This window comes from Anopheles merus, chromosome 3L (genome assembly GCF_017562075.2).
Source record: "Anopheles merus strain MAF chromosome 3L, AmerM5.1, whole genome shotgun sequence".
In the NCBI taxonomy this organism is placed as follows: Eukaryota; Metazoa; Arthropoda; class Insecta; order Diptera; family Culicidae; genus Anopheles; species Anopheles merus.
In genome coordinates, this window is record NC_054085.1 from 32,051,287 (window position 1) to 32,589,079 (window position 537,793).

A 537,793-nucleotide genomic window follows, 5' to 3' on the forward strand; every position below is an offset into this window, starting at 1 on the left:
TTCACGTCAAGCGTGTGAAGCGTGTTGTGTGGGCTAATGGGCTTGCTGAAGGTAGTCCACAAAAAAAAGGAAACGACACACTAACTGCAAAGCAGGTGACATTTTTGCCCACGCAACGCACCGGTAGGCAAGGAGTTCCACATCACGTCGGGTTGTTAAAATACACTTGCGTCCTTTGCTTTGCAAGCTGTCTCTGTACCTGGCCAGACACCAGGCCAGACACCGTGGTGCAGTTTGGGGCGTGATGAAATGAGATGCTAATTTTAACGTTGCTTGTCTTAAATATGTGTGGAGAAAAATAATTTATCATAATAATGCTGCCACAATTGCTGAAACAAACTTATTTTAAATATTAGAAATAATCATTATATTTTATAATGAAATACTTATAGTCAAATGAAGACATTCGCTTTTTTAGGATAAAATAGTTTACGCCGAAATTTGCCTAAAATGATCGGACTGAGTTTTGACATCATTGCTTCCCCCTTTCGAAGCCAGTGGACACGATCTATGCTTCCTGATACGTTTGTTCATGTTGCCCAGGTTTTATTTTACTCTTTGGTCGGTTGCATCGATCTCCCAGCCAAGCGAACACAGCAATGCGGTCACTTGCCCTCAGTCTTCATTTTCAGCATCATTTGGAAGCTCAAGTCGCTCCGAGTAGTCGGCCATTCGACACTCGGATTTTTTTCGATGCTCTAATCGTTGTCTAATAGTGCCAAAATGTTGTAGATGCCGGAACAGGCTTATACGATGTCCAGAAACTGCTTCACAGAGTCCGTTTTAGACACTACGGGGTGCCGTTCTTTGATCGCGCACGCTCCTGAACGAAGTAGCTTCACTTGTTTGTCCATCCCGGTTAGAATCAAATTTTGTCTATTGACTCATGGGATACTATTGTTGAGAGCATTTTTAACATTTTGACAGTGTGGTTTAAGATTAATCCATGAAAAAACGACAAAGTTTGTCCAAAAATATGGACTACTTTTAAATCTAAAAGCTACTTTTTATCGTAAAAACTCGTAAGAACGGCCTAATTAGCCGCATCACTTATGGACTAAACTTACATCTAACATTGATATTTCCATTGTCTTGCTTTATATCTTTGAGCTGGCCGGCGCACATTTCCTTGCTCGGTTTTATAAGCCTTATTCCGGGTGGGTTCGGATATAAGCCACTTTCAAGATCGCTAGAACTTCAAAGCCGTCTCTCCGAAATAAAAAAAATCATCATCCGATTTAATGAAATATAAGATTGAAAAATCTAATATAAAACAATATTCTACTCAAATTGTTTGCCTCCTAGCTCCAGCAACCTTTTGAAATGCATTACACGCTCTACGCCACAACTTAAATCTGATGGAGACGCCCAGTCATTCATGCTCTGCGTAGCTGGCTGCGTACGTTGAATCAAGCAGCCAGGTGCACATGCCTCCCCGTCCGGTCCATACAGGGTGCGTGTTCGGGTGTGCAAACTGTTGTTTAGTCGCTTGACTACACCTTTGGCACACACACGCACGCAAACACACTCACACACAGGTTGAACGTATCCTACCCCGACTTGCTACATCAATGAGCATACTGAAGCGGAAAAAGTGCAGACACACACTCACACACACCCGCATCAGGAACGAAAGTGAACAGTGGCTAGGATTAGCTTACGGTAGCACGATGAAATGCACTGATTGCTTGCTAACGTTCCGGACTGCATTTGACAATCGGGCTTCGTCTTACCGGGCTTCCGGTACGGCGTGGAAGCGAAAACGAACTCAAGAAAGAGTTTGCATGAATAATGAACTACAGCACATGGGATGTTCTATCCACCTCGTTCTGCTTGAAATACACGCACACACACACAGACACACGGTGGCTTATGCTTAAACCCTACTCGTACCAGCATGCTTTCTGGAAACAACTGGAAGCAAAAAAAAGCAACAACCCTCGTTGAAATACAACCGGATGATGTGTTATTTGCCACGGCTTGGCGTCTAATTGAAGAATGGGACTAAGGTAAGCTTACGCCCACCCAGATTTCAGTGCAAAGGGGAGGTGAAGCTTAGCGTGTAATGTGTCACCCCATTTTCAAACCAACTTCAAACGAGGGTTTTTAGAACAATCGTCATTGTTCGAAGGGAGGTTTACGTTACGTTAAAGGGAAGCGAAAGCTTACGCTGTTACTGGCGTTTGTTTATTAATTAATAATTGTCTTTAGCTTTATTATTAAGCGCTGTCAAAGATGTTACATACGTTTCTAGCATTCAGCAGAATTCCTTGATGGGGATTAATGAAGAGAAAGGGCACTTTAATTTGCGAAAAATGTCCTCATTCTAAACACATTCTTTCAAGCTTTGTAACCGATACGTAGAAACTTTATGCACAACAACCATTTAAACCCTATCAAGCCCATTTTTACGTAACAAATGGTGGTGAAAAGTGTGCAACAAAACAATAAAATCTCCAAACAAAATACCTAATGAAGAATAAAACCAAAACTTTACAGTACCTTCATGGTCTTTATGGGTTTCAGAACTTGCTGAACAAGAGAAATTTTCCCCTTCTGCTAAAGAAAACTTTCCACTAACCATTTGTAGACCACAGAATGCATTTGTTTCACTAGAAGTCGGTCAACCTGGCTCAAAGGACACAGTTGTTTGTTTCTTTGTTTAACAGGAGCCCACGTTTTGCTACACATTGTGTGTGTGTTTGTGATTTAATTTCAACTATAATGGCTTCTTGATGCGATTCCCTTTGCGACAATGCTGCCGTTGACGTGGCAAGCAGGCAAACTGAAATCTCGGAAACATCACCAGCTCCAGTTGCAACACTGACGAGGCAAACACCGTTTCACGCTTCACTTTACTTGCCCGTCCGATGCTTAAATTAACACGTTGGTATCTGCAGGCCCGTACACGACCGGAGGTTACAGAAATAGTAAAATGTGTTTCAAATTGCATTTACAGCCGTACTGTTAGCATCTGGGAGGAATCTGTGTGTGTGTTTTTTTTTTTTTGCTTTATCGTCCAATCCAAAAAGTGCGAAACATTGCCAGCTGTCTTGCTGATCAATAAATCAACGCGCTCGGTATATGGCGCCATTAACGAGGCGCATGTCTTCATTTCCGTTGATTTCATGGCTAACGATAAAACAGCGAGACACTGCAAGACGTAAAATGACGTCGTTTGTATGCGGGTGTGTGTGTGTGTGTCTATTTAATGAATAGACATGTGTGCAGATGTATCCAACCAACGCATTACAACGGACAAAGTAAAAGCTATTGTGTAGCATTTATTTGTGCAGATGTTTTGTTGGTGTTTAAATGCTTAAATGTTTTATTAAAAAATTACACTCAAATTAAAACATGCTTTTCACTAAAACATGGAATTTACAATAACAAAATATGTTATTTTTTATTCATTTGTTTATTTATAATACAGTTTAAATTACCCAAACGATTAAAACTGTTTGTCCTATTAACTCCAAGCCATGACAACAACCATCGACAGCTTTAGCCTGCACAATGGTAACCTCACAATGGTAACTTCTTCCCTCTATTTCTCTTCGATAGCACTCACTTTTAAATGCACCGACAAACGAACATCGTGCCGAAGAAGAGCCGGCAACAAGAGCGGCAATTAAAATGATGATACGGCGAAACAAAAAGTACACCGGGCAACCAGGACTTCTGCAAATGGATAAAGCAACGCTTTAAGCTATCTTTATACTCAGGCGCGTTCATTATGTCGGTCGGTTGCAATTATTCTACCATTTACTGTCAACCACGCTCGTAAAACACAGCATGTGATTAATTCATTTACTCTAGCTAATTGGATGCAAACGAAACGGGTGGACAATGGCTGGTGTGAAGTTTGGATAAGTTAATCCTTCAAGGTGCCGTGCGGTAATAAGGCGATTTAAAACTGTTTTCCAAAAAAAATTTGAAGTAAAATAAAAAATAATAATATTTGACATCTTCTCATACGTCTTAACAACGACTGAAAACGCTCTGTCATCTATTGGCTCTTGCACCATTGTCTATTTCATTCCATGATGGGGCAAGATTTGTTTCTCGCTTCAATGGCAGTTTTATTTGGTGCCCTCATGACTGTGACTGAGAGCAGGACAAAACAAACAATCAACCTGTCTGCTGACTATTGGCAGCAGCACGAAAGAGCAACAGTCCCTCGAGAGCACAAACATTGAGATCACTTCAGCTCGTTCTCCTACAAACCTCAAGGGCAGTCGCTGTTGAGCCGTACCAGTTCAGGTGAATGATGATTTGATAAATCGCCCTTGAAGATATTCCTCGGTGACATGTTCGGTGCTGCAAGGCCGAATGTCTCCTTCTCGCACAAGATTCTAGCTCATCTCTCCCTCTCTCTCCCAGCAAAAGCCAACACTTGCCAGCACCCACACAGCTACCACCATGGCTCCGTAGCAGCGAGTAATTGTTTTGTCCGTCCGTGTGTTTCGTGCGAACGGTAGGGAAAACTTTCCTTTCCGAGCCACGATGTTTGCGTGTTTGCAATTGATTCTCACACGAGCTTAGCAGAGGCTTTGTTACCTACGCACGGCCTATGAAACGGGGTTGAAAGCAGTGGTTCGAACAGGCGCTCGAAAAAAGACCCCCGCCAAACATGGGCCCAAACGAGCGTGCTGGCAACTTCGCCTACTAACAGGTGTGTACAACGAACGAGCATGAGCGGCACGTGAAGATGGAAGATGGAGGAAAATTGAAATTAATCAAAATGTAATTAAAACACGAGTCAACCAACCACCCACCCAACCGGGGGGAAACCGGGCTCGAGTCGGACAATGCGCACGAGCCGCAAAGCGCACGCCGCAGTCCAGCCAGCCCAGCCTTGAAATTACGCGGCGCAGCGTTTAGAATGACATTTAATTTCGCTTGTTAAGTAACGGGGATTGTTGTTTTGTTTTCCCGTTTTGCTCCCAACCCAACCCACTGGGGGGGGGGAGGGGGTGGGGCTAAAACTAGCGGGCGTACGATCGGGCTGATGACGTAAGGAAATTGCTCGTTTCGTTTGTGGGCACCATAAATTATTCATAATTGTTGCACGTGAAATACAGTACAGGTAGAGTAACAGCAACCTGTTATCTTTCGTTCAGTCAACAGGCAAATCGCTACTACCGATGATCAACACGATGGAAAAGCAGGTCAAGGGGCGTGAGCTGAGACGTAAGGGAAACACTGAAATTGACCAAATGTTGACCGACATTGGCAAAAAATGAAAGCAAATTGCTTTTAATTGTATCATTACTGGGTTGGTCAGGAATTCTCATAATTTTGGCACACTTTCCTGACCTCTACTTTCGGGAATTGAACTCTATAGCACCCTTTTCGGATTGTCACATCGGAAACTGCTGAATGCTTTGTCCAAAAAGGGTGCAGTAGAGTCGACATCGCGTCGTAAAAAGTTCATTTTCCCATAAGAAGGGCTCATGAAATTCTTCCATAATTATAAGAACTCCTGAACCACCTCCTGTATTTGCTTGTTCTAGTTCATCTAGTTCACAGGTTTTTCGATATTTTCGTACCACCACAAGACAAAGCTCTTTTTGTGCTATTGACAAGCTGTTTTTCCAAACTTGACCAAAGCTGCAGCAATCTTCTTTTTGATCCAATAATTATTACGAAAGTTTTTGTTCAAAAATACATTCAAATATGTGAAACTTCCACAATTGTGACAAGCATCTGTTTGCCCGCTCTCCAAAGCAACACGAGCAACGAGCCAAAGCTTGCACATTCGCTGACAAACAAACCCATACGTTTTCCCCCCGGGCAAAATGTCCTTCGTTTAATTCATTTTTAAAGCCACACAAATACCATACCACCCGCCCAGGCAAAAGGGAAATAAAACCTGTTCAAAAATGCTGACGTCGCAGCGTTGTTTGCACACACATACACACACACACACTCACAAAGGAAGAAAACAAAATAATATTTTCACGATTTTGCCCCGGGAAGACTTTTCAGCCAATCTGTTTCCTCTGCCATCAGAGCTTTCCACCTTACTCCCTGCTTCCTTTGTACTACGGGGTAGACTGTTGTGACTGTGATTTATGACCCCGAACCACAGAGTCACACAAACCGAGAAGCAGAAACTGCACATCCTTCATGATTCCTAAGACTCGTCAGCGATATCTCGGTGGAGCGGGGTTTTCTTTTTAACTTTCACCTGTTGCTTGACCAGAGGAGCGTACCGGGGGAAAAGGGAGACACTTTCCTAGCACCAAATCAAACTGGTGTTGTTTTGTTCGGTTTGCCGTTTTATGATGCCATTTTGTGAAGAAAATAGAGGATGGAACAAAATAAAAGCTCGGGTGCGCTCCGACATAGCAGCATACATGAAGCGTAGATGAAGGAACTATTTTTAAACCATCTTCTTTTGATGGGATTTATTCAATAATACACACTTATACGACTTTCCGATGGGTTCATCTTTCCTCTTTTGATGGTGCTTTTTTACCGATCAATCTGAAACCGTCGATTTTTCGTCGCACGGTATCGATCTCTGCTCAATTGCTTTTTATTACACTTTCCCCCGTAGGAATTGCTGCGTGCAGCAATGGACAAAATATTTCAAGCTAATTGATTTAGCTCACCAATAAAAGAACCGGCCCTGTCTAGCCGCCGGTTCCGTTTGTGCAGAGATATTGTGACATTTGCTTTATCTTACTTGACACTTCCCTGCTAACCCTGCTGGAGCAACCCGCCGCACCAGACCGGTGGCGGCGGTGACACGGTGCAGCGTGAAGCGAAAAATCATGACCGTTAAAATCCGAACAAACCCCATTTGCCCTTCCCGGCCCCACAAGGGGGGGGGGGGTCTGGGAAGCCATCTCCACCTTCGCCACTGGACCGGAGCTTTGGAAGTGAAAATAATGAAATGAACGAACGCAAAATTGATTTATACGATGCCGAGTCCGATAAACGACATCAAACCTGGCGCTTGCCCGGGTGTTTCGCTTGCGCGCACCAGCACCGGACGACCGACGGACGGGACGGTACGACCGACCAGTATCGACTGCTTGCTTGATGCGCTTTGGCAAAGCGACTGTTTCGATTGAGTGTCCTCCCAATTGGACGTTCTTTACTTTTCTGTGCTTTGAAGAGTACCCGGTGATGGTAAAGTTTTTTTTTTCTTTTTTGTTTTTACTTTTCACAACACAACATTTTCTAACTCGATTACATCAATCCTGCATTCTTGCCGACCTTCGTTGCCGCGGTGTGTGTGTGTTGTAATGCTATTTTTTCATACTCCAAGTTGGTGCATATGTTTCGCATTAGAACTTGAAAGTGTGTTTTGCTTATTGAGTTTAAGTGAGTAAAATGAAATGGACTGATTGAACCCAATTGTTGCTAAAGAATCCGCACTTTGATGGAATTTTAACTAAAGCTTACCATACGAATTCTTCACTTTTCCAATATTAATCCTATAAGAAAGAAGAGCACCATACAGCATGGATTAACGATTCTGTTAAAAGGTTTTTTTTTCATTTCATTAATTGTTTTAATTGTGAATTGTTATTAATATTAAAGGTTTTTTGACTACTTTTACACTGTTCTCCTGGACACGGTCCAATATTCACACGATTGTTTAATGTTTGCAAGGTGTTTTTCAACAGCATAGCTCTTAGTAGTGTATTTATTTATTATTTATTTATTTATTTATTTATTTATTAAAAACAAATTAATCGGGCAGTGTTTCTAAATAACTAAATGCTTACATTGCACATGTTTAAAGTAGAGACGTAGAAGAATATGCTAACCGACTAGTGGATAGATTCAAATCTGCTGATAACTCTAACCTATTATGTACTTCTATCATTTTGAGTAGTGGATCATTGGCACCAGTTGATCTAAAAGGGCTTCGTAATAGTTCTCTACATCTAAAACCTCTAGAGGAAGTAGAAAAGAGAAGAAAATTTAGAATGTCGGATGCATCGAAATCTTCAATGATTAATCTATGAATAAAAGTTATCTCAGTTGTAGTTCTTCTATGTTGTAATGTATCCAAGCCAATTAATTTACACCTATCATTATCAGAAGGACGTGGAATTTGGATAAGATGAACGGGAAGAAAGCTGTTGACAAACATCTCGCTAGTGTTGAACAATACTGTTAAGATTGGAAACTGACCCAGAGAAGAGTACATTTACTACCATGCTGAAATAATAAAAATTAAAATAAAAATAAGTTTTCTCAACCACACGGTAGATAATACAAGGCTTCAATGATAACATTTTATCATTTCCCTACTTCAACTAATTTATAGCAAAATTATCGGGTGAAAAATTATAAACTTTTCCATTGGAACACAGAACACACATCCTTTGTGAGTTTTTCTGATGCCAAGTATGATCATCAAATTTCACTACCACTTTTACCCTTTTAAATAAAATCTTTAAACGTTTCGAACAGTCAAAAATGTGCTTGAATTAAAGCAGTTTGATCAGTTTCTTTTCATGCTTAAGGTTATTATGAACCAGAGAAATTTGCTCGAAATTGGTTTTAAACATTACTTGTTTGTAGTGCACTTTGCGTAGAGCATTTGTCATCGATTAAATGAAATTCTTCAACTTTTAAAGAAACTATAATTGATTTATTATGATGATTATTACAAAAAAAATTAAAGTTTTTTCTTTTTAAAGGATATATTTTTATAAAACAACATCGATAGCCATTGCCAAATCTTATCGCAAACAAACAGCAGAATGCTTAACACTACAACGCCATTAACACGATACCATTAGTACTTCCCATCACCCCGTTACAATCGGTACGGGTTACGGTACTATTTCTTAAAAGGATTTAACCTATTTACGACATCGGTCCCCATATGTCCCTCCCTTATCGTTGTGCTTATAAACGATTCGTACGGGGAAACCTCGAACCACAATTACTTCCCAAAAAGCCACGATAAACCTGTTGTCACCTGTTGTAGCATCGGATCGGACCAGAACCGATTTGGACGCATTAAATAGAAGAAAAATCTCCGTAAAATTATTACACACCTTGCGCAACCGTTTGAGGCTCTACACCTCTCCCCATTTTCTAACCAACGGTTGCAACCCAACAAAGCACAGGCCGAGACCGACTATCCAATGCAACGGCCCCATGCCCGGCTCATCGTAAAATCGAACACATTATTTGCGCACCAAAAAGCTCATTCCCAAACATTCCAAAACGGTGAGAGCTTCTTTGCGGATCGAGGTTTCGTTTTTGTTTTTGTATTGCTGCCTTCATTCGATGGGGCTTTCAACTTCCAAATCACTTCCAAAACGGAACGCGCGTCCATATCTCCAACCGTTGTTCATGGGCTGTGAACTTTTATTGGCACATTCTTTAGTGGCGTTTGCTTTTTTTTTGTTCCCCTCCAGCATTGATTTTGTTTGCAAAGCAGCATTCATGCGGACGTTTTCGACCCGATCTTTTTTTTTCTCAATCCGCGAACGCCTTCACCGAGCAATTCGCAATTCACCCTTGAGCGGTTTGAAAATATTAAACCATTTTACGGCAAAATTAGATTAAACCACGAGCCCTCCGCCGGGGAAGGTTTTTTGGGGAACAACTACTAGTCGAGTTGTCGAGCGTAATGCATGTTTTGACACTGCCGAGATAACGATGCCAGACAATGGGGGCAAATCGGTGAAAAGAAAGCAGCAGATAGAAGTTTCCGTTTTTTGGAAAGTTTAATGCGAGACGAATGATAAGTAATGGGAATGTTGAGATATCGAGAAGACGAGACGACGACGACGACGACGCCTCTGCTGCAAAGGTCAATGCATTTAAGTGCAACGCCGACGATCCCACAACAGAACGCAAACACAACGCTTCTTCCACATAGGATAAGTATTACTTGCTGAAGGCTTTCATCATCAATTAGCTATCCCTTGCCCGGAAAACAACAGCTACAAGCATTAAATGCGTAGCAAAGAGTAGCCACCAAAACGGGCAAACTTATTTGTTCAAGCCGTAGTAAAAAGCCCCCTTTTCAAGGGCACTTCGAGCACGCACATAACCTATAGTAAAAACTTGATGGAGCCCCAAAAAGCAACAAGAAAATAGTAATAATGCTTTCCTGCCCTTCCACTCGATGGCATATTCCGAAACCGGGGACCAAAATGCCCCTGAAAAGGAAGAGAGAGAGAGAAAAAACCCTCAAAAATGGTGCACTCACACACACACTCACACACACACAGACCATTCATAAAATTCAATTTGTTGCACCTAATTAGGATGGGAGGCTGGCGTATGGAAGGCTCTGGTACGAATCTCGCTGCGTCCGAGCCGCTGAAACAACAGCGCAATGGAACAAAAAAACACGCAAGCATCTCAGGGATTAAATCACACGAAACCCTCGATTCCATCCTTCCTTGTGGAGGGTTAACCTTTTTCGGGAAAGATTTTACACACACAAGACCAACAAAAAACCCCTCCCCGAAAGGTCAACAGCTTGATGAAAATGAAGCCCGTTTCGCTGCGCCTCGCAACCGTCGCGCACCGAACCGCGCAAGAGCCCGCAACGACGGGCTTGATCGTAAAACCTCTGGGTACCTTTGGGTCGTACATTTTTTTTTTTTGTTATAATAACCCGCAAGAGGGCAAGGTCACTTCGAGTGCGAGGATGCGAAGCGAAAAAGAGATCTTTCATATTTTGTTACATTATGCCCCCTCCCTGATGGTTATGATTGTCGTGAAACGGCGCTTTCCATCGCCGGACGATCGCAACCAAAGCAGTGCCTATTATCCCATTTTATACGACAGACCATTCCGGGCAAGGATCAAAACAGACACTGGAGGCTGTCGTGCGAAGCGGCAGCAGCTTGTCCGCTGGCTACGGTTTAAAAGATTGGGACGCCAAAGTCCATTAAAAATTGATCCATTTCCGGTGTAGAGCACGAGCGCCACCACGGTGGACAGACGCTGGTTTACACAGTGATTGCTTCGTAGGCTGATAAGTATCGGGACTTGCTTCGAGGTTTAGAGTTGAAAGATTCTAGAGAATTTTATGATTCTAATAGCATTTGAGCTGTTTTATACTTCATGGAACTTGAGGCTAATTAAATTACTGCAAGCTGTTTATTTTATTTTTTTGAAATCAAACCGTTTGAATTGCAAGTATTCAGACATTGGAACATTTAGAGGAGTTTGCTCAAGAAGCTCAATTTCTTCTGTATAAATGCTGGATTTTATAAAATAAAAATCCATTCAAATACTTCTATTTCAAAAGGGTTCCCCTAATTCAGTACCAGCACACTATGACAAGTGGCTTTGTGCACAATGCATGCTTGTGTCCCGGAACACCTTCGTTTGCTCGCATTCTCGCATCATCCATCGCACTAATTCCCACCCAACGAGGAGTTATGGAAAAATAATCAAACTTCTAAATGCCACGCTGTGCGTTGGGGCGAAACTTCTGCCCACGTACGCGAAGGTACGTGCCGTCCCGAGAAATGACAGCAACAACAACAACGATAAACCATCACGTAACAACGACAACCTGCGCCGGCGATGGTCGCTGACGCCATGGAGCCTCCGGGGCAGGCCGAATCGAATTACACCCGCCCATCTGCCCACCCGGTGCGAGAGGGTGCGGCCCAGAAACCACCGGGCGCTCCAGCGCACACTAATAGTTTCGTCCTTCGGCTGGGCTTGGCCCGCCATAGGACATATTTAAGGACGCTAAGGAGGGAGGGCAGAGAGGGCGGCTAACGTCATCAATGCTGAAACTTTGCTCACCACGCGAGGGCGTTTATTTATCGCTGCCAACATCCCGACATGGGTGTCAAGTCTGTAAGGGGTCTGTACTTGTATATGGAGCAAAAAAGGAAGATCCCACACACACACACACAAGCGCGCGCGTTACACGGTGCAATGACGTCACCTACTCAATGATGACGTCTTCATTCGATAGGGCAGCAATGCCGGAGTTGTTGAGCCCACTGCGAAACGATCGTACGATCCGAGCACGGGTGGAGCTTTTTTTCCAACCGATTAAACCCGCTGGCCGCACGACATGCTTTCCAAGTGAAGACGTTTTGTCCCAGCTGGAACAAAAGGAGCTGGGCTCAAGCTTACAAGATGTGTCTGTTTAAAATTCAACCACAATACAGTGTCGTTGCTTTCCAACCAGGGATGGGCCCACACGTAAGCGCCCAGTACCACACAGCTAACAGTTTAGCGCCGAAGAGCATGCATGTTTTATGGAGCGTGCTGGTAAATTATGCGCTATGAGGCTGTGGTACGAAACGAGCTCGTATGTAATATTTATCACCCGGGCGGTAGTGAGGGATGGAGTGATTTTCAAAACGGTTTGCAGCGGTGGTGATAAATGTGAAGCTGCGTGTCTGCCACATGCCCAATCGATGCAGTTTGACACATTATCTACGACGTTTACTCAGACATATTAAGCACTCTAACGACAGGACATTTTTGATTATATTTTACTTAAAATTATCTTAGACACGAATCATACCTTAACATAAAGCGAGTTTGCTTTAAAGAACCAAGTACTTTTTTATTAAACAGCAATTGCTATGTGTTTTGCATACATTTAGGCGACGATAAGCATTGTGTACTCAGCATCAACACTTTGCAGTAATTAAGCTTCTAAGTACACTAAGCTCACACATATCAAGCTTTTCTAACGCGAGCCAAACTTTAACGACTTTCACATGGAATGCTGCCTTTACATTTGATTTCTTATATATTCAGCCACTTTCGCAAACTCGAACGAAGATGAACGATACTTGCAGTTGCCTAGATACAACGGTTACTTTAATTCAATTCATGAGCGTGCTGCTCAGTAATGCGTACAATGTGACAAGATGTTCTAAAAATATCCAAGCAGACTACCGTTTTACGTCATTTTTGACAATCACTTCGATCGAGTTTGTTAGTCAGTAGTGGCTGATTGTTATAAGTGTTGCATGCTTTTTTTCTTTCTATTATTCCATCAAGCTACCGATGAATTGGTATCTACAACCATTTTAAATAAATAATTTAAATTTTTTACGATTTTCAACCATTTTTTATAGCTTTTTTGTGTTGTTTTTTACACATGTTTTTAATTTTAAAAAGCTCGGAAGTTTTATGATCAGTGCGACACATTGAACTTAAACGCGTGTTTGTATGTTTTAACGAAAATCGAACTTATTTAATTAAGTTGTACAGCTATATTTTCTATTTAAAAAAAAACAGTATTTAAAAAAATGCTAATCAACTGATATCAATCGAAACTGACAACGGAAACTCACACAAAAAAACTAAGAAAGGATAATCAAAAAGGAAGTAAAATAATAAAGCTCAACTGCGAAATTACTCGAAAAAGTAACAACAAAATATGAGATGAAAATTGAAAAAAGGAAGTAAGAATCGAGTTGAGAGTAGAATGAACTACAAATGAACTAACAGCAAGCGGAAAACAAAATCGTTCATCAGCGAACAAGCAACTAACAACCTAACGCTAATGTAAACTCATTATTAACAACAACAAAGACAAACAAAACAAACAAACAAACCAAAAACGAAAAGCTTACTATAATGCACTTTTTCTTAAGTGTTGTGATGCACCACCAGAAAGCACCATTAACAAATGCACTTATAATATTTAGCTCGTAAGAATAAGAAGCAAAACAAACAAACAAACAACCAACCAACAACTGATATTGCACTTTACCAAAACTAAAAAAAAGAGAAATACAAAACCCAACAAAAGGAAACCCACTAAACTATAAGTATAAGCTATTGCTGGCGTTTGTGCAGCGGGAAAGGCTGCGGAAAAGCGTACGGTACCGAGTCCGGTGAGCCCCGCAACAGCAGCGCTAATAGTTTTATCGACGTGAGTATGTACATTTGCCAAGTTTAGAATACCCTTTTTTATTCCTGTTATATTCAACGCTAAGCACGGCACAGTGCCGCTGATTGGCGCGACGGTGTTAGGGCACTACTAAACGGAGACTACCGATGGGGGGGGAAAGCGTATTTCAAATACCAAAATCAGCACTAGAATGTGAAACACAGCAGAAAACCAAAGAGAAAAACGCTTCGCAGCAGAGCAACTTCCACTGCAATTGCAATTGCAATGCAATGTGAAAGTGTGCACGTGTGAGCTGACGATGAGAGGCGAGAAAGTAAAGTTGCGAGAGCAAAACACACTAGAACGTACGTAGGAAATGATCGTGTAATGACCGAAAGCCTAAAATCGTTGCCCCTTGTTTCCCGTGTGGACAATTCATTGTGCCGAGCCCCAAACATGAACAAACTCAAACGCTGACCAGTCAGGGCCAGCCAGAAGCAAGCGGGGTAGGTGAACGTGATATAACGATGAAAAAAAGACTTGTTGTAAATAACCATTTAGTCACTAGTGCGCCGCACACAGCCCCCGTCGAACCGGATCGGATATCGTTACTACGATCGCAAGGTAGGGAGAGAGAGAGAGAGAGAGAGAGAGAGAGAGAGAGAGAGAGAGAGAGAGAGAGAGAGAATGCCGTGATCGAGGCGTTATCCATTCCGGATAAACAGGCAAACGATTGCATACCCGACATAAACCAGGCAGATTTTATATTCCATCTCTGAAATCTGTTAAACGAGATAAAACGAATGCAAACGATAGGCGAGGGAATAACGTTTACTCAAAACTCACTAACCTAATCACTCAAACTGATCGCTGGGTAAAGCAAGCTGACGGCAACAGAAACACTTCATCACAAAGGTCCAGTAAAGGAGAAACACAGCCCCCTCTCCAACAAAGCGTTCCACAAAAAATGGATTTGTTTTTGCCTTTCATCTAACATTCGCTGTTTTCGAAAAGCCCAAAGTCGTAACTTTGCCTGCAGCAATGCATCAAACCTATCGAGCTACTACTACTACTACTACTCCCCACAACAACAAAAAATACTGCACAAAACCATATTTATAAGTGAAAAAAGAAAACAGACAGAAAGAACACGTTTCCACTTATGTTAAGCAAGAGTGAAACTTGCTTTCCAATGGAAACACATGCCCAAATATATAGAGAAAAAAAGTATATACGGTAACATGACAATCGACACCGGCCAATAAGAATGTGAGCAAAAAGCACCAGCCCCATGAACAATAGAGAGTTTAGCCGCGAATATACCACCCAGCAACTCCAGCACTACATACCACCCAGCAACCCCCGCACTACATATTCCCCTTCCTTCTTTGTCCCCTCACTGTCACCCACCTGTTTACCAATGAGCACCGAGCACCGAGTGACAAAAACCATGGCGAACGTGATGTGATGGGGGTCATTAACGCCATCCACTGATGAAGCAACAGAAGAGCAACAGATCGCCGAGTCGAAGGCACTAAGCCGATCTCGTGTATCTTCCAAACCAGCTCAACAGCGTTCAGTAACGTTGCAAGAGCTGCAAAATACCTACTAAACAAAACGGTCGAAGAAGAAATAGCAGACAATGGTAGCATAATACATTTAAAGACTTTTTAATGCAACCAACCCCGTCAAATCACTTCAAAGGGTCACCTGTGAGTGGAACTGGGCAGAGAAACTTTTCTATTGTTTTGTTGTGTTTTTTTTTAACAAAACTTTAAACGAGCCATTGTTGACTTTTTTTCTTTTTTTTTTAGTTTTGTTTTTTCTTTGTCTTTGACAATTACATAAAAACAACCCCCAACAAAAGCCATGGAAGTTGATACAACAACAATACAAAACAAACGAAACACTATGGAAAGAAGCAAACAAAACAAAACGCCACAAACAAATGAAATCATACACAATAGAACGCAAAAAAAAACAGGAAACAAAACACAAATATACACAGCGGTAAACGAACATGAATATTTTCACATAATACAAACCAGCATATGTACCGCATACAAACACATTTAAAAAAAAAGCACACACACAATAAGAAACAAAAGAGCAGTGTCATGATACTTAAATAAATATTACTCAACAACAAACAAAGCAGGCTGTTCCCCCTAACAAAAAGCCTATGCAAATGAAAAAAAAGAGAAACACAAACCAAGGGAAGAAGACAAACTTAGGAAAGATGCGTAAAATACTTCCCAAATCAGAACTAACAAAGCGAAAAGAAGGTAATAATGTCGAAAAAGAGCAAAGAAAAAACAAACAAACAAATCATTCAAACATGAAAGAGGAGAAACAAAAAGAAAGAGAGAGAATGAACAAACATGTTAAAATGCAGTGAATGAGTGAATGAGAGAAAAAAGTAACAAAAGAAGAAGATGTAGAAGATGAAGAAGAACAAAAACAAGAGAACAAGCGGAGGGGTAAGAAACGAAAACAGAAACAAAACACACACTCGTACGCAAACAAAAGCTCTTATTATACTGGATATGAAGAAAGGAAACCAAAACAAAACTGAAACAGACAACAAAAAAAAGAACAAAAACAAAAGATTATATACATCGTAAAATATATTATATATATATATATATATACTTAAAACATATAATGTATGTGAAATAAATGCCTCAGTCAGTATGAACAAATACGATGCATCTGGTAGGTTTCTATTCACTGGTTAGCGTTTTTGAGCAAATGACGGTAAGTATTTTGTAAAAAAAAAATTGTAATGCAATTGAGCTGAATATCACAACGAATAACAATACCCGTTGCACACTTTTTATTCTCCCTATGGAAAGTAATAACTCAATTTGTAGAGCGCAATAAAAAATAAAAATTATCATCAATTAAACCACATTTCAACGTTTGCGTTTCGTTCCCATCGATGGTCGTTAAAGCAGGGGTTTTCGCCCGCGCAAAAAAAAATCCCTGCTGTCCAGCAATCCCTTTGCCCTTGACTTGGCGAATGGCATGAATAATTGAGCTACCCTTTTAATCGTCCTCAAACGAGCGAACTTTCTCTCTCTCTCCATCTGCACAAGCGAGTATCATTTGTAGTAAAGGCTCGAAACTTGTAACACTATGTACTATCTCGAACAGCTCCGTGCGCTAGTGAGACGATTTCTCGAGCGTCGCTCGCCAGATCCACGCATCCAGCATACGTTCATCGTGCAGAGCATTAACCGTGTCGGTGGTATGCTCGGTATCGACATCTTCACACCCGGCTACTCCTCCACCAATCTCCTGCTGCGGATGGTTCTGCTGAACACGTTCACCTTTTTCTGGATCAATCTGTACAGCCTGACCACCACCTACGGCAATCTGGTCGACTTTATGTACAGCTTCGAGACGCTGCTGTACGTGGGCATCGCCTGCATCAAGATGTACGTGTTCATCAAGAACAAAACGCTCATCCTGCAGATGCACCAGTACATGATCGACTTTTTCGACCACTTTCACGGCGATCGGGAGCAGGACGAGCTGCTGGAGCGGACACTAAACAACACGACCCTGCTGTCGTCACTGTTTGCGGTATGTTCCAGCTCGGCACCGGGCCTACTCTTTGTCGGCTCGCTGCTCTGGTCCATTGCGGTGGAGTATGTGCTGCCGTTCGGGTTCTTTATCCCTACGGTTGGCATGGATACGCTGCAGGGGTACACGCTCAACTATGGGTTTCAAATGCTCGAAACTACGCTGATGGTGATCGGCATCATCTCGAGCGAGTGTGCATTCTTTATGTTTCAGCAGAACGCGTGCCTGCAGGTGGACATGCTGCGGTTGCAGCTCGGACGGTTGAGCGAACTGAGTGCGGCCAACGGTGATGGGAGCAGCACGAAGGAGATACGAGCCCGCATACAGACGATCATTCAGCATCATGTCGATCATTTGGAGTAAGCGGTTTTTGGCGCGCTTTGGGCCAAAGGGCTTAATAACACCTCCTCTTCTTTCTCCACCTCAGCTACTCGAAAAGCATGTGCAGCCTGTTCGAAATGCACTTCTTCATCGTGTTCGGGTGCATCTTCTTTCAGCTGGTCAGCAATGTGGTGGTGATTGTATCGGTAAGCATCGGTTGTTGCTGACGCGCTTGAGCCAAGCTAACGAATCGATGTTCCCATTTTGCTTCGGACCAGGTTCCCGATTGGTATCCCGGATATTTTCTGTTCATCATGCTAACAGTCCAGCTGTTCTTTAGCTGTGCATTGGGAGAAACGTTCAACATCAAGGTAAGGGTCGTGCATGGGGTTTTGGATATCCTAGTGATCTATAAATGATCGTTTTCATTGTGTTTTATCAGAGCGATGAGCTAACGGTGGCAATCTACAACGTGCCTTGGTACAATATGGAAGTACGCGACCAGAAAGCGATGCGCTTGCTGCTGATGGCTTCCCAAAATCCGGGGCGACTGTCTTATGGCTTTGGAACTGTTAATATGCGTGCCTTTTTTGAGGTACATTAGAATGGCTACTCAAAATGTAACTAGTAAACGTTATGTACTGTTGTTCGTTTACAGATTTTCAGAAAGACCTACTCCATAGCCATGATGATGATCAGCGTTAATGAGGGAGAGTAAAAGGGCATTGTTCGAATATTATGAAACGATGCAAAGCACTGCACAGCGATATTGTAGATTAAGCAATTGAGAAAATGAAATAAAAAATGACACGCTTCGCTTTCTAGTTGCACCTTACGTCAGTTTGTGTTTTATGATGAATACTCCACTGAGTTAATTGAAAGCGACATTTTGAAGAAAAGGTAAGATACAAGCTAAGTAGCGTTTTGTGTATTTTTCGTTTCTTTTTACTACCTTTCGAATCGTGATGGTAAAGATCTTTTTAAGTCTACTGTTATGCGAGTGCGGTCTTACGCTGGGCGTAGTACGCAGCCACAGGTACCCGGTGTTGTCTGGGAACCGACAGCATCCGACGTAGCCGACGGGTTCGCGCGGAACTTCACGCGTTGGCAAAGCGAAGGAGATCAGCTTTCTTGAATTCCGGGTGCCGTCGTAGCAAGACGTTTTTTCGAGTGCCGACGTAGCAGGACACTAAAAGACAAAAAAATAAATAAAAATGATTTTTAATGGAAAACAAGAAATTAATCATGTTTTCAACTAGCTAAACTAATATCTTCCCTAAGCGTTTCATTTGCTAATGTTCCCTCATTACGTAAAAGGCGATAAAATCGCACCAAAATCAAAACCTCAGCACCAAATTCAACGACCAATTCAAACTACAAGTGCATAGCGCCATCTAGATTTGAACCTTTCAACTTCCGCACTACAAATGCGTTTAAACGCTACTATTCCAATACTTCACTCCACACTGTCAAAACGTGTACCTTTTCGCACACCACCGTGCGCACCTACCAACAACAACAATAATCAGCTGTTTTCGCTAATACGTGTTTGTTTGTTGTTTATTGTTTTACCCATACCGTGTCTTTTCACCAGCGTCGCACATTTCGAACGTTTTACATTCGGAATGGTGACAGTATCCCGTACTCCTTAAGTGAACATTCTCTTTCTCTCTGTCTCTCTCTCACCTTACAAATCAACCTACATCCGAAACATCATGGCCTTACTTCCACCGGATCCGGTGTTTTGCCTGCGCTCGCCGGAAGCCTGCTCCTACTACTCGCTCTGCTTCCACACCCCGGAGCACCTGTACGCCGGCACGGACAAAGGAACCGTCCAGCTGTGGGAGCTAAATGTAAGTCGCAGTTTCTCTTCCACTACTACTTCTCCAGGGCAATCAATCCGTTGCTCACATTTCCGTTTCATTGCTTATCTTCTTCTCCCAACAACAACCACAACATATACACACACAGACGAACCGCACGTCCTACCAGCTCACCGTCGGCTCTAGCCCGCTCCTGAACCTCGCCCACACCTCCGACGCACTGATCACGCAGGAAAAGGACGGCACGGTCAAGCTGTGGGCGCTGGCCGATGCCGAGTACCTGTTGCGCCACGAAATCTCCACCGAGCACGTCGGCTTCTGCCGGCTGGCGTACGACGCCCGCACGAGCACTGTGATAGTACCGCGCGACCGGGCCGCCATCAGTGTCCTGTGCGGCAAAACGTTCAGCGAAACGATGCGCCTCACACCGACGGCCGAAGACGAGAAGGCGCTGCCGTACGGTACCGTCATGTGCTTCCTGCCGGTGGAGCTACAATCCCAGCGCTATCTGCTGGCCGGGTACGAGTCCGGGGCGCTGGTACTGTGGGACTGCCGGACCGGCCGGCCGGTCTCCTCCACCACGCACTACGTCACAGAGAACGCGGACTGCGTGCAAACGATCGATTACGATCCCGTCACGAACCGGGGCGTGTGCGGCGGGTCCGCCGACAAGCTGTCCGTCTTTTCCATCGATCGCAACACGCACCAGCTGCTGCCGAAGAGCGACATTGCGATCAAGAATGCCGGCGTGCACCGGGTACGCATCCGGAAGGATCTGAAGGTGTTCGCCAGTGCCGGGTGGGATGGCCGGTTGCGCATCTTCTCGTGGAAGAGCCTGCGGCCACTGGCCGTACTGACCGAGCACAAGGGCGAACTGCTGGACGTGGCGTACTCGGAGGCGAAGGTGACGATGTGGAACGCGCCCGTCATGGCGGCGGCCGGCAAGGACGGGCAGATCTCGCTGTGGGATCTGTACAAATGAACCCGGGGAAATCCGGAAATTGAACAAAAAAACGAACACTAACTCAACACACTTTTACACACCCTTTCGCTTGCAATAATCATCAATGTTTCTCATTTCCGTTGAAATTGAAGCAAAATTTCCATCGCTTTTTTGTATACATTTATATTTTTGTGAAGGGCTGCGCCACTTATGGAACTAGTTTATACTACGAATAAAATTCTATACAACACTATTGGCAGAACGCACACCCGGCTGTCGGTCTATTTTTTTTAACTGTTTTAATACCGAAAACTGCTCTACAACTGTTGCCCCCTTTTGGCATTTCCTTGCGCTTCTTTTTAGCATCGCCTCCTTTGCCCCGAAAGCGGGTGAATTTCATTCCCAGCTACTAGATCGCTACGCTTGAAGCCATATCCTAAGTGGAGCTCCATCGGCCACTTTTACAGCACCATTACACCATTGATTTTCCCATTCAATCTTGCTTACTTGCCTACACTTTTATTACCCGACCGCAGCTCAATGCCACCGCTCCGGTACTGTTGCGCTTCCCCAGTGTTCCCATCCCCATCGTTCGTACGCTCCGCCAGCTCGTGCTCTTCCGCCAGCTCGTGCAGATGCTGCTGCACGACGAGCCGCTTCCGCTTGCGCAACGGCCTGCTGCGCTCCACCATCTCCTTGCGTTCGCGCTCCATCTCCGTCTCCTCCTTTGTGCCACCCTCCACAACACCCTCCTGTAGCACCATCTTTCCACCCGCCTCCAGCCGGGTGATTTTAAACTTTGGCAATAATCGCTTGGCAGACTCAGCGGGCTCGCGGTGTGCCTCTTCTTCTCCCATCGGTGGCACTGGATCACCCGCCGTTTCAGCCGCCACAATCGTCGAGAGTGCATACGTTGGCGGCGCTGGCTCACGCACCGGGCTGGAAGGTTCCACCGGCAGTTCGTTCCACAGCTCGTTTCGACTGCTTGTTGGTGCGTCTCGCTCCGACTCCTTTCCCTGGCTGCCCACGGTAAAATCGAGCGGCACATCGGAATCATCCTCCACCAGCGGAGGGTCCGGCAGCGGCGCCTCCTCACCACCCAACGCCTCGTCACTATCGACCAGCATCACCGCCGTTGCGTCCGTCGCGCGTTGTTCGTCCTTCTGTTCCGCCCGTTTCTCGTCCATCTTCTCACCTTCCCCCTTCGGGAGGGCCGCTTTCAGGAAGTCTATCACAGGAATCGGTACGGGAATGGGTAGCGGTAGCGGTATGATGATGGGATACGGGACGAGAATCGTAACGGGTGGAGCGGCACCACCGAATCCGAGCAGGTTCGGGACGGGAGGTCGACTACCGGCGGGACCGCCTAGAGGGCCACCGGCCAGTGGGCTCGGCGGAGGTCCCATCGGTGGTGGTGCCGGCGGAGGCTGTGCATTCGGCAGGTTCGGAAGCCCCGCGGGGAACCGTAGCTGGGCCGGATTGAGGGGGAAGAAGGGCGCACGCAACAGATTCAACGGTGGCGGTAGGAACTGGGGTGGAATATTTAACACCGCTCCACCCGGGGGCGGTGGAGGCGGTGGACCAAGCGGACCACCGGTGAGATCGCGCCCATCGTACCCGGCGCCGAGTGGGGGCCCATCGTTTGGCGCCAGGTTCACGACGGAGCCGTGCACCTTCTTTTGCAGGATTCTTAAATCCTGCACACTGGGCGGTGGCTTTTGCGGGACCGTCCCAGGACCGCCACCGGTTAGTAGATTGTTGTTGGGGATGGTAACGTTGTTATTGTTGTTTATGCTGCTACCAGCACCACCACCACCGCCAGCACCACCACCATATTCCGCCTGGTGCGTCGCTGTCGATCGTTTGCCGGACGACATCGAAGCATTCGTGCCCGCCGGTGGTCTATGACCGGTACGGCGCTTGCGGGAGCTCTTTGGACTCGGGCGGGTCGGAAGCGTGCTGGGCTGAAGCGATTTGGACAGCAGCTTCGATGCGGGTGCCACCGATATGAGCGGCTTTTTGGCGGGCGTTGGAGATCGCAGTAGCACTGGCGAAGGTTCCGGTGACGAGCGTACCGGCAGCGACGGTACGGGCGATACCGACTCGGACCGATCGGACACCGGGGATATTGAGCAGCTTTTGCAATTCTTCATCCACAGTTCGGGCGTTATGAGAGTTCCTAAAATTGACACACACAAAAATAAGATTAATAATAGAACATTGCAACGATCCTAGCTGAGCCCGAGCCCGGTGGCCTTACCCGCCGACGTGCTCTTCTCCTTCAGGTGTGGATTCATCTCCAGATGGGCCTGCGTTTCGTTGCAGAAGATTTGCATCTTGTACTGGTTGAGACACTTGTCCGAGCAGAACTGCAGCTGGGAGGCACCGTCCTGGAAGTCGACGTAGCTGACGGCGTGGCGCACGTGCCGGCACCAGTCGCACGTTTTCGCCCGCTTGAAGGACGCCCGGCGCGACTGGGAAAAGCACGCCTCGGTACAGAAGATCATGCCCTCGGTCGTGCCGAGTATGCCGGATTGATGAGACGGTATCACCTTACGGCACCACTGGCAGGTTTGCTCTGTAATTGGAAAGGGCGCAAAAGAGAGCGTGTGAAAAACACAGAGAGAGAGAGAGGAATTTTGTTACTTTCAGGCTACTTGGATGGTTCTATATCTACGCCCAATTTTCCAAGCAACTGCAGCCAAGAATGGTGAGAACAACAGCATGAGGAGACAAGTATTGGGGATCGGAGTAGTATCGGTTCCTGGTCCGAGCCAGGTTCGCAATTTGTTCTTTGACTGAGGTACAGGATCTTCTTCTATTTGGCGTAACGTCCTACGCAGACATGCCGGCCTAAACAGGCTTTTGAGACTTAATTCATTACTCACGCAGCAGCCGGATAAGTCAGACCTTGCTACGGGCGAACGGTCCAATGTAGGCTTGAACCCATGACGGGCATGTTATTGAGTTGTTTGCGTTGACGACTGTACCACGGGACCACCCCGAAACCGAGATCCAGATACAATTTTTGAATCGGAATAAATTTATTATCAGTTCTTGATATGGGTTTTTGTAACAGTTGCCCATGATGTATCCCTTGGGCTTTAAGAGGCACCTGGGCTTTTGCTATATAAAACGATAGCCCCCGTATCCAAGATGTGTTAGACAGCCACGAAATTATAATGCGTATTCCAGAATCCGGAACAATTTAACTGACAAACCCTCCAGCAATTCATTAACTGATACAATATTCGAACATTTCCTGGCATAGAATCAATTATAAACCTACCTTAATCATCTCTGTGTAATATTTACCATATTTTAATGGCAACAATTGTGAACTTATCTCCAAGTAAACCATCCGACTGAGCTCTGAAAACTTATTTAAAACATGCAGTACACACATCCTAACTACATACGGTGCAATTGAGTAATAATGAGCTTCAGAACTCTATAATGAATTCTCGTTAACTGTGACCATTGGCGCATTGCGTTTCCAATCAACCCTGGTCGGTATTCGGCGTATTATCAAACGCACCGCCCTCGGGCGTGCATATTAATTATATGCACCAAACCCAAACCTTTCAAAACGAGCCACTAGTTAAAACTCTGCCCCGTACTCTTTATTAATGACCATCCATGATGAATTACATGGAATTATATGCTTCAGCTTATGCGCTGGGGCCTACCTACCACACCGAAGCCATTGAGAGTTCACCACCGGTCTGCACACATCGTAATGGCTATTGTGCACAACACACACACACAAACACACACACACACACAAACAACACAAATAATGACCAAAGCCAAGGCCTTCCAATAATCAATTCCAAAACCGAACCCGACCAACGGATGCTTCTCCGATTCGGGCGGATTGAATATCTGCTTGGCCCCATCTTCCTGGAGAATGACGTGGGCTATAGCAAAAAAAAAAATGGCTACGGGGTACACCTGCCCGTGTCTCATCTGCCCACACCAATAATGTTCCATTATGAGAACACACTCCCTCAACCAACTACGACGACGGCGAGCGAGCGCGCGCGAACCGTTGGCACTAGAAAAGTATCAATTCTCCTCGCTGCATCATTGCAGCGATGGAGGGGCGTCATTCAACGTAAAGTATCGGTGTTCCCGGGGAAAATCCATTGAAATGGCAGGCTTTTTTCGCGAACTTAATGAACAGGAAAGTAGACCCCGGATGTGTGTGTGTGTGTGTGTGTTACCGTATTCGTTTCGTACCGCAAATATTCAGATAATGCCCCCAGATGATCTCCATTGGCGAGTTGGATGGACAGCTTCAGGAACTGCTGCTTCCCATTAACTGCTACCACCCGGGGATGGTCGACCTGTTGCGCTTCGTTCGAGCCCTCACAGGTTGTGCGATGGTTGTTGCGCCCACGGTACCATCATTATGGGTGCATTTCGGTGGGAAAATTAATCCGTAAGTCCATTGTTGCAGTTTCATGCTACTAATGAACGGCAGGAAGGTTCGTTTCGGAGGAATTTCTATTTTACAATTGATGAAGCACCATCGAGCAGTAATAACAGTTGCATTACGTCGTAATAGGGTGTGTTAACTTTTAGGAAAAAGCAGTAGATGTAGACTTAATGAGTCTAAGAACTAAAAAAAGACTTATTCGACCTAATATCTATTGATGATTTACTATTGGTGATTTACTCAGCCAATTCGATATTTTAAATATTATTCGTTGTTCAGCTTTGGAGTAGAATCAGAACCGTTTTTTTTCCTTGTATTTAACCGCAACGTTTTTTTATCCTTGTATAACCCAGACAATGTAATAATGATCCTTACAAATGTTCGTTGATTGTATGTATTAATAAGATTAACGGACGATTCGATCGTACGGCTGGCCTTCTATGAAAGTCAACAATGACCGAGACAGGCTGCGGGTTTTTTGGCTTCGGTACAACAAACAAAGACGCTTAAAAAGCGTTTGTTTTATTGGTAAATTATTACTTTCGGAGAAAGAAAGAGTCATGTTGATAACGTATCAACAGTATGCTTCTGTTTAAATCCCACGTTCTACCAATTTACCTTCTACAAAACTGGTTCCATGTCCTGTTAGTAGTCAGTGCCCTGAATTGCTAACAATCTTTTCATTCCATTGGTCTTGTACGTCCTAAGCGAACATGCCGGTCTATACAGGATTGCAAGACATTCAGTCACTTTCCGAAAACTCGATCGAATTCGGGAACGATCGTAGCGATTGTCAAAATGACATAAAATGGTGGTTTCCTTGGATGCTTTATTGAACATTTTGCCATATTGTACGCATAACAGAGCAGGATACTCATGAAATCATACAAAAACAACCGTTGTATCTAGGCAACGTGGGGAAAGTGGCTGTTTATTCAGTACCACGCAGCCGGCTAGTGATTTCATGAGGATACGGCGAGACGACTGTACCACGGAACCGGCCCAATAATTAACAATGTTTTGTTGTATAAAGGCATATTTTCAGCTCTTTGATGTAGTCTTTGGACACTAACTGTGCCTTGTGGGCTCTGAATTATAAGAATAGCGCCTTAAACTTGATGATAAAGGATCTTAGGCAATCATGGCAAGCTGGCTGAGGCTGAGCAGAATCGTATGCTACAATCGCTTTTGTGCTGAGAACTTCCATGCTAACTAAAGGTCAATTTAAACCTTGAGTTAAAGAGAACGTGAAATTTTACTTTCTTTTGCTATAATTCTTTGAATATTAATCAAAATAAGGCTTATCGTACACCAACAAAAATGTATTTCCCCAACTTAAATATGTAAAAATGTAATAAAATAATGAATTAAATGCCTTTCCTTTTGAATCCCAGCTTTGTTCACGGTGCACAATAATGAACAACGGAGAATCACAAGGAAATGCATTCAATTTCATCATTCTTTATAATATTAATAGTTGGAAAATTGAATTTCATTTCTTTTGGTTTACGATAAGCCATATTTTTATAAATATTTAATGGATAATAGCAAAAAAACACAAAGTTTCACGTTCACTCGATCTGTAACCCGGGCTAAATGGAGTAACTGATCTGATTGCCCAATTTGATCGGTATACAGTGCCTATGCCCAAGAGCCCAATGCACACAACATCGCTAATATTCGTCTAAAGTTTAAACTTTTTAAGCAATAAGCAACCCATTATCAGGTATTCAATAGTGAATCCTTCATAAAACATCCCTAAAATCACCTTTACTACGGTGTGTCATAAGCTCAATCCAAAAATGACACTGTAAACGACCCTACATTTATAGTGTCACTCATGCGGCTTGAATTACGTCAATTATAAAAACTATCCATGCAGCTGTTCATGACAAAAATCTAATTAAGCATCCAATGTCCTACCCACGACGAGCAAAACGATACATTCGGATGCCATGGCACACCAACCGGACGAACGGTGATCGTCGATGCATCTTAATCTTAACCCGTTGCGAAAATCACCCACACTTATGACACTACTATCGTCTCACCTTGCTTGTCGGTCAGCATTTTCATCAGCATCGGGCTCTTGGAGCTTTCCCGCGAGCTGTCCTTCTCCGAGGTGGAGCTTTCCCCGCCAGCCGGAGTATTATGATGGTGGTGATGATGATGATGATGATGCTGCTGCTGCTGCTGCTGATGCGCTTGATGATGTAAGACGATACCGTTCCGTGTTGGGTCGGGTGGCGAACCGGACTGTCCTGGCCGGCCCCCGCTGGACGTTGCATCTCGTTGCACCCGTCGCTCACTGCCACCTGCCACTGCTGACGACGTGGAGGGGTGCACTGGTTCGTCCCGTGGCAGGTAATGACCACTACCGATGAGAGCCGATTGTTTCGATTTTGTCTTCACAGTGGACGATGCGCTGGATGACAGTCGAGCGGGTGGGCTGGCTTGTTTCAGCCGAACACCTGGACCTTCCTCCTCGTCTTCCTCCTCCTCCTCCCCATCTACTTCGTCCAGTGGGGCGGTGGCGTTGGTGATGTTAGAGGTGGACGGTAGCACATTGTTAGCGGCCAGCTCGAGACGATCGACACTGTCGTACCCGTACCAGCCGAGGATGTCGTTCATCGCCGTTTCCGCCAGCTCCTGCAACGAGAAGGATAACAGCAAACGCGGTAAGAAGTTTTTGTCACGTTGCAAAGGTTTCCGGGACATAAACACAATACGCGGGGAGGGGGAGAGAGAGAGAGAAAGTTCGTAAGAGGATGTCATTATTTTATTAAATTCAAACCCTGTGGGCTGTGCTGTTCGCTGCCCGTGTCCGGGTAATGGGACACCACTCGGGATTCCACCACTCCACGAGACCCGATGCCGGAGCGATCTCAGGTGTGTACTACGAGTCGATGTCCTGCACTAACACAGTGTTAGCGGAAACGCCCACCCACCCATTTGTAATTGAAATCCGACACGCGCATTGTAGTGGATATTACATGTGCGATTAAATGGAATTCAAACACACCCGCTGGCGAGTGAGTGAGTTCCACGTTGTTCATCAGTCAGCACATTCCACCCCACCCGAAGTACCTGACCAGTTGTGAGTTAGTTTGGTTTGGGGGCCAGAAATGCTCAAAATGCCCAACAATTACGTGCTATAAACACGCACACACACACAAGCGCAGGAAGAATGGGGCTGGGAGCGTTGGGTTTCAAGTCAAGGGAAAAAGTGTCCAGTTTCCCGGTTACACACCGGCTTTGCGAAACCCGTTTTTGCACCGGAATTGGAATCCTTTTCCACCGCTCGCACACACACACACACACACACTGTTTTCCCTGTACTCGTCTCGCATCGTATTTCCATTGACAACCGCCTCAGGAACCTACCAAACTCACTGAGGTTGCAGGATAGGAGAGCATCAGGATTCAGGACGGTTTGGGTCATCATCGTCTAGTATCGTCTCGTGTCTCTTGTTCATTGTGTGTGTGTGTGTTTTTATTATTTTTATACACATTTTGTTAGCGTACAGTTTCAACGGTGTCTGCAGAACAAACAGCACAACCCCACAACAGCGAGACGTGGGCCGTAAGGATAGCGAGCGCTTCAGTGTGAAATTGTAAACCTGAAACACGAGCACAAAACGAGCCAGGCACGCCAAAAAAAAAAGGATGAACAACACAAGCGCCCCTACTAAAGCTGTTTGTATACCAACACCGACGGGTACACCTAGAGAGCCATACCTAGAAACTCAAGACCTATCTACTGTTTCTGCGAACAGCGGCCCATAAACAGCGGCCGGGACAACAGGACAAAAAAATGGAAGCTCCACACGCCTTAATGAAAGCGCACACACACACACACACACACACACACACACACACACACACACACACACACACACACACACACACACACACACACACACACACACACACACACACAACACACACACACCACACACACACACACACACCACACACACACACACACACACACCACACACACACACACACACACACACACACACACCACACACACACACACACCACACACACACACACACACACACACACACACACACACACACACACAACACACACCAACACACACACACACACACACACACACACACACACACACACACACACACACACACACACACACACACACACACACACACACGTGGGCACCTCTGGCTGGGTGGATGATATCCTAGCGCCATGGTCCTTGTTTTAAGTCTATCAAACTCACCCACCCCGAATGCAACATGAGATCGTTGTGAAGGTATTGAATATGTGATACGGTACTTCTTTGGACCTGGCTTCGCGATGCTGCTGCTGCGTGTTAATCATCAATATTACCGGTTTGGGATGCGTTACCGGCGGAAACATGAGCGGATGTATTTTGCAGCGATTGTTTGATCAGAAAAATACGTATTCAACAACAAAAGAGTCAGTTTTTATTATGGTGCTACCGTTGGAGATTACATACAACGTTACTGCTGCCTAGGCTCATCGATTCCAGGTTCGTTTCATTGTAGTGATCGCCCTATGGTTCAATCACACTAATTGTGAATTGTGTATAATAACTATTTTACAATGATTATTTTTTTAAATTTAAAATGAACAGTCTCTGATTGCATTTAACTCAAACAGTTTCGGTGCATATCTTCCATCAACCAAGGGAACGATTCTTAGGTCCAAATCGGACCCCTAACACACTAAAGAAATTGAATAATCCTTCTACTGCTACTGTTAAGTTATCCATACACATTCTGTGTAGCTTTTTTTCTGTTTAAATAGAGCTCCAAAAAGGTTGCCTTTTTTCATCTGAAGTTGTGCAAAGTTTCCTTCAAATTTATGTGAGAAGATGTCAAAATTTCCATGAAGAACCTTTTCTCTAAAACATATAACTCCTTTTTTAACCCCTTTTTGTAGTTCTTAATTAATAATTTTTCATTCAGATATTCAAAGTATGAAAATCAGATCTAATTTAATGATTTAATTTCATAGCAAATGGCGCTATCAAGTTAAGGAGTGTTCTTATTCGTATTGCAATTGAGCTTATTATGCCACCAAGTCAAAAGGTAAGATTTTAGGCAGCTATGTAAAAGATATTCCATCAATAGCCGTACCACAACAGCAAAAGAACGCTTGAAAGAAAAATATTGATTTGTGATTAACTACGCATACCTTAAGTAAAATCAAACATTAAAGATGTTTTTGTTCATTTGATCAAGCAAACCTATCGAACTCGTTTGGTTGAATTGAAACATAGAACAAACATACATAGTCAGCCTTTTCATAATAACAATAAACTCGATTACTAATTCCTTAAACGAGCTAGACGTAGACATTCCCTAAATGTGGCCTGGGATATCTCGAAATCGAATAACTCTGCACTGGGTACATGTATGTTCAGTTGTTCAAGGATTCATGGAGCATCAATAGATGAAACTGAACTCCTGCTGGGGAGAGAACCAGCGCGCTTTTCCTTCTATTGCTAAGTGTCTCAAGACATAGCAGCAAAACAGGGAGATAGGTATGGCAGAAGCCACGAGGGATCATTCCATGTTAATTTTCGAGTAGCATAACGAGCCAACTTTCGTTGAAAGGGATTGAGATATATCCATACATCTGCATAGGGAGAACAAACATTTATTAATTCAAGGGTGGACCTATCAGGGCTTGCACATATTGCTGTCTTATTAGATCGGTTGATTATATCCTCGAAGTGCATGCGGAAAGTTCACCCCAGAATCTAGCGTAACTCTTAAATCTCATCTCTAAATGCTGGTTACACGTTTAATTAGAGGTTATGTTTGTTTGGAGTTTAATGTTGAAAAACTTCTATACAAATTTGTTCAAAATAACAACATCTTTCCCAATCTTTCAGCTCCAATTATGAAAAATATCACACACACACACATTTAGAACCTGTTTAAAAAAACAGTAATGTAACAGAAAACATTTTAAAAAAACGACTACAAACCCTAAACGGCTCAATCATGCCTAATTTCCCAAGAAATACAATCAATCGCTAAAATTAAGCTTTTTTTTAAAGACATCACTTTCATTTCTCACGGAAACTAGGTAAGCAACACAATAAGAAACAACACATCTTTCTTGTGTGTTTCCATCAGCATCACATACACAAACGATCGCAACGGATGATATCGAAACCCGGAATCGAAACGAAATCTTCGTGATATATTTCCCCGTCAACACCACCACCATTGAGCAATCTCGGGGCGAATCGGGCGGCCGTATTGCATTTCATGCCAAGCGCACAAACTGCTGGAGATTTCCCGCGAACCGATCGTATGAATGATGAACGTTCCGAAACCTCGATCGATCGGGTGGCCCCCGCTATAGGATTCCGATTGCGCGGCTATCGGGCGACGCATTACGGTATCATTTGGCAGCACATTTACATCCGAGCGAGTCCGAGACCGCGTTGTTCCGCGATGATGGATCGCGGGCTGGGGGACGCGTCCATACGAAGCTTCTCGACGGCTGCGTGTTTTGCTGCTTGCTCGGCCACGTAAAGCACGCCATTTACAGCGTGGGGCTCGTAAACCACCGTCACGGTCAGCCGTTTCCCCATTCCTCCACTTTCATCTAAGCTACGATCTCTGACCGTCGATGAACATATAATACTTCTAAATTTCAGCAATTAATTCTTCGCAGGCCACGCGGGCCCCTTTTACTGCTGGAAGGCACCGAGGAAAGCTGATACCCATCGTAGTGCCGATTGTGTACGCCCAGCCAGTCAGCCAGTCAGCCAGCCCACCCGACCCGTTCCGTTGAGAAGTTGTTTTGCATTTTTTGGAAGACGCGTTCGGTCCGGACTGGACTGGACAGCTGGGAACCCAGGCCACCACGTGACCGGTGACGGGCAACTCGGATCGCCCGATAATCGAGTGTAAACCAATAAATTAGTATTAATAAAAACAAAAGTATTAACTAACCAAAGCCGGGGCCCAGCCAAGGGCTGGTCACATTTTGGGCCGCAGGAAGCTGGCTGCACGAAAGCTGATACTATTCGCGATCTGAAGGGTGGGAGAGGGGGGAAGGCAGCGATGGTGATTGGAAAGTAGTACCCGTTCCCCGTGTCTCCCTGTGCGAGCGAATCGGAGAGCGTAAACGAACAACAACAACAGCAACAAAACAACGCAAACCTTCTAAATAAACATAAAAACAGCGATCGATTTCAAATCCAAAACCGTCCCAACACGGTCGCGACATGGTGCTTGCGCATTGGAAACATTTCCCCGCTCCGTGCGAGATAGATCGCGTAACGCCGAAACTCAAAGCGCAAGCCGTGCGAAGGAGCCCGCGCGCGCGCGCGCGAGAACCGAATCCTTCGACGCAACGGTCGTGTTTCACCACAGCAGCGCACAGGGCGTATAACAAATCCATTAAATAATTTATCACACTTCACCCAGCGAATCGGGGGTACAGATCTCACGCGGGCACATTACCGGTGCCCGTGTGGTGCCCACTGGTTTGGGGCCACCAAATCCCAAAACCCCCGCTCGAGATCCGCGTAACTAAATATCGACTCATTCCAATCGACAACAAATCGCGCGAGAGGCACAGTTTTGTTTTCGCTTGTCTAGAAAAAAAGCCTTGTGCGCGGATAGATTTCCCATCGACCCCCTGCCTCTCGCCGGTCCTATCGAAGCAATCGATCAATTTGTCACCGCTGCGAAAAAAAAGAAACGGAACTCCTGTGACCACAAGGGCCAAATCACGTGTTTTAGTGGTTCGTGTCTGACTTCAGCAAACGCCTCGCTGTAAACGTCCAGTAGCCGCGGCCGGATGTGATGATTGATCTGCCATTGCGCTGCCCCCGAAAAGGGTAATAGCGTTCACAATTTACAATCTCCAATCAGGAGAGAACGCGAACTACCCCGTAGGCTGCCATTTTTTTATCGGGACAGATTGTTGCTGTATTATTTTCGCCTTGCGGATCTCTTCCACGAAAACGGAGCCACTCCACTTTCGGGCATTATTGCGTTGTTTTTCATTCCTTCACGGATCTCAATCTACTGCCAACATCTTCTCTGCGTTGTCGCTCCTCCGAAGCAATCTACAGCTACACAATCTGGCAACGCGCGCACACACCAGGGCATTAGGGGAATTATATTAATTCTTTGGTAAAACAAACCCTAGCCGATGGGGAAGAAATTCGATACCGATACCAGGCTGCGGGCTGCTTTCGCAACTTCGGCCTTCGAACAGCGAGAGAGAGAGAAGTGACACAGACACAGAGCGAACGGTAGTAAATCGTGTCCACACAATCGCGCCCCGGATTAATTAGCCCCGGATTCCGTGGGCGTCCCAAGACACAAGACCAGTACGCCACCGGCCATTTGAGAATTCCGCTGCGACACTGGGGCTAATGAAGAGTGTCCACATAATCGAGCGCACGTTTTGTCCTTGGACTAAAAAAGGGGAACGGGTTATTAGAATATTGAGTTTCCTGTGCGCGTACCAACTCGCTGTGCAGCTCTACGAGTGGGTGACGATTTTTGTGACTTTTTAATGCACGTGTGCGCGAGTGTTTCTCACACAGAGTTATGACACTAGAACCCGCAGCCTAAACACACCGACCCGACATGATGCGTGTCCTAACCGGGGCAGGGGAGACACACATGAAAGTGGTGTGAAACCGAAAGAAAAAGCTTCCACACCGCAAAAAAGGTGTCCAACCGTGGTACTGCTGTGTCCTACTTCGTTTCTTCCTTTTGGTCTGCCTCCACACTGACACACACACGCATACGCTATCGTCACCTCTGGAAGGGCATATTCCGTAGCGAAGCGGATCGAATTTCTTTCTCCCCCCTCATGGCGTTAATCGATCGTTTAAACCGTTGTCTACAATAGTGTTTTTCGGCTGATGATGCCCACTGGATATGGACCCCGAAAAGCAGTATCCAGTACACGAGAGGCGGCCCCCGGGAGGCGGCAAATGAACACGTCTGATCGATTACTTTGCGTAACATGAAAGGCGACACGCGAAAGGGTCACCAATGCTTCTTTTTTTTTTGGTCGAAACTAAGCATAATGTAACCGATGCCTATCATCACCTCTTCGAGAGCCTTCCACTTCACACTTCGATCGATGGCGCTTGCTGGTGCCGGAGACGTGTGGCCCGTGAGAGTGATCTGGAGACGAACATGAACAAAATAAAACATGAAACATCAGCTTGGTTTCAGCGGCAAATGCGTTTATGTGTTGTTCGGTGCTGTCTATGCAATAGTGATGGAGCCGAAAAGAAGGCGAAAGGAGAAAGTTGGTTGACCATTGGGCAAACAACTGTCGAGTCAATCCTTTTTATCGATACATTGGATTTAGACACAGTCCTGATAACTTTAATCGATCCAATTAGTACTTGACTGTCTATGCGCATTGGACCAATTATTCGACTACGTGGTAAGATCAATCCAGTTAGCTTATATAGCGTAGATGAGTACACATATCGAGAGGATCTGATAGTCTATTTGATAGACGCACCGGCTCCTACAACAACTGGGGCCGTTGGTGGTTATGTTCGATCCCCATTTCGATCACAGCTTTATTTTAACGAAACTAGATTATTGTAACTTGTGCTACAATAAATCTATTAAAGCCTTGAACACATCATGCCGTGGCCCTGGCCTTTGGTCCTCTGGTATGTAAATGACTGATCGTGATCGTAGTGATGAGTCTTGTCATGCATATAAAAAAGCCCGTTTAAGTTCCGTTTCTTACGCATCCATCAAGCTCTATCTTTTATAGTTGACGAATTTAAAATTCAGTTTTGTGAAAGAATCTTTTAAGAGTCTAAGATACAGGGGTTTTCAAGTGCAATGGCGTAGAAGAATTGGAAATTATCATTTGAAGTTAGCTCTATAAGTAAAGATATTTTCTGTAGCATTTCCTTCTTCTAGTACTTGAAGCGTATCTTGGCAACATGTGTGGCCTAACATTTCAGCTAGCCATAGCCTACTACACGAATTTGCAGATCGTCTATCCTTCCAATTTATAACAGGATCTTTTTAACATGCAGATTAAGCGTAACTCCAGTAATTAAATATGGATTTATGGATATAATTGATGATGATAAGTTATATTTGAACGTATCTAGTAAATCTCTTAATCCAAGATATAACCTTTTCCAGGTTCATAAGCCATTAAAGTACAGCAAGAGAGTTATGCTGGTCATGACTTTCGGAGTATCCAACAAGAGAATTAGCAAGCGTGTTTCATAAGACAAGGAAGAAAAATAATAAGCTTCCAATATAGTAATTATAATCTTCATGAAGCTCATTAAATCCACCAATTTATTCTCATCAAGAAACCGCCCTGCCAAGTCCTACGAACAATATATTTGAGATGAAGAATTTCGACGCTTCTCGCTCATCGTTTAGTATCGAATATTTACTACACACTGAACTGCATCACCCAGTGTAGCAACATAATCTGCACGACTTCCTCAATCCACTAACTGTGCACCGTAGTGCGTAGATCGTCCCCCCCTCAGGGTGGTACCCGAGGTCCGGAAACGTTCGCATTGCTTGTGCTTAAAACTGCGTGTAATTTGAAGCAACGGGCGCCAACGGATAGGATCAGTTCGTCCGAGACATCAACACCCATACCTCGCCGCAAGCTGCATCAAGCTGCGCTCGTCTTTATTATCGAAGCATCGCACGCAATAGTTTTCAGCATTACCAGGAAAACAGTACCCCTCGACCCCCGTGTGACCCCCTTTCCGGCTCTCGGCAGCATCATCCGGCATCGGCAAAACGGTCCATTGCAGCGCACTAAACGATGCGTTACTTGTAAGTGGAAACTAACGAAAAGTGTCTGCATTTCATTAAACGGCAACACACGGTAGAAAGCGGAGATGTGTGCCAGTAGCTTGGCTGGTACACCCCGCGAGCAATATAACTCCGAGCACGTACTACACCCAACAAAACAGTGCGCCTTGGTGCCTTGGTGCCTTCGTGCCTCCGTAGCGATGGAGCGATCGATCGCATCTGCTTGATGGAGAACGGAGATCCGAAAGACGACTAGCTGCTCGCTGCGACAATGAGCAGCGGAGGGGAGGTTTCGGGATGTTGAAGAAGTGTAAATGTGATACTCATTTACCGCACACAGCCCGCTCTTTGTGCACCTCCAGTGAGAGTCGGGCGGCTGCTGCTGCTGCTGCTGCTGCAAATGTCATACCCGGCGTAGCGGCTCAGATTCCTTCTCCATTCCATGCGACGAAGATTAACGTTGAAAATCGATAAGGCACTCCCATCCATGCCTCCCCATGGCTAGCAGCGGCACAGGCACGGAGACTGGTGGATTGGTGCAGTTGACAAACGTCTCCCGTTGCAGGAGGACAAGGGAAATAAACAAGTATTGTAACACGATGACGGCTAAAGTTAATTAATTGAATAAGAAAACGAACAGTGTCACATTGCGCCCTTGCCGGCCCCGAGCATCGTTCACGTGGGCCGCCCGTCCCCCGGATGCGAATGTGGCAGTGATTGGCCTCGGTTGATGGTTCGCAATTGGCCGGTGCTTGATCAATGCCTCGCGACCCGTTCCTCGCGTCGTTTGCGTACCCCTTTGCCGAGTGCGGGGATTTATTGCGCCACTTGCCCGCTGTACACCGTTGTCCCGACTTTGGATTGCCTCGGACCAAATCGAAGGATCGATGGTGTTGTAGCAGTGCATCGAACATCGTTGAACGACGTAGCAGCCGCATTCGCCAAAGGTTTCATTCGCTCGTCGTCGCTGACAGGAAGGAATGGGAGTGCACATATCACTTCACATACTTTGTAGCGCCCATGTGTTCGCGTTTTTGGCCCGGGGTCAACGCAGCACTGGTGCAGCATCTGCTCCTTCGTGCGATTATGGATAAAGGCGGGCAGCAAAGGAAAGGTAACAAACCGACCAGAGACATCTTTTCCGCCGTCCCGTGCCAACGGGCAATGTAAAGCTTGACTAATGCACCATGGCGCGGGCCAAACTTATCGTGCGGCTCAATTTCGTCCAATTAGAGATCAAGCGATGGTGGATCAAGCTGACGCAGGGATGATATTGCGTTTGAGTTATACCTTTAGAGTAATGTATCTTCTTGAAATCTCGAAAAATGCACATCTTTTATGCAACGGAATTGATGGGTACTCCTTGAAGTAACCAATATAATAATAAAAATAAGAAAGAAATAAAGAATAAACGTATAAGAACAACTAAAATGAAACAAATTAATGTTCAAAAAGTAAAAACAAAAATCTGAAAAGCCAACTAAATACAAATTGACGTTTCAGTATATCACGACCAATCAGCAAATTCATAAACCTTGGAAGAAGCAAACACACGTGTAAATACAAACATAAACATATAAATAAATAAATAAATAAATAAAACCTTACAAAACAAATCCTAACTGAAACAACAAACGTACAAAACACGAAATAAAATCAATTACAACTTGCAACACGATGATAAGCAACACCGGGCCACTGCATTTGGCGTCAATGTAACAAATTCCTCGCAGCTGACCGAATGCCAAACCGAGAAGTTCTAAAATTACGGTTGATATTCAATTCAATGCCCTTCGCACGACGGGGAAAGATCAACGATCATCGTCTCTCTGCTGGCGACTGGCTGGTTGCCGGAATGAAGTTCCCGATTTCTTCTGTTCGTAGATCGTCGCGAGACGAAGAACCGATGCACTTAATAATTCGTATGATGTATATATGCATGGGCACGTGGATGCGTACCAAATTCCACTACATTGTATCGCGAGGGTAAGCTGAGAATTTAATTTTAACACTGAGCGGAGGGCGAAGTGTTTGCGATCGGCTTTAATTAAATGATCGTTCGTTGGTGGAGGAGCCTTTTTGACCAATTTCGCTCATTGAAAACAAGTGGAAATGTCACCAAAATCTATTACTAAGCATAACTTTGAGGGTTTTTTTACTATGAGATCGTTCAGAATCGATATGTACTTGAGCTTAACACAATTAGTGAATACAAAGAGAGTGAAATTTTGAACGTGATTTCTGTTTGAACTTCAGAAAATTGCGATTTTTTCTTCATTTGCTGAGAAGAAACATTGCTCATCAAAAGTACATTTTTGGTTAGCCTCAAAATACCAAAAAAGGAAACGAATGCTTATCAATGCAATTCATCCCCATTCCGCCCAAACCCACACAGACACACACACACTGTCTATGTGGTTTTGTCAACCCGAGCTGTCAGCCCGTATCCTTGAGCGGATAATGAACGGGACACACTTATTTATTGCACTGCAGACACAAAATATGGACCTAATTAATGCCATTCGAAACGCTGTCTCGCCCTGTCGCTGTGAGCGGACGATCTGATATTTCCTTCCTCCGAACCCGAGCTCCCAAACCCACCAACCTCTGGATGCCCCGCCATCCCCTGCTCGCTTGCTTGCTTCTGCCTCCCGCGATACACAATCCTGCCCCAATCACCATCCTGCCTGGAGAACGGGACCTGACGGGACATCAGCGTCTTCAACGTCTCAGCGTCCGGCGGGCAAATCCAGCTCGCCCCCCCCCCCCCCTTTTCCTAAAAAGGGATTGGGTGATGGTTGCGGCCGTTTGGCGCAATCGCAACACTGTTTTGCCGTTGCCGTTGCCAATTTCGAACGATCCACCCGGTCGTGTGGGAACTTCTCACCATGCTCACGGTACGCTACGAATAACGCACAACGTGTGTGTGTGTGTGTGTGCGTGTTGGTTTGGACACGCGGGACACACAACGGCTCAAGACACCGGCAACCGGCAAGATGTTTTGCATTGACGGAAGATATCGGGTTACGGGCGCGATATCAGGTTACCAAAAAACGAAGACGAAACCCGTGGCAGCGAGCGAGCGAGCGAGCGAGCAACCGGTCGCGAGCGTACACGCGTGCGCTTGTGCGTCTGGTTTGGTACCGTTCATGAGGTTCAACACACCCCTCCCGGGGTTGTTTGCTGTCCCTGTCCGTACCGGCTGGGTGGTGTTGTCTTCGAATTTTGATTCTACGAGTAAGATCTTTGTTTTAAGATAATTGACGAGCAGAGGAAATGTTCAATGAATCAATCGGACACAAGTAAAATTGGTTCAAATAATTAAGCTAAAGATGAGAAACGATGCCACACATCTTGGTTTGGAATAATGGCTACCTATCATTATTTTTGTTTTCATTTTTTAATTGCTTTCATTGTAATGTACTATGCATCAATCAATTCTTTGAAAATCATTTTATAATACAGCTTGATACTTTAAGCGTGAAGGAGTATTTCTAAAATTTGTTATACTAATTTTGTTATACAATTAAAACAGTTATCAAAAGCTGCACAAATTTGAAAATGACATAAAAAACTTAACAAAAACTGATTTATTCATTGATACAAAAATAGTTTTTTGTTACCCAAGTATAGCAGTTATTACACACAAAACTAGCCTGCGATTTTCCGCCTAGATTATTTCAGCCTCCACGCTAGAATTAGATTCGAGTACCTGCTCGAAAACATGGTAAAAACAAGGTGAGGTTTACATTCATTCCAAGGTGCATTAAAGAGGTGGTGGAAGCTAGAATCAAAGTATATGTTTTTATTACCAAATTTGAATATCACTTTTCGACAGGACGGGTGAAAACGTTTGCTGAAATAGGCTTTCTGGTTGCTTGACAAATACACAAAACATTGTTAAACTCTTCATTCAAAAGTAGAAAAGATAAAAATCAACCTGCTAAATACATACACCTTGGGATAAGCCCACCTTTACACTATACTCTCTTTGATAACTACTCGAAAACTGTTATACAATGTAAACAGCTGACCAGCTTAAATGACCTACGATCTAATAACGATCTAATAACCGATTCAGCCTACGATCTAATAACGGAAAGGGGCCCTATAACAGTTATAACAACTTACAAAAAAATTAAAACGTATCTCTAGAATAAATATATTTATGTACATCGAAAAAAGACTAATTAATCTTATATAAATAGAACTCAATTTTAATTTAATATAACAAATTATAACAGTTTTTTGCCACAAACATCCTCACACGAGATTTGCCCCCCTAGATCCTTCCGATAGTGGATAGAACACCCCAAAAGAAGAGACGGCCCCACTGCGGTCCAGTGTATCAACCGGCCACCATCACCACATTATTACTGCCTCATAGACGCACAGTTTGATGACGTTGAAGCCATTCCCCCGACCCGTCGAAACCCCCCCCCCCCACCCTCTCCAAAACGCCGGGTCGCCAGGACCGGGTTGGTTTCAAATTCGATACTCGAGCGACGGTTTCGAGTTGCTTAATAATGTTTTAACGTTTGAAAATTATGTGTTATTTTAGCGTACGAATTCGCCCTCGTCTCCAATAACAAACCCACCCGCCCCTGCCGCACCCCTTTTCCCCTCCATCGTCCCACCCCACTGCAAAACCTCCCAGCTCGTCATCATCATCAGCAGCAGCAGCAGCAGCATGACCCGTGCATGGGATATCGTTGCCTGCTTTCCCATCTCACTGCCAACGGTCGTTTCAGTGCGGCGCGTAACCGGAACCATACTGAAGCCCGTTCGTCCTGCAACCACCCACCACCCTCCCGATGGCCACCCCAAAATGGCGTAGCGAGTTCGCAGATGGGTTCGTCTTCGGGGTTTGGCGAGAAAGGCGAGAACTTTTCGAAACTGAAACCCATCGAAGATGAAGAGCGACGGCCCAAAAATCTAAACCCCGTCCGCACAACAGCCAGCGGAAGAAACGCAACCGGCAGCAGCAGCAGCAACAACAAAATATATACACGCAGACCCACACACACACGTATGCGCACACACACACACGCAGACACATAAACAACTTCCCTTCCATCGGATGATAAAAATCATTGTAACCGGATATGCAACCAAGCACGGAGATTCCCGCGTTCGCGTTCGTGTTTTTTTGGCAGCGGCAACCGAGCAGCGCATTCACCATGCGATGAGTTTGTTTTTGGCGCAATTCCTCGAAAACGGGATGCGAAGCGCATTCCGGAGGCTGTCCGTGTCAGTGCAAAAGAAGGTCGGAGAAGCACACAAATATCACAAGTCCTTATCACAGTGCGAGGATCTGCCAGAGATATGTGAGACGCTGCTGCGCGATCTGATTCCGAGCGAATCAGCACGGCGGAAACGAGCGATTTTGTCAAATTCTCGATATTCAAATTGCAACTACTGGAACTGTATTTTACACATAAAATGTTTAATTATTTGAGGGGTATAAAAACCGCCACACGCTAGCTCTCTACCGAGTTGCATGCGCGAACGATGCAAATTTCCCATGCTTCTGCACACGCCGGCTAGCTGGCTGTGGGGGCCGCGTGTAATATGAAACGTTCCCCATTCGCTTTTCTGGTTTAGAGTTCTTCTGTATTCATTACCGTACACCAACATAAACCATGTGTTTCGCGTCGGCGATGACGGTTTGCCCCTTTTCCCTTTTTCGGCCGATTGTCGCGTCAGGTTACTACTACGCTCAAGGGGCAACGCTCGATTGAAGGATCGTTCGCGAGCGCGCGCAAATGTGGCAGCTACTAGCGAGACGAGCACGATTTTGCACGAGTACCTTCGTTATTGTTTTGCGAGTTGGTTTCAGTCAACCGGTTGTCAGATTACAGTCAAGCAGTACTAAACATGTATGGAGAACAATACAACTGTAGTTAAAGCAACATGCAGCGAGACCCAAGTAATGAATTTCCGTAGTAACTTTGAGAGCATAGATGTCAGAGGTCATGCTCCTAATTTTAAGATTATTTATGAATATTACATACTTGGAAAATTGGATTGGTTACTTGAGTTTCAGACTATCTCCTTCTAAATAGTGCTGTAAAACCTGCTGACTCCACTGTAGATCTCATCGCAGACTGTTAGTTTCATTTAGAAGAATGACAATGTCTGTGGCAAATATATAGGAACTTCCAGTACAGAACTTTAATCAAAGTTTGGACTACATCAGGCTTATCACTATTCCACGACTCTCTCCAGACTTTTACATAGCAATTATAATGTTTACAGGGAGCTCATTAGAAGGCCGAATTGAAATGAAATCTCAGATTGGAAAAAGCGTTCAACCAACTTCATAGAATGGTATTTCCTACCGTGCAAAGAATCAACACGACAGAAATACTAAGGAATAATAACGACCTAAAAACATTTCGATATTTTAAATATATTATGAGAATAGTATATGATCGATCAACCCATCAAGTAACACTCCACAACACCCTGGAATGGCGCTTCTTAGCCGTGCTAAAGGTTATTTCTTTTACAACACATAACGAAGCACCGTCAAACGTAAGACTTAAATGGGACGTTGTTTTATAGCTACGAAGATACCGAAAGCATCTTCAAGAGATTCCTTCCCTTTGCAACGCAAACTGATGATAACCATTACGAAAGATCACCGGTACCAGGATCCGATGCGTAGCTGCAACCCGAATCCCATTCCATCCTTCCGCAGGGCTCTGTACAGCGGCACGGCCGTGCAGACGTTCGACCAGGCTTCTAATGACTGTCCAGCATCATTAGTCACATTCATCGCGCCCGAGAACAATAGCGCACACGAGCGGTAAACGGGAGTGAGCGAAGCAACAGAGATCATGGGTTCCAAGAGCTAGAGCACCAGGTGTAACTCTACACCTTGAAATGTCTCATTTACCGAAACGAGGAACCGCCTCGACCGGCTGACCCAAGATCTGCTCCCCGCGTGCCGCGTTCCACCCTTCCCTAACCACACCACGCTCATTATTTAATCCTGGGAAGTTCCACTTCTCCACCGGACTACCGGAATGTGATACCTTCGTTCATCCGAAACCAAACACCCAGCAACCCGCTCACACCCAAACCCTTCTGGCGACGCTCCCGTGATGCATTTTCCAAAGCTCACGCTTCTCGCTCAACTTTCGACGTGTGCACGAAATGTATCCGCATGCGTGTCTTTTACGGAACATTATTAGTATCGAGGTGCGCTCACACACACATATACACACACACCCGTGCTCGTGCTCGTCTGAAAACGCAGCCAGTGGTCTGATGGTGTGGAAAATATGTTTTCAATTTGCACCGCCCTCGGCCGGGCTCGAGCACCAACCAAAAGAGGACCCGATGGTAATAGATGGAAAATCTAAACCAAACCCAAGAGAGCTCCGGGTTTCTTTTTTCTCCGCCCGGCCAAACTGTTTTGCTGGCGGTAACGCGATACCGAGCGATGTGCATCGGGCGACCGATTCGAGCGAATACTTCGGAGCATCATCATCATCGCCTGCGTTCGTCGTTCGTCATCTTTGGCAACTATGCGGCTAACAGGAATCCAATATTGGTTCTACGGTCTAGTTGCTAGGTTGGAACGGTAGGCGGTGAGTTTAGGATCACAATTTTCCGATCCGTGCAGCAGCAAGAATGTGACGTTGGTCCTAGAGTGCGCAAAGTTCTAGGCAACGCAGCACGGCAACTTTAAAATAGAGCAACAACTCGTACAAACAAGTTTGTTGCATTTTGCCAACGTTAAGAAACTTGTTAACAAATAAAAGGGATACAATATGGTAGTACTAAAAAGGACCATGCCTTATCAAATTTTGTCTGCATTCGTTTGAAGAAACTCTCGGAAGCTTCGAAAGAAAGATGCTTAGAAGGACGATTTGCTTTTCAAGGAAGCCTTGCTGAATGTATTAGAAGAAACCTTGCTGTAGGTAAATGCTACAGCAAATATATCTATTTATCATACGATAACCTTACAAATATGTATCTAATTAGGTTCGTCCTGTGCCGGCAGTCACAAGGGTTTGAACGAAGTTTACTTGGTGATGTAATTTCTACCAGATACTTCAGCTACGAAACTGAATGTAGAGCTGTAGAGGTAACTGATAAGTAAGCAAACATGGTCTATATATAGTTTTCTCGAAGCTTTACACAATTCTGAAGACTGCATATAGTATCTTGCGAAGCGTTTCTTTCATTCCTGCAGTAGGTTAAGGTCGCTAAGTGACCACCATGTTTCTAATGTCTGACTCCTCTTCTACTTGGCGTAACGTCCTATGCGGACATGCCGACCACGCAACCGGATAGTCATTCCTTGCTACGAGGGGATTCTCCAGGGATAATCAATAAATTTAAAACAAAAATTTTACAACAAAAACACGCTAATACTTTAACAGTGTAACAGAAATGCCCGTACCGGAGCTTCACTCCGCGATATTACTCAAACGACAGCTGTGTGTATAAATTAATCTCCACAAAAACGGCCCCGTTATTCGACACCACTGCGTGGTAACGAGTCTCTTGTGAAACTTGTAACAAGAAGAGAAGAAAGTCCAAAATTAACCAGGTAATCACGACCGGCTTCTTCGCACTGTCGCTGCAAGCACGCTCCAGTTCCGGAGCGACCTGTATGGGACACCGGAGCACCGCACCACCGTCCGCCCGGCCCCTGTAGTGCCGTGTAGCTGCCAGAATATCAAGTTATCAACTGCCGACTTCATTCGCACTGGATCGCATTTCAATTAGCAAATCATTTCACCGTGCGCCGGCCATCGTTTCCAGCACGGATCACGTCTCTCGTCCCGTTCCGTTACGCGACACAGACGCGTCACATTTTGGTAGGGTTATCGCAAAGGGGCATGGGAACCAATTTTGTTGAGGTTTGAAGAAGAAACTGTAAGTAGGTCTTTCAGTTAATTGCTAAGCAATGCCAAATTTGTTTGTCATAAGTTACAAAAATCGCTTAAAAATGCTTCCTATTGGCATTCCACCTAAGAGAAACGCTGTGAAAGCAATCCCTATTCAAGTGTATGAAATGGAGATGTGAAAAGATGTTGAGATAGTGGTAGCCACACAAGCGTAATTTATTGACCCGTTGGTAGAAACTTAAAAAAAAAACACAATTTCATCGTTCCCAAAAAGATGCAACACCAACCAGTACAGTCGGCATTAAAAATGGCCACCGAACGACTAGCTCTAACGAACCCCAATAAGACGAACGGATAACCGCATACGCACGTACAGCGACAGATATAATTAAAAATGCAAAAACAGTATCACATTACACCGACGATCACAGTGAAAATCTGTGGAACCGTTCGATCCCTCACCGCCCTTACCGACAAAGGGGTGAGTGTGTGATAAGCAGATTTTTTCCTCTTCTTGTAGCGCAAATCAAACCAATTGATTTGTTTGAAAATTGATGGTAAAATCAATAAAATCTGCAAGATCGATTTATTGCGCTATTCATTCATTTACGTGTATATTTGTGTTTTTTGCCTTCTAAAAAAAGCGTTAAAATTGAATCGGGTTTACTGTTGTTTTGTATCATTATTTTTTATCACACTAACCCTTGCACTGGTGCCGCTTGTCAATTTGATTCACAGCAGTATACGGACGGAGCAGGGGTAGTATTCAATTTCAGCCGGTTTTACCATTTGCTGCAGCATTTTTGCAACCCTCGCAACTCCTTCGACGGGCCCTCTATAGACGCTGAGCAGCTAATTGTGTGAAGCCGGTGGGGGAAAATTTGGGTTGACCGATCGTCATCGTCATCGGCCCAGGCCCGGGTAATTCGTTGACCCGTCATTACTCGGGACAATTGTTTTGTAGGTTATTTTTTCCATGTATGTAGCCGTTCTTAGCCCGTTTTGCTTGTCTACCGCTAACGAACCGATGGTTCACCTCATTTGCCGGGGACTCCAGTTGGCGGGTTGGTGAAAAATGATACCTGATGAGTTTGAGCTTTGGGAATGCACAGACACAGACACATAAACACTTTAGAGAGAGAGAGAGAGAGACCAAAAAAAAACAAACAAGTCAAACAACAGGACACAATTGTCAGCGGGAAAAGTACGCCAGCGCAACGCAATGCGGGAAAAGACGAGCGTTGTTGCGATGTAAAAGAAACCTCTACGCAACCAAAAACCCTCAGTGACTCGGTGAACACGGTGTAAAGTAACGTACGATGCGGTGCTGGCATGGCAAGCTGTGATAAAGCTACCTGCTACCAGCGGTGGGCGTGTTACGTGTAAGTCATTCTACGTTTGATTGCATGCAATTATCATAACGACCATTAAAAGGTAAAGATAGATCAAGAATACGTTCAAGCTTTAAAGAACCTAAGTTCCATTGAGACGATGAAAAATTGCTATAAAAGAATGTCTCAGAAATCCATAAAATCCAAGCAAGTTGGAGTGATATTTCTTAAGTAAAATGAAAAAAATAGACACATTACACAGCCATTTTAATAATGTTAATAATGTAGTAAAATAATGTTCTTGACCGCTTGACGCTCAAAGATATTCGCTAACCAATTTTTAATTCGCAAAGTACAAGGAATACCTAAAAAAATCAAAGTAAGGTTTATCATCTCGGCAATAAGCCTAATAAATAGAGAATAAAGGTTCGTAATATCCATCGTTGGACCATTGTTTAACAAGTAAATTTGCAAACAAATTAACAACGGATACAACGGAAATAAATCTACGACCCCGCGAGTTGCCTGTCGTCACCTACCCAGAATGTTAACCATGGCGGACGAAGAAATGCGTGTAGGTATGCTTTTGAGATCTACATCGATTTTTATCAATTCTTCCACAGTTTTTGCGACAAAATTGTTGGAGCAGAGCTTTTGCATCATGTTGATCCAGAAAAGTTCTGTAAGACGCAGCTGGGAAATATTGGACCAGTTTGCGGACTAGGGTGTCGTATCGAAATTCCGCCGAAATTCTCCCGAAAATGATCACATAGAGTGTTGGCGGCATTGCTTGCCGCAGTGGACGCGATGTCTGCTTCCTGATACGTTTGTTCATCTTTCTTAGGTACTATTTCACTATTTGGCCGATTGCTTCGACCTTCGGGCCAAGCGAACGCAACAATGTAGGGTCTTTTCCCCGGCTCTTCATTTTCAGCATCGTTTGGAGCTTCTTGTCACTCAGGGTCGTTGACCATTCGGAACCGGGCTCTCTTTCGATGCTCTGATTATTGTCTATTAGTTCCAAGTTCTTGTAGATGCCGCAACAGGCTTACATACGACGTCCACAAACTCCCGCACGGAGTTCGTTTTAGACGCTACGGAGTACCGTAGTTTGTTCGCGCACGCTTCTGAAGTGGTTTCCTTTTTTTGCAATCATCCAAAATCCAAAATCTTTGTAAGCTAAGCTAAGCAACTTGGTGTTTTAGTGCATCAAAATTAAACTTTAATTTTATAAAATACATTCACTAATTTTTGTAATCCAACCAACTCTTTCTCATCTGCGTCATGCATGTCACTGCAGATCTTACACACAAATCATAGCAATGAAAGATCAAACAAACGCCATGATCATTGAAACGTCAAACGGATGAGTTTTGTTGTCCCACTCCCACTCCAATCCCCAAAGTTCCCAGCTTCTCACTATTTCACCAGCTCGACCGAACCAAATGAGTTTGCTTTTTAGCGTATCGAAAAAGACTCGCGCACACCTTCACGCGCCTCCAAACGAATTTTTCTGTGTCAAAATCTGCACGCTGCACGCTGCGCGACTACGCGTGTAAGAGACGACAGAGAGGAAAACGTCTTAAATTTCCACGCCTTGTGTTGGCCGTGTTGTGTGGCACACAGAACGCGGGAGACGAGCGGACTACAAAAGCACTGCCGGGAAACTGTCTTTGAAATAGAAATCGAAACCTGCCGAGGGCCGAGAGAACCCTGTCCGTGTCCAAATTTATTACACACTCGCGCTGCAAACGGGGAGGAAGGGGGTGTCACACGGTAAGCTAAAACCCAGTGCGTGGAGTCGCGTTTTCCATCGCACATACACACACAAACACACACGGATAGAAAGTGAATGAGCGTGACACGATGGATTTATGTTTGCGTGTTTTATTTCACGTGCGGAAATTATGGAAATGGATAGCCATTTCAATCGCGGCTGCTGATCGGCCGTGACGGTTTTAAATGGTTTTTCTGTTTAGCCATTTCATTTCGAGTGTCATTATGGGGGCACTATTTTGGGGCGATGAAGGTTTAAAAATGACTATATCATATAATGTTCAAAAATAATCGACAATCCATCCAAAAATGAATAAAAGTATAAGATAACTTAATGACATTAGTTATAAAAGTTAGTAGTTCAATAGTCAGTTAAGTTCGTTAGTTCAATAAAAAAGTAAAGTTAGTTAGTTAGTTAGTTAGGTAAAGTTAGTTAGTTCAATAAAAAATATATTAAACCAAACTTATCATGTATCTTTAGCTGTTTAAACATGAATTTAAATTACAATAATTTACGACATGAATGTAATTAAAAAAAAATAATAATCAAAAATAGACCCTTTTCCCAGGGACTAAAAATACACGTAAACGATCGCCATGATCCATGCGGTTGCTCAGCAACAATGTCACCATTCCCCAGGTGCCCTTTTCCAATTGCTTTGATATCCAATAAATTAATCTACCCCAGCACAGCACACGACAATGTACATGCACGCATGCTTGGGCCAAATTATTAATGAGCGACCCATCAACAAACACTCCACAACACTCACTCGTGTATTCGCACCTTGCGACCAGTGAAAATGATCCTCGATAGAAGCGTCAAAAAAGAGCATCGTGCAGCGTGGTGCGGTAATAGCGATCAAACACGCGGCCTGTGACCCCTTCTCTCTATCTCTCTCTCTCTTTCTCTCTCCGGCTACACCCAAAAAAACGTGAAACTGACAACGGCAGGTGTGCAGCAGCTAAACCCGACCGTTTGAAATTGTAGAGGACTTCACAAGGCACATCGCCGTCGTTTCGGGGCCCTGTGGGTTCGTCTATCTCACGGGCCGGCGCACTGCCACGTATCATTACCTCGTGGTGGTGTCTCGTGGTGGGCCAGCGCCGGGGGAAGATAAAACCCGCCCTGTGTGCACAATCCTTTTCCCCGCCCCACTGTGGTTCATTTGATACGACCACGACGATCCGGCGGCGAGAAGGACTAAATATAAGCCGCGGTAAATTGCATCAAAGTCTGGTAGGATGTTCGTGATAAAGTGTGTGTGTCTGTTTTTTTTACTAACGGGTAGGGTGTGATGAGTGGAGGATGAGCAGTGCTCTCGTTACTACTTGTTGCTTCTCCCACGGGTAAAGGGCACCATACAGTACGGAGGGGGGGGGAGGGTTATTTTGTTTCTGCTTGTCGAGCAAAAGCGTTAAGGGGCCGGTGCAGCACGAAAAATGTCGGAATTAAATGCCGTTCTCTAAATGCTGCGCCCAATAAATCAAGCGATGCGAAACTCTTTGCCAAGTCGGGTTTGCAAAAAGGCACAATGTTCTACCACACACGCACACACCATTGTACACGACACGGTAAGCTGATCTTGGTAGGACGAACGGACGAACGAAGGCATGAAAATGAACGGAAAATCGTAATATGACACCAGACCAGTAATGAACATTGTCAAACAAAGATGTCCCAAGAACGCAAGCATTCTTTTGAATAAGCAATATTTGTCTAATTAGGGCACAATTGGCATGATATAAATTTAATAAATGATGGGAAAGCTACTTATTTCAAGCATCGTATTCATCTCATTTACCCTTTTCCAATGTCCCTGTCTGTAAGTCTCATAGTTCCTCATGGTGTACTACCCGTCAACCCATCAAACGCAGCACCATGTCTATGCATCACCTCAGGCTCAGGCTGTCCAGCGGTAGCGGTCCAATTACGAACCAGAGACACCCGAGCATCCCTGGCCCTAACCGGTACGATTACGGTACGGTTTCATACATCAAGGCGCTCCGAAATTCGCATCCACTGTGTAAGGATGCGTGCTGTGCGTCCCGTTTTTGGGGCGGGCAGGGACTACGGCAGCAAGCTCCAATTGCAATTCCACACTAGCGGTTTTGTCCGATGTAACCGAATAGGTAACCCGGACGGTTCACTTCACCATACCAGGCGCTATGCTGACGTAAGGCGTACAAACTCAGCTGAACCGTTACCAGGACATGTTAGCAAACATTTTCCACGCAAACCAACAAAAAAACAAATCTAGGATCATTTGGAAGTAATGGCTCAGCTACTCAGCTCATATAAACAAAGAACATGACGGGGAAACCAGGATTAAGCTATCGATTACGTGACGCTAAGCTCGTGTTTTGTACTTTTGTGTCAAAATATTCGTTTTTGATGGACAATTTAGACATCATAACACGGCTAGAAAACGTCATCGATTAATTTTCTCTTTTTTACCAAACTATAATTTACTTAAATAAACTTTTCTACGGGTTTTTTACCCACTCGTTTTTCAGGCTATGTGGCTTTTTGTGTGAATAATTAAAACATAAGAGATTTAAAGGACCAAACAGGAGCTGGAACGCTCCTGGTGATTACAATTTCGGTCACATGACCCAACGACGAAAAAGGTCTATTCCAGCGCCACTTTTTGCAAATACAGCGCTAAATGGGCTTAATTCCAGTGTTGTCAAACTCACATCCGCACTTAGAATGGATTGAATTTTTGTATGGATGTAAAATAGTTGGAATTCCGCCTAAACTGATAAGGCTTGTTAGAACGACTATTACCAACCAAGATGGATGGAAAACTCTCAGGGCCTTCAGGCTACCACCAAAGGTCTGTGCCAGGGGGACGGGCTATTCTATCTGGCGTTAGAGAGGGTCATCTGTGACTAGAGGATGGATATTTCGGTAACCCAGATCCTGGCACACGCTGATGATATAAACAGCATTGGCTATGAAGCAGAAGCCTACCTAGGGATCGAGCAGGCGGCAGAGAACCTCGGATTGCAGATAAACGAGTTAAAGACCAAATAGACGGTCGTAACATCAGCGACCCTACCAGAATTCACCTATCTCGGGTCAAAGGTCAGCAACGAAAATAGCATGGTAGCTGAGTTACGCGCAAGGATGCTGGCTGCCAATCGGTCTTTCTCTCTTCTTTTTCTTTTGGCTCAACAACCGTTGTCGATCAAGGCCTAGTACTGTCGTCAATTCGCGTCTGTCATGGGTTCAAACCCCGAATGGACCGTGCACCCCGACGTAGGACTGACTATCCTGCTACGAGTAATCAATAAGTCATAGAAAGCCATGCCCATTAGTGTTACAGACTACAGGCCACGACCGACAACGATTGTTGTTCCAAAGTAGAAGATGGTAAGAATTTTAATTAAATTATTATTTACATTAAATTATTTTAAATGTTTCCTTCCAACGCACGTGTTTGACTCCGCTGGAAAGGACAAATTATTTCTCATCACAAAAAAATGATTTCAATTTAAAATTGATAAAACTAGCAATGAAGCAAAAGAACATTGTTCGTGGTCTTTTTTAAACAATGTTATCCAATTGTAGTTTTCAACTCACTTTTCAGCTTTGGACTACCATTTTCATAATTAATTCATGTAATATCCTTCCCTACCGATCACGCAACACGTTTCACCGGGTTCCGTTTTCTGCGCTTAAAAAAAAATTGTCAAGAAAAACGGCCCCTCCGGATCGATTGGTATCGATTTTTCTGTTTTCTTCCGCGTGTCACCCGAAGCACGCGTGCCGATGAAACACGATACGGGTGACGTACTGCCCTGGTGCCGTTGCACAATGCAACGGGCTCAAATGACCAGCAGTGGCGCACTAGCAAGGCCACCGTACACCACCCTGCAACAAATTGCGTTCTTATTTTCAGTCAGGATCGATTTTCTGGCCCAATTTTCCCACCACACTCACCTTGATCGTGTCGTTATCGGTACAGATTTCCTTCTTCACCTTTATCCGCGGCGGTGACGTGCTCGCCGAAGATGATGCCGTCGCCATAGTAACCCACCCGTTGCTTAGGGTTGCATTACACGCACACACACGACACAGTTACACAAGCACACACTCAAAGACACACAGTTGCGCGCAAAATGCGCACCACGTGGAAGCAGTAGTTTTTTTTTTCTAGCGCGCGATTTTATGTTAAATTCTTGTCTGACCAGTGTCAGACGTTTCTGACTGCCTACCAGCAGGGAAGGTGATAGTGGCGCAGTGGTTCCTCTTCGTGCGCGTACCGTACCACCAGACGAAATGTGATCCCGCTCACATGCCACCAAATTCCTCCCATGTCATACGATACACGCGGCAAACGGCAACGCGGGGCCCCCTGCGCAATGATTTCACTCCACTCGCGAAGAACGTTACCAATTTTTCCAAGGTTTTGGTTCTTTGTGTATTTTCAAATGCTTTCTCCTCAGGGGGATTTTCCGGACACACACTTTGTTCACTTAATTTCAGCAAATTTCACTGCTTTTTTAATGCTTTACGACTGGAAAACAAGCACGGAAAAAATACATTTAAATTATTTCATTACAAATTTGTATCATAACTGACTCATCGCACAAACAATCTGTCTTAATTTACAAACTCTTTTCACTATAAACGTGTTCAGCTGCAGTTGGGCAATCAGCAAAATCTAATATCAAACACCCTCAGAGTCTCGGTGACCCTTTAACTCACATACAACCACACACTCGCACTGGCACCGAGCATAGCTTACATAGCAATATTTCATGTTTCGCGAGAGATATTTACTCCTTCGTCTATTTATAAATCCACTCTAAATTTAATGCCACTTTTTTTTGACATGTTAATAAATATATTCACAGGAATGGCAACATTGTATGGCCGATTCTACTGCCTCGCTGCTTCCAAGACGGTACCCCCATTTTAATTTCTTCCTGAGCAGTTTCTCCCTTTTTTAGGATAATATTTTTAGCACATCGCCGCGATCAAATCGGTCGGTGTATGTATTTTTATATCAAACACGCCTGCAAAACCCCACGCCCCCCGCCCCCCGAAAGATGCGGAAGAAAGTCCCGCGTGTGATGTGATATGCGATGAAAAATGGGAAAAACGTAAACAAGCACCCTTTTGGCACGAACCATCCAGCCAGCCGGCCTGCTTCCTGCGTGCGTTCGATATAGAAAGATTGGTATGCTAATGATTGAAATTGATCCCTAACCGCGGCACTGTGTTTACGGCGCATGAAAGCAACGTTGAGCAATGGGCAGAAACTCATCGGATGCCACTTTAATCGAGTGGAATGGGATGATCTGTTATAGCGTTTGCATCATTGCACCATGTGTGGACCATGTTTAAATAAATGCTTTAATCGTTCTTTACGCGTATCAAATATTTCTATTTTCACATTTAATTCATCTCTACATCTAACGGCTTGCAAAACGTTTCTCGCAACCACCGCACGTGTGGGCAAAGAATGCGGATTTATCTTACGGATCTAGATAGGAAGGCACCCTTAAAAATGTCCAGCGTTTTTTTCAATAAAAACACAATCACACAGCATAAAAAAAATTGTTTCCACAACCGTGACATGATCAAGAACACCTTCACCATCGGGTTGGTGGTGTACACAAAGCTCAGATATCAGGTTTCATTTTCAGCTGTTGGTAAACTCTGGTTGGCAGCGTTTTGTCGAGTTCTGATCCACGGAAGGGTGCCAGGATATTGTGTTGAATTTGCATTACTAACTCCGGTTAAATTCAACCATTTTTATACATCACTATGCACATCAAAATGCAATTTTATGTATTTAAACGCATTGTAAACCTCTTCACCTATGGGTAATCACTGAATTAGTTCCTTTCACAACTTTTGGATATTCACATTTAAAAATAAACAGTTAAATATTACATATGTGCTTTTATCACTTAATCCAACCAAAAACAAACAAGATATGTTTAATTTGATAAGAAATTACCACTCGCAGCAAGCACACAAAATACAAACACACTGCAAAATCGTCACGCAACAGACAACGCCAGCGTGCGCTGCGACTCTCGTGTGCACTTCGCGCGCTTCCAAACACGAATGGGAAGTTGGTACCGGTTTGTACGCAGCCACCGTCCATGCGGTGGAACGTACGGCCTGTGCACAATGGGCAATGCGCATGCACGTGTGCTGGGATAAAAATTAAACACTTTCTTTGGAAGTTGTTGAGATGCTTTTTTAGCTTTTTAGTTTATTTTTTGTTATTTATATTGCTTGATGTAAAAATGTCAGCATGTTAAACCTGTTAAGCAACAAATAGACTGGTAATTCTAAAAAATCATTTTCCAAGCGATCATTTAAAGGTACAGTGATTTTTTATAAAGGAGATATTATCATTTTATTGCTTTTTGTAACGTCAGCTTTGTAAAAGATCTTAAAAATATACATACTCAATGTTCAATAAATAATAGACATATTTATTAAGTTTAGTGTGAGGATTGTGTAAAAAAATGATGCAGATTTAGATTGTAAACATTATAAAATAAGCAAAAAGTAATGACAGCATTGGAATAAAAGTATTAAGTTACATACAAAAGGGACAACCGCCTTGTCTAGAATAACAGGCTGATTGCAAATAAACGCCACTGTTTGACAGCAAACAGACGTCACATAATCTAAGAAGGCCCAGTATTAAATTTTGTTCTTTGGGTTATCCCTTCAATCGATTGAACAACATTCAAAAACAAAAACACAACAAACATAAGTCCTTCCAAAAAAAAATACGTTTTTTCGATTGCTATCAGCAATTTAAGCTTTTAAATGTTTACAACCGTGTAATAATTCTAGTCCACCTGTCTGTTTAACTATTGAAAGTGTAATTTAAGTACGACTTACCTTACAACAAATGTCGAAACTTCCAAAGGCAGCACTTAGCCTGAAGCAGGTAGCGCAGCGCCCGGTCTATGATCATTTAGCATTTTGTTTACCATGCTTGCTATTTTCTTGCCACAGTTTATGCTGCGGCAGGAGGTGCTCAAACTCTACCGGACCATATTCCGCACCATCCGCCAGGTGCCGGACGCGAGCAGCCGGCGCGAGTTACGCGACTGGGCGCGGGCCGACTTTCGCAACAATCGCAATCAAACGGACGAGCTGGCGATCAAGATGCTGCTGCAGCATGGCAATCGTAGCTTGAAGGAGCTACAGACAAGCCTCGAGCTTAGTGGAACGGGCCTCACGGACACGGCCAGCCATTCGGACGCAACAAAGCGCAGCTAGGAACTACCGGCACATCCTTTCGAGATTGTGCAAATTTCGTTCGTAACGCTTAGAGTTCATGTATTGATTGTTCATAGTTGTTAGTTCAATAAATTACAACCGCCCGGCTAGCGGCTGCTCAGAGCAACTGAAGAAACTGAGCTGAGATGTATGAGGGCCTTCCATGCTCTACTGCATGCGCATACCGAGGTACAGCGGCTCGTTGGCGTATATCCGGCGGGCGATAAAGTAGTCCCGGGCGATCCGGAACAGGGTGAAAAAGTTGATCAGCAACAGAAACGCCACCGAGAGCACGTTTTGCCACTCCGGGGTGAGCGCAAATATGGCCAGCTGCAGCACTATCAGCAGCATCTGCACAGCGAACAGTGTCAGATAGATCACGATATGGTTGCTGAAAATGGCCTGCAAAAGAGGGGAGAATGAAAAAGAAGCCATTCACGGATGAGATTGGCACAATTTCGTGACATTGTGGCACCACTTACGTAAAATCTATAATGGCTAGTGTTGGCCGGTACGGCCGATGTGCAGTAGCCCACCGACCGGTACACCTCGCCCATGTGCCGCACGTACGTCCCGTGCGGGTAGATGTTCGTCTTCGACCACGTGTACGTCGGCACGCTGTTCGACCGATTGCTAACCCGCTGCCACTGGCCGAGGTGTAGCGCGGCCCGGTGAAACACGTCACAGTACCGCATCGGGAAGCAGTACGTGACGCACATGGTCAGCCCGCCGACAAACACGCACGCCAGATGCTGCGTGGTCCAGAAGTTGTTGTAGTACAGATGCTTCGAGGCCAGCACGCACGGCACGAAGCCGGCGTAGTACGCGTTCAGCAGCGAGGTAAAGACGATCTGCTTGCAGCGTGCGTTAAAATCCGTCCGCAGTGCGTCGATCTCGGTCCGGATGGCGCCCGCACTGGAGGAGCAACTGTGCAGCGGCATCCCGTTGATGCAGTTCGGCTCGGTGTCGACGATCGTGCGCAGAAACTGCTCCAGATTGAGGCCGAATATCATCAGGTACAGTACCAGCGGGTAGCTCAGCACGAACAGATGGATGTAGCTCGCCTTCTGGTAGATCTGCGCGCCGCAGCCAACGAAGGACGCGAGCACAAACGCAAGGAACGTGTATTTGGCCACCTTTCTGCTTACGTCCGCGTACGCTTCCGGGCAGTTGGCATCGATGCACCTCAGGATGCAGCAGTACAGGAGCCGCCGGCTCGCCATAATGTCGATGAAGATGGCTAAATCCCAGTCGATAAGGTAAAAGTTCTACAAAAATATGAAGTCCATTTTAATCACATTCTTCAATTCAATACAAAAAAATAACTTACCACCGCCTGCCGGTTGTACGAATTCGGCAACCACCAGACGGACCGGTACAGGTGCAAAAACTGTGTCGCACTGGCGATGATGGTGAAGCCGAATATGAACAGCTCGTTCATCAGCTCCGAGCTTTGCTCCGTGTTTGGGTACGGCACGTGCTTCGGGAACGGCGTGTACATGGCACTGCCGTCCTCCTCGCCGTTACTGTCCGGATTGTTGCTGCGTTGCTGTGCACCGGCAGCGCCACTTGCCGCCAGCGCCTGGGACGCTGCATAATGTCCCGCCGTCGACGCAGGATGTCCCCGGTGCAGTCTTCTAATCGTTACAGTCATGGTGTGGAGTGCTTTTTTACGGTTGTTTTTAGTAGTACTCCTCTAATGTACCATCGGGAAGGAACGGTCCGGAATGTTCGACTTTTACTGAGCAAAAGACTGAACTCCAATTTCAGTGGAAGCACCCCATCGGCAACTTTTTAAAACCATGCAATCGATAATCCTAAAAAATATGTGAAATTAATCCGACCCGAGAACCACCGCCGGAACACGCAACTGTGTATTGTTTTGTTCTGTCCGGAACGAAACGAAAAAAAACGCTGCCCCTTTGTTGTGACAGCTGCAACAGCTGTCAAAACGTCGCTCCCGCTCGCCGTCAAGTGCCAACTAGGTTATTTGTTTTTCTCCCAAAAACGGTCCTTTTCTTTCAGTTTTGCCACGGTTTTCCCGTGCTGTGTTCTTTAGTTTTTTTTTTTTTTTTTGCAATCCCATTCCTCCTCCACATCCTCAGATTGTTCTCTCCCCACAGTACAATGGTGCCGCACATCATTTACGGCATCATCTTTGTGATGCTATTTTTCTTCACCATCTTCCCGACGGCCGAGATGGAATCGGTCGGGCTGACGGTGGACCATCTCTGCTCGCGCTACCTGTCCGCCGACACGGACTACGTCATGTACCAGCTAAAGTCGACCAGCGTGAAGCTGCTGATCCACTCGGCCATGCCGTTCATCTACGTCCTCTTCATCTGGCTGATGATGTGGGCCAACCCGGACGAGATGATGGTGGTGCAGCGGCAACCTTCGCCGTTGGGGGAAACGGTCTGGGATGTGTTCTGTAGCGCTGCCGGCACGCTGCTGATTGTGGCCGCCGTGTCCGTTTTTTACTGGGCCCAGGACGGTTGGAGCAACCATCCGATCGCGAAGCAGCTGCAGCTGCTGACCAGCGCCACGCTGCCCGACTGGCGATCCGTTGCGACCAACATTAACGACGAGTATCGAAGGTATGTGTATAGAGGATTTTTCAGGGGTGCTCGTAGATGTGGGATACTTTCTTGAATCCCTTGAAACCCTTTTTGAATAGACTCCTTGGTAATTCCGATTGGATTTGTCCAAATGAGATACGATTGAATCCAATTCCTTTCATATAACGTGTATTTCCTGTAAGAAAGAGTCATGAAAGTGTCCCACTAGTATGAGAATACGTGAAAAACCCTGTATAGGAGGGACATGATCATGGCCAAAAGAGATGAGTGTTTTTTGCTTTCTTTATCGGGTTTGAATGTATCATATATTTATTATTAAATAAACAACTGCTTCTCGCTAGCGCACACCGTACACGTTCCCCCGAGGACTCACATCGTTTGTTTCCCCACATTTCTTCTTACTAATTCAATCCTATCGGTTCTGCTATCTCTCTCTCTCTTTCACCAGGGATACCAAAATTATCATCCGTTCCAACGCTATCTCGACCCTGGTGGTGACGGAAAGTTGGATCATTAAAACGAACATGTACGTGCACAATATCATCCCCCAGAGTGAAGCACTGCTGTACGCGTACAAGGTGAGTGGTAGGATGCTGCTCCTCCTGTCCCGTCCCCGATCTCTAATTTCCACTCCCTGTTTCGCCGCACACACCGCAGATCGACACCAAGGAGGTGATCACCGACACGCTCGAGTCGGCCGAGTTCGTCAATATCGGCGTGAAGCCCCAGCAGCAGTCCCGCATCAAGCCGTTCATCATACGCATCAACGTGGTGCACATCAAGGATCTGCGCGACCGGCTGCAGCAACCGATCCTGGTGATGCCCTCGGTGCAGTTCCGCACCCTGACCGAGCGGTTCGTGGAAGCGTTCAAGGAGGAGGTCGCCCAAAACCCGACCGTGCCGAGCGCGTACGTGCCGGACGAGGGCGACTGCTGCTTGGCGTGCCTGCAGGCCCAGCCGGACGTCAAGATTGCCAAGTACTGTCTGGATGTGGACGCGGCCGGCTCGGTACTGCCCGAGCAGGAGCGCTGCCAGCCGTGCGGCTGCCGGCCGCTCTGGTGCGTCAGCTGTCTGGCGACGTGGTTCGCGTCGCAGCAGCAGCGGGCCGAGCGGGACACGTGGCTCAGCAAGAAGACGACCTGTCCGATGTGCCGGGCACGGTTTTGCGTGCGCGATGTGTGCTATCTCGAGGGGCGCCGGACGCCGCCCGCAGAGGAGGTGCAGCCGGAGACGGAGCAATAAATGTGTATACACTGTACAGCGTGAGTCTGTGTTTTCCCCTTCAGGATGACCGCCAAAGAGGGGAAGTTTTACATGCACGGGGAAGGATGAGTACTTGCGCGAGTTATGTCAAAAAATAATGCAGAAAATTCCATTTTCTTGCTGGGTGCATGTGTGTGTATATCATCAGCTTGGTTGGTTTATTAGGTTTGCCGCGGTTTTTCCTGTTCCATTGTTCCATTACTTTCTCCCGGTTTTCCCCTGCACACACTTACGTCAGCAGCTTGCCGAGCATGATTTCGACCGTCATCTTCTTGCGGAAGTACGGCATGTTCGACTGGTCGAACGTGATCGGGTGGTCGCGCGACAGAAACTCCGCAAACATGCAGCTGAACACACCGCAGTCGCTGCCGTTCTTCTGCCGCGGACAGTCGCGCATGTTCTGCTTCGTCAGCCCGGTCTTGTCGAACGGTGCCTTGCGCTTGTCCAGCGACTCCTCGCACAGATACTGCTCGAGCGCATTGAGCACCGCGTTGTTGGGCGAACCCATCGAGTCGTAGTAGTGGATCGTCTTGCGCCGCAGATCGATCGTCGCCATGCACCAGTGGATGCCGCCGACGTGCACCGGCACCACGATCATATCGTGCGCCAGCAGGTCGACCTTGCGCGTCCAGCGCCGCACCCCGCCGTAGCCCATCTTCAGCAGCTGGGGCAGAAAGAACGTGTTCATCGTGTACACCTTCGGCAGGCCCTGGTCGCGCTTCTGCTCGCCCCGCTCGCGCAGCAGCTCCATGTAGAAGTTGATCACCGCATCGTTCAGCCAGTTCATGTCCTGCAGCGTGACGAGATCGTTGCCGGTGATGCGCAGGTTGAACTTCTCCATCACCACCTGGTGGCCGGTGCGCAGCTTGCGCTGCATCTCGTCCAGCTGCTCCCGGGTCAGCTCGGGCAGCGGCACCACCTCCGGCTCGGGCGTACCCTCCTTCAGCTCGGACTCGTCCAGCACGTCGAACTTGTAGAACGAGCAGACGTAGTGGTGCAGCTTGTTGCGCGCCTCCGTCTCCTGCTGCTGCGTGCACTGGCGCAGGCTGCCGAGCCGGTGCCGCTCCTGCTCGATCAGCGACTTGCGCTGGCTGAACAGGCTGCCGTACCGCGCCTGCACGTCCTGTATGATGTCGTCCCGGAACACGTGCTTCGTCTCGAACCGCGCCCGGACGGAGTTGACCGGCTCGGGCAGGAGGGCGGCGGCCGCCGCCGCTGCCGATTGCTCCTCCGCCTCCCGTTCCTGCGCGGCGCTCAGCTGGTGCGGATCGATCGTGGTAAACAGGCGGCCGGCCGATTTGCTCGTCACCTCCACACAGTCATCGCTGGCATCGCTCACATCCTGCACATGCTCCTCTTCATCGTCCGTCAGTTCCAGCGGGGCGCTGTGCTTCTTCTCCGCTTCTGTCGCTTCTGGTCGCTGCACCGCATCTCCGTTGATGGGTTTGCGCGTGTACCGCTCGTACGCCCCCAGTGCCGGGGGATTGTTCGCGATCGGGATGAACTTTTGCATCAACGCTTCGTACTTCCGTCGCACCTCGCGCTGCACGCTCAGATCGCGGTCCAGTGCTGCCCCCGTACCGTCGGACCCGGTCGACGGCGTCACGCTGTTCTTGGAGCGGAGCAGGTTGCTGAAATCCGTCGCCAGCAGGGACACGTTGCCGGGTTCGGAGGGACGTGGAACTGCGGCCGGGATGTGCTGATGCTGCTGCCGGAACAGTCCCCCCGCGAACGGTCTGCTGGTACCGCCGTTACCCTGGCTACCGATCGATGGCCGTGCCGTAGCGTACTTGATTGGGATCAAGCTCGGCGGAGGCCCATTGTTGTTTCTTCGCCCGAGCGGACGCAGCGCTGATGCACCGAACCGATCGTGGATGACGGTGCTGCTCCTGTTGCTGCTGTTGCCGCCACCGGTTCCGATGATGCTGCTTCGGCTGCTACCGACGACACCCGGAAGTGTGTTCCGCTGCACCAAGCCGAGCGTGGGAACGTACGGGACGTGCTGGTGGTTCACCGGCGGCATGTCGGTGATTTCGCTGAGCCGCCGTGCGTTCGCCATCGTGCTGGAAAGCCCCCCGTGCGCGCCGTTCTGCTGCAGCAGTGGCCTACTACTGCTGTTGTTGCCGCTGCTACTGTTGTGTTGGTGATGGTGGTGATTGCTCACTATTGACTCTTCCACTGGCGCTGGAATCGAAGACAGGGTCGTCATTCGGCGCTTTTTCGCATCGACGTCTAGCAGCGTTACACTTTTTCGCTTACGATCGTTGCCGTCGGTGCTGCCGCCACTACCGCCACCGCCCGTCAGCAACTGCTTCAGGCGCGATATGAGCGTCTCGGGAAACATCTTCATTTGCGAAAAAACCGACCAACCGAGTGCAACACACACAACAACAAAAAACGCAGGATCACATTAGGATGCACACACACACGCACGCGAACTATACACAAGCATACACACGCACACACACAGGGAGAGAGCTGACAGCCGTTGTCCGACTCTGTCTGCCGTGGTTCTGGTGAGGCCACCGACGGACGACACACACAGAAGCTGGAAACAGGGAAACGCACACCGTCGGCAGCGAAGGAAGAATAAAATTGAAATAAAAAAAACGCCGAAAAACGGGGGCAAGCGCGGCGCGCGCGCTATATCACGCTGCAGCGACGACGCACCTGGCTGTCGGGACGCACCAGGTCAGCTTCGGTGCCGAATTTACATCACACCACGGCGGACAATGCTTGCGGAATGCTTCTTCGATCGGAAATGCAGGTTTTTAGAAATGCATTTCGGGCAAAATTGGTCGCAAAAATCTCGCAGGGCGCTGCTGCACACACGATGGGGAAACGGTACTTGTCAGAATGCTTGTGTGGTGGTGTGGTAATGTCAATTCAGCGAACTCGTCTCCGTCTCACTTTTCCGGCGTTCAGGCAGCGTCTGCTCATTTCGGAACCAGTGCGGCGAGCTGTAGGGGGTCCCGCTCGCACGCTCGACGCCATTCGCGCCTGTTTCTTTCTCACTCGCTTGCGCTCGAGTGCGGGTAGCGATGGTCGGAACAGTACGTGCCGGCTGGATGCAAGAACGGATCCGATCCGGGGTTCAATGTGCTCTCCAGTGTGGCCAGAATAATACTAATCTGCTCAACAAAAGTTTTTCGGAACGAGAAAACAATTGCTTTATTTATTTCAAGAATGGATTAGAATTGATTCAAAGCAGTCACACGAATGAGCCAAAATAGCCAGCTCGAACTCCATAGCTGATTTGGGGCTGTTTAACGAAAAATCGGTGCGATGTCGTACTTTGTGGGCGATTAACAGATGAAACGGTACTTGGTGGAACCATAAAGCTTTTTAACAAGCACTTGGTACTCTCTGGATATTTACTTGCAGCTGATTAGCACAATATTAAGGTTGAAAATGGAGCGTTAAGGAACCATTAGGATATGAACAAGTAGGAATTGAGTAATAATCGATGGAGCTTTTACACGTGTGTCTGACCGCATTACGATTCTAACAGATTTTTGCTCCAAAAGTAAGAATGGTATATAGGATATGATTAAGCTGGACACATTGCAAGAAAAGGACAGCTATATCATGATGAGCTAAAAACGAATTGCATGAATAAGATTTGCTAAACTCTGCTCGATTTTCCGTTGCCACGGGAAACGGTGGTTTTGACTGGAGTTTTGAAGTAGAAATCGTTTCGTCGAAACACAGCTAATCGGTAGGCATATAAAAAAACGGTATAGTGATGTCACACGAAGCTTGATTTGTATGGGAGAGTGTAAACTTCTCGTCAAAAGATTATAGGGTTGTACACTCTTAAAAATTTTTGCCGAATCTCGGTTAATTTTTGCCGAGATCTGCACAACTGAGATCTCGGCAAAGATCTCGGTTAAATTTCTGTTGCCGACATCTCGGTTAATGTCATTTTGTTTTGACGTTTACGTTTAACCGAGATATTCGGTTAGAACAAATCGAGATTTCGGCAAAATATAAAAACATTTTATTTTTATTTTAGTGATTTTATTTGCGTATCAAATGGGTTTTTTATGTGATGGAAAGCGTTGGGACAGGCGCCGATTCAACCGCCGGATGGGGCACAGCGTTTGGATGTGGTACCGGTACAGGAAAATGAGCCGGACAAGGAGCGGGCACTGGTACAGGCACGGTTCTGTAAAGCGGGCAGAGTGAAACAAGTCTGAGTAAACCCTTTTTAGATTTCATGTGATCGAGTCCCAAGCGCCACAGATTAAGCTTAAACGACTGGAAAATTGAATATCCATAGGAAAAAAATGAAAGCTTCACAGCTTCATTAGTTTAATCAATAGATGGCGTATTACAACTCATCATTATATTGCTATCCTTTTCTTGCAACGTGTTTCGACAAGTTTCATCTTATAATGACCTATATAGCCTTCTAACTTTCTGAGCAAAAATCTATATGAATGGTCGTGTGGTCAGATACGTGGGTATCAACACCAACGACCATTACTCAAATCTCACTTGCTTCAGTACTGGTGGTTTCCGTTGGAGTTTAGTATTTAAACAATCGTATCGCCGTTCTAGTTCTAGCGATGCATAACTTCAATGCGAAACCATACAACAGTACAGAGGAAATGAGAAAGCTCTCCTCCAAGCGAGGAAGCTCCACAGGTTGGGTATCTCACAAACAGATGGCGCCACCAGCTTTTTTGCTATTTTTAGAATGCATGAGTCGTTTGCCGTCTGCTAAACGAAGTCTTTCTATATTCCGTTTAGGTAGAGAATTTGAGGCGTTTAGAAGCCGTTTAGTGGTCGTTTAGTGGATTTGTGGCACTTGGGGTGTTGATACTTACCTCGTGTAGGTGACCGGAAATGAATCCTGGAGGTCTGAACGGTCTGGCAAAGGTTGAACCAACCGGATTAGCTTCCACATCTGATCCTTAAATAGGGACTGCTCCGAGCGACGCTCTGAAGAGCACCGGTTGCGTGCGCTGATGGAGTTTCCTAGCCCCAACCCCGCTTCATACCTGTGCTCGATCGCACACTACTGATTCTCTTTTTTTAACGCTGAGAGACTCTTTTTCCATTTTTTTTTACATTTTTTATTTTACATCAATTTTTCACACTCACTCCGAAAGGTTTTCGTTTCATTAGCACGAAATTAACAGAATGGCGAATGACAGATAGAATACCGAGCCTCGGCTAATCCAAGTAGTAAAGCTGAATTCTCGGTTATTTTGACGGATTATCTCGGTGACAGCAGTGTTAACGTATGTGCTCGGCATGTTGTGTTGCCGAGTTTCGGTTCAAATTTTTATTTAACTGATATTTCAGTTTTAAATGGTACTGATTTTCGGCTACTGGGTTTTTTCAACTGACATATCAGCAAGAAGCGAAAGAGCCGACGGATTTTGGCAGTTTTTTTAACCGAGGTCGTGAAATATTTTTATAAATATGGCTGAAATCCAGTTTACGCCAAAGTTTACGCTTCGTGTGACGTCCGTAGTAGGAATACAGATGCATCGGTATTTCTGGTCACTCTGGTGCGCGCTGCACATGCCAGCTTGACAGCTGCTGTTGACAGCAACGGAACAGCAACAAACCGAAAGAAAAAAAATACACCAAAACATTCGGCCCAATTCGCCGGTGGTTGTGGGAAAATTGCGTGTTTTTTAATGTTTTACAGCGCAAAAATGTATCGTTGGTACTAAAACCGGTGGTTATCGTGCTGGTTTCCTTCCCTCCTGCCCAGTGACCAATCCAGTGACGGCCAGCCGATGGAGCTGATTGTGATCTTAGGCGTTGTGGTGCTGCTGTACGTGGTGCTGTTGTTTTTCGACGGATTTTTTAAGGTACAGTATTCGCTTCCGCACTTGTTTCTGTTTGCTTTTTTTCATGTGCAATGTGCCTCCTTTGCAGAGCTGCATGCACTACCCGTACGATGCATTCCTGCGAGGGACCGGACTGACGGTCAAGTTTCTACGCCTTCAGTGGCACACCACGGCCCTGAACCGCTCCATCGTGAAATGGAGCACAAAGTATCCGAAAATACTCGACTGCAGCTTCAATGCGGGCGTCTACCTCAGCCTGGTGCTGATGCCCTTTGCCATCGTGATGATTGTCGTGTCTTCGCTGCAAACTAACCTTCACGGCCAGTCGGCGAAGGTAGTCACAACCGGCGGGGCGGGTGGTGGCGATCCGCGCTCATCCGCGGCCCGCCGCATGGTGGAGATCGATCTGGTGGTGCCAGGCGTGAACCTACCCATCAACGAGCTAGGCTACTACGTGGCCGCCCTAGCCATCAACAGTGTGGTGCACGAGCTCGGGCACGGGCTGGCCGCGGTGCTGGAGGACGTCCAGATCCGGGGCTTTGGGCTGCACGTGCTGCTAATCATCCCGATGGCGTACACGCAGCTCGACTCGGACTTGCTGAACACGCTGCGCCTGTGGAAGAAGCTGCGCGTCCTGTGCGCTGGCATCTGGCACAATCTGCTGCTCGGCCTGCTAACATACCTGCTGTTTATGGCCACGCCGTTCCTCTTCTCGGCGCTCTACCGCACCAGCGACGGCGTGATCGTGACGGCGCTGAAAAACAACTCCCCGATGGCGGGAGCGCGCGGACTCGAGCAGGGCGACATCGTCCGGTCGATCAACAGCTGCGAGATCCGGCACGAGGACAGCTGGTTCGAGTGTTTGCTGCACACGATCCACTCGCCGCCCGCCTACTGCGTCTCGACCGACTTTGTGCACCTGAACGACGAGTCCGTCCCGATGTCGCACAAGAACGACGGGCTGATCGAGTGCTGCGGCAGCGACAATACCGCGTCCAGCTGCTTCGAGTACATGGTGGACGCGAACGAGGACGACGTGCCGCTGCCGCAGCACATGTGCCTCAACATACGCAAAACGATTGAGAATAGCTTCGGCTACTGCCAGCACAATGGGCAGTGTGCGGAGGGGCACTGCTTCAAGCCGAGCATCAGCAACTACACCACGATCATGCAGATACGGCGCGAGTCGAAGCCGGACGTGATCTACATCGGTCATCCGGGCGATGCGACCCGCACCGTGCACGTGTCGCGCTTCATCCCCAAGACGGGCCTGTTCGCGCCCCGGCTGGCCGACTCGATCCAGCTGCTGCTCAAGTACGTGACCGTGTTTGCGATCGGGCTGGCGTTCATCAACGTGATGCCGTGCTACGGCTTCGATGGGCAGCACATCGTCAATGCACTGCTGTCGGACGGTGCGATCCAGCAGCGGATACCGCAGAAAAGCAAGCGGGACATGATTTCGCTCGCCGTCAACGTGGTCGGCACGCTGTTCGTGTTCATACTGGTGGCGAAGGTGTTCTGGCTGTCGCTCTCCCGGCTGGTGTCCGTATGAATAAGTGGCGGGTAGGCCATAAATCATCGCCATAAACAACAAAAAAACATCGAATTCCATTTATGTAGGAAATTCACGCTTACGCTACGCAGTGCGCTAGCGGGTAGGAAAGCACACCGAGCAGGTATGCAGAGGTAATGCAATTTTAAACATTTTGACTGCAAGGTATCACACGCCTTCTGAGTGGAAGGTACACGGGGTACGACGCATTTGTTAAGCAAACAATTAGTCACATAAAAATGGTATAAGCATACTATTAGCAGCAGCTATTACACTGATTACAATCATTTATAGCAGACAAAAGAGGAAAACAAAACAAGACAAAACATACATAATGTGTATTGATATTAACCGATAGAATAAACATGATCACGGATCTAAAACTAAAACTTAGTTAAGACGATGATACTTACAGCCAAAGTGGACATTTTCCAAACATCCTGCTGTTGTCAATGGACTTCAGTGTGGAGGAAAACTGCGCTCTTGAGCACATGTTCTCGGATCAGCTGTCCAGCAAAGGCGAAAGAAGAAACGCTACAAACAAAGCAGAGCAAACGGCCAAAGCCTGGGGGGAGATGGTGTACCTAGCCCTACGCTCAATCGGATCCGTTCTCCGACCTTCTCAGCCGAATTTCGGTTGCTCTCTGCCCATGCGAGCAGCATAATTCGCATCTCCCGCAACAGGACGAAAAAACATCAACAAAGCCCAACTCGAGGCTCTCCTTCCCTTGGCATTGATTCCTTTTTAAAAAGTCCTAGATAAGCTTCCGGAGAGGATTTAAAAACCATTTTTTTTCTTTTGCTTCCCCACTTTAATCCTACTTCTTTTCTTACCCCCACGCTGCACGCTGTTCCCTCGAAAGGGCTCCGGGAACGGAAAACGGTGCACCAGCGAGCTCGAAGCCTACAACTACCGCAGCTACTTCTTCGCTCGCACGCACTCGCTCGTTCTCTCGCCATATCGCTCCAACGAGCGCGCGCGCTCGCTTTCTCTCACTCTCAACACTGGCGGGCGCCTTTTTTCGTATGCGGAAAATTCGTTCCCTTCGTGGTACGGTTTAGTCCCCTCCGTTTGCAATCGTAGTAGTCGTTGGTACGCTTCCGAGCAGTGCGGTAGCAGTTGACCGTTTCGTCCTTTTCGTTTTTTCTTCTTGTCCCGGGCAGTAAAAGTGCGACGAACGCGAAAACGCGAGCGCGTGTAGTGCTGCAACGGCCGCGTGACAGTTTGGTGTCGGTTTGTGTCGACTGTGTGTGGTTTTCTTTACGTTTTTTTTTTTTTTGGTTCAAATCCCACCCGCTTCTTGTACTGACCGGGGCATTTCCCCCCGTGTTTCGGATGCGCCAACCACGCCACCACACACGCTATTCGGCATTCGTGTGTGAGCACGCGGAGGCCCGGTTTTTTGCATGTGTGTGTCGGTGTGTGTCAGCAAGGGTGTTCGGACGCGTTTTACTCGCGAAGGTGGAATTTTGATAGTGATTTTTTTGTTTGTTTTACGTTCATGAGCCGTGTCAGTTGCGTAGGGCACACACGGCTTACGGCCGCACACCCTTGAGAGGGCACATGGTTGTTTACGGACAGTGGTGCGAGGACATGCGAAGGTTTCCGTGCCGTTTCGAAGAAAGCATAATCTATTGGAATTTGGAAATGCATTTTTGCGTGAAGCTCAGGAAAGTGGAACTAAATTGTGTTTAAAACTGCACCACTTGCAACTGCAAAATTATGCAATATACGCTCAAAATGTGCAACCGGTTGGACCTTTACAGTAATCGTGCCTCTCGGTACCAGACGAAATGAAGCGAGCAAAATCTCCACCACAGATCGTCAACCGAAAACAAAATGTTAATTGCATTTTTTCATTGTTTTTTGCCTTTTTATACCCATTTATACCCAACTCGAGACCCATTAGTACGAGGCAGAAGCGTCGGGATCGCGATGGTCTTAAGCAAATCAAAAAGGTTAAGATAAACTTAGAGCGTTTTTTTTGGCTTTTCTTTCGGCGAAAAGGGTAAAGAAGGGGTGCTTGATCAAGATAACGATCAGAACTGTACGTGATACCCCGCAAGACCGACACCGCGAGCGCGACCATGGGAACGATCCAATCCAATAGGAAGCGAGACAGAGCGAGAGAGACCACGGACCACCACCGGCAAGGCGGATGCTGCTGATGATGATGATTGTTGATGCTGCTACTTACACTAGCGGTGCCCCATCTAATTATAGCGGTAAAAAACGGAAATTTCTTTCGAAAACCCCTTGCGCCATCCACACCGCACCGTGGTACTGGCAGCATCGCCAATTTTTTTTTTTTAATTTTTTTGATGTGGGAAAACTCTTCATCCGTTCAGTGGGGTTTTCTTTTCGTGGGGAAACTGGTACTGGGGGAAGGGATTTAAAGAGAATGCAAAAAAGTATGCGAAAGTGACAACAAACAGGCTGTTCGTAGAGGAGCCGGGCGTGTGTGGGAAATCCCGCCATCAAGCAAGCGTCGAAATGCTTCATTTTGTGCCGTCGCGTGTGAACTGTGTGTGTGTGTGTGTGCGTGTGTCTGAAATACGATACGATCTGAAGAGGGTGCATCTCGTGCACTTCCTTTCGGCCACAGTGTTTGAAGTTTTGTGCTTAAAATGTGTCAAAATGGTTTGATTTTTCTCAACCTTTGATTTTGATCCTCATCGAGTGCTGTGGAAAAGGTGGAAATTGGGCCATTGAGTCCGACGGAAACGTTAGTAGTGTTCGTCGCTTGCTCCGTAGTAGGCTGTGCAGAGCCGTGGGCTAACTTGAACACGGGATAATTGCACAACCGCACATCACATGTGAAATTAAAGTGATTTCTTCTCTTTATCAGTGTTTGGTTTAACGGATCTAGCGAAGGTTAATTTTCAAGTGCTTTATCGTGACAGAGCTCCGACGGCACCCAGTGCTTGTTAGAGCAAGTGTGAAGAGCAAACGGAGCGCCCCAAATTTCAATCGTTGTTGAAACGCTTCGGACGCAACCATGCAGTAGCAGTTCCCCAAAAAGCTCGTGTTGCTCGTTTCGTTCGGGACCGGGGAACGCCTAGAATGATCAGTACGGATCGGCACGTGCCGGATCTGACACTGACCACCAGCCGGATCCTTCGACCGTTCGAGCGCGTCGCACACCGTGCCCGCCCGTGCCCGTCCGTTCCTCGCCGCGCCAGTCGCCGCACCGGCAGCACAAGATGAGTGACAAGCTAACCGGTGGGCGGTACAACCGTATCAGCCCATCCTCGGGCCGGGGGTCCATTATCGCCTACTCGCCACTGCCGAAGTCGGAGCAGGACTGCCTGCAGGCGCCCGGGAACAACTGTCTCGCGATACCGCTGTCCGCGATACAGACGACGGCCGACCATGCCAGCGCCCACGGGCTCCACCATCCGATCAATCTGGCGCACGCCAACTCGCTGCCGGTGGTCGGCGGTATGGCCGGCAAGCTGCCGAACGCCGGGCACGGTATGGTGGCGCACGGCGACGCCCAGAAACATGCGGCCAGCCAGCAACAGAGCCACCACCACCACAGCAACAACATTAACAACAACCACAACAGTAACCACAACAATGGGAACAATAACAACAACAACAACAACAATGCGAACCACAATTCCAGCGGTAAGTGTCGACTCGGTGCTTAGTGTACTGTACGCTTAGTAGATCTGGTCGTTTCCGTAGGCTGTTTGCTTTGGTGTGCTGTTCTCTGTGTGTTGCTTTCGCATTTATGCTGTTTGTACAGTGGGCTTTCATGTTTATGGATGTTGTTTGTATTTATTCATGCTCTTTATGTTTGCAACGTTGTGCAAAGTAGCAAATAACTACTATTTTAATAAGTTTAATATTACTATAATTAGATAAATTGATTGACACGTGAATGGAAACCATAATCGTAACAGTAATGATCATTGCCATTTTTTATGTTTTATTATTTTTTCAGCATCTCATTAAACTTATCTGTATTATACAAATAATCGAACATATTGTAAAATATATCCTGATAAACACAATTTACTTTGAAATGTATATAAAGATAAGAAAAGATAAATACATTTCATAAATACAAATAATACATTGTCCAACACATGTAATGTATTGTGAGTAGTGTATTGATTTAATATTCAATACTAAACCACTTAACTTTCGTTCTTCCAGGCGGCACCTCTTCCAGTGTCGATCGAGATGGAAATGATACGCTTTATTACTTTCGCTTCACCTCACCTCCGCACACCCGCAGCTGCCACATTCCAGCCTCATTAATCACAATCCCATCCCCCAACCAGTATCCCGTCCGAAGCGATTTTCTTATCGCGACCAGCAGCTGTCACCATTCCACCAATATGTGTCAAGTGCTTTGCAACTCATTAAAACTAACGACAAATTAATCATCTGCCCTGTTCGCAATAATCCACTGGGCGAAGCTTTCCCGGGATTAGGTGTAATATCGCTTCCAGGAAGGAAGCTTTAGATGATTTTGTGAATGTGAATGCGTGTTTGCCCTGTGTGGTGGTATGTGAGGGTTGTTGGTAGTACATCAGTCGTGTGGTTAGAATGATACAGATACTCCTCTGGTACGTTAGTTAATCATACTTTTTGCCAAGCCAACGAATGAAGGGTTCGAAGGTTCGTGCCGAAAAATTGGACATTGGATCAAAGGCACAATTTATGTACAATATTTTTATTTAATTTTACTAAAGTTCATCGTATGTTCGATTTGCATCTAGCTTAAGTTATTCCTATTCCTTCCTTATTTCCTTCCTGGATTCGTATTATGCGCTATTGTTTATTATTATTCCGTCCTCTTTAAACGGTTTAACAGACACACTGAAGATATTTTTAAAGATTTAATAGTTGCTTACTAATTCAATATTAATCGATCAAACCTTTATACAACTCACTTTACTAAAGCAAACCTTCTACATTTGAAAAAAAAGGTTTCCAATAATGCTACTCGAAACATTTAGAAAAAAATCTTTAAATTACAACGATGTTTTTAATCATATTCAGCTTACATCATATTGAGCCGCCGGTGGTGACACATTTTTAATTTATTCTAGTATATCATGGCAATAATTTAAAATTAAAAAGCGTTATAGCCAGAGACTGGATATGAAGAAATTCAATAAACACATGCCGATGGTCCGGAGTTTTAAGCTGTCCGTAGTTTTAATCATAACGGTACACGAGGTACATTTTATGCGTCTGACCAGCCTTAATTCCTGATAGCGAATCCTGTAAAACATTGTTTGAGCCATCTCAATTCTGTTAAGGAGTTGAAGAATGATGAATTTGACGTTTGACAATGAAATAATTCCTCTCACGCTATTCGATGGCATGGAAACAAAAACTACCCTAAATATATTCAAACAAAATTTGGAAACAAAAACCCATCCAATACAAACAAACTATTAATCATTTGTTTTGTGGATCTTTCTCCCCCCATGTCCATCTCCAAAGCAAATTTTAAAAAAAAATTACAAACAACGCCGAACCCGATAGTTGCAGCGTTTTGTTGTGCCACCATTTATGCCACATTCCGTTTACGCGTTGCCTTCCAGTGCTTCGGGAACGTTGCGGGTCGATTTTTCTCCACTGCTGTTTGCGTACCTTTTCCGCTGCGTAAAGTTGTTTTGCCATTTTGAGTCGCGAAAATAAAACGTTACGCGGCGCTTAGGAACAGTTTCTGTTCACTCGTCCAACGGAATGCCGCCCGCTTGGTGAAATCGATTGTATCACCGGTTGGCACATAAAAATCGAATAATGATTAGACGGAATTTGCATGAGCCAAAGGTGGTGGTGGGTGTGCCATTGCTTTTTTTTTGCTGCCGGGTGTGCATGTGTTTAGCTATACGGTTCAGTGTACGTTCGTATGAAAATTCACAGACGCTTGAATGTTAACTAACGGCAGATTCGCCTAATGAAATGTGGGAATGAAATGTTGTGCGCGCATATTTATACGCTTGCGGTTTTGTTTGAAGTTATGCTAACCTTCACTGTGAACGTTTAATATTTTGTTAATCTTATATTTGAATTTAATTTCATACAACAGACCATTGCATCGTCTTCTTGGTGAAAATGTGTATAAATAGATACTTTTTTTATTTAGAAAGGACGGCTTAAATATAATTTTTCATGTCCTAGGACAGATTTCCCTCCTTCAGCAACTAGTTCAATTAAATTAACTCGAATGGTCTGTGAAACATTCATACCATAATTCAACGCTCTCGTACGCTTTGAAGCAACACAAACATATCGCAAAATAATATGATTAAAATGTGCTGCTACCCACTCTCCACTACAAACTGTTCTGTAGCATTAATGTCAATCCAATGGCCGATGGGACGATGGCTATTTAACCACCACCCTTCGATACATGTGTTTCGATTTGAATAAATTTGTGCTTACGATTAAAAGCAAGTTTTCGTGCAGACATCTCTTTCTCTCTCTCTTCAACAATGTTTAACTTTGCTCTACGGTACGCCCTGCAGGCAACGACTATCTTCACCCGATTGCCTGAAGCATCCAGCGTCCTCTGCTGCAATGCGGTCGCGCTGCGAATTCTACTCCTCTGCACCATAATCGTCGAACCTGACCGAAAACTCGCAAACAAAGCTATCGATCGGTTGGGAACGGAGGCACACACACACACACATCGATTCAGGCTACTTGCCACTAGCCACCGACTACCAAGAGCAATCCTTTCACTTTTGCATCCTGTCATCATTCCTCTTTTTCGCCTTAATCGGATGTGATATCGGTTCGGTGTACGGTGGGCGGTCAGCAATTTCAAATTCTCCGCCCTCCATCGGTGACTGTTTTATCGGATTCAATTTCCCCGCAAAACATGAAGCTGGAATTGAAAATCCTTTCATTCGCTTTGGCCATTGGGGGAAAAAAGTACGGAAAGGGATAAGAAACCCATCCTGCGTGTGTCCTGCAGGATGAAGCGATTTTAATCGGTGAAACAAGAATACAAGATGCGTCCCTGTTTTGCGTGTATCGCATTTTGCTTTTTGGAGTTCCCAATCCCATTCGATCCTGAGCAAACTCACAGTGACTGGTTGGCAATGCCGTATCCTTGAAACTCCGGCGATTTGATAAAATATTTCACACACGTGCACGTTCGTGCCAAAGCGGTTAGCGAACGGAGCGCTTTGCAAAAGCATCCGAATGGCAACTTTACGAGCAAAGATCACGTTTCGACCGTTAAGCATGTGTGCGAGTCTATCATTTTACTGAAAGCAAAGGGCGTACGCGTATTCATAAACCTCTTTTCATAACACTCGAAATGTTATGATATGCTCTCGCCGCCTTTCCGAATGTTATGGGTTGTTTCTTTATTTCGTTTGAATTTTTGAGCGTGCAGTGGGATAGACACATTTGCTCGCTGAGATCGTAACGTACATTACCGCCTCTCCATCAAGCTCGATAAAAGTTTGCAATGTGATGAACGACTGAATCTCACTTTGGAAAAAAAGCTTTTGCTAATGTAATCCAATTCCAGCATCGCAATATCTGGGAATATATAAGAATTTTAAAGTTTACGCGGTTCTCAGTACTAAGATGCAACTTACAAATGAATAATATGTTTTATTGATGATTGGTGCAAGTAATATCAATCTGAGAGAAACTTACTATTAACAATTATGTCCTCCTAATCAAAGTTGTGATGCCAAGAAATCTCTTTCAAAATACTAACAATTAATGAATTCATTTAACAAAATTATAAAATTAAATCAGAATTACAGAATCAAAAGAAACTAAGCTTTTGCTGTAAATCATCTCAATGTATTGCCAAAGCAACCAAAGATCGATATTTACTTTTCCATATTGAAACCGTTCCTTCACCCTTTGCAACCTCGGTACCGTCCGGTGATTAATCACTGTCGGTAAAGGAAAAGAAATGGAAAACTCTCGGCCCGCCGAGAGAAACCCCCTGACCGGTAAACAACCAAAGTATTGCAAAAAAAAAAAAACACACACACACCCTAAACAATCCCTTTTTCATTGCTCTTTTTCGCTTGGTTAGTCAATGAAAATGCTTCAAACCATCAGCAGCACACCAACAGGTGAGAGCGCGTTGATGGAAAACTTTTCCCCTCAGTAGCCGATCGATCAGCGAATCTGAAAGCAGAGGGTATGTAAATGTGCTCAATTTTCTTTTAATATAAATTGTTTGTTGAAATAAGTATTTTCAGCTCACTGCAAAAGGATGGTGCAAACAAAACTTTTATCGCTGCAAATACTTTAAGCAATATTGCGTTTTGCTTTGCTCTCCGAACGAGCGAGAATGAGCTGGGTGTATTTATCGTTTTAAAATCGGAGAAGCTTAAGGTCATTGACGCAGGGGCCGCATTGCAGTGGCCCCGGGCTTAAGTGGCTGGGCAATAAGAAGGGATAGAGACAAGATTGTTAGCATAATTTCCTTTGCAAAGTGTGCGAAGGTCAAAGCATTACCGCAGCTCTCGCACGAATGCACATCGTCCGGCATGTTTTGCTCCGGCATGGCTAGCAGTTGATCGGAAAAAAATTGTTGTAGGTTTCTCTCCTTGCTTTTATTATAGCTATATTTCCAGAGAAGATTAGCTTTTTAACGAAATTTAACTTTGATATAAACACGGTAATCATTTTCTGTTATTTCTATTCATCAATGGAAATGAAGCTAAAGATTGTGATAAAAAAAATTACTTCAATCAACGGAAGGGACAATTTTACAACACGCAATGTGCATAAATTTCAAATGACGCCACTGCATCATACTTGAAACGATATGCTATGAACAATAAGTTCCACATGATGGAAAACATGTAACAACGCCTGCCGATTGTACGGCTTTCTTTGTAATACAGATATGAAGCTTCGTGCTTTGTGTCTGATTTTTCCAACGACAGCCATCAAACGGATACGGAAAAAGGGTCTAGGCTTGCATGAAATCAGGTACTTTTTTAGTTCAGTCGTTACCGTGACACAATATGATTAGTACACGAATTGCTACTAACCCCTTTTACATCCGTCGCTTCAGCAAGCACTGTTCCGTATCCTTTCGGGCGGGGTTGTGCTCGCAATGGAATGTACACAAAGGTTGAAACAAAAGACAACCACCACCAGTGTGGTTGTAGGTGTGTGCATGAGTTGTAAAATCGCGGTGTGGTGGAGGTGTTGGGTAGCGCATTCAACATCACATCCCACCACGTGTTTGGGATTACAACAAGCGTGAACTGTTTGTAAATTTTGTCCAGCCAGTGGGCTCCGAAGCCTTACCAGGGGCTGGCCGTGAAGTTATTCCATCCTTTTACTGTTGTTTTTGTTGTGTTGGTTATTATCGTGGCACAGTAGTGTACTGCCAAATTTACCTCTGGCACGAAATCGTAAATTTTGCCCCGCATCCTTAGACCCAACCACCTTTGTTGAACGGTTGAACAGGTGAGTTTGATAAAGTTCAAAACGAACCTATTTAAGGTAGCGAAAAGCAAATGACCTCCCAGCAGCACCACATACAATAGCGTTGTTTGTGTACATTCAGTGGTGTTGGTTTACATTACAGGGTAGGAGAAATGTTTTGAACTTAATGGATACACCTACTTTTTACGTTCAAATTGTAAACAATGCCACCAGTTGCACTGAAATGAATGATTTTTTTCTATGAAAAATGGTTCTAAAGTAGTAATGAGTAAAGATGGCCGATCAGACTCCGATAAATTCGGAACCCACTCCGGAAGGTAGGTCCGCCCAGCATTATCGAGAGTCGTCATGAGTTGCACGGAGTCGTCCGGAGTTGACCGGAGCCGACCTTCGCACCAAAGACCTATAAACGAAGTGCATGTGCAGTGTTAAAAAAAACACAGCGATATGAAATGCATGACAACAAGCACATTGCACCGGACAGCTCTAGCTCCGGTCGACTCCGGCTGACTACGGAGTAAACTGACCCCGGGCGATTCCGAACAACTCCGGACGACTCCTACTCCAGACGACTCCAGATGGTTCCGGATGAGCCCAACTTCGGGCGACTCCGGATGACTCCGGAAGACTCCGGACGACACCAGACGACGCCAGACGACTTCGGAAGATTCCAGACAACACCGGACGTCTCCAGACGACTCCAGACGACTCCGGAGGACTCCAGGCGACTGCAGGCGACTCCAGACGACCCCGGATGAGTTAGACTTCGGTCGAATCCGGATGACTCCGACTTTGGGCGACTCCGTTTGACTCCGGGCGCTTTCGGATGGCTCCAACTCCAGGTGGAACTAGTTGTTTCCCACTCCAGACAACTCCAGATGAGTACGACTTCAGGTGACTCTGGATGACTCCGACTCCGGAGACTCTGGACGACTTCAGAAGACTTCGAACGACTGCAGACGACTCCAGACGACTCCGGATGAGTTCGACTTCGGTCGACTCCGAATGTCTTCGACTTCGGACTACTCCGGACGACTCCGGACGACTCTGGGCGATTCCGGACGGCTCCGACTCCAGGCGGAACTAGTGATTCTCATTTTGCCGTAGCCAGAATCAAACTAACAAAAGCCGTAGTCGTATCAAAATCGTGGATCCACTCCAGAAAGCACATCACTAATCTAAATATAGACTCACTAATCTAGATATAGATAATGGTATCTTCTGGAACTTTTCTGGATGCTTTAAACAAAACTTTTATGTATAGTTCAAACTCAAGATATCTTTTATATGTTTTGTTGTTGCTGAAGATGTGTTGATAGCTGCTCATTTGTGCATGTGTACATTGCCTTGTTTACACATTAATGCATACATTAAACTCAACAGAAACATTTGAAGCTGAAAAAGCCATCCAAACATCCGCTCCATTGCATAATGAACCATTTTTTTCAAAGAAAGTCGAAAAACAACAACCAAATCTGTTGTTTCCTGATTGCCACAAAATCGATTATACTTGTCAGAAGAGCGCCGTGATTGCTATTCATGCCTTGTTGATTACCAACAAAAAATAAAAGAAGGAATCACCGGCACATTCGTATCAAATGACTGCCACTCGCATTCGTTTGAATGCTTGAATTGGCCAAGAGTATCTCCAAAAATGGATTTCACATTCATTTGCCAGGCAGTAGTGTATCTTGTTTTCTTTTTGTATCTCAAGATGTGCGTTCGATTTCGTTCTGTTGGAACAAAATGGAACGATAGCGCAATCTTTTCCTGACTTCTATCCTTCGTACTAGCTTGAGTGATGTAGTTGTTTTCTTTTTTTATTCAAGAAGAGAAATATAAACTCGCAATAAGAAAACAGGGGCAGCAAAAACAGAGCACTATCTTCGAGATGCTGATTATGCTGCGCTCTTGGAGGGCGCTCATAATAAATTGTCTCGCTGCAGAAGCTCTCGACCACTGCTAAAAGCGCATTAAGCGTGTTCGCTTCCAATCAGTGCCACACGAGTGCAGCAATCGTGTTCCGCGCACTGGCTCTCCGAATTGGCGCTCCGACCCGGCGCCTTCGAAGCGTTGCTTTTTGTGTGTGTTAAATAATGGAAAAAGCAACCAAACGGTAAGCAAGAAACATCATCGAACGTTCAATAGCTTTTGTGCCGACGCGGGGTGTACGTGTGTGTTTGTGTGGGGAGAACCTTATCAGCAGAATTGTGCTGCAAGCGCTGCTCAGCGGGTTGTTAGTTTGCTCATTTTATTATGGAAATGCTGACAAACGTCTTCAGAAAGCGGGTGATGCGGAACGATGTGGCCATTTTTCAGAGGGGGCTGCGGTGGTAGTGGGTTTTATGTTTTGTTTCTACACGCCACCGGACGTCAGATTCTTCAGAACGGGCGAAATCTCTTACGACAAAGCTTCCTAGGGTGCAAAGTTGTGGGGTCGTGAAACTTTACGAACGACGGGCTGGGGGAGCATCATTGAAATGCTGATGAGGCGAGTCCTGTGAATGGGGAGAAACTTTTGGTACAAGTAAAGTTCAATGGAACGATTGTCGTGCTCTAAAAGACGGGGACCGTTCTCTATACCGATACTGACGCACACGCTGATAGATAGATGGAGCAATAATATTTGATATTATTTCCCAACTTTGCCGCGTGTAATGAATAAAACCAATGCCAATGCCCAAGCATTGTTGAATGTTGCCAATGTTTTCGAAACATTTCATATAAAAAAACAAATAAAATTCTATGACTAAATCTTGCTCCTGCAGAGCTTACGGAAATGTTTATTTAAGTATTAAAATTGCAACGGGTGGAAACATGTTTGGTCCTTTTGTTAATTTATAATCTGTCTCGAATGAAATTATTGCCCAACATACACCAAAGATATTTTTTCCATTTTAGCTATTAATAAAAACATTTAAAAAGGGGTTTCAACTAATCCAAATCTATTCATAAAATTGCAATTAAATAGCAGATAGACACTTCGTTCGAACACATTAATCATAATGCGAAAACTATGTCCCACGGTGTAATTAAAATTGGGAAAACTAGCACACGTTTCGTGATGCGAATTGTAAATTAAATTAAATCATCATCAATGACTGGTGCCTCCATCTCCAAACTGTTGCTGCTGCCGTAACAATATGTTTGCACATTACACCAGTGCGCGTGGTTCACCTTACCGTATTCGCTGCCTGTTGACATTGGGTTTGGGGGTTTTTTGCCCCCAAAAACTCATTTGCACACAACACGACCGAATGCACAATTTCGATACGAACGTGCAGACAAACAGCACTCGCAGTGCTCTATACATGCGACTGGCCCACATTACCACAGCGTGCCTGTGTCGATAGAATAATGCCTGTATGGAAGTGCTCGAAAATGGAAATTTCATTTACTATCGGTACGCTCGGAAAATGGAAATCTGTTCCCGCCGATGCACTTTACTTAATCAAACCTTATTTCGGCCAACCCGCCCTTCCTGTCGATGGGCGTGCGTCGAGTTTATTTGGAAATTTAAAATCAACTCATAATCATTGCAAACGTTACCCCAGTGTTGAAACACTCGCGTACACATTCTGCAAAAAAGGTTCCTCGTCTACACGGTGCACTTCTTCTATCGGGGGAGTAAACAATACCCCATCGACGACAAGCTCAACGACGCTCGTGGGGATTCCAGATTGTAGTACGTATGTTGCAAGCGCACCCCAGCACACACTGTTCCATGTCCCTCGTGCCAGTGTAGTGGAATGTGCACCAGGCGCGCGTGCTTGAACGAAGGCACAAGAGCGCGTTGCCGTTTGAAAGGTGAAAAGTATGATCAACGCTGGCGCAGTAGTAGTGGCATTGTTTCTGTTTTTTTTTCTTCTGTCTTTTCACTTCATTCCAATATTGTTTTCCCACGCTAGGGAAGCACACTTGCTTACGAAAGTGCTTGGGTGGTAGAGGGCAGTTTGAGTATTATCTAGACATCTTTACTGCCGCTTACATACCGTACACTCAATGCCGCTTATGTTTCTTTTTATTATTCCGTCACCTAGCACACTTGTTCATTGCCACTTGTATGTGGCCGGGCAAAAAGGCAATGTCTTCTTTATGCGGGCTTGTATGTTTTTTGTTTTTTTTTTTCTGTCGCTTTTATTATTGCATCTATTATTTGCTCAACGAGCTGTCAAAGTGGTGCACTGTGGAGTGGTTTCAGTGAGCAAGACTGCGAATAGAAATATTTTTCCAGTACGTTGGTTGAGAATTATGATAGGTGTTTGTTTCGTTAAATAAGTTCGTCCCTCACAATGGAATGAATTGAATGTAACTTTTCTTAGGGTTTTAAAATAAAAACAGTCAAAATAATGTTTTCATGATCAAAAATTTGTCCTCGATTTTTCACTCTATAGAAAAAAATAAAGCATTTCATTTAATCGAGCACAATTGGATGCCGATTTAGATGTATTCATTCCATAAAATCAAAACATTTCAATTTAAGTCGTCCCGTTTTTTATGGAGACGCCCGGTGATTGTATGGATGGAGACGCCTGGTGGCGTATCTATTTTGTCCATATTTTTCCCCACATCCTTATACATTTTCCCATGTTTGGTGGGGCATGTACCTCATAGGGGGACGATTGGAATGAAGTGAGCGATGAATGGAAAAAGTATCATGCTTGTAGAAGATACAAACACGAGATTACGGGACACCCCTCTTGGGAAATGTATCGCTGCATAGACGATGCTATAATCCCGTGGAGTTTTTACACTTTACTTCACACTTATTTTTCCTTTAATCGATAAATCTCACATGTATTGTTTTACATCATAAATCAGAAATCATAAAAAATAAATTGCTTTATGCTTCTCGATATTCTGACTCGTTCATCTATTAGCTAGCTAGCTCATACGTTGATATTTTTTGCAAAAAAAAAAACGTATAAAAACCCTCAGCACGTTAACCCTGTGCAAGCAAATGGTGAAACGGATGCATAAAACGAGAAGCAAAAATGCCACAAAAAACACTCCACTGCTGCGACACTCGATGTAAATGCAATGAAATATTCATGCATACGACTGTCGCAATAGTGCCCAGTGCGCTATCCTCCGACCGACTCGTAAATGGTTTGTTATCCAGGTGTATGCATATACCGATATTTAATCTAATGCCCTTGCCCCCTAGAATCGTACTCACGATGATGATAAACCGATTGACAGTCTACTTCGTCCTCCTCCTTAGGTAGGCGAATAAATTACACCGACAAAGAGATAAAACAAAACAACGGCACACAAAAACGAAGCCACCACTGTTTCTGCATTCATTTCCGAATAAAAGTCACACCGCTAGAATCTTTAATTAATTAGCACCATCGGATGATGGTACCGAGCGGCACGATTTGAGCTACGTCGGCAGAATGATGGGCAGGATTTGGCTAGAGCATTTTTTGTGGTTCCTTCACGCGCAAGGAAATCAACTGCCACCTTGCAGCAGACTTCATTAATCTTCATTCACGTGAAACGAGACACTCTAGAGACCTGAAAAGTGACCGTTTATTTCACTTCTTTTTTTGTTTGGTCTGTCCCACCTTGGAATGCTTTCCGAGACACCGTACTTGAAGCCTCGAAAGCCTGAAGCGGTTGTGGTAGAATTTAGCCACACCTACCCACACTGTAACTGCCAAGAATGTTGTCAAGGTGGGATGGAATTTGTGACCGGCGGCAGCAGCAGCACAATGAATTGCTTAGCTGTGGGAAGTTGTGTGGGCGACTAGCAAAAGGAAAGGATGCAATACAATTTATCACACCGTCACCGAAATGGAAATTGCAAACTGTTAAACTAACTTATGTTTTATAAAACCACAAAAAAACTAATTTTATTTAACTCGAAAATGTCTTTTCTAGATGAAGAACCTACACTAATTCAAAATTATGTAAAGTATGTAAGATTGTCTTTTGGAGTAGTGTACAAACCAATTGAATCGAAGGTTTTTCTATACGTCCTCAAACATTGGACAGGAACCTTGTTTTGTTTGCCTGCCATGACAGATAACCACATTTATGATGGAACTCTATTCAGTGCGATTAATTACTTCGTACTGAAAGCCTACTGTCCCCATCAGTCACCGGCCATCATCATCCGGACGGGCGCCTACGCTGGGGCACATCCCTTGGCAGCAATAACCCATCAGCGATTGCTATTCCACTACCGCCCGCTCCCATCATGCTTCTTCCGTGTGATAAGATATCTTTCAATTAGTATGCCTCACTTGCGTCATAAACTGAAAGCCAATGTTGATGTTATAGTACTTCCTATCTTTCACAAAACAACGCTTCCAGGGGTCCTACAGCCCTGTCTGCAGCTTACAAGTAGATCGCCGATAGTATTGCACATACACACACATACAATTCCAGTTGGTGAGCAAGTGATGAATGATGCCGCTTACACCCTTTCTGTTTCCATTCTCACGCGTGCACCGCATATCACCGACAACTGATTGAGTATTGTGCTTACAGGCTTTGCTCCATTCTTTCTACTATCACAGTGGTAGGGCTCCCTAAGCTGCTACTATCTTACTAAGCTGCAAATTATACGCTACTACTTTGAATACTTTCTCTATCGTTGGGGTTTTTTTTTTGTTTTTTTTTTCTGTGCCTTGTCTTACTTTCTCTCTTAAACGGTGTAAATGTAGCCCGCACACTGCGCGCACTGTGTTTCTGTGCCATTGGATTTCATTTCGCTACCTTCACCCTACCGGCCCTAGGGGAGCGGGGTCGTAAGGGTGCGTGTGTACCAATTAATTACCCAACCATTGCGACCCTCGTCACGAAGACGACCGCCGAGCGGTGTGGGGCTAATTCAATTTCCCACCAGCCTTTTGCACTTTCGCCGAGTGCCGTTGGCCCCAATTGGCCTCCTTCTGCGGAACGTGGCGTCCCCTTGTGTTTTGGTTTTTTTTCTTGGCGAAGGAAAATAAGAGAGCGAGGGAGAGAGAGAGAGAGAGAGAGAAGTAAAGAGAAACCCCTCTGCAGCAAGTGATTACGTTACGAGTGTGCATTTACTTACTGGGTGTAAACATTACTTTGCTTAAACGAACAGAAACTAAAGCGTGGGGTCAGGTCAAAGCAGTTACAATTATGTCGTCCTGCCTTAAGGACAGGCAAAGCCCTCCTTACAAGGCGTGTGTACAGGGTTTATGCGATAGCGCAAGAAACACACTTTTCGCCCACTACGAACGGACAACTTCTGCCCGAAAGGTAAGGGACAGTAAATAGCTACCGAAGGGCAAAAACCCTCTTCAACCGGATGCCTCTTCACCGGAAGTATCGAGTGCACATTATCATTGGCTTGGTGGGTGAAGCCACCGGTCGTTAGCAATTTCGGTTCGGTTTGGAGGATCAATTACGGAAGACGGTGTTGTCGGTTAACCCCCGGTTGGCTTCCGCTCGTTATACCCTTACCGACATGATGCTCCGCACACGGCGCAAGTTGGCAAGTTGGAGGGATCTTCGTGCTGGTAGCTTCCACCCCCATTTACCGGACAACGAGAAGCTCGTTACTACGTGGCTTTTTCTTGCACCACTCTTTTCTTGCCTATAAATTAAGCCTGAAACGTGCTTCATCGAACAACAGTGGCATAAGCAAATCGTATGTAACGCGCGCTCTGTACCAGCTTTCCAGTATGATGAGTGTGCTTGTACGGATGAAAGGAGCAAGAAAATGCCCTGCTTTTTTACCTACACAGCAAGCACAAGAATCGGTCAACATACCTCGGAGTGTTTGTGGCAAAAGGATGGCAAAAAAGCAGCGCACCCCGCACTACGGGACTCGAGCGAGTAATGAACGAAGCACGGCACTGCTGCACGGAAATTACCTGTCACGTGGTCACGGATGCCTTTTTGCTGCCCCCAACCGCCGGAATGCAAATCGGCGCAAAGAGGAAATCGTTTCCCACACCGCCCACTTCCGACTGGGCCGGAGGGAGGTCGTTTGTTCGCGTGGGGCGTAGCGTTGATTGAGAAGGCACGAAATGGACGCGGCGTTCTTTGTGCTAGGCAGGACGCATTTAATGTCTGAAAGGTGCATTGTGTGTGGGAAGAATGTTGCATTGTGCCTTTGTTCGGAAGACGGCGGGAAGGCTTACGAATGACGAGCAATTATTTCAGTGGTTAAAAATGTCAAACGTTGTGCTCGCTTGTCTCGTTGGACAATGCTAAAGTGCCTTCAACGTATTATTTTGTGTATCGTTTGCATTAAGTTTTTCTTTCAGCTGGTTCTAAGAAAAAATCTAAGAGAGATAATTTCTTCCAATGGGTATCCTTTGAAATGTAATTATTCAAGCTTACTGGCAAAAATTAACCTATTACATTGCGGGCTGCTTTTCGTCAGTTATCCGGAATTGTCGGATCAGTGCGGACGAAGACATGTGTGCAGGCATGTTTTAGGACCTAGGTCGATTTTTATTATTTCTTTATCGGTTTTCGCGACAAAATTGTTGGAGTACAGCTTTTCCATCATAATGGTCCAGATATTGTACAATGAGATGCAGCTGAACGGTGTTCAACCGGTTCGCGGACTTAGATGTCACATTTAAATCCCACTAAAAATCGGTAGTAATGATCGTTGAGTTTTGGTGTCATTGCTTGCCGCTGCGAAGTCGTTGTTGCTACTAATTATTACTTTATTTTAATTAAAAATAAATGTTATTACGGCCTTGGCCATGTTTTCAATACATTATGTATCGACAGGTTTTGTTCTCAGGACATTTGCTTCCTATATATTTAGCCTTATCCCGGGCATACTCGGTTGACTTATTTTTTTCAATTACGAAAAAAATTTGTCATACTACCCCAAACTTCTATGCTATACTTTGGTAACAAACACTTCACTAGGAGAATATCATTTATTATTACAAAGTCTACGAGTTACCCTTTCCTTCCGACATTTTGACACATTAAAAGGATGTTAAAACACAACATTTTGTTTAACCATAAAATGCTGAGCTATCCAAGCGGTCTATTCTCACAAGTAAAAGTAAAAAAAAAATAATGAATATACTTTTGAGCTGAAAAACCACAAATGCCTCAACCCTTCCCCGGATTCCCGGTGGTTCACTCTAAAGTGCTTGAAGTGTACCGCAGCGCTAGCATAAAAGGTAGACCTGCTCAGCAGTTCTATTTTCGGTTTTATTGCATACCAGTCGTTTTCAAAACGACAAAACCTACCCCACCTGAAAGCATGAAAGCACCAACGGAAATGGAAAATTTTGTCAACATCCGACCGGGAGAACGTGTCGAGCAAATCGATTAAAAGACTGCCTCAACACACACACACTCACACATACATACAACCGCTCTTAAGTACACCGACCGCAGGTGTGTGCTTTGGTGGAAAGCAAGCAGTGTGGGAGAGTTTTATTTCATCAAATTCTTATCAGCGGTCGGTCACTACTGGGCCACGTTGCTGTTGGCACGTACCGTTGGCTAAACTTGTCTCTTGGCAAGCCGGTGATGCCGAAGTTGAAAACACTTGCCGTTCAATATCTAATCCAATGTATGAGACACTCTGGCTGGCAGCAGCAGGAAAACATACCTTTGAAGAAGCTTTGTACACTGCTCTCTGTACATCTATTTGTATTGCCCCACACACACACACACACACACACTCCATTAGGGGACATATTTCATCAAACCGTCTCGCAAACAGCCAATCCCCACGAGCAGCGTTTGTGCAAAAGCAATCAATGTACTTTTAAAGTTTGTCGCTTATTTCTCCCACTCGCGGTCTCTCTCTCTCCTTGGTGATGCATTTTCAATAGCCACTTTTGGGGGAAGCGCAGCTCCGGTCACTGTTTGTGCATTAGTGGTGGCGAGAGACAAAATTAGTCGCATACAACTATCTTTCATTTACCCTCGGATGCATTCACTTGCTGCATGCCTCTCTTTGCTGCAAACTCGCTGACATAACTGAACCACAATTTATCCAACCAAAACTCATAACTCGTCAAGATGACTCGACTGTTTTTGTTTTGATTTCACCGTCACTTGAATGATGAAACGCTTCAATGCTTGTGTATGTTCCAATCTCTGAAACCACCACAAAACCGGCTGCTTAAGACGGTGTCATACGATGTGATTGATGTGTTTTCCTGTGGCCCCAAATCAAAGCGTGGTTCGTTTGTTCGGTTCGACGGTTTCGCGGAATTCGGAGGCAGAACAGAGCTTCTTTGGCTGTTGGTTTGATTTGGCTTGTCACTGTTTGTGTGCAATGAACCGCCTGTTTCTAGGAAAATGCACAATCACAAGCGTGCTTTTTGTACCAAAAATTTAAACACTCTTCAAACGTTTCGTATAAAAGTATAAACATTTTTAAACACAGTTTGCATAATTTGGAAAATGATTTTATCCCTGACAAATAGGCGAATTAGTGATTCGGATGAAAAAGATAGCACTGCAAACCAAGGTACTCCCCTTGGGGGGAACAGCTTCAATGCCCAAACCCTCTTTTGAATGTAAATAAGCTGCCCCTGAGGAAAGTTTAAGCATCTCTCCTGGGGCTGTGTTCCAAAGCTATCAAGAAGTTCGATTATATCGATTCGACTCATTTCGAGCAAAAGAACAAATCGAGCATGATACGAATCGAAACAGATAAATTGTTGCAGCAGAAATGGAGTTTGTTGAGTTGGAATAATCCTGAAATAATGGAACTTTTTTTTGTAAAATAAAACGTTTGGTTCTTCCAACTGTGATGAAATTCCACAGCAAAAACTGTCAACTTACCAGATCAAAGGCAGAGACTACGAACCTTCGCTTTCAATAAAACCGTCCTATTATTAGTTAATTTTATTTCCATTGCTTCTGCCGCGCACAAAAAGCTTACTTTAGCTTCAACCGTCAGTCCATGAGCTGCTCCGACTTGGTTATAAAAGCATAATTTCTCACCCAAAACGAAGGCACCCGTAAGCTTGCGAACACACACTCCCACCGAAAGGAAACTGCCGCTGGCATCACTTTTTATTTCGCCATCCCGTGTTCGCAGATAAGCAAAGGCAACAACGGCAACGGCACCGAAAACCATTGGCAGAAAATCATGATGAAGCACTGCATTCTGCTGACGACGGTGACGGTGGCTTTCAGAAACGCCCCGGCAATAAGTAATGATGGGTTCCACGGGCTGTAAGCTCCCAGAGGGGGAGGGGTGGTACAAAAAATCACTCAACCATTTTCCAAAACCCGAACCCACGGCCGGCCACGACGCCCTAAGCATCATAAATGGTCCCAAATGGAACGAACAAACGAGAACGGTTATTGGTTCTTTCGGTTGAGTTTTTTTTTTCTCTGTTTTTTGTTTCAACACCGCAGATCCTTGGCAGTATTTCACGGGATACACATTTCGAGACTTTCGGCTAACCATTTTCGGCAAAAGTAACACACGCAACGGAACCACTTTTATGTTTCGCTGGTAACCAATGTAGGGCTCACAAGGCCCAACAGCAGGAGGTCCTCGATAAGAAGCGATGTGTGATACGCTCGGTTGGCTTGGCCGTTTGTTTTCACCGTTGGAAGTCATGCGGCTATTTCCCAGTCGGGTACTTGTTTTGCGCGCATTTTTTTTTCATCCAATTTCTTCGTTACCAATGAACAGGAGATTTTGAGAAAGACGGCATACTATGATTGATTTTGATTAGCGGCTATTCTTTCAATCAACAAAAATTGACTCAAAATTATGTTTGACATCATAGATGATAAATGAAAGGAAAGGCCTGTTCGGATGTTTCCATTGATCGTAACGTAGCAGTAATGGACAAAATTAGAAGATTCTTGATCATTCTACTATTACTGATGTTTGTAACAAGATTAGTAGAAGATGGAAATCGAGTTAGAGAGCTGACATTTCAGCCGGTGTCAGTGGCAATATGCATTCTTCAATATCGTTTGCATTAAAAAATGGACAAAATTTGTTGATTTTTCATGGGTTTATCTTCCCATGGGCCTAGTATCCCATGAGTCAGCAGACAAGATTTGATACCGCTATCAATTGAACTCTAATCGTAAAGGCCAAAAAGTGAAGCAACTTCATTTAGAAGATTACGCGATCAGAGTACGGCACTCTATAGCGACTAAAACGGACTCTGTGAGGTAGTTTGTGGACATCGTATGAGCCTGAACTCAATGCTAATGTCAGGCGAATTTCTGTGGAATTTCAATGTGACACCTTGGTCCAAGAACCGGTCCAACATATCCCAGCTGCCTTCTATCGATTTTTTCTGGAGCGACATGAATCTCTACTCAAACAATTTTGTCGCAAAAATTGAGGAGGAATTACTAAAAATCGAATGTAGATTCCAACTCAATTCTCCAATAATAAGAAGATTTTATACATCTCATTAAGTAATATGCTATCATAAGGATCGTTCTAACATCGAAACAACACGTACTTCACTCACGGAACTTAGTGGTGGGAGCTCGAAATCGGACCTACCCTATTCCGGTTCCTTGTTCGGAATAAATTCCGGAGCCGATTCCGATGATGGAATCGATTCCAGTTCTGGAGTCGATCTCGAAGCCGATTCCGGGATCGGAATAAGCTCCAGAATCATAATCGGCTCCGCAATCGGAATCGGAATCGACCTTGGAATCGTAATTTGCTCCGATACTGGAATTATGTTTGACTCCAGAAATGGTATTTGCATTTTTTCTGGAATGAGAATCAGTTCTCAATTCTCGTATTTCTCAATACGAGAATTGAGAAGTGAATTCGATTCCAATTCCAGAGCCGATTCTGGAATCGATTGTCGAAACTGATTCCGGACCTACCGGAATCGATTCCAGAAAACTGCGTGGCTAGTCAGAATCGATAGCGACGAAAACTTCATTTTTCCCATCACTACACGGAACCGACCCGCTCTGCAACCCTATTTGCAACATCGCGACACTAAACAAACCACGAACTGTACGGATTAACATTCTTCATCGATAATTCCCGCCACATGGTGCACAGCAGTACTTCGCCTCACCAAACAATCGTTATTGTGTTGCTCCTTCTTATAACCATTAATCACGATAATTGCTTTCTTTGCCAAGCTTATTGCCTTGCCCTGGCCAGCCCAAGTCAACGGTAATCGTGACCGGAAACGACTCGCGGGCACTGCACCGTTGCCACAATTTCCCCAGAGTTGCCAAAATCATCAAACATTGTACCACACTCCGGAGCAAAATTGTGCGCGAATTTCGTCGAAACCACCGCACTTCCTGCCAACGCAAAGTCATATTTCTTGTCTTTATTATTTTCAAAACCCTCTAACGATTGGGCTGCTGGCGTTTGGACTACATTTGCTTCGAAGCTTCGATTTTGTGTGGGGCGTGCGTGTGTGTGTGTGTGTATAAGCTGGAGCGAGAACGTTTTGGGGTGGAGAAATGTGTTTTTAACCGTCCTTGAGCGTACTGTGGTTTGATGATAAACGTAACGAGCCGGGTTGAGTTATTGTACTTAATGAAGATATTTGTCAGGTTCTAGCATTGAAGCGATTTATCCTGTTGCCGCTAGCGCCACTGGATAAAGTATTTTGCCGCTGCTTAGAATGGATGTTTCTGGCATAGGTTTAAATAAATCATGCACTCTAGGAGCGCGGACTGAAATTGAAACCGATGAATAATGTCACTTTCACTGCGGCAAATTGAAACATGATGGTAGCTACATCGAAAATCCTGCTCTTCAGCCATTAGTCTGAAAGCAACTGGCAAAACTGATTTTTCTTTCATTTTCGCATTATTTAATACACGCTCACTGTTGATGATGAATAATGATGACAGCTTTTGCGCGTGATGGCGCAATACCGCTACCATAGCGATGTGATGGCCTTAACGAAAGGTAGCAAAAAAAGACAACATCCATTTCTTTAGCGCTTTGCATGCATAATTAACTGCGAAAGCGCTCACCCGGCTCTAGGATTTGCTTATCAGCTTCTCAGGTTCATTACCCAAGCGGAATTCGCTTTAGATTATCATTGCCATCACCGTTCGTCAAGATTGTGCACGGGGACGGAATTATTACGATTAGAAAGTAGCCAAAGACAGCTGGCGATGGCGAGACAAAACCCATTTGCCTAATGTCCCACGATCCCCGTCTTGCAAATTAGAGCGTGTACAGTACTGAGGGCTTCTTTTTGCTGCGCTATGTTTCAGAAAATTTGCAAACAAAATTCCATTTACAGCACGGGTAAAGCGATATTCTGCGAGCGATGCGAATCAGTATCGCCACCGTCCGGTTCATTTCCTGCATTTTCTATTTTTTTTTGTTCCTCCCCACGAACGACGCATTACGGCTCGTTGACTCGTTGACTCGATGGATGTCCTAATTAGATTCTGTTTTAAACCTCACCACACTGCACACGGTTACTGTGGTAGCTTTGGTATGCGTTATGATTAAAGTGGAATGGGAGCGCGGGAAAGACGACATAAACGTTACACTGGAGCTGCTAAACGACTGCCTCCAATGACCATCGCGAATGGCTCTGTTAGGGATCACTGCTAATGGAACCGCAGTGTTATTTCTGCTGAATAAATTAGGCACCTCATTTGCGTGACATTGTTTTGAAGAGGCGAGCGTAGAAAAAGGACGAAAATTGTGTTAAAACAAGAAGCAAAGTGCTCAAAACGCAAATCGTTGAGGGTTTTATTTTCTACGCAATCACGTTGCGTTATTGCTAGCCTGACGATGGAGTGTAGATGTGTAGATTTCTATGGTGAGGAAGTACAATTCCACAGGTATAAAGTAGGCAAGTAGCCTCCCTAAGGCAAAGATTCTGTAAGCTGCATATGCCATTTGACAGCTCAAATTCTCTAAGTACCAGTTCTATGAATATGTGGCGGCAACATTTGTTCAGTAGCATCTTTATGGATTTTTCTTTTTATTTCAAAAAATACGACAACATATTCACCGCTTGTCATTTCTTCCAATGTATAATATATAATGGAACATTATACGGTTCCCTAACACTAGCACGGGGGCTTCGGATGAGCTTTAGAAAGGCGTCTTACTCGGTTGAGGTTCAGGATACAAGAGAGCGTTTATTCGCTATTGTCACATCGAGGCGCATAAGAACAAGTATCTTATGCGCCTTGTTTACGCCCACGAGTTGGGCGATTATATTCTAATGCTGCTATCGAGCAGTTTCCTGATGCTGCTATCGAGCAGTTTCCTAATCTTGCTGTTGAGCAGTTTCCTAAAATAGTTCCCTACAAGTGAATGTTCCGCTGAAGAATATTATCTTTTTGCGTGATTATCGAAAGCAGATGTTATATCATTCTCAACCCTTTCGGTTCATTTCGCTTTATATTTCACCTTGTCTGGCCGTACGGTAAGGTGCATTTGAGAGAGTTGATGAGAATAATGCTCGCAAAATACGGCGATGTGACGAGCATTACATTTTCATAGCCCAAAGTAAGCGACCACAATAAAAAACGTGTAAAAAGTAAAGCTGATTTGATTGTTTGAGGGAACAAATGTGGATCATGAAGATCAGCGTCTTTAGAGGAAATTAATCCTCATCCCATCACAACCATACTAGGGCTGTCTCCGGTCTGAAACTTCAAAGAACCTTCCATCGTTTGGTACAACGAAGTACTACAATCGTTTGTCTGTCTCGCTTTCCTTTTCCTAACCATACCGCTCCGATCATTGTGCTCACTCATCTGCCAAACGGATCCTTCAATCATCGTTTCAAAGATTCCAGCATCATCCCACCAGTACACACCATGTACGGTCCCTCAACACCATGTACGGTAGCAAACATCTTCCTTCCGCCACAACACACAACGATTACGTGCTGCTGAGTGCTTCATATCCATATGGGACCAAAAGGCTTGCTCCACATACCAACCCGGCGCTCTGAGGTTTCAAGCCTTTGTTTCCATTCGCTACACACATTTCATCCTCATCATGGGCAGCACAACAACAAAAAATAGAAGCACCCCCGGTGCATACATATTTATAATCAAATTTATGACTTTTTCTTTCCCACGCTTTTCCGAATCCGAAGCGTGGCACCCAAACACGGCGTGTGTATCAAACTGTTTGAGGATCGTCTTGTGTGGGATCATTGGTTTTTTTTTTTGTATCCTTCTCCTCTATTCCAGTACTTCCTTCGTTCAACCTCGCACATGATTCGCGCGCGCTCGCTCTCTCTCTATCTCTCTCTCTCTCACACACTCACGCTCCCCGACAGCTTCCATGAGAGTTTTTCCACTCGCATAACAAACCACCTGCACCTACGCCTGTTTTTCGCTCCTTCACACTGACAGCGAACCCCGGGTGCGAGAACGATTTGTTCGCCGCACCGTGTGAAAATCATCTCGGACTCTCTTGCTCACGGCAGTGTACGCTCGCTCATCGTTTCATCCCAGCTGCTGCCCACCCTTTCTCACGCGGGGATCCACACTCGCATCCACCTGGCGCTGGAATGCCGTTGCCATTTTAACCGCCAAAAACTGGAGCCCTTGTCTGTGTGGTGGGGGTTGCTCTCACCACACACACACACACAGACACCTACATACGCACGCTCGCCCGGGCTCGTCGTCGTCGGGGTCCGTTGGCCCCGGTCTCGGTGCCATTTTCACCGACCCGGCTCGCGTCTGACGCATTGCGGATATTTTAGGCTCGCAGGCAGGAAGGAACGCTTGTTCCGTGTTTCGTTCTGCTCGCCGGTGTCGACCGGGGAGTTTTTGTTTTCCTGTGCAGAGGAAGCCGGCTGCCCGTACCCCGGTGTGCGCGGGTTCACTTTCCGGAGGGAAGCATACTTGCATAGAGGATGCACCGGGCACGCAAAAATATCGTAGCATCGGTTTTTGCTAGTCGGTCGTTAGAGTCAGCTGATTTTAAATGGCACGATTTACGTAAAACGTAAACGATTCTCCCAGCCAGCGTTGCAAATTTGTTTTTGTTTTCGCATTAAATGAAATGTCCATTATAGAGCTACAAAAAGGAAAGGGAACATCTTTTTCTTTGAATTTCTTTCGTTGTCTTGTATGGTGTTAGTGTGCGATTAAATTTTAGCTCCAAAAACATCGTCAACATATGTCTTTTGCTTAAGTTGCCAGGCTTACAAAAAGGAACCTTTCCTTCACTCGTTTCCTTCACTGCATTACAACTGTGCCCCGGTCGCTTTGATCGAAAAGTTTTCACACACATAAATCATGCTGCTAACAGGCACAAACACACTCAAACAATGGGGCAGTAACAGCAAAGCTGCGAGTCAAAGAAGTTAGTTTTACTTCCGTCCATGGGCAGTCGGTTAGCATCAAGTGAAAACTTTGGCCAGAAGAAGAAAATTTCCCGCACGCTTCAGCGCAGCAACCGGAGGCGTACAAAGAAGAGTGAAAAAAGCACGCCACCTGTACACCGAGTGAGCTTACCATTTCAGGCTGGACCAAGAGCGACGATAAAGTTCGCCCGGCAGTATCAGTTGCCCCAATAAACAACGGAATGGCTCATGGCTCGATAGGAACCGTTGACCGTTTCGTTTGACGCCACGAGCAGCGTGCACATAAAAGCACGTTTGCTTTGACAGAGTAGCTTTGATGTGGCTGTTTCCGACTGTCACAACCCGTGTGTGCCTATTACAAAAGGCTCCGGGAAGTGCAGGAATGCATTTTGTTTTGTCACTCGAACGCGGAAGTTGATGAAGCTTCTGCTCAATTGGCCGTAACAAAATGTTAGCAGCAGTGGCAGTGTTTTTGTCGATGAAAAATACATCCGTTCGCTTCCCAAAACACGCCTGCAAGCATGCATTGAAGGTGAATGGTTGATGTTGGATCGATAAGGGTGGGGGAAATATTGTCATCATGATACCCCTCCAACCTCGTGGTGTAGGACACAAGCTTTTGTAAAGGTGAAATAAAAGCGCTTTCCGATTGCCGCTAGCCTCTTGCACCGTTTGCTGCTCCATGCGTCTTGCAATCGAACGGAATTGTCGATTCATAATCGAATAAAGTTTTTTTTTCCTTTCTTTTGTGTGCCGCGTGTTTCACGTGTTTGCTACCGTCACGTTGTTTGTTCCACACACACTATGTGCCCTCTATTTCGCATAAAAAATGGGGAAAATTTGCTGCAAAGTGTTGTGAATGTTACGTTTAGGATGGTTCCTATTGTTGATGTGCCTTAACGCTTCTACATTATCGGCACCATCATCCAAAATGTGATCGCTACTCTCCACTGACCACCATGTGTGTGTGTGTATTTTTTCTCAACCTCAACTAACCTCAGCGTACAAAAAAAAATTAAGCAGCAGATTTTTGATCACGACAGCCCCACCTCTCCAGGGGGGGACACAATTTACGACCGTCTATAAAATATCAGTTTTAATGATTTTCCAAGCACACGCGCTGGAAGGCGGTAAACTGGCCCCTAAGGGGCGTGACAATGGCGTTCGCCATGCTGATGTACGAACAAAAAAAGAACCGAAAATCACGCACTACCACACTCAACCTTGAACGTGAATCTAAACTCATGCCTGCCCGTTGTTGCCGACGAAAAAGATGAGATACTTGCCAAGATTAAAAAGAGCCGGGAGTTGGGAGTGTCGGAACACAATAGCAGCCAACCAAAAAGACTAAAAAGAGGGAAAGAAAAAACCTTCATCTGGTCACCGTGCCTCCCAAGTACCCAGTGCTGCGCCAAGGTGTACAACTGGTGGAGGTGAAAAATGGTGATGCTTTTCATGGAAGACGTTTAGGTTATTCATTTTCTCCCTTTTCTTTACTCATCGCTGCGATGAGATGGGAAAAATACATTTTCTGCCCCCACTCCAATGGTCGGTAAAACCTAATGAAGTGTTTGTAGGCTGTTTGCTTAAATTTAATTTGTTTCTCAAGTTTGTTGCCTTCGCGTGAAGTGCGGTAGGAATAAAAAAAAGCGCCATACGATAATCGGATTTTCGTTCCCCCCATCTATCACCCTATTTGTAGTGTTATTTGTATTTTTGTTTTTTTTTTTCAAAAATACAATTTGTACTGCAGCGACACAAACCACCCAGGGTCCGCGTGCACCGTGGGACGACTGTAAATTACATTACCCAAGTGCGGCTGCCCATCGTCATGCTTTGTTTTCTACCAAAAGAAGATATATTCTCGCTTCGTTTTTTGGTGCCCTGGAGGATATAACTCTTGGTTAGTGAGGAATTTAAATGTTTTGTTTTGGAATTCCGTACAATATGTTAAGGCTCAGATAAAAAGTACGATGAATAAAACATGCAAATACAAATAAACACGTTCATTCGTGTGGCTACTTTAACGTACGGAAATTTAGATAAAATATTTCTACCTATATTTCTTTAAAATTGCTGCTGTAGCGGAATATCATTATCAAAGCTTGTAAATCTTCAATTAGGCTACTGTGCTCGATGAATAAAATAAATAATAATTAAATAGTAAATTATTAAATAAATAATTAATTAAACAAATAATACATCAATCATTAAATAATTGGGCGTACTGCTGGGAGTTCGGAATCGGAACTACCCGGTTCCGATTTCGTGTTCAGAGTCAATGCTGGATTCGATTCTGATTCCGGAGCGAATTCTGATTCCAATTCCGGAGTCGTCTCCCATTTCGGAGTAGAATCCGGTACATTATTCGGTTTCAGAATCGGATCCGGAATCGGAATTGACCCGGAAATCGGAATCAAATTCGGAATCGGAATCAGAGTTACTTAGAAGTTTTAGAAACTAAATCAGTACCAGAAGTTTCATGAGAATGGAACGTTTACAAGTAAATTTAGTTTCTTGGTGACTATCGATACAATCGTAGCTACATAGGACCAAAACGCTCATTCCTATTCTCATGGAGATACCAAAATCGAATTTGATTCTAAAGTCGATTCTGACTGCGAACCCGATTCGTGAGCCGATTTCGATTCCCGAGCCGATTCTCATTGCGGAGCCGAATCTGATTCCATAGTTCATTCCAGATCCGATTCCAGAAACTGATTCCGGACTCACTATCCAGAATCGATTCCACAACTTTCAACTCATTTTTCCATTCCTCCATTCTTTTGCACGTATTTTCAGCAAAATTCTTTATTCTTAACTATATTAAACATGGCAACATATTTTTATCAAAGGAAATACAATATTTGGCATTGTTACAGTTCACATATTTTTCACAATGTAACAGTTGAATATGTAGTTTCGTATTGCCTTAAATTAAAAAGTGTTTATTTTATGTAGATCACTCACATTTAATAATATTTCTAGGATTTGCTGTCCCAAAAAGTATACCAAAAATCAATCAGATTTATTAACTGTTTATGTATTTATTATGTAATGTTTAAATTGAAATAATACAGCAATGCATAAGTATAGATGGTTGATTCCAAAAAACCGATGGAGACGCCTGGTAGTTTTCATTCATACGACACAAACCACAAATCAAACACTTTTACTTTGTTGCTGTTCATTTCACTGAATTCACAATGAGTGCATTTTAATTTCAGTTTCAATTTGAGTTGGTCTTTTCTAACCTTTACAACTATTATTATCACCCTGAATGAAAGGGAAGTGTCAATCATGCCATAACAGCGGTAATTTTAATGAAGTGATGCTAACTACCCACCAACAGAGAGCACTTTGACTGGCTGCCAGTTGAATAGTTTTGTGCAAACGAACAAACCCCGCAGCCCCAATGTCCCTTCTCCCGATGCCATGGCAACAAGTCTACACTGCCAGTTCATTACAGAGCAAAAACAATCGTTTCGTGTATCATCCACTGCAGCATTTAAGCAAGCAGAAAAGATAAATGAGACAGGGAACGAAGCGACGAAGAAAGTACTACAGTAATTCCACCCCATTCCTCCACTATTGCCTCCCCTCGCCGGCCGGGGTAGAACAATAATAATATGCCGGCCATAAAACTATGCCAAAAATGTTTTATCCCGTCAGACTTTCTCATTGCACAAAACTTGGCACTCGTTGCACACTCACTCGTCAGCATCGTTCTTTCTTTGCTGCCGTCTCATTTTCTCTTCAAGATGCTCGTGTTCCGCAGCAGAGGCTGCATCCTTGGGGAACTGGGAACTGGGGTGGGATAGGGTTCTTTCGGGGCGCTAAACAATTTGTAAGTTCAAGATCGCTCCCCCGGGGGTAATGCCAATGAGAAGAGAGTGTTGCCCGCTTTTCGTCCCAGCCAACAATGGCAAGGTTCTTTGTACGCGAGCTACGGCTCGTTGGATTTCCCTCATAACCCCCGGGGGGGAAGGACACTGTCGGACACAGAAGCTCATTACATTTTTATTGTTTCGTTCCCGCGTGCCACTCAGCTGACGTCGTAGCAGTGTCGTAGTGTGTGGTTTAGTTTGTAGTGAAGTAACGGATACAATACAGCATACAAGCTAGCCCGAAACCCCGTTTAGACCTTGAAAGCGGTCCCCAAGGGCTTCAAAACTTCTCGATTTAGAATGCTGCATGATATTGAGCAAACCTTAGTTAAGCGAGCGTCTACTAGATCGATCTAGCGAAGGGTCACTGCACACTCTTCGATCGTAACACCCATGTTTACTGTTAAACGTTCGTTAAACTGCCTATTCGATGTTTGCCCTTTCTTCCAATCCATCGTAGTAATGTTCTATCCCCCAATAGATTGTCCCTACATTGCTCTAGTTTTAACAATGACAGTTGTTCGTAGTTATTTGACGGTATGTCGTTCCCGTTGCCATTCCATTACGGTAGATGTCGATTGTGTAGATCCAATATAAATAAAACTAAATAAATTAATGAATCTTTATTTTTCTCCCTTTTTCTCTTTTTCTCTCTTTCTCTCTCTCTCTCTTTTCTCTCGCTGTTGGTGCTTGTGCACTGTTTCGACTGCTTCCGGGATGCTCTACATGCGTACACACAAACAAACAAACAAAAAAACGCTCGCGCGCTCGCTCGATTCCGCCGATGGAAATCAAATCAAATGTCTGCTTTCCGCCACCGCTTCCATTTTATGGCGCCACGCTTTCCAATAACAACTCGCAACGCACACGCAATAACATTTCACGATCATTTCTATCCGGCTGTGTGTGTGTGTGTGTTTGTGTTCTAAAACCTATCATCCTGCTCGTTTGCGACTTCCGTGCAATGGAAATGGCCCGACCAACAAAACGCTGTCCGCGTCTGCTCGCGTCCACCCGTGGTGACATTGAATTTGTTGCCCGAAATGAATTGTGCAATGTGCGCTTAATTATCCCTGCTTGCAAACAAACCAACACAACGCAACTATCGCTCGCGTACGCATCTGTTGCCCGTGCGGCTTCTTCCACGCTTGCTTGCTGGTGGTGGTGCTGCTGCTGCGTTTCCCCACGAAATTAAAAATAATTAGGAAAGCGCTTTATTATCGTCAGTGACATCAAGAAAACAGGTACAAAGTTGCACCAATAATTCATCTTTTTCTTTTTTTTGTTTTTGCTTTCTCTTTTCCGTTTCTTTATAGTGTAGTTTCAAATGGTTGTAGTATACGATGCGGGGGGGGGGGGGGGGCAATAGTTGTGTTGCGATAATACATGGGTTGGTTTTATTTTAAGTTGCACTGCCTTTTCCGTATGCTTTATTGTGTACGAAGAAACTGTGCAACGATACAAACGTGGTGCCTGCTGGTGGTCGTGGTTGGTATGCCATTTTGCAAAAAAAACAACAGGAAACTCAAATGATGACATTTCGTTCACAATGACGTCAGTGCTGCGGTCTTTATATGATCTCGGCGGTCTTTATATGATATGTTGCTTTCGATTTCTCACCCACGGCCAACCAAATTCTATCGTTTGGGCGTACTGTTTAAATGTCATGAAAATGTCATATTTTCTTTGAGTTTTCAAGTTTTTGCGGACCTGCCAGCTTGGGAAAATTCCACAAAACGTTTCCTAAGGACAGTATGCATTGTCAACAGTTTAAAACAGTTTTAAGTGTTCAAACTTACAAAGTTTTTACCAGGAAAGTAATATTCTTTCAAGTTAGATGATTTTAGCATTTCAATGACTTTAATGTAATTTGATATAAATTTATTTCCGTGATTGAACCCTTGGTGGTTACGGAGCAAAATCAACGATTAAACACTTTCAAACATTGTGCCTCAGTAATTTTGAGTATAGTAAAATTTATATCATTGATAAAAATTGTAATACAGGCGGTCCCCGAGATACACGATACCTCTTATACTTTTTTTTGAGCAAATTGTACTGATTTGACACATCAATTGTAAAATGCCAAATAATTTCCCTTTTATCGAATGTTGAAAACTATTTCAAAATGTTTAAAACTGTTATATACAATCAGAATCATATCAAATAATTAACTAAGTGGCTAAATCCACCACCTACTTGCAAAATTATACGAAAATTGGTGTTATTTTGGCTGGAAATCACGAGATTCGACTTACGCGGTACTTCGAGATACGCGGTATTTTGCGGCCGTTTTCGGTCCCGTGCATCTCGGGGACCGGCTGTATTTTTTAAATTTAAAGTTATCACCACCTAGCCACATTTCCAAAGGAAGCTGCTGTTGATTTAATTCGTACAATGGAGCATAAGCAATTCGTTCGGGGTTAATTAATCGCTTCAATTTCAAACACGTTCAAAAACACTGTTGATTCTATTTGCACTCATTTCATCCTAGGAACGAAAAAAAGAATATTTTGCAAACAAAATGCCACTACCTATCTCAACATGTCCCAATAGGGCACGAATCGATTCTATTCCTTTTTTCCTACTCTGCAGTCGGTGTTCGTACGTTCTGCGGATAGCAAAAATCCTTCCCTCGGTGAAACGCCACTGAGCACGGTTTCGGTTTCTTCTCTCATCCCGCTGGGAACTTGTACGTGAGTTGGGATTTCCAACACCACCACCATGAACAGTAATGCCGAATCATTGCCCCACCAACTGTTGGCTATACTGATCTCATTTAAAAGTTCCCAAACGAAAAACTGCTCTGATTAGGGTAGAGGTTGCCGCGCCGTCTCCAACGCACCGCCATCCGCCTTGACCTTCTGCCTTCAATATTTAGATTACGTTTCACGGGCTCGTGACGTTCGGATCCGGTTTGCAGATTTCATCCCTACTGACACATCCCCTTTGGATCGGGCGCAGTTGGTGGCTGGTGAATACTAATTGGCATCAACTCGGGCATTGATGTTCTCGTGCCCGTGTCTGACGAGCACACTCTAGCGAGATGGATTTTCTTGAGCACCAGCGTCGTTCGCTACGTCGGCCGCAACCGGAACGCCAAACCCCGTGCGGCTGTAATGAGAAGCAGCTTTCACGATACCATGCTGAACGGTGATGCTGAGCTCGGCTAGAGCTAGAGAGAGAGAGAGAGAGTATGCCGTTTCGGTACGATACAGCACATTAAACCGTGCTCATTTGAATGAACGATCCGACAGTGACGTTGCAGAAGGATTAATTTGTGATCCCTGACACCTTTAGCGACGACGGCAGACAGCTCTCGCACTGCACCCACAAAATCGCATGAATCGATTCGATTAGCTTTGCACGGGTTTAAATATTCATTCGTGCTGCAATTTATATGCTATATGGAGCAAGAACGATGGACTCATGCAGATGCACTGGAAAGATAAAACATAGCAGCGATATTACATTACCGAACAAATTGTTGATTGCGACAGCAGACACTCATGTTGTTGCCCGGTGCTGTACGTCCGCTCGTTACAAGCTGGCAAGATTCCAGCGGCTAACGGTTCTTTGTACCACACACACTCCTTTTCGAGGACACTCCAGCTGAGAGCCTCGTGTAGAAGATTATACACCCTTTGATTGGAGGTTTTTGTTTCTCCTGCTTCATGTGGCTCTTGTTCTTCCACAGTGAACTGTTTGAAATGTTCTATAGTGTTCACTACCTCACTACCGTTGCAGATGGTAGCAGCTGCTACACATCATTACAGTCTATTTACCTTCTATAAAGACTGGTTCAAGAGGTTTGGTGTTTGGAACAAGGACACATAATTAAATTTACACTTCAGCTTTACCTGCAGTTTGTAAAATATCAGACTAACAGGGTGTCCTATGCCAAACATGGTATTTTTCTAACATAAATTGTCGATTGCGAGAGCAGTCCGTTAGAAAATTGATCACATTAACAACATGAAACCGCCGAAATTTTTCGAATAAGCTGGTGGAATATTCCTAAAACTGTTAAACAATTTAAAACAAACGTCAGCTTTAAGGAACTTTAAACACATTTTTAGAATATTCTGGTAATGAATGTTCTCCATATATCTTTTCCTTTTCAATATTTGTCTATCAATAAGCAAGACAAAAAAAGGTAAAAAGATTAATTGCCGCAAACATTAGCCAGTTCTGCATTGGTTATCAACGCTCAATTCCCAACAGAAGTCGTCGGACCCATCAATTTAATCTAAAATAATTGCCATCTAATTCCCTCACGACGAATGGCGCACACTTTTCTCTAGCAAATTCCAACAGTTTTTTGTTTATCCAACAGTTCCAATTCATATCGGAACTGGGAGCTCACGAAACCAATCAACATTCATGTCTAAGATTTCCCACCGGAGCTTCGACTCGACAGCAAATGACTAATCTCCAAAACATCACCGGGAGGTTTCCACCACTTGATAGCATTTTACATCTCCATGCCAACCGCCCCACGGATGTCACTACACCGGAATATGCTACGAGCGAACAGCTTCCGGCCGTGCTTCCGATTACAACCCGTGCCGGCAAACACGACATGAGCGCTTCAAGGAGTGACCAAAATCATGTTTTACCGCAGCATACCGCGCGCACGTACACCGGACACCGGGGTGCGGTGGAAACGAGTTGTCGGATCTAATTTCCATCGCAAACAAACATTCGACCAAAACAAACCTCCTCTTCCTCCTTCCGTGGACTTCCCCTCAGCGGACTATTTGCGGGACTATTTATAGCAGATGGGTGTCTAGTTTCATAGATGTATCCCTTGCTGCAATTCCCTTGGCGAGATGGTCCCACAGAGTCCCGCTGCACCTTTGCAAACTATGAGCCTAGTTGAATACACTCTCCAGCGACTTATACTGCGTCTGTTAAGTGCCTTCTAAACGTTTCTTAGTGAAGGAGATCAGCAGCATTGTCAAACACCACCAACATTCGATGAGGCAACGCAAAGCATTGGACGGAGCGAAACTGCGAGCCACGCGGTCTGGGCGGTGGTACGGTTTGTCACAAATCTTCACGCTAATGTCAGACGCTGGTATTAGTGTGTTGTGCATATTTATAAATTTTTATTTACTGTCCGCTGAGGGTCACGAACACACTGGGGAAAAAGTTACATACTTTTCGGACAAAATTAGAACGGCACAAGGAAATTGTCGCGAGAGAAATCGCTCGCTCGCCAGGGAGATCTGAAATGAGACCTGATGATGTTATTCAATATTGGCATAGTTGAATTTTATTAAAAGTGAGTGTGCAAGTATTTAAGAAGCAATAATTCCCTTTTATTAAGTTTTTATGGATCTATGGCAACAATAATCATGTGAAAAAGAAAATTATCTATAATAGTTCACATGCTGCAATTAGTGTTTATTTAGTGAGGTGGAGTTAAATGTCAAATTGCACAACGTTTTGTTTTAACAATCGAAACATCTCATAAAACCAAAAAAACATAATCACCCAACTGCCTCTTTCCTTGTCCATTTCTTCACTGATCCCTCAATATTTACGACAAGAACAAGAGAGAGAGAGAGAGAGAGAGAGAGAGAGAGAGAGAGCTCTCGGTGTCTCGATCCCACCCACTCACTCATGCGCTTATAATACCCCACCCACCTGATGCGCAAGGAGCACCAGAAAACGCGGGAGAAAACACGGAGCACTATTCTCGCACTGCCAGCAAAACAACCAACCACTTGCGAGGACCGATCGACCGATCTGCCGCCGATCGTGCTCAGTAGAGTTTCTGTGTGCGTACGAGTCGCAGCCGACGACCATTTGGGCGAAAGATCACAGCAGCGTGCGTGTGCGTTGCGCTTCTAAATTATTCCGCGATACTGTGACCTTACGGCCGGGGCCACCCCGTACGCTTTGGCCTTTCCCGTGGCAGACGAAGATTGCCCAACACGCACACACACACACACACCGTCCAACAGGTTGCGTCTGCTGCTGACGTCTTTCGTGTGTTGCATTTGCATGCAAAGGGCCTGACCTTTACGCTGTAGACAAAAGGGTGGTTCGTTCTTGTTCTTGATCTTCTATTCTCAACCGTTGGTGAAGCGTGATAAGTGACGCGAGTGTCGGCGCGTTTTTCACTGCTAGTTTATTTGCGTGTCTTATGGCCGGCCGCAAGTGTCGTTTATTTATGTACAAAAAACGTGTTGAATCGATGCGCTGTGGTGCAAATAATTGTGAGCTTACCTGTGCTGTTCAAAACGAATCGTTGAAGTGATTAGTGATCGTGTGTATTGCAAAAAAATATATTTAACAACAAAATAGTTGAGGGCAAACCTTCAAAATCTCAGTCTCAGCGTAGTGTTTGAGTTCTCTTCTGCTCACTGTAAAATCCACCGCAACAACCTACCGGGCAGAATTTTGCAAACGCATCTAATCAACGTGTATATAAAAAAGGAGGAAAAAAACACACGCACAACATGAATCTGATGTTCCGGAAAAACATGCGCGAAGGTGGAGGTCGCGCTGGGGGCGGTGGATCGAAGAGTAAGATGACCGGCCGGCATCAGCGCAAGACGCGCGACAGCTACGGCGGGGCCGGCTCGGACGAGTACCACTACCGAACGCACATCTTCTTCTCGCCGGCACACGTCAAGCAGGACAATGAAGGTTGCTATTGTGATGGTTGTTCTTTGTTGCTCCCATAGCTGATAGTTGATACAACACCACACATAAACATGTCCATCTTCCTGATTTCCACCATTTTTTTTTCCATTTTCCCAAAAATCCCACTATCTTTGACCGTTTTCTGCTGTCCAAAATCCAATAGCAAATGGAACGGTTGCAGTATTTTGCAACTATTTTATCATTTCTATTCTGTTTACAATCATGATTGTATTTTCAGAAGTATTTTCAAACATTCCAAACGTCTTGTAAGGTCGGTTATGAAAAATTAACCAGCAAAACTAGTCCAGCTATAAATAAGTTTTGAGCAGCTCAACAAAAAAAGAAACGCTCGTTACTTCTGTCCGTTCATTAAGAAGTCAAACACATGCTAATTAATGATTCGGTTCAGATTGCCCTATTAATCGATTTTTCTTCCCCTCCAACAACTATCTGTCTCCCTTCTCTCTCTCTCTCTCTCTTTGTCTGTTAATATTCATATATCTGCTACCAACTTCAAACGCGTGTTCGAACGATCGAAAAATATCCCAACGACTTGCCCTGGGAGAGGTGGACCAGGTTTAGTTTTTCTGCGCTCCCTCCATCCAATTGAACTAAAATTATGCTCGCGTGCACACACACACATACATACACATAGAGCACGATCGAACTTCGGATCCAAATCCGTTTGTCACCATTGACGCTATTGGATTTCTCCCGTCCCCCATTCTCTTACTCCTCTTTCCCTTTTGGTCCATTTTTTTTTCTTTTCTTTTCACGATACCGTGTTTTATCCCATATTTTCTTCCACCGTTCCGTTCCTACCCGTCTGTGTTTCCTCACTATGACTTTTTTAAAAATAAATGTAATTTTGTGCGCTCTCTCTCTGGCATTTTGTCAAACCGAAAAAATCGAAGCAATAAGCAAAATATATATACATATATATGTGTGTACAAGAATTTAAAAAAAAGCAGCACGCACGAATCACCAATACTCACACGAAACGAAACCTCTCTGTGGTGTGAAATTTGCGTTCCGTTTCGGGTTTTTTTTTTCCTTCTTCTTCCTTTTTGTGTCACATCCAATACACTTTTTGCTCCATTTCTGCTGTACGCACATGTTTTCTTTTCCTTTTTTATTTCTTTTTTAGTGTTTTATATCCTTTCGATTCATTTTCATCTTCTACTTCCTTTCCGCACTTATTTTGTATCATTTTCTGTGTTTTCTCTTCACACTTTTGCCGTCTCTAGTTAGCCCAAGGGAGGTCCGATTGTTTTGATTGAATTTGTTTTGTTTCGTACAACAATTTAATACTGTTTGAATCAAAAAAAGCTTTGATAAGCTCAATAAAATCGTATAAATGTCTCACTCCAACTAAGCTTCTTTTATCGATGTTCCTACGGAATTCTTCTCCTGGTTCTTTCACCGTCCAGTCATTCGGGTTCATGTATATTCGCCCCCCAATACTCAAAACACAGACACCAGCAAATCATCAACACTCGGTATATCGTTCCCAGATCGCCGTCGGTTTGAAATGAAATTCAACACATTTCTCATCGATACAAAACATCTGTTCGCAGCTGGTACACGCAGTTCCCATTCCGTTCCATCCTGCACGAGCGATGGAAATCGTAAACCATTTCCCGTTTGCTCCCTTTATTCCTTTTTTTTTGTACAAACCACATCCCTGTTGCTGTCGTTCCGGGACATGTATTGCTCTTGCACCAAGCGTCAATTGACGTCCTCGATATTCGCTACTTCAAACAGAGACGGAGCTGTGTGGGATGGTTGGTACCTGTTTTTGCCTCGGGTATGGTTTATGCGTTACTTGTTTCCATCTTGCCTACGCGAGACACCCGTATGCCATATCCTTCACAGTTTGTGATTGAGTCTATTATCGGCCGGCGTACCAGAATCACATTTCCGCCTGTGTCAAGCTCATGACACTGTTCCGTGTCGGTTAGCGGGGAGGAGAGTGCGAGGCGAAAAGCAGCGATTGAAGTGCGAGTTGCGCGAGTACAAAAAACCCCCCAATCCTTCAGACGAACGGACGAGCGTACGTCTGAGTGAGAATGTTCACCTTGCCGCTTGCCGATGGATTTCTACTCTCAGTTTCTAGGTTATGTAAACAGATGCGGTCGAATTAGCATTATATTTCGTTCCCAACACTGCCATTCGTTTTTTTTTTCGCATGTGAGACGTTTCAAAGAATAAAAAAACCTCTCGTGACGACCTTTTTTAGCTCACACACACATATAAAACCATGAAACGACACTGAAGCAAGTGGACAAAAATCGAAAGCAGTACCAGAGGGGAGAAAAAATATATATAAATTAGGCACCATGAATTATCGCTCACCATTACAACGAAAGTGTGGGTTAGAGCGTTCGAAGAAAAGTGGCATGCTAGTGGGCGGCACTAATAAATGTAGATTTGTTGTAGTTTTTTTTTTTTTTCGTTTCGATTTGCTCATTTTCTGCCCTGCAGCCATATTTTATATGCTCTATTTATAATTTCAATCATTCATAAAAATCGCTCGACGAACACCTCGCCGTCGATTAGCTCTGATTGGGAAAACGGGGGGGAATGGTGCAGTGAAAATAGGTATTAATCGAGACAACCGGGGACGGCGGGAGGACGTCGCTAGGCATCATATAAAATGGTGCACACGTACAGCTGAGACGGGATGAAACGGCCACCGGAAACAATTTGCAAGTCATTAACGCCAAAAGACGCCTTGTGCCTGGCATGAACCACGGCACACGGCAAACGACCGCGCGTTTAAAGCGTAAAAGCCAAAACATCGAAAGAGCTCGCAAAAATCACTTTCATAGCCGAGCCGGGCAGCTGGGCAGCATCATTTTAGTGTGCATGTGTGTTTTTTTTTCTTCCACACTCGAAACATATCCTGCCCCCTTTTGGCTTTAGATAAATCTTGGTAATGAGTTATTTTATTGGAGCCATTTGTCGTACAGAATGGGATTTTTTTTTCTTCTTCCTTCTTGCTTTGGCTCGAGAAACCATCGAAACAGGTTGTTGGAGAGGTGATCTTCTTTTTTATGGCTTAACAGCGTTGGCATAGAGCTGGTCATGTTGCGAGAAGATGAAGAATCGGAAAATGTATTAGACTGCTATGCGGTATACTTTCCTTTTTCTTCGCAAGACATTGATATGGTTAGAGCTAGAATTTTATACACTGTTTATTTAAGAATAAATTAAACTAAAACATTAAAATTATATATCAAATCGTTGAAAAGGCATCAACAAAAATAATAAAGCACAAAATGTGTACAATAAGCAGACAATCTTATACTAGGAAATTATCATTTAAAAAGACTGAAGAGACATATAAGCTTTCGAAGTTATTCCGGATAGGTCAATAACTAGGATTTGGATGAATTGGATAGTATTAGAAAACTTTGACGTATACAAACCATTCAAAGACAAGCCAAGGCAGACAACAATCAGTGACAATTTTTTATATGTTTAACTGAATATATGTAGAAAGTGTCTAGAAATGCAAAATTTTGCTTCACAGGACATTCCTAAAGTACGCAAAATGTAATTGTTTATTTCTCATTCAATGGATCTGAGATCCGTGTGAAATTCTTAATGCTAATCTTACTTTAAAATAAATATATATATCAACTTACAGGATTTTTTTATTGATTTCGCAAGCGTAGCAACATTTAACACAACCGCAGCAACTGACAGGACAAAGGCGTCAGTTGGTTTCGGAACGTCATCACGCTTAAGACAACCTTCGCACTGATATCACAACCGCAGTACACAATGTCACAAAAGGTTTTGCGGCTTGAAGCAATCATTAAACCAGCGCCTAACAACGTTTTCAAAGTAATGCACATACCCGAAAAATTGAAAGTTTAGAGTTAGGTAAATTGATCGTCCTACATAATTGTAAATGTACGTGGATGAGTATTGTGGAATTTGTCTCTAAACCTCGTAAACAATCAATTTTTCAAGCTGCCGATTGACCTGAATCCGTTTAAACACATGTAGTTCAATACTTGCTTCAGTCCGCAACACTGAAATTGTGACATTGTGTACCGACAAATCAAGTAAAAACCCTGTAATAACTCGTTTTAAAGGATTGCAATGAGGCTCCAAAATCAAAAATATATAGTTTAGTATATCAAATGTAAATAACGTTTCAATACCTACCGTTCAGTGATAGTAATAACATTTCAACGTATGATATGTCTCTTGAATAATGAAATAATTGAACTAACTAACAGGTGTGTTTGTTTACAAAAAAAAAAACAATAAGCCACCTTTAGTTCCCGTCAAAGCTTTTAATCAATTACCAGGAATTCAATCTACCGCTCACACAAATCGCTCGCTTGACTCGCTCAAACATGCTATGAAGGCCGGGTAAAAGACTTTCTACACCCTCGACAATATGGTTAAGAAGATCAAGGCGGATAATTTTACCTTCCACACGCGCACTCAAAGCCACACTCGAAACTCCCATAGGGGGGAGGAAAAAAGCCACCCACGTCCTGCGACTAAGCTGCACGTGCAGCTTCAAGCAACCGTGAACGACAACTTGTACGTCGTGTTTTGGCATAGACTTCTCAACCGCGACAAAACTGCTGCCGCACAACTTCACTTTATCGTTGCAAATCGAAGCGGCGGCAGCAAAAAAAACGTGCCCACTCACACACACACACATACTGCTGTCACGTCTATGGCGTAGTTGTTCTTGGTGGATTTCTTAGGCCCACAGGTTCGCTCAACAACGCCGTGCTTTCCGCACGGTACGTAGCCAGGTACTTGATAATGGCACCAGCACCAGTCTCGTTAGACGAGTGGATAAATTTACGTTCATCGTTTTTGAACCACGCTGCGTGCGATGAAAAAACCGCCGGGGTGGGTGTTTTCCTGGTGGCGGTTAAAATTTGTTCCAACTCTCAACGGTGTGTGGGTTTGCTCCCGAGCCGATTTTGCGTTTCTTCTTTGTTTTTTGTATAACCTCGGGCGAGAAAATCAACAAGACCTCCATCATGTCTGGCTGATAAGCGGCGGTACGCGGACATTCGTGACAGCGGTTGGTCCCTGCCCACCGTAGCTGTCACAAGCAGATTGCACCTTTTTCGGCTTGCCAAAATGAGTCTCCCGTTCGCTTGAGAGTGACATACACCTCCTTGTGACAGGCCGCCACCCCAACGGCAGGGAGTGTACAAAGTCAAGTGCGAAACTAAGTGTTACATGCAGGCATGTGATTTGCGTCTCTTCTTGTCTCCGTGCTTTGGGCGGTGATTATCCTACCGAAAGTTTTGCTCCACCACGCAAAGTCGCTTTTACCGAAAAGGTGGTCCTCTTCCTTTGGTACGACCACATCGGGTTAGCAACAACGGTAGCACTGGTAAGAAAAAAGACAACAAAATCCCTTTAGAAACAACAAAAACACAACCATTCGGCATACCAATGGGAAGAAAAACGTGCGTTAGCCGTTTAGACGCCAGCAGTAGCCGCCAGCACATCTTTCCTTTCCATCAACCCGCACACTCCTCGGCACGCTGGACCTTTACCAGTGCTTTCGCCGTGTTTATGTCGCTGCCTTCGCAGCAAACAGGCTCTTCCGACGAAGGAAAGAAAAAAACCAAAACTTTGTTTGTTGTCTTATTCGTAAGAATGATTATTAAACGCAAACACCCGATGCTTGGCATAGCTGGCATCGCCGGTACTCCCGGCACCATTATATTACCCCACTGTTCCTAAAAACCCCGTTCCGGTTGTAAACCCCGGAACGACGATGCCCATCTTTGCATCTTCACCGAAAATACAGCCCGTTTATCATTCACACTCGCGTGGAACGCGTTGCGGACGAAACTTTCATCATTTTGTAAAACGGCAGCGCACCACGGTACGACGGTGTGCATGATTTTTGTGCCGAGCGGTTTTGGGAGTTTTTTCTTCTTCATTCGCGGAGTAAGGTTTTATGGAGCAATGTGTGCTTTTGGTGCACACTTTTGAAACTTCCGGTGTGTGTGTGTGCGTTGTGTTGGTGTTAGCTTCATCTTCTGGCTAGCTATAATTTCTACCAAAACTTCAAGAAGCCTTCCACATACAAGGCAGAAGAAATCATTTCCTTAAGAAGATTATTTTCGAAAGTCAGCTGCTTCGTCTCAACAACAGCGCCTGTTAGGCGAAACAGGTTGGATGAGGAAAGGAAGACGGAGCCATATGGTCATGCGAAGTGTTGTTTTGTTTAACTTGGATGAAAGTTTTGTAAGATAAATGTTGGGCTCTGCTTATTGCACTTATTAAATCAGCTTCACGGAACAAATTATAGCTACCTTATTTTCTATTTTAAAATTAGGTCGTTCAGTTCTTGCAGGTGAATGCACGAACAAATTTGGTGAACAATTGTTTATTTTTATTTCATTCATTCAAGCAAACAGTGGACAAACGAGCGAACGGACGAATAAAAGAACTTAGCTGATGCGAACAAGAGAGACAAAAATAAGCAAAATTTAACTATCAATTTCATAAAAAAATCAGACGGAAACGAAATCCATGTCAGCGTCACGTACTCAATTGTCACAATCACAGGTGATGCTGAAAAAGTTGGTGTGTCCAATACATGGTTGGTGACATTTAAGTAATCAACGCTTGGTCAATCACTTTGTCATGACTTTTTTTTTACTGTGATCAGTTCTGCAAAGTATCACTGACATAATCATGACAAATTCAGACTGAAACCCAATAATGTCAGCTCTACTGTGATGATCAGAGATGAGACTCAAAGCATGTTCATTTTGTTGTTTGGGACCACACACCAAGAATATTCCAAGAGTGACGTAATTATCACCGATAGAAAATATCGTAACCAAGTGAGTGACCAGGAGTTGGGTGCTAAACAAAATGCGTATGAGTCGTCCACCAACTGTTTGAGCCTACCTGATCATCTCAGTTGTATACGTGAGCTGATTTGAGCTTCGTTTCAGTCATGAGTTTTGGTGACTGAAACAGTGGCATTTGCCAGTACTGTTCACAACCAGAAAAAGTCATGAATATGTTTGCGACAGCATTAAGCTCAGTTTGTCAGTCAGGGCATCGGATTATACTCAATCACTTGCACGTTGCCTTCAGCATGTCATGACGCACTTTCATTGAGTATCAACAATGACCATCTACCACGGATATTTTAATTATTTTCGGTGGTGATTATCTCGTGACTCTCATGACATTTTGCCGCACTGGATATCGCTAGAAAATGTGGCTAATATGACAGAGAATATAGAAAGATATAACGAAATAAAAGAAATATCGTACAGTTCAGTTAAAATAGACGAACTGAGCGAACTGAGTATGGCTGCGTATATTATGAAATAGAATAAAATAAGCTCAGATAGACAAGCTATCATGCTAAAAGGGAGCTTAGTACAATGAATCAATATCACACTGGCATGGGCATGTGCTGATTTTACGAAACAGTGTTAAGAATGATTAATTTGCCTCGTTTTCACCTTTGGATTTTTACATAATCCCTCCAACCACCAGTGCCAAAGCCCTACCAGAGAAGCTCCATCAACGTCACGTCAAAAATATATCCCGAATGTCGATTGAATACCCCCGTGGCAGCACCGCGTAACGAAGCACCGCGGCAAATACGCTGGCCGCGGCGATCCTGTCAAACCCATCCGTGCGCGCTATATCCCGTCACACTTCAGCGCGGTCCTGTATCACCTGTCAAACGCGCGACAGGAACCGTACCCATTCGACCCAGCTTCACCCTCCTACTGGGCTGGGTCGTATGGGTCGCACCGAAACCGTGGCAGCCTACGATCTTCCCGTTTCTGTTTTGAAAACAATATTTACGCTGTGCTTTCACCGTTGCCAAAAGCAGATGAAGTGGTTTCAGGTTTCAGGTAACTTCAGAGCGATAGAATAGGATCCGGGGGAGGGAAAATCGCCCGACCCGTCCGACCACAACTCCAACTCATCAGTGGTTGTCTACTATCGATGACAGCTGTCATTTGCACTGCGGTTTCGTACTGCGGTGAAAACGGTGATCGACCATTTTGCGATTTGCCGTTGATAAAACTACACAATCTGTTCGCCAGTTGTCTTGTCGGGCAGTACTTATCAGCACCAGGGAACTATTCTTACGAGTAACGGATGAAATGATTGCTCAACGAACCGTCGCCGTGTAAAGCTACCATTACCATTGCGCTCCATTCGCTACACCATTGTTGCTCACATTTATCGTTTTTCCATCGCATTTTTTGTGTCTCCAAATCGTTGCCGCGCTGCTTTGCTCCGACACTACCACCATTCGATGCGAACGGTTCATTAAAGTTTAACAATGGAATTATCGTTCCCATTCATTTCCAGTTAGCTCTAGCGACACTATTTTCAATTCGGACCAGTTTTCTTGTTCGCTGCGGTGTCTTGCCCCTTGCCGGTGAGCTGGCAAAGAGCCGGTGGACATTAAATGTTTCGCTTCGGAATTTTATACTAGAAAAGGGAATTTGAATAGCCAAAAAAACCCCATGCAACTATCCACTTTCTGCTTTTTCGGGCACCACATTCTTTCAGCCTCCAGTTGGTGGTACTTTTTTCGTGCCAGCACAAAAACGATCTACTTTATGGCCAGATATGCAATGGTGTTGGAGAATACAGATATTGGAATGAAAACGAGCTTCTGTTTTAATTCAGCCATTCGGACAAAATTACATTGCGCCAGAAGGTATAAAGCGACAGTAAGCGACAATAAGGTTCCTTTTGCTGCGAGTTGAGCTGGGTTCAATATTGATTAGTATGAAAAGAGTCTAGTCGCTGAAATGGTTTCTGGTTGTGAATTTGTTAAATTTTATATGTCATTAAAACATGACAACAATCGGTGCGGCTATTCGAGCAAAATCTGCATCCATTCAAGCATTAATTTAAGGAAATATATAAACTCGTTTAATTCTCGAATAAAAAATAAATAAAGTAGGTTTAAGATACTTTTAACCGATTCTGTGGCCCTTTTCTTGTTGAAAATAAGTCTTGAGTGATCTCACACTCATCAAAACCGACCGATCAAACTTAAAAAATTGTCATTTAATTCTGTTATTTCTCTTTATAAGCTTCACAGACTTATAGGATATGACAAGAAATGTTGATTTTTAGTCTTACAATTATTCAACCGTTTCAACTACGATGATGGACATAGCTATGTTCTAGCTGTTTCCCATTTCTCATCAAAATCCGCCTTCACACCAACAATAACACCTCCACAAAATACCGTTCTGATGCCATCCAATCCTTGTTATGACAGTTGAAACTAAATTCTGATTCATCTACGGACTCGTGCTCTAATTGACAAATTACTGTTTTGATAGTGCGAACAGCCGTTTTGCTAGATGATTAACCTTTGACGGAAAGGGTTTGAGGCACGCATAATTCGCACACCATTTCTCAAACCTCAGGAAACACACCACAACCGTCCCCTAAATGAATTCGTCCATTCACGTCAAATTGCGAAACCTTGCCTTTCTTATCCCGCTCGTTTGGTGCTCGCGATCTAAATGGATGTCTGAGTGTCAAAAGTTTCACAAGCCTAATCACCGGTACCGGCCCATCCCAAAATTAGGCCCCCTGCTCCGCCACCCAGGCGTGCCTTAATCGGCCCGGCCCAAACCAAGACCAAAACCACAATCAACCGCACCGGGATTGTACGCTAGCGTTCTACTCAGACTCTCGCGCTCTCTTCCACGCACGCAGTTGCTCTATGCTAGCGTACAACAAACGATTGTCACCCTTCAGTTGTCACAATAAATCTTGACCTGACAGCACACACACAAACACCTAGACTTGCGACTTCGCCACCAGCCGGGAAAGATGGAAAATCAGGCGAACGGATGATGCTGCCTTTGACGTAGCGTTTCGGCTACCCGGAGCATCCGGCGTGACCTTTGGACAGGCCGGGTCAGGTTGGCACACAGTTGGCACTCTTACTGTCATAATTTGTCACTGACGTTGCGCTTCCAACCTGGACAGATGTGCTATCTACGCATACAAAAATCCACAACAGTTTGATGAAACACACAACTCACTAATTGAGTTTGACTTTGCTTACGACATCGCAATGAAGCGTGATGGCGAAGTAAAACAAAATAATATACATAAGGATCTCACAAACCATGTCTCTATTATTTCTCACACACGGGCGCATTATTGACATTCTTCAATTTTATGCTCCAAACGCCGCCCAAATATAGCGCGGGTATCAACCGCCATCGACAGCCCTGGCATACCACCTGTCGTCAAGTACACGGTGTCATGGAGTGTGTAAACATGTACGTCATCACACCCATCACACCCCTGCCCTGCCGGTGGACCGTGTCTCCGGTAACGGAAAGATCGTGTTTTTCTCGCCTGACACAATTTTGTCACCGCCGTATGGGGTTGAGACGGATGCGCACCACACTGGGAGAGGGTGGTGGTGCAGCTAGAGTTGAAGGAAGGGCCATGGTGTGCATTTTCATTTTTTTTTCCAGCCCATCCAAATTTGTTTCTGCTCCCAATATCTTCTCGGTCGGTTGGTAACACTCTTGGGGAGGGTTTTTTCCTCCATTTTTTGGGACCGTTCCAAACCGAGTTGAGGTGGGAGATTTGAGAAGGGATGGAATATTTTAACATTAGCCAAACAACTAAGGTGCCTCTCGTTCGTCGCTGTCGTTGCTCGGTGAGATCGGCTATCGGCTAAATTTGTTAGACAAGCGAGCGTACCAGCACCACACGACCGGTTCCGCTTACGTCGCGCTTTCCGGGCCGATGACAATTCTGGTTCATAAATGAGCTGTTGTGTGGAACCAATACCAGCAACAGCATGACTGCACCACTCACGCTCCTACAATGGAACACTGACCTTCAATGAGCTACTTCATCGATGGTTTAATTATTGGAACAACAGCACAGCATGATTGGTAGAGAGGGAACCCATTTGGGGAGCATTGGGAGTATTGTCGCCGGAGTACACCTTATCGTTTCTACGCTTCATCTGACCTCCAACCATTATCATTGGGTATGGGACAAAGGGACCTTGGACCAACGGGCTCTCCCGTGGCACGATCGATCGCGTTATGAATGTTTCAGTGACATTTCTATTTCACGGTCACGCGGGCTAGTGCATGATACTGGTAAATGATACAAACATGGTTTATGATTTTTTATGGATCAATGTATTAGTCTGTCGGTATGGTATAAGCAGTACACGGCTGTACCTGAGCAAGGATCATTCAATGCTAGAAGGGAACTTGTTTAATGCTCTCAGTAAAAATAATGTTATAAATTCATTAAAGGATTGAAACTTGTACACACATAGCACAAAATTGATAAAACGGGGAATACGGCCTGCTTCGTCTCGTGTACTGTATAGTGGAGGAGGGGATAAACTCCCGAGCAAAAGGTCCTTTCTGAGGTCTTGCTACTCTCAATGGGAATCGAATTTCCCGATAAGAGCAATGCTCTTCAAAAATCTTGAAGAGAGAGCTTAGTAGTTTTTACAAGAATTATACCTAGAGTTATTTGTAATTTCCGTGGTGTTCTTATTAGGAGCCTACGTGCTCCGCTAACGATGGATATATTTTCTCTTATAATTCTCGTTGAATTAAAGAAAAAAAATGAACTGGAATTTTGGTAATGGGTTTTCTGATTGAGCCGCAGTTAAAGAGTGAGTTCTACTTATCTCAATTTCCCATAAGGGTGTGTTCTGCCTATCTCAAAATCCAACAGGATATCCACATCGTATACCTTATCCCCTCGTCAGTTTGGCCCAATCACTTAAAAGCAGTGCCAGAGCAATGACAGAGAGAAAGGGTTTATCGTTTAAGTATAAAAAACTCCAGAAAATACTCAAAGCGATTAGGAAATTTAAAATCAAATCCATTACATTTCCCACGTTCTACTCACATTTCCTATATCAACAAAATAATATTCGGCATCGAAATGAAACATTTGCGAGATTTTATTAGCCTACCAAACGGCATATAAGCTTCCAGTAGCCCCAAGAAAAGTCCCAAATCTGGGCAGCCGTACACCACTCAAACAATAAATTTTATCTGATCTAAAAAGGAAAGGAAAAATATAAAACACACACACGCTCGCGTATCCATTTCGCTCTCCAAACCATTCTCGCATTAACCGGCAACGAAAAAAGATAAACTGTGTGCTCACAGCAAAACGAGCAAAAGTTCGTACATTTTCAAATGAAAAGAAAAAACAAGCCGCGTGTGGTGTCCTGCTCGAGTGATTTTTTTACGATCATAGCCGTCAAAATTTTATAGTGTTTCCTGCACGCTTTTTACAAACATTTTTCGAGTGCGTGCTACACACATCCACACGTAAACTAAAGAGAAAAAAAAACACTCTTCAACCCGTTTTTTTGTTCTTTTTCGTTCATCCAAACCTTCATATTTATGAACGTAAACGATTGATTTATGACACCCGTTCTCGTTTTTTTCAGTCAGTTTTTCTGTCTCCTGGCGGCAGACTCGTGTCGTGTCCGAGTCGGCCGGTAGCCTCACCGAATGACTTTCTTACCGTGCGTTTGTGTTTCATTCCACACTCTTTGTCTCGTTGACCACTGACAATGGTAATAAAATATCGCCAAAATTAATGACTTCATACCGCCTGTGAACCATCGGCAGAGTACACACACACACACACACACAAACTCTGCTCCCGAGTACTGTATGTGTACTCGAGCAAAGGATTGTACGTGAACCCGAACGTTCCATACAGTAGGCTCAATACCAACCTTCCAAAAACTCCAAAACTCCATAAACCAATAAAACGTTGACCACACCGCACACCTCCATCGTTTACAGCTTTGACGAGCAACAGAGAAATCCGTTCGTTTCAAACCGGTCGGGTGAAATGTTCTTGCCGCTTCACTGTTCCGTACGTTAGGGAATTTTGCGTGTCGCCGGTCTGCACGTACCGACCGCATCGCGGGGAGTGGTATGATTGATCTGCTTGGTCGACTTCGGTGGCCAACCATAATCGTAGCGTACGGTCGAACGTTACACTGCCGGCTCCCTTGAGAGAGCACACGGGTTCGTCGTTCCCCTTGACGCATCGGATTTGTGTTTCTTTCGGTTCATTAGCGGCGCGTGGTGTTTCGTATTCGGCTCGCAATTCCCCCGAGGCGGTAACTTTTTTAATCAAGATCGTGTCACGCGAACGGACGGCAGTGTGCGGATTTCAAATGCGAAAAACGCCACTTGGTTGCTTAAATTTTATGGCAAAACAGTATAAAGTAGCAAGTCATCGCCCACTCTCGCCACCGAAAAGGCAAGAGCCGATTCTGAGGAGCAAAGATTAATGTGTCGAATTTTGAGACGCGAACGCGTTTTGATGCTCATCAAGATTAGCGCGAAAAATGAGGCAGGCAACTTAAAACAAAATGTCTCCTCTCTCTCTCTCTCTCTCCAGCCAATCAGTGTCAGCAGCCAGTTTGTGTCACTTTATGTCTTCATTTTAATTGGAAATTTTATCGTTTCATTGAGTTTATACGTTTGCATGCGAACGCATTCTGAAATCTTCAACATAAAAGAACGATGGCAAAAAGAATGGGAACATGCGACAGTTCTGTTGTAAGGGATTTGTAACCGAACAACGTACAAAGCTTGATTTTTAATCTATCATTTACTGACATGTGTTGAGATTATACACGGAATCCTACCAATAAGCTATAAAAACACACAATAAAACAAATTTATAAGAGTTCATCTAACACTGCAAGTCCTTTTTGCTGCAGAAGCACACTGTATCGTACACAGACCTCCCCTGGCATCGTTCTCATCATCGTATCCGGGTCATTCAATACTCTGCTCATTATAAATCGTACTGCTTCCAATATTAATCATCCCTATCACGTTCTCTGCCATCTAATCCTATGCCCCCCATTTCTATTTTCCCATTCTTTTCTCTCTCTCTCCTGTCTTGTCCCCCTTCCTTCCTCTCTCTCGACAGCGCTACTGCACTGCCTCTGTCCCGATCGAATGAAATAAAGCAACCTAACTGGAAATGGTGTGTGTGTGTGTGTTGCACGCAGGATGTTTTACGATGCAAAACTTAGTGGCATGACTTCCGCAATTTCAAGGCACGTTTTACTATCTTTTCCACTCCGCACGGAAGAAAATGGGCGAGCCAGCACGAAGAGTGAAAGAGTGAGCGCAAAAATGTAGTTAAGAAAAAAACAGTAAACTCAGCAAAATAATGCGAAATGGAAGCAGCAAAATCCGTGCAGCTATGCATATTGCGCCAAGGAATGGCCGGACACGTGCTTTCATTGCAGACTCGTGCACTTGTTGCCGCATGTGCTGCCTGCCTGTGCCTGTCTGTGTAGCGTGGTAGCTCGGTAGTCAGGGTAGTGGTATAAGAGAGCGACAGCAAGCGCAAGCAAAAAGCGAAACATCGGCACAGCAATGTAGCTCAATTTGCAGTTTCCAATGTAGTACTCCTTGTGCGATTGATTTTTTACCGCTGTTTGGGTAGGTAGTAATTAAAAAAATGCTAAAGATTAGAATGCAGGCAAAATCGAAATAAGGTTGAAATATAGTTGTTTGCTTTGCTTTGACTCGATGATTGGAATCTGTTTGCTATTTATAGAGAGCAAAAAAAATCAGTTCAATTAAAATTGCTCCAATGGAAATTTCCAAATCAAAGACTCATTTTGATGATGAGCTGGATAAAAGTCAGATTAAAACATCAAACATAATGCTGCATAAATTAAGCCAGCCCTACTGGGCGGTCCGATTTCAACTACAAATTGCTTTTCACCAGCCGCAAAACGTCAACTACCAGGCGCCTCCATCGCATACCAGCGGTAGGCAATTTAATCTAAAATCGGCCCCATTTCCCCCCTATATCCCGCTGTACCTGTAGTTGTTATGATTTATTTGCCACACATTAGCAGCGATAAAATCAGTTTTTAGAGCCACTTCCGTTGTTGATGCAGCACTTTTACCGAAGAGTCGTTACGGTGCAATCACTTTAATGTTTCCCATCACCTCTCTTTTAATGCGAAATGCAAACTCGCAACGGGCAATAACCATACTTTACTACAGTGGAAGTAAGTGTGAACAGTGCATTTTAATGTTGCTTGTAGAACGTGGAGACACAATCAAATTTCATTAAACACATGGCTACATGTCAAAATTATTTCAAACACCACCTCCTTTTTCTGAGTGGCGCAATTGTTAAGCCGTACATGCGATACATCCGGCACGCAAGGTCGGTATGGAGCTATAGAGTGATTAAATGCATACCTCCTCTACCACAAAGTGTTGTTCGCGAAACGGCATAAATCAGAAAAAATTATGCGATCCAATTAAAAAGTCCTAATAGCTGCTGCTGTGCCAGCGAAGAGCGCATTACATCGCCACTAATGGAATGGGTTGAGTAGATTCTAGTGCATCATGTGTATAGTGCATTTTGTTCGAAAAAAAACTGAAAACGCAAAATTCCAGAGAGAGTAAGCATTTTAAGTATGATTTCTAGAATAGGTCATAGCAAGGAAAACAAAAAACTTTCCCCCCAAGCGACGTATTATTAAACGTTCTACATTGTATTGAGTTGTTTCTCAACTGGTAATCAATTCCGGTGTACGTGTATTGCACGGGAATAAACCTAAAAGTTTCTTAATTTAATAACGACGTAACTCACACGAACCTGCCACCGGTCGGATAACCGGCCGGAAAAAGGCACTTTGATTAATTGGAACACCGATGGGAAGGAACGCGCAGGAATGGCTCAGTAACGATAATAGTACCGGTGCATTAAATTACATAGCCCAGCCGTACGAACATGGATTGTTTTACCTCGCTCGTGGGGCTTGCAATACAGGCAAATGGTTGGTAATCAATACCAGGCAGTGTTTGTATATGAGATTTACCTATCGTATGATTCCAAGATATATCCTACCGCATAATCATGTTGTACAATTTTTCTTTTAGGTTAAAGCGTAATAAAAAAATGAAGAAAATGCCAATGTTAAGATAAAAGCAAACAAATACTTCCAAAATGTACATAAAGCAGTACTGTAATACACCAAAATGTAACTAGATTTTTATCTCAACCCATATCCTGTTCACTAAGCGTAACTAAACTGTTAACCTTTACACTCTCGTCCTTGTACAGTGTCTGCATCAGTTTGCAAAACAAATTTCGAACCCTTCCCCACTACCAAACACGAACACAAAATCCACACACACAGACACCTACCCAAAAAATCTAATAATTATTTACAAAAAAACCGAAATCCATACCCGAAACAACCGGAGACGCGCCCGAAACCAACCGACATTTTCCCTCCCATATTATGTTCTTCCAGAGCTTCGCTGCACGCCCATTTCGGGCTTTACCTTACCCCCACAAACGCCACCCACCACCACGTACTCTGACATGGATGCACCAATGCAACCGCTAGTAGTCCGTAGACCCTCCGCGTCTATGATGAAATGGGGCCCGATTGCCGCTAACCGACGGGTGCCCGAGGCGGTGCCCACTGCCAGGCAAGGTTTGAACCGATTTTGAATGCTAACACCCTCTCCCAGGCCGGAAAGCCAAAAGGGCAACTCAAAAGCAGTTAATTATTTTACACGATTTACCCGCACACACGCACACAAACCCCGTACTAACACGGTAGTCTCTTGTTGATGGAAGTGCATGGTCGGCCGCAAGTTCGTTCAAGTGTGGCTGGTTGGACGAAATAAGCACGCGATAAATGACACGCCTGCATTGCGAAATAATAGCTCCCCCGTCGTCGCTTTCGTCTCCTTGTTCGTAACGTTATCACGCGACTAAGAGATCACCGCAAAGATTAACAGCAGCTTCCTCTTTATCATCAACCGCTTTTGTTGGCCGCGTTGGCATCATCCATCACTGCTTCCGCTCCTCTGCTTGCCGGCTTGTTTTTTCTGCATTACTGTGTGCGCTGTGCGTTTCCCCCGTATGTGACTAATCCAAAGCTAACACATTCTGCCACCTTTTGTCCAGCTGAAAGTTCGTCCATTTATTAAGGGTTGTGCGTGTGTCGGCCAGGCCACACCATACGCTTGATTAGTGCCGACGATGTACACCTGAGAGAATCCGTAAGCGCGACGGATGGATGGAATGTCTTGCCGAACATTGTTTATTAATGCTGCACATTAGTCGATGAATGCGGCGCTCATGTGACACGATGCGTGATAAGATATCATCAGTCCATCGCTTGCTTGCTATTATTTTTGGAACATACCGGAAATAGACAATGTACATACGTTTCCCCAAACGCGGACCAGTTCGTCTACCACTCTTACTTATCAGGCGCTACTACATTTAGTGGCTTAATGTTCCAAATGTCATTGCCGATCTCAACGGCGAACATTTTCACGCCATCTTGGTATCTTCCACCACGCTTCGTTTGTCCGTGTAAATGAACTAAAATAACGTGTAACATATCGTCCGATGTCATCCGACGAGGGGTGCTTGCCCCCAATTATAGTTTATGTCTATGAACTGTTTATGTTTGTTATTGTAATTAAAGCTCTGAAAAAGACCCAACGATGTATATCCGAGGATTTACAAAGTTGGCAAATCGTACGACACAATAACATATCCGTCATGGGTACAAGCCTCATATCATAACCCTCACCTCGTAGTTAAGATGGACTTTCCGGCTATGTGGTACTGAATAAGGTTCGAAAACCTGCGGCATGTCCGCGTAGGACGTTACGCCAAGTAGAAGAAGAAGCTGTATAAAAAATCTTATATAATTTTACCAATGGCATACAGCACGACAATATTAAACTATTATGGTAGTGAATCAAGCAGAATTGTCAGGAATTTTCCGACAAAAGTGTAAAAAAAATATTCAGGATTGAAAATAATCCTGTTGTAGTTGTTTTATTTTGAATTAGAAACGCCATTAAAAAACAATGTCAATAACAATTACACAACACCATGATAAACTATGTCAAAAGAAAAGAAAAGAAAGAATCGATTTAAGGACGACCTCCGCTAGAGCGGAATGGTTAGCGCAACGAACAAATATATAAGCAAAATAATTGATAGGAAAAGCTGTTACTACTAATCACCTACCTGTACTGTAATTTCGTAAAGTACTGGAAGTTATAATTATAATTTGTACTAAAATAGTGACTATAACAAACTGCTCCTTATCGATCATGCTTGAACATTTATAAATTATAGTATATGAACCATAGTATGAACATTTATAAATTAGTATATTAACACAGGATAATGCCAAACAAACCTTTAAGTTCAAATGGAAAAACGTTTGAGTAAATGCTTACGATTACAGATAGCATATCGAACGACAGTTTTCAAGTATTTATGCCAAAATAGCTTGCCAGTTTATTCCAAATAGCTAGGTTTGACTTTTGCTCGCCTCATTGAGCACGTCGAACAGTCTTCGAGGCAGCAAAATAATTAATTTTTAGAACAACAAATTCTCATCCAAGCATAACGTTTATGTCCTACTTCCGTACGTTTGTTTGTGCGCGTTTCTTTAGCACAAATATTAGAGCAATTTAACAGCGACGCTCCAGGCACGCACACACACTCTCTCTCTCTCTCTCCCGAACGCTTTGTTTGAGCAAAATTTAAACAAAAGCTCGGCAAGCATATGCTTTCGTGTAGCTGCCGCACGCTGGACGACACCAGAGGACAAGGTGGCAAAGGGCGGGTGTAAAATAATGCACAAACAACCATCCAAAAGCCGCACAATACAGCCACACACACACATACAGTGTCTACCCCAGCACGGGCACACTCACCAACAGCGACATTAAAAATTTAGACCTTCGGACCCAAGAGTGTGTGTGTGTGTTAGGCCTATGTTTTTTTTTTTTTTTGGTCCTTTCGTTCATTCTATCTCGCTTCAGCCGGCGGTGGTGGTTTTTTTCGACCGATTGCTCAACCCCACTTTGATGCGCAAAGTGTTGTCTCTTTTATCTCCATCGCTATCACTGCACCTGTGTGTGCGCGCCCTTCGCCCAATGACGACGTTGTTATGTTGACCAAACTTAAACTACTTTTCGCACGTGTTCGACCGGGGAAGCCGAACGAACCGAGGCCGAGACCCGCTTAGAAGCCGTGCTACCATTGCACACGGATCGGTTCGACCCGCTTTTGATTTTGTTTTTGCCCGTTGGGGGAAGCTCTTCCCCTTTCGGACTCTCTTCCAATGCACTGCACTGAATGTTCAGCGCGAAAGGCTGCATCAAAGTTTGGAGCAATGTTACAAACGAATCGTTTGCAATGAAAAATGCAACGCGCCGTACCTTACCGCCGACGCTTAAGCCGAGATTGTTGCCCGTCACTTTTTATTTTATTAGGTTCGGGCGACCGAGAAACATTTGTTTCTGTTGTATTTTTCCCTTCTTTTCTAAATAACAAAATCACTCCCACTTCCCCCAGCGGAGAGATAAGTGTACTATCAAGCCTTTGCTTCCGCTTGGTAAGGTGCTATTTGGTGCTTTGTTTTTGTTTCGCTTTAGCTGCTTCCCCGTTTACCCCTGCACACAGCTGCCACCATGCCACCTGCCGTGACCGGAATGGGAATGATTTTTCGAGGTCAGCGAGGCCGATCCGTACTGCAGGACTACGGACGACACAGGTGCATTCGCTTCATCGTACCTTCATGCACCCAGTAGACACGGTGGAGACATAATCGGAACGACGGGTTTGGGGGGGGGGGGTGCGGCGTTCGATATTCGCTCGCTTTGATGTTGATAGTTGTAGTGGAGCGTATCATTCGGTGTCGTGATCGTTCCTGTATTCTACTGATCTAAATTAATAATCTGATTTGTAGGACGAGGGAAGCTAATGGAATAGTGCACGCTTTTTACCGTTTGCGTGCATGGGAAATTTACTCCGAATATGTTCAGCTGTTTTTTGTTACGATGCACTGAAATGCTATTTCCTAATCTGTATATAACTATGATAATTAATTTTTGGGGTGTGTTCAAGTGGGTCTAAATCCATAGGCAGTTGTTTATATCACATCCACATGATTCTGGACGTTAAAAGAATATTAACATTTTTAATAAGCGTGTCCATTTTTCCCTGATTTTCCCTGATTTGTTATATACACATCATTTAATACATTCAATAATATTCGCTTTGTACTCCAACTTATACAACATGTTTGAAATTCATAATATAAGACCTAAGCTTTGCTTTAAATTGTAAATTGCTCCAAGCTATAAAAAAGCAACAATATCCAAACACACACTGCATCATTCGCCGGTGCAATATTATCAATGTACGATTATTCTTAAATTGGCTTCCCGACAACCTTAGACGGCCTCAGCTGTGCTTCTGCCCCTTTGCTAATCTTGTCTCAACGCAGAACTACTAGAAGCTTTCAGTGGAGTTACGCTGTTTCAGCTTCCATACACGGCGAAGGCCACGAAACAACAAGCCTTCTGCTCCCCTTGCCGAATTTACCTTCTCCAGTTCCAGTGAATTATTATTGTGCATTCGAGATAATCGAAACGGCGACCGGATGCTTATTTTCGGTTCCACATTCTTCTCTCTCTCTCTCTCTCTCTCTCGCTCGCTGTCTAACCAAACCAGCTCCTGCCTGGTTTTGCTTGATTTATTGCTATGGGCTTTTCAGAGGGGGTGTACCGATGAGCTTTGTTTTGTGTTGTTTTTTGTTTGGTTTTTTATCGTTTTTGTTTTTTGCTTCTTGTTTGCAAACCGTGCCGCTCTATGAATTATATGCGCGCGCATAATAAAAACAACTCTAATTGCAGTCCACGCCAGCACACGTGTGCATAGACTGAGTGTGTATGTTTGTTTGTTTATTGTTTTCGCTGTTCTTATTGTATCTTTTGTGTTTTGTTTCATTTCCGTGTTGCTGTCTTGAATTGGAAACATTTTCCGGTTTGCTAGTTTCTGCCGTGCCAGCGTCGCCCTTTCCACATGTTCTAACGATCCATTTTCTTTTCTTCCTTCCCTCCTCCCGGCGGTTGTGGCTGCACCGATCTGAATGAATTCATTTCACACCTGGTGTCGTCCCGGGTGGTAAACCTCCAAAAAAAAACAAAACTCTACTCTGCAAATAAACTTTCGGACACTTTGCGGACCAACACGCGGCACAGTAAGCTTTGGCGGGCAGCCGGGCAGCGGTGGGTTCGTCAGCTCCCGCAGTGAACCGATCTCGCTGGCAACGCTGGATAAGGACTGCTTCATCATTCCGGTCCACAGCCTGGACCGCTTCCTGCCGGCAGGAATTCCGGTAAGTGCATGTGAACCATTCATGAGGGGATAATCTATTTTCCAGTCCTGCTTGTTTTTGCATTCCCGTACCGGTACTTCTATTGTTGCCTGCTTGCTCCACGTGGCTTGGTTAGTGGATTTCTTATAGCAACAAAAAAAGATAATGATTTGTCTCATGTTGCAAAAGGACTGGAATTATTATATCAAAACATTTTCGTTTTTGTAGCTTTTCAAAAGGATTTAAATAATCGCATAGAAGATACTCAAGCCATGGTGTCGTATTAAAATCGCTTTAGACTCTTATTATAAGGTGTTTTGAAGCCTCTGTTTAAGTTGCAGTCTCTGAAAGATGGTCCTTTCATTGTACATACATTATTTGCCTCTCTAAAATGAACGGAAGCATAAGTGAATCATATAGGAATTTTAACAAATTCTAAGCAGACAAAAATCAACTTTAGCTGATGGAAAGATAATTCTTTAATGCAAAAATGCTTACTAAACTTCTATCAAAACGAAACATTCCCATTTATTCATAAAAATAATCCCAAAAGAGGATAAGTCTTGTAAGCACTTCATGGTAAACCTAATACTGGGTCCCTTCATGATTCTAATCAGCTTTTTATATGGAGTTAGACAGTTGGAAAAAAACTAACCTGCGATTTTCAGCTTAGATTATTTTAGCCTCAAAGCTAGAATTAGATTCGAGTACCTGCTCGAAAAAAATGGCAAAACAAGGTGGCGTTTTCATTTCTCTCAAGGTGGTCTCAAAGCATGTTTTTTATAACCAAATTTGACCGTCGCTTTTCGTCAGGTCGGGTGAAATCTTTTGCTCAAACAGGCTTTCTGGTAGCTTGACAAATACACATAACTCTTTTAAAATCTTCATTCAGAAGTAGAAGCTATAAATATGAACCTGCTAAATGCATACACCTTGGGATGAGCCCACCTGTATATTATACCCACTTTGATAGCTGCTCGAAAACTGCTATACAATCCAAACAGCTGATAGGCTGATATTTCAGCCTTCGATCTAAAAACGGGAAGAGGCCCAATTTAGATTAAGGTTCCTCCCTTTTTTCGACACTATTTTCAAATTATAAATGGAATATCAATTGTTAATTAGTGTCAGTATTTCATTTGCACTCCCAAGACCCTAGCTTATTTCACAATGTAGGCAAGTATCGTTTCATCCGCAAAGCCTCTATTAAAAAGAACAATACTCTAACCGTCTACAATAATAGTCCCATGGCACCGTTGCAAATTCAGTGTGTGATTATTCCGACCAAAAGGGACAGTTTTCAACTCCACCAATCTGCCCAAGCACACGCATGCCTAACTTCCATAACCCTAAACCAACATCAATTATGTACAAACTGGGCAAAAAGAAGACAGCAAGCCCCAATAACAACGTGCCACACACCATCCCAACACGCAGCACTACACTCGAAAAGCATGTAAATCTTTCCGAGAAAGTAATGTGTACATTTATTAACTCATTAAAGTTTCCACCCCCACTGAAACATTCACTGCAAAGCTGTGCCATGAGATATTTTAATTAAAATGTTCCATTTCCTGCCCACGAGTGTCGTTGCCACAAATGCCCACAAATTTGTTCACCGAGTTCCCTCCCAATGTACTGCCTTGTACGCATTTCGAGGAGGCGATGTTTTACCTGTTGTCCCTTTCCTACAGCAACTACCGACGCCGGAAACGGCCGACCCGTCCCAGGTCGGGCCGCTCAGCGTGCTCGAGGTGTCCGATCCAAAGATCTGCATCCTAGCCCACCTAATGAGCCCACTGGAACCGATCGATCCACTGCTGGAGTCGCCCCTAGCCCACCCGCTCATGAAGCAGCGTGCCGTCGCGTCCGAGCTGCTGAACGAGGTCCAGCAGGGCAACAATGCCGTCGGCGGAATGCTGCTCGCCAACATGGAGCGAAGTTCCGGTGAGTGTGTGTGTGGCAGAAAAGGATGCGAAGCTCCTTCCAAGAACCGCACGCACCCTTTCTACACAACATTATTTATTTTTTCATATTTTTTGCAGCCGAATTTCCCTTCATCGCTTACTATGTGATAAACACCACCCAAACCGATCCCGCCATGTTCTACACGGGGGTGCGCGGCGCTTCGCTGTCCAAGTTTGAGCCGAAAAACACGCGCTACACCGCAGCCCACACGCTCGACCTGTACAGCGAGGTAGCGTCCATCTGCCGGCCACCGCTAGCGCTCGCCCCGAACGAGATTGGCAGCGTGAAGAAGGGCCAAACGCCCTCCACCGGGTACATCATTAGTGTCTACAAGGTATGTCGAAAATCGGCCCTTTTTGCGAACTCCCAAACGTATCTCGCTCCTCCGTTTTCCTCCTCGGCTGTGCATCTCTGCAGGATCTCTACCTTGTTCGGTGAGATTCACCGGCTAACCGTACCACCACTTCCACACGATCAGGTCAAAAAGGATGCAACGGTTTGTTGGAATTGAATTACAGACCAATCACGTCCGGACATCACGTTCCGGTCACGACCCTCGAAGGACTAATGTATTCTTCCTTCCTTCCTATTTTGCCGGGACTACGGGACTGGATGGAAAGGATGAAAGCCCGCTTGATTATCTAGTGGAATGTTTCCCCTTGTCAAAGTTGTTATTAAATATTCTTATTAGAACTCTTGACATTAGTGCCTTTAAATTGCTTGGTGAAATTCTTGGCACTTGCCTGCTGCTGGAAATTAATGTTAGGACATGACGTGTGATGCGTGACCATGGCGCATCCAACTCGTCATTCTTCAAAGGTATTCGAATGGCGTTGGTCAGTTCTTGCGTGCAAAATATACTTTTAATCTCCTTTTTTACTTTATCGTAATTTGAGAAGCCCTAGTCAGCCAGATCATGTTCCATCGGTCAGAATATTCAGCGGTTCGGAGTAATAATGTCTAGGACATACAGCATGTCTAGCAGAACTGGTTATTCCAATGTTTCTTAGTAACTTTTTCCCAATTTCCCAGCTTTCGGATTACTTCTATTGTTTTTAATCAATAAAAGAATACTTGATGAGATACTCCAAGTGTTTTTGCGAATTCTTGCTGTGTTGATGTGCAAGATCTTCAACAAGGCATCGATACTAGTTGTTCATCATCAAATTATCGTAGCGTCCTAGAACGTTTTGCATCTTCTAAATCTAAATCACATTTTTCTCCATAATTGCAATGGTTCTCCAACACACAATGCTTTACAAAAGGAGGCATCTTTGGAGCTTATATGCATAATGTTTTATCCACTTTAGCAAAAAGAAAATTGAAAAGAAATGCCAAACCATTGCTTGACGAAATAAGCGACTTACCTGATTAAGCAAACCTTTAATAAACAAGTGACGATATCTGGCATCAAAACGTTACGAAATTATATATCCTCCCAATAGAATCTAAATTGACTTTTATCAAAACTTAGGTACACACAACTGTTCTAAACTGTTTAACAGTGTCCACACACAATTACTGAAATTAAAACACAGAGGACGACAGTTAACTTCTTCTTCACTTTCTTTACCTCCTAGCATTGGGGCAAAAACTTTATCTTCCCAATTTAGGGGTCCATAATTCATCATTTCACCAAGAATACACCGCAAAGCAAAAGCTTTGCCCCAAAACTTTGTCCCAGCTGTACAACCGAAAATTAATATCCCGATTTGCGCTCGCCCACGTCGCCAAAGTAAAATCAATTCCCCTCGATGGGTTACTTCAACGTGCGCCATTACTCGGACCCTCACTCCACTTGCTTCACCCTCCCCACCTTCCAAGAAAGCTTTCACACTTCACCGAGGTGTGATAAATGAATGTTTTGTCGCTTGCAACCGTTCAGCTGTGTGTGTTCAGCGTTTAGCAAAAGCGTCGTGCGGAATGGAAACGATGGCCCGAGGCTGCTGTTGCTGCTGTTTGCCAAACGGAAACAGAATTTTAAAGTTATCTTCAAATTTATTAAAGGATTCCCGTTCGCACGGAGTGGCTAACTCCCTCCTAGACTCGTTTTGGTAACGCTTCCCGTTCATTTTTCTGTTCGGGGAAGTGCTATTTAAATGCTTGCCATGTAAACTGTAACCAGCTGTTAAATTACTCCATCAGTTTCGATGTATCCTTTTTTTTTAGAGGAAAAAGGTAAAATGGAGGTAAAATGTGCAACGTTCTTGAAAGTAGGACCGTAAACGTGGAGAGCTCGTAAAGTTTTACGATCGAATCGAACTCAATCTAGGCCCGATTTGTTGGCGGGTTAGAGAGAAAGTAATCATAATTTATGACATAAAAGATCTAGTGCTCAAATTATCGCCGCTTCATGACGCAAAGTGTATTTTAAAGAACATACCTTTTACCTTTTTTCCATTAAACATGGCTGGTTGAAATTTGTTATAAAAAAACGATGCTGCCGCGATGCTGGGTTTTATGAACCATGGCCACACTCCACAAATCAAACTTCTGGCACGATACTTCCCCGTTTTTAACGGGTGGCCCTATTATCATGCCACTCATCACTCCTTGGCAGAGAGATAGCGCCGTAGAGCACTGTAAGTGTCTCGTTAAACTCAAACCACACTCACACACAAACCGCCACCAGGAGCCATTAACGTTGGCGTGTAATAAACACACATGCACCCAACACAACAATAATAATAATAACTCCGTCAGCAGGCAAACAGATCTGCCGGGACCGAACGAACGATCAATACAGGGACGCTTCACCGCATGGCGTATGAGGTGTGCTACTAGTTACCACACCGTGTACATAAACTTTCCCTCACCAGTCATCAAAAGTCGGTAAATCACGGTAAACTTATACTCCTCATCTTGCATCCCGTGCGTCTTTTCCTTCTGTCCTACCATTTTCCCTCCAAAAAGGCAGCCCCAAGCACACGCTCGTTGCCATGGGCCGGCGCGATCGTCTTGCCCGTGAACAAGCAATGGAAACCGCAAATAACTCACTCCACACACACACACACACACAGCTGCCAAAACTGTGTGTATGTGTGCATTACCGCCACCCGCTGATCAGATTAAATAAACGATCCAAACAAACTTTTCCCTTCGGGGCCGGGGAAACATTGACACGGCCACTGGGAAACGGCAACAACATTACACTGCGGCCCCGGCACATGGCTGGCAGTATTTTTGTTTGCAAAAATTCAATTAACACAAATAAAGGTTATGGTGTGTGGTGGTGGTTATAGTTTGGAGCGATGAAGCGTTTGAGCTGAAACGTCCATTTCCATTCAATAATATTCCTTCGCCTTCGCTCTCTTCTTGCTTCTCGTTCGTGTGTTTTGCGCAGGTGTACGAAGGTGATGATGGAGAACGCTTCGAGCGTAACTGGCTGTACTGGACCGGTGCCAGGATGATTTACAGGTAGGGAATTGAATGCGAACGGTGCGATGTCATCTGGTTTTGCTGGCACTGGCAAAACTGTTTTACGATAAGATGTAATGAATGAGTTGAACCAAAATATTAACACTTTCTACGAGTGATTTGAGGGATTTTTCTTATTTTTGTTCATATCTGTTTACTGTTAGTAATATTTGTTGTTGACTTGATTTATCTTATTTGTTGTTATTTCTAACTGCTTGTTTGTTGTTTTTATTTTATTTTTTTCTCGTTTCACTTTTTTCTCATTTCATTTATATTTGTATATTCTTTTCTTGCAAGTCTTTTTTCAGTTCTAGTTTTCACTTATACTCATTTTCTATTTCTTTCCACTTTATTAGTTATTTAAAAAAATCAAAAATAGGTTTATTAAAATAAATTGAAACTATTCTAAAATGATAAAGTCTGCTAATAACTGTTTCATCGTTACTACAATTACACACTTACTTATAACTTTTCACTTATCGCCCACCCTTCAAAGGTACCTTCCCAAAACGGCCGGTCTGCGGAGAATAACGCTTCACAAAAGTGTATCGTCGCGCGGCGACAAGATGTATCTGCTGCTTTGCGAATGTGCCGACCTGCTCAAGGATCTGTCGGCGGCTGCCCTGCTAATACCGGCCCTTCGCGCACGGTTATGCGGCTACACGGGACTGTACCGGCCAATTCAAACCTTCTGAAGCCTCCGCCATCGTTTCCATCCAATCGGTAAACTACTTTTCCGCGCTCTGATAACTTCTACTGACACCTGCCTGCCAATCGAACGTGTTGCGCTTTGTCGAACACAAGAAGAAGAAAAAACAAATCCCACAAAACCATAGGCGCAAAAAAGCAACAACAAAAAAATTGCAAAAAATGGTTGTGTAATTGTGTAAGCATCAATACAGTAGGGTAAGTTAAATTTCACTCGCCACGGAGCCTGCATACGGCTCCAACTTATCTTCTCCTGAGAGTGCTGAGTAAACTCGTGTAAACGAGTTGCGGCTCCAGAGCACACAATAGATAGCGCATCGACAGTAGCTGTGTGTCCTTTACATCAAACAATTCAATTTATCGAATGATAAGTACTTAATAATTTAATGGAAAAAAGGCAACAACCATCACGTCTCTAGTGATTTTGGAATATGTGCGAAACTCATAGTTAAAAAAACAAAACTCACGCCACACAAATAATATTGCGCTTGAAGGGAATAGGTATATTGTACAAATAGAGTGCAGTAGAAGACCAAAATCAAACCACTGGTTGCCTATTCTCAGGCGTTTAAGATCAACAGACAAACAGACAAACAACAAAAAACTTCTACTGCATAACACTTAAGTCACTACGCCGTGCCAGTAGCATATGAGTATAGTTAAAACAGTCACAGACCGTCATGGTGTCGTAGATGGAAGAAGCGCGGCCATACACCATACTGCCAACGTTGGCCCTGGAGACCGTGTTAGTAATATTCGTTTGATATGAAGGATAAGTTTCACTACACCAAAACCACTCAACTGCAAGCGGTAGTTGAATTATCGATGCGCCAAAATACTGACAAAACTTACGCAGACCAGGCAGCCGTAGTTTTACCGTAAAACAGAACAAACAAACAAAAAAAAATACACAAAAACAACCACCAGGAATGAGATGGTTTCACACGACCGCAATGGAATACAATCATGCTGATCTGATTAGTTCGTATTTACATAAGCGTCTTTTTCCATATACAACGTTGCATCACGGAAGAAAAGAAAACCCAAATTGGCTGCAAAACACACTGTAAACTGTAAAATAAGAATCTATAAAACATGGAACTTAGTTCTATTCCTACTCTCGTATCTAATATTTTCTCTCTTTTTTTTTGAATACATATAAGCCTAACACATATGCCTACAGACATGAAAACGTGACATAAACCATTTTCAAAAATGTTTAAAAAACCTTCTTTATATTGTTCATCAACGACACCTCTTCAACTCACAGCTTGCAGCCTTATCGACATATTTAAGCACACTCCAAACGGTACGACAATTGCTCAATGATGCCCGAAGGTTGAGGGTCGCCGGAAGATTGATACAAGTTTAAAAAGAGCTGTGGTCCAAATTTGTTGTTAGTTTTTGTGCATAAGTTCGTATAATATCGTATGAAAACAGAGCCTCAGAAGCGTGTGCACCCACATTTGTTAAGGAATACTTTTCCCTCTACTTACTAAATATGCTTTAACGATATATCGTAACGATGAGCACGATCAACACTAGTGCCACCTAACATAGTTATTTAATGGCAAATCGATTAACTGCGGAACGAATATTTGTGAAACGATAAAAAGAAACATATTTTAAAGGCAAAGTACACCAAAACCAAAAGTGGGAGTTTAATTCAGCAAAAGCAAACCAGCTAACAAACGCTTCTCTAAGAGAAACGAAAAAGTTAATGAGAAAAGAAAAAAACGAACAGTGAAATGACCAAAGCGTCATAAAAAGAAGTATAATAATTTGGAACAAGTGAATGAAAAGATAAAAACAAACATATGGATCAATATATTTATAATGCTTCCGACGGTAGTAGGTACGGAGAAACCAAGCCACTTCTTGCCACAAACAATGTTACCATGCAAACAAATGCATACGCTTTGCTCGTCTGAGCATCCGATAAGCTGTCTAGATAAGCGAACGTAAAGAAATGTGCTTAGTTATAGATAAAAAAAGTGGGCAAACAATGTGCTGAACAAGAACGAACATAGGTCGAAAAATGTAGCGAAAATCGTAAAGCAAGAATTAGAAAACATTTAAAACAAATGTATAGCCCGGCATAAGATTTTTTATAACCGATTTCAAATTTCCAATTTTACTAGAGTAGTAAAACAAGAAAAAACGTATAATGGAAAGATAGCGATAATAAGCGAATTAGAACGAACAACTATTGCAAACAAATGCACAAAAGCACACGAAAACAAAAAATTGTCCCAAATTTTCGAACGCGAAAAGATATAGAGAAGAGAGAAAGAAAGAAAGATATAAATACGCTTATAAATGCCGAAACTCTCTTTAACTCTTTCCTTCTTTTGATAGAACTTTAGAAACGGTTGGAAACATCTTTAGCCCATCCTCTGAGATAAGAATAGAGCAGAACTGTAAAGAAAATCGTAAAACACGCGTATAAACTGCGATCGTTTTGTGAAGGTTTTTTTTATTATTTGTGTGCAAAATTAGTTTTTCAACATTTTTGTAACCAAAATATGGATCATTACTTTCGAATTAGATCGATACAAAAACACCGATAACTTACATATGGTTCACTTTCTCTCCACTCATTATCGCATTTTTTAAAATGCATGCTAAAAAATACACACAAAATAATGGAAAATGTACAACCGAGTCATAAAATGGAAGCAGAAAACACCTTGTCAAATCGCTAATCGTAACGAATGGTCGTTAAGACGAAGCAAATAAACCCAAAATCAGTTTAGAAAATAAAAACCCCCGCGAAGGAGGATGCGATTTAATCCATTAAACTTTCTACTTATCGCTTGTAATCGCCTATAGCGCAAAGCAAAAAGCAAAATGGGCCAGTCAGGATGTCAGATCGTTCATGCAAAACTTTACCTTGCAACGAAGCGCAAAAGATGGCAAGAGATGCAAGGTGCAAACGGTGAAACCGAAGAACGGATGGAAAATGGCCCCGACAAAAAAAGCCCAAAAGAAGAAACACACTTTAAAGAGAAGAAGAAAAAAACTTGCAATGCTGTGATACTGATACATTTTAATGAAGTTAATTAAATCTAAATGCCCAGCATTCGCTGGCTGCCCTGCCCCTGCTGCCGCCGTTTGCTGCTGTCGCTCTGGCACCGCACCGATTGCTGCTGCACACTAACACGTTCGTTCGTTTGTTCACCCGGTCCCGGTACGGAAGAAAAGGGCAAAGTTGGGGAACACGTTTTGAGAAAGGTCAGGGTGGTGGTGGTGGTTATTGGCGCGAATGGTTCAAGATTTATCAAATTACACCTAACAGCGCAGAGAACAGAACAGCTTCTTACTCTTCATTGTTTCGTTACGTTTAGAGTTTGTTCGATATTTAGTTCTTTTTAAATGGCTAATTTTTTTACGATTTAGTTTCTTTATTTTTGCTATTTTCTTATATAAAGCTTAAAAGACTAACTCGTAGCTATCATTTTAATTGCGCAATTGCAAACTGTCTGACAGTAAATTTTCCAAATTTAACCACTTTGAATGTTTTAGCACCCAAACAATGTTTAAACGTACCTAAAAGTTACCGAATTATTGTGATTTTAAATTGACACAGCTACAAACAAAAGTCTATAACAGAGTGGCAATATAAAGATGAACACTGGGAAAAGGGAAAATTACAACAAGATGAAGCAAAAAAAAAAACAGCACAGCCAAGGAATGTTGAACAAGCATCCCACAGATTCTAGAACAGTTGATCAGATGGAAATAAAGCAGCCATGTAAGAACAAATAAGAAAATAAACCAATAAACAAATTATTTAAATTGTGTTCGTGCTTCCGAGCCCCGTTTGAACGAACAAAATACGTTGAGAAATGCAACAGCCCACAACCATTATCCTTCAAAACACAAACACATGGTTACCATAGCAACGGTAGCTAGCGGAAGAATTGTAAACAAAAACGTACCGCGTCCCTTTAGGGACGAGCGGTCGACTCCCTGCTTCCTGTCAGTTGCACAAAACAGCGACCATAAAGTGCCACCAGAAAAATGCCCGATTCCTCTCGAACGCTCGGCGATATCGACGATATCGATAGTGCCGAGCTGCGGACACAGCTGAAGAACTGGATCGAAGAGGAAGGCATCGAGACGAACATTCAGCTGCAGATGAAGAAAAATTTAATCGAAAAAATGAGCCGCACCGCTCTCGGTAAGCATCCGCCCACTTCACAGGGCGTCTCTTTTAGGGTTTTCTAGAAGTTTTCATAGCTGTGGGAAACAATAAAGGAAAACACTTTATTGGCTCTTCCTGTGGTAAAATGCCAATAGGAATTTCCAAGGAGCTTGTGCAAAAACAGGCGAATAGAGTCCAATTTTCAGTTGGTCTTCCCATAAGAAAGAGTCAAGTAAGTGTCCCACAACTGTGAGAGCCCCTGGAAAACCCTGTAACACTCTTCTCTTCCTAACGGTTGTGCTACTTTGTAGGGAAGAAAATCGCCCTCAAGCTGCAGACCCAGCAGGGCATCGTGCTGTCCCCGCTCGTGCTCGTGCTGAACACGCTCGTGGCCGAATTTCTCTACACACAAAACTGCCACTTTTCGCTGTCCATCTTCACGAACGAGGTACCGTTCAAGAACACGCTGCCCGACTTCACCCGGTCGGCCAAGTTTCGGCTGAGCCGGACCGAGCTGGGCGAAATCTTCGAAGCGCTCGGCATCGAACACTACGACGGGCTGGTGGAGAAGTACGACAAGTACGGCACCGGCCAGGGCAGCCGCTCACTCCTGTACATCGTGTTCAAGACGATCCTGGCGGTCGTCAAGACGCAGGAAGCAAAGTTACGCCACCTGAAGCGGCTAGACAAACGGAAAACATCCGCCCAGACGCTGCTGAAGAAGCTGGAGGTGGAAAAGCTACACAAGAATGTGGAAAAACTGCTCCACCGGGTAAAGGCCGTTGGCAAAGCGATCGTAGAGCTGGAAAAGAGTCAACAGCAAACGCTACAGGATGGCGCGAACGGGGAACAGGGGAAAAACATGAACGAGCAGGCGACCCTAGACGATGACCAGTCCGCCCGTTCGTTGCGCGTTTGTTCGGAGAATGTTTGCAAGCTGGTCGAACGGTTGGAAACGTGTACGAAAATGTTCGAACAGCTCATCGAAACCGTACGCCAGCAACGCACGGAAGATGTGCAGGACAAGGGCGAGCTCGAGGGTGAGGTTGAAGAGGACGAACCACGCCGTGACAAGCCAAAAGAAAAGCGAAAGACTTACACCGAGTTCCTGCGGGAGTTGAAAACGACCGAACATGGTAAAAAGTATGTGGCGAAACTGCAGAAACAAGTGACCAAACTGCTGGACAAAGAAAAACAACAAATTGAGGCAAAGTATGAGAAAGAGTTGCGGAAGCTTAAGCTGGAATACGAGGAAAAGCTAGCGAAAGCGCTAGCGGCAGCACGAACAGAAACGATCGCACAACAAACAGCGCAACCCGCACCAATCGTCCGCAGCATTCAAACCGAGCCACACCCCATTGACGCTACGAGTGAGGAAAGTCAGCATTTTATGCGCAAAATAGACGAAAAGCTTGACGAGCTGTACCGCCAGGAGCGGAACGTGGACGACAAGCTGGCCACGCTGCGGGACGATCTGCAGCGGCAGGAGCAACGGCAAAGCCGCTACTTCGAATCGCTAAAAGCGGCCAAAACGAAGGAAACCAAACTGCAGGTGCTGCACAACGTCGAGCGCGAGCTGATGGCCAACTTCGAGGACGAAACGAACGCCATCATACAGAACGCGAAGCAAACGATCGAGCAGCTGGAGAAGGAAAGCGACAAGATCAATCATTCCTTTCAGCGCTATTTGCGCAAGCAGCGCGAAGACAAGCGGAAGCTTATCGACGAGAAGGTGCAAATCTGGACGCGCTACAACGATGAGAAGCTCGAGCTGAACCAGCGCGAGCTGTTAAACGAAGAGTTTGAGCGGGAGATGATGGTGGAGCCTGTTGCGATTGTACCGGAAATTGTAGTACCGGTGCATCGGCCGGATACGGGCGCAACGTTCGCGAATCCTTTCCGTGCGTTCGATCCGCTCAAATACCTGAAACAATCGCGTCCGGTCGAAAGCCACACGGTGGATGTTGCGATCGGCACCATATCCGAGGCGGGTATGCAAACATCGACAGCTGATGAAGAGCCAGAAAAGATGGAAACAGTCGAGCGACCAATTCCTGCCGCCCGAGCGGCCAGCAACGCGCAGCTTTCGGACGTTTTGGCGAAGGACACGCGTGAGCTGCGGCAAAGCATCGAAGAAAATCTGCAAAAGCTAGACCAGATGAGTCGCACGTACTCGAAATCGCAAAGCTCGTCCGACAAGCAGGTGCCGTTTGCGCCTCGCATTGAAGTGGCACAACCGCCACCGGCTCCACCACTGCCCATGGTAGAACCATCGTCTAATAGAAGCTTGGATGACTGTTCCAGCACTGAGTTGGGTTTGTCGGACGGGGAAGTTGTGTTCCCCTCCGTCCCTACGCAGCCAGTTCCCGCTGCAACACTGAACGATTCACACGACCTCATTGACTACGCAACACAGAACACGCAGAACGAAAAGCGCAAGCTGGAACCGGCCACAATGGCGGTTGCTGTGAGCTATAGTGACCTGTCGATCAGCAGCGTCAGTGTCGCCAGCAGCAAACTCACCTACGACAAGAGCCAAAGTTTGGACGGCGAGCTGGATCGCATCTCTACCGGGGCCCGTTCGAATGCATCACAAAACAGCTGGTCGTAAAGCGGGCAGCATATTTGTCTTTTTGTATGCTATATTTTATACACTAACTCATCAAGCTTTAGGGAGGTGTTTTGAACGAAATAAAAACATAACTTTCTTCTCGTGCGACAGAAACGGCCGCTTGCCTGCTGCTTGGCTTTAGTAACCTTTCCTGCCGCGAAATCGCTGTCGATTGTCGAGCTGTAAAGGAAAGCAAAACGGGTTTATTAGTAGCCGTACGGGAACAACAGCACCAATCTGCGCCTACCATTGAGCGCTTGCACTCGAAAAAGGTGTTCCGCAGCACGAAGCATTCGCTCGGTACGGAACCATCGGTACGGTTCAGACATTCCCGGGGAGTTTTCTTTTCCTGCAAAAGGGCAGAAACATTACATTAGTTGTTGGGCTTACCTAGAGGAAGAGGTGCTGCTGCACCGGCACACTCACCTTCTTGCAGCAATCACTCTGCAGGAGGCACATTTTCAGATCGGCCCGTACACCGGCACAGGCCGACTTATCGGCCAGCTCCTCGTTTCCCTCATAGCGCATCATTTTTGTAAAGTTTTGCGGTGAATTTTACACAATTTTCACACAAAAGGAGAACCCACTGCACCGCGGAAGGATTGTTTTGTTTTTGCAACACAATTTCATAACCAACACTCGCTTGACGGCTCGGTGACAGCAGTGATGCCAAACGTCAATCAGAACATTCGAAGCGACCGTTGCTTTTTTTTATTTGGATTAAAAGCAATTTCTCTTTTATTAACAAATTAAGCTCTTTTTTTTGAAAACAATGGCTAATCGTAACCATTTAAAGGTTATAAACTACTAAATGTACAATGTTGTATGATAACATGATCCGTTATTATTGGACGCCCCCGTCACGTCACAATCAGCTGTTTCGACATACACACATACACAAACACAGCTGTTTTGATATCGGCATCGTTCTACCCAAAAGTGTTTCACCATGTTCCTCCGGGTGTTTCGAAAATATTTCACCGCCAAACTCACCCACGATCTGCGGCTCTACGATGGACGACTCAAGGAAAAGGTTCCACTACAAATCCACCCCAGCAAGCCGTACCTTTCCTTCTACACCTGCGGCCCTACAGTGTACGATTCGGCCCACATCGGTCACGCCAGCTGCTACGTGCGGCTGGACATTGTGCAGCGCATTCTACGGCATCACTTCCACCTCCCGCTCGTAACCGCGATGAACATCACGGACATTGACGACAAAATAATCGCCCGTGCACTGGAGCAGCAGGTCGACTGGCAGCAGCTGGCACGCCGGTACGAGGACGAGTTTTGGAGCGATCTGCAGCGGCTAAACGTTCGTGCGCCGGATGTAAAGCTGCGCGTCACCGACCACATTCCCGCGATAGTCCGCTTCGTGCAAACGCTCGTTGAGAAAGGTTTCGCCTACAGTACCGCCGACGGGTCGGTTTACTTCGAAACGGCCAAGTACGCACGTTACGGCAAGCTACAGAAGGTCATCATCGAACCGGAAAGCAACGCGTCCAAGGGCCACAAAAGACATCAGTCGGACTTTGCGCTCTGGAAAGCTTCAAAACCGGGTGAACCATTTTGGACCGCTCAAGCGTTTGCCCAGGGACGCCCAGGCTGGCACATTGAGTGTTCCACGCTCGCTAGCCATCTGTTCGGCCGCACGATAGACTTCCATGCCGGCGGGCTCGATTTGCGCTTTCCGCACCACGAGAATGAGGAAACGCAAAGCTGCTGCTATCACGACGTGCCGGACTGGGTGACACACTGGCTACACACCGGCCAGCTCCATCTCGAGGGCCAAACGCACAAAATGTCCAAATCGCTCAAGAACACGGTCAGCATCGCCGAGCTACTCGGTGCATACAGTGCGGACGAGTTCCGCATGCTCTGCCTACTGTCGCACTATCGCAGCGCGATCGAGTACGGCCCGGAAGCGATGGGGACGGCGCGCAACGTGCTGCGCAAGTTTGCCAGCTTCTTCAGCGACGCCAAAGCCTACATCGATGGGCTGAAGCCGGCAGCGTACGATGCGGCCAGCACGGAAAGCTTGCTCGGGAAGCTTTCGGAAACACGGACGACTGTTAAAGAGTTTTTAAAGAACGATTTCAATACCGCCAATTCGGTGTTAGCGCTCGGTGAGCTTGCTTCCAATGTACAGAGGATAATAAACAGCCACGAACCGTCCGCTTCTGGCGTCTCGCTTATTGGGTCCTCCAATGTGGGGGCAGTCCTTGTCGTAACGGAATACATCCGGGAGGAACTTGTCTCCTACGGGGTGCAATCTCTCGACAAACAGTCGCCCCAGCACAGCCGTCAAATGGGAAACGACGCCAATCAATCGCTCGAACAGCTAATCGAAGCGATGGTGGCCACCAGAAGCGAAATTCGCCTGCAAGCGATCGAAACCAAAAACCCGCAACTCTTCAAAGTGTGTGATTTATTGCGAGACCGCTTGAAGCTGGCCAATGTGGAGGTTAAAGATCACGGGAAAACTTCCTCCTGGAACTTCCGAGAGGGTAGCGCGAAATAAAACCTCCAATTTACTGCAAACACACCAACTTCAACAAATCATTTACAATTACCAAACATGTGTCATAATTTATTACCTTGCTGTAAGATTCGTTTTTGACTTTTCTTTTACCATTCGCGTGCAATCTCGCGTGGCTGCGCGAAGAAAACCGAACGTTTACTGCCCAATCCAGTCTAGTACTGCTCACTTCAGCTTGTCCTCCAAATCCTTCAGCCGGCATTTAATTTCCGGTGCCGTGTCTTTTTGCAGCTGCTGCAGAATTTGGGCGAACGTTTGCCGTACCAGACCGAGCTCCAGCTCGACCGTGCCGGCCTCCTTGGCTTTCAGCTTTTTCGTCAGTATCAGCATCACGTTCAGGGCTTCCTTCTTCAGACCGGTGTGCGGTATGGCTGAAAGGAAAAGAGGAAGTGGACGCAATTAGTACTAAGAATCATACGAGCAGAAAAGCATGAGCTCTTACCCGCCACTTCCACGATCGCAGACAGCACGATGCGACAAACAGTCTCCAGCACGTTCCCTTCCGTCGCTTCCGAATCGACCTTTGCCTTCTTCTCACGGTTCGCTCCCATCGCAGAGCTGCCGCTTTCTGCTTCCATGTCCTCATTGCCATCCTCACCCTCCACCCTACTCCGCAGCAGATGCAAACGTTCCAAAAACCGCCCAAGCGCCTGCAGCAGACACAGCTGCACCGGGCGCGTGTTTAGCTTCAAACACTGCACACACTTCTCCACAAACATGCGCTGGTAGCGCCGCTGCGTGTCGATCGAATACTCCGGCCACGCTTTGCCCAGCGTTTCGCAAACCGTCTCCTTCAGCTGCACCGAGATCAGCATCTGCTTGTTGCGCTCCTCCGACGTGACACTCTCCCCCGGACCATCATCCGGCTGATGCTGCTGCTGCTGCGGCTTGTCGAGCAAATGCCACACCATGTTGTACACCTCCTCGAACCGGTCCACCTTCAGCTCGTTCAGAATGTTGCCGAGCGAGCGGAGCGCGTGCGTACGGTACACCGGCTCCTCCTTGCGGCACTCCTTCATCACCGCATCGACGATCCGCTCGGCGTGGTTCGTCGCCTGCTGGTCGAGCTTCTTGCACAGGCTCGCCAGCCCCTGTAGCAACCGCTCCTTGCCCTGGAACGTCCGCCCGCTCACATTGTTCAGTATCAGCTCGATCAACCGGCAGCGCACCGCATCGTCCAGCGTGGCGCTCAGCTTGGACGCGAGCGTATGCGTAGCGGCGCCGGCCTGCGCCTTCAACAACCACGACGGATTGTTCAGGTTCGTCTCCAGTATCGTCACGATCGCGTCCAGATTCATGCGCAACCCCGCATCGCCCGTGTTGATGTCGTGCCACAGCTCCTGCCACAGCTCCACCGTCGAGCGGCTGTCGTCCGTCACTTCCTCGTGCATTGCGAAAAACACCAGCGGCAGCACGTGCGCACTGTAGTCCTTCAGCACCTCCTGGTGCCGCTTGTTGATCGCCTGTATCGTGAGCGGGACCGCCTTCGATCGCGACGCCTGCTGCTCGAAGTAAAGCTCCTCCAGCTTGCCGAACAGCCGCTCGATCGATTGCTCCTTCGCCGTGCCGATCAGGTGGCCGATGGCGGACGCGTAGTACCGGCGCACTGTCGCATTGCGATCGGTCAGCCCGGTAAAGCAAGCGCCCAGATATTTGCTCGTCAGCGGTTGCATCTCCTGCCCGAGGTGTATGCTAACGAGACAGATGAAGTGGGCGCAGGCCACCTTGGTGCCGAGATTGACGCTCGACTTTACCTGATCCAGCACGGCCGGCGACATACGCTCGAGCGTGGCGTAGTCGATGTGCCGGATGCACTTCGTCAGCGTTTCCATCGTGTAGTGCTGCTTGACGGCTTCGGCCCGCAGCGTGTCGATCGTTTCCTGCGTACCGCCGCCCGCCTGTCCCGAAACCATCGTCGACAGGTAGGCGAGCTTGGTTGAGTCGAGCTCACCGGTCGCTTGCAGCAAACACGGCACCAGGCTGGTCAAGTGCGGCAGTATCAGTGCACCGGCCGAATCGATCAGCTCGGAAAGGGTACGAATGCTAAGCTTGCGGATCTCCGGCACCGTATGCGTAACGCCCGTCTCGAGCAGCAACGGAATGATCGAGCTGGCCACGTTCATGGCCGACTTGTTGTTATCGCTCGATGCAGCCACCACGCACACCTTGCTCAGTGCATTGGCCGTACCTTCCGCTGCCAGTCGCGTACCCTCGTGCTGATCGTCCATTACGCGGAACAACTGACTCCAAAGGTAGCGCAGCTCCGGCTCGGGAACACTCGGCTGATCCACATCCATCGAGCTGGACGTTGCAGCATCCTCCACCTTCTTCCTACCGATCGGATCCGACCGAAGCTTCAGCCCTGCCGCCCGTTTGATCAGATCCCGCACAGCCAAACAGCACGCGATGCGGGTGCGCCACTCGTACGAGGTGAGGTTCTTCGTCACGTCCTCCAGAATGTCCCAGTAGTACAGCTCGACCGTCGACTTCGCATCCGTCACCACCGAGTCCCAGATGCTTATCATCGAGTTCTGTATCTTGGGCGTCGGGTCGTACTTGTATCGGAACAGGCGCGGCACAATCTTCCCCAGGTACGGTTCCATCTTCAGCTTGGTGATCTTCGAGATCGACTGCAAACCGAACGCCGCACCGAGCTTGCTGTTCCACGTGGCATTGTGGTTCGCTATCTGCATGAACTGGTAGATCATTTCCGGTTTGTTGAGATCGGACGCCAGCGCGCACAGCTCCTTGTACGTCGAAAGGTTGCCTCTGTGTGAGTAGAAAAAACCAACAGGGATGCGTTAGTGAACTGTCTATTGGTGAGGGTAAACGTGGCGTGTCCTACCCCATGGGAGTCTTGCCGAGCACGCCTTCCTCGAACAGCTTCGTGTCCTCCACCACCTTCTGCACCTGTCGCCGGCCACCGATTAGCTGGTCGAGCAGCAGATTCGACATCGCCTCCTGGTCTTCGTTCTCCGAGAGTGTAAATATAATACCCATCGCACGTGATGCCACATCTTGCACAAGCTCTGAGAAAAGAAAAAGACGTCAGGAGTCATTCTAAATAAGAGTCCTCTTGAGTCGTCCGGAGTCGTTGGGAGTCGTTCGGAGTCGTTGGAAATCGTCCGGAGTCGTTCGGAGTCGTTCGGAGTCGTGTGGAGTCGTCCGGAGTCGTCCGGAGTCATTAGGAGTTACCCGGAGTTATTCGGAGTCCCCCAGAGTCATTCGGAGTCACCCAGAGTCATTCGGACTCGTTCGGAGTTGTCCAGAGTCGTCCGGGGTCGCTTGGAGTCATTATAAATCGGAGTCGGCCGAAGTCGATCGGAGTCGGCCGGAGTCGATCGAAGTCCCCGACTCGGTAGACTCCGAACGACTCCGAACGACTTCTTATGACTCCCACTCCCAATAACTCCGGATGACTCCGAACGACTCCGGACGACTCCGACTCCGAACAACTCCGGATGACAAATGAAAGAAACAACACCTACCATTATCCTCGGAAAGCAGATCCGTCAGGGCGAGCTGCAAAATCTGGCGCTGTTCGCGCACCGGCTTGCGCCGGCTGCAGTTTTTCACGATCGCCAGCAACCAAACGGCGCACGCCTGCTTCAGATACGCGTGCGTTTCGTTCACCTGCTTGACCAGCTCGATCAGGAACCAGGTAAGCGTCTCATCGTCCACATTACCAACCTCCTCGTTGACGTCATTCAACCCGTGGCTACCCTTCGGCAGACCCTGCAGCGTGTACGCCAGCGCCTGACCCATCGCAATGTGCAGTGCCGGATCTTTGGTCATCTTCAGCAGGCCCAGGAAGCGCTGCAGCACCTTGCGGGCGTAGTACGGCCGATCACCGACCGCCAGAAACCCGAGACAGTGGGCAGCATCTTCCCGTATTTTCGCCTTCGTGTGGCCACTCTGCAGCAGCGTGATGAGCGTTTCCATCAGCGAGGCTTTCGTCGTGGCCGTTTGCTGCTTGCTGGCGGTCGCTTCCGTCTCGCCCGTATCCATGCCTTCCTGCTCCTCGGGCAGCGGCAGTGCGGTACAGGAACCAATCAACGACAAGCTACGAATGGCCGCCGACTGTAGCAGCGACTGCTGATCGCGCAACAACGACACGAGCAGCTCGATCAGCTCCCGCAGCAGGTCCCACTCCTTAACTGCACGCTCGGAGGCGGTTTTATTAAGCAGCAACTTCCGATGTACAGCGTGAGCCGCCGCCAGGATCGAACCGTGCCGCGTTTCGAGCGATTTATTGCCAAGCGTTTGCAGCTCCCGTACCTGCCGCTCGAACTCCGGCTCATCGCTAACGTAAGCGAGCAGCACACCGTACACCATGGCGATCAGTACACGCGTCGGTTCGGACGTTTCCTTCAGCGAACTTTCCAGCGTCAGCAGCAAATCTCGGTTTTCCTCCACCAGCGCGTCCGGTATACCATTCACCAGATCGTACAGACAGGTCAGCTCGCTGATACCCTTCCGGGCGATCACCAACCGGCGAACGAGATCGTTATACTTCACCACCGTGTCGCGCTGCCCCTCAGCGACGAGCTTGCGCAGAAAAGCGGTCAACTTGTACAGCGACTCATCGTCGCCCGGGTGCGTACTGACGCCCGCATTGAACAGCAAACAGATGCGCAAGTACTCCAGTATCTCCACGTACGTATCGAACGCGTACGGCAGCTTCACCTTCCCGTACCCCATCCGGTCGACAATCGTCGCCACCTTGCGCTCCGATTTGCTCGCCACGTACTCCACCATCTCGCCGAACGACGGCAGCACGATGTGCTTCGTCTCGGACGGTTCCTGCTGCTCCACCCGGTCGTACTCGCTCACCGACAGGATCGCACCGTAGTTGATGTGGTCCTTTTTCGACACCCCGTACAGGTAGGTGGTCATCGCTTCGCGCAGCTGCGAGCTTTCGCCGCAGATAATCAGCAGCAGATAGCGCGACGGCACGTAGTAATCGGGAAAGCAGGTGGTCAGAAACACGGACGCCACGTTCTGCACGATCGTCAGCTTCGATTCGGCCTTCTCCCCGAGCAGGGCGAGCAGCAGCTGCTGGTTTGCATTCGGCACGAACCGTTTCTTAGCCGCCACTAGCTTGCGCTTCGATGTGCCCGGCTTGTCGGCGACGTCCTCCGTCTCCATGCTGGCCGCTTCCGACGAGCCGGCAGTCGCGCTGCTTTGCTTGCGCCAATCGAACGCTTGGGCCAGTGCGACCAGCGCTTCGCGAATCGACGAGTGCAGCTCGACCGGTGCCTGCTGCAGATGGGTAAAGTATTCGCCCACGAGCTGAATGTCCTCGTTCACCGTCGCGGGACAGACGATGGCAAGCTGCGCCATCGCACTGTACGCCGCGTTCTGCACCTCGTTCGTTTCCTCCGACGCGGTACCGATCAGTTTGGAGATCCCTGTCAGCAGCACCTTTGACAGTTTGTTGATCAAATCAGTCTGCCCGCTGGTAGGCGATAGGAAAAGGAATTAATATGATTAGAAATGAGTTTCATCGGACCAATCCTCCCACACACACACACATACTTGTTAATAAGATTGTAGGCGAACTGCAGTGCCAGCACCTTACACTTCTGGTTCGTGTTGTCGCCGAACAGCGACTCAAAGATCACCTGGATGCCGTTCGCGATGATGATGCCCTTGCCGCGGCACTTGAGCAAATGCTGCAGCAGCTTCTGCCGGACCCGGGCACTCACGCCGCTCGTCTTGCGGTCGGGCAGCTTCGAGCCGTTGCCCGAAAACAGGCTGTACAGCGGTGCGGACAGCTTCGGATCGACCCAGTCGAGCGAGCTGCAGATCTTGTTCAGCTCACCGATGGCGGGCGTCGCAACGGAGAAGCGCGTGTCGGCCGACGCTACCACGAGATGGGCCAGTATTTCCTGGTCGGGAAAGATGCCCCCGCAAAGGAAGCGCACGATGCCCTTCTTCAGCTGCTCCAGCTCCTCCGCCTTCGGGGGCTTTGCTGTGACGCGCTTGAACGAGTACACGCTCATGCCGGGGGGCACGTCACTGTCGGGCAGGGTGCCGTACGGCAGCAGCAGCACATCCATCAGTATGGACAGGAGCTGCTGCTTGGTGGCCGGTTTGTTCGACAGCCCGAGCAGTTCCGAGCGCTTTTCCGGGTTTTCCGGTATCTTGATCTCACCCAACAGTGGAAGGACCAGCATCAGGATCCTACGAGGGGAGGGAACAAAAGTGAAAACAGAGGTTTTAGTCCCGTTGGAGCGTTTTTTTTTGCTGCCTTTTGTATGGCTCTTACTTATCCTGATGTGTTTCCGGCTTCCCTTCCAAGCAGTTTAGCAGGGCGGGGGCAAATTCTGTTTGCTCCTCCACCGTCAGTCTTGGAAAGCCCATCGTGATGTAGATGATGGCGAAGTTCTATCCGAAAAATAAAAGAAGTTCAATCACCTGGTAGTCTTTTCGGGGGAAGCTTACAGTTACTTACGATCAAAAACAAAGAATCGGCCTGCTGATACTGAGCCAACAATGGCGCGAGTGGGATTTGTATTTGATTGCGCGATTTTAGCCGCTTGTTGATGTGCGTCAGGATCTCCATTACCTAGACAGAAAGAGAAAGAGCAAAAGCCGTTCATAATTAACGTTCCTAGCGCTACTTCCGACCTTCGCCTTCCTAACCTTCTTGCGAACGTTTTCATTCGGAGACGTAATCTTGATCAGCACCGGGGTGAGAAACTTGGTCACCGTCGTCTGCAGCTGCTCGTCCGTATCGGCAAACCCCAGCCGTAACAGCACACGCTCCAGAAGTTCTGCAAAATGCAAGGCAAAACGGAATCCCCAGCGAGGGTAAGCAAATGTTTATTTCCTCTTTAACCCGTAAAGTGCATCGTCATCCCGTGGGGCTTCTTTCCAGGGGGATTCGAAGAAAGAAGACGGAAAATGGACCCTTTACGGCACCATGCTCACCTAGCTCTTCAGCCGGATTTCCTGCCATTTTACACGGTGAGTCACGTCTCGGGATAGTAAACTAATCGAAGGCGATTTTTTGGTCACTAATCGGTAAGCTTGCTGTAAACAAAAATGATGCTTTTCTCGCGACACACACAAGACTGCCGAGTGCGATATCAGACAGGTGCTGTCATCGCTGCGGGAGAGGATAAAAGAAAGATAAAAAGAAACGTCACTGATTGCGTTTATACTGCTCGGTTGGCTCGATGGAGGTTTAATTCCAGCGGTAAAACCGGCTTCAACGCCGATCGAAAATCGCCAAAAATCGTTTGGAATAAACGATAACTTATCAGTTTGTAAACAAAGCCTTGCGGTTCCAACGGGGAGTGAATTGCATGTGCTAGAAGGCATACAAATTTTTCTTTTTTCGAGAAGCGGCCATGAATACACCAACCTTGTTAAGCTCCCTTAATTTTGTCTGCTTGACCCCATATTGCTGCCATTTGCTTGTCAAACTGAAATGAGCGTGCATTTAATTGCAAGTCTTACTTAAACGTATTGAGCAGTTTCCTAAAAATAAGCATTTTCTTCGACTTTCATTCGTTTTGCTTCTTCACCCAGCTGATGTTATTGTTTACATTCGCGCCACAGCTGATCGGCAATCGGCCGGCATTTATGAGAGTCAAACGATAAGAGAGCAACAGATGATCGAAACATTACCAAAACAAACCAACTTCCCCTCCTTTTGCGCTGACGTTTAATCGAAAAATTCAATCTATACCGTGGGGTTGTTTTCTCTCCCTCGCGTAAAGTGCATTTGTTTATCCAACGTTGCTCTGAAAACACCACCTCTTCCATCCGGTTGATTGTCAACCTTTTGCTTTTCTGGCTGGGCTTTGTGTAATTATTTCCTCAAATTGTTCAGCTGTAAATAATACCTTTTTCTCTTCCGACTGGAAAAAAAAAATCGTCAAACGATAAGTTCCAACCAGCCGCGAACCGACTGCATCGCATCTCTCAACTCTGGCTTGTAGATGAAATTTTCCGGCCCCGCTAGGCAAAACCAGGTTTTCGCGAGCTCACCAATGCTCCAAATCGGTTCGGTTTTCCCTCGCTGACGAACGTTTTTGAAAGGAGTTGTGAGCGTTTAAGATGACCACCAAAAAGCTGGCGTTGGTGGACAAAAATAAATTGTCAAAAATTAAATACACACCCCAATTCCCTCCACCCCCTTCATTGACCCAAGGGGTCCTATATTTCATGAGTATGCCATTTTACATCTTAGCTCCACCGTCTCACTTGCTGGTAAACGTTCTGCTATTGCATCAGCTGATGGTGATGGCTTTGAACGGCGATCCTATGCGTTGCGCAGCAATACAAAACCTTTCAGCTATTGCTAAAATATCACGTGCTTCCATTTTCTGTTGATTTTGATGCAAAAATAATCAACAAAATTTAGCACTTTTAATTCACAACAGTTACACGATTTGTTTATGTTTTTCATGCCTCCATGTGCGCGAGAGAGATGGTATGACATAAAGATCGTAAAAATACATACCTCGGTATGTGATCCTCGTAAATTGTTACAACGTAAGCCATATGGACAAAGGTAGACGAAGTATTTGGAGGTCAAATGGGAGAGTGCGGTACAAAAGCTCTCTTCGAAACGAGCACTATATGCGAGCAAAAGAAGGGTAGAGCAAATGAGCGAGATGCAGCGATTTTTTAACGTCAAAAACCCTCGACATGTAGTGCGGGGCGCTGCGCCTGCGCCTGCCCAAAACACAAATGACCTCGCAACGAAACGACAGCTCGGTTGTCAAACGGTCAGGCAGTTGTGAAGAAAATTTTGCCCGAGAGAAAGCAACCAACGTCCACCAAAACGATTCTGTCCTGTGGCGGGGTGTGGAAAATTGCTTGTTTTTCCTCCCACCAGCCCACATTGCTGCTCATTTGCGGTTGAGACGGGCAGCGCTTTTTAGCAAGTTACTCCGTGGAAAAAGATGGCAATCGAAGCAACAATCGTCCAAGTGCACCGTTCCATCGCTTTGGCCAGTGTTTAATTGATCTATTGCGAGGGCATACACATACATACGCACGTACGTGAACACACAAATCGAGTTTTCCGTTTTCCACGGGTGTGTGCATAATTACCAGCCCCTATCTCGCTCGGTTCCCTTCCAATTCCCCCCACTCCCGGTGGAGGTATGTGCTAACGTGTGTGTGTGTGTGTTTGTGTGAGAGTAGTGCGCGGTGTAAATGCATAGTTGTGTGAAGCCGTGCGCAACGTTGTTGCAAACATAGGTTTTCTTCGCATCGCTTCGATTCGCCTCTTTTCACCACCCCATTTAACAACATTCCCGAGTAGTAGAGGGTGGGTGGGTGGTTGAGAGGCGCTTGGTGCATTATAGTACACGCAGCAAAGCATCTCTCTATGGAACATGATGAACTCCATCAGCGGATCGGGTGCAGTGGCGGCGGCGGCGGCGGCAGGGCCGACCGCAGCTCCAACGGCAACGGCAGCACCACCGACGGCGGCGACGACTACAACGACGGCGGCGGCGGCGGCACCAACAACCGCTACGTCAGCGTCGGTCACCCCTTCGTCCGGCGGCGGACAGGGGGAGCTCTACTTCCGGCCGCTGCCCTACTTAAGCTTCAAGTGGATCAAGGCGGACGTGGGCAGCGCGCTCCGTAATGCGGACGATCTGGCCAACCTGTGGAACCACCTCATCCAGGACGAGGAGGTGACGACGGAGCGGGTGCAGACGGCCGTGAACGGGCTGGGCGAGCTGGTCTACCTGCGCCCGGACGGTCGCTACTACTGCGGCAACGTGGCCATACTGTGCGACTGCTGCAAGGGCGTGTGCTCGGCCGTGTCCAAGTGCATCTGTCCGACCTGCGAAGAGCTGGGCGTGCAGGAGGGTGCCGGCGGCGGTAGTGATCCGTCGTCCGGCGCAGCCGCCGGCAGCAACGGAGCGAACGGCCGTAAAGCGCAGACACAGAACCACACACAGTCGTCGCCGGCCGATCAACCCGCCAGCGCTGCCGCCGCCGCCGGTGACAGTTCCGCCAGCTCCGTCCTGCTCGACTCGTGGCTGTGGAGCCCTGTGCCTGGTGAGTGTCGCGGTACCTTTGTGTTGGTGCGGAAAGGTCACTGCCACACACTGCACATGCAACTGCGCAACCAATTCCCCCCTTTTACATGGTTTTCTTTGTTTCCCTTTTTTGCAGGCACGGAGGATAAGAAGGAATGCATCAAGAAGCTGATCGGCGAACAAAGGGAAATATGCTTGCAGGCGGCCGGCAACTGCCTGTCCGCGAACCGCACCCGCCAGCTGCTGTTCGTGTACCGGCGCTACTTTATTGCACTGCAGGAGATGGGCATGCATCGCGAGACGGAGGAAAAGCAGCACGCGACCGAGCTGGCGACGAGCGAGTGCGATGCGGCAAAGCTGAGCGTACGTGTGCCATCGCCATAGCCTGCTGCCGTTTTAAAGGAAAACTTTAATAATGTTGCTCTTTTTTTTCTCTCTCTCAACAGAAAAACTCCAGCTTGGATCGTACTGCCGGCACGGCCAAAGACTCCGACAAGGCAACGTTCGGGCTGGCCCGTGTGGGGACGCGGGCGGCGCTCAATTTCTCCTTTGCCTTTCTGCGCCGCGCCTGGCGCTCGGGCGAAGACGTCGAGCTGTGCAGCGAGCTGCTGTCGGAGGCGCTGGAAGCGCTGCAATCCCTCCCGGAAGCGTCCCTCTTCGACACGTCCCAAATGTCGACGCTCTGGATCGAGGTGGTGGAAAAGTCGATCAAGTTCCTGCGCCAGGTCGTGCTGGGCGATGTGATGGGCGGCCGGTGTCTCGTGCCGAAGGCGGACCGGCACATTGCACTCAATCTGCTGCTCGAGCTGGGCGCCCAGAAGGGCACGCTCGGAGGTTCGCTCGAGGGCGTCTCGCTGCTCCTGACCCTCCACGAAAAGGACCACCAGTCGGACGACAATCGCAGTCCGGCGCAGAACTCGGGCGCCCCGCTAGTGCCGCTCCTGCACCGATACGAGCAGATCGAAAGCTTCGGCTCGTTTGCCACCTCCGATTCGTTCCACTTCGGGCCGACCGAATCGTTCCTGCGCTTTCTCGCCCTGCCCGACAACGAGACGACCTGCGTCGATCTCAAGCTGGCCGCTGTCATCATCATCAGCCATCTGGACCGGCTGGCAAAACCGCACCTGCCCGCCGGCAACTGCTCGACCAAGGGTGCGAGCAAGTACGCCAATGCGCCGAAAATATTCACCCTCGGCTGGAGTGCCTGTGCGCCGGAGCTGTACGGTTTTACCGCGACCGAAGCGATACGGACGGGGTGTGCGGATTTCGACGCGATGGTAACGTCGGTGACGGCCCCGGGGAGTATCGATGGGGCGATGCCCCGCTACTCGACCGCCACCATTGATCTGCTGCTCGATCAGGTGCGCCAGATTGTGTGTGCGGAAAACTGTGTGTACATTCTGACCGACAGTGGCACGGTGCTGTATCTGTCGCATGCAATCTCCATGACGGAGGACAACTATCCGGCGCAGGTGAAGGGGCTGGAGTGTACGATCGTTCAGCTGGCGGCGCATTGCGAAGGACGGCACGTGCTCGCGCTGGCAAGCAGCGGGGATGTGTACTCGTGGGGCAGCGGCGACGGCGGTCGGCTCGGACATGGTGACACGAGCGCGAAAGAGCTACCGACGCGCATAGCGGCACTGGCCGACCGGCAGGTGACGGGCGTGTTCTGTGGCTCCTCGTACAGTGCGGCGATTACGGCCAGCGGAGAGCTGTACACGTGGGGCCGTGGCACGTACGGTCGGCTTGGTCACGGCAACTCGGAGGACAAGTACGTGCCCACGCTCGTGACGGCGCTAAAGGCGCACCGGGTCGTACACGTGGCGCTCGGGTGTGGCGATGCGCACTCGCTGTGCGTGACGGAGGCAGGGCTCGCGTTTGCCTGGGGCGACGGTGATTTTGGCAAGCTGGGCAACGAATCGTGCGTCGGCACTTCCGTCCCGGTGCAGGTCGATCTGCCGCAGGCGTCGTGCGTCGTGAAGGTGTTCAGTGGCTCGCAGTTTAGTGTGGCGCTGACGCGCGAAGGAACGGTGTACACGTGGGGCAAGGGACACGGTGGTCGGCTCGGGCACGGCAATTCGGAGCATTCACCCGTCCCGAAGATGGTGCAAGCACTGGAAGGCAAGAAGATCGTCGACCTCGCGGTAGGACTGGCGCACTGCCTTGCTCTCACCGCGTCCGGCGAGCTGTACGGCTGGGGACGCAACGATTTCCAGCAAATCTGCCCGGAGTGTGTGACACGGGATCCGATTATAACGGCGCCGATTTTAACGACACCACCGACGCTTCGTGTCGCGGGGATGGCGGCTGGAGTAGCGCAGAGCCTGTTCTGGTGTCACTCTTCGTCGCACGGCATTCCGGCCAAAATTCCGTTCGTGGTGGACCTGAGCGAACACACGTTCCGGCTGCTCGATCAGCTGCTGTGCATGGTAAGCGTGACTTCCTCGTCCGATGCGTCCCGTCACCCGCCCAGCCAGGAGGCGGAATGTATTGCGGTGGCTACGCTGAACCTGCTGCGCCTGCAGCTGCACGCCATGATCGTGAACAACGTCCATCCGCGCCAGGTCGGCTTGGTGGAGGGATCGCGCCTGCTCGCGAGTCTGAAAACGCGCATCCTCAGCCTGGCCGGAGGGCCTGTCGTGCTGAAAACGATGCAGGAAGCCGCCCAGTGGACGCTACAGGTTGGCTGGAGTATTATACTGCCGACTGCATCGGAACGAGCCCAAACTTTAACGTCCCTGCTGCCGGCTGGACACGACGGCGGTGCGACCATCGGGTCAGCCGCTCAAACCAGTGCTGGACATCGGTTCATGACCGATCTGCTCGTTGGTTCACTGATGGCCGAGGGGGGTCTGCAGACGGCCCTCAATCAAGCGATCAATCACCACCAGCATCAGAACCCCTTCCAGGCCCAGGAACCACACGGAGCTGGGAGTGGAACGCATCTCTCGCTGCTGCATCTGCTTAAGCAGCTGTTACGGAACAACTCCAGCCTAACGCAGGCACGGCTCGGGCAGCTCATGCTCGGACCGTACCTCAAACCGGACGATGGCTTCTCCGCACCCGAGCCGACCTCCCCGAGCCTGGATCTGCTGCACAAATTCCAGCGGCTGCTCCTTTCGCACCTGTACGCGTCCAAAGCGGACGACCTGAGCGGTGCGGAAGCGCTGCTCTACACCTACATCCAGCAGCTGGTCGGTCCGTGCGTGAACACACTCGCCAAGGCGTACGAAACGATCCTCCAGGGCAAGGACGGCGTGACCGAGATCCTGCGCAACGACATCTCCGATGCGCTGCTGTACGAGCTGCTGATCGGGCTGGTGGTCATCCAGCAGGACAAACCATTCCTGCTGGCCAACTTCGACTGGAACCGGCACCTGATACCGCTGCTGAACGCGCTGGACGGATTCAACCGGCTCACGCAGGAGGGCGAACTGCAGGACACGGACGACATGGGGTGGCCGGGAATTGTGAGCCGCGGCGCGTCGAAAGCGATGCCGGTGCAGGAGGAACCGGTGCTGATCCGGCGCAGCGACATCGACAATCACGTGCGCGACGGCGGCTGCTGGGTCATCATCAACGGGAACGTGTACGACGTGAAGGACTACACGCCGGACAATGCGCTCACGCAGGAGCTGCTGCAGGCGCACGCCGGCAAGGACATTTCGCTTGAGATCGGCAATCCGCAGCACCGGACGGCGTTCGAGTTCATTACCTCCTACCTGCGGGTGGGCCGGTACGCGGTTAGTGAAATGTACGACAGCACCGCGAACCCGCGGCCGCTCGTGACGCTCACGCACTTCCATTCGGAATGCCTGCTGGCGTATCTGCTCGGACAGCGGGCCAGTATACTGCAGGTCGGGTCGCCCCTGCAGCCGGCCGAGCTGCAGTGTCGCAATCTGCTGAACTCGCACGTGCTAAGCGGCGGGCTGCAGGTGCTGCAACCATCGAACCCGTTCGACGAGGAAAAGGGCGAAGCGCGCAGCAGTGGCTCAACGGCCGGCAGCACGCCGACGGACGCGTCCGCTCAGCTGCCGATCGTCGGGGGCGACGGTGTGCCAATGATGGGCAGCTGGCCGATGGTGCTGATTACGCAGCGGGTGGACACACTGCTGGCAAACCTGGGCGAGGGCAAGATCACCGATCCGCTGGTCGCGTCGTGGATTGGCCTCTGCGAGCGGTACTGCAAGGAGCATCATCTCATCTGGCACCAAGAGTTCCCACCGGAGCATCCGGTGATCGAGCTGGAACGGTTGCTGATGGCGGTGCTGATACGGCACCAGGCGCTGGGGCCGCTCGCGCTCGCCGTCATCGATCGGGAGCTGAGTGGGTCGGGCGCGAAACCACCGCCCCCGATCGTTACCATCATACGCACGGTGCACCAGACGAAGTGGGCAATCGTGAAGATGCGCCAGCAGCTGAACCGCAGCTACAAGGAGGTTTGCGCGCCGATGATCGACAAGTGCCGCTTCCTGCTGTACGAAATCCGGCCTTCGGTGAGCCTCGAGCAGCACGGGCTGGAGCGGCTACACATACTGCACCGGCCGCCACGCTTTAAAGCGCTCGTGCGGCGCATCATTGCGGAGATGCGGGCGGCCAAGCGGCAGCTGAAGCTGGCCTGCGCCAAACCGGAGGACATTGTGAACGCTACCATCCAAAGCCAGCTCAGCAGCGGCAAGATCCAGTCGTACGAGAATCTGAGCGGCTGTGGCATCAACAAACAGCAGCAGCAGCAGCAACATCTCGTGTCCGTCGCCGGTGTGGCACTTTCCACCGAAAATCTAGTCAACGAAAGTCTCATCAAGGTGGCCAGCCTGGAGAGTCTCAGCACGTCCGGCCACGTGCATCGGCGCGCGTCCGTTGATCGATCCGCCTCACCGGTCATCCTGCACCGTAGCAACAGCCCGGCACTGTCCAAGTTAGCCTCGTCCAATGAAAATCTGCTCGATGCGGACGGGCCGCAGCCAGGGGACGGTACCAACACCAACACGGTCGGCGGTGGTGGAGGTGTCGCGGTGGACGTGACGGGCACACTGGAACCCGGCGACAATGCAACGGTGGAAGGGAACGAGAAGAAAATTACCTTTACCAACGATGAGCAGATTAAAACGCCCACAAACGAAATGATCGAATTTCACGGCACGGCGGGAGGGAAGGCGACCAAAACGGCGTTCCCGCAGGATGGGGACGATTTCCTGAACAACGTGATCGCAAACCTGAGCGACAAGTGTCTGCTCGAGTCGTACCCGGTGGAGTTTAAAACCGGCATCAGCCAGCAGGTGGTCGATTTCATCCTGCACGACCAGTGCGACGTGGAAACGCTGCGCCGCGCCATGTACTGCCAGATCCAGCGCTACCAGCTGCGCAAGCAGGGGCTGGAGATGTTCCACGAGCTGTTGCGCATCGCTGGGCTGTTCGATGCGGTGCAGTACAATCTGTTTAACGGATTTCTCGGTCTGCATTTGGGGCACGGTTGTGTGCGAAACCAAGCGATGGGTAGCAATGGGGAAAGTGTGCCTCATGTGCAGCAGCAACAGCGCGAGTCGGAGCACGTGCTGGACAATTTGAACATGATCACGGCGTACCAGAAGGCGGACATACTGATCGCGCATGCCAAGATCGTTGAGTGGGCGGTGCTGGAGCTGCAGAAGTACGTGAATCAGGATAAAATTAATGGCCGCCATCGGACGCATGGTGAGAAGGATAATTCGAACCTGGGCACGTACGTGTTTCTGAAGAAGCTGCCCCGGGCTCGGTTTTTGCTGAGCATTTTTGGCATCCTGTCGCGCACGTACGAAGCGAACGAGCTGAGTCTGCTAATTAATGCGGGCATACTGGGAAGCATTATGGGGCTGCTGCGACAAACGGGCGCTGATATGCCGACCAGCAAAAACACCTCCGACACGTCGGTCATTTACGAGGATGTTGTGACAAATGTTAGTACAATACCACAGCTACCAAATAGAAGAAAAAGCATATTCATTTTTTTATCCTCTCTCTCGTTTTATAGTTGAAATCTTCAAAGGAAGGGCTTTCCGGACCGGAACTTTCCAAATTCATGAAGGTGGGAACAAGGATTGCACGCGGCGCAGACTGGAAGTGGGGCGAGCAGGACGGCCCCGGCGGTGAGGGGCGTATTATCAGCGAAATTGGAGAAGATGGGTAGGTTAATGAGAATTTGGCAAAAAGAACTTACTGGGTTTCGTATCATATTAGGGAATAGTTCAATCACTTTGGGGAATGTTGCAAATCGGTAGGGGAATATTGCAAGCATGCTGTGGAAGTTTGCAATCATATAGGGGAGCGTTGCAATCGACTAGGTGAATTTTGCAAGCATACTGTGGCAACCCTGTGTATAACTCACGTTGCACGCAGGTCTTAAAATTGCATGCAAAAGCACTGAAAATCTTGCCCCGATTAAGAAATAGAGCGCGATAAAATTAAAATGGTTTTAAATTTTAATGATTTAACGTTGTTAATTACGTTTTAAATAATCCGTGCTCCAATCCTGACGATTTTTTACTCTTTTCGCATGCAATTTTAAGACTCGCGTGCAACCTGGGTTATAAGTTCTTTTTACCGAGAATTTTGCTATACATTTCGCTTTAAAAACCAAATTAACTTTACCCCCATTACTTCCAGCTGGGTGCGCGTAGAGTGGGACAATGGATCCACCAACTCGTACCGGATGGGCAAGGAGGGCAAGTACGATCTCCGGCTGGCGGACAGTGCACTGAAGGCGCTCTCCCCCGACAAGGACAGCGAGCGGGAAGACTTCATCGATCACGCACTGAGCCACGAATCGCACCCGACCAAGCTGCTGCGCAACGTGTGCATCAAAACGCTCCAGATGCTGTTCGCGTCGGTCGGGCTGCACGCGGAAAGGATGGAGCAGAACGCGCTCCGCACGGTCGCCTCGCTGTTCCGCATGATGCTGCAGCCGAACGATTTCAATCGCACCGGTACTACCAACGGACCGCCCGCACCGGGCACCAGCTGTTACAGTTTCGGGCTCGAGCAGTGGACCGTGCTTGGGTTTTTGCGTGCAATATCGTTTACGCCGGCGCTGTCGCGCCAGCTGACCACGCCGCTGTGGATAGAGCTTGCGTTTAAGATACTGAACGCACCGATCGCGAGCAAGAAGGACGTGTACAAGAAGCTGCACTGTCTGCGGCTGCTGCAGTCGACGCTGGTAAACTGGACGCAGGCGGAGAAGCATCGCGTCGACAGCATCATCAGCCAGCTGTTCGATGTGCTGGGACGGATTTCGCTTACCTGCCCGAACGATTCGTCCCTGCTGGCCAGTGCGGTCGATGCCAAGTCTCGCGTCCTGTACAGCGCCTCACACAGTGGCACTGTCGCGGAGGAGCTGGTCGTTTTGATCCGCCGGCTGCACACGCTCCCACTGTGGAACGAAAGCATCAACTCGTTCATACAGCAGAAACTGTGCCTGACGGCGGACATATTCCTCGAGAACGATTTGGACGGCATTGGGGAGGGTGAGAAGCGTGCGATCATGGGTACGCTCGGCACGATCGGAGGCTGCGACTCGCGGCCACGCATCGGGCTGAACATTACGCTCGACGGCGTGCGGGGCACGATCTCGCGCATGACCAAGAAGGGAAAGGTGGTGATGAATGTGCACGGTGCGGCGGAGACGAAAAAGATTCCCATCTTCAAGGTGGCCGAGTGTGCGGACGTGGGAGCGTTCAGCCTGTCCAAGGTGACCATCAGCGAGATGCTGCTCAACTCGTGGTCGGTGATGTTTTACGGCATTGGGCAGCTTGTTCCGCTGGGCGGAGGCGGTGGTGGTGGTGGTGGTGATGGGTGTGCCAATGCAGCGCTGCTCCAAAGCCAGCAGATCAACTTTGCCACGCTGAAGGCGACGAAGGTGCTGTTCCGCAACCAGAGCCTACTGCGGCGCATTCTGCGCCAACGATCGCCGGGACTGACGAAGAGTGCCTCGCGGGACAGCGTTTCGTCCGATCGCGACGGGGACAGTCCGGAGCCGGATGAGGGGAAAACACGCTCGGAATCGAACACATCCGACGAGTCGCAAGCGTTCTACACGGCAGAGCTGTTGATACAAACCATCCTGCTGCGCGCTACGCAACCAAGCCCACTAAAAGCGTGCTACACGTACCAGGAGATGGAGCTGGCGGCGCTAAACATCTCGCAAATGCTGGCCAGCCATATTCACTACTCGTCGGGGGATGGTGCCGGGGGCCAGATGGCGTCCAGTGGATGTAACAAACGCCCGATGGCGCTCGGTCAGCCCACCATGATACACGGTGTGCCGGTGTACAATAACGAGTCGGCATCACTTGGCGGCGATGGTCAAGCGGTGCAAGCGATGGGATCGCTGGACAGCAACGCTACAAGCACACGCAGTGGTCGGACGCGCACATCGAACGCGTTCATTGCGCCGACGCCCCTGGTGGCGCAAATCATGGAGATGGGCTTTACCCGCAAATCGGTCGAGCTGGCGTACAAGAGCTTGATGCAGCAGAACGAAAACGCTAACCCGACGGCGGAACAGATCATACAGTGGATACTGGAGCATCCGGAGCTGACCGCCAGCCTGGGGCTCGGCAGCGGCGGCAAGCAGGGCGATGGCGAGCAGCACGATCACGATCTGCGCGGCCACAGCGACACGGAAAGCGTCAGCTCGGACACGATGGACGGTGCCTCGTCGCAGCACGACTATCAGCAGCAGCACCCGCATCACGGCGGTGGCCCAGGCACGCTGTACAAAGCGCGCGAAGACTTCAAATCGGCCGACCAGTACGCGATGTACGTGCGGGGCATCATCTGCCCGGGCATGCTGGTGCGCTGCTGCCAGGAGTTCGAGGAGATACGCAAGGGTGACATCGGCACGGTGGAGAAGGTGGAGCCGGAAGGGCTGCACGATCTGAACGTGCGCGTCGACTGGCAGATGCACGATCGACCGTACTGGATGTGCTTCGTGCATCTGGAGATGCTCGAGCCGCCGACGATATCGTCCGATCCGGGCGGTTGCGGTGGCATCATGGTTGGGTCGCAGGTTCGTCTGCTGCGTGCGCACGTTTCGCGCCACCGGTTCCCGTCGCTGTCAGCACCGCGCGGCACAACGGGCGTGGTAAGCTCGCTGACCGGCAGCGAAGCGATAGTGGAATTCCCCCAGCAAACGCTGTGGAAGGGTAGCATCAGCGAGCTGGAGCTGATATCGAACCCCACGACGTATGGGACGGCGGGAGCCGGTGCGCTCTCCGCCAACGGTGCCGCCGGTGGCGGAGTGTTTGACATCATCGACGATTGGTCGCGCTGCATCCGTTCGCTGTCGGTTTCATCCAACGAGGCGTCCGCCAAGTATCTGCTGGACCGCAGCACCAACAACTACTGGCAGAGCGCTAGCACGGCGGTGCAGGGCAAGCACTGGATACGGCTCGAGATGCACGACCAGGTGCTGGTGCAGTCGCTGTCGATCATCGTCGATCCGGACGATTTCTCGCACATGCCATCGCTGGTGGTGATGCGCGTCGGCGACGACAGCTTCTCCATGACCGATCTGCGCTGGGTGTCGATCAATCCGACCACCGTGACGATGCCGCTGCTCACCGACTGCAAGCAGTACTACCGCTGGATCGAGATACGCATCAAGCAGTGCCGCAACAATGGCATCCAGTGCCGGGTGCATGGGCTGTCGATTGTCGGCAAGCGGCGCCAGACGGACGTCGACATGATGCTGCAGAGTGCGGGCTTCCTGGCGTCGGAGAATGAAACGATCGCCGAACCGAGCTACTCGACCTCGTCGAACTACGCGGACGAGCCGGCCTCGCTGAACGACGAGGTGTCGTCGAAGGTGCTGGTGTGGGGGCTGAACGATAAGGAGCAGCTCGGTGGACTGAAGGGCTCAAAGGTGAAGCTACCGACGTACTCGTCCGTGCTGAGCCAGCTGAAACCGATCCACATTGCGGGCGGATCAAAGTCGCTGTTCATCGTGTCGCAGGACGGAAAGCTGTATGCTTGTGGCGAGGGTACGAATGGGCGGCTGGGTCTGGGGCATAACAACAATGTTCCGACGCCCAAGCAAGTGCCGATACTGAGCCAGTACGTGGTGAAGAAGGTGGCCGTCCATTCGGGTGGCAAACACGCGATGGCACTTACTCTGGACGGGAAGGTGTTTTCGTGGGGCGAAGGCGAGGACGGCAAGCTGGGACACGGCAATCGGTTGACGCTGGAAAAGCCGAAGCTGATTGAAACGCTGCGCACGAAGCGCATTCGGGATATTGCGTGCGGATCGAGCCACAGTGCCGCCATCACCAGCTCGGGCGAGCTGTACACGTGGGGCCTGGGCGAGTATGGACGGCTCGGGCACGGCGATAACTGTACGCAGCTGAAGCCGAAGCTGGTGACTGCGCTGCAGGACCACCGTGTGGTGCAGGTGGCGTGCGGAAGCCGAGACGCGCAGACGCTCTGCCTGACGGAGGATGGGTTGGTGTTTTCCTGGGGCGATGGAGACTTTGGCAAGCTGGGAAGGGGCGGCTCCGAGGGCTGCTCCGTTCCGCACCAGGTCGACCGGCTGAACGGGGTTGGCGTGATGCAGATCGAGTGCGGGGCACAGTTCAGTCTGGCGCTTACGAAAGCCGGGGAGGTGTGGACGTGGGGCAAAGGCGATTACTATCGGCTGGGCCATGGCACAGATCAGCACGTGCGCAAACCGACCCCAATTCAAGGGCTGCGTGGCAAGAAAGTCATCCACGTGGCCGTCGGTGCGCTGCACTGTCTCGCCGTAACGGACAGCGGGCAGGTGTACGCGTGGGGCGACAATGATCACGGCCAGCAGGGATCAGGGAACACGATCGTCAACAAGAAGCCGAGCCTCGTGCTCGGGCTGGATGGAATCTTCGTGAATCGGGTAGCGTGCGGCAGCTCACACTCGGTCGCCTGGAGTCTGCCCCAGAATCAGACGGAAAAGGACAAGAAGGAACCGGTTCCGTTTGCCGTGGCGAAGGATCCGCTCGGCAGCCACAGCTTGGGTATTTACGCATCCGATACGGAGGCAACGACCTCGTCTCCGCTGCCCGTGCCGAGTGGTAGCAAGCAGCAGCGACCATCGCTTTCGGAGATTGTGCTCTCGCTTGAGACGGCCAGCGCAAGACAGGCGGCCCTGTCGCACATTATCAACGCGATGAGCATTCTGCATGCCCGGTCGTGCATTATAGCGGCCCTTACCTGTCACTCGCAGGTGAGCGCCACGGACAAGATGGCTACGTACGGGCATGGTGGTGGCGATACGATGGTGCGTGCCGTTTCGCCCATATCGGAAGGGGACGAAACGGGCGCGAAGGCGACGGTCGCGGAGAGTACGCTGGCGCAGCAGAACGAAACGATCGCGCACGGTGGAGGGGAAGGTCCGGCCGATATCGCGGGGCTGAATGCCGTAACGGTAAGCAGGGAGGGACGAAGTGCCGGTGAGCTCGGATCGATTAATTTTACATTTTTGACCTCTTTGTAGACGAACGAATTTCTTGACGGCGATATACCGATCATCTCCGGCATGAATAACACGCTCGGGGCGTACCGCAGTTTGACCGGATCGCTCTCGCTGTCCGCCTCGATATCAAGTTGCAATGCAACGCAGCGCCAGTCGAAGATGTCGGCCAGTGCCATGTCCGTTATGGCGGCCACAATGACGCATCACGATGAGGTACGTTATTTCGGAGGCTTTGCTTTGAAAGATATGGAATGATTTTAATTTTAAACTCTTTCGCAGATTATGAACGAAGCGAACGCTAGCAATCTGGACGACTTCACTGCGTTGCTGGGCGAACCGGAAGCAAAGCATTTGATCGAGCTGCTCAAGTTGAGCGTGTTTGGGCGAACCGGTGCCGCCAGCACGTCGGAAACGATCGCGAGCACGCTAATTGCGCTGGCCAAGTCGAACACAACCATCGCGAACATGCTGATCGAAACGTGCATCACGGAGCTGGAGGATCTGTGCACCTCGCGCCACTCGCTGGGCAAGCTGCCGAAGCCGGTGGTGCAGGAGACGAGCCATCCCTACATTGACGATATCATACTTGTTGGTAAGCTAGAGAGATACCATTAGAAACTAAAATATTTCACGAGATTGAAGTCGTGACTCTAAATTAATAGAGGTAGGGAGTCCATTCTAACTTAATCTCAGATTAACAGAGGTTAACGAATCTCCAACGATCCTTGAAAATTGGTGAAACTCGAATGTAGTGATGGGTAAAGTTGGCAAAAACCGGATTAGACTGCGATCCGATTCAGATAAATTCGGAATCGACTCCGGAAGGAATGTCCGCTCTGCGTTATCAGGTGCCGTCCTGGGTCGATCGGAGTCGTCGAGTCATCCGTAGTCTGTCGGAGTCGTTCGGAGTCGTAGGTGCGCTCCAGAGAGCACATCACTACTCTAATGTAGCAATTGTGTAAATCCTTTACATCATATTACAGTTAAAGAATATGTTAATTTTCAATGTTAATATGTGTTTTCTTATTGGAAGAATAATTTTTCAGCTTTATAGCTCATTTAGTATTAAATTAGAGCATTAAAACGCTTTAATTTGAAGATTCACAACTCTTTCATGAATTTTTGAATATACGTAAATGTAGCAAAATCATAAATCAATTATGCATAACGCTGTAGATTCATGATTTTCCTCACATTTGCAATGAATCTTTCACAAAAACGCATTTATTCGAATATATTCAAAAGATCCTTTCACCATAATACTAACTTAGCTACCCTTCTCTCCACACAACAGGACACGTGAAAATTCCCGGTGCCGAATCGCTTCGCATCGAGTTTGACAGCCAGTGCTCTACGGAGCGCCGTAACGATCCGCTAATAATTATCGATGGATCGGGTAACGTGATTGCGACACGGTCCGGCCGCGAGTACGCACAGTGGGCACAGGAAATTCGCATCCCGGGCGATCAAATGCGCTGGAAGTTTACCAGCGACAACTCCGTCAATGGTTGGGGCTGGCGGTTCTACGTGCACGGCATCATGCCGGAGTCTTACCTGCAAGAGCTCGGCTCAGACCGCACCGTACTGTCGCAACCCTCGATTGCGCTCGTCATGGCACTGCTAGACTCGCTTCCCGTGCCCACCTCGAACGCGAGCATTCTCGTACGGCTCACGTCGGCCCTGTCGCAGTGCGCTCAGCTCAGCTCGCTGACGGTAGCGCAGCGTATCTGGTCGTTGAAGAAGATGCACCAGCTGCTATGCAGCAACAGTGCCGCCCTGGCGAAGGACGGCTCCCGGCCAATGGATGCTGCCGTGACGGAGATACTGACACCGCTCGTTCCTATCATACTGCGCCAGTACGAGTACGAAGAGCCGCAGGTGCGCAGTGGCATCCATCTGATGCATTCGGAGTACTTTAAAACGCTTGTTGCGCTGGCGTGCGATATGCACATGGATACGCTGCTACTGCCCGCGGCAGATCCGCACCGTTGGGCCTGGTTCCGGCGCTATTGTGCGGCGGTCCGCGTCGCCCAGGCACTCACCCGTCGTACGCATCTGCCATCCACGTTCTGTTTGGAGGTACGCAAGAAGCTTGCGGAAATAGCGTCTCCAGCGACGCCCGCCCACACGTCGGTCAGCGCGGGTGCTATCAGCCAAGCAAGCGGTGCTGGGGATGGTTATTCTTCGCTGATCCAGCACACCTCGAGCCATTCGAGCTTGCTCGGCCAGAGCCACCCGCTAGCGTTCGAGCTGACCAGCACGATCAGCAGTAGCAGCACCACCACTAGCAGCAGCAGCACCGGCACAACCACCATCACAGCGGGAAGCAGCGAATCGTTGCCCGTGAACCCGACCGGCAGCGAGGTGACGAAGTATCTGCACGAAGATCACGCCTACTTCACACCGCAGTACGACTCGCAGCTGCTGCAGTGGTTCAACCGGCGGCCCGAGGATTGGGCCTTCTCGTGGGGCGGTGCCAGCACAATCTTCGGCTGGGGTCACAACCATCGCGGCCAGCTCGGTGGGCTGGACGGAAGTCGCATTAAAAATCCAACCCCGTGCGAAGCGTTGAGCTTGCTGCGCCCGATACAGATTGCAGGCGGCGAACAGACACTGTACGCCGTCACGCCGGACGGGAAGCTGTACGCAACCGGGTACGGTGCGGGCGGTCGGCTGGGTGTCGGCGGAACGGATTCCGTCACAACGCCCACGCTCGTCGAATCGCTCCAGCATGTGATGATCAAGAAGGTGGCGGTCAATTCGGGCGGCAAGCACTGTCTGGCGCTGTCCTCCGACGGCGAGGTGTTCTCGTGGGGCGAAGGTGAAGATGGCAAGCTGGGGCACGGCAATCGGGACAGCTACGATCGGCCGAAGCTGATCGAATCGCTGTCCGGGATCGGCGTGGTGGACATTGCGTGCGGCAGTGCGCACTCCGCGTGCATCACCATACAGGGCCACGTGCTGACGTGGGGCAAGGGCCGGTACGGACGGCTGGGGCATGGTGATTCGGAGGACCAGCTGCAGCCGAAGCTGGTAGAAGCGCTGCTCGGGTACCGGGCGATCGACATCGCTTGCGGGTCGGGTGACGCCCAAACGCTCTGCATCACGGACGACGACAACGTGTGGAGCTGGGGCGACGGAGACTACGGCAAGCTGGGACGGGGCGGATCCGACGGCTGCAAGGTGCCGATGAAGATCGAAAGCCTGGCCGGGCTGGGCGTGACCAAGGTGGAGTGCGGCTCGCAGTTTTCGGTCGCGCTGACCCGCTCGGGCAGCGTGTACACCTGGGGCAAGGGCGACTACCATCGGCTGGGCCACGGCAACACGGACCACGTGCGGCGGCCGAAGAAGGTGGCCGCACTGCAGGGCAAGAAGATCATCTCGATCGCTACCGGATCGTTGCACTGCGTCGCCTGCAGCGACACGGGCGAAGTGTTCACCTGGGGTGACAACGACGAGGGCCAGCTGGGCGATGGGACGGTGTCGGCCATACAGCGGCCCCGGCTGGTGCAGTCGCTGCAGGGCAAGCACATCGTGAAGGTGATTTGCGGTTCCGCACACACGCTTGCCCTGTCGACGTACCAGCTGAGTGAAGCGGTTCGACCGCCGCCATCGCCCCCGCTGGAGTACGATCTCGTGCGCGACATTGCGCCGGAAGTGCTGCACGCTCGGCTGGTGCTGCTGCACCACTTCTCCGAGCTGCTGTGCCCGTGTCTGGCGATGCTGCCGATTGCGGGCCCGCTCTCGCTTGCCTCGCTGAAGGACGTGCTGGTGTACTCGATCAAGGAGACCGGCTTCCGGAAGGTGATCCAGACGACGATGGTGCGCGACAAACCGCACGGGCCCGTCATCGAGCTGAACCGCATCCAGGTGAAGCGGTCGCGCATGCGCTCCGGCAACGGGCTGGCCGGCGTGGACGGCATGAAGAGCGTTTTCGGCCAGATGGTGCAGAAGCTACCGCTGCTGACACAGGAAGCCCTGTCCATGCCGCATCGCGTTTGGAAGGTGAAGTTTGTGGGCGAAAGTGTGGACGATTGTGGCGGCGGTTTCAGCGAATCGATTGCGGAGATGTGCGACGAGCTGCAGAACGGTAGCGTGCCGTTGCTGATACAAACACCGAACGGGCGGGGTGAGGCAGGCGCCAACAGGGACTGCTTTTTGCTCGACCCAACGCTCACCTCCGTGCTGCACATGAACATGTTCCGGTTTTTGGGTGTGCTGATGGGGATAGCCGTGCGTACGGGATCGCCGTTGAGTTTGAAGTAAGTAAAGAAGCTTTTATTTTATAACTCTCAATAATGACGTCACTTTTGCCGCTTATTCAACCGTTTTGCAGTCTTGCGGAACCCGTGTGGCGTCAACTGTGCGGAGAAACGTTACGTCCAGCCGATCTAACCGAGGTAGATCGGGACTATATCACGGGACTGCTGTACATTCGCGACGTGGAAAGCGACCCGAAAGTGTTTGCCTCGATCGAGCTGCCCTTCTCAACGCCGTCTGCCAAAGGACACGAAGTTCCACTGTCTACTAAGTAAGTTTAGAGCTGCCATCATGCTTTACACATCTTACAATACGCCAACATCTCTCCTTCCCATCGCTAGATATACAAAAATAACGCCCGAAAATCGCAACGAGTACGTGAAGCTTGCCCTCAACTATCGCATCCACGAGTTCGACGAGCAGGTCAAAGCCGTCCGGGACGGCATGTCCAAGGTAATCCCAGTGCCGCTACTGTCGCTCTTTTCCGCCGCCGAGCTGCAGGCGATGGTCTGCGGTTCGCCCGACATTCCACTCTGCCTGCTGAAAACGGTCGCCACGTACAAGGGCGTCGAGTCGACCTCCCCGCTCGTGCAGTGGTTCTGGGAGGTGATGGAAGAGTTCACCAACCAGGAGCGATCGCTGTTTCTGCGCTTCGTCTGGGGCCGCACGCGCCTGCCCCGCACCATTGCCGATTTTCGTGGCCGCGACTTTGTGCTGCAGGTGCTGGACAAGTACAACCCGCCCGACCACTTCCTGCCCGAAAGCTATACCTGCTTTTTCCTGCTAAAAATGCCTCGCTACTCCTGCAAGGTACGACACCGGTGGGAAATAATGTGCTTGCGAGCGAATAGTAAACGCTTGATTTTCTCTTTTCAGGCTGTTTTGCAGGAGAAGCTCAAGTACGCGATTTACTTCTGCAAAAGCATCGATACGGACGAGTACGCGCGGGTCGCGATGGGCGATCCGACCGAAGCGACCGGCAGCGAGGACAACAGCGACATCGAGTCGGTACTGTTTTAACTTCCGCTCGGCGAGAAGAAGGAAATCGTACCCCCCAGCCCCCCACAAGTGCGTGCTGAACACGTGTCGGCCGACACAACCGTGCCTCACACATTCTCCTAGGAGCTTACTCGACTGATTAAATTGGACTGAGACGCAATCCGTGCATCACACGCGTGTGTTCATTCAGGAAACAAACACAAAAACCCGCAGCAGGAGGTAAATCATGATGATCTCCATTAGCAAGCTGGCTGTTACTTCATTAGCTTCTCGTTGCATCCTCTCCCTGTTTACATAAGGGGGACAACAATAGAGAGCGAGAATGTAAACGAGTACGTACGTATGTTCGCGCCCCTTCTACAAAATAAGAGTGCTCTCGTTTGAACATGCGGATCTAGCTTATGTGGAAAATTGATTTCGATTCCCTCTTCTCTATCTATCTCTTGTACTAGCCAGAGCAACCGCAATCCCTTTATTCCCCCTAACATTCCAGTAGCTGCTATCCACAGTGTGTTGGGCAATCAGAGCAAAAAAGAGTAACATTTCATTGGTGTAGACCGATTAAACTAGCACTTAAATAGTAGTCACACACACCCATACCCATACCCATATACAACAACGGTAGCACACTTTGTAGCGAAGGTGCGAATAGAGATTATATGTTTGTTATCGAAAGGATGCTCTATCAAGTCACGGCTATGTTTGTAAACGATGTGAGCGGAAGGATACTCCCTTTCTCCCTAGTCCATGTGCGAGTTGGTGGCCGAGAAGGAATGGTTAAGATTTGTTGAAGCAATAGAGAATTTAATAGTCGGAAAGGAGGTAAACCACACGGTGCATGCGCATTGTTTAGCAGCAGCAGCCTGTAGATTACGTGCAGCTGGTCGATCTCTCTTTTCGTATGTGTTGGTGCGTCTGTCACGCCTACTAAGATAATCAAAACTAACTGCAACCATTACTAACAGTGGAAGATTATTTCCAACGCAATTTAATGCCCAGCGTGCCCAACTACTAACAAGCAAAAAGAGCAAACGTTTGGTGAAGCACTGTTAATGTTTTGGTAGCGAAGTCTGGCTTTGAATATAGCACAGATACCGTAATCGCAATTGAACAGTTGCTTTGTGTGCTTATCACGCACCAACACTTTTGAATTCAATAATTCGATAATGAAAATTAGCTCGTACAAAGGAAGATACTGGGTTTTCCAAGAGTTCTCATGGTTGTGGGACACTCCTTTGACTCTTTCTTATTGGAAATGAACTTCATTGGTTGGAAATTGCACTCTATTTGACATTCCTATTGGATATGCCCAACAAGCGTGCTATAGAGTCCAATTACCATTACATGAAATTCATTTCACGCAAGCAGGAGTCAATAAAGTGTCCCACAGCTATGAGAACTCCAGGAAAACCCTATAAAGAAAAAAACGCTTTCTTTTGCACTGGAATTAGCCTACACAGATTGCAAAGTGCTAGATTTACTTGCGATTAAGGCTCATCAGTACTCATCAGTACTCAACTGCTATCAAACGTTTAGCGCGTACACGCCCCACGCTCCATGTTAATTGTAGGTTTTGCACTTTGCAAGTAAAGATAGCCGATAGACCGATATGCAACCAAAAAAAATGGAGCAGGAACTAAAACCCGAAGAATTATAAAAGCATACAAGCTAAACAACATTACAGACGATGGCAATTATTCATTAGCGTTCACAACAAAAAGGTAGTGTGTTAGCAGTAGCATATATTAGTAGCCATTCTGCGGTTGGGCTAAAAAGCGCGGGGGGGGGGAAAGGATTAAACATCACCCGCCAAGTGTAGTTCGCTAGACACCACCCTAGCTGTGCTTAGGACATTAGGAACGGGCCGCTAGTGGAAAACTAGTTAGCGGGCATGTGTGTATTAGCTGTTATAAACAGAAAGGCGACCTAAAAACAATGCACTAGCGTGCAATTTGCATCAGTATAAGTTAGGCCACTCTAACTGCTAAGAGTAATTTATTTTTATTTATTTATTTTCATTCGTTAGGCCCATTTCACTCATACTGCATTGCTTCGCCAGTGCATTACTGCGTTCGATAGGCAATGGTTTCACATTTCGGGGGATCTAGCTATAGCGGAGGGGTTGTTGTAGCACAACACACGTGTGAAATTCCATCCAACCAACAAACAAACAAACAAAAGAACGGATTAGTGTTAAACGGACGGATCCAAGAGGATGTTATTATTGACTGCACTCGCTTTACACACGCCTTGTATTTGTACGTTATTTCTACCAGAGACATATAATAATATGTAATGCAAGTGCAAAACTACCCGCGCCGTTCCCACAGCCCCCTGGGAGGTACCCCTCCTCCCGCTGGTCTCACTAATCCTACCATTTCCCGGGGCACAGCAGCACTACTGTGATTGATGTTTTACTTTACGTTTCATTTGCTTAATGTGTTGTGTGTATGTGTGTTGTTTGTCTGTGTTTTAACAACACTCAAACTCTATCCCTCTAACTCTTTCTCTCTATGTGTTTTTACTTCCGATCCTATCCTGCCGATATAAAGAAAAGTAAAGGGTAGTAATTGGAGAGATGGAGGTAATGTGTACTACCCGATTATACCATATTGTGGAAAATTAAGAAATGAAATCTCAAAATAAACAATCACTTCTAGAATATAGTTGTACCATTTGCGTACGCGTAAGAATAAAATTGAATATCAAAGTATTGGAATTCTATGTGTGTAATGAAAGAATGCTGTTTTTTTACAAATCTTAAAATTCATGTAAAATAATTTCATTTTTGAAAAAGTTTGATAATTGTATTCATGTTTACAACACTAGTTTCAAAGTATTAGCAACATTGTTCAACGTTTGCGAGATGTTTTTAAACAGCTGTGTTATATATTAACCCCATAATGCCGATTTGTGATTATCGATAAAATGATACTTTTGGGATTATTATTTTCAACAACTATTGTTTAAATTTCAAAGCTTTTTTTTGAATTTCAAGAACGTAATTCCCTTTAATTAAATTAGTTTGTTTTGGTAATTTATGTTTATTTTGTTTTAATACAAAATTGACCTAAACTTACAGACAAAACAACCGCGTGTTCAACCCCCTTATGCATTGTAATGCAGTGTCAGCCACCCCAAAAATTAATGTCATTGCGATGTACACGCGCGCAACGTAGTGCACACTGGCGTTGATTTTGGGCACCCCTCTCTCCCTCTACAAAGGGTAACTCCGGACGGCCCCCTAGCAACGGTTGCCAAAACAATTCTACTGCGATGGAACGTATGCATTTTCCCCATTTTCCCTCACAAGCACCTGACATCGAGCCAGTTCGGTGTTGCTTCGCACGTGAGAGGAGCCGTTTTGTTCCTGTTTTTCTTTGCACACAAAGACCTTAGTTTACACCGGACGGTTAAGTTTTTAGCGAATAGTGAATGTGTTGATTTATATTTTACCGATTTTTATTTGTAACGAAACTAACGAAAAGGTGCGCTGTGCGAGTAATGTAGCCTCTAAATCAGTGCAGCGTGTTATGCAACGTGTACGCCCAGTAGTGCCTTCACCGGAAGTACAGCCCGTCCAGCATGGACAGCGGTGGCGAGGCTGAAGTGTGGTGAAATTTTCACGGCAACTTCAACACCCTGCCAGTGGCCATAAAACAGGGTGTGTCCATCACCGCGCAGTCCCTCAAACCCCTCATTCCCACCAAACGGTAGAAGTGGCCGCACACAACCAGCATAAAACACAATGTTGACCTTTCACCAAAGCGCACGACGACGAGCGTGACGGGCGAACACGAGCACGCTTGACGTAAAACCGCAACCAGTAACTTGGTGTATCCTTGGCGGTCTGGATACTACACGGTACCACGGTACCAACCGTCCCAAGAAGCAGGAGCAGCATAGGAGGAGGGTTTGTGTGTGATCAATATCGCCTGTACCTTCCTTAGTTCTCTTGCTCTCACGGGCAAAAGAGTTTGGATGTGATACTGGTGAAATCCTAAATCGCGGACCAGAAGTGTGTGTGCTGTTGCTTGAACACTACCGTTGTGGTTGGGTGGCAAATCGGTGCCGTCGCCACCATGGGGCTGTTCGATAAGCTGGCCAACATGCTGAAGATGAAAAAGGAGCAGATCAACATACTGGTAGTGGGATTGAACAACAGCGGCAAGTCGACGATAGTGAACCATTTCAAAAATCCCAACGAACGAACGTCGATCGTGGTACCGACGGTGGGATTCAGTGTGGAGCGATTTGAAAGTGAGTACCAACTGTTAACTCGAAAGTTTAGTACATTTCTTATCATCAGTCCTGCTATTCATGTTCGAAACAATCGCGCCCCTTTTAAGCGGGAGCATGATGCGATGAGCACTAAAAGAAAGTTCCAAGTCACCAAGGACGTATCGATTTTACCCGACTAATTTGGGCTTGACACCGGAGCGTAATCAAAGCAAGCGCAAGCGTGACCGTACCTCGCCTACTATTAGGCTTGGTTAAAGTGGAAAATTGCTGAACTATGGCGTCCAATTAAATGATGAACCGAGAGCAAGATGATGAAGCGAATTGTGCAAGTTTCTTACTCGTCGACAAATTAGTGTGCTCGAAATTTTGTTTTCTGACAACATACAAGCAAGCAACACCTTTTAAATGTACCTTTTACGCGGTAATGTTTACTTTCTCGTAATCAGCTAGATTAGCCGTGAATCAAGAGCTATCAAAGACGAGGACAACGATCATTTGGAGCACTGACAAAAATAAATCAAAATTGAATTATATAGAACTCTCTTCTGCCGTTTTTAAAAAATATTCTCAAAATCATGGATTCCATTATCTATTCATGATATGGTAAAAAAGGAGCCATCACGATCGCATGAACACTAAGTTATCCACTGATCAGAATGCAACGCAATTCCAACATAATGTACATTCTAACAGGAATCCAATGAAAGAATGACCCTTTCAATTAGGGATGTGCAGACTGAGCAAGAGTGAACGATTTGAAAGCTGCAAATCAATGTGCATGGATGTTAATGTCAGTTCGTAGATTTTGTATAAATATTGTCACTCTTTTCGGCTTTTATTAACCATCTACAGGAGAGTAAAATCCCAAAAGCATAAGTTATTATTCGACGCAGCCAAGGAGTCAATTGAATCCCAAAATAAAGTCTTCAATTGGCCCAGAAAGTGAGTGAGTTAGATTCGTAAACAGTTTGTCACTGGGTAGTCCCGAGAATGAATTAGTATAATCCTGTAGGTGTGAGTCTTTAGTCGGCATAGAGAGATTCATATCTCTATAGCCACTCTTCTACTCTGATTGAATTATCTAAAACGAGTAAGAGATCATAATCTGGAATATGAAACATAATTGATAACTGTATAATCTTGAAGCTATAACTGATTTTGCAGTGCCGAGATTGGCTATATTTCTTTGTTTTTGTATAAAATTTAAAACCGTTTTCTTCATACTATTGCACAAATCTCTCAAAACAATCCAAGAAATGCAAATCGAGATAAGAACACACATGAAGCTGATCAATATTTCAACAACAATCAGAATGGAATGCGCCATAAAACAAAGATTGCATAAACAAAACTTCGCACGTGACGCGGAACTACTGGCATGCCTGTCCCCCATTCGAAATTATCAATTTAAATCCACCATTACCTTATCTAGAACGTTAAGCAAACCTCCACAGCAAGGAAGGAGGCTTGGTCGGCAAACATTGCCCATGAATATTTATCACTGCACTTCTACGGCAAACAACGGCACGGCGGCAAGCTCAACCATCGCACCCCGCGTACGGAGAAGCGTACGTTGAAGGCTCAATCAATCTTGCTTGTTTTGTTTTCCGTGTGGCTTGATACTTGAGAAATTAAAACGGAACCACCGAAGCTCTTGAAGTAATACCGGCTTACCTTGGCGGTGGGGTGCTGCTGGGCCGCTGCGGCTCACGTGCGGAAGTTTGCTGTTCGATGTGTGAATGAAATATGCAACACATATGTGTTGTGGTAGCAGCTAGACTAATGTTGTGAAATCTCTGCGAGACACGATCGAATGTTTCGAGTGCACTCACTTCCTTATCAGCTATATAGGACGCCCCCTGGGGGGGGAGGGTCGTTGAAAGTTATGCTCAAGCAATGAGTCAGTCTCATGCTCTGCCGATAAGAAATGTTGTGCATTTACTGCACTCCAAAATTTTGGAACAAACAAAAAAAAGGCAACACTTTGATAATGGAAGCTGATATTTATTTGGCAACAAGAAAAATAAATGTTTATTTTGTTACGCTCGAATGCATAAAAACATTAAAACACACATATTGCACGAGAGATATGAGACGTTGGCGCAAGGCGTTCTAGAAAATCACTCGTAATCGGTCGTCGTGCGCACGTACACATTGCCGGAGGGCATCGAGACGCGTTCGATTCCGTTCGGGAACAGTTTGTCCGCGTCCTCCTCGCTTACGCTGGGCAGTATCATGACCTTCGTGCCGGGCTGAATCGAAACCACCGAAACCAGAACAATGCGATTAACAACAACAACATCAACAAAAATACACAACTCATTATCGCAGTAGGCTGGCGGACTTCACTCAACTTACCATCCAGTTAGCAGGCGTTGCAATCACCTTCAATCGATCTGTCAGCTGTAGCGAATCGATGACGCGCAGAATTTCGCTAAAGTGAGAGATATACGCCGAGCGCACGTGGTTGATTATTTTGCTAAGCAACATGTACCGCACTTAACTACACTTACTCGACATTACGCCCCGTAGACGTTGGATAATGCATCGTCAGCCGCACCCGCTTGTCGGGGCTGATGATGAACAGGGCGCGCACCGTTTGCGCCAGCTCCACGTTGTCCTTGTCCTTCTCGTCCAGCATGCCGAACCGGACCGCCAAATCGCGGCTCGGGTCGGCAATGATCGGGTACGGGAAGTTGCCGATAATATCCGGACAGTATGACTTGATGTCCTGTGTTTGATTAGGAGGAGCATTAAAAAGATCATTCTTGAGTCGCATATGAGATCAACAACACACTCACGTTAACCCAGTCCACGTGACACTTGAGATCATCCACCGAATGCGCAAGGACCTTTACGTTGCGCTTTTCGAAATGCTCCTGATGTACCGCAATGCGTCCGAGCTCCGTCGTACAGACAGGTGTAAAATCGGCCGGATGCGAGAACAAAACGCACCAACTAGCGAAAGAAATCAACATCAATTGGAGTTTTTGAAGGACAACGCTTGAAGCTGAACACTCACGAATCACCGATCCATTCGTAGAAATCGATCGGTCCCTTGGTGGAATCCGCCTGGAAGTTGGGAATGGTCGCTCCGATACGCATGATGGTAAAAGGCCTTGGTTGTCTGCTTTCGTGTGCTCTCGGCTTGAAACACAACACTGTACTGATTGCTCTTGCGCTCCGTATCGACTGATCTGGCGGCTGCTTATGTATTGTCTTTGCGTTGACTTTGCGTACCGCAGCTGTTTGATTGTGACGCGCGTAATCAAGTTGCGCTAGGACCAGAAAATCACACGGCTCAGCTCACTGTCAAGGGCATACTTCCTGCGCTACCGTTCTAATGTGGGATGCACTCAACCTTCCGGTACTTGAACCACCTGGTAGATGAGCTTAAGGGGTGCCATTATGTCATTTTAATTTATTTATCTGCCTTTCTAGTTTATCCATAATTTCAACTAAACTATTCTTCCCATTTCTTTTGCGGGTCACTGTAAAAAACTAGTTTGCCTTTTAATTCCAGATCAGGGAGTGTTCTTTACCGCGTTCGATATGTCCGGTGCCACGCGGTACCGCAGCCTGTGGGAGCATCACTTCAAATCCTGCCAGGGAATAGTGTTTGTGATCGATTCCAGCGATCGGATGCGGTTGGGTAAGTGCAAAGAGCTCTTCATTCTGATAACACATTTCAAGTTTCCTTTCTTATCTATTCCCTTTTTCCCCGAAACAGTGGTTGTGAAGGACGAACTGGAAATTCTACTGCAGCACCCAGACATTGCCAACCGGCGCGTGCCCATCCTTTTCTTTGCCAACAAGATGGACTGCACCGATGCGCTGTCGAGCGTGAAGATTGCGGCCGGGCTGGGGCTGGAAAAGATCAAAGACAAACCGTGGCACATTAGCTCGAGCAATGCGCTTACCGGCGAGGGGCTGCAGGATGGCGTCCAGTGGATGGTGCATCAGATCAGAGAGTGTGTGGCGAACAGCAAGGAGCATCGGTAGAGTAATGGTGCAGCGCATTTTGGGTGTGACCAGCGTGTGGTGATGAAATTTTCCGCGCAATTACTCACTCAGCGCCTCATCATGATTGAGTTATGTGATCTCTTTTATCCTGAATAAAGTTTAAGCTTAGCTATGTTTTAAAAAGTGTAGGAGAAATAATGGAGTTTTAAAAAGGATGTGGAGGCTTTTGGAGGGGCGTGCAACGATGAACGAATAATGATGACTGTAAGTTTTCAAAAGAAGAAATAGAATTAAATGAAAATTATAACAAAGCACGCTTTTTCAATCAATTGAAATCAAATAGAAAATTCAGATTATAAAACCGGCTACAGCTTGTGTAAACATTCTCAACTTTGACCGCATAAGACTAAATTAATTTCATTATTTCACAATAGTCACCATTCGCCTACTGGCGTTAAGTTGATCACTTCTGAGCTAATTATCGTTTTATACCTTTACAATCCAACCACGTGCTACATTGCGCTACAGTAACGGATTTGTGTAGACTTTTTTTTCGAATATTTGAATATTTCTCCAAATGTCAAAAAGTTGCCAACGAACCCTGCAATTTTGTCGTGTGGTCAAAACTGTCAACGCCAGATGATTGGTGAATGTTTTGGTTTTGCATAACATCTCACAACACACACGCACCGGCGGGCTTGTGCAGTGTTTCAGTGATTTTCCCAAATCGAATCCGAACTTTTATTGACCACCGACAGCACAGTAAAACAATCCACCATTCCGGTAATGGCACCGATCGTTCTGAAGGGAAGAAACTACGCCCTGCTCGTCGGCGGCATCGTGGGCTTCATCGCACTGGCCTGCTATCCAATCATCGTGCATCCGATGCTGCATCCGGAGGAATACAGTAAACACACACCCAGCGGTGGGTTGGGTTGAATTTCAATTACTAATTGTTTGGTTTTCTGTTTCACCCGTAGAAAAAGCGCAACAGGTCAACCGAGCGGGTATCAAGCAGGAAGAAATCCAGCCAGGAAGTATGACATCAACCGGCACCTTGTCTTTGAGTGGGGTTAAAATTCTAACTCGAATACATTTGCACGCCTTTTCTCTTTCGCAGACATGCGAGTCTGGAGTGATCCCTTCAAACCGCGGGAAGACATTAAGCGATAAACAAAGCTCACCCAGTAGAGGAGATTTGCCGTTTCGTTTACGTACTACACCTCCCAAGAACGTAAACGGTACGTTGATTCTCTTTAAGTAGTAGCTTAATACGAGGCCCGGTGAATGTTTGAGTTTGTGTTTTTGTGAGAAGAATAATATGTTTTAGGTGTAAATTTCGGCTTTTTGAGTATTAGACAGACCCATTTTGGGTTTGAAGTGTGATGTACGGTGGAAAGAAATTAAAGCTTTCTTTATTTACTCTATGTATCAAGCAGCTCGACAATCAAGGCAGTTGAACCGGCCCAGAACCTTTGACATCATCACGGGAAACAAAATTTGGCAACAGCGATCGTAGTTTATTTTTAAACATTCACATTTATTAATTCACGTCATTCCTTGTCTGACTATTAAGCTCTGCTCGTCTGACCCCACGACGGTTGCCCTATTACTGTCGGCATTGCAGTCTACTGCAATTACGCGCTACAATACACATGAAGTACTAGAATTAAGACCCGAAAAACTCATCAAACGACGCTGTATGATGTTTACTGTTTAACCGCTTTTACCGCTACGCGCTAAGATTAAATATTGAAGCCCATGTCCCGCATGCACTGTTTATGTTTCTCTATCAGCTCGGAGCACTTTTCCTCCCCATTCTCCATTATGCACGCATCGCGGGCTCTTTTCGTCTCGGGACAGGCACAGCACGCTTTGCACTTGGGCTTTTCTTTCGTGGTCGCTGGTGTGCTGGATGTGTCCACCGTCGAGGCGGCTACGTGCGGCATCAAGCTGACCGACTGACCCATTGTAATTTGGCGGTATTATCGGTAGGACTCGGCGCTTTGGCACTGCGGCAGATCTGAAACACAAAAGCATGTGACATAAGCGGGCGGGTTCAGAATGCTTCGGGACGAGTGCACCGGAATCGAGACTTACGTAGCAAATATCTTTACCTCCTTAAAAGGAAGATAATTTATGGATATATTACAACAACAATTTCACAATGCACGTAATGTGGAGATCTTTTTTTGATAAATTTCAAGGTAATCTTTGTGTGCGCCGATCGGTATACGGTGTGTGTTGACACAATTGACATTCAAAAGAGCTGATGCAAAATGAGAATGAACGAGAGGTTGGTTCATTGGTAGATTTTCCAATTGGCAAATTGAGCCACACTGAGCGAAAATGAATGAGTTACGTCCGGGTCGTATATGAGTTCCACAGACTGGAGGAAAAACTTTAACCGGTATCGCGAATAAATAACCGTAAATAAATAAATAAGTGAGCTACCAATTTGTCTGCATGTGATTTTGCCAACAGGACAATCAGTACTTATTGGTTTCATCACATAAAGCATAGCAAACAGAATAGATTTCTTTGTTTCTACGTGCATTTTAGTATGTATATCGATTTTATCGAAAAAAATAGATGTATCAACAAAAGATTTGATACTCTATAATAAGGAATGAATGTGAAAATAGGAAAAACAAATTATTTCTTAATTTTTATCCTCAAACGTGTCAAAAACACCAAAATTTATACAATAAATTCAGGAAATCCAATCTTCGATGTGTGTTTAAATATGAAAAAAGAACTCAAAAAGCCCACAATATATCAAAAAAGTATATTTAATCTAAAAAATGTGGTAGATAAATTATATGAACAAATTAAAAAAAAAAAGTAAACAAAGTTTGAATCCTGGGGACCTTACGTCAAGTGACGAAATGTCAAAATGCTCTAGATTCCACCACCTGATCTTTTTAATCCACCTTGTCCCGCACGGACAAGCCATCATCTACCACTAGTCCACCGACTTCATTATTCGGGTGTCGCTCCATCAGGAACAAAGTGTGCGTGTGTGTTGCGTGCGTGTGTACCTACGTTCGCTACGGTTTTTTTTCCTTCCTTTTGCGTGTACAGTAATTAGGTGAAATCAAGTTGTATTTTCCGTTCCCCGCTGTTACCATGGCTTACAATCTAGTGAACGTCGCCAAATCTACCTCCTCCCTGACGGGAACGCTCGCCAAAACCGGTAAGTGGTGGCCATCGGCCGCGGACGGATGATCAAAATCCGACCGCATCATCGCGCAACGATGGACTTTGACTTGCGGCCATTGGAACAGAATGTTACCGAGCGAATAGCTCCAGAGAAGCGTTTTTTTTTAACTTGTTGCACGTGCTATCGGTTTATGATCCATGTCGCCGCCTGCTTGGATAACAAGACTGTCTCAACGGGAATGTATGCCCGTCCACCCCGTACTTTTGATCTCTCGCACAAAGTAGAAAGTTCAAAGTCCAACGCATCAACACGGCGATGTGCAACCAACACCACCACACCGGGCACGTCATCGGATGAAGCACTCACGGAGCAAGAGACAACGGTGGTGGGGTGGGTTTTGTTTTGAAATCATCGCCGCTACCTACCCCGTGCTCTACCCAAAACGGCTGGTGCTGGGTGTTACATGACCGAGCGCGCTCTGCTTTATCAGCAACCCGGACATCGGTCAATCCTGTCGGCGATATTTTGCTTCCCTTTGGGCATGTTTATCTCCTTTCTTAATCGCACGAGTCCATCACGGGTTTTTTCTTCTTCTTTTTTTTTGGTGTCTGTACTTAGACACACCAACGTGAGCAGAGATTTAGTTTACCTAGAAATTATACCCCTGACCTTATCAATACCCACCCACTAAGGGGAGGGAGAAATGTGCAACACCGCCGGCGCTTTTTGTGCTGATTTGGGAAACGTGCACGTCCCACCAGTTCTAAACATGTTTGTTTTCTGACATTTTTGTCTTGTAGCCCTTCGTAGCATCAGCACCAGCAACACTGTGTACGAGCCGCGCCGTTTGCCGGACAAGACGGGCAAGAATGTAGTGCTGGTCGATGGTGTCCGTACGCCCTTCCTAACGTCCGGCTCGGACTACTCGAAGCTGATGCCGCACGAGCTAGCCCGCCATTCGCTGCTGTAAGAAAAACGCTTTCCCCCTCGATTGTAAAAGAACCTTATAATCATAAACCATTGCTGCTTTTCCACATCTTCCACAGGAGCCTGCTGCGCAAAACGAAGGTAGACAAGGAGGTGATCGACTACATCGTGTACGGCACGGTCATTCAGGAGGTGAAAACGTCCAACATTGCCCGCGAAGCGGCCCTCAGCGCCGGGTTTAGCAACAAAACGCCGGCCCACACCGTGACGATGGCCTGCATCAGCTCGAACCAGGCCATCACGACCGGCATGGGGCTGATCGCGACCGGCACGTACGACGCGATCGTGGCCGGCGGTGTCGAGTTCATGTCGGACGTCCCGATCCGCCACAGCCGCAAGATGCGGTCGCTGATGCTGCGCGCCAACAAGGCGAAAACGTTGGGCCAGCGGCTCCAGCTGCTGTCCACGATTCGGCCGGACTTTTTCGCCCCCGAGCTGCCGGCGGTGGCCGAATTCTCGTCCGGCGAAACGATGGGCCACTCGGCGGATCGGCTCGCGGCGGCTTTCAATGCGTCGCGCCAGGAGCAGGACGATTATGCGCTCCGGTCGCACACGCTCGCGAAGGAAGCGCAGGACAAGGGCTACTTCACCGATCTGGTCCCGTTCAAGGTGTCCGGGGTGGACAAAACGATCGAGAAGGACAACGGGATCCGCGTGTCGACGAAGGAATCGCTCGCGAAGCTGAAGCCGGCGTTCGTGAAACCGTACGGCACGGTAACGGCTGCCAATGCGTCCTTCCTGACCGACGGTGCGTCCGCCTGTCTGGTGATGACGGAGGAGAAGGCCAAGGCGCTCGGTTTGCGCCCGAAGGCGTACCTGCGCGACTTCCTGTACGTGTCGCAGGACCCGATCGATCAGCTGCTGCTCGGACCGGCGTACGGCATCCCGAAGCTGCTGAAGAAGGCGGGTCTCACACTGAAGGACATCGATACATGGGAAATTCATGAAGCATTTGCTGTACGTGTGGAGTTTTGTTTAATGCGCACAAATGAAGCGTAATTGTATTTACTGATTTTTTCTTTTCATCATTCCGCTACAGGGACAAATCATTGCCAACCTGAAAGCGCTCGATTCCGACTACTTCTGCAAGAACTATCTGGGACTGAACGAAAAGTTCGGTGCGCCTGATATGTCCAAGTGGAACAACTGGGGCGGATCGCTCTCCATCGGACATCCGTTCGCCGCCACCGGCGTTCGTTTGTGCATGCATACGGTGAGTTTGCTTAATGGTTGGAAAAAGCAATTTATTTTTTATTAAATATTTACATGTTTTGTAGGCAAACCGTCTGGTACGCGAAAACGGACAGCTCGGTATGATTGCTGCCTGTGCCGCCGGCGGACAGGGTGTAGCTATGCTGCTCGAACGACACCCCGATGCCAACGCGGAGTAAACCGAGGGTAGATAGCGACAGAGAACATTTATCGAACACACGATCCCATCCTCCCACCAACAAAGTGTCCCCCTACTCCCCCCAACGTGGATTAGTTAACACAGGAGAGATATTCTACTTCGACGCTCATATCAATGAGCGATAACACTGATCCCCGTTATATTATTATTATTTGTTTTGTTTGTTTTGTATCCTCTGATTTACTTTTTATTTCCCTACATTAAGACGATCCTAAATCTTAAGAAATTAAACGCTAGAGAAGGAAAACATAATGCTTTCTTTCGTTACGCACTAAGAGATGTAGAAGTTATGTTTCCCTTGAAATGCTCGAAAATGAGTTAACAACGTGAATCGCGATGGTGCCGCAATCCTTTTTCTCTTTCTCGGGCAACCCCAGTTGCCCGACTGGAGAAAGAGGGTTGTACCAATTCATCAAAGCTTTCCTTTTCCGTTAGTGTACGATTTAGTTCTGGTACAAACCGGTCCAAGCGGTTGCACCATGGTTAGGGGGTAAACGATCATATTCGCCTAATTTCTCTTCCATGTTTGAATTGTGCAAGTGGTGTTTCTTGTAAGCTTTAATATATAGAACAATCATCATTTACTATGTATAGCGAAGGTCCAAATACACGAATTTTTGATACACGATAATTATGCAGTTCAGTCAAGCACTTTGGTTTTGCAATGTGTGATGAGAGATGAAAGAGAGAGAAAGCATAACTGTAGTGGATATGAAAGAAATAGAGCCAAATCGCAAAGTCTGAAGTTAAGTTCAACGGTCTGTATCACGAATTAACTCCTCCCCTTGTTTGCTTTACCTGCTACCAAATTTGTGTTATTTTCAAAAAGCATAAGCTTGATAAACTTCTTGCTGAATAATCTTACTAAACTTGGCAATTTTACAGGCTTTTCCGGGGGTTCTCATGGTTGTGGGACTCTTTCTTGACTCTTTCTGAACTGAAAAGAAGTGAACTTCATTGGTTGGAAATTGCACTCTGTGGCACCCCTAATGGCAGGCTCCTTGGACATTCTGATTAGATGTTTGCACCAAGGGTGCCATAGATTCCAATTCCCATTACATTAGATTCATTTCACGTTTGAGAGAGTCAATAAAGTGTTCCACAGCTATAAGAACTCCTGGAAAACCCTGTAAGTGGTTGGGGCTTTAATTTTTCTTAACTTATTTAAATATTAACCTTTGAAGTGACTTATGGCACATGTATTTTGATTATAAACTCTAATTTAGCGGGCTCTAAGAATGCTCACATATGAGCAAATATTCAAGTCCCACGATTTTTTGTACAGCGGTACGCAGCCTGCACCCTTATGCGTATGCGTACATGGTGTGTGTTTGCGGCATTGATTGGCGCTTTTTCAACCTCTACCGTACCGTGTACCGACTGCGGAAGTGATTCTGCTCACTATCTGCCTCACTATTCGATGGAAGTGCGGAAATTGCTGTTGCAGCTCGTTTCAATTCATCACTCTGGGATGAGTCGTCGCATGGCGTTTGATGATAATTTCTTGCCACCTCCTTCGGATGCTGCAGCCCAGCCGCCAACTGACACTTGCTTATCGCTAATTCTAGCACACAATTCATTCGTTTGTAGTCATGTGGAATTCAAAGGATGGGTTACAAAGGCCGTTACAGTCACCAGTAGGGACTACTATACTTGAGCACGATCGATCGAAGTAAATATTCTCCCAATTTCAAACACAAACGCCTCCACGCCATCCTGCCACCTCAATTTAGACCTACCACGGCTCCTCCGAAAGACCTCAAAAGACTTTATGGGGCGGGTCGTTCATTTTCCATGTGTACAACATGGCCCGTCAGTAGGCCGTGTACAACATGGCCATTTTCCATGTGTACAACCGGAGCCTGGCGAGCTTGATACGAAAATTATCCAATAGGAAGTAGGAAAAAAACTTCTACAGCTTCTCGAATTATGACAGTGTGTTTGGGCTGACTTACATACACACTATCGCTTGTAATCCCTAGATAAGAAGCATTACATTGAGGTTTCCCAGCTTAAATATGTCGAATCCATGTAAAATTGATAACAAAATAAGCACATTTGAATTGGGTTGTTATTGGGACCATTTTTAAAATTCATATTCATAAATATCACTTACGGGAAGTGCTATCACATGTTATCCAAGCTTCTATGGTCATTTTTCCTACATTTTTTGTTGGTCGTCATGCACATAGAATAAGGATAAGGGCATAACAAATGCACCGAAAAGGACAATCATTTATTCACACAAGGATATCATCAGAACTGGACTGTTCGCTGGTTCCAACACCGATGGCGTATTGTCTACCGTTCAAAGAAAAGTGGAACAGTCTGGCTGGAGGATGACGAAAGCGCAACACCGCAAATGACGCCGGCAGGCACCGGCCAGAGTTCATCAGCATCAATAAACGACCCGCCCCGGGCCCTGATAAGACTGTCCTTTCGCTGAATGATGCCACTCTTGTGAAACGGTGCGGTTCTTCTGCACCCCGCTGCTTCGAATGGCGTGAATCCCGTGGCGTGAACTTTTACCTCCCAGTCCCGATCTCGGGACCTGGATACTCTCGCGCGCGCGCGCACGCGCGATTGGCCCTTGAGTGACAGCGTAGTAAACAGCAGCGTTGGCGGTTGGCCCAGAAACTGGAGCAGTTTCCACCGGTTCACCCCCGATCGATCGATCGATCGGAAGGGCAAAGATCTGCTTTTTTGCGCGCTTCGTAATAGTGTGTTTACGCAGCGCACATGTGTTTACAATGTATTCGCACCACCGAGCATACTATTTCGATAATATTTTGAAATGCTCAACACGGTGCGCGATCGTTGCGGTCAGTGCATTTTAACAAGAAGGATACAAGGAAACAATCGATCGCGATTCTACGCAGGCAAAAGAAAAGGAGCAGTTTTCGGAAACCGCTTATCATTGCCAGTGATTGGCCTTTGTTTATTGGTTCATTCATCCCGATCCAGCTGTTTAAACAAGCGAAGCAAAATATTTCTTTTAACAATCACCCGCGCGCGAAATGAGGCTGTATGATTCACGTGTTCGTTTTTTCTCTGCTATTGTTTTATTGGAATTTTATGGCTCATAACTTCACCAGAACTTCCATCCCACAAACACGAGTGACGAGGGAAGCGGACTTTTTGTACACAATTTATCAGAGCAGCACTTTCTTATTTGCTTTAAGAGCGTTCTCAAAATAAATAAATTACAAACAGTCCGGTTTTGTTTACGAAAAAGGTCATTTTCCGTTACCACCGTACCGCGCGGTTCGAAATCAAAATTACAAGAAATGGACAGCATAATGTAAACACGACACTTGATGCAGGGGTTTTGACCCGATCGAATGCGGCTGCTCCCAGTGAAACGGTCACATGATTCGCTTCAAAATAACATAATCAAGCGTACGGTTAGTCACCGAGCCCTGCATCACCATCATCGCACCACGCACACTAGCACACGGGCCCAGTACAAATCGTAAACAAAAGAAACGGCTGACGCTTAAATACGACCATCCTGGGGAGAAAAAAGTTCAATCTGCAGCCAATTCTCGTCGCAGAGGGTTTGCAGTGTACAGTGTGTGTGTGTGTGCTAATTGTTTGTTTCCTGTTTGCTGTCTTTTTAATTGTTACAGTCGTGTACAAGTTGTGTTTTTAACTAAAACGACAATCGAGAAAAGTTAATTAGCTTTTTCCTGCAGTGGAAAACCCCGCAAAGCCAGTGATTCATTGTAGAAGAGAATAAGGAACCAATCTTTTGATATTAGCGTCTGGTTTGTGCGACGTCATTTTGTGCTTTCTGCCATTTGCAATCGGTGAGTAGCAACAGCGGGCAAAATTCTTTTCTACGCTTTATCTTTCAATTCGACAACGAAAAATATGGCCCGTGTGTGTGTGTGTGTTGTGACAAAACAGTGAATCTTTCTCTAATCAAACTCGCCTACTGTGGTGTGCCCGCGTTGTGGCGCATCATCTTTTTTTCTCTCCTTCGCCACAGATCAGCCATGAAGTTTCTAATACTCATCCTCGGCTTTGTCGCGGCCGCCAATGCGATCTCCATCTTTGAGCTCGTGAAGGAAGAATGGACAGCATTCAAGGTAAGAGAGCAGAACGAGAGAAATGATTTAATTTTGTTCACACAATTCGTACCTTGTTTTTGGGATGCGAACATGCAAACACCCCTCAAAAAGCGAAAACTAATTCCTAAGATACGCTTGGCTGGAACTGTGTGTGTGTGTGTGGACCGTCTAGTGGTGGGGGCGTCATGGCGTGATCCGGAAATTATCGATAGCTGAAGCGTTATGACGCCATCGAACGCGGCGTACTTCGTTAGGGAAACAACACCGACCAGAACAGGGAACGGTCATTTAGTATAGGGTGAACACCACAGCGACAACAAACAGTCCGTCGGCACCAGTAAGCGATGTGTATTACGCGATCCATAATTTTGCATCCGTGAAATATGCGCAATTTCGTCATTATCACCCGCTTCGAACCAACAATCAGTAGTCAGCGAGCGCCCAGCTGCTGGGGCGGAAACGTTTTTCTGGGTCATTAGAAAGAGAAGCCCTCACTGTGTGTGTGTGTGTTTACACAAAATGGCCCATGAACTCGTTCGCCGGACGGCCACGGCTGCTGATTGCCAAAAAGTTTGCGTCGCATCTCGCAGCCACCGTTGTTTGGCCTTTCTTTCTTATCGCCCAGCACACAAAGAATAACGACAAAAGGGTAGCAGGTGACGGATGCTGAAACAGAGAGGAGGGGTGTTTTTTGATGTTGTATTGGTTGTTCCGTCCAACATCATCCCCTTGGTTCATTGGTTTGGCTGTGTTGGGGGACGTGCGTGTTGGGAATACGCTCTTTTTCAATGCCATAGCAACCGTCGGTGTGTGCGTGTTTCTGCTATTATGTTACCATCGCTCTCAGCTGGTGTTATTTACAGTTTTTGGCTATGCGAACCTCGACTCACCGTCGTTTTTGTTCCACCCCTAACACACCTGTAGGCTACACCAACACAGACGCAAGCATTACCCTCTTAATGTTTTCGATCGACGTTTGCTAAAAAGGTGGCGGATAAGATTTCGTTCCCTTTTGCTGCTTTGTTGTGTCGCTCGAAAACCCAACTGACTTTCTGTTGTTTTTTTTTCTTTTTTACGTACGTGTTAAGCGCAGAAGAAGAGAAAAAGGGCAAAAAAACAGCTAAACTTTCGTGCAATAGAAGCGAGAAATCGTAGATGCAAAGAACAAGACCTTTACCATTCATGGAATTCTTTTGCTCAGCTATTCAACTGAAACCTGCAACATTAACTTGTGCGAGCATTGGATGCTTGACTTCAAGTTGGAAGATTTTCACATCAGCGAAGGACAAGAAGGGCCTTTCATTCGCCCCATCTGATCAGTGCATGATCATTCCATGTACAACTAGATATGATCAGTTCATAGTGGTAATTGGCAACTTGTTGCATTAGGTTGTGTAACAATCGCCCTATCTTAGATTTGGAGAGTTTTTCCCCCTAAAGTAATTAAACTACTTTTTGTGTGACCGGTACAATACCCATATAAAAATCATTCTCCATCACAAAACTGGGCTATATAATGAGCATTATGAATGAAACTTAATTTGCGGACGGACACAAGAACATGAATGCGGGCTGCTCGGCTTTGGCAAGCTTTGCCACGCCGGAACACGCCGGATGTGATTGACCCTTTGCTCCAGCATAATCATGCGATGCTGCCGGCATTGAACACGGGGCAATCCTGCGACCCTGAGACTGCGTGTGCTTGCTATTTAGGCTCGATTCTCCAGCAACCAGTTTTGTCATCGGCTCGTTCAGAAGCGTCCACCGTCGAGCGACAGTTTCTCTTTGTTGTCCGCCCAGCACAAAACTACTGCTCGGTTCCCTGCGAGATACAGATAAGGGAGAGGCGGCGAACTATCGGGGCTCATACAGGGTTTCGAATCATATAAGGGAATAGTTCAATCAGTTAGGGGAATGTTGCAAATCGGTAGGGGAATATTGCAAGCAAGCTGTGGATGTTTGCAATCACTAGGGGAGTGTTGCAATCGATTAGGGGAATTTTGCAAGCGTACTGTGGAGCTGTCATCAGACTGTGGGTGCCGCTGTAAATACCTCAAAATGTTTTCGTCAATCTTACTAACTTATCATGTTTAATTATGGCTCCGCAGCAGGATTTCTTTAGTTTATCATGTGTACATCAGAATCCCACACGAAAACAACTCCAAATGATGTTTTAAAAAAACATCATCGGTATCAATTCGAAGCTTTTTACACCGGCACCCACCGTCTGATGACAGCTCCACAGTACGCTTGCAAAATTCCCCTAATCGATTGCAACATTCCCCTAAGTGATTGCAAACATCCACAGCTTGCATGCAATATTCCCCTACCGATTTGCAACATTCCCCTAACTGATTGAACTATTCCCTTATATGATTCGAAACCCTGTAATGGCACACATAGTTGCCGCCTTCTGTTGTGCACTCTACACCCTTTCGAACACAGCAAACCCCTCCGCGTATGATGATGCAACATTATGGGGCGTTGAAGCACACAAATCGCTTGATTCCCGATCGTTTCGTTCGGCTTATCAAGCGCTCGCATATGGGTGTGGTGGATCCTATATTCGTTGTTTTTTGTTATACATTTTTTTTTGTTAAAGTAATAAACCGTTTTGGATTGCACGCAAAGTGTGTGTTGTTCTGATAACCTCAGGCGATGAGGCCAGCAGCTGTTTTCTACGCCCCGGATTTTCATATGACGCACTTAAACTTGTCTCACTTTGCGTGTCCTTTGTGTGAAGTTCGCACCGATGATGATTATGTTATTGCGCGAGGCAGCACCGCGGAGAGATCATAGCGCGAGATTAGTACAAAGTGCGAATCAAATTCAAACTCCTCATTCTCAACGTACAAACACACACTCTGGAGGTTGTTTTGACACCAAGTTTGCAAATGTAAATAGAAAAAAAAACCGTTGTGTTGTCTGTCGATCAGCGCTACAAAACAGTACAGTACAGGCTGGTGGGTTTTGGCTTTGTTACCTTTCTTCGCTTTCGGGAACAAATGAGTCACATTAGCCGGTGCCTAGGTTAAAGGCGTAAGTAAAGTGGCAAGTCGTTGCATTTTGCCCCTCCTTTTGCTAGAACGGTAATTTATGTTTGCTTGCCTGTTTCGTCACAAGACATGAGTAATGGACGAAATGGGGTTCAACAAAAAGTAGAACAAACGAACTAACAAGTGGAATTCTGGCCGGAAAAGCGTTAAAACATTGCCATTGAACTAGATTAGTGTCCAATCATTTTACGCGGCAACGCACGTGTACTCATGTCTTTAGCCTGACGCACACCGGCCACTATGTGCTGCGTCTTCGCTCGGAACGATGATGGACCGTGGTCGAAAGCAGAAGGTTCTTATCAAAACACGTGCCACAATCATTTAAATGTTACGCGAGAATGCGAAATTCAGTGTCGGAGGGTAAAAAAGCGTCTGGTTACATGTAGAGCCAAGTCTTACTTCAAAGTCTAGTTTGTTAGATGACATTTTAAACATAAATTGTTGACTATGTTATACAAAATTAAAGGGGATATTTAAAATTCTCTCAATGTTGACTCTTAAACAGGCGTCAATTTCGACACCCAGCACGTAATTTCTATCTCGAAAATACTTTCTGTAAAGCATAAATAAACAACATCTCAGCCCATTCCCCTTGCAAGGCTTCCTCGTCCTCGTGAAGTGTGCTGAATCATACGCTAATTCTTTTCCTCTCGCTGTGTTCTTCGAAAAGTTGGACACAAAGAAGTAAAATACATAAACATTGCGCTCAAGTGTTCCCACACACTTTCGTTCTGCTGCTGCTGCTGCTGCTGCTGCTGCTGCTGCTGAGTCAGCGGGCCTCCCTTTCCCATTACCTAACCCCACTTTGCAATTGTTTCAAACAAAAACATAAGTGGAATTATTGTTGATTGGCACTTGTTTAATCGGCAACAATTTCTCTCTCTTTCCCGCTCTCCTATACTAGCTGCAACACCGCAAGAAGTACGACAGCGAGACGGAGGAGCGCATCCGCATGAAGATTTACGTGCAGAACAAGCACAAAATTGCCAAGCACAACCAGCGCTACGATCTTGGCCAGGAGAAGTTCCGCCTGCGCGTGAACAAGTACGCCGATCTGCTGCACGAAGAGTTTGTCCACACGCTGAACGGGTTCAACCGTTCGGTCAGCGGCAAGGGGTAAGTGTCTTTGGGCGAGGCGGGGGGGATGATTCAATTACTTCCGCTTTTATGATAACTGATCGTGACACTTCCTTGTTGCACCTGTTTTTTTTTACAGACAATTGCTGCGCGGTGAGCTGAAGCCGATCGAAGAGGCCGTTACCTGGATTGAACCGGCCAACGTGGATGTGCCGACGGCGATGGATTGGCGTACGAAGGGTGCCGTCACCCCAGTCAAGGATCAGGGTACGATCGTTTAATGCTTTTGCTGCTGAAAAGATATTTTCTTATCTGTTCTTCTTTTCGCTTCTTGTTCCCCAGGACACTGCGGCTCGTGCTGGTCGTTCTCGGCTACCGGTGCGCTCGAGGGGCAACACTTCCGCAAGACGGGCAAGCTGGTGTCGCTGTCCGAGCAGAATCTGGTCGACTGTTCGCAAAAGTACGGCAACAACGGATGCAACGGTGGCATGATGGACTTTGCCTTCCAGTACATCAAGGACAACAAGGGCATCGATACGGAGAAGTCGTACCCGTACGAGGCGATCGACGACGAGTGCCACTACAACCCGAAGGCGGTCGGTGCCACCGACAAGGGCTTCGTCGACATTCCGCAGGGCAACGAGAAGGCACTGATGAAGGCGCTCGCCACCGTCGGCCCGGTGTCGGTCGCGATCGATGCGTCGCACGAGTCGTTCCAGTTCTACTCGGAGGGCGTGTACTACGAGCCGCAGTGCGACTCGGAGCAGCTCGATCACGGCGTGCTGGCGGTCGGGTACGGTACGACCGAGGACGGCGAGGACTACTGGCTGGTGAAGAACTCCTGGGGCACCACCTGGGGCGACCAGGGCTACGTGAAGATGGCGCGTAACCGTGACAATCACTGCGGTATTGCCACCACTGCCAGCTATCCGTTGGTCTAAAAACCGGCGATAGAAGGGGGGATATTAGGAAGAGAGAGGATACGGCATTTTTTATGTTGTGTGATATATACAAATTTAATTACGGGGAGCTGAGACAAGAGAGAGAGAGAAAGGTAAATGCGGTTTCGCCGACAAAAAAAGATAACACACACCATACACCACACGCATTGAGCAGGAGAAGGGAGCATTCCGCGAATGTTGCCCATATTACTTGCGCCATACAAGAACAAAAACCTCTTTTTGAGTAAAAACTTCTGAAAGAGTATCATCTGAAACATCATTGAAAACACGATTAATGGATCGTGTCGTGTATGGGCCGGAGTGTGTGTGTCAGGTTAAAAAAGGCGATGTTCATCGTTTTAAATAGTATTTAGCTTTAAGTTTACAAAGAAAACAATAAACGAAAAGCGTAGAGAATACGGTAAAAATCAAGTATTTTAGTAGGCTATAGAAGAAAGAAGCGATGCGAATTAGTTAAGCGAAACATGAAAGATGCAGAACTTGTTTCAATTTGAAAACAAAACAACTGATGTACGTTCGTCTAGGTCTGGCTAGGGTCTAGAACGACATCATTATCCGGAAACCATCCATGATCAAATACGGTTGTCTGACGACTCTTTAAATAAAAAAATGGCTTAGTTTCTGATGTGGTACGGTTATCTTGAAATTAAGTAATATTATTTTATAAGGTTTGTGATATGAGGGATTTTTTCCTTTGATACGTTCCGCATTGTATCGATGGCATTTGGTTTGAAATGTGGCGGACAGGGATGCCTACACCACAGAATCTGGTTCATTGGTGGGCTAGATGTTGGCCGTTTGTATGGAATGGTATGGAAGAGCCGTTGCTTGTGGCCAATATGATCGTGGCTTGACTGACACTTGATACGTCGAACAGAAAAGACACGTTAAGGAGATTTTTAAGATTACTAATAGTTTAGTTTGGTTAATTTACAGTTAGGCTAATTATTGAGGAAGGTGCAGTTGTTAGACCTTGGCATACATCAACATTACACCTTGCACGGTTTTACTAAACGCCTGTGTGTATGCAATCTGATGTTGCAGGGGTTTTCGATTCAATTCAAGCCATAAGGGTACTTTTCTGAATCGAGTAACGAGTCGAAGCAAGGATATTCGCTCTTGCAGCACTAAAACCTGATGCAGCGGCACAATTATCGTGCACAAATTAGAAGCCCGGAAAAAGAAGCTCAACGAACAGCGTGGACGAATTTTCAAACCTTTTGATGAAAAACATCTAGCTCCTTTTTCTAAGCTATGATTGCAATGCTCAGGCCGGTATCTTAAACCTTTCAGTAGTGGTGTAACTTAACATGTGTCTAAAACTAATAATGACTAGAATTATTCAATTTTAACATCATATTGGTCAATATTGGGAGCCTACGTGGTCATTTTACCTCACCTTTAGTTCACATCAAAGATAAAATAAAGATCATCATTAGTGACTTGAAAAGCAATGAAAGCTATCTGCCGATAAAGTCTTAGTAGTCCTTCCAGAGGAGGGTTGACTGACCCATGTTAAGATGATAAGATGGACACTTCTCGGTGTGAAGAATGTGAAACGGATCGGTAGATGATGGCACGAGACCCGGAATGGACCTTAATATAACTGCAGCTCTATAGGTCGCCAAACAGAAGGAATAATTGTATATATAAATGGATCAGAAATGACGTAGGACCAATTGCCTACCACGAATAGTAAGCTGTTTCGACTGAAATTCTTCCAAAAGTTCCTGTAAAAATCAGTAAGCTACAGAGACAAAAACCCTCACCTGCAAGCACCAACGATAATTACCTGTTCAACAACAATTCAGTTTGCATTTCGGTTGTGAACACAAATCTTGCATACTCCAAATCCGGATTAGTTCGTAGCTCCCTTTATACACCGTTTATTTCACAGCTTCTACGCACAACGACCATAGACGGTCTCGGCCCACCAGAACAAAGCCAACAACAAGCAGCGCGTTCACTTAGATGAACTTGAAGCGACGGTCGGCATACGCCACCTGACCGGTGCGGTACTGCTGTTCCCGCTGGTCGCGCTCGTTCTTCATCATTTTCGCGTACACAATGATCGGGATGACAACGGTAAACAGTCCAATCTTGAACGAGCGGCCGGTCGGCTTGAAGTGCTCGTAATGGTTAACGCGCATCGCCTGGAACCGGGCTAGGCCAGTGTCGAACTGGAAATGGGACAAAAAGCGAACAAGCACTCGTTAGTAACTGGTTCCGGGACACTGTTTGTTATTGTCCCGCAGAATCTCTACATCAGCGGAGTGGTCAGTGTCGATGACATAACAATCAGCCACTCTCCGCCATCGCGAACGGAGAAAGGTTCACTTACCACACCACCGCTTTCGCCGCGCAGATGGTTGTGCGGGTTGGTCATCGTGCGCCAGTACTCGTTGCGTAGGGCCGCACGCCGGGCTGCCTTTTCCTGCTGGCTCATCTTGTTTTCTCAGAAGCGGTCGAATTATGCGCACCACAATCCACACCGTCGGACGAAACTTGCTGCTCTGCGGGGGTTTGTTGTTTTTCTTGCGAATGCAGAACTGTCAACGCGAGCGGTCAAAGTGGGCGCAGAACAACGGGTTGGCTCATGTCGGGGTTTCTTCGTTAAATATAACGAGGAATGGGAAGTCGCCAAACGAAATTCATTTATTTAAATGTATTTTTATTTTCACTGAAACTTTAATTCATTTAAAATTATTTGAAAATACTAACGCTATTTGAAATCATTAAAATTAATAAACTCGTAGCAAACTGTGCTCCTGATAACTGAACGAAACAATTTTAGGGATCGTGTCTTTGCTATTGAAACAAGTCGACATAACCCCTGCAGGGTGGAAATTCGTGGAAAAAAAACCTTATTTCGCAGGTTTGAGGGAGATACATTGTTAATTTCCACGAACATTACTAAGTATGGATAAAACGCATTTGAAATTCGTTAAATCATCCTATTGTTCATATTTGCTACTGTGACCGGACAGCGTAATTCTTGACTGTTCCGGGAGTCCGTTGTACGCAGATCTCGTCTGCTCTGCAAACTAATTTTGAACCCATATCGATTCAAGAATTGATCTCGAATCCCCCGACTTCGTTGGAATTGATCGCGAATCTATTCCAAAAAGCATCCCAATGGTGAATATGTTCCTGAATCCATATAGACGTTGGAACTGATTCCAAACCTGCTTCGAACTGCTTGAACTCGTCCAGGACCTGATCCGTGCTTTTAAATAATCTTGATCCTATATTGGTCCTGAAGCTAATTCGGAGCTCGTATTAATCCAAGATTTGATCTAGAACCGATTGAAATCGATCCCTATTCTGTAACGAATTTTTAAGGAGCTCTAAATCCATTCTGATCATGGAATTGATCCCAAACATGGTCGAATCTTTGTTATGATCCCTATCCTATTTTGGTCAAGGATCTGGTCCAAGTTCGGTCCAAGAATCGATCTCGAACCTCCATTCCAGGAAATTATCCAGAACCTGTCATGGTCCTCGAAAGGATCTTGAGTCTGCTATGTTCCAGAAACCATTCCTGAGCCTGTCCCCGTCTAAGTCTACACTCTGATATTGTATAGGCCCAAGAACAATTTCCAGCAGCAGCTATTGGTCTAAAATGTTAGCTAAATGTTAGATTAATCAAACAAAATGAATCACTCCACACAAAAGAAACGACACCGAAGTTCACATTATTAACATATAGCTTTATTTTCTTTTTCTTCATAAACGCTTACATAGTATATGTTTACGAATTCTTACCACTAAGCGGTTGAATAAACTTCCAAATGGGAAAGGAAATAGGTTGGTACCACTGGATACCCCGCGCAAATGGGTATCGGTATCGGCCTGTCTGTTTTGTCACAATTTGGCTGCCTTGTGGCACACATTCAGCTCAGTTCTTTTGCGGTTTTGCACTTTTAATACATTTCCTGAATCAGAAACTTTGGGGTGGAGTGGAGAAGGAAAGGATCGGCTCACACTGCAAAGAAAGCAATGAGGCATATATTTCTTGGGGATGAAAAAAAACAGAGTTCGTAGAATACGCTGCCACCAATCATTAAACACTCTATACAACCCTTGGTATAGCTATCAATAATGGGGATCTCTTTATGCAAAATGAAACCATTCATGCGTTTGGCGGGATCGGGGATAAAAGGGGGTGGGTGGGGTTAATAGTTGCGCATCATACGTAATGCGTCTCGACAAAAAAAAATAGTGTTGCACTAAGCACGCTCTCCTCCGCTTAGCGGCTGGCAACTTCCTCCGAAGGATGAGCGTCTCCATTGTGCACGCCATTGCACTTCTCCGCGGTGCCGTTGGCGACGCGTGCCTTCTTCGCTACATGCTGCTGCACGTCCGGTTGGCTCTCCCCGACCGGCAGATCGAAACGGTGCTCCAGCGTCATGTGGCTGAGCGGCGGCAGACCGACGCACGCACGCAGAATGTTCTCGATTGCCGTTCGCTGGCGGAAGAGCGAATTGACCACGGGCGTACCCTGCGGCACTAGCGGCGCCTTGCACAGATAGCTCAGCAGCGACAGTACCGACCGGAAGGGTAGGTACTCACCGCCGGCCGCGGCGTCCTTGCGGCGAATCTGAATGCGCGAGCACAGCTCACCCAGTATGGCCAGATCGAGGATGAGCGGGGTGGCGAGCAGCGAGTCCTCGCAGGTATTGTGGATGACCAGCGTGTTGTGACCACCGAGCATGATCTGGCTCGTGTACTCGTCCATCGCGCGCTTGCTGTCGCCGACGTACGGCACGTACTTGATCACCACGCAGTGGTCCGGATGTTCGTCCGCACCGTACAGGATGTGGTTGGATGCGACCATATCGTCCACCACGTTGCTCTTGGAGATCTCCTTCGAGCGGAACTGCTGCGGGGCCGAGAGATTCTTGCCGTCGTTGTTGCCGAGATGGTTGTAGCTCACGATCGAGACGGGCTTGATGCCGGCCGACACCAGGAAGTCCACCAGCACCGACTTCAGCTTGGTCTGGCCCGACTTGAAGTCATCGCCGGCAATGAACGCACCGTAGTGCTCCGCCATCTCGATCACGCCGGGCACGAACGTGTTCTGGGGCGACCCGTTGATGTAGATGCACTAAAGGGAGGTGTGGACAGAACAGAAACCAACATGGCATTGAACCTCAAGAATGCAGAAAACCCCACACCACGACTTACATTCTCAGCAATAGCAGCCATGGCGAAGATCGTCGAGGGCGAAATCTCCGAATGGTTCTGCTTGAGCGAGCGCTCCAGATCCGCCATCGTCGTGTTGACGCCTTCCTTCACCTCGGCGAACCGCTCCGTATTTGCCGTCCACAGGATGACCACCTTGTCCACGCCCGACTGCTGCTTGAACTCGCGAATGTCCCGCACGATCTGCTGGTACTGCTCGTACCGCGTGCCCTTGATCGTGTTGTCCGCCCGGTCCGCCTGGTTGGCCGCAATGAAGTCGGGATCGTAGATCGAGGCCCTTGGGCGCAGCTGCGCCAACCGCTTGTACACCTGATCCTGCAGCCCGACCTCCAGCACCTGCGCCCGCTTCATCGCCTCCCCGATGTTGAGCGAGCTAATGTCCCACCCATCGACGACGATATCGTTCGGGTTGACCATCGGCACCAGCTGGTTCATCGGGATGTACACATCCTGGCCGGTGGCGTCCGACCCGAGCAGCACCGTCGACGACTGCGTGATCGAGCCGTACCAGTTCGCCTGCTGGACGCCCTGGCGCGTGCGCCATTCCAGGCTGTGCTTGTTCGCCTCGAGCGCAGCCGTCAGCGTCGAGCCGTTGTTGCCGCCCCAGCCGACCAGCATCAGCCCCATGCGCGGGACATTTCGTCCGGTGCGGATGTTCAACTCGGTAGTTTCAGGTTTCACCTGCAAAGGAACAAGAAATGGCGCCCCGCAAGCGCGCAGACACGAAGATGACGAAATTTTACTAACGAACCGACCTTGGACTTGATCTCCCATGTACCCACAATGGGTGGGCGAGGGCTTCCCGTCTGGGCAAAACACAAGAAAAATGAAAGGACGGATAATATATTCTAATCACGCGCCCCACGACGTTGCGCTTCCCATCCCCAAAATCGTTCACATCTTCAGGAAATCGGTTTGGGCCTGCGAAGTAGGCTTTGCATAATGCGATGACTTCTTCGCCCTCCTGCAGCGGTAAACGGGTTTAGAACGGCGGCTTGTGCCCCGAATGACTGGCAGAAATTTTTGCTATATGTTGTGCAATACGCCGTCGTATAAATAAAATTGGCATTTATCGCGCATCTCTGAATTGATCCCCCCCCCCCCCCCCCCAAAAAAAAAGCGGACCCCGGAGAACAAAGGGAGGCACGGTTGTCAAGATACGCGGCACTGTGTCTCTTCCTCATTTCTCACGTATTTGTGCTCCACGCCCGGTGCATATTTCGTAACTGTTGCTAACATTCCCATCAGCATCTCCCGGGTTCGGGTGTTCCTCGCGCTCTCCCATTATCGGTCGTCAACGGCAACGATCCATTCCGGGGATGCTTAGTAGTGTGCTGTTTATACACCAGCATCGTAAAAGGCGTTGCTCATTAGAGCTGAAACGGGAGCAGAAGGGGAGCGATTGGCGGCCGGACGCGCGTATCAAACGTACGTTCGCCCCATCAATCAGGTGACAGGCAAACAAGTGAATGTTAATTGTTCAAACTGACAACAGGGACAAACACGTGTTCCAACGCTTGCCGACCGATTAGATGGCGGGAGCGCGGTGACGCCATTGCCCGACCGCTGCGGGAAGATACATTTGAATTCGTGTTTTACATCGCCATCGCCTTATCAGGCAGGCCCACTGTCCAAAGACGGCATTGGAAAATGGACGCATCGCTTCGGAAAAGCATTTTGGGGCGACTTAAACCCATCGCGACTGATTGAGAGGAATCATCATTTGAGGCTGAACTTGCGTTATCTGTATCCAAATATTTATTTCCGCTCCAAGCTTTGATAGGGGGGACACTCGGGGGCTGGGGATAGATGAAGCAAATGCACAAAAGTTCAATGTTTCTGTTGATCTAAGCCAGTCATGTTGTCTGAAGTATGTTGTAAATTTATAATTATTTATACTTCAGCCAAAATGGATGACTTACGAACAAAAATAAGTGCGTAGTGACATTACATTGTCAAAAGTGTCTTCCTTAGATACGAAAAATAGCATCAACGACTCTAACATTCCTGAATGTTTAATAAAGTTGGTAGTTTAAGCTACAACATTTATTACCTATTAGAAAATGGCAAACCAACACGAGTAGAGGCCCTAAGTGGTCCACTAATGTAGGTCCTGCTTTGAAGTGTCCAGGCTGGTTGTGGGATTCTCAACCAGGAAGAATATCAAGATTCAAAGTAATGTTTGACAATGTAATACTGTGTTAGTAAAAATTGCTGCATTTTTTTAAATATTTGGCTCTATTCTACAGGCAAACAACGGCTGTAGAGCTAAATAGCAAGAAACCCCCATTTCAAATATCCTTATGTTAAATCCCACGCCACACACAAAACAAACATACGATACGATTCCTACATCACGACAAAGCCGTTATCATAGCTAGAGCACAGCCTCACCATTTTCCCATTTCTAGTAGGAAACATGCAACCTCAGCATGATTTTTACTACGAAACAAGCTAGATAACAGACAATTAAATCAAACCCGACCCCGGGGGCTACCACCGAATCGGGCCGGGATTCCGTCCAACCTTATCACCGACCGTCCCTGGTCGGCGGCTTTAGATCGTACGACCCCGCCGCCTGTGGCGTGATATGATGCACGGAGTGTCTCACCGAATTTAGTCATCAATTTACGATATCTCTGCTACCCCGTGTGTTCGGGAGTAACTTTTTTTTTTTAGCACAAGGGCTTAACAGAATAAGGGAGGGAATGGCGAGAGGGCTTAACAGCGAGCTTACCGGACCTTATGTCATGCCTTGACCAATAATCGATCATTGAAGCTTTTGCGGGCATGTCGCCGAAACGGGGGCAGTCGACAGGTGTAAAATTAAATTAAAACACGCGATAATAAAATCCCCAAAATGTGTGATTTCACGATTGATAAGCCGCGATTGCAGCAATCTCTTGCTGTATGTAGGGTAGAAGCCTCTCTAGAGAAAATATTAGTTCTTGTTCTACATACATGACACGTTGCAATTGTATGCATTTTAGAGGACGCTCGTGGCACATCTTTTTTCGGGTGGATGTTTGCCATACGCCACTGTTTGTCAATATTCCAGCCAGCACGTCTTTTGCCTTCCAGGGAGCCCTCTCCTTCAGTGGGGGGGGGGGGAGAGGAGTAGGGGCAGGGGGAGTAAATATTGAACCGCCTACAAACGTCATCCAATCCGCGTGTATCCCCGCGCAATGCGATCCAAAATGTGGTTCTTTAACAGGCGACGTTCAAGGCACAGGTTTGTTTAGGTGTTTAGCAGGTTCATATCAGAAGCCGTGTTGCTTTTTTTCCTCCGCTTGCGCCTGCCTACTAGCACTAGAGCACCAATACCATATGATAGCGGAGGAAGAAGGAAGGAAAATGCTTTCCGTTTTGTGGATTCAGCTTGGCGCGTTATATTTTCAAACCTTCCAGAAATCTGTGCGATGGAATGGAAGATTAATATCAGGATTTGAAGAATGCACGTGTAATGTAAAAAAATGATGCACCTCAAAGCTCTACGAACTTTTTTTATCACAATTTCCGCAAGAAATGAGCGGCAAATTCGGCAAAGCTAGTAACCGGGCGGGAAAATCGATTTTCACTCCAATGTGTGGCGTGGTGCTATTTTTAGCATCACGGAAGAATCTAGTTCCTTCTCGCACCATGCCGCGCTGTCATTCGTAGGCAAAAGTTTACAACAACTGTAATACAGCGGCCGGTACGGAACGGATCGATATCCGATGACCGTGACCTCTCCGGTGGCGCTTCTCCGATGCAATATTTCGCACTTTTCACTTGAAATTTTCATTTCTTTTCAGTCAGCCTCGCGGGATGTTGCCATGGAAACGCGGAGTCACTTACTGGGAAAGGGGGTGAAACAGTACACCAAGAGGACAGTTTGCTTACCGTGTATCCGCTTGGGCCGCTGCTCACTACGGTGGTCGTTTGGTACTGGTAGTCCACCTCGATGTGTTCGTCCGTGTAGTGGACGTTCGGCGAAAGTACCTTCAGCTCTGAGGACATGTTTGATGCACGCTAGTCACGGTTCTGCACGGCCTGCAAATAATATGCACACGTAGTACACACAAACAACACACGGTGTATCAGAATCCCACTGCCTATTGAACGGTGCCGGGGTGGAGAGTAATGTTTCACTGCGTAGGTGCGCCACACAAGGAATATTCAGGACAACAACACTGGCATGGAACGGAATGGTGAGCGACAGTGGTAAATATCGGCAAACGGCACCCGGCCGTGCAATGCAGCAGCTATCACACGCTACCTGCCCTGAGAGTCTCGCACTACTGCTACTTCTGCCAGCCCAAAATCACGTTGCAAAAAGGATGAAAAGCGTCGTTACCAGCAAAAACACACAAGGAGGACGTAAAACCGTGTCCTTTTTTTGTTTGGCACATGCAGCGAAACACACACTCCAACGCGGGTAGGTGTAAATGTAATGATTTTTTAATGCCTGCCTTTTAGAGGTTGGTGTCTGTGTGTGAGCCCAGGTAGAGCGGCGTCGACGGTGATTTCAGATCCTACCGGTGTCGAAAACCGAACGCAAGTGGTTCCGCCGCTTCGGGTACGGTTCGTATTATATACAGCCGCTGCCGCACGGTGTCACAAACCAATCGTAGAAGGCGAGAAAAAATAAATAAACATTAAATAAATTGTGATTAAATTACAATCATGCATACAATTTGCGAACAAAATCAATTGAATTTTAGATTATACGTGAATATTTTTAAATTTTAAACAAATATGATGATTGCACCTTTTTTTTTCGAGCAAACATTAGATATTTAGAAATTAATTCCTTCTGGTATATTTACAGCACACATTTCATTAGATAACTGTGTTTATCTACAATATATAAATAATTTAAATTTTCCTTTTCTTTCAGTTGGTGTGAGCCACACTATGCGACACGCTTATCAGCGAAGGAGCCGTCCCAAACGAACGAAGCTTTTGAGTACAGGGTAGAACAACCCTATCATTGAATGTATCAAATTGGCCATATAACCATAGAATGGTAAACGGTCATGTTCTGGTAAGAATTTTATGTTTCTGTGAAGTGATTTAGTGAAGGTATAAAATGGAACCATCATTGATATCGACAATTTGTTATTTTTTAAATCTATACCAACGATCAGGCAAGTTTTCTTATTTTTAAATCTATTTTAATGGTTTTTTACTGATGGAATTAAGGCTATTTTGCTGTAACACGGTTAAACACGAAAAGGGAAGTTGTGATATCATCAAATCATTATTTGTTCTCCTTTCAAGCACTCTTCTAAACTGCTACAAATCATAAAAGCGAATTTTTTGGAAACATTAGTGTATGTATTGTTAGGTCCTGTTTTTTTAAATTAGTGCATTCTATTTAAACTGTTCACAATCAGCAAATGCAATTATGAATGTGATATTATCTGCTGATCACTGATAAAATTTGTTAATTAAATTCAATATACATAATTTTCGTATGAATCAAAGAAAAATCTAAGAAAAATAAGCTGCATTCTTATCAAGAGTGAGATTAAAGTTCAATTTACAACGTTGTGAAATAGTTATCTGTTTCTTAGTAGCTCGGATACTCTGTTGGATGGTAAACTAAATTGAAAAGAATCAGATTTTACAATTTCAATTAAAAGAAAACCATTCCCACCGGTCGACCTGTCCACCTCCACATGGTAACTACGCACGCAGATTCCAACTAATCCGTCATATGCGTTACAATGGCAATCCATTACAGCGGCACAGTCATGTGAGAAATTATCAGCCAGGAAGAGCCTCGAGTTACGCCTATCTGTACCAAATGGTACCTCGCGCTTAGACAGCAGCCCGGTTCGATGTACCTGCCCCATCCGTGCGAGTTAGTTTTAAGTTTTAAAACTTCCCGCGCGTAGCAGATGCAGATGGCCTTGATCCTTGACCACCAACAACCCATTTCCAGCGCTGCCCACCCCTTTCGTGCCGAAATGGTGCATCGCTTGATGTCGCCGACACCTCCCGTGGCTCATGAATAAATTAAATGACAATTTATTTACCCAACCGACGACGCATCATCATCGGTGTCCATCCATCCATTCCTGGTGGTACACAAAACACGTGTGCCCGCGCGGGGGGTTGATTGGTACGGCGACGCGCGGCGGTGGCGCTGATTCCCGATAATGGTGATATGAATAAATTTGACGGAACAGGTTTTTTCTCCCACAGAACTGGTATTGCGATACAGATATATGTATTCCTCGGTTGGCCAAACCCTGGTACATTCGATCGGGCGAAGATCCGTTGAATGAAAGGCTTAATTATTAGTCATAATTCTACCGCCGTGTTTCGTGTTAAGGTATTATTATTATAGAGAGCCCACACCGGGCTCCGGTTGGGTAGAACAAAAAAAAAAAAACGGGAGAAGATTTGGACGAACATTTTGCGATAGATTCGACACAAATAACGGAAGGGATTCAAATTTATGATTGTCAGTTAATGGTCGATGGATTTACATTTTCGAATGTTATTCTTAGCCATTTTTGCACTTGAGACATTAGGAGATTACAATCTGGTTCAAAGAGTAGCAGAGAGAGAGCATTAAAAATTACCTTTCTGGGTTGATCCGAACAGCCCATTCAGTACTTCAGATAAGCAATGGGCCGCTAGACCTTTACTATTTAAATAAAAAAAAGCTGAATGTTGACTGAAGTTGCTTTACTAAAATAATTTTCATTTCAGATACAGCTATACAATTTGCACAATTTGATAGAAAAGTAAATGGCTAATTTACTATTTTAGCTAGAAAAAACATATTAACGATGATGATGCCCATTCTGGGTTTCTGACTAAGAGCAACTGATTTGTTCTGTTTGATGAACCGTTGTTCTGACTTTCTCCTGATTTTGTTGAGCAAAATTTGGCCTGCTACAGTAACTAATTGCACTTAATATACAAAAAGGTTTTCATATGTATAATGCTAGTTAAAATGAATTAAATTCCAATGGTAGGTGGCGGTCTGGCCGCTTTCAACTTAAAATGTGGTAAAATTTGAAAACGATTTGTTTCTCCCCTACAGTTCAACCAATATTTCTGTACATGAAATAATGCATCAGTAATTCTTTAACCTTAAATTCTGCAAAAAATTCATAAGCTAATCCTAATTTTACAACAAATGTAACTTACATCCTGCCGTGCATTAGTACGGTCCCGGTGGCGGTTGCCTTGGTGGGCCCTGGTTAGCAAACGGATTCGGCAGTACCATTCCTTGTGGTGGTGGTTGCATGTGCGGTATCTGCTGATGCTGCTGCTGATACTGTTGCTGATACTGTTGCTGATACTGCTGATGCTGATGGTGCTGATGGTGTTGGTAGTGCTGCTGCTGCTGGAACTGTTGGTTACGCGGTGGAAACCGTGGCCGAAACTGTTGCGGTTGACCGTACCGTGGATTGTAATTGTGGTGCCAGCTGGTACCGGACGGGTAGCGCGGATTAAACTGTCTTCCTCCGTTACCCCGCTGGTACTGTGGTCTCGAGGTGGACGGACTGGGCTGCCTAGGATTCCGATAGTGTTGCTGCTGCTCATCGCCCATCTCGCTACCAGCATCCTCATCATTTTGTGCCCCACCTGCAGCCTGCTGCCGATTGGCTGCATTCTTTTTGCGATTTCGTTTCGCCGCCCGTTCCGCCTCATCGTCCGAATGTTCCGCCATGTACGAGGGGATTTCGTTATCGTTCATCCAGCTCGCGTCGGACCCCTTGGTGCGCATCAGCTCGGACAGTATGATAAACGACGTGTACTCCGTTCGCGGTGCGCAAAACACCTCCATGCCGGTGGTTATGTTTTTGGTCAATATTTCCTGGTTCGAGTTAAACAGTACGCAATAGATGGGCTGATTTACCTGGCCAATGACGTCGAATATTTTGCCGAGCGCTCGCTGACCCCGGTCGAGAAACAGGACGGTGTCGAGGTTGAGCAGCTCGGCCCCGGCCACCGACTGTACCAGCACGATCTGTGCCACGATCGATTCGATGTGCCCGATCGGTTTACACTCCGTCTCCGGGACGGTGATGGTCAGCTCCTCGATCGGTGGCAGCTCGTGGGGCAGTATCTCACCCGCAGTACGTATCGGACCCTTGATCGGTTCGTCCTCTTCGTCCTCTGATGAGGCAGCGCTGTGGAAAAGGGGAAAAGGTTTTTGTTAATTCAATCGCATCTACATTGTTTCCATGCTTTCAAGGAGACTTACATGGTATCCATCGTTTCCGCATCACTGACCAATATTGGATCATCCTGCATGCGATAGCCCCCGGCAGATATTGCGGGAGTTTCCTTCGTTATTTCCACATCGCTGTCGTCCGATGAGGATGACGACGAGGAGCTAGCTTTCGAACCAGCGCCAACCACGTTGGATGCGTCCGTGTCTTCCGCCTCCGAATCGGAACTGCCCGAGTACTGGCACAGCATTGAGAGTGAGCTGTTGGCGATCTTTTCCACCGCTTCCGTCTCGAGCTTTTGCTCTTCTTCGATTTGTTCCTGAAAGGAGACAACTGCGACCGGCACGGATGCTGCCGTTTGGTCCTCTACATCCATCGCCTGACCAACGGGCGCAGGAGCGACAAATTCCATTGTGGCAGGTGGGTCTTTACTGGGTGCTGAATCTTTCTCAGGCTCTTCAGTGGATTTGGTCTCATCCACAGTTTCCTTAGCCTCCTTTTCAACGCTTATTTCAACCGTTTTAGTTTCTGCAGGGAGTTCTGCGCCTTCTGCCGCACTTCCGACGGGCGTTTCTACAGGCTCATCCAAATGCGATTCGACGGCAACGACTCCTTCGCTTGTGGCTTCTTTCGGTTCACCCGCTTTTGGTTCATCAACACTGTCCCGTGCCGGATCGCTCACTCCTCGATTCGATTCAATTGATGGTTCAACAGGTTTCTCCTCCATCAGTGTGTCCTCGTTCGGTTCAGTTTTCCCGCCATCGTGTTCTGCCGCTGGTGCAACAATGGTGGTGCTGTCGCTGCAGGAGTTACTAGCATCTCGTGGCGTATCTATGCTCGCCCCCGCTTGTTCGCCATTTGTAGACTCGTCCGTTCGTTTTGTCTCCTCCATTTTGCTTTCCCAACAATAGCCGTTCAACTCTTGAGGTGCGATATCCGAAAGAACGCTAACCGTTTGTGGCAAGCAGAAAACACGTGCAGGCCGATCACGCGTTTGTTTACAGTTTGTTGCCTTCGTTGACAGTACAACCGACCCAAGTAGCAAAAAGGAACATGTTGAATTTCGACCAAGCTGTCTAATACTTTCGTTAAGTTTAATTTCGATTGAAGTGAAGCTAAAATGCAGAAATTGGGGTAATTGTTTGAAAATTGTTGATATGAATTTTATAACTTTTTTTAATGTTAATTTTCTTTATACTGAAAAGAAGTTAAAAAGTTTCGTACGTTTATTCTCCCTGAGCAACGATTCCAATTTGTTATTTGGGAATGACAGATTTGTTCAATCCAATGCGGATCGTTTGAAGTCGGATTGAAATTATTCTGATTGGAAAACATGGATTCCAACAAAATATGTTTTTTTTCCTCAACAAATGCCTGTTGCTAATCCAAAACAAAACAGTATCGTCGCAGTAAGGCAACAACACACATTGAATTCTGTGCTAATCCTTTCTAATTATACGATACTGTAATTTACTCCAATCGAAAGCAAAAAAAAAACATCTACGCCTCCATTTTCTGTTCTCGGGTGCTGTTTTTCTTCCCCCTCCCACAAACACACACACACGTATACACACACACACAGTGGGCTGTATTTATTTTGATTTCTATTCCGCGCTTCGCACCGTTTCTTGCCTTCGTGGAACGGTGCTAGTTGTCAAAAAGACCCCCCACCCTTCTCACATCGTATCAACGCCATTAGCTCTCGCTTCTAATCTATACGCAGCAAAATTGTAGGCTCTGTGTTTGTGTGATCGCTCATATATTTTCGGAACCACGATAGATAAGAGATAAGCGACCGTGATCGTGCGTTGGCAATTCGGTTCAGTTTGGTGGGGTGCATTTTAGAAGCGCAGCAGCATTCGCCGCAAGGTAAACGCGTAGTAGTAGTTGGAGCAAAAGACGCGCAGCACAGAAACGATGGCCGATGAAGACAAAGGACTGGTCGCTGGACACCCCCCGGCAGGTAAGGCGCTACATTTGCTACCTTTGCTGGGTGGTAAAACTAATACACACGTTGCATCTTTTTTCCCAGTGAAAGCGGGTGGAATGCGCATTGTGCAGCATAAGACTCCGAACAGCGAACGGCCTGCGAAGGATCCGGTCGAGGTCATTGGGCTCTCGGTAAGTGGTGGAGCATCATCCGTGGGGGGGGACCGTGTCAGTAGGTTGGGAAACTGGTTTTGTGCAAACAATTAATTCTAACTCACCCTCACTCCCTTCCGCAGAACCCAGCGCCCAACGTGAACACGGGTGAGGTTGCCCAGTCCGGGACGAGCACCAAGCATACCGACCATTCCGTGGAGGCGTCGCAGGTGGCCCATGCCCAGAAGCCGCCGGCACCGGTCCACAGCAAGCCCGTCAATCACATCCAGCAGCCTCGGAAGTGAATTACTCGCGGTGCATGCAATTGAACCAGTGGGGGGGGGGGGGGGGGGGGGGGGGGGGGGGGAGTGCGGAGTGGAAGACGGACGGAAATGAACCAGCAGCAGCAAACGACGACGGGTTGGGGGGACAAGGCGACAAGGGTGTCCGCCCAATGCACATGCACATTGGCAGGTCCAATTCTCCTTCGCCCCCCCCCAGCCGGTCAATTCGCCCTGCTGGAACGTTTTCGGAGTCCGTGTTCGGCGAGTGATGATGGCCTTATCGATAATCAGTATCAGGGCAGAGTGTTTTTTTCAAGTTTCTTCTTCTTTTTTTTCTTCTCACCATCATCAGTAGATTGATAATTGTCTGAATTTAGAGCGTTGCTTAGCGCGCACACGTTGTTTCTCTTACCTTCAATTTACACGGAACTTACACGGGAGAGCGGTGTTGTGCCTCAGCGAATTGGAGGCGTTGTAACAATTCTAGTGGTCTTGGGTTTGTTTCCTTTTCAAATTAATAATCCTACTAATATTTTGTAATACTGTTTTGTGTACTATCAGAAAGCGAGAGAAGGAAAAAAGCTGTGCTTTCAGTTAGCGGGCTAGTTGGTAGATTTGGAAAAAAAATAAATGATACAAATAAGTAAAAAAAAAGGGAAACAAAATATATTGAAGGGCGCATAATTTTAGAGCAATTTTGTTTTTCCTTGTATCACTAATTCTCGCTTACTTGTTGTTGCGCATACACGTGGAAGGTTTTAGTTTCCATGCTGGCAAACGCTGCGGCGCGCGGGCTTTAAGGTGCTGCACCGAAGTTCCAGCTTATTAATGAATAAAGCTTTGAAATGTGTACAATTATTGGCGTTATTTTGATTTTTTTTAGAGATAATATTTCTGCCAAGAGATAATTTTAGCACTTTTTGAGAAACACTAGCTAATTTGCCCAGGTTACAGGGCTGCGCAACTAAATTCAAAATCCCTTTACTCCAAAGAAAAGGCCAAAATTGATGGTCTCGAAGCACAATTAAAATAAAGTACTTCTGACGACCCTTTAAGACTCCTCTAACCAAAACCGAATGTAGGTCCTGAACCTGATACTGAACCTATACCGGCCCAGGAACCGGTACTGAACCCATACTGGTCCTGGAGCCGATCATGAATCTATATCAGTCCTGATGACCCAGAAATAGCTCCTGATTTTAATTATTTTTCTACAAAAGTACCTGTAACAGTTCCAGATTCGGATTCGAAACCGGTCCGAATCTGGAATCGATACAATTCCTGCTCCAGTCAGAAGAGGTAGGAATTAGCGTAGAAAATTTAGTAGAATTTGTATGGTGATGAATTATTTATTGCTGCTGTATGTAAATATGAAGTTATCTTGTTTTTTGGGGTGATCACTTGTTTTAAATATCACCTCAATAGCAATTCATCTGCAAATTCGTTTTGTGCTATGCGGTTGTAAATTACATGGGATATTATTCTGAACATTTTAAATCATTAAATTCACTTATATTCTAATAATATTTCATTTTAAATCATAATATTGTAATATTTCAATACATTCCTTCCTAGAGCCGATCAATCCAGATGGAGAGACGATCTGTTTAGAGAACGATCTACATCTGCAGTAGGCGATGCATTTTGTATTAGATCATTATTAATTTTTTTTTCATTTGTTCATTGTCCTCTTGGTCTTTATGCAATTATCTTCTGAACAATAGTATCAGAATCATTATTACAATATTTTTAAAATAATATTTCATCGTTAAATCGTTGTTATAAAAGTCAAATGAAAATTATTTTAAATTGATTATTTTTAAATTAATTTAGCAAACCCACGAGTGTTTGCCACATCTGCGCCCAACCTTGAACCATTGTGCCCAAAGCGGCATCCCACACGGGGGCCGCACGGTTGTGTTGGTGCCAGCTAACCTCGCATCGCTTAGCATGCGTGTACCGACCCGGCCATTATCATCCTGTATTTGTAAGCTGCCGGTGCTGCCTTGTGTCGCTAACTGTTGTCGCGTCTGCCATCTCACTCCGTTTCCTCTCCGGTCGAATTTTTTCACTTTTTCGCTGCAAAAATGGCAAACATTGGACGTCTGCTTGCTTCCCGTGTGGCTGGTCAGCTGGTGCGCAATGTCGCCACCAACCAGCAGCAGCAGCAAGCCAACCTGCTCCGTTTCTATAGCAGCGGTAAGTACTGCTTCCCTCCCTTCACCCCCCCGATGTAGGTGTGGATGTTGTCCCAGCAACAAAGCGGCACCGCAGTGACGCAGTTATGTAATGCAAGGGCAAATCAGTTAAAACCAAATCTAATGTGTGTGTGTGTTTTTCTTCTACTTCCCGGGGGCAGCCCCGAAAGCGTACGAGTTCATCAAGGCGGAGCTGGCGGGCGAGAAGAAGAATGTCGCCGTGATCACGCTGAACCGCCCGAAAGCGCTGAACGCACTGTGCAATGGGCTGGTGGCGGAGATTAGCGACGCGCTGGACCGGTACGAGGCGGACGATTCGATCGGTGCGATCGTGATCACGGGCAGCGAGAAGGCGTTCGCGGCCGGCGCCGACATCAAGGAGATGCAGCCGAACACGTACGCCAAGTGCATCAACACCGACTTCCTGGCCAACTGGACGCGGGTGGCCAAGGCACAGAAACCTGTCATTGCGGCGGTGAACGGGTACGCACTGGGCGGTGGCTGCGAGCTGGCCATGATGTGCGATATCATCTACGCGGGCGATAAGGCACGGTTTGGGCAGCCGGAAATTGCGCTCGGAACGATCCCCGGGGCGGGCGGTTCGCAGCGTACGACCCGCGCGATGGGCAAATCGAAGGCGATGGAGATGTGCCTGACCGGGAACATGATCACGGCGGAGGAAGCGGAACGATCGGGGCTGGTGAGCAAGGTGTTCCCGGCCGACAAGCTGGTCGAGGAGGCGGTCAAGCTGGGCGAGAAGATTTCCACCTTCTCGCCGCTGATCGTGCGGCTGTGCAAGGAGGCGGTCAACGCGTCGTACGAGATGTCGCTCAACGAGGGGCTGCGCTTCGAGCGGCGCCACTTCCACGCGACCTTCTCGACCAAGGACCGGCTGGAGGGTATGACGGCGTTCGTGGAGAAGCGTGCGCCAAAGTTCTCGAACGAATAGAGACCGAGGAAGAGGAAGTCGATGCATACATTCCTTTCTCCCAGTGCTGGACGAGTTGTGCAGTTTTTCCCCCCGGCCATTTACAAACACACCAGTTGCATTTACTGTGCCTGAGGCGTGCAAGCTGTTCATCGCTCATTCAGGCATAGCTTATTTTTATACACGGCTTTTCGTAAGGTGTAACATTACGAGATAACAATGAACCGAATAAAATTCGCCTAGTAACAACGCGGTGTTTCGATTGCTTATCTCTTCTACCCGAAGGTGCCCTTTAGTTTCCTTGGTAGGTACAATGTAATCCACCGGCAATATGCAATACAGATGATAGACGAAACAGGTCTCGGTACTGTATGTATAATAACAAAGTCTCTAAAAATTTAAAAGGATTCTAATTTACCCTTTGAACGCACTTCCGTCCCATTTCCAATACGCACCAAACAGCTGTTGCGTACATGCCGAATGCGTGTTGTGATGCGCGGCCGTTATGTCACAGGCAGGCTGTCAGTTGACAGCTGACAGCAAACCACGCACTCGCAAGCGGTGAGCAAAACATCAACACCGTCCAACAACGGAATCGTTCCTCCTTTGTGCAATTGCGTTTAATTGCAGCAGCAAATAATCAACAGACAAAATGGCCCAACTTGTGAGACAGCTAAGGATGGCCGCGGCCGGGTCAGCACATCCATTCCAGCTGTCCGCACGGCACATGAGTGTGATGGCGAAAGTGCTACGGTACGGCGAGTTTGGTGAGCCGGCAAAGGTGCTGCAGCTGCAGGAGGAATCCGTCCCGGACCCGAAACAGGGCGAGGTGCTGATAAAAACACTCGGAGCGCCAATCAATCCGGCGGATATTAACACCATTCAAGGTAAGCCAGGGTAGTGATGGTTGCGTCTGGGTGGCTTACTAATCGTACCGCTTTGGATCCGTAGGAAAGTATCCAGTAAAGCCGACCTTTCCTGCCGTCGGGGGCAACGAGTGCGTCGGTGAGGTGGTCGCTATCGGTGGCGATGGTAGCAGCAACAGTCTGAAGGTGGGCGATCGCGTTGTACCGTTCGCTACCGGACTGGGCACCTGGCGTTCGCATGCCATCTACGCCGCGAACCAGCTGATGAAGGTGCCGGCAAGCGTCGGTGTGCCGGAAGCGGCCACCATCACCGTCAATCCGTGCACCGGCTACCGGATGTTGAAGGACTTTGTTGCACTAAAACCGGGCGACACGGTCATACAGAATGGGGCGAACTCGGCCTGCGGCCAGGCCATCATTCAGCTGTGCCGGGCCTGGAACGTGGAGTGTGTCGGGGTTGTGCGCGATCGGCCCGAGTTCGCGCAACTAAAAGACCACCTGAAGGGGCTCGGAGCGGCCGAAATACTGACCGAGGAGGAACTGCGCACGACGAAGCTGTTCAAGGACGGTATCTTTCGCCGGCCGCGGCTAGCGCTGAACTGTGTCGGCGGCAAGAGCGCGCTGGAGCTTGCGCGCCAGCTCGACCAGGCCGGCGTGATGGTGACGTACGGCGGCATGTCCCGCGAGCCGGTGACCGTGCCGACGGCGTCACTGATTTTTAAGGATCTGCGCTTCGTCGGCTTCTGGATGACGCGCTGGACGAAGGAGCACGCCGCCAGCCCGCTGCGGAGTGAAATGTTTAACGAGCTGTTCGGGCTGATCGATCGGGGCGCGCTGAAAGCGCCGGCACACGAGATGATCCCGTTCGAGGAGTACAGCGCGGCGGTAACGAATGCGCTCAATATTCAGGGTTTTGTTGGGAAAAAGTATATCTTTCGGTTTTAAGAGATGCGTGGGTGTGTGTTTGTGAGAAGAAGGGTGAAGCGATACTGCACAAGTAGCTGATCTGGTTTAGGTGGATTGTTTTACTGCGAGTTCAGGAGAGAGTTGATAATGATACAAGAATTGCGATCGCTTCGATCAGTGATTGGCATGTGATTAAAACATAATCGTAGAAATTAAAAAGTAAAATGTTTTTATTTTTCAGTGTTTTGTTAGTAAAGGAAGATTTTATTAATATCTTGAAAAAATGTAGTTAAAATCGCCATGCTTCTCGTTTTGTTGTAGCCTATACTCTTGTTTTTTTATGTTATTAGTGCATGTGAAAGATAACGATAGTAGATAGTAAGCATTTAAATATAAAATGCCATGAAATATATAGAAATATGTGAAACGAGCTTTTTCTTAAAAGTGACATGCGAAATTAGGCACAAACGCGATAAAAAATGCCACTGGGGAGAAGTTTTAAAAAAGAAAACATATTTTAAAAACGGAATCGTAGTAATATTTTCTTCAAATTATATTAAATAATTAAAATATGTTAAAAAAAACTATGAATCTTGATCCATTTCACTCAAGGTTTACTCCAATTTGATTACTCGTTTTTTAATTGAATTTGTACAAATCACGTAAAATGAGACACGACTGTTACTCAAGATAAAACAGTTATTTGAACACAATTTATTTCCTCGCAATGATGTGTAATGAAGTCAACAACTTCTTGACGAAAATCTGTACTTTTTTTCGGTGGTTCTTGGTTTGTAGCTTTGACCAGGCTGCTCCACCATGTTTCACAGCATTTCTCTCGCTAGCTCCAAATCGCAAGCATGATCTCCAATCAACAAAATTCCATTAAAGTTTTAATGTTTTAATATTGTATTGAATGTCATCCAAGCATCATAACATAGCTTTCATCATAATACAAACGTAATTTACAAGATAAATACTTTATGGTTGGTATACTATTTCGATGAATGATCGATAGTTTGCCAATTAGTTTCAATCAACATTTGGAACGGAAAACTGAATTTTTTTCTGCATAATCTAAAGTGATATGAGAGCGATGAGACTTACGATCGTTCACTCTCCCCTGATCATTTGAGCCTCTGCGATGAGAGTTGCTGAGACAAAGTACGGAGAAGAAGCCAAACACAAAATGGATTGAATTTTGCAAGCAATAATGCTGTAGCCAAGACCTATTTCATTTCTTTCCGAGATTATTATTATATAAGAACCAAAATTTCAATAGCTGGCATACAGTCCTCCCTGGTATCGCTCTCTGCCTCCCTCTGAAGAACGTTTATGAGTTCCATGAGTGCTTGTCGTCGAAGAGCAATGAGCCACCCTGTGTGGCTCTCGTTTATTGCCCTTTACTTTTGTGATATTCATTGCGAGTATCGCTCAACGTTCATCCCTTTTTTCGTTGGCAGCAGTGCAAGAGCATGAGCATGCCAACTCTCTCAGGTTGCTGTGCTTACTCATGCTTACTCTTTCTAATGAGCGACCTGATAGGGTAGGGGCAATAAAAAACTTGATGGAACAAAAGATTTCAATGAAGAGAATGCACTGGGCGTCTCCATCGCAGTGTTGTTTCGTTGAGCGCAATTGCAGAAAATAGATGGCGGACACTCAATCTACATCTCACGCTACAACTGCCTTTTCGATAGATCCACATTCAACGGCCACTACTGGACATTGATTGTCCCACTACTGGACTTGACTTACAGTCGGCCTTAGGCCACGTTAGGCCAGATCGATGGCTGGATCAGGTGAAGCAAGACCTGTCGGAGATCGGGTGTCTACATGGATGGGAGGCTGCAGCCAGGGACCGAGCATCCTGGTGAATGATTGTTGACCGGGCCATGTCACATCGGCATGTTCTATCATGAGTAGGCCTTCAAAAGAGAGAGAGAAAGAGAAAGAGAGCGAGAGAGAGAGATAGAGAAAGAGAGAGATAGAGAAAGAGAGAGAGAGAAAGAGAGAGAGAGAGTCTTTTGCAGCATTTCATCGTTGCAGTTGTGTGACGAAAAAACAGTAGCTATTGGACAATTAGAACAGTGAAACGACATGGACGAACATTTACCAACAGAAATTAGCAAGTCGTTGTGCAGACACTGTTCATATTTCAGTGCTATTCGACATCATTTGCTTTCACGACCATGATCACGTTGCTAGCCCCTCACAATGAGTCACCAATCGAAGAATGGGTTGTTGTGCGTTCATTTCTTTTAAATTTTGTTATAATTACTGTCATATTTTTGTTCATTACTTTTACTAATTACCAATCATAATAAATATTTCACCCGTTTCAAATCCAATTACATTACACAATGCATTTTCATTATTTGCAAAATGCGAAACGTAAAGTAAGGGGTAAAGCGAATGAAATCGAAACGAATGAGAGCAAAGGAAAATTGAAAGGCAGAGTGACGGAAGGGTCATAAAATCGCACAAAACGATGACTCCATACTTATTCCCTGATGCTGCATTTGTGCTCTTCCTTACCGTGTGCATTTCTTATTGGTGTAGCTACCTGGTCAAGGTAGCTTATTCATGTTTTCGAGACTGATTTAGTACCACACAACCGGATAGCTAGTTCTTGCTACTAGCAAGCACGAGGTTTGAGGCTCGTGCGCAACAGGTATGGGATTATTATATGAAAAATCTATCGCACAATCAACTTACTAAAGTTTAAGTCATCGAATGAGTGACTCTTTTAACTGCCATCTTTGACACTTCGACATTTGAACGAAAAATAACCAAAAACCATGTCCAAATTATAAAAATATGCATTCAAGCCCTACAATGCACACAATCATTTAGAGGACACAGCTATAAAAAGAAAACTTAAGGATTTAGTTGATGCATTATTGAAACGATTTGACGCATAGCTTTCGAAAGGTGCTACAGGCGACGATCGATCATCCGGAATCGAGGAATCTTTCTGATTGGGTACAAAAACATTATCATGGGATCAAAAGGGAGCAGCATACAAACCCAGTATACATTTTAGAAGCAATATAGTCCAATGTCCTACACATGGACTGAGTACTTGAAAGGTCCCAAATCCGGCACACTTTTATTGTTCTTGCGTCCTCGCTTTTCGCCGTCTATTCCGAAGCCTAATGGAGCTCGAGGTATTGAGGTCGGTAGCTCAAAGCGCAAAGATACACATCATTCACACGTGATCACTCTGGCCATTTGCTCCATTGCGCTAGTCTGGTCTTTGAATCATTTCGCGGTGAAGAACGAGTCTTGTTCAATACCTTTTTGATCTGGATGAGGCTTTACAGCTTAATATAGGAATGCAATGGGAAAACTAATTTGATGTAGAGCATGCTGCATGTTTTATCTGGACTATTACAATTACCAATGGTTGTATAAACTGCACTCTTACCCACCGTTGAACCCACTCCTTCGTCACCGTAACTGATTTATCGTAAGATCGTCCTTTTGGTGCAGTGATATTTTGATGCTTCTATTCTTTGAATACATTGCTTTCTTTGCTGAGTTGCCGATAAGCTTTCAGTTACTCATTACAGCTTCCAGATATTCCAAGGTAAAGAAAAGATTGGCATACTGGGTACGATTTACCTACTCCATGGAAAGCTGGGTACATCTTCCATCCAACAGCCTGAGGCCATTGCCTTGACCGTTGGTCGTCGGTAGCTTGCGTTTGACGCGTTGTCATAAATCATATCACCAGACCGCACAGAGACACGCCAATGCGCCGCCCGTGAACCCACCGCGGGAACGAATCTGCGCAATGCACTTATGTCGAACAAAACGAACCGATTGACTCATATTGGACTCATAAAATCCGTTTGTACGTTCGATTTGCTCCCCTCTGCATGGAGGCGAGTTCACGCGCCCGTTTGCAGATTTTATGACCTTTTCGTCTTTCTTTGCATCCATTCTTTGCTGTTTCGCTTGTCGGTCCGTTTGTCGGGAGAAGAAAAATTAATAAGAAATTCAGTTTAATTTAATTTCAACCAGTGAGAAACGGCATCGTTACTTTTACAAAGCAAAAGCTGAGCATGTATGTGAGGATCTTCATAATTTGATCTAGAACTTCATAGATGCATGTGTGATAGCATTGATCTGTGTTCTCCTCTGTGTCCACCATTCAAAGCATTTGTGATTTGTTTCTATTTTCTCTTTCTTTTGTTTTCTGCCAATTTCTGAATGAAGCTGTAGAGCAATAAACCGAGACGTAAACATAATTATGACGAAGCGAGTGGTGACGAGAGAAACCTCCTCGAGCGCATCACCGATATCTCTGACGGTTCGTTGTATGATCGCTTGTTTATCCGACACCTAGACATACTGGAGCCACCGGAAACCAGTTTTGATACGAAGCAGATGAAGTGGTCAGCTCCAATAGCTATGTTTAGTGATATGGTATAGGGAAATTTATTACACCCACGGGCCAGCATCAGTTCCAATAGAGCCGAGATCCTACCTTGGCGCTATTAGTGAATGGAGCCGCGGCAGTCATCATTACAGTTATCATATGTGCGGGTGGCAAAACCGGTTGCGGTCACATTGGCAAATAATAAGAAGAACAAAAGAGAAGAGAAACACACGGGAAGAGAAACAAGAAAGTCGGGAAATAGTGAAGCATCCGTAGAATACCCGTGTTTGGGGTGTATTTCTGCAAGTGAGACCTTTCTTCTTATTTTTCTTATCGATTTGATGTGCTTGTGCATTCGTCATGAATGTCTCTATGCCGATGTATGGTCGCGAATGACACATGCTCACCCCATTAATAGTGATCTGAGGGATCGTGAAAATTGCTATGCTACCAAGCAGTGTGGGATCATGCCAAAGTTCTTTCGCCGTAAGATGTTAAACGAAAGAAGCTACTGAGGCTCTGTAGCGTTATGAAAGCATACCCAGCATGCACGAGAAAACACGACGTGCTGCACACGTCTTGGGACAAACGGCGAAAAAGGAAGACGCAAGGGCAATAAAAACATAGTTCTGAATGGCGGTATGTAGGCTTTTATGGCATAAGGGATGGTGAAAGGATTGGGATTGTGATACATGAAAATTAATTGTTTTTTGCAGCTTTTTTTCTTATTCTGTCTTTGCATCCTCTTTGTCGCATTGAGCATGAAGATTACAGACTTTAATCGGGGGGCCTTTTATGAATTAATAACTCCCTAACGCGGTCGAAGGAGGTTGAAGTCTCCGTTTGTCTGGACTTAGAAGATCATTCAGTGAAATGTGAAACAGAACCAACGCTATGCTTGAAATTACTAACCGGTTCAGGGTGGTCCATTGCCGTTAACGTACAGCAGGTTTACATTTGTCAGTATGCTGTTTGCTAGTAAGTTTAGGGCCGGTCCGTCCGGTGGTACAGTCGTCAACTCGAACGACTTAACAACATGCCCGTCATGGGTTCAAGCCCCGAATAGACCGTGCCCCCATACGTAGGACTGACTATCCTGCTATGGTAGCAATAAGTCACTGAAAGCCAAACTCACTTCACTAGTGGGTACAGGCAGGCCTTGACCGGCAGCGGTTGTTGTGCCAAAAAGAAGAAGAAGTACATATGGGAATAAAACATATCTGCATTATAACAGTGATAGTGAGCGATAGTCCTACGGAAATGTTGCATCAATAATTGCAATAAACTTGAACTGGTCTCTCTGCATATCCCTAATCTGCTGCAGCATCAGTATCACGCACTCGATCGGTCAGTCAGAAGCGCCTTACACGATCGCAAAAAAGGAGATATAAAAATCAAGGAAAAATTGCACTGCTCGCTTCAACTGCAAATGACTCATCGCGAGGGTCTCACCAAAATCAAAGTTCATCGAAAGAGCGAGAGCTGTGAAGACGGCACTTTGAGCGTGCGAGTGGAGTGGCAATGGATTTTTCGCAAGTGCACGACGGGAACAGTGTCTCCCATCTTCTAGAAGAAGTCATCCCGCTACCAAAGGAGTTCATTGTGAGAGGCTATAACGAGTATCTAAATGAGGGATGCAAAACCCTCTCTCTCTCTCTCTCTCTCTCTCTCTCTCCCTCTCTCTCTCTCTCTCTCTCTCTCTCTCTCTCTCTCTCTATCTTTATCTCTGGGTTTACTGGCAACAATTAGTGTTGGGAAACTGAGCGCAGCATCGCTACTCAATCCTGTCGCCACGTGACAAGGGCTTTACGTACGCGTTCGGCTAAGCTCGGCGCTGCTCGGCTAAGTTCGGGAATGAAGGGCCCGGGATCGGCCTCTTCATCTTTTATCCGCCGACCCGGACGGACGTAGCGCGAGCTCGTCCCGTTGTGTCTTGTACAGTGCGTGTCTCGTGAACGCGTCTAATTCATGTAATATTTAATTTGTTAAAATAAATAAATAATAAGTATTAACATTGCAAACCATAAAAATTAGCTTCAGAGGTCGTTACGCTTTCCAGAGACAGAAATATCTTTTGAGACAGTTTTGAGACTGAGACAGCTTTTTTTTTTGTATTTAAGTAACAGTTGCTTATAAAGATAAGCTACTCTCAAACTATGTCGTTTTGTAGTTTAATTTCAACCAAAATCCGAATCCAAAAGTCGAAATTTGAAAATCCCAACGGATGGTGTATTCCAGACTCCAGACTCGATCGGTACTTCTGGGCCGTCAAACGTTACTTCCGATTGCTAACAGAGAAAAAAAGCGAGAAAGCATAAGCGACTCCGACCCGTTGGTGCAACGAGTTCGGGTCGGGTCGGGGCACGGTAGGTTCACTTTGATCCGAGGGTGCAGCGAGTTCGGGTCGACCCGAAAGATCAGTAGGTGCGAGAAAGCGTAAGCTACAGAAGGTGCAGCGAGTTCGGGTCGAGTCGAGTCAAGGTAGGTTCAATACCCGACCCGAACTCGCTGCACCAACGGGTCGGATTTGCTTATGCTTTCTTGCACCTACTCATCAGTCGGGTCGACCCGAACTCGCTGCACCCTCGGGTCGGAGTCGCTTATGATTTCTCACACCTACTGATCTTTCGGGTCGACCCGAACTCGTTGCACCCTTGAACGGTGCCTGAACATATTTCTACATCCAGTGCATTTCCACCTACAATTTCACAAAAATCCGTTTACTCTCGCTTGTGGCAAAAGTGCATCTAAAAGAGAGAGAGAATATCAATGTTTAATGCGAGAGATTTAAGCGGCTGGCCCACATCAACGTACCAGGAACCCGCTGAACCCCGCTTTGCATATGAGTTTTTGCAAGGGAAGCTAAGCGGAATTGTGCGAGATTCTCTCTTGGCGAATTGCATCGCTCTCGTGCGGTTGCGGGCTGCGAAAAGGATTTTTTGCTTTCAGAACTCTTCTGTGCGCCCCAACACGACCAAGTGTAACGTACAAACTTCATTCATTGCCCCGCCGCGCCGTGGTACGCACGTGTGTCTACCAATTTCCTTCAAATTCAAGTTCCACCGCGCTTTTAGACTCCGAGATAGCCAAACCGTGCTTTTACTTGCTTGTTTGTGACTGTTATAGCTTATATTATGGAAACCGAAGCTGAAGCAGTGCCTGTGCTAGTCGCCTCAAGAAGCTGCCGCAACGATCGAAAGCTAGTTGAGTTCATAATTCAACAGCGCATGCTGTTGCTGGACACTCGGTGGCTACTTAGCACTGGCTGGTTCAAGAAGGACAACGACCTTGCGCTGCGGATGTACGAACGAATTCCGGCCACTTTCAACAGTCACACTGTGCTCAAACTAAACCAGGTTATAGCCTACAGTGAGGCTCGCTCAGAACGGCTCAAACATGCATACCTTCAGCGAGCTTTGCACGCATACGCCAACCGTGAAGACTTCTACTGCATGTACAACCTGTGGCATTTGGAGGAAGTGGACGAGATCGGTGGCCTGTTGAACCCTCTGTACCAAGAGTTGTACCAGGAATTGAGCCGTGCCGCGTGTGATCGACGGTCAGGAATCATCAATCCTTCGCCGCAACATGACGTTCATTACCAGCACTGCTTCGCGAATGTATTGTGCAAAGAACTACCCGAGTGTGGCCGTTTTCTAACGCCACAGAGAAGATGCCAGCGGGGCAGCACCGTTATGTGTGAGCGGCCTTACGTTAGGCTGCTGGTGGCCGACCGGTACTTCCGGTGTCACTACTGCCTGGCACACGCGCCACTAGTGCTCATTCCCTGTCCCTCCTGCTCGTCCACCCTGTACTGCTCGAACACGTGTCGGAACCGCGCCTATGACGAATACCACGCGATGGAGTGTGCCATGCTAGCTTGTCTTCGTATTCAGTTTACCACTTTGGAGCATCTCGCCGTACGGCTGACGTGTCATGTCATCAACATGTTTGCCGGCCAACTTGATCAACTCGAACCGTACGTACGTTCGTTGCTAGCGAGTTTCACACCAAGCTCGCACAGCACACCGTACGAAAGAGATGCACCAGAAAGTCCCTGTAAGCAGTACGCTAGGATATATCATCTAGCCACGAATCGTCGACAAATCACCAGAGCGGTGCTTACGGAAAATGGACTCCGCGCGGTCTCGTTGGCGAAGCTGCTTGTTGAACAGAACAAGCTGCCGGCCGGACTGCTGCCCATCATTGCTGAGCTCACTGTGCGACACATGCACATTGCCGCTGCCAATGTGCTGCCGTTGCACCGTTCCGATGCAGATCCGGCAGTTGAATCGCAGAACAAAACGTCGACTCGGTACGCGCTGGTGCTGCTGACCACGGGAAGCAGGCTAAACCATGCGTGTAGTCCCAATTTAGCGTACCAGTTGACGCAGAACGGAACGATAAGCTTCTTAGCGAAGCACCACATCTGCCAAGGGATGCAGCTAACGATCGATTACAGGTAAGTTGGGTGAAGCGGTGCTCGAATTGGCTCGACTAGTATACCTCAAATAGTTTACCTCATACTGGCTCTTTCTACAGATTGATCGAAGGTGACAACAGGTCCCGATTTAAATGCCAGTGTGCGAAATGCGTATTCGAGCGTGATCGCATCACTCACTCTGCTTGATGATCAACTGGACTGGATTGCGGCTTGTTTCTGATTACGTTCCTTATCCTATGTTCCTTTTTATATTTTATCATCACAATTGCCCGCGGGGCTAAATAGTATCCTGTGCCAAGTCGCCAGCAAATCACCAGACGGCGTCGGCTAGCAGTTTACATTCAATTGTATATTAGAGCATTCCTAGGGTCGCATAAACCGCGTTTGTCGGGAACATATTGTACATGTTTTAACTTATATTTATCAAAAATATCAACATATCTTATATAATCAAAAAGAAAGAAAAACAAAAATGTAATTCATTATTCATATCAATAAAGTTATCCATTTCTTGTACCATAATTATGCCGATTTAGAGTATCACAATTTCATCATATCACACGTACTACATAAAATATTGCTAGTCTTTGTTTGGTGAAATATTCATTAGTTCCCAGTTCAAATGAATCAATAAGACAAACATGATAAAGCGACGAACCTCCGATAAAGTCTAAACCAGCTGTGATACGAGTTTACATACCACTAAGCATAGCGACATACCACTAAACATAACGATTAGAGCTGACCACTTCTACTGCTTCGTATCAAAACCGGTTTCCAATGGCTCCAGCATGTCTAGGTGTCGGGTGAACAAGCGATCATGCAACGGACCTTCAGAGATTACGGTGAAGCGCTCGAGGAGACTGAAGCGGCTTCGTCATAATTATGTTTACGTCTCGGTTTATTGCTCTGCAACTTCATTCAGAAATTGGCAGAAAACAAAAGAAAGAGAAAATAGAAACAAATCACAAATGCTTTGAATGGTGGACACAGAGGAGAACACAGATCAATGCTATCACACATGCATCTATGAAGTTCTAGATCAAATTATGAAGATCCTCACATACATGCTCAGCTTTTGCTTTGTAAAAGTAACGATGCCGTTTCTCACTGGTTGAAATTAAATTAAACTGAATTTCTTATTAATTTTTCTTCTCCCGACAAACGGACCGACAAGCGAAACAGCAAAGAATGGATGCAAAGAAAGACGAAAAGGTCATAAAATCTGCAAACGGGCGCGTGAACTCGCCTCCATGCAGAGGGGAGCAAATCGAACGTACAAACGGATTTTATGAGTCCAATATGAGTCAATCGGTTCGTTTTGTTCGACATAAGTGCATTGCGCAGATTCGTTCCCGCGGTGGGTTCACGGGCGGCGCATTGGCGTGTCTCTGTGCGGTCTGGTGATATGATTTATGACAACGCGTCAAACGCAAGCTACCGACGACCAACGGTCAAGGCAATGGCCTCAGGCTGTTGGACGGAAGATGTTTTCAGCTTTCCATGGAGTAGGTAAAGCGTACCCAGTATGCCAATCTTTTCTTTACCTTGGAATATCTGGAAGCTGTAATGAGTAACTGAAAGCTTATCGGCAACTCAGCAAAGAAAGCAATGTATTCAAAGAATAGAAGCATCAAAATATCACTGCACCAAAAGGACGATGTTACGATAAATGAGTTACAATGACGAGGAAGTGGGTTTGACGATGGGTAAGAGTGCAGTTTATACAACCATTGGTAATTGTAATAGTCCAGATAAAACATGCAGCATGCTCTACATCAAAATTAGTTTTACCATGAATCAATTCAGCTTTGAAGCCTCATCCAGATCAAAAAGGTATTGAACAAGACTCGTTCTTCACCGCGAAATGACAAAGACCAGACTAGCGCAATGGAGCAAATGGCCAGAGTGATCACGTGTGAATGATGTGTATCTTTGCGCTTTGAGCTACCGTCCTCAATACATCGAGCTCCATTAGGCTTCGGAACAGACGGCGAAAAGCGAGGACGCAAGAACAATAAAACTGTGCCGGATTTGGGACCTTTCAAGTACTCAGTCCATGTGTAGGACATTGGACTATATTGCTACTAAAATTTATACTGGGTTTGTATGCTGCTCCCTTTTGGTCCCATGAGAATGTTTTTGTACCCAATCAGAAAGATTCCTCGATTCCGGATGATCGATCGTCGCCTGTAGCACCTTTCGAAAGCTATGCGTCAAATCGTTTCAATAATGCATCAACTAAATCCTTAAGTTTTCTTTTTATAGCTGCGTCCTCTAAATGATTGTGTGCATTGTAGGGCTTGAATGCATATTTTTATAATTTGGACATGGTTTTTGGTTATTTTTCGTTCAAATGTCGAAGTGTCAAAGATGGCAGTTAAAAGAGTCACTCATTCGATGACTTAAACTTTAGTAAGTTGATTGTGCGCTAGATTTTTCATATAATAATCCCATACCTGTTGCGCACGAGCCTCAAACCTCGTATTGACCGCTCTCCCAGTAGCAAGAACTAGCTATCCGGTTGTGTGGTACTAAATCAGTCTCGAAAACATGAATAAGCTACCTTGACCAGGTAGCTACACCAATAAGAAATGCATACGGTAAGGAAGAGCACAAACAAAGCATCAGAGAATAAGTATGGAGTCATCGTTTTGTGCGATTTTATGACCCTTCCGTCACTTTGCTTTTTAATTTTCCTTTGCTCTCATTCGTTTCGATTTCACTCGCTTTACCCCTTACTTTACGTTTCGCATTTTGCAAATAATGAAAATGCATTGTGTAATGTAATTGGATTTGAAACGGGTGAAATATTTATTATGATTGGTAATTAGTAAAAGTAATGAACAAAAATATGACAGTAATTATAACAAAATTTAAAAGAAATGAACGCACAACAACCCATTCTTCGATTGGTGACTCATTGTGAGGGGCTAGCAACGTGATCATGGTCGTGAAAGCAAATGATGTCGAATAGCACTGAAATATGAACAGTGTCTGCACAACGACTTATTAATTTCTGTTGGTAAATGTTCGTCTATGTCGTTTCACTGTTCTAATTGTCCAATAGCGTATAACTACTGCTTTTCGTCACACAACTGCAACGATGAAATGCTGCAAAAGACTCTCTCTCTCTCTCTCTCTCTCTCTCTCTCTCTCTCTCTCTCTCTCTCTCTCTCTCTCTATCTCGCTCTCTTTCTCTTTCTCTCTCTCTTTTGAAGGCCTACTCATGATAGAACATGCCGATGTGACATGGCCCGGTCAACAATCATTCACCAGGATGCTCGGTCCCTGGCTGCAGCCTCCCATCCATGTAGACACCCGATCTCCGACAGGTCTTGCTTCACCTGATCCAGCCATCGATCTGGCCTAACGTGGCCTAAGGCCGACTGTAAGTCAAGTCCAGTAGTGGTACAATCAATGTCCAGTAGTGGCCGTTGAATGTGGATCTATCAAAAAGGCAGTTGTAGCGTGAGATGTAGATTGAGTGTCCGCCATTTATTTTCTGCATTTGCATCCAACGAAACAACACTGCGATGGAGACGCCCAGTGCATTCTCTTCATTGAAATCTTTTGTTCCATCAAGTCTTTTATTGCCCCTACCCTATCAGGTCGCTCATTAGAAAGAGTAAGCATGTTTTTCATGATTCCAGTTGTCGCTGCGAGAGAGAATCAACCGACCTGCACAGCAACCTGAGAGAGTTGGCATGCTCTTGCACTGCTACCAACGAAAAAGTGGACGAACGTTGAGCGAAACGCGCAATGAATATCACAAAAGTAAAGGGCATAAACGAGAGCCACACAGGGTGACTCATCGCTCTTCTGCGACAAGCACTTATGGAACTCATAAACGTTCTTCAGAGGGAGGCAGAGAGCGATACCAGGGAGGACTGTATGTCAGCTATTGAAATTTTGGTTCTTATATAATAATAATCTCGGAAATAAATGAAATAGATCTTGGCTACAGCATTAGTGCTTGCAAAATTCAATCCATTTTGTGTTTGGCTTCTTCTCCGTACTTTGTCTCAGCAACTCTCATCGCAGAGGCTCAGACGATCAGGGGAACGATCGTAAGCCATCTCATCGCTCTCATATCACTTTAGGCTCTGCAGAAAACAGTAATTAAACAGTAAGGTTTCCGTTCCAACTGTTGATTGAAACTGTTTGGCAATCATGAAAATAAATTTCACTACCTTTAAATTAATTTTAACAGATGCAGGTTATCGACACTTTCTATTTTGTTTTAAACTTCTTTATTTTTTGACAATTTCAAAAAGCAGGGTGCTTTTCTCTGTTTGTTTCATTTATTATCAAACTAAGCAAATGCTTTTCGACTAACAATTAAACAAAATTATGAACTATTTAATGAGAATTTCTTTTAGAGTTCAGTTCATCACAAAAAAAGATTTGTTTAGTTTTCTAATATAAGGCATACTATCGCTTTTAAATGTGTAACAGTATTCTTCAAATACTATAAGAATCCACCTATACGAGTGTATCATTTTTAGAATTGAAATATAGTTCAACAATTTTAATTTTCTCGTTTCATTGGAGATCCGTCATAAAACTATCGTTAAACGATTACGAAATTTTCTTAAATTCCCCTAAACGGGAAGTCAGTACATGAGAATTGCTTGTTCCATTTTCCCCCACCTATGGGTTACAGTATTTAAAGTACTCGGCACTTTCCGACGTCGGCATGTAAAGGATTTGAAACGCGCGCAAAAACAGTTCCTGACACGAGCAGGTTTCGCTCCGCGGATACTGATCTCCTATATCGTTCAGGTAGCGCCGCAGCTTCGGCAACAATTCGGCCGCCTTATCCTTCTGATGCAGTACCAGCTCGGCGTGCAGCGACTGTGTATCTATCATACCGTACCGGGACGAATCGATAGCAGGAAGCTCGAAGTACAGCGGATAATTGTTCACGCACGCCTCACATTCACAAATGAACCGGTACTGCTTCAACAGTTCCGTCTTCCGTTCCTTGCGAGACATCAGGCAGTGATGCATACTGCAAAAAAAAAGTGCAGCAGAGAGAATCAAATTAAAATATCTCTACCTCGAGGCGATGGCTAAATTCTCATCCATCCAGGCTTACCCATAGTTGTCGTAAAGCTGTCCACCTTTGGCAATGGGACGCGTAACTAACACTGCGCACCGGCCGTCGCGCAGCGTGATGCGTGTCACGTTGGAAGCGCAAGAGTGGTTCAGCATGCTCAGTATCGGAAAGCAAGCGGAAACGTGGTTCTCCATCTCGTACACCCGCTGTTCCGGCTGATACTCCATGTAGTGCAGCGAATGCATATTAACCGGCCCCGTCTGTAGATGGCGCAGTATCAGCTCATTCAGCAGCTCCCGTACGTTATCGTTCATCCCGCACAGCTCGCCAAGCTCGGGGCAGCGTTCCTCTAGCAGTCGATAAATGATGGTAGTGTAAAACACCCGCACCATACGATCCTTGCGATCGCGGGTACGCTCGTTCGTCTCCAGCACGTGCACCGTGTCGTAAATGTCTTTCGCGCTTGCACTCGTCCAGTCCATGGTGAAAGCATTTACCTTCGCCTTATCTAACGCCTGCAGATGCTCCCACATCGCCGGCAGATCGTACTCGAACGCGCTGATCGCGGTGGTGACAGTGCGCAAGGACATTACGGGCAGCTTGGTGAAAATGCGCCACATATCGCGTATTATTGGACACTCGTACCGGTGGTACTGTCGGGCGGCTTGGCTCGCGCAGCTGCCAGAACAGTACATGGCCACGGTACAGCTCTCGCACGGAAGCAGCGTAAAAATGCTCTCCCGGTGACAAAAATCACACCGTACGTGCCGATAAACGTCAAGCAGCAGACGGCTAAACGGTTGCTCTATTATTACGACATCGCCGGCCTGCAAGTTTCGGTTGGTGGCCACATACCGGCCAAATTGGTCGCTTTCGCTCAGCTCCAAACATTGCGCCACTTGCGGCACTGTTTCGTACGCGTCGTAACTTAGCTTAAGCTCGCTATCACATAGTTTGCTATCATCAGTGGTGTCGCTGCTTGCTCCATTAGTTGATTTTTCGCAGCCCTTGTTGGCCCCATCCTGTAAAGCTTTCTTCGCGTCCTCCTCCCGTTTGACCAGCTTTGACGCAAGGTGCTCCGGATAGTTGGATTCCCGCGCCAGCCGTACGTTCTGCAAGCATTCTTCGTACCGATGCAGCTCGTAGCAAATGAACGACCGGTTCGCGTACGCTATGGCCCTTTCCTCCGAACCTTTCTCGGAGAAGGCGATACTTTCGTTGTAGCATTTAAGTGCTGCTACGTATCGTTTCACTTTCAGCAGCTGATTGCCCTTGGTGCGCAAACTTTGCGCCTTCGCACTGTTTTTAGTGTCGCGCGAAAGCTTGAGCCGATCGTGGTAGGGAGCGTCCCGGAGTATGGATTCATAATCAAGCTGTGTCTCTTTCTCCCACAGCTGCTCGAACAGCTCCCAGGCGCCGAACTTTTCCTCGAGCGAATCACTCATGCCGGAAGCCGGAAACCGGGAACGATTGGCTGGGAACAGACGGGGAAGATCGATTTTGTGACACAACAGTCCGGGGTGATGTAGCGGATGTTTCTTATTTACCTGAACAGAATAGTGTCGAAACACGCGTGCGTGAGTGGGGCAAGTTTGGAGAGCTGTAATGTAATGAGCACAATCAATGCGAAACAAGAAATGAGTTTTTACCATTTATAGAAGTGGAACGAACCGGGCCGTATCGTTCGTGGAACTGTGTGTTGTTGTTTTGGGAAGGAGCAAAGCAAAACGTCATCCGGTGCTGTCAGATTTAAAAATGCCGGTTGCGATGCTCATAACAAGGGGATTTAGTTTAAAACCATATAAAAACTACAACTAGCTCAACAAAATTGAAATGTTTCATTAAGTATGGTAAGATATAAATCAAATATAATGATTTAATGAACTGCGATATGAAACAAATTGATAGGCAAAGGCTCTCCCCGTATATGCGCCACACCAGTAGGGAATGCTATCGAATGCAAACATTTATCACAAGCAACAGAAGGGATACACATTATGTGGGCGCTTGTTGAACTGTGTCACATCCGGAATCTGGTTCCACAGAGTGTACACGAGTGTTCAAATTTACACCCGTTGCTATGGTTGCGCCTTGTTGTCAACAAACAACCGTTGCGGCACCCGCAACCGTCTCGCTGTACGCCTCTGTGAGTGTTGCCAAAACAGGAATCCCGTCGGGTCGATGGATGCGTATTGCTAAAAAGTTTTCGTGTCAGTGCCTTACTGACCTGGCGAACATTCTGAGTGTTAGCGGAGCAGAGTTGAAGTCGTAAAGTCGTTTCCCCCCGGACGCAAGGAGCCCGCGCTGCTTTTCTCGTTTGCCAACACACATTGCTCCAGCCGTACGGAATGACCGTGACAAACATTTTGATCATACTCAATCTCGGATGTGAAATGCTGTACGTGATCGATCAGCGACTGAAGGCCCAATCCATACCGCTGGACAAATCGGCACAAGGTAAGAATGGGGACAGGATTGCTCAAAGAGGGGCCCATTTACCCTTTGCCATTTTGATTGGCAGGTGTGAGAAGGCTTGTCCTGCGCTTTGGTTGGCAACCTACTGCATCAGTCCAAACGCCATCGGCACAAGCGGGTTTGATTTGTTTTAAAACTGTTTGTTTTATTTTATTTCACACCATCAAGCGAAACAAAATGTCACCACCGCTTGGGCCCATTTTGTTTGGCTAGTTTTGTATTCCTGCAAAACTAGTTTTTCCAGAGTTCACCCCATGCATTCCTTATCGTATTAAATTCATGTGCTTCCATTACACATTTTCCATTATACACAATTTAACAAATCCAAGAGCGTTTGTTTTTGGTTCGAGTACACACTTTCGCTGCGAGTGCAGCAGCAGCGATCCGCACCCATTGTCCCGATCCGGCCTTAGTGCACCACCGGTTCCAGCGGCATGCCGCGGATGGTGCTAAAGTCTAGCTTACTGTCCACGCTCTCGTCCAGCTGCCCGATGATGGCAATGTTATCCCCGCGGATAATGTGCAACCCGAGCACCACCTGCTCGATGCCGGCCGTCATCGAGTAGACGCGCTCGTGCGATTCGTCCAGTATTACGTTGACGGTCTGGTCGAATCCCTTGAGCGTGCCGACAAAGTTGCGTCCATCGGCGGTAATTATCGATACCGTATTGTTGACGTACGACTCCAGACCGGACATCGTGAAGCTTCTGGGAAGGAAACACAGTGAAACACCGTTTGTGGGTAACAATTTCAGCAAGCAACGGTACGAATTACTTACCAGTACCGCACCGCAAAAGTCTTGGATGTTCTGGATTTGTTAATGCTGTAAACAAGAACGCTGTTTGTGTTTGGTTTAGCGGGGTGATGAGGTTAGCTGTCAGCAGAGTGACCAGAAATACCGATTTATCTGTATTCATACCGATTTTTTATATGCCTACCGATTCACAGATGACCGCCCTAAAACTACCGATTTTCCATTTATCCTACCGAAAATCACAGATATTTGATTTTTCAGTCGTTTAAGCTTAATCTGTGGCGCTTAAGATGCTGTTCCAAGGATTGCTTACCTCATTTGTTACTGATCTTGCGCATTAGTACCTCCTCCCCGTCCATCCCGCTTAACATTTCTTTCGCTTTCACTTCTTTTAACTCGAGTTAAGTTTCGAGTTTTAACCTACCGAAAACTACCGATAAAATTTTGATGCGCCTACCGAAAACTGCCAAAATAATCTGGCCACACTGGCTGTCAGGGAACAGTTGTCAACAGTGTGAAATTGGGCCGGGATGAAATATTTCACGCGTGAAACTTTTCGATGCGACCCTTTTGCTTTCTCAAGCACCAAACATTGAAATGTAACGCATGTAACACTTTTATCATTGCACAGGATCTCTTAATTTTTGTTTTTTTTTGTTTAGAAATTTTGTTTTGTTTAAAAACACAAAAGGCTTTGTTTGGGACTCTTAAAATAAAATTAAATGTGTCTTTTTTCAGTACTACGTGAGATCACCGAAGTGCTACTCGATCCCAAGTTTCTGCACTACATCGCCACGGCCTACCAACAAAGCATGCTGACCGTGCAGCAGTGTCGGGTACTGCTTACCGACATTGCATGCTGTTCACTGATGCGGCTCGACATCAGCTCGATGGACAAGCTGTGGGATCTGATGGTCATGATATTCAAATGGCAAATGTTTATTACCAACAAAAACGCCCAAATGCTGCTCGATCTTACGTTCCGCCATCTCGACGGGATAGGGCGCTTGATACCGGAGATGCGCAAGCAGATACTGATCGACAATGTGAAGAAATCGCTGCTCGAACTGTGGGAACCGCTGTGCGAGGACGAGCAAACCATCGTCCATCGAAAGGTGTACAAATGGCTCAAGCCTTACAACACAAAAATATCCATTCTCATACGCATGGGATTGCAAAAATCCACCGGCGATTTTGAGCCAGAACCGAAGAACAACATTTTCTACAACTACTACATCAACAACATTGGTGAGAACATCTACTCCAAAACGGCGAACCTAGCGGCACTGAAAGCGCAAAGCGATTCCATGGGTACTGCAAGCAGCTCCAGTTCTGATATGATAACGGCCGGGCACGAGATCGATACGCTCGTACAGCAGTTGAACATACAGCACGACCCAACAGATGATGCTGCGAACAATGCGTCTGCAACCGCACAAACAATGCCTCAGACGACGTCAGTACACGGTGGGCTGAATGAGATAGTCATTGCAGAAGGTACCAATCAAGAGCATGACAAGAGCCCATCGACGGCCCAGCTTAATGGAAAAGAAACCAATTCCGGACAGGAACCATCGCCAGATGATGTCAACCACTCTTCCAACCACTCGAAGGAAAGCAATCTGGATAAGCTGATGAAGAAAATAAAGCTCGAAAAGGAGGACTTTATAGTGGCTGATAGTGGAGCTATTGATGCAAATGCGGAGCTGCTAAAGATGTTTGACCAAAAGTTAGATCTTTGAAGTTGTTTGAAAATTTGAGGCAATTAAGATGATCTTAGCAATATTGTAGTGTTTTTTTTGTGACTCAATAATCTAGTCTTTGCATGTGATGTATTCTCGTAGCGGTAGCGTATCGTAATTGTAAACCAAAACAATTAATCTGCAAATAAAATAAAACGTGTTGTAGTGTACGGAACAAAAATTGCTGTAATTTGTGTGAAAAGATCTACATAATGATGATCGCAGTACACAGTAAATTTGTACAAATGCATTGTTTTTACAACTCCTTTTTATTTCATCAACAATTTCAGTCGAGAAAACAATTGATGCGTTACATTGCTTTTTGCTACTTGGGAACCGATCCAAGCAGCCGAAGTTTGACAGCCACCGTATCCGTAGTGGTGTTGGTGAATGTTTGGACGAATCTTCGCGAACAGCCGTGCAGTTGTGTTGGTTGTAGCGAAATTCAATATGGCTTCCCTGAAAACACTGAAGTAAATACATCTTGTGAGACGTCGACGAAAAAGCAAGTGAAAAAGCGCGTGTATTCCTTCGTTTGCTGAGTAAATATATTGCACAGCTTGCTAGCCCAATACCAGTGGTCGCGTGTTAAACAACCGAACGAAACAAAATGTCGCTTTTCGGGATGATGAACGATATAGAGGAAGATCCTATTTTTGGGTAAGCATCCGTGTCCCACAAACCCTTTGTTGGCTGTCCCCGATTCGGCCATGAAATGGCAAAAGAGAGCTTAGGCTCGCAACATTTTTCTCCCGATGCAATCTCGTGCTGTCGTTTCGTTTGCGATAAAATATAACCCAGCATTCTTTTCTCCCCCCATCTTTGGGCGCACACAACAGCCATCATATGCGTTCGATGCGCCACATGAGCAACATGCTGAATTCGCTGTTTTCCGACCCGTTCGGTATGATGGGTGGGGTTGGCGGCGGGTTGGAAAGTATCGCCGCCGGGCCTGCGTTCGGGATGCGCCACAACGCGATGATGCCGTTCATGCCGCCGACCATGAACCGTCTGCTGAGTGTGGGCGGCCCGGCCGACGGTCCGTCGTACTGCAGCAGCAGCGTCATCTCGATGACGTCCGGCCCGAACGGTCCGCAGGTGTATCAGGCCACGTCGAGCACACGCACCGGCCCGGGCGGCATCAAGGAGACGCGCAAAACCGTACAGGATAGCCGCACTGGCACGAAAAAGATGGCCATCGGGCATCACATCGGCGAGCGGGCCCACATCATTGAGCGGGAGCAGAACATCTCCACCGGGGTGCAGGAGGAACGGCAGGACTTTATCAACCTGGACGACGAGGAGGCGGAAGATTTCGATCGCGAGTTCCAGGCCAAGGCACGCACCGTGCTGGGCGGTCACGGGGGCGGACGTCGTTCGGAGCAGCTGGCACTACCATCGACCCAACCGGCGTAAGTATGGGCCGTGGGAGAATGCGGGAGGCATCTGTTTGGGGGGGAATTTACATGCATTACAGATGATCCACACCTCGCCCCAGAATATGCTCGCTATGAAAAATGTGTACAGTGCATACCAAATAATCCGTATGAGGAAAGCATGCCCTCGCTCTCTCTCTCTCTCTCTCTGTGTCTCTAATGCGTTGCAATCAATCTGTGCACGCTTGTATTATATCTGCTTTCCACGAAACCTCTCACCTCACATACACTTGCCAATTTGGCAAGTTTGAAGCGCGGTGTACAAAATTTAATACCTTCATTATCAGCGCATCATTTGATTGCAGTGCAGAAAATAACGAAAAATTCTCTCTCATACGCCTCTCTATCGTAGATCATTGTTGTTTGACGTATGAAGTGTTTAGAGAATGAATAGTTTTTTTTACTGCTATTCCGTTTATTAGATTTTTAGAGCTAGATAATATCAACTCTCATGTTCCCCAGTGACATTTACACCATTTGGAATGCAAATGGGACACTTGGTTCTCTATGTTTTATTGCATCATTTTACAAAGAAATTAATTATTGCGCGTGATTTGTTTAAAGAAACAGTATTGCATCTGACCTTGAACCTTATCATCTCGAAAGCGCAGTTGAAGTGGAAATAGAGACGCGTAAACGAAAATAAAACCGGGCCACATTTGAAAATCGATTATTTCTCGAAACTTCTCGATATGCCATCACGTTCGAGAATTTTCTGACGTGTGTTGATCCGTGTACCGAAGGGGAGGGGTAGTTAGACGTATTATGACACCTGTCTACGTAATTTCCCGCAAATTGTAAAGCAATTATTTTTTTGAAGATTTTAAACATTTATGAATTTTTGTAAAATTTTCAAAAAAAAGAAGATTTTTCTGTGAGATTGGATATTCCCTCTCAAGCTTGCTTTTCTTATACATACGGACTCTCTATCGCCGTGAAACCCACTGCCCCGTTTCTGTAGTGTAGTTTCGGTAGTTTATGCAGTTTAAACATTAAGAGAAAAAACGAAACAAACAACCCATGCCCGCTATAATGTGTGTGCCCATGCGATGATTTCTTCACCTCCAATTCCGCAGTCCATCGCAGCGCATTCTGTCGATTACCGAGGTGCCGGACAATGGGTGCGAATCGTGCGGCAACCCGAGCGATACTGCGATCTGCAGCGCATGCAGCAGCAACAACCAGCACAGTGGCAGCCACGATCAACAGCAGCAGCAGCAACAACTATCGTCCCGATCGCAGCAAGCACCGACAAAAGCAGCCGGAGGACGCAACCATCATCGACAACAGTCCGCTGCCGTGAACAACGGTGGCCAAATCACAGCCCGACGAGCGATCCGATCGCCGGCCTCGTCCCCACTGAGCATGGCCAGTTCGCCAGTCAGTGGCACGAACCAACACCACCACCATCACATTACTACAAGGTACTGGGCACAGCAGGCAGGGGCTCTCACCCAATTAAATCCACCCTTTCCTCGCTAAATCTCACCACAACCACCACCACCACCACCAACTAGCTTTCTAACTGACCGTTCCCTATCATCGGGCATTTTCAAATTCAAAACACTACGCTTCTGTATGTAAATCATTCTGGTTTGGCCCTTACTCTAACATCTGCTCCTACAAACAACACATCTCTCTCATAATGCGCTGATCAATGCACTTCCCTTATTGTAGTGTATTTGTTGTGTATTTTTATGTGTAAATGCTAGGACAGTATTAGTTGTGTGTGTGTGTGTGTAGTGGCGCCTACTAATATGCTACTGTGTATCCTGCTAACCTGCATAGAAACAGCTAAGCAACTCGTGGTAGAGCAGCAGCCCCCGGAGCCCCACCAAACAACACCGCACTGGGGGGAAATGCTGCTTATCTCGTATCACATTAAAATTAAAATTAATTTAATATTTTGCAACATCCTTTAATTTTTTTCTCTATCGCTTCTAACCTCCTTCACCGTGCTTTCTCTCTTGCAGTGTGCATCCCCATCCGTACAACGCGTCCGGTCGGAAATCTCGACCACTGAAGGGCCCGTCATCATCATCAGCGTCCTCTTCGTCCCACACACACTATCAGTAATCTGGAGCTCGTGCACTATTCAGCGGATGGTTTCGTACGGGGATGGAAGGAGGAGTAATGTGTGGGCAGAAATGGCAGCACACACACACACAGTTTCAGTAAGCACAGTTTAACTTTCGGCGACGGTGCGTATAATCATCATTGATAGTTTGGCTGACAAATTGTTGCGGCCGGTCCTAGTGCTGCCGCGTGTGACGTGTTTGTTTTTTTAGTTTTTGTTTCGAGCTAAAACGCAACACTATGTGCACAGAAACGACTATCAAAACGTGTGTTGGGCGCGTGAGAGTAGTGTCAGCAAACGGCATACAAACACAACAATCCTTCTCGCGGATGTTTATTAGATAGTTTGAACATTACCCCCCTTCTGCGCGATTAGAGAGGAGATTCGATGCGGACGAAACACGTACGACAAACATACACACATAGGCATTATTGAACATCATAGGAAAAAGCCCCTTTCTTTACAATAGCGTTTAAGTTAAGGCCCGTTTTACATGGGCAACGTTTGTGTTGGGGGTGGATTCGTTTGAAATCGCCTTATTTATTCCGGATGAAGTTAAAGAAAAAATTGCTCGAAATCTAAGGTGGTTTCGAAAAGTTGTGCGCACAGAAGCTCTGATGGCAGGAGGAGAATGTATTGGAACGCTGCAGAAAACAACAACGGGGCAGTGAAAAAAACAAAGGGCAACCCAAACACAAGCCAACAGCACGATAACTGCACACACGGGTACGAAAAGGGGAATTGTAGCGAAACATTTGAATAGCTATCAGCTCTAGGTTTAGTTAAAAGTCGCCGCCGCCGCCGCCGCCGCCCAACGGAACGGCTCTGGCCTCTCAACACGTGCGCGCGTTTTTGTTTTTTGTTGACATTTGTCTTTGCCGTTTTTTACGCTCTGCTAGAAAATAGTTTATCTACCTTGTGTTTCGTTAGCCCTCCCCTCGGCCGGGTTCGGCTGCCTAATATATAATAAAACCAAATTTCAATCTCGTTTAAGTCAATCAAAGATTTACCTACCTACTCTTATTCATTCTTGCGAGGCTCAACGAATGTGAGTGTAGAAGCGAATAGCTTGGGCAGGGGTGAAACGGGGTTGAGGGGTGGGAGGAAAGCCGATGTGCAGCAGTGGCGCTTTGGCTGTCTCGCTTTCCCACCCCACCCTCGCAGATATTTAGCGAGTAAGATATAACTGTGCTTAAATGTGTAGAAGAGAAAGGGAAATGTGTATCGGGTGTGTGCGTGCGTGTAGGAAAGGAAGGAAAATTGGTCTTTGGTGGTCATTCTTAAATTTCGGAGGAAACTACTTTCCCTCCCAAAATACATTACCACACCATTATACACTTGTACCACTTGCGACACCATACCATACTATTTTCACGACCAGCCGGTTTTACCTTTCCTGCGCGTACTGCCCACCCGGTGGACGGACGGACGCGGTTTGAGAAAAGATGTTTAATAATTTAAGAAAATAATACCTATACTGAACAAACAACAAACAAATCGAAAACATTAAATTGAAAATAAATATTTGCCAACAATGTAATTAATTATCTTATGTGTAACATGTGTGTATGTGTGCTTATTCATTATTGTTGGAAATGAACTTTATATGATGGAAATTGGACTCTTAGTGGCACCCTTCTTGGACAGGCTCCTTGGAAATTCTTATTGGATTTGTCCAGCAAGGGTGCTATAGAGTCCAATTCCCATTACATCAAGTTCATTTCATGCCAGAGTAAATAAAGTGTCCCACAGCTATGAGAACTCCTGGAAAACCCCTGTAAGGCTGAGCATTATTCCCCACTAACTCCAAAGTCGTCGAATTCGGTCTTATTTTGTACCCATCACTAATTTCAACCATTTAATGGGTTAAATCCTTTCTTTTTTATTTCAAAGAACAATCATCCATCATAACGCCGTGGTTCGCACCACAAACCGAAAGGTCAAAACTGTCACTCTCCTTCTCTCTCTCTCTCTCTGTTTCCCTATCTTGCTACAACAAATGCAAACGAACTGTTACGCGTCAACACAGTGATAACAACGTATTGTTTTTATCTCGGTTAGGATAAATGCTCATATCTCTCTCTCTGTCTCTTTACATACGGCTGTTGTATTCCATTTCCTTCTTCTTGGGAAGATTCTTTTGTATTCGATTGCGCAAACAATGTGCTAGTTAGAGTAGTGATATTCCAATCTGGGTGCCACCTGACGTCCCTACTCTAAAATTTCAATTCGTTTCAGGCGTTGTTTCATTCGGGGTAATGAAAGCTACGCGAGAGACGCCTGGAGAAGGGAAAGAAAACAATCCATCCATCTTCTCGTTTTCTTCCAACAATAACGTTACATTACAGAAAAATGTCCCTACCCTAAATGCATCGTGCTTGATCCATTGTCCTTTGAGAGTTGAAGCAAATGTACAAAGAGTTTTAAGGATCGTTTAATGCAGTATTGTAGTTTTCTATATACTTTGGTTCCGGCGGGGGTGAAAAGCAAAACAGAAGAGAAAAACGAAAGCACAATTTCTTCCGAGCGAGCCTTCTCCACTTCATTTGGGGGAAGGGGGGGGGGGGGAATCGTTTGCTTTCCCCTGCTGTTCGTGTGTTCAGTAGAATTGCTTCAGCTGCTCGTACGTGATGAAGAAAATGATGTTCCACGGGCCCATCCGCACCCAGGTCGGGATGAAACCTTTGTACAGCGCTCGGAAGCCTTCGTTGCGCACCGTTTGCACGGCACAGTCGACGCTGCCGGTGTAATACAGACGGGGGGTGGTGGTGGTGGTGGTGGTGGTGGTTGCCGCCGGTGTAATGCTAGGCTGTAGCTGGTGCACACGCCGTTGGTTCATGAGACGAGTCTGCAACAAAAAAAAGTCATTAGATTGGCAACACTTCAAGCAGCGGACACAAACTTACCCGTATCACATCGATTGGTGTTGAAGCAATCGCACTTCCTAAGCTCGCGATAAAACTAGAGCTGCAATGTTGAAGCAAAGAAGAAAACGTGCGTTAAAATGCATTCATTTCACAACTATTGAATCGCAAAAAAAAAAAAACTCACATGAAATGATTCGCCACCTGATCGCCGAACGTTTCCATCAGGTGCAGCTTGCAGAAATCGTACACCGGCAGCTCGACGGCCGCTATGACTGCTGCCCGCTGGGCTGTCGGGCCCACGCCCCGCCACAGCCCCCGGACGCCCTCGTGGACGTAGATTTCGCGGAAGCATTGTACCAGCCCCACATCGCTAGTGCCCCGGCCGTGCACCTGCATGCGCACCTTCAGCACGTCGGTCGGGTTGGCGATGGCGCTCGAAATTGCGCCGGCCATCGTGGCGCAGGCCGCATTACACCAAAGGCTCTCGTTGCCGGCCTTGTCGTGGAGCAGCCCGCGATCGGTGGCCACCTTCTTGAGCGTGTAGTACGTGCCGAACTTGATCGTACCGTACGTGGCCTGCCGCAGCACTGCCGGCCATATGCTAGTGGAGAGGGCGAGGTAAAGGAAATGAGGAATTAAATGATCGTCAAGGTATTTTTGTCTTATCAACACACTAGAAGCTTTTAAATTGAACTTCGATTATCAGCCAGTCGGAGCCATCCGCAAACGTCCCGGATCGAAAGCGCGAGAAATCGGATCATGACGGGCTAGCTTCAACTAACAGTGCGGTGGGACTACAATGTACATCCTGGTACTTTTTCACCGCTTGGTCAGTTGCTTTAATCTTCCGGTTCATACTATCCGTGGTCTAAGGGCCAACATCTCAGAATGGCCAACAACGAAAGGCATTCGATGCTCCAATCGTTCTTCGGGTTGGTGAGTTGATTGAGATGACTATTTGTCTCTAGCAGGACCCAGTATTGACCCTTCCATTTTCACCACTACGTCATTGTGTTGCTATGGTAGCACCATGCACGTGCTAGTGCTACTTTGTTTTAGGAACTTTTCAGTGTCTACGTACACAACAAGGTCTATTGCACTCATTTTGAAACCTCCAGCTAGGAATAAACCTCCAGGAATAAAATACTGCACGTAACATAAACCCCCAGATCCGCTCCTTACCCAGAATAAAGGGCCTTCACACCTTCTTGGCGGGAAATTTTCACGAACGCATCGGTCATACCACGGTACCGCAGCTCGCTGTGTGATCGATCAGTCTTTTGGCCTTGAATTTGCAAACGAGTTTTGGTGGTGTCGATGGGAAACGTTCCTGCAAAGAAAAAGAAACCCGAAAAGAAGAAAAATAAAATGTATGAAAAAACACTACCACCACCTGGGAAAGGGGGTGGTCTAGTAAAAAGCGAGGTTACTAAGGGTGACGAAGGGCGGGAATGTTTTCCATTCATTCCAGTGACGCACGGACACTCCGCACGGGTTGATTATATAATGCAAACATGTTACTTTTTCTGTTTTTTTTTTTCTCTTTCTCTCTCTCAACCCTTTCCGTTTTTATCAAGATCGACCAAACAGCACCGATCGCTGGCCACTGCCATTGGCCCCTTTGTCCCATACGCTGCTTACCGAATTCAGCCATTATCGATGCCATCCCGCCGTATACAAACGGCCGCCAGTCGCGTATATCGCTCATCTTCGTATCCTTGCCCTCGGGCCGTACCGGGTCGTGTCGGGGTTGTCCGCTCCCTTCGCTCCCTGGGCTACGCACAGCCTTGAACTTGTGTAACCCTTCCCGGTGCACCGCACGCTATCAGCACCCGCGAGAACCTTTGGTAAACACAGCCTCCTGAAGGGCACACACACACCAGAGGCGTTTGCACGTCACGGTGGAAAAACAGATCGGTGTGCCCGGTGACCGACACCGGCGTGTGTGTGTGAGCGAAGGAAGAGGATCGCGTGGTGAACCAGACGGCTCAGGAACAGCTGCAAGTTGGCGCGGATTACCACCCACTTTCTTCCCCCGTTTAGTTCTGGTGCAGCGGATGAACTTTCCGACGAATTTTGCGAACGTACTGTGCACGGAACATTCTGACAAATGGGGATGTTTTCGTCGTTTTCGTGTCCAGGGGTGGAAACGCGCGGGCCGAACTATCCTCGCGGGTGGAAGGACATTTTATGCACAGAAACAGCGGCGGTGGATGTCGCAACCGGTTTGACAGATACACAATTGTGACGAAGGTGCAGGTTTGGTCAGGGGCGCACATGTTGTCATGTGCGGTTTGTGGAGATGAAAAATCATAAAATTATGTTTAGCAACTGTAATATACTTTATGTTGAGAGTTTTGTTATGGTACTGTGTAGACTATTTTTTTTCAAATACATGAAACATAAAAAACTACCACAAAATTGGAAAAGTTGTACAAAAATTTACATTTTATTTCAGCAGCGTACAATAAAGATGGACGCCAGAGTAATGCCACATGAACACCTGTCATTTGACGGGTGTGATGCACCATGAACTGTCAACCTTTAAATCCAATGCAAGCAACCGTTAAAATTGTGGACGCAAATGGCAATAATTTGGCCATAAGTTTAATTTTGGGAAACGTAGGAATTGGTGATGGCAAAAATGCAGTTTTCGTGAGAATCCGGCTAGCTCCGAAGATTTCTGGGATCGATTAGTAGGTTCGGAATCAGTTGGGAATGGGAATTGGTTCCGGTATCGGCATCTGTTTTGAAATCGGAGTCAGTTGCGGCATCTCCAATAGAATAGGCGTTTGAGTCTAATAATGCTACGTATTGATAGCCGCAAAGAATCCTTATTTAGTTGTAAACAATCCGGAATCCGGTAGATTACCGGATTAATTTCGCTTCTGCAACTTCTTATCTCAATTCTCAAGAACTGATTCTCATTCCGGAGCTCATTCCAGTTAGAGATTCAGTTCAGATTCCGTTCCCGGAGCAATTTGCGATCCCTACGATAATTCCCGATTCCAAAGCCGATTCTGATTCCGGAGCCGATTCTGATTCCGAGATCGATTCCGGAATCTATTACGGATTCGAAGTCGACTCCCGAATCAGCTCCAAAATCGGCTCTGGAATCGAAATCGATTCCAGCAAAGGAATCGGCTCTGAAATCGAAATTGATTCCGAGCTTCCTCCACTAATACGAATGTGTTGTGTAGTAATTTTTCCTATTTTTCTGAATAAAAACACCACCAAGAAACAGAGATATAGAAACTAAACATGGTTCATAAAATCTTTCGATGTTAGCATTACATTATTAAGGATCATAGAACAAAGCTACAGACAAATAAAACTAGCATTTCGGTCCAAAGAAAACAGACACTCTAACGTATTAAATAACTTTATTCCAGAAAGCCAACGCTTCATCAGTTTTTGGTAGGTCGTACGATCGTATTACAGATGTGTAGTACAGTGTATGAGAACTTTTTTGTTTTTCAAAATGGTTTTTAAGTTATCAGTGTAGTTTGAAATTACAGACATACAGAGATAGAGAGAGAGAGAGAGAGAGAGAGAGAGAGAGAGAGAGAGTGAAAGCACGATAAAATACAGCAAAGTTGAAAACTGGGAATTGCAGGATGCTTCCTTTGCCTTCACTATACACCAGAGCACAAACACTTCATAGGGATTTTACTATATTTGGCTATTTCAGGGGCAATAGACACTCACACACGCACACACACAAACCCACGCTCATTACCGTATGCCTAGCAGCCTATCGCAACCGAGTATTGTATTGTAGGTCGGTCTCCTGCGCAACTCCCGTAACGTAACATTCCAACAACAATTTTATTCAATTTACCAAACCGGCCAGTTTTGGGGCCGGGTTTTTGCTTAAACTGTTTTATAGCGCTTTCGCTACACTCCCTTCTCATTTCACTACAACAGTGTGGTTCCTATCACAGTACAATATGTTGGATTAAAACTTAGCATTTACAAACACTGCATTACACCACGAACCGTCACGAAACAGCTACTATTCAACTACTATTCTTCCCTTTTCTGTAGCACATTTTTCACACATTCAGACTATTTGGGAGGGAGCGGCACGCACAGCTCTAATCGGTCTGTTATGATCCGACCTAAAAGCATAATTGTTGCTACTGAGTGTGTTTAAACCCCTTTCTTTTCCTTTATAAGAACAACTTGCTCAAACACACACACACACACACACACTCGCAGACAAACGCACAGTGGGACGATACAAAATAGGGGTTTGTCGTTTAAATTTTACGTAATACAGTAGCAGGTTGTGGGTAGGGGGTAAGGAACTATTCAATTACAAAAGATTCTAACCATACTATAAAAAAAATCTATGTACAATGACTATCATCGTGCCCGCATGGGTGTGCATGGGCCTACATTGCCCTGGCTTGCAAAGTATAAATGAACATTGTTAAAGATCGTTTGCTATATTGTAGAAAAACATCCTGCCGCGAGCCCCCTTCCCAATTCCTTTCCTGAGAGGTGGTCGTGATCCGACACTGGCACGCAAAACGGCACTGGCTAGTTTAGAAATCTTCAAACAGCTGCATCTCGATCTTGTCCAGCGATCTCACCGACTTCCAGTCCGTCTCGGGATAGTCGTCGAAGTTGCTAGTGTCGTCCTCCTTCGAACTAAACACATAAGTCGGAACGATCGGAGGCTGCGGAATTCAATTTAGCAGGTGTGATTATTGAAGATTTGTAAGAAAAACATTACCCAAACACTCAGCTCACCTTGAGCTGCTTTCGTATCACGACATTCCAGTCCAGATGCTTAAACCATCGGTGTCTTTTAACGTCCTCTGCTCCGTTCTGAAATAATAATAAAAAAATAGATATTAAACACATCCTATTTCCATGTATTCTAAGTTAAGCTGCAGACTTCAATCTTACCTTCATATTGCCCAAACGCTTGGTTCGGTCCAGCACCAGCAGCTTCTTGACGAGATCCTTCGCGATGGGGTCCACGTGCCGCGACCATTCAATCTTGCCACTGAGAATTTTTTCATAAATCCCGAACGGATTGTCATCGTAGAATGGAGGATAGCCGACGATCATCTCGTAGATGAGTACACCTGTGGCCAATGAAAGGATAAAGAGGTATTAGATACAACCAACACAGCGAGCAGTACATGATCAAGGACCCTGATAGAGCGATAAACCGATGGACCGATAAAAATTCTCCAGTGCTAAACGTTTAATAGTCGCAAAAAGCCCGGCTGTAAACATCTGTCCATCAACAACGATGCGGTGCAGTCTTCCGGCTCCCTCAAATCAGTAAGAAAAAGTTCCCCTGACGTAAACCATTTCTTATTGACCTCCCCATCACTCGCCATCGAACCGAACCCGCCCAACGGAAGTTGTTTATTGTTATTTTCGCGCTTGGCATTCGCGCTCTTTTACGATCACGTGGGTCACGGTCTAGCAGCGTGTAACGGGAAAAAAAACCGGAGGCCCAAACTCACCCAATGCCCACCAGTCGACGGCTTTGTTGTGGCCCTTGGATTGAATGATTTCCGGCGCAAGGTACTCGGGCGTACCGCACAGCGTCCAGGTGCGGTCCTTCAGCTTCTTCGCAAACCCAAAGTCGGTGATCTTCATATGGCCTTCCCGGTCGAGCAGCAGATTTTCCGGCTTCAGATCCCGGTACACGATCGACAGCGAGTGCAGATACTCGAGCGCCAGCACAATCTCGCAGGCGTAAAAGTTAGCGGTGGCACTGTCGAAGCGGCCGGCATTTCGGAGATAGGAAAACAGTTCACCGCCACTAACGAACTCGAACAGCATGTACAGGCAGCAGTCGTCTTTGGAGTTCCATCGCCTTTGGAAAGGGACAGTAGAACAATGGAAAGGTTATTGCAAACGGCGGTTCATAAGGGAGCGCTTCTTCCAAACAGTACTTACATATTCACGATAAAAGGATGGTCGATTTCTTGCAGGATGTTTTTCTCGTTCTTTACGTGCTCGATCTGCTTCAACCGTATCACGTCCGCCATGGCCAGTATCTTCATCGCCCAGTATTTGTTGGTGATTTTATCCCGGCACAGGCACACTCGCCCGAATGTGCCCGTTCCTATTGTTGATGGGAGAAAGTAAGCGAACAGAAAACACCACGTTAGTGCCATTTTGGGTTTTTAATGGTTAAGTCGGCAGAACTTTTCCCATTTCCTTCCCGACGATTGTTATGAGATGAGATTTAAATTAACGGAAAGTAAGGTATGCAAATAGGAAATTGTTGTTCCGCTTATTCGGGAGCATTCAAGAGAGCTTTTTCTGCATTGTTTCGAAGTTTCGAGGCAAAGTTGGCGTAACCATGGCAACACATCCGTTCAAAAGGCAGGGTTTGGCAAATTTTTCAAGACAAACGTTTAGATGTTAGGCGTGTAGCAAGCTAAAGCATTGTCCACACAGCGCATAATTCTTAGTAATTTATGGATAGTGCATAAATTACAAGATGACTAGCAATGGCTATTCGAAAAGATTTTTAATAAGTCTCGTAAAAGTGCACTCCAACGCCCAAAGATGTAAAAAACAAGCATTAAAATATTCAAGGCTTACTGAAAACCTTGAAATGTTCAATCCTTTTGCAAAAATATTCATTTCAATACTAAACGCTAATCTTCAGACAACCATTGTTCTCATAGAAAAATAAATCAATAGCACATTTACTTGAATTTAGTTTTATACTCATATCACATAATATTTTTTAAACTTTTAAGCTGCTAGAATCATTCAAATCTTCTATGTTTGACAACCCCTGGTCGGAAGGAATCTTTGGATCCTCGCATCAGGTGTACGTGCCATTCTAACTACAACCGGGCTGCTCATTGTTCTGCCCCAATGTTGACACAATCCTTACCACCTCCTTACGTCTACCCAAGGTTTTATCGGTCATCGTACACTCTGCTCTGGATTCTCCATTCTATAGGAACGAATCACAGAAACGCATCACTGCAAAACAGTGCAAAGATCGGTAACACCTTCGCCCAGTTCATTCGCCGATCAGACGTACGGCCAGACGAAATCTTCGCCACCATCCACCATACCCCGTGGCGTTTCCCGCTTAACCACCCCAACGCGAACCCCAAGCTCGGGCCGACTGATTGACAGATGGATTGATGGATTAATGGGTTATTGGTGTTGCTGCTACTACCGCCCGCCACCGGAGGTACTTTCTACCGTTACCACTAGCTGCGATGATGAATGTATACCACCATCGAGGCAAATGGTTTGTATGTTTGAAGCGACCAGTTAGGCCGAACCAAGTTAGGGATCTTCGATCAGCTCCGGAACCTTGAAAAGGTGTCCCCGTGCCAAAGGCACGAAATCTGTTTTGCCCGACAGTGAAAGTGGCGGCTGGTGGAGGGAAGGCGGGATTCGAAATTTCTAATTAGCCACTAATTAAAACACCATGCTGCCCACGCCACGACAAAATCTCATCCCGCACGGTCAGAGCATAGTCCGAGCGTCTGGTTCGTCGTTTGCTGTTGTGGGATGGCATACGGAACCGATGTTGATTTTATTACCACAGCTGCCAGTGCCATTCCCCCCCCACCGGGGGGAGGAGGGCAGAATGGCAAAGATCATGATGGCGGTTGTAAACATGACCTTCGCAATGCATTCTCGTCAGCTGATTCTGCAGACGGGTATGCGAGATTGATCCGAATTTCCGAAAGCAAATCGGGAAAATTCTTGTTTGCCATTTGAAGAAAGGAACCGCGCTGTACATTACACCATAGCGCGTTTGGGCCTCAATATGGGCGTTAGAAGGTCGGAGGAAAACCATCACTAACACCACAAGTCCGCGTACGCGTTAATTGCACCCAAGCACCCCATTTTGTTGTGCCTTGGGGCCGATTCCGTCGATAAGTGAAGCGGCGTGCAGGCGGGCTATTTCTGTTCGACATTTTTACCCTTTTTCTCTCTCTCTCTGCACGCAATATGGACACACCCTCAGTGAAGGTGTTTCGGGACAGTGTAATTTCGCGCAGTAATTTCGCAGCATGATGATGCAAACGTCCGATTTCCCGGCAGCAACATCGCCAACTTCACCACGAGACAGTGCGACGGTTAATTGGAGGATGTTTACTGCACGCAGCCAGCCAGACAACCCGATGCCACGCAAATCAAGCGCAAAGAAGAGGGCACACCAGAGAAGTCCAAACCAGTTTAAGATTTAACCAGTTTACACAATTTGGGAAGGGAATGTGATTTGCGGATCCTTCCCATTGCGTCGCTTGCAAACGCTGCGCTGTGGACATTCGGCCCTGACAGGTGTTTTCGTAATGGCTTCGGGGCGAACCGAAACCGTCTTCGTCGAGAGAACGTTAATCCGTTTCCCATTTACTTGCCCGCCCGGGGGGCAACTTTCGCTTTCACGGCAGAATGGGAAGCGGTCGCTATGCGTTTTTGTTTGTACTTTTGGGTGTTGTTGGTCCGTTATTTTGGCTTTGTTTGAAGGATCTTGCTTTCTTTCAGGTCTCCGTCGAATGATTAATGACTCCAAGGGAAGAGATCTCACTTCCGTTGGGCTTTTGTTGCTTTGGTTATCAGAGATAGTTCGCTCGAGCTAGGCACGCTGTTGACCATTTTCGGTAAGTGCCCTTTGCCTGTTAACAGCTGTTTGGAGTCTAACCATTTCTGCTGAACTGACGCTAATCTGATCGCTTCCGTTTGACGTTGGTGAAGGCAATGAGTGAAACAACTTCATCATTTCTCAATGGAGCTACATTAAGGGATGCTTCAATACAATGATGGAGTGTGGAAGTGGTTATAGCTATGAACTCCAAGCAATTTAAAATGTTTTAAATTCAAACCAACACATCCTCCAATTGATCGTATTTGCTTTCACTAAAAAAGGGCCTCGAGAATAAGACTAAACTTGGGTTTGAGTCACACATATTGCACCATCCAGCGCAAAGCCGACCTAAAACGACCTAAAAGAACTGCTAACTCTGGAGCGAGCTACGACCTTCACACCTAGTGTGACTTTAGCACATGTTCTAGAGTTGTAAATAATAGTACTGGTAAATTTCCATCTCAAATCTGGACTTCAGCCTTCAGACCATTTGTAGTTATCATAACAAGGAGTTGAACCGGACAAATCGAGAAATAGCGAGCATTATGTAAATATTTACTTAAAAAAAAGATACTTTAAAAAAGTGTATGTGATATCGATATTGTGGGGAGTTTAAAATTAAAAGCCAATATATGCAATGCAGGTAACATTGCATTGCATTGATCAGGCTCACTTGAAGTATATGTCCCCGGGCTAGCTATTAGTCCCACGGGTGAGATTGAGGTATTTACATTTACATAATTCAACCAATATTACATGGCCTAAAGTGCTTTATGCTACTTAGTTTTTGATTAAAACAAACAGTAAACAATTGAGAGCATAAGATGGGTTATTCATGTTCAATAGTTCTACTCGAATATTAATCCATTAATGGACTGACAAACCCGAACAAGACCAGAACTGACACTCGAATCACCCAACATTATAAAAGCTTTAATGATCATCGGATGAGCTAATGATGACGATAATCAATCTAGGTTGTTCTCCAAACTCGAACCGCAAAATACTTCTATTTCCCCTCCTTAACACGTTTTTAATAGGCTGTAGCAAAGCTAAGCTCTTCTACTAACTCAGTTCTACCTGCTTTATGCATTACGATAATCAACAATTACCACTCCAACCGTTTTATAATTAGGTGCAATAAAAAATAGGTCACTAAGTGCTAGGTCATCTAACGAAACGGCATAGATTGCAAATATGAATATTTAAGTTCTCTTTCAAAGCGAAGGTCATCAGCAGCGTGCTCATCAGGACGCCTTTCTCATTTCCCCTTCGAAACGCACAAATCTACTCTGCGGCATCGCCGTTTACACACCAACTCGATCGCGTTTTGCAAACCTTCCGAAAAACGAACACTGTTGCCACACGATAATGGCTTCCATTTCGGTGTACAATCAACGCCGGCGCTTCCATCACCCATCATCATCATCATCATCATAATCATCATAAACGAACGATGGCGAGTGAGTTTTGGCCACGGTTTGGTTTGATTGTTCGAGAGACAGCCGCTGGGCGAGCAAAACCATTACAGCGAAGGCTTCAATCGATCACGCTGCGCGTGTAGTATTGCGAAATGTGATCTGGTCGGGGATGGGTTTACCTCTCATTCACAGTACACTGTAGCAAGGGGCTACTTTCCTCCTGATGGACCATTTCATCCACTGCTGGCTGGGCTGGAAAGACTCGTATCCAACCGGATTAAAATTACACTCTGCTGTACGTTCCTGGGAAAAGATCCGGCGTGAAAAGAATGGCTGCGGTACAAGAATTGCAAGTAATTCGTGGTCGCCACACCACGATCACAAGATTGGTGACATCTATTGCTCATCTATCACAGCGTGATCGTTCCACCCAGGTGCCTGCCTGATCGCAGTGGCGGGAAGGTGCAAATAAATGACGGTTAATGTGCTGCTATCACGTTAGTAATGAACCTCGTTCCCCCCCAAACAAACGGCCACCCGGCCAATGCAAGCCAGTGAGAGGGTCGGAATAGGCATAACAAAGAAGAAAAGTATATAGAAAGAAAGAGTTGTTTGCACGCGAGAAAACGGGAAGAGCAGCAGAGAAGAGAAAAAAACATAACACTACTGACCAGCGAACGATTGAACGGAACCGTCGATAAATAGTTGTGAAGTGCTTCTTGGTGCGCTTTTTTTCGACTTCGACAAACGTTTTCCATTTCCCCTTACACGGCGTTAAGATGGCCGGGCCGGCGTTTTGTGTCGTGGTAGTGGAAGTACCGAGAAGAGGAGCCTGTGACCACCGCCAGGGCCATGGTCATGCGACGGCAGCAAAACAAACCGTCGAAAGGGGTTTTTCATGTTTTCTCCTACTGGTTTTGTGTGGGTTGGTGGTGCGTTTGTCGCACTCTCGGGGCACCATCGCCCAGCCAATCGATGTCGCCACCAGCGGAACAGGGATTGATGGAACGGAAGAACCTCTTACTTTTCTCGTGCCTCGTGCCTTGCCGACCGGATGGGGGTAGGTTTTTTGTTCGTCCTCTCGTGTCGGACTTCCCCTCAGCATAATCATAATATGCTGTTATCGAGCGTGCTTCACGTGGCGTGCGGGCCCGTATCGCATGAACATAATAATAATAATATGCTACGAGAGCGATCTAATTAGAGGCATGATAATATTAAACCACCGGGGTGAGGAGGAAGGTGTCGGACGGAGCGGCACGGCACCCAGCGGGGCGGACGCTTTTGTAAAGTTACGCGCATTAAACCGTAATGTTACGTTAGCGCTTTGGTCGAACGAGACGTTAGCAAAGACACACCTGTTGCATTCGCCGTTCACAGGGAGGAGCAACCCCTGAGGTGGATTGGTGTACTTTAACGTATTTATGGTGTTATTTTTAGGATATTTAAAACTGATTATTTGACGCTTTAACAAACGGTTTACCCGAGCTTCGTGTACTCAAGTTGTATCTTCAATGTACCATAATTATGCTGTGAATAAGTCACATAAACATTCTATAAACATAGAGTGTATAATACGAAATTGAAACGAAATATATGGCTATTATTAGTGCAAAATTTTATTAAAAAAGTTATGCCGATACCAATTAGATACTTCTGTATTCAAAAACTGTTAGACATTGTAAACTTAATTGTTCCATCAAAACATTTTAAGCTTTTTATAGCTTTCTGCAAGGAGACTGTGACGTCTATTCGAAAGATGTGCTGGCTTCTACACGGGCAGATGGGATTCTATTATTCTATTTTGTTCCCTAGTAACAAGAATTGAATATCCGGTTATGTGGTACTAATAACTCTAGGAAGCTTATATAGGCAAGCATGAACGTGTAGGTCGTTGCGAGAAAGAAGAAAAAAATATTCAAAGCTTGTATATACAGCTAGTCCCTGAGACACGAGGTGCCCTCTTGTACGCAGATTCATTGATACGCGGGTTACCAATTTTTTTAGTTCTTTGTGTAAATTGGACTGATTTGACATACTTTCCTTATTTCCATACCTTTCAAACTAAGATTTAACCACATTAGTATCCCACATAAGCTAATCGTAACGTAAAAATCACCCTCAATAATATTATTTTAACGGTCAACTGTCAGTGCACAACTGAAAAGTTTGGAGATATTTCATGTATCTGGTAGAAAAAAATGGAATATATGGAATGTATTAATCAGAAATTCTGCACATCAAAATTGGGCCCAAACAGCATGGCTTTCGATTGCCGCTCCCTGGAACCAAACAGGTGTGTGAGGCAAGACACACACGCAAAAACAATCACTTACTCGTACACTAATTAACAGGTAACTCACGAGTCAGAAAGTCAAACGTTTTCGGACACTTTTTTCCCACACATCAAACCCCCACATGTGGCACAGTAAACAGTTTCGGTCGCATAATAAGATGTTAATGTAATCGTACAAACGAACACGCAAAGCCGACAACACCGACGTGCGGTGCTGATCAGTTTATGACGCTTCAAAACGATCACGATTATTTGATTACCGATCGGCTGTTTGGATGTTTACGTGTACGTACGACGTACGATACAACAACCGATCACCGATTATACGATAACAGATCTTCCCCCTTAGTGAACCTTTACAAACCATTTACCATCAATTAGTGGCGATAAGCTAGCGAAGAGAAAACATAATCCTACCCCTCGGTCTGTGCGAGTACAGCGCTTCTGCTGGAGCGCGAAACCGGTACTTGAAGCTTTAACGATTTGGACATGCAGCAGCACCAACCAACGGGGTCGAGACACGTTGCTGCATCTTCTGCCCGCCGGCGGCTGACACACGGACCAAAACTTGCGAAAAGTGAAGTTCAAAGATGGCTCATGAATCATGCATGCCGAGGGACGCATACCGCGTGTGGGCCCCGGAAGATCGCCCCATGCTTTGCTACGCCGCCGTGCTTGACCGTGAGGCAATCGATGACCACGATTTTGACCGGACCGAGCTGGATGGAGCGGAGTGTCGGGGAAGCTTTATGCGCTTCTCTGTGACTTGCAATGCTGCGTTGAAAGGCGAGGGGGGGGGGAGCAAAAGTAAAAGCTCATTTTTCAACGGATGCACAATTGTTGCCGATGCATCTGGCGTCCGCAGCGTTGACGGTGTGCGCGCGCGCCCGCGTACGCTTCTTCCGTTTTGCGCGATTCGCTTTCTTCGGCTGACTTTCGTTCCGATGGCCAAACAGGGAAAGAAGACCTTAAGAAACGGCATTTGACTTCGGACGGCGAGACGTGTCGGCGATTAAACCGTTGGTAGTTGATGATGTTTTTCTCTCTCGGTTTTTTTTTTGACTTGCTTTGTTTTGCCAATGGTTTGCCATTTACAGTGGTTTTCGATAGGAAAAAGTAGCCGATAAAAGCCACCATGCTTTTCATCGGTTTTGTAGAGAGTGTGGTAAGGTTTTAAGGCAAAGAAGCCGTCCCAAAATAATGGCCTTATTGTTGGAGCAAAAAAACCAATAACGGATATATGATCGATAAGCAATTTGCCGCTATCGGCGCTACCATCGGCCGCTTTTTAAGGCACGAACCAGCGGCTGCAATCAAACTGTCCATCTATAGTGCAATTATTGGCACTGGTGTGATTACAAAACACGAAACAAAACTAGCAATAATGTAGCAAAAGGGGAGAAAAAAGAGGAAAAAAGTAACAAAAATTAATCCAAGGTAGAGCGATTTATTACCAGCTGCATTTGGAAGGGTGTGCAGCAGCAAACGGCAGATAAGCCACCATATCGCGCATTTTAGCGCGATTTTAGTGTCTGTTTTGTCTCGTCGAGCAGATTAAGCCGTTCAGTTAATTTGGGTTATTTTTGCCAAAGCACAGTACCCACACAGGGTGGCAATAATTGTACGATACGGTTGATGGGCTTTAAGCACGCGCGCACAAACTGTAGTGGCATAATATAGTTGCGAAGTGCGCAAACCTTTTTTTTTGGGTTTTTGGTTCGCTTAAGTCGCTGCCGGGTGAAGTAAGTCACGTACTTTGGCAGTAGATTGTACAGAAAATGGCCAAAGCAATGCGGTTCCATAAACCGATAGGCCTATCCAACCGATCTGAGCAATAAACACGGAACTGTTAGGGGGGAAGCATAATACGATTATGGAACAGTTTTTGAAGCAATTTTCTGTAGAGCTCAGACTTTAAATCCATAAAAATCCCTCAAAAATAATACAGAAATCATTAAAAATACCTTTAAAAATCAATATCTGTCTCACTTGCCATAGTATCTGTATTTAAAAAAAAAACTTCAAGTCTTTTTAATTTTAATCAATCCATTTAAATTGATTTCACATGCTAAAATAGCTATGAGACCAAACAGCTTTGTTATGAGAGCGAAGTGTAAAAACAGATCGTTTACACTTGTTGCCCTACAGCGTCTTGCGCCAAGAAGGAAACCCCATTTGTTCGCTGGCTTCGAACTGTGGCCAATAAACTCTTTACAGTCCTTTCGGACGCCACACGTCTCATAAAAAGAGTTTCATTTCAAAACTCACATCCAACTAACATGGGATGCCCTACTTTCGACCCATTTTTCCGTCAATCAAACACACACAAAAGCGATGCTTCATGGCCTCATTTTTTGAAAGTTTTATACATTAAGCAAGCAAGTTGTGAGATGATACACAATAAAAAGTTAAATACATCAGTGCACGAGTCAAACCGTACCGATGTCCTTATGAGAGAAGAGGCGTCCCGTCACCTGCCTGCGAAAGTTGGCAACAGCTAGAATGAAAAGATAGCATTGTGCTAGCATTTTGGGTACGACCGCTTAACCAAAGGAAGGTGGTTGAAGAAATAAAAAGGATTCAGCACATTGGCGACCACTAAAACTACCCCCGGAAACCGGAAGGCGGACAGCACAGGAAGGAAGGCAAGGATGGGGACAATCATCGTAGTAAATACGAACCCAACCCCTTGACCGATTTGGTAGGGTCTCTGCTCCGACAGCGTACGACGACAATCGTCGATTGAAGAAGCGTGCTGCTTTGGTGCCGACAGGGACATGAAGGACCTGTCCATTGCGGCCTGGCTGGGTGATTGACATGCATTTCTGCTGCGAACCAGCATAATGAGCTAGAAAAGGACTGGGGGAACGAATGGGGTGGCATTTCCGTAAGCCGAGGAAAAGCGAACAACGTGCGCTGTATGTTCTTTCATTTTCACGTTGAAGCGTATGAAATTAATAGGAAGCGAATGGGGGAAGGATGGGTATCTACTCGCATGTCAACGCGAAAATGTCTTCTCATCGTCAGTATCGGATACGGTATGCGGTGTGTGTGTGTGTGTGTGTGTGTGTGTGGTCTGCTTCAGGTGAGAAGGAGATGAATGATATTGTGATTATTCATGAAAGGTTTAGTGAACTGATGAAAATTGTGAGCCGGTAGAAAAGACGAAAATAGGATAAGCTGTGAAAAGCTGTCAGTTTTTTTTTCTCATTTTAGTCTTTTTAATATTGCTAAAACGGGCATAAGGGAACATGGAGCAATATGTTCGTGGCAACGGAAATACAGGGAATGAAATACAATGTAGCATTAATCGAAGTTTTTTTAACGAGATTTGGGATTTGACTATTTTATTGATTAATTATTGGCTAGTAAAACAATAATTGAACAAATAAACTTGCTACGCGAAATTTTAATGCTTTTTATAATGTATAGCAACACCTTAAAAAGCCGTTTTATCCCAAACTGCCAAATATTGGCAAGTAAATAATACAAAAATCTGGATTATGTTCAAATGATTGTTAAATACTATCCAAAAACTCTCAGAAAAGTATGAAAATTATAATGCTGCGATGATGAACATAGAGTGATAGCTCTACTCAACTTTCAATCCATTTACAGGCAACCATTTGGCTTCGTATCATCTTTCTGCTCTACTTCTCACCTCAAGTTTAACCGTATCTTATTAAATCTTCTGTATGCTTACGCTCAACCAGCTCAGCTGGGCTAATGCTCTGACAAATTCATTTCATTTATTGATTTTAACAAAGCCAACCGAATCGACCATGTCGCCGCTGTGCAAACACACAATAAGACGCTAAAAATAATACAGCAAACGACATCGTTTCATACTTCGGGCTGGGCGGACGTGATGAAGATTAGTGCCGCATCGCAATCGAGCTGTACCGAATCCCACACACAAAAACGCCAAGCCAAGACAGACGAGACAACCGTCCCACTAAAACAACGTAAACGGTGGAGCAGAATTCGTTTGGACACGCGGATTGAATGGAATACTCCTGGTGCAGTTGCAGGAAAGAGCGCTGGGGTGGCATAAACGGGAAAGGTGTTCTTAGTGAGAGAGGACATGTTCCGAAAAAAAAACAATTTCAGATAGAGAATATACAGCAGAACAGGAGAGGAATAAGCTGGCAAGCACTCGACCGGTGAACGGAACATTGCGGAACAGTGTGGGGGAGATTTGGAAAAGTGGGAAAATTATTTTTGGAACCAAACTCAGCTTCCCACTGTCGCGAAACGATGGTGCAATGCAAATTGGGCTGAATGGTGGTGGGTATTGGGAAATTTGATAAATACCAACAAGCATACCATTATGTTTAATCGAAATTACTTAATTAAAAATATTCCAAAACAAAACGAGCCCAAGCCTAGCTAATTAGTAACATGGCCTTTTTTTAAACATCAAAACACGTTTTTCAAAAAAGCAACCTGATAATGGTTCCATCACGCACTGAAGCCTCACGTGAACTTCATTTCCAAATTCCTTCCCTCTCTCTCTGTATCTCGCTGGCTGCTGTATTAAAAAAGCACACACGACCCATACGACCAGCAGCAGTAGATCGGACAGCCTGTCGGCCTGTGACCGACAGGAAGGTGGGGCCTTCAGCTCTACCTTTCTCGTGTGTTTTAGTTTGTTTTGATGATGTTTGCCCAAGGGGCCATCGTAATTAGCCACGGCGAGCGCTTCATCAGACGAAAGCTTCATGCGGCTGCTGCTGCTGCTGCTGCTTCCGTAGCCTGCGGTAGATCGCAAAAGGAAGCCACACCACCGAACCCAACCCATCGGTTGATTTATTCGAGAGCCACTCGCAGGGAGGGAGAGAAGATTTCCCTTCTTTTGCTATGCAGTGCGGTGTGTTTACTTAGCCATTAAAAAGGGTCATCATGCTTTTTACCTCGCCGAGTGCGTTTGTGATCGTCCCCTGGCTCACCGGTTCACAGGTTGTGTCGCAGTTGGTTTTGAACGCATTTCGATAGAACAGTCAAAATAGCCGTCCAGGAAGTGTGCCTAACGATCCCAAGTTCTATGCAACTTTAGAAGCACCGCAAGGTTGTTCACAAAATATTATGTTTAAAGTGCAATGTACACATTTTCTATTTTAAACTTATAATAAAGAGGGTTGAATATTAAACACATTCAACAGCAAATGGTGCTGTTCCTAGCTTTGAGCTAGCCTATGCTTTGATTTACTTTTTCAATTTGGCATTAAAAACCTTATTTATAGACAAAAACAATTATTCATTTTTAAGGCAAAAATATATACATTAGCTTACTTTTTTACATTTTACAGCATATTGATAGCAAAAACTAGCAATTCAAACATGTTTTTCTCTTTTCAAGATGCTGCTTTTGATGATTTGTTTGCTGTCTAATTATTATCTCTTTTTTATATAGGTTGTACACCTTAATTACAAAAATTTGGCATTTTTAAGTGATTTAGTGGTTTTATAGTATACCAAAGCATCTATTCAGTAGCATCTACTTGACAGTGTACCAAAGCATCTATCCATCATTTTCGATGCCGAATGTCTCACATCAAAAAACTTTGGCAGAAAACTGTAAGTAAATACAATATAAACATTCTCAAACTTAATAAACTCTTTCCGGTACAGGCAGAACAAAAAACCAAAACGCAACGGTTGATCCACAAATTCGCCGCACAAGGTGATGATGAAGAGCGGCAGTAACGACGTATTCAACCACCCTCCCGGCAGGGGGCAGTAAAGGGCCACTACCAAAAATAACATAAAAAACACCCTCCGTTGACGACATAATCGCCTACGGTCGATTGAATTTCACTTGCCCGCAGGCAAACCGTGCCGGATAAACCGTGAAACGATCTCGCGAACCGGCACCGGGCAGACAGGCAGGAAGGAAGGAAGGAAGGAAGAAACGAAGGCAATCACTTTCGGTTTCTTTGATTACCTCTCTGCACCCTTTTTGCTTTCCTCTCTCACGCACTCTCTCTTTCTGGCAAAGTCGTCATTGCCCATCAAAACGTCGGATCATGCATTTAAACGGAATCGGAAAACCGGTACGAATGGAGGCTCGTCCATTCCTGACACATGGCTCAACGTTGGCGGGAGAGCGAAAAGCCGGTTCGGCAGCGAGAAGAGAGTGCGTGTGAACTGTACCCTCCGTATGCTGCCAAATGCCCCAACACCCCCCCTACAGTGACCGGTGAGTGACGAAACATACACGCACCGGTCACGATTTATGCGCCGGGTTCAGATCCCGCCGGTTGGTTTTGCGCGCAGTTTTGCAGTTGCCGGCGTACGCGTACTGTCCAAACGGTTGTGTACTCACCGTCAACTGGCTGCTGCTTTAGCCCTTGCTTACTCTTATCTAGATACCGGCACATGCGTGAGGTAAGTCGCTTAAACCGGTGAACCAGGCGGTACTGTGTCTGTACCGATCACTTCATCGACCCTCTTTTTGCTCCGTTTCGTCGGTGAACTCCAACACACGAGCGGGATGTGAAAGTATCTCGACACATGCAAGGGGTTGTGCTCGGCATGCTCATATCTCATTACGATAGCGACTTTGTTGAGCAGTTTTTTGAGTGACGGACAGAGAGGGAGAGAGAATGCGTGTGCACCAACAGAAGAAATGTGGTCAAATCGCCCGGAGAGGAAGCTGCTTAGCCTCGGCGTGGTACGGTTTTTTTGGAGCAGGGTGTGTGTGTGTTCCTTTTGTTTACCTTTATGCTTTCGCGATTTCTATCGTAAAAGCGGTTCGGCGGTGGGCTATTGTTGGGGCCACAATCGAAGTTTTCGCAGATTGATACTATTCAGAGGGCTACAATTGAGTGTTAAGCTTTTCCAAACAAAGCTGAAGGTGTGCTCTGTATGCAAAGTTTAATAACTGGATTTCTCTAAATTGCAGGTATAAAGATCTTAGATTAAAGACTTTCGAATCGGTTTCCCATTTAAATATGAAGTTATCACAAAATAGTTATTTCCTGAGTCAGAGACCATAATGTTTGTAATGCCATTATGTTTGTTTGCATTTTTTGAATACATATGTTATTCAAAATCAATGTGTTCATCAACTCTAGCCAGAAAATCCAGAAAAACCAAGAAATCCAAACACTCTAGGATGACTCCCAGGAACTCTGGGAACTTAAAAAAAAACCATCATTTGAGCTACTGGATAGGGAGTCTTAAATAGATTAGAAAGAATCGCTCATTAAAGTAGAAATATTTACATGAAAATATCAACTTTATACATAATGAATGCTTGATTCTATTTGATTCAACTAACTATCTGTGGTAGACTTGAATTAACATTTTGGTTTTGCTTAAAACGCAACTTGAAGTTTCAATACCAACTTGCAGTGGAAATCTTAATCATAACCGTAATTTTAAGATACATTTTTATCAAATTTGTTGCAATTCTATAATGCTATGGTGTATTTCTTTTACACGATGGCTTGCTTACGAAAAGTTTAACTTTATCTGAGACATTTGGCAATCTATTTCTCTATTTTTTTAAACTTTGATTATGATTCAATCTGTTATGTTGTTCGGAAGAACAATTCTCAAACTTTGATATGCAGAAAATGTCGTCAAAATTGTCACTGCTACTACTCGTAACAATAGAACCCTAAACCAGTTCAAACATTTGATAAGTCATTAAGCATCAATTTGACTAGATCACCAAAACATAGCAATATTTATAAGATCTTATAGATAAGAACCTCGTGCTTACAAGAGTGGCTGAAATTAAATATTGTACACTTGGAGCAAAACGACACAACTGTTTGCGCAGTGACGGTCATTGACGCTTCCCCGGGGAACCCGATTTGGCCCGATGCTCCGCGGTGACTTACTTTTTATGGCATACAGTTGTAGTTGGTTGGCAACATTCAGCCACGAGCCTGCACAAAACCCGGCGATCCACAATAGGCTCAACACTGTCCGCACTCTCGCAGCGTCATGCGCATCTTTAACACGCTCTAGCACCGCCCGTGCAGTCGATCTTTCACATGTGGTGCAAAAATAGCTTTTATCAATTATCAATAATTATCCGTAAATGATGTGTCTAGCTTGGCGCAGAGACGTATCGTGTGTGCGAGTGTGTTGAGTTGGGTTGGGTCGGGTGGTGGGATGGTTGGGCATACCGCATGTCTCGCATAGCCATACTAACCGCAAGCGACCAAAAGCGGGCGTCCCTTTCAACACTTTCCAAACGAGTGACGAATTCTGGTGCCGCACGGATACGGCACAACAAGGTGCATAAAGTGTGCCCGGCTGGACCGCCGATGGTGTCGGTATGAAAACAATGTTCATCACCTGATTTAATGGCCGCCGTGTGCTGCTTGTTACTGTCAGCGGTAAGGCACGGTACCACGTGTGTTGGGGGAGAGTTTTGTTAAGATTTATATATTATAAAAAAGGGCTTCACTTCCGTAATTATGTTCATAAATATGTCTTTTTCTGCTTTTTCTCACAACATAGTTGGGTTTAAGTATAAAATCTCGACCTTTTTACAATTTAATAACATGTCCATGCCATTTAACAATTCTATCATCGGATCCATCTCACAAATCTCCTCCCTTTAAATTCGCTCCCTCTTTTAAATACTTCACAAAGCAAACATACAAAACAGCAAGAAATGCTCGAATTCAGTAGGATCGTTTTCCCATCTCGTACCGAAAATGGGGAGGCTTAAAAAAATCTTCCATATCTAATTAACCCCATCGGAAGCGCATCAACGGAGCAAATGGATGAAATGAAGCTCTGTGTTTGTTGTTATATTTTCTTCTTCCTCCTCTTCTTCTGCTCTCATTTACCCGGCGGTCAGTAGGCGTCAGCAAGCTCAGGGCATGGGAACCTTTCGCTCACAGGTTATCGTTTTCATCGGTGCGGCTTGATCGATCGCATCCGATCTTTTTCGATTTGCCGGTCTTACCTTTACCGGAAGATGGGAAGCGATTCAAAATCGTGGGGCATGTATGTTAGTATGTGTGTGTGTTTGTGTGTTTGTGTAGTTTTTTTTCTTTCTCCAGTTTTCCTAACATTTTTGTACACGCGTGTAGGTCACGTTGTGAGGTCATTCCGGGAAATCGGTTCAACCTTTCCAACATCCCGACAGTAGCTAGAGATCGTACATTTGATGCGGGAGAGCGTGTCTTAGTTTGAAATGCGTGATGATCTCATATTAACTAATTCCTTTTGCATACAATCAACGATTTGCACGCGTCTAACGCACAAAATGCACGAACGGTTGGGTACATACCGCTTGTGTGAAAAGAAGGAATTCCCAGCATCCAAACAGAGATAGCGCGCACAAACATATCTTACCCGTGCCCGGACTGCCGTGACTTACCTGCAAAAAGAAAGAAGACGCAAGAAAGAACCGAGATTAATGTTAATGGCTCGTTAAAATTTTAATTTAATTAAATCGTTCCAAACTCCCAGCCAGGCACGTACAGCCAACGGAGCTGCCGTTAGCAAACATTCTGCACGAAAGCAGAAGCTCAACCAATTTGCGATGATTTTTGTGATTATGAGCGCTGAATGGAATAAAGGTGCTCTTTTGTGTTGGGGAAATGGCCCAAAAAGCAAGCAAAAAAGTAACAGCAAAAAAAAAGATAGATTCATCCATCATTTTCTCCCCATCACCCAAATTCAAATAAGATATCATATCAAAATGAGGCGGCGTTCGGTCATCGCCATCAATCTTTATGGCCAAACTGTGGCCTCCAATACAATGGCGCCCACCGGACACAAAGCAAAGTTTTGCGGAAACTGAGCAGCAAACGGAACGCCGCGGATCGATGAACGCATATCGTCCTTTTGCGTCGGTTAAGGTAACATCTGTAATTGGAGCATAGCCGATGCGCCAACGAAGCGTACGAAGCATAACGACCGCGAACCCATCACTGCTGTGATTTGGGCGGGGGGACAAACGAGAAGATTAACGCCATGGTGACCATGGTGAAGGTGAAAGCCCGAAGCAGTCGATATGCTTGGTAGCAGCTTTCTTGGAAGGATATACGCAGGAAATGGTGCTATTCTTCGGGTTGACCTTGCCTGTGCAAAGGTTTGCGCCAGGAAATTCTGGGAACTCTAGGCGAACGCTGCTATGCTGCAGTATGTTGTATGCGTAAGGGTTGCAAATGTCTCTGGTGTGAAATTCTTTGCTCGCTGCTGCTGCTGTTTTTCTTGAGCGCAGTCGTGCGCGAACGTTCGTAGAGCAATTAAATTCGGGGAAACCTATTGAATAAGCCTGCGCACTGTTCTTCAAATTGAGCTAAGAATTTCTACGCTATTTTTCATTGGAGTGCATGTATTCGTTCCTGGTAGTTGGTTGTTTCCCATTGTACGCTCACTGTACATTCTAATTTTCCTTTCCAAAGCGAAGTAGCACAGGTTCTGCAAACAAAATTCGCTTCACAGCGAGCCTTCGCTTCAATGCGTGTGTTTGAAATTGGGAAGAAACGCTTACCGCAACAAGGATTTCTTCGAAAAAATGAAATGTGAAAAGGATAAACACCGCAGAACCTACGCACATTCAAATATTCTTTTGACAGAGGAGAAGCAACAGTAAAAAAATGGCATACATTTTCTCCTGTTGATTGTTGTGCAAGCAAACAAGGCAAACAGGGCGTGATATTGGAAACCCTATACCCCGGTCCGGTGATGCTGCGTTCACACAAACGGCCAGAATGATGTGGCCACAACATAGCACGACCGCGCGTGGGTTTCGTTTGTATGCATTTGAGAATGCGTACGAATTTGTCTAAAAATAATATAACGCCCTTTTTTCCACTCCATTCGGTCCACGGCCCAACGCACGGCCCTAGAGCCCTTGGACTCTTTCTTCCTCCTAGACTTCGAGGCCGGGTGGGACAGTGCGAGGGCCTTGACCTGATATCGCTTACTAAAATTGCTTTGATTGCCACTGTTTCGTGTTCGAACTATTTTAATCGGAGCAGAATTTTGGAAACTGAACCGTTTAGCTATGTATCTACAAGCGCCGGACCATGGGCAGGAATGTTTAGCGTGTTCGAAATGTGTTTAAAGCGAGCACACGATTTATGGATGCATTCAGAAGGAAAGTTATACACGTTCTATCCAACAGGTGCAGCAATACAGTATGTAATGACGCACTACTGCTTTATGAGAAATTAATTTCGATTGCATACTAATTAACAGCACAGATTGTCGGGTCCTTACCCAGAAGGGCCTATCATTCTAACGAGCTGGGACATCACGTCTCAATTGCTTTACGACAGAGTTGCCTTATGTTTTATTGAAGCTTATGAGTCATGGGATCTATTCAAACTGAGCATTTATTAAAATACAGACAGAAGATAGATATATTTCAAAATGTGAGGCAACAACTATGAACTACCTGAAATAAAACATCCTAACTAAAACACGAAGTTGCAAAAAAATTTATCTTTGCTCAAAAAATCATCAGCGGCTTGAAGAATCATTGAAGAAGCAATTTGCAGTTTTCGAAAAATTGACTTTCAGATGAGGTAGGGGCAGTAACTGTAATTTTATGTTTATAAGATGCTTATACCAAATAACTATAGGTCCAATGAACATAACCTGGAAATTGGAGTGGATCTAAACGTCTAGTATCCTAACGAATTTCTCAATAAATGATCGATTTTGGCAATATAGCTCTGTCCCAGAATGATCAGTTTGAAAGGCATAATGCAGAATAGATACAGTAAATCCGACATCTTTAGTATTCTACCACTTCTGTATCGGGAAGTTTATTGGAAAAATGCATTTATTGGATTTTTGAGCACCTGAAAGTTTTGAATAATTGATGAAGTCGCTACAATAAGTAATTTAGATTAATGCACATGTTTATTGCAGATAGACCACAATCATATCTGTAGACTAATCTTGCGATCGTTCTTATGAAATATGTAAGTGGTTGCCTACGTATATCTGTTTAAATGTTTAGACGCCTGTGTCGTACTCCACTCCTTCAAGATTCGTGAAATGATTTCATTGACAAATTGATACATTTATTGATTTCAATCTTGAAGCAAACGATGAGGTTGCCAAACAATGAATTGTGTTCCATTGCGCTGGTAAGACACCTTCTTTTTTCGTATCATTTTCACTAGTGCTGTTGACTTGCCGATCATACCACAACTGTCGAACCGGAAGGAAATTGATCGATAGTTAGCGTTTATGCTGGCCAGACACACCCCTTTTGTAATATTCTGTAGTAATACGTCGTACAGTTTGTTGGTTCACATAGCATAGAATACAGAGACTGTACGCAGGCACATCTGCTAACCGCAACAACGATCGGCAGAACGTCACGAAACCATCGGCAATCAATCTTAATTTGACAACGGTTCCCATTCGTTCACCTGTCAGCGGTGACCGTTCGATGTTGGTCGGGCGGAAGTGGCATTAACCTAACGCCCATTACCGTGCTGTATCCACGGATTATTAAGCGTGTTGAGAAGGCATTATATTGTCATGTTCATCGTCATGTTAGAGAATGGAAAGAGAAAGAATAAAAAAACGCACACCACAGTACATTGGCTAATGCACTCGGGATGGAGCTTCACGTCGAGAACGAATTCATTTAACAGAAAGGCTCATTGATTGCAATCGATAACACCCATCGAACCGTGTCCTGTAAGTGGTTGATGTCACAAAAAACGGTATGGTATGGTATGTGTGCTTTTCCATTTCAACAGCTTTCGATAAAAGTGAACATGCGTTTATAGTCCTGCAGTCGAGAACTTTTTCCCTACCGAACCTCATTAATATCCATATTCAATCGGAGGTATAGAGGGAATGCGCAAATTGAATCGATATCGGAGTAAAATTACATTTCCCTCCCCACTTTCGTAAAACTCCCATCCGTCCATCCGCCAGGAGCCCGGTTAAGCGTGCCTTTTTACGTAAAGCATTGTGAGGGAGATCGGTCCCTGCCGCTTTCCAACTGCTTCACCGATGAACATAGAGAACATAGAAGCAGAAGGGGGCTCTTTAGCACCTGTAGTCACTGGCAGAAAGTATCGCGTTACTTCGCCCCCGACAAAGATGCGCAGATTCCGCTCACCTTAGCTTTAGATCCCCCTGGGGGCGATGATGCTTTTTCGCGGCGAACGAAACTGCGCGTATCGAATAAATCCATTTTCCCCAGAAACTCTCAGCTTTCCTACTCCCTCTCTCTCTGTTTTAGTGCAGTCGCAATAACATTCCGAAGAGTTATTTCTTGCTGCCTTTGCCTTTGGTTTGCCCATTTCATTCCAGCCAGCTGCCAGAGCCGGAGGATAGTTTGTCGTTTTGTGCGATAAACGGTGCTTGTGTTCCATGCGCTTAAGCATTCCGTTTCTAGCGTGAACTATTTGTTGAAGTACTGCGGAAAGCACAAATACACTATGATTTCCAGCAGTCGATTAATTAGTATCTTGGCTGTAGAATTTGAACCCAGTGGTTTGCACAGCATTGATGCCGCTGCGGGCTGCATTTGTGTACTACTAATTGGTAAGCACAATTAGTGACTACCAGCAGCTAAGGGAAAATGGGAAAATAATCTTGCTTTCACTCGGTTTAGATCGGTTTAAATAATTACCATATTTAAAAAAAAAAAAAGAACTCTTAGCTATCGCCTCTAAGTCAACGTTAAGCCTCTCTTGGGCCGAAAAACAAAACCTTCGTTTATCAGTTTTCCATCTCTATGGGGATGTGTCATAATTTAGCCCCATTAATAATACCCCTGTGACTGAGAATCGCCCTCATTAGTAACTTCTTTGAATAGATGCCGGGCGTGGACGGTGGTTTAGCCTGCCGTGGTTTCTGCTCATATTTCCCTTGCTTAGCCACTACACTATGCACACACGTGCGCTGCCTCTGTCTAATGCTGCAATGTCTGGCTGGCGTGATCAAAAGCCGGAGCCGAACTGTGAGCTTTCGACAGCGAAGAACGGGGACAGAACAGCAGCGCGCGCGCTGGTGAAACGTGAGAATTGGAACAGCACGAGGTTTGCGCGGCATTGGAAAGTTGTTTGATAGACGATGCTGCACCGTGGCGCTGTTGGACTCTTATCGCATTTCCAATCTCCCCGTACACGTTTATCCGGCGCTGTTAATTGTGCGCCATAGAAAGATGTCTTCATATCTTTCCATGTCAGTTTTCATGCTCCATGGCTATAGCAAGCAAGCAGCACCTGTGTTCGTTCAATATAAGATGGAAATAAAATGCCACAACACCACTAGATGTGTATAGGATGTGACAAATTGGAAGAATTTCTTGGAACTGTTCTGCTAGCGTTAAAGCTAGCAAAGTACAACGTAAAAGCTCCCCCACTGCAGGTGCTCAGCCAACTGGGAAATGATTTTACACTTTGTACGCTTCGCTAGATCACAAGGCCACACGCGTGTGTGTGCCCGAAACGCAACTGTCGAAGATTAGGCCTCGCGTGGCTGTCAAAATTGCGCAAGTAAACAAAAACAGTAACGCGCTGTACTAAGCGAGCCTAGTGCAATTTTGTTTTTTTGAGTCGTTGTTTTTTTTTCGCACATACAACATGGTGGTGTTGCGATGAAAACGAAGGTGTGTGGAAAATGTTTGTTTTCATTTTGGTGTGAAATGGAAGCACTGAGTGTGAGCTTTTCGTTTTGGTTTGTACGAACGGTATTGTAAAAGTTGGCTAAATTTGGTTGTTGACCAGCGTAGATATAATGATATAACCATAGACAAATAACTGGACGTAAACGCAGCTGGGTCCTTGCTCCCAGAATAGCCTACATAACTTGACAATTATATCTAGCTTCAAGCCTTTTTTGTCCTGAACTTTTGCGCACAAAAACAGGCTTGGTTTTGATCTTTCGGCTGGCTACATTTTGTCCCATCAGTTCTCCCGAAAAGCAGAATAGTAAGTGGGTATAGTTTTTGGAAAACCGTTGCTTCCTCCCAGTCAGCGAAAAGTATGTGCATTTTAATTTACGAAGGAAAAAAAACATCATGCAGTAATTATTTCAACATTAAATTTACATTTTCACATCACTCCTAAATCAACACATCATGCTGCCATGTTGTCGGAAATGCATATGCTAATAGAGTGACTTTGCAGAACTTCTGGTAGCGAACATTGCAGCCAGAAAGCACAGAACTTGCAGAACAACCCTACCACAGTCGAAAATTGAGCAAAGGAACAACTTTTGCCCTGCATATCACCATAAAGATTGTGGGTTTGCGTCACCAGGACGGCATCATTGCGTCATACATTGCAAAACTCGGATGTTGCGGTTGTGTGTCTGAGTGTGCTTGTGCCGTTCCGGAGGTGATGAAGGTACAAACTCGGGATAGTTTTTCGGACGACAGCTATAGTAATGAGTTTAGAGATGGTAACGCCCGAACGGTAACTCGAAACCGCCCGGCTTCCGAAGCTCTCGTAAACAAACACGCAGGCAAAGTTCAGCGGACTCGATTAGTTCCATCACTCAGATCCATTTAATTAGTTTCACCTCTGCCTGCCGTGGGCAGATTGTAATTTCGCACCAAGACGTCAAGCAATGTTCTGCTGAGCAAGTAAAGAGCTCGGCACAGGCAAGAGGGATATTTGTTCATGTTGCAAGGGAAATTTGGAAGAAGTAATCCAACGGTCAATCCGCTGTCAAACAACAACACATGCAAATAATACATACATAACAGTCCTACTGAACAACTGTACCACTAATATCCCTGATGAAGTAATATCACAGTTGTTTGAAAAGTAAAACCAACTCCATTTCACTAAATTCAACTAATCTTCGTATTGATTTAAACGAAAGATGATGAAGTTGTGTAGCACTAAACCACATCTTAAGGAGAAATGTAATTGAAGCTGCATGTCTTCGGTTGCAACTTTCTGAAACTGCAGTTCGTAGAACAGAAGAAAGATTCATCTATGAAACCCTTTGTCACGTTCCTCGAGTGCTCAGTTATGCTTTTGATGACATCTACCCAATTGCCAATACAGCAACAAGGATGTGCTGCAACTATAGCGATCCTCAAAGCTCAGTGAAACGAGTAGTTGGTAAATTTTCCAAAATATTTACAAGAACTATAAAGCAGCTTTTCCTGCAAGGTTTTAAGATATACATACAAAAATTTTGTTAATAATTATTCTAAAATATTTCAACCGGTAAGATGACAAGAGTTCTTAGATGATTCTGATGATTAAATGATGATTCTTAAGAAAATACAAATATGGAATCTACTTTATGAAAATGCAGCTGACTTAGTTGTTTCTGGACCACTGTACTTTTGTGGCAAGTTATGCCACGTTCGCTACTACATCGGTTCATTAATCAGCATCATAGAAACATGTAAGCCGAATGCTCCTTACATGTTAGCCGCCCGCCGAAAGATTCTACCGCACGATCGAAACGGAAAGGGCACCACGAGAGGGTTGCACTGTGCAATGAAGGAAATGCTAAATGCAGACCATGCCAGGCCAGTGAGAAAGAGTGCATCGGCGCGCCAAGTGCGAAACATGACATTAACTTTCATCGCTCATTGCCACATTGCTCATTGGTCGTGTTGTTATCCTATCCCTCTCAGGGGGATGCCACGTACAAAGCAACGTGTGGGAAGGCGGGGATGTCGTCCGACTGTCCGTGAAAGAGTGTGCGCTCTAATTTTAGATCTTTCACTTAGGCCCGTCGTCATCGCCGGACCGCGTGTGTTTGTGTGTGCGGGCGTGGGTGTCGTCCCTCCCAAGAAAATTGGCCGAAATAAACTCCCACGCACTTACAAACACACAAGCACGCGCTCGGTCATTTTCACTGTCAGTCTCAGGCACACTTGCAGAGCGGCACAGGTGCATACATCACAAGTGGACGGACGCATATACACACACGCACACACACACCAGCCGTCAGTCACTGCCACCGACTGACTAAGTGCCGCCAGCACCACCGCCGTCGTCGTCGTCATCGTTGCAGCTGTTGCAAGCGCATCACGCCGCACCATCCTTAGGCCAGCCGATACCGCCAAGAACGACACTTTGTAATCAGAAACAAGTGTGCAACAGAAATCAACACGGACGGCGGCGGCGGACGGGGTTGCACTTTATGCACCATTGCATTTAAAGCCTTACCCAGAGGGTGGGTGAGGTTTTTGCTTCCCATTTTCACCCTAGAGGCATGATAATACCTCGTGCGCGCTGCCGTTCTTTTCTAGATGGTCAAGGTGTGGCCGTTCCGACGTGTGCGGCACGACCGACCGCTCGGAGAAGTGGAGTGGCGTTTTCCGTGCGCCTGCATTCATCCGGACAGTGCGGAACCGTTCCGCCACTCGAGCCAAACCAATTAACACTGTACCGCTTGTAGAGCGCAGAAGGCGGGGGTCGTCAACCGTTGTTGCGCCAGCGATTGCAAACGAAAAAGAAAAAACAGACGGGATAAGGCACAGAAAGTTCTCGGCACTGGTGAAAAGTTTGGCGTCGTGGGAAAAATCATTATAACTATTAGATTTATATTTACCCATTAATTAGTTCCATCTTACGTCGTTCGGTGACGTCTTACTGCTGAGACGAAATGGTTCCGAACAACACAAGTGGTCTAATTTCCAACCTAATTTACTCATTTTTCCAACCGTATCGTTGGTGTGCGCGGTGTGTCCTCAAGCCCAGTATACTGCTGGTGTAGGGAAACCTCGTTCTGGATCCAATGATATGATTCGAAGCTAATTTAAATATTAACGAGCGCCACATCGTGCATAAATAAAAACGAATATCTAATGAAAATAATGTCCCTTGTACACTCTTATTCGGTGCACAACTCGTTAAATATCGTGGCGTCGCTTTGGCAGGTGCTCAAACAAAACACATTTTCTGCAACATTTACGTGCCCGGTGCCATTGATTGGGAATTAAATTTGTGTGAATTGGGGATAGTGATGGGAAAATAATGGATATTTTTTTAAGGGAACGGAGTTGTGGTCCCAACAGCCTCAAAATTTCGTTTATAATCTGCACATTACACTGAAATTACACTGTAGTTGGTTTGAAGCAAAACTTCTAAAAAAACCTAGTAAAATTAGGAATCTGATACATTGCTAATTGATTCTAGTACACCATGGCAATCATGCCAAATTAAAAAGGAGAATGGCTAGGAACTGGATATGAAGAAATTCATTAAAAACATGATGAATGTCCGGAGTTTGAAGCTGTCCATAATCATGACGGTACGTTCAAAAACCAGTTAATAATTGAGGCTATATAATATGTTTTGAATAAATATTACACTCAGTTCCGCAATTTAAACATGTTTTATATTCACTAACATGCTTTACGAATGCAATCGTTTCTATTTCTATCATAAGTATGATTTTATTAGTGCATTCTACAAAATTACTTTTTTAAGCAAAGATGTACAATGTCACATTCTGTTTCGATAAACATCTTGATTTAGATCACTTGTAGGTACCAACAATTTAATGGTTTTACTTGCTCCTAGGTTCGAAATAACTAGGTTCAGAACGAAATGGCCATCACTATCAAGGGATATGAAATGATTAAACGATCGTTTTAAAAGGTTGCACCCACGCGCTCTTTTTTTGTCGTTTATCTTTTCCGCCCGATAAATAGGTCACGGACAAACACGGCACAATTATAGAAATTTAATTACTCATTCGGAAGTGGAACCGATCAATGTTGGTTATGAAATATTTTAAATTCCAGCTATCTTACATCCGTTCGTTACTTTAGATAAGATAACCAGTATGCAAACCAATATGTTATCGATTCCCTGTCCGGCGACAGCTTTCTTTTTTTGTCCCTCTCTTCCATCAAACCCGTCAATTGAGAATGTAAACTTAACCAGCTGCTTCCCTTTGCGTCCTAGAGCAAGCAACTCTGTCGCACCGAAACACATTCCCACATGCCCACCGGAAGCACTGACGTCAATCGCTGGAGCAAACGTGAGCAAGAAGCACGATCGAAAACAAGTTGATGAAGTGATCGATGATTTCGGATCGGTGCGCCAACAATGAGCTCTAATTGAGCGTACAAATCGGATCCTTCCGAGGCTAAACACACCAGCAGGAAAACAAACTGCGACATTACGCATTCGGTACAGAGCTGTAACTGCTGCGTCACAGGAGGTGGACCGAACGTTCGGGTTAGCGGTTGATTGCGAATTTTGACGCCCAGTTTTGGAGCAGCAGCTGGAGTCACACACCCGCAGGACACACCCTCTCCGGAGGCGATCGATTTGACATTGGGCGTTATGTTGATGTGTCAAAGGCGTTCTTATTTCTTGCTTCTCCGAGGCCGAAGAGGGCAGGAGGCAAACGACTGCTCCAGCGCTCCAGCCTCACCGGCCTCGTCCGTTCGCACTACTCGTTTGCGTTTCCACATGACATGTGTTTACCGGTACGCCGATTGTGCGCGCAGATCGCGTCGTGCGTCAGTTTTGCGCTATTTTCGCACGCCTGCTCCACCGCACGGTACCGACCACTCCTACCCTTCCCCCGTGATGAGCAGTTGATGTTGAGGTCTCGTATACCACCGTGTAGCGGGGGGGGGGGGGTGTTCCTATTGCGCTACGTGCCTAAAGTGCCAACCCCAACGTCCCAACCCGGAGCCGCGGAGGTAACAACAATCGGAATCAATATTTTGCCGCGATCGAAAATTGCTTCAACAGCAGTAGTTTCTTTTTTTTCTATTGTTGCTTTGTGGTTCTTTCATCTCTTCCCGTCGCCCATCCCGACCCAACACTCCCGGGTCGTATGCTTGGGCGTCAGCGTCAAAGTGCGCACCCCATTTGCGACATGTGATTTCCCCTGGAGGTCGGAGAGCACTCCACAAACTCTTTTCTGTCCCCCTGGCACTCTTCAATCGGTCACTTCTGTTCGATTACGTGCTAAAATTAGAACTGCACAGAACATTTCTCTGTATGCCTGTGCGTCTCCCCTCCTCTGTATGTTTATACGGACGGGCGGGGTGAGAACGAGCGCATATTAAACACTATCAATTTCCCCAACCCCAAGCGGTTCTGTTGCCCGCGAGAGTGAAATGAATCGGGTCGGAATTAAAACACAGAAACATACACACACGCGCGCAAAGATATTCTGCATCTCGGTCTCGGGGTGGAATTGTATCAACTCGTCGGCATTGGGCCATTGGAATGATGCTCTTGGTTCCTTTGCCCGGTAATGAATAACGCACGGGCAATAACGAGTTTGCCGTTTGAAAAACGTTATTGTGCGGTAATCAAACGTGTAAACACTTTTTTCATAGCAAGGAGTACTTACTGTGTGTGTGTGCGTGTTGTGAAATATGTTTCCCTTTTTTTGATAAACATATCTTCAAAAGACCTGACCTTCAATCAGTTGTTGACCATGAGACCGCATGAAAGCATCCAATCGATCGTGGAGAGAAGCGGTGCGGTACGGCGCGATCGTTTTCCATAGATCTCTGTTCGAACGAGCGATTTTTTAACTTCAATTTCCCATTTCCAGACACAACAAAGTTATGTTGGGCAACAAAATTGACCAAATTATGAATTCAATCACGGCGAAAGGTCAAAGGTAAACCCCGGAAAGGGAAAAGTTATAACCTCGGCAAACTAAATTACTCTCCGCGCGCTATAATAATGCTTCGCGGTGCTCTAGCAGACCCAAACCTCAACCGTGAAGTTGGCAAACACCCAAAACCTCAAAAAAGCGGTCGTTTGCATTCTGCATGTTATCTGTACCACAAGCTAAAAGATAAGACCAACCCACGGTCGCTACACGAGCAGCTGACGGAATGGTAAGTTTCGAAAACAAAATAAATCTTCACGGCGCGGATGGTCCCCCACGCCGGGAATCGCATTTAATCTTGTGCGGGATTTGGGACCTTGCTTCCTCTTGTACGGTGTGTGTGTGTGTGTGTGTGTGTGTGTGTGTGTGTGTGTGTGTGTGTGTGTGTGTGTGTGTGTGTGTGTGTGTTTGTGTGTGTGTGTGTTGTGGATTACTTCCACTTTTACCTTTACAGATTAAAAAAAAAATGACACCAAATGTCGGCGTGCTTCATCAAAGCCGGACAGATTATCTTGGCGGTGCAACTTGATTAAGGAAATAGAAACACCAACGGCCAAAAAGAAAAAAATCACTCATTTGCACTGCTCGTCTTTGGATCGTTGTGGGTTCTTTGTGTGTGTGTGTGTTAGAAACATAATCTCTACCGAAACAAAAAGCAAAGCGATTATTTATATCAATAGGATACCTAATTACAACCATACAGAGCGAGAGTTTGTCTGTGTCCTGTTCGTGCTTGACAGTGATTTATTTTTTTTGGGTAATTCAGTTCTATGGTTCGATTGCAAGAATGTTGCCCTTTTTTTATTTGTGGTTCACCACTTCCCGGGAAAACTTTGCCCCTCGCTGCTAACGGCGCCGTTTTGCAATGACATTGTTGGCGTCCAAAGGACAACAACCCCGTGAGTTTCGCTCGAATATTGAAAATCTGAAATCAAATTACGCTGTTATGTTTCGCCCAACAGAGCCCACTTTTAATTAGTTTTGCATTTGTGCTCCCTCCGGTGTGGTGGCTCCGGTGCTCCGGTTCGTCCTGTTTCACAAAAGGACTTGGACGTTCAATATATCGAAATGATACTGATGATGATAATGACGACGAGGATGCTGCTGTTCGGTGAGCTTTCCAAGTCGCAATACCGTGTACCGCGCTCACAACAAGTCGTCCTGCTCATTTTCCCTCATGATTGTGTGCGGCACCCCTTTCTGGAGATGAATGATGGTGTCCATCTCTGTCTCTCTCTCTCTCTCGTTTGTTTCTGTTAATTTTGCAACCTTTATCATGCTCTGCTACAGAATAAACAACTTTCCAATCGGATTTTTTGTTGTTCTTGGGGACTTTGGCGAACGATTGATGATGCCACGAAAACTTGGTCCAGTTGAGAAATCGGATCTAGCGCTTTTTGCTCCAGTGAGGGATGGGGCATTATTTGTCCGAAGCGAAAACTTTTGAAGGTTAATTACATTCAATAGCAATACCACCAGCCCTCTTTTCCGCATCGGTTGCAACCTGTTTGCAAAATACTTTACAAATCGGCTTTTGGTTGAGTGTTTTGTTTGAAGACAGGCCGTTTCTGATGTTAATTTTTGAGCGAAAGTTTTCTATTCCATACTTGACATTGAGGTGTTTGTTTCGCAGAGCAGTAAGACGACCATCCTCTTGCTTAGCAAGATTGAAAGTTGATCCTTACAGGCGAATTATTAGCTTTTTATGCATAGTCGTGTTCGATGTTATGGTTTGGATCGGTGAACAGTCGACAGTTTTGAACATTTTCACTGAATCACTTCATTAAGTTGAAGACAGTTCAACATGTTGTTGGCACTGTCCATTTGATCTACAAACACAATTCTTTAAAAAAAAAAATACTAAAAAAGACATTCGTTTCAAATTTGTGTCCGTAACCTAACATGGCAATGTAAAAAGATTAGCATGCTACATTCTCAGCAAAGAAAAAAAAAGGAAATCATTTTACAAACTAAGAACAACACGGCTGCATCCGTTAAGCAACGTTTCAATTTTACACTAAATAAACTTCTCACCTTTTTGGGCGTGCTATTTGTAGCAACTTGGCCCCCCGATCTTGGCACCATGATATCATTTGCCAAACCATCCGATGCCCAATCGGCAACCGTCGCTAGACTCCTTCCCATCCTTTTCCACCACTTCCAACCAAAACAATGAACAAATTCTCCCCGCCAGTTGCGCCCCGGGGGCAAAGCCTGTACAGAGACGGCGGGTGCTGTCTCAGGCGCACCAAGACCATGTTGAAATGTGAACAATTCCGAAGACAGCTATTAATCCTACTTAAATCGCTGGCCTAACGTTCGTTGCCCCCTTGTTCTTTTTCTTTTTTGCACACACAACAACACAACCACCTGCCCTGCGTTCCTGGCAACGATCATGCTCGCCCAGCTCTCGGTCGGTTGAATGTCAGAAGCGGAAGAACAACCAAAAAAAAGGTCGGAAAACCCGAAATGTTCGTTCAACGTATTCCCACTTTTCAGTATGTCCGTATCGCGGCTTGCCAATCGTGGCAAATCATAACAAACCCCGCCACCACCATGCCGACCATTGCAGCAGAGACCTTATGCGGGGACAAAGGCAAGGTAGGGAAAGGCAAACCAGACCCGTACCGAGCGTGCTACTTCTTCCAATGGATTTTTGATCACTTCAAAGCACTTGCAAACGCACAACCACACACACATGCGAGCACTACGCACAATCAACAAATAAACGGCTAGCTTTTGTAAAGCTTTTTGCGTGATCAAAACATTCGTGTGCAGGCCAAACGGCCAGAAGAACAAAAGGCATCACACACTCTGCCAGTCAAAAAAAAAGTGTAAGAAATGTTGTTTGGTTAAGGTTTCTGGTGGAAAAGGAAAAAGAAGCAAACACACAAAAAACGGCCCCCTCCTGCAAGTGGAAACAACAGTTTTTCCGCCTCCGGGATACATTCAGCTGTTAAATCGTTTATTGTCGCGGTATGTGTTGGTGGTTGGTTTATGAGGTCGGAAGCCGGGTGTTTGCCGGTTCAAGGGAAGGTTGGTTGGTCGGTTGGTTGCGTGTACGCTCGTGGACGCGACCCTACGCAGGCATCTTGCAGCAAAACAAAGCACCATGCACCAAAAAAAAAACAGAAAGAAACTACGCCAAACGACAAAAAGATGAACTCACGCTGCCCTCTCCCTAGACTGGGGTGGATTGTTCTTTATCGACTCCAATATATCATGGCCTTTGTGGCCAACACGACACTCCGAAACTGAACTACCACCCCTTTGCGCGTGTCAAGGTGGAACGTAATCTCGCAACGGTTTCACTGGTGCTCAGCACGGATGAGGATGAGAGGTTTATAAATTAGAAGATAGCAGGTATGCAAATGGGTTAGCTGATCTGTTGCCGAGCCCCTGCCCCGTACCGCTTTTAATTACAACGATCCTTCCGTACCGCTTGGCAAATGGAGAAGAAGGCCAGAAAGAGCAAAGCCAAGCAACAATATACTTCCTTGCTTGCGAATAGCACATTTTCCGCGAATTTGGAGACGCTTTGATGTAGAGAAGGCGTGGGAGAAAGAACCTAACAGTACACTTCTTGGAAGTGAAACTCAATTTTCTAAACCTGATCGGACTAAGCCTTTTAAAGAAGCTCTCGGGGTTTCGTTTGATTTACTCTCTTTGAGTGTGTCAAGAAAAAATGGTAGATTATTATTGCACACTCAACTTCGTTTTTTATCACGCTTTGGGTATGTCAAACATAAATAAAATAAATGTCTCTATCTTAAAGTATTTGCACAATTCTTGTAAAGAACGAAAAGCCATAAAAAATGGACACTAAAACAGTATATCGTGGCGTTGCGCTTCTTGCGCAATGTTTACGGCCCGAACGACACACATAAAATGCTCGTGCTAAAACAATCGTCAAACATCAAATTAGCATTAACTGCAAACCGATTAAAATATTCTTTACTGGGATCCGAACTCTGCGACAGGCAAACGACAGGCCTAAGTCGTTCGGCCTAACATTGCAATTCGTAAATAATAATACACCGTCACCCACCCCTCCCCAGATACGACACAAACGACAGCAGCGCGCAATCAGTGCTTGAAGCGATTTAAATCAAAACACATCCACAACACCCAGCGCAAACCATAAAACAATGTCGTCCGGCTCTAAATCCGTCAGCTGGCCAGCTGGCAGGCTAACCCACCAACAGCCAGACGACTTCCGTACACATACATATAATTCAATCAGCAATCAGCGGGTTTCCTAGGTCCGTGTGCGGGGTTGTTCGTCCGTTATTTTTTAAACATTTGTTTTGGTTTGGTATGCGGGTGTATTAAAATGAATTAAATTTTTTCACATCAACCCCAACCGAAATACACTTCTCGCGCGGGAAAATATTTGTACGATGTTAAGAATTTTGCACGCTCTGGTCTCTGGTGTGCAGCGTGGCCGTGAAAAGTAAGGAAGTAAAATCCTGATGGAGACGCCTGGTGGCGCTTAACCAAAAGCGGAATGTGTGCGCGCGTGCACAAAAATCATTCCGCTGTATGTGTCAACCGTAACGATTACGGTGAGTCGGTGTAAATGTATCATCACTTACGCAGAAGCAAGAGCCGCAACCCGCCAGCATCGCCTTATGTTTACTGATCGGTGGTAGGATAATTATTATTATTATTCTTACCATTATTATGATAGCCACTGTATGTGCAGACGCGGTACTGTTATTGTTTTAGACCGCACCGGGTGTGGGGATGGTCATGAATACGGACGCAAATGTTTACCGCAACCGGGTGGCGGGCTGCGGTCTGTTGCGGCTTTCGGGGGACCGAGAACCGGTTCGGGGTGGTCAGTGAAAGTAAATAAAACCTTGCACCCTTGCTCATCGGTTGGAATAACAAACACGTACCCCATATGCACCATGGTTCTACTACTTGCCAACTCCCGCTACTGCAGTGCTGACTTGATGACAACAATTACGGTGTAGTTAATTTAATAGAATAAAAATTATTTTTGGTTGCAAGATTTCACCGAAAATCTTGAAAAAAAAATGTACAAAATCAACGTTGCTGTAGACACGCGTGGTATATTTAAATCCCACGATGTCCGCCGACTGTCGAATGGGTTGAGCAAAAGGAAAGATTATTTTAATGACCAAACGCTTGTCGATAAAATGTTTACCTCAAGAAAAACAGCTGTTAACCTTTATGTTAAGGCCGCAGCACCATAAAGAATAACAATACTGCTCAATAAAATAAAAAAGCAAGAAAAAAAACCTCCTAACCGACTCACCACGAGGATGACAAAATAAAATTCATTCCCACCACAAACGTGAGCCATCGTGCAACCGTCCCAACCAGCCGTCCGAAAGGAGTGTGTGTGTGGCAAATAAAACGTTCGTACGTGGTTGTTTTTTAGCTCTCTTTTCTCGCCCTGATATCTTTATGTCGCTGTCTGACATCCGGTGAAATAATCAGTGCAACATTTCATGCGAATAAAGTTAATCTCGGGAAATAGGTTAACGCGAAACGTGGGATTAGAGTCCATCCTTGTGACATCTGCCCAATCCTTGTGACATACATCTCTGGTTGGTGGACAGGGAGTCTCTCTCTCTCTCTCTCTCTCTCCCCGCACAGTGACATTTACTACGCATCACACGGTGGCGTTGTACGATCATCCCGTCCCGTCTCCCTCGATCATTTCGTGATCACCCACCGACCCTTGCTTCTCTCACTCGCTTTCCATCTAAAAAGTTTTGATGTTCTCACCTTAGGCTGCGGTGACAAAATGTCTATTAATATTGGTGAAGTCCGCAAAAAGAAACCGCCTTCTCCCACTGTGCTCGAGCCCCTACCATGGAGAAACCTCTCGCGATGGACAACACTACGTGTGTACGTGTGTTTTGCCGAGGCGAGAGAATGATGAATATACTCCAACTGCATACGCATGAATGCACACGGATCGCAAGCACGTCGAGCCGCGCCGGACAAAACGCCGGACGGATGTTGGACGTGGTCCAAAAACTTGTTCCGTACCGGCTCGCCCTTCCCAGCTACCCAGCTACGGTCTCAAATTAGGCGGATGATCTATGTGTTTGTTAGCACACTTGCATGAAGTTAGTTCGTTAAGAGTTATGCGATGAAAATTCAACAGGATATTTCGGCCTATTACAGACAGGAGGTTGGGTTTTATAGAGACGTTGTGAGGATATCATAAATAAGGCAAGAATGCAAGCAGGGTTTTCTTTTTAGTTCATTTTCCTAAAGTACGTCCCTGCACTTAAGGTTGAAACATTCAATTTCAACACTGGTTCGGAATTATTTATACACTGCTCAATGATAATCCCGGCGTTGTCTGCTTAGGCATCAAAGATTTCGCTTGCTGTCAAAACAATTGCACCATCAGTTGCCACTAGTGTAGTACAACGTAGTAAAGCCACCTTTAGATTATGTAAAAGTGATAGTTACAGCAATACCAAAACGTCTTCTTCTATTTGGCGTAACGTCTTACGCGAATATGCCGGCCTGTACAGGCTTTCGAGACTTAATTCATTACCACGCGCAGCCGTATAATCAATCCTTGCTACGGGGGAATGGTCTATTCAAGGCTTGAGCCTATGACGGGCATGTTATTGGGTCGTACGAGTTGACGACTGTACCACGGGGAACGCCCAAAAAATACCAAAAAATACCAAAACGTATATGTTTTCAATTTTGAGGTAAAACACCGAAAATTTGAAGACTGTTCACTACCAGCGATACTAATTTGAACACTACACCAGCAGAAAGTTTATGTAGTTTGTGTAATCTGAACTTTCGCTCAAATATGATGGCTCTCTAAAAAACTAATGCCTATCATATGCACCGTTTATGTAAAATGTATTTTCTCCTGAAAAATAAACCCAAAACGCCTGAACTAGTCATTCTTCCAGCAATTTTGCAATGAAAAATTCCTTCAAAAATAAGTGATACACGCTCCAACTCCAATCCATCACCATGACATACTGCAAGAAAATAGTTCATATCGCATCATTAGGCCGCCGCCGAAACTGATTGCCGTTTACGATCAATTTCCAACCCGTCACACTTTGTCCGATCGATGTCCCGTTGCCGCACCTTTCGCAAATGGTTGATTGATTTGTTTACCTTCAATCAAACCTAAATCAAAACGAGAAACGGAAACCCATCAATTGAAAGCGTTGCCTAGTATAATACGGTACAGAAAGCGGTATAGACAAAACTATCAACTGCCGCCGCACACGCGTGAATGTTTCGCGGAAGCAATCAAATAAATTTACTACGATTCGCATTGTGTCCGGTGGGAATATGCGGGTCAGTGTCAGAAATCGATCATGTGTTTGATTGATCTAACTGGGGGCTGGAAGTGCTCTGGGCATGTTGGTGCAATATTAATCGCTCACGTGCAGTTGCATAATTGCAGCAAAATTGAAAGGGTCGATTCACGCATGTTAATACCTGGATATTTCATTCCAATAGTACATAAATGGAGTACTAGAAACAAACAATCGAAAATGGCACGGCTAATACTGGACAAAACTATTACAATGTTCGCTGTCAAGCGTCAACATGTAATCTAATGTTCGAGCAACATTTTTATCGCACAATTAATCTACATGACGATGCCGCACAGATAATGATGAATGATGGTTGCAAGCGACGAACGTCAAAAATACCACTTCCCCTGTCATTAATTGCACTGGCTTTCTCCAGCGCTACTAGAACCTTTCCCTAGAACAACAGTGCTTGCGATTTCATGATAATCGGCAGCAAACCTAATGATCACCCGGGCCTAAGTCTTTCCCTTTGCACAGCCATTTCGTGACCGGGAAATTAAGGGTGGACATTTTCCGTTACTTTTACACAGGCAATAATCTACCTGTCATTTTGGTGTCCAAAATTTCGACCACCCAACCCAATGGATGTTCTCTATGGTGTTTTTTTGTGCCAATTCATGCAGCAGCAGCCGTGGAGGCGTCCAAAGGTAAGGTACAGTAATTGCTCGACACAATTAGAAGTTAACGAAGGCTTGAGTTCAACTGTCGAGACTTTCCATCGCCCTCTGTTCACTCTCCTACGAGGCAAGTGAGGGAGTCAATCAAAATCTGAGCCATTTGTAGTAAAAAAACGGACCCGTTTTGTAATTTAGGAAAAAAATCGCCTCTCGAAATTGATTGCAACGAACAACGACAGTATTTACACAACATTTCCAATTAGATATTTCTGTTTTCTCCCTTAACGAATTGCGACTAGCCTTAGAGGGAATGGAAAGGACACCCACCAAATGTTGTTCCTCGTTCTTGGAAAAGAGTCCTGTACAAGTGGTATTGAAGCCAGGTTTCTTTTGCAGCAATCCAATCCAATATGGCGAATTAAATTCCCGATGTCTACCACCGAACAGCTGTTGAACGTGGCTTGTGGCTCAATGAAAATTGCCATTTATTTTCCTGCTGATTCTGCTATGCTTAAAATACCGAACATTTCCATCCAAATAATTGGACACTCACACACAACTAATGTGCAGCACACTGCAGCTGCGCTCATTAAGCGAAACCCGGAGCAAAAGTACAAAAATAATTACAAAAAACAAATAAAATAAACTGTTGTTTTGCGTGCCGCGGTCATATTGCCCGCCACCAACTGTCATCAATTTAAATGCACTCTCTAATAGCGTATAACCTGCAATGGACGCAATAAAGCTTCATTTGTGTGGGCCAACGGGTCCAGTGTTGGGGTTGGAACTCGAACAGGAACCCCCTTGTGACCGGCCCAATGAAGGGGGACAGTTCCAAAGTGCACTTGTGCCAACGTCATTTGTGCCGCACGTCATCGTCGTGCACGATCTGGTGCAATTGAGCAAGGCAAAGGGCAGAACCGTGCCGTATTTTCCCGACCGACCGAGAATGGTGACCGTGATGGTGGTGGGAAAAGGAACAGAGGAATACTAGAGTAATTTTAAACAAGACCTTTTTACACATTATAGAACCAAAAGTCGAAACACGAACAACTTTCCGCCTTGGCTACGTCAATGACCGGTGGACGACGCACGGGTGTCTAGTCTGGTTTTTCCCGACACCGCACCCCTTCCGTTCCTATGTGTCCGTTTTTAACCGTTAAACCACGTATCTACGGGTTCCCAAGTCGACTAGTGCACCCAGGTTGTGTTCCTTTTACTGTGACGCAGTGACGTCGGCATGGACAGTGAAGTGGTGAAACGGTGGGGTGAAATTAGAAATAAATCAAACAGCTGGCCGCCGGTAGCGTCTAAATCTAATAAAAAAAGGCAAACCAAAACGCCAAACGACAATGTCATGTGCCAGGAAGGACTTGTGCCGGTTTGCCGCCAGAACGACAAAATACACACAAAAAAGAAGGCAACGAAACAAAAAAAAAAACTTAAAAACAATAACCGCAAATAAATGACAGCTTGAATTAGCATAACGGTGCAAGCGAAGAAGGTAGTCGTCAGGGTGGGGACGTTCTTCTCCGACGTTCTGTTGAGGCTAGGCCAGTATCCGTCGCGGAAGTGAACGTAAATAGACGGAGCGTTGGGTTCTTCCATTTGCACCAGTGCGAGCGCCAGACGAGCGACCAGAGGAGAAGTGTGCGTGGATGGACAATCCTCCGGTGACGACATTTGCCAAGTGCATCGGACGAACCAATCCGGAGACAGGGAGTGAAGAAATAGCGCCGCGTAAAACGTGTGGAAAGCCATAATGCCGTCAGCGAAGTAGAATTCCCCATTAGATATTGATGCCACTTTTAGATGCGAGCTAATTTCGAAACCTTCCCGTAAGTGCCCTACTTCAAAATAGAGGTGGGCACTGGTGGGGCGCAGGGAACGATATCGCTGTTCCGGTCATATTCAACTTCATCTATTAGCCGCGAGCGGTTGTGGACAACAATTTGTTTTAAAACGAACGTCCTTAACCTCTTCAAAAGTTATTCCCCATTTCGAAAATCTCAATCGCAAGGGTCTCTGCCAAGGTTCAAGGCTTTCCGATGGCGCGAATTCCCTGACCTGGGTCCCGTCCTTTACGTCAGCAGTGCGATGCTCATCCATTTTCCAAACTTTCCACCATCGAGAGGGAGAGAGCATCACTTCCAGGAACTCCAGATCGGCTGATCGATGACTAACCGTTGATGGCACAGACGAGTAGCAGACGCAACCGGCCGGGTACTTCGCCTCGGCAGTCAGATCCCGGCAAGCGAACGATTTTCTCGCCCCGTTATATAATCGCGCTTCCACGGCTTACCGGTCGTTGTTGCGATTACGATTCGCTTCAGCGATTTTTGCCGATGGAGTGGACGCGCTCTTGAATTTCATGAGTGGCATCCACCGCTCTCCATGCAATGAACGCACGGGGGAATTGCTTTGGAGGAGACGGTGCTAACAACCTAACCTCCCGAGAAGAGACGTCTTGCCAGGGGGTTTGAGTGAGCATATATTGTTTATTTATACTATCGCATCGGAAGACGATTAGCAAACCTTGTTTGGAAATGGGGCGGGAGATTGGTTTGACTGTACACACACTTCTTTGGCACCGCCACTTGCTAACAGGCGGGCATAGACTAAAGCAGGACAAATATTGTTGATTGCCAGCTACGGTGGGACGAATTTCAAAACACAATGAATAAAAAATAGAGAAAATTCATGATTTTCATTGGAGCATTGGTGAAGCAGGATAGAATTGGAAAAAAAACTTCATCTAAAATCAGGTTCAAACCATCCTTTTTTGGTTAAGACCTGCGCACACTTCCCGCATTGAGTCGATGATGATTGATCATGTACGATCGATCGATTCTGATTAACAGCGAGCGTCAGCGATCGACGTCAGCCGGGCAAGCACCGAAGACATGATCTAACAGTCAGTCAATCATTCTGCTGACATCTTCAATCTTTCACCCCTGTCGGTAGCGTGTGTTGTTTGAGGACAGGAAGGAAGCACACACACACACACAGCCAACATCCTCAACGACATGTACGTAAAAATGGAAAATATCTACCCAACCAACTACCCCCCTCCTCAGCAAGTTCGTTAAGCCCTGTCAGATAGTATATTTTTGGTGCACTTTGATGGTTGTGGCTGAATCAAAACACATAAAACCACACATCTAATGCGTTCCAGCTGCGTTCGATGAGTGAAAGTTGCTGCTGCCTTCCGCTGTCGTTATTCCTCTCCCCATACGAGTATGGCCAGAGTTACGGACTCTCGTCCTGCAGATTATGATCGGTGAACACAATTTTGCCGCACGACCGTTCACCGTTCATCATCACCGGTTATGGGCCGCCCCGGAGGACAACCAAAACAGAATCCAATCCAAACGAAAAGCCAACAGGTGTTTTTCAGTTTGGCTGGGGGGGACACATCCATGTGCCATATGTCGCGCAATAAAACAACGTGCATTCAGTGCCGGAGGTGGACAGGGAAGGATGGATGCCAGGGTAAGTTTATTTTCAATCTGCCGCGGGCAGCATTGGTATCGGGGAGAATGGGGGGACCTATACGGAGAGGGAGAAGCTCGCAGTAACAGATGAAAACAGGGACACAAACACGCACACTCTCAGCTCCAGAAAAAGGGGGAGATTTCCAACCCACATACTTCAAACTGAATATCACACACTGCTACTTTGTCAACAACATAAGAATCATATAATCCATATTTCTTTCCGAATGCAAATCGTGCAAAACATGGAAGAAGAGACCTGTCCGAACGGGGTAAAGGTCTGAAGATTTGTCTCGGAATGTTTATTTGGTCCACCAAGCAAGCGCACGGCCAAAGTCCACGCAAGCAGTAGGCAAGGACATCTGATTTGTGATACTCCATAGGTTTGTCCTCGAGATAAAGCGGAACGACGCCTTTCGGGTCGGGGAAAAATGAATTTGTGTGTGATTGTAGCAGCGTTGGTTGTTATTTTTACACTCACTCGTTGGTTTTTATTTTTGATCATAGCAAAAGGCATTCATAAACAAAGATCCAACAAGGCATGGGGAAACGGTTTCAGCAACCGCCGTGAATAAAGTAACGCAAAAATGTGTCCCCTTTGTTGTTCTTAATTTGGAGTTTCATCGTTCAACATTGTCACATGGCAATCAGTAACCAGGCAAGTAGTAACCAGTAACAATTAATCGGCAAACGAGTATCCCGCTAACGGAGCCTGATGTAATCGATCACATTATCGAACTTCTCGGTAATTTCCATCCACCAAGCATTCGCCACGCAACTGTTACGCAGCAGGTGAACACAGTCTATGCGCTGTGTCTTGTTCTAATGCGCGGTACCAGGAAAAGGCCTGCGAGCGAAAAGATTGCGTTCATTGATTTGATTTCTAAGAAAACGACTACAAACAAACCGTCCTGGTTTTGTGCGTTTCTTTTGCGTTCAAATTAATTGGATATCATTGTCAACGGCGCTACCGATACACGGTTGGGGATGCTAACTATCTGTTCCGGTTCGAAGGACCAACGCGTCGGATGGACGCTATCAGTGGTGTCAACGAGGAACAAAAAAGAATCACGATGGAGTAAGACCGTAGGCAGGAAGTGAAACAGAGTACGACACATTACATGACAAGTCACGCGCGTACAATCTGCACCTCGTAGGTGTCTCCTTATCTTACAGTCTGTTCCTCTGACAGGTAAGCATGGCGTCTTGGGGCGATGAACTACTTTGCCACTTTGGTGGCCGTCCCAAAACACCAGTGGAGCAAGTGAAAGTGAAGACTCCTACCGTTGTGTACACTGGGTATGTATCATGCTTAAAAATTACCACACTTTAAATTACTGCCCTCTGCTCGGTTGAAGTTGAACGAGGTGTGACAACCACTCACACACACACATATGAGAGATACGCCACTACTCTGGTGCTGTAGTAGCTGAGCCGCTTGTCAGATTGCTTTTTTCATTCATAAGAAACGTACGGAGACGGATGACACTTGCCACTGTGATGGATGGATGATGGACGTAAGCAACGCGTGCGGTCGGATCATCAGTTCGGTTAAAAGCATTTCAAAGTCAGCTCCACAAACTCACCACGAAAGGTACCTGGGTACAAGCGGCAGCGGCACCGTCATCAGTAAACTTGGCATCGATTTTTGATGCGGCTTGCCGGAAGAACTACTTTGTAGTTCTGCACTTTGCTTTGGGTGGTTGTCTTGCATTATTATCCACACAACAAAAATAGAGAGAGAGGAAAAGATGCAATCCTGCACAAAAACACAGATTCTTCCCTTCTACAAAGACGTCTTTCTGGAGAAAGAGAGAGAGCTTCCGTTGGCTTGATGCCTAGTTTTAGTTCCCGCTGCAAAGAAAAACAGAAGCCATAGTTATCCAAACGACCGTCGTATGTTTATATTAGGAGTACACATTTACTCTGATACCAGCTACCTTTTCTTTAGAAACACCGCTATCGGATCGATATAGAACGAGTGTATGAGTAACTATCTGGTACATTGCCTTGGGCTAGGTTAATTTTGGACGTCTGTTTTAGTAAACTGTTTCACTGACCTAGCTTTCCACAGATACAACCTGTCCTTGCCTCGTTGGAATCGTTGGTATCGTGGACCTTGGTACCATGGTAGATCCGTTCGTACAGAAGCGGAAAAGCGATCTTTCTCGCTAACACAGTAACAAGCGACCGCCAAGTGTTGGCATCGGCACCGCTCTCCCAAATGCAGGAAAGCAAAGGCAGAGTTGAAGCTGTACGACCGAGACATGGTGTTCGGAAAATCCCGCAGACTGATCAGCGTCATAATAAATAAAAATGTTTTACGATCATACCGCCACCACTTTACAGCGGACCACGTGAAGTACAGTGTCCCCACTGCGTGGTGATGCTGCAAATATATATACTTTTATTCGCAAAAAGGAGGCCATCGGTTGCGACCGGAAGAAGGGGCAGGAAAAAATGCTTTCCAACGCCACCAACCCATGTTCGATCAACGGACGTGTTTGTCTTCGTCCCTCACCAAACTGACCGTCCTGGCAACCGCAACCGTTCCCGCACGCACCGAGGTTTGATATTTTGTTATTATGACAGCGATTCTCCCATCTCGCTCGCACGGAAATGAAAACTCTTTTTTCCTTAGTTTCGCTTTGCCTGAGAGGAACCACCAACCCCTTCCATCTCGCACGAGAGCTGATACAATAACAGCTTCTTCGGTGTTCTTCGGAGAATTTTTAAGAGAAAATGCGGCAGCGGGCACACATGTGCCGCGCAGTCCATAAGCGCTGAGTTATGGTTTAGGAATTGATGATGTTTCTCTACGTGGTTGGTGAGGGTTGCTTTTGTGGAGAATATAGGGGAATGTAGACAGGAAAGTGAAGAATCACGGCTTATTTTTACGACCGTGCCCCTTTTGTTCCTGGTGCTGGCTGGAAAGAGGTCAGCATTTGTTGTATGAAGAGGCCATCTTCGAACGTTCCAGGAAGCGATGATTAGTGATGAATTTATCGAACGCATTTTAAAGCGATCGGTTCACTATGATTCCCTCATCTGTACCGGCACATGCCAAAGCAAAATGATTTGAGAAGATGCTATCTTGAACATTGAAGTAGCTTAATAGCTGTAGATTAAACCGAGCGGCTCGGTGGTCTCTTCGGTAAACATACTGGTTACAACGTGGTCAGTCGGACGAGTTCAATTCCCAATCCCACCGGAAGAATGGTTATACTAGGTTATAAAGTTTTTCATAGCCTTTTAAATATTCGTCTGCATTATTATCATAATATAACCTTCGTAGGTCGTAGATTACAATCAAATAAGAAGAAGTATAGAAAACTATGAAAAAAAGACACTCACCTATCGTTTTCAGTATTTGAAAATCATCCAAAGCATAGTCCTCCGGTTGTTTGCGCCGAACAGCTGCGCCGATATTATTATTCTTATCAGATAGATCGCCACCATCATCATCGCTATCGCCGCCGCGCCGATCAGCATCACCATCGTCAGCGTCAGCAGCAGGACCTCGGGATTGCTGTCGCCCATTCCCTCCGGCACCGTTGGCAGCCTTCGGCTGCACTCTCAGCCCTGCGTCCTGCTGTTCGTCCTCGTCTCCGTCCGCGGACGAGGTGGACACTTGCTTTCGGGTACCTTTCGGTGGACTGCGACGGAGGGCGGCTTTGTCCTCCTCGTCGTCTTCGTCCTCGTCGTCTTCGTCGTCGTCCTCGTCGTCGGCTTGCTGTTGTTGCCGGTTGGTGGTTCCGTGTTTACCTTTCCCACCAGCCGCTAACCTGTTGTGAAGGATTGCAAAAGCAAAGCAAACCCGTTCTTAATCCAATACTTCTTTTGCACTATGCTTGCAGATAATAGAGTTTCGTCATTTTTTCGGGGCGGAAATTTAAGTAAATACATCCAACCTACCTCAATCGTACACTTTCGCCTTGCCGACGGTCCTGTCGAACGCTGTCCTCTTCCTCCTCGTCTTCGTCGTCGTCTTCCTCCTCGTCCTCTTCCTCCTCTTCCTTATCCTCCTCGTCCTCTTCAAGATCACGCTCCTCCTCCTCTTCTTCTTCCTCCTCCTCCTCCTCGCCACTAAAATCTGACTCTAGCGGATCGGTCGATTCGCCGCCGGAATTGGCACTTCCCGCCGACTTGACGCTGTCGTTAATGCTAAGCTTTTTAATGCCCGTCCCGCAGCTGTTGAGCGTTACCGACACCGTGGTCGACGTCTCCGAGGGGCGCAGCGTGTAACCGGTTAGTCGGGGCGAGGAGGACATTTTTGTTTGCTCCCAGCAAACTCGGGCTGGCTGGCTGGATGGCGTGAAGTGGAGTGAGTCGGTAATCTCGGCAGTGTCTCCTGGGCTAGTTGCTGCTGACGGAATAGTTCCAGGAATTGTCCCTGCCGTCAAATGCGGAAAACTCTTCCGCAAATTCAATAAAACCACGGCTAAATTAAGCTAGGGCAGGACGCGTCGTAACTACGTGCCTGTGTCACGGCGTTGATGGAGCTGATGAAAGGCTGAAAAAAGATGCGAGAAAATGTACATTAAAAAAAACTCGTCAACACAACATCAACCGCTACGAACAATCGGTTCGATAAATCACCGAAATGTAGACGGTAATTGTCGGTCGTGCTCTTTCTATAAAAAGCACGTGGTAGCGGTTGCGAACACTGTTTTGCGTATTTTTTGCGTATAAGTTTGAGATGCAAATTGTGTGATAATGATTTTTGGACCCTAAATGAATGCATTGTCATTTAACATCACATCACAGACTGTTCCAGCATTCTGGATGCGCCTCGCAATCACTTTTGTGTTGTCTTATCTTGTCTGATCTTGCGACCGTGGCGTTGAATTGAACATGCACCGGTGAAAGATGACTCTCGACCCCTACACATTCACGATCGTCTACTGCTGCACAGATTTATAGCTGTCAGTTAAAATATTCAAATAAAAAAAAAAACAGTACCACGACATTGTGTAGGTCGAAATGGTTCATGCCAAAAACAAACCAACGCCTGTTTCATGCTGTCTCTAGTTTACTGTTTTTTTTTTCGGTTTCACAACGGCAATGTTGGAGCGACGATCGCTTTTTTACCGGGGGGATCGATTAAGCGAGTCACTTTTGCACATAATTCTAACACATTCTCGTTTTATATTGACCGCTGTCGGTCGTAAATTAGCGGGGGAATTGTTTATTTCTTCTTTTTGAAACTCTGCCTTCATGTAGTGCAAAGTACATCAACAGGAATTTGAATTACCACTTGATCCTCGGTCGCGGGCAAAATGGGAGAGCCGAGTTTTTGCTTTTGCTGATGCAATAAATGTAAAAGTTGTTCTTTTTTTTCGACGAACATTTGCGCCAATTAAAAAAGAGGAAAAGTGATAACTTTTATTGCTTGGTTTTATCTTCTCAATAATGCGTGATTTAATTGGGTTATGAATCACATAAAACGATTGTCGCTACAGAGCCACGGAGATACCGCGTCACAAGAAGATCTTCAAATGATGAGTACTCATGAACATGTCAATTAAATAATAGCCTCTCCTTCACTGGCTGGCGTTAGCAACCATCAAACAGTAGAGTAGGCGGTGAAATGCTTGAAATATTCTTCCTCTGCTTGGCAATAGCTGTGCTGTGTACCACTCTGGGCGCGCTGATAACACGACATTTTAAATCCTTTACACCGTTCTTTATCTTACCTGTACTTGAAGGAACGATGCAACAAAAAAACACTAACACCACGAATGGGAATTCCCCACCATCCCAGACCAAGACCAAGGGGAATTTTCTTTCGTTGTTCGCGGTCCTGTTGTCACTTTTCCAACCTAATTCAGGTGGATGATTTCTCTTGATAACCGAAAAACCACACCAAAAATTCCGTCGTTTTCCGTCACTAAGCAACGGGCACACGCATGCACATACAAACACACTCACACACTTTACACACCTATTGTACCGTACACATCGGTGGCATACTTTTTGTTTTATTTTCGTTAATGGCAAGAAGCTGCAAAAATGATATTCACATTTTCTCTTTATCTTTTCGCTTTCCACATGTCATTTGCCAAAATCTTGCCTTCGCTGTGCTTTTTTTTTATTTTTGCGTTTTGGAGCGCCCTTGATGCTAACCTCAGTTGCCGGAAAAAAGGCCCGATCTAATATGATTGTGGTTCGAGCGGCACTCGATGGGTTGTGGGCCTTTTCTTTGCTTTTTCGTTAGCAACGCAATTACTCTCGCGCGCGCCCAAAGAAGGCCCACCGGTAGAAAGTAAGCCAAAGCAAATCGAAAGACGAGCAAAACAAACACCTTTTAATGCCGGCCAGATGCGTACTGAAAGGCACACGCACGGAGACACACTCGCTTTCGATTGAGCGGGGAAACACCACTGCACTTCCGCACGTTCGATTTTCCCCCAAATAATTCCCCGAATGTGGGAGATTTTCGCGATACGGTTTCCTTCACTTGTTCACACACACACGTACACACGCACTGTTTACTTTCTCTGTTGCCTTTAAAGATCAAAATCAAAGTAATCTTTCAATCGAGCCTTTTCGGTATATAAAACACGTGAATTGGCAAAGATTTTTCTACAATCTTCGTTCCATTAGTTTTAAACACTATTGCTTGTTAGTTTTTTCGTCACAATTGCTTCCCCACACACACACACACGATAAACGATTGCAAAGATTCAATTTTGATGGCGTTCGATTTCCACACTACACTTGATTGCCGTTACAGAAACACCGACCGGCGTGTTGTTGCACAGACGTTGACTGAAACTTCGTGCGGCGCGCAGACACTACGACCGTTCGCAGTAAGCTCTCTTCTACGACTGAAGTGCACGGAGCGCTCGCGCTTGTTTTGGCGCCCGCGGAGAACCCGATTCGGAAAACACTTGCTGCGCCTGCTGCTGCTTTTGCTGCTGAAACTTTTGCAGGGTTAGTGGTGCAAAGGAATGTGAAACTAAAAAAAAAATCAGACAACACATTTTTAACTCCAGCGATTAATTTGTTTATTAACTTTTAGCCAATAAAAATATAAAAAGGATCTGAATAATCCTTTTTTATCTTGGTATTTTTCCGTTTCTTTACTTTACTTTTTGTAACATTTTCACGATCTTTTTTTTTCTATCTCTATCTAACACTCTGTGTATCTTTCTATCTTCCGCTTCCCCTCTCTCTTTCTCTCTGTATATCTCTCTCTCTTTCTCTCTCTCTCTTTCTCTTTCTCTCTCTCTCTCTCTCTTTCTCTCTCTCGCTCTCTCTCTCTCTTTCACAAAGAACATCCCGATTTAATTTTATCATTGAAATAATTTATTTTAAAGATAATAAAATTATGTTATAAAATAACCCATTAAAATATTGGTAAAAATAAATATCCCCATGTCTGAATTTCCACATGACAGCATCTGTGTTAATTTTGCTCCTTGGGTATTTGGCTTCCGTGCCTGTCAAACGTGAAAGCGTCATCAACTTCTTGGCAACACTGCTGGCAGTAAAATCGAAAACAGTAATATTCCCTGCCGGCTGGATCGACCGAATCTCCTGCAAACTTTTGATAAATACAACTACCCAGGCTGCTGATCCTTGCATCCCGGCTCCAGTATGTCCAACAAGAACAAGAAACAATCGGAAACGGTCGCTGCCAAGGAGGAAGAGGTAAGGCACGACCATTACAGCTGTGCTGTTCCCCGATGTGTCCCCCGCACCAAACACAGCGACACGTCACAGATTTTGTGAAACGAATGGAAAACTTATCTGCTTCTGTATGCTTCTATTTTCCGCTTACCACACATTCACCAGGTGGTCCAGATAAACAAATGGGACGGAACAGCGGTGAAGCACGCGCTGGATGATTCGGTGAAGAATGCGCTGATGGAGCACAGCAACATGAAGGAGCACTTCGCCATCATCGACGGGCGGCTGTTCATCTGTGCGCAGGCCGTTGCAATTGCACTGGTTGCGCTCGGGTACGACTATCAGTATTCGTTTCCCGCCTCGAAGCCGGTGCTGATCGTGTGCGTGCTGTGCTACTTCTTCCTGATGGGCGTGCTGACCGTCTACACGACGTACGTGGAGAAGGGCATCTTTGTCGTGGGCAACCAGAAGGATGCCAGCGGTGCCGTGAAACGATGGCAGGCAAGTTCCGACATGAAGAAGTACGACGACAAGTACGAGCTGACGGTGCAGCTGAAGGATTCGCGCGGCATTCGGGAAGCAACGGTCACCAAATCGGTCGCCAACTTTATCGACGTGAATGGGCTCGTGCTGGAAGATCTGGTCGCCAGCGAGGTGAACCGTATTGTGAACTCTCTGAACGCAGACCGCAAGGATAAGTAGAGAGGGATAGAGATACAGTAAGAGGAATCAGATTTTGCTAAAAAGCGATAAAGCGTAAAAAGTAAAATAAACTACTAGCTCCGGGACGGGTGCGAGTTCAAACTGACGGTTTATTTCAGTTCCGTAGCATTTGTTCGTTGAAGTTATTCCAAGCAATTCGCTCTAACTATTAATACCTTTTCAAAGGACGGCCACAGTGAATCATATGGCATACACAATTCAATGCTCTTTTTCTTCTTTTTGTTATACGACGTACACACCCGATTCCAAATTGAAAACGCCTGCTGCGTTACTCGTTGCGCCTTTGCCCCTATTTTCTGTGAATAAAAAAGTTGGTCACATTTTTTTAATTTTTCTGATATGGCACAACACCGCTTACTCTTCATCAAGGATTGTTATCTCCTGCCCCTCGGCAACTGGCCCCGTCAGAACGACCACGGATTGCAGCTGCTCGTCCACTGACTGTTTCGCGTTCGGTGTGCTCGAACGCCGCAGCCGACGGGTGAAGGGATAGAAACAGGTAACACCCTCCATCTTGTGATCCATCGCAGCAACCCTCTGGACCAATCGGAACAATATATGGGGCAGCTTCTCGCTACCCTCCACTGCCTGCAGCCGGGACCACAGGGAGACATTTTCCTTGACCGCGATGGCGTACATGAGAATCGCCATAAACTGTGTTACGCATCTACCCGTCATATCTTTGCTGTCTTCCGGGTTTGGTTCCCGATCCTTGTAGATGGCAAGCTGATGCAGCACATAGTCGGTCGGTTCCAGCGCAAACGGATCGCGATACTGCTCCAGCTCGGCCGGCGTCTCCACGCGCCGCAGAAAAGCTTCCGGATCCTCCAGGAACAGTAGCACCGCGTGCCAGAACAGACGCAACACCACGTGAAACATTCGGGTCGGTTTGGGACCGCGAAAGAGCAGCTGCAGATCGTCAACGATTTCACACTCAAACTGATGGTAGCGCTGGTACGACTGCTCCTGGCATTCCTCGCTACAGTACATCACGCCGGTGCAGCCCGTGCATGGTCGCAGGTTGTGTTCGTTGGTTGCACCGCAAAAGTCGCACCGCTGGTAGGCCAGTTCCGCCTCCAGCACCAGTACGAACGGTTTTTCCACCAGCACCTTCGCGCCATCCTCCAGGCTACGGTTCGTTCGAATGCCTTCTCCGTCTTCCCCCACCTCCAGACAGGCCTTTATCGAGCAGTGGCGCGTTGGGGCATTCGGTTTCGCCGCCGCGTTGCTACCGCCCGTTTCCTTCAGCTGCTCCCTAACGCGCTGCTCACGCGCCGCCAGCTTCGGCCTCATTTCGGTGGGATAATTATGACGCCGGGCCAGCTCAATGTTCTGCAAACATTCGCGGTACAGCTTGCGGTTGAAGTACACCGCCGATCGGTTCGCATAGCCAAGGCCCAAATCGGCTGAACCTTCCTCGGCCATGGCGATGCTCTGGTTGTACAACTCCAGCGCTTTGGCCGGATCGTCCGGTGACTGCTTGTACGCCGCATTGCCCTGCTCGCGGAGCTTCGCTGCCTTGCTGCTGCTCTTGCCGATCTTTGCTTTCGGGAATGGCCAATACTGCCGCTTGAACAGGCTTTGACACTCGGCCAGACTTTCGCACGGAACACTCCGCCGACCAATCGCCCACGAGGTGGCCAGCCCGACGGAGGGACACTCCAGCTTTTCCACCACCTCGGGTCGTAGCATTTTTTTTTCACACTTTCCGGCGCTGGTTTCGGAATTTACATCGTCCAGTTTGACAGCTACCCGAGCGGGACGCTTTGACAGCTAATCGTTCTGTTTTGTTGGTAAACAAAGCCCAAGCCCTTTGGGAGCACTCGCGTACGCGATCATGGCTGATTTGCGTCTGTTTTCGCGTAGCTTTATTACCGAATTTATAAGACTGTATAAAAGCTTTCCCTGCCTGTGGAAGGTAGGCTCGCGGGAGTACACGGATCGTGCGAAAAGGGAGCAAGCGTACGATGCACTAGTCGCCAAGTACCGGGAGGTGGACCGGATGGCATCGCGGGACGAGGTGAAGAAGAAGCTGTACGGTCTTCGGTCGAGCTATCGGCGCGAGATGGTCAAGCTGAAAAACTCGATCCGCACCGGAACCACCCTGGACGATGTGTACAAGCCGACGCTGTGGTACTTCTATCTGTTCGACTTTCTGTCCGAGCACGAGACGCTGAAGGAACCAACGAGCACTACCGACGACTATCAGGATGTGTTGAAGGATGAGGAACAGGTACAAGGGGGATTTCGGTTGCAATTGCGGAGAAGGAAGAACACGCTAAAAACTCTCCCTTTCTTTTGTAGGAATACTACGACAGTGAGGAAGCTCTGGGGCAAGGCGAAGAGACGCAGCACTATCACGGCTGTGCTGGGAACGATTCTGACGAAATTGAGCCGGGGGAGGATATCATCGCGGAAGGCGATGATCCCTTTAGCTCCGATACACCTGCCCGCTACACATCACCCGCACCGGATCGACCCGAATCCTCCCAACCGGGCGCATCATCGTCCTACAAAAGGGTAAATCCGTCCTCATCGAAAAAGCGTAAACTACCCAGATCCCCCACTGCCGAACGGATCGAGTATTTGGAGCGGATCGAACCAATCGATCATGCCGACGCGCTACAACCACTATCCGACCACCCAGAGGATCAGTTCGACGTGTACGGGAAGCTGATCGCGCACAAGCTGCGTTCGTTCAACCGGCTGCAGGCCACCTTCTCTCAGCGGCTCATCAACGAGGTGCTGTTCGAGGGCGAGATGGGATTTTTGAATAGGAATTGTAAAATTGTCGATATGGGCAGTCCGTGAGTCTGGAGGGAGAGAGGGAGCACGAGAAAGTGGTGTACTGCTTCGTTAGATAGAATTTAAAGCAGAGTGCGAGTCGAGGGAGCTTGTGGAATTAATCGAAAATGTCTGTGGCCTATTTTTAAATTATTATTAGTTAACTGCACCCTTTTATTACCCTCTGTGTCTGTAAGTGAGTCTTTTATTCATATAAATTTACAAGATGGTTAAAGAGGTTAGAGATCTCGTGGCACAGAAATCAAAAAAAGTTTTAATTATCAAGAGAAATACACGCGAATCAAACGAACACAGAAATGCGTGAGCTTTTTTGAATATAAAATTTATTAAGAAACTGAATCGACTTCATATTTTGCACTCTTCATAATGCCGAATCAATATACATTTATGCCGCAGCACTGATCGATGAAGCACAAACTCTTTCGCTGGCACACATTAACCGCCCTGCAGCATTGTAAATAATTTGAGGGCATTTGTTGCACTTATCCATATCGATCGAATTGTGACTGTTTGTACATTCGTAAATTGTTAATAGTGATTGGAGTTTAAGGAATGTGGAGAGCGATAGAGAAAATGGCATACAAAATGGCGCGCAATTCGCTGATCACTGACCATACTACAATGCTTATTCCTGAGTAACATACATTTTAAAAGAGAACCTTATCAATAAAATAACACTCCGAGATCCGGCATCTGGCTTCATCTCGACAAAATGTTCCTTCTCCTCCTTCTTCTCCTCAATACTCCTGGCTCTGTTTGTCCTGCGATGAGCTGTTGCCGGCAGCTTTAGCACCCGTTTTGCGGGGCAGCAGCACCGAATGAATGTTCGGCATGACGCCGCCCTGCGAGATGGTCGTCCCCTGCAGCAGCTTGCTCAGCTCCTCGTCGTTCCGCACCGCCAGCTGGATGTGGCGCGGCGTCAGGCGAGATTTGTGATTGTCCCGCGCGGCATTACCCGCCAGCTCCAGCACCTCCGCCGCCAGATACTCGAGCACGGCCGTCATGTACACGGACGAACCGACGCCGATCCGGCTCGCATACTTGCCCCTCTTCAGCGTGGAAGAGACGCGGCCAACGCTGAACGTAAGCCCAGCACGGGACGATTTCGTCACTGGCGAACGGAGCACAAAGAACGAGAGAGAGAGAGAGAGAGAGCGCAATAATCCAAAAACAACTCCAATTTCCAGTACGATTTATCCACCACACTTATCCCTTGTCCCAGCTGTACTCACTTTTCTTCATATTGGATTAAATTGCGGTGACTTTTTCTTGCGCTAAAGCTTTCTCAAACTTGAACACTTCCTCACTCACGGTCAGCAACGTATGAATTGCGATGGAGAAATGTAGCGTCTCCTTTGATACGGGGGAAAAATGCGCGCAATTTTACCGGTTGCTTCCTTCACGCACACCACCACACCAGAGCGAGATGGGCACAGTGGGAAGAGTTGTGTTCAATTTTCGGGTAAAAACACAGTTCCTCGGAAAAAGGGAATCAAGAGCGTTTGCAATACGTGGAACGCGTGGGGGTTGGGGCTAGTGATGGGAAAAATGAAGTTTTCGTCGAAATCGAATCCAGCTTCACAGTTTTCTGAAATCTATTCCGGATAATAGGTCCGGAATCGGATTTGGCTAACTCGGATTTGGAATCGGTTCTAGAATCGAATTCCTTCGAAATAATTTTAAGCGTTTGAGTCCAATGATGCTACTAGTGGTGGATCATACAATTCATTTCACAACCCGTCCCGGAGTCCAGTCGGTGCGAGCCAGTCGGAATCGATTCCAACCTGTGGGTGCAACGAGTTCGAGTCGACCCGAATGATGAGTAGGTTCGAGAAAGCATAAGCGACTCCGACCCACTTCGTGCAGTGAGTTCGGGTCGAGTATTGATCCTATATTGATCCGACCCGACTCGAACTCGCTGCACCAACGGTTCGAAGTCGCTTATGCTTTCTTGCATCTACTGATTCTATTTGTATCTTTTGGGTCAACCCGAACGACTCTGGTTCGCCTACGGATGGCTCCAACTCGGTAGGTTCGAGTCGACCCGCCCATCACTAAATGGAGAGGAGGACAAGATGGAGATTCCCGGACTCATTCCGGAGCAAATTTCATTTCTTAGTCAATCCTGATTCCGTGACCGGAGCAAATTGCGATTTCAAGGTCGATTCCGATTCTGGGGCCGATGCTCATTCCGGAGCTGATTCCGATCCCGGAATCGATTCCGGAACCGACTCCGGAATCGGCTCTGGAATCAACTACAGAATCGGCTCTGGAATTGGCTCCGGAATCGTAGGTAGGTCGTATTCCGAGCTCACACCTCTAGTTGATACGCATGATCGTTTTGTTATGAAACGAAAGCAACTATTTTTACTACTTTAAAATAATGTGATGATTTTTTTTTCTTCTTTTGGTTTTGGCCCAGCTTGTCGGCAACTTATACAAAAGACTAAAGACATATTTTTTCGTGATTGTTTTTTTTTTAATTTCGAATTCATGCTAAAGCAAATAAAAAAATATAATCACGGGGACCCTAGGGACCTTCGGCATTGAGGCACGTGCCAGAGAACAGAAAAATATACTAAAATTGGCGATCTAAAGCTGCTTGAGATTCGGCACGCTCTCACACGCATTCCGTACTTTTTTTTTGCTAATCTTATCAACTCCCCATTAGAACTCTATTCCGAACAATTAAACAAATTCGACCTCGTCCGTACAATCAATTTGTATAAAAAATGTGAAAGGTTTAAATCGTAACTACAAAAACGGTTGCACCATTCACACCATACTGATAAGATGAAAAATAAATAAATGTTTCGTTTCTCTTTCTTCTGTTTCTGAATTCATATTTAACAGGCAGAATTCACAATGGAAAAGTTAAAATATTCGATTTTGAGGTATTTTTGTAGGATAGTCGAATTAATCTCTCGCCACTTCATGTAACAAGAAAGGATCCAACACAATCATTTGATCATGCTCTCCAGACGAGTTTCGGTCCAATCAAGTTGACCGATTAAAAGGAATTATCTATTCATTGCTTCCGAGACTCCGAATCGTATTGAACTGCACAGTCTCCCGAATGCTTCGCACAAAGATAAGCACCGAATCGTTGTGCAAACAAATTATTTGCTAATGCTCTTTCTCTCCCCCTCTCTGGACACCACTTGAGCGATAATGAAGGTGGCGCGCCAATTGCCCGCAGCAACGGCTGCACGATCATTCCGTCGTTTGCGCTGTACTAAGACGCGGGTACGGTTGTGGCGCTTGCGTGTGATACCCAGCTACACTGCTACACCGGCATGGGGAAAGATGACCGAGAATCTCAACCATCGGCGGTGCCGTACGATCGACTGCTTCCAGATGCCGGATCAACAGGTAGAGTAAACTGCATCATCCATGCTTGAGCTTTTCCCTTTCCGCGATCTTCGTTTCACTCCATGCTTTACCCGTAAGAAGTGGAGAAATTACTGTAAACAGAGTGTTAAATTTGTTTTACCACTGATTCATTCCTACCATCCCTATCGACCCCCCTTCAACACGACAGCTGATTTACTGGGTGCGCAACAAAACAACCACGACGCAGCAACAGCAGCAGCAGCAGCGGCGGCAGGAGTTGTCGCAAGCCCCCGTGAGATAAGACAAACGCGTCATCCCGTCTACGGTACGTATCCGAACGGCGCACGGCACGCCACCAGTATGGGCGGGGAAGAGCCGGAAGGAACCAGCGCAGAACACGAGCAACTGTTTGCCGACTATCGGGACGACGAGAACGACGAGCGCAAGGATTCGATCGACGAGACGACCGTCACCGGCGAGGGGATGGACCGTGCAAAACGGAACGCCAGCAATCGGAACGCGAACAACCGGGCAGTGGAGCGTAATGCCACGTTCAGCAGAAAGCTAGTGCTTGCCAATGTGCTGATCAATGTGCTTATGTTTGGTGTGGCCGGGTTCATCACCTATCATTGCTTCAACCATGCGATGGTGCTGTTTTCCTGGCACCCAACGTTCATGTCCATTGGGGTAAGCCGCCGTGTGTGTTTGTTCGTGGTCTTTGCATGTTTTACAAACGATGTTCAACCTCTTCCAGTACCTGATCCTGATGTCCCAGGCCGTGCTGACTATGTCCGGAGCGAACTACTTCACCCACCGCTGCCACCATCGCACGAAGGTGTTCCTGCACTGGCTGCTGCAGGCCGTGGCCGGCGTACTCATCTCGATCGCGTCCGTGTGCATCTTCCTCAACAAGGTACGGCTCGGCAAGCCCCACTTCCAGACGCTGCACGGTATCTTCGGGCTGGTGACGGTGTGCCTCACGCTCGTATCGATCGCCGGTGGCGTTACAACGAAGTATGCGTTTCAGTTGCGCCACTATATGCGCCCGATCTACAGCAAGCTGGGGCACGGTATCGTGGGCACGGTGGCCTACCTGCTCGGCACTGTCACGATCTCGCTGGGCGTTTATTCGCGCTGGTTCCAGGAGGACAACGATGCCAACGTGCGGTTAACGCTGGTGATAGCGATCGGTACGGTCGCGCTGTATGTGATCGTTGCGCCGATCGCCAACACGGTGCAGCGAATCCGCACGGCCGTGCGGACCACGCTTTAAGCACACACACAGCATAGTTTAAGTTATAAGACCTGGGAAATTAAAAATTTCCTTTCTCATCCTTTTGAAAGACACCGTGACGAAAGCAGTAATAAAATGTTGCGTACAACTTTATTCATCCTTCGCTTTCGGCGTTTGTTTCGATTGTCCACTGGGATGGTCCTCGTGCTCCTGCTCCTCTGAGCCGCCTATGATCAGCAGCAAACCGGCCAGCACCAGTGCCGTGCCAAGCCACCAGAGCAAGCTGCTCTGCTCGTTGAATAGCACCGTACCGAGAATGGCCTGCAAAAAGAAGGAGCAATTAAATCCGAGTGGCCTTCATTCCTCCTTCCTTTTGGGCGGCCAAGCTCTCACCGAAGCGACATAATTTGTGGCGGCACTGGCCAGCGATGCCCGCAGCGTCGAACCGGATCCAGCGTGCAGTGCTTTGACGAAGAATCGCCACACGCAACCGTTGAGCAGGACCATGGTCAGGAGGCATACAGCATGAACAAGGGTTTCTCCTGCTGGCAGCTAAGAGAGCGGGAAAGAGATGGATCGGGCGAAAGTTAGCAAGACGACCGGAGCGTTTGATTCAATTGTAAAGGTGTACATCATCGTTCGGAAAGTTTATTCTATGAAATGGTTTGCAGAAATTATGAGTATGATTAAGTTATGATATCGTCGCAGCGCTTGTCGACGGTAAAGGACGCTGAAGGTTCGAGAAATGGGATAGGAAAATGCGGATCCGGGAGAAGGGTTAGTGGAGCACACAGTAGTTCTTAATGTCTATTACGTTAAAATATTTTTTTACAATTCAATTTCTCGGTCTATCTTTAATTAGCTTGTACCTAGATGTAGATACTATTTCATTCACATTATTTACTATTGCCCTAACAGCTACTATTGCTCCTAGAGCTGACCTCTCCAATGCATGCCTTCTAGCCGCTCCTTGCACTTTGCGTCTTCGAACTAATCGAGAGTTGTGTTTGAACTTCCTATTCCTTACACATGCCTGTTTCCTTCATCAACTGCAAACAGACACAATATACAATAAAAAAGCGTACAAATCCCCGCGGCGGTGGAACCGATGTGAGATATTTACGTATTGAGAATGCCGTCGATCAGCTGCAGGATGCCAATTTTCAGCTTGCGCTTCTGCTCCATCGTCATCGTCTGTATGTCGGGTACCAGGCTCTGGAAGAAGTTGTGATCCGCATCGGTCGCCAGCGTCGACGTGCTGGGAATGAAGGTAAAGTGGGGCGGGACCTGCGTTTGGAGCTGCGGCTGGGCCGCAAGCGTCTGGTGCGCCGGCGGCTGCTGATGGTGCAGCGTTTGGGACGCGATCGGGTTGGAGGTGTAGCAGGGCATCGGGATGCTGGCCGGTTGCATCGGGGTGTTGGTGATGGTGAAGAACTGGCGCTGCGCCACAAGGTCTCGCTTCGATTCGTTTGCCACCGACTGGAGCGTGCTGCCGGTTTCGATCGGGCTTACCGCCCCGACGCTGGTCTGGGAAAGGCGCGGCTGCTTAACCGGTGGCGCGGTAATGATTTCGTACGTCGTCGTCGTGTTGGCCGCACTGGTGCTGTCCGTGTGTAGCACTTCTTGGTGCTGCTGCTGCTGGTCGGTGATGGTTGACGCTTCCTGCCCGATCGGCATTATCTTGATCGACTGCAGTATGCTGTCCTTGATCTGCTCGCTGTGATCCTCCTCCGGCACCGTGATCGTTTCAATCTCATGCGGCTCCTCCTCGTCCTCGTCCTCGTCCTCCTCCTCGTTTTTGCTCATCGATTCGCTTTCGCCCTTCGTCCAGGTCGGCTCGTCCTGCTCGTAGGTGCTCGTTTCCTCCCGCGCCTTCAGGTACGGCAGCACGAACTGCATGTGGCTGTACAGGTAGTAGGGCTTCCGCCGCGCCTGGTCGTGGTTGTCGCGCACCGACTTCTGGTAGCGGGTCATGCAGCAGCGCAGATTGCGCCACCGCTTCTTGCACGTGTCCACCCCTTCGCCGACCGCGTCCGAGACCGCCTGCCAGGCCCGCTCCTGCAGCGTCTGCTGCTTGTAGTCGGGATTGCTCGAGTCGAACAGGCAGGGATGCTTTTTCACCTCCCATACGAACGTGATGTTGAAGGACTGGTCCTCCGGGCTGATTTTCGTAGGTCCCATGTTGTTGTGCTAGTGTCCCCTGCCAGCTCGCCCAGTGTCCCCCGCGCGCTTTGCTGCTCCGTCAATCGGGTGATTGGAACCGAAAAAAATCGGCTACTCCAAAAACAACCTGCCTGAAAGAGTTTATTTTTCTTCGGAGGATGCAACACACAACACAAGCGTTCTTTTGACCGCACGCACCCTTCCCACTACCCTTGCGCCGTAACAACCCTTGTGTGTTTTCTTTTCCCTATGGCGCCAGCATAACTGTCAAAATCGGTACGACGTAAACAGAGTCATTTGACAGCTGCAAATCCCTTTCTCGGAAATAAGGGATTTATGTTTAGGGGTGGTTTTCATGCGAAAGGGAGTCTTTGTGTGTTTTCAAACAGTGAGATAATAGAGCCAGTACGAGCAAAGGTTCCCTCCGAGTGCTTACCGCGGTGAGTCCAGCATGTTCCAGCAGGCGGCCACTGTTGGCGGTCAACTTGCCAAACAGACTTGCGAATGAGGCACACAGTCCAGCGATTACAGCGTAGTACGGCTTTTCCTGCTCCATTTTGGTCAGGTTTGGCACAGCAAAAGAAAATGGGAAATCTTTTAAGCAACACACGCAACACCACGCAGGAAATACAAGTGTAATGAGTTGTTTGCCGACTTCCAAAGTGGGCGATGACATTTCTTGGAATGTTTTCTTTGCATGTTTACTGTAATTATTGCACCGACTAAAGCATCACATTAATCTACATAAATCGAATTACTTTGTATGGTGTTTATAAAAAGCAAAAACATGAAAAAAAAATACTTTTTCTGTTATTTTTCTCAACAAAAACATCATTAGCCCACCGCAATTGACGGGTTTTATGGGAAAGAAAATGCTTCGATACAAAATATTTTCAAGCAAGCAGTTTTGACAGTTGCAATAATTCCGTTGAATTTTTCGAATCGCCGTTTGGCTGTGTGCGTGTCGATTTTAATCACCCGTTCGCAATACGGTACGTTGGCAGGGCGAACTGACCCGTGCGCTAGAAAGAGAAGCGTTTGCAAGCGATGTGTGTGTGTGTGATAACTAGAGAAAATACACACACACGCACGCACGCGCACGCAATCGATGGCCCGTATTCGTCAGCAGCGCCATCATCAGCAGCCAGCAGGCGTTTTTCCGCAGAGAGCGAGCTACAGCAAAGAAGTGTCGCGAAAAGACGTCGTCGTCGTCGTCGTCGATTTCGCTTGAAAATTTTCCACTCCGTTTTACCATCCATCCCCCCACTCCCCCGTACGGAGCACATCGCGGTGCGCGAACGTGTACGTGTTGTGTTTGTTGCGTTGTGAGCTGCAATAGTTTTCAGCAAAAGAAAAATTGCAGAAGAAAGGTGATCATCCCTTAAAATTCAATCCAAGTACCAGCAATACAGAGAAGGTGGAGGCAGTGGAAGCTGCTGGTCGTTTTTTTGCAGAAAAGTTTCGCAGGTGAACAACGAGACGTGTGCGTGTGTGTGTGCGTACGTGTGTGGCGTTGTTATGTGCAACACATCGCCAGAGCATTGCCTAAATCATCCCTCGGTGTTTCGCAGGGAGTCCCTCAGCAACCATAATTATTACGCCCAGCATCGATCGATCGTTCTTCGTTGAATTGCTTTGTGTGAGGGGCTGTGTTCGTCTTCTTTTTGCTAGTGGCGAGCGTTCGCTGCTCCCTCATTAGTGTGAGACCACCCCCGTGCGTCCGTGTGTGTGTGCGCGCGACAAATTGTGAGTCAAGGTGAAATTTGTGTGCGAGAAAAGTAGAAAAAAAAGAATATCCCTTACCCAGCACCACCTTCCTTGCACACCATCCTCCTGCCTCCCCCAGAAACCCTACAGCGTCACGGCAAGTTGTGGGTCATTTTTGTGTGCGTTTGAGTGTGTGTGTGTGTGTGTGTGTGTGTGTGTGTGTGTGTGTGTGTGTGTGTGTGGCATGTGTGTAAGGTGTGCGTTATCCTCCTCTTTGTGTGTGCAGTGTGCGACGAAAATTGTGCGAAAGCAACCTTGCGACTGTGTGTGCGTGTGTCTGCACACACATTCACACACAAAGTCGACTATACAGACACACATACATACACACAAACACACACATACACACACTTTACGTACGCAACACTGCCAAAAAGGAAACGGAACGGAACTTGCGTTGAAAAAGGACACCGGACACAAGATCACTCTCCTCCCCGTGCCAGGAGCCATCGTACCCATGCATTGTCCTGTGAGGTGAAACATTCGCAATTAAATATCCACCCTACCTCCCTTTCCCCCATTTCATTATTTGCTGTAGGTCATCGCACCGTGGGAAAAAAGCTAAAAGTCCAGACAGAGGCAGCAGTTTAGCCATCCGACAGTTCTTCTCAAAAAAAAGGGAAAACAATACCCTTCCTTCGATGAACTCAGTGTGTAAGTAGCTTCTTTAAATGTCCTTTTAAATCACTCTTTTTCACTCTTTCCGGTCCTAAACCAAATCGCTCCACCCGAAAACTAATCCCCGACGAGCCAAACTATTATCGATCTATCGATCGAAAACAGTGAACCTTTACAGAGGGGAATATGAACGAAACGCAAGCATGAAGCCTCTTAAGGGGATGAAGGGACCCCGTTGGCGCGTCCACAAACTACTCCTCGCGTTGTGCCAGCAAGACGAACAAAGATGGCAGAGAGCAGCAGCAGCATTTGCGGGGGGAAGAGACCGGTGGCTCTCTGAGGAGGCAAAACGCACAATGAATGGCTACTTCGATGTGAGGAAGCGACAAAACAGACAAAAATGGCCATCGCGGACAAGTAGGTCGTGTGCGTATGGTGCAAAAGTATCAGTCATCGCCCGTTATCAATGGAACGAATGTATGGGAAAGTTTCTATCACCATATTCTAATCAGAGAGACGAGACAAAAACGGTGCCGAAGCGGTAGCTTCAAGATCCAATTTACGCCAGTCAATTTCATACGGTAGTGTGTATGTGAATGTGTGTGTGTGTGTGTGTGTGTGTGTGAATATTTTCTCTGTTACTGTTTTTTCAAAGCGAAACCGATTAGGGGCTGCACAGCACACACAAAAAAAGGTGACGGATATGAACCCAAACCGTAGCGCACCGTGTTTATATGGCTGCTCTTGTGCAATGGTGTGTGTGTCGAACAGGTGTGTGTGTGTGTGTTTTGGCTGTTTTACGCACAGTAAACCAATGACGGGGTATCCCTTCCTTTTGTGCTTCAGCTCATTGTTACGCCTACACTTGCTGCGCACACACACACACACATTCGCACGCAAACATACTGATACAAAACACGCAATAGTACTAAACGCCAGGGGGTAGTTTGGCTGTCAAAATTTAACCCCCGCTCAAACTACTACCGTGACAGGGAGCCAGCCCCCCAATCCACCCTCCCTCAGGGAAACAGGTATCGATTTTTCTCGACCGGACTTAACGAAAAAAGGATTTTTCGCATGGTGTTCGTACATCAGGAGGAGGTGTCCTTGGAAGGACAAATGTCGTCACAAATCGTTTTTTTTTTGCATATGTATTACAACTCTTTGCTTGGCGTGGTGTCTTTGTGTACGCAATTATCGAACATCTTGTTGCATAATTTAAATCGCGTACAATCGATTCATTTGTCGTGTACTTGCTCCGGTGCGCATAACGTGCGACTATCTCCATCATCTGGAATACTCCAGAGACGCATGAATGGTGGACAGTGTATGTGTTGTGTGTGTTTGTGTGCAGAACCAATTAACAGCTGTGTTGTGTTGGAACGAAATACACACGGATGGTTTGCCTGCTGTCGTCACGTTTTTGTCCGAGTGAAACAAATACTTTGCTAATGTGTGTGTGTGTCTGTGTGGGTGGGTGGGTGAGGGTGTAACGCGTCAAGTGCATCTTTTGCTGCAGTGTGCGGTAGTTTCTCTTGTGGTTTAAAAATATCGCACAAGGTAAAGGGTACACGTGGGTGGGGGGTGATGGTTTGATGATGACACATCGATACGGCCGTATAGGAACTGCTGGCCCGGTGGGTGGATTGAATGCACTCTCGGCGACTGTCATATGACTTTGACGTGTACACACATGCGGTTGCTCTTGCCTTTTCGCTTGGGACTCCCGTGGTGTGTGTTGCGAGCTTGGGGCAGACACAATGACGCGCGATTTTTGGATGTTTATGCAAAACATTCACTTTATACACACACAAAAATACGAAATCGAGTAGTTAACAAACTCGAGTTTTTGGCCGAGATCTCCGTCAGCATCTTTTTCTTGAACAGTGAGAGAGTTTGTTGAGTTTCGCTCTCCCCCCCCTGTTCGTATTGTGTGAGTAATCATTCCCGGCGGAAAAGGAGCATGCGTATCCCTCCAAAAGTCTCGAGCCATCATTCCCCACCCCCCCCCCCCTCACTTTCGCATTGTTTTCTTTTGCAATGACGCAATTATGCAGGACGGCAAAAAGGCAAGAAAAAAAGAACACGATGGACAACAGACAAACACTGCTCCGGACACAACCCGGAAAAGACATCAAAATTCCAACCAAAATTGGTTGTGTTTCGTGCGCGTGTGTGTGTTGAAGCGACAGACCGGTTTTTGTGGAGGGGCTTTGTTTACTGATAGTGCAAAAATCCACCCTCACCCTTGAAAGCTCAAATTTCTGTTCCCCAAAAACAGAGCCTACCAACGGCGGTTGACCTTGCCTTGTAGGCGGATTGTGTGAAGTGTGCCCGCGGGGTCTGACAGATAAAGCTGCTGGCGGCTCTGACATCATACGCGGACACTTTCGGGCGGTTTGGGGGTTGGGGAAGGCACCACCAGCGCGCAGCACGCCTTTGATCGAGTTCTTCGACGCGTGCGTCCCACGCGCATCAACTGGGCATCAAACGCGGCTGGCTGGCTGGCTGGCTGCAGCGGCAGCGATGGCGCTTATGGGGCGGTGACGCTAATGGACGACCGGGGAGGGCTTTAAATGAAGTCATTTTGTGGTGGCGGCGGTCTGTGCAGGTGGGTGCTGTTTGGGACTGTATGCGCTCCTCGTCCAAAATGGAGCAGGTGTTTTGCCCATTAGCAAAGTAAGCAGTAGCAGGTTTTTGTTTATGGTGATGGGTAAAAGTAATGAATTATTTTAGCGGGTAGCAATACATGGATTAGGTGTACTTCGTGGGGATTACCTTTGTGGTGTTATTTATTGGGATATTTACTTAATCATTTTCTTTTTTTTTACTTAAGTCATTTTAATTTTAACCTTTTAAAATCGTCATATGTGGAATAAGCTTCAAAATCACCAAGTTTTGTTATCAGCAGCGATAAGTATTTGAGGAAGTTAAACAAACAAGCATTCGTTCATAAATTTCGCTTGGACTTAAATTCAAAATTGAAATTGTCCACATCGAGGTGATTTTTTTTTGGTGCACAAAAGCGCAGAGTCTCTATAGAACTGGCAATTAATTTACTTAGTTTTAGGCGTAATATTAAAGTCATATGGTGATGTCCATAAAAATCGCCGGAAATATCTATTTTAAATAATTTTCAAAATCAAAATTGAGCAACGTGAGATCAAATCAATGTTTTTGGATTGTTTTGATCGTTCACAAGATTGTCTAGAGATGAAATAGACAATAATCAGAGTGGTCTGTTGGTATACATATTGTTTGGGTATACGTAGTAGTCGTCTGTATCATCAGAAATAACAACTTATTGGTCTTCCGATACAGGAACATGACCCCCTTCTGCCCCGGATGACATGACGATATCTCGATCAAACATTGTAAACCACACAAAGCAGCATATGTTTTGTAAAGAGTAAAGAGTAAGGCCAAGTACGTCAAAGAAAACCTTCCCTTCACCTTGTGTGTATGGATGTGTGTGTAACAACAGTGCGACATTGTTAGAAGATTGCCATCAATGTTTGATGATTTCATGCGCTGCAGATGTGTGAGTGTGTATAGACATTTTTTCCCAACCATTATAAAATAGCACCGGCACTACGCTATTGAGTATTATTGTTTTGCGACTAGCAGGCACACACACCCACACACAGATGACCTTTTGCCGATTCTCACTTTTTCGTGGCACTTTTCTCGCATTTTCCACGCGGTACAAATGGCTTTGTACGTATGTGTTTTAGTGCGAAAAGATAGCAAGTGAGCGTAAAAAGAAGAAGGGTTAAACACACAATTCGATTATTGTTAACCAGCAATCCCACCCCCGATGCGTAGGAGTTGATTGTGTTTCTATGTTTGTCTCCTCGGTGTGTATTAAAAATTTAGAATATGCACACATGGTTGGAGTAAGGTAAAAGTGCAATACAGCAGGGGAGTGTAAGCAGTTTGACGTTTGTATGGTTTCCCTTTCTCTCCGTGGAGAAACTACAGAGAGCGAGAGAGAGAGAAGCAAAAGAGAGGTTTATCCGCCACATAGCTCTGCATATTCCCGGTGGGGTTTTGTGTTGCACACCGACGCTGGGTGTTTGTTGGGGCAGGTGAGAAAAACCCTCCAAACCCGGGGGAAGGAGAGGTATACACTGAGAGCGCGCCGTGTGAGCATGTGCGTTGTGTACCCCCCCCCTCGTAGTCGAGGTAGGCCGTTTTTTTTTTGAGAAAGCGAGCTTTCCTTTGCAGGCTCGGCATTCCTCTTCATTGCGTTTTCACGCGTTGCCGAGTGCGGTACAACAACGAAAACGACGGTACGAGAGAGAGGAAAGCAGCCTTTCAGGCCGATGCTTCAAAATTCGAGTTTGGACAAACGACAACGAAAACGACAACCATTGAAAACCTTCTTCAGCAAGCAAAGTAAAGACAAGGTTAAAACAAAATACAATCGTTAGAGTCTAGTCTAGTTGTGTTACGCGTACGGTGTTACACGCGGTTGTGCGAGCGGGCGGGCGTGTGTGTGGATCGTTTTTTTCGCCGTTTTTTTTTTGCCAGATCGGTCGACCTTCTCGCGTAACCAAAAAGCACCACCAGTGCCCCCTCGCTGCGGTGTCTGGGTAGTGTTTTACCCTTCACCTCCCCACTGGTTGGTGCCCGTGCTTTGGAGTGTAGGTCCGACGGACGGAGTTCCAATACAGTTGAAAGTTTTCCGGCATGTTGCGTTTTTCTTTCCGTTTTTACAAGGGGGGGGGGGGGGGGGCTAATTTTTGGTCGTTTTTGCGTTTTCTTCACCCCCTCCCGCGTGCTGTGTAATTCGTAACCCCGTGTGGTGGGTCCCCCGCGGATTGTGTCACACACCCCATGGTGATGATTCTGTATTGTTTTCAGCGTTTCCAGTGCAATAAGGCCGCGCTAGGTGGCGATTCGGAAGGAAAAATCGATTCGTCGCCGCTCTTGTTGCTTTGTGGAAAATCCACCCCAGCTTCGATGTGACAGTGTGTTGATGATTGCTATCGCAAAGGAGAAGCAGAAGGCGGTGAACAGTGCTAAAGGTGGTCCATGAGAAAGAGTTATTTGGAGAAGGGTTTTTTGCAACACAAAAGCTCCACAGTGAAGTGTTTAAAAGAAATATGAAATGTGTGTTTGTGTTCCAAAGTAAAAAGGCGACGGTGGCCGGCTGCTGTCCCTTTATCGTGTGATTATTTGCACCCATCTCTGCACTGCTGCTGCGCTGCCGCTTTTGCTGGCTAACTTGTGAATCTCAAAGTGTGTGCTGGTTGCTGCTCAAAGTGGTCTCTTTTCCCATACGGTGGCTAGTGATTTCTGCCACATCATCATCTCCCCCTTATTGCTGCCTTGAGCTTGTGCTGTGTGTCCGCCGCAAAGACGCAAATCATTGATTTTATTCCAGCTGCTCGGGTTTGGCGGCCGCCGGTGGCTCCTGTTCGGTAGCGCTCCATATATGCAACTCCCGCAGCTATGCTGGTGTGCGCATGTGTGGCTGTGAAGCAACGTGGTGTGGTGTACGGTGTTGTGTGCGGCTGTGTTGGTGCGTGGTTGCGTCGATTGCGCTCTCAGGTCGTGCCTATGACTCATGGTGAATTCTGAAGTGCACTTTTGGACCGTGAGCAAGCGTCAGGAGAAGGAGTGGAAGGTGGCTGACGATTATGAGGGACTGTGCGGGGGCTTCTTGAAATCTCTCTCACTTCGACCAGCATAACTAATTTCCAATAAGTGGACGATTTGGTTGATTGGAAACTCGAAAAAGCTGCTCATTTTGATACCCCCGCCCGCCCCGCCACAGCACAATTGAGCAGAATAATAGAGTCGAGAGTGTGTGCCTTTGAGCTTTGAGTGGTGAGCAGAAATTGCTCATTCGAGTGAGAAAATACGCCGCGAAAGGGCTGAGATATGCTCCATGTTTTGCCGGAGAACCTCTTACGTAATTTTGTGAGAAAGGATAATATTTTAACACAAATGTTTGAAAATTCTCTAAAAAGACAAAAAACGGTTTATTTGAAAATATGATGTAGTGACATAAATTGGCCTTAAATTGTACTAAATTCTGAGCCAACCAGCATCAAATAATTGGCAACGTTATATTCCGGAACCGGCCGGCATTTGTTTCGCTAAACGCTTGTGCTGCAAATTCGCTTGCCTCGGCCGTTCCTGTTATGCTCTTTTATGTTGCTCCGGTTGGGCGATTAACGAACCCCATCCAAAAGACGCTCTTGCCTGCTTGCTATTCATCCCTCCCGTTTCCCGAGCTACTACTTTGCGGCTTTTGCAATGGAGAATCTATTACCAGTTCTAACTCGGGATCTGTTGCTGGTTGGTAACGGGGGAAAAGAAAGCATTTTCATTTCGTCACAAAAGCGGAGTTAGTAGCTCTTGTCAAATAGAAAATTGAATTGAAAAGAAGCCAGGGGAAAACAAGTCACAAAGCAAAACGGAACAAATCCACCTTCCGAGATCACGGTCGTCCCCCGTTGCACACCACAAACAGGTTCCGTTGTGGTGCCGGCAGTGTGTGCTTCTTCTTAGCCATTTTAAAAGCTTTTTTCGGATTTTGCTCCTGTTCACACCGAGAACTTTGTCCGCCGACAGTAGTGTGGAGCGATTCCGTACGGAGGTTTTCTATTTGTACCGCGGCGGGTTCGTGTTCTGGCCGGTGGAGAAGTGGATGAAGCAAGAAAAAAGCGGCGTACGCGGGTGCTGTTCATTTGAATCCAAAACATTAAGCCAGGTGGAAAACGGAGTCGTTTGGGGTGGGGGGCCCCGTTTTGCGTAGGTTAATGACCGGCTAGGTTGAGTGTGAATAGGAGAGGAGGGAGAGAAGGCGAAGAACAAGCAAAACAAGCAAGAAGATGCGAGCATATGGGAGTGAAGGAGCATTAATGTTGGCGCTTTAGAGGTCCGCAGGTCTTCCTATTGTTGCTGGTAGACCACCACCGACCCGACCACCGTTTAATGGTCTTGCGTAATGGTGTTCGGGACCGAACAACCTACCTTCTCAAACCACAAAAATATGTTGGCGGTGGGGTAGGCTTTTTAGAGATGTACCAGAGATTCCTGGAGCGCTCTGTCAATAGAGAATGGTTTATTTTAGTGTTGGTCTGTGGTACACATGTTGCCATTTTTGTGCAAAAAGTCGTGTTTGGTTAGTGGACGTCATTTTGCTGGTAATAACATCGAGCGCTGGTTCTTCAGTTTTCTGGGAAGTTGATGTCGTTTGCATCGTTGTCGTCTTTAAATTACTTTTCGTCATGTTTTTGTTTAGAAAATTACATTAGAATACCACATAGGTCAGTTGTAAAGTTTGAATTGAACAAGACTAATTACAATTTGGGAATAGCTCCCGGGTTATGCTTGTTGCGTTAAAAAAGCAGACTTGAATGGACTGTGGCATCACTACAAGAGAGTACCAGAGACTATGACAGATAGTTTTGTTATATTAAAAATGTGTTGTTAACAGGTTACAAGTTTGAATTAGGCATTTTTTATGTCTTCTCCCTGAATACAAGTAACCAAATGACATGAAGTTTTGCCGTAATTCGTAAGAATTTTGTTTGAACTCCATAAATTTTAGTCTCCATGAAATGTTGTTTAAGATACATGTATATTTTTATTTGTAATTATTTGTTTGGACTTTGTATTGCTCAAATCTAAGCAATAGGCGTACGGAAATACTTCTCCCTCTCACCCTAAATCATGATGATATCTGTTTTAAAACACCAAGATGACCACCTGAATAATCCATCAAACGTTTCAGAAACTGTAACACAAAGCCTCAAACAAATTTATGTCAGCCTAATTACTTGCACCAGTTTCGGACTTTTGCGCCAATCGCTGCTCACCTTAAAACGCTCTGGCGATCAGCAAGCAGGAAGGGGTCATCACACGTCGGTGGAGGACTGCTTTCCATTGAGCACCTTTTTCTTTGGCATCCTCCCGCACACACACAAACGCCTACTGTGGCCTACAAAATTGTACTGCCACCCCATCGGTGGTGGTGGTGACCCTATGATAATGTGGTCAAAGATGAAGTCTGTGGTTCCTGTGGACTCGCATTCCCCATCGCTCTGTCCCATTTTTAGCATCGCCTGGAGCAGCATCTTGCAGCTCTCCGTGCAGCTATTTATCTTATGAGGCGGGTGGCGGCGAAGACATACTCTGGAAGACGTCAGAATAATAATCGGAATCGTGACCGATTTTTGGTACGGCGCGGTTTTTCCCCCCTGTGGTCGTCTGTGCTGCAAAAGCTTCTTTGTGGAGCTTGGTGGGGCACTGTTGTTGACCTCCAATTTAGGTCGCGAGCCACATAAACTTCTCGCGAGACGGCAGAGGGACCGAGATGAATGAGTCGCACATTTTTGTATTATTTATTTCGCTTGTCCCACAGTCAAAGGTTTGGGTTAGGTTTGGGCACAGGTAGATGGGTAGGCACAGCGAATCAAGATCACAATCATCACAACATCGCGCGAAACATCACCACGCTTTCCAACACGCGCCAACAGAGGAGGCGTCAGTTCCTTCACCCTTTAGCTGGCGCAGAGGTTTGAAGGGGGGGATAATAAGGCTTTTGTTTGTATGTGTGTGTGTGTGGTAAGGGCGCGCGTTTGTTTTAGTCCGCCAGCATTCCTGCGCCGTTCGGAACGCCGCACACCCTCGATGACTGTCATTATTTTATCATTCGCGCGCGCCAGCCCCCCTGGTCGGACGTGTGATGGACGGTTGGCAGGTTCGCAACCAAGCGGCTGGGTGAAAAAAACGCACAAACGCTGGTGTGGGCCCTTTATGTTGTTTACTAACTAATAATTGTACCCACGCGAAGAAGAAGCTTTGCCCAGATGGAGGTGATGGTGTCGTCGTCGACGGCGAGACAGATACAAAACGACGAGCCGGGAGAGACTTTGTGCGTGTTCATGTACCGCTGGGAGCAAACACCTTCCTTGCCAACCCCGGAGCGCCGCACTCAGTAGGGCAACATTTGCGAGACGACAAACCACCGTCACGTCGTGTAATTACTTCGCTTACCCATTGAGCACCATTCGGGTGTGGCACCCCGTTCGGCGGGGTGGAGGGTGGCAAACACAAAATTAAACAGCAGTCCGTCGGGTGGTCGTCCTGCTGGTTGATGAGAGAGCAGCAGCAGCAGTAGTAGCAGTAGCAGCAAAAATTGAGTTGTATTTTTAGTTTTCACGTTCACGTTTGTCTGTCAGTCCGTCGCTCCGTTGAGGTCAGGCATGATCATGATCATCAACGGTGAACGTGCGGTGGTGCAGCAGGAGAGGGAGTGTGCGGTTGTTTGAAAGCTTTGGGAATTTGAGACTCTGCGGTGGAAAAGCCAGATGCACTTTGCCAAAAAATTGAAATCAAGGTTCGGTCGGAAATAGCCGGAAAAAAATAGGTCGTGCGGTGGTGTTTGTGTGGTTTTAAATAGGGGGAAAACCGTTCTGCGTGAGAAAGTAGAAAGAATAATGTCGAAGATGAAGATGACGATTCTCAGTAGAGTACATTTACTCGAACGTTTTACTCTTCCCCGAATGGATTAGTGTTCTTGATGATGATGTTTACGAGCTTTGCAAAATAATTAGTAGATTTGAGTATTGGATGTATTGGACCACTCAATTAGTAATTTTTCATCCAAATTATAATAGAAATAGCAATGATAATGCTTGCTAATGTTGACATTTTGCGTTAAAATTTGATGTTTAAATCTAATTAGGGGGTCTTTCAAAGAATCAGAGATTCTCAAGATTGTTCACTTTATCTTACACAGTTGGCACACTTTCTCGAGCGATTTTGCTGTTAATTGAATTACAACACTAATGAATTGCGCAAAGTCTTATACCAAATTTATTAATGTAAACAGAGTTGTCAGTGATTAATCACTTAAACTCATATAGTTTGCATACTTTCTCGAAATGTTGTGATTTAATCTCTCGCCTAAAGACAATTTCTTAAAGTTATCAGAAATGTCTAGTTGACACTAATCGCACAATTTGCTAAAGAAAAATCAAATTAGAAGATTCACCACTGTATCTGATACAAGTGGCACACTTTTTCGAGTATTTTTGTTTGTTTGTTTACCAGATTGCGTATTGTGAAATTAGTTAAATAGCTTAGTAACTCTTATTGTTTACCACCCTTACTCGTATCATTAGCATATTTTCTATGGAGTATGGCTTGAAGTCGCTCATTTATGCCTTATTTGCTCCATGATTTAACACTTTGTAACACAAGTCTGAATACAAGTGTCTTCAATCAATTATAATCTAACGTATTCTCACTCTCTTTGTGTAACATCTGCGATCACTATCTCCTCATTTAATGCTGTTGGAGTTAGGTCAATGTCAAAACAATTGTATGATTCATTCCAGAATCACAACAGATCTACATCTGAAATGAGAACTATTAAAGCACACCAGAGTCATGTTTTTTTTCCTGGTGATTCAACTTACTATGACGCCTGAGTTGAGCGCATGAAATGTTTCCCTTCCAACCTCCATGGAAACAACAACACTCCTCCCATACGTGATACCATGCCAATGAAAAATTCCAATTCGTTTACGTTTCCCTCCCGATCATTGCCTCATTGCGTTCGATGAAGTTGTAAACGTGTTCCTTCTGATTACCGCACACCTCAAGCACACAAAAGCGGGAAGGGAACGCTATGCCAGCACTCCAACGAACAGTCTCTAATGGTTGGCTCATGCCTTTGTCGAGATGATTGCACTTTGATCGTGCGCACACCCGGGGTTGAACTTGAACTAAGAATTGCTCCGATTGTAGGCACGCATTCCGATCTTGCTCCGATCTTGCTTTGGCTTGTAACATGCATACACACACACATACCAAGAGCAGCAAGGCAGAGCGCAGCAAAAGCCTGATAAGCCGTATCGCGCACAATGTTTGCCACGGGCGATGGGGATTAAATCGCAAGCGCGAGAAACATGCCCGTGCCACGTCGCCCTGGTGTGGTCGTGCCCCGTTACGACGTTCCAATTCTTTCTGGTGGTACGGCTGCTCTGTGCATGATAAGAAAAAAAAGGGAACAACACCCAACAAGGGAGGAGAATGCCTGTGTGTGTGTACGCTAATCCGAGAACGGAACCAACCCTCGGAACGTCGCGATTGCTGGCGGGTTTTCCTCTCGGAAGATTCAAATTCCTCCTCCTTTTTTTCTAGAAGGAATTCAACGAACAAAACGTCGCTGAGTCGTGTGCGTGTGCGTGCAAACTCAACAAAATACGCTCGATGGATGGTATGTTGGTTCGGGCACGCAATGCACCATCAGCAGCCCGTCCCCGGCCAATTGTGTTGTCGTCAACGTGGCGGTGAGATATTAATCATTGGAAAGGTATAACAAGAACGTGGAATGTCTGATCTAGGCGCGCGTTTCTTTTCTTTGCCGTTTTTGGGTGCGCCGTTTGATCGTTGTAAGATTACCTCTAGGATTAAGGCCTGCAAGATGCACTTTCAAAACACACACACACACACACACCTTGAAGGGTTTTCATTTTACGCCGAGCTTGAAAGAAAGAATAGTCGGCCTTGTTATGGGGAAGCTTTTCTGGAAAGGAATGTTGTGATTTTGCTCGGAGTTGAACAGCAAGGAAATGGGGTAAAAATGTGACTCCTCGATCATGGGCACGCTATTACAGCGTTGGCAAAGTAGCAGAAGCTTACAAAACGGCATTCGATCGGCGACGATTGCGACCCAGAGGGTGTCTATCGCCGTACGAAGTCGTGAGTCGTATAGTAGAAATTATCACCTTTCCGCGATCAAGCGGCAAGTCGCCCTGCTGATAGGTGATCATTACCAAAGTGGCTGTGTGTCGTGCAAAGGTGGCCGGTTAACGAAGCAGCAGAAGAGAAGGGGGTCGTATTTCTAACGAGCAAGCCGGGAGTGGAGAGGAGAACCTTATGCGCCAATTTACATGCCGCGAGAAAAGTGGTCGGTGAATTAGAGGAAGCTGAATTCAGTTGATTTCATACGCGGTGTGAGCTCGTGATGATCTTTCGTCGTCGTCGTCGGTCGGTAGTGGTGGTTTGGGAAGGAGAACTTCCATAGATTGTATCGACTTTGGATACAAGTTGGATTTGGATACTTTCTCTTCAACATACTATGTTGGAGGCTCTTGGATTGAGAAAAAAAGAATGCAGGTATTTTAATGCATTAGTGTCATATTTTGAGCTCAACAGATATTCTGGATATTTTGAAGTATTGATGTGTTTATTAAAAATGTATTTAATATCCCAAAATTTCTATATCCCCAATATTGCCAGAACTAATCGTCCTGATTTCTATCGCCTGTTCCAATTTCTGTCCAACGATAGATTAGTTTCTGAAACTCTCAACTCCATTGTTTTATGTAATGTCTCTCCAATGTCCTCCAGTTACATGGTTTTGGAGCACATATTTTAAGGCTTCTGATATATAAATTTGTCTATGCCGGGTCAGAATGTAAAATTCCTCAGTTTTCAATTTCAGGTCGCTCTCTATGGGAGGAGGAAGTTTGCACGCGCACCAAGAACACTTCCCACACCTGCCCTAGATGGTCCATACATAAAGCTATTGTATGGTTTCTCACAGTGCCTCGGTGTTTTGTGCTCTTTCTATACCCCAGTTAGGTATAGATTTTAATATCTTACATCGGGTGGTAATGTCTCCGAGCGTTTCCACCTTTTCTCCATTCTGTTCCATAAAAGCCCCACACGTGTGTGTATGTGTATTCTGTAATCGATTTCCCTCGACGTAACCTTTGCGACGGAACAGTGCGACAGAAAAAGAGAGCGAAAATAGAGAAGGTAGTAGTAGCATGCATGGTAGCGTTATTATTTCAAACTTGAACCTTCTGGTGTGTGCTGTAGGGCCTCCAAGGCTTCCCTGATTTATGCAAAATACACATGATGGCCATGAGGTGGAGACCGGTTGTGTGCTCGGTCGTCGTCCACGGGCTCCCCTTTGCATGGTGAAATTTCCACCTCATGTGTGTGTGTGTTGATTGGCAAGTACGCGTTATAACGATTGCGCATGAAGCTGCTCGGTATTTATGTCCCGCCCGGCCATGTCCCCGAATACGCAGTACCTGGGAACAAACTGGTAGTGCTGACTGGCTGGGCTGCATGGTTATGAAATTGTGCGCTCTCCGCACGCTGGAATTGCTGGAGCATGAAGTGTGGAGTTCTTGCCTGACTGACTAAGCCGAACGGTGGGGCCGCCGGCGTGACGTTAGTTACTGGATCGGTTACTAGATTTTTCTAACCGGCTCAGAGCCCACCAGAAGAGGAAGGGTATAACAATACAACGTTGCAGGGAATTCAAAGTTGTTCCATCGTCTCCTGAAAGCCTCGATTCATATTTCTATTAGAGAAAGATGCCTGTTTTCATACCTCGCCTCGTGTAGTATGTACGGAGTTGCCCTCAGGAGGTGTTCGTATACCTTGTATGGCATGAACACTGGTTGAAACGTTCTCAAACCAGGGCTGTTGATCGATGGAGCATGAAAAAGGGGACAGCATAAGCGCGCCGCATCATACACACTCCGCCAACTGGATGCAAACTGTGCAACTCTTCAGGGATTTAGGAACCGGATTAATGGTCACGTGTGTTGCGTGTCCCGTTGTAGTGTACATGACAACAATGTTTCTGTGTTTTAAGCAGCGCAAACAACGCACATTCCGGTTGCATGTTTACGCAACTGACGCGTCGTTCTTTATATTCCCCCACTCTCCCTACTCTTCCCAAGAGACCCAACTTAAGCTTGTGCGTGAGTAATGCAAATAAATGCTGGAGCTTTTTAATTTATGACATTTGTTTTAGGTAGGTAGTGGTGGAGTTGGGGCCCAGTAACCCCTTAATGAGGTGGGGAATTTGCGTGTTAATCGCTCCGGAGGAGAGGACAACTGAATGAGGTGGTATGCGTCATGATCGTGCTTTTGTTGTGGTTTTACGGCGCGAGGGGGAACCATCGATGTCGTGACACTATTTCTCGTGCTTTTGTTTTTACTATGCTCTTCCAGGAAGGAACTCCTCCGTAAGAGGGGAGAAAAAAATGAACCTTATATGTTCCATTCAAAATAGGTTCGTTTGTGTTTTTTTTTTGCCTCGACGATGCTTTTTTTGGGGTGGGAAAATGTATGTGAAGCAACCAACCTCCCCAGGGTCCCCAGAGAGGGTCTGTCGTGGAGCGGCTTTTTTTTAAGACAGGAAAATGCTGGGAATGCGGTAAACCCCTTTGGGGTGCAGTTTGTGGTGACATTTTCTGAAGCAATTAGTTCACTGCATTTTCCCACGGTCGCGCAGCTACTCAAGTAAGGCGATAGGCGAAAGGGTGGCTTATTTGGGCGGGCAGCTATGTTTATGCAAAATAGTTGCACAGCTCTGCGAACATCTGGTCTGTTCAATCAACGCAAATAAATAATAAATAACAATTCAGTGGAATGGGTTTTTCCTTCACTAATAATTGTGCAAATGTGTTTCAAGCGCTGCGTCACTTTCACCTCAAACGTTTTCCCTTGTGGAAGGTCCTAATTTCCTCTTAAAGATGGAGATTGATTAAGCCACATCTCATACCACCCTCCAGAAAGAAGGGGAAGAGAGTGAGGAATGGTTTCTATTGGAGAGAGGAATTCCCGCGAGAAAAGCGCTGTAATTTGCGACGTTCAGCATCCCGCCATTGCTGCCGTTTTGCTTTCCTTTTACCGCGATGCGTTAATCGCGCTTGCTAAAATCGAAATGGAATTTCCTCGGCAAATGCAGCCCGTGCAGAAAGGGAGTTGGCGCAGCAGCAGCAGCAGGAGTTGGATAGAGGGCTGATATTATTTTTAAATAACCTGTTGGCCGCCACGGGCTCGTTAATCAGGGCACAAAATTAACGACTTCATCTTCATTAACATCATCATTATTGGCATCGGTTAACTTAATCTTGCTCTCCGGTCTGGTTTGTTGTTGCACGTGGAGCATTACGCAGACGTCATCCCATTTCCTTGTGTTATGAGCAAAACCACACCGCACCTTTCCTGGTTTGGCGATGATGCAATCTCGAACGTCACGGAGCTTACAATAATGTGGACGTTTAGAAAACGCGCATTTCTGATGCGGTTTTGGGCCATCGGAATAGCAAGAATAAATGAAACGTTGTTCCAATTTTGTTGAGTTCCTGTATTCGTGTGCCCCTGACCGTGTCATTATCATTGGAAATGTAGTGCGAGTTGCTATGCAATTTAGCTGCTATCAACGTCTGGCAGGGGCCACGCAGAGGTGCTGTGCATATAAATCGCTTTAATTGTGCTTGCGGCGGCGCCTGCACACCTCGTGCGGGCACGACGCCCGAAAGGTCATCTTTCGCCAGCAACGGCGGTGGCACGCGCGTGTTTTCAGAATTGTTGAAATTCCTTCCCGGCGGCAGGCATGTCAAATGCGTGCCGATGCGGCGTTGCATATTTAAAATGCAATTTTAATGATGGATCAAGTGCATGTGAAATGTGATCGCTACATGTTTCATTAACTGTTTGTGGCTGCTTTATCCGGGTTTAGGATTTCTGGGCAGATACAAGTGCAATTTGCTATAGTACAATATTTTATATTTGTTTCTGTTTTGTTAGTTCTCTGTGCACTGTATTTTGAATCCGTTTTGAATGTTAAATTCATTATTCAACGGTCGTGAGATGTTTTTCAATAGCTGTCATATAGTTGTGATGGCTGTGCTGTTGAAAAACATCTGGTGAGTGTTGAATAAAGCTTTTAACTGACTTGGAAAACAGTGTAATTTTCAAACTGTCACTTTGGAATTCGTTGGTGAAGATATGTTTGCTGTTTCAGTATGTTTTCGTTTTTTCGTGCTCAACATTCCGATTGTCTTTTTATAACTCCCCAAACTGATGCTTTGACGGCCCTGTGCTATCGATTGGCTCTGCTGAGCGAATGCTACAGCTAATCGAATGAATGTTTTACCTGTTTCCCGACAAAGTAGCGGTTGAAATTAATCTGAATAATTTCATCTGTATGACCAGAGTCCCATTTCCAATCCACATCTCACCTGCCGAAGCTCCTCCGCTCTCTGCATCATTCATCCTCTAACCGTGTTAATTGCATTGCGCATGCATTCGCAATGGAAATGGGAGTATATTGCAGTAGCCATTATGGTGTGTTGCTCCCACAGAGTTCGCGTAATCATGATTAACTATCACACACTAGGCGCGCAACCCGAGCGACCGACTACGGTGCAAGCATATGGCGCACCAGCTCTTCCCATCTCACCATCCGTTGGTGCACACGTTGCCGCGTGTGTGTGTGTGAGAAAGCAAAACAGCATCAAGTTGGTCTCAAGTCGACTGCGCTCAACCCGGCAATAAAATGGAGACACAGCGCGCCCTCCAGGAGGGAGGGTCTATGACAGGGGCCTATGATGGGATAGACCCCAAAACCCCGGGCAGAAAGAGCAATTTACAAGAAATGAATTAATTATGTTATCCGATTGCTCTGCTTTAACTATTCAGCCGGCGGCGGCAGCTCAGCCTCCCGGAGAATGGGTTTGTTGCGTGTCGCCAACGCCGCAGCACCAAGATTCATTCGCATCATTTTTAGTAGCATGAACGTATCATTGCCACCCATCGTGTAGACCCCGGAGGCCGCCGGTGTGTGTGCTTGTGGGCCGACGGAATGGTTGGGTTTGTTGCTATTTTTCCGCTATGCAAATGATCAACAAACAGTGTAGAGCTGCTCGGATCGGTAGTTCATTAGGCATGATGATGGGGGCCGCACTTCTCCCCCGTTTCCACTGGGTGCGCTTCTTATTGCGCGCAAGAAGAAGCAGTAGGCGCTTGAGTTCGTGAATGGTAGTTTTGCGCATTGCAATGATGATGCGCGTGTTGCATTGCTGCTGCTGCTGTGTCTAGCGGAGTGATTGTTTTGAGCAGGAAATGGTTGAAAGCGCTTGCAAATGGCCAAATTGCAATGTGTCTACTGCAGCGCAGCATCATGCTCCTGTCCCCCCGACTCCCCGGCTGATCGCCGAGTTTTGATTAATGATGCCTAATTGGAAGGGTTCAGGTCGGCGGGATCGAGGGCTGTGGTGGATTGCGGCAAATTCGTACTTTGTTACCGACGCTATCCACCCATTCCCTTCTTCCCGTTTCCATATGCCGGACCTAGAAAAGGTAGCTGCTGCTGCTGCTGACGGTGCCATGTCCCGTGGGGTTAGATCTTCATTCACTTTCGTAGCGGTACTGGCGGGCACCAATTTCCTTTCCCATTCACCAAATGATGGAATCAAATTTGGCAGCAGTGGCTGCGTGTGTGTGTGTGTTGCCCCGTGAGATAATTTTACGCTCCATGAAATGGAAGCATTTGCGAGTGGCATCGGTCGGTAGTTGGGAAGAGGAGAGAGACATTACTCTGAGCCGCTTTTGGTCTTGTTTGGCGTTGTGGAATTTTAAAGTCGTTTGAAGCTGGTATTTACGATAAATTGTACTTCGGGGTGGAACATTTACTGCAAATAATTACATGGATTGGGTAGGAATTAGAGCAGTTTCTTTTTTTCGAATTTTAAGGTTAATTTCAATATTTTGCTTGATTAATGTGTGCTGTTGAAGAGTAATTCTGTGCATTAAACAAAAACAAAACTTTGCAGTTGGATACGATAACTACCTCTAGAGCTATCTCAGCATCAACTACAATTATGCAGCACGTTCGTCCTATGACATTATGCACACTCAACACGATCCCCCATTGAGTAACGATGTTTCAAATCTCGACGAGATAAAACCCCCTCATCCAGTGGTGAAGGCGTTCATTTAGTGTCCAGTTAGAGTCAAATCAACGTCTTCATTCGAGTGTGTAAACGCATGAAATGAAATTATCGTCCCACCTTCTCTCTCCATCTCGTTCGGGTCGAAAGGAGAGGAAACATACTCTTATGATAAATTTACATCATTATCGGTAAGCATTACGCGGGAGAGGAAATGAAATTCCTATCTTTTGCTGTTGCTGCTGCTGCAACTAAGGTGTACCATCTGTCCCGGGCCCTGCAGCAATCTCCTCACAGTAATCCCACACACACGCCAAGCGCGCGATTGCGCTTCCTCCTCGCGCATCAGCGTCTTTCGTGTTTGACACTTTCACGGATAACAACAACACGAGGAGAAAAACGGTGGGCCATTTTTCCGCGACTCGTAGCAGGCCCCAACAGGCTTTCCAGTCGGTGCGCTGCTCTCCACCTGACGAGTGGACGTTTGAGTGCGAAAGGTGAAGAGAGGGGGAGACCCCATTCGTTCGGGTACCCGTGGGTACTTACGACAACTTGAGCAGCCGGTGCCCATTCAGCGCCCATTCAGCGACATCATTTGTCTTCGGCTAATCGTGAAAATTTATCACAAATTTCACCGACAGCCTGCACACACAGCAAAGAGGTGCTCAAGAGTTTTCCTGCCTTTTTGAAATCCACTCTACGCGCGCGGCACAGTTCGATCTACGATCGTTTGTGATCGTCAAGACATCAGACGGGGAGGGTCAGACGATAGGGTGCACACCGAGAGAAGCATTATGAAGACAGCGCAACATGACATTTCGCCTTGCCCGGGTGGTTGATACGCGCGGCACGGAACGGCTCGGTTTAGCAGCATCTCGAGCCCGCCGGGTACCATCTGGTGGGACCGGGGTTTTGCGGAGAAAGATTACATCTCATTGTTTGCGAAAACACGCGGGACGGGGGAAAATAACTCACGACGACGATCGTGTCGCTCCCTCGTCTGCGGCTGCATATCTTCTAAAGTTGACCGTGTGGAAAGGTCTTTTTTCCTGAAAAATGTGTACAGTCTTCAATAGACGAGAGTGAAAAGAGGCAAAGATAAAGGTAGATATTTGCAAAAATAAAAAAAATCACTGTCAAATAATAATGTGGCAATCGTGAGCAATATGTTATAGCTTTTTTAGGGGAAAGGTTGAATGAGCCACGCACTGTGTAGCATAAAGTTGTCCTTTCATAATGGGGAGACAAATGAATGATGAAACACACTATCACAATGGTGTCTTTTTGGCGAAAGGAACCCTTTCGAAGCTGCACGTTGTTACTACTTCTTTGGGAGAATTGTGCGAATTGTGCAGAAATATGATACCTTTTCCCTTTCTGTTTCGAAGGTGGAAGAGTTACCAGAAGGGATACCGTCCTGCAGAAGAAAGAAAGGATAGTAGTACCGTTCAAGCACTCTTTGACTGACTGTCGTGTTATGCATATGCAGCTTTCACCAGCGTCAAACGTGGCCGGAAACATGTGGCCCGTCAGAAGAGGTGCAATCGATGGCGATGAATCAAACTAACTATTGCAGAAAGGGAATGGGTTTCGTTAACTATGGCATAACAAATAGACAGGGTCGAATAGATAGGCGGACGCATATTTTTCAATCATTCGCCATTTAGCGACATCGAAAAAAGTTGTTTCGAGTCAGCTTTCGGATTAACCCCCCCCGTGTGTCCGTAAGCAGGTTTGTTGTCACATTGTTTAGGGCATCTGCTATTCGGCTGTATCCCTAATCCAGTTATGCTAACGATCATTTTGCCAGAGGGAGACATCTGTTTGACGTAAGCAACAGATCCGTGATGATCAGCTTCGATCTGTTTGTTAAATGGTTCAAAGTTTTGTCACCATGAATAGAAATAGCTTGAAGACCTGATCAGGATATTGGCTCGTTGTCTCTGTTGTGTTCGAGACAATTCAGCTTGAGCATAGAACCAGTTTTATATGGGAACTACTTTTGCTCCCTTCATGCGAGTTGTTTGCAGTTTTAAAGAGTCATTGGATTATTTAACGATCCGGTATGTACTTTATGCCCAACAAAAATTTCTGGAAGAGCGTTGTATCTTCGCTCCTTCTTCGCCCTTCTCTCTGTGGTCTGACACCTTTCTGGTCCGGGTTTTTGGTCAGTCTGAAGTCACCCTGCGGCAAAGGCGTCCTTATACTCGCGAGACATGCGGACCGATAACTGGACAAGAGGGAGACAACAAGGGTACAAATATTGATTTGCTTTCGGTATAGGCAAAAACCCAACGGTCACCAGCACTCAGAGATCCGCTGAGATTGAAGCTGACTTTGAAGCTGAGTTGGCGAAACGTCTCAGCCTCCGAAGTAACCCGAAGCCGAAGCGAACCCGAACGGAGTTCGGTACGAACCTTCGTTTAATTAGCCCCCTCCCCCTTTTTTGCCAGGATTTCTTTCCAAAATGATACAGTGCACAGAATTATATCACAACAATTCTATTTATTGAAATTAATAACATTTATCTAACATGTTTTACAAAAATCAAAAACACATGCACTACGAACACTGAACTTAATTTCACATTAACGCACATTATTCCAAAACACACTTTCCACATTCGCACAGTGAATAAAATCACAAAATCGTCACAACACTTTCTGCTCTTCCTCGCTGTTGCGCCTAGTTCCTTTCGCTACACTGTACGGGCCACCATCTCGAGCACTACGACACAGCCACAGGTTTTGTTGTCTCCGTTCGCCGTGAAACACACATGAAATAGAAGAAAAATATTATTAATTAGGAGGGATGATGTTGGTTGATAATTTTAATCACTTTTACTTACCTCAAATTAAACAAAACTCCATTTTTCACGGATTTTATCTGCTGACAACCAAGCGCTGAAACACCACACAAGCACCAACCTCACTGGACTGAAAGTAAAGCCTACTGCGTGAATGTGGGTATGCGCTTCTGCCAAGCCAACCGCGCCGTACTGCGTGTGTAGCCAAGTGCGTGTGTGTGTATATTTGCACCACTGGACACAGAACACAAATCTCACCGCACAGCAGAGCGTATGTCGCCAAGTGTGTGCATGTGTGTATTTGCACCACTGAATTCTGAACGTCCACCGCACCGCACCAAACAGCGTGTATCGCCAAGTGCGTGGCTGTGTGTAGTATCACCGTGGACTGCAGAAAACTACCTGCACTAGAACAGAGCGCTGGTGTGGCCAAATGTGTGCATTTGTGTACTTGCTCCACTGAAAGCCGGTATCGCACCAGATTTCGGGTGTCGCCTTGTGCGTGCGTGTGTGTTATTCTCACAGCACACTCGTTCATCATTTTTTTCGTTTTTTCGCTTGAGCCACTCGATTTCGTTCTTCGCTGATTTTGGCAGCGCACGAGGGGGTTTCGGCTTCAACTTCCAACAACAACAACCACACGAGGAGGCTCGGGGACACTCATCAGGGGAAAATCGCTCAAATTAGAGCGAGAGACAGATAGAAAAAGTGAAAGGTCAATATAAAATCTTCGGCTTTTGACCGTTGGGAATAGACGACGACGACGACGACGACGACGACGACGACGACGACGACGACGACGACGACGACGACGACGACGACGACGACGACGACGACGACGACGACGACGACGACGACGACGACGACGACGACGACGACGACGACGACGACGACGACGACGACGACGACGACGACGACGACGACGACGACGACGACGACGACGACGACGACGACGACGACGACGACGACGACGACGACGACGACGACGACGACGACGACGACGACGACGACGACGACGACGACGACGACGACGACGACGACGACGACGACGACGACGACGACGACGACGACGACGACGACGACGACGACGACGACGACGACGACGACGACGACGACGACGACGACGACGACGACGACGACGACGACGACGACGACGACGACGACGACGACGACGACGACGACGACGACGACGACGACGACGACGACGACGACGACGACGACGACGACGACGACGACGACGACGACGACGACGACGACGACGACGACGACGACGACGACGACGACGACGACGACGACGACGACGACGACGACGACGACGACGACGACGACGACGACGACGACGACGACGACGACGACGACGACGACGACGACGACGACGACGACGACGACGACGACGACGACGACGACGACGACGACGACGACGACGACGACGACGACGACGACGACGACGACGACGACGACGACGACGACGACGACGACGACGACGACGACGACGACGACGACGACGACGACGACGACGACGACGACGACGACGACGACGACGACGACGACGACGACGACGACGACGACGACGACGACGACGACGACGACGACGACGACGACGACGACGACGACGACGACGACGACGACGACGACGACGACGACGACGACGACGACGACGACGACGACGACGACGACGACGACGACGACGACGACGACGACGACGACGACGACGACGACGACGACGACGACGACGACGACGACGACGACGACGACGACGACGACGACGACGACGACGACGACGACGACGACGACGACGACGACGACGACGACGACGACGACGACGACGACGACGACGACGACGACGACGACGACGACGACGACGACGACGACGACGACGACGACGACGACGACGACGACGACGACGACGACGACGACGACGACGACGACGACGACGACGACGACGACGACGACGACGACGACGACGACGACGACGACGACGACGACGACGACGACGACGACGACGACGACGACGACGACGACGACGACGACGACGACGACGACGACGACGACGACGACGACGACGACGACGACGACGACGACGACGACGACGACGACGACGACGACGACGACGACGACGACGACGACGACGACGACGACTGGAAAACAAAAAGTACACACACTCGGAGGCTAGCGTATATACAGGCGGAGCGGTAACATGATCGACCTGTCGTAGAACACACCAGCCTACGGAATTGTTAGCAAAGCGCTGGCGTCACCACCCATCGTGAGCTGTGTATCTACACCGTGGCCAAGCCATAGTGTAGGTACCGTCTGCGAAGGCTTACTCACGCCAGTTGGCTAAATGTTGGTCTTCGTGCAGCTCCAATGGAACTTCCCCGTTTACAGGCTAGCCATGTAAATAGACTCAGCAACACTCCGGCCTGTGAAACCCGATGTGCCTTAAGTGTAGTACCCACCGAGCTTGGTAGCGAATATTCTTTTTTTTATGCTATCGCTAACGTGCCAGAAATCGTGTTTTTGTGCGATGAACATGCGATGGAAGTCGATTCACACCAATGCCCATCTCTTCGATCGGATAGGTAAAGGTCATAACCTCGTCTGTCAAGTTCGTTTGGCAAGCATATGCTGGAAAGCGGGACGTTTGGCTTCCATGCTGTTGGGAACACTGGGGGGAATAGTTCGTTGGCAAGTCTATTACGGTGGAGAAATTATGTAAGCGACTTCTTCGTCGTCGCCGAATTAAAGTTTCTTTGCAATATTCAACACCTTTGCCTTACAATGTGGGCTTGGAGTGGGTAACGGTTTGGGAAGTTGGGAATGCAGTTGCGCGATCGATCAGGGAATGAAGAAGCATGTTAATGGCGTGGGAGAAACTTTACGATGCTGATGACCGATGGGTGGATATCCTGAAACATGACTCCAGTTATCGATTGATCGATCGTTTGAGTATTTTTCTGTGGGAACTACTGTACATTGATTCTATACAGTGCCCTATATGTAGTATTAGGTCTGATGATATTACTTTCAAGTACCTTCTGCGCGGATATAGGCATTTCAATTTATTGATATTGCCTTGTTACAACCTACAATTCCGTCTTCAAGCTATTTATGTCCCACTCTCTTGCTAATTTGTTTGGCAATGTGTTTGCAGGAAACATGTCGTTATGAACCCACAAACTGTGCAATTAAAGTTCGAACCACTTTGTTCGTGCTGTCATCGGCGTGGAGGAAAAACTCGTTCCCGTCAACGGATTGCGGTGGATAACCGCAAACGGAATCAGTAGCCCAAGTAACTCAAGAAGCCGCAGTCCTGAACCCCCAGAACAGCTTGTCATCGCGGTATGCACCACGAAAGAAGGAGTGTGGGAGCAAAGTATGAGGGGGAGGACAATTTACTAGGGCTTCTAGGCTGAGGAGGGCAAAAGCCGCCGTTGGTTGTCGCCGCCCTAGAAATAGATACCCACTTAGACTTTGAACCAACCGACACCAACCGGCACAGGTTTCCCGGTGCCCGGTGTCGTCGTACCGCCGATTAAATCGATAAATCTTGTTCCGTTCGTTGTGTGGTGTGGACATCTGCCGCGTCGGTCTGAATTGTGAGGGCATTTTGGATTGGTATCGTGTAATGGTGTTGTTGTTGTTGTTGTTCCGATTTCCTCCCATTTGGATGTGTCGGTTGTGTTGTGTGCTTGATGGTTTGGTCGGCATCTTCATCTCGCGGAGACTTACATTCCTGGTGACAGCCGGTTGTTTTTGTGGTGGCCGGTCCAGCACAGATACAAACACAAGCACACCGCACCGCGCATTCAATATCGACCGAATAGCTCTTCGGTGCGTGTGATATCCGCAGTGAAGCTAATTCCGCGTGCCGTCGTAATTAATGGTTCGCTGTGCCGCTGGAGATCCAGGATTTCTTGGACATCGCTTGTTTGCTGAAATTAGTTCGGATTTAGTCGCCAGCTTCTTCTCTGCGTTGATGTCTATTTTTTCCCCTGCTGTTAAACACAAACTCCGGAGGTGGGCAGATGAATGGGAAATGATAATGTCATTGAAGAATGCGCGGTTAGATAAAAACGACATGAAGGGAAAGTTAAGGACCAAGCAATTCTCCAATAAACGTAAATAATAGCTCGCATGCATCTTGTGTGTCGATCTTGATGCGAAGTTTTTGTTTTGCTCTCTTGCTTAACAAGACTTTCGATCAGCGGACGAAAGGATGCAGTTATACACATTTACTAAAGAAAAGAAGTCTGCAAATGAAACGACATGATAGTTGTCGGAAGCGGAAATTTCACTCCAGACATTGGTCTCCGGGGGCTTTTTCTCGGAGCGCTCCCTCAGATGAAGGGCACTTTTCTCTGGAGTTTCTCAATGAGAAGAAGTGTGTGTAAAGCCGTAACAGAAAATACTCATAAATGAATGTGTGTGTGTTGAGGCAACGGGGTGAGTGTGTTGCACTATTCTTGATCGAAGTTTTCGTCACGCCCTGGGTCCTACTATTTGTTGAATTGTGGTGAGGTGTTTTCGTTTCATTCCGCGCTGCCCATTTGTCCACACAATTGGCAATTTTCACGTGTCATCGATCATGCCCAGAGCGCACGGCCCTTTTTTGTTTTGTTTTAAAGGCGCAATGATCACTGTGTGGAATTGTACGGCACATTTGAGAGCATTTTCAAGCGGCAAATGATTGTTGGTTTCCATTGCCCGTTGTCGATTAGAAATGGAGCACGATTAACTCTTTGTTTTGGGGATCCGATTCGCTAGGAGTAACTGCCAACTGCTGGGACCTTTCGGTGTATAATGTGGTGCTGGTTTCAGGTGAAAGCTTGACCGCTCCTGAGACTTTGTTAACGCTGTCGGTTTGGGAAAGACATTTATACAAGAGTAGGAGTGTATTATATTTTTACAAGTTTTATTGCAAATAATTCGAACAGGAGTAGCAGCTCTAATTGTAAATATAATATTTATTTTTTCAATCAAATTATACCTCGTACCTCCGGGAAGGTGTCACACGCTCCCAACTACAATGACAAATGATTTGACAGATTGCGCCGCCGGCGGCTTCTCTAGCGCATCCCTTCACGTGTTCCATAGCTTCTCGATGGTTCAAAACGGCAATAATCACGCGAGACTACCCAAGCCAGACAAAATCGTGACTCAATTAATATTAATTTCCCATGCTTTAGCGTCGTGAGAAAGAAAGCGTTGTGTGGCTGGGGCCGGCTTGCCGCTTGCGCCGCGCCGGGTAAAAGATGAATGAATCAATGTGGGGGAGTGTACGTATACCCAAACAAGACCGGTACTACCGACTATTACCGATGGCCCTTTGGTGCAGACTGCAGCAAACGATGCCACCCTCGCTGCTTCCTGTTCCTATTCCCATTTCGTGATGTGTGTGTGTGTGTGTGTGTGTGTGTGTGTGTGTGTGTTGCTTTCCCGGTTTGGAGCGTTCCTTTTCATTAACCTGCCGCGCGCGCAATCCGGTGTGGTGCGGTCCATTATTATGAACGGCGGAGCATTCTGTTGCGTTCCCGGTGTCTGCCACCACCGGAAAAGCTACCAGTCGTCGAAGTTGGGAGTGGTGCACGTATGTGTGTGTGTGTGGGTGCACGACCACCGGATCCATATTTACTTTGGTTCTTGTGGGTCTAAACCACCCCACACCCCGTGTCTCGCAGTCGGCACAGGAACTCACGGAATTTTATTTAGAAGAACTGCGCCAACTCACGAACTCTACTTAGCTGCTTCGCCTTCGACTCGCAGTGGTGGAGTGCCACAGACATGCAAGCTTGTGGCTGAATTACGAGCAGTTGTTGAGGTGTGGGCTGCAAGCATCCAGTTTTTGTGTAAGGCTTTTTCGTGTTTCACTCTCGTTTTTAAGGCAAGGCTAGAAGGTGGAAGTGAAAGTGAAATATCGTGCCCGATTGTCTTTGTTATGATGCTAGAAACTTATTTTTAAGTGATTGCTTCGTCGTGTTGTTGCAGTGAATCAGACATCGTTATCTTTATTGAATGGAGCTCGCTTGGGAAGTTGTCACTATATTTAAAAGGCATTGTTGTTTCAACACACTGTTGCATTTTTTCCAATTTTTAATATTTTGTGTTAATTTTGACTCTTTGTGTGAGCTGTTATTAATAGCTACGGGAAATTGAGCTTCAGAATTTATTACTCCATGCCTTTTTCCTTGCGAATTACAGCAGCATTTATGAAAAGATGCATTTTTTTTATCATAAATCCTAAAAATGATGTTTCCATCACAAAACATTCTTCTCCGCTGTGATGAAATTAATCGCAATTAAAACCAAACGCGCTGCTCCTACGTCTATCGCTTTCAGCGTGTCCTCCATACCATCGGACGGATCGGCCGGTGTTGCTCAAGCGCCAATTGTGCCAAGTTTTGCTTCTCTGTGTGCGCCCCTCGGGGCAGCCAAAATCGTGCCGCGGAAAATGCCGCTGTAGGGAGAAAATCATAGCTCGTGGCGAATGAAGCGAAAAGCGTTGTGCCATCTTCGATCAATTCAGTGCTGCTGCTTCCCCCCAATAGAGAGAAGAGGTCTGTGCTGTGCTGTGGGGTGGGTGACTCAAAGGGGGAGCTAAGAGTACCCACAGTCACTACTACTTTCGGTGCAGTATTTTTGTTTGAAGAGGACTCCAACCGAGATGGGGAGATCTCTGTTAGGCAGAGCCATCTATAAGAGCGTCCGGAGAGAAAGAGAGAGTGTGTGAGACGAGCATCATTGGAAGCTAGTGAACCAAATCCAAAAGAAATGTATTTTAAAAACCCCCGTTCACTAGTATGGAGGATGATGTTGATGACGTAAGGAGGGAGAGGACTCGATTTTGAGAAGCGGTTGGTCGAAAATTGCCGCACAGCGCCACTATTTTATCGAGCGGGGCGGGGGCTGCCGCCATTCTGCCTGAGCGAACGCAAAATAGACTTGACAGTGTTGGCGCAGCAAAAGCCAGCCGCCACCAGCGTGCCGGTGCGGAGGACGTAACGAAAATGCAGCAAGCGGTTTGTCCTCCAACGGGTACCAGCGAGACACTCGCTCTATGTGTGTGTGTGTTTCTACTGGCCGTCGAAAACGGTCGTTTTATCGACATTTTGTCGCCGCTCGTTCTCAGTGCGTTTTCAGTGCATTCTCTCGGCGGCGCGTTGCAGTCTGAACCGCCTTTTTGTAGAGCGGACCGGAAGGTGTGTGTAACGTCCCTGTAGAGGGCATGCGCGCACTCACACACACACACACACTGGATGCCCGTTCCTGTGCCTCCCAAACACCTTTGCAGCTCTGGGAATCAAGCACAAGCTGACGTGGTTGCATGGGGTAGAAAAAAGAAAGCAGAAAATATATCGAAAATAAAGAAGGAGATAAAAAAGAACAAATGGTTGAGTGTGGTGAGGAGGATGGAAATGAGTTTTCCATGTGTTGTTGTGCGAATGGTGTTGTGTGTGTGTAGGTGGATGCCACATTTCACCCGTCATCAGTTCTTCCCCGTTTGATGATGCGGATGAAGTTTGAAGCACATCGTTAACAACGTGTTTTGGCGCAGCAGCCAGCAGCTATAGAAGGTGCAGTCGATGGCGCAATATCCCTATGCAAACCATGGCGCAATATCATCAATTCTAATTTGATGCTGATGGCGATAAATAGAAATTAAATTGTTGAGAAGAAATGAAAGAATATTCGAGAAATCTTCATTTAAGAGCTTTATTTTAGTGTATTACAGGGTTTTCCAAGTCACTTTTGAATGTGTACATAATTATTCTCTGCCTTCAAGATGTTTTTCAACAGCGGTCATATAATGTATTTGATTCAAAATCAAATTTCAGTTTCAACACATCACAAAGAACTGTCAAACTCAATCCAGCTCTCGAGACGTGTTGAAAATCATGCTGTAGAAATTAAAAATTATTATGTTGGAAATGAAATGTCAGATCGATGTGGAAGAACATTTTGCATGCGGTGAATAACAATGTTTACATTCGAAAGTGACTTGGAAACCCCTGTTTTGTGGTGCAAATACAACATTTGACAGCTGTTGAAAACAGTCTCGCAGGCAGTGCGAAATGTTTTGGACATTGGAAATTTACTCGGAAAACCCTACAAACGAACAATTAAAAATTATAGTTTGTTGCCATTTCTTTATCGTTTTGTTTGCCACCATCAATCTAAAGGATATCAGCTTCTTGTGCTAGCGACCACTGACAGGGCGAGCTATCGATCCGAGTACCGTCTAGACCAGTAATGTGTAATCTCCAGACATTCGATAGCACCTTATTGCGGGTGGTAGCAAGGGGACATTTTCTTTTGTTCTCGAATTTGGTAATTTATGCACCGGATCCGGGCACTTTGACGGCACCTTGGCCAAGGGCTACGGGCAAAAAGACGTCACAAAGATTGGTGTAGCATTTAGCAAACTAAAACTCTACCGGTGGTGGTGACGCCGGTGTGAAGGTTGCTTCCGGAAGGAAGTTCCGTTTCATGACGCCGTTTAATTTGTGCAGCATAAAGCACTACTGTTGTACAGCACACAAAGAACGAATTGTGAACCAAAAACCAACCTCTCATACACGGCACGAATCTTCATGTGGTGTGTGCGTTTAATTCGGCCCCGCAATCACGACACAGCACACATCATCGCGCGCGTCATGGCGCAGTGGTGCACGATAAAAGGTGTTTGAATAAATTAACCATTCACGGCATTGATGGCGGCCCGTCAGCTTCGCTTTGTTTGAAACGTTCACGAGGAAGAATGAGGAAGTCTTCTTACAAACGGCGGAGGTGACTCAAAATCAAACTCACTCAATCGTTTCCCGTGTTTGATTTGCGGTGGTTTTATGTTGATTTTATTTTATTACAGGTTTTGTTTAATAAATTGTTTTAATATTTGGATGGTCATCCGAATTTATGGGGCGGTTTTAAAATTGCTTACAAATTCTCCAACAGCTTACCAAAGTTGGGGATGATGTGTGCCTAGAGTTGTAAATAAAACCTTGCGCCTGTGGTGAGGAGGTGATGCGCTGGTGGGTGGGTTGATACGCTCCGGTAAGATGACGTTCGCTTTTGTTTCATATGACAAATAAAAGGTGTGTTTGCTGCTGGATAATAGCATAAGAAAAGGAACGTGACTGGTGGTGGTTTGAAATGCAATACCTATAAGCTGGTGCTGGTGTGGCATGGCATCGACCACGAGATACCCAGCTCTCCCTCGCCGTCGTAAAACCGTTCCTCACGTGTACACGTGTAAAATAAAACAAAATGCAGCAGGTGTTGAATGGATCAGATGATTTATTGGGACGAGGAAGTTCACTGGCAACCATTGCGTGTGCTGTGCCGTTCGGTGCGGGTGTCATTTTGATAAACATTCTTTTTTTGTTGTGAAGTGAGTGAAGTGTGTCAATCGTATTTTAAATGTATTTTTTGCCCTGCTTTCTGCGCTACTGATAGAAGCTACTGTACTGTGTGTGTTCTTTTTGTATATTTTTTTGCTGAGCTTTGAAGCGATCAATTCGTACTGCCGTTCCAAGGGCGAACGCTTGAATATCCGATGTCGCCGTCGTGATCGGTGCCGTCCAGACCATTTTTCGGATTTGATATGGCTTCTCCTTTCCTTTCCCGATTAAATTAATTACAATTTATGAGCGATTGAATGTTGTAAATCAATGCAATTAAAATAATACTAATCGTTGCTGTGTTTTCCATTCCTCTTTTCTCCATTCTAGATGACTCAATTGCAGAACAACATAGCAAGTGAAACGACGACGATACAATAGCGGCCAGCACAATCAAGCTATTGCCAGCTTGCCGGTAGCATTTCTTTGCGGGCGCTGTTAAGCCGACTGCTTAAGGGGCGAGACGTCACAATCGAAACGTCTTTGCTGTGGTGTACTCCGAAAGTGTTTTCTGGTGTGTTTCGTTAGGCAAATCAGTTGCATGGAACGCAGCAACTGCTCTACATCTCGTGTCAAACCTCCTGCGACAAATCGATAAAAAGCGACAAATCGACGACACAGAAAAAAAAAACAGCAAAAGAAGAAGAAAATAAGCAAAAAAAGAAAAAGAGTATTACAATATTTACGACCCTTGTGCAATTTTACGAAGGCGGCTCAATTAAACAGCCGCCCGTAGCGGTAATAAGGTGTAAACTAACCGTGCAAAACGAAAGAAGGAGTGTGCTCCGCGAGGGAAGCGAAATTTCGTAGCGAAATTGATCGAGTTAAAGCCACTAGTGAAAGTGCAACACAGCCCCCCACACAACAACAGTGATCGAAAGCGAAAAGTTAATTGAATTTAACGAATAAAAGCGGCTTCTCTGTGTCTTTCTCTCTCTCTTCCCCCCGGTGTATCGGTTTTTGGGTAGTGTGGTGTGTAGTGTGTCTGCCGGGCGGTAGTGTACGCCTTTGGCAAGTGTGTCGTAATCGGCTAGTTGGCCTGTGAAAGTGGCCTAGTGTGTGTGTGTGTGGATCGTGTCCTTCGGGTCGTGTTTCCATCAGCGAATCGATCGGTGGCGGGAAGGAGTAATTGTAAAGGGAGTGCCACTGCCGACAGCGGGAAGACTCAACGGTAGCAGCAGCGGCAGCACCACGGACCAGCCGGAGGAGGACGTTTTTTATCTACAATTATCAGCAGATCAAAACATGAAAATGGTGTTGTCACAACGGCAGCGCGAGGAGCTGTAAGTTTTACTGGCATTTATTTTATTTATCATTTGTTTTTATTTTTAGTGCCAACGGGAAGAAGTTGTACCTGATTGAGTCTGATTGTCTGTGTAGGAAAAGAACGAACTTCCGACGTCCCCGACCCACACTGTTAACTTACCTCGATGAAGTGGTTGGATGTGATTTTCCTTCCGCCTGGACATAGGCGGCGTTCTTAAAATAGCTCCACTGTCCTCAAAATGCAACTCCCCCGCCTTTCTTGCTCAACAGGGGCGCGCGAGGGACGAGAGAATTCGGCTGGTTAACTCCACTAAGCTAACCGTGCTTGAAATCGAACTGCTTTTTTACACACACACACATACACACACACTCCATCCTGTGCCGCGCGCAGTCCTAATGGTCTGGTCGGATCGGGAAGTGTGTCATGAAAATAATGGCCTCACACACAACGGTGGCCGATTGATGGGGGAGTTATTTATATGTTTTGGTGTGTGTGTGTGTGTACTTCACTTTCACCTATATTTTGGAGCACAGTCCATCATAGGGGAGCGGTATGCCCTCCCGCCACTTTTAAGCAAACCCGGTGAAGGGAAGTGTGAAAGATTGGATCGTCGTGGACGTAGGGACGGGTGTGTCTAGGCGTCAGGAAGGAAGTATTAATTTTCTGATGGACTTAATAGACTTCTTTTAGGTATTAAATTGCTCTTTTTACTGCTGCGCCGACCGTGCCTTGGCTGGTGCGCGCTTGACCGTTTGAGTGTGAGCAATTTCGGTTAGGAGCATTAATGTTATTACAGACGCTCACGTGATTTATTTGCTTCGTAGGTGGAATTGGTTTCTTTTAGATTATGTTTTATGATTAATATTTCAACTAAGTTAATCTCTTAAAAGTAGATTAAGGTGTTGTACATTACGCCACAGCATAAACAGCACGCTACAGTTGTTCTTAAGACATTTTATTTCTGTAAAAAGATTACTCGATCGTTTTTTTATTGTTATTGCACCTTGGCCACGATGTCGATTAATGCGCATCGACAAAGCCGATCGAAAGTGGGGAAACAACGTACCTTTGCTTTGGTAGCGCATAGGAATGCATTTGTTTAAATCTATTACACACGTGCGAACACGTTGCTCGCCCAATCGATCGAGCTTTTGTTTGCCTTTTCACACCAATGCGGCATTGTCACTCTCTTGTTTCCTCCATCGGGGTGTGCGGTCGCTTTGAAATTTATTTATGTTTACACGCGTGGGTGTAAAAATACACATTTGCATTGGAAGGCAAAGCTGCAACACCAGCGGAAGCAGGCAAGCGCTTCAGTGGGACAACATTTTAATGCCGCACGGTGTGCGGGGTGCGTCTTCCTAAAACCATTCACATCTCACCTTTGGAGAGAGATGCGCAACCGTTCGAAATCGACTGGCGATGATGGGAAGAGCGCTCTTCTTCCGATCATCCGAAGCGCGTGCGTTTGTGTCGCTGTGGAAGATGTGAATGTTTTGTTTGGAAGCGGCGACCCATCGTCGTCGTTGGGTTGTCGTTGGGTATTTCTATAAATCCTCCCCTCGGTTAAAGCCGAATAGAAATGGACGAGAAATGCGCCGTCCACTTCCTTCTTCCCACCCAAATGGCAGTGTCTTTTTTATGGCTGCGCTGCTGCTGGCTGGCAGCTCTACGCTACAGGCAGGGGCTCCGCTCTTATTGCGTGTTACGAAATGTTGGAATTTTTCGGTGTGTCTATATATGCGCCACGTGTGCATGTGATGGGAGTTTGGGAGGGTGCGTGCGTTTTTTTGCTGCTGTTGCTGTCTGTATTAAAACCATATAAAACATCCAATTCTGTGGAGTGTGGAGAAAGGCGTGAGAGGAGGAGGTAGTACGGGGATATTTCCCTGGCCAGCAAATAAAATCGATTGGTTGTAGAGGGACAAAAAACACGAGCTCGATGTGAGAAGTGTCTGTCTGGCACCGTCGTTGTCGTCGCATCATTCAGCAGGAGAAAAGTGTCATCCGGCCGATCGTACCTTAGAGGGAAGAGTGTTTGATCGTTGCGCTAGTTGGTAGATTGATCTTGAGTTATGGCGAGATGCTGCTGGTGGTGATAATTGCTTGTCGAAAGTGTTACTGTTTCGTTTAACAATGTGAGTTCTTTTGGATAGTGTAAATTAATGTAAATTAAATTAATATCTAATATATTTTAAATATTTCCTATACAGAATCGTTTTTTGGATGTTGTGATTGTAGATATGGAAAGTGCTTTTTTGGTAAAATCGTACTTCTTAGGTCTGCCAAGCAAATATTCTGGTTTATTGATGCTCTCCTTGGACATTATTCAACTGTTATGAATATTTTGCCATAACTGGCTTGTCTTTCATTAGTCTTTAAACCTATCCAAACAAATCAGTACAATGTACAATGTAGCTTCTAGCCTTAGTCGCACAAATGCCGTTGCGGGCAAGGCTTCTACACTATCTTTACCTCAACAGCGACGCGTTTCCTTCCTGCGACGCAGTGCGCTTATAAATTGAATGTCTCTGTGTGTGTGTGCAGTCAACCGATAGGAGTATTACTATTCGCTACGCCGATGACGACCGAGAGCCCACTACCAGTATCGGTTACTTCCTTTAGCGTGACTAATCTCGCTTTTTGTGTGTATTTCAAAATGCTAGCTGTCGGTCCAGCACACACTAGTACGATACAAAAATAAGGAACTGTAAGCTAACAGTAACAAAACATCAATAGCTAAAGAAATAGCTCATTTCAAGTTGCTTCAAGTTGTTATTTTGTTGTAATAATTGGCTTGACAAATGTTTGCCCAATGACAAAAGGCTCTTACACGCTGTGCTTTGCGGGAAAATGATTTTAAGCTTGGTGTCGCGTTGAACAGACGAAACAGTGATAATTTTGATTAAATGTGTCCATTGTTTTGACATTCCTGATATAGTGCAAATAAATAATAAATACACTACGCAGAGGAAAATGAGATTTCAAAACGTTTTTGACCCACTCTGGCTAGCGTTGGACACGGATGGCACTAATTGTTCGTGTGCCTTGGTCTCTTTCTCTCGATGGATTTGGTACAAGTGTGGGCCTTCGCGCACGAAAATCGATGAAACGCAGCCAGCGCCATCTAGTTGTGAGCTGGCGCGACTATGGGAGCGTTACGAAGCGTTATGAACCTTCTGCGTGTAACGCTTCATTGTGGGAATGCGGTGATGATGATGTCACACTCTTCTTAAATTTTTGAAATTGTATGTAATATGACAACGTACTGCAATTATGTTTTTTTTTTGTATTGACAGTTGAAAAGGTAATTTTATCAGAACGAAAGACGAATTTTACCACGATTTGTTATCCTCTTATGCAATGTATACGATCCTCACCTAAAAGGGCGACTTTTGTTAATAGTTTTCTCCCATTTCATCTTTTTGATTGAGATATACTACACTTTCACTCGCTCTTTGCAAATCTCATCAATAGTATGATGCGATGACGTCACTGTGACCACGCCGTCACAGGGTTCAGCCGTGATCACTATGGGAAGAAACGATGGTGAGAAACTGACCGTGGCAAGAAGTTCAAGACTATGGTGCGTGATATCAAATAAGGAAAAGGCAATTAAACGGTTCAAGCCGCTCGACTGTATAAGAGTATATCATTTGAATCAATCTTAAGCTTATTTCACACGCCTTAAATGTGTCCATTGAATCCGAGCGAGCAGCGAAAACGAGCGAATTGTCAAATTTGACGGCATTACGAATTCAGATGCCTTCTGTGTTGGTATGTGGTCCCTGAAAATGATTTTTTTTACGTTTTTTATACTTTTATTTATTAACCAATTTAGTTTCTAATTCTATGTCGATTTGAGCGTAATGGATGCTAATAATATGAATTACAGCGTCAACACTATGGAGGCTCCTAGTCTATTTCCTTTTTTAATCTATTTACATCTGAGCGATTGGAACCTTTCGTTTTGCCTTTAAGCAATGTGAAAAGTGTTCATTTGGTCGAATGATTCAATGTTAGTAGTAAAGGAAACACTACAACTAATCTACAGTGTAAATTGTAGTGTTATGCCGTGGGTGTTACAAGTAGTACGCAAAAACAAAGTAAAATAGATATTATGTTTTCTTTCAGCCAGCCCTAGGAAGTTCTTATCACAAAAATGGTATTTACAAAACAAACCAACAAAAAATCACATGATATCCGTATTCAGTCTTTCAGAATAGGGAAAGTCATTGTTGCTTCTTGAGCGGCAGCGACTCCACTGATACGATTTGTTGCTGCTGCTGCTGCTGGCTAGAGGCTGCCAGAGCTGTTGCTTCCTGCTGCGCCGCCTTCGCAGTGGCCTGTTTGCGGTAATTTTCCAGATAGAAATTCATAAACAGCACGAAGAATATGCTGGCGTTGCATAGCAGCAGGAAGGTGATAAACTTCGGGAAGGCACAGTCCGTAAGCAGCGCGTTGATCGCGTGTCCGATGCAGATAACAAACTGAGCCTAAAAAGAATGGAAAGCAATGGGAAAACCAACAAAATACAGTGGAACAATTCAACCATGGGCGTTGTGCTCTATGCTGAGACTTACAATCTGTAGTTCGGTTAAAAACTGCTTCCAGAAAAGATACTTCTGATAGCGTGGTCCCATCGCGGACAGCATGTAGTACAGGTACATCAACGTGTGGACAAAGTTGTTGATAATGTTGGGCAGTGTCGCATTGCCGCCTGTTAAATAAGTTGAAAAAATAAAAAAGGGAAAGAAAACATCAAAAACATTATGCATTCAAAGATGCAGATCGTTTGCTCGGGCACCGACGGACCCCGATACAGAGAGAGGCGACATTATCATACCTGCGAGGAACTTGGTCAGTATCCAAGCCTCGATCGGGGTGAGCGAGTGGTGGTACAGATGGAGATAGGAAATTTGTGACTTTTTCTTGCGCAGCACAAAGAATACCGTGTCCGCAAACTCGGACAGCTTCGAGAGGTAGTAGATGTAGCAGAGGTTGAACATCTGTTTGTGAGACGAGATGATGATGTGTGAGGTGTTTGCGAGTGTGTGAAAAAGAAGAGTAAAATATGCAGATTTGATTAAATATTCCTTTTTTTTTGAGTGAAAATGTTTTTTTTCCCTCTTCTATTCAGCAACTTACCCGTCGCGATAGTTGATCGTCACTGTAGTCGACCGGTTGGCATGTTAAGCTGTACCCGCGTGCCCAACCCGCCATCAAGTGCTGCGGTGAAAGCAGACGATGAAAATGGCATTGAATTTCCATTACATTGGGATAGGGACAAGGGCACTTACCTCGTAGAACATGTAAGCGCTCAGCAGGACCTGGCCGAGGTTGTAGTAGAAGAGGGTGTTGGTAAGCTGCATCGGTTTCCGGTCGCGCATGTACGTCGGTCCGATGATCAGCACCCAGGCGAGGTAGGTCAGCACCATCCCGACCGTCGGCAGCGGATTGTCCATGAAGGGAAGCTGCTTGGCGCGTGGATCTGGCGCGAGACAGCGGGTCGTTAAATGAGTGTTTTGAATAATCGGTTAATATATACATTTGTTTAAAAAATCAGCAAATCAAACTACCGCTAGCGCTCCTTTTTTGCGTTTTTGAAAGCGATAAAATTAGAACCGTGAATCTGATAGAAGGACGCAGGGACGACCACCATGTGCCTTAAACCTCTTATTAGTTGCACCGCGAATGCAAATGATTGAACGAACGGTTGACGCGGAATGCGTTTTCGATCGCCAATAACAATCTGGCAAAGGTACCAGTATGGTGTGTTGTGTTGTTTGTCGTCATCCAATACCTTCGAAACATAAAAAAATGAAGGTCATGGGCTGGTCCAGACTAGGTCCAGTTGACCAAGCTCATCAATAATCATAAAATCTATAACTGCGAGCAAAGCTGACGACAACAACGTTTGTTTAGAGGTAGGTTCAAAATTGGAATCGCTATTCAGTCGAGACTTTTGATTCATTCAATCCTCTTTCAATGAGGTGCAGGATATCGATTCAAATCACTGTTAGCTAGACGAGGATGAAATAATTTCCTACAAAAAATATTCCTATTAATAGTGAATCGTTTGATTAGGCATGAATTAATTGATTAGTTCCCTTCCGATCTAAACAATTACTCAGCAATTTTGCTTTAGAAGCGATGCTTAAGATATTAAACGCGCAACGCGCCTGCTCAATCGATTAATCTTAAATGTTCTTGAAGGCCTATCAAATGTCGGCAAAAAACCTGACCTTCGTAGGCAGAGTTCATTTACATGACTCTGTGAGAGGCACTGGCACTGGAAGCAGCTCCGGCAAACAAAAGCACTGTTGCGAAAGTTTCACTACAACGATAAATGTGTAAACCGCCAAATAAACAATTTTGGTGACAGAATTGTAGCGGAACACAAGGCCATCGTATGCTGAACGATGTGTAGGTCCAGCGGGATACGCTCGTTGTTGACTGGCGTCAGCAGTTAGCAAACACATGACTTTCATGGTCCATGGCCATCGATCTCTCTCCCAAACAACCTGCAAAGCGCGGCAGAGCACACGGTCAAGTTTATCGACCTGAAGACAAATGATATCAGCGAGAGCATGTACATCTTTTGCAATCTCGCTGACAGATGACAAATACGGGCTGCCCTTCTTCTTTGTCGCTGCTTGTACATTGCATAACTGGTCCATGCAGACCAGTGCGGATGTCGTTGTTGTCGCCTGACAAAGAAGGGTAATTAGGTATTATGATCCACGTAAAGATCCACAACTCTCACTGGTTGGTTGTGATCTTACGTTGTGTTTTGTTTAATTAGGTCAAGCTCACGGTGACAGAGGATCACATTTTGGAGGCAGTAGCTGGTTAAATGGCTCCATCATCATCATCGCGCACACTTGAACTTGAGAAAGTGCTGCTGTCGCTCCGGGCGGCCTTTACCATGAAGCGCAACCCTCGCAAGCGATAGTTGTAATCGTTTTGAGCGTCGCCGCCGGAGGACAATATGAGCATAAACTATGAACTAACATCGTACGCAAAATCTCTTGCCCGAGGCGATCATTAAAAGTGAATGAACATATAGGACATTAACTGCCACCGACGCGTTCAACTACGGACGCTGCACTGGGAAAAGAGGTACATGATTGCTTACAAAGCAGAGCAGTGCCTAAGCGCAATGTGTTCCTCGTCGTGGCATTGATTGAGTTCAGCGGTTAAGGTTAGCTTTTTGGCGTTTTAATGAAGGTTTGGCAGTGCAGAGGCCTTTTGCCAACATCCGGGGGTGGTTAAGAAAAGTGGAACGCTTCAAACCTTTATGACCATATCTTAATGTACTGAATCAATTAAAGATATATTTCGGTTTGCGAATGCTAGAATGATGTTTCTGTTTATCACATAATCTGCTAAAACGGTCTCAAAATCAGCCGTATAGATGCTAGATCTTTGAAAACTCCCCTTTTTCTTGGCGTTCTATATCTAACATTTTTCCTAGACTTATACTGGATTTAGCATTATTAAGCCAAAAAGGTTTAGAGATATCTTGAAGATTCTTTTAAAACATTACATGTATATTGATTATTCATGTAGCAGAACTTGTAGATTCAGATGAACTCACAAATGTCTCACTTGCCATCCCAAATCAATATAGCAAATTCAAGAGAGTGCACTTGATTAAATGTACATTAAGCTAGTGATATAATTTGTTGCAGTTGTGATATCCTTCCATGTATATTCAATTTCTTAGAACGTCGTCTGGAGCTTTGGATATGCCATCTCATGTCTTCTTGTTATTTTATTTGGCGTAACGTCCTACGCGAACATGCTGGCCTATAAAGACTTTCGAGACTTAATTCACCACGCACAGCCGAATAGTCAATCCTTACTACGAGAGGACGGTCCATTCTAGGCTGGAACCCATGACGGGCATGTTTTTGAGTCGTTCGAGTTGACGAATGTACTACGGGACCGCCCGCCGTCTCATGCTGAATACTGAATACTTAATGCTACAATGTAATTGAGTATCGATGTACATGTGTCATGGTATCTGCGACCTGAGTGTGAGTTTTATGTGCTCTCAGTAATTACCTCCAATGAGATCCTCCACCAGATTCCAGTATCGGTCGATTAATCGCGTCCAATTGCGATCTGCCTGATATTCGTCGATCGCCAACTGCATGATGTAGTTGGACGCCAGCGTAAAGTCGGTAAAGTTGTCCCTTACATCCATGTTGTGAGCGATAATAATACTGCTGCTTCGCTGTGCTGCTAATTAAAATAGCTTAACAGTGCCTTCTACTGCACTTGTTCTTCACACGCGCACTCGGTAGAACTCTTTGCCCAGAATGTCAGCAGAGTGACCTCAAACCGCGCTCGTTATAGTTCACGAAAACCCGCTTAATGGTGTACTTTCCGGTGTGTCTCACTGTGTCGACTACAGCGTCACATCTGGGTCAGTGGTGTGGTATCATCGTCAGCCAGTTCTACGTTGACGCAGTTTTCCGAATGCAATCGCGGCACCTTCTTCAATTGGTTTTCACACTCATTCACACTTATATCGGCACACGCATACATGCACACTTGTTAAGAGAACTTTGGAGTTTAGAAATTTAGCACAACATTCACACACGCGCTTGAGCTGCTCAGAAATTCGATGCGATCATCAAATCCAAATCAAACAGAGCTGAGCTGCGAACTGAACCAGCGTGGCTTGTCGAGATGCTGCTGCAGGACTACTGCTGGCTAGTCATTTTTCCGCCCGGAGTTACACTCCGCTGGTGTATCGGAATTGGAAAATTAACAACTCCCCTCCCCCAGTGAGAAAAAAAGGCAGCCGCGACGCATATGACGGATTCGTTTCCCACCCCTTGGGCCTTTTAAAACGATTAGGTCTCTGGTGTACGTTCTAAGAGCTGTTTTGCAAAAATCACTGCAGAAATATTTCGGCAAGCGAGTGAGCGAGTGAGCGAGCGCGCTAACGAACGAGCGAAAGAAAGACTCCCTCTCCCTTGCCGAGTAAGGTGTCGGTGTGTCGCGGTCGTCTTTTTTCCTTCTAAAACCTTCCAAGGACGATAGCTTTTGGTTTAGTTCGTAGGTTGGTTTTCCCACTCTCCTCGAACGCTGCCGAGTTTCCTCCGCCGCCAACCGCTGGGGGTGGTGTGTGGTGCGTTTCTGATCTGATGAACGGTCGAACGGTGGCGGGCAGCAGCGGTGGTAGTGTTGTTATCCTCCCAAGCGAAACTGCAAGAACGAGAGGAAGAGACAGAGAGAGAGAGAGAGAGTGCAATAGCCCAATTCGCCCCAACCGTCGACCTATGGCACGAGAGCATAAGTAGAAATATATGTTTTTTTTATATAAAGCAAAAGGAAGCATATCCTCCCTCTCCACACACACTGGCAGTAGAGCGTTATAAATGTCTCCCCACTGCCATACGCTCTGCTCCGCGCAAGAAAAACTCCTTCCTTTGATGTGTGACGTATGTAATCCGACTGGTACGAAAAGGGAAGGGATATGGTGGTAGAACTAGTGAGCGCCGCGTGCGCCTTACGGTGTTTGGTGTAGCGGGCGCGACGTAACGGTGACACACCACGACGACGGTACATCTGCGCACGATCGCGTATAGCAGATCGAGCCACACGGGCGTACGCCGTCCCCGCTTAGATGAGTGTCCTTGAACACGCGGCGCGGCATGCGAACGGCAAACAACGGTAGCCAGCCCGAGCGCGCGCGCGCCCGCTCGTGAAAACCCATTAGAAGCTGCCTTCTTTGCCAAGCCAGGCTGTAGTAGATGTCTGGATTTGGTGGTTGGATGCTGGCCTGCACCGAAAGAGTGCAGCCAGATAGAACGATCTCGATCTGCTGCTGTACGTATGTGGGTTCGACATGTGGAACTTGCAGCTTGGAGGAGGTTGGCTGCTCACAGCAGAGAAGACGACCCTCCGCTATGTGTGGTTGGTTCTTGTTTTGGACGGTGGTTTAACCTGTTCCTTTTCGCGGTTGCTACTAGTAGTAGCGCCGTGTTAGTGGTTGCTGCCTTTGTGGGTTTTCAAGATCGTACGCTTGAAATTGCGCGCGGTTTTTCCTCATGTGTTTTAGCCATTAGGCAGGGCGCGTATGGGATCGATTTCTTGCTGTTTTGCAATCGTACATAAAGAGAGGATGCAAGATGTCACTCCGGTGATTAGAGTACAGAGGAGACGGAAAAGCTTTGTATGTGTATGTAGGATCGGAACTGTATAAATACAGGGTTTCCCACGATTTATTGGTCGGTTCCCATCAATTTTTGGTGGGTTCCCATATTTTGTTGATGCGTTCCCACGATTTTTTGGTCGTTTCCCAGAATTTTTTGGTCCAATTGTATTGATATCCAATCGGAAAATACCAATAAATTATGGGAACGAACCAAAAATCTATGGGATACGACCAAAAAATCGTGGGAACGCACCAAAAAATCATGGGAACTGACCAATAAATCGTGGGAAACCCTGTAAATGGCAGTTGCCTGCCCATGCGTAAGTTCGTCACTTTAAGTCTTTCGTTTATTTCTTTTATTACTTGCGTTTATAAGACTCTCTTTGAAGATTAGTAACACTAAACACATGTCAAATCAATTCTCCAAGTTGGGCTTCTCTACTTATTCGCTTTTTATTCGTATAAATTAAATGACATTATTTATTTTCTTAGCTTCAATTAATTATAGATTTTAGACGAATTAGATCAATTATACTATGAAATTGATTTAAACATCCTGTATTTTTCCGTCATCACTAATGGCGTCAAAACTTCCACCTTAATGTTTCATTTAATTTTCGTGGGAATCAAAAGATTTGGCTGGTATCTAAAGTATTTATTCATTCCCATCATATAATATTCGCTAATTAGTTGTTCCATCGATTTAAATTTAATTTGAACTACCCCCAAAACCTCAACATTAAGATATAGTTTTATTGCGCTAATGAAGCTGGGCATTTTTTTGTACGCCATCGCTGCTCTCCCTTGCTACTAGCAAAGTCAAACGACGGTGTGGGGGAACGACTGCTCAAGAACGATTGCTTCACCGAATGACATCGAAGAATTTGTACCCTGCCCTCCCTCTTCGTGCCCGTTGCATGATCAGTTGACCAGCTTCGATCGATTGCAACACGTTGGGCTCGACTGCAGCAACCAACCTGTGAGGGAAGCCGCCGAAGAATTGCCACTCTAATGGATATTCTAGTTCTATGTGGGTACTACTTCACTTCCTCACCAGCCGCTTTCGGGTGTGCTTGTATGTGTGTGTGTATGTACAAAGGCCATCTGTTCAATGCTTCACCCAGTCTTCCTCCGGTCGAATGGAGTGCCGAAGTAGATAGTAAATGCTCCAAGCCCTTTTTTCCGCCATTTAGTTGGAGTATTTGACAAAACGGCAAGCTCTGTTAGGTGCCGTTTGCTTTACCAACTTCTACGCAAAAGTTCAACGACATGTGTGGTTAGTGCAAATTATCCACTATCGTGCGGGCTTTGGCGTGGTTGGGCTGTGGTGGTTTCCCTTATCTTGTGAGATCGGTTAATTTCGCAAACGCTTCTGCTACTTGCGCACATAGGAAGGAAACGACCATTTAGGATGATTAATGAGCCAATCATTTGCCTCTGTGTAGCGGTGGGCCCTTCCAAACACACTTCTACATCTTAGTCTGGTGGGCGAGTTTTAGTCTCCTTTCTGGACGTAAATTGAGCCACTAGAGACAAACGTAAGAAGCCCTTATTGGTGCGGCGAAGGTCTGCATCGGAACAAGAGCGATTCTCAATTACGTCGCCGCCGTCGTGCCGTGGTGGTCGTTGCGTGCTTGTGTGCATTCACTCGCTACTCGCTGATCGAGATGGCGTAAAACTGGCCGACGACACTCCCCCCCCCCCACCGTTTGCTGCTGCACTTTTGTCGGTCAACGGCGGAAAACGTGTTTGTTTTTCGCGGACTCTCAAGTTCTCTGTCTGTCACCCCGCTTTGGGGTTTTTTTTTTGGTGTGTGGGTATGTGCGAAGTTCAACCTATTCCATGCGCCGCGCTAGGTAGCTCAATTTTAGCGCGCAGTTTTCGTGACCGGTTCTTGGCATATGGCTAGTTTCGCATTCCCGGGCCCGAACCGGGGGTTCGTGTGTGAGAGAGAGAGAGCAGGCTATGGGTTCTTCGTGGTGCTCCCTAATCTCTTGGTGCGAGCGCAGAGACAAGTACGGTACAACCGCGGAAAAAGTGTTGCAATCTGCATGCACTTTATACGGTGGAAACGGTAACTGGTAGGCCTCGGATGGGTATGTTAACTTTTGCAGCGAAACATTCACCTCACGGTAGTGTTAGTCGGAATGTCAAAGGTATAGAAATAATATATTTTTGATGGTAATTAAATTTTATTATTTAACGAGTGATATATAAAAATGTCTAATAAGAATAATATTGTAAAACTATTTCTATGATGCTAAAAAGTCCTAAAAGCTAAATCAATAACACAACATAAAGTAAACAACAAGAAAATTTATCTTCTGTTTCCTTTATTTTTATCATTCAAATCCAACGGTTTGCTTATTTTTAATTAATTTATTTGATTAATGTATTTTTGTTAAAATACTACTTGAGATAAACATGTCTGTGTTAATTATTTTTAAAATAAGCATTTTATCTTTAAATATAACTCTCATACTAAGCAGTTGGTCAATCAAATGATTTGTCCCCAAACGGACTTTGCTCGGTTTGACACCCCAGCCCGAGTGCGCCGTCACTGCCATCATCGTGGCTTAGGAGTGCGCAGCGAATGGTGGAATTTTCTCTGGCTCTTTCCCCACGTCAACTAATCGCCGGGCACCAACCAACACCCCGTTGGAAGGGAGAAAACCACGTCGCGAGGAATCTTACCCCGCCAAGGTCGCCCTGATGCTAGCAGCAGCACCAGCAGCAGCCCAGTGGCGGTTCAATGATCTGTGATAGTTCTGGCAAATTTAACCGGTATCGGTGTGTGATTAAGTCGCGATCATGCACGAGATGTAAGGCAATCGGTGCAAAACCGTCCCCCATTCGCGCCCATACACGCAGCAGTGCTGCATATATACGGGTGCACACCCTCTTACTCCACCGCCGCCTTGCCAACGTTCCCAGCCCAGCCTCCTTTGATGACTTAACGGACGCGCGACTGCGCGATCACCGTCACCGCCCTCCGCCACGTGAAATGGTGGGCGTTTTCGTGTGCGATCCGACTTTCGAAAGACCAGCGCGTTAACGATCGCCAGCATCGGAACGATGATCGGGGCGGATCCCGCCCTCTGCCATGCGCCGATTATGATGCTGTTTTAAATAATCTGTATCGGGGTCGGGCTGGCACTTGTGGCTGTTGTAAGGGTGTATCGCACTCACTCGGTCGTTTGTTGTTGCGGCGCTGTGTGGAGTTCGCTCACAGTGAGTGAGGGCAATTCATAATTTTACACTAAATCATAAGCACGGGACGGGAGATTGATTTTTTTTTCATGAACCGAAGCGTGATTTACCAATTTAAGTAAAAACTGCTGCTTGTAATGACGACTTAGCGCTCTTAGCAGAGGGGTTTGCAGGTGCCTTTACCTGTCTAGTACAATCTGGGCCGGACCAGTCTATTGGCTAGCAACGTAGCGGATGGATCACCGTGCCGAATTGAGCATCGCGAACAAGATCGAAATCCGTTCCGTTCTGTTAAGATATAGATCTCGCCGCCACAGCAGAGGACAGTGCAATGGGCAACGGAAGGTTGGGTTTCTTATTCAGGAAGGGCGAGAGAGGAGGGTTGTGATCGATTTTGCATTCGTTGTGATTTTCGAGCCCCAATCGAAGGGCGACGATACTGGAAACCGTTTTCTACGGTCATTTGCTATTGAGTCTCTCTGCTCTCTGCTCTACCTCTCGACCGTAGCGCTGCGGAGGTTACAGACTACAGGCTCTACCGTCGTCCGATACTTTGCGCACCGGGGGGCCCCAGAGGAGAAGATCGGAAACTCACGGGTCGGATCGAAGGACGGACTGCGGGGTGTTTATAATTTGCCGCCGGGTGCAATGAGGCGTTATAACACACTGTGCCTGTCTTCCGAGTGCAGAGGGTGTTACTGCCGGTATTGCTCTGCCGCCTGCCATGTGTCCTGAGGTCGGAATTGATCCGTAAAGCGATCGCTCAAGCGCGCGCGCGGGCGCACCGTTAGACAATTTGGCCGCAGGGTGGACTTCGAAGCGCGCGGTTCGGTGAGTGACTAATGTGCCATTATGTTCCGCAGGGGCTCGTATCCCTCGATGAGCTTCAGCTCTTCTCTATCGCTCCGCCGCCGCCTTTTTCGGTCGGAGATAACTCTTTCAAAAGTTGATGAAAAATCACACAATCGATGATTTATGGTTTGCGGAAATTGATGTGCACAGCTCCCCGGGTGTGTGTGTGTGTGCAATATCGATTGGTCAATTGATTCTGAGTAGATTAGTCCACGTCCCGCCCTCAGCACGATTTCCTCTCGGAACGTTCTTGGTGGTTGCGATCGACGATCAATTCTGCCCAATTGATGCAATCCAGCGTATCGATCAAAACACCAGAACCATCATGCTGTTGCAAACCTCCAACAATCAATCAAAACGTGTGATGGAAGCAAAGATAAGTGAATAGTAGGGTCGTTAAGTAGCAGGTAGAACGTGGTTTCTTTAGCACAACAACACCTTCCGCCCTCGTTAATCATCAAAATTAACTTCCAAAAAGGAACACACAACAGTGGTCGCCGTTTCGGGTGGGTTCGTGAAAACTACGTTGCTCGAGATTGGATTTTCAATTTTCCGTTCACTTTTTCGCTATCGGGAAACCTTCGGATCGGCTTGTTGTAATGTAAACATCGCTAAAATAGGATCGCTTTAGTGTCACGGAGATTGACTTCTGTTTGGGCCAGTTCATTGTCTTTGTGTGTGGGGACCGCGACGTACACCGCGTGAGTTCGCACGAAGAAAAACTAAGGTCACAGAGAGAGAGAGAGAGAGAGCGGAGAGACACCAGAAGAAGTGTGCCCTCAAAATGTTTTGTTTCTATTCAGAATTAGACTGGGTAGGGACACGCTTTAAGGTGCTTGTTTTTTTTTTCTAGAGGCGCTTGATCGTCCTTGGGGTGTGTTAATTTTGAAATGAGAATTTGTTTTTAAATTTATTGAGACGGAGATCGATCGGCTGCATACTACTAAATCCGCTGGCACGAGCGTTGTCTTATGGCTCATGTTTTAAGCTACCGATCGAAGGGTTTTTGTTTATTGCGATGGCCCCGACTCGTCCGACCTGCGTTGAATAGTGTCTTAAATTGGGAAGAGCCCCTAGCGCGCGCGGAAGTGATCGACCTTTCCTTGATCGGTGTCGAAAGCGGCCTCTCGTTTGTGGTTTGTGATTAAAATTTGGTTCGAAAGACGGTGCCGCCAGGGATCTGGTTGATCGAAAACCATCGTTGCCAAAAGGTAACGAAGCATGACTTGTATCATGTTTGTACTATGATTAAATGCTCGTGTCGGGTTGAATGGTGGGCCGGGAGGGTGAACATGAATACGAACACCGATGAATAGAGCCAGCCGGCTGGGTGGATTGATGGAGAAGTTCAGACAGGTTAGAGCTAGCGAGTCCGGTTGCATGGAAGATGATGCGATCATGGCAAAACATGCGTCACCATTTATTATTTTGGGGCTGTTACGAATGAGAAGATGATGAATTGTGGTTAGAGATGAAGCCATATTTTTGGTAACATAGTGTCTACAGATCTATCGTTTAATATACAGTTAGTGTGAAGGAGAACGGGTGTGACAAGGCGAGCACTGCTGCTATTCAGCTCTTCCGTTTAAGGCTCGTGTGGTGTTGGGCGTAGTCTGGGAAGAGATTCCAGTTTGAATCTTCATTTAATAGAAGTAGCATAGAGTTAAAGGTTACTCTTGAAGGCTATAGACGGATGCAGTTAATCCATGTAAATGTTAATCGAAAGATAATCAAATAGGACGAACGTTAGATACATAAATGGCTCGCAATTGAAGGGCGTTGGCGGTATTCGTTGGTTGACACTAGTGCTGCAAAATGTCATGAGCATCATGTGATGTTCACCAACGAAAATAATGAACGTAATAAAGGTAGTTTGATGATCATTGCTGATACTCAATGAAAGTGCGTCATGACATGTCGAACGCGACATGCGAATGCTTGAGTGCAACGCGATAATCTGACTCACAAGCTGAGCATAATGCCGTCGCAAACATATTAATGACTTTTACTGGCTGTGAACAGTGCTGCCAAATGTCACTGTTTCAGTCATCAACACTCATGACATGATCAAAGGTAAGACTCAAACAGTTGGTGGACCAATCACATGCTCGGTGACATTTTGTTTAGCACCCAACTCTTGATCACTCACTTGGTCATCCTTATGATAATCATTACATTCTTGGGCCATACTTGTTATCTGCTTTGATAGTCTGTTGGGTAGAACAATAAAGTATTTAAGCGAGAAAATATGCTCATTTTGTTGCTTGGGACCACTCGCAAGCACCGCATATCTTCCATGACTATCGTGATGATCACCAACAGAAAATGTCGCGACCAAGTGTTATTTGCACAAAACGTCACCAAGAATGTGATGGTCAAACCAACTGTTTGAGTCTCAGCTCTGATCATCACAGTAGAGCTCGTGACGCTAACATGATTTTGTTTAAGCCGAAATTTGCAATGACTATGTCAGTATCATTTTGTAGAACTGATCACAGTAAAAAAAAGTCATGACATAGCGGCTGACCATGTGATGGCCGCAAAAATGTCACGAAGCATGTATAGGTCTCATCAATCGTTTTGAGTATCACTTCTGATTATCACAATTGAGTAAGTGACGCTGACATGGATTTTGTTTTAGTTAGATTTTGTATGACATTGACAGACCTTTTGTTGGATGACACTACAGCTTCCTTTTTCCCCCTTTGTTTTCTTCCCCACAGTAACCAAGCGATTGCCGATTACCTGGGAAGCAATGGATACACAGACGCGCTGGAAGCGTTCCGGAAGGAGGCGGACATGCCGAACGAGATCGAGCGCAAGTACGGCGGGCTGCTCGAGAAGAAGTGGACCTCCGTCATCCGGCTGCAGAAGAAGGTGATGGAGCTGGAGGCGAAGCTGTCCGAGGCGGAGAAGGAGGTGATCGAGGGCGCCCCGACCAAAGCGAAGCGCACGCCGAGCGACTGGATACCGCGCCCGCCGGAGAAGTTTGCGCTCGCCGGCCACCGGGCGACGGTCACGCGCGTTGTCTTTCATCCCGTCTTCAGCATGATGGTGTCCGCGTCGGAGGACGCCACGATCAAGGTGTGGGACTTTGAGACGGGCGAATACGAGCGCACGCTCAAGGGCCATACGGACTCGGTACAGGATTTGGCATTCGATTCGCAAGGCAAGCTGCTCGGTAAGTGTCGCGGCTGAAGTCGTCGTCGTCGTTGTCGGTGCACATCAGAGTGTGGTGATTAATTTTTTTGTGGGCAAAATTGCTTCCCTTCCTTACAGCCTCCTGCAGCTCGGATCTATCGATCAAGCTGTGGGATTTCCAGCAGACGTACGAGTGCGTCAAGACAATGCACGGGCACGATCACAACGTGTCGTCGGTGTCGTTCGTGCCGGCCGGCGACTTCCTGCTTTCCGCGTCCCGTGACAAAACGATCAAGATGTGGGAGGTGGCCAGCGGCTACTGCGTCAAGACGTTCACCGGCCACCGGGAGTGGGTGCGCATGGTGCGAGTAAACGTGGACGGTTCGCTGATGGCCTCCTGCTCGAACGACCACTCGGTACGGGTATGGCAGACGAACTCCAAGGAGTGCAAGGTATGTCGGAACGGATCCCTGCCCAAGGGATTGATTTAGTCAGTTTTTGTATTGCAAATGCTGTACCGTTTGGTCGTCCCTTTCCTATTTTCTCTCTAGGCTGAGCTGCGCGAGCACGAGAATACGGTAGAGTGCATTGCCTGGGCCCCGGAATCGGCAGCAGCGGCTATAAACGAGGCAGCCGGAGCAGACAACAAGAAGGGTGCACACCAAGGCCCATTCCTGGCATCGGGATCGAGAGACAAAACGATCAGGGTAGGTAGCATTTTGGCATAGCAGTTCAGTTGCATCTCTTCCAACGTTCGCTCATGAGATTGTGTCTATTTTTTTCTAGATTTGGGACGTCAGCTCCGGCTTGTGCCTGTTTACGCTGGCCGGCCACGACAATTGGGTGCGTGGTATCGTGTTTCACCCCGGCGGCAAGTACATGATTTCCGCTAGCGACGACAAAACGCTACGCATTTGGGATCTACGCAACAAGCGTTGCATGAAAACGCTCTACGCGCACTCACATTTCTGTACATCTTTGGGTAGGTGTTGCGGTTTCCACTCGGGATGTTGTTGCGTTTCTCTACTTAAGTTTCTACCTCCTCTCTTTTCCTTCGCAGATATGCATAAGTCCCATCCTTACGTCATATCCGGCAGCGTGGACACGACGGTTAAAGTTTGGGAGTGCCGCTAAGTCAAATCCCCCGACCCGCCCCCGCCGCCGCCCCCTCTCCCGTACACGACGCCACCTGACCAACTAACCCCAACTCTACCCCAGGTTGGCTGGCAGCTTGTTACTTTGTGTGTGTGTGTGTGTGTGTGGGTCCAACGGGAGACTCATTGGCGCTTTCTGTTTTATGTTCGCTCTTCGACAAAGCAAAGCAAATTAAACAACCACAGCCACACCGTATCGTGGGCCTGGAAGGATGCGTGGATTGGCAAAGCAGAAGGACCCACGGACCACAGTTATCCAGCATCGGCACCGCAGGCACCGTCATCACCACTATCATCGTCATCATCATCATCGTGGATACGTTTTCATTGCGATGTGTGCACCTGTGCGCATGGTTTGTGTTCAGTTTGTGTTGTCGTCCTCTGTTTAGGGTGGTGTAGAAAGTGGGTTTACAATGAGCGGAGGCAATGCAAGCAAAACTGTGAAAGATAGATGATACATGATAACAAGCGAGAGGGAAAGAGGAGAATGGGATGTTTTAGTTCAATATTAGTTTACGTTTTGTTCTATTTTACTCATATTGATCCAATGAATATTGTCAGTGGCGGTACGGATGTTTAGTAACACACACACAACCTATCGTTAGCCCAACCTTTAGCGCTGATTCACGCGTGTTCCTTCGTGCTCCTCCTTCGTAGAGCCGCTGGCTGTTAAACTCTCCAGCAAACCGTTAGCTTTTTCTCTGGGTTTAGACAAACTGGTTAAAATTGTGAAAACGAGATAATGTTTGCAATTATTGCTAAATCAAAATGCTACACTAATAGAGTGGATACACACAACAATTACACCACCACCCCTTTTGCCACATCAAATTGGAAACAGAAAACGCAACTCATTACGATATAATAATTATTAGAGAGCAAAGCATACACAAAACAATGACAAAAAAACATACACATTTTACAATTTGTCCATGCGCTGATCAAATGAGGAGGAAATTTGAAGTAGGTGGTACACGCTGGTGCCCGCTAACATCCACAATCGATGGCAAGGGCAGTACAGCGCAGGCAGGCACGAGTTCATTTTCACTCCTCGATTTGCTAGCTAGCGGAAGGTAGAGAATCCCCAAAAAGCTAACACTCATGCTTTGAAGATCGAAAGGATAAAACATGTTTCGAACCACCCGGAGTGGAGGTGAAAGCGAATCCAAAAAGAGGAGAGGCAGTAGCGGAATAATGGCAATTGGTGGCCTGAACAGCGCAGCACAGTGCAATGCAACTATCTATGTGGAAGGAGGGAGGCAAGCATTATTAATAACACAATATACTTACGGTTATCAAAAAGAAAAATGGGGCACAGTGGGAGGAACAATATTGAACGTCAAATTGAAACATTAGTAAGAGCGTGGAGCCTATAGGAGCAGCAGGGCGGGAAAATGGTGTAGGATTTTGGGGCAGAAGCAGAAGCAAACAGGCACGCTAAGTCAAGACGGAAGCAGGTCTACAACCTCACCGAACAACAATGGTCCGCCAGTGCGCGCGCGAGAGAGAGAGTGAGAGCCGCACGAAACACCAGCAAAACCGAAAAAAGCCGCCGACAACGCGTGCGCCACCCCATCCGTGTGTGCTCTTCCCTGTCGATTCTTCTCCGACTGCTCCCCGGGTCGTTACAATGTGGATCTATGACTCTTTGGCATGTATGATAGCGCTTTGGCATTGCCATTGCTACGATGTAGTTGTGCATGGGAGAAAGGTGTTCATTTAACACCTTTTGTGAGCTTTGGCTCTTGAGTTTTGGAGTTGTATGATTACTTACTGGCCATGCCTGCCTTATTGGTTGCATCATCTATGCTTATCACGGTCCAAAGGAACTTGCACCTTAAAATTGCTACACATTTTGATAGTTTTTTTTTTGCATTCCCCTACTTGTTGGGAGGTGGTTTTCCACCAACTTGCTTGACACTATTCAATTGAACAAAACAACAAACTAAATAAACTGCATATCTCTGTTATCTCTCACGGAGAAAGATTTGTGGGCCCATCCCCGGGAAGGGTCGGATTCGGCATCGATCACCCGCCCTCCCCGCGTACACTCGTCCAATTGCTTCATCCTTGTAAAATTGGCTTTGTTTTGTCGAAGGCTGTTTGTACATAGTGCGAATAGTAAAGTTTAATAAGAATTTTGTTTTAGAATGAGCTGAACAAATCAACGCTCTCCCAGTCGTGCCGCGGGTTAGTTTTTATGTGCGTGTGTGTGCGCGAGAGTTGCATAAACCAACCTCCCTGTGTGGTGATGACCCTTTTCGAGCTTTCGAAGGGTTGCCGGGGGGTGCAAACTTTCACGATTGCTATTCTTTACAACCGGCACACAAACCCCCCCCCACAGTCCATATAATGTAAATATTGTTACTGCACGTAAACAAACACGAACACGTTTTATACGCAGACCCTGTTGCAGATGTTGTGTACCAGTCTAGTGCGACAATTGATGATCGATCGGTCGACTTGGTTGGCAGTAAAAACCGGAGCAAGAAAAGACGGAAGGCATCGTATGTGGATGTGTGTGAGTGTGTCAGTGGCGTGAGTGGTGGTGATGATGAGATGGCCACAGGACATCACATGCTACTACCCTCACGCCATCGAGAAACGGCAACGGTTTTACGGCGTCCGTCATCGGTGCCGCTCGCTGGAAGCAAGGTGTAAACTGCGGAAATGTGTGTGAGTGTGTGCGACTTGTTTCATACTATTTAAATTATTAAAACCTATTTCTTAAACGCCCTCTTATATAATTGCTATGGCAAGCGGAAGAAGAGAAAAAAAACACAGAAAAAACATAGAAAATCAAGAGGTGTGTAGGAAAGAACCGCGCAAACTTGGTGCGCGAACCCCCAGCGGCAAGCGATTAGAAAGAGAAAGAGAGAGAGAGTGAGAGAGAGAGAGGGAGAGCAAGCTGGAAGCTGCAAACGAAAACATAATAATTACACACCCAAACACACACAACTGCTAATACTACTATTATTATGATTACCTATTATAATTGCTACGAATAATGGTGTTTTTCTACCCGTTGCTGTGGGGGGAAAGATTTAAGCGCGAGAGAACGCAACGGTAATAATACACGGAATAGTGTTAAACGCGATCTAATACGCAAGCGAATGCGCGCCTTGACACGCAAAAATGGGGCGATTTGCGTGTGTGTGTGTATGTGTTTGTGATGCGTTAGTGTGTCACTTGAAAAGCGTTGGGCGGGAAATGGCTCTTCTTAAGCCACGCTCAATGTCAGCAAATGCTCGAAATGTGCCGAAAATCTAAATGTCCCCGAAAAGAACAGCAATGCCGCGAAAAAGCGTGAAACAAGCGAAATGAAATGTGTTCCATCGAGTAAAAAATAAAACAAACGGAAGCATGCATGCATCAGATCAAGTGAGAATGGCACTCGTCGAATGGCTTCGGGTCATCCCACCGCCGCCGCCGCCTCCCTGTGTTGTTCCATCTGGCTGGCGGAACCCGGAGCATGATTTGGTTTTATTTCCTTCATGGTAAATAAAATTTAAATCTTAAACGACGATCTCAACGGAAAGGTGTGATTTGAAAATAAAGGAGAGCGGAAAGGGAATCATTAATTACAGACACACACGCACGAGCGAACGTTACACACACAAACACACGCATCGTTCCGGGAGTGCATGTCAAGGACCGCATAGAGAGTTCTGTAATAATATTCTTAAAGAAAGATATAAAACAGCAAGCAGAAACAGCTAAACAAACAAAACAAAACAAAACAAAAAAAGAACCTACGCGTTATTAAAAAGCAAACGAAACGGGATTATAATTTTGAAGAAACAAAAATATATATTATGGAAAACATTGACAGTGAAAACGAGAAGTGAGATAGCGACAGCGAGAAAGCGAGACAGACAGAGAGAGAGAGACAGAGAGAAAGCGAGAGAGTGCAAATATATTTAAAGTTTTATTATTTTCCCCCTCCTCCTCCTTTTGTTCATTCCGTTCGGTTGATTTCTACCTTGGAACGTTATTTTCTAGTTAAGAAAGTTTCGGAACAACGGAATGGAATTCATCGCTTGATTAGTTCTCAATGCTTAAGGAAAATGCTCAGTAAAAATTCCAATTGCTATTTAACTTATGAATTGTTTATTGATTTGTACCGCACACACACAGTTTCTACTGTTTGCCTGAGTTTTCTGTTTTTCCGGTATCTTCGTCCTCCTTTCTGTGAGACTGCTCCTTCTCTGCAGCGTTTGGTTCATCACCTTCGGCGTCGTTCATGGATTGAGGTGTTGAGTTTCCGGTTGATTTTTCTGTCGTTTCGTCTGTGTGTTGTGCTGTTCCTTCCTTCCCACTTATATCACTCTCCTTTCGGGCAGCATCATCGCTGGTTGCTTCATTTTGCCCCTCAGCCTTGTCCGTCTCCATCTCGTCCTTCGAATCTTCGCTCTGAGCCGGCCCATCGTCACCGTCGTCTTCCCCCTCACTCTCGTCAGACGATCCTTCCACCTCGTTTCCGCTTTCGCTGAGCTTCGGCTTTTTGCCCCGGTGGTGCGTCTTTTGCTTCGCCTTCTTCTTCAACCGCTTGGCCCGCTTCTTCGCCGTCCGCTCCTCGGCCGCCTTTCTGTTGTCCTCCAGCTTCTGCTGGAACGCATCGTCCAGCTGCTCGGCGTGGCTTTTCTCCTGTATTTGCTTCTGGCGGGCGTACTCCTTCCGGCGCAGATGGCGATACACGTGGAACTCGCCCGAACCGGCCCCCGCACTCGAGCCCATCACGTTGCGCACGAACGACGGTATGGCGGTGGAAAAGTCCCGATTTTTGCTCGGCGCCGGTATGATGACGGGTTTGTCCTGTGCGATACGAATCAAAGGGGAAACGTTAAATGTTGGCCCTCCGCCAGGGGGTGTTTGGAGTTTGCTTACCGGATTCTTCATCAGCTTCTCCAGCTTAGCCCGCTGTATGTCGGCCGCATTGCGCACGACAAACTTTTTCTTTTCCACCTCCTTGTCCTTCTGCTTCACTTCGTTTCGTATTTCCATGGTTTTGTGTCGTTTTTCTAGCCTGTAATTCGACTGTATTCTCACAAATTCGACAAACAAAATGCAATCGAGCAGGAATGTTTACATTTGCCTTGTGTTATTGTTTCTAGCCACTAGCTGGGCTGTCACAGTGGTCGCTCCAGAGGGCAGAATTGGGAAAAAGATTTTTTATAAATATTTTAGAATTTCGGTTCAAAAAATATTTGGAGAGATATTTATCTGAAATGTTTTTGATAAATAAAATTTGCAAACATTCGGCTGCAGCACACATTTATCATGCCTCATTTTAATTAAATGTAATAGTAAAAGGAAATAGTTCGTCACCCACAAATGTCAAAACCCACCGTGCAAACGGTTTTCAAACGGCCACATTCGGCCCTCACCCGCCCCTATGCAGTTTGTTGTGACAGTTCGCCTGACAGCTGTCGCGAGCCGTGTGCGCGTGCATTCTGGTGGTGTGTGAGTGTGCCTTGGCGATTTCGGAGAGCGGACGGAAAATTCAGGCCGAAGAAAACGGCCGGACTGGTTTTTGGCTGGTGCAAAAAAGGCGACAGGACTTCCGGGTGCTTTTCACACTTACCTTCCCACCCCTCCACAGGAAGCAGTGTCCTCGCCTAGCCGCGCGCGCTCTCGTGTTCGTGTGTGCGTGCGTGTGTGTGTGTACAGTGCATGGAAATTACAGAGACCGTGAAGAAGGAAGAAGTTTCGTCCAATCGTGCCCTCGCGCCGTGTGGAAGCAGCGTGTGACTTTCGACCGAAACGTGCGTGTGTAGAACCAGGAAACCGCCAGTGTTGTCTGCCTAAGCAGCGGGTTGTGAAATATGGCACTGGAAACGGAAAGTGTTCAATCGTCCGGAGCCGCAACGGAGGCGCTGTCCACTGCTGGTTCCGGGGAGGCGGGCGGCAAAAAGAAAGGTTAGATTTTATTTATTTTTTCAGCCAACTGTGGGGAGAGCATGCGAGTTTTGCAATCTTCTAACCCTCCCTGCGCCGTCTCGGGGCACACACTGTGCAAAGATGATGCAATTGACGGTCGAGCGTGTAATCCTCCGGCAGGAGACACGGCACGCTGTGTGATAGTCGATATATATCCTGCAGCGGGAGCGGATTCTTATCGATGTGCCGGTATCGGCGACGGTGAACCCCGATCGGACCGCGTGGTGGCACGACGAAAAAACCTTCTGCGCTCGCACCGCCCGTAGTCATATAATCAGTTACGTAATTACGACCATTTGACGGATGCTTGCCGATGGGTTCGCCGTGCATGGGCCGTAAGATCGGTTGCTTTGTTTGTCGTTAGAACGTTGCGTTCGATTGGTTCGAAAGGTTCTGCCAGATTGAACGGGAATAATTTGTTCGAAAAACACATGTAAAAATAGCTTTTTTGTTATTACATTTTATTACATGATGGTACGGTGCATTACTTCGAGTTGGACACATACTGTAGTTGATTTGTCGACTGTATTTGTTGGGGCATTCTGCATTAGTGTAAAAAACGATTGTTTGTATTTTACATAATTTACGAGTTTTTTTTATTTGTGAACGTAAAATTTCCATTAATTTAAAGGTGTAATAAAAGCATGGTAAAATATGTTAAAAAACATAGTTTCATTCCAACGCCTATGTTTGGGGTCTTTTCATTTGCCTTAACGCAGGCCCTGGAAACGGCACGGCATACTTCTTTAATAAATAATTTATTTAAATTCAGACAAATTTAAAACAAAGAAAAATATGTTTTTATTGATTTCAGTCTGTGAATTTATCAAAAATTATTTTTAAAATAAATTTCAACGCTAATCAAGCAAACTTTTATTGTGAAAACTTTTTAAAGTAAATTTTAACAAAGTTCCAACTCTTGCAAAGCGTTAAACGCACGTTTCGTGCAGCACCCGATAAGAAAGATCCACCTTTGGTTGTGTATTTCCAGTGAAGAATGATAAAGTGTTTTCTTTAGTTACCGTATCTTCTTGTCTGGCTGGTTGTTGGACCCTGTCAAGAAGCGCCCAACCTATTTTCCAAAGGCATGCAGATGAGCATCGCTTTGGTCTCTTTGGCCCGATAAGCACGTGTGTGCGAGAGAGAAGCGGCCCCCGTCTTCCAGATTGACATGGCTCATGTGTGTGTGTGCGTGCGTCGCTCCCGTCGCTGCACCGAAACGAATAGATACGGTCACCGGGTTTATCTGTTTAGTCTCTTTTTACCGCTCTGGCTTTGCTTGATAGATCGCGCCAGTCATTCCCGGAGTAGAGAGACCACACGACGAAAGAACGGACAGACCCCCTCAAGAAGATGCGATGCGTACTTCGGGACAGCAACGGGGCACACACTGACTGGTGTGCGCCGAGCACTCCTTTTCTTATCTTTTGCCCGGTGATGATCCCATGGCAGAGCGAAGAAGCAGGGTACGTGCGTGTGCGTAAGTGAAGTGCGCGGGCTAGTCGCGAGATGCTTTCCGTGCGGGAACGAAATTGGACAACAATCTGTACGCGGTGACGAAGAGGGAAGCGCGGCAAGACGTACAGGAGGGCTGCGTGTGTGGCAACAGACTTAACTAGGACAGCTTCACATAACGCCTCACCCAGGGCACGCTTGCTCACTATCGTTTCAGCTACCGGATTGTGTGTACAAGGCTCCGTCCCGGAAAAGAGTTTTGAAGTGGCCCTTCCCCCGTGCCCACCGCGCGTGATGAAATGTCGGCGCTCCCTATCAGCGCCCCCCGTTGATAATAGTTTACTCTTTGTCTGATTGATTGCGAATCGACGTTTCCCATTTAGCAACCACGGAAGGCACGGGTCTCCCTGTGGGCTAAACCTCGCAATGGGAAAGAAGGAGAGTAAAACAACTGCCCCACACAAAAGCAAGCAAGCACAAATGTGCATCTTAAGACGGCGGCGGTGGCGAGAAGAGCGGCTTTATTTGAACTTGGCAACACGACATCCGCGTAAAAGTGCACACAAAACGCAGCAGGCGCTCGCTCGCCCGTCGTCACTCGATTGCGCGCGCGCGCGCTCGCGCTGCTGACGAACCAGACGAGAGAGGGAGAGAGAGAGATGAGCCGCAGATGCGCATAGATCAGTGCCGGGCGAATGCACTTTGACGACCGGGGGATTGTGTTTCAGTTGCACATTTGCACATTTTGTGGACCGCTTCTGCCCTGCCCACCGATAAGGACGCGTTTGTCTCTTGAACGCGCGGGAAACGTCGCGAGGAGTCTGCCTTTTTTGTTTGTTTCGTCACTCCGTTTGTTAAGCAAACGTCCGGAAGCAATGTGTGTGTGTGTGTGGTTTGCATAGTAGCGAAGAATATGATGATGGCAAGATGGGATATTTTAATCAGTCAGTCTCAATGAATGCTAGAAAATCATCATTTGAGTTGCATTCGGTAGTTAATAGGATGGAAGTCTTTTATTCCTAATTATCTGCGAGTGCGCATTTAAATGGCGCAAGTAGATTGAGACGTAAAAAAAAGCTGCAATTGCAATTAATTATCACAAAGTTCATTTACAGCTCAAACTGTAACTCAAAACCATTGACAAGCTGTCGTCCGTTCTCCTGCGCATAGATTCTAAATCTACTTTGACGGTGAGAAGTTCCATCTCCCTATCTTTTGTGTTGTCTATTTTAGGGTATAACGACGGTGCGCCACCGCCATGCGGTTGTGCTGGCGCGTTTTGTGCCCCTTTTGCGCGACGTCGCCGGTAAAAGAGTCGCCGTTTTGTCACTGCAACGTCTGCAAACGAACGGGAAATGGGAAGGCAAAAAGGAACACGACGCGACAGGAGAAACCAATCACTGCTCCACCAGGAATAGCCCGCCATGCCCGGCGGATGAATATGTTCAAAAATAAACAGTTCACTCACACTGTCGTTGTTGGGTTCGGGTGTGCGCTGATTGCTACTGCCGCCGATGGGTTTGATTTAAAATTCGAACACCCCGATCCCATCCCATATACATATTCCGCCGTCGTCGTCACGTGGCAGAGATATTCCCCGCAGAGCCCCGGACAGCAGAGAGGCAGCCAGACACAATTTGGTCTGTGCTGGTCAGACAAAAAAAAAAAGAGGAATGGCCTAACTTCTTTTCGTCATACCTCGCTGTTTGTCTGACGAGTTCCGGTGTTCAGTTAGCACCTCCTCCGTCCGGTGTGTGCGCGTGTTTGTGTTTATGCATGTATCACGGTGCGATGCATATTGTGTTGATCGAGTTTCTCTTCTGCCGACATAATATTATCATACTTTTCTACTTCACCATCTCGACATTTGTATGCTTCCAGGGGTTTATTGCTCTTGTTGCTGTGTGCTTCAGCTAATTTTTTAAGCAAATAGTTTCCCTTTGCACAGATGCACGTTGCAGCGATTGGGAACGATCGTTTGAAAAAGCGCCATTTTAAAATTTAAATATAGAGTAGTGATGGGTGAAGTTGGGAAAAATTCCGGACTCCGATCCGACTCCAATAATTTTGGAACCGATTCCTGAAGTTATGCTGGGTAGACCCATTGTCCGGAGTCGTTCGAAATCGTCGGGAATCTCCCGATTCCCGAAATCGTTCGGAGTCGTCCGGAATCGTTCGGAGTCGTCCGGAATCGTTCGGAGTCGTCTGGAATCGTTCGGAGTCGTCTGGAGTCGTTCAGAGTCGTCCGAAGTTATTTGGTGTCGGAGTCATCCGGAGTCGTCTGGAGTCGTCCTGAGTCGTCCGGAGTCATCCAGAATCGGTTGGAGTCGGAGTCATCTGGAGTCGATCTTCGAAACAAAGGCTTGTATATAAAGTTCACGCAAAAACTGAAAGAAAAAAAAACACAACGAAATGAAATACTTGATCAAAAGCACATTGCACTGCACGGCTCCTGTTGACTTCGACCAAATCCCTTTCCGATTGACTCCGATGGACTCTAGACGACTCCAAACGACTCCGATAGACCCCAAACAACTCCAAACGACTCCGAACGACTCCGGACGACTTCGGACGACACCGTACGACTCCGTACGACTCCGGACGACTCCGACTCCTCGCAGACATAGATTTTTTCGGATTTTGCCGGAGTCGGATTCGGAATAACAATAGCCGGACTCGGATCGGAGTTCTGGGTGCGCTCCAAAGAGCACATCACTAATATTGAGTTCGTATCGAATCGCATCTCTCTGAAGATTCGAATGGCATAGTGGCCGACAGAAGAATGATCTCAAATTTGTTTCCAATTATCGATAAAAGAAACGAAACTAAAACATGCCATTAATCATTCTTTCCCTCCATTCTAGCGTTAATTTAACGTCCAGCACAATTAACGAGTAAGAAGACAATCGCAAACCATAAAAAAAATAAACAAAACACAAAAACAAGGATCCCCCCAAAGTTCAAGGTCTTCTATATGCTCGCGAGGCGTAAAGCTTGGCTGCCGCTGCTGGGTTGCACTGCACGCACGCGGGACGGACTGGTGTGATAAACGCGCAACCAGAAAAACAAAAACGCCTCACACGCATACATAGAAGCGGTACACGGTTTTGATGGTCCGCACACGACGATTGGACGATTAAAATGTTCTCGAGAGAGAAAGGAAACCCGGGGTGGGAGAAGAAGTTTGGAAGGGCAAATGAATTAAAGGTCGACGGCGGTTGTAGAAAAACACGGTTGCGGTTGCAGAGATGCTCCGTTCGCTGTTTGTCCGTTGTTTGAACGCCACCGTACCGTACCGTACCGGGTCCTATTTTTACATGTTCACATTTACACAGTGAAGAAAGTGTATCTATTTTCTCTTCGTACGCTGTTTTCACGAGTGCAGCAGGAATGGTGATGTGGTATAAGCCACATCCACACCGGCTGGGCGGCGGAGAGCGTGAAACACGATCACCACACGCGGGAGTTGTTGGGGCAATGGTTTTACGTAATGTTTGCTTCTCTCTCCTGATCGTCTCCCTGTGAGTGTGTTTCAATTTTGATTCGTGAGTTTGGGAGAGAATATTGATGCTGATCTGAACTAATAATTTTTGTAACTTTTATAACATTTATTTAAAATTACATTTAACCATTCCAAACTCGGCGTTAATTTTTTTTCTTTCGTTTCTTTAAGGTATGGCGAAGAACAAAAAACAGAATGGAAAAGCAAAAACTCCCCCGATGGTGGCAGCGGCGGCCGGTGAGCAGAAGGAAACGATCGGCAACGGACACGCGGAACAGAACGGGCTGAACGGACACGCGAGCTCGGAAGAGTCGGACCCGGCAGCTGCTGGCCCGAACGAGTCCGCGGACGATAAAAGCGCTGGCGTTGCCGGTGGCGGAGAGACCGAGCAGCAGCAGCAGCAGGAGGACGACGTGATGAGACTGATGCAGGAGACCGGCTTTACGGTGCAGGTGCTGTCGCCGGGCGTGGAGCCGCTCTCGATACAGGTGTCGAGCATGGAGCTGGTGCAGGAGATCCACCAGCTGCTGATGGACCGGGAGGACACGTGCCACCGGACGTGCTTCTCGCTGCAGCTCGACGGCCGCACGCTGGACAACTTTGCCGAGCTGAAGAACATCGACGGGCTGCAGGAGGGTTCCGTCATCCGGGTGGTCGAGGAGCCGTACACAATGCGCGAGGCGCGCATTCACGTGCGCCACGTGCGCGATCTGCTGAAATCGCTCGATCCGGCCGACGCGTACAACGGCGTCGACTGCAGCTCGCTCACCTTCCTGCACACCATCACGATGGGCGACATTATGGAGAAGAAAAAGACGCGCCAGGAGTCGGTCGACTGTACGCCGCCCGACTTTATCATGCCGGGGGCGCGGGAGCGTCCGCTGCTACCGCTGCAGCCGGGCACGGGCAAGAAGGGCACCCCGCAACCGCTCAAGGTGCTGACGACCTCGGCGTGGAACCCGCCGCCCGGGCCGCGCAAGCTGCACGGCGACCTGATGTACCTGTACGTGGTGACGATGGAGGACAAGCGGCTGCACATTAGCGCCTGCTCGCGCGGCTTCTACGTCAACCAGTCGACGGACGACGCGTTCAACCCGCAGCCGGCCAACCCGAGCTACCTCTCGCACTCGCTGATCGATCTGCTGTCGCAGATTTCCGCCACCTTCCGGCGCTGCTTCGCGCAGATGCAGAAGAAGCGCACCCAGCGGCATCCGTTCGAGCGCGTCGCCACGCCGTACCAGGTGTACACGTGGACGGCGCCCGCGCTCGAGCACACGATCGACGCGATCCGGGCGGAGGACACGTTCTCGTCCAAGCTCGGCTACGAGGAGCACATCCCCGGGCAGACGCGCGACTGGAACGAGGAGCTGCAAACGACGCGCGAGCTGCCGCGGGCGACGCTGCCCGAGCGGTTGCTGCGCGAGCGGGCCATCTTCAAGGTGCACAGCGATTTCGTGACGGCGGCGACGCGGGGCGCGATGGCCGTCATCGACGGGAACGTGATGCCGATCAATCCGGGCGAGGACGCGAAGACGCAGATGTTCATCTGGAACAACATCTTCTTCTCGCTCGGGTTCGACGTGCGGGACCACTACAAGGAGCTGGGCGGCGATGCGGCCGCGTTTGTGGCGCCGCGCAACGATCTGCACGGCGTGCGCGTGTACAGCGCGGTGGACGTGGAGGGGCTGTACACGCTCGGCACGGTGGTGATCGATTACCGCGGGTATCGCGTGACGGCCCAATCGATCATACCGGGCATTTTGGAGCGCGAGCAGGACCAGTCGGTCGTGTACGGGTCGATCGATTTCGGCAAAACCGTGCTGTCCCACCCGAAGTACCTGGAGCTGCTGAATGCGGCCGGCAAGCACCTGAAGATACTGCCGCACAGCGTGTACAACGACAAGGAGGAGGCGATCGAGCTGTGCTCGTCGGTGGAGTGCAAGGGCATCATCGGCAACGACGGGCGGCACTACATTCTCGATCTGCTGCGCACGTTCCCACCGGACGTGAACTTCCTGGCGCTGCCGGCGGAGGAGGAAGCGGTCGGCAAGGAGAGCCGGGCGATGGGCTTCCCGATCGAGCACCGGCACAAGCTGTGCTGTCTGCGGCAGGAGCTGTTGGAAGCGTTCGTGGAGAATCGGTATCTGATGTTCATGAAGCATGCGGCCGTCCAGCTGCAGCAGTGCGTTAAAATGAAGCAGGAGCAAAAGGCGGCTGCCGCCCAGAAAACGGAGGACGGTGGCAAACAGGCCGCCATCGAAGCAGCCGCCCCGGCAGAGGGTGATAAGGCGCCAGCAAAGGATGCAAAGGACGGCAAGGAGGCAGGCAAGGATGCGAAGGATGGTAAGGAGGAGGCATCGACAAAGGAAGCGGCGGCGGCTGCCGCACGCTCAGTACCGAAGCCAGACAGCGAGGATGCGAAGAAGCTGGTTGAGTCGCTGATCTCTAGCGACCAGAAGAACGAAAGCATGGAGGTGGTGAAGCGAGCGTGCGAAGCGGTCGGCTCGCTCAAGGAGTACGAGTTCAACATCCGCTTCAATCCGGACGTGTACTCGCCGGGCATACGGCACGTGGACGAGGAGCCGAACGCGGCCGGCTCGCTGCGCCGCCAGAAGCAGCTGGTAAAGGATGCGGCCGAGTTTCTGGTGAAGCACCAGATACCGAGCTTCGTGCACGAGTGTCTCGACCACACGTCCGCCCCGATGGACGGCGTCACGCTGACCGAGCTGCTGCACAACCGCGGCATTAACGTGCGCTACCTCGGCAAAGTGGTGGACCAGCTGGCCAAGATCAAGCAGCTCGAGTACCTGCACACGATCGCCGTGTCCGAGCTGATCGTGCGGGCGGCGAAGCACCTGTTCACCGCGTACCTGCAGCAGACGGACGTGATGAGCATGGCGGCCGCCATCAGCCACTTTTTGAACTGCTTCCTGACGGTGTCGACCGGTGGCTACCAGCCGGTGGCGAACGGTACCGGTGCCGACGGGGACGGCCAGCTGGCGGACGAGTTTGGACCGAAGGCCGGTGGCAAAAAGCAAAACAAACAGAGCAAGCGGGGAGGAGGAGGTGGTGGAAAGGGTGCCGCGGGTGGTGGCCGTAAGGCCACCTTTTCCGTGCCCTCGTCCGACAACTGCGAATGGACGGCGCTGACGTCCAAGGCGCTGTGGGCGCAGATCCGCCAGGAGCTGAAGGCGTACTGGGACTTTGAGCTGACGGTAGAGCAGCCGGCAAAGGAGGGCAAGGAAAGCAAGGCAGCGGTGATCGACTCGATCGAGCCGCTGATCGGTGCGTTCAAGCTGCAGAAAATCTCGCTGCTGCGTTCGTTCTGCCTGAAGACGGGCGTGCAGATTCTGCTGCAGGAGTACGCGTTCGAGCAGCGCAACCGGCCCGCGTTCACCGATGCGGACATCGTGAACGTGTTCCCGGTGGTGAAGCACATCAATCCGCGCGCCTCCGACGCGTACAACTTCTACACGACCGGCCAGACGAAGATCCAGCAGGGCTACCTGCAGGACGGGTACGGGCTGATCAGCGAAGCGCTCAACCTGCTGAACAACGTGTACGGCGCGATGCATCCGGAGAATGCCCAGTGCCTGCGCATGCTGGCCCGGCTCAGCTACATTATGGGCGATCCGCAGGAAGCGCTCGCGATCCAGCAGCGTGCCGTGCTGATGAGCGAGCGCGTGAACGGGGTCGACCATCCGTACACGATTTCGGAATATGTAAGTCAAAAAGCGACACCGGTTGCGGTCATTTGAAGCTTATTTGTGCTAATTGTTGGATCTGCTCCGCTTTCAGGGACACCTTGCATTGTACTGCTTTGCCAACAGTCAAATCACCACCGCACTTAAGCTGCTGTACCGTGCCCGGTATCTGGCGACCATCGTGTGCGGCGAGAACCATCCCGACATTGCGCTGATGGATGTAAGTAAACATAAATGACGCATTATTTATTTCTTATTTTTCTTTCTACCACAATTCGACACACTTTCTCGACTCTGCGTCGAGACTTTGTTTTTACTGTGATCAGTTTTGCAAATTTCATGACATATTCATGAATAATTCCGACTGAAACAAAATCATATTAGCGTGACGAACTCTTCTGTGATGATCAGAGGTGAGACTCATACAGTTGGTCTGACCATCACATGCTTGGTGATATTTTGTGCAACCAACTCTTGGTCTGTCACTTCGTCGTGACATTTTCTGTCGGTGATCATCACGATAGTCATTATAGTCACACGTCAAGTATATTCCAAGAATGCCGTGATTATCAACAACAGAGAATGTCGTGACCAAGTGAGTGATCAAGAGTTGAGAGCTAAAGAAAATGTTATCAAGCATATGATTGGTCCACGAACTGTTTGAGTCTCACCTCTGATCATCTCCGTTGTGTATGTGAGCTACGTTTCGTTCAGTCATGAGTGTTGATGACTGAAACAGTGGCATTTGGCAGCACTGATCTTATCTTATTTTGGCTCAACAACCGATGTCGGTCAAGGCCTGCCTGTACCACTCTACTTGTGGGCCTGTGGGCAGCACTGATCACAGCCAGAAAAAGTCATTAATATGTTTGCGACGGCATTAAGCTCAGCTTGTCAGTCAGAGCATAGCGTTCAACTCAAGCATTCGCATGTTGCGTTCGACATGTCATGACGCAATTTCATTGAGTATCAGCAATGACCATCAAGCTACCACGGATATGGTCATTGTTTTCGTTGGTGAACATCACGTGATACTCATGACATTTTGCAGTACTGATAATACCGCAACGTCTTGCAACTGGCTAAGACAGATTCGGGAAGGGGTCCCGCGGTCTTGAGATAAAGTGTGAAACACCCTGTATCAATGAATAAATGACCAAAACCGATTCGTTTTTGGCCCTTGCAGAGCAACATCAGCTTGATCCTACACGCGGTCGGCGAGTACGAACTGTCGCTGCGCTTCCTGGAGCACGCACTCGCCCTCAACATTCGGTACTACGGCGAAAAGTCGCTCAAGGTGGCAGTTAGCTACCATCTAGTGGCGCGAACGCAAAGCTGCATGGGCGACTTCCGATCCGCGCTGGTCAACGAAAAGGAAACGTATGCCATCTACAAACAGCAGGTAAGTTTGTGTGGTTGTGCTACCGAAACGAGCAACTGTTGGATACACATTTACGCTAAATGTACGCTCCTTTACCACTACCACAGCTCGGTGAAAATCATGAAAAGACGCAGGAATCCTCCGAATGCCTTCGCCATCTGACGCAGCAGGCGGTCGTGCTGCAGAAGAAGATGAACTACGCCAACGGCAAGCTGCTGAGCACCGGGTTGCCCCCGATTCACATTCAGCCACCCTCGATGGGCTCGGTGCTGGACATGCTGAATGCAATCAATGGCATCATTTTTGTACAAATTAGGTAAGCACAGGGGCTGTTTTTTCATTTGCACTTCAAAATTCAAACACGCACACTCTGGCTCTCTCTCTCGCTCTCTCGTTGCCAAACACAGTTCCAAAGAGATTGCCAACTTCAAGAACGAAATCGAAAAGCGCCAGAAGGAGGCGGGCGCCCAGTCGCAACAGCCCGGCGGTGGTCCGGTGCAAGCCAACCAGGAGGAAGTCGACCAGATGCTGATGGAAACGATGCAAAAGACGGCCGCCGGCATTCCGTTCGAGGAGCAGGATGGCGAGAAGAAGGACGGTGCGGCGGTAGAGAAGCAGCCCGCCGAGGTGACGTCGAGTTGAAGCCGATGCACCACGATGATGCGGTAACGGTCGCCGCTGCTGCAGCTGCGGTTTGCCTTGGGTCGCCAAAAATGATTGGACAGCTGTGAAGGACGCCCGCGGCCGCGCAGAACACACACATACACAGTGGAAAGCCAGTTCACTAATGGAGAAGAATTTGTGGTAGAATAGTTTTCGATTTGGATACGTTTTACTGTCTTTGTTTTGGCGCCGCGCGGTAACAATACGAGTGCTAATACAATACGAGTTTTGGCCCCGCGCGGTGTTTAGTGCTAAGCAGCGTGTACGCTGTGCCTTTTCTTTTTCTTCTTCAATAGTAATAATACTACTTCTACCTTCGAATAGGGAAAGCACCGCACTAGCAAACCATACCATCCATCCCGCCCTCCTCCTTCAAATCCATTTCTCCATTCTCTCGTCTGTTGTAGTTTGTAGGCCAATTTAGTGTAGTAGTTTGTTTGTTTTTTTTTTTTGCTCGGCATATTAGTAGTTGCGTCGAGAGTTTTGACCGTTGCCCGAGTACTAAATCACTTCCACCAGGTGGTTATTATTGAAAGGTGGGGGCATGTGTTCTGCTCTTTTGCGGTCGATTGTAGGTTTAAAGCGTTGAGTTTCAACAGCCGTGTCTTTGTTTAAGTTTGTTTTTTCTTCTTTCCCCTACGCTTAAATATCTATGTAATCATGCCTTTTGCGTTGTGTAGAGAGAGAGAGAGAGAGGAGAGACAGAGCGAGGCAGTTGACGCTTATTACCGTCACAAAGATCGTAGGGGGTATACCTTACCCGAAATAACCGAGCAGGAGAAGGAAGAGCCCTCAATAGTGAAGAAACAGGGTGGGTAAGGCGTTAAACTTGCCAAGAAACAAATCCATGCATTAGTTCAATCATTGCGCAAAGCCAAACATACTACACTACAACACCCCGTGAGTTCCTTTTAACGCTTGCGCGAGAGTGAGAAAAGAGATGCATTAAAGCAAAGTAAGTGCAATATGAAAAGAAAAAAATGGGAAAATCGTACAGAGTGCACGCAAACGGTAAACCCCGCCATCAGAAAAATAAATAGTCAATAAGCGAGCGCAGCAAGCCTAGAACACGTGGTCGCTTGCGACACAGCACACGCGCACGCAAGCGCAAAACGATGTGTTCCGCTCTAGTCAGCGTCCACTATACGACCAAAAGAATCAAACAAAAAGTTAGTTCAAAATTAATTTGACGCCTTCTAATACAAAGGCACGAGGCACACCAGTGCATATCTACATTCTTTTTGGTGCCCTTTTTTTTTGAAGCTTTTTAGGCCTAATATTTGAGGCAAAATGATGGTGCCCTCTCTTCGTTTTAGTACGCACAAGCTAGGTAAGGAAAGCGATTTTCTTTGCGCAAACAAACCCATACCCATACAAGCTTCTCCTACTAATCTATTTGCTATTGGATGCTTTTGGATTACGTTACGGTTAGAGCATAGAAGAGTGGCAGATGATGAAAAAACACCTCAAAACACAAACATCACCTTAACCAGTAGGAGTTTGAACGCGAATCACATTGAAATAAATGCATCAATCAAACGGGGGCGCGCACTTACCCTTAACCACCTCACGACTCTGCAAGAAAGCATCGAGACCGCAGAGTGTAGAAGATAATCTTGATCTGTGGCGATGTTTCGGCGGAATTAGAAGGATACTCTAGCATTAAGCAGCACTTGCACCCCAGCACGCACTATCCTATTTAGCTAGGCTGTCGTTGCGCAGCCCGGGAGTTTAGTGTGTCGAGAATCGAAGATAATCGAAAGGGGAAGGAATTCACTATTGGAATTGAAGAACATGCCTCCTTGCTCAGTTGCAGGGTACAGTCGTCAACTCGCACGGCTTAACAACAGGCCCGTGTCCAGGGCCCAATCCGTCATACAGGACCGTCTCCCCGTAGCAAGGACTGACTTAGCCGGCTGCGTGGTACTCAATAAGTCCCGGAAGCCTGTATAAGCTGGCATGATCGCGTAGATCGGACAAAAAAGACAATAGACGCGCCAACCCGTGAAGCAAGCATAACTACGTCGTGGAACAATCTCTCCTCACAACATACCGTTGCGCAGTGTATGGCTAACACTGCGAACGACACACGCTGCCAAACGAAGTGAAGTAAAGTAGGAAAGACCATTACAAATATTGTTGGTGTGTAGCTTAGGTAACAGTCGGATTGATGAACCAATGCTTCGTTTCACAGATCCGGAATAATATGCCTCGAATCGATGCGCGTACCATTCAAACGGACACATACGGACACACTTACCGGCAAAAGAGGAGTCACGGTTTAGGGGAGAACAAAAAAAAAACAGGAACGGTTAGAGAATATCGAACGGGCGCGAGACAGTGGTGCTCCTTTTACTTTTACTAAACCGGAAGCCGCAGGAGGGTTTAACGCATATTGAACGGCGAAAGGGAAGATCGAACAAACAGAAACAGAAATAAACTTATCAAAGTAGAGTTCCAGAAATGAGTGTTTATTTGCTATCTTTTTTAATGCTTTATCTACATTTAAATTTTTTTTTATAAAGGGCACATGAACTTATTTTTCAAAATTTCATAAATATTTTTTAAATATTTTCCCTCGATGTCCCTTATCTCTACGACCGGCATACCCGGGTATCCCATACACTTTGTATGGGAAATGATAGCTTTTAATTTTAAAACTAATCAATTTTGATGTAATGAATATTAAAAGATGAAATTTGGTTAAACCATAAAGGCAATTAGTCTTATTTACTTTGTTGAAGAAATGGGAATTTTGATATTTCATTTACTATTTTTAAAATATTGAGAAAAACATTGAGACAACGGTTAAAAATAAGTATTTTCTAGAGAAAATAAATCTATTTACCGGTGGTGCTGTAATTGTGCTCATCACTGTTTATTGCATCGCAACTGTCTATATACACCTTGGTCGCCTCTTTGACAGCTGCGTTGAAAGCGTCGCCGCTAGTCGAAAAAAAAAACTATAAACAAAAACACAACCAGTTCGTGAACATTATTTCCGTGTTTTCCTCCCTTTTACCAACCAATACTCGCTACCGTCGATGGCTTTATTAGTTTTCATGTGAAAAGTGCTCGGAAAAGCTACGCGATGGCGATGCCCGTCGATATCAACCGCCTGAACGACGGCTGGCTGGAGCTGGAAAGTGATCCCGGTCTGTTCACGCTGCTGCTGGAGGATTTCGGCGTGAAGGGCGTGCAGGTGGAGGAGATCTACGACCTGCAAAAGAACCTCGAGGGCCAGGTGTACGGGTTTATCTTTCTGTTTCGCTGGATCGAGGAGCGGCGGGCCCGCCGGAAGATCGTGGAAACGACCGACATCTACGTGAAGGACGAGGATGCGGTGAACAACATCTTCTTCGCCCAGCAGGTGGTTCCGAACAGCTGTGCCACCCATGCGCTGCTGTCGGTGCTGCTGAACTGCTCCGACATCGATCTCGGCCAGACGCTCAGCCGGCTAAAGATGCACACGAAGGGCATGAGCCCGGAGAACAAGGGCTGGGCGATCGGGAACACGCCCGAGCTGGCCTGTGCGCACAATTCGCACGCGATGCCGCAGGCCCGCCGCCGGATGGATCGAAACTCGGGCGTCAGTACGGGACGGTTCACCGGGGAGGCGTTCCACTTCGTTTCGTTCGTGCCGATCGAGGGCCGGCTGTTCGAGCTGGATGGGCTGAAACCGTTCCCGATGGACCACGGGCCGTGGGCGGAGAAGGAAGCGTGGACGGACAAGTTTCGGCGGGTCATGTCGGACCGGCTCGGCATAACGACGGGCGAGCAGGACATTCGCTTCAACCTGATGGCGGTCGTGCCGGATCGGCGCATTGCCATTACGCACAAGCTGAAAATGCTGCGCACGAACCAAACGATCGTGTCGGCTGCGCTGGAGAAGCTGCTGAAATCGGAAAAGAAGGAAGCAACGAGCGCGGCAACGGCCGGCGGTTCGCGAACACTGAACGCGTCCGTCAAGAAGGAAGCGGACGAAACGACCCCGGTAAAGCTGTCCGACGAATACTCAGAGCTGCTAGCGATCAAGGAGGAAAAGCAACCGGATCAACCGTCGTCCTCGTCCTCGTCGGTGGCCGTCTCGAAGGAGCTCGAATCGTTCGTCTCCATGAACAGTTCGTCCGATTCGGTGGAAATCATCGGCGAGCCGGACATCAAACCGGAGCCGGACCACTCCTCACCGCCCTCGCCGCCCTCGTCGTTCATCGGGGCGGGCACGTTTTCGCCGAAAGATTTGCTGTCGCTGCTGAAGAACCTCGAATCGGAAATCGCCATCACCGAGCAGCACCTGTGCGACGAGAACGAGAAGCGCGACCGGTTCAAGCTGGACGACTGCCGGCGCACGCACAACTACGACGAGTTTATCTGCACGTTCCTGTCGATGCTGGCGCACCAGGGCGTGCTGGCCGAGCTGGTCTCGCAGGATCTGATCGCGACGCGGAAACCGAGCATGGGCGGCATCCAGAACAGCGCCAGCCGGGCGATCTCGCGCAGCTACAAGAAGGCGGCCACGAACGGCACGTCCCCGAAGGCGCCCGGGTCGAAGCGGCGCCGGGGCAGGGCCAAGTGTCGCAAGCGGAAGTAGTGGAAAAGCGGCAAGGGGGGGGGGGTGGCGATTTTATTTTACTCATCATTCACTTTTGATACTCTTCATCCAATAAATTCCACAATGTTACCCATAGCGAAAAGAAAGGGAATACGAAACTGAATTAGTATCATTTCCTTTCATAAGTTTCGATAATGAATTTACAGAATAATTCGTCTGGCCAAACCGCCAAAAATGAAATTTTGAAAAAGAGCAAAGCTTCAGTATAACTTTTTCACCGGGAAGCGACTTGACAGCTCTTCCTTCAATCAAAGTACAAGGTGGATTAAAAATATCAGGTGGTGGATTAGGGCCTTTGGGGGCAGAGTGACCAGAAATACCGATTTATCTGTATTCCTACCGATTTTTGATATGCCTACCGATTCACAGATGAGCCCCCTAAAACTACCGATTTTTCATTTATCCTACCGAAAATCACAGATTTTTTCGTAATACTGACCAAAAAGTCATATTACCATTTCCCAAATCACTTAATGTATTAAACTCTATATGGAAATCACTAGCAACCAGAACCAGAACTTCAACAGAGACAACTAAGGCCCGTGTCTGCACTTCATGAACTCGAACGCGCTGATAAAATTGTATATGCAATTTGACAGATAATGTAACCCGGCGCTCTAGCAGCAACAGAACACGACATCGAACATGAAAACTGTATAGGACTTCCCAAGCGCCACAGATTAAGCTTAAACGACTGGAAAATTGAATATCCATAGAAAAAAAAAATGAAAGCTCCACAGCTTCATTGGTTTGATCAATAGATGGCGTATTACAACTCATCATTATATTGCTATCCTTTTCTTGCAATGTGTTTCGACAAGTTTCATCTTATCATGACCTATATAGCCTTCTAACTTTCTGAGCAAAAATCTATATGAATGGTCGTGTGGTCAGATACGTGAGTATCAACACCAACGACCATTACTCTAATCTCACTTGCTTCAGTGCTGGTGGTTTCTGTTGGAGTTTAGTATTTAAACAATCGTATCGCCGTTCTAGTTCTAGCGATGCATAACTTCAATGCGAAACCATACAAAAGTACAGAGGAAATGAGAAAGCTCTCCTCCAAGCGAGGAAGCTCCACAGGTTGGGTATCCCACAAACAGATGGCGCCACCAGCTTTTTTGCTATTTTTAGAATGCATGAGTCGTTTGCCGTCTGCTAAACGAAGTCTTTCTATATTCCGTTTAGGTAGAGAATTTGAGGCGTTTAGAAGGCGTTTAGTGGTCGTTTAGTGGATTTGTGGCACTTGGGTACGCTGGCTATCGTAGTTTTGGCTGAAGTCTAGCGTATTTTTTTGCGTATTTTTTGACACAAAACGACGCAAAAACTACGCAGAAAACTGCTCGAATTTGCGCAGCGGGAGGCATGATAAAATTCTCTGAACGCCTTGATTTCTTCCGTCGCTTTGCGCAGCGGGCGCTATGAACCAAATCTAAACTATCTCCTTTAAATAAATGAAAGATGTTATTTTCTCGTGCTGTTCCTCATGGGACAGATTAGCTTCCATCTACGACAACCCCCCCCCCCCCCCGCTCAACACTTCAAAGCCTACCGAAAACTACCGAAATAATCTTAAACTCCTACCGAAAACTACCGATAAAATTTTGATGCGCCTACCGAAAACCGCAAAAATAATCTGGCCACTCTGTTTGGGGGGTCGCCAAGCTTAGCAAATAGAACAGATTTCTTTGTTATTATGTGCATTTTTGTGTGTCTATTGATTTTATCGAAAAAATGAGATATATTAACAAAAGATAAATTCACGGAATAAAACAAAATAACACACTTTAATCCATATTTTAATGTTTGATAAGAACTCGCAAAGTCCAAAATATATTTTTAAAGAATATTTAATCGAAAAAATGGGGTAGATAAATTATATGAACAAATTTAATAAATGTAAACAATGTTTGAATCCTGGGGACCTTACGTCAAGTGACGAATTGTCAAAATGCACTAGAGTCCACCACCTGATATTTTTAAATCCACCTTGATCAAAGTAGCTGTCAAGCTTACCATTCTCTCTCTCTCTCTCTCTCTCTCTCTCTCTCTCTCTCTCTCTCTCTCTCTCTCTCTCTCTCTCTATACACCTCGGCCAGCAATAACACACGAAATCGTTCTTTTCTCGGTGATTTGTTTTGATATCGTGCGAAGTCTTCGCGGAACACGGGACACAAAAAGGCTCCCCGGAACGTCGGAAGCAGATAGTCGCGCACACACACACACCGTCCCGTTGCCAGTTGCTGAAGTTCCGGTTTTAACGCGCCATGGTAATGTTGCGCTCGGTGCTGTCCTCCGCCAAGCGCGTGCCGCTGATCAAGTTCCGCAAGGGTGGCCCGTTCCAGGAGGCGGCCAGCCATACGGCGGGCGGTGCAGCCGCCAACACAGCCGCTCCAGCGGTAAGTCCACGCCGAAAGAGCTGAGCTAATCCTGTGCAGATGGCAAAACAACGCCAACGGTGTTCCCACGGATGCTGCAGCACCAATGGTTGCTTTTCGTCCGGGCGAGCGTTCCGCACATTTTGTTCGGGTTACATAATTGTTTACAGTGTTCCATTGTGCAGTGTGTAATCATGCTGCTGCTGCTGCTGCTGCCACTGCCTGTGTTTGGCCAAAAACCGTGACTGATTCGCACACGCCTTTTGTTTATTTTTAGCACGCACGGTCGGTGTCGTCGGGCGAGGCGATTGAGGAATGGCAGCTGCCGGCACGCTACCGCAGGAAACCGATCGATGACGTCGAGATGGATTGCATTAACCGGGGCGGAGCACCAGCCTAAACCGCTGGTGGGGAGGGCACCGGGCCAGAGCGTAGGTGGTTCCGTCGTGCGTAATCTCCCCCACCCACCACTCTCCGGATGGTCCCGATGGCTTGGCGGCGTTGGGGCACATGCGTTCCCTAGTTAGTAAAGAGAAAAGAGAGAGAGAGAGAGAGAGAAAAGAGAGTAAAAAACACAAGGCGATAGCCGGACGGCAAGCGGAAGCAACAGTTATGCGTTAGTACAATTCGAAAAGTAATGTAAAAGGCAGTTTAATTTAAAAAAAAATCCGTCCTTTTTCTCTATTTTCACGCTTTTTCAGGGCTCTGGTGTAGTTTCTAAAAAGCAATGTACGTTACAAAACAAAACCCTATTCTGAATTGGAGCGGCACTCGAAATTGAAAACAGTGAGTTACAAAATTAACATCCGCAACTAATCAGCAGCAGAGGCGGTGAGGGAAGGTGCTTCGTGGTTTGATCTACAGGATGTGCAGCTCCAATCGGCACAACACAGGGCGTGCATGCAGGCTACTTTCGTGCTACAATAAATAATTCTATCTATATCAAGAATGGTGCTAACAGTAACACAACAAGCGTGTGTGTGTGTGTGTGTGCGTTCTGAGTGCTGCTGGTCGTCCGTGTCGACATCCGATATTGTATGGTTTCTTTAAAGATCGTCCTCACAGCGCCCTTTAAACTTCGTCGAGGAGGAGTGACGTTCAAGCGGTCTTGTCGGAAGCGTGCTTGCGCTGTGATTAAACCGACGGTTCGGTACTCGCTGCGGTTAATTAACGATCGTATTCAATTAAATTAACTATTCATTTAACGGACACCATTATGGCAGCCCTTCATCATGTTGGTTGTCCGGAGCGTGGCTGTTCGAAGCTATAGCGAGAAGCGGGAATAATCAATTATATGTTAAAGCTAACGAGCTTTAATAAGATTTAAGCAGCTGCCAAAAAAGCAGGACACCGGCGGCTCCGTTTGATGAAAGCACGTAACACCGCTTTTCAACCAGAGCGGGGTTGATTCCGCCTGAAGGGATAAGCTTGCTGTCGTCACCGTCTCGTTAGAAGTGCATCAACAAAGCAAACGCGTCGGTATGTATATAAAGCCACACGAGTGTGAATCGCGAACAGGATGCCATGAAAATGGAACCACTTTTTTTCTCCCCACTCTTAAAGCGAAATCACTACAAAGGCCGCCACTGGTCAAAACACGCCGCGTTCGCTCCATCCGACCGTTATGAAAATGTTTCACCCCAAAACATTCCATTCTCGTTTCGGTCGCAGGGGTGGGGGGGGGGGGAGGCCAAGCCCAGTGCATGGCATGCATGCACTTCTTGCTTGCTGCCTGCACGAGAACCGAAAATGCGTGTGATAAAGGCATTTTATTAAAATTTCCCTTTTTCGAGGGAAAACGCGCAAGCCCCAGGTCTCAATCCCCCGCCTGTGCAGCCCGTTCCGTGCGTGACAGGGAGGAAAGGGATAGGGTCCTGTGCGTGTGAACCCAATGTTTCCGATAATGACTTTTTGGCTTTCAAATTTCGTCCTGTTCCTGCTGCGGCCTGCCGCCTGGCCCTGTTCGTTGATCCGTCCTTTTGCTGAAGCCGTGTGTGCGTTTCACGCAGCCGGGGAAATATGCACGGGCCAGATAGTTTTGCCACATTCGTTTAATTTTTATCGTTATTTATCGCTCCGCGAAGGCTCGCCGGGTTTAGCCAATAGCACCCTTGGACAACATTTGAGGGTGGTGGGGAAAAACGTGTTTTTCTAGCATAATAATGAACGTGCAGCTGGTTTAAAGTGAGCGCTAGAGAGAGAGAGAGAGTAATAGGATTGATCTTATTTATTTAAAAGGCTTTTCGTACTATAGCATAAAGCTTTACCCAAATCAGCCCCCACCAATGGTAATGGTGCTTTGGAGTAAGTAATTGTTTGATCACAAACGCAATTATTTGCTAGAAATAATCCCGCGGGCAAAGCGCCATTTGGCACACCGCAGGCCAACGCGCGTGGAGCTGGATGGAAAATTGTGGTCATTTTCATTTGGGTGCTGGTGGCCGTGTTGTAATGCATCTAAGATTGAGAAAATTGATGGTTTAGCTGAAATTACGCGAATGAAGCATCGTTTACGATCATCGAGCATGTCACGTGATGATGCGCCGGGGCACACTTTTGCTGCACGAGATTACAACTTATGGGGCGGCTAAATTACATAATTTGGCTATATGTGTGGCCGAAATTCCACTAATACACTTATTCTGACCTATCTTTATAATTACGTTTTATTTCGATAGTGATTTCAGTGTGCAGAGAAACGGAGTCCAGCAGCCCAGTAATGGCCTAAAACGATGAGCTGAAATCACGCATATCGAATCTATATTGAGTTATTCATCTTCTAAAAAGTACTTGGAACGTAAGCTTAGATCCTTGCCGCAAGTAAACATGGAGATAAATAAGTAATGAATATTAATTTAAACGAATTTAACCGTATATCGTCTTCTCACATCGATGCGGATATTCTGCGGCTAAGCGAGTACAGATAATCAGACCAGTATCTAAAACAATCATGCAAAAAAAAAAAAAACAATTTTCGGAACTAGTTTTCTAAACCTAATTCATTTAGTTGGCACAAAAAAAAAGCAAATACAGCCTTTTGATAGCTGCTAATGACTAATAATATGAATAACTCATAATCGTAGCACTACATCGGCCATCCGGTCGTACTCATATAATTCGTATCATTATGTTTAATGTACTATGTTTTCAAGATGTTTAAATATATCGGGCTGATTTTCTGCAGAAGCATTCATTTAGCTCATCATTGAAATTAAGTTAAATAAGTAGTATTTCAGCAGGTGATTCAAAAAGCCCCAAAGTCCCCAAAAATGGGATAAAATATGAGGAGTCCGACTTTAGGGTGTCACCACTAAGCAACTATTAAAACAGATGCTACATGCCATAATGGCGTTTATCCAACCAAAGAATCCACTACCAGTAAATTACTACACTCTTCGTTAATTGAACTTCAATGACTGAATGTTGAAACCAGATCAGATTGAAGCAGTGAAATGGACCTAAACATGAATTTGAACCAGCTGAGTAATTGTTTGAGTTATATTGTTCTAGTTGTTTCTTTATTGGTGTATCTTTGTTTATTTATCTGCCCGTCTCCTTTATTGTTCGGATAAACTTATTTTTTTTTCTTTTTTTCTTTTATTTGATCATTAATTTTAAATTCTGGTAAGCAACATTGTTAAAGTTTGTTTGATACTATGTTAAAATGTTCTATGCTATGTTGTTTTTGCTTGATTTTTTCAGATGACTCAGTATGCTAAACTAAATAAATATTTTTTGTTGTTTTTTTTTTTCTTTATTTATTATAAGCTTTTGTTTGATCTGATGTTTAGATACAACAAAAGTTTACATGTTTTGATTCGATTTTCTTTGGAAAATCGAATATTTACTTAAATTGAATATTAATTCTTGTTAAAGGATTACAGTTGATTATCTAAACAGTGAATAAAAAAAATAAAATCGAATGTTTTTGTGATAATTGAAATAAGATAAATCGTTTTCATCTACCAGCTACTCTATCTAAAGTGATATAAACGGAAAAAAGAGTTATTACTTATATAAAGAAGAAAAATCTCAAGTTATTGATTTGTATTTAGTTTATCTTCTTCTTCTTTTGGCTCAACAACCATCAACCATATGCTGTAATATTTTTAAATTAATTAGATAAAACCGGTTGTCAGCTTAAACACTGTTTAAACGATTAGCAATTGTAATTGAAAGGTAGAGTGAAATTACATTTAACTTTAAGCGACTTTTAACCATCGGTTTTAAACTCCCGTCACAAATGCATACAAATGCATACAAATGCACAAAGAGTACCTAAAATTCGATCAACCGAGAACAGTGCCGAACAGTGGCCCACAACCTCAAAAACACCAAAACTCCCGTGCACAGTGCCTCTGTGTATGTGAGAGTTAGCAACGTTTTAACAATCGTTTGTCGCCGTATTGATCCCCCGCCTTGTCCTGCCTGTCCCCCTTTCATGCGCGTAAATGCATTTATGCACACCGCCGTGGTGTGCACTTCAACTATAGCAACAACTGGTTCGGCCCATACACACACATGCACACACCCGAACGAACGACTCGTGCGGGTGCAAATTATTAATCGTTATTATTTGCAATTGTACTGTCGCCGTGTGTCGTGTTGAACGTTCGCGTTGTCCCCCAAGTTTCCCTCTTTGCGCAGGAGGGAAGTCCGTGCGAGGTGCGTGCTGAAGCGGCAAACCGAAACGCGACTTTGGGGAGGAACCCTGTCCCCTCGCGCCTGGTTCTTCGACTGGCGGGGCCATAATTATAATACCTTATCTGTGCTTTTGTATCGTTAAAACCGATTTCCCTCCGTTGTCCCCCGGTTGTGGGTTGCAGTCGGTAGTGAAGAGTGAAAAGGAAACAAGACAATAACAACAAAACCCAAAAAATGCATCCTTTTTTTGCATGATTCATGATTCATTTCAAGCATTCAAGTTGCATCGTCGGTAAAGGGCAAGAGGATGACGTTAACGTTATTAATAATAATAATGCCAATAATGATAATTTTGACAACATAGCGGCAGCAGTCCCCTTGATTTTTTGGACTGCTTCCGACGGCGAAAAGTGTGTTCCCTTTCCCCATCGATGAATTGGTACACGAGCGGCCCCGACCCAACATATCCATCATTCATGGCGTGCGCCATGGTTCCGTTCAAGTAGGGAAAAAAGTGGTTAAAAACTAGCAAAAAAAAAGGAAAGAATCGTAACCCTCAACCAACTACACGCTAAAGTGGGCGAAAAGGGTGTTTTTTTTTGGGCTGTTTAATTTCGAATATTATGCCCAAAAAGCACCTCCCAATACAGGGGAAGGCGACATGAATGTGTCGAATTTTACGCTTTATTTCCGACCGTTTTGGCTGGCGATGTGTGTATGTGTGTGTGTCCCCAACTGCCATATGTGCTCCAGGTGGACGGAATTGGCAGGAGGGAAGCATAATGTTGCCCGCACTATACGGAACGGGGAACGCTCGCGCAAAAGGGCCACCCCGTCATGTTTATAAATAGTTAATTAATTAATGATATTCGGATAAATGTTGATAATTAAGTAGCATTCTTAATGAAGCGATAATCACACGTGACACACGTGTTTTTTTTTGCCGTAGTGCCGTCTGGGCGTGTAGAAGTGAGGGGTAGTGTGGGGCCCGGGAGGCGAGCGGGATGATGGATATGTATAAATCATAAATAGTGAGGCACGGTTGGGCACCAGCAAAAATATTACAGTGCTTTGCGTAGGGTTCAATTTAAGGAGGAGCGAATGCGATCTACAGCACTAAGTTTGTGATTTTGGTATTTTGTTTGTGAACGTATGTGAAGACTTAGAAGATTGAAACCCTGACATCCCGTGAGCTATTTTCTGTGTTAATATAATGTTATTATGATACAATTGAACTCCTCTGCTAAGAAAAACTAAAAAAACGCCTAAAATTATGCAACCTATGTAGCTAAAATAGCTTCTTACGAAAAAACGCCTAAATTTATGCAACCTGTGTTGCTAAAAGAGCTTCTTACGAAAAACGCCTAAATTCATGCAACGCGCTACACAAAATCTTTTAGCTTGGATGCTCTTAGTTGGCACAATGGTCTCAAACTCACTGCCACCACTGTACGTTGCGATGCTGCGCTACCTGAAATGCAATATTTCATTTAATGAATAACTACCAATAGTAGAGCGCACAAAGAGAAAGAGAGAGAGAGAGAGAGAGGGAAAACACCCACAACGTCACACCAATATGGCGCAAATCGGAATCTAAACCAGGCATAATGCGGCCACCTTTCATGCCGCACTGCCCTCTGGTGTGCGTGTGTTTGTGTGTGTGTGAGTACAATCCTTTATGTTATGAGTGCATTTCTTGCAGCGTCGAAAATCGATTGATTTTTATTTTGCAGCTGCTTGTAGCTGGAGTTGTTGGTTTGGGATGGGATGGACTGTAGGCCCTTCGACTGTTTACTGTTTGTAAAACGCGTGGCTTGTGCGTGAACAGGGATTCAGCAGGTTGTGGGTTTTACCATTGCAACAAAGGGAAGAGTTTTTCTTTATGGCTGATGGTGGCTATGGCTATGATGGCTCTTTCGTTTCCACGTAGAGTTGAATGATTTCTTCACGATGCGACTACAAAATGATCACCCGGAGAAATTAAATGCATACATAGGCGGACTAATAATTATTAACACTTTGACCGCCGGCATGACGTCACAGTTTTTGAGCGAGCAGGTAGCGCATGGCAAGAGAGCGATGAGAGCGACACTTTCTCGTGCCATCGTTATCACTCTTTTGTTTCATTGCGTTAAGCGGTGTAGCACATGTCGTTCTCGTTCTCTCTTTCCTACCTCATTCGTTATCAAGAGAATCACTGAGCGTCAGATGCAAAGCTGAACGGTGAGCAAAACCGTCATGCGAATTTATATGACACGGCGCTTAAAGTGTTAAAAGCGGTGTTTAGGATTGAAATGCGCCCAAAATATAGGCAATTTAGTTTACATCTGAGTTAAGCAACAAAGCAGCGCCATCTTGAGCCGATGAAACAACTATTCCACACTTAACAGCAGCCCATCTACATGGTTAGTCACGCGAGCCATGGGGTCAAAGGGCTATCTAATCTATTAGCTAATAATTAGGAAGCATTTGTATGTAAACAGAAAAAAGCAGATTTTGGAGCTGAGTTACTATAATTTCATATCTTCATATCACGCAATCCTACGCAAATGAATACTTCGTTTTCTTATAAATAATATGAATCTAAGACGAACATATAAAGCTTGCTTGCATAAGTATTTCTAAAAAAGAATGTCAATACTCATGCTATGTGAGAACTCAAAATTGATTCATTTTTTTTTAATTTCAAAAATTTCCATTTCAGTTTTGATTGCAAAATGACTATTTTTATTTGAAATAATTATGATGATTAAAAAATAATTTAACTATTTAATAAAAAGTACCTTAAAAAGTGTCTTAAAATCGCTTAACTAAAACCAGCTAACTGCATTGCATACTTTCAGGAGGGTGCGTGTAGCTGAACCCATTTATGTATGCAATCCGCATCACATCACTATCGCATTAGAAGCCGAGCAGCTTCACGTCTCACTTTCAGCTTTAAAGCAGCTTTGTAAGCAGCAGGCCGTGCTGCTGTTTGTATCATGTCTCCCCTCTTTCCCCCATCCTCCTTTTTTTTCGATTGCTGCAGATGCTTTCCCTAACACTGGCCGTCCGGTGCCCCGTCTAAGCTTTTGGCGCAGACAAGTTCGAAAGAAAAACATTATAGCCGTTGTCGTTCATTTGATTGCGCCTCCTCTCCCGTCCAATCGGCACCCTGCTGCACACAAAACCAAAATCTCTGCACTGGCGTGTTTTTTTTTTCTACCGTTGCTCCCCCTTATTGCTTTTCCGATGGTGATTTCTTGCTACAGTTGTTCTGTGCTGTGCAGCCAGCAGTAGGTCGCTTTTGTGCCAGTGGAAAGCAGTGTCGGCTTTCTGCCACACACTGGCTGCCGAGTGTGTGTGTGTGTGTGTGTGGTGTGTGTGTGTGTGTGTGTGTGTGTGTGTGTGTGTGTGTGTGTGTGTGTGTGTGTGTGTGTGTGTTGTGTGTGTGTGTGTGTGTGTGTGTGTGTGTGTGTGTGTGTTTGTGTGTTTGTGTGTGTGTGTGTGTGTGTGTGTGTGTGTGTGTGTGTGTGTGTGTGTGTGTGTGTGTGTGTGTGCCGTGGCAACCGAGATGCACTTTCCGTCCAAATGACTCCTCGCTCGGTCTCGTTTAGCCCCCTTTTTTATGGGGTTTATTTTGGACAAACGGAAAAGAAAGCGTATAGCGCAGCTGCAAAGGGAAGGAAAAACACACACATATCAAGCAAAGCTCTGCCCAAGCAGCTTGCTGAGATTTTCGGCCTATCGCTATCGGTCGGCGTTGCCACCGCCGGAAGCAAAGCGGGAAGGAAATCGGGCAAAAATTCGTTTCCCAAATTTGCTTCTAACAATAATCAACGTTTTCCGGCTGAAGCTCGCTACTGTTTAGAGAGCGGTTCGTGTTCGTAAGCCGGTCGGTGTGTCGGTTGCAGCTGGTTTGCTAATGCTTTTTGCTGCAGTGCAGCCCTTCCCCATGCGCCCCAGTTTCGTTGGCGTTAGATGGTGAAGATTTAAAGATGACACGGAATCGTTTCCTCTCGTTTTCCTCGTTTCCAAGCCATTTTCCGTCGCTGCGCTTTATTGGTATTTTTGTCCACATATATTCGTTTTTTTTTGGTGTTTTTGAAGGGGGAATTTATTAGGAGGCATACACTGCATAACGACAACGCGGGGTGAGGGGTATAATGTGCATTGGAAAAACTTATTTATCCCACCAGCCAGAAGCACCGCGGCCGGGGGTTTATGGTGCACAATACGATGTGTGCACGGTTATGGGCGCAAAACAAGCGCATAAATTATACTGCACCGCCGGGGGGGGGGGGGGGAAACAACATCAACTGCAAAAGGAAGAGATGGAAGGGATGGGGAGGGATAATATTGGAAGAAAATGTAGCCCGGTGTATTGGCATTGGCACAGTAGGCTTTGGCAGTTGGCGGTGGGTTGACAGTTGAGTGATGGGTGTTATTGTTGGTAGCTTGCGGTTCTGCAAGATGGTGGTTTTTGGGAAGAGAATCAAACACTCGGTAAGGTAAATTATTGCTTATTTGTTACACGAAGGGTCTTAGTTTTGCTTTTACATTTTTGGCGTACATATTCGGTGCAGTGTGCTGTACTTACTAGCTAATTTGTGAAACAGTAGTTGGCGTTGGCCTTGTCGCAATCGTTCCGTACATCATCCAATTGCCTTAGCGAAGAACGGTTTACGGTTAAATGATGGTTGGCCTCTGCGTGCTTTAATGTCAACTTATGAGGTACTTTTGGTTCGAAAATAAATTCGTATTGCAGGATCAAGTTTTCGCTCCTCCTAAATCAAAGAATCGCATGGTGTGTAAATGTTATGCGTCATAGGTTCAAATGTTGTACGAACCGAGCCCCAATGGGTACACAGATAAGCTAACCGCATACATAAGCGGCTTATACGGGCCTAGACTGACCCTGACTGGTCATAGTAAACGCGAGGAAAGCAAAAGATGAATTATTTTTTTTAACATTACGACCATGTAACACAACCTTGTTTGAGCGTTGCTTAAATAATGAAGTTTAAGGGTATTTTCGCTCCTGAATTTGATGAACAGAACCAGCAAATTATGTTGGTGCTTTTTGCTGTTTATTTCTTATAGTTATAGAATGCAGACAAGTCAAAAGGCCGGGCTACATTGATCGTACTCCGTAGTGTAATTTTGATTTTCACTAGCGCATCTGGCGGCGGCTGGTGGAAGCTTTTTTTGGTCATCGAGGGAATGGTCGTGCCGGATCTCAAAATTAAGTAGTTTTTTCATCGTTTTTTGAGGCGAAAATGGCTGAAATACTTGCACAACATGTTTATGTATCAATTACAAAGCTTTCTCAGTCCAGTTAAAGTGAAAAACATGGAAAAATAACATATTTTCTGGAACGGCTCCAAATTGTTTGGCAAAATGCTTCGGTCAGCCGCCGTCAGATGCGCTAGTGAATATAAAGGCCGGGCTACATTGATCGTACTCCGAGGTGTAATTTTTATATTCACTAGCGCATCTGGCGGCGGCTGACCGAAGCATTTTGCCAAACAATTTGGAGCCGTTCCAGAAAATATGTTATTTTTCCATGTTTTTCACTTTAACTGGACTGAGAAAGCTTTGTAATTGATACATAAACATGTTGTGCAAGTATTTCAGCCGTTTTCGCGTCAAAAAACGATGAAAAAACTACTTAATTTTGAGATCCGGCACGACCATTCCCTCGATGACCAAAAAAAGCTTCCACCAGCCGCCGCCAGATGCGCTAGTGAAAATCAAAATTACAGTACGGAGTACGATCAATGTAGCCCGGCCTTAAAAATTACACCACGGAGTACGGTCAATGTAGCCCGGCCTAAATGTCAAATGTCTGTCGAGTGGAAGATTTAAGCTGTTAAGGCCGGGCTACATTGATCGTACTCCGTAGTGTAATTTTGATTTTCACTAGCGCATCTGGCGGCGGCTGGTGGAAGCTTTTTTTGGTCCTGGAGAGAATGGTCGTGCCGGATCTCAAAATTAAGTAGTTTTGTCATCGTTGTTTGATGCGAAAATGGCTGAAATACTTGCACAATATGTTTATCTATCAATTACAAACATTTTCCAGTCCAATTAAAGTAAAAAACATGGAAAAATAATATATTTTCTGGAGCTGCTCCAAATTGTTTGGCAAAATGCTTCGGTCAGCCGCCGCCTGATGCGCTAGTGAAAATCGAAATTACACTTGCGAGTACGATCAATGTAGCCTGGCCTTTAAAGGCCGGGCTACATTGATCGTACTCCGTAGTGTAATTTTGATTTTCACTAGCGCATCTGGCGGCGACTGGTGGAAGCTTTTTTTTGTCATCAAGGGAATGGTCGCACCGGATCTCAAAATTAAGTAGTTTTTTTCATCGTTTTTTTGATGCGAAAATGGCTGAAATACTTGCACAATATGTTTATCTATCAATTACAAAGCTTTTCCAGTCCAGTTAATGTAAAAAACATCGAAAAATAACATATTTTCTGGAGCGGCTCCAAATTGTTTGGCAAATGCAAATTACACTTACGAGTACGATCAATGTAGCCAGACCTTTAATGTTAAATCATTTGATCGATAGTGTGTTTGTGACAGTGTAAAGGCCGGGAGACACTGTCCGTACTCGCTAGTGTAACTTCAATTTCCACTAGCACACCTGGCAGCGGCTGACCGAAGCATTTTTCCAAACAATTTGGAGCCGCTTCAGAAAATACGTTATTTTTCCATGTTTTTTACTTAATTCGGACAAGAAAAGTTTTGTAAAAGGTAGATTCACCTGTCCTGTACGCATTGCATCCATTTTCATGACAAAAAACGATGGAAACACTACTTATTTTTGAGACCCGGCACGACCATTCCCTTGATGACCAAAAAAAAAAGCTTCCACCAGCCGCCGCCAGATGCGCTAGTGAAAATCTAAATTACACTGAACAGAACCAGCAAAATGGTAGACCTGAATAGTGCCATTTTGCCCAACTTTATCCCAATATTTTCTACCATTACATCAAAAGCACTGCTGCTCATGCTACCCAGGATATTAGATTTGAGATAAATCGTGTCGTACACTCAAACAATTAGGAAATGTTGTTAATTTTCTAAACAAAACATGCAAAAATCTGTCCCCGTTTCGATATCAATCGCATCTTCACATGGAACATACCTTCACGCCGGAGTGCTTATCAACTCCAAGAAGTAGCTCCCATCGAAAAATCCCCATCGAGCATTGGTCAGATTGTAGAGTTCGCCAAATGGGGCGCAACTTGACACACGGCACACGTTTAATCGCTCCCGAACGGACGCACCAGCCAGTTGAGCAAATTCGACAACATGACAGCGGGTAAGCTCTGCCCGAAGAAGCAACCATAAAACGCTCCCCAAAAAGGGAGAAGGGGGAGAAAAAACCCCTCCACAACAGTACAGCATGACCGCAACATGAATAAGTTAGTGGATTTTTATTGAGATTTATTGCGAAGGAAGTTGTTATTGGGTGTGCGGGGTGCGCTTTTCTTTTGGAGGGTCCAACCGCCGCCGGGAAAAAGACACCCCAGACCCGAAGTCATTGAATTTCCCTGCTTCCGGACACACCTTTCGGAAGACGGTGCTGCTTCTCGCCCCACCACGCTGACCACGAGTTGGCGATGCGCGGCGTGGGATAGTCGAATGGCGATGAGAAGGGATGGTCCCAGCCAGCCAGCGACCAACAGTGAATTGTGTCGCATTAAAATGGGCGTGAAAGCTCAACCCACCGTGCGGAACTCGAGATCCGTTGGCAAAGAAAGGGGAGGGGGTTGAACACACACCGCATTTCCACCTATTTCTTGAAACTTGGAAGCGTTTTGGCCCTTGCATCCTGCCCCCGGCCCATCGCATTTTATCTGCTTTTTTATGCTGCTCTCGAGCACATTTTTAAAGTTTGTCATAAAAATTGATTCATTCCGTTCGGCTGCGGGTCACTGCATTCGCGTTTTATTTTTTTGCTGCGCAAACGGCAACGCCAACAGCGTGTGGGTGCGGTGCGTTTTATTTGTTTTCCGCCAATACTGCTGCTGCTGCGGCGGCGGTGTTTTATTTTCTTCACAGTTTTTCTCGCAAAGACGTGAACCTCCACCGAGGAGCAGGCCACGATCGAAACGGAAGTTTTTGATGATTCTTTGTGTGTGTGTGTGTGTCTCCGTTTTGTTTTGTTTCATCATCGTTCGTCCACGAGTGAAGGAACATTTCCGTGGACATTTATGACACTTTTTCCATTGGGATAAAGGCGAGGAGGAGAAGACACCCGGAAATGGAATAGCCTTTTCTGTTCTCTGTGACAGGGAGAACAAATGTTGGAGAACGCAGGGCGGCGGTTCATTAAATTTATTGACACCACAAAGCGTCAGCGTAGCACACCTTTGCGCCTTTAGCGATTGCGCTACGCCATGGTACGGCCACGGCCTGCTGCGAAATGTTGTTCTTTTCAATTTCACCGTTGTAGCTGCTGCAGAGCAACGTGCGAAAGAGGTGTTTTGAATTTTTAATTTAATTCTGCACCCTTATTACCCCCGGTTTGGTGTGTTTGTGTGTGTGTGTGTGTTTCAGTACTGTTTTCGATTGCGAGTTTTACTTTTTTGCTGCCAATGATTGAAGTGTTTGACATTTGGGATGAGACATTTCTGGCCGGAATGGGTTCGAATTTTCTCCAGCGTTTATTCAATTGATGTTGATCCTTCGAGAAAATGTTCCACATTGATGACTGAACGCATATTTTGTGTGCTTGTTTGGAGGACAAAACATTAGTGCAGTTATCAAACTAAATATAAATCTTCCTACTGCTCCTGCTGCTTTGTAGCAAAGTCCTACTGATATTAGCTTTCAATCACGTAGATACAGCAATACCATCGTAACATAACCGATAATCATGATTGTACCTCATTGTGTCTATTTTTATCCAGGGCTAAAAATAATCTCTTTGTTAAAATATTACAAAGCTATTGTCGTTTCAATGTCGTTGAGTGCTATTAACACTGCACCTGTGCCCACAGTTTGCACGGTCTGTTTGAGTGTAGGTTTTCCTTTTCAGACCACGCTTGCTCTAGGTGCAGATCAGATGCTCTGAAAATGTGGGCAGTTGATTTTATGTTGAGTGGCAGCTTATTTTACTGAGCGATGTTTAGTTACAGTGGGTGTACGGTTTAACATTTTGCAATAGCATTTCGTTCAGATTGTATGATTCTCAACATCGTAATGTAATAAATCTTTAATATTTTATCAAAACATCGTTTTTGTGACGATGTATTTTGGTTTATGTCTACGCTGATTTTTATCTAAGAAGATCTGCATTTCCTCTAGAACTTTTTTTTCGAAATAAAGCCAGTTTGATCATAATTGTAAGTTTTTTTTATGCTAATATTTTTCAGCACGAATAAGATTTTAAATATATTGATAAATTCATTGGTATCAAATGTACAACTCTTTCTTGTGGCTTTTTCCTTGTGGGAATAGTTTCATATTGAACGATTGAACGTATGAAAGCTCGTATTTGTCTGAGTGGATTAACAATGAAAGCAATGCTCAAAGTTTACCGATCGTGTTGTTGATTTCACATCGGCATTGAAATACGCACCAGAAACACAAATGATATTGCACGTTATGTGAGATTTTACTCGTTAATGTTGAGCCATTTCGATTGGCTCGTTGTGCGAAAAACTCTTCATAAAGGGTACTCTAGTTTCGTGGCATGGCAATGGAGGCGCATGGTAGCTCACAGAGCATAAAAAGATACTACGTAAATCGAATATGGTACAAATGTTTCATGGTGTACGTTGAAGTTCATTCGTGTCTGTAGCTTTTCTATATTTATTCTTTTATAAGCCAGAAAGCCAACTCTTTGGACAGTTTTTAGTTGTGTAATCGAACATATATTAGGCGCTGGATCGATCGATATCGATGTATTGTATTGATGTAGTAGGAAAAAAGGGATAGCAAACAATGTGCAGAATTAGCACTAGAGCAAGCTTCTCCAATCTTTTCAGTTCGTGATCTGCTTCTTGGTCGCAAACTTCTTGGTCGCAAGTTTCTTGGTTGCAAAAATCGTGGTCGCAAAGTCTTGATTTGCAAAAATTTAGCATTTTTTTTGGTGACAGGGTTCGCTACGATGTAATGATTGGTTCTCTTAATTTTTTGGTTGCTTCTTATATTTTTTTATTGTGTTCCTATGATTTTTTAGACATTTCCCAGAACTCTTTGTTTCACTTGCATTGATATCCAATCGAACAATATTAATAAATTATGGGAATCCGACCAAAAATCTATGGGATACGTTGAATAAGCCGTGCGATCAGCCTAAAAATGTATGAAAATCGACCAATAAACCTCTTCAGAACCATCTTAAGCATGCATTTTTAACGAAAAAATCCAGATTAATTTTAAATCTGTGTTACATTGTTCTATTGGATTGAATAGAACACGGCAACCGTATCCTGCATTGAGTGCTCACTTCAAAGTAAGGCAATAATTTATATTTGTTCCCCTTAACCCGGAACCGAGAACGTACCAAACCTGCCCTCGTTAAAGATATGGCAAATTATAACGTCAAAACCATAAAATGAAATGATGCCGGGGAAACATCCCACTTGGACGGTGGCAATTTGTTCCCGGTATTCGTTAGATCATCCATGTAAGCGAATTACATGATAACTGAAGCTGTCGGGATATGGCTTTCACATCACATAGATGGTAACCACCCCCCCCCCCCTCTTACAGATGGACAGACGGATGGAAAACATGTCAACCAAAGGGTTGATGCACATTTTAATAAAACTCGAACCAGTACCAGTAGCAGCAGCCGCTCCGTTGGCCGCAACATGAGAGAGTGGGCAAGCAATAAAAGAAGACGTTGCACTTTTCCAACGTCCGAAACGACAAGACTGCTGTGGAATGTTTGCCATCATCGTTTCCATGACACTACTGTCGGGGTGGGGCGGGTGGAAATTTAATCTGCTGCATTATATCTCCGTCAGTCCGGCACATGGCACTGGTATGCCGCCCTTCCATCCCCAAGCACTGGTGGAAAGCCCGATCCGGTTACTTGTGCGCTCTGTTGAGGGTGATAAAAGCGCACAATTACGGCAGGTGGACCTGTTAACATGCCGGAAGCACATATGCTACCCGTTTTTGTACACTTGGGTGTGTGTCTGTTGGTATGTTGGTTGCAGTGCAAAAAAAAAACAGAAAGAAGGGAAGCCAAATAAACCCGCTAGCAATCAGTGGAAAAGATTGTCGGATCCGGTGTAAAGAGCAGTGAGACAGGCAAAACAAACCCAAAAAAAAAGAAGGAAGGAAGGAAGAAGCACACTCGATTGTTGACTGTTTTATGATGATGGAAAAAAGTGAAGGGTGTCTGGGCGCCCCACCCAAAAGGGGAGCGATCTCGAGGTTGAAATTCCAACGCGTAAAGTCTCCAGTGTATGGTGGCGGTTGGTACACTCACACATGATCACACACACACACACACACACACTGAAACATACTTTTGAGCCAAACTCCTCCTTTTCATTACGGCGTTAAAGTTGGTTGTAATGGTGCATAAAGAATGGGTTTGCACTGGTATCTCTCTCTACGGGTGCCAACGTCATTTCCCGGTTGCATATATAGGCAGAAGCTAAAAGCACAGACACACAATCGGGCCAGAACACAATACACGTGCCCTTAGACGCGCGCGTATACTCCCAAAAAAGGGTCTCTGACGAGGTGTCTTGTAATGAAGTATCACCCGTGGCACTATGCTGGGTTGACGTGGCCACCATCGCTCATTTCGCGGGCCGGAGAATCCGACCCGTGTCGCTGCAGCGGCGCCCGTTGGGCTTTTCGTTCAATATTCATTAGATGGCAAAAACCGGCGACATGGACACGGGTTTTGGGTCGCTCTCCGTTTCCCTTTGGCAGTGCCTCAAAGATGGGTATCTCTTGCAAAGGTGTATCGGGCACTGCAAACCCATAGTGCTTAGCAACACGCTTTACAACGTTCTTGCTGTCGAGCCCCGACAGAGCTAGAAATCACGGCCTTACGTGGCCGTGTCATCTACAAACGAAGCGAACCGTGCCACCGAAGCAAGTTGGCAAAGGGCGCGATGCACCACAGAGAAAAGTGACGGAGTTTGTACACCGAAGACGCCACTCCATGTGTGACGAGTGCCGCATTTTGAGGTCTTGCTTGTGCCTGTGGGATGCGTTCCAGTTCGCTGGCACGCCAACCCGCAAGTAAGACTTAAATTGTCTTCACTGCAGTCGCACAACCGCTTCAGACATTTGTCACCCGACGGTGGCGGTTACACGAGGAGCTTTCGTTTCCTCTAGAACATACATCTCGCCGTTGGTCTGCGTGTCGGTCGGTCGGTCGGACACCACACCGCACGTGGCGTTTCTGCCCGGGACCCGGAAGCAGAAATTCATTATGCATCAAATGTGATACAAACGCAACGGGGAACGGGGGCCACTTTAGAAGAACTGTTGGCCGGCTTGTGGGACCAACCTTTGGTGGCTGACGCGCTCGAGCGGTGGTTGAGGTTGCAGCGCTACATGGTTGCTGTGCAAAGTTTGCAACGCCGTGCCGTGAGCTTTTAGATTGATTTGTATGCACAAAGCACTTACACGACGGTTGCGTTGCAGGTAGCCGTTATGATGAAGCGTTTGTTTGTACAGTTTGTTGCTTTCCCCTGTTTACCTCACTCTCTTTCGCTCCCCTACTTTCACTATAATTATTGTACATATTTTTACAACACACAGGTTAACGTCTCGGTTCTCCGAGGAGGATGTGAAGGATGTGTTTAATGTTTCAAATTAAATGGTGGAAAATTTATAACGCTTGCCTCCTTCTTGTTTAATGTGTCTTCTGTTCTGACCAGAAGCCTCCTTAGTAACGCTTGAAGTAGGGCTGAAGAATGTTTCGTTATCGGTGGAAGATAGAGTCTTTTGTTAAGTGATAGCCCGTCCGAACTTTACCAAACTGTCAGAGCAACGCATTCGCGGGGGAAAGTTTCGGCCTGTACTTGATTGGCGCTAACGCTGCGCGTTAGTTCAAAGACATATTGATATTTCTTGTACATTCACAAACAATGTTGCGGGTGCTTTCGATCAAACTTTGGCTCCGTTATGGAGCGTCGGATGCGACCCGGGTACGGAGAAGTTGTCCAGCATTGATGATGGAACAATAACTGAACTGTGCGTGTGCCAGTGACAGTTGAAAGCGATCTGTGCTGCTCCGGCGTATCGTATTTCAAGCGTGGCAAGCGTGATAACAGCAATCAACGAAGATCGGTGGAGCGATGAACGGTAATGAACGGTAAAATGGTGGAAGATTTGCGAAAGCTCAGCAGCAAGGTTCAGTTGAGTGCCATTTAAACGTTTGTGTAAGACGGTGCAAAAATACCGGTTGAATAGGACTCATCTTCGTGACTATCTAGAGCACCGGTCGTTGCAGATTGGATGAGAAAGAGGTGGGACATTTCTTTCCTGGTTCCTCGAGATAAACTAACATATAATAGCAAAGGGTATAGGGAACACAATATCTAGTTTAATTAGGATGTTTACTCGCATTGCTCTTTATTTATTTAGTTTTATGGTGTTTGAGTACTTATTAAATTCTTTACATAGCTCTCTAGATCACTAGATCATTGTTCTTTAAGTAATAACCTCACTAGTTAATTGACTCTTAAAAACATCATTTCTGTAGGTCGTTTGGTTTTTACCTTTTACAATACACTAGCGCTTTATTCTGTTAGCTCCTAACCTTTTTAACTCACTAGCTATTGGGCTCTTATGTTTCATTAGTTGACTAGCTCTTTATCTCTTTTTGACTTAGCTTACGGGCTTTTTAGCTATTAAGCTTTTTGGCTTTTTAGTTATCAAATGTTTTAATGTTTCAGATCGTGAGCTCTCCAGCTCTTTAGCTCATTTGCTCATTATCTCCATTAGTTCCATTATTTATATAACTCACTAGCTCTTTTAATCCATTAGTTCACTAGCTCATTCACTCAGACTTTAAGAACTTAGCAAGTTAAGGGTGCCAAGAACACTGAATTTTTAGTTAATCAGCTTCCTAACTATTTTGCTTTATTTGTTCACTAATGCTTTAGCTCGCTAATTCCCTAGCTCTTTAGCTCACTAGCTCTTTAGCTCAGTTTCTCCTTAGTTTACCTGCTCGTTAGCTCATTTGGCTTTAAGCTCAGTAGCACTTAAGCGAACAAACCACTATCAGCGATGCCACGTTGAACTAAAGTTGAGTGTTTTGCCCAGCTTCTATTGTGGTGCCAAATAATTGTAAGAAAAAGAGTTAGTAAGCAAAAGAGAATGATGAAGGAAATTTAAAACACAAAATAAATACGAACAGAACTCTGTTATGGCCCAATTGCTGAGATATTAACTGGCTCAACTTGTTTGACTAAAACTAGGACCATAATACAGAGTATAAAATACCAAAAAAGCAAACATAACAAGCTAAAACTCCCTCTAAATAAACTCCAAAATATTCATTCACCGCTACACAACGTTTCTCCTTCAATAGCCTGCCGTAATGATATATTTAGACAAAAATGGAACCTTTCGTTGATTGGCTGCGGTGTACAACAGTACACTTTAATATTCGCAAAATTATTACCCAGCCCGGTAATTGCCATCATCTTGTTAGCTAGCCCGCCTGAAGCATGATACGTCCGTTGTATAATTTAAAGAAACGGATCGGTTTACACGCATCAAAACCGAGGACACGTGCGCTGTCGGTCATAGATCTTTATTCTTTTTTTTGTGCTTCCTTACATCCTACACATTCGTTGACTGTTGTCGATTCCAGTCGACGAGCGACGGAGCAAAAATAGCATTTGTTGACTGAAATGATGGAGATGTATCGTACAAGCGACGGCATTTATTATTTGCTACCTCCACAATCCGTTCCAATCGATAATCAATTCAATTGCCCATTGGTTCGATTGGCCACCCCGTTCGATGTACGATGTATACTTTGCCCTATTGTACATTAAACTGGCTCTGCACTGTGCTGTATCAGTACACGAATTGTTTTCCAATTGGAAAATAAAAGCACCAGCGCACATTATTTAATAGATTAAACGTATGTTTAACAGATCATTAAAAAACGAAAAACTCCAGTCGATTGCCCTGTCCCGAAAGCAACACACATTTCTCCAACACACTCTCTGGGAAATAATTTCAGCTTCACCAATCCCCTCAGACAGCCTAACAGTTGGGACCCGACAAAAAACAGAAAACAGAAAAATAACATGGTACCGAAAAAGCAGGACCGAACTGGGCGCCCTCTCTCTCTCTCTCTCTCGGACCGGCGGGGGTTTTTCGCTTTCAATTACCATCGCTTTTATTGATTTTAATAATTATCCATAATGTATGGATCCAATTATGCCGCAATCGACCGGACGGCACTCTCCGGCGCTGCTCTGGCAGGGAAAGCGGTTTGGTTCGGTTTGGAGCGGCACCGGTGTTGTTTCCAATATGACGCTCGAATGTCTCGGCATCAGCCGAAGGATGCGCCGGAATTGGAATTGAGAAACCCGTCCGGGCCGTGTACTGGCCTCTCTTTCGCTCTCGAGATAAGCCGCGTGCATACGATCCGTGAAGCCGGCCAGCCGATATTCGATCGCTTTGCACTTCCTAACCACCTTCCACACAGCAAACCTTTCCCGGCGATGGAAAGGATTCGCCTGACGTTCCGGGAGAATGGAAATGAGTTTATAAACCCCACTCTTGCTTGCCCCCACTGGGTTCCCACTGCCGACCATTGTTTGGTCCACACAATGAGAATGAAGTCTGCGGGCAAATGCGGGCCCGGTCGGTGGCTCTTTCCGGTTGCTCATTTAATAAAAACCAAAGGCATCTGGACACAATCACCTTCTTTTCTATTGGTTCGATCGGTGGGACAGGGTGTGCGGCGGGCAGTCCGTAGAAGTCGGCCGTATGCGTCGCTCTGGCCATGCTTATCGTTCGATCTGTTTTCCCTACTTAAAATCAACATTTTCCCACTGCACTACACTCCTTTCTAGCTGGGCTGCTGGGCTGCTGAGGGACTGCAAAAATAGAACAATGGCTAGCGAGAAAAAGGGTCTGGGTTGTGGGAGTTGGCGTCGCATATCTGGCCGGCGTTACGAGGGCGTCGAATGCTTAATCGATTAAGGATTATTTTCGAATATTTTAGACCACCCTTCCTTACCCTAGTTTGGTGCTGAACTGAACCGCTTTTAAACAACCTCTTTATCGTCCCAGACAGCATGCCAAACGGTACGTGTGTGTGTGTGTTTCTAGAGACGTGTGCCCGAACTTCACACTTCATACAGCAAGCAAGTTCGTATCGTTCGTAGCAGAATGGGATAGCCATCGGTTTTTATTAATTTCACCAAAGTGTTTTAATAGCGAGGGCCTCGGGATGTTTTAACGCCATTTAAATTAATGCTTTCGGTATGCACCCAAAGCGATGGGTTCTCTGTTGTCTCCTTTCCATGGCCCGGTTAGAAAGTTTTGTGGCCTTTTAAGTACTCGCGACTCATACCGAGAACAAGCACTCGCTGCCGGTTAAAGATGGTGCCCATCCATATAATTACTAATTAAATGTGAAATATCTTTCTGCACTGTGCTAATCCGTTGTCTTCAGCAATTGTATGCCTTTAGCTTCTACCTTTGCAAGCGCACAAGATGTGATTTAAAGTGCAACTTTAAATGAGTGCAATCTCATCGCCAACGGTTGCCCCAACATTGCTAGGATCAATAAGTTGTGCATCATCTGTCGCTTTCTTTTCGGCTGCCCTTTTCTCTTCTCTCTCTCTCTCTCTCTCTCTCTCTCTTTCTCTTTCTCTTTTTCTCTCTCGATTTCTACCCAGGTCAATGTTCAAAGGGTCACACAATGAATCTTTCCCTCCGGTGGAGCCTATTTTCACGCAAATTTGCCCTCGCACGGGCTGCAGCCAAACGCGTTGCCTACATTTAGGCGGTGTTTTATTCGCAGCCCGAACTTCACCAACCTTGTGCCGCAGCATGCCATGCTTTTGTGTGTGCGTGCGTGCTTTACCCCACGGTGGTAGAGGTGGTTTGCAATTAGTGGATCGAAAAACGGGACCAGCAAAGGGCTGTCGCGCTGCCCGGGTAGTTTAAAGTTAAATCATAATTAAATAACTTCAGCCAGTGTACTGAACGCTTCCTGTTCCTCCGTTCCTTGTGCCCTCCCATTGCTGGCTCGCGTAGGTAGCTCCTGCCGCGGGCGTTGAGTATCATGGCCAGTGTGGTTACTGTCGCTCCTGAGGGGGGCTGGAGGACTACCTGCAAAGCAGTCTGCACACTGTCCCGAAAGTATTAGCATACTGCGTTTCGGCGGAAAGGGGGTGCGCGAAAGGTTTTTGGGATGAAAAATGGAGCTAACACTCGATGGACGGTACTTTTCAGCACCACAGCGATTTTTCACCGAAAAGTCCCCCCGTTCTAAGCCTACCGTCTTGCCCTTCCACGGTTCGGACGCTACTTAGCATGGGACGTCACGCAACTTCGCCGAAGCGGAAAGCCCGACGGCGCCACACGATGCCGTGAATGAAATCATGTTACCTTTTTTTTTTGTTTAGTACATTCTGGGTATTTCAATGTGGAGGGTTTCTTCAACTTCGAAGCATTGTGTTTATTGCAATGTTGGTGAAAATTCACTAATGGAAAAAGACAAGCTACTGGTTTTACCACCCGCCGACCTATTCACGCGGGCAAGTGCACTAAAATAAACAGCCAAAAGTCAGCAGGTAGCAGGTCAGAATGATAAAATAATAGTTAAAACTCCCATACCATGCAGTAATATGCCTCAGTGAAAGTAAGCATAATGTTGTGATAAGCTTCCAACGATTACAGGAACGGTCGGGATTTAAGTATTTTCGTACGCTTAAAGGGTTGAAAGCATGTTTCCGCAAATGAACGATGCAAGAATTTATTTTTAAATAAACAAATACAGGTGATAAAATGATTAGAAATTGTTATAAATTTACTCGAAAATATTTTGTCACTATTGTCACTGTCATTATTGAATCATTCAGATGCATTACATTATTTAAGCCACGACTTCTTTGTGAAATATTATGCGGCCCTTCACGGTTCTAGTCAGCTTTTTCATATGGAGTTTGACAGTTGGAAGCTGAAATCATGTCAACGCTCCATAGAAATCCACCCACAAAACTAGCCTGCGATTTTCAGTCTAGATTATTCCAGCCTCAAACCTGGAATTAGATTCGAGTACCTGCTCGAAAAAATGTCGTGTTTTTCATTCTTCCCAAGGTGCATGAAAGGGATCAGGTCGTCCTCGTTCTGTTGTATCGAAACAAAAATGGATGTTAAAAGTCGTTCAGATTTGATTTGATTCCGCTTACAATTAGCTGTATTCGCGTGTATTGTAGAGCTTTTAATGAATAGAATGAAGATTTTAAGAGTATATTGTACGATAAAAATCAACCTTCTAAATACATACACCTTGGGATGAGCCCACCTGTATATTATACTCACTTTACTAGCTGCTCGAAAACTGCTATACAATGCAAACAGCTGACAGGCTGAAATTTTAGCTTACGAACTTAAAAGAGAAAGGGGCTCTATATTAATGAATTATTTAAATTATGTTTTATTTCCTGTTTAAATTTTTGCTATTTTTTGATAACTTTACTTTATATTGTAAACTATTTCTATTTAACTATAACTTAGTAATACACAACATTTTAGTGCATCACTTTTCTTAAACTATACTTAGTTGTTAATACACCTAATTTTGAACGTTTTAGATTTAGGGACTAAGTATTGGGTACAGGCATTTGAAATTAGGAAAATTAATTAAATTGATTTGATGAAAAAGATAGTTTTACAAGCATTCTAATCCACTGCCCATAATATATCTACGAATATACAGTCCCACACATAATGTTCAACACTTCTCCAAAGCTACTGAGCCCTGTCCTGTCCTCGTTATATCCTTGTGTGTGCACGCAACCGTAACCCACACGTTACGGGCTGCAACTGACCACGACCTGCGTGATTCCTGAGCCGGTGGAACTAAAAGACCACTTCCAACACTACGAGCCACACACACACACACACACACACACACACACGAACGTGTAGCCACTTACACGCGTGGTAATGCAATTAATTTAACGTGATCCTGCTACCGCTCCTCCTCCGCCACCCGGGTGGACGCTTCTTCCTAACGCAACCTCACTAATCACACTCAAACGCTGGCGAAACACGCCCCAAAAAACTGGGACAACTCCGCTTGGTTTCGCCAGCACTTGGAAGCTAGTAAAGGGAACATGGAAAACGTAGTAAGGGCAGTAAAGCAGCACACGAAAAAGGATTGCCACCTTGCAGCGTCGTGGCAAATGACAAAGTACAAAGCAAGAAACCGTGCTCCCTGTGTGAGGGATTTGTGTTCCGTGATCGTGTTCTCTCGTGAAACGAGTTTTGTAGCCTGACAAACGCACATACGTGTTAGTGTGCAAAAAAAGGAAGAAGAAGAAGCATGGAAACCCCTTCCACACATCACACGCCACACTATTTGCTGGCTGGCTGGCTGGGGTTGGGTTGGGAGAACGTAGACGGGCGCGTTTTTGCGTCTGGGAAGGGTTTAGGGGTCGATTAAAGCGAAAAAACGGCACGTCATCATGCAGCACCGTAGCACGTAAGCTACGGCGAAAAAAAAAGGTAGCACACTCACACGCAAGGGCCGAAAATTAAAAGGCCTCTCCCCCCTCCTAGTGCCCGGAGATCTTCGTGGGGAGAGCGGAAAGGATCGCGGGGGTCGATGCAATAACTACACGCACCCATTTTTCGGGGCACGCTTGCTGCAGATCGGCCCCACCGATAAGTGGGAAACCGTATAACAAGAAAGGATATTGGTGAAAGGAATCAACCCAACCTTTCTCCCGGTGTCGTGTGTGCGTGTAGGCAGTTCGGGTTCGTCGTCTCGTGGATGGTCCGCTGGTTTCTGATGATGCACGTGCAAGAAGCAACGGAACCGAACTCGACGAAAGGTAGCATGGATGCTTGCTGCTGATGTTTTTTGGTTGGTTGTAAGGTTGGGTTGGTTTGGGAAAGCACTCAACAGTCTTTTTTGTTTTGCATGGGCATGGACCGAAGGGTGATTGACTCCCCGTGAGGTGTTGACAGAGGACATGTCGTCGGAGGGCACATCGGGCGACCATTGTGGGGGAAAGGTTTGGATCGTTTTACACGCGCCCACCGACACTGAGTCTGTTGTGTATTTTTATCCATTTTTTATGCCACATGGAAACATCCTTCACAGCGTTGTCAGCGTTGTCTCGGGCAATGGGGCACGTTCCGCTTAATGGTCAGTTTTGCGAAATGTCGTTGTTATAAATAAAGCTATTACCTTTCTGGCCGGTATCCGGTGGGGAGTTGGCAGTGCATGATGCGTTTAAGAACCATACCACTTTTGTTGAAATTTATCCATCTTGTTGCAGCTTTAAAGACTGCGAAAGTGGAAGTAGTGTGTGCAAGAATGACTAGTTGAAGGACAGCTATAAAACTAAACTAAACTAAAAGTAATTCAAAAAATAACTTATCAAAAATCAAACCAACTATTGTTTTGAGTTTTAAAATGAGGTAAAACAAGATATCTAACGCGTTAAAATAAATACAGAGGCTAAAACTGAGTCTGAGATTTTGAAAATAGAAAAATAGAGAGACCTGAATTGAATCTTAATACAGTGGAAAAATTCGAACGAAGGCAAGTCGACATGGGATATTCTTCTTCTGTTTGTCGTAACGATCTACGTAGTCATCGCAGCCTATACACTACTGACTTTCGAGACTTAATAAGTACCACTAAGCCGAAGACTCAGTCCTTGCTAAGGGGGAAACATCTAATTTGAGGCTTGAATCCAAGACGGGAATGTTTGAAAGTCGTACGGGTTTACGGGACTGCCTCCATGTAAATGGGATCTTCTCAAACAAATCAATCTTTCTAAAAGCGTTTAAAAGCTTGCCTTACGTATTAAAACTATGTTCCCTGTCCCTCAAACCAAGCACATCGTTGCAATTTCAGCTTAAAAGTGGATCTTATTTGAATAATATTCGACGTTGTCAGCTATGTCTGTTCCCTATCTTTAGCAGAGCGTTGAACCGTTGAAGGATTTGCTTAAAACTTGAAACGTTACTTGCCAAACTATGTGTACCCTTTACTGTGTAACACGTCACTTATTTCGCCTGAAGAAAGCTAAACTATCCACTATTCTTAAGCTCTCTTTTTCCCTACTTTGTTTTCACTAACCTATTCAGCTAAACCCTCATTTGACCCATTAACAGGATAACTCGTTAAACCTTACCCGCACCGATTATATGTTACAGGGTCACAATTTACTGTTTGAACAGGAATTGAATTAATTTATTATATGATAGCTCTCGGATAGAAGCCTATTAAGTCGTAGGTCAGGTTTTTTGCTTGTTTGTCCCGCTTATCCTCACAGCGTATGCTTCACAGTTCAATTCAGTAGAGAGCGTTTCTGTGTAGAAAGGGGAAAAATTACACCTTCCTCCCCATGTCAGCTCCCCCTCCTGCTCAATTACAAACAAATGAAATCGTGAAACAATCTACGATCAACCCGAGAGAAGAAGGAGAAGGAGAAGGTGGATGGGGCCTGATAATAATACGACCGGCTGTACGATTTATGCGCCCCTGCCTCCCGCCATCGAGGTATGAATTATTGATAGCGAAAGCATTTGAATCGCTAATTTGAAACACAACCGGAAGGTGGAACAGTTTCCAACATTTGCATCCTCCATACGGTTTTGCAAGCTAATTAACATGCCCGCTCCTCGCTTCCCGCTTGCGTGCAGCGCCCCTTCGTTGCCTTTCGAAGCCAATCTTGCGTGATATCGGTTGTAAATCAATTTGTACCATCCGCTCCTAACCCCCCCGCTAACAGCCGCTTACCACAGTTTACGGGCTGGCCCTTGGGAGTGTTGTTTCTTTTTTTCTCTCTCTTTCCTCTTTCACCAACGACCACACTTCTCAGTTGATAAAACAAATGAATGATTTAGAGAGATGGGCTGAGATGGGCTCTACCCGTGGTGCATAATGCAACGTGCACTTCCGGACATTACTCGGAGTGAGATATGGGGTGGTGAGGGGGGGGGGGGGGTTTAGTAAAGCAAAGCCAGTTCTGACCAATAGCAATGACAGCTTGCAGAGTAACTGCACTAAATTGTCCTACATTTGAAGGTTCTTTTTTTGTGTTGCTTTCCCTTCCAAACGCAATCACAAAAAAAGAACACTCACATAGAAAATGCTGTTCTGTGTTAGTCTTATCGCGGTTTGTTAAGTGGCGGGCAAAGCTACGCTACGTTTAGCGGGCACTAAATATTCCCATCGCAAAGCTGCCCGTCGATCGTTCACGCGAGCTCGTTCACAAATCGTTCGTGCAATGTTCAAACATTCGCTGCAGCAGCAGCAGCTTGGGCAAGTGATTCGCCCCAAATTCGACATGTTTCCGGTACAACAAATGCTACCGTTCTTTTTCTAATTCTTTCTACACGTTTATTTTTTGTTGTTTGGTTCTGCTGGCTTGTTCCGCCGGCAGTGTTGTGTCCCTGACAAATGGGATCCCGTTTGTGACCGGGTTCGTCGCCATCGCCGGGAGCGGCTGCGAACGGCACGAACCTCGAATCCATGGGTGCGTTTTGTGCCCGGCTCAGCCGCGATAGGATCGCTATGATAGTAGCAAAATAGTGTAGTTGTGGCGATAGAAACTAACTGAGAGAGAGAGACAGAAGCACATAGAGAGACCGAAAGGCACAAGTCTTCCCGCAAAATGCTAGCGGATTATTGATGAGCGACGATAAATTCCACCGCGATTGTACCCGAAACGGGTTCCCCGGTGCCGGGGGTTTTCCACACATCGATACGGGAACGGCTGCGTACGGTAGAACAGCCGGTTTGCCGGTCCATTACCGGATACCGGGTCCCTTCCCTCCGAACCCGCCGAAAAACGGGCATCAAATTGAGTGCATATCGAGTGGAAACAGCACTACGGCGAGGTGCCGGCTGCCCATGTTTCACCGTTTGTCTTTCTATCGCCGCAATGAATCGCGAAAAGCTTGTGCGAGGCAGTCGAGGCAGACGCGAGCAGTTGCAGCACCAAGCGCCAAGCGCCAGGCGGGCAGGTTTGCCCAGCTTTGCTTTCCTCTGAAAACGCCCCGGAGATAAACATCGCACCAGCGACCTGCGTCCAGCAAACGGGCAGCCTTGCACACACACACACACACACACACACACACACACACACACACACGGCCCGGAAACGACACGGTTAAAAGGATAAAGTGTTATTTATTCGGTGCCTTCTGTTTATGTTTGCTTAAGATGCATCTCGCATGCCGTTGCCGTGAGAGTCTGGGTTTTTGGGGTTCACCATAAAGTGAGCCAACCCCCGGGGTGAGCCAGCCGTACCGAAATGACGGTCCCGGGGTCCCCTTTTCCGAGCACGCTCGGACCCGGTGCATCGTTGTGCCGGAAAATTAATGTCCCCGCTCACGGTGGGCGCGTCCCACCAAAGCGGGATCCGATCCGTGTTGCGGAGTGTGTGGAATCCTGGCCCGGCCGTTGCTGCTTGGGAATAAATGAGACGAACAAGACATAAACCTTTCGATGGCTAGCGTCCAACCACCGTGGTGGTGGTGGTAAGATCTCACTCTACGCTGGCAGGCCGGGCCATGGCCGGGAGTTTTGCAATGTCCAGCCCGTCCCGTACACCGGGCGAGATTGAAATCTCCACCGGCAAAGACAAACACACTCTCCTCGCGCATCCTGGAGAGGATGCTTAAACCGGCGCTGTCCAAGAATTTGCTCTTCCAAGACAAATGAAGTTCCGCTGGCCTCTGGCTGTGTGTGTGTGTGTCTGCACGGTCGGAAGCCTTAAACCTGACGGCACACAGAAGTGCAGACGAGCGCATAATATATTCGTGCCAATTTGCTGAGTGATCTTTGGCTGTGTACCGTAACGGTCTGCCGCTTTGCGAACCGCTTCGCTGCGAAAGTGCGATTAATGAAGTGTTCCCGGTGGCGTGTTTCCGGTGGATGATGTCGTCGTCGTCGTCGTCATCGTCGTCATCGTCGTCGTGCTTGCGTCGTTTCCCTACGTCCGCAATCGAGCACCAAAATGTTTAATCTTGCGAGCGGCAATAATCTCGCTTTGCTGGTTTGCATCGACACCAGGTGCCTCTGTCCATAGTAGGTGTGTGTGTGTCTGTGATCGACAAACATCGCCATCATCAACTCGTTATCGGTTTGGCGGAAGGGCGGGAGGTGGGGGGGGGGGTGGTGTACATTTGCTAGCAATGATCTGGCCTTCTGGTTGAGTTTGCTACTTGCAGCAGTGAGTCCTTCTTTTGACAGGCAATTATTGGTGAAGGATACGGTTATTAATTTAGTTGCGTTACCTTTCCAGGTTAAAAGTGCGTAGGTTCGCCTGAAAGTATGCAATCATTCACAAAATGAATCAAGTCAACGAACTATTTAAAGCTGCTATTTTCACACAAAAGTGAATTTGAAAATTTAGTTAGAATTTTAGGAGTTTTTTTCTCTAAAGTATTTAACCGATATTCCGGACAATTATTCGTTGTTAGACGGAAAAATCTCAAACAAACCCATCCCCCAAATGAGTTCCAACAAAGTATAATTTTTTTTCTTTTGCAAAAGCATTGCATCAAAGAAGGAATTTGATTTGTCTTAAGAGTAGCAAGACCTTTAAAAGGAATGCGCGGCAAGAAAAAGCTGAATCTCCATTTAAGGTGCCAGCCTCCTCCAAGACTTGTGCTTAAGAAGCACCTCTCCCACAGTCCACCAGCCGGAGTAGGCCGTGAACCTTACACTTATGATGTAGGGTTATTAGAGACGTCTCACGTTTCGTTTATTGTTTTTTTGCTTAACCCAAGGAATTTCTGCCAAATTGCTCTGGCAATGCTTTTGTTGTTCTGAACAAACGCTAACTTGAAGCTCAAGAAGCCTTACAACACTGTTAAACCATGTTGTCATTGGGTGTACTATTGTTGTCCTTTTATTGCTTTATTTAGGGAACCTTGTCTATCAGAGCATAAGTTTTTTTCCAAATTTTTCGTGAAGTGAAACGGTTCCATATATTATTCATACTTTTTGTGGATTTTGTGACTAATTTCACACATTTTATCAACTGTCATAAATGATAATCATTTCATTCTAAATTTAATTACTCGCATTGCATATTAATAGTTAAACAGTGGAAAGCTGTTGACGAAAACCGTTGTCCGGTTGAGTAAGGTAATGCAATTTTGTTTGAAAGGTAATGGAATGGTAATCGTCTCACACGGATCATAGTAGAAAATCAACATTTTTGACACATTTTCTCTAACATACTTATAGTTTATTATGAAACATACGTCTCTGAGTGGAAAAAAGTTATCGTTTGCTAATTATCTTCAATTAGCTGTATCATTTGTTTTAAATACAACTGGAATTTCCAACTTGCCTGTCAAAAACGAGTATCATGAAATTCAGTGACGATCACAAAAGATTCACTAAAGAGACAGCTTTATCAACAGCGTGCCAGAGCTGTCACTTAGTAAGTAGAAAGTACGAAAAGATCCTCTAGATGGCGCTGCTGCCGAATGTTTCGGCACAACGACGCAGGCATCTAGAGGAGAATGCTATAAAAAGTAGTAAATAAAAATAGTGTTGCTGTTTCGAAAAGCTCTTCTTCTAAATTGTCCAAATGTTGTTCTAATATGAAACACTGGAGTACCAAGCATTTTAAGGCAAAAATTCTCTTAATTGGTGAAAAACTGTAAAAAAACGACCTGTGGAATTAGTGCAGAACGAATTGTGAATAGCTTCCATTACCATAAATGTTAAACAATTATATTCCTGCAATGAAGATTAATTACGCAACATCGTGTATTTATGTTTTCCCTCTGTTTGGTACATCGTCACATCGCTACAAAGCTTATCTAATGCGAAGCATTCAAAGAATGTTTCTGGAATGTGATTCAACCAATCCCGTTCGTTCCATTCTCATCCGTGATGCGTGATTGATAGACATTTCACCGCGGCGTCAGGATGTGCTTTCCACCGTCCACCCGCAGACAGGTGCCGGTGGTGAAGCTGGCCGTCGCATCACAGGCCAGGAATGCGATCGAAGCCGCCACCTCCTCCCCAGTTCCGACGCGCCCCAACGGGTGCGTCGTTTCGCAGTGCTTCAGATAGGCGGCGTACGCTTCGTCCTCCATGCCGATCGCTTTGTGGAAGTTGGTCACAATGACCGCTGCAAATGTGGTGCGAAAAAGCAGGATGATGATGATAACGTAACGCACTGTCTCTTGGGAGAAACGCTCTTGTTCTCCACACACTCACCCGGATTGACGGAGTTGACGCGCACACCCTTCGCGGCCAGATCCAGCGCGGTGCAGCGCGTGAACTGATCGAGTGCCGCCTTGGAAACGCAGTACGACAGCGCGTTGTGGAACGAGTTCGTGCCGGCCACACTCGACACGTTCACGATGTTCCCCTTGGCCGCGAGCAGATGGGGCAGGGCCAGCTTGGTCAGCGCAAACACCGACCGCAGGTTCGTGTCGAGTATGTCATCGAACTGGTCCAGGTCGGCTTCCTCGATGCTGCCGCCCGCCCCTTTGCCCGCATTGTTTACCAACACATCCAGCCGGCCGTACTTGGCGATGGTCAGCTTGAGGAGCCGCTCGAGATCCGCCCGCTTCGTCACGTCCGTCACGACGGTAAGCGGAGTCGCCTTGCCCAGGGCAGCACACTCCTTGCAAACTTCGGCTAGCTTCGCTTCGTTCCGGGCAGCAAGCACACAGGATGCGCCGAGATTTGTGAGATATTTGGCCGTGGCAGCTCCAATGCCCGAGCTAGCTCCGGTGATGAGCACAACCTTGCCGGTGAAATCCATTCCTAGCCCGACGACGATGGTACGATAACTGGATGGTACGTGAAACGAGCGCTGTACTGTTTCTTTTTAAATGGCCGTGATACTGTCGCTATCTTATCAGGTTTGCACAGATGATAGCACTGTTTCTTGTATGATGAGGTGTACAGGTGTGTTTGTATGTGTGTGAGATAAACGGAACAAAAATAGCAGGTGATATTGAATGGGCATGTTGAACATTCGGCTCACCGGTTTGTTTGCAATCGGCACATAGGGAAGGTCCCGCTTGGCGTGTTCGAAAACGACCTGCAATGCACGCACACCGTTGCTTGATTCAGTTGGACTGGGAACGGGTGAGGTTTTGAGATCTTCGCAATAGTATCTACAAGACAATGGGGTGTGCCGTTAAGATGATAAGCATATGAGTGCAGTGGCCTGCTGTTGGCAAAACATTGGACAACTCAATCACAACAATCGGTACAATAAATATTTCTGTCAATATAGTTGTTATTTCTGGAGTAAAACTTGTTGCCGATGATAATAATTCATCTAAAACGTATTCTTTTTGAAGATCAGACTGTATGTGCAATTGCTACTGTTTGAAAACTAATTTAGTAACCGTTATCTTATCAACGGTTCTTTGAAATTAACTTTCGAATGAGGAATAGGAATACAGCGAAGTCTCTCTAAGGTGAATTCTTAAGGGACTTACAGTTTCATCAAAGAAGGCCAACAAAACGTACGTGATATAATGGAGTATCCATGACGACAACTGTCAAGTTGTTCATCTTAGAGAAATAATTCGTTTTGGAGAAACTTCTTCTTAAAGAGATTTCACTGTATTAATAGCTGTGGTTATATTACACTCTGCATTAAGAACAAAATGCATGTATTTAGTTATTTACAGGATTTTATTTATTTAAAGCTTTACAGATACAGGTATACAGGTATTCCCCGATATACGCTATCAATGCGGACATGAGGAAATTGCGTACCTCGAATATTCACTTATATCGAATTTCGAATTTTTCGGTGGAATTATAGCGAATTTTTGTATAATTTTGCTTGAAGTCGTTGGTTTTATCCTCTGCATTAGTTATTTGATTTGTTTTTAACTGAAAAATACAATTTTGTACCTTTGAAAATGGTATTTTAAATTAGACCAAAAGGGAAGGGCTTTTGACAATTGATGTGTCAAATCAGTACAATTTGCTCAAACAAATGTCAAGTTTAGAATATCGCGTATATCGAGTATGGCGTATATCGGGGAATACCTGTACTATGTTTTACAAGAGTCTATGATGATCCGATATACAGGTGTTTCCTAGAGTTTGGTCGAGTGTTCCACATCTTTACTAAAGGAGGATATTTCTAAAAATATTTTAAATTAAAATAGAGATTTATTGCATTCAAAACTGTCATCAAATCAACTCAAGTCAACTGTTTGGGTTAGTGTAAGCAAGGTTCAGAAGACTCGTGTATCAATCGAAACGTAACGAACCAAGGGAATAAGGTAGGATACAATTATAGTTTTACCCTTGTTTTTGGAAGTTCATCACTATTTTTCCATTATTTCAGTGCGTTCAAATGAAATGCAAAGAATTAAATATATTAGTAGGAGCGCCGGAATCGCGATTGTTTGAGCATACAATTGTCTTCCTTGTGTTTTGGTCTTTGTAGTGGCCTAGTGGGAATGGAAGCTGTGTCTGGTCTTTTAACAGCATCAACTCCTTCGCTTTGATCTTCAGCCTAGCAGTATCTGCTGAGTATCTGCTGAGTAAAATGAGTTCTTATACTATATTGATTAGCTGTATTTTGAATACATGGAATATAACTCAAAAAAGCAATCAAGCTTAGTATATGCTAAAATGGACTTTTGAATAAAAAAATATTGCAAATCCAAGATGAAATCGCCAACCAATTGACAATGTTTTAAATTTAAATTACCTTCATTCCAATTTTCCTTCCATGATTCTGCCACATACATTGCCCATTGAAAATGTGTTATAATGGATTCGCTTTTAAAAACAATCGTTGTTGATATTTATTTAATACTTTCTCCCATGGTCCATCACCCCCTAGCCCTTATCAACATACAACTTTTGGTCTGCAAATGCATATGTTACAGAAGGGGGAGCTGCTTTCATGAGCTTTATTCAAACGCGCATCGCGCTCCCTTCTCTAGCTGTGGTCAACTCATTATTTCGTGTCATTTCGAAAACCCGAGAACTGGAAGGAATATCCCACCCAACATCGGACAGCAGCACCATCACCACCATCACTACCACCGTCGTCGATTTTGCCGAATCAGCCACCGAACGGGCCCGTAGTGTTAATATCTTTTTAATATTGATAAAATATCAAATGAATCGTCTGCAAAGCGTGCGCGCGAACCGTTCTCCGTTTTCACCGGCTACTACCCACCCACGCGGCCCACTACCGGGCGGGTTTTGAAATGGAATTTAAAATTTTATCTGTTGCTGACAACGAATTAAACTACCATATTTGCATACCCGAAAAATGGCGAAATAATGATGACGTTCCGGTGGTGCAGCAGCGCACGGTAGGGCGCTGGCTTTGAGCGCGGTGGGATTGGGTGGGATGATAATATGGTTAAGTGTAATTTGCATACATGAACGCGAACGAGTTTCAACGTGCCCGTGCTCCGCCGAGGGAAGCTTTTCCACGCGGGTACGTTAAAAGCATCGCACCGAAGGGGATTGAAACGCGATATTATTGTTGTCGTGAAGCGTCCGGCTCAATCTGCGTAGTACGGAGACCGGCATTTCCTAGAGCGCGTCCTCTCTTTTGGGATGGCTGGTTGCTATAAGGGAACGTTTTACCCCATTTCTAAAACGGTTCTAAATTTCAACCATCCAGCTCTGCAGCCCGGTTGGTGATTTGAACGTGAACGTGGAAACGGGCGTGTGGGAACGAGTTGCACCAGCGTGCACGGTACAAGCTGGTATGACTAGCCCCTGTGCTGGCTGGCTCTCGGTTTCGAACGGTAGCGCGCTGTGGGCGGATAATTCGACCAAAATAGGCAAACCCTTCTACAAACAAAACACCCCCCCCCGTTTTGTGTGGATGGATGCGCATGCATCCATAATTGGTGCGAGATAACGCAATTATCAAATTTATTCTGCATTACGTGTAAGTTGGCAAACCGTTTCCATGCTGCCAGCTTGGGAGAAGCATATTTGCGTTCAGGTTCTATCGCGACGGATCAGTTATGTGGCAGCTCACTGAGATGGAGTAGCTCGAGGTCGAGAATTTCTGGGCCAACGGTTCAATATAGCAGCTAACGGGAAGCTTATTGTAGTGAAGATGTTGTTAAGCGCTTTGAATGCGTTAAGCTGTGTAGTAAATTAGAATACAACTACTGATAATTTCTTTTATAATTTCTCTTGAGTATGCAGTCGCAGCCACCTAATTTTGGCTCTAAGGCATCCATTTTTGACTCTAACGCACCTAGTTTTGTCTATAAGTCATCAATTTGTGACTTCTTGTAGGAATCATAATAATTGTACATCGTATTTGAGCAGATTTTTAACAAATGTAATTTTACCTCACAAAAACAATACCAAAACCGTGTAATTTGATTTATTTTTGAGAAAAAATAATACATTTTTATCAATTCTTAAGCCACAATGGCCTACACCTGAAAATATGTGCGAACTTTTTTCACTGCATCAAAATATTGGCATAAAAATTGTTATATTTTATAATATTTAAAAGAAGTTATTAAGTTCTGTCGAAAATTGGCGCCTTTAAGACAAAAATAGGTAATTTGGAGTCAAAATTTAGCGCCAACGAATGTAATATGTAATGTAATAAAATAAATGTATGGTGATCATCTAACTCATCAAAGTAACCAAGTATCTAAAATTCACTACTGGCAATAAACCCTGTATAGGCCTTTTCTATTTGCAAGTGTGTTAGTAGGTAGGCACAACGACCGAAACAGATAGCAGAGAGGTTAGCCAAGATCGGATGCGACGACCATCGTTCACTTTGACGTCACACTCATCGATAGTACGATGCGTCTCTTATCGATACTATAATGCAATCGAGAAATAAATATTGTAGCCAGTAAGAGACGATAAGTGGTGAGTTTTGGTTTCTTTTTACGTTTTTGTTGGAAACCCTTTACTCAATTTCGGATCGGAGTATCAAACACATGTTCACATTGCACTGTGTAATCGGAAGCAAAATTGAACAGTACACTAAGAACACTCGAAGAGCCATATCCTTGCCCAATTTCCACGTGGTATTGATTGATCGGATCGAACTTCTGTTCCGGTTGGGAAGAAATACAGTTACGTTCTTGTATAATTATTACGCATTTATATTTTTTGAGATGCCGAGGCTGGCGTAGTTCTGCTTTACGATTAATTAACGTGTAGCTGGTAGATCCGTAGCCGAGACGGTAGTTAAGCAAAAAAGAAGAAAAAGATAGTAGAGTAGATGAGAGGCGAATAAAACGATCACTTAATGTGTGGTAAAGGCTAATTCCTGCATCTAAAAACATCATTAATTGCATAAGCTGTAAAATCAACGTGCAATAATTCATAATAATATATAAACTTACTTATTATTCTGAGAGCTTTTATTACGTTAAAATGAAGAAAACAAAACGCTCCCATTTCGTTAGAACAATACTTCCTAACTAAAAGACGTATCATATTTTCTCATTAGACCATTAACTAAGTTTAGTTTTTCTGCAAAACTATAGGGCGAACAGTAGTGGTTGTGTTTATGAACAAAAGTATCCGTTTTTTCTTACTATAATTTGAATAAAATACATTGAAATTCCCTTCAGATGTCTTTTTTACATACATTTCATTACATTTTTCATAAAATGCTCTACAAGATAATTGTTTGCATAATTCGTATTTATTTAAATTTTACACAGTGCCGGCTAAAAAGCACAAACAGACAAATCAAATGAAGGGCAATTAATTTCTTGAAAATTAACAATGTTGATTAAGTTTAATTTTTTGTAAGATCCTGTTTGTCTTCACTTATGTTTTGGACTGACGATAATGTTTTGTTGAATTGCATAAACTATATTACCTGCACGCTGAGGAATTAAAATAAATGCAGTAAATACATTCAGTCAACAAACCTGTGTCTCCATGCTAAGGTAATCCAGTGTTTGATTGCTTACATCAAACCAACTGCTGTAGGATTTCTAATTTTCTCCCCAACGCTACCGTTACTCCCAGAGCGCATTCACTTTGCGCAAGTGAAGCACACATCACGTGTCGAGTTAGCTTTCGGGTAAAATCTTGTAGTTTTCCGCTTGAAACGTGCAAGCTGTACCCATATCCATCCCAAAGGGCGCAAAAGCAAAGCTAGCTAATGTGCATTGGAAAAGGTTAAAGTTCATTCCAGCATCAGCACTACCACAATCATCAAAGTAGGTTGTTTTCCTTGAAAAATAATACAACGACACACACTCAAACACACTCTCACATACACCATCATGTCGTGTTTGCTTTCCAGTCGGGAGTGGGAAATCATCCTTATTCGTTTCACAAATTTATCCCCCAGCTCTGGAATGCTGGACTGCCGTAAAATAGAACCGGAGGAAAATGATCTGCTTTCGAATGCAGAAACATACATAATATTTGTACAGCGTCGTTCCGCGCCCCTTCCAGCGCCTCTTTCGCGCACCCCCTGTTCACCGTTCGTTCGCTTCCCGCTCCAAACGGTTGTGTTGAAAATTTTGACAGCTGCGTCTTCTGAAGGTGCCTCCCTCCAACTGTCCCGGTGTTTTGGCACCTCGGGCTTCAACTCTATGAGGGAGAGAGAGAGAGAGAGAAAATTTCCCCCGTGCTTGCTTTTATCGGGCAAGACACATTCACACACACACACACACACACACACATACAGACAGGCACTGAAACCGACACGCTGTATTTGGTTTTCCCTCGCGTCACCTTTCTGTCCCTTCTGCTGTCTCCTTGTCGTCACCCTTCCCGTTTCAAGACAAATCCGATTTTCGGTTTTTGGGTGAGAAATGTTTTGAAGAATTGTCGTGCAACGATTTCCGGCCAGCGTGTGCTTCGTACGGGGGAAAAGCTTTTCTTCTTCCTCCCTTTCCCTCTCTCTCTCTCTCCGTCTCGCACTCTGCCTCAGAGACGGTGGTATCCGGAGGGCGCACAATGCGTTGTTTTAGGTCAAAAGGAATGAAGAGCGCTTAGATTTATTTATAAATCCCAACCAATCCATCCACACAGAGACACGCAAAAGGGCAAGGGCGTATGCAAACCCGTTTGGTGTCCACCGATGCTGATAGGAAAGTGCTGCCAGCCCGGGAAAGCGTTAGACGCGATCGTTGTCGAGCTGGTCGGCCACACAAACGAGGCAACTGCAACGAGCAGCGCTGGTTTTTTGTTGTTTGATTTAGAACAATTTAAGTGAGGCTACCCCCGCGTTTGTGGTCATCTTTCTAATACCGGGAAAGCTTTAGAGGCAGGCCGTAAGTGATGTAGTGGGCACAAAAAGAGAACAATCGAACAACGGCAAACAAAGAAGGGAAGCGGAGGGGGGGGGGGGGGGGAAACCGCCGCTACAAAGAACTGGCCGAAAATGGGGATATAAATTTTATCCTCTAAAAGCTTTCAAAATAAAAGGGCATAGCTAATGTGTGTGTGTGTTTGTTTGTTGGTCGGTCCACAAGCCAGGTACGATGGTCAACCTGTTTAAGGCAGTATGGGGCAGTAGTGGCAAGTTGACGGGATTCAATTAGATTTTATAAATTTTTTTAATACAAAGAATTATCCGAAGAATTAATATAATTATTGAAACTATTTTGATGATTTCTAAATGTGATACAACAACGAAACTTTTTGAAAATAATAGATTAGGTCAAAATGGATCATCAGTTGTTGGCGATTTCCACTGTTTATTTTCCGCTTTTTGGATAATTTGTTTTCCTGTGATATTTTTTAAGCCTAATATGGATTTAGTTACGATTTACACGTTTTTTTGGTTACATTACACATCAGCTGGTTGTTGTTAATTTTGCTGGTTGCAGTTAATTTTGCTGTATTTTTCACCATGTCTTGGCTGTACGGTAAGATGATCATTCTCTTAGCTGCATGATTGTATTTGGCAGCCCAAATTTACTAAGATAAAGTTTTAAATGACTGTTAGCCAAAATAATGGTCAAGGGATGCCAGATTTCTTGAATGCTTCATAGCAACGCCTTCATTGGTTTTCTCAAGGTTTCCCAGTAATTACTACAGGTCGGTTCGTCCGGTTCTTTGACAAATTTTCATTTAACAGCTTGGGAGTCTGGGGAGCTTGGAAGTTATTTAGCAACTCACACACTGTCCTTTACGTGCTTTATTCACATCAGAGCCATTGACCCACCTCTAGTTCATCTAGGCACCTTGGGTTTTCTCTAACATTACTGTCTCTCTAAGTTGTGTAACGACTCCTCAGAAGAATGATTTTTGAATTATTTTGAATTTGAATTATTGAAAAAAAGTGTTGTTGCTTTTAATTTAACAAAATTTTATTGTAATTAATGATTTACATTGCGGTTTTTAGAGTTGATCCATTAATAGAACATTTGCTACCCGTACATAACGACCTCATCAATCTGATTTTGGTATTTTTTTTACCTAAATACACGTTAAAATACGGCATTGAACTTTTTTTTTATTCCCATCCTAAAAAAAACACGAAATAACCAAAGCTATTCGATATTTCAAATGTGTGTTTAAAAAAAGGCCTTTTATCTCATTCATGAAGTACCCATGATGCCCCTGTTCTCCATAGCCACGTCTAGGCACGGTTGGCACGTAGAACAATTTCCAAAAGTGCACCTACCGTCAAGGTAGGCGGTAGCCCAAAATAGCGCCAACAACAACAACAACAAAAAGCTGGCTTGCTGCTGCTGCCGCTGCTGCAATCGTTGGAGTGGGAAAAACGGTGACGATTTAAGCTGCCATGGACCATAATGCTGTTATGTAGTGGATGTTCGGGTGCATAGAAGGATATTATTATTATTATTATTATTATTATTATTATTATTATTATTATTATTGTTCACTCTTCAACTTCTGTACCATGCAGCGTGTTCGGATACGTTTTTGCTGATCGTGGAAAATACCCCGCGTTCGTGGTACAGCCACAGGGACAATAAAATGGAGCAGAAGGGAAAGAAGTAAAAGAGAGAGAGAGAGAGAGAGCACCATTTTGGACAAACGCTGATGGGGCACGTGCCCGTACTGCCTACTGCGTTTGTACGGTCGTGGATTTTGTAGCATACCTTGCATACTGTACACACACACACACATACACACACAGAGACACACGTGAAAAATGGTACAACACACGATGGTGGTGGTGGTGGTGGTTTCCAAATCGGGGTTGCATTTTCAGCGCTCATAAATAGCGGCGGAGCACACCCGGTGGCAACGTTGCTAGGGGGGGGGGGGAGGAGGGAAAATATATATTGTTTTATATGAACTGCTATAAATCAACAATTCACAAGACGATGGAAAATTTATATCGTTTCGGTTGATTGTGGTGGTGGAAGGGGAAGGAAAGTGTTGAAGAGATAAGGAGAAGAATGGGTTGAAGGTACAAAGTGCATTCACGTTGAAGCCTGCCTACTTACACACAGCGCAGCACACGCGTGCTCTCTCTCTCTCTCCCCAGCGTCAAGGGAAATGGGGTTCGTCGTTACTCTAACACAGTCACCGCGCAGCGCAGCCTACTCATCTCTTTTCGTCCTAAACGCCCGTACAACAATAAAATGAAAGAAAATCGAGTTTAACATCCCGCTCACCATTTTAAAGGGACGCAGAGGAGCGGGCCACGAGCTTTGCAGGGATTTATTTTGGCTTGAGCGTACGGCTGACATGAGCCAGGGCTTCTCTTCTCCTACCACTACCACAACCACCGGGTATGATTTAATTTCAATCCGAGGTATCGAGTAAAGTGAGGTCAGCTGCATTGGGAAAGTGTGTTACATTTAAATGCGGCATTCCAATCCCCGTGGTGGACATCCTATTTGCATACCTTTCAGATTGTCTGTGTGTGTGAGTGTGTGCGTCGAGATTGTTGGTACAGAGGGTGCTCGGGTAAAATGTGATAATTTAAACAAAACTAAATGTTTCCCATTTCAACTCCGTGCACTTGCTGGAAAGGAAACAATCCTCTGAATCCTCTGTGAAAGCAATGGGGGAGAGAAAAAGAAGATATTATAATACGTGGACAGACACACATGCACCCGGTGTGTTGTACTACTTTGCAGCGCAGGCTCCGGCTGTCTGCTGTGCAAATGTTTGGACGGCTCTGTCCGGTGATCTTATGGGTATGGGTACGGACGGAAGACTGGACTTAATTTTCACCGGTCGGAAAATCAACAGACGAGTGAGATGAGTGCGTTGCAGAACCCGTTTTACCCGTGCCGGACCGAGAGCTACCGGGGAGGGCTGAGGTGTGTGTTGATTTTGGTGTGCCGAGAGATAATATTGTATTATATACGTGTGAATTTGGCGGAAGTGCAGAGAATACGGCGCTGTTGAGGTAGGAAAAAGTTGTTTTAAGTTTGTTTTTTATTTCTTAACAAATGAAGTAGTAATTCCTTTTCAAAGCAAAAAATGAGAATTCTGGAAGCTTTTGATTCAGTGATTATATTTTTTTTTAAATTTTATTTCAATAAAAAAAATTTTAATCTTGATTACAATAATATCAATAATATGTAAAGAAGAACAATTAAATTGCTATAGGGCTGTTATTTGATAATAATAAAAAACGAAACATTTCAGTGGCATTAAAAAAAAACAAAGTGTAAAAATATATTTATAAAATGCTTACTATGATCACTAGTGAACGATTATTCTCATAATGCTGATGATAATGAAAGCTAGATGGACTAGAAAGGGTCAATGCCTGCCTGTATCCACTACTAGTGGGCTCGGCTTTCAGTGACTTAATTATTACCATAGCAGAATACGTATGGCTCCTACATATGGGTGCACGGGCCATTGGGGACTTGAACCCTTGACGGGCATGTTGTTATTAAGTCGTACGACTTGACGACTGTACCACCAGACTGGCTACTAGATGAATGTAATAACGACTAAAATGAGTAAACGTCGTTAGTATCAGCAGCACGACTGACATCGATGCTTCAAGTATAAAAGAATAAGCAACAATCTGATAGTAGTCTCGATAACACGGCTTTGTAGGACGCTGCTTGTATAAAATCGTATTTAGTGTAATTTAAAATCTTTTTAAAATCATTCTTTTGCCAAAATCATGATTTAACTAGCCAACAGTCTATTTATTTCATTTAATTTTATTTTAATTAAATATCTGTCATCAAGGCTGAGTAGTGAATAATTAAAACTAATTTAAATAAAACATGCTTGAGATATTTGGCGGCGGTAGCTTAAACAATCAAGACCAAATAACTGCAATCCCGTTTCATAAGGAGGTAATTAAGCAGTACAAAAAATTGAAATAAAACGTAAAATAACCCCTTGGTTCCGATTAGCTTTTATTAGAACCTCATTAAGCTACAGTTTAAAGTTTAAACGACTATCAAGTATAATCACAAGGTCACAGACGGACAGTCTCATTCACATTTCGATGTTGTATTCTCATTAATCATTTTGTTTATGCCCATTACGATCGAGAATTTGTGGTGCTTGTGGATCGCAATTCCCTGCGCCTTCCTGTAATAAATGACACAAATGAATTTGTTGTGAATGTAACTTTACCATATTTATTGATGCTATTATTGTTCTTATTTCTTATACCATTCCCCTAGCATGCCGCAGCTTGAACTCGAACAAAACAATTAATGATATTTGCTGTACGCGAAAGTTCTAATGCACGGGGGAGAGCGGCTCACATATTCACTTCACTGGCGCACTTCGGCGCACAGAACGGAAAAAAGGCAGAAGAAAAAAACACAAAAACTAATTCCAAACACACTCACACACAGACTGGAAGTACTCTCGATGCAGCTGGCCTTACAAACGGACGAAAGTCCCACCGACCTCGTGTCAAACGGAACGGTCGTTGAAGACTATCGTCCGTCCGTACCGTACCGTATAAGCGGAGTGTGTAGCGGAGCGGAGATAACGGACAACTTCTCTGCACTCAATCTTCTTACCCGATGGAAACAGAAAAATGCTCCCCGATTCCTTCCATGCTCGGTGCAGCTATTCTCGACCGCACGCGTTTTTCAGAGGGAAATGATTCGTTGTTGATAGGGAACAGGGGAGGGGGAAAGGAAAACGATCGTTAGTGACAATTTCCACCACCACCATCACACAAGTCATTAACAGACTGGATTGGTGGACAGGAGAAGGTAGGGAGAAGGGGGAAGAGAAAAACTAAACCAAAACCACCGTGGAAAACTAATTACACAACTTTGCTCCCCTCTCTTGCTCTCTCACTCTCTCTCTCTCTCTCTCTCTCTTGCACTTCTTTTTGTTCTATCGAAGTAACTTCTTCTGCTCCACATCGCAGTAGGCGCACGCGGGTGGCGTGTGCTGGCGGGTCCTGCAAAGAAATATGACTAGCTTCACCGCATACTATGTTACGGTGTTTACGCACTAAATTTGCTGCACAATGATTTTTCTATTGACGTGCGTGCGCTTGGTTCACCACACACACAGCGGGGGAAATGTATTGGGAAAGTCGCATTAGACACTTTTTTAACGATTTTATCTACCCGAGACGTCCCATTGGGATGGGTTTGCATGCTGTCGGGGAATTAATTACCCAAAAACTTCCGCCCAAAGTTCCCTTTTGCGCATATTTTGCTAACCGCTTCTTTTCCCGGTTTTGCGGTATTGTCCTCCGGTTTACCTTATATTTATTGCTGTACTTCACTGATCCTTTATTATCTACTAACACACACCCATACACATACACTAACACACTTTGAAGCTTTTGACGGCACTTTCAACGCCACTTGCGTGTAAAAATAAAACCGTTTGCGCGCTCGCGCTCGCGTGAACAGTAATCCAATATCCTTGCTCATAATCTCATTAAAAGCTTTTCGGTCGCGCCGCCAGCACCCGCCCAAAGGATCTGCATTTTTGACGATCATTCGTAGAAACGCTAGCGAAACGGGTATGGGACTGAGGAGGTTAATAAAGGCGTTTTTTTCCTCTCTCTATTACTCTCCACAGAGAATACTTCTTGCGTGTGCTGTTTTATTCCTTTTTTTTTTAAGCGAACGCGAATGCCAGTCTTTATTTCTTTACTATTTTGCGCACACGGTCGCGGCGGTGCTGTTGGCTGCAGTGCACTAAATTTGCTTCACACACACACACACATACCTCACCGTGGGGCGCTGCAGCAGAACAGGCCCCCTTCTTGCCTCTATTATATTATTTATTATTATCATTATGCCTTCTTTTCGGCAGTTCGGGACAGCGGGCAAAATGAAAGAACAACCTGGTTTGGGAGAACGTACACAAAAAAAAAGGGGAACAGGAACAAAGTACGTGCCACGCACGCAAGAAGGCATTGTATTAAATCCTTATAAGGAGGCAATAATGGGGCGAAATATGGAAAGCGCAACGCCACCAGAGCCCAGCAGTTGCAGCAAACGGGGTGGCGTAAATGTTTTGCTGTTTTATTTTTTTTTATCTACCGTTCGGATTATAAAAAGCGCCTGTTTGCGTTATTCGTTGTGTTATTTTTCAGCTGTTTTTTTTTTCGTTTCGTGTTTTGGGGGGTACGGGTGGAACCGAAATACTAACCGAGTGAAGAAATGTGGCTGGGTGTTGACAGTTGCTGTGGCGAGTGGATTAATTATGTCCCCGCCCGGGAGAAAAGCGTGCTGGCACTGGCAGTGAGAGATGTTTGCTGTTTTTTTTTCGTTCTCCTCCTTCACCCACTCACTGTTTGTTTGCGTGTGTCAGGTCGGAAATAGAAAAGTTGGCAAAAAAAGATAATTAAATAGCACAGTGGGAGGAAAAAATGTAGGATTAGACGCGTTAGAAAAGGGCAATGTGGGATGTGTTTTGTGAAAATAGATTATTTTCGCGTGAAAAGACTAAATGAGATGAAATAACGATAAACAAAATGGAAAAGTTATACACTGATTGCATGGTAGGGTAAGAGGATTTTCAATTATGATTCTAGAATCCGATTTGATTTTAGTGAAATTTTTTTTTTCAGAGCCTTTTTTTCGAATGTGATTTTATCAATTTTGGGTGGTTGAAAATCTGTCGTAATTTGTTTGAAATGAATGTGAAATATTCTACAATTGTGCCGTTGCATTAAAGTCGCACTATGAGTCTTAAATTATAACCAACAAACATAAAAAAGGAATGAAGAGCCAGCTTAAAGGTATGATCGAATCAATTAGATAATTTACAGCGAATTACAGACCCAGAATATTCTGCCTTCTGTACACCATGAGCAATATTTCAAAAATTGATGGTTCTAACAGCTTCAAATGTATTACAAAATGTATAACCACTCCAAGTGTATAGCTCCCGTTTAATCTTAATATCAATTACTCACCATTAGGTTGAAACAAACGGAGGGAAATATTTTTCACCATCATCCTTTACTTATTATCGCCCCAGAGAGAGAGAGAGAGAGAGAGAGAGAGCTGCATTTGGTGGCGCATTTGTTTCCCCCCTTACATTCGCCAAAGGCTTCAACCGAAACATCTCCCCCCACACACACACATCGCTAAATCCACTTGAAACGTGCCCTGCTTGAAAGATTTTCCTGTAAAAAAGAAGAAAAAAAAAGCACACACACACACACACACACACCAAAAAGCACCGAAAGCACCGGAGGAAGGCTGCTTGCTTGCTATCTGCTTTCCCAGGATGGTGAGCGATAAATTTAAACGCAAACAACCATCCACACCCAGATCCCAGCTGGCGGGTTGTTCGTCTTTCGTCGTTCGCATCGCAACGAAAACAATGTTCGCGGGTAGTGGCAAAGAAAAAAAAAAAGGGAAAAGGAAGATAAAATCCAGCACATTGGGAGCATCGTTCGGAATGGGGACGGAATGGGTTTCAAACCGCTGGAATGGGCGATGCCCTGTGCTCGTTCTAAATCAAATCAGCTGGACCGGAGAATCAGTCGAGTGTTGTTGGAAAGATGGCGGCAAAAACAAAACGCAAGAAAAGGATGAAAACCGAAAGAGGAAACCGTGTACCGCCCGCCGCTCGGTTTGTGGCGTCGAATTGTGGTACCGAATTTTCCGTTTTTATTCCTCCACGGGGGAATGAGGGAGGGAGGTTGTGGATAAAATCCCGTCCCAAATAACAATAACAGATCTGTTTTGGGCCGGGGAAAAAAGGGGAAAATAATACCAAAAACAATGGATGAGGAGGGGCGAGACACTAGCACACCTTTGGCCGCGGCATCACTACCATCATCATTTTTCCAATGGACTCATAAAGTAGGCTGTGGGGCACATTTTAAATACACAAGTGGTTTTCAAAGTGGGTAAACCGGTGGGGGGGGGGGGGGGGGGGAGGAGGAGAATAAACTGCATAGCAACGCCTACGGCATGGAACATAAAGGCGCTCCATGGCCTACTTCTGTTCAGCTGGGATGCTTCACAAACACGTGCAGACACGCGCAAAATATACGGAAACGTAAAGCAAGTGAAGGAACAACATTCAGCAACGAGTTGATTTTCTTCCTCCGTCGCTTTTCCGTTTTTTTTTGTTGTTAAAACAGGCGTTTCTCCTTCCACGCCGGAAGCAACTCGGCGTAGTAGCTAAACAAAAAAAGAAAGCAAAACAAAAACACGTTTGGGAAAGATATTTTTCACTGGAAAACGTAAATCGCAACCGAAAAACTCACGTCCCATTGGAGGTGGTGGGAAAATCGCGGCGCGCGCGCGCGTATATAACAAAAAAAGAAGCGATTCACAAATGAAATAAACTCCCCGAAAATCAGTTGCCAGTCTAACCCGCTCTCTCTCTCTCACTCTCTCTTTCGCTCTCTTACCCACGGTCGGCTTCTCGGAACGCTGCTCTTCAAAGGGAAAAACGGAAATATCTCTTACCCATCCTTATTTACGTGCGTTTCCGAGCCGCACTTCCGGTAGACAGGCCAAAAACTGGTACGGGCGCGGTTAAACGTTTCCGGCTCCGTTGAGTGATCGGTTCTCCCTGTGGAAAACAGATGAAAAGGAAGGAAAGAAAAGGGGACGCATTTTTTAATGTTTTTGCACTGTTTGTTGTTGTTGTTTTCGTGTTAAAACAAAGAGCAGAATGAAGGGGCTGCGCTGGAGGGCGTGTGGAATCTTTTTCTCGACAATTTATTTTCTTTTCTGCTGTGCACATTAAATACTGTTCCTGGGGGGTGGTGGTGGTGAAAGTTTTGCACCACGTTTAACGCAATGGTTTACTCCGCGTGTGTGTGTGTGTGTGTGTGTATGGTGCCGTTTTCGCTTGAGCGAGAAGTTTTGGGTTTGAACATGAAAGAGTTTGGACAGTTGGTTATAAGGAAGAAGTTTTGTTTCTGAGAAATCTTTCCTTTTAATCTAAAGTTTTGTTCATTCATCATTATTTTAAAACAATTATACCTTTATTCATACCCCTTGTTCGATTTTCTATTTGACTAAAAGTCTTATTTGTTATGCTCAATGCGAGCAAAAAATAGGAGCCAAAGAATAAATTTTACTTTTGAAAAACAATTATGCAATGTTGAAATAAAAGTTGAAATTAAATTTCTATAAAAAACACAAAGAAACGAAAAAAACAACACAAATGAAACAAAAACAAAATCTAGAAAACTTATTTAACATCACAGAACTCAATCATAAAACCGTGAGGAGTATTACCATTCACCCTGCCTGCTAAGTCACTGTTGTAACTATTCCACTTTTCACCGTTTTAAACTAGGCTCGATATAAACTTTCTTACACTTGCTTAATGTGACTCAGGAGGACACTTAAAAACGATAAGAACTTATTGCTTAAGTATTCTAATAAGAAAGTGTAACAGAAACGGTTACGGAGCGCTAAACACATGCCCATTAAATAAATGTGTGTTGGAAAACCACAAAAGAAAGCCCAAAAATATCCTTCCAGTACGTACAAACACACACACTGTTCCAAACAAAAGATAATAAAACAAAAATACAAAATTCTTCACGTGACAGTTTGATGAATTTGTTCCTCTTGCTCAAGTTTTTGCTCACTTTTCCACTACACCAACGTCGCCAACACGACCAGTACTGACCTGCGTCAGTACAAAACCACGACCTATGAGCAGATTTGTTGCTTTTTTTTACCTAGCCCACACCAGAAACCCCATAAACTTTGTAACTTTGTTCCCGGTGCCTCCACAGTGCGGGGGCAAAATTTGGAACCCTGGGGAGGTAGTTGAGGATAAACAAAAAAAAAGGGGGGATAATGTGCGAAATTTGCATACCCATTTCAGGGCTATTGGTGGAGACCACCACCAGGCTCTTGTTGTGGTGGTTAAATGAGCAAAGCACCGAATGGCCACTTGTTTGGGCGCTTGGGCTTTCCTTTCGTTTTCGATTTATTCCAGCGTTAATGCTGCACAACTTTACGGGTCTCTGGGATGGGCCGGATCGGTGGTGGACACACAATTCCTTCCCCCTTTTTTTTGGTCACGACCATTTGCTGCTATATTTAAAGCGTTCAATAATTTGCGGCCTTCCCTTCATTGGCACTCCTTCCTTGCTTCGCGTTTTGGGGTGAAGGAAGCGAGGGCAAGGGGGTTCGAAAAACGATTAGAGGATTTTCTTCGTTCGTGTTGCTACTTTTCCACGTGTTTTATTCAACAAGGATGGGGCCATTTCGGGGGGAACCATAAATTATGCTGTCCCTAATTACCGGACGATGTCACGCGCTTTCTAAGCAATGAAGGAAGCGACCTGCTAAGCGCAATGGAACAAGACAGAAAGTCCCTTTCGACATATTTTGCACTAACTTTGATTAGGTTTTTCGCTCGTTTTCTTTCCCCTTTCCCCTGTCCGGTGAATCAAGATTCCGCAGGCACATTATGCAACGACAGTGACGGCAGGGCCTGATAGAGTTTGCCGCCAGCCTTTTTGGCGTATCGTGTGCGTGTAGAAATCACCTGTTTCAGTTTCCAGAAGAAGTTGCAGAACGTTGCACAAAAGGACGTTGCGCGTTCACATTAATTTAACTTTAATGATCGTACACACGAACCGTGCACGAACGGTACGGTGACACGAAGGTGTAGATGATGTTTTTTTTCTTCTTTTCTTTTTGGTTTTTTTTTGTGTGTTCCGGTGGTCGTCGAAACCCTTTTTGATAATCGGTGGTGCTGTTCCTTAAAAAGGGGTTTGTGAGACAGTTTTCTTTGTTCGTCTTATCATTGGGGGTTGGGTATTAAAGCTTTTTAATTTGTCATCACGCGAACATAAAACTGTGAAAAATGTCAAAGCGAGCAAAAAATGGCTTGTTGCGTGATTAAAACTAGGTAGCAATTTTTGTTGCCATTTTGAATAAGTGAACTTTCTTGTGTATATTTAAAATCATTAAAATTATTTTTTTACTACTGTATCATTGTACACTTTTTGAGCAGTTAGAATTTTTATTTATTTTTATTAATTTACTAACAAATAACTTAAGTTTCTTGAAAAAAGCAACAAATGAAATCATGTTTTCTTAGGTTTATTTACACCTTTACTTTGTCACATACAAAACCATTTTTTCTGATTGGACCATTATTTTCCTATTGGAATGGAGACGCATAGTCATTACCAAGAACATTGCTATGAAAAAAGCGCCTGAATGTATGCAATTTAAAACAATGATCGTAAGGTATGTTCACATAGAATTCAGAAACATAAAAATCAAATTTTTAAAATTATAAAAATTCCTTTAAATAGACATTTATAATCCTTTGTCATTTTAGATTATTTTGTTTTAGTGTGAAATCATTATATTCAGTACTAAACATACACGAACCGCCATAAATGTAAAAGAAATTTACAGCCAAAAATCGATAATGTGAAAAAAACAACCTCCTCTCGAGCTGCACCGTGCCATGAATGTTAATCCGGCACATATCAATCATTACTTAAGAACACTCTTAATCGCACGTCAATCATGTGCAGCCGTAAACGGTTTTTTTTCGCTCACAGAACATTTCATGTGCCGTTAAATTAATTTACAAAAAAATCCCACCGCAACCAACTTAAACTGCAGCTTACAATGCTACCCCCTGTGGCGATATGATACAAGAAACAAGAAGAAAAAAAAGTTGAGTGAATTTATTACAAAAGCTGCACCCATCCACTGCATCTCCCGGGGCCCGGCCACTGCATTTTCCACTGTTTCACGAGCTTCTGTCATTAACATTCATTTTTGAGTATGAAACAAAGCAACAAAAAAAGAAAAAAGAAAAGAAATGAAAGAAAGTCGAGACCAGTACTTGTAGTTGCAAATAAAGCAAAACTTAAACACACTTTCCTCCTTCTAGGAGCAATGGAATGCATCCATCTGTGGCTTCACACACCAACGGGGTGGCACACAGCCCCCCCTTTTGTACGGGTAAATTTTTCAAATGAAATGCAAAAACTTTTGACACGCAACTTCGTCTACGGGTTTTGTGGAAGAATATCGCGTTCCCGGGGGAGAGCAAAAAAACACAGCACACAATAGCAAAAAAGGATATTATAAAACTCACTCACTCGCTCCGCTCCATTGCGACTTACAGCGAATCGTGTGTAACGTAACGGTGGCGGGAAAATAAAACAGCACACTGAAAGGGACAGCACAAAATTTGCCTAAATTCCGCAAAGAAACGTGTTGCAAAACCCCACCAGCAGACCAGGGCAGAAGTGTTGCATACGTACACGCAGGGTAAGGCACACAGTAGAACCTGTCCCAGCGCACCACCGCTAGAAAAGCGATTAACTTTGCCGAATGGTATCGCTGACTCGTTCGTTTCTCGTTCGGTCCTTCTTGCTGTCCTTTTTTTTGGGGGGGGGCTCGAAGAAAGGGGGAATGGGAGAAGAAAATTACAATGCATCCACACACAGCACAAGCCGCTACACCAAGCGTTTGTTGCCATGCCACGACCACGACGCTTACACAGAGCTTGCCGAAAGGGTAGGGGCGCGAAAAAACCATAGCGAAAATGAACCATATTTAAACTTAACATCCTCCAGGGGATGACCGAAAGTCCAGCACCTCCTCCCAAGTGTTTCCCCAACCACCAGCCACAGTTTCGTTCAAATATGTGTATATCCAGTCACCAACCACCAGCCACCAGCAGCTGGCAGAAAGTTAAGTGAAGTTAGCTTAAAAATTGTAGCATAATTCACATTCCACGGCAATCTAACTATCGCTCGTCCTGCTCGTGTCGCGCGAATGGGATTTCGAGTGCGATGGGGCGACAGCAGGCGAACCTGGTCTGGTAGGTTTCTTGTTTGTTTTCCCCGTCCATTTTTAGTGTTGTGTGCCAAAACTTGCCAAAGAATTTGCAGCACAGGATGGCTAGGACGACGACTGTGTGCAAGACTGAAAGTAATTTTCCAACAGCACAGTGCACCATCGGGGTAAAAGTTTGTGTGTGTGGAAAGCGAATAAGAAAAGCGAAGCAAAACGCACATAGAAGCATAAATAATCTTTCACCATTGCGCGTTGCAAGCCAGCCGCGTTTGGGTAGGGGCCGAGCTGCAACACAATGTCCGTGTGAAAGGTGCTTGCTGGAGTTCGTTTTCGTTACGCGAGCGGAACAGCGGGTTACAGGTTTGGCTCCGTTGCATCCATTCGGGCAGAATCACACCATCACACACCTTGACCGTTTTGCTGCAACCACGGTCGGCTACAGCATGCTTTATTAAATACCGTAAAAGGGAGGGAATAATGGAACAGATTGTCCACCTGCCCAAACTTGAGCAAGATCGTTCATTTTCACACCGAAGCATATTGAGGTGAACGAACGGAAAAAAGGTGAAAAAAAGGATGATGCCGTTTGCTGAATGGAGCCATTTTTTTAACGCCTTCACACTAAAGGTTCCCACCAAATCGTTGAATTGCTTCTGTAAAATAAGGGGAAAAAAGAATGTTTTTGAAAGGAATTTCTTCGCTTTCGCCTTACGCTAGAGCACCACCGATAAATAAGTGAAAAGATAGGAAATTGAAACGAGTCAGCACAAAAGACCGTTTGGTCAGCACATGAACTCTCCTTGGCAAGGAGCCGATGCTTCTTTAAAGGAAAAGCTCCCGAACGTTGCTATCTGCACGTGAACTAAGCCCCTTGAAAGCTTTAAGCGCTTTGGTTCCGTGTGCGCTGTGCGTGCCCACCGATTCAATTAAAGCTTTCCTTTTATTCCTACAGGATGTGGCAATGGTTTGTGGCCTCCCCTTGAGAGTGGAATGCACCATAAACGGTCCTTCTTCTCCAGTTGCTACGTGTATTAGGCAGACCATTAGGATAATTTCTTTATCGGACGGCAACGGACACATTCGGACGGTCGTTAAAAATTAATTCCTTGTTCGGGGGAGGCGCCTCATTTCGGAAGCATAAACCATCATTGTTTTGTGAACGTACGGCAAATACCCCCGAGAAAGCAGCAAAGCAATACGCAATGAATCATGATGATGATAATGATAATGCATCATTCGTGCCGTTCCCACGGGAAGCTGCTGCTGCGTGCTGCACGCTGCTGTTGCTTTCATTTGCGCATTTTTCACTAATAAATCAAAGTGAAGGACGGCGCTCATCCAAACAGACACACACACAGACTCAAGAAAAACGTGACGGCCCACAGCCACAGTAGTGTGTACGTTGTAGAGTGTAATATTTTTAAAAGGTAAATTTACGACCTTTAATAGAGCAATAATCGTGGAATGGCTCCCCATGGAGAGGATGAGCCGTGCAGCCGGAGCCGGAGCGAGGTTGTGTTGCTATTTAGCTGATTTTTTTTAAGCAACGTGTCCAGGGCGGACAGCTATTCTCGTAGGCTTTTTCTTTAGAGCTAATAAAAATAGAAACACCAGTAAAAAAACACAAACTCCATCCTGGCTAGACCTGGGAGTGGGCTGTGACGTCCGGAGTTCAGAGTCCGATGGAGGGAAGAAATTTCCCTCTGTTCTCTTGGGAGAAATTATTTCATTCTGACGAGTAGGAACAGTATGAAGAAGCTACCAGACACTATTTCTCTTGTGTTTTCCGTGTGTGTGTGTGTCCAGGACTATGGAGTGTTTGGAGCACACGAAAGACTCGGACTGGGATGAGGTCTTCCTGTCTTCTCACTGGCTCAATAAAAAGCTTGAGAAGGCAAGAAGGCAGTAAAAAAACAGATACAAGAGAACACTCAAACACGGCCATCGCTATCGGTGGAAATTTTAAACCAACTACGTGCTTCACCACTAAGCCGAATGACTCCAAGGGAAGCTACTTATGCTACCGTGCGTGTGTGTGTATGTGTTTGTGTGTATCGCTCTATGTGTTGTGTTAGACTTTCCAGGATTTTCACACTGTCGCTCGCCTTCCCATGTCTAACGAGCACTTAAATTTTACGACCATCTCGCCTAGGTCCACGTCACTCTTCTCATCTCACGCAGTTTTGTAATGACGAGGCGGAAAGCAGGAAGGAAGGAGGGGACACATCCTCATTTTCTCCCCGGGACTGGTACACTTTCATCATTTACACTATCGATCATCGCGAGTCTTCGGGCCTATCCCTCGGGTAGGAGCGCTAATGTAGAGTGGGGTAGAGGAAGAAAAACGTACGACAGAATAAAGTAGAAAGGAATGCAGTAAAACGTGCCTCCTGCCAAGCGAGTATCGTTGTGTTCCCGGAGTGTCTTCTGCACACTTAATGGTCGAAGTAGATAGGCAAAACCAATCGAATAGTGTGTGTGTGTGTGTGTCTTTCTCTTGGTACTTTATCTCTCCATTGGATTGAAGTCTGTTTTGTGTCCTTCGTTTGGGACGTTTTTTACTCATGAGATGCTATCTAGAGTCTCATTGCGTAATGCTAGGCATGCAAGGCAGAGATTCTTAACATCACTGTGCAGGATTTGCTTATTCAAGTAAAAAAACCCGGTCAGGCTTTCTTGCTGTGAAGTGGGATTTTAGTGCTGCTTAATATTCACAATCATAAGAGAGCCGAAGAGGCTCAACGTCTCTAAAAACATGTTCAACATTGAACAAAGTAGAACAAGTAATTTTACGACACAGCAACAGAAAAAAACTGGACCAATATGTTAATGTTTCAATTCAGTTTCATGAAAAGTTTCAAAAGTGTTTCATGAAATGTTTGCTCGCTAATAATAAATTGTTTAAAATAACGCATTGTAGCAAAATCAGAAACCAAACACAACTGACCACGCTAAGACCTAGAAACAATCGTTGAATGTATCTGTAAGATGTATGCATCTTCATAAACCATGTCTGAAATTCTACAATAAAATGATAATGTAAAGCAATGCGTTTATTCCCGTTCTTGTTATATTGCCATGTGTCGCTGTAAGCAAATGAAATTAAAGTTCAATTGAAACGGGTCAAGCCAAGGATTATTTTGGATAGTAAAAAAAAAAGAAGTAAAACCGTAAAATAGACCATGTATAAATCAATAAATATTTCAATAAAATGTAACTGTTGGATGTTGGGTTTATACAGTTAATATTTCGAATATGAATTCCAATAAGAAAATACATATTTTTAGTATAAAATGAATTTTTGTGTAAAATACAGTCTTTCAGCCGGAAACACATTGTTTGCTTTATGGCAATCGTTCATATAAATCACATGATTCATCATTTGATGAAAATGAATTCGTAAAGATAGATAGAGCGTATAGATTGGTTATCATCATTATTCTAAATGAGTAATTTGATTTAAGCCGTTAATTTTATTATAGAATAATTTACTGTTTTACGATTGGATTCATCCTAAAAGTAGCTCCTAGAGGCATGGCCTATCTAATTATTTTTTTTAATTTAATTTAAATTTTAATTTATCGATAAGCGTTGTGATGCTCTGATTAAAAGAATTGCTTGGGGTTATACTGCAACCGTGATGAAAATTCCGTTTTTCCTCCTTATCGATACAGTCATTGCTTTTCTGATGATAACATCTCTACTTGGTTGGCGCAAAAAAAGCAATAATTAAAATGTTCTCTAATCACCACAGGGTGCCACGGGCAGGCAGGTATTACCACCGATTGCGAAATCAACCATCCTGACCACCGCCCAGTACATGCAAAACACGACTCACGGCAGGGCGAAAAATAAATAACAAAAAAAAAAAAACACACACACACACATCCATCAACCGACTTTCTTCTCCCCGGCCGGCATTGTTTTGTTGCGCGGCTTCAATTTTCGCGCTCAAATTAATGGTTGTGGAAAAGTAACAACTAAACAATGCCTCACAGTGAGGCAACAACAATTTGCCGGACGGTTTTGTTGCTGTTTTGTGTTTCTCACCTGTCCAGCTGGCTTAGACCGATTAGGTTTTTGGCAAAGTCTGAGCTAAACAGGGCGTTACATAATAGCTTTTCTTCGCTGTCCGTAGGTGACCCAGATGGTATCACAACACAACACAACACAACGCCCGGCGGTGTCCATTTCATCGGAAAAGCGACCGGCATTTGCTCACGGGTTTACGTGTCCCTAGCGGAAACTATTCCCGTGTTGGGAGGGCACGCAACAATAACAAAAAGAAAGCGCACAGAGAACGTTACGCCACCGCACCTGTTTTGAGGTCACACGAGCGCTCGCGTGGTAATTTCGCCACGACCAGCTAATGACCCACGGGGGTGATTATCCTTCGACCTGTGCGCGCCTGCAGCTATGGAGGTCTTTGTTCTACAAATAAAAAAAAAAAAGATGCAAAAACCATATTCGCGAACATGGAATTTGCTAGTCGTGAGATGGGATGAGTCAAGAAAACCGCGACACAACATAAGGAAATTAATCAAAATGCTGTCTTCTGCTGCTTCTTTTTGTGTAACCGCTTTTATTCACTTCGTCGGTCGACGGCAAAAACAAGCCAAAAAACACCTTCCCGCACGCACATTACCATTCTAGCTGGCAAACTTAAGCTAAAGAAGGCAGACCGAAATATCTTACAGATCAAGAAGTCAACCGCCTGTTACGCTGCTAAGCGATTAGCTAATCCGCTTGGGAAAATGAATGGAAAGCAAAGCGCCTACTTGGATGAAGGTTTTATAGGCTACTGGCGAAGCCAATGGTCCATACAGGGGTCATATACGTGTGGGGATGGCTGGCCTCTGTATCTACGGTTCAGTCGCTTGCATAACCGTACACTGTTTCTAGGCCTCCCCGGGTTTATGCATTCCACCGGTCCTCGGTCAATTCCAATTAGATTGCGTATCCTTCCCAGAATATATGCTCTCTCTCTAGGGAGAATTGTGCTCTCTGTCTCATATCTGCCCCTTCCGGAAACGCTTTAATCTCATGAAAAAAACGAGAAAAAGACAACCCATATTTTTAAGTGCAAACCCCATCGTCGTAAAAAAACGGTGCGTCTAAAATTGCACTTAAAAAGTCCTATGTAACCCACCACCCGATTGCACCCGGCTGACACTGTTGACTCATCAATCCGCTACATTGACTTTCAAAATAAAGTGATTTCTTTTCGTGGAAAAAAGTGAAAGGGATAAAACATTAAAAAAGCAACAAAACAAGAGCCTCGCTGCCCTTTCGCTGGGACGGACAGGCGGCGGCAGCAGTGCCTTTTTTGATGAAGGATAAAAAATAAAGCTTGATCCCCCTCCTTTCCAGCAAGCTTGTCATTAAAAGCCCCACGGTCCCGTCCCCGCCAGGATGAATAACTTTGTTTCCGTTATGGCTAAAGCTTCTCTTGCGGCGCGTGAATTAAAGTTTTATGCCGGGCTGGATTAAAGGTTCGGAGAGAGGATTTTTATGGGATCATTTGGCTGTTGTTTTTTTGCTTGGGTGGAGAGCTATTTGTCTTTTTTCCATGACCCTCCTGAGTTTTCCACTAGGGCGTCCCACAGGGCAAAGGGCAAAACGTCAAAAGTTGTGTCGCTGGTGTTTTTTTGCTTGCAAGCATTTGAAGAACTTTGAGCAACTTTGATCCCGTGCCATCTCGTGCCGAGCGCCGTCTGTTGCTTCCTTGGGTGAAGCTTTTCATTAGCCTTGCTCTTAAACCTCACGCGCGCGCTGCTGCTGCCGCTCCCAAACGAAAGTTGGGAGGGGGGAAGGTAATTGTTTAATGGAGGGAATTACAATCCGTCCCTTTCCCCGTTTTGTTTGGTACGGTGGGAGAGGGACATTTTCGACAGTGGTAATAAAAACTGGAAATTATCGTTCACATAAGAGGGAGCATGTCCCCGTTTAAAATCTTTAAAATATGACTATATTTTATTTAATATTAATATATTCAACAAATGAGAATTTGGAATATGAAAGAGACAAACTCAATCCATAACGACAAAAGAATAATTTCAAATCAGATTAATTCCAAAGCCTGTCCTATCACAACCAGTTCTAGCCTATCCATGTCGTACAATCAGATTCAATTCGTTCATTATAGTTTCCACTTAAAATGGAAAACCTTTTGGCCATGTTTTTCTCCCACCACTACCCTTTTAAAGACCTGCCATTCCCCCCTCATTGGAACGGGGTAATAAAAACTAACCAACTTTCACGTCACAAAGGACTGAATAGCAACAACGCAGAGAAAACGGTGGTTAGAAACGACGGAGGAAAATTAATATTTTCGCTCGCTTTTCGGTTCCGTGGCGTGGCCGGGGTACCACACAGCAGTGGTACCTGGGAGCCAATTCCCACTCCCCGACATGACACGACAATAGAATAACCAATTTAACTCCACCAAACCCATATGTACTACCCAAGTTCCCCACAGCGGAGTGTTCCAGCGTTTTTACCTCCTCTCTAACCGGTTTGCCGAATTGTTTAATCAACTTTCAACAATCGTAAGCCCCGCACACCTCACCTCACAGCTCCTGTATCCTCCATCTTTTATCTCATTTGTGTGTCGGTGTCTATGTGTCCTGGTTTGTGTGTAGGCAATGTATGTTGGCGAATCGTTTTTCTTAATTCAAATTATTCTGTCATCGTCGGCGGTTGTGATGATGTTTTCCATCGCGCAAAGAAAGTACAAACACACACACACACACACACACACAGACACGTACGATTGAGACACACTTGGTGCACCTTTCCCCCCAAAATGGCGGTAAAAATGTACAGTAAAGTCAAGTGGTGCTGCTTGAGCGTCGCCAACTTGATGTTGAAATGAACCAAAAAAACAAAAAAAAAACAAATACAAAAGCTCAAGTTGCTATGGTAGTGCGAAACAAAGCACTGAACAGGGGAAACGATGACTGGTTGAGCTTAGGAGTGGAAATAGATATGGAGTGGAAACCGGAGCTTCACAATCGTGTACGAGCCGGGAAGCGGGTCGTTCATTTTGATTTTCAAATCCGATCTGCTCACTTGTTTTGCATGTTTTCTTACGTATGTGTATGTGTATGTGTGTTTGTGGGAGCAGAAGCAGCAGAAGTAGAAGGCTGAACTGAATGAGCCAAAAACAAGAGCCGTTGAGGAGTCGGAAAAGTGCAAACACAGATTCAGATGGAGTACACACAAAAACACACACACACGGTGAACAAAAACTCAATTTGTCAAAGCAAAATTGAATCGTCACCCAAACCGCCCGCCGAGACAGCCGGGAGGTGGTGGCCTCCTCGAACGTACCCACAAAACGGGGGGCGGTTCATTTTGCACACAGCGTCAGCAAACGTGAAGAACGACGAGCTTCTGGGCCATGGACGGATGGAAAGTAATTTTCTCTTCTTTATTTGAACCACAAACACCATGGACACACGTGCAATGGTTTGTGGGCCGCGTCCGCTCGTGAAGTGCCAGAGAGGTTGAAGCCCCGAAAAATGGATCAAATTTTTAAGGCAGCTCCGTTGGTACGGCAGCACAATCGGCCACAAACGACACGCTGCAGAGTCGTAAAACTCTTTCTAAACAATTTCACTTCCACTTGCTGCCAGCTGCAAGCGGCCCAACTTTTCTAAAAAATGCCTCACATGTCACGGAGCCGAAGCCAACACTGACAAAGTTTTCAATCGATCAGCGGAGGCCTTCGTTTGCCCAGAGTTCGGTCCACCAAACTGGCAAAGGGTGAAAGGAAATAAAATCTGATATCGTTTTCAATTGTTTAAACAAACGCAGCAGAGATCCATGCCCAGCCCTACGCCCCGTTTGCCGTCTGTGCGCGCTCTGTGCTAGAATCACGCTCGATCTCAAGCACCGCAAGCATCAATCAATGGGTAAATGTTATTCAAACTCGAGCACCAACCGAAAACTCCACCAATCGCACCGATGCAGAGAGCGACACGAAATGCCAATAAGTCTTTCTCCGCTGAAAGGACAATCAGTCAGAGCTATCCAACAGTGTACAATGTCGAACGAACGAAAGGGGGAAAGAGATATGATAACATGTAAGGGTTAGTGTTCTGGCAAGACCTGCTACTGGGCTATTTTGTGGTTGACAGAAAGACAAAATCCATCCAAGTGGGGAAGTACAATGGCGCGAGGCTCAAACCGGGTAAACGCGGCGGAAAAATTCGATTTGAGATCTTGTCGAATTGGAATTGTTTTTGGAGGTTGGGTCACAGAACGGCGACACATTCCGTATTGCCGAGCATGGAGCTACCATGGTTGGAGTCGACTCAGCAGCACAGCGCTTATCTTTCTGCCGAATGTCCCGGAAGCAACCCGTTGTAAAAGAGGCACGACGTTCGGTGGACAGTGCTGGGAAATTTATCATAACGAACACCACACACACACACACTATCAGAGATCGGACCGGCCAGGGCAGCACAGCCCAACAAGGCCGGGCCCGGTGACATCAAACATAATAAATGCAACGGAACGGGGGCGGCCACGGTGCTTTCTCGTTTCTCATTTCCGGCCGGGACACCGAGGAGGGCAGCCCAAAAGCAAACCAATCGATTATGCCGGATGCCGGATGGATCAGGCTGTCGTCAGTCGTCGTTCGTTACACACCGGGGCAGCGCAGCGGTCGAGGTCAAAACAGAGCGCGCCGTTCGATGACCGATGACTTGTGCGAAGGCCCGTCCCCGCAAAAAGCATTTTAGAAAAGACCAACCGACGGAAAGGTTAAAGCATAACGGATGGGCTGTTTTGGGAGTTTCTCGCCCAGCGTGAAGCGAGCAAATGGAGAAAAAAACAGCCGTTTCGATGAGATGATTGATTGTGCCTTTTAAAGATCGAGTGCTTATAATATCACCTCACCCCATCCCCCCCCTCCGTGTTCCCGAGTGTGAAAGTTTCGTTTTACATCAGCGTCGGATTTGCTTATCGAATTCTTCGAACCATTTCTCTTCCGCTCCTTGTTACACGGTCTCACGTCTAATCAAACGGATGGATGATTTTTTTCTGCGTCCAAAACACTCACACAGACACAGAAACACGTGGTTCGCGGGGTGACCCTGCAGGCCCGCCGCATGTCGAAATTTAGCTCGTCAACCGGGTTCTTGTCACGACGGGACGGGGTTTATGAAAAATTCATTTCTCGATTAGATTTATCAAAATTTGTCTAAGTGTGTGACGGTTCGTTTTGCTTCCTTTTTTTTCGCTCTCTCTCTCTCTTATTCGTCGCCGGGTTCCGCATTTTCCGGCACATAATTTACCTTGCGTCCGTGCTAGGCAAGGAGGAAAAATGGAGAAGATCATGCGACAGAAGCGGAAGCTTTCCATTCCATTTTTCGTACGCGCGCGCCTTTAACGTGCAATGTACACGGTCCTTCCGCTCATTGCGGCTTAAGAGGGCGGTGGTAAAAGAATCAAGAAGCAACATTTCGACTACCACTTATCCTTTATCCCGTTCGCCGTCGACGTTCTTCCTGGCGGCACACGGCTCGAGCCTCGAGGTCAGCCGATGTAAATTGCCTCATTAATTTTGATTGTTGGTGAAAGATTGGCAAGGCAAATTGGGTTTTGCGCCACTGCCGTAAGGACTTGTGTAGGAAGACACACACACACATACGCACACATTTTCGACCTTGTCTTTCGCATTATCCTCGCAGCGGGTTTATTCCTCCTCGGAAAGCATACACAGCGGCTCACGTACAACCGTCACGATCACGATGATGACGATGATGATGATGGAGGACTTTTTAGACATTGTAATATATGATGAAAAATGCCTGTTGTGCTCTCAATTAGTCTATAATAGATCAACCTGCATTTGTAGAGACCTCCCCGTTTGCCCCCGAGACGTAAACAAATGCCATCCTGGCACGCCCCCCGCCATGTGCCTGCTCGCAAATGGTACGAGTGGCGTTCACCCAACCCAACAACACTTGCTTTTATAGCCGTGTGTACAGTTTTGATGAGTGGAGCGAAAGGATTATTTATGTTCCACCACCCTGCCATAGCCAGCATACGCACTGGCTCCCCGTTTCGCGTACAAAGTAACACTTTGCTGCATGGTTTCCTTCGGTTGCTTCCATTCCTTAAGGTGCGCTCTCCGCCGCATCGGGGAAGAGTGTATAATTATACCCTCATATCAATGCGGCCACAATTCGCCGGCAGCATTTGTGAGCGTGTTTTTGTTTGAATAATCTCCCGCCCCTACAGGATGGGCACTGCAATAATGTATCATCACGCCCAGCACCTGCATTTTGATGCGACCAATCCCGTACGCTCGTAGGGTTCCTTGGGGGTTTAAGAGGGTCAAGAGAGCAACGTGGCGGTGGTTAGTTTTATCGGGCGATTGCACACAAATATTTGCTCTAGCGAGTTGGGGCCAAGTTGGTTTGGAATATTTTCCCAGTGCCGGATGGTGGCGGCGGTGGGTTGAAAATTGTAGGCCTTGCAGCGGGGCCTAGTTAAGCGGAACGGGCCCTATTTGGTGGAATATGTTTTACCCCATCCCTACCATGGCGACCTAGCATCTTGAGCCGGTTTGGTAGGAAAACGGGAGCTTAAAATGACATTAGTCAATTTGTATTCGCGCTTCGCTTGCTTAAGGTTCGCGAAAGCTTTAAGGTAGTTTTTTAGGGACTTTAATTTGTGTCCTTTAAATCGTACTGATAGCTAAGAAGCAAAGCATATTTCTGTATTTTAGACATAAGCATATCTGCAAACAAATGAACATTTAAACATGTTTTAAACAGTTCAGTTCCATAAATCAACTAACTAACTAACACTAACTAATCGAACTGTCAATGAAAACACGACCTTGTTTTGACATTGATTCGAGCAGGTACTCGAACCTAATTCTAACTTTGAGGCGGACATAATCTAGGTGGAAAATCGAAGGCTAGTTTTGTGTGTGGATTTGTATACAGTGTTGACATGATTTCAGCCTCCAACTGTCAAACTTCATACAAAAAAGCTGACTAGAATCGTAAAGGGCCCCTTACAGGGTTTCTCATAGTTGTGGGACACTTCCTAGGCTCTTTTGTATGGAAAGTGAAATTTAAATGATGGAAATTGGACTATATAGTACTCCTTTTGGACAAGCTCCTTGGAAATTCGTATTAGATTTGTCAAACAATGGTGCTATACTATCTTACCCGTAAGTAAGAGTCAATAAAGTGTCCCACAGCTTTGAGAACTCCTGGAAAATCCTGTAATTGGATAAAATCATGCTGTTTTTAGTGCTGTTCTCGCAGGAGTTAAACATTATTGTTAAAACTTCAAACTTATGTATTTTTTTTAAATTCTTTCCTTAATTTTTCGATATAAATATTGTTGAATATCATTAAATAATTGAAGAGTGGAATATTCTTTCGTTAGGCTTGTTATTATATTTTCTATCTTTTCTATTAAAAAATCATACTTCACGTTCACTTGCACTAGAACAAAGAATCGCAATGTAGTACAATATGTCAATTTTTCTTATGACCTTTGACCTTTTAGCTTTACTTTTTGAAATGTACTTCAGGCTCACATAAAGATCGTTTGTTTTAACTTAACTTAGCATGGTTACAGCTTGATTATAAAACTCATAATGTATTTCATACACTCAACGAAACTTGTGCACAATACAGTTCAAGTAATAAAATTACAGAAGATAGAAATCACTTTAATGCTTGAAGTTAGATGCATGACAGGATTTGCACCGACTAGCTTCAACAAAAAAAAAAAAAAAAAAAATATTCATATTTCTTCATGATATCTACCTTGAATATCTCCTTCAATGGCACAGCTGCACTCTTTCCCGCTGGCTTCAACCAGTCCGTACCGAAGAGCAAATCAGAAATATATCACTACAACCGTATGATACATACAATTTCCGTAACCATACAACCACGGTAGTGCCAGCAGCAGCAGCAATTCCACCCTTCCGATACACACACACACACACGGAAACGAGCAAACTAAAACTAATTAGCACTCAAACGAACCTAGACAGAAGCGAACGAAACCTTCAATTATGCGGTATATGGGAGGTCGCCTGCATGCCATCACCCTCACCTCATCCCATCGCCAACGGGAAGCACTTCCCTTTCCCCTGAAGCACACAAAAAAAAGAAAAAAAAACCGACCTCGGGAAAAGCGACCGCAACACGACCAAAACGATACTCAACTGTCCGGGAGAAGTTTTCGATCTGCAGTGTATATGTGGCTGTGTATGTGTGTGTTTTAAAAGTCTTTCCTTCCGCGTCACATCTTTCCCTGTTATCAGACCCCATTCAACATTGTCCTGCGTTATGCGTTGCTTTAATTTCAACTTGCTCCCACCCTTTACCTCCCCCACCAGACCCACCAAACTACAAAACTAGCATTTGAGTTTCGTGTTTCACCGCAAAGCGGGAAAAGATTCGAAAGAAACCGCCATTTAGAAAAGGGGGGACGGGCGGTGGGGAAGATTCAACCCTCCCTTCTCGCCATCATTCGCTTGGAAAACGAAAACGAGTTGTGCTCTTTTAACTTAATTTAAACTCAAAAAGTGTTTAAAAGTTGGGCCCCCGGCCGAAGTGAATTTATCGTCCTCATCGTCGTACTGTTGTGTGCCCAATTGTCCGGGAGGCTTTTTTTCTTCACTCTCGGATAAAATTCATCTCTCTCGGTAAGATTCGGTAGCCAGGGATCGGAGGGGATAATAGGGGCGGATGTGATCTGATCACAGAATGAAACGTTATTCTGCTTCTTGGAATGCTAGGAATCGTAGGCGACACCGTGTGCCGTTTTGTGCTTGCTCTAACGCTGCGCTGGCTGTATCTTTTAGACTGTCTTCTAATGTTATCCTGCACCGGTGAACCTTTTCTTATCAACACACTCAGTCACACACACACGCACACACCTACGAGGTTGATATTTTATCATGCTCGGAGCTAAACCCGGGAACGATGTCGCGCGTGTGCTTCTTCACAAAACACATCCCACATGACAGCGCGTTTCTCGTTGTTGCGCATCGCTGCTCGCGTACACATCACACCCACAAGTGGCCAAATAGTGTATGTGTGTGTGTGTGTGTGTGCGGGGCATGAAATAGGAGTACTTTCAAACCATCCCATTCTTATCCCTACCCTTCCCCCGTGCTATCGATGAAAGTTTAAATAAGCGAACGAAACGATAATAATGCACCCGTGCGCAACTTTTACCTTTCATGCTGGAAGAGAGAATGGAAGGATTTTCCACCTTTCACCCACGAACGCACACACACACACACACACACACACACACACACACACACACACACACAAACTGTTCTTAGAAAATCTTGCTTACCTTCTGCGCTTGCTCTTGCTCCAAAAAGTCTTCGCTAAGATTATCTACACCAAACTACGCGTGGCCGCGCGTGTGTGCTCCATCGGAGCTTGTGAACAGTAGTTTGGCGAAGGATGCGGCGGGTCACTTATCGTTCCGGGACGGCGGGTTCTTCTCCTGAAACAAAAACGGAAATGCTGAGATAAGCAAAGAGCAAAGACACATATACACACACGGCTGTACGTTCACTGTTTTATGTGGCAGGAATATGTTAAGGAAGAAAATTAACTACAACAGCAAGAGAGTGCTCTCCAACAGATTAGGGTGGGCGAACGAGCAAGAGCGAGAGAGAGAGAGACCGGAACACCGTTGAATTCAAATTAAATTTTCAAATTTCATCTCCAAACTTTTGCCACGATTTTACCGTTTGTACAACCGCAACACACAATGCGCCTGTGTGTGTGTGTGTGTGTGTGTTTGTGTGGGCGCGTTCGTTCCTTCCGGTTTTGTCTTCAACTTCAACTCGGCGAATGACCACTAGCAACGACGGAGTGTGTTCGAGGCGTACTTTAACTACAGCAGCTACACCACTCGAGTGTGTGTGGTAGGATAACGAGCCCCGGCACAGGCTAAGATACTACTACTACCCATACCACTCCTCCCCTAGCACACTCTTATCCTCGAAGCGCTGCAGTCTTTAAGTGAACCGTTTATCCACTTTCCCTACTGACGCTCGCGCTCCGCACATGTATCGTCGAGCTCGGGGGGGCAGCTAATTTTTCCCTTTTCCAGCTCATTTAAAGCGAAGAACGAAACACGCTTGCTCGCTACGAATTGATAATCACAAGATAGCATTGCAGATGAATGTGACTGGTTTGATAATCGTACGGCGACGGCGAGCAGCAGCAACGGAGAGAACGGAGCTGCCACTTCGTAGGCCCTGGATGCGGCGAGCCCTTGGTGGGAACTGAGACGGAGCTTCAAACTGCTTCCGATTAGCATAGTTTATGGCATGCACACACACACTTGCACACACACCGAACGAAAAGAGTGGTTTAAACAAGAAGCCACTCCACTCGTAATTTATTCAAACTATGCTGCTAGCCGGTTTGCCATGCACACACGATACGTTGCCACGTGAGCCGTACGTCTGGATCGTACGGAAGGCTTGACCATCGGGCCAGTGAAAGACATGAGCCGCCCTTTCCCGTTCTCCTTATCTCTCTCTCCCCCCCTCTCTCTCTCTGCCCCAAACGGTTAACCTCCTTTTGTGCTTATCGAAGTTTTCCCAACAGTTCCCCTTTGCGAAACATTGCCCCATTGCAACAAAGTTCCGCAGTTTGAGAAGTGCAGACGAGAAGAAGCTCCTCGACATGAAGGACATGCACCGGGGTGGGAAAGGGTCTGTGCGATGTGCGATACACCTGTGTGTTGGGCATGCGAACACCACCACCGGCTAGATAAAGCAATCTTCATCTTCCAGCAACCCATCCGGTGCAGCTAAGACAATATCCACCTCACAAGCTAGGCTCGCTCGAGCTTAAGCTTAGGTTTAGTTATCTCAACAAATATCTTCGACAGTTTCTTCGAGCGGACGGACCTGCTCCACCCTTTCCATTGGGTGTAAAAGCAAGCACTCGGCACAGACATGCTTGCGCTTGTTGTACTACATGAAAGAATCTGAACATCAGAACGTTCGCAAATGGGTCCGCCTTTGTAGGTCGAGCTGCGCTTTATTCAAGAAGCTTCACGTGCTCGTGTGTGTGTCTGTGTGTGTGTGTGTGTGTGTGCGTGAGTTATGTATGTATATGCTTAAACGCTCGATAGTGACACTTAAAACACGACCTGAAAACCCCGGCTTCAAACTACTGGTGGCAAAATTGTCGGCCTCTAATCGCCGTCTAGAGCCACCACGAGGAGCTGGGCTGAGTTTATGCATACGACCACATATTCACACATACACCGGACCGCTTTAAATGACACCTTTCAGCCACAAACACACACACACACACACTCATTCAGGCAAGCACCCTTTCCGATGGGATGCACACAAATGGAAGATAATGAGTCGTGAGTAATGTGATTCAAAAGCAGACAATATCACTAAAATTATGGTATTATCAGTGTGTTGCAAGGAGAGAGAGGGGGGGGGGGGCAACCCGTTTGCTTTCGAGCTTCCTCTTAATTTCGTTTGAACGCGCTTTTGCATTCCAATTACACTGCCGCCGGAAGCAGGGCAGGGGTAGGCAATTCATAGCGTGCTCTGGTCGATTTGTTCAAGTGCATTTAAAATAATAGATTGGAGTAATAATTATTCATAGTGGTGGATATCGTTTACTCTCCATTTTTTGTTGCTGTTGTTGTTTTCGTACTACTCCCATAAACACCTACACCTGGGTATCAATTATAATCCGACGATAATTACATGCTTTGCTGGAAGGAATGATAATGCGTGGGTGTGCATGGCGGAATATGCATTTCCCTCCCATTAAACAATCACAATCATTTGATGTTAATGATCATGAAATTTCATTCACTACACACATAGTTTTAAGCACAACAATAGCCGACTGAAGTTTGATGACAGCTTCATTTCTAGCGCGGTGAATGCCCTTTGGAAACTATTAGGCTAGAACAAAAAGAAGCTATTTTGCAAATGGTGCATTGGTTGTTCGACGCGTGGCTGCAAAAGCTAAAGATTAACGTCGGAATTCTTTAAGAGATCAGCAAAACTATTGGTCAGACCTTTTCGTTTTCCAACTTACGAGCTGAAAGGAACTTATTCTAATGGTAATTGGACTCTAAAGCATTATTGTTGAACAAATCCAATAGGAATGTCCAATTTCCAACATATGAAATTCACTTCCCATAAGAAAGAGCCAAGGAAGTGTCCCACAACTATGAGAACCTATGGAAAACCCTGTAAAAAGTGTTTTTCCTCTTTTTTCTGTTTGAAATGAGTTACAGTACTTTTATTAAACTTAAACGAGTCGATCAAAACAATTCTTAAGCTTTCTTGGCACAATATTTATCCTTCAGCAAAAAAGTGTAATCCTTCATGAGCTAACCTAATCACGCCCGCGACGAATCGGCGTTTGTTCACATATTTAAAAAAAATCTTATTTTAGTATCAGAATGATGGTATTGGCTACAAGCATTTTAATATTCTAAGCTGTCAAAAACCGTTGAATTATAAGTGATTAGTGTCATGCATTGAAAAAGGTGCTTTAATCTTGGTACCATGTCTTAGTACAATGAGCGCTACAGTCTTATGCTGATCAAATTATACCGTTAAATCATTGCAGTCTTGCTTAAGGAAAACAAAGGTAGTTGTAAACTGCTTCAAAAGCAAGCAAAATGTGCAAAGATGGTTCCGGAAAGTTTCAAAACATTCCGAGAACAGATTTATTCCTCCAAGAACTCAGCTTACGTCATCCCGGGCAAAGGAATGTCATACGAGGAACGCAACATACCGAAACGAATGCTGCGGAATCTGAACAATGTCATAAAACACACACACACACACACACACACACACACACACACACACACACACACACACACACACACACACAAACAAACACACACACACGTGCAAACAATGCAGCTAACTTTATCGGGTCCAATGTCGGTGCCAAATAGACACATCGCCGGATACGTTCAAAGCTATCGCCTAATGAAGAGGGAACGGAAAAAAGAAAGAAAGGAAAACACACGAAGAAACGAGTGCCATCGGTGGAAAAAGAGTAAACTATTTAAGTATTTACATTTCAATTTGCTTTTTTACCCTCACTTCTTTTTTGTCGGGAATCGTCATTTTGGGTCCGTTTCGCTTTTCAACGGGCGCGCTCTCCCACGGGACCGAGCAGGGAAAAACCGAGCAGCTTCTCCCATTTTTCATGTTCCGGTTGGGATTGAACACACACACACACATATATAAGCACACACCAGTCGACGCATATCCAGTTTGGCAGGTATTTCCCTGGTCGGTTTCCGGTCGTTTGTTGCTGGAAGGAAGCACTCTGGTTCAGGGTTCTACCCCATTTCGGCAAGCGCTCGGGAAGGTTGGTGTGGCTGTCCTATCCATTTCTTATACATTTCCAAAACCCACCGCGATGGAGCAGCTCTTTAAATTTTCCAACAAAATGGGAGCTTTTTTTGGTCACGTTCTGCTCTAACATTCTAACAAGAAATGAGGGAGCGATTGGAAAGAAGTGGGTTTGTTGGTGGTGCAAAGAGTTTGTCGATGCTTTTAGACAATTTCGAAGACTCAGTTTGTGGGTCAAAGCAAAGGTTTGGGCGCCGCAAGCCAGCATGGAACCGCTGGGAAAATGGTACCGTGTATGTAGATTTCACATTAGTTTTTTTTGTGTGGTGTTTGTATGATGTTTTTGTTGCTGTTGTTGCTTCGTTCCGCTTTTTTATGTTATTTTACTGTCCGCTGCCGCACACTCTTAAGACTTTGCTGCGGCCGGTCTGCTGAACGAGCCGGGAAGCCCACGTGCCGCTGGTTCAGGGTTTTTTTTTATTTGGGCGTAAGCACAACCAATCTAAAGAGAGCGAAAAAAGCACCGGAAATGTGAACGCTCGCCAGCTCAGCAGCGTGCCAAACGTGAAAGGATGTAAATGTGGCACATGATAACGAGGTGCTCAGCAAAGACAGGATGCGGCAGTCGCGTTGGGAGAGGGTCTGACGTTGCAAGGGTGGGAAAAAGATTATTGAAACGAAAAAAATAACGTACGTGTGCGGTGCGGTTCCATTCAATATCGTTCCATCACGACATGGTGTGTACTCGGCGGAGGCCAGTAGAAAGTATAACAAGTAGAAAGAAGCAAAAGAAGCAATGAAAAAGAAAAACGCGCACACACACACACACACACACGGAAACGATACTTCCGTGGCACGGACAAATTGAGAGAAAAATGACATTTTTGCAACTACCTCGTTAGAGACACACTGGTGAAACACACAAACCACACATGCTACCGTGGAAATAAAGTGCTTCCTTTCGGTACGAAACGAGTGGCGACGACGGCGAGGCCGATATAAAAGGAAGAAGCAAGAACACGCAGCATTTCCTTCCACAAGGCAATGTGTCTTTTCACCAGCACAATATGCGGGATGTTTCTGGGAAGCGGATCGCACAAGTTATCGTATTGAACTGGTAGCAAACTGCCACTTATGTGTCGTACTTTTTTGTTTGTCGTACCCCTTGTGCAGCAAACATTCCAATAGGAAAAGCACACCGAAAGGTGGGAAGATAAATCGAGCATTTAATTGATGCATTATGTGGCCGCTTTTGGCCGGGTGCGATGGCTGTTACGTTTGCAGGGGTAACTTTTTGCAATAGTCACGGGTGAGGTGAGTGCAAAGCAGTTATTGAAATGTGGTGTGATATTTTTAAACACATCTTATAAAAAGCAGACGCGCAATGGAGACGCACGGTCTTTCACCGACAGCTGGACGTTGCATGGAGACGCCTGGTTTTTTTCATCCGACCGTGATGGAGGCGCCCGGTCGTTCACTTTTTGTGCGATTAGAAGGTTGAGATCTGCATCGGATTCTTTTGCGAGGGTTGTATCTATGGTGATGAGGCCAAAAGATTTCTGATAACTGCACGATAACTGCAACTTACGTTATAAAATAAATCAAATTTAAGCGGATCAATATATAACTAGAACAGCTACAATTATTTGTAATTTATTCAAAATTAATTTGTTTTAATTTTTAATATTTGCACACAAAATCAAGTTTACTATACGTAACAATGGTACGTTCGAGAGTTCGTTCGAGTGCGAAAAAACCAAATATGAACTACTTGAAGCCCCTGCATAATTCGTTAATTTATTTATTTCATTTGTGTCATATTTCAATGCTTTTAGCATCGTAATAGATGGTAAAATACATGGATACTAATAGAAGTATGGCTACACCAATGTAGAACAAAGGAAATACTCAATTCCAAAACATGCAACATTATTTTACGACCATTAAAAAAATAAAGACAACTGTGTAAAAACAATTGTAGACAATCGTAGTGTTCGACGTTTCTTTGAAATAATAAAAACTAGTAAGAATTAGCATTGGAAACGTGATCCATGAAGAAACACACACATACATTCCTCCACAAAGGAATATCAATTATAAGGTGTGCAGCTGAAACTTGATAATTTAATAATCTGCCCAACGATTTATGGCTTCATAAAGCGACATTTCTCAAACAAATTGCCTCCTGCCGTCCGAAAAACCTATCGGGCCCGTTTCTTTGTGGTGCTAGAAAAAGCCCCCCCCACCCCACCTCTCCTCGATTCAATGGACTGGCCAGCCTCGCTAGCGCCTTTCAATACCGAAGCGATGGTTATAATAAAATCGCTCACCCAGCTGTAAGCAGCAGGCATGATTCATTACCATTCCGAATGCAACGGGATTCGTTTCCAGTGCGATGTAGATGGCAGCACTGATCCGGCAATAACCTAGCTACATTTCCCAACCCATATATGCGTGTGAGTATGTGTGTGAGTGTGTGTTTCCTATGGCCTGCAGCGTCGTTCCGGGTTTACGCTATCATTCATCTTTCACTAATTATTTCCGCACTGCAGCAAGTGGAGTGTAAAATTTAACACCTAATGCCGTACTCTCGCAACCCTGCTCCCTCCCAGTGTCGTGCATCCGTAGCACGGCCTGAACTTGTTCTACACACACACACACACACTCACTGTGAGCTTAATAAAATCCGCCTCACTGCCTCGCTGGATGCACTTCGCAATGCAATGAGGTTGAGTCTGAAGCGAGAAAGCGCTTGAGAATGGATTGCAAAATGCAGAAATGTGGCCCCAAGGCAATGTAGCAAAGCTATTTGTATGTGTGTGTGTGGGTCTGTGTGTGTGAGGGAATGTGTTACCGCTTTCGTTTCACCGCTTTCCGGTGGCGCAAAAGTGTAGCAGGAAAATGAGCTGCACACCGCTCGGCATGCCGGAATGGAATTATCCCCGGGAATGTACTGCAAGGCGGATCTGTCGTCTCAGCGCAAAACAGATCGCTCTCGCTTGCTCTTTCCCACACACACACACACACACACACTTACGTTGATGGCACTCACCAGATACTGTATGCTAATACGCACGATGGTAACAACATAAACACGAGTTTTTCGCTTGTAAACAAACATTAGCTTTTGCACTCTCGGGGAACTCTCACAGCGGGAAGCCAACGCACATGGACATAGGGCGAACCCCGACGACGACATCGACGCTACCACTACCAACGACGACGACGACGACGATTGCAGATTGGAATGATGTTCTGCGTGCTTATGTTGATGATTATGACGATGGCAATGGTGCCGGTTTGTCGAGGCGAGTGCAATACGAGGCCCGGAAGGACAGCAGAACAGGGGACGCAAGTGGTGTAGCACATTAATGGTTGCTCTATCTGTGAAGATGAGGTCTCGCAGAGCTGGGATGTTGATGTTCACCGAAATTGGAATGGACGGAATGATGATGGTCTCCTTTCCCTCTCCCTCTCGCTCTTTCTCTATTTTTCGCTAGCTCTGCTGCAAGGGCGTGTGTGTGTGTTCGTACCCTCACAACCTCCGACGAGAGCGAGAGATTCGATCACCATCATTACAATAATCACAATAATGATAATGATAATAAAATATACATAATTTATCGATATTGAATTGCAAACCTGTGACCTCTTCTCTCTTGCTCCATGCCATTATCCACACAATGGACAGAAAAAAGCACGACAGCACACAGCCTTTTGGGGTCAGCCTTTGATTGTGCTGCTACGGTAGAGTGACAGAAAGGGCTATGGAAATGACAAACGCGCTGGGGTTTGGAGAAAAGCGTTTGATGGTAGCCCTTTTTCTTGGACATTGGATCTCCCCGTGCCCCAGTGCGGCGCCGATTGAAACGAGCTACGAGGAAATGGAGAGACCGCAATCGCCTTCCGGTTTGCTCGTTAATAAATTTTCATTTGGAATGTTATTGAAATGTCATCAAAAAACATAAACATCGCTGCTTGGGAGAGGGTGCTGTGTGCAGTGCGGGTATACGGCAACAATCCAGGAAAGGAATCTCCTGACTGCCAGCAAGCGATGGAACGTTTCGACCGTTGGCTAGTCCGCAGCCGCAGTTGGTACCGAGGGGGACAATATAATGTTTCATTGCAAATATTCACAATCAACATTGTGGATGGCATGGAAAGGGGGAGAAACAAGAATGGACCACAAAATAGATTCTCACATTTCACTGGATTTGATTTGATACACCCAACAACAAAAGCAAAGCCCCCGGCAAAAATAGGACATACGGTCGTGTAAAAAATCTCTTGTTTTGATGTTTTCTTTTCGATTTTCATAAAAAAAGAAGCGACAAGAGCTTAGCTGAATTGCGGGTCAGGGGAGGCGGGGTGGCTGTTTCGATTTGCCTTCGAAGCGCCATCCACATCTATTGTCACGACGGTGAAGGAAACAGGTCGCTCTCTCCGTTCGGTTACGGTTCTCCTTTCTCCAATGTTATACCAAAGGTCAAATGTTTTATTTGAGCATTTATTTATGATGCACTTCATTTGCCGCTTTTGGGCTTGATCTTCCCATTTTCTGGCCCTTCCAGGAACCACTTTTCTTTTCCGTTGGGGTTTCCGCTTCAAATGAAGAAAGCTTGTTTTACGCTATCTCCACACACACACAAATCCGATTTTGAAAGCCATTTTCTTGATCCGAAAATAGGCCGATACATCCGTTCGACGACGAAAAAGTCTATTTCGTGGCAGCGTAGCCCACAACGAACAAAAAAAGGTTTTTGATAGTGCATGTTGTTGTTTCTTTTTTGCTTTTTATTTTGCAAAAACAAACCAATCCATCAGCGCCGTGCCTGTTTCTCTTGTTGGGTAAGGCGAAGGAAAAATGTGTTTCACATGTCGAAATATTACGACCTTTCGGGATGGTCAATTTGGCTCAAACGGCTACGGAGCAGTAAAGCAAACACAACACATGCACTACTCTACCGCTCGATCGATTGATGGTGGATGATGTTTTTTAAAGCGAACGACGTTGAGCGGAGGAAACTTTTAGGCAGCACTAGAGAGAACGACTTGGAAAGGTTTCTTCTGAAGCAAGCTTTTTGCCGAACGCTTCTGAGCACGCTCCCCAACCAGTATCAGGTGCAACAGTGTAGCAATTTTTATACGTTCGCTGTCCCATATCGCTGTCGTAAAGTTTTGAGCATCTTGCGACCTGTCACTCTGTGTGTGGGTGTGTGTGTGTGTGCTCCTACATATGTGTTCCTCATAATGGGATATTCCATTTCAGAAATGTAGCGAAAAAGCACACAACACACGTTCCGTGTTGTTACACCTCCTTCCTTTATGACAGTGTAAAAAGCATGTTTTCATTAGGGGTGTTGTAAACTTTGAAAGCTAACCACACACATACCTACCATCAAGCACATGTGTTTGTGTATGTGTGTATGTGTTTGCGGTTTTGTCTATCTTGAAATATTATTTACGACAAGTTCGATTCTCGAGAAAAAGGGCGATATGGTGGTTGCGCTTTTGCAGAAGCTATTTCGTGCCTCGCTGGCGACGAACCCCTTAACAAACACACACACACACACTCAACACATCACATTGCCTTGTTTTAGTGGCATATATAATTTTGAAATAAAAATTCTTTACTAAAGAACAAACATCCTTCCATTGCGAAACCGACGAACAGCGCCATCGCTGTGGTAATCAATTATTAAACGCCAATAAAAGTGGATTTTCGATTCAACCACCTATACCTATACACACTGTTTACGGTTGGCATACGGTTGGAAGGTTACATTTATCACCCAGGCCAGGGTGGTTATTACTGATGCACGGTTTTAGTAGCAGCAGCAGCAGCAGCAGCAGCTGGCAGCGGGTGTTCGTTGATGCAAAGCTGATGAACTTTTCAAATATTTATTTTGCTACACAGCACACACGGTTTAATATGTTGATGTTGGTGAGCAGCTGCATTACATTTTGATTCCATCGGTCCAACAAAGAAAGACAGAAGCCTGCTACAGAAAACTGATGTCTACCCGTTTCCTCGAGCGTAAATGAAACGTCAGATTGAAAACCATTTGCTTCCGACAGCTTGGCGCAGCAGCAAGGCAACTTAATTACGTCGCTGCAATCCATCGATCTAGCACTATCCGCCGATCCAAAGCGATGATTGGAAAGTGAAGAAAATGCAGCATCAATACGTACAATGGTTCAATTCCATCCAATCCGTTGCTCTCCACTCTTCACTGGCGATGGTGTGAGTAAACGTCGCTAACCGACAAGTTGAAAAGCAACCCTCCTCCCACAGCGAGAGTTGAAAAAAAAACACCCAGAAGAAAACTAGCTAGATGATTAACTTTCGATTGTTCTTTTGCCCCCATCTCGCTAAATAAGCTAAACGAAAATTGATTTTTCATCAAAGGGCAGCGAAAACCAATCTCGTTTGGCCTCATCTCACCCAGATGGGGGAGTGGGAGGTGATGTACTGGGAACACGTCAGCTTACAATGAAATCTAATTTATTAAGCTATACTCTACTTAAACCCTTTTTTTTCGTCGGAGAGAGCTAATAAACGTGTCTGATGGGAAAAGTTTCAGCATCAGGGTTGTTCCGATTTGTCTTTCATTTTCCTCATTTTACTACAGTGCAACACTGGCCTGGTGTAAGCTATTTTCAGCGTACAGCGGGGCCGGATGGATGGATTTTCTCAACAGCAAACGCAAATGTTAGTCTGCTATCAATTGTGATGAAATATTCATTCGAATGCCATGTGCCCACACCCTGGAATGTGGAGGAGCGTGCTTGGAGCATGTTGATGGAGAGCATCCCTTGAAAGGGCATATAAACATGCCCTTTTAAATTACAGGGGATCTTTCACAATTTATAGACGGGTGTCTTAAAGCTACTTTCCGTTGGGATACGGCTTAACAAAAAGTGAAGCAATAAGTTCCTAGAATCCAATAAAATGCAATGCAATGTAAATGCAAGATTATGAAAAAGAGTCTAATAATCTTCCGTAAAGGAGCTTATTTGTAGCATTTAATGTTAATTGATCGTGGTATAATCTCTGCACAAAATTCACTGCACAAAGCAAATGATTCGTGCACCGTTTGAAATTTAATTTTATTTCTTCTACTTACACATTTGCACACTTCAGAAAAGCGCAAATCATGTTACAAACCCCTCCTGAAGTGTGCTGAAGGAGTGCACACCAATCAACCTTCGTAATGGAAAGCTTGGGATGAGATGATTTGCTCCTTTCCATTTGTCAAAAGTACACAGCCTACCTAAACAAAACCCCCCGAAAACCCTGTCCCTTGGCTCGTGTTCCAAACGGGGTCCCTTAAACACGACCACCACCACCATCATGAATCATAAATCACATTCGCACGCGTGCTTAAAGCTGATAATATTCGAGGCAAAGTATTCAGCCGCCCGCTCGGTTTAAACTGAACAACTCCACACGCCACAGACACCTTAATGCCCCCTATGATCCCTATTTTATCATATCAAACTCGCCACTGACTACTACCACCCACTACGACTACATCAATCCTTCCTCTGCCCATGTTGTCATCACTTGGTGCATGGTTCCGGTACGGCTTTTGCTGTTTGCGCTTCATTAAACACATTAAATTTCAACTTTTGGTTGGCAATAAATTTAAAGCCTGCCCTAAACAAACGGAAATAAAACCCGACCGGCGTCGTGTGTGGACAGGATAGAGGACAGGAGCAGGAAGTGTGTGTGTGGGTGGGTGTGGGGGGTGGGAAGGTTCGAACAAGCATAAAGCAGGCACACAATGCCGCGTGTGTGTGAGATAAACTTTAGCCCTTAAACCCGATACGAATGCGCTGGAGATGGATCTTTTAACACACAAACACTCACACATGCTGTGGCACACACGTGTTCCGGGATTCAGCAGACACACTCGTTCCTGAAAACGTGATGTAAATCAGGAAAATCTGTTGATCCAGGAGTGTGTGTGTGCGTGTGTGTGAAGGAGGGAGGGAGGTACGTCACAATAAAGGACGAAAAACGTTGCACGATGAGGGACCTTCGTCAGAAGCAACTTCAACGCCTTTTTCCACCCTTCAAACTGTGCGCTATTTCACAAAAAGCTACCGTTGGAGGCAGGTGAGGCATCAAATACACACACACATGTGTTACGTACGTTTAGGGGTAAACGGTAAGGACTACCTCACACATCAGCCGGCTGTTCCGCGTCGCCGACAAAAAGGGTATTAGTTATCCATCCAGGACGAGGGATGAATTTGCGCCTTCCAGCCCGAGCTCAAGAAAAAAAAAAGGAAAAGGCGTCAACGGATCGTTAGCCGTCACCAACCCGACGCTGCCCGGATGGAAATTGATTCTGATGATAAATTAATCAAATCAACCATATCCATCCTTCCAGCGCACCCCGTACCACTGGGCCATTTGTTCCGCTATCTTTTGCTGAAGGTTAAATATTTTTTGAGAAATTCACACAAGCACACAGGCAGGAGCATAAGCGAAAAAAAGGGAGGGATCAATATGACGGCGACAGAAATAAATCACAGTTTGTCTAAGCCGCTTTTCATCGCCCGCTTGATTGCTGACACTTGCACGATGTGACGCACGAGTCAGCAGAATAGCATAGCATAGTGCACCGAAACCAGCCATCGTTAGCACTAACGCGCCACTAGTGGGAGGAGGGGAAAGGAATTTAGTTGGGGAGCTGTAGGAGCATACAATGACTGATTCGCGTACGTCATCTTCTGCCGCAAAGCCGCTAGCAAAATGGGGCACCCGAAAAGAAGGGGGCGGAAGAATATCTTCCTTCAAGGTGAGTTGAAAGGTGAACGCTGCCTTGTACAGGTGCAGGCACTCGTACGCGGGCGGAATACTGAAACGATGCACGGATGGACACAGGAGCACTTGGAGGAGTGAGAGACGCCGTTTAGCACGCCGACACAGCAGCTCCAAGCAAGACGGGTTTTCAAGAGGTAATTTGCTATGCCTGCGGTCAGACATGAAGGACGTGAAGCAGTAAAGAAACAAAACCTACACCGGCAGCGGCTCAGCTTCTCGAGCTTGTGACGGAAACACAAAAGCAAATCAAGTCAACAACGGTTCGGCGCCCGGTTCGGCAGAAAAGCAATGGAAACGTGAAAAATGATGCAACTGTCATGGGGCGGTAATATAAATAATGATGTTGAAAAGCGTCCCTGCTTGCCTTCTGCCACGCTGCTGCCCGCGCCCTCACGACAAGTTTGAGTGACGCGTTGCCACGGGAAACCAAGGGCCCGTCGAAGAAAGCCCGACGACATTGGCACGGGCTGCTGCTGCTGGGTTTTGGTCGATGGTTCGGTGCCTACACAGCAACTTTTCGCCCCCCCGCCCCACTGTTTACACTGTGCAGCTGTGGAGGAGGAAAGCGTTTTCTTGTTCTTGTTTTCGTTTCGTACGCAAGCGGGAGAGAGGCGATAAATCTGCCAGCCGAAAAAAAAATAAACACGCCATCCACCGACGCGTCAAGGTATGTAAACAAACGTTCAGCGAGGCGCTCAGAATCAGAATGAAAAAAGAAACGCAGCCCCAACTTGTTAGCTAAACGAGAGAATCCATAAACGGTTTGGTAAAGTGCCACCAGTACAGACAAAAAAAAATGCAAAAATGTGGCGACCATCACTTCAACGTTTTTTTTTTTTTGTGTGCAATTGTTGTTGTAAGGCTCCGGTAGGTACGCTAACAAATGGATAAAGTTTAGCGTTCCCTTCCATTGGCTGCAGTTGTAGAACAAATTTGGGTGGGTGTGGGTGCAGCCAAGCAACCGACTTTTGATTGGATTGGTAACGCGTGGTACGCGTCTGCTCTCTTTAGGACGACATTTTGCCGACTTTCAAGAAATCCGGTTCGAAGGACCAAAAGCCCACGTGGGACGTGGGATATTTATATTTTACCAATCTTTGTTACGTTTTACAAGACACAAACTACGGCAGGTACAGAGGCGAACGAAAAGCAATTGAAGATGACTCTGGCATGTACTTACCGTGGTGAAATAATCGGCGTTTCGGTTTATCCCTTGAGCCTCGGTCTCGGTCGCCTAAAGAATCCGACGCTTCCGACATTCAGTTTGTAGCACCTAAAGAAGCAGGAAGAAAGGCACAAAACAAATGAAATTGAATATTAATCAGCCTTGCTAAGACACACTCGACAGTTTGGGTTGGAGATTTCACTGACCCAAGGCGCCATCGAATGAAAACTGCTGTGGTATCAGCTCCCAGCTCCCAGCTACCATAGGAAGCACATCATAATATCTCCCCGGAGTTAGTTTGGTTCGTTGTTCGTTGCCGACTTCCAACCCACTGAACCCGAAATGTCCTTACGGTAACACCGAACATCGTGAACATTGGAACCGGGTCTCCCGAAAAAGCGTACATAAATATATTCAAGCCGATGTTATTCATGGGATTTGGGCATCCTTCCCTCTCTCTCTCTCTCTCCTTTCACAACACAAAGGCGGGGTGAGTGCTCCAGTACGGACATGCCGCGCCAGAGTGCCGTACTTTCTACTAGTCTTATCGTAAAATCACTGCCTTCTGGATGGACCTGCCATCGTGCAAAGCAACCAACAGAGTGGCGCTACACTTGGGCACACAAACGTCACTGTTGCCATGGTGGCCGGGGCGCATCAGCGCATCGAACCGAGTACACTCAATGTGCTCTAAACGCTCCGCACTGTGGGCTTCACTGTGTTTCTTTAGAGATTGCTTTGCGTTGTACCTTCGTTCGTTGCTTTTCCATCTTTCTTCTTGTATTCTTCGTCTTACAACATCCGCTTATCGATCGCTGGCACAGCACAGCGTTTGCCTCTACTTCCGGGCGGGCATGGGCGAGTGCATAGCCAAACCGATGCGGGAAATAAACTCAACATTCATTAGCTGTCACCTACTCACGGCCAACGCCAACGATCGCCAGGTCGCCTTCGGAGAGCAGCATCTCGTGTGCGATAGGCCAACGCGTACGCATGATGGGGATGAAAATGAAAGAAAACGCCGGCACCTTCATAGCGCACCAAAGCAGCCTGGCCAAGGATCTAATGTCCCTGCCGACAACCGTACCCGTATCTCACGCCGTACTGTAACGCGTGCGCGCGTACCGTAGACTAATAAATAAAATCTAATTCCGTGATTTGTTGTGATAATGAATGCCAAACCCACCGCCTGTTTCCTTTGAACTCGGTCCGCGGACGGTTCTGCCGTCTCGCAGCACCCCACTTGGCGACAGATTTGCTAAAACCCCAAGTAGGCGGGCGGGGTGTCTATAGGTGAGCCCTTCATCATCATTAAACGGTGATTGTTGGCGCTTGCCCTCGAACATTTACCCCACACCGGCTTTCCACTGCGGAAAGTCATTCATCAGTACATTCCCGGCGCTACCCCGGCGGTGTGGTGGTTCCCGTTTCTTCTCCATTTCTCCTTCCTTCCATCACGCACTCACGCGGCCGACGGTGCACGGAAAACAGCACGGAAGGTCGGACAAACTTCAACATGCCGCGCCTTGCGCGGCACGTATTTTCCCGTCACGATGGCGACGATGACGACGCACTGCGGACGCGACTTGCCTGTGTGTGTTTATGTGTATGATTTAAGCTTTCCGTAGTCGTTTTGGGCCACTCTCTCCTCTCTAGAAAACTGATTGCAATTGTCAAATGGCAGAAAATCATGACTCTCCGCTACCTCTACCTTTCACCGCGGTTTTGCATATCCTTGCACCGGATTGCTATTGTTGTTGCTGTTTGTGTTGTTTGTCATACCACAGTTGCTGCTCCAATCTCGACACCGACAACCTCGCAAATTAGGCTTCATCGACATCGCAGCATTTGCACCATACCGTGAAAACCCATCGTTACCGCATTTAGCACGCGCAGCCGGTGCCGGTGGTCGGATGTTTTGCTGTGGACGGCCGCTACGTGGGCTGCTGGTTGATTGCTCCGACGGAAGCATCATTCAACGTTTGCAGCTAATTATTTTCGATGGATAATCAGATCAGAATTGTCACGTGCGGCGGGCGCCGTGGATGGAACGCCGTGATTTGTCGCAAGCAAGTTTTTGTTGAAGTCTGCCAAAGCAGAAAAAAATCAGCAGCAAAGAAAACAAAAATGGCACTTTCGAGGTAAAATATGAGCACATTTGTTTGGTTAATCATAGATTAAGATGAAGCAATTTGATGCATTCCATCCTATGAATCGAGTTTATTCAGCAGGAAGTTGTTTCAGCATAAGAAAATAAATCAATTTATTTAGCTAACTATCCTTATACTTATAAAGACCTTACTTTACATTCACAAGAGCGTTGCATTGTCAAAACAAAACGATCATTGAGTTAGATCAACTCAAAATAACCTAATTTAAACAATGAACCAATCTTTCAAAAATCTTGGCAAAATGATTTAATTCCTATGCGCGTGCTTCATTACAGCAAACAACAAACCCCGTTCCAACAGTTAGATTGTTTATCTTTACCGCATCTAGCGTATCTTTTGTCCATTTTTTCTTCTCCCTTTGTCAATGTTGTTTGACAGTTTCGGGACACTTTTTGGCACACTCGTTTGATTCCTTGCGTCTCCCAAAAAAATAAAAAAAAACCTCTGCTTTTATAATGAATTTAATGTAAACAAAACACACCGCCGCGCATCCCAGAACACCAAAACTCGGGAAGTGCAAATTAGCAAAGCTATCTTTCACAGCGAAAGGTCACACCAAAAAAACAAACACCAAAACGAGATCGACGTCCCAAACAAAAAACCTCAAAGTCCTTGTTGGGAACGGTTCAGCTGCGCTCACTGAGTTTTTTTCCCCTTTGTCCCTTTCACGTTTAAACGATCGTTTTCATTTTAATTAAACCTTCGCGCCAAACGGGAAAACATCTGTCATTCTTTGGCTTTTTTTAGCTCTGTGTGTGTGTGTGTGTGTGTGTGTGTGTGTGTGTTTGTATGTAAAGGTGCAGAAGAGCGGAAGAGGAAACAATCTTTGCTGGCAACAAAAGCACAAAAAAGCAGGCTGACAACAACTGGCCAACTTTGCTGAAAAACAATGCGGGCATCGGAGGGCATCCATCTTTCTCCAGCAGAGCACCACCCAGACGCTAAGTGGTGCACATCGAAAGCACAAGCGAAAAACAACAACATTGTTCAAACAGATTAAAAATCAACGAGCGTCATGCTGGTCCCGACTGGTATTATCCCTATCCCGCAGGGCCCGGGGGTTAGGGCCGGCGACGAGCAGCGAAAGGATGTAATTTCTATGCAATTCAGGGAGCGTTTTGTTTTTGCTGCTACTGTGCTGCTACTGGCCCGTTTGGGTGTGTCTAGGGCTGTGTCTAAACTTTTCCGTCTCGGCTGGTCACCGCGCGATCGTGCACTTTTCCTTTGTCCTTCGCTTTGCCATTGGTGGTGGATGTGTGCTTCGTGGGGCAGCAGACACACTTTATCCGAGTAGGCGAGGAGAGAGCACGGTGCATCGTTGCATGTGCTCCAAGCAAACGCGTTAACAACACACGCTGAAGGGAGCTTTTGCATCGCGTCGTCGATGGGAATTCGTTCTATCGATGGCTGTTTCGCAAGGAGGATCGTTTTCTCACTTTTTGTAACGCGAGCAGCCGATGTCGTTTGGCCGTTGCTTTTGTCATACAAATCGCGATTGGATTGCTCCTTGAGCGACAATCGAACTGAGCCGTCTGTTAGCGAGGAAGATTGTTTTGTGCATCATCATTTGTTATGGGCTTTACAGGGGTTTACGGGTCATTTTTTAATAGAAATCAATACAATAACTCAAGACTAAAAAAGAGAATCCAATTTGAAAAAAACATTAACATTTTTTTGTGTGTAGTAATTATTAGTAATTGAGGCCATCGTCAATCGATAGCAGAAAGTCTAATTTACAATACAATCACAATCATTTTGGCCCTTTCAGCACAATTGATCACACAAAAATCCACAATCTCATACTTGGAATAACTATAGGAAAGTGTTTCTACTATCCGTTGGATTCAAATAGCGAAGAAAATCTTATTGACGGTAGTAAACAACTTCCAAAGAAAACGGAATATGTTAACTTCAAGCTAAAAACCCCTGCAAATCCAATATGGACAACGCTTCATCATGCTGACAACGCTCTAACACGCTCAGCCCTTTACGCCTACTGAGCTGACATTAACCAAAGTTTACATTATCCACTTTGCACGGCCGGCCCTCCCATTCGATTTCGAACCCTCAGTCTCGAAGTGAAGAAAGTTCCCGTTCTCTCTCTCTGTGTGTGCGTGTGAGTGTGTCTAACCTCTCAGCACATCCAACGCCGCTCGCTCGGCTTGTCTTGTCGGTTTTGCTTTACGTCAAAATCCATCAGAGCATCACAGCACAGCAGGATCACTCTCGGCAGCGCCGAGCGCCGGGTTTGCTTTTGATAAGTTCCCGCCTCCAGGCTCCCGCCCATTACCATCAACCATCAACGGTATGGCACAGGCACGAAGGTTATGCTGAATATTTCCATCGCCGGCGGGCTGCTACATTGCAGATTCTCTGGCGCCAAAAAAGCGCCGTCGAATGTGATGTGTGCAAGAGGCATGTGCTTTGCGGTGCTGTATTTTTGCCCGCATTTTTTTCCCCCGTTTCTTATTTACAACACCACACGCATACACGGTTTTGTGTGCAGTATTTTTTGGGGGCATGCGGTTTTACGAGCCGAAAAGGGGGGAAACGATCTTTTTTCTTCCCGTCCACGTCCGATTTTGTTTGTTTTAATTTAGCACCGAGAGCGTTCTGGGTTTCCCCGAAACACTTCACGTACAGGTCGGAGCAGATTCCAGCTGCACGGTGGCTTTCAGTAGTACAGCGATGGCCGACTACGCACACCAGCCACATTTGAACCATTTTATTCGATTTGTTTCGCCCACGGTGCTTTGCTATCCTAAACCCATTAAGCGTTTCTCGTTCGGGTTATGGTTCGGCCGGGGTGGCTCATCTTGCTGTGTATTGCCCAACCCAGCTAAAGACACACACAAAGACAGCACGATCGTTAGAGAGGGCCCTCTCATTGGCCTCCACACTTTGCTCCCCACCCCTACCCGGGGGACGCTGCATATGTCCCTTCGCTGTCACATCCAATTGAAGGCCATTTTTCATTCGCTCAAAACCAAGAAAAGCTGCCCCACTGCCTTGCGCTTACTTCTCACGAAAAACCAATTCACACAGCACAGACACGAACACGCCCGAAAAGGAAAAACAGGGAGAGGAAAAGGTTAAATAAAATGAAACTGAAACGAGCTTCCATTCTGTTCCATTCTGACGGGCAGCAGCAGCAGCAGCAGAATGGATTCACCGTTTCGATTGCAGCAAAAGGAAAAAAAAGGAAAGCAAAAGGAAAAGCGTACTGCTACACATCCCACCGGCGAAACCGCTTTCCGAATGCTGCAGCAGTCAGCCGTTTTACTTCGATCTGTATGCCCGATGGTTGCCGCAATAAAGTGAACACCGGAAGGCAACCACGCACACCTACACACACACGGAGAGGCGCACACAGTGGCAGCAGCACAAGATCACAAATAGCGAATGAATTAAACATTCGAGCACACTGCGGGGCAGCCATCGGCAGTATAGGGGGAAGCTTTGTTGAAGCTTCATTCTTTCTTCCTGGCTTCTCGATGGCTGTGCGCTTCCTTTTATTTGCCCTTCCGGAGCACACTCTAGGCACGGAGTCGCCCAATCTCGGGGCAGCCCAATTTGTAGACTGTTTATGATTCCGATGACGATCCGATACGTTCGCCTTTTTCTGTCCTTTCTTTCCTCTCGCTACCGCTTTCCGCTTGGCTCGTTTGATAGCTCCGTTTTATTAGTGTCTAAACCGGAGTGGGGGGGCAAAAAAAAACCATGGAAGCATTGGGCATTGGGGGAAGCAATTGGGCGTTAAAGCAAGAAAACTATTCGAAATTTGTGTGAGCGATTTCCCGATGGAAAACTCATGCCCAAGAGCAGTGCCAAAGGAGCGTAAGAAAGCAGCCGTTTGCCTTGGAGTCAATAATTTAGGCTCATCTCGTTCCGGCTCCGTTCGGCGGGGGCCACAGCGCACTAATCGTAACGACCGCCAAAGGAGGGCACCGCTTTTATCGCTCGTTTGAGCGGAACTGGCAAGGCAGGCAAGTGCCACGGTTTGCAATAATCATCGAGAAATTGAGTGAAGGCAGTGCAGCCAGCGGCCGGTAACGAGCGACACGATCGCACCGTAAAACATAACGATCGGCTCCTCATCATGCCAATCGGAGATGAGATGCCTGCTGCCGGGCCAGTGATCCACCGCGAGTGGATGGATGTGGAATGTATGATGAGCTTTCCTTTGCTGTCTTTCAGTGCTGTTCTCAAAGAACCCGAAGAAAGAAGACAGCGAGACTACCTTTTTTTATTCTTCTTTAAAGCCAGCAAAGTTACATAAAAGCGCAACTTTAGTGGTATTACACATCTTCCAGCCAAACTACTTCCATCTCTTGCCATTCCCGCCTCAATGCAGGCCGTCTTTAATGTATTGAAATAAAACAAAAACAGACAGTTGCCTTTTTTTGTTTCGAATGAAAAACATTGAAATCGGTCTGCCGCCAGCCAGCCAGTTTGCGATTGCTAATTTATGCCCCCCCCCCCATTTTTGTCCCAAACACAAGCCTCCCACAGACCGTTTCGCCAATTGTTCACCCCGCTCTTCTGCATCGATGAGTGTGTGCCAGCCTTGCTGCGCTGTATTTTTGTGGAGCGGAAAAATTCATGGCAAATGCAGAGAAAAAACCCCACGTCCCCATGCACGCGCACATACAATTTGGGAAGAAAATAATAATATCGAATAACACACAGAGAAGAGAACTGCAATCTGAAATGCAGAAATAAAATACTGTCACAAAATAAAAAGCCCCCTTTTCGTGCGGCAGAATTGTTTTTTAATCGTTTATTACATCAACGGGGCGTTTTCATGTGTGTGTGTGTGTATTTTTTTGTTTTATTCCATTCCTCTGATCCACACACAGTAGTAAAACATTAAATAAATGTGAGAAAGGAGGGAAAACACAGCGCAACAAAAGCACCTCCAAGGAGGTGTAGAGAGAAGGAACTGGGAGGAAAGGCGAGGGCAATATTTTCACATTCCCTGCATTAATTTGCCATTTCACTGGGAAGCGCGCGGCAAACGGCCATCCGTAACAAATTCGGTTTTTATTGCGCCGCAGCGCCCTGCGCCGAGGAAATCGAGCGACCCGGGAGTGAGTTTTCCCCGGCAATCGTTTTCCACCGCTATGTCAACTCGGCTCGGGCAAACACATACGCACGCCGTAGGTGCGCACCTTAGGCTCAGTTTCATGAGTACACAAACGAACGAACACACACACACACACTGGAGCAGAGCAGAGCGTGTACAAATATTGTTATGTTATTCATGTTTCCTGAATGTTTGTCTCACTGCCATCACCACCACCACCAGCCCCATGCACTCATGAATGTGCTAAGGATAATCCTTATCAAGCGGCACTTCTTACGTATTGCCTTCCCGTGTTCCACCGCTTGGGTGTAAGTGTATATGCTGCTTCATGGGTTGTAATATTTTATCATGTTTTTCTTCCTTCCCCTACCGGTACCGGGTGGCTTCACGAGCAGTACCTGTTTCCTACCTTATACCCGCTTGCCACTGTCCCGTCCCCACTTGGGGTGCCATAATCTCTCCGAAACCGTGCAGGAAATGCTTGGGAATGTGTATCTTCTTGCGAGGTGTACCTCGCGTAGCAACATGACAGACAGCGCACACACTAGAAGGAGGGGCACGGTTTAACAACGGGAGCTGCTTAAGTGTTTGCTATGATTCAAGCGACTGCAAGCGACTGATCCGAAATATGATGATCGTGTTGCGTTGATGCTGCTGCTGTCGCCCTGATGATTATGCCTGGCGTGGCCAGGAGTGATGATGGTGAGAACATCCTTCCCAAAACCAAAACCCCCCAGCCCTCCGGGGCGCGGAATAAAGGCAACGAGGAGAAACGGCTCAGCTCTTACAGCTCAGGTTTTATGGGGACGACTTCTACCAACAAAACCAAATCGTACGGTACAGTTCGTACCTTCGTATTTGCTCTGATAAATGGTTTTTCCCTTTTTCGGAGGGCTCTCTGAGGGAGGGTCTGCATGAGGCCATCTGCCAGGGGCTGGAAGAATTTAATTTGCGTTATAGTCCAGCCAAGGTTGCAGCAGCCACACTTGGGAGCGGCCGCGGAGCCATAAAACCGTCTGGCGACTAACGACGGCACCACAGCTCAGTCACCACAGTCGGTTTTAAATCATAGCCCAATTTTCATTGCTTTCAAGATGCTGCAACATTAATTCTGAGCACTGCCCCCCCACCCCAAAACAAATACCTTTATGGGAGGTTTTTAGTATGATGAGTACGGGGAGAGTGGTCCGAGGGCAATTCAAAATATGATCCGTTTTGCTCGGGACACGGAAAAAGCTCGAGCGTTTTAGGTACGAATTCTCTTGCAGCAGGAGCGAACCTCCGAATCTTCCCTTTTCCAGGAACGCATTAGCAGGCGGCTAGTGGAAATGTGTTGGATTTAGCACGTAATCCCCACTCACCATCACATAGCGGCAGGCAGCTATTCCTGGCAATGGCCGGGCTTAGCACGACTTCACTCAATCCTTTTTCCGAACGATATCACACACGGCAGATTATGTTTGATTGGGTTTTTGCCTTGTCATAACACACAACATAAACTACACCAGCACTGAGAAACGGGGCGATGTGTTCCGGAGTGCAACGATGGTCCCTCGGATCTCGGGAGCAGTTTCAAAGCAATAGCGACCACATGGCGATGGGATCGGATCAAGCCGACTGACAGGCAGGAATTCTTTGGAAAGCGATGAGGAGAACTGACTGGAATAAATCCTTATCACCGATGTAACACACTCCAATCTAAATAAAAGTCTTGCAAAAACTGGGAAATCAAACCAATGATACCAAAAAAAAAAAAACAGGATCGTAAGACAGGAACTTTTGAGGATAGGACGTAGGGGGCACATTGCTGAGGGATTCAACACTCCAAGCAATTTACGACAACTCGATAACTTCCCAAACTGTAGATTCCAAACAGGACATTCATCTCATCATACCACACACACGAGCGCGCGTAATACTAACATGAGTGCATCGTTCTGTACATTCAGGTTTTTCCAATTCCTACTGCACATACGAAAAAAAAGAAATAAATACAAAAAGAAACGGAAAAACCGAATCACAGTTACAACATTCGCTAGAAATCGAATGAGCAAAGTTTGTGGAAAAGATAACTTTGGTGCCATTTTCCTCCTCGAACCGGCAGACACTGTGTACGTGTACGTGAACGTGTTTCGTTCCTCCAAAAGAGCAGAAGAACTTGCTTTAACGAAATTCCTAAAGGGTGCTAAAAGAGGAGGGGGGGGGGGGAAGTGGCACAACCCGAAAAGCCAATCACCAGGATCCATTCCGTCTGTTTCCGGCATCAGCACACACCGGTATGTAGCTCGAAAGCTGACAAATGGAAAAGTTTTACCCTTTTTTTGAGAGTGTGTACGACCGCACACACACACACCCACGTGCACGGTGTCCGTTTCACACCATTGCCGTTGCGTCATCGCAGCCAAGCAGGCAAATCGGAAATACGTCCGAAGGGGGATCGCTCACGTAATCCTTGTTAATCGTATCGACGTTGTTAACGCAGCCCTCGCGCCAAACCCCGTTGGGGTCTGCCAGCGTGGGCTACCGATCACATATTACCCGTCGGTCACCAGCAACGCATACCAGCAGCAGCAGCATCAGCAGTGTAAATGGCAGTATATGTAGTAGTAAGCTAGCCCCAGATAAAGCCATTGCAGCGGGGGTCTCGACATCGTTAACATCATCACCATTAAGCACCATTAACTATCAACGATCACACGACACCGTGTACAACCTTGTGCGGGGTGCACAGTGAGGAAGTTTTTTGCTGCTGTTACCCTCCTTCGTCGTGCTCGCGTTGGCTTTGCTGGATGTCATTAAGGGATGAGGGAGTAAAATGAGATAGAGGCTAATTGAAGCTCTCAAACAAATCCGTCCATTTATGGGATGGTTACAGCGTTACAAAGATTTCATTTTTCAAACAAAACGGTTACAATATGGCGTTACGAATGAACTCAGAACTTTGAAGCTTTAAATAACGCTCGCTTGATGTGCAATTTGCATACCTTCAGGCGCTTAGAGAGCACATTAAAATAAAGGAAGTGTACTGAAGTGTTTTTGACAGTATTAAATTCACCTCAAAGTACCGCATATTTATAAAGTAAAAAATCAATGAAAGTATAAACAAATTCCAGATTTTGTAAGTGGTATTTCACCTTCTGCACGATATTAAAATCTAGCTCCAAGTATTCTGTTGCTCAGTCGGTTGGAAACGATACCTTGTTCATAATTAAAACATCAACCACACCAACGACACAGACAACGGTGGGCTAAGGTTGCATCAAAGCAACGATTTCTTTCCCTGTGCTGTGGTTGTGGTTTACCACCCCCTTTTCCACATTTCCCGTACAAGCGCAAAAGTCACTGTTACAACAGGAAAAGCTATCGTTGAGGACATATTCTAATCCCTTACTGAAAGGTTTCCTGTCCTATCCCGCATCCTAGTTTTTGCTTTTGGACACAATGTATCGACTGACTGGGTCGAAGATTAGAAAGCTGGAACGGGTCAGTAGTAAAAAATAATAAGCACAAGCTAGCGTTCCCATCATGTTGCTGTTGTTGCTAGAAACTTACCACAAAACTTCATTCACCGGCGCAACATTTCCCAGTAAGCCCAACATTATTACACCAGACGCAAGAACAGTCCCGCCGGCACTTTCACAACTACCGCACAACTGCCGGGAAGCTTTTCCTGCAAGCGCATGTTTACTCTTCCGGTCCGATTTCCGTTTATGAATATTCATCGTCACCCGCACACACAATCGCCCACGCCGTCGGCCGGGGCTGCTGCTTGCGATGAAGAACAAGGGCCGAGGGCACGCGGGACAACGGCAAAAGGATCCATCTAATCGAGCACACAGCTGGAAGGAAGGTACTGCGTAGTGCGATGATGCTGGACGAACGGTAGGTGGGGGCAAATTGAAAATTCGACCCACCCATCAGCAAAGAAACTTCATTCATCCTTTTGCGTCACCCTCGCCTAGTTTGCACCCACTCAGGGATGAAAGGTTAAACAGATCGAGCACCACACCTCGGGCGAGCGAGAAGATCGAGGGAGAGCACAATCTTGCGGGCAGGGATTTACCAATAGCAAATGATAATGGTAATTGATATGGCATTTCCGTTGGCGTTTGTGGTTGCGGCCAAGGTGTTGGAAGGCGCTGGTACTGGCGCATCAGTAAGCATCATCAGCAGCAGTGCTGGCAACTGCTGAACCGATGGAACGGCTCAATCCCGTGCGCACTCGTCCGTTCGGGCTGGCACCACGGAGGCGCCTGAATGTAGGCAAACGCTAAGCAAAATTGGCTACGCGGTCGGGATTTGCGTACCGAATGGGAAATTAATTCCCTTTGTGCTTATCGTGTGGTCCTTCTTCGCCACGAACACAAGCTGCTCTTCTCATTTGCGTGACCATCGTTTGCCTTTTGCGGGCTCGCTGCTCTGTCACGCACTCTCTATCTCTCTCTTTCTCAGCGAACGCAACGCGGCGTCTTGCTGGCGGATATACGTGGATTAGAGGCATTTGGGCTAAGTTGCTGCTTACGATTTAATCTCGCCTCTTTTTTCTCCCTCTCCATCGTCACAGTAGTGTATAATCGTGGTTCGTAAAATCTCCGCCACGGTTTCCTGCTGCAGCAATCAGTTTAATCAGCCCGAAAAGCTGCCGGCCCCGAAAGCTTCAAATCAATCCCATTTTGTGCCGTTGACTGACACGCCGTACAGAGGCAGACAAAACAAGTGACAAGCAATCAATCGGAAAATGCGGAATGTTTTTTTTTTTTTTCGACTATACAATCCATCGTATGGTATGGTGTCGCAGACATATTCGGTTCAACTCACAGTTCCCACCGCTCATGCGGGTCCATATTTTACGAACGCACATGCGGAGGGCATATGCAGCGCACAAGCATTGGGAGAAGCACGCGGAAACGCTGAAGCGCATAGTAATTTTGCTGTCGGCTTGAATTACGAAATTTACAAAATGGCAAACGCAGACAAACACACACACATGGTGGGTTGATGTGTGGAGCCAATAATATATGTGTGCCGCCTTCCTGCTTCCGCAATTTCGTTCCACTGTTCGTCTCCACTAAACTCGCAACGGTCGATGCAGCATCAGCAGCAGCAGCAGTAATATGCCAAATTGAATTATACCAACCAATGAATAGATGCCGAGTGATCGGTAATAAATGGGGATTGCCGAGCGTTGGAACGATAATATCATTACCGATGCAGCATTTGAGACTGCCTTCGCACACACCGGGTCACACACACACACACACACACATGGGCGGCTTTGGGCCTGGGATGCGGCAGATCGTTTGCTATCTGCCCGATAGTATTTAGCAATTTATTTTACAAGCTTCCCGAACGCTTCCCGTGCCCCATCCACACGGAGGGCCTTATCTACCGGTGGAACTTTCTGTGTGCGCCTGGAGAGTATGCAACGCGCACCATTGCGGACTGTTAACTAGGTTTAATACAATTATTAACAACACATTCATTCCACTGTGAATGTGACATAATTACCGTTCTAAAGAGCGAAAGCACAAGCACACACACCGGTGGACGGCAGCACGGGGAATTGCTGTCAACTTTCTGCCGCACGCAGTCAGCGTTTGTAGAAATAATAATGAGACTAGCAGAAAAAAACGAGTCACATGAAACGAAATTAGCCCACTGGGAGTGTCACACCGTAGTGGCGGGGGAAAAAGGGTGTGGGCGCTTATGAAAAATTAAACCCAAACTTTAGGACGAACAAAAATAAAAGTCCTACAAGGCAGTAGAAGACGCATGTGCCCCGTCCGGGGTTTGAGTTGAATGCAGATGGGGTGGTGCTGTCGTTGTTAAAATTGTTTCACCACGTACACACACACACACCTACAAACACCTTTGGGAATGGCGCACGAAGACATTAGTATGCGCTACACGTAAGTGTAAGCCATTCGGGGAGGGAAAAAACGCCAAAAAAAAGGATATCTTTCTCTAGCGTTCTTAACGCCCGAATGTAGGCAATGAGAGACGTTTCAAGGAAATCCTTCCAATTTTTGTTATTAAAACCGCTACAAAAAACCCACACATCTCGACATTATCTGTGGTGAGCAAGTTTGTGTGTGTGTTTGTGTGTCTGTTTGTGTGCACACGTACACGAGCTCGTGCAAGAAGTGGCATTAGGTGAAAGTGTTGTGTTAACACGACACACCAACACTAAATCCTCGCTAAGCTCACGCACATGCCAGGAAGTTGGTGGTGCCCGGAGCTCCAGTTCCCGTACCTGAGCCGAGCGGTCTCTTTTTTTTTGCTTCTCTATACATTACAGCAAGCTTGGGAGCAAACAGTCAGAGAATCTGCCGTTAATGAGGAGCGAACGAAGATGGGGAGCATCCCATGGGAAAGGCGTGACGAGGCGTCACGTTAACTAGGAGCAAAATGAGAGAAAAAAAAACAGAAACAGACCAGGAACCAAGAACGGCGAGCGGGATTACACGAGTAAAATGCCCGGTAATCCTGTAATTCTCCAACATCCGGTGTTTTGCACCCTGTTTTTTGTAAGAGGGGGCTCCCATTAGCGCTTCCTTCTTGAGAGGGAAATACACAATGAGCAATAGCATCAAACACACACCTTTATCACGACCACTGTACTCAATTTAGTGTGTGGCAGTGTGCAGGGATGAGATTAATTTTTGAAACCTTAGAAAAAGGGAACACGAACTCCTGCTTTTTATCCACAATTCGTTTCATTTCTTGTGAAAAACGTAAAAGGATTTTCGTTTTACAAGGCTCAAAACAACTTCTCCCGCAACCGGAGCTGGGCCGTCCTGCGTTGTTGACCAAAAGAGGGACATCATGCGCGGAGCACAAACATATGAATCACGAAGAAGATTTCACATCGTCCTTCTTCAGCTCTCGTCGGAAAAGCCCATTTTTCACCCCCATTGTGTCGCATGCAAAGCACAAGGACACGCGCACAAGACGCACCCTGCCAAGATGATGTGTTGCTTTTTGGGGCGCGTTGTAATGTGAAGTTCCTCCGGTTTTGTGCTTTGTGCCGTAGGGGTAACCCTTTCACAGGGGATTGGAAAAAAAGTGAAAAGAAAATCTGCCACCGTCACTTTGCTCCTGATCGTTATTCCTGCCCATCATCGACCGCCGCCAAATGCAAACAGGCAGAAAAGTAGAGCGAGAAAAAAAGCCTGCAAAAACCTGCCGGCGGTCGTGAATATTAGAGATTTATATCGGAACCCCACACACACACACACCCGCAGCTACCGCCAATGAATGTGATTTTAATTTCAGATAAAAGCTGCCTCGTCGCGTCGCTGGGGGGGCATAAAACGGAACAGCGGATGTCCGGGTTACGGGCCCGAAAGGATCTAGTCAATATGATTTTTCAACAACAGCACAAAAAATGCACTAAAATCGTCTTCAGCTGGATGGTATGCCTCTCTCCGCGTGGGGCACAACGCGATCTATCGTGATGATAATCTAATATTGTGGCTATTTTTTCCTCCATCTCAAGTTGCTGGCACAGAAGAAAAAAAACGCTCGATTCGTTGTTGCTTCGCGCGTCGCGTTCGTGTGGTGTCAAATTTGCATGTATTATTTTTTTTTTTGAACCCCCACACCTCACCACACTGGACATACCAAAATGAAGAAACATGAAAAGTGTGCAATTTTCCTCCCCTCGGTATTGTTGTTTTTGCCAGTGATGCATTGCAGATACACTCTGGGGCAGTAGTTGTGATGTTATCGCGCGTTCGGCATCACAGGACCGCCATCTCTGTTTTGTTAGTTTTTCCCTTCTCTCGATAACCGTAAATCGATACCCGTAACACCCAGTCAATTGCTTCCCTGCCCGGGGAACAATAAACAACTTCCGAGCGGTATACGGCATACGCACGGATCTCGGTGTTATCATCTTCTGCTGCTGGTGCTGGTGCTGGTAGATGCCGTCGATCTCGATTGGGAGCACCAGAGATCGCCGCTGGGTTTCGCTCACAAGCTCTCTCTCTCTCTCTCCCTCTCTCTCTCTCTCTCTCTCTCTCTCTCTGTCTCTCTCTCTCTCTGCGATACCACTTAATCGAAGCCGTTCGAAGCATTATGATGAGCAGGAGCTTTTTTCAGTTTTTCCCACGCCACGACTGCTTTTTATGCCATCAACAGATTCAGTGCTGCTGGTAGATTTATGATTTTTTGCATGTTTGAAAATAACTGAGATTTTTGTACGGATGAAAACGAACAGGAAAAAAAGACATTCCACCATTCGCATTGAATGCCATCGGATAGTGATTGGAGAGGTGACGATGAATATAAGGCGAACCTTTTCCTTGACTCGATGCAATGCAATCAAAACTATCTGGCACAAAGCATAGCACACAAACACACACACAGACACATTCCGACTTGAGAAACGCCATACCGATTGGCATATGGTGATTTTGATTGCTTTGGAATATTGCATCAAGGGATAAACTTTCATACGTGTTCGCCAGCCAGTCAGCCAGCCAGTCAGCCAGCCAGCCACAATAAATACATATGAGCCCGGCGTACGCTGCAGCTGTGCAGTGGTTTTTCCATCCACTTGCCACACTCGTTTTTTTTTTTTTTGCCTTATGCAGCTCCGCACTCCACATTAAACCAACTGTACGGGAGTCACATCTAACACAATAACGCAGCCGGACAAATGGCCGGGTTGTGTGTTGCGGTGTCATTTTGTATGAATACTAGAGTAGGCCTTTGCCGGAAGTGGCACCGAGGTGGGTGGCTTAATTGACTTCTGGAATGTCGGCCTTAGGTCCAGGCCAGCGCGGCAGCTAGAAAGCTACCAAGAAGAGGAGGAAGAAGAAAAAGAGAAAAACAATGCATGATGCAACACACGCAAGATGCCTGGTACGTAACACCAACCCCAAACACGGATCCGGTCTCTTTGCAGCGCACTGCAACCACACTGCGGTACACCCCGGCACGGCAGAACAACAAGAGCAGATGAGTGTGTGTGTGCTCGCATGAATGTTGCTATGTTCGCTTTCTTCGTCCTTTTTGCCCCGCGCTCCCCCCCCCCCCTCACTGCACAAAAGCGGCGGCGCACAAAGGGCGAAACAATGCAGCTTACATTATGCTTGCTGCATTCCGCCACAAAACGATGGGCATCATGCTGGTGACTTCCGTCCCGTGCTGGGACGGAGTCGCCCGGGTCCGGCGGAGAAGATCATTCTGTTACAACAATATTTCATTATTGCACTCGGGAGGTAGTAGTGTGTGCGTTTGTGTGGAAAAGGTAATGGAAAAGGTGCAAAGAAGCGGCGAAGAGCACAGTGCACCGCTCAGCTTAGCAATGAAAACGGGTTGTGCTTTGTGCGGCAGAGGTTCATTTTTAGTATCACAAGCAGCAGCAAACGGTACCAGTAGCTCTTAGTGAGCAAGAAGGTAACCTTAAAACAATTTTTTGTTAAACGGGAATCGTGAGCTAAAATTGTAGTGCTCAATGTAATTATTGGTTGTGCAATGGGATAAAGGGGTTTTCATGATTGGAAATATAACCTAGAAGCTTGTTATTGATGAGATCTCGTCGCTGCTACTTGACACTAAGTTAGCAGATCTTGTCGTTAATGCAACAATTGTTGGCAGTTTTTCGCAGATTTTAAGTCAAGCGAAAAAAGTAGGCTTGTTAAAGTCCAAAATTTCAAAAAATGGTAGCTTAGAAGCTAAACATTGCATGACCTGAATTTAATGGTGGTACTTGTGTAAATAAATAATGATAAATCTTGGATAAGCGAGACTCCAATAGGGTAGAACATGATCAACATTGCATTTACAAGTAAAGAGCTCATCAAAGAACAAGAAAGAAAACTTGAGAAGTAATTATTTTTATCTGATCTATTAGAGGATTTGGCGGTCTGGTGGTACAGTCGTCAACTCGAACGACTTAACAACATGCCCGTCATGGGTTCAAGCCCCGAAAAGACCGTGCCCCCATAAGTAGGACTGACTATCCTACTATGGTAACAATAAGTCACTGAAAGCCAAGCTCACTCCACCAGTGGGTACAAGGCAGGCCTTGACCGACAACGGTTGTTGTGCCAAAGAAGAAGATTAGAGGATTTAATTTTTAAGTTATTATTTGTAGTTTTATACCCATTATACTTTTCAAAAAAGGTTTGAAGTTTTCATGCATCATGAATTGCAAGAATTTAATTTTATGGAAATATGACAAAGTCTCCATAAGATCATTTAATCGATAAGTTATCCTAATAGACTACTTTCTACAAACACATTTTCCGAACTAGAGCCTAACTTCCACGGATCCTACGGCTCCTGAAGGATGTTTTGTATTGTTTACTAACATTCCTCCCGAAGCACTGCCAACAAACTGCACACATTCTTTATGAGGTTTTGGAGTAGTTTCAGTTTGGTAGGAACAACCGCGAAAGAACGCATACAGCGAGTACTTTATTCCTTACCAGCAATGTTTCCTTTGCTTTACAACGACGGAAACCGATAAACCTCCGTTTTGGGAATCGCAGCCATACACTCCTGTACGTCCTGTATGCAGCCACACACACACACACACACTAAAGCCACCAAATCCCTATTTTCTCCTCGAGCCATGTGAACGATGTAGCTGCAACGTAAATGTAAACTTACGCCCTGTTTGCTTGCTTTCCCCTCACCGTTACAATGCCCTTCACCTCAAGGCCACCCGTTTCTTTTATTCCCGGATATAGAAAGCGACTCACAGCGTTAGCACACGCTATGGCACCGTTGGTACCAGTCGGTGGTCTGCTCACAAACACAAAAAGAGGACAAAAAAAAAACCCCCATTCCACTCTCGGGGTTGCAATGAGGTGGCCATCACCCGGCCTCGGCACAACCACACGCCGGGATCGTATCCGGGCACGAAGCAAAGAGTAAGGTTATTTTCTCATTTTAACCACCAAATGCCACAACAGGCCCGCCACTACACCAGCCAGCCAGCCAGCCAGTGTGCACACAATGCGGGATATCTCCTCCGTCCCCCTCCTCCCCGTGCTTTCCGGTTGGCGTGTTGTAACGATGTGGTAGAATATGGGTCCCATCACTGCATCAAGCAAGTAACGTCCCTCGTTCAATGTTGCCATGCGTTGATGGGCATGCTATGGCAGACGGTGATGGCGTTGCACTGAAAAGCAGAATTACGTTACGTTTTGCCCTATTCCCATTCCCCAAGTCCAGCGGGCGGGTGCACCCGGCACGTATCCCGACGCCAGCAAAAATGTCACGTCACGGCGCGTGTGCATGATGCAAAAACTGCTAATCTCATCGGAAAATGTCTCTCGCGCGTGTGCGTTTGTGGGGCAGGGCTTTGCGCAGTCAATTGCAGGTCGTTAGAGGTTGGCTGAGCTTTCGATCCTGTACCGCCCGCCCTGCAGCCCATTCTGCCTGCATTTGCATTTGTATCCGATTAAGCGCGGGAACGTTTTAAACCCTTCGTCGCTCGATTTACATATCAATGGATCGGGGGATGGCGATTTTTTTGCGATGCATCGAAGGGTACTTCGAAAAGTAACATCGAGGTGCACTGATTCCAATCAGGATCATAGGGGTGACCAACTTCCATGGGGGGCGCACAGAATTCGCGCAACTTGGTCACCGGGACTAAAACATCGAGGCGGAAAGTCTCTCTCTCTCTTGTTTCGGAAGCAATTAACTGCTCAACCCTGCCCAACTTGTTAAGCCTATCAAAACATGGGCAGGCTGACGTCAGTGATGAAAAACGAACGAACAAAGACCACTTCTTTTACTCCCCCTTTTTGTTGTTTCCTTTAGTTAGTGGTGTATGGAAAGGTTGATGACAATTACGTACCCGTGACATGGTCCGCAAAATTGCAGCCCCAAACTGCAATCCAGGACGCGCGCTGCTCGGTTGTTGAATTTAGAATAGCAAGTGATGTGATTGCCCACAGCCACGCACGTAAACTGGTGAAGAGAGTGCACTGTGTGCAGTTCCTGTACCATGGTGCAGTGGCGATGTTGATTCTCCGAAATTACAGCTGACTTTTGGTCACCACCACAAACTGTACCTATTTGGAGAAAAAAGGCAATGAAAAGAAAGAGAGAGATGAGAAATGAGGTGAAAATTTTAATACTTGCACGCACGGGCTCTTGCACAAGCACAGAGTTCCGAAAACAACTGCTAGTTGTTGTTTGTGGTAAAGAAGGTAATACACGTAGAAGGAGTGTGCTTGACCAGACCAGGATGGTATGAAGTTAACCTTAGTTGGTAATGGTGCAGCATTACACCGTGCTGTGTTGCAGACATGTAGCAAAGCATATACCGGTGCCGCATTAGGCTACACTCTACAGGCGTCGAGGGGTCCTTCAGAGCCAATGGGCGACTTAATTGTACGTTATGGTTTATCGAGTGTTGCCAACGAGCCATGTAATTAACTAGTGGCCGTAAGAAGGCAGTGTGACTCTATCGGTCAGAAGTGCCACTCCGCACTACTGTGGACGTGGACTTGGTTGCTTGGAAGCGTTTGGATGCTTCAGTAAAGGTTACATGGAAATTAGTCCTACAAGTCTTTGCCTTTATGACCTTAGGAAGTGGTTGGGAAAAATCCAATATTTCTTCAATTTTATTGTTTTCATAGTTGCTAAAAAGAGCTACCAAAGTACAAAATTAATGTGCTTTATTCAAAAATATCATAAAATACAATTTATTGCAATAAGAACTCCTTAGACAGTAAATTTAAATACTTTGTTATGATTGTGAAACAGAGTATTGGAGCCACTCCGTTTCACTAAAAAGATAATAAAAGATACTCTCCAACGACTGTAATGTTATCCATCTAATCAAAAATCTGCCAACAAAGATGTAAAGGGAGGTCAAATAATTAAAAGAAATGCTTGTAACAAAAGCTACATGCTCCAATAATACATCGCGATGAAACAATTGTTTAAAATTCAAGCCACTATTCACCAATGTATTTATTTAACATTGTACCGATAATGAGAACACACATTCTTCTCGGCATGTTCAAACCCGAGACGAGAAAAAAAAAGTTTAATTGAAGGAAAATTGCATTAAGAAAATGGCCGAACCCCGTTCCCCCCCGTTTCCCCCAGGGATAGGAACCAAAGCAAAGGCCGAGCAAATTATGCTTAACGCTCACTTCGCCTCGTCTTATCATTATCGCACGGTTGTGTGCCGCAGTGGCAAATTAAAAGCAATCACAACCCTGCAATGCAGACGACGGTTTCCCGTTCTTTAGCTGCACTTTCCGCTCCGAAGCTGTCCTTTAAGCTTGCAACAACAACAAAAAAGAAGGAACTGTTGAAACAGAGCTGGATATTCTATTTTTCCACCTAATCTCTAATTTGAATAGCTCCAGAGAATAGCCACCGACTGTGCCGGACTAAAGCAAACTTTCGTTGTTGTTTTTTTAAAGCCACATCGTCGCGAATAGCTCCAAAATAGACTGCGACGACAGTGCGAAAGACTCACATTCTCAAATCCCCTTCCTAAATCCTGCCCCTTCTCCAGTGAATTCTACTTTGTTTGTTTGAAAAAATAAATTTCACCATTTTCGCTTCGGTTATGTGTGTGTGTGCCATTTTGTTTTCCACTTTCAAGCAGTTCGCGTTCGGTTTCGTGACCGCGTGCCGTGTGCTACAGAGACCACGACGGTGCCTTCTTCATCTACCACTAGCGCTCACTCACTCCTTTCCTTCCTCATAATTTGGTAATATTTATTTGGCCTCGTCACTCGACCGTGCCGAGTTTTTCACGCTTTTCCATCTAACCTAACGGTGACTACTGCGCTACCTCTTCTTCGTTCCCCGGTCGAGGTTGACACGCCATAGGAAGAGCAGACCGACGAACAAGGATATTCTTTTATTTTCATCCACCATCTCTCTCTCTCTTCATCCCCGAGCGTCAGTCACGCAGAACATTATAGTCTGTGCACACACACACACACACACACACACACACACACACACACACACACACACACACACACACACACACAAACCCTGCTAGCCCGAGACCGATCACGGTTATTTCATTTTTGTCATAATGACGTTTTTTTCTTCTATTTTTATTTCCCCCTTCGGTCACACTCCCCGGAGCAATGCGCTTGGCGAGGGGCAGGACTTGGTTCCTTAGCCGGTTCCTTCTAATTTAGAGCATGATTTTCCAGCTCACCTCCCTCGGTGTGGCGTCTAGCAAAGGAGGGCGGGCGGGCTATAGTTTCACTGCGGCTGTTTTCTATGCTTTGCTACATAATCACGTAATTCCTTCCGCTTGGGCCAGTAAACAACATTAGCGTAATGAGAATTGTTAGCGGAAAGCGGACGGTGCCACCGTCCGTATTGTGCCTTCTTTTCAACATTAACCGGTGCCGTGGGTTTTATTTTCCTCCTTTTTTTCGTTTCGTTTCGTTTTTGGTTAGCTGCTGAAGTGAAAATTTCGGAGTAATTGGTGGTGGTGGTCTAGGAAAATTAACTTCGCTAACAGCACACCAAGACCCGGGGGTTGCTCGCGGTGGTCGCGTGGAGTACATTGACCATTAAAGAAGCAACAAAAGCAGTACTCCAGTATTTTGTGGCGTGGAAGAAATGCACAACAACAAGGAAAACACATCGTCTCTAGAGGCGTCAGCGTCATCACTGGACACTCTCGGGCACTGTTTCATTCCCGAAAGTGTTGCCGAACGCCACCCCACATAAGCCACCAACCACGCGGTTAGGGAGTCAACTTCTTTTCTCACTCATCGTCATCATCGTTTCGTTCGTTTTCCAACCACCCAAGAGCACAGTGGATCTCTTTAATTAATTGCTTCTCAATTAAATTTAATTTCACACCGGAACGCGGACCCGGTGTCAACTAGCAGAGGTGGAAGGGCGGAATATCGCACCTCGCAGTGCAGCAGGACGAACTCCGAACATCGTCCGGTACGACCACTGGCAGCAGCAAAAGAGCAGAGCGAGTGCTCCAAAGTGAAATTATACGGTTATTGAGATCGAAAGTTCAGTGCCGAGCACCTTCGTTCTACTCACCGTGTAGGCCACGTTTGTCGAACACCGTCGAACATAATAATTCTACCAGCCATTGCAGGAGGAAATGGCGTGCGGTTTTGTACAGGTGATCGTAGGAGAAAAAAGGGAGGTTTTCTTTTCACGGCGAGACTGAAGGCGCCCGGGCCCGTTCAGGCCCATTTTCTCGGCAGCGGGCCCGATTACGGGCACGATGGTGCAGCAAATTGCAGCGATCGACTGCTCTCTCTCTTATCCGTATCCTTGGCGCTTGCCAAGAGCGCCGTCTGCGGCAGAAACCGCAAAACGGTAATGCAGGGGATGCCCATAACGAGCTGCACTGTATATATCACTAAATCAACAATCACATACTCCTTCCGAAAATTGCGAGCTGCACTCTAATGTATGAGCAGGTACACCCGGGTTCGGATGTACTCCGAAACAAGAATGAAATGGCAAAGGGCGTGCCAATTTCGGAACGTGCCAACGCAAAACCCCATTCTCGTTTTGCACACTCCTGCCGTCTGCCGAATCGAACGAAAAGGGACGTCGTCGTCGTCTGGGTTCGCACACTAGCTGCAGGCTGTCAATATGTCAAGAAGGATCCCCCCCCCCCCCCTCCCACTGCCGCAAATCGCTCAACCCAGCGCTCAATCGAGAAATGATGGCGTCTCTGCAGTTCGAGCGCCGGCAGGCTCGGCCCGGCCCGGGTGATTAATCATTTATTCAACGAAAGATCACTTCCGAAAATTATCCACCACGCGACGCTTCTGGATGCAAAACAAGGGCACCTGAGGCGGTGCCGTGTCCAGGGAACAAGTGATTACTAATGGCCAGTGCAGGCAGGCAGGCTGGCAGGCTGGTTAGATGCAGGGCCCAACTTCACCTGGTGCACAGATAGCCTTAGTGATGGTGGTGGTGTTATTCCTAGTTCGGTTGTTTGTCATTCATTCTGACACGCCCGGACACCGAGCGCCTCTGACAATCGCTTTCCACGTTTCCACGGCAATCGAACTGATGAGAACATAGAGGTTCGTTGTTTGGTTTTGGATAGGATGTCCTGCTGGAATGCGCCACAATCATAATTCATTTTCTCGCTGGTCACTTTCGCAAATTAGTTTGCAACTCAGATCATGTTAATTAGCTCTTCGCTTTGTCTCTTGTGGCTCGTGCAACTCTTTCTCAACTTTAGCAAGGATTGGTGCTGGCAACTGAGCCAACCCTTGTCCCTTAAGTCAACTGTCAATTGCATCCCGGACGAGATGATGATAAATTTAAAAGTGTGTGTGTGTGTGTGTGTTTTTTTTTTAGAAACTGTGCTTTACTATAGAAAAAATAAACTTTATAACGCTTTAGCAGTACAATCTGCCCGCCAACTTCAGAGTGACAGGGTGCGCCATCCTGAGCTGGCAGCATTTCTTCTGCGGACACTCTACTGCTGCTGCCGCCGCCGCCGCAGCAGTTTCATTTTCACGTGTCAACGAACAAACTCATCAACCGGACCGACCCGGGTCGACTCCCTGTTGTTTTTTCTCTTCTACCAACTCTACTGCTGGCGCTTTGTTTTTGTTTCCCCACCAAAAACCGACACCCCCATTCTCGGCGAACTCGACACGATGACGGCTACCATGCCATGCCGTTGTGGTTGGTTTTTTGGGGTGGCTCTGTGTGAGTGTGCGCTTTCGCGTTCCATTAATTTCGATTCAAATGAAAGACAAATTATGTAGCTCGGCTTCATGGCAGTGACACTACCGTCGCCACGAACATCACTCCCCAAGCCCAGTTGAATCACATAACAACAAAATACCACAACAACGACAAACGGCTCTCCAAAGGATGGAGAGGAAGGTGTCTTGGGCTGCTGCTGTCACGCACCATAACAGCAAGCGCCACTAACTCCCGAAAAAGCTCGGAACAGCAAATGGCAAAACCACACTAACACACACTCGCCCACCCATTCCGTGCTGGTGATAAATAGTGAATCACACTTCAGCATTTTTGGAAAGAGGAGTGGAAGAGAAAATGGGTTTAGAAAGTTGCACAAGACGCAAACAAAAGGGCTGTGCAGTTGTGTGGCGTTTCACGCGTTTAGAAGTCTCTTTACCGAGCGAGCGTCTTCGCTCAGTTCTCTTACCACAAAATCTAGCCGAGCGGGAGGCCCGCTCTTTCCAATGGGACAACTTGGACCACCTTACTCCCCGCCCGTAAGTGTTTGGGCACAGTAATTGAGCCACGATACTTGTTCTGCTTCGGTCGGACTGCCTTAAAAGACACACCACAAGAGGGCACTCTGCCTGTGTGAGTGCTGCTCGTGACGATCCATTTACTCAAACCTGGGAAGCGAATTAGTGAGTTCGTCTCTTGAGCACAGGGAACCACACTTTTTTTTGTTGTGTGTTATTGCGCCATCTCTGCTCGCTATGGTGCGTGCGTGCTCAAGATGATTCTAACAAGATTTCCTACTTGCGACCGGTTTCTTTTGCAGATCGACAGGAGGAAAGCTTCTCGCTTGCTTGAGTACGTCCGGGGACAGGTTGCGTACATCACTATCTGATTAGAACGTACCGTTGCAACGTCTCGGAAGCGGTGCGTCCTCCAACTGGATGCGTATTTGTGTGTTTGCTTTGCCGACGAGACTGGATAAGAACCGGAGAGCATAATTGTGTTTGCCAAAGTTGATTCCTAGACAAATGCGTGCACAACACACGCACACACCGTACCCAACAGGTCGATTGGAGCTACTCAGACGATGAACGAACGAACAAACGAACGACGAAGTGATACGCTTCTTGAGGTGGTTTGTCTTCATCAAATGCTATCACGTACAGCGTGCGGTGCCGTATCCTTTGGATGATTAAATTAGATGCGGATAGTTGTAATCTCCCAAGCGTACCCCGGAGCTAGTAGTTAATTAAGCTCAATGATATGCATACAAGTGAGTTGCTGTAGGCGCACCCCAGGGCGTATACTCGGTCTAGCTTTATACTAATTTAAAACATGATTTGCTCCATTTTACTGAAACGGGATAGCGTGAAATAATATTTAAATTTAAACTCTCCTGAGCAAACAAAACTGGAGCTCTTTCAATTCACCTTAAGCACCGACATTGAAGTCTTGCAAGAGTGTGCCAAAAAACACGCCTTTTTTACACCAACATTTATTTCCATAATCTCAAAGTACGCCTGTTACCGCCATTTATCACGTGACAGAGCATTCAATGGCCCGTGAAAAAAGCTCCAACTCCACCCCGGCACGAATGCGTTCAGCACCACCACGTCCACATATTCGCACATTGCGCTGTTGAATATTTTGCAGATAAAATTCACTTTGCCCTTTCCCATTCCACACCCGTCTCGATTGCGTCTTTCGCGGGGAGTTTGTTCGATCATTCGAAGCGAGATGCAAATTGTGGGAATTTATTCTCGTACAGGGTAAATTATCCATTTCATTGCAAATGGCACCGTGCAGCAATCAAGCGGACGCAGACGGTGGTACAGGACACGCGAAACGAAAGGAACATCTTACACTGCTTCAACGCTTCTCCACATCAAAGGAAGTTTTAGAGTAAGACATACATATAACTAGTAAGAGAGAGAAAGATAGTGAAAGAGTAAGCTAAGTTGGGTGCTATCCTTCACAGCTCTCTGAAATCACTTAAATATCAATCCATATCCGCTCGAGCGTGGAAAAACAAACCGGCAGCACAGCAACCCCTATCTTGATCTATCTGTTTGCCTTTGCACGGTGAGATTGCCCTGATTGATACTGAGTGATCAAATCAGTTTGCATTTAATTAAAAACGCGATGCGGACAACAAACTAACCAAGCACAGCAGGGATGGGGAAAAAAGGGGCCAATTCAAAATTGGCTCAATCGATACTTTGTCGGCATTGATGACAGGGATTTATGACAACAAAAAAATGGGATATATTATTTGTGTACATTTTTTCTTCGCTTTGCTGACGTGGATGGTCAAATAAACAACCTCCACTCCACGTTGCAGTGCCAAAAAAAACTCGCCAATCTATTTTGCCGATAATTTTCCTACTGCTCTTTTGGCACCCGACCGCTGCTGCTGCTGCTGCATTCGATCGTGATTTGAATTCGCAATCCGTTCGAAGCGGGCCTGGCTCTCCCGCAATTCATTATCGTCGTTGCTCAAAATCAACATAAACTAACCGGTCCCGCAGTGCTCGCAGTTGGCAAACGGACACACACAGACACACATACACACAATGCGTTAAGCGCAAATCTCGGCTGATGTTTGATGAAAGGACCCAGTTCCATCCCCAGTGCAGGACTTATATCCTCACGGCTTCGAGGGAGGTAGGAGCACGAGAGAAAAAAGCGTCACGCCCCACATTACTCCCGGGAAATCGGGCGTGATTTGATGAGCAGCGGGACGGTACGTGATGAACGTGATATGAAAAATGTATATCACTAGCGTTAAACTAGCTTAGCAGGGCGAGAGCTAACCAACACACGGTTTGTGTACGGTAAGCAGAAACCCCAACACTGCCGGGGATGGATTAAACATAAGCATTAGAATCGATTGTGCCTCGAATCGATAGCAAAGGAGTGAGTCGATTGGAGGGAAAAATGACTTTTAAGCTGCTATGTTTTCATACCGCAATAGAAATGAACGGGAAATGAACTCTATACAACGTAAACTGGAGAAAATGTAAGTAAAATATGTTAGAAAAACAACAATTGAATACTTTACATTTTCATGCCATAAGCTTATACCGTGGCGACCATTCTAAATCGGACACTTAGTTTTTTCTTACAGGATTTCGAATCATATAAGGGAATAGTTCAATCACTTAGGATAATATTGCAAATCGGTTGGGGAATGTTGCAAGCAAGCTGTGGAAGTTTGCAATCCCATAGGGGAATGTTGCAATCGACTAGGGGAATATTGCAAGCATTCTGTTGAGCTTTCATCAGATTGTGGGTGCAGCTGTAAATACCTTAAAATATTTTTGTCAATTATGCATTATACTATACATTTCATAAAAATTTCACACATTTTTATTCTTGGATTGACTTTTTTGTAGAATTTGGCTCTTTTCTTCGCAAAGTTTGCCGATCCCGGAACTAGATAAATTTCACGCCTTTTTGACATTTACACATAGTTTTCTAAGATTTTTAAAGATATCGGTCTGTTGTTTCATATAAACAAGGCATTTTTCCAATAAGTGGTCTAAGGAACTTTACATAAAGCCTCCAAGCCAGATGATAGGTGAAAATATGAGGTGTTCGGCTTTAGGTGACCGCCACTGCATATGAAACTTTATCTAGTTAAACTTTAAACATAAAATGATTTCAGAAAATTGTAAATTGATACAAACTACAAAAAAAAATACAAAAAAAAAACAATTAAAAAATATACCGAATAGCTGAATCAAGAAATAGTAGCAATATTACCATTCTAAAGATTATGCTCTCTCTCTCTTTCTCTCTTTACTAATCTTTTTAAAATTCCTTTCCTACTTCAATGCACCAAATCCTTTCTTCCTTTTTCGTTGTAATTTGAAGGCTCTACATTCTTTCGAGGATGCTTTCAATATCAAACGAAAATCATTCCAATGCCATCAAATTAGATAAAGATGATGGTGAGCGTTAACATGCCAGAAACAGAAGCCGGCAAAGCGCGGCAAAGCCGCCCTCCGGAAAGCTCGCCCAGCAGCATTTTCTCATTACACTAAAAACCTGCCCGGCGCTAAATCGCTGCCTTCAAGAAAGTGAAATGTAAACAGAGAACCGGGAACAGATCGAACGAACTTTGCAAAGCAAATCCCGTGAATGAGATGAGAGTGACAGTTTTCCACCGGTCCGGGGAAAACTTTTACACATTTTACACCAGCATACCAACGGCACACGCCACTCCTTCCACGCTTCCAACACTCATCAAACGCTGGGGTCGCTTTTCCCAAGGAGGCTAGGAAAATGGGCTAATTTTAACGATAGAAAATTGAAAACTCGACCCACAATCAGCGGGAGAGCGAAATTACGTGCTTGCCACCCTCCTGTCAGCCCCGCAGCGTCACACCCATCAGCGATTTAAGGAGAATTCCCATCTTACCCCATGCTGCCCACTCTATTTCACCCCTTTTCCATCCGCCCTTTCCATCCACAGCCTACTAAGCTCGATTATTTGAAATGACGCGTTTGAAGACGCGCGTTTTCCCGTTCGGTTCGGAAGGGAAAACGAGGAACCGGGAAGTGAGGGTCGGTTTTTGGCCAACGAAAGCGAAACCCAATTGCTTCGTTTCAATGTTATGCAAACAAGAGAGCAGTATAAGTAGCAGTAGACAACAGTGGGCGGCTTTGTTGGTTGCGTTTTGCTTTACGCGCAGCGCTTTACGCCTCCTGCTGGTCAAATGGATTTCCGTTTTGGCCCGCAGCAACAGCACAGCGTCGAAGGTTTTTGTGTTTTAACAAATGAAGGTACCGTTTTTGTGTTACTTTCTTTGTGCTGATGCTTTTTTTCGCCGCTTGTTGGTTCTTGCGTTCAAAAGGATTTAATAAACCAGCGGTGGGGAAACGAATTATTCCCCGCGCTTTCTGGGGCTATTCGTGGACAGAACGTTAGGATTACGCCGTAGCGCCTGTCGGTAGCAATTTATCGTTGGAACCTGTGCCCTCGACCCGTTCCAGCGATGGTTTGGAAACGGTTGCAATTCTACGCTAACAGAATCAAGCGGGCTCGATTTAAAGTGGAAAAACAAACAATGGAAGGCGATTCTATCCAATCAGCAGCCTAGTGGCGAGTGGTTTCAAAGTGCTAGGATAAAAATAATGCTGACCTAGACGGGGCATATTCGTGTCACGAAATATCAATCTGATAAGTGGATGCGAGTAAACTGTTTTTGGATCTTTATTTTATACAGGAATTTAACAGCAAACAGAAATAAATACCGAACTTATTTGTAGCATAGATGAGTTGGTACAAAATATATATTTTCTAGTAAACCTACTAGCCACACACATTGCATTAAATCCTATAAGTCTGCAGGGAAAGGGATAATGGTAGTATATTAAATACGGGAACAGAAAACAAACCAACAAAGCCCCGCCGAATGATAATCCCGCAATAATCAAGCTCTGACCTTTATCATAAATCTTTCCCGTGACCCTCAACAGCAAATACCTTCGCTATATGCCGGACTGGCGGGGGGCAAGAGCCCACGGCGCATACCTGTGCACAAACAACTAACAGGCTGCAACTCCGAAAGTAATGTGAAGGAAACCAAGTCCTCCTTTTGGCCGGCAAAGAAAGAGCAATTTGGAGCAAGCCCCCATCCTTAGCGGCACTGAGCTGGGCGCGGCATTTTTGCGCGTGTATTAATCCACCATTTGGCAAGATTTATTGAAATGTCCTGCAGCCGGTTTTCCGGTTCCCATTTTTCGGGTACCACGACCGTGACCGGAAGTCTATTACCGGTAGAGCGAAGAACAACAACAAAAAAACGCACGATAAAATGGTGTGGATAAAATGGAGTACCGAAATTCCAACAGTTTGGTTGTTTTTTTTTCTCTTTTGATACACACGAACCCTTACGCTGAGGATATAAACCAACACACACACAAAATTTCGCAACATTCATCTCTTAATAAATAAATTGCAAGACCTTTGTTGCTGCCACTATCAGCATGTTTATATTCGGAAACTTTAAAACTATGCTTAACTTGTCGACACGTCGCTCCAGAAGAGCTTGCGAAACTGCACGAGCGAAGATAATGCGAAACAAAGCAGCAACGCAAAGGCGTGCAGAAAACTTCAATCAGCTGTCTTGCAAACCAGCAAGACAACATCTTACCACTGTTGTTGCTGAACGTTTCGACACGGTTGTAAGCATAAAATTTACATTTTACAACACCCAACGCCGCCCTAATGGCTGTGTTCTAGCGTTCCTTTTCCTTCCCTTTGGAACCGGTGATTCCCGTGCACGATATGGCTCCTAGAAATTGTTCTTATCATAACCGGAACATGATAGCTTCGCAGAAGCTACATGCAAAACACGCGACGCCCAAGGAAAACTTTCGAGCCACGAGCCACTTTGCAAAAACTTCAAAAAGAAACACCAGCGCTGCCTGCTTTTGGCTCTCGCTCAGCTCAAACCAACGGCAAACGGATTATGGGAAATGTTGTACACAGCAACGCACAGTTTTCCAAGATGTATCGCTGGTATGTTGTACTTTTCTTCTAGTTTTTTTGAAAGAGCACTAAAAAATGAATATCTTCCATCAACAAACACGTGAGCAACGCCAAATAACAAGCCGCCCAGCAGGAGTACCAAACAAGAAAGTGTTTCCAAAAAAAAAAGCATTCCCATCGTCACATGGAGGTGATGTTGATATGTGTCTATGTTCGTTATTTCATTGCGTATTTGACTTTTCCACAAAACTCTTAGTCTTGGTAGGGAAAATAATTCACTTACGGACGGTTCAAACATCATGCCCACGAATGAGCGCAACACCGATGTACAGAGATTGCGTAAAATGATGTAAAAGTTTAATGTCGTCAGTTACGAGGTACTCACCGAAGCGTTGCTTCGGTTGTTCTTGGAAATCCCTCGTGGTGTATTTCACTTCATTTTTTTGCTTACTGAAAGGTGTTTATGGGATCAATTCCGATAAGAACGAAACGGCTCGAACTTACCGTCCCCCACACACCCCGGGATTGCTTAAAATCCTTCTCCGCTCGTCGGATGCGTCGGTTGTTTCGGCCATCAAGCACACCGCTCCTTCCCTTTAGCCGTCATTCTAAAACTTCAACAACTTGCTTTTATCTCCGACGCTGACGCTCCGCATCACACACACACTTCGTGGAAGAACAGTTACTCAATCTTTTAAATTCCACCTTCAACTGAAACCTAAACCACCGGAACCGCTCTTGCGAAAAGGTGAAAAGTGCCCGGACTTGCTTTCCCGGGGCCAGCCCACAGCAGCGAAAGAGGCCCGCTCTTATCATCTTTCCGATGCCCGAGGGGAGCGCGCGCGCGAATCGTGGCGATAAATTCATTAAACCAAGCTCACCCACTCACTCTCTACGCTACGCTCTGTACGGATCATCGGGCTGTGTTGATGATGGCAAAAAGGGGCAGGCAAAAGGGCAGGCACTATATACCCGTTGCTCGTTCTAAGCCGCGAGGGACTTTTGACGGGCGCCATCGACAGGTTCATCGACGCGCGCTGTTGCTTCTGGTGCGGTGGAAAAGTGTTTTAAATTTACGATTTTCAATTTACCCGTGGCAGCCGCGCCGGGTCCCTTTCGGGCGTAACGACGACGGTCCCCTCCCAGCCCGGGTGAAAATTAAAAAATAAACCGAACTTTAGATGAGCTGACGGTTTTATCCCTTGGAATTATCCTTGGCAGCGCGTGATCGTTGCTTCGGGAGGGTTGCGGTTTTTGTTGTTGTGTGGTGTTGCTGGATCAGTGGTTGCATATTAAATCCAAGAAAGTACATGACAGCATAGACCGTTCAATGTTTGTGTAAAAATTTTTGGAAAAAGCTAACTTTTTGTTCATGATATTTGACCGTATTTAATCAAAAATTGCTTGATATCACCAAATCCCCATACTGCATCGGAACCGCATCAGTCTAATATAATTTATGCAACCCGCTGTGGTCCATTTTTGTCCCATCGTGACAACCCCGTGATGGCGCAGATACTCCCAATCGATTAAATCATGGCTGTCTATCGGTACCGATCGGTCGCCGGCGGGACGGACACCAACAACGCCGCTGGGAGTGTTGTCCTGCCCTGCAGCATACCGACAACCGCGTTCATATTCAACAGCATCGATAAGGTCCGACCGGCAGCACAACCCCCGGGGCATGACGACAGCATAATGCGGTAAATATGTGACCGCAGCATCCTCGGCACTCACTCACCACCTTGTCCGATATCGCCCCCCCCCCCCCAAAAACAGGGCAAAAGCACAAGCAGTGACATGCTGTGTGTCCGAGTCAAAGCGAAATCGGTACCATCGGTACACAGGCAAAGCCATCGGGGAACGCCCTTGCCATTTTGCTCACCACATTCTCCCCCGCCCCCTGCGGGGAACAAACGACAAGAGCCGTTGAAATAAAAACTCCTGACCAACCGACCGAGGGCGGCTAAAGCTCCGATGTCAACACACATGTTGACCGAACCGAAAATCGAACGCTGCGGTTCCCGTACTGTGGACAAGAACACGAAGAAGCGATAACCAAACGAAGTTGAGCCACTCTACGCAGAGACACCGAACAAAAAATCTAGAACCTACACTTCGCACACACACACCGAGAATGAACCACCGAGGGGAATAGGGCACATAGGGCAGGCCAAAAAAGTCGTCAGCTAATTTATTGCCCCAAAAATTTGACCACCGGGCCACGAGAGTCCGGGCGATGTCAGAAGCAAGCCCCACCTTACCTCAAACCACTCTCGGTGTGGGTGGACAAGATTTGCCCACTTTTCCTTTGAAAGTCTGTACCGACTCTCGTATTGACATTTCTGATCTCAAGCCAATCGTTTGCCGTTCGAGACGGTATCTATCGTTCGATAGCTATCGAAGCCGGTTTTGCTGCCGTTTCCGGTTGGCACTCCGTGGTTGGCAAAACCCTTCAACGTGCTGTGGTGCTTGCTTGTGTGCCGGTCCAGAAGAAGAATGCAGAAGGATGCTCTTGCATGAACTTTCTGCAATTTCATCGAGAGACCTGGAGAGCAGTGAGTGGGGGTTTAAAAGCTCTTTCCCGCAGTTGCGGTGGTGTTCGGGATAGTGGATCTAGAAGTTGGCTGTATAACATTGGCTAGGCCCTCACGGAGTACGGTTTCGGTGCAAAGAAAGGACACAGTGGTCAACAGAACGCTTTTTGCTACTGTAAACATGGCTACCTGCCGCCTTTGCAGGGAAGCTACTCATTCCTGCCAAAGCATACTCACTTCAGACATGTCTAGAACAGCTTTCCAAGCAGGCTTTGGTGGTTTGGAGTAAGAGTACAAGCTGGAGATAGGAGCTAGAGCGTGCACAGGCTTAGTTACGCTGGTCACTTTTGTTCGAGATTATGATTTATTCGAGCTTTTCCCTTTAAGATTTAAAGTACGATAGCATTAAAGAATAACTCTTATCGAGGTGGAATGGTTAAAGATCTATTGAATATGTGGTCATCCACAAGAAGTACATTTCAAGTAAATTTTAAAGTTTCATCCCTTTTCCCTGGACTCACCCTTGTCGCTAGCCATGCGTGCTGCGTCTTACACAGTGAAGGCATTCCATGGTGGAAAAGCGATAGCGCTGGCGTAACGTTTGCTCAGCAAACACAGTTGTCCTCTCCCCCCGCCTGTTTTGCGACATTTTCCCGCAGCACTTGTAACAAATCGGTCCCGATGGGACGACTTCCGGTGTGAGAGAAACATGCTCCACCGAGGCACTCCAGCGCAACCCACTCCCCCTAGACACGCATGGAGCACAAACGGGGCCCACAACTGTTTCTAAACTGTTTGTGACAACATCAAACAAAACGTGAGAAAGTATAAGTCAGCACGGATTTACACGATTGCCATCTCTGTGTGTGAGGTGAGGTTGCTTCTGCGGAAGGTTACTGCAGGATGCCGCCGTCGGAACATTTACTTCCGGAAAATAATTTAAATTGATCGTAATTTCCTCACGTACACACAGGCGAGATGCGGAGTCGTGGAGGCTTCGCCTGTTCGCACCAATTGGCACACAGGCGAAAAGTTGTAGGCCAAAGTTTTCCCATTCAGCACCCTGAATCGAAATCGTTTTAACGTGCGGTGAAGATGACGGGTGGATGTAGAAGTTGCAACCCCGTGCCCGTTGCAAGTTTGCTACACACATACTAAATGGCAATTTCTTGAGGCAGGCAAAAGGGGTTTTGGATGCCGAGTCCTCTTAATGTTTGTCTTCTATTTGGGATAATTAAAGACACTTTACCGAGAGAGCAGATAGCACACGTATCGCCCAAACTCCACGTCGCCAGTGGGATATGTTGAGGGTGGATGATATAGGGGACATGCAGTGGTAAAGATCCTGGAATGGTTTGCACCCGGGGGTTGGTGAATGTTTCTCGGAAGCATGCCCTACATTTGACTCTCTCACACATTACACTTTGTGCCCTCGTCAATCTGTGTGAGCTACCATCTTGAAGACGACAGCAAGCATCTTGCCATAAATAATCCGGAGTAGATGTCCGCATGGTACGCTTGGCCCAGAAGAGCTGATGCATCAACATTTTCGCCCCTTCGGTTCCTAATGGTGTGAAAGCAATAGCTTGTTTTGATAACAACTGCCGACTTCTGAGGAAACTAATATTGTAGCATCATAGCTTCTTGGAAATGAATTAGTACACGTACGTCAAGCGAATGAGATGTTGTTTACTTCTAAAGTTTTTAGTGCCTGTCACTCTCACTCCTATTGCCTTCAATAACATTGTAGTTACTAAGTAATCTTGCATTTCTTTTCCCCACTTACTTGTACTCAGGCTGCAGGAGGTCCGACAAGACGCGATGCGAAGCAGAAGCTCTTCAATTTTACTTCACCCAACCACAACACACACACACCTGTCCCACAACACAAACACACAGGCACAAAAGTCATCGCTTCGAAAGTTAATCCACTTCTCTAGCCGAAAGCGATACCGATGACTGAGCTACCGGATAGGTGGTACCGTTCTTAATCCAGGTGACACTTTCACGATTCCTCAAGGATTTTCCCATTTACAGCATCGGGCACCGGCTAAGCCTTCGCCATCATCCTATTTTCATCGTTTTTTTTTTTTGCTCCCTCCTTATGTCGTCCCGAAATAGAAACCATTTCGAAGGGGAAAGAAGCGTGCGAAAAAGTTGCGGCTTCTTTCCCCCCGGGGCCATTGGGAGCACTGATCGCAAGTTAAGCCTTGTGCGAGACGTTGCGTGAAAGAAAAACAATGACAGCACAACCCACTGCGCGGCACTGTGTCGGGCAGGTGTGTCGGGAAGGAAAGCCGTCCATTTGGAGCGGTGGGAGGTGAGATCGAGCCGCGGGAGAAAAGGGGTGAAGCGATGCAGGAGAAAATTCCATTATTCTTCAATTTCATTGATGGCTTCCGGGTAAAGATGGCCCCAGAAGGGACGTCAAACGAATCTTGTCCCTCGCTCCGCACGGTTTCCTTTGGGTACGATATGTGCCTAACTTTTGTGCCTAAGTTTTGTACGGTGTGAGAGTTTGGGATGAGAAGTATTTAGTGGTACTCGTGACGGTACGAGTCGAGTATCGTACGTTGAACTGTGTCAACAAGTTCCCGGCTGGGTGGTTTTAATACAACGTGTTTGTTTAGGCTTTTTTTGGAAGCATCAGGAAAAACTTCATACGAACATTTTCGAAGAAGGTAATTTTAATTAACATTATCAGTACACATCAAACAAGACAAGATGCCCCACACATGATCAACAGAGTGAGCAGCGTTAACATGCTTCGGTGAGCTTTCAAAACTATAGTGCCGGTGATGAAATATTACATTCCGAGTGCCGAACATCGAATCGTCCACACTGTAAATATTCAAACAAAACCTTAATTTATTTAGTTATGCCAAAAAAAAAAACAGCTCTTCAATAACACACTTCTCCATCACCAACTCCTCGCAAGAAACTCCCCCTGCTATGCTCTCACAAATCTGACTCATATAAGACTCACACCCGAACCGCTAACCTTCAGCCGATCCCGCCTGTGCGAAGGAAGTTTATCATAATAATTCATTTATTCATTGAATAGTAAATAAGCTTCGTCAGCCGGCGTGCCGTAACATTGCACCGCAAGTGACATGCAAAACGATAGCTTCGGGAAAATGTGGCCAATCCCAATTTCCAACGCCCTCCGTCCCTCCCTCCACCGCCGCAATACCTAATTTGAATCTCATTCTCCCCACCCGGTACGGGCGAGGAACGTCGTACCTCAAAGATCCTGAACTACCAACTAACCGTTCGCCTTCTTGATCCTATCATGCATTCCGGCAAAAGGCGTATGGGACACACTTGCGTTGTTTTTCGTACCCGTACCCGTCGTCCCCACGCGCCCCTCGGCCCAAACACCAAGTGTTGGTAAAATCATACCACATGCCCTCTCACAGAATTGGTTTCCAGAAATTGGGTTAGCCCTGGGGGGGCACACATCCTACCAACTCTTTTGCCTCCTGCAGAAGCAGAGCACTGCGTACCGTCGTTCCTTCTGACAGGGAAAATGTTTGCGCCCTCTTTCAATCGGAAGGATGTGGATGAGTACGGGTGTTGCTGGTAGGGTTGAATGCAAACTGCCCCCCTCTGCTTCTATTCTCGCCCTGAACAAACTGGCAAATAACGAGCGGCTTGGTTCGCAACAACACGCAAGCACACACACACACACAGACACTGCCCATGGAAAAGCACGGAGCACACGTTGAGGAGTTGAGAAAGTTTTTCAATAGAGAAAATAGTTCAACATATGTTGCCGGTTGGGTTTTATCGGGGCCAACTTCCACCCACCCGGCCGGCACACACACACACACAACACCATCCCTGCATTTATCCGACCACGAGGTGACAGCTCGTAAATGGACATGATGGTAAACGAACCAGGTATTGGCTGATCTTTTAGCTGATTCGGTGCTCAACTTCCGGGGTGCGGTCGGCCGTCTTTTCATGCAGACGTTAAGCCACAATGGGGAGCTTCTAATATCGCCTTCATGCTGACCGGGGCTGTTTTTCGGCAAGGGGAAAGTTTTTTTTTGCCATGGCATGACATTAAAATGGTGAATCGTTCTTCTTAATTTCTTCATTGGTTTATAGATGAATCAACACCATAGCAGATGAAGGAATATTAAACAACTTTAAAGAGATAGGAGTTAAAAATATCGATTTCTTGGAGCACTTTCTTGGTGCTCTCTAGGACTGTTTGAAGTTCATGGGAGTTTACCTAAGGAGGAAATAAAATAAAACATCCTATCAAGTGCAGGCGTCTGAGCTGTACACTTAATGACCTTACCGGTATTGCCAAGCATTATACAAAAAAGCAATAGAAACGACACTCATCAACAGCTTCCTCCTTTTTTCATTTTTCAGCATGTTTCCATCTCATCTTCTTCCCCCCACCGAAGCTAATCACAAAGCGAGGTCCCTCGTAAACGCGCTCTTATCGCAACGGCTCTCCGTTGCCCGAAACGGCGAGCCGCATGGAAACGGAAACGACTTCTAATTAGCTACGGGAAGTGGCTATTAAACGTCACAACGCTGGATGGCGCGCGAGTTTGAGATGATCTTGAGATGACGGCCAAACCGGGACACCAACACGACGCACAATGATAACGAGGCCCATGGGGATGGTGGACATAAATCATCGCGCGCGAGCGCTCGGCGTGCCGAATCGTGCTCGAGAGAGACCCCAAAATCCCAGCACCAGGGGGTGGGGGCTATCGGGTGGCAGCAGCTGATAAAAATCGTTCTAAAATCCACTTCAACACGTCCACTCCACCGGGTGGGCCATTGTGAAGTTGACGTCGATTGAGAGGTTTGCTGGAATGGACGCTCTTCACTCTTCTGCTGGAGGTCGTGTCGTGCTGGAGGTCGAAAGGAAAGGCGCCCCGAGGAAAGGTTTACGGGCGGATTTGTGCTGATAAGCGTGGCAAAACGATGAACTTTTAGGTTGGTGGGTTTAGGAGGTGCTTGCCATAGCTCTCACTAACTGCGATGGATGGTGTAGCATCACTAGGTAATTGTTTGCGCAGAAAGGCTTTATCAAAATTCGATGCCTTAGCTCCCTTGGCTAGCAAACAAAGTGGCACAAGCAGTTTCGCATTGAAAAGGAGAACGTATTTTTATTTATCAATTCGATTGTTGACAACACAACACAAGATAATAGTAATAAATAAATTCAATTCTATTTTAAATTCTCTCCATACACGACAAGCTACGCGTAGTCGTTGACTGTCCCCGATTCACGCTCTTCCCACGGCTAATCAAATATTCCAACATCGAGTACCAAGCCACAGCACATTCGCTCGACTAGATTCAATTTTATTTACAGCACACACACACAGACACACACTCATGACACTGCAAAGGTACACAATAAATCACCCTGATGGGGGATGAATTTCGGGCGTCCAATGCTTAACAGTGTGTGCGGGGGAAAAAAGGCTGACTTTAGCGCACTTTAGACATATCCACACAAAAAAAGGAGCCAAACCGAACGATAATTTAATAACAGAACGTAGCAGTCAAACAATCCTATCGCAGGCAGCGCAAAAAAAAACAAGCTAAACCCGTTCTGCAACTTGACCGTTTGGCGCGAGCGAAAACTAAATGGAAGTAAAACAAAAGGATGCAATCGAACACGTGTTCGCCTGATTCCGTGCGCTGCCGTTCAACGGTTGCGACAAACACCGAACGCAACCGAAGACGCATTCCCAACCCCTACAACGGAGTCAAATCGAGAGCAAAATAAAGTCCCCCGACCTTCCCTCCCAGTGTCTGCGGAACAAAAACACTAAAATCCACCATTGTCGCACCGCTATGCGCAATAGAGCAAATGCACATACACACAGACACACAAACACCCCGAACTATTTCCATAATCGTCGCTGCATTTGTAGTCCAAAATGTGAGCCAGCACACACAAAAAGAAACAAACGAAAAGCAACACCCTTCAATTAGAAGGGCAAGGGGGGAACAAGCCAGGGGGATGGAGGATGCAATGGTGCAGTTGCAACGCTGCAGCACCGGCGTGACAAGTGCAACCCCGCCACAAGGGTTACACCCCGCCCGGGGCCACCAGCTCGGGAGCCCCTCGAGGCACATTTTAAAGCACCGCTCGCCCGCTCTTGAGCGAAATTCTGAATTGGATCTTTTCCGCAAATATCAGCGGTTGGTACGGGGAGGGGGGAGGGGCGGTATGGGTACAACTGGTTCACTGGCAAAAAGGAAATGCACTCCAGTGCAGTAGAGCCACACCGCCGACCGACCCGCACACAGTCTGGTGCACATGTTTTACATTTCTGCAGTTGCACTTTTCGAAATCGAATGGAATATCGTTCGTGGCCATCCACCGCCGTCGAGTGAAAGAGGGGGCAGCGAGGCGGGTTTACCCCCCCACTTTTTGCCACTGGCGATCCGCTAGCACCACACGCGCAAACAAAGCACCCGCAAATGCGTTTTGGCGAAAACGGAATGCAAAGCGACCCGCCGCGTGCAACCGATTTTCACCTTTTCCCACCCCGACCGCGTGCTCGAGAGCCATCGAGCCGAGTGGGGGGTGTGAGTGGAAGAATCAGATAGGGAAGTTGCAGTTGCTTGCCCTGAGCCACACACACACACACACCTGCGGGGGGTCTTATTTTTTCGAACTAAAAACAAGGGAGCAAATGAAAAACAGGACACAGAACTGTATTTTACCAGCAGCCTTTCCATTCCATTGCCGCCCGCCTTGTTCGGTTGAACAAAAAGTTGAACCAGTTGGGGTAGGAACAAGTAGAAGGAAAAAGCCGGCCTACTACTACTACTACTACCCGTCATTTCTTTCTTTTGCAGTACAGCACCACAAATGGTTCCAACCGATTTTCACACGCGAGAAAGAGAGAATGCTTCTTCTCTGCGTGGAAAAATCTCCCACTCGATGGGCATTTAAAAACGTCCTCGGCGTGGCCTGCTGGTTGGGGACGGACGTTTTATTTGCATGCATGGTATAAAATTTATTGCAAGCAGCAGCAGCAGACAGAAAAAGATGTGGACCGAATGTGCGTGTGTGTGTATGTATGACGAGCACGGGAGTACACATTGCTGCATCGTTGCAATAGTTTTACCTCTTTGCGTGTATTGTTTGAACGTGTCGTTGCGTGTGATAGTGAGTAAGGATGGAAAACAGTTTTGAAGCTTTGTTTTTGTTTTGGGTGCTTCATTTTTTAGAAATATTTAGACTCTATAAAGGACATGATGTTGATTAAAATGAAAGTAAAGAGAAGTCGTTCTTTAATTGTATACACCTGGAAGATTCATTTATGATCGTGAGTCGGATTAGGTACAGAAATATTGTAAACTTGAATATTAGAATTATTTTGCAACAACGCCTATGATGGATGAATGGGTCGATCGCTGCTACAGCCAAATTATGACTTGATTACCATAATTATCTACGAATTGGCTACATTGGACTTATTATGGACTAAATATTCTCAGCCGAAACATGATCTGTACTGGATCTTTCCTGGTGTCTTGGAGAACCGCATCGCATAGGCCTATAAGTTCTCCCAAAACACGATTCCAATAGGATTGATTGCATGTATGAAAATTCCTATGGTTATGAATTTTGAACCTTGCACAGTATAAAAAATTAAAAGAAATGCTTTTCAATAATTTAATTTTTGAGCATTTCTGTACATAAATTCAGAGAAAAGAGCATTTTAAATTCTATGCTGTGTTGAATTCAGTTTGAAAGACTTTTATATGGTAATGTGCTTTCATGTTTAAAGTATAATTATTATAAAACAGAATGACAAAATGATTTTTTAAAATATAAAACCCATGAAATTATCAGCTAGTGTCTCGAAAGCTTACCGCGCGTTACTATCACATGTTTAGCTGAAGCTTCAAGCTTCAGGTCTCAAGATACAGGAGATGATTAATTGCAAGAAGCAGTAAACTAATATATTACACAGCTGGAAAAATCCTGGTTTCAAAGTTGCCTTATATACTAACTAAATAAAAGGCTTTAATGGTGTCAACTGAAATTAATTGATGGTACACTAATACAATAGACGTTTATGGTTTGTAGAAATGTAGAAATGATAGTTTACATTGACTGGCAAAGTGTCACATGTTCTAGGCAAACTGTAATGCATTCTATGAAATTTTGGAGCTTGCTTCTTCTTCTTCTTTGGCACAACCACCGTTGTCGGTCAAGGCTTGCCTGTGCCAGACCGGCTTAAGATAACTCGCTATTTATTACAATTTGGAGATGCCGCTCTAGACTTAAAATTGATTGATCTCAAATCCATGCAAAGAAGGTGATGATGAGCCATCCCATTAGCATCAGAAAAAGCACCGCGTGGAAATGAATCCAGCGGAAGAAAGGATGTCTTAAATTATCAAAAATTGACTAAAGCCCTTAATTCCAGCATACATCGTCAGCCCAGGGATTATAGTTCCAGAGCTAACAGGCACCCAGATGGCAACCAATTGGAAACGATTACTTTCAAGATCCCATCATCGATACGTCTGGTTCGATAAGGGTAATAAAAATATTGCCTTTCCATACGCCTAGCGAAACTACTACGGTATCACTTATTTGCAGTGCGTAGGAAGTTGTCAATACAATGTACAGACCTTTTCCAGACGACAAATAAACGATTGTTTACTTTATGAGCAAGCTTTACCAACACAAACACACAGACAGATCCAGAATCAAACAAAACAAATGCAAACAGTGCTTAGAGCAACAAAAAAAAACCTCCACACACAAACGAAGACATTGTCAATTGCAATAAATAAACAATTACTAAGCGCCCTTGCCCTCGGAGCATGCCAACGTCATGCCGACCCCCACGCCACCCACTGCTGCGGGAGAACAACAATCAACCAACAAAAGCTTTCGCCCGGAAGGAGGCGTCTGCTAGTCGATTCGGCTAATTTGATGCAATCTTCTTCGAAATTTGCTCGACAATCGTAGGAAATAAAATAAAATAAATACGATCGAAGGACCGTGGCCGTGCAAGAATAGCGCTGTTCGTGTGTCGGTGTGTGCAGGCAGGGATGATGGTATCGTACCGGTGTTGTGATGTCCGCCTCTCACGATGCTGTCAGAGATTTCCCGATCTGATGTGGTGAATTGAATCAATAAAGCGAACGAAATCGTGTGGCCACTTCAGCGCGACGGTTGTGAAATGGACTTAGGACGTAGCCCGGCGCACAGCAAAACAAAAGCCAGAAGAGAGGCAGGCGAAAAACTGCTGCGCCAAACAGAAAATCGCTGCTCCAAGACGGAAAAGGTTTAGTTGTTCGCTCGATCTGTCTTCAGGCATGGCGTTTCTTCCCCTTGTTCCCCTCCCTTGCGACAAATGTACTCCTCCCACGCGCTGGCAGGCGATTTTGGGTAGAACCTTTCAGGGGTGGAGCCGGTTGGAGTCTCCGTGGAGTCCGCAGTAGCGACAACGGCCGAAAGAAAAATTGTTGCAGTCTATTGAAATGTAACGATTCGATTCCGGTTATGGGATACTGTTATTGTTCGAGCGAAAGCCTCCCATCGCACCCGCTCCTCTCCTCTCGGTTTTGCGCGCCATCATGAATGGAATCTCCGCGCTCCGTGTGCGAGGATGAAAAACAAATTCCATTGGAGAAAAGGCAGGGAGCGGCAAAGGGCTCGTCCGTCCATTCCCCTTTCATATGCTTCTCCAATACATTCTTGCGCTGGCTGGTGGGGGTGGGAAGGATAACGCGCTCGGGCTGATTGTGGGAAAATTGTGGGCTTTTCCAACGAAACGAACGCACACAACTCTATGTCCACAATTGGGCGCTCGCTTTAGTCCCGATGTGTTTGCTTCCTTCCGGCCCATCGCCCCACACACAAACACATACACACACAGAACCGGAAGCCTCTCATCATCACGCCCCAGAAATAATCTCCTTCCTATCGCTTTTTCTCTGCATCTCCTTTTTTTTGTCAGGCCATTTCCCCACCATTGATTGTGGTGATTTTCCTCCCCCTCTTTTTCCCGTTCGCTTCCCATTCGCTTGTCTGTCTGGTCGGCACCGGGCACCGAGGGAATGGACGGAAAACGGTCGTTTGCTTCGCGCTCCACCACAAAACCATCAGCATTATGCAGCAGCAGACAAAAAAAGCGCTTTCGGGCGAAAAAACCCTTTAGCAAAAACATAGCTGGAACCATCCGGACCAGCACTCGCACACACACACACAAACACAGCAACTCTTTCCGCATGGAGAAATGTGGAAAATATGGTACCGCTCGCGACACGCTCTCAGTAGGCGGGTAGGCACGCGAAAGGATCGACGGCAAAAGCAGCCTTCTAAGGTTGCTAAGTCGTCGCTCGTCGCTGCTATAGTCTTCCCTTCCGGCACCGTTCGCCATCAAAAGAGTGTAACGGCAACATAACGGCAAACAAAAAAGAAAGGAAGAAAGAAAGAAAAAGGAAAATAACAAAACCTCCAATGCTGGCGATTGACTGGCAGGCTGGATGGCTTCAATAAGGATCGAATTTGGACTCGAACCACCCACCTCCCAGCAGGAGCACAAAATGCCCATTTCCGGACGCCATTTTCACCCACTACACATCCGGCACAGGGCGGCTCGGAGCTTTTGGGAGCAGTGAACGACGGCGGCTTTGAAAGGCTAGACATTCCCGAAGGCACACGCAAAAACCCCTTGGTATGAGATTTCCAATCAGTGCGGTTCGGAGCGGGCGGGCGCTGTGTGTGTGTGTGTGTGTGCTGTGTTTTTTTACGGCAAACTTTTACCAGCGATCGGAATTTTGCGTTGCTTTTTTTTGGTTTTTTCCTTTTTACGGTCGGGCGAACGCCTCATGTACCTTTCGGTACCTTTGGGCGTCCTTTAACTTTCTATCGGCCTACGAATTTTTACGGGACGCATTTACCGGACGGACGCACTTGGTACGATGTTGCAGACGGATCGAAGGTTTTTTTTATTTGGTGGTTGCAAAAACTAAAAACAAGCCCCAAGTGTCTTACCCGAAGGCATAAAACTGCAACACCATCCCAAAAGGTATGAGTGGAGAGAGAACTAAAAAAAAAACTCCCTCACACACACCCAACATGTTACTACTTTGCCACTTCCGACACAGTCGGTAGTTTCAGCCGGGATGAAATAATAAAATCAGAACCAAGTGGCTTTTATGCGTTTTATGGCGCATTATCGAAAGAAGCACGCTGTTTCCTCGGGGTGAAAGTAGTATCATCAAACACAGAAACGCCGCCCCCTCCCCCACCCTATCACCACCATTTATGGCCGCTTCATCGATAAGGCAAACGCATCATCTCGCATAGGCGAGGTGGAGTGTTAAAAACAAGACGTCACGCATTGGCGATCGGAACAGATACTAACGCTCCAACTTTTGGGCCGATGGGTTAACAACAACACATGGCCATGGAGGGGAGCAAGTAAAACAAACGATGAGCGTGAAATGTGCCATCAAATGTTGATGGTAGGCACGGTGGGTGGGGTGGAGTGTATCGATAGAGCCCACCTTGCCCTTTAGGTACACCATTACCGGATGGTTTGGGAATGGTAGCATGTTGGAAAGCACGGTGGAAATGGTAGGTTTTGATTTACGGCCAGTTGTGAGGTGAAAAATGGGCAAACAGACAGCTGCAAGTGCCTGTGCAGCATGAGCACACGGGAAACTGTTTCAAATCGATAATATTTGCTTTCTTCGCACACATACGCTTAGCGCGAAACACACACTTACCTAGAGGACGTTTCTAATCGGGAGCCTGGTGCGGTTGGGTTGGCCGATGGGGAAAGCGAATTACTAGCATCTGGAAGAATAAAGAGACAAATAATAGTAGTAATCGATTAGATTGGTAAAAGCTGGTACGTGTTTGTTTTTCGGGTAGCTAGATATTGAATTAGAATCTCAACATCTAGATTACATACAACAGCTAAAGCAGTTATTTAATGAACCTGTGAAAAACACTGTTGAATGGACTGTTAAAATAGCAATAATCATTATCATCAGATTCAAACTCTTGCAAACCAAACCAAAGACCTACACAAATGTATATCGTTTTGTAATAATGGGGCCTTTCACGATGCTAGAGAACTTGTTTATATGGAGTTTGACAGTGGGCGGCTGAAATCATGTCAACGCTCCATACAAACCGACACACAAAACAAGACTGCGATTTTCAGCTTAGATTATTTCAGCCTCTAAGCTAGAATTGGCAGCCTCGAGTACCTGCTTGAAGAAATGTCAAAACAAGGTGATGTTTTAATTTATCCCAAGGTGAATTAAAGAGATCTGGTGGTTGAATCCAGAATCCAAGTGTATGTAGTCCAGGTGGTCTGATCCCACATAGTTTGACAGCTAATTTCTGAATCTAAAAAAGCACCATTTGACAGTTCGGGGGAAATGAATTTCAATAGGAACGAATTGTTTTTCGAAGATCAATGATGTTGTATCGAAACAAAAATGGAGATTAAGTCGTTCAGATTTGATTTAGCTTACAATTAGTGGTATTTTGCACGCTTTTGAAGAACTTTTAGTGAATAGAATGAACATTGTAAGAGTGTGTTGTGTATTCATCAAGTTACCAGAGAGCTTGTAAGAGCAAAAGCTTTCACCCGTCCTGTCAAAAAGTGACGTTCAAATTTGGTTATAAAAAACAGGCTATGAGACCACCTGGTCTACATGCACTTACGAAATTTGTATGCAGGGATTGACAGATGTCTCCCACAATGTCGCCCAGCAGAAGCGATAAAAATCAATCTTCTAAATACATACACCTTGGGAGAAGCCCACCTGTATATTATACCCACTTTGATAACTGCTCGAAAACTGCTATACAAGCTGACAGGCTGAAATTTCAGCCGACGATCTTAAAAAGGAAAAGGGCCAAATGTATTATAACCCAAACCGTCAGATGTCTGTGTCAGGAGAAAAATGATGAAAATTCCAAAGTCCGATTTTTTGTTTATTAAAACCGACTTAAAACATAAAATTAATTTCCGTTAATAAAGAACCTTTGCTAGGTTGAATCAGAAACAATCCTTTTATGCGCTTAGCACTTCTCTTATGGAAAGAAGTATTTGTTCGGGTTTTATTATCAAATTACTATCATATTCTTTGCGATAAGCTTCTCGTACAATAGCAAGAATTGCACAAAATGGATGAAAAAAACATCCAAACACATAGTCCGTTCTTTCAATAAAACATCCTTGAGACACAAAGCTACTATTTATTCAAAGAAATAAACACTACTGCTAAGCTTAGTAATTGGCTTTTCTTTTCAAAATAGCTTTTCCTACCTTGCTGTAGGCCCTTTTACATCACAAAGCAACTTTCCTCCAAACAGCGCCTCTCTCCATCTATCGCGCACAAACGGGCTCGTTAGGGCTTTATGCGGAACGACCGTGCGGACTATACTATCCCGATCAGGTTTATTTACGAGACATTACACCACGATCGGATAACACTTGGCTACCGAGGTCCGCTAAGGTCGACCAAGAAGCACAACCCATAAAAGCACAACGGGGTGGTGTAGAAAGGAAGAAGCTCCACGATACGGTCCAACGATTGCCACTTCCAACAGCCAAACCCCCCCCCCCCCCCGGGGCAGGTCGCCGGCCGGCTACCCGAATCTGGGCCATAAAACTCATTGCACCATTGTAGCGGAGAGGGGTCGGTCGCGAAACGATTCGAGTTAAAAAAAAAAAATCAGGCTACCAGATGACCGCCGAATATCGGCCCCATGTGATAACAATACCCGGCGCGGGCCCACTCGTTCGCTCGCTCGCCCATTCTGGCCCAATGGCCAGTGAGGCTTAACGTTAATCAGCATTACGTTGGCGTCTAATTGGAGCCTCGGAGTTTATATTTGCGGTTTGGCTCAAGTGTTGCTGCGCTCGGGCAATAATCGGGGTACCTACCCTTCAAATTGCGCCTCCTCCACCCGCCACAACACTATAAATGTGCGCTTCACCAAACACCGGCCGGCTCAGTACTTGCCCGGTTTGCCAATTTGTTCACCGAAAAAAAAGGGTTTTTTTGTTATAATTTCGGAAGCGCGCGACCGGGTGCAATAGAAACTTCATCGCATCCGGAGCACACCCCGAACCACCAACCACCGGACAAAACGCTGGGGTAGCAGCAAAACGCACGGAACCATCCTACACACACACACACACACGCCACAAATCAACAACACTTGCGAGCAGCAGCAGCGGCAGAAACAATCATCCGCGCGGAAAGTGTTAATTAAAAAGCCATGTGAACACGTCTGTTTTTCGCGGCTGGAATCGGTAACGGTTCAGTTTGCAGGAAGTTTTACACAACTTTATCCCCTTCGGAGTGGCAAAGGGGTTGCTGTGAAAGGGGAAGGTGGAGTGGTGGGGTATATACGGTGAAAGAGAGAGAGAATGTGGCGTGTGTGTGTGTGTGTGGGAAATTGGCACATGTTTTGTTTAGTGCTGGTACACAATTTATTTTCGCCGCTGTCCACCCCACGTTAGTCCACCACGCGCCATGTGCAATCAAACGCAGCGAAAGTTTAATTGTTTTAATGAAAATTCGAACCTATCATTCGCATTTTTCGCCAAACTTTTGATTGGTTTGGAGCGCACTCCGTTGTTGGGCCGGTTGGGTGTGGGTCGCGCCACAAACCTAATACACCAACCCGCTCCCTACCCCGCCGGGTGGAATTAATCCGTATAACTGATCATAAATTAATTGCCACGCTTCCACTAACCACTAACAACCTGTTATTGTTAACGGGCCAGTGATTTCCGAACAGGGTGGTAGATTTTGGTGGAAGTTTTCCTAAACAAAAACCCCCCCATAGCGACCATATTTTGGGTTGCTGGCTGCGTTGGTCAAGCGCAAGTCGTGCGTAAACTTTTGGACGACCGGTAAACTAACCTAACCAATCACACGCGTCGACGGTCTAGCGTCCTGCCTTATAATGCGTGCACCTGCGTGCGCTGATGAGGTGGCGGCGGTATGGGTTCTTACCTCAGCTATTTTCCAATTCCGATCCGATCCGGCCTCCGTCGGAGCGATCGGTCAAATTGGCCGTTGAACTTAATTGGCTCACATTTCGAACGCACTTTATGACCCTGGGCAACAGCAGCAGAAGAGACCGGGTCTCCGCCGGGTCCTAGGGTCGTTGTCGTTGTCGGGTGTGATTAGAGAGAGGAAACATAAGGGGGATTTATACTGTTTATGATTGTTTTTTCGGGGGGGGGGGGAGGGGGCGGTGTTTTTTGCAATATCGTGCGTTTCTTTGGTAACGGTCACTGAAGCTACATCAAGATAGGAAGTAAGGCAATCGGGATGGGTTGGGCAGACATAAGCAGGCGGCGATTAGAGCTCAAGCAGAAGTTTGGTTGACCTAGGCAGGTTTTGGGCCCAATTTGCTATGGGAAGGCGGTGCAAGATGTTAATTCTGCTGTTTTTTTGTTCTGAGTTTTGTTTGACGGCGGTGTGAATAATTTAACAAAAAATACCCCTTTCACATTTAAAAATGGAAATATCAGTCTATGTATGTATTGGTTATTTATGTAATTTTCATGTAGCACAACCGACAAACAACAAATATGTTTTCCAAGTTATTCTTTACACTAGATTAACCATATGAGTCATTTGGATTGGTTGAATAGATTTCAAGCGTTTCACTCGTTGCAGCTTTTAGATATTCTTTGTAAACAGAAATACAGTGCGAGCGATAACTACATGATTCTTTATGTTTTTGTTCAACAAGTTGTTTAATAATAATTTTAAATACATGAAAAAATATGTAAAAAATTTTCATTCCAAACAAGTTATACTAACATTTAATCTATTTCTACTTTAAAAGTACCGTCCACATATATAATTATGGTTCTAGCTGTACTTATCGATTTATCTCGATGAACGATATCGTTTTAGTATTACTTTGCATCGAAGTTTATACATTTATGATGCGTACCGTTGTCCACTTTAAAATCAATACCATCTGATTGCTCGTAGCACACGCACCGAGCGAAATCGCTTGATTTTCAATATCTATTTTTTGCATTGAAAAAAGCATTAAACGACGAACCCGCTCTTTTCAGCTGGCATGACTATTGCAAATTTCTCACGCTCAACCAACATCAAGCGCTGGTTTTCGCATAACATTCCACGCACCACGCATTCACCAGGACCGTATGCTCGTTGCTTTCAAAAATAACACATGCCCGGCTCCCCAATGCCGAGCCGCAGATAAATATTTTCACTGTATGACTTTTAACGAACCCCCCTGAGGTAGTACGGAGGAAGTGCCGGTAACGCCATCACGGTGGGAGTGGTGGCAGTTCACAACCGGCTACATGATTATTGCTCCTTTTGCCGCACGAAAATTCGTCATTTTGACATCAAAAACTCGCGCCCGCGGGAAGCTCATTCGTCGCCTATCATCACTCAATCAAATGGCATATATTTTCCTTTGCCCTCGAGACGCGCAAACAATTTCCTTCTCACATCCTTCCCAAGAGCTGTCTCACCCGCGAGCCTTCCAGGCCGTCAAGTGTTCACCACAACAGGAGGTGCAAGGAGTGGTTTTTTATTCGGAACACTACCGCGAAGTCATTCACATCATCATCATCAGTCATACAGTCGTTCTGATGGTCCTTTGGGAAATGTGGGAGGAGGCGGGGTTGATGATCGTTCTCGTTCCGTTTACGGTTAATATCGCCGGTGAAATTCGTTCCTCAAGGGTGTTTCCTTCATTTGTGTGTTTATGTGTTTCCTTTCACTACACCGGAAAACAGCGAGTTTGTGGTTTATGACGAGAAATGAGTAATGAAAAATAGACAAAATGTTATTTTTTTGCTTTCTATTTTGTATTTTAAAGCTCTTAAACGTCAAACAATGCCATTCTTCGTACGAAAATGAATAAAACTGTAACTAAATCATCATCCATCATCTTTTATAAAAGCAACGATGGAAGGTTTTATCTCAACCATGTTACTTTTGCAGCTTATTGAATGATGTCATTGCACTGGTAATTGATTTTGAACAGGTTGTTCCTCCTCCCTAATATCCATCAATAATGCCATTAAAAGGCTGCAATGAACCCTTAGCAGTTGCAAATTGAACCGTTCTCAATCGGAAGAAAACCGCAATGCACTGATGCGCTACGCCACCTCCATCACATCACATTTATAAATGGCTACATTATTGCAAAACAGATCATAACTCCACAGCAAACAATAGCAAGTTCCATCGTAGTTGCTGCACTCGGAGGAAACGAATTTTGCCCCTTTTTTTTTTTTGTTCTGTTTTTTGCGCAACCCACTGTCATGTCGTGGTGGATAGAATTTTCTGTGTTTTATGCCATTCACCTGACATTACACGAAAACTCCCCGAAGACATTCGCGTGCGGCAAAGAATTTGACTACATCCCAGGTGATCGGTGCAGGGGTGCAGAGGTTGCAGGGGCCATTGGCAATTGAATCCATTGGTGTAGAAAATAAAGATGTCCTGCTTATCACAGGCCGGCAGTAGAATAACAGCAAGCACGCCGACACGCCACGAGGATGGGTTTTAAAGTTTGTAAAGCCGTACACGTTCCGCCCTTTGGCTTGTTTGGTGGTCGTATTCGAGTTTTTTTTGTGAGAGGGGGGTGAAACCACAAAAGTTGCTCCAAAAACTTTCGAGCCGTCCGTAGGTTGGTGGGTTTCTGCCAGCTATGGAGTAGATTGTCAGGTAGACAAGTCATGCCATATCCTTTCTCCTCGCAATTTCCGAGGGTGCGTGTGTGTGTGTGGGAAAGAGCATGGCTAATAATTTTGCGCAAAACTTTTGGCCCAGAAAATGCAGCACACACACACACAGACATCCCGTAAAGTAATTTTGAGCAAATGGCTGGACGACTCCTCTGCATGCTGCCATTGTCACAACGGCTCCACCATCAAAACGGCTTCTGTCTGATTCAGGGGTGCCAGCCAGTTGGCAAAAGTTCATCGTTTGCGTATATACCGTTTGAGTCCTCGACCCCCTCTCTCTCTCTCCCTCTCTCCCGTTTCCCGTAGTATTTTTGACATTAACTGCCGTGTTCCCTCTGCATCATCTCACCTGAGCAAAAAGGCGGAAAGTTCGTTCCGTGCACGCCATCAGCCACAGCGCGGCATAATGCAGAACAGGTTGGCAGCAAACAAAACAGAGCAAAAAAAACGCAGAAAACGCTGCTACCAAACACAGGAATACAGGACTACCAACTAAGGCTATTATCGAGCGAAAGCTTCAAACGCGCTACAACACTCCGCATCATGATTATGATGTTCATGCTCATGCCGAACAGCCGAAAATGGCACTTTCCGGCCGGTTTATGGTGAACGGAGGGAGGGGGCGGGGGAATGGAAAGACCGTCTAAAACTATTATTTGTTACTACACTCGGCCTCAGTCAGGAAAACTTTAGCATGGTACCGCATCGTAGACTTGCAACCGTGTTCGAACTGAGCTTCTGCAGCAGCTGTATAAGAAAAAGCAGGTGGAAGTGGGGCAGATGAAAGGAAAATAGGCATGAAACATGTGACCAAACATTCCCAAAGACAGGGCCTGGTAACGGTGGAGGACTGCGCAGACAAGAAAGGAAGGGGGGAGTTTGTCTTCTAACGATCGGACCACCTTCCCCACACAGGGCACGTGGATAAAATCAACAGAGGCGAGAACCGTTCGGTGGAAACTTTCCAATACATGCGCGCACCGAGTAACAAACAAACCGCCCACCTGTCATCCTACTCGGAGGAGAAAATGTACACTCAGAATTCCATTTTTAAATATCAGCTCCCCTTCAAGTCACCGACTGAACGATCATATTCCAAACATACAGATACAGATACTAAGGTAAGGTAAGAAAAAACTGTTTCAAAATGCGCCGTGCTTCTCCACTGTCAGGGTAAAATTGCACCATTTTTGGTCACCGGTGTGACTAAATTAATATTGTTATGCAGCCATTCGCCTCTAGGGACCGTTGTCCGACACAGCACACAGAGGTAGAAAGACATAAAAATATCGCAACAAAAAAAAAAAAATTAAAGCACAACTAGCGCAAGTACGCTTCCCCGTGGCAAGCCGATGAAAAGACTGTATGCCTTTTATTAAAGCACCTAGCAAAATGGAGACCAAGATAACGAGAAACGACAGTATTCTGAGGAATTTACAACAAAGACACGGCCCCAACAACAACAACAACAACAACAACAGCAAAAAAGCACTGCAAGTGAGAGTACAGATAGCGACCACGGCTGACGGGCGAAGTTCGGCGAGTTTGTTATGGAGCTTTCATTTTCATTTTCATTTTCAAGCTCAACAGCTCTCGAGACGTTCTTGCTTGCTTGCCACCACGGCTCTAGCTGCCACTTTTCACTGCTAACGTTTCCATTACGATTATCATCGTCGCATAATGCCTGGAAGGAAGTGGAAGGAGCACCGTAGCACCGAGGCAATCTTGTAACATTCTCACCGATGGGGCCGTGCACACTCCAACGCCAGCTCGATAGGCGTATCATCATCGTGCCTTGCGATCATCGTGGAAGTTTCGTTTCTTTACCTTCTTGTGCCATAATCGAGCACACTCGTTAGATTTAATTTGTACGACCTGCTCAACATCAGCCGTGCTTTGGTCCCTGATGTAAAATAAAACCCAGAACTTTCACTCATGACTGGAAACTTCTTCTTACGCGTGACTAAAGAAACTGAAGTGGCTTAGCACTGCTAAAAAAGGGCTGCTGCAAAGCTTTACGTTTTCAAAGAAACATACACTTACACACTTTTGCTTACGGGTTTTAATAAAAAAATCAAGAGCATCATTACGCTTGTTGAAGGTTGAAAACCGGACGAGATCATTCCTTGTCAGAGTGACTCGTCAGTGTGTCTTTGTTACGACCTAAAATCTGGAAGGGCGCGGACTTTCCCCCCATTTCCATGCGATGATGAACTTTCAATCTTAATCTGCACGGTCGGCTTTCATCCATCTGGCTTTTCCCATTCCCCACGAGGATAGGCAAAACGGTTCCCAAAATAGGTAAACACGCACCACTGTATGCTAATTTCCCTTTATCTCGTCCTATATCAAAGTCGTCCTCCTAGCGCGCTATTTGGCAATTGGGAAATTCATCCGCATTACGTATGTGTCGTCGAATGTGTCGTGTGAAAAAGCTTCCCAAATCAAGGATGAAAGGATCTTCATTTCGGTCCTGAAATGCCGCCACCCCGAATTTGGGACAGGCTGCACGGCAAAATCTCCTAACTCCCATGACTTTTCGTTTGATTCTTCACGACATTTCAAAAGTGTGTCGGAGTGAGGCCTGGCTAAATACATTAAATATTCAACCTGCCCACAGCCCCCCCCCCCCCCCCGTGTCATTTAGCATGTCTTTAGAGCTCATCAAAATTGGAATAATGCTGGGAAGGGGGGATGGGTTTTTGCAAACATTTTACTCCTGTTTGAGGTTAATGATATTGGACAGTTGAAGTTTCTCAGAAGTCTGCCCGAATTGATGAATATTTACTAGCATTCCGGAAGGAAGGAGACATCTTTCACTTAATTATTGAATGACCTGCGAGACACGTTTGAGTTTTGATCCGTAGCATTTACAGCGGATTACGTCCAGGATTATCAGGACGCTAACTAACCAATGCGTCCTGCTGCCAACCAAAGCCCGATTAATCGACGCAAGTGGCATTCGTTAAATTGCTAATGGCACTTGTGATTCCTTGACACATCTAGTTGCAAGTTTGACTTGATTGTCTTGAAAAGTGTCTTGATTGTGTCTATTCTGAAGGCTGTACTGTCTTAATTGCTGATCAAACACACTCTGCTACTACTTTCCTGGAGATATTGTGGAGATATTAATCCATTGTACCAGTGTTCTTAAAAGCTTGGACGTTTCGATGAATTTTGAAATATTCTTAAAAAATTCGCAAAGATACACTCGATTACAGCACCACGAAACTTAAACATACGACGCAAGCCGTCACTACCATCGTCCCAACTGACTTGCTCTTCAAACATGCGCAATATTCCTAAAACTAAGACACGCAATAGATAGAGCCATGACCAACCCACCGTCAGGTTTGGGGGCCATTCTTCAGATGTTTAGAGGAAGGGATGAAGCGTTAGGCGGTAGCGCTACTACGACGGAAGCTGAGAGTGGAAGAATCAGTACTATTTGGTTACAGCAGAACGGGCGAGCACAATCTAACCCTTGTGTGTGTGTGTGTACTACCGCCACAAAAAAGGGGGACAACGGTGGTCCGAATAAGCAAAGAAGTCGAGTAAACCAAGACAAAGCGACACGAAAGATAGTGAGTGGGGTGCAAACCAAGTAAAAAAAGATTGCCAAATTTTGTGCGTCCATTTGAGAGTGTGTGTGCGTTCTGTTCTGTTGGTTGCTGATTTTTTTTTTGCTTCTACCGCTTTTAAAGACCACAATTCGCAAATGGAAGCTTCAGAAGCGTGAGCGCTCGCAAAAAAAAACAACACGTTGGCGGCTTGGAAGCGGGACGGATCCAGGGTCCAGCCCAGAAGATGTTGCCGAAAAGAAGGGTGGCGCGCAACAACGCCAGGCAGGCCACCGGCAGGGCAAAGTGTTGCAAAGAACTAGAAACTTCCTTCGTGCCAAGGTCACATTCGCTAAACTTTGCGCGAACTGGCCTCATCGCGCGCGCGCGCGCGCGCGAGCACTCGCATTCGCTCGCTCGTTCTCTCTCCCATAAACCTCCGTACCTGCTGCACGGGGCACTTCGGCTGCCAGCGCCTCCCGCTGCCACTCGAATGAATGCGTAAAATTCGCATAAATACATACGCAAACCGCGAAACGGTGCGCGCGTATGTGTTTTAGACCCCTTACCCTGCCGCACCCACCGGCCTGTCTAAGCTTCTGCGCTTGGCGGACAGTCGAAGGGGTGGTGGTGGTGGCACAGTGTAGTTTGCAAGGGTGAGCGGAAAATTTGGAACGCGGGCTGAACGGCAGGGCCACAACAATTCGGCTCTTTGTGCTGGTTGGAGAGTCCGTGTGTGTGTGTGTGTGTGTAAGCACGCGCCCGCATGTGTGTGTGTGTGTGTGTGTGTTTAAAGACACATTGGCGGGCCTTCTGGTTCTTGGAGGGCGGCGGTACGTGGTGTACGGAGAGTGCGGCGAGGGGTAACGCATAACCTTTTGGCTGTCTATTTCGCGATGTTCGGTCCCGCACGGCGACGACCGTGGCCGCGGACGACGGTGGTAGCGGGGTCTTTAGATTAGGCGATATGCGTCGGAACATACGGCGAATGACATCAGCCGAAGCCGTGGCCGGATTGGAATGGCCTGGGTGTGTGTTTGTGTTTGGTGAACGATTCTGAACTTTTGAATGTCTTTAGAATTTTTGGACAATTTTGATACGCTTTATGGGCCTCAATAATCCCTTTAGAAAGGAGAGAAAGGAGATGCGCTCTAGAGAGATTATTTCATCAAATGTCAATTTTTTGACACATTCCAAGAGAACGTTTTTGGGTCTGGTGTCTCATAATTTGAGTACCTGTACCAGCTTACAAGTTAACCCATATTATGGGCATGGTGTGGCGACTTAAACTGCGTTTTCATTAAGAGTGAAGGTCATTCCAGAGTGCAAATTGAGTTCTAGTTTCCTGTAATATGATCTAATACTATCTATCCGGTCTTTAAGTTGCATTTGAATTTTGGCTACCAAAGTGCCGTATTCTACATAATTGAATGATAGTTCTCAGTTATATGTTAATCTTCTGTCAAGGCTATATTCAAACCCTTGGTTTCTTCAATAGTTCAATGCATTAAGTTAGTTTTGACAAGATATATTCCTAAGCTTTAGATTCCCTTGAAGTTCACCTAATGGAGCAGTCTCCAGTGAGTTCAACGACAGCTTATCAACGTCTGAAGGCATTTTGTCACCTATCTCACCTAAGAACTCCAAAACCCATGTCATCAGGTTGTCTTATTTGCAAATTGTTATAATGTTAATACCTGGACGCCTATCTCAAGAAGATCCTGTTACTGAAGAATTGATCTTGAAATGGAAATTGGAATGATGTTTTGGAATTTTGAAACAACATCTTCAAAGAAACATTACTTCTGATTCGTCCAAATCAGTGTTACGCTTCCTCTTTTTTTACCATCGTAATGACTCACAAAAAGACATTTTGGAGCTTCATACACATTTTGATGCACACCACAGCTTGCTTGAACCTGAAGAACTATTTTTGGCTTAAACCATGAAGTTTAGAACCCTCTCCGCTCAATATTTCTCTTTCAGACCTTCCCCTTTGTAACTGCTCAGCTTCAGCTTTAGGGGTTATTGATCTCGTTACAGGTTCCTTCCCCCCCCCCCTCTTCGTCCGCAGCCACGCATGATCGGTTTGATTATTCCAATTGCTGCTGGAGGCCACCCAACGCCACCCGGAAAGGAGACTCTTCTCCACTCAGCACCATCCAAATTTGCTAACAATCTCGACGTCTCGCGTTCAAAAAGCATCCACTGATATGCCTTTTCTTGCTTTTGTTTGCCCTTTCTGTGTCGCGTTCTGCCGCCAGTTCCCCGGCAAATCCCGGTACCGGGGATCAAGCAACTTGAAACCGCTGCGCCAAAAGAAAAGGGAAAGCACAGCACAGCGGCCGCGGGAGCGGAAATGTGAACCGGAAATGAACGAACGCTGCAGAGGGAAACCGGACCCCCCCCCCTTCCTTACTTCGAGGATGGAAACGCATAGATCAGCTCTACCAGGGGGAGATCGGGGAGGGAAGTGTGCGGTACGGCAAGCAAAGAACAAATGTTTGCTTTCCGTTTGGGATTGCGATATTGCGAAAAAAAAACCCAGACACACATGAATCGCTTTGTCGGTTGGTGCGCCGTTGGTGGTCAGAGGATGGTTGCTACTTCCGGCGGTGGCGAATGAATGTGTGTGTGTGGGTCTATGTGCGTATGTGATTTGAACACTATCAATAACGTCAGTTATGGTCAGCGGAACGGAAAGCTCGAACAGATGACGCTAATATATTCGATTGACACATTATGGCTGGACGGGAAGCCACCAACGGGAGGATATTCAGTTTCTTAAGAAATTGAAGCTCCGATTAGGGCATCAAGATGTGGGCAATGAAGGAACATTTTACCTCTGATTCAATTTGAAAGGGCATTGGACTGGACCGTTCTGGGAGCAAAACAAGCTTCTTGCGGAACTTTCTATCACCCTCAGTGACACATGCTCAAATATTACTCATTTTTGCACGCTTATGTGCCTCTTTTTTCGCTATTACTTGTCTTCGTATTGCAATCGTATAGCATGAAGTCATTCTTCCTGCCAGACTGTTTCTTGCGCGTACAAACAAGATCGTACTGAAGGATTGTTTTTTTTCTCCCGCGACTCACATCGACGTCAAACATTGCACACGTCCATGTTGCTCACACGCGATTGGACAGCATTGACATCACTTATCTCGGCTGCTTTTGCTGCTGAGTGAGTTGCTCACCAGATGCCGGGCAGCTTGGCAGACATGGCGTGAGGATGGGCGATAGATTGCTAACGCTTTTACGGCCACACATTGAAGGTTTAGAAAGTTTGAGATGTTGAATAGCATATTTTAAATATTTTGAAACACTAATTAAAATGTCATAGTTTACCTTTTTTACAGCAGCAGCAGCAGCAGCAGCAGTATTCTTGCAAACACTCAGCGTTGGATTCAAACAGAAAATTAACACAAAAAATGCACTCTTGTGTGTACAAGGCGGCAACTAAACATCGGCAGCGTGTCAAGCGTCGAAGGAAGTGTCAATCGTTTCAATTCCACAATACACTTGCAAAAAAGAAACCAACCAAGCAAAAACCGATGAAACACAAAGCGACTCAAACGAATGCACTCAGCTGGCCGAAAAAATGCAACTCAAAACTGCACTCAACAGTGGCAAACGAAGTAAAGCACGCACATTCATTACTGCAGACACTGGAAAGTTTAGCGACCGGTTTCATTCAAAAAGAAAAATCACTCGAAACACAAACTTCTAAAATACTAGTTCTCGATCCGATTCCACAAAACTTCGATGCATGTAGCTCACACTTTTAACACTGCAAACAGATAGTTGCTAAGGATACGGCTACGGCTACTGCTAATGATGTTGTTGGTTCAGCATTCGAAAGGACATTGCACCCCAAACCGGACGGCGAAAGGACCACCACACGACCCGGGTGGAGAAAGCGCACTGTACGGGACGACGGTAAACGGGCACTACTACTAGCGGCACTAACCACTGTCCAGGATCCCTTCACGAGGAAAAGTGACGGCCTGCCGCGAACGCAAAAGCGCCATCACCCCGTGTGTATGTGCACACACGCATGAACACACACGCACACATACAGGAACAGACACACACACGGACACACATACACACTGTGGGGCAGCGGAGGCACGACCGAGCTGCCAGTCAGTGCACGAGAGGCTGTACTACCCCGATCCGAACGCTGCCCAAATTCAAACTTCAATAAAACCGGAGGCATCCGATCGGTTGCCCTGAACGCTGAACATACCCCCACCGAGGCCAGGCGCGTTTCGCTCTCGCGCCGGAGGAGAGGGTTTTTCGGTAGTTTTCTCTCACGAAACGCTCGGGCTCGATCTCAACCCCTACCCCCGATCGCCGCACGATAGGGGTTGCGTTTTTGACATAAACGGGGGTTGCGGTACTTCCGGGTTTTTTTGTTTTTTTTTTTTTGTTTTTGTTTGCTGTCGTATCTCTCGCTCCAGGTTGCTCCGATGCCTCTCGCTTGCGCTCAAGAATACATTCCGCTGTACGTAATGCTCTCCTTCTTTTTAACCCCTCTTGTGTGAGCTCTCTCTCTCTCTCGGTTTCGTTCGCGAAGTATAGCGCACTCACGAATTTCTGCTCACTCGCTCTCTCTCTCTATCCATCTCAAAATGGACACACACGCACACGCACTGGTGAATTCTCACTAATTCTCCCCTATTCGAACAATTTTTTGGGGTGCGTTTTTCGTTTCGGGGCAGGGTTTGGCGGCTTCAAACACACGCAATGACGACGCTCCGACGAAAATTTGCGTAGGGGAGCAGCACAGCTTATTATGGGAGAGCAATGAAACACGCACACACACACACACACGTGCGCTCTATACCCCTTCTTCCTCTCTCGTGGTGGTTCATTTTGCGTGCTGCAGTGTTCGCGACGTTCTCGTGCAAATTTCTTCGTTTTTGTTAGCTCTTGCCTCCGGTTTCGTAATCTTCTAACATTTCAAAAAAAAAGGGCAACGACGACGTAGCGGTTCATCTGACGATTCGCGGCTCCCGATGATAGTGTCTGCGGAAAGAAAGCGTACAACAAAAGCAACAAAAAAAAGGCATGAATTCCAAGACAAAAAGATCGTTAGATCGCGCGCGGAAATGAAACAGACAAAACCAGTCCCCGAGTTTCGCTCGCTGTGTCTGTATGTGTGTGTGTGTGTGTATGCAGTAACTTTAAGCCCGGTGCAAGTCTGGAAGAGCTGGCACGACCGTGTTTGGACAGCTCTCGTGCATGCCGGAATGTGTCTCTTGTGTTTACCGTCCCGCGTAACCCACGCTCTGGTGCCGAAACCCGGGAGACCAAGCAAATTTAATTTTCAAATTTCATGCAACGAATACCGCGCGCAAAGCTATGCGACACGTAACGCTCGAAAGCGGGCGCAGGGCACACGCATTCGTGCGGACAGGACTAAACGTGTTCCTAATGCGAGACACGCGCACCAGACACATGGCAACAGACCGGCATCGAGGGAATGGTAATGTGGCGAGCGAGAGCACACACGGGCACAGTTAAATACTAACCTTCTTGTAGGATTAACTGGAAATGGTTAGATTCTGACGAGTTCTATGAGATGTATTCACAGTGATACTGCTAATACTAAACACATACAAGATCCTTTCAAGTATCCTAACATCAAGTAAAAGGACTCAACTGTCTACCAGACATCACTGAAACATCACAAAAGGCATGTCACACCGCACAAGAATCAAGGATTGTTCCAATGTATTCTTCACTACACTTCAGACACACGCACCACAACAGCCCACAACAGGCCAGACCTAGAGCCTACCAAAGTGCAGTGAAATGTCGCGTCACACTGCGCTAGCCGAATCCCCGTGCGAGCGAGCGTGCGACTGTACCGTTTCACCGATGGAATGCGATTGCGAATCGGTTCGTCCGTTTGGCCGTGAGGTAGCAGTTGGGCCCATGGGCTCCAAACGCCTGTGTGCGCTCTGGCCAACACGTGGCGCGACTGCGTGCGCCGACAGTTTGGGCGCACGAACGAAACACACGCGAAAACCGCCCGAAAACTGCACGCAAAAAGGAGCAACCGAGGCAGCCGAGATATGAGCGAGAAAGCGAGCGACCGAATCCAAAAAATGGCCAGGCGAGAAACGCGCTACCGGAAAGCCATAAATCAAGCCGATAAATAAGTCTCTCTCTCTCTCTCTCCCCGTACTCCTTTCCATTCGGTGCGGCTTCTTTGCTTTTTTGCGTAAGAGGTCCGTGCGCTGGCTGGCTGGCTAGGACGACAGTTCAAGCATTTCAAAAACGTGCATTATGTACAGACACGGGTCCGAGGACACGCGGAGGGGACCGTTCGCGGCTGGAAGCAAAAGGAAAACCCCCGTGAGACAAAGTTTTCCTGCCTACGGTTGAGAATACGACCGGTTGCCGAACGATCCTTTCGTGGGAGAGGAGCAAATCCTTTACTCGAGAGCAGGTTTCGTTTTCTCGGGGCTGGCAGGGGAAATTCGTTAAATCTGGGGAAAGTTAAAACCGAGCGAGACCGATTCCCCTTACTAATGGGTAGATCGAAAAGGATATGTGTAAGAATACGGTAAGTGAATTCTAAACATGCTATGATCAGTAAACATCCCTGTTGGTCTAATTGTGTTCCTTATTTGTGAATTAATCCAATTGGATTTGCAATCGGATTTAAAGAGTCATACAATGAATAAATCTATCGCACGTTTTAAACGCAAAACCATAAACCCCGTACCATTGAGCCAATGTTATACAATACAACAATTCTTCACTCGAGCACTGGTAGACAGATTACACAATCATCTGACAGCTGTGTACCGCAAAAAAAGAGCTGTAACTGCTGCAGACAGAAGCTGCCAACCGCTATCTAATGCAACGAAACAGAGCTGAACAACCGATTAGATAACGATAATACAAGACCTTGACCGTAATTCGCAACACTTTTGCAGCGGGCCCACATTTTTGATAACAATACCTTGATGATAAAAGAACGTGGGCACGTGGGAGTTGTAATGTATTTATACTGCTTGAAATTACCTGCTTTATGTGCAAAGTATGATAGAACAGACTGTTTTTTTTCGGTCACTTCTTTTTTGATAGTTTTTTTGTTTTTTGTATAGTTTTTAGTTTATTACTATACGATTTAATCTCAAAATTGTATAATCTAAAACATAGTTCTTCTATAGTTCTCTTTCAGGTTTGTTCAAGGGTTTTACACATTTATTTTATAGTCTAACTTGAATCAAAATCGATTTATCCCGAGAAAAGATAAAATAATGCAAAACCTTAACGAATTCTTGAGAAACGTTAAAAATTCATAAATTTCAAACTAAAATCATGAAATTAGCTATTTTTTATTTTTTTTAATACATTCTCAAAAATTCTTTTTTTTTATTAATGAAAGGACATGTGCAATACTAATCATAACAAAGAAATGTATAAACATCAGGTTATACCACATCAACCTTAATACGACAATACTTATTCACAATCAGTTAAAAAAAGCACATGTAGTTGCAGCTTCTTGTGAAAAACAATTGAATAATAATCTTATTTGATACCAAAAAGAAAACCAAATAAGTATAAACGACTAAAAATAATACGAAAAAATGCAAAACAAAATAAGCAAATATAAATGAATATCTTACAAACTTAATAAGCAAACAGAATTCATAACACCCAAAAATCAAAGGATGAAAAAATAATTTCAATCATATCGAATGGTTTCAATCTTCAAAAAAAAAAAACAACAAAATGAATAGTTTCAAAAATACAAAAAAACAACATTCAACACAAAAATTATGTAAGTAGTAAACATTACAACAAGACTAGAGAAAATGTAAAAAAAAGTTGACAAAATCGAAATAAAAACCATATTAAAATAAAAAAGGCACCTAAAACAAGTGCAAAGCATGAATGATTCGCCTTAAATGTTCATCTGATGAGATACATTTCACTCCAATTTTCCCCTCATTTGAGTGTCCCTTTAGCGAACCCCTCTCTACTACACCAAAACGAATGCAACCTGACCAAGCAAAGGTGCGTTCGTATGCGTTTGGCCGATGAACTATGTTCGGGGATAAGCGCTTCCCGCCCCGAGCATTGTGTCCGAAAGCGGAACCAAAATTTCGCCCGAGGCGCTGCCCAGTTCCAAGCATCTTTTGCCGATATGTTAGCTGTTTTTTTTTTGTTTTGCTGTGTGCTTTGCTGCAAACTCTCCAAACCTCTCTGCGAGCGGAGGGATGACGACGAAACGACGGATGTGGCCAAAAAATAAACTGGAATCGAAAGGATAGAACACGCGAGAGCAATGAAATCATGCCGCTTGCTAACGGGATTTTACGGGGCCAACCCGCCGCCAGCGCCGCCACTGGAATGTGTGTGACATGCTGTCGGGACATATTTGCATCCCGTTCTTGCCGCTTGCCTTGACACATAAACCCGGCGGCTCCGTCTGGGCAGGGGGGGGGGATTGGTGGTGAGAAGATTGGTTCCTTTGGCCGAACAACGCCTTCGAGAAGCTTGGAAGCTTCAGCACGAGATTCGATCCTCAGCAATCTCCTGATCGGTTGTTCTCTCGCCCTTTCCAGCGGTACGGACTCTCTCTCTCTCTCTCTCTCTCTCTCTCTCTCTCTCTCTCTCTCTCACTCTCTCTCTCTCCCTCTCTCGTTCTTTCGCGCTTTTTGCTTTATCAATGAACGATCAGTTTGAAAGTTTCGTGCGGAATTTCAAGAATTCGTTCAACTTTCTTTCATCTCGGCCAGTCAGTCAGTCCTTTCCATTTTGCCACTCCGCGAATGCGGAACAAGCTTTGTGCTAGAAAGATTCGGCCAGTTCGGCAGGTAGAGCAGCGGCCGGCTCGTGTGAACTGAATTTCCATTTCGAACTAATTTTTGAACTAGGAAAAAATGGAAGATCATGCCTTTTGTATTGTAAACAACATTCCACTCAAATGATTTAATCTTATTTTACGGTTTTGTGTGTTTGGTTTTGTTTTGGGAATACAATGATTAACCCACAAAACTTCTGCTTTTAATTAAATTATTAAATTCTATGTGTATCGACCCTGTTGCGTACGACCTCATTATGAAGTAAAAGCATTTATGCGGATGTAGCGAAGTAAAACACTTCAAGTTAAAACATCTCAAGTTAAAACAAAGTTCAAGCAAAACACGCCTCAAGCAATAGCGCGCGCTTCAGAAACGCAACAAACATAAACAGGTAGTCAACCGTTCTCACGGTTCAAAAGAGGAAGTAACTTACGCAATTCATAAACCTTAGGTACATGTCGCATTAAGTATAAATAAACTTGTTATCAAAATAGTCATAATTACAGTTAGCTGACCTATATGTGGTCAGCAACTAAATAGCATATAAGAGATGAAAACCTAAATAAAGTAAGCGCATTCGAACACAAACCTCAGAATCGCTCGTTTCTTAATAGTCGGAGGCACTCTCCGGTCGACGAAGGAAAAATATACCCGACTCGGTGTAAAGCACCGGCGTTGGGCGCTGCGACGGAGCAACACATCCGCCAGCAGCATTAATGGTGGCTCCAGAGAGGAACTAACGACCTCCTCGTAGTGAATAACACGTGATTCAGTCCAACATAAGCGCCGAAGCACCGTGAGTGAAATAGAACGGCAACAAGGTGCGTAAACCAGCACGACCGCCAAAACACCGCGAGTTAAAGTGAGTAAAATAGTAAGGATCACAACCGTGAGTGAAATAGATAGGCAACAAGGTGCGTAAACCAGCACGATCGCCAAAACACCGCGAGTTAAAGTGAGTGAAATAGTAAGGATCACAACCGTGAGTGAAATAGATCGGCTACAAGGTGCGTAGACCAGCACGACCGCCGAAACACCGCGAATGAAAGTGCACAAAGCATTAAAATCAACACCAGGAGTGGAAAAGAACGGCAAATAAGTGCGTAACTAAGCACGACCGCCGAAACACCATAAGAATAAGGTGACATCATAAACAAAACCCGAGAACCGTTAGCGAACCCAAGAGCACGGAGGGTACCGACAACGATATAAACAAACTAACGGCAAAACGTCAAAAAGCCAAATCAGCAAAAGGCTACGCCAACGTAGTGACCATTCGGTGGTTACACAGCAAGGTCGGCGACAACGAAATAAAAACAACGAGTAACAACAATCAGCTAAGTTTCAATGGAAATAGCTGATTAAAAACATCGAATTAAACAACAACGAGTAGGCTTACTCGGTTTGGAACGGACAGCAAGCAGTGACTCATCGTCAGGTCCGACAAACAAAACGAACAGCGAGCGACTAGCGGCAAGTCCACCGGCGTCTCAAAGCAGCAAGCAGCAAGCAGCGACTCATCGCCAGGGCCGGCAAACAAGACAAACAGCGTGCGGATAACGGTCAGTGCACCAGCGACTTCAGGCAGCAGACAGCGATCGCAGACGTTCCAAGTAGCAGAGCGGGGCCGGCAATAACGTGACTGAAGAAAGCATCCAACCTACTAGAGACGACTATACAGCAGTAGTCGGACCAGAGAAGAACCCACCAGATCGACTAGCATCATCAGCAAGCGGACATCCGTGATACGGCAAACACAAGCATCTCAAACGCTGAGTGAGTAACAATGGAATTCATTACTAATCCAAACGGTCATTGTAAACTTTGTACTAACAAAGATGAGTGGGGGAAACAGGTCAGTTGCACGGAATGCGACAGGTGGTTTCACCTGAGTTGTTTGGGGGTAAAGAGTACCCCAAAGAATTTCGTATGTTCAAAATGTAAGAAATCTGAAGAAGAAAGGAAGGAGATAAAGAAGGCTCTAGAAGAATCACAAAGACTTTGCGAATTATTAAAGGAAAAAGAGAGAAAGAATTAGAACAAAGTAGTAACAATAAAAAGGATTTGGAGCGGTTACAAGAGGAATTAAACGAAGCCGCTAACGATAGGAAAGAAATGCGTGAAGCATTAATTCAAACAGAGAAATTATTGCAGGAAAAGATATATAATGAAAAACGAAACAAAGAATCACAGAAGCAGCAAGAAGAAGAAATAGAAAGATTGCAGAAGACTCTTGAAGATCAAATCATAATAGAACCAAAAAAGCAGGAAACAAAACAATTGCTAAGCGATAATGCTCCGAAACCCGAAACAAGCGAGGAAAATATTTCGCTTACCGAAAATATTAACAGACTTGTAAGCGCACTAACTGCTAGTTCTTCTGCTGGCAAAAGTACGCTTATGGAACTTCCTGAATTTGATGGTAGTTATAAACTATGGCCTCGATTTAAAACGGCCTTTGATGAAACAACTAAGAAAGGAAATTTTTCAAAGCTGGAGAATCTGAATAGACTACAGCGATACTTAAAAGGGAATGCATTAAAATCAGTCAGTGGTCTCATGTTAAGTCCTGATAATCTCGAGAAAATTATCGACCGATTAGAAAAACTTTATGGTAACCCCGAAAGCGTCTACAAGTCTTTGCTTAACGATCTCACAGCTTGCAGACACATATCAATAGAAAATCCAACATCAATAATAGAGTTTTCTAACGCGTTGAATAATATGGTAGATAATATGAATCTACTGGGGAGAACACAATATTTAAATGATCAGAGGCTCCTAAGCGACCTCATAGCACGGCTATCAACAGATCTTAGAAATAAATGGATTGCAAAAACATTAAATGATCAAGAGATTCACACATTAAGTGATCTTGCATTATGGATAAAACCAACCGAAGACCTAGCGGCAGTGTTGGTAGCAAATGAAAATGGTCAGAAATTTCGAGGGCACCGATTAAATGCTCACTTACAGCCCAAGATGTATTCTAAAGACAATCATTGTCTGGTATGTGGAAGGGCTCATGAAACAACTCAATGCCAAGAGCTCATAGATAAGCCAGTATGGCAGAGATGGAAACTGTTAACCCAAAGGGGCATTTGTACTAATTGCTGCAAATACAAAAACCATAAGGCAGTTAGCTGCCGCCTTCCTGCTCAATGCAGAGTGGAACGTTGCTCACAAAAACACCATACGTTGCTCCATAGGAAAGAGGAACAATCCCCCTCATACATTCCTCCACAAAGATTAAACTTCCACAAAGAGGACAGAAAGCTTTACTATCAAATCATACCGATCACATTGTATCACGAATGTGCGGAAATAAAAACATTTGCCTTGTTGGATCCAGCGTCAGCCACAAGTCTTATTGTTGATGATGTAAGAAAACAGCTGCAACTAACAGGGCCCAATATGCCTCTTAAATTATCGTGGACGAATGGAAACATACAAGACGAACCACATAGTCAAATTGTTTCTTTGAGGGTACGTGGGCCAAATAATAAAATGCTCAACATCAAGAATCTACGCTCGGTGAAGGAACTCGACCTCCCCAGACAAACGGTAGATGCTAAGAAATTAAGCAAGATGTACAAACACTTCAAAAATATCGATTTAGAAAGTTACTATGATGCCATTCCCACAGTTTTATTAGGTCTCCCACATGCTTATTATACTCAAAGCATTGGATATCGCTCCGGAAAACCTAACCAGCCGGTAGCTCAAGAGACTCGTCTGGGATGGACAATATTCGGAGGAGGAAAACATTATTGGCAAAATGATATAAACAAGTGTAGTCCTCTATTTACAATCAAAGATCAAAAAGAAGAAGATGAAAAATTAATGTCGTCACTCATGCAGAAATTTTTCTCAACTGAAGAGTTTGGAGTTAAATCGAACGAAGCGCCAATGCCAAAATTAGAACAGCAGGCACTGGAAATTATGAAGGATACCTTGGCATATAAGGAAAACCGATACGAGATAGGATTACTTTGGAAGGAACACAAACCTCAGAATCGCTCGTTTCTTAATAGTCGGAGGCACTCTCCGGTCGACGAAGGAAAAATATACCCGACTCGGTGTAAAGCACCGGCGTTGGGCGCTGCGACGGAGCAACACATCCGCCAGCAGCATTAATGGTGGCTCCAGAGAGGAGTGGCACGACCCTGCGAAACCGCTAGAAGTAGGAGATATAGTAACCTTCCCTGACGAAAACAAAACTGGGAAGTGGTTGAAAGGGAGAGTAACAAAGATATACCCCGGGAAAGACGGACAGGTGAGATCAGTTTCATTACAGGTAGGTTCCACAGAACTCCGAAAACCTGTTGTGAAACTAGCTGTCTTAGACGTTAGAAGAGGCGAAAATCTCGAAAACACAAATTCATTGCAAGATAAAGAGTCTAGACACAAGGATAAAGAATCATCAAAAAATAAGGATAGTAAACCTACCGAACGGCGAAGAATAACACGATCGTCAAGATGAATAGGTGGACAACAGTAGTAATGATGTTCGTCAGTTCCGCATTTGGTCTAACAATAACACCGATTACGGAACCTGGACTTTTCTTTGATCACTTAGGGACGCTCCTTATTGAAAGAGGAGCTTGGGAAACTACGTTCCATACAAAAATATTCCCAAAAAACGACACCAACATATTAACACAGATAAAGTACGATTTAAACGAAGCGTTGAATCCAATCAACGAGACTGATACTAAGGTTCAGAAGCTTAGGGAAAGCCTTATCGACGAATGCAATTATGCTATCAATCTCGTCAAAGAGGCAACAAAATTCAGAGTTAAACGCAGTGGCGGAGTATTCGGAGTCTTGAAGGATTTTATTTTCGGAGGAAATGAGATAGATGAGCAACTCTCGCTGCTCAAATCAACAGAAGATTTAAAAATATCCAAGATTTCAGATAAGTTAGATGATGCGAATAATAATCATAAAAAGATAATGGAGCAAATAAGTGCTAAGGTAGCAATGATAGACGAAGGAGCAGCCAAGCTCCGGAAAGACTGGAACGAAAGTAAACGAAACATTTTTAACAAACACATTCAAGAAACAATTATGCTAGGGAATACACTAGTTCAACAAATAATAAATAAGTATCAAACTTTAAGGGTAGATCCCTTGAGTCATTTCAACGAGCTAGAAACCATTTTGGACATCAGATTAAGGTCAAACAATGACGTAACGATTGAGGCTCCTATATTAAGGAAGAAGGAATTAATAGCAGGAGAAGTAATACTTCATATAGAACATATAGTCATAAGCAAGGATAAATTTGAGATTTTTGATATAATTCCGATTCCAGACTGCGCTGCGACGGAGCAACACATCCGCCAGCAGCATTAGACCCGTTTCAGCTTCTTCGTTCAAACCACTCTAATTTCGCCATTACTTTGTTATCGCAAACACATTATGGGGCCCTGTCGTGCGGCCCCAGCCGTAGACATACCATCTGCCTGCCCGCTGCTGCGCGACGCCAGTCACGAGCAAAACGCAAAACGCGAATGATAAATGATAATTAATGTGCGCAATAGTTTATGTTTTCTTCTGCCATATCCATTTTAAATGTACCGGTGGAGGGGAGGAGGAGTTCATGCCCTCTTTGACCCCTTTAGTTTTTATTCTTCTACTCATTACATTGCACGTTTGCTTTTCTTTTTTTGAGTGTGTGTTTTTTTAGCTCCACAACGTCTAAATGATTGGCGTGAGCAAACTTGATAAACACGACAAATGGGTCATATTGTGGTGCAGGCCAGCCAAAGATATTAAATTCCACAGAATTTTGGTCCTCCCGTTTCCCGTGCCACCTTGATCGATCCCCGATTCCACCTGATCCGTGACGTGTGGCGCTGTCACACACAGACACAAAAAGAGCTGTTTCAAATTTCAGTTTTATTTCGATATTGGATTGCACTGTAAACGTAAAAACAAGTAATTAGCACCGCTGCTGCAGCACCTTTACCACCATTTGCACAATCTGATCGACAACTCATTTCTGTTCTTCCTTTTTTTTTTTTTGAAGCCCCAAGTGGCAAAAACGTCGAATCATTCCACCCTTAATTGAGCAAATTTAAGACATCGAATAAATTTCAAAAACGTAACCGCAGCAAGACATTACACACCCTGCAGTGCCGAATTGCAGCAATTGCATTCCAAATTTACTGCATATTACTTTTCAAGCTGCATTTTGAGTGGCGTTTCGGGAGCGTTTTTTTTAACTTTTTTTCTCGAAGCAAGACGACTTGCTTTTCTATACTTCAAACGAGTTAATAAACTCCGAACCTTCATTTTAATGAGCCCTTACACAGCTCTACCCCCATTTTCTGATGCATCCGAGTAAGTAAGAATGGGGTTTTCGGAATGTTTTGTTACCATTTCTTTTTTTTTGTTTTTGTTTGTCCTTACTAGAGTTAGCAACGTGAAGGAAAAGAAAAAAAACCATTGCACTAACATCGCGTGCATCGCCCGCAACGGGAGTAGCAGTTGCGCATCAAAAACACAAACACACAAACAGCGTTCGTTTTGTTGCTCCACCAATCAAAAACCCTTCGAAAGAAGCGAGAATGGGCAAGAAATCATAACGTCCGTTTAGGGATGTCGTAGTACCGCGGAGCAGCAAGGAGCTTCGGCATAAAGCACCATCGCACACAAATTAATGAACCATGAAACGTCAAACACGGTTAAGGGCTATCCCACTCACACCACCACCACCACCACCGCATCGGTGCATCGGTGAACACTTCCGTTTGGGGGCAATAAATGGAGCAAAGCAACTCAGAGAATAAGAAATCCATTCCCTGTTTGGCAGCGTGAAGATACCGCTACTTGCCTTTTGCCACTGCACCGGGCTGTTAAACGATACTTTTATTCTATTTTCCATTCTCAAAAAGCTATATTTGCATCCGTCCTTTTTTGTGTTGCCCTCACTTTTCCTTGCCACTACCAAACGGCGTTGTACGGGCAGGGAAAACGAACGGAGCGCACGCCGTGAATAGAATCAACGGCCTCGGGTGCAGCAGTGCGACCGCAACTTTGTGTGTTAAAGTTAGACTTTTATGAATGATTTATGCTGCGGTATGCGATAAAGTTTATTTTTTCCTTCCCATTTGCCACCATTTCCCTCATTCGCTTCCTCTCTTGCCTATTTTGAAATTATCTCTTTTGCTCCTCGCTGAAAAGCGACCGTGGGGGGAAATGGGAAATGGCACTACTAGCAGGATTGAGGCGTGACAGAAAAAAAGCTTCACAGCATAATGTAGCAGCAGTGTCAGCAGTGTCAGCCCGCTTCCCTCCATTGGGTGATACGACAGTTTGTGACCACTTCCCCCCTGTGACAACATCAGTGAGCGAGAACATCTTCTCTTCCCTCTGACCGACGCACCGATCGCGTTTATCTCCCGGTCCCGGTGTGCAGCCAGCCCAAACTTGTTGACAGCAAAACTGACAGCTTGCATCGGTACGGTGTGCTGCGAGAGCTGGCGAACCGGCGATAAGAAGAGGTGGGAATGCTGCACGGTGTCAGCCGCCTGGCAAATCGAATGCAGATAATTAGCCGCAGCCTGGGGATTGGCGAACCTAAGGCGAACCGGATGGGAACGCTAACGAGTGCATTAGTGCGTAGTGCTAAAGGTGAGCGGCGGGGTCGTGCCGGGGCGAGAGAATAATTTGGTTAACAATTAGTGCACAGGAGTCGGCACGCCGTTGATGAGGTTTGATGAACCTTTTTTTGGGGTGTTTGCTGTGATGAAGTTTTGGCTTTCGCTGTAGTATGTAGTATGTGTGTCTCCTACAAATAAACAAAAAATGATGGGTACATGTAGGTTTGTGGCATTTACTAACATGCTTTTTTAATTTAAATATATATATATATATATATATATATATATATATATATATATATATTAGAATGTTAGTTATACTAATTTAGGTTGCGTATTTTTAAGCAAACAATTCTACAATATTGCAATATTGCACTTGGTTTAGAGCAGCGGTTTTAAACCGCTGCGGGATTCCCCCCTAGTGGGAAAACATTACTTTTTTGGGGGAGGATTTTCAGTACAATTTTTGGTAAATATCATGGAGTGCCAAGCTTTACCCCTGTTCATGAGCTTGTGAGTGGGAAATGAAATCCTACATGCACCCTACATGGGGAGAAAAGCTGCAAAAAGGTTGAAAAACACTGGTTTGGAGCTACGCGATCCAGTCCTGAACGGAGTTATTAAGGTTACCCAGTAGACAATATCTGTAATCAGTGTCAGGACCCGGAAATGTGGCCAGTATCAGGTAAGTTTCGAGAGAAACCTTTGTATATGAATTGAGCCAAGGTAACGGAAACGAGACTAATCTATTTTTTCCTTAAAACAGCAAGAGGAATAAAATAGGGACTAAAATCCGACAAGGAACTATATAATATTCTTCTTATTTTGGTGCGAAAACCGTAGTCGGTAAAGACCTGCCTGTACCACTAATGGACTGGGCTATCAGTGTCTTCTTGATTACTTATCCTACGTACGCCAGTCCTACGTATGGAGGGGACACGATCCATACGGGGATTGAAGCCATGACGGGCACGTTATTAAGCCGTGTGAATTGTTCTCAGAACCTCGGGACCTCTAGGCTAGAATATATAATAATACTATGAAAAAGCAAGGTATGAACGATCACAGGAATATATTGTGAAATACACCACACCACCAAATGGTGATAATTAATAAATTATCACCAATTAAAGGATATCACAGAACATATTCTCGAGCCTAAAACGCCCTGAAAAAGACTACTCCCTTCCCTTGTTCTGATGTTGTCTGTAGAGATGTTCAAGTGTCGAAGCTTGCTATAAAGGTACTCTGAACAAGTCATATGTCTGATTTATTGTCAAAACCTTTAATGTGTAACACTATTGGACATAACAACCTCATCACTTGACACTTTCGTTAAGACATCCAACGAAACCCTCGTATAACACACGAATAAGCTGCGGATGTTCTATTCATATCGAAAGATCCAACTCTAAACACAGATATCATTACAATTGAAATACCCGTACGTCGGTGTCGTTTAAACAATGTTTAAACATATTGGACCTCAAATTTAACCGTAATTGCGAGAAAAAAACAACATTATCCTTAACAAAGCCACTATATTCACAAAATCCAACCAAGCACATACAACAAATCCAGCAGTTCATTGTAACATTCATTGTTAAAAATGGGTGAAAAAATATGTGTTTCATATGATCACAATAGATTGATTGTACATGAAATAATTTAGTCACCTTTAATTAAGACTAAATTGATATTGCCTTTCATAAAGCAAACTCCGAGCGGATAATGAACTGCGAAAACTTCCCCGTGCACCGCCTGCCTAGCACATATTTCGTTCCCCAAAAACACTCCACAGGTTGCACAATTGCATCACTCCAGACACTTTCTATCAAATTACACTTCAGCGGAAAACTTTTCCCAGGTAATGGCTGGAACTTGGCGAATCCCACCAGCACCACCACCAGCAGCAGCACAGTTAATTACAAGCACAGAATCGGGCAAGTTTTGCGCTCTGCTTCAGGTTTTACTGGGTCACTGCACGATTACAGCCCGGTACCGTAGCCACCTGTTGGTAGTCCCGATTACATTTCCACCCACGTGGCTACTGGGTCGAGCCACTGTGCGGCAGATTAGATCAACAAAGTTAGCCCAAAAGTTTGACCAAACTACCAAGGCACATCACACGCCCGGCCCGGCTAACCCGGGAGCAAACAACACCGGCAGCAGGATTGGAGCGAGCGAAAACGGGGAGAACGGGGAAACGGGAACTTCTGTCGACGTCAATAAACGATTAAATTACAACCCTCTCAAAGGCACGTCTCGTTACCTGTACCGCTTCAGTAGCTTCAGCAAACTGTGGCGTTTTGCACCTTTCGCAATCGCGAGCTGACCGGATCGAAATTACTCGTTTCACGCGTTGCCCTGAGATTGGCAACAGTGATCGGGGACGGCGGCACGCAAGTCGGAAATCGGCAAACATCGTCATCACCATCACCATCATCATCATCATCATCATGTTGCTCTGAGTATTTTCAAGGGTATTATTTTCTCTTTAGCGAATAATAGACCGGACAGTGCCGAACAGTTTCCCACACTCAAAATTAGGAGTGAGAAAAAATACAACGCAATTCCCATAAGGATACAATAAGATATTCCTCACAGTTTTGGGCATTAATTCGACCTAAATCAGTTTGAAAAATATCTATAATTATAGGATTGTTTGCAAGAAAATAGCACAGCCGGCTAACAAAGATGCAAAACACATCCAAAGCTATGTCATTTGCTAAAATCAATGAGCTCTTTCCTTGCCTGTTTAAAAACGCTACGACAGCAACCAAAAAAAAAAACGACACAAAGATGTCCATCAGAGATTTGCTGGGCGGCAAGATTTCTACTTACACTCTTTTACCCCATCCTTGCCGCACTGCCAACCAAACCTTAATCATGCCCTCTATATATCAATACGATCGCGAAATTTGCAACCCAAAACCCAAGCCCACCACCACCACCACCGCCCTCTGTCCCTCTTAACGATCGTGTACCCGCAATCCGATCTAGCCGGCAACGATCCCAATGAGACAACGATCGCAGGTTTCGCGAAATCGCAAGTTCCCCCGAAACAACATCAAACAACCTTTTACGAGAGCAACGGCCCACCGAAACAGCGACACGGGGCAGAAAAATGAACGATTTGCGAAATCGTTTCCATTTCGGCGCCTCTCCCCACCGAATTGAGGCCATCTGGTTTTTCGGCATTTCGGCGAGCAAAGGGGGAAGCGAAACTGCCGTTTGTCGTCGTCTGCCGGTGTGCCGGTGGGATCTCGTTCGTTCGCTTCCTACTGACATATTTGCCCGGCCCCGTGCGTCCCGGGGCCGTTGCGCCGTTGCGGTCCTAAATCACCGTTTTTACTCCTCTCCCCTCCGGTGCCAGCGGGGATAGAGCCGTAGGTCTCGTTCCGCTACGCGATTGGAGCTACCGCTCGGGGAGGTTTTGTTTTGCGTCCGCAAGCGCGCTTAGCAGATTTATTTGCGCTCGCAGCCCACCTTGCGATTTATCCGCGGTAGGGTACGGCAAGCTTTGCGACACAAATCATAAGACGGATCTGAAGCGTGGAAAGCGTTATTTACGTTAAGGCAAATCATTAGAGGAGAGGAGGACTTTATGGTACAGGTAGAGTAGTGCAGCAAAATGCAGGTTGAAAAAAGGAAAATTATTTTAATTTTTTATAAAGGATTTTTTTCATAAGGAGTTTTGGTGACTGCTGCTTGCAGAAGCATAAACCTAAATAACAAGCTCAAGACTACCCATTAATTTGAAAAATACTGAAATTTTTTTGCTTGAAAAATAGTTCGCATCTTTTCTGGTTTTTTGTTCTGTGAATTTTCTATATTTTTGTTTCCAAAAACAAGGTAATATTAAATTTTCTTTTTAAGGATCTGTAACGTTAACGTATAATCTGAAGAAAAAAATTAAACCTACAAGCACTACCACCATCGCAAACCACGTCTATTAACGCCACGGACCACAAGAGCTCCGCAGATCACATGTTGGAGAACACTGCTGTAACTGATCGGTATGGATTATATCTATGCTTCAGAATCGAAGAATTCCAGAATTAGTAAGATCAGTTCTAGAAACGGTTAGTGTTTTCAATGAATTCCATGACTGACTTGGCCCTGGAATTGCGTTGTCTATTAACTAAACCATGGAGTTGTTATAGTGTTTAAGACCATAAAAGTTGTTTCGGCTAAGACTGACAAAAGGACCACAATACAGCTAAAGAAACCCTTAACCGGAGAAAGTTTACTGTTTGGTAGCTGGACAAAGATATTACGGCGATAGAATGAGAAAAAAGCTAAATCGTTGTGATCCCATCATCGGAACGCTGGAGTGGAAAATATGACAAACTCTGCCCCGCTACATATTTACACAAACTGACCCATATCTTTAACATCTAATCATCTTCCACTTCACATGTAAAGCGATTACACAATTCTGTAGATTATTATGAGGGAAAGAGTGGAATAGAATTTTCATGAGCATGCATTTTTCACCAGCCTGTTCTAACCGATCAATAATGCTATTCCGTAGCAAAACGGTTCATATCATTACGGTTTGATACAAAAAAGACGAGGTAAATGGATCTTCAAAGTATACAAAAATCAAAATAAAATTACAAAATAAGGTTACAAGTTAATATACATAAATTACGAAACAATTAATAAACAATAAATACTATCGAAGCAATAAAATATTCAGATTATCCTCCTCTGACAAGTAAAAATGTTTGGTTCACTGATCAGTTCCAAAAAAAAAAACATCCGCCGGACACTTTTCGTACTACCACCGTATAAACATATGCAGCCAACCCGCCCGGCTAGCAATGTCAACTAAAGACAATCAAAACATGAAATTCAATCAATCGTAGCCAACGGACGCGTGAACGCGACCTGCACCAGTAGCAACACGGACCCTACGGCAGGCGACTGGAAGAAGGTGAATCCTGACCTCATGCCATCCCGTGAAGGAGTGAAACTAGCGGCCGCCCCAGGCCCCCTCTATTCTACCCGGTAAGTGAATTCCGCTGTGAGTAGCGCTCTTGTTTTGCATTTCCAATCGGATTGGAGATGCGGACAGAAGAATAAGAAGCAAAAGAAACCGCCCGGCTGGCATGGCTGGATGGATAAAGCCACACATCAGAATGAGGATTTCACCTTTGTCGCTGTGTTTTGTTACTATTTTTGTACCGATTTTCCTCTCGCCGATTGTCAGCGTACCAAGGGCAACGGTGATTCGATTGAACTTCAGCCAGTGCGTGATAGGCCTTGTGCGGCCCGGCCAGGGGTCACTTATTCAAAAGGGGAGGAAAAGTGTGAAAAGAAACTGGTAGAACTATGTAATGAGATTTTGCATTGAATTTTATAATAAACAAATTAATAAATAAATAAATAAAACCGCATATTGTTTGCGGTTTGCGGAAGACATAGAGTTCCAATGATGTTGTCACTATTGGAACCAAAATCCCATCAGTGTCCTTGCAACAAAAAAAAAACAAAAAGAAAAGAATGAAACAAGAAAAATACGTTAGAAATTGAAAATGTTTCGCCAAACTTCAAGACAGCTAGTGAAAAATTAATTTACTAGCAAAAGCTAACAAGCCAAAGCAAAAAAAAAACAGAAACAACAGCCAAAAAATAGTACCAAAAAAAAAATGCATCAAAAAAACGCAGAAAGCTAACACACGTCACACAGTAAAACATTACCGGGCAGATGGCAGAGTAAAGAAACCATATCCACAAACTTTGCGAAACCGGGCAGGAGCAAGAAAACAGCTAAGAACCAAGAAACAAGTACCAAAAAATCCCAGAACCCCAGAAAACCACGCGCTCAACCTCAGTTTCTGGTTCGCCAGCTCTGGCCGACACCAGTGCTCCAGTCACGACCCGTGATGCCAGCAAGGGCCACGTCCCCCGGGGCAATGCTGAACGGACTGCTGCTGCCACCGGTGGAAGATGGAATGGAACGCAATGGCCGGGCAGTTGGCGCTCGTTCAAACGCAATGAATGTAGCCAAGGAGTCTCTTCCTGGGAGGATAAGATTTACATCGTACCAAGAAAGCACTGTGGGATGTTGATGGAAAAGGTGCTTGCTTGGGTGGTCAAAATAGTTCACGTAGACAAGAATGTCTTTTTGATGTTCTTTTTGGAGGATCAGGTCCATGAGGGACAAGTTTAGGCTAGCTGTTAACAGCTGAGCTTTCTGAGAGCCCTTTATAAAGGAACTAATCAGGACGATTGTTCAAAGTTATAGTCCAACACATTTCGTTGACCAAAAACCAAACAACCGACACCTACTATGCCTTTTCCACTCAGATAAACTCCTGCTGCAAGTGATCCGCCATCGAGCTGCGGTGCGAGCAAGGTCTCACTTTAAGTCTTAATTCTTTTCTAACTCGATTTGGATCTTGCCCATCGCCCTATAGCAAGAATGGGCTCCACAAACATACACACGAATTTCCCAATACTTCTTGGGAACTCGCTGCAACTCTCGTCCACCATCGCGCACGTGTCCCCGAGAACAAAACAGCCGATGGGGAGAAGCGTGATGGTCGGGAAAGCTGCTGCTGCTGCTGCTGCTGCAAAAAGCACCCATAAATCATGCTCCTTTTGGCCACGTCCGGAGCCACTCTCTACTTCGGTTTCGGGCGCTCCGGTTTGTTTTGTAGGTTTTGCGCCTTTCGCCTCATGAACGTTTAATGGCTTTCTGCTTCGCTTGATGGTGGTGGTGATGGTGGTTCGCGCGTTCGAAGTTTTCTGTCTGTCGACCCACCTACCTGGCCCCCAAACCTGCACTGTCCCTCGCCTGCTTGAAAGGGGAAGAAGCTCTTTCCAGCTGCTTGAATTTCTTGAGCCATCCCGAAGGCGCTGCTGCGCGCCCGAAAGGACACTGAGGCGGCTTTCGGTTCGGTTCGGTTCATTAATTGTTACCATTTCACCCGGCAAAGGTTGAACGTTTTGCACAGCTTCTTTGATTGTTTTTTTTTTTCTGTTTGCGCTCTAGGGTAGGTTTTTGTGTGTTGCTGATGTACCATTGCGCTGTGTGACAGGTGATTCATTCAGTATGTCGATTGTCACGTTTGTCATTTGCACCTCGGCCGTTGGCGACAAACATGGACGTGAAAAACAGTCCCATCAAAAGGTGGTTTATTATCAGGATTGGGTTCAACATTTTTCCTGGGAACTATTGTTTGTGTCGGCTTTTTTTCGTGTTTGGATGAAAACTATATGTATCTATATGTATCATCAATAAAAAAAAAGTAAATTAAAACTAAAGCTAAAGAAATGCTTTAAATAAAACTGAAATTAGATTAAACGATATCGATAAAATGTGTTAAAACATCATAAATTAAACAATAATGCTTCAATAATTTCAAAAACAAGAAATAAAAATGTTTTTAGGGAAAAAAGCAATCATTATTAAATGAATCTTTTAAACAAATAATTACGAAAATCAATGTTAAGCTGTTTCTTGTTGTTATATGTATCTACTGTTTTTGCTTATCACCCTCATATATCAAGTTAAACGAAGCATAGGAAAATTCCATGCTTAAAAAAGTGTTCCAATTTGCATATGAGTTTGCCTTCGCCTTTTCTCAAAACATTACAATATGGCAATAATGTTTCCATTTTTCGTATTTTTTACATACATATTGTGCATCTTACGTGAATGTTACTTTAGTTTCAAATAGTTCTTGGAATATATAAATTTGAATGCATAATCTAAGCAATACTCAAAGTGTTTAGGTATGATGTTCTGCGGTTATTTTAAGCAGTTTCAACACAGCATTTCCTTAAAACACTCCAGTTTCCATGCAGCCCTACCAATAATACAAACACTTTTCCGAACCACTGTCGAACGTTTTGAGCCCATTATACAAAAAGCAACCCACCAGTACCGTTTTGATCTAGTTCCGCATTAGTAGCTGCTATTTGAATATGTATTTCTCCCCGTGCCAGCACATCCCCAGAAAGGTCCCCCTATCCCCTTCTAGAGGGACATACACACAAGCAAGCAAACAAACAAACAAAAAAAACGCCTTAGATACCATCACCTAGCAAATTTCATTTTTTGCCAAACCGATGCGATCACCGAAAAAATCGCAAACGACCGAACCGATCGAGAAACTAATTTGGCCTTGAATGGCAATGCTTTTTAAATCTACTCCCATCCCCACTGGAGGAGAGGGGGTTGAAACGCTGTGGGTGCTTCTAGCGCTTTTAGCTTAGGTTAGGTCTATGCGATGCAGGGGAAGGAGAGCAAAACTCGCTGGCTGGCGATAGGCAACAGCGACAGCAGCAGCAGCAGCACCAGCCCGAAACCGAAAATGATTATTCGGATACCGTTTTGCACTGGTGTTGGTGGTGGTGGTGGTGGTGCTGCTGAAACGATGCGAGTTGATGGTGCGGGACGGTTTCTTAATTTGCAAAGAACGACCGCTGTGGAGGCCATGCGTAAAGGCCAACAAAAGCAAAAGAGGAAGAAGAAGAGGAAAAAAACATTAGCGAAACATCCGCGATCTACCCCTCACGTTTCCGTTCACAGCCGTCTCGTGTCTGTGTGTGTGTCTCTGTGTGTGTGTGTGTTAGCGATCACGTTGAAAATTGCAAACGGAGATTGGGATTGATGGGCAAAGTTGTGCGCGAAATTCGGCTGCTTTGGCCGTGGCTAGGCCTCCGAATGGTTTATTTGGTCAGATGTTTCCGATCATGAGCGAGCGAGCCGGATTTCGCGGTTTGACCTTAAGCAATCGCGGCCCGACTGGCGGCGCTGCTAGGGATGGAGAGGGCGTAACTGGTGGAAGGGGAATAGAAAAACGCGACCCGATCGTGATTCGATCATCTGTAACGACGATTTGCGCCTCCAGTTTAACTATTTCTGTTCATTTTTCATATTTACATTCACATTTGTTTTCGAGTTGATCCAATATGACGAAACAAAAGTACCTCCGCTTCATAAGCAATTTATGTTCGGAATTAACGAATATGGGATACTATTTAAGCAGTAGAGCTAGACTAAAAATTAGAGAAACATTCGTCAATTTACGCAGCTCGCTGTCTTACACTCTATTAAGGCGTTGTCGCTAAATTTTAAGTCTGAGGAATGCATTGTTGGGGCAGTGGGCATCAATTTTTAACTCTAATGCACCTATTTGTTTGTGTAAGTCTATCATTTCTTATTCTCATGATCAATTTTCAAGATATTTGAGCAGACTTATGACAACAGTAATTTTAATTGTCAATAACACTATAAAAATCGTATAATTTGATTGTTTTTAGTCAGAATACGAATTAGCTTTCAAAATTTCTCAAGATATTGTTTACACCCGAAAATTCATGTAAACTTTGTTCGTTTCAAACTTCCAAAATTGGCATTAAAAATTGTAACAGAGCTTTTCCGAGTCAATTTCCAATGCCAACAACAACATTTTTCTTTGCTTGCGAGATGCAAATACAACATTTGATATCTGTTGATAAACATCACAAACATTTGTCTATTCTTTCGCATGATTTTCAACACATCTGGAGTTTGACAGTTCTTTGTGATGTGTTGGAAATCATGTGAAAGAATGGAAATTTTACTGTGATGCAAATACAACACGTGACAGCGGTTGAAAAACATCTTGCAAGTAGTGAATAATGCTGTACCCACTGGAGGGTGGCTGATTAAGTGGAGAGGATGGGTGAAGATTAAATAATACTGGAACACAAAGTTTAAGATATTAGGATGAATTTTGAAATCACAACGAATTTTGAATTACTGTTAAAACTTGATGCCTTAGAAACGAAAATGAACTTGATGTCTTCATTTTAGCGATTCGAATGCAGTCGAAATCAGAATACAAAACGTTTGTTTAACGATACAGTGTCGTGAAATGACAAGCTTATTTCGAATAAATAAGACGACGATGGACAATAGAAAACACAGCACATCACACGAATCTAACCCAAATTACAATAGACAGCCCTGTTTAATGCTACCTTTTACCATTAAAAGTAAAATGGGTCACTATTCGCTGGGTGATAGAAAATGAGCCACATAGATAACCTTCCGGTAGTGTATAATAGCAGCAAACCGCAACTGTCATTCCGATGTGCGTTCCCCCGATGGCATAGCCGAAAATCCCGGAAAAAATGACCCAATAAAAAAACACACATACATAAACACCTTGCAACCTTGCCCGACCGATGGTGTTGCGTATACGTACACGCATCCCTCCCCGTACGCCTCCCTGGGGTGACGCTTTAGACCCCCAAAATGCGGTCAAACGCGCTTCCAAACGCACTTTCGGTGTGCGAAAACGTGCCATTGCGTGGACGAGCGATCACGAGCGAGAAGGGGTTGGTCGTTCTCGGTGGCAAGGCGCTCCGAGGTGCGCCACTCACTTGCACTACCTACTGCTAATGCTTGTCTAATACCGCCAGTGTTAGACACAGAGTTAGGTGCGACGCACGCAGTTCAATGGCCGTCCTTGAACGAATCTACGCGTCGGTGTGTGCTAGATGTTTGTGTGGACTTTTTATTTTTCATTTTTTTTGTATCTCGTCCAACCAGAATCGGTAGAGAGCGTTAGTAGCTCCCATGATGTAGTGGTGAAGCGTGTTTGGCCGTGCGTCGTAATTTGTGTGCGCGGTGCGTCGCTTCACCACCACCATCAACAACCTGCGCAGCGTACACAAATTGGCTGCCAAAATTAAAAATCGCGCTCTCGCACACATATTCTTACGCACCACAAAACATCTGTGAAACCTTGAAAATTTGCACTGATGGTGGGAGAATGCAGATAGAAAAAAAAAAACACGCGCAGAAAAGCGGTGGAATGGGGCAACGCTAGAGTCGACGGTTCCGTTCCACTTCTCTTGGGCTGAGATTTTGCGCGATCATCATCATGCGTGAGAAATGCGTAAGACGAAGAACAGCAAAACTGGCACGCAACTTCTGCGTGTGCCGCCCTGACGGTTTCTTTTTTTAGGTCATCGGAAACGGTTCCCTTTTTCGGCATTGAGCGACTCCTGTTGGCCGATTTCAGTGCCGATTTCCCTTTTTTTCAAACCGGGACCTGAGGTTGGTTGGTTCATTTTACGCGTTCATTTCGAACGGAAGGGTAACTCGCACTCGATCGTGCGATCGAAATTCAAATTCTCAATCGCAAGTATTCGCTCTCACGAGAGAGTGAGAGCGGGAATGAACGAAAAAAAAGAAGAAGAGTGCGTGAGGGGACAGCTGGTACCCGCATCATCAACTCGTGATCGTGATCGTACAAGAGGTACAGGGGGTGGCTGGGTGAGAAATGGTTTGGGGAAGGGGTAGCCAAAAATTTAGATCATTGCCAACTAACTAAACACACCGCCCCGGCGAGAACAACCTCCGCAACATGCGTGAGGGCGAAGGGAGAGAGAGAGAGAGGGTGAGAGAGACGAAACAAAAAACATAACATAGCGCAGAAAGGGTCGTTGACCGGACGAATGTGGGATTGACGTTCGCTTCGTGTTACACACGCATAGCAACGAGCGCGTGTGCGTGTTTTGGAACGGTCCAAGCATGCGGGAAACGCGTTGGCGAATATTCTTATCGAACCACCAACACCACCACCACTGTGGGTACGCTTAGAGGGCAGCAAGGTAACGAATGTAGTTTAGTTTGCTTTTGTTTTATGAAAAAAGTGATAGAAACTGTTTAAATGCTGGTTCTAATGCTTGAAGTCTAGGAAATATTTTCATTAAAATGATTTGTTGTTTTCACTTTGTTAGGCATGACTTCATTACATTATCCATGGAATTTACATAGAAATGGTACGTACAATTGGTACATTAAAATTGAACAAAAAGCAATTTCAGTATGTTTATCAACTATTAAGAATATTGAGAAGATGTTAAAATTAATATCTTCGCTTTTCTTCTAGCTTGGACACTGCACTGTATATTTTAGAAAACATAAAAAAGAGCATTTGTTTGAAAATTTGGATTTAACAAAACTAGCTATTTGTTTACATGGAGTTTGACACTTGGCAGCTAATATCATGGTAACACTCCCTATAAAACCACACGTGAAACCAGATTATCCACCTAGATTATTTCAGCCTGAAACATATGAAAACAAACGCCGATTCGTCGTAGGATCAATCAGGTTAGCTCATCAAAAAGTATTTGTTTTTTTTTGTTGATTCATAAATGTTTTGTTAAGAAATGTCAAAAAAAATTCAAAGGCATTTTGTTTGTACACAAATTGTGAAAACCAATATGACAGAACGTAACTGTCAAATAGATACAACAGTGAATATTGTTCCACTGACAGGCTGAACTGCTTTATTATCTAAATCATAGAAGTGGCATATTTTGAAAAATGTAACCATCATCAATAATTTAAAAGGAAACTATTGTTATTGCTGTTAAACATGTTCAATTTATATAAATAATTTAAGAAAAAATGAATCAAAAAGCTCTCAAAACAAATGCTTTAAAGAGAATAGAGTTCCGCAAACAGAATTAAATATGAATCCGAAATGGGCTTCCACGGTACAAATGACACACAAATGACTGTATCATAAAACAAAGGATTAATGTATTCCATTAATTGTAATTCCATTATAAATGTTCCATTTACATGACAAATTACAAACATGATGGTGAAAAACGGACCTGTCAACACATGTGATTAAACACCTATGATAAATATTATTATCATAATGAATATATTGTGAAGCGCGTTGACGTGAACAAGTGAATATATTCTACGATCAACTTAATCTTGATTTTCACCCATTGTGCAATTCGGAGACATTTGTGTGCTCTAATTTTCTACAAAATCCCCTTGCCACATTTTTTTTGCTACCTACCATGCCCGATAAAAATTCGTACCCACCTCCTGCACAAAGTATCTTATCTTGCGCACCTTTTCGAACTCCCACACACACACTCGGATACCTTCAACGTCATCTTTGCTAACCCCGTTGATGTTTCTATTTCAATTACGCACATAGTCGTGTGCCTTTTTCCAACACCACCTCCAGCACACCTCGCCTATGCTCTCGCATTTTGCCCGCCGCCTGTCATTGATATTTCTAACCTTTCCCCCTGCCGAGGGAACCACATTTTTATTTTCCGGTACCACCTTGCCGCGTGCCATTCGGGCAGCTGGCCCGTTCCACACATTTGCCACCACCGGCGAGGGAGAGTGAAAACGAGTGAAATTAAAAATGGCAACATTTTTTATTGACGTTAATCAGCGGTGGCACGATGTCGGAGGCCCACCACTACACGCACACGGAACGGGCGTGTACGGCACACAGAGACCCGGACATTCTTATCGCAAAAACCAGTTGCCCGGAAAGCTCCGCACTGAAACTGTCCCGGTGTGGAGGAAAAGCACTCGCAGCAACAACACCGAACGACACATGCCGAAAACAGCCACAAACAAACAAAAAAACAGAACCAAAATGCAATTAGATTCGAGCGTTATTTGTACTACGAAGCAAAAACACGTGTTGCTGTGCGTGAGTTCCTAGTATAAAGCGCATATACACCCAAAAAAAAAAACACCTTGCTCTACATTGAAACGATTGCTGCTAAAACCACTAATTGTGAAGCTATCGCTTTGTATCGTTTTGCTGCCGAACGAACGCTTTCTAGTGCTACAGTGCGGCTCGCACGCACTATTACACCTATTGGACTGACGCGTGTCGTTTCGAGCTGTTTTTAAAACAACATTCGCCCGAAGGTAAGGTTACGAGGTTCGAGTTCGGGTGAAATGATTTGCTACCTCATTTTTGCGAAGAAAGCATAAATTAGGTGCAGTAAGTAAGAGAAGCTGCCTTGAGGTGAAATTTATCATCCGTGTAATTGGAAGCACGTGCAGCGAGGCAATGAGAATGATAAAGTGTAACAAGAAAAAGGCAAACAACCGTAATAATTCATTCCAGGCATCATCGGTTCAGATAAAACTGTCAGAATTTATTGAGTGGCTTCTTACTGACATACTACAATGCATTTTGGCAAAGAAATGATAAAAAGATATAGTTTAATTTACAACAAAATACGTTAAAACACACTTTTTAAAATAATTCAATTTTTTTTTCAGGATGGACGGCATAATTTACATTTATAAGAGATACAAAAATGTATGATAGTTAATTAAAATATTAAAACACGATAGGACAGCATTGAAACCTCAATTATGTTATAATTATTATTTAAATCAAGTCCTGATTATGCTTTTCACCATTTTTACATGGCCAATAATCATGATGATGGTGTACCCTCATACCCCTTGACCGGATTGACAAGGACGAATTATCTAGTGATAATGGATTAATTATAAATAACAGTAAAATGTATAACTACATGAACGAATGTGGCTCTAAGCATTGCCAGATTAAATGAAAGAAGCAGGCAAACCACCCAACTAGGTGATCATGCAACCCCTACCAACATGATCAACCCAGCACCATGACCTTGACATTTTATTGTAAAATTGAAATCCCTTAAAAATGAAATTGAATTGCTGGCCACAGATGTATTACAGGATTTTGAATCAAATAATGGAGTATTTGAACCATTCGGTCATGGGTATATATATATATTTAAAATATTTAATATTTAAAAAATAAAAATTGCATAACATAATATAAAATAAAACATAGAAAAATAAAATAAAGGTAAAAAAGTTAAATAAAATAACATAAAATAAATTTAAACATAAAAAATATAAGATGTAATAAAATAAAAAAAAATTATAGTAAAATATAATAAAAAACAAAACAATAAAATAGATTAAGATAACCAATAAATTTAATCAATCCTGAAAATTCAATTTACTATAAATGAGCTAAGAATAAATGAGCTATAAATAAATGAGCTAAAAGTTTCTATGTTACAATAAAAAAAATCGACAGTAAACGATGTCGTCCGAACGAAGCATATGGATTGAGCAACGTTCCACCAGGTGTAAGTTATTATCACTTCAACCGAACCCCAAGATGACACCACCGTCAACTATATCTCAATCCTACAAATCTCAATCGACAGTGAACGACCGACATAAAAGTGCATAATACTTTAATCCACTTCATCGCCCTGTAAATCCGGCTAAACTTCAACATCCACATCCACATCGTGCACCGAGAGTGAATGGGGTTTTTCCCTCCTATTGGTCCTTTTTATCCTCCCCCCCCTATTTTTGTTGTTGCTCTTGGTTGCTCTTCTAAGCGATACCACCACCCGAAGA

At 45.8% G+C, this 537,793-nt stretch overlaps 48 protein-coding genes and 2 long non-coding RNA genes across 71 annotated transcripts; 26 read left to right on the forward strand and 24 right to left on the reverse strand.

The window, feature by feature from the left end:
- Window positions 1-17,900: 17,900 nt before the first annotated feature.
- On the reverse strand, window positions 17,901-20,667 carry LOC121598458. Its single transcript, XM_041925341.1, has 3 exons — window positions 20,596-20,667; window positions 18,681-18,917; window positions 17,901-18,068 (listed from the first exon to the last, which is right to left on the reverse strand). Exons 1-3 carry the CDS (start codon window positions 20,614-20,616, stop codon window positions 17,901-17,903), a joined length of 426 nt encoding a protein of 141 aa, XP_041781275.1. The 5' UTR covers window positions 20,617-20,667.
- On the forward strand, window positions 19,248-20,760 carry LOC121598457 (guanine nucleotide-binding protein subunit beta-like protein 1). The gene is made up of 2 exons (XM_041925340.1): window positions 19,248-19,581; window positions 19,700-20,760. The coding sequence occupies exons 1-2, from the start codon at window positions 19,444-19,446 to the stop codon at window positions 20,531-20,533; spliced, it is 972 nt and encodes a 323-aa protein (XP_041781274.1). The 5' UTR covers window positions 19,248-19,443; the 3' UTR covers window positions 20,534-20,760.
- LOC121598452 (cyclin-dependent kinase 12) lies at window positions 19,275-53,791 on the reverse strand. The gene is made up of 5 exons (XM_041925335.1): window positions 53,693-53,791; window positions 51,664-52,240; window positions 26,987-27,584; window positions 22,755-23,072; window positions 19,275-22,673 (listed from the first exon to the last, which is right to left on the reverse strand). Exons 2-5 carry the CDS (start codon window positions 51,748-51,750, stop codon window positions 20,998-21,000), a joined length of 2,679 nt encoding a protein of 892 aa, XP_041781269.1. The 5' UTR covers window positions 51,751-52,240; window positions 53,693-53,791; the 3' UTR covers window positions 19,275-20,997.
- A 610-nt stretch (window positions 53,792-54,401) lies between these two features.
- Window positions 54,402-54,981, forward strand: LOC121598459 (LYR motif-containing protein 2). Its single transcript, XM_041925342.1, has 2 exons — window positions 54,402-54,646; window positions 54,715-54,981. The coding sequence occupies exons 1-2, from the start codon at window positions 54,608-54,610 to the stop codon at window positions 54,979-54,981; spliced, it is 306 nt and encodes a 101-aa protein (XP_041781276.1). The 5' UTR covers window positions 54,402-54,607.
- Window positions 54,982-55,149: 168 nt separating this feature from the next.
- LOC121598454 (transmembrane protein 39A-B) lies at window positions 55,150-56,890 on the reverse strand. Its single transcript, XM_041925338.1, has 3 exons — window positions 56,312-56,890; window positions 55,464-56,249; window positions 55,150-55,383 (listed from the first exon to the last, which is right to left on the reverse strand). Exons 1-3 carry the CDS (start codon window positions 56,633-56,635, stop codon window positions 55,150-55,152), a joined length of 1,344 nt encoding a protein of 447 aa, XP_041781272.1. The 5' UTR covers window positions 56,636-56,890.
- A 119-nt stretch (window positions 56,891-57,009) lies between these two features.
- On the forward strand, window positions 57,010-58,818 carry LOC121598455 (E3 ubiquitin-protein ligase TM129). The gene is made up of 3 exons (XM_041925339.1): window positions 57,010-57,578; window positions 58,009-58,138; window positions 58,218-58,818. The coding sequence occupies exons 1-3, from the start codon at window positions 57,109-57,111 to the stop codon at window positions 58,800-58,802; spliced, it is 1,185 nt and encodes a 394-aa protein (XP_041781273.1). The 5' UTR covers window positions 57,010-57,108; the 3' UTR covers window positions 58,803-58,818.
- A 142-nt stretch (window positions 58,819-58,960) lies between these two features.
- LOC121598453 (sentrin-specific protease 1-like) lies at window positions 58,961-61,847 on the reverse strand. 2 transcript variants are annotated; one of them, XM_041925336.1, is made up of 2 exons: window positions 61,494-61,847; window positions 58,961-61,371 (listed from the first exon to the last, which is right to left on the reverse strand). In XM_041925336.1, the coding sequence occupies exon 2, from the start codon at window positions 61,171-61,173 to the stop codon at window positions 59,053-59,055; it is 2,121 nt and encodes a 706-aa protein (XP_041781270.1). In that variant the 5' UTR covers window positions 61,174-61,371; window positions 61,494-61,847; the 3' UTR covers window positions 58,961-59,052. The 2 variants fall into 2 exon arrangements, with proteins under 2 accessions (XP_041781270.1, XP_041781271.1); XM_041925337.1 differs by having other exon boundaries at window positions 58,961-61,007; window positions 61,083-61,847.
- An 833-nt stretch (window positions 61,848-62,680) lies between these two features.
- On the reverse strand, window positions 62,681-63,835 carry LOC121600208 (myrosinase-binding protein 2-like). The gene is made up of 2 exons (XM_041928623.1): window positions 63,656-63,835; window positions 62,681-62,991 (listed from the first exon to the last, which is right to left on the reverse strand). Exons 1-2 carry the CDS (start codon window positions 63,733-63,735, stop codon window positions 62,868-62,870), a joined length of 204 nt encoding a protein of 67 aa, XP_041784557.1. The 5' UTR covers window positions 63,736-63,835; the 3' UTR covers window positions 62,681-62,867.
- Window positions 63,836-64,383: 548 nt separating this feature from the next.
- LOC121600141 (membrane-bound transcription factor site-2 protease) lies at window positions 64,384-66,410 on the forward strand. Its single transcript, XM_041928468.1, has 2 exons — window positions 64,384-64,654; window positions 64,722-66,410. Exons 1-2 carry the CDS (start codon window positions 64,580-64,582, stop codon window positions 66,183-66,185), a joined length of 1,539 nt encoding a protein of 512 aa, XP_041784402.1. The 5' UTR covers window positions 64,384-64,579; the 3' UTR covers window positions 66,186-66,410.
- An 855-nt stretch (window positions 66,411-67,265) lies between these two features.
- LOC121598634 lies at window positions 67,266-130,864 on the forward strand. Of its 9 annotated transcripts, none has more exons than XM_041925753.1 (8): window positions 67,266-67,432; window positions 69,015-69,816; window positions 97,933-97,971; window positions 124,513-124,649; window positions 126,323-126,575; window positions 126,674-126,930; window positions 129,940-130,013; window positions 130,510-130,864. In XM_041925753.1, the coding sequence occupies exons 2-8, from the start codon at window positions 69,390-69,392 to the stop codon at window positions 130,706-130,708; spliced, it is 1,386 nt and encodes a 461-aa protein (XP_041781687.1). In that variant the 5' UTR covers window positions 67,266-67,432; window positions 69,015-69,389; the 3' UTR covers window positions 130,709-130,864. The 9 variants fall into 9 exon arrangements, with proteins under 9 accessions (XP_041781687.1, XP_041781685.1, XP_041781686.1 ...); XM_041925751.1 differs by having other exon boundaries at window positions 69,035-69,816; XM_041925752.1 differs by having other exon boundaries at window positions 67,266-67,419; window positions 69,035-69,816.
- A 2,709-nt stretch (window positions 130,865-133,573) lies between these two features.
- On the forward strand, window positions 133,574-137,479 carry LOC121598632 (GRIP1-associated protein 1-like). Its single transcript, XM_041925749.1, has 2 exons — window positions 133,574-134,904; window positions 135,180-137,479. The coding sequence occupies exons 1-2, from the start codon at window positions 134,745-134,747 to the stop codon at window positions 137,477-137,479; spliced, it is 2,460 nt and encodes an 819-aa protein (XP_041781683.1). The 5' UTR covers window positions 133,574-134,744.
- A 13-nt stretch (window positions 137,480-137,492) lies between these two features.
- On the reverse strand, window positions 137,493-138,125 carry LOC121598638 (cytochrome c oxidase assembly factor 5). The gene is made up of 3 exons (XM_041925764.1): window positions 137,906-138,125; window positions 137,727-137,828; window positions 137,493-137,659 (listed from the first exon to the last, which is right to left on the reverse strand). The coding sequence occupies exons 1-3, from the start codon at window positions 138,008-138,010 to the stop codon at window positions 137,618-137,620; spliced, it is 249 nt and encodes an 82-aa protein (XP_041781698.1). The 5' UTR covers window positions 138,011-138,125; the 3' UTR covers window positions 137,493-137,617.
- A 230-nt stretch (window positions 138,126-138,355) lies between these two features.
- Window positions 138,356-140,040, forward strand: LOC121598633 (probable cysteine--tRNA ligase, mitochondrial). The gene has a single exon (XM_041925750.1). The coding sequence runs from the start codon at window positions 138,429-138,431 to the stop codon at window positions 139,998-140,000; it is 1,572 nt and encodes a 523-aa protein (XP_041781684.1). The 5' UTR covers window positions 138,356-138,428; the 3' UTR covers window positions 140,001-140,040.
- On the reverse strand, window positions 140,029-147,132 carry LOC121598631 (proteasome-associated protein ECM29 homolog). The gene is made up of 9 exons (XM_041925748.1): window positions 146,955-147,132; window positions 146,667-146,797; window positions 146,476-146,589; window positions 146,290-146,408; window positions 145,557-146,204; window positions 143,507-145,476; window positions 142,864-143,047; window positions 140,461-142,787; window positions 140,029-140,389 (listed from the first exon to the last, which is right to left on the reverse strand). The coding sequence occupies exons 1-9, from the start codon at window positions 146,980-146,982 to the stop codon at window positions 140,184-140,186; spliced, it is 5,727 nt and encodes a 1,908-aa protein (XP_041781682.1). The 5' UTR covers window positions 146,983-147,132; the 3' UTR covers window positions 140,029-140,183.
- Window positions 147,133-148,742: 1,610 nt separating this feature from the next.
- Window positions 148,743-169,472, forward strand: LOC121598630 (probable E3 ubiquitin-protein ligase HERC2). Its single transcript, XM_041925747.1, has 11 exons — window positions 148,743-150,053; window positions 150,171-150,397; window positions 150,481-155,970; window positions 156,045-156,196; window positions 156,677-161,462; window positions 161,532-161,723; window positions 161,790-162,102; window positions 162,805-165,772; window positions 165,847-166,041; window positions 166,112-166,580; window positions 166,647-169,472. Exons 1-11 carry the CDS (start codon window positions 149,378-149,380, stop codon window positions 166,788-166,790), a joined length of 15,612 nt encoding a protein of 5,203 aa, XP_041781681.1. The 5' UTR covers window positions 148,743-149,377; the 3' UTR covers window positions 166,791-169,472.
- Window positions 169,473-170,050: 578 nt separating this feature from the next.
- On the forward strand, window positions 170,051-175,265 carry LOC121598637 (ADP-ribosylation factor-like protein 6). 2 transcript variants are annotated; one of them, XM_041925762.1, is made up of 3 exons: window positions 170,051-171,029; window positions 174,517-174,663; window positions 174,742-175,265. In XM_041925762.1, exons 1-3 carry the CDS (start codon window positions 170,852-170,854, stop codon window positions 175,011-175,013), a joined length of 597 nt encoding a protein of 198 aa, XP_041781696.1. In that variant the 5' UTR covers window positions 170,051-170,851; the 3' UTR covers window positions 175,014-175,265. The 2 variants fall into 2 exon arrangements, with proteins under 2 accessions (XP_041781696.1, XP_041781697.1); XM_041925763.1 differs by having other exon boundaries at window positions 170,055-171,029; window positions 174,535-174,663; window positions 174,742-175,261.
- Window positions 172,995-174,217, reverse strand: LOC121598636 (peroxiredoxin-6-like). Its single transcript, XM_041925761.1, has 5 exons — window positions 174,034-174,217; window positions 173,813-173,969; window positions 173,525-173,742; window positions 173,370-173,445; window positions 172,995-173,263 (listed from the first exon to the last, which is right to left on the reverse strand). The coding sequence occupies exons 1-5, from the start codon at window positions 174,114-174,116 to the stop codon at window positions 173,132-173,134; spliced, it is 666 nt and encodes a 221-aa protein (XP_041781695.1). The 5' UTR covers window positions 174,117-174,217; the 3' UTR covers window positions 172,995-173,131.
- Window positions 175,266-175,615: 350 nt separating the features above from the next.
- LOC121600252 (small integral membrane protein 20-like) lies at window positions 175,616-176,311 on the forward strand. The gene is made up of 3 exons (XM_041928687.1): window positions 175,616-175,881; window positions 175,955-176,011; window positions 176,095-176,311. Exons 1-3 carry the CDS (start codon window positions 175,761-175,763, stop codon window positions 176,145-176,147), a joined length of 231 nt encoding a protein of 76 aa, XP_041784621.1. The 5' UTR covers window positions 175,616-175,760; the 3' UTR covers window positions 176,148-176,311.
- Window positions 176,312-176,493: 182 nt separating this feature from the next.
- Window positions 176,494-177,260, reverse strand: LOC121600253 (cytochrome c oxidase copper chaperone). Its single transcript, XM_041928688.1, has 2 exons — window positions 177,075-177,260; window positions 176,494-176,997 (listed from the first exon to the last, which is right to left on the reverse strand). Exon 2 carries the CDS (start codon window positions 176,942-176,944, stop codon window positions 176,720-176,722), a length of 225 nt encoding a protein of 74 aa, XP_041784622.1. The 5' UTR covers window positions 176,945-176,997; window positions 177,075-177,260; the 3' UTR covers window positions 176,494-176,719.
- A 672-nt stretch (window positions 177,261-177,932) lies between these two features.
- On the forward strand, window positions 177,933-181,166 carry LOC121599753 (trifunctional enzyme subunit beta, mitochondrial). Its single transcript, XM_041927807.1, has 5 exons — window positions 177,933-178,170; window positions 178,938-179,103; window positions 179,184-180,081; window positions 180,164-180,337; window positions 180,402-181,166. The coding sequence occupies exons 1-5, from the start codon at window positions 178,104-178,106 to the stop codon at window positions 180,513-180,515; spliced, it is 1,419 nt and encodes a 472-aa protein (XP_041783741.1). The 5' UTR covers window positions 177,933-178,103; the 3' UTR covers window positions 180,516-181,166.
- A 2,881-nt stretch (window positions 181,167-184,047) lies between these two features.
- On the forward strand, window positions 184,048-190,110 carry LOC121600337 (procathepsin L-like). Its single transcript, XM_041928824.1, has 5 exons — window positions 184,048-184,344; window positions 184,527-184,626; window positions 188,569-188,780; window positions 188,881-189,008; window positions 189,084-190,110. Exons 2-5 carry the CDS (start codon window positions 184,534-184,536, stop codon window positions 189,680-189,682), a joined length of 1,032 nt encoding a protein of 343 aa, XP_041784758.1. The 5' UTR covers window positions 184,048-184,344; window positions 184,527-184,533; the 3' UTR covers window positions 189,683-190,110.
- Window positions 190,111-191,561: 1,451 nt separating this feature from the next.
- LOC121600339 (NADH dehydrogenase [ubiquinone] 1 beta subcomplex subunit 4) lies at window positions 191,562-192,252 on the reverse strand. Its single transcript, XM_041928826.1, has 2 exons — window positions 192,045-192,252; window positions 191,562-191,883 (listed from the first exon to the last, which is right to left on the reverse strand). Exons 1-2 carry the CDS (start codon window positions 192,147-192,149, stop codon window positions 191,671-191,673), a joined length of 318 nt encoding a protein of 105 aa, XP_041784760.1. The 5' UTR covers window positions 192,150-192,252; the 3' UTR covers window positions 191,562-191,670.
- A 1,140-nt stretch (window positions 192,253-193,392) lies between these two features.
- LOC121600335 (inositol-3-phosphate synthase) lies at window positions 193,393-198,907 on the reverse strand. Its single transcript, XM_041928821.1, has 3 exons — window positions 198,791-198,907; window positions 194,891-195,589; window positions 193,393-194,810 (listed from the first exon to the last, which is right to left on the reverse strand). The coding sequence occupies exons 1-3, from the start codon at window positions 198,905-198,907 to the stop codon at window positions 193,953-193,955; spliced, it is 1,674 nt and encodes a 557-aa protein (XP_041784755.1). The 3' UTR covers window positions 193,393-193,952.
- Window positions 198,908-198,927: 20 nt separating this feature from the next.
- On the forward strand, window positions 198,928-201,163 carry LOC121600341. Its single transcript, XR_006005797.1, has 3 exons — window positions 198,928-199,325; window positions 199,788-199,934; window positions 200,637-201,163. It is a non-coding gene; the product is annotated as an uncharacterized LOC121600341 (long non-coding RNA).
- Window positions 201,164-201,584: 421 nt separating this feature from the next.
- LOC121600334 (H/ACA ribonucleoprotein complex non-core subunit NAF1-like) lies at window positions 201,585-204,414 on the reverse strand. The gene is made up of 3 exons (XM_041928820.1): window positions 204,313-204,414; window positions 203,121-204,203; window positions 201,585-203,046 (listed from the first exon to the last, which is right to left on the reverse strand). The coding sequence occupies exons 2-3, from the start codon at window positions 203,978-203,980 to the stop codon at window positions 202,071-202,073; spliced, it is 1,836 nt and encodes a 611-aa protein (XP_041784754.1). The 5' UTR covers window positions 203,981-204,203; window positions 204,313-204,414; the 3' UTR covers window positions 201,585-202,070.
- Window positions 204,415-204,519: 105 nt separating this feature from the next.
- On the forward strand, window positions 204,520-206,309 carry LOC121600340 (death-associated protein 1). Its single transcript, XM_041928827.1, has 3 exons — window positions 204,520-205,051; window positions 205,121-205,209; window positions 205,314-206,309. Exons 1-3 carry the CDS (start codon window positions 205,006-205,008, stop codon window positions 205,473-205,475), a joined length of 297 nt encoding a protein of 98 aa, XP_041784761.1. The 5' UTR covers window positions 204,520-205,005; the 3' UTR covers window positions 205,476-206,309.
- A 1,091-nt stretch (window positions 206,310-207,400) lies between these two features.
- LOC121600338 (probable enoyl-CoA hydratase, mitochondrial) lies at window positions 207,401-208,829 on the forward strand. The gene is made up of 2 exons (XM_041928825.1): window positions 207,401-207,653; window positions 207,814-208,829. The coding sequence occupies exons 1-2, from the start codon at window positions 207,542-207,544 to the stop codon at window positions 208,599-208,601; spliced, it is 900 nt and encodes a 299-aa protein (XP_041784759.1). The 5' UTR covers window positions 207,401-207,541; the 3' UTR covers window positions 208,602-208,829.
- A 247-nt stretch (window positions 208,830-209,076) lies between these two features.
- LOC121600336 (enoyl-[acyl-carrier-protein] reductase, mitochondrial) lies at window positions 209,077-210,839 on the forward strand. The gene is made up of 2 exons (XM_041928823.1): window positions 209,077-209,467; window positions 209,532-210,839. The coding sequence occupies exons 1-2, from the start codon at window positions 209,233-209,235 to the stop codon at window positions 210,389-210,391; spliced, it is 1,095 nt and encodes a 364-aa protein (XP_041784757.1). The 5' UTR covers window positions 209,077-209,232; the 3' UTR covers window positions 210,392-210,839.
- Window positions 210,840-217,873: 7,034 nt separating this feature from the next.
- On the forward strand, window positions 217,874-219,697 carry LOC121599916 (SET and MYND domain-containing protein 4-like). The gene is made up of 2 exons (XM_041928066.1): window positions 217,874-219,201; window positions 219,282-219,697. The coding sequence occupies exons 1-2, from the start codon at window positions 217,874-217,876 to the stop codon at window positions 219,367-219,369; spliced, it is 1,416 nt and encodes a 471-aa protein (XP_041784000.1). The 3' UTR covers window positions 219,370-219,697.
- A 3,740-nt stretch (window positions 219,698-223,437) lies between these two features.
- LOC121600648 (SET and MYND domain-containing protein 4) lies at window positions 223,438-227,807 on the reverse strand. Of its 3 annotated transcripts, none has more exons than XM_041929457.1 (4): window positions 227,788-227,807; window positions 225,793-225,845; window positions 224,285-225,719; window positions 223,438-224,197 (listed from the first exon to the last, which is right to left on the reverse strand). In XM_041929457.1, the coding sequence occupies exons 1-4, from the start codon at window positions 227,790-227,792 to the stop codon at window positions 223,837-223,839; spliced, it is 1,854 nt and encodes a 617-aa protein (XP_041785391.1). In that variant the 5' UTR covers window positions 227,793-227,807; the 3' UTR covers window positions 223,438-223,836. The 3 variants fall into 3 exon arrangements, with proteins under 3 accessions (XP_041785391.1, XP_041785392.1, XP_041785390.1); XM_041929458.1 differs by lacking the exon at window positions 227,788-227,807 and adding an exon at window positions 225,917-226,324; XM_041929456.1 differs by lacking the exons at window positions 225,793-225,845; window positions 227,788-227,807 and adding an exon at window positions 225,895-226,324 and having other exon boundaries at window positions 224,285-225,792.
- LOC121600650 lies at window positions 226,348-229,259 on the forward strand. Its single transcript, XM_041929460.1, has 2 exons — window positions 226,348-226,702; window positions 228,213-229,259. Exons 1-2 carry the CDS (start codon window positions 226,594-226,596, stop codon window positions 229,214-229,216), a joined length of 1,113 nt encoding a protein of 370 aa, XP_041785394.1. The 5' UTR covers window positions 226,348-226,593; the 3' UTR covers window positions 229,217-229,259.
- Window positions 226,845-227,609, reverse strand: LOC121600653 (U6 snRNA-associated Sm-like protein LSm8). 2 transcript variants are annotated; one of them, XM_041929463.1, is made up of 2 exons: window positions 227,499-227,609; window positions 226,845-227,427 (listed from the first exon to the last, which is right to left on the reverse strand). In XM_041929463.1, the coding sequence occupies exon 2, from the start codon at window positions 227,415-227,417 to the stop codon at window positions 227,130-227,132; it is 288 nt and encodes a 95-aa protein (XP_041785397.1). In that variant the 5' UTR covers window positions 227,418-227,427; window positions 227,499-227,609; the 3' UTR covers window positions 226,845-227,129. The 2 variants fall into 2 exon arrangements, with proteins under 2 accessions (XP_041785397.1, XP_041785398.1); XM_041929464.1 differs by having other exon boundaries at window positions 226,845-227,424; window positions 227,499-227,607.
- A 396-nt stretch (window positions 229,260-229,655) lies between the features above and the next one.
- LOC121600651 (myeloid leukemia factor) lies at window positions 229,656-234,281 on the forward strand. Its single transcript, XM_041929461.1, has 4 exons — window positions 229,656-229,876; window positions 230,056-230,628; window positions 231,729-232,076; window positions 232,626-234,281. The coding sequence occupies exons 1-4, from the start codon at window positions 229,827-229,829 to the stop codon at window positions 232,726-232,728; spliced, it is 1,074 nt and encodes a 357-aa protein (XP_041785395.1). The 5' UTR covers window positions 229,656-229,826; the 3' UTR covers window positions 232,729-234,281.
- Window positions 234,282-235,277: 996 nt separating this feature from the next.
- Window positions 235,278-237,822, reverse strand: LOC121600652 (mitochondrial uncoupling protein Bmcp). Its single transcript, XM_041929462.1, has 5 exons — window positions 237,238-237,822; window positions 236,779-236,926; window positions 235,781-236,197; window positions 235,636-235,696; window positions 235,278-235,577 (listed from the first exon to the last, which is right to left on the reverse strand). Exons 1-5 carry the CDS (start codon window positions 237,302-237,304, stop codon window positions 235,329-235,331), a joined length of 942 nt encoding a protein of 313 aa, XP_041785396.1. The 5' UTR covers window positions 237,305-237,822; the 3' UTR covers window positions 235,278-235,328.
- A 2,209-nt stretch (window positions 237,823-240,031) lies between these two features.
- Window positions 240,032-286,780, reverse strand: LOC121600649 (cAMP-dependent protein kinase catalytic subunit PRKX). The gene is made up of 8 exons (XM_041929459.1): window positions 285,595-286,780; window positions 283,814-284,411; window positions 283,253-283,683; window positions 241,525-241,693; window positions 241,086-241,441; window positions 240,514-240,695; window positions 240,355-240,432; window positions 240,032-240,281 (listed from the first exon to the last, which is right to left on the reverse strand). Exons 2-8 carry the CDS (start codon window positions 284,167-284,169, stop codon window positions 240,147-240,149), a joined length of 1,707 nt encoding a protein of 568 aa, XP_041785393.1. The 5' UTR covers window positions 284,170-284,411; window positions 285,595-286,780; the 3' UTR covers window positions 240,032-240,146.
- A 574-nt stretch (window positions 286,781-287,354) lies between these two features.
- On the forward strand, window positions 287,355-288,321 carry LOC121598560 (signal peptidase complex subunit 2). The gene is made up of 2 exons (XM_041925580.1): window positions 287,355-287,554; window positions 287,699-288,321. Exons 1-2 carry the CDS (start codon window positions 287,501-287,503, stop codon window positions 288,233-288,235), a joined length of 591 nt encoding a protein of 196 aa, XP_041781514.1. The 5' UTR covers window positions 287,355-287,500; the 3' UTR covers window positions 288,236-288,321.
- Window positions 288,322-288,325: 4 nt separating this feature from the next.
- Window positions 288,326-290,014, reverse strand: LOC121598553. Its single transcript, XM_041925566.1, has 2 exons — window positions 288,615-290,014; window positions 288,326-288,552 (listed from the first exon to the last, which is right to left on the reverse strand). Exons 1-2 carry the CDS (start codon window positions 289,946-289,948, stop codon window positions 288,546-288,548), a joined length of 1,341 nt encoding a protein of 446 aa, XP_041781500.1. The 5' UTR covers window positions 289,949-290,014; the 3' UTR covers window positions 288,326-288,545.
- Window positions 289,999-291,368, forward strand: LOC121598558. The gene is made up of 2 exons (XM_041925578.1): window positions 289,999-290,489; window positions 290,561-291,368. Exons 1-2 carry the CDS (start codon window positions 290,094-290,096, stop codon window positions 291,065-291,067), a joined length of 903 nt encoding a protein of 300 aa, XP_041781512.1. The 5' UTR covers window positions 289,999-290,093; the 3' UTR covers window positions 291,068-291,368.
- Window positions 291,363-292,420, reverse strand: LOC121598562 (histone H2AX-like). Its single transcript, XM_041925582.1, has 2 exons — window positions 292,294-292,420; window positions 291,363-292,172 (listed from the first exon to the last, which is right to left on the reverse strand). The coding sequence occupies exons 1-2, from the start codon at window positions 292,301-292,303 to the stop codon at window positions 291,799-291,801; spliced, it is 384 nt and encodes a 127-aa protein (XP_041781516.1). The 5' UTR covers window positions 292,304-292,420; the 3' UTR covers window positions 291,363-291,798.
- A 1,851-nt stretch (window positions 292,421-294,271) lies between these two features.
- LOC121598555 lies at window positions 294,272-295,781 on the forward strand. Its single transcript, XM_041925575.1, has 3 exons — window positions 294,272-294,433; window positions 294,603-295,081; window positions 295,149-295,781. The coding sequence occupies exons 1-3, from the start codon at window positions 294,358-294,360 to the stop codon at window positions 295,665-295,667; spliced, it is 1,074 nt and encodes a 357-aa protein (XP_041781509.1). The 5' UTR covers window positions 294,272-294,357; the 3' UTR covers window positions 295,668-295,781.
- LOC121598561 lies at window positions 295,760-298,665 on the reverse strand. Its single transcript, XM_041925581.1, has 3 exons — window positions 298,228-298,665; window positions 296,022-296,180; window positions 295,760-295,949 (listed from the first exon to the last, which is right to left on the reverse strand). The coding sequence occupies exons 1-3, from the start codon at window positions 298,465-298,467 to the stop codon at window positions 295,779-295,781; spliced, it is 570 nt and encodes a 189-aa protein (XP_041781515.1). The 5' UTR covers window positions 298,468-298,665; the 3' UTR covers window positions 295,760-295,778.
- LOC121598556 lies at window positions 296,263-298,013 on the reverse strand. The gene is made up of 2 exons (XM_041925576.1): window positions 296,752-298,013; window positions 296,263-296,677 (listed from the first exon to the last, which is right to left on the reverse strand). The coding sequence occupies exons 1-2, from the start codon at window positions 297,807-297,809 to the stop codon at window positions 296,674-296,676; spliced, it is 1,062 nt and encodes a 353-aa protein (XP_041781510.1). The 5' UTR covers window positions 297,810-298,013; the 3' UTR covers window positions 296,263-296,673.
- On the forward strand, window positions 298,146-352,683 carry LOC121598554 (lissencephaly-1 homolog). 8 transcript variants are annotated; one of them, XM_041925571.1, is made up of 8 exons: window positions 298,146-298,231; window positions 300,097-300,212; window positions 330,446-331,398; window positions 348,342-348,799; window positions 348,898-349,211; window positions 349,311-349,466; window positions 349,546-349,741; window positions 349,820-352,683. In XM_041925571.1, the coding sequence occupies exons 3-8, from the start codon at window positions 331,361-331,363 to the stop codon at window positions 349,891-349,893; spliced, it is 1,236 nt and encodes a 411-aa protein (XP_041781505.1). In that variant the 5' UTR covers window positions 298,146-298,231; window positions 300,097-300,212; window positions 330,446-331,360; the 3' UTR covers window positions 349,894-352,683. The 8 variants fall into 8 exon arrangements, with proteins under 8 accessions (XP_041781505.1, XP_041781502.1, XP_041781501.1 ...); XM_041925568.1 differs by lacking the exon at window positions 298,146-298,231 and adding an exon at window positions 298,866-299,258; XM_041925567.1 differs by lacking the exon at window positions 298,146-298,231 and adding an exon at window positions 298,866-299,161.
- Window positions 335,153-341,094, reverse strand: LOC121598557 (elongation of very long chain fatty acids protein AAEL008004). Its single transcript, XM_041925577.1, has 6 exons — window positions 339,453-341,094; window positions 336,683-336,873; window positions 336,531-336,611; window positions 336,229-336,391; window positions 335,966-336,102; window positions 335,153-335,878 (listed from the first exon to the last, which is right to left on the reverse strand). The coding sequence occupies exons 1-6, from the start codon at window positions 339,592-339,594 to the stop codon at window positions 335,615-335,617; spliced, it is 978 nt and encodes a 325-aa protein (XP_041781511.1). The 5' UTR covers window positions 339,595-341,094; the 3' UTR covers window positions 335,153-335,614.
- Window positions 352,684-354,000: 1,317 nt separating the features above from the next.
- On the reverse strand, window positions 354,001-355,043 carry LOC121598559 (PRKR-interacting protein 1 homolog). Its single transcript, XM_041925579.1, has 2 exons — window positions 354,801-355,043; window positions 354,001-354,728 (listed from the first exon to the last, which is right to left on the reverse strand). The coding sequence occupies exons 1-2, from the start codon at window positions 354,915-354,917 to the stop codon at window positions 354,054-354,056; spliced, it is 792 nt and encodes a 263-aa protein (XP_041781513.1). The 5' UTR covers window positions 354,918-355,043; the 3' UTR covers window positions 354,001-354,053.
- A 270-nt stretch (window positions 355,044-355,313) lies between these two features.
- On the forward strand, window positions 355,314-369,022 carry LOC121598552 (clustered mitochondria protein homolog). The gene is made up of 6 exons (XM_041925565.1): window positions 355,314-355,832; window positions 360,982-364,532; window positions 364,609-364,734; window positions 365,701-365,916; window positions 366,003-366,211; window positions 366,303-369,022. Exons 1-6 carry the CDS (start codon window positions 355,739-355,741, stop codon window positions 366,535-366,537), a joined length of 4,431 nt encoding a protein of 1,476 aa, XP_041781499.1. The 5' UTR covers window positions 355,314-355,738; the 3' UTR covers window positions 366,538-369,022.
- Window positions 369,023-369,482: 460 nt separating this feature from the next.
- Window positions 369,483-371,261, forward strand: LOC121600220 (ubiquitin carboxyl-terminal hydrolase calypso). The gene has a single exon (XM_041928633.1). The coding sequence runs from the start codon at window positions 369,650-369,652 to the stop codon at window positions 371,147-371,149; it is 1,500 nt and encodes a 499-aa protein (XP_041784567.1). The 5' UTR covers window positions 369,483-369,649; the 3' UTR covers window positions 371,150-371,261.
- Window positions 371,262-373,319: 2,058 nt separating this feature from the next.
- LOC121600286 lies at window positions 373,320-374,117 on the forward strand. Its single transcript, XM_041928734.1, has 2 exons — window positions 373,320-373,572; window positions 373,829-374,117. Exons 1-2 carry the CDS (start codon window positions 373,441-373,443, stop codon window positions 373,949-373,951), a joined length of 255 nt encoding a protein of 84 aa, XP_041784668.1. The 5' UTR covers window positions 373,320-373,440; the 3' UTR covers window positions 373,952-374,117.
- A 29,985-nt stretch (window positions 374,118-404,102) lies between these two features.
- Window positions 404,103-405,185, reverse strand: LOC121599028 (3-oxoacyl-[acyl-carrier-protein] reductase FabG-like). Its single transcript, XM_041926501.1, has 2 exons — window positions 404,583-405,185; window positions 404,103-404,493 (listed from the first exon to the last, which is right to left on the reverse strand). Exons 1-2 carry the CDS (start codon window positions 405,133-405,135, stop codon window positions 404,273-404,275), a joined length of 774 nt encoding a protein of 257 aa, XP_041782435.1. The 5' UTR covers window positions 405,136-405,185; the 3' UTR covers window positions 404,103-404,272.
- A 30,375-nt stretch (window positions 405,186-435,560) lies between these two features.
- On the reverse strand, window positions 435,561-513,192 carry LOC121599029. Of its 2 annotated transcripts, XR_006005630.1 has the most exons (6): window positions 511,661-513,192; window positions 509,472-511,154; window positions 496,565-496,634; window positions 470,940-471,156; window positions 451,877-451,969; window positions 435,561-437,989 (listed from the first exon to the last, which is right to left on the reverse strand). It is a non-coding gene; the product is annotated as an uncharacterized LOC121599029 (long non-coding RNA). The 2 variants fall into 2 exon arrangements; XR_006005629.1 differs by having other exon boundaries at window positions 509,472-513,192.
- Between the last annotated feature and the right edge of the window lie 24,601 nt (window positions 513,193-537,793).

Excerpts from the sequence above, each read along its gene's own strand:
- LOC121598457 (XM_041925340.1), top strand. The coding sequence starts at position 19,444 with ATGGCCTTACTTCCACCGGATCCGGTGTTTTGCCTGCGCTCGCCGGAA. Across the intron at positions 19,582-19,699 it reads TCCAGCTGTGGGAGCTAAAT|ACGAACCGCACGTCCTACCA; the intron begins GTAAGTCGCAGT and ends ATACACACACAG.
- LOC121598458 (XM_041925341.1), bottom strand. The coding sequence starts at position 20,616 with ATGATTATTGCAAGCGAAAGG. Across the intron at positions 18,918-20,595 it reads TGATTATTGCAAGCGAAAGG|TGTCCTGCTACGTCGGCACT; the intron begins GTGTGTAAAAGT and ends TTTGTCTTTTAG. Across the intron at positions 18,069-18,680 it reads TTACCATCACGATTCGAAAG|CTAAAGAACAGCTGGACTGT; the intron begins GTAGTAAAAAGA and ends CCCAATGCACAG.
- LOC121598452 (XM_041925335.1), bottom strand. The coding sequence starts at position 51,750 with ATGGCGACGGCATCATCTTCGGCGAGCACGTCACCGCCGCGGATAAAG. Across the intron at positions 27,585-51,663 it reads CCGATAACGACACGATCAAG|GAGCTGGCGGAAACGGCGAT; the intron begins GTGAGTGTGGTG and ends TTCTCGTTGCAG. Across the intron at positions 22,674-22,754 it reads GGAGAAGAGCACGTCGGCGG|GAACTCTCATAACGCCCGAA; the intron begins GTAAGGCCACCG and ends TGTCAATTTTAG.
- LOC121598459 (XM_041925342.1), top strand. The coding sequence starts at position 54,608 with ATGTCGAAACTTCCAAAGGCAGCACTTAGCCTGAAGCAG. Across the intron at positions 54,647-54,714 it reads CAGCACTTAGCCTGAAGCAG|TTTATGCTGCGGCAGGAGGT; the intron begins GTAGCGCAGCGC and ends TTCTTGCCACAG.
- LOC121598454 (XM_041925338.1), bottom strand. The coding sequence starts at position 56,635 with ATGACTGTAACGATTAGAAGACTGCACCGGGGACATCCTGCGTCGACG. Across the intron at positions 56,250-56,311 it reads CGTACAACCGGCAGGCGGTG|AACTTTTACCTTATCGACTG; the intron begins GTAAGTTATTTT and ends ATATTTTTGTAG. Across the intron at positions 55,384-55,463 it reads CTAGCCATTATAGATTTTAC|GCCATTTTCAGCAACCATAT; the intron begins GTAAGTGGTGCC and ends CCTCTTTTGCAG.
- LOC121598455 (XM_041925339.1), top strand. The coding sequence starts at position 57,109 with ATGGTGCCGCACATCATTTACGGCATCATCTTTGTGATGCTATTTTTC. Across the intron at positions 57,579-58,008 it reads ATTAACGACGAGTATCGAAG|GGATACCAAAATTATCATCC; the intron begins GTATGTGTATAG and ends CTCTTTCACCAG. Across the intron at positions 58,139-58,217 it reads CACTGCTGTACGCGTACAAG|ATCGACACCAAGGAGGTGAT; the intron begins GTGAGTGGTAGG and ends CACACACCGCAG.
- LOC121598453 (XM_041925336.1), bottom strand. The coding sequence starts at position 61,173 with ATGAAGATGTTTCCCGAGACGCTCATATCGCGCCTGAAGCAGTTGCTG.
- LOC121600208 (XM_041928623.1), bottom strand. The coding sequence starts at position 63,735 with ATGTGGAAGCTAATCCGGTTGGTTCAACCTTTGCCAGACCGTTCAGAC. Across the intron at positions 62,992-63,655 it reads TTTCCGGTCACCTACACGAG|AACCGTGCCTGTACCAGTGC; the intron begins GTAAGTATCAAC and ends CCCGCTTTACAG.
- LOC121600141 (XM_041928468.1), top strand. The coding sequence starts at position 64,580 with ATGGAGCTGATTGTGATCTTAGGCGTTGTGGTGCTGCTGTACGTGGTG. Across the intron at positions 64,655-64,721 it reads TTTTCGACGGATTTTTTAAG|AGCTGCATGCACTACCCGTA; the intron begins GTACAGTATTCG and ends CCTCCTTTGCAG.
- LOC121598634 (XM_041925753.1), top strand. The coding sequence starts at position 69,390 with ATGAGTGACAAGCTAACCGGTGGGCGGTACAACCGTATCAGCCCATCC. Across the intron at positions 124,650-126,322 it reads TCCTGCCGGCAGGAATTCCG|CAACTACCGACGCCGGAAAC; the intron begins GTAAGTGCATGT and ends CCTTTCCTACAG. Across the intron at positions 126,931-129,939 it reads ACATCATTAGTGTCTACAAG|GTGTACGAAGGTGATGATGG; the intron begins GTATGTCGAAAA and ends TGTTTTGCGCAG.
- LOC121598632 (XM_041925749.1), top strand. The coding sequence starts at position 134,745 with ATGCCCGATTCCTCTCGAACGCTCGGCGATATCGACGATATCGATAGT. Across the intron at positions 134,905-135,179 it reads AATGAGCCGCACCGCTCTCG|GGAAGAAAATCGCCCTCAAG; the intron begins GTAAGCATCCGC and ends GCTACTTTGTAG.
- LOC121598638 (XM_041925764.1), bottom strand. The coding sequence starts at position 138,010 with ATGATGCGCTATGAGGGAAACGAGGAGCTGGCCGATAAGTCGGCCTGT. Across the intron at positions 137,829-137,905 it reads AGAGTGATTGCTGCAAGAAG|GAAAAGAAAACTCCCCGGGA; the intron begins GTGAGTGTGCCG and ends GCCCTTTTGCAG. Across the intron at positions 137,660-137,726 it reads TCGAGTGCAAGCGCTCAATG|CTCGACAATCGACAGCGATT; the intron begins GTAGGCGCAGAT and ends TTTCCTTTACAG.
- LOC121598633 (XM_041925750.1), top strand. The coding sequence starts at position 138,429 with ATGTTCCTCCGGGTGTTTCGAAAATATTTCACCGCCAAACTCACCCAC.
- LOC121598631 (XM_041925748.1), bottom strand. The coding sequence starts at position 146,982 with ATGGCAGGAAATCCGGCTGAAGAGCTAG. Across the intron at positions 146,590-146,666 it reads ATGAAAACGTTCGCAAGAAG|GTAATGGAGATCCTGACGCA; the intron begins GTTAGGAAGGCG and ends CTTTCTGTCTAG. Across the intron at positions 142,788-142,863 it reads CTCGGCAAGACTCCCATGGG|AGGCAACCTTTCGACGTACA; the intron begins GTAGGACACGCC and ends CTACTCACACAG.
- LOC121598630 (XM_041925747.1), top strand. The coding sequence starts at position 149,378 with ATGATGAACTCCATCAGCGGATCGGGTGCAGTGGCGGCGGCGGCGGCG. Across the intron at positions 161,724-161,789 it reads CAATGACGCATCACGATGAG|ATTATGAACGAAGCGAACGC; the intron begins GTACGTTATTTC and ends ACTCTTTCGCAG. Across the intron at positions 162,103-162,804 it reads TGACGATATCATACTTGTTG|GACACGTGAAAATTCCCGGT; the intron begins GTAAGCTAGAGA and ends TCCACACAACAG.
- LOC121598637 (XM_041925762.1), top strand. The coding sequence starts at position 170,852 with ATGGGGCTGTTCGATAAGCTGGCCAACATGCTGAAGATGAAAAAGGAG. Across the intron at positions 171,030-174,516 it reads CAGTGTGGAGCGATTTGAAA|TTTGCCTTTTAATTCCAGAT; the intron begins GTGAGTACCAAC and ends GTAAAAAACTAG. Across the intron at positions 174,664-174,741 it reads CAGCGATCGGATGCGGTTGG|TGGTTGTGAAGGACGAACTG; the intron begins GTAAGTGCAAAG and ends TCCCCGAAACAG.
- LOC121598636 (XM_041925761.1), bottom strand. The coding sequence starts at position 174,116 with ATGCGTATCGGAGCGACCATTCCCAACTTCCAGGCGGATTCCACCAAG. Across the intron at positions 173,970-174,033 it reads TACGAATGGATCGGTGATTC|TTGGTGCGTTTTGTTCTCGC; the intron begins GTGAGTGTTCAG and ends TTCTTTCGCTAG. Across the intron at positions 173,264-173,369 it reads CAACGCCTGCTAACTGGATG|CCCGGCACGAAGGTCATGAT; the intron begins GTAAGTTGAGTG and ends GTTTCGATTCAG.
- LOC121600252 (XM_041928687.1), top strand. The coding sequence starts at position 175,761 with ATGGCACCGATCGTTCTGAAGGGAAGAAACTACGCCCTGCTCGTCGGC. Across the intron at positions 175,882-175,954 it reads GCTGCATCCGGAGGAATACA|AAAAAGCGCAACAGGTCAAC; the intron begins GTAAACACACAC and ends TTTCACCCGTAG. Across the intron at positions 176,012-176,094 it reads GGAAGAAATCCAGCCAGGAA|ACATGCGAGTCTGGAGTGAT; the intron begins GTATGACATCAA and ends TCTCTTTCGCAG.
- LOC121600253 (XM_041928688.1), bottom strand. The coding sequence starts at position 176,944 with ATGGGTCAGTCGGTCAGCTTGATGCCGCACGTAGCCGCCTCGACGGTG.
- LOC121599753 (XM_041927807.1), top strand. The coding sequence starts at position 178,104 with ATGGCTTACAATCTAGTGAACGTCGCCAAATCTACCTCCTCCCTGACG. Across the intron at positions 179,104-179,183 it reads CTAGCCCGCCATTCGCTGCT|GAGCCTGCTGCGCAAAACGA; the intron begins GTAAGAAAAACG and ends CATCTTCCACAG. Across the intron at positions 180,082-180,163 it reads AAATTCATGAAGCATTTGCT|GGACAAATCATTGCCAACCT; the intron begins GTACGTGTGGAG and ends ATTCCGCTACAG.
- LOC121600337 (XM_041928824.1), top strand. The coding sequence starts at position 184,534 with ATGAAGTTTCTAATACTCATCCTCGGCTTTGTCGCGGCCGCCAATGCG. Across the intron at positions 184,627-188,568 it reads AAGAATGGACAGCATTCAAG|CTGCAACACCGCAAGAAGTA; the intron begins GTAAGAGAGCAG and ends CTCCTATACTAG. Across the intron at positions 188,781-188,880 it reads CGTTCGGTCAGCGGCAAGGG|ACAATTGCTGCGCGGTGAGC; the intron begins GTAAGTGTCTTT and ends TTTTTTTTACAG.
- LOC121600339 (XM_041928826.1), bottom strand. The coding sequence starts at position 192,149 with ATGAGCCAGCAGGAAAAGGCAGCCCGGCGTGCGGCCCTACGCAACGAG. Across the intron at positions 191,884-192,044 it reads GCGGCGAAAGCGGTGGTGTG|TTCGACACTGGCCTAGCCCG; the intron begins GTAAGTGAACCT and ends TCCCATTTCCAG.
- LOC121600335 (XM_041928821.1), bottom strand. The coding sequence starts at position 198,907 with ATGTCCTCAGAGCTGAAGGTACTTTCGCCGAACGTCCACTACACGGAC. Across the intron at positions 195,590-198,790 it reads GCGGCCCAAGCGGATACACG|GTGAAACCTGAAACTACCGA; the intron begins GTAAGCAAACTG and ends GTTCCTTTGCAG. Across the intron at positions 194,811-194,890 it reads TGGCTGCTATTGCTGAGAAT|TGCATCTACATCAACGGGTC; the intron begins GTAAGTCGTGGT and ends ACCTCCCTTTAG.
- LOC121600334 (XM_041928820.1), bottom strand. The coding sequence starts at position 203,980 with ATGGAGGAGACAAAACGAACGGACGAGTCTACAAATGGCGAACAAGCG. Across the intron at positions 203,047-203,120 it reads GCGGAAACGATGGATACCAT|CGCTGCCTCATCAGAGGACG; the intron begins GTAAGTCTCCTT and ends CCTTTTCCACAG.
- LOC121600340 (XM_041928827.1), top strand. The coding sequence starts at position 205,006 with ATGGCCGATGAAGACAAAGGACTGGTCGCTGGACACCCCCCGGCAG. Across the intron at positions 205,052-205,120 it reads CGCTGGACACCCCCCGGCAG|TGAAAGCGGGTGGAATGCGC; the intron begins GTAAGGCGCTAC and ends CTTTTTTCCCAG. Across the intron at positions 205,210-205,313 it reads TCGAGGTCATTGGGCTCTCG|AACCCAGCGCCCAACGTGAA; the intron begins GTAAGTGGTGGA and ends TCCCTTCCGCAG.
- LOC121600338 (XM_041928825.1), top strand. The coding sequence starts at position 207,542 with ATGGCAAACATTGGACGTCTGCTTGCTTCCCGTGTGGCTGGTCAGCTG. Across the intron at positions 207,654-207,813 it reads GCTCCGTTTCTATAGCAGCG|CCCCGAAAGCGTACGAGTTC; the intron begins GTAAGTACTGCT and ends TCCCGGGGGCAG.
- LOC121600336 (XM_041928823.1), top strand. The coding sequence starts at position 209,233 with ATGGCCCAACTTGTGAGACAGCTAAGGATGGCCGCGGCCGGGTCAGCA. Across the intron at positions 209,468-209,531 it reads GGATATTAACACCATTCAAG|GAAAGTATCCAGTAAAGCCG; the intron begins GTAAGCCAGGGT and ends TTGGATCCGTAG.
- LOC121599916 (XM_041928066.1), top strand. The coding sequence starts at position 217,874 with ATGGAAACCGAAGCTGAAGCAGTGCCTGTGCTAGTCGCCTCAAGAAGC. Across the intron at positions 219,202-219,281 it reads CAGCTAACGATCGATTACAG|ATTGATCGAAGGTGACAACA; the intron begins GTAAGTTGGGTG and ends CTCTTTCTACAG.
- LOC121600648 (XM_041929456.1), bottom strand. Across the intron at positions 224,198-224,284 it reads CAGCTTTACGACAACTATGG|TATGCATCACTGCCTGATGT; the intron begins GTAAGCCTGGAT and ends TTTTTTTTGCAG.
- LOC121600650 (XM_041929460.1), top strand. The coding sequence starts at position 226,594 with ATGACCGTGACAAACATTTTGATCATACTCAATCTCGGATGTGAAATG. Across the intron at positions 226,703-228,212 it reads GCTGGACAAATCGGCACAAG|TACTACGTGAGATCACCGAA; the intron begins GTAAGAATGGGG and ends GTCTTTTTTCAG.
- LOC121600653 (XM_041929463.1), bottom strand. The coding sequence starts at position 227,417 with ATGTCCGGTCTGGAGTCGTACGTCAACAATACGGTATCGATAATTACC.
- LOC121600651 (XM_041929461.1), top strand. The coding sequence starts at position 229,827 with ATGTCGCTTTTCGGGATGATGAACGATATAGAGGAAGATCCTATTTTT. Across the intron at positions 229,877-230,055 it reads GAGGAAGATCCTATTTTTGG|CCATCATATGCGTTCGATGC; the intron begins GTAAGCATCCGT and ends CGCACACAACAG. Across the intron at positions 232,077-232,625 it reads CACCATCACATTACTACAAG|TGTGCATCCCCATCCGTACA; the intron begins GTACTGGGCACA and ends TCTCTCTTGCAG.
- LOC121600652 (XM_041929462.1), bottom strand. The coding sequence starts at position 237,304 with ATGAGCGATATACGCGACTGGCGGCCGTTTGTATACGGCGGGATGGCA. Across the intron at positions 236,927-237,237 it reads ATCGATAATGGCTGAATTCG|GAACGTTTCCCATCGACACC; the intron begins GTAAGCAGCGTA and ends TTTTCTTTGCAG. Across the intron at positions 235,578-235,635 it reads CACCAATCGATGTGATACGG|ACTCGTCTCATGAACCAACG; the intron begins GTAAGTTTGTGT and ends TTTTTGTTGCAG.
- LOC121600649 (XM_041929459.1), bottom strand. The coding sequence starts at position 284,169 with ATGTCCTCCTCGCCCCGACTAACCGGTTACACGCTGCGCCCCTCGGAG. Across the intron at positions 241,694-283,252 it reads TCAAATACTGAAAACGATAG|GAACGGGCACATTCGGGCGA; the intron begins GTGAGTGTCTTT and ends CATCAACAATAG. Across the intron at positions 241,442-241,524 it reads CATCCTTTTATCGTGAATAT|GCGATGGAACTCCAAAGACG; the intron begins GTAAGTACTGTT and ends CCCTTTCCAAAG.
- LOC121598560 (XM_041925580.1), top strand. The coding sequence starts at position 287,501 with ATGTCCAACAAGAACAAGAAACAATCGGAAACGGTCGCTGCCAAGGAG. Across the intron at positions 287,555-287,698 it reads TCGCTGCCAAGGAGGAAGAG|GTGGTCCAGATAAACAAATG; the intron begins GTAAGGCACGAC and ends CACATTCACCAG.
- LOC121598553 (XM_041925566.1), bottom strand. The coding sequence starts at position 289,948 with ATGCTACGACCCGAGGTGGTGGAAAAGCTGGAGTGTCCCTCCGTCGGG.
- LOC121598558 (XM_041925578.1), top strand. The coding sequence starts at position 290,094 with ATGGCTGATTTGCGTCTGTTTTCGCGTAGCTTTATTACCGAATTTATA. Across the intron at positions 290,490-290,560 it reads TGTTGAAGGATGAGGAACAG|GAATACTACGACAGTGAGGA; the intron begins GTACAAGGGGGA and ends TTTCTTTTGTAG.
- LOC121598555 (XM_041925575.1), top strand. The coding sequence starts at position 294,358 with ATGGGGAAAGATGACCGAGAATCTCAACCATCGGCGGTGCCGTACGAT. Across the intron at positions 294,434-294,602 it reads TCCAGATGCCGGATCAACAG|CTGATTTACTGGGTGCGCAA; the intron begins GTAGAGTAAACT and ends TCAACACGACAG. Across the intron at positions 295,082-295,148 it reads CAACGTTCATGTCCATTGGG|TACCTGATCCTGATGTCCCA; the intron begins GTAAGCCGCCGT and ends AACCTCTTCCAG.
- LOC121598556 (XM_041925576.1), bottom strand. The coding sequence starts at position 297,809 with ATGGGACCTACGAAAATCAGCCCGGAGGACCAGTCCTTCAACATCACG.
- LOC121598561 (XM_041925581.1), bottom strand. The coding sequence starts at position 298,467 with ATGTCATCGCCCACTTTGGAAGTCGGCAAACAACTCATTACACTTGTA. Across the intron at positions 296,181-298,227 it reads AACATGCTGGACTCACCGCG|CTGCCAGCAGGAGAAACCCT; the intron begins GTAAGCACTCGG and ends CCGCTCTCTTAG. Across the intron at positions 295,950-296,021 it reads CCACAAATTATGTCGCTTCG|GCCATTCTCGGTACGGTGCT; the intron begins GTGAGAGCTTGG and ends TTCTTTTTGCAG.
- LOC121598554 (XM_041925571.1), top strand. The coding sequence starts at position 331,361 with ATGAAAATGGTGTTGTCACAACGGCAGCGCGAGGAGCT. Across the intron at positions 331,399-348,341 it reads CAACGGCAGCGCGAGGAGCT|TAACCAAGCGATTGCCGATT; the intron begins GTAAGTTTTACT and ends TCTTCCCCACAG. Across the intron at positions 349,742-349,819 it reads ACATTTCTGTACATCTTTGG|ATATGCATAAGTCCCATCCT; the intron begins GTAGGTGTTGCG and ends TTTCCTTCGCAG.
- LOC121598557 (XM_041925577.1), bottom strand. The coding sequence starts at position 339,594 with ATGGATGTAAGGGACAACTTTACCGACTTTACGCTGGCGTCCAACTAC. Across the intron at positions 336,612-336,682 it reads GCGCTTACATGTTCTACGAG|CACTTGATGGCGGGTTGGGC; the intron begins GTAAGTGCCCTT and ends CTTTCACCGCAG. Across the intron at positions 336,392-336,530 it reads ACGATCAACTATCGCGACGG|ATGTTCAACCTCTGCTACAT; the intron begins GTAAGTTGCTGA and ends TCTCACAAACAG.
- LOC121598559 (XM_041925579.1), bottom strand. The coding sequence starts at position 354,917 with ATGGAAATACGAAACGAAGTGAAGCAGAAGGACAAGGAGGTGGAAAAG. Across the intron at positions 354,729-354,800 it reads AGAAGCTGATGAAGAATCCG|GACAAACCCGTCATCATACC; the intron begins GTAAGCAAACTC and ends CGTATCGCACAG.
- LOC121598552 (XM_041925565.1), top strand. The coding sequence starts at position 355,739 with ATGGCACTGGAAACGGAAAGTGTTCAATCGTCCGGAGCCGCAACGGAG. Across the intron at positions 355,833-360,981 it reads GGCGGGCGGCAAAAAGAAAG|GTATGGCGAAGAACAAAAAA; the intron begins GTTAGATTTTAT and ends CGTTTCTTTAAG. Across the intron at positions 364,533-364,608 it reads CGTACACGATTTCGGAATAT|GGACACCTTGCATTGTACTG; the intron begins GTAAGTCAAAAA and ends CTCCGCTTTCAG.
- LOC121600220 (XM_041928633.1), top strand. The coding sequence starts at position 369,650 with ATGGCGATGCCCGTCGATATCAACCGCCTGAACGACGGCTGGCTGGAG.
- LOC121600286 (XM_041928734.1), top strand. The coding sequence starts at position 373,441 with ATGGTAATGTTGCGCTCGGTGCTGTCCTCCGCCAAGCGCGTGCCGCTG. Across the intron at positions 373,573-373,828 it reads CCAACACAGCCGCTCCAGCG|CACGCACGGTCGGTGTCGTC; the intron begins GTAAGTCCACGC and ends GTTTATTTTTAG.
- LOC121599028 (XM_041926501.1), bottom strand. The coding sequence starts at position 405,135 with ATGGATTTCACCGGCAAGGTTGTGCTCATCACCGGAGCTAGCTCGGGC. Across the intron at positions 404,494-404,582 it reads CGTCAACTCCGTCAATCCGG|CGGTCATTGTGACCAACTTC; the intron begins GTGAGTGTGTGG and ends CCACATTTGCAG.